The sequence below is a fragment of the Diabrotica virgifera genome, chromosome 10 (assembly GCF_917563875.1).
Source record: "Diabrotica virgifera virgifera chromosome 10, PGI_DIABVI_V3a".
NCBI lineage: Eukaryota > Metazoa > Arthropoda > Insecta > Coleoptera > Chrysomelidae > Diabrotica > Diabrotica virgifera.
Window position 1 is genome coordinate 13,157,398 of NC_065452.1, and position 522,563 is coordinate 13,679,960.

At 32.7% G+C, this 522,563-nt stretch overlaps 2 protein-coding genes and 2 pseudogenes across 10 annotated transcripts; 2 read left to right on the forward strand and 2 right to left on the reverse strand.

Annotated features, from left to right (window-relative positions):
- The first annotated feature begins 11,226 nt into the window (after positions 1-11,226).
- Positions 11,227-269,311, forward strand: LOC114335612 (inositol 1,4,5-trisphosphate receptor). 9 transcript variants are annotated; one of them, XM_050641294.1, is made up of 30 exons: positions 11,227-11,416; positions 12,182-12,360; positions 34,904-35,090; positions 50,374-50,460; positions 90,607-91,078; positions 92,358-92,904; positions 102,077-102,242; positions 119,236-120,131; positions 135,984-136,134; positions 136,194-136,341; positions 144,032-144,058; positions 154,481-154,662; positions 157,417-158,310; positions 160,552-160,752; positions 166,056-166,565; positions 166,799-166,903; positions 181,228-181,348; positions 190,120-190,262; positions 193,182-193,369; positions 193,528-193,639; positions 193,703-193,729; positions 197,102-197,219; positions 202,996-203,228; positions 214,357-215,602; positions 217,700-217,822; positions 217,891-218,228; positions 225,706-225,880; positions 231,884-232,089; positions 245,710-245,875; positions 255,705-269,311. In XM_050641294.1, the coding sequence occupies exons 2-30, from the start codon at positions 12,269-12,271 to the stop codon at positions 256,109-256,111; spliced, it is 8,268 nt and encodes a 2,755-aa protein (XP_050497251.1). In that variant the 5' UTR covers positions 11,227-11,416; positions 12,182-12,268; the 3' UTR covers positions 256,112-269,311. The 9 variants fall into 9 exon arrangements, with proteins under 9 accessions (XP_050497251.1, XP_050497255.1, XP_050497257.1 ...); XM_050641295.1 differs by lacking the exon at positions 11,227-11,416 and adding an exon at positions 11,938-12,080; XM_050641298.1 differs by lacking the exon at positions 193,703-193,729 and having other exon boundaries at positions 11,228-11,416.
- A 22,840-nt stretch (positions 269,312-292,151) lies between these two features.
- Positions 292,152-332,987, forward strand: LOC114335613 (piwi-like protein Siwi; annotated as a pseudogene).
- Positions 332,988-333,043: 56 nt separating this feature from the next.
- LOC114335616 (piwi-like protein Siwi) lies at positions 333,044-337,420 on the reverse strand (annotated as a pseudogene).
- Positions 337,421-360,624: 23,204 nt separating this feature from the next.
- On the reverse strand, positions 360,625-453,584 carry LOC114335615 (adapter molecule Crk). Its single transcript, XM_028285879.2, has 6 exons — positions 453,142-453,584; positions 449,228-449,350; positions 405,295-405,499; positions 396,839-396,967; positions 382,366-382,470; positions 360,625-365,695 (listed from the first exon to the last, which is right to left on the reverse strand). The coding sequence occupies exons 1-6, from the start codon at positions 453,174-453,176 to the stop codon at positions 365,492-365,494; spliced, it is 801 nt and encodes a 266-aa protein (XP_028141680.1). The 5' UTR covers positions 453,177-453,584; the 3' UTR covers positions 360,625-365,491.
- Between the last annotated feature and the right edge of the window lie 68,979 nt (positions 453,585-522,563).

The following is a 522,563-nucleotide window of genomic DNA, read 5'->3' on the forward strand; positions in this document are numbered from 1 at the left end:
TTTTTAATTATCAATGAGCGCTAAGCCCGTATTAGGCGGCCATCAATGGTAAATGGTGAGTGCAAAAAAGATGCACCATTCCGGCCGTCCAATGATGCATCTCACTCGCACTCACATTGACGGCCGCCTCAATACGCTCTTAGCGCTCATTGTTAACAATTAAAATAAAAGCTTAGTAATAAAATAATGACAAAAACTTCTTCAGGATCTTGTAGGGAGACTTTACCTTAATTTGGTGATTTCTGACTCTCATAATAATAATTTTTAACCGAGTTATTAAGCCTTGAAAATCGTCATTTTTCGTATTTTTCAAATTTTGAATCGCGTATAACTCGACCACAATCAATTTAAGAGAAAAATCACAGAAGACCTTTTTTGCTTTGAATAACCCAAATGATCTAAAAAAATTCCGAAGAGAAAAAATTGTTTCTGTGAATTTGTTTAAAAAACAATTTTTTTAACAATTTTTAGACCACGGTACCGCCTGGAACCCTGTGGATTTATTATAAGGACCTCTTTTTGACTAAGTTTGTACAAAAAAATTGAATTGGAATAATTTACCTAACAGGGGCGACGATACAGCCTGGACTATAGGTAGATATACTTTGTTGTTAATAATGACAGAATTCTCATTTAAGCGTATTTTTTATTGCAATTCGTTTTAGTAGTGTTGTTCAAGTTTATAGTAAAAAATAAGTTTTCAAATATATATTCAAATTATTGTGTTATGTAAAATATAAATGATCAGTTTGTTTTTGCTCCACAAAAATTACTCAATATTCTTTAATTTTTGTATTTTGTTATTTTGGAGTAATTTAGGGTAAGTACTAAAAAATTGGTGAGTGAAACAAAAGTGACATAGTGCCAACTTGCGCTTTTACCCTGGGGGCGGATGCCACCCCTTCTCGGGGGTGTAGCCCAGTAAATGAACGGGAAATACGGCGATACCGTTTTCAGGGGCAACTCCAAATTGCATGAAAATTTGGATTTAGGTTTTACTTACCCTCCACTTCAAAGTTCAAATGGTGCCGTTGTTTGTTTTTACTTGGGGGGTGACAGTCACCCCTTCTCGGGGTTAAAAAACATAAGTTCAAGATAAGAGCGGAAATAGATAAATTGACTCATTTTAAGTAACTTTTGTTTTATAGAGTAAGTCAATACTTTTCGAGTTATTTGAAAATGTTAATTTTTCGACAAAAAAACTACGTTTTCAGACCGTTTTTCGCAAATAACTCAAAAAGTCAATATTTGATCGAAAAAAATATCCTTAGCAAAAGCGTAGCTTATAAAAACCGAAAAAAATGGTGTATCAGTAAAGTCTATCAATCAAGTAAAAACAAAGTTGTAGCTCATGAAAAATACGTTCTTATTCGTCTAATTCCAAATCGAATATTTCAAGGCCCCGTCTCACCATCAAATAATTGACAGTTATTTGATCAAACTTGACAGTTAGTGACACAAAGTGACAGTTAGTATGTATAGTTTGTGTCACTAGTCAAGTTTGACTGTCAAGTTTGATCAAATAACTGTCAATTATTTGATGGTGAGACGGGGCCTTCAAGGTGAAATCACCGAAAAATTAAGCACTTTTCGGGAAAAACCCATTCAAACTTATTTAAAGTGTTTATAAAAAGCTTTATTTTAATTGTTTATAAAAGTTTCTAGCATTAAAAATAAGCGAGTTACGCTCAAAATAAAGTTGCTTCCTTTTATTTTGGTAAAAAAATCATGAAAATTTCACCGTGTTTAGCTCCCCAAATGAAATTAATCGCTACCGCTTCACAAACAATTTACTTGCTTATCTATTTTTTATATGATCTGTCAGTCTCACCGGTTTAAAGTGCTTATTTTTGAAAGGGTTATAGTTGAAAAAGCTTAAACGGGTCACTAATCACGAGTATTTGTAAATTTTGAACAGCCATACCTTAACCAATTTTTGTCTTACGGAAAAACAAAATGAAATTAACATATTTATAATAACATTTTGTTACTCTTTAAGATTTTTTTTATCACTAATACTTTTTAAGTTATTTTAATAAAAGGAAATTTTTAAAAAATTTTTAGAAATTTTTTTTAATATAAAAGCAAATTTTTTCAAAAATAAGCACTTCAAACCAATCAAACTTACAGATCATATAAACAATACACATACAGTTAAAATAAATGATAAAGCGGTAACGATTAATTTTATTTAGGGTGCTAAATAGAGGCAGGTTTTCACGATTTTTTTTTACCAAAAAAAGGGGCCAACTTTTTTTTCGGTGTAACTTGTTTATTTTGATGCTAGAAACTTTTGTAAAAAACAAATATACTTAGCTTTTTTTAGATACTTTAAAAATGTTATTAAGTTTTTCCCGAAAAGTGCTTAATTTTTCGGTGATTTTGCGTTGAATTATTCGATTTGGAATTAGACGAATAAGAACGTATTTTTCATAAGCTACAACTTTGCTTTTACTCAATTTATAGACTATATTGATACACCATTTTTTTCGTTTTTTTATAAGCTACACTTTTGCTAAGAGTATTTTTTTTGATAAAATATTTACTTTTTGAGTTATTTGCGAAAAACGGTCTGAAAACGTAGTTTTTTGTCGAAAAATCAACCTTTCCAATCGCGAATAACTCGAAAAGTATTGACTTACGTAAAAAACTTTATAGAACGAAAGTTGCTTATAATCTGTCAATTTATCCATTTCCGGGCTTATTTTAAACACGCGTTTTTCACCCCCCGAGAAGGGGTGACTGTCACCCCCCAAGTAAAAGCAACCAACGGCACAAATTCAACTTTGAAGTGGCGGGTAAGTAGAACCTAAATCCAAATTTTCATGTAATTCGGAGTTGCCCCTGAAAATTACACTCCAAAACGGTCATTTATTGGGCTAGTGAAAATTATTTTGTTAAAAATAACCCCATAAATCGATAGAGGGACAAATTTTAAGCAAAATTTCTTATATACTGTTATTAAGATAAATCAATACTTAGTTATTAAAGATCAAAGACTTTAATTTTTCGTCAAAAAATGCATATTTTAAAGCGGTTTTTCATAAATAACTCAAAAACTATAAGTTTTTATAAAAAGCAAAATTAAAACTAATAAGAAATTGAATAAATTTCTTACTTGAAAAACATTTTATTATTTAAAAAAAAACATAAGTGAGTAGTGAGTCATAGATAATTGAAGGTATTTTTTTTTCGATGATCACTCAAATCTAAGTATTTCAGCTTAACGGGAAACGATGCATTTTATAAAATATACTTACTAAACACTTATTACTCAGAAATATCAATCAAATGAGCTCCAGAAGAAGTTGATAGCATCAAAATTTATGCTTCAAAAATTTTTCAAAAATTATGCTTCAACAATTTTTTCTAAAAAATGTTATTGATTTTTTATAAATCGTATATCTATCGGGCTATAAATCGTATTAAACTTAATATTTTATATCTCTTACTTTTTTAAAAGATAAGGACCCCCGGTTACATGGTTCTAGCAGTTTTAGGCATTACACGTTTCTATCTCGGTTTTTGTCATACAAAAAAAAAAGAGAAATACCTATCTTTGTTAAAAAAACTGAAATTTCGTTCTTTATTCTTTTTTACGTATATTGAGTATTTTTGAAAGTTGATAAATTCTGATATTTTTATTAAATCATATTTTTTTCTTCAAAAATATATATTCTCGGTCAAAATGTTTGAGGTCATTACTTATGCTAAAGTAAAGAAAGTCTTATAGGGATTACTCTAAATTTTAATTTTTGTGGAAATGGGGGATGTTTTATTTTTCATTTTTCCCTAAAAAATTCGAAAGGGTCCTTTTATTTTTATCATAACTTGCCTAATTTTGATGCTATCAACTTCTTCTGGAGCTCATTTGATTGGTATTTCTGAGTACATACTTTGATAAGTGTTTGGTAAGTGTATTTTATAAAATGCATCGTTTTCCCATTATTTAAGCTTGAATACTTAGATTTCAGTACTCGCCGAAAAAATGTCCTACATTCAATTACATATAACTCACTTTGAATTAATATTAAAAGGCTTTGCAAGTTAGGAATTCATTCGATTTTTTATTAGCTTCAATTTGGGTAATGCCTACTTATAATAACTTTTTTGTAAAAACTTATAGTTTTTGAGTTATTAGTTATTTATGAAAAACCGCTTTAAATGCTGCATTTTTTCACGAAAAATTAAAATCTTTAAGATTTAATATCTCAAAAAGTACCTATTAATTTATTTTAATAACTTCTTGTTCTTCCTGCTTCCTTATATAGGCTCACGCCTGTTCCATCTTTGGATGCCTCCTCATCAGATATCCAGGTTGTCAGTCCATCTCTTCCTTGGCTTTACCAGTTACCTTACCATCTTTACCAATCTTAATCTTCCTTCTACCATTCTGCTTATATGGTTATACCATTCTTTTTTTCTTTTCAGTGTCCAGTCATTTATGTTCTCTATATTACAGCTTTGCCTGAGGTCTGTGCTACGTTGTCTGTCCCATAATGATTTTCCTGTGATATCTCGGACTATTTTCATTTTTAATTTCACACGTTTGCGTCAGTCTTTTTGTACTTGTGGTGTCAGGTCTTGTTTCCGCAATGTCATAATTGGCTTAACCACTGCCCTATAAATTTTGGCCTTTGTTTCTGTCCGTAGATATGTGTTTTGCTCCAGATAGTGTGTTTAGGGCATCCTGCTATTCTGTTGGCTTTGTTTATTAGTTGGGCAACTTACGCATCTGTATCTCCATAACTGTGCATTAGTAGGGGAACATGGGTAACAATGAGACACCTGTATTTCTGGCTGCCTGTACGACTTTTTCGTCAATACTTTGGCATGCCTGCTTTAGCTTTTATGTAAGGACCACGAGGTTCCTGTTTGCACGCAAGCCACGTGTTTAGTTTAATTCCGATCGGCAGTGAGTGTTGATATTTGACCAATTCTTTTTTTTTGAAGGTACATATTTTTTCATTTTTAACGAAAACCACATTTTCATTCATTTTTTGACGAATGGATAATATGTAGGGCCTTATTATTTGATGAATAGAGATATTTTTCCATTGATTCGATTTAAGGTTAGGTGAAAATTAATTTTTGTTGTTGTAAATGTCGTTTGGGTAACAATGAGACATTGCGTGTTGGGTAACAATGAGACATGTCTCATTGTACCCCATATTCTAGATTATTTTTTATCTTCATTTGTAACTTATTTTTTATGTTTTTTTTTGTGAAAAAAATGCCGCGAAATCCTCCTAGGAAATCAGACAAAGGGAGCTTTTCAGAGGAACAGAGGTCTTGAATCTGGCTAAAGAAAATAAAGTTACGAATGTAACTTTTCCTCCGTATTCAACGAACAAGTTGCAACCTCTGGATGTAGGAGTCTTCAAGCCATTTAGTTTGGCTTACAACGCCGCCGTAGATAGCTGGTTAATGCAGCATCCTGGAAACCCGCAAAAGCGGCTATCCATATATTTGGTTGCAGCTTTTGTAGGAATAGCTTTTGAAAAAGCTTTAACTCCGCAGAATATTGTATCGGCGTTTAACAAATGTGGTATCTTTCCATACGATAAAGATATTTTTACAGAACTAGACTACAGACCGGCCATGTCCTGAATCTGAACCGTCAACCTCAAAAGAACATCAAGTACAGTAGACTCGCGATTATCCGAGTCTCGGTCATCCGAGCCCCTCGATTAACCGAGGCAAAAGTAATAACAGGTGAGTTACAATTTTCAACCTTGACGCAACATCGCCGATTCAAAATCAAAAAGAGGAATAAATCTTACGCAAAATCAGACTTTTTTGACAAACAGTAATATTGATATTGATAAGGTAAATGCTTTTATCTTTTATAAACAGTACTGTATTAATTTTGTCATTAAAATATCCACAGTTATGATTATTTACGTGTTTCTCTATCAATATAACCAATCTCAGTGTTAACCGAGTTTTTCCGTATCCGAGGTAGTCACGGTCCCAGTTACCTCGGATAATCGCGAGTCTACTGTAAATGATGATGATACTGAACATGTGGCTGATATCCAAGCGTTTAGAAGCCCTGAACAAATTAGAGGATATCCCAAAGCCCAGGATAGAAAATTAACAAGAAAAGAAAGAAAGAGAGGTAGGAGTATGATTTCCAGCACCGATACCCCAGAAAACGTGAGCTAGAGGAGAAATATAATAAGAGGCAAAATACGGTTCAAAAACAAAAAAAGGTCGCCGTCAAAAGGAAAATAATTTCAAGAGAGTGACAATGAGGAAAATGAGGCAGATGAATGGCATTCTGATGCTTCATCTGACAATTTTATGCCTGATTAGATCCAACAGCATTCGAAGAGTTAGAAAGAAATCCTTACTCTGGGGATTACGTTCTGGTAGAATTTTCTCCAGAGAACATTAAAGGCAAAAAGATTATAATATATATATATATATATATATATATATATATATATATATATATATATATATATATATATATAATATATATACAAAAAAAAATAAATATTACCTAGGAAAAATATTATCAGCAAATAGTAATGAAAGTGAATTCGAGCTAAGCTTTTTAAGGAAAAGCACAAAAGTCGATGGAAAATTTTATTTTCCAAATGTTCAGGATATTGCTACAGTTTCGAAAAAAGACATAAAAATGATTTTGCCATGTCCTGTTAACTACGGCAAAACAAAACGACAAAACGCTTTTTATTCATTTGAAATTAAGTTTAATTTGAATATTCAGTAAAAATAATGTTTATGTTTTTCTTATATTACAATACGGTTTAGTTTGCTTATTTCTGGAATGAAGAAAAATTAATGTATTTTTTTTTCTTATTTTATTATTATTTTGTTCAGTTCTAATATTCAGTTAAATGAATGTTTATCTAGGTTTTTCTTATATTATTATTAGTTTTAGCTCATGCTGGTGTTTTAGAATAAATAATTAAACAATTGATGTAGTGTTTCAGAATTTTCCTAATGTCTTGCATAAAAAATTCCACTTTTCAAATAGTGTCTCATTGTACCTCCCGTATGGGTAACAATGAGACAAATGACATTTTGATAGCATATTTGTTGTATTTTCATTATTTATCATTTTTTGCATTATATTCTATTCAAAATTATTTGGAGATACTTATACCGTCGTGTAACACTCAAAAAATAAATATTATTTGCCTTAGTTTTTAAAATACTAGTCTCAGAAAAAAAAGTGTCTCATTGTTACCCATGTTCCCCTACTCCCAGGTAGCTGATACTTCTTTCTTGTTGGATTATTTTGCTGTCCACTTCCAGCTTGCACCTTATTGGATCTTTAGAGATTACCATAATTTTTGTTTTATTTGATATTATCATGTTGAACTTTCTTGTTGTTATATTAAATTAATTTAAAAGTCTCTGAAGGTCATCTTCACTCTCTGCAATGACCCAGATAGCACAAGTACGTTTTATGGACATCCAATGGACGTACATCTGTGTACATTGGAACGTCCAATGGACGTCCCGCTAAGGTACAATGGACATCCGATGGACGTCCAACGAACGTCCAGAGTTCACAAAATTGGACGTCCATAGAACGTCCGCTACAAACGTACAGTGTACGTTGTTGAAGCTTTCAGTGTATATTTTATGTACACTCAATGTACATCTGATCTGATGTACATTCAATGTACGTCTTATGGACATTTTTGTAGGGCACTTTTCAGAAAGCAATCTAGTGTCCATAATTTTTTGAATACATACATAGCAAAAAGTATTTAGGTATAGGAAATAGTTCCTATAATACTAAACTTATACTTTAAAATATTACACAAAATACCTTTTTTATTTCTCTTTATTATAACTTTATTATGTATACTTTATTATAGAAACTTCATTAATGCACGACTTCACTTGCACGATAAACAGCAAACACAAAGATATCACAGGATGTATTATATTGTATGTAATAACTTAATAAAGACAAAATTCAGATAATGGCTCCCTATGATGCATGCACATTAAGAGGTTTATTTCTGTTCTGTTCCTTCCAAACATTATTTCTTAGAACTTAGAGTCAGTACGGTTGTATATTGCAAGCGGGTTTGCCATTCTGTGAATTATCATAAATAAATCCTCCTTCAGTATTCCACAACAATTACAGCGATAATCCCCTAAAAGTACCTGCCTAATACTACCTTTTATGACCGATATAGCGTGAAGAGCGACAACGTTGTCAAGAAGATTCTCATTTAGTTTGGCGGGAAATTTAACAGTTACAAAATGCACATCTAAGATTTAAATTGGTAGTGTCTAATAATTATTGTAAGTTCTATAATTACCGATGCGCGATGTAGCTCCGTTATTTTGAAAAAGTTTACCATCGTTTTATCATCATCTAATATTATATAGGTTTAATTAAAATAATTTGAGTGGTTCACTGTTTTAATTCGATGATGAAAAAATATGTGACTACATTTATTAGAAGCTTCTTGTATTCTACTAATAATATTGCTTTGATTAAAACAAGAAGCTATATATAATTACCCATAATAATAGTGGCATTTTGTGTAAAATCTCCATGGACCACAGATGGATGTCCAATGTACGTTGAAATCAAACGTCCAATGGACGTCGCGTAATGGACGTACATAGTACGTCCAGTTTTGGTCCATGGACGTTTGGACTTTAAATGTACGTTATATGGACGTCCATCTGACGTTGTGTGCTATATGGGAATATGGAATCATCTGCATAGCATAATATAGAGATAATTTCTTCACCCATTCTGTGCCATATACTCAGGGTTTTGACTTTATGAATAATTTCAACCATGATGAGGTTAAACAGCAGCTGGATCGATGAGCTTCCTTGACGTATGCCTCTTTCCACTGGTATCGGCTGTGCAAGTTTGTTATTAATTCTGGCCGGTACGTCATTTCTGCTTTATATGTTTTCGATAGTCTTGATAATATCTGATGGTATGTTTCGTTTATATAACAGGTGAATTTCATTCAGCTCTACACCGTCGAATGCCTTTTGTAGATGTATGAAACAACAGTAAGCCGGGAGGTTATATTCTAGTGATTTTTCCACGACTTTCGTGACGACAAAACCTGCATCGTTACAGTATCGTCCGGATCTAAAGCCTTGTTGTTCATCTGCTAGATCTATTTCGTTGGTGATTTTGGTGGCTATGACTTTTGTGGTCAATTTCAGAGCGGTAAGTACTACTTAGCAGGTTTATTCCTCTGTAGTTTTCGAGTACCATTTTATCACCCTTTTTGAACATTAAGATCGTTGTGCTAATGCGCCAGCTGTTAGGTAGGTACCTATATGTCCCGAAAGAATTTTTGTACATTGTACAAGTATCCTTAGGGGCCGTTCAAGTATTACGTAACGCAGGTTGGAGGGAGGGAGGTCAAAAATCCTCAAAAATTGCGTTACGTACTACTTGAACTCCCCCCTTAGTTCTTCAGTGAATGAGAATGTGTTTCCACCGTAGGTATTTCAGCATTTCATTTAGAATCTTGTCAGGTCCTGGTCCTGGAGATTTACGGTTTTTCAGTTTTTCTAATGCTTTACTTAGTAGGTAATTTCTTCCATTGTGATGATTACATTTTCGGTTGTTAATTTTAATTTGTTATTTATATTTGTTATATAATAACTTTATATAACAATTTATGGGGTTACTTTTAACAAAATAATTTTCACTCCCGGAAAGGGGTGGCATCCACCCCCAGGGTAAAACCGCAAGCTGGCACCATGCCACACTCTTATTTTTTTAGGTATCCTCTAACTACTCACCAATTTTCATGAAAATCAATGGAGGTTCAACGAAATCGGAGGTGAAAACCTTCAGTGTCTGTATCTAACTATGAGTTTTTTAGTGTTTTTCTTTCCGTCATGAACAAAATAATTCTATAGAACAATTAATATCTGTTTCTCTATATTTACCTATACTTTACTTTCTTCTTCTTTAAGTACCTACCATCTCCGCGACGAACGTTGGCAATTATCATGGCTATTTTGACCTTCGAGACAGCTGCTCTGAAGAGTTGCCTTGAGCTGCAACCAAACCATTCTCTCAGGTTCTTCAACCAGAAAACGCGTCTCCTATCTACTGTTCTGCTACCCTCTATTTTTCCTTGAATTATGAGTCTCAAGATGTTATATCTTTCGCCACTCATCACATGTCCGAGATATTGCAATTTCCTTTCATTTACTGTGTTTTCAACTTCACTCTCTCTGCCTATTCTCCCTAACACTTCTATATTCGTGACTCTGTCTACCCATGAAATCCTTAACACTCTTCTAAATGTACACAGTTCAAATGCGTTAAGTCGATTTATTGCATTTCCATTTAATGTCCATGATTCTGCTCCATAGTAAAGCACACTGTGTCCATAACATTTAATTAGTCTTAGTCTGAGGGCCAATGTCAAATATCTTTGCTACATAAAATCTTTTTCATTTTCACGAAGTTGGCACGTGCTTTTTCAATTCTCACTCTTATATTTCTGCAGTATAATCGTTATTTTCTGTGAGTACCGTTCCCAAGTAAAAGTACCTACATATATTTTTTACTCTCTCAATCTGCTGGCCGCCTACCGTTAATATTTCGTTTGTATTGTTGTTCTTGCTAATTTTCATAAATTTGGTTTTTTGTTGAGAGGCTTGAGAGGTTCTCCACTATATCTTAATATTTTGTTTATTACTCTTTCTAAGTCTTCCAAGTTGTCGGCTATTATGACTGTATCGTCGGCATAGGTAGGTACCTAATGTTATTAAACTTCCATTCACTTTTATGCCGACTGTCTCGTTTACCAAAGCTTCTTGTATGATTTCTTCAGAATAACTATTAAACAATAACGGCGACAGTATGCAACCTTGCCTGACCCCTCTCCTTATCTCCATTTCTTCTGAGACTTCTCTTCTAATTCTCACATTTGATCGTTGGCTGTAATATAAATGAAATCAATGTTACATCGCTCATATCCAGATTCTTGTTTTTGCTTTACTTTACTCTACCTAGCTCTATTTTCTTTCTAATATCGCAAAGGAATAGGTAGGCATTTCAATTTTTCAAATTTATATTTCAATTTTTTCTTGAAAATGGTATTCATAATATCAAAAGCGGAAAGTAGAACAAATACATAAAGGCATAAGACGTCTTCTCAACATATTCTAATAAAAAATTTATTTTGTCAACAATTTGTAATGGACATTACAGGCACAGGTAGTAGGTTACATGTGGCACCTGCGCAACAAGAATCTCAGACTTGGATTCAAATCAAAAGAAATTCTGTCAATAAATTCAAATGCTCATGTATTTAGTCTAGAACATGTCTAGAAAAACCGTTATTAGAGGAGTGGAGCACTACAAAAATAATAATCTGTAGTAGCACATTATTAACATTTAAAATAAATATTCGTGTCATTCAAGGTAAGTCGATTTGCTATTTTTTTACATAACCTCTTTTTGTTTTTTTTTTATTTATAAATAATCTCCATTCGGTCACACATTTCCCGAATGATTCCGAACTATAGAAATGACAGCTGCGATGTTGCCAATTTCATAGTTTTTCCCTTAGATGTGTTTAAAAATGTAATGTAATTTAAATCAAAGGTAGATAATATTATATTCATTAAATACCCATTGCATCACATTTATACTGAATAATAGTAGAAAAAAGAATACCATAATTGTCAAATAATGTTCAGAAAACCCAAATTTTTTAGCTATAAAACTAAAAAAAATATGTATGTATCTAAACTAAACAACTAATAAGCAGAACTTTTAGTATTGTTTTGTTTGGAATTAATTTATTAATTCAGTATATTATGTTATTACTTTAAATTAACATTCAGATTGTAAACTGACTGGGAAGTGTAAAATTCTCCCTACTCAAACTGATAAAAATATATCGTGGATAAAGTGTGAAATCGACAACAACGCAAAAGTAAATTTTAATCAGTAAATAAAGTCGGGGTTATTCGGAATGTAAATCCATACGCGTTTACCATACAATGTTATTGTCCAAATATTAAAATATCGTTTACAATTTCATTTATAATTGTGAAAAATCCAAACATCACCAGGTTGCCAGGTTTCTATTTTAATCTAATATAAACAATAATACCAGTCCACTTTGACACTTGACAGATGTTATTTTAATTGTAAAATATTTTGTTTTAATTTTATTTTTAGTGTTAGTCCGACATCTACCAGACCACTTTATGGGAGTTAAATAATATGAAGATTCTATGATATTCCAACTCCAATATAACTTAAACCATGGAACTGGGAAATTCAAGTATTCTTCATATGGGGGACATAGTCTCCCTATATGCAGAAGGCAATGTTTGTGGATTTTTAAGTACCTTGGGGTAAGTACTTTGAAAATACTTTATTTTGAAGATCACCTGTCACCTAGACTATGCTGTGTTTACATTTACCTTTAAGTCAAGTATTTTTTAATTGAAAAATTGTGAGGGTAGTCAAGACAAGAACTGCTAACCCAAATTTTGCATACTTGTTTGAATGGTACCATCAGTACTATACATTACACATGTCACAAGCATTGAAATGCTTGTATTATAAGTAAAAATGTATCTTGTAATGATAACTTTTTGAAATACTGTACCCTCTCATTCAGTCCTCCAAGTGAATTCGCTTAAAAGTGAATTAAAAGAGTGTAGTTACACTATATGCAGTCAATAAATCAATCAGAGGAATACTGACAACATCAATGAATGATTGACATAGAGTAAACACTACTAGTAATTATCTGTTAATATGTTTCTAACCATTATTAGTACTGGTCATCAGCCCTGGATTTTTCTGATTGGTCATATGATTATTTATTTTGATACATTTATCTCTACGCTTCAAAGCACATCAAAATTGTTGCAGCTACAATTTTTTTCTATGTTTATTACTGAATCTAAATATTTACTTCAAGTTTTAGAAGAATATTAAACTTATTAATACATACCTACTGCTGTATGTTAGTGTATGTTCTTGATTTGAATATTAGATTGTTGTGCATATTTGAATTTACAGATATATTCATATATAAATACTATTAAATATATTTTCAATGCGATTTTATTGTAAAGTTTGAAAAATACTATTATATAACAATCTTTTATTTATGATATTATATAAATGAAACAAATAGCAATTGTTTTGTATATATTATTGCATGGCATCTCTGGAAATAATGAGGAAAAATAATTACAATAGCAATTGATTGTAAAATACTAATAGAAACTCACAACATTTTTAATAAAAATAAAGTATGCAATAAAAAATTTACTCTACACTTACTTAAGTACATCTTTTGTATTTTAATTGCAAGGAAACAACAGAAACTTTAGATAAGAATTTGCTGAAGGAACAAACAGGAAATTTTAAATTAGATTAAGAAATGAGAGCATCAAGGATATAATTTTTATATTTGAATTTTAGATTACACCAGAAATTAATTGATTTTAAAAGCAATAAAAAACACTATAGTTTATTCGTATGAGACATGCAGTGGATAATTATTATGAAACTAACTTTTTCTTAAAAGATTTTGCCCCAGAACACCTATTTTCATCCCTTTAAAGGGGGTAATTTGTGGTTTTTGCGAAACGTAGCCCTTCCTGTACGTTTTTGCAAAAAATTGAAATATATAGAAATATATAGTCCTCTTCATAGAAATATGAAGAGGACCATATTTCCTACAATTTGTTCCGCGATAGCATATGTCTATCACCCACCATTTAGCGGGGGTGGCGCCCCAAAGTTGACAAGTTTTTAATAAAGATGTTTTAAAAAAAAATTATTTTTCCCTAACTGTAACCTGAATCAAGAAGAAACCAATTAATCACAAATAAGTGGCTAATTTTTTGGTATGGGTTTCATTTCAGGGAAATTGCCCATTTTTTAATTACAGGGTGTTACATTTTAAAAAAGCTCCTTTTTATACCATCTGAACTGTTTATGCTAGCGTAAAAAGACTTTTAGCGATTACTCATGTACAAGTGTTATTTACAAATTTATATAATGCACCCCCATTTTTCCCGAAACTACCCCAAAAAAGGAGAATTAATAAAAAAAGTGGTTTTCTTGGAATCCTTCACACACACCCCTTTATTGTTAAAATGCTGCATATTATTTTATGCACATTCTTATTACCCATGCATGGACACCAAAAGTGATTTCCTGGTACAAAGGCTGTAGCCAAAAAAAAATTAAACGGGGGTTGAAAAGAAAAAATTTTTTTTCACTTTTTGCCCATACTTATGGGCATATATTTCATCATCAATAGGGTTTTTCATAAATGTATATGGTTATTGCACATCCCTGGTGGCCCAATATCAATTTTTGCATAGTCTCTTTATTAATTCTCCTTTTTTTGGGGTGGTTCCGGGGAAAATAGGGGGGTGCATTATACAAATTTGTAAATAACACTTGTACATGGGTAACCGCTGAAAGTTTTTTACGCTAGCATAAGCGGATCAGATGGTATAAAAAGGAGTTTTTTTGAAATATAACACCCTGTAATTAAAAAATGGGCAATTGCCCTTGAATGAAACCTATACCAAAAAATCAGCCACTTATTTGTGATTAATTGCTGCAGGGTTTCTTCTAGATTCCTATTACAGTTAGGGAAAAATAAATTTTTTCCTAAATTTTAAAAATTTTTAAAAACTTGTCAACTTTGGGGCGCCAACCCTGCTAAACGGTGGGTGATAGACATATGCTGTCGTGGAATAAATTGTAGGAAATATAGTCCTCTTCATATTTCTATTAAGGAATTTTTTGCAAAAACATACAGGAAGGACTACGTTTCGCAAAAACCACAAAGTACCCCCTTTAAAGGGATGAAAATGGGTATTCCGGGGCGTAATCTTTTAAGAAAAAGTATGGCTCATAATAAGCACTCCTTGATATACCAGAAAAAAATAAAACCGGAGTTGTGTCGAGTTTGCTAAGTTCAACGTCTGTTTCTACACTAACAATAAAATCTAATAATCGAGAAAAGAGACAAAGTGATAACGTGATGTTAATAGTATACTGTTATTATGGAACGAGTAGGTACGTTTTGCTTACCTTTAACAACTGTAATCTTTATTTACATGCACTGCATGTCTTATTTGAATTTAGTGTAATTTCATTATTCTAGTGTAAGTTATGTTGATATAAAAACAAAGCTAATTTGACGGGTAAAAATGGCAGGTGTTGTGGAACCTCCGTTAGAGCTAGAATTAAGCTATATATTATTAAGACAGAAAAAATTATAATCAAATGTAAAGTCAAAAATTTGCAACTTACAAAATTTCCATTCTAAATATTCGAAATATTACACGATGAGACTGGACTTATAGAAACTCAACTCCATTATGTGAACACAGTAGACTCCACCCCTACAAAAATTAACCTACAAATCCAATCATCATATTCTTCGTAAAATACTGCGCATATTTGATTTCACAAGTTTAATGAGTGGGAACCTTCTTATGAAAAAATGGCTGTAAGTCCGGTTCTGCTAAATCGAATTTTGCATACTTGGTCTTGTTGAAAACAGCTCTTTTTCGTCAATGTAAGAGTCTTATTTTTGAAATAGCCTAATAAGTAATATGCCAGCTAGTAGGCGTTATTTAATTTAGTTAATTTAATAATAATAATTTAAATCTAGTTTTCTTTGGAAAATATTAATTACACGTTTGCATTTTTAATCATGTATTACAAAATTAGACCAAATTAGCAACATAATACCGAAACCTGCATGTCATTACCTTTTTTCTATCTCGAGATATCTTAAGAAACGTGTAAATTTTAAACAACTGTAAATGTCACCAGTAAATGAAGTTAAGGAAAAGTAGTGTGCTATGGAAAAAACAAAGGAGCATTTTTCAGATGTAAACGTATATAATTAATTAGAACAACAATAAGACATCATCATCATCATCATCTTGGTGCTACAGCCCTTAGAGGGCCTCGACCTTCTCAAGCTTTCTATGCCATTCTGTTCTGTCTCTTGCTTGCATTTTCTAGTTGCCGACTCCGATCTTCTCGGCATCCTGTGTTACCCCGTCCATCCACCTCAGCTTTGGTCTACCCCGTCTTCTCATTCCCACGGGTTGCGCTGTCAGAATCTTTTTTATCATGTTCAATTCAGGGGCCCGGGCTACATGTCCTGCCCACTGCAGACGGTTTCGCTTAATTATAGTGATAATATCTTTTCCACCAAACGTATTCTTGTAGATATTCTGCAGTTCAAAGTTATATCTACGCCTCCATATTCCTTTCTCGCAGACCGCTCCGAATATCTTATGTATACGTAACAATAAGACAAACAGCACTATAGAATAGAATAGAATAATTTTTATTTACATAAAATTTTTACATATTTGAGAAAATAACGTCAATTAAAGGTAAAAGTAAAAAGAAAAGAGATTGTATAAATCTAAAGTACATACATAGAACAATTATCATAATTAAAATTAAAAATTACACATTACATGTTACAAAAACAAAAACAACTAATACTCCTAGTATTCCACCACAGTATATGGTTCTACAATGACCAGATATTTAAATAACTCTCTTTTAAATCTTCCAAATTGAATCTCATGTTTTAATGCTGATGGTAACTCGTTGTGGAATTTGATACAGGCATATAGTGGACTCCGTTCTGTTAGAGTAAGCCTGTGTCTAGGGATAGTTAGGTTTAGAGCTCTTGTGTGATGGGTATGATTGGGGATGTAATGGTTAAATAATGAAGGGTTCTTAAAAAGAAACTTTAAACATTCATAAATGTAGATGGCTGGAAAAGTAAGTATATTTAGTAGTTTAAATTTCCCCCTGCATGAGTCCTTGATTTTCATCCCAAGAATAATCCGTATTACTTTTTTCTGAATGATAAGAAGCTCTGATGTTGCCACTGCATTTCCCCAGAACATGATTCCATAACGTAGTTGAGAATAAAAGTTAGCATAATAAACAGTAAGAAGAGTATCCTGCTGTAAGTACTCTTTAAGCACTCTTATTGAGTAGCATGCAGAGTTCAGTTTTTTACATAACTGCAATAAGTGTACATCCCACTGCAGATATTGGTCAATGTAGATACCCAGGAATTTGACAGAGTTGGATGTTTCTATGTGGTATGATTGAATATTTACCATATTCGTGATCGGACCTCGAGACTGAATAGTTCTAAAATAGATGAAAACAGTCTTATCACAGTTCAACAATAATTTATTCCCAGCAAACTATCTCTCAGCCCTCTCCAGATTTTCACCTGTTTTTAAGAGCAACTCTTCAACAGTTTTGGCCCAAATCAGATAATTTGAGTCATCTGCGAAATTAATAAGGCTACATGATTCATCTGTTACAGATTCAGCAAGATCATTGATGTATATAAGAAATAAAAAAGGTCCAAGAACACTTCCCTGGGGTACCCCCAACTCGAGATTCAGTGCTTCTGAGAGTGTTCTCTCACCATTAGTTTCCAGACAAACTCTCTGTGACCTTCCTGTGTTAATGACTATATCCAACATAAAGCTGGGCCTCTTATTCCATACTTGTCAATTTTGATCAGCAGTATTTGATGATCTAAACTGTCAAATGCTTTTGACAGATCTAGAAAAGCTCCTAGTGTTTTGTTTTTTAGTTCTAAGTTTTCAAGTATTTTAGTAACAAAGTCAAATATAGCTGTATCAGTTGATTTGCCCTTTAGGAAACCATGCTGTGTTTGTTTGAGAATATTTTTTGACCTGAAGAAATTTTCAAGTCTATTATACATAGCTTTTTCAAAAATCTTAGAGAAGGACGAGAGAAGACTGATGGGTCGATAATTTTCCACTTTAGTTGGATCACCTTTCTTGTGCAGTGGTTTCACCAGAGCTATCTTTAAATTTTGCGGAAAGTAGCCATATGTGAAGGAATTATTTATAATGTAAGTTAGAGGATAACTTAATTCATGTGCAACATACTTAATGATATTTGTGGAAATTCCATCATGACCAGAGCTATGTTTATTTTTTAGATTTTGAATTATTTTTAGAATTTCAGTTTCAGAAACAGAAAATAAAAACATACTTTTTGAGACAGTGCTGATATTAATGCTGAAGTTTTCTACTGGCTTGATTTTATTGACTGCATTTATAGCTGCATTTGCCATAAAAGTGTTGATTTCATTGGAGAGAGCATTTGACTCACCTTGTAAGCCCAGAACATTGGAGCTTTTTGAGTTCCCTTTAATTTCTTTGATTATTTGCCATGAAACTTTAGACTTGTTATTACTAGTTTCCAACCTTTTATGATAAAAGTGTTTTCGAGACTCAACCAAAAGTTTATTATATCTACGCTTTTCAGCCCTATAGTCCTCTCGATACAGCTCATTATTGGCACTTAAAGTGAACAAAATATCCAGCCGTGATTTACAGGAAGTAACCTCTGGTGTACTTGTCCAACTCTCTTTAGGATTTTTGCTATTAAATCTTTTTATAGGAAAACATTGCTGAAATAATGTCTCTATAATATTTTTAAATTCTTCCATTGGCTGTCTATTTGTGAAGAATGACATGCAAAGAGATTTGACCAATCCACCTGACTTAACAAGAATTTGAAATGTTGTTTGTTTTCTGCATTAAACTGACGTTTTTAATACTTACCGAAGGCACTCCACCGATCTCAAATCTAACTATCTGAGCCAAATGATCTGATGTATGAGGGTTGAAAACTTTTAATGTAAATGCTTCAATATTTGTATAAATATTGTCAATGCACGACTTTTTGGCACCATCTATGCGTGTGAATTCTGTTATTGAAGGAATTATATTAAAAGAGCTTAAATTTTTTTTTTAAATACCTGGCCATTTTGCGTCCTGGAGTATATTTAAGTTAAAATCTCCTGTTAAAAAAAGTATACAATCTTTACAAATCAGATCGGACAATATTTCATCTAATTTCTCAATAAGAATCTGTGGTTAATCGGTTCTGTAAATTGATAGTTTGATAGCACAACGATCTTAATTTTATTAAACTGGACTTCTGCTGCTGCACATTCAAATACTGATTTTTCAGACAAACTAATAATGTCCTCCCTGGCTGTACTGGCATATTTATCTCGAACATATACAGCTGCTCCACCATGTTCATTGGTACCTCTACAGAATGAAGATACAAGTTTAAATTTTTTTAAAATGCTCCGTAAGGCAAAGAGCAAGGCAATGTTCATATTCTTTTGAGATGCAAGGTGTATATATACACCGTTCTTAGGCGTCAACGCCCTTCGGTAGGGATCTATGGGGGAGTATCACCGAGCCGCAAGCCCTTATCCCTTGCCGTACTGCTCCCTCATAGGTCGATCAGATGCCCGCATATTCAGGTCTAAGCGCCAGATTCATATTTAGAATTTTATACTGACTCGTTAGCCTTTTTGTTTTCCGATGGCCTGGGCTGGGCTTGAACTCTCGTACCTCACGGCGAAGTGAAGTGCGGGTCAGCCGCTAGTCGCACTGAGCTATCCGATCGACATTTAATACATTGATACTGGTGCCAATTGATTGAGTGTTTAAGTGTATAACACTCAATTTTGAGGGTTCACCACGCCGCTGTGATTTATTCTGAGAGAGCGTCTCTGTAGGTTTAGAAAATGGTTAATGATAGTACCATTTGGCCATAGATCTTCTCTCATTATATTTGCTTTTTTATTATCAGGTAAAGTGAGTTTAAAAGAGCTTTTGTATTTGTCTGTTTTAGTCTTCATTTTGTCACATATTACCTCATTGTCCAGATCTTTGTGTTTTAGAAAATCGAGTATCTGTTGCGCCTCTGTTTTTGGAAAAAAACCAGATACAAATATTGCCGATTGTTTTGTTGCCATTGTAAGATCTGCACATACATTCATGCTCGTTCCTTTAATTGGATTGGGTCGATTGTTGTTTTTTGGCCGGTTTTTGCGTTGTACTAGCGTCCAACCTCGATTTCTTCCGACTTGGAATGAATATTTTTGTTACATTCTGTTTTGGTTAGGTTTTTGAGTGACAGTTGTCAGCTGGCCTGATTGTGATACCTTCACGGAATGTCTATTTGTGAGCCACGAATATCCCTGTCAATGTCAATATTACTGCTGTCTTCATTGTGCTGTGATGTCGCTATCTTCGGTGTTCGTGACGTATGTGCGTTGATAAGGATATCTGTTGATGTTTTTTGCTCCTGTATGAGTTCACTAACCTGACATTCCAGAACCTCTCGATTTTTTTCCAACTTTTTAACTTTTTCACTCATAAGGCGAAGATTTTCGTGAAGAATTTCATTTTTTTCCTCAAGTAACTTAATGATTACCTCGTAGAGCTGTTTCTCGTGGCTCCAAAAATCATCCGCTGCATAGGTAGGAACGTGGCGACATTTGGCACTTTTTTGGGTAGCCGCTTGGATTAGGCAAGCAGAATGAAATTCTTACATTTTCCACATTCTATGAAGTTCTTTGTGTCTTTCTTGCAATGGCTGTATTTACTTATCACTCTTTCACTAGTATTTTCGATATTATTAGGACCGACAATTTCTACGTCAATATCGTCGGCCATCTTGCGTACGTCTCCCCTCGTCACTATAAAATATAACAAAGAAATAAAAGCAACTACTTACTTAGTGACTACCTAAATGTTCAAATTGTTGCCCATCATTTTCGATGCAAGCATTCACTCTTTCAAGAGTAGATTGAACAGCAGTCTCCATTTCTGCTTTTGCAATGCTTTGAATGGTGTTTCGTATTCTCTATAGATTCTAGATCATGTTTTCTCACGTAGTGGGCCTAGCGGCAAAAACAAGGTCTTTAATCCGTCCCCATAAATAAAAGTCTAAAACAGTTACATATGTTGCTATTTAATCTACTCATGACAAAGGCAACAGAGGTTGCCTGTCATCGAAAATGATGGGCAACAATTTGAACATTTAGGCAGTCGCTAAGAATAAGTAAGTAGTGGCTTTTATTTCTTTGTTATATTGTTGTTTGTCTTATTATTGTTTTAATTAATTATATACGTTTACATCTGGAAAATGTTTATTTGTTTTTTCCATAGCACACTACTTTTCCTTAACCTCGTTTACCAGTGACAGTAACAGTTATGTTTAAAACTTACACATTTTTTAAGATATCTCGAGATAGAAAAAAGGTATCAACATGCGGTTTTCGGTATTATGTTGCTAATTTACTCTAATTTTGTAATACAGGATTAAAAATGCATACTTGTATTTAATATTTTCCAAAGAAAACTAAATTTCTGAAAATAATTAAATAACGCCTCCTAGCTTGCATATTACTTATTGGGCTATTTCGAAAATAAGACACATACATTGACGAAAAAGGCTGTTTTCAACAAGACACAAGACCAATAATTATGCAACATTAGCAGAACCGGACTTACAGAAATTTTTTCATAAGAAGGTTTCCACTCACCTCCACCTCTTATTTGCAAAGGTGGACTCAAACTTGTGAAATCAAATATGCGCAGAATTTTATGAAGAATACGATGATTGGATTTCCAGTGCCCTTTCATTAGGTAAATTTTGTAAAATTTTGTTTTTTTAATTTTTGATATTCAATTACGCCCTCTAGCGGTGGAAATACAATTATGAAAATAATTTCCAGGCTTTTCTCGAGGCAACTTTTGTTATAAATATTTTTTTCTCAAAGCTGTACTATAAACGGTTCCTGAGATATGGCCGACAGCCATTCTTATTGGGACACCCGGTACAAAATAAATGTAGGCACGTATTTAAAAAATGTCTTAGTGTAAAAAATATAAAGATTAGCCACAAATGAAAGAACAAAAACTCGAGCACTTCTTTTTCTCTAAAAATAACCTTCTTGGAAAAAACTCTATAGAACAAAAGTTGCCTAGAATTAGTCAGTTTATCCATTTCCAGACTTATTTTAAAGGTATGGTTTTTTACCATCGATAAGGGGTGGCTTTCACCCCCCAAGTAAAAGCAACCCTGGGCTCAAGTCCATGAGTGAAGTATAGGATAAGAGGATAAGTCACTATACATTAATAATGCTATTTTTAGTAGATATACGTAATTTAAATCTCACATAATTTACTTGTATAACTAGGTGCTTGAAAAAAAGAATGGTACAATATCGGATGTCAAAAAATTATGGAAAAAAGGTGGAAGCGAGATTAAAATGGATAAGAACGAACACGGCAGTAGACAGAGAAAACTACGAATTACTGAGAAATGAGGGCAAAAAAATTAACAGAAAACAAAAACGACAATTGATAGATTTAAAGATTCAGGAAATAGAGAAAACAATTGAACATTCAAAGGTAAACTAAAAGGAATAAAAAACAAACAAGGTAAAATTGTAGAGGAAGAGTAAGAATATAAAGAAATATGGACAAGTCACTTTAAAGAATTACTAATTGAACCAGTTATAAATGATGAAATAGAAGACGAGGACGAAGAAGAAACGATCACATAGGAACCAACATTAAAAGAAGTAAAAAACATTATAATAAAGGGGAATAATGGAAAGGCACCTGGTAAGGACGGAATAAATCTAGAACTAAAAAAATACGGAGGGGACATACTGCATGAAAAAATACATGAATTGATTAAAAAAATATGGAAAGAGGAGACAATGCCGAACGAGTGGGAAATTGGACAGATTATAACGATCCATAAAAAAGGCGACCAGCATGAGTGTAAGAACTACAGAGGTATTACACTACACTATTAAACGTTGCCTATAAAATATTATCGTCAATAATACGAAAGAGGTTAACGGATGAAACAAAAAATATAGGACAATACCAATGTGGCTTCGTAAAAGGCAGATCAACAACAGATGCAATACATACCATTAAACAAATAATGGAAAAAGCACACGAACATCAACCTGAAATCTTCTTCTTCTTCTTCAAATGCCGTCTCCTAATCGGAGGTTGGATATCATCATCACTATCTTTACTCTGTCCACCGCTGCTCTAAAGAGTTCTATAGAACTGCATCTAAACCAGTCCCTTAAATTCTTTAACCATGACACTATCCTTCTTCCTATACTCCTTCCGCCTCTTATCTTCCCCTGTATTATCAGTCTTAGCATTTCATATCGCGGTCCCCTCATTACGTGTCCCAGATATTGTAACTTTCTTATTTTTATTGTGTTTATTATTTCGCATTCTTTACCCATTTCTCGCAATACTTCCGTGTTCGTTTTCCTCTGTGTCCATGTTATTCTAAGCATCCTTCTGTAACACCACATTTCAAATGACTGTAGCTTATTTATGTGTTCTTGCTTTAATGTCCAGCTTTCAAGTCCATATTGTAGTATCGAGAACACGTAGCATCTCAAAGCTCTTACTCTCAGTTCTAAGCTAAGATCTTTGTTGCAGAGAACTGTTTTCATTTTTACAAACGCATTTCTTGCTATTTCTATCCTGGTCCTTATTTCTGTTGTTTGCTCATTTTTCTCTGAAATCCAGGTTCCTAGGTATTTGTATTTATCAACCCTTTCTATCGGTACATTTCCCAAATGTATGCTTGTTTGTATGTTTGTTTTCTTAGTTATTATCATGTATTTGGTCTTTTTTGTATTCATTTTTAGCCCATATTCTTCACAGAAATTGTTTGTTTTGTTTAGTAGTAGTTGGAGTTGTTCAGCAGAGCTTGCCATAATCATGGTGTTATCTGCATATCTTATGTTGTTAATAGATCTTCCGTTAATTATTATTCCTTCACTTTGAGATAGCAATGCTTCTTCAAAAATGGCTTCACTATATGCATTAAAGAGTAATGGAGACATAATACATCCCTGCCGAACTCCTCTCCTGATTTCAATTTCTGGACTGGGTTCGTTATCTATTACAATTTGTGCTCTTTGATTCCAGTAAAGGTTTGTTATTATTCGTAAGTCCCTTTTGTCTATGTTTTTTGTCTTTAGAATTTGGACTAATTTTTCATGTCTTACTTTGTCAAAAGCTTTCTCAAAATCAACGTAACAAACATGCACATCCACATTCATGTCCATGCATCTTTGAGCTAACACATTAAAGGCAAATAACGCCTCTCTGGTTCCTAGTCCGTTTCTGAACCCAAACTGACTATCATATATTCCTTCTTCTAGTTTTTTATTTATACGACCATGTATTATTTTCAAGAATAATTTGAGAATGTGACTTATTAATGATATTGTTCTGTATTCACTGCAATCTTTAGCGTTTGTATTTTTAGGGATAGCACAAAAGGTTGAGAGTAACCATTGTTTTGGTATGTTTCCTGTTTTGTACACTGTGTTAAACAAGTCTACGATACAACCTGAAATAGAAATATTATTTATAGACTTTGAACAAGCCTTTGACTCAATAAAAAGAAAGGAAATAATCAAAGCCCTAAAATATCAAGGAGTAAGTAAAAAACTAAGAAATCCAATAAAAATGTCAATGAACAAATCAAAAATTAGTATTCTAACACAAAAAGGGGAAACAGAAAAATTCGAAATAAATAAAGGAGTGAGACAAGATGACTCACTGCCAGCAACACTATTTAACCTGACAGTAGATTTTGTGTTAAGAAAGATCCACAAGGGAAACCTAAGAGCATCAGGTTACCTCCTAATCGCCTATGCAGATGATATAGCGATAGTAAAAAAACACGAAAAATCATGAAAAAATTATTAATGGAGACTGAAGAAGAGGGAAAGAAGATGGGACTAAAAATTAATGAAAAGAAAAGAAAATTAATGAGACTCGGAAAAGTAGAACAAAACGGAGAGATAAGGATAGGAAATAAAAAATTCGAGGAAGTACAGAAATTTAAATACCTGGGCGTTATGATAAACAACAAAGGGGTAAGAAAAACGGAGATCGAAGAAAGAATAACTGCTACAAACCGGGTATACCAAGCAAATAGAAAACTACTAAAGAGTAAAATATTGACCAAACAAACAAAAATGATTATATATAAAACAATAATAAGACCAATAACGATGTATGCAGCCGAAACGATGACTATGACAAAAAAAGAAGAAGAGAAATTAAGGATAAATGAACGGAAGATAATAAGGACAATACTGGGTCCAGTGAGAATCGAAGAACAAGAGTATAGAAGGAGAACGAATAAAGAAATTTTAGAAGAATTAAATGGTGAAGATATAGTAAAGAAAATAAAAGTACAAAGAACCAAATGGCTGGGTCATATATGGAGACAAGGACCAGAATCAGTATCAAAAGCTATGGTATTGTGGCAACGAGGAGGAAAAAGGAGACGTGGTCGACCCAGATCGAAATGGTTAACTGAAGTAGAGGAGGACCTAAGAGGGGCAGGAATTACTAAATGGAAAGAGAAGGCAATAGACCGGACGAAATGGAGACATATTAGTGAACAAATACAATGACCATGGGGACTGATCTGCCCCGTAAAATGGATCTACACTGTGGGCCGAAATAAAGGAGTACATTTTTTAGTTGAAAATAACTTTTTTGTTTTTTGGGCGATTTAATTTCTTTTCGCAGGGCTAATAGCTTAACATGTCCTCAACATGACTGCAAATTTGGAAGCAAGAATAACGTACAGGGTCGGACTTATAAAAAAAATATGTAACGGTGCATTTGAGCTCGTTGCAAATGAAAACTGTCTTAGCTAAAATTGAACTAATATGCTCCTTTGGTAGGTTTACTATCCAGAACACTTCAGTAAAAAGGATTTTTTTTAATTGCCGGATTCACAAAATATCATTTTTTTATTTAAATAATGTTCAGAGAACGCCTTCCCCATAAAATTTTAAAAAATCCCGAATTTGTAAAATACCATTTTTTACTTAAATTAGGAAATCGTATTCGAGTACTTTTCTAATATGTTCACCAGAACTAAACCCTCTTAACACTAAATTACATCTTTTTCATCGTTTTTACCTCATATTAATAGTAATTTTTGTTAAATATCTTAAGAATTTCTCAAACGCTCAAATGTGTCAATTTTACTTAGTAAGCCGTGACTGCTTAGGTTGCCATTTAATTTGTTTGACATTTATATATACCCCAAATTATAGGATGTATTCTGACGTACAATTTAAGAGAGAAATTCCTCTAGAGCATCTTTTAATTGAAAAAGGTCATTTCTCAAAAGGTGTAATGGTGTCTGTTGCAGTATCCATCTTGGGAAAATATCGTCTGATTTTTATTGATGCCGGGGTAAAACTTAATTCAAAAACATATCAAGAACAAATCTTGCAGCACCTATTACCTGAAATTGAAGAAGTATGTTATGATTACATTTTCCAGCAGGATGGTGCTCCTTCGCACATTTCACACAATACAAGGATATTCTTGAGTGCAAATTGCCCGGACTATATTGAGCCAGAGATGTGGCCACCTAACAGCCCATAATTAAATCCGGTTGACTATTAAATTTGGGGAATTTTCGAACAAAAATTGTATGACGGACAATAATTTGAAACCATCGAACAGCTCAAAGAACGAATGCAGTTTGTTAGGAACAATTTTGAAGAGGGTGTAATAAATAGGGCTATCAATTTATGACGCAGACGACTTCAAGAAGTGGTAAACAATAATGGCGGCCACATTCATAATATTTTAGTCTAAGTTTTAAAATTATTAAACTGTTTTCATAAATGTGTTATTTGGTAAAATGTTATATTTTCCTAATTTAATAAAAAAATTATACTTTGCGAATTCGGTAATTTTGAAAAATTTCTCTTTTACTGAAGTGTTCTGCATAGTTAACCTACCAAAAGAGCATATCAGTTCAATTTTAGCTAAGACAGTTTTCATTTGCAACGAGCTCAAATGCACCGTTACATAATTTTTTTTATAAGTCCGACCCTGTATGTTATTTTTACTTCCAAATGTGCAGTCCTGTTAAGGACATGTTAGGCTATTAGCCCTGCAAAAAGAAATTAAATCGCCCGTAAAACAAAAAAGTTATTTTCAACTAAAAATGTACTCCTTTATTTCGGCCCACAGTGTAGAAAGCGAAAGCGGCGAAACCCCACATGGGGTGTTAAGCCATATACTATACTGACTAGGTGCTTGATGTATTAGACTGTATTACATACACCACTGGTAAACTTCTTCTGAATTTTTCCAGCTGTCAGTCTTTCTCTGTAGAAAACTGTTGAAGTTTATAGCTGACACATCAGAGATAGATTAGGTACAGGGGGCACATGCGTAACCAGTGCTTATCAGACGTGGCAGACAATTTAGTACAATGGACACATAAAAAAGTTACAGCCCTTTGAAATCACAAAATGAAGATAGATTTTTTCCAATATATCTAAAAATAAGAGAGATTTGTTATTGAAAATGAACGTGTGGCATTCATATGGCAGGAACATCTTAAAAAAATTACAGTGGAATTTGTGAACCCCATAAAATTTTTATGGGGGTTTTGTGTGCATTCCAATTAAATTATTATTGTTGTACCATTAGTTAAAAACAGTGTTTTTGTTTAAAACTTTTTTGCCTCTTAGTACTTTTTCGATAAGCCAGTTTTTATTGAGATATTTTGAACATTTGTAAAATCTACCACAGATTTGTAAATGGTTAAGTAATATTACAGAAACCTGGTAATAATATGAAAATTTATTTTTATAATTTAAATTTTTCATGTACATATATTTTGAAACATATTAAAAAAGAAGCCACACCTCGATAAAAACTGGCTTATTGAAAAAATACTAGGAGCCAAAAAAGATTTGCTTTTTTTTCACTGTTTTTTTTTTAAGATGTTCCTGTCATAATGCCATATGTCCATTTTCAATAAAAAGCCTCTAATAGTTTTCGATATATCGGAAAAAATCGATGTTCATTTTGTAGCTTCAAAGGATTGTAATTTTTTTATGTGTACATTTGTAATTAGGTATATTATGACCTCCTTTTTGTTACACCCTAGATACTTGTTAGAGCACGTAGACCCAGAGTTCATGAATTGATGATTCTTCTTCATTCATTTCTGAACATGGTAGCTTTGATTAAAAATATTATGCTTACTTCGTACTTCCTGACACTAGATATCTATAAATAGTTGCAAGTTTATGTATATTCCTTTCACTTTTATTAAGCTTTCCATTGTTTACATTATAAACAGACCTATAAAATATTAGATTATGGACCAAAAGCTAGCAACGTCCGAAAAAAAAGTATTTTAAGACAATTGGTTCTTTAATATATTATTCCCTATGCTTCCTCGAACACCGTACCGGTCATCTGGCTACTGATACAGGTTGCGTTCATTGCTGCGCAGCACACTTGTACGGGTAAATATGTCGAATTTAAAATTATTTTAAGATGAAAAATTTTTTTGTCATTACTTTTTAAACATTATTATAAATATGAACTATAATTGCCAGACATTTCTTTGGTACCCCGTCAAAATAGCCCCGTCGAAAAAGCTCCGACAAAATAGCCCCGACATAATATTCCGCACACAAAATAGCTCCGACAAAATAGCCTGCAGACAAAATAGCCGCGGAATAATAGCCCGCCGACAAATTAGCCCCGACAAAATAGCCCCGACAAAATAGCCCCGACAAAAAAGCTTCCTTCAGAATTCATCATGAAATAATCCCTTAAAAATACATTTTTTCGGAAATGGTAATTATCCTCTAATCACATCTTAACTAAATCTTAACCACATTAAATTAAAGTGGTCTTTTCAGAGAACTCGAGTCCTGTCTTCTCTGCCTCTTAGAAGTTTGAACATTTAATTTAAGCGAAAATGAATCTTTCTTTGTGATATAAACATTTTTTTTCTGTTTTCGGGCAACAGTAAAATGCATTTTAAATTAAATAAATTACATACATTCTTCTTTTTTTGTCAAATAATTTAAATTAAAAAAAGGTTTTGGATACCTTGTATAAATAATTATGTAATTGTTTATATTACTAAATAGAGAATTAAATAACCTTACAAATGAGTTAGCACACTACCCCTGTTCTCATTTAAAAAATCATCGATTTCGTCATTACGCCCAGATGGATGACGTCACTAATATGACATCTATAAAAGAATATCGTAATTTAAAAATAAAAATCGATCTATTTCAAGATTTTTCCTTAGGGTCGCGGGTTTACGAAATAACGAATTTATTCCCTCCATTTGCACCATACTGTACGTCTAAATGGCCGATATGAATGAGTCAGATTAAATTAAATTATTAGAAGAATTTTTTTACTGAGCAACAACATTTTTGTTTAATTTATTAATATTTTGTATTTTGACAACGACGTCCGAAGTGGAAGTCGAAACGTTAATAAAATAATTTTTTAAAGTAAATTGTGGCTATTTCCCAATTAGAATAGTAATTTAAAATAAATGGTACTGTGTTAAAAGGTAAAACTTTTTATTGGAGGTGTTTTCTAAGAGGCTGTTTTAGCCGGGGCTATTTTAGGCGGGGCTGTTTTGACCGGGGCTTTTTTTGTGTGCGATGTATTTTGTCGGGGCTATTTTGTTTGCGGGCTATTTTGTCGAGGATATTTTGTGTCCGGGCTATTTTGACGGGGCTTTTTTGACGGGGCTGTTTTGACCGGGCTATTTTGACGGGTCACGCATTTCTTTGGTTTAAAAAGTAATGACAAAAAAATTTTTTGTCCTAAAATAATTTAAATTCAATATACAGGGTGATTGATGAGTGTGATAAAGCTCAGTAGATCCGCCATAGTAATAGATAACAATAAAAGTTAATAACAAAAATTGTAGCCAACTTTCAGATTAACATTACGAAATTAGTTAGAATATTACAGGGTGTTCGATAACATAGTGGCAGACCAAACTTATGTTTTTTTTGAATGGAACACCCTATATTTTATTTTATATTCGAAATCCTCGTAACTTCCCCATCACAAAAATATAAAGGTTTGTTATGTTATATAGGGCTTTTACAAAGTTTTAACCAATTTTTTATGAAAATCGTAACAAGTTCAGCTCCCTGTTTAAATAAAAATAAGCACAACAGTAATGGTTTATTGGTGCCATATTTTTTTGTTGATTGTGAAAATTTTTAAGAATTGTCGATATTGCTAATTTTCCTTATATCGAATACAGGGTAAGTCAAAATGCAAGAGCATCGTTTTCTCAGAAATTTTAAATGGAACACGCTGTATTTTATATCACTATTGAAACGTATCATTACCGTACTTTAATTTTTGTATAATATTCCCGATGCCTAAATTTGTTAGTTTTCGAGATATTTTCATTTTTTCAGAGCAAGATATTAATTAGGGTGTTCTATTTAAAATTACTGAGAAAATAATGTACTTTCGTTTTTACTCACCCTGTATTCGATATAAACAAAATTACCAATACCAACCATTTTTATAAATTTTGACAATCAACAAAAAAATATGGCACCAATAAACCATTGCTGTTGTGCTTATTTTTATTTATACAGGGAGCTGAACTTATTACGATTTTCATAGAACATTGGTTATAACTTTGTAAATAGCCTGTAGAACATAACAAACCTTTATATTTTTGTGATGGGGAAGTTAAGAAGATTTCAACTATAAAATAAATTATGGGGTGTTCCATTTAAAAAAACAAAAGTTTGGTCTGGCCACTGGGTTATCGAACACCCTGTAACATTCTAACTAATTTTGTAATGTGAAGCTCAAAGTTGGCTACAATTTTTGTTATTAACTTTTATTGCTGTCTATTACTATAGCGGATCTACTAAGCTTTATCACACTAATCAATCACCCTGATTTTGTATTTACCTGTACAGGTGCGCTGCGCAGTAATGAACGCAACCTGTATCAGCAGCCAGATTGCCGGTACGGTGTTTGAGGAAGCATAGGGAACAATATATGAAAGAATCAGCTGTCTTAAAATACTTTTTCAAAATCGTTGCTAGCTCTTAGACCATTAGCTACTGTATACTGCTAAACGTTTAGAGTTTTAGAGACTTTTATTTAGTTTCTCTAGGTTTTGAGGTTTATTTTAGCCAGATTTACTTTGCAATCATTTACATAACACAGACAGTGGTAAACAAATAAATTGAGCATTACTTTTAATAACATTTTAGTTTATATGCATCTTACATTTAATATCATATTGCCAGTATCCGTATACGCTTTTAAATAATATTTAAAAGTTGCTATTTGTTGCCGGGTTATAATGAAAAAGTATTTTCAACGAAAACTTTTCGTTCATAAATTCGCAAAATATGTGTTATTGCGTTGCCGCTCCTGCAATACTTGAGCAGATTTATCGATGGATTCTCATGTAGTTTTGTCTTCTGAATCCAAATCTGAAAACGGCATTTCGATATCTCTAACCGTCTTCGAGATAATCGACCTCAAAGTCTAAAATATGACGTCATAGTCCTTTTATTTTCTGCCGACACACTAAACGTCAGCTGAAATCGTTGCTAGTAAGTAGGCTAGTTTTTTAATCTGAATTTGTTAAGCAAAGCATAGGTTATTTACACTTGAGTTTGACACTTCGTGAATGTCTAAATAAAACTAAATTTTAAATTAAGTATTAATAAAATATCAATGACATTTGATAGTGAATTTAGTTATTATATAAAATAAATACGTTGTTCAAAAATACAATTTGAGTATATTTTGAAAGCAATAATTTATTAACAATTTTAAAAAGGTTTATACGAGTATACGGCTTCCCCTTTAATGGGACTACCTAATGATAAATGGACTGTTCCATTTGTTATGAAATGAAAATTGTTATGATAGTTGGTTCGCTAAACTCAGACACAACTAGCTAGTGATTTTAGCAGGTAATTTTTTTGTTTTTTGCCAATTTTCGCAAAAATTTTCAAAATTACTAATTATTGAGTAATTATTAACTATTATTTAGTAACTATTTTTTTTTTGTCAAATTGGTAAAATTACTGACTAAAATCACTAGCCAGTTGTGTCTGAGTTTAGCGAACCGACTATATGAAATGTTGTTTGGAATAAAAAATTATGATCTGATATGTGCAATTACATCCTTCTAATGGAAAAAAATATTTGAAGATTTTTCTCAAATTATGGATACCAACAACATTTTCATTTATAACTCTTATTTTTAATTTGACGAAGAAAAGTTATTCTTCATAAAAAGCTCTTCATGGTCTAGGATTTATGATGCAACCATCATATATCAAATTTTGTTAATTTTATAGGAGGTATATAAAAAAATATGAATTTCGATCAAGAGTAAAGTACCTTTATAGTTCACAACATTTAAATTAGAATGATATAATTGCATATTAAAACAGGTAATTTTTAATTCTAAACAACTTTTCATAATAGCAGTTTTCCATATTATGAATTAAAATACGTAAATAAACAAAGTTTTCGTTATGATAATGCTCGCATTTTCAGCTTGTTTAACATGAAAATGAAAGATAAATCAGGACAAAGTTTTCAATTCAAATATTTTGTAAAGCTGACCAAAAAAATCTTCATTGTTTATCTCTTTTGCTTCATCATCATAAGTAGCTCGACAATCCGTTGTGGATCTTGGCCTTCGCAAAGAAGTCGCCACTACTGTCGATTCCTGGCAACTTCCGTCCATCTTCTGACCCCTAGAATCTTTAGGTCTTCTTCCACATCATCAATCCATCTCCTTCGTGGTCGTCCTGTACTTCTTGTCTTGTGCCCTCTGGTCTTGAAAATGTTAATTTCTTCGTATATTTGTGATCTGACATCCTAGCAATTTCTCCAGCCCATCTAAGTCTCTGCACTTTAACGAATTTCACAATATCTGGATCGGTATATAACTGATATAGTTCAAAGTTATATCTTCAACGCCATAGCCCATTTTCATTTACAGCCCCAAAAATCTTTTTAAGAATTTTTCTCTCAAAAATATCAAGAAGTATTTCATCATTTTGAGATAAGGTCCACGTTTCAGCCCCATATATCAAAACTGGTCTTATTAAGGTCTTGTATAAATATATTGAGCTTTACTGCACGTTTTATATTTTTATTTTTTTAAATGTGTCTGGAGCCCGTGAACAGTTCTGTTTGCTATTGCTATGCGTCTTTTTATTTCGTCGCTTGCCGTGTTTGTTGCATTTACTAGCGATCCAAGATATGTGAATTCTTTGACTTGCTCAAAGGTATGGTTGTTAAAATGTGGAATGTATGGTTGTTAATTTGAATTCTCTGTTGTATATTTCGGTAGTTTTTAGAAACCAACATATATTTGGTTTTTTCCTCGTTTACCACAAGTCCTAATTCACTTGCCGCACCCGCAAGCCTTGGAAAACACTGCACCATGTATCTCATACTTTTGCCCACTATAACTGTATCGTCAGCGACTGCGAGAATTTGCGTCGATCTATTAAACATACGTTTTAATATTTAATTTTCTGATTGCCTTTTCCAAGGCAATGTTAAAGAGCAGACACGCCAACGCGTCTTGGACCATTATTAATATCAAAGAACGTAAAGTTTTCTCCTTCAATCCTAACGCACGAGCTTACGTTTTGCATTGTTAGTTAGGTCAATTTAACTAACTTAGGTGGGATCTCAAAGTATATCATTGCATTATACAGGGTGTCCCGAAAAGATTGGTTATAAATTATAACACATTCTGGGGTCAAAAATAGTTCGATTTAACCTTACTTACCTTAGTACAAATGTGATCATAAAAAAAGTTACAGCCCTTTGAAGTTACGAAATGGAAATCGATTTTTTTCAATATATCGAAAACCATTAGAGATTTTTTATTGAAAATGGACATGTATGATTCTTATGGCGGAGCATCTTAAAACAAAATTATAGTGAAATTTGTCCACCCCATAAAAATTTTATGGGGGTTTTGCTCCTTTAAATCCCCCCAAACTTTTGTGTACGTTCCAATTATTTCATTATTGTGGTACCATTAGTTAAACACAACGTTTTCAACACTTTTTTTGCCTCTTAGTATTTTTTCGATAAGCCAGTTTTTATTGAGATGCAGCTTCTTTTTTAATATAGAGTCAAAAAAGTTTTAAAAATATTGTGTTTAACTAATGGTGCCACAATAATAATTTAATTGGAACGTACACAAAAGTTTGGGGGGGGGGGGTTTAAGGGAACAAAACCCCCATAAAATTTTTATGGGTGCACAAATTTCATTTTAATTAAAAATAAAAATGTATACCATTTTTATTAATGCAATATTATTAATTTTGCTATTAGGATTGAAAACTACTTCATCTTTCATTTTAATTGTTTTTTAAGATGTTGCTGCCATAAGAATGCCACATGTCCATTTTCTATAAAACATCTCTAAGAGTTTTCGATATATGAAAAAAAATCGATTTTCATTTTGTTACTTCAAAGGGCTGTAACTTTTTTTGTGTGCACTATTGTATATAGGTAAGTGAGGTTCAATCAACCTATTTTTGACCCCAGAATCTGCGGTATAATTTATGACCAATCTTTTCGGGACACCCTGTATAGTGCAGTTCTTTTAACACTGTCATAGGCTGCTTTGAAGTCGACGAAGAGATGGTGTGTATCTGTGTTGTATTCTAGTGATTTTTCTAGAATCTGCCTATGTGCTTAAATTTAATGTATAGTTGACTTTCCAGCAGTAAATCCGCATTGATATTGACCAACAATATCCTTTGTAAAATGTTTGTCTTTTAAACAATGCATTGCCGAAGATTTTAAATTCGGCGTTTATTTTCTTTGGTATCATGACAAATGTTGACAGTAGCCAGTTGGTATATGCTGTTTCGTATATTTTATAAAGTTTATCACTAATAAAATATTGTTTTATTAGTTTTTTCGGCCCGCCTATAGAATGTTTTTTTTGTGTGGCCCTCCGCTTAAATAGTTTGCCCATGTCTGCTCTCATGTCTACTGATGCCTATTTCAAAAGAGTTCTACTGCAAAAAATGTTTAAACACAGCACAGTACCTATATATATTGTTCATTTTTATAAACGTTAACAACAATTTTATTCCAGGTTGGTAGATGATAGATGCGTAGTATGTCCAGAATCGGGCAACTTAACGAATCCACCAAAGAAGTTCAGGGACTGTTTATTCAAAATATGTCCCATGAACAGGTATTCAGCCCAGAAGCAATTCTGGAAAGCGGCCAAACAGAGCATGAGCTCTAACACCGACACTAGTCTCTTAAAAAGATTGCATGTGAGTATGTCACTTATACTATGTTTTCTTAAAATTATACAATTATAGTTTATTTGTTTGTAACTGGCAGTTCATTACAAATGAAAATCTTCACTAATCTGCAACAGCAGGTAAAATGGTCCAACTGAAATCACTCAAATTAATATCCTCTTCTCTTGAAATGTAGTTTTAGATATTATTTTGAGTAGACTCAAAGAGTCCACTCTATCATCATCATCATCAATGGTGCTACAGCCCTATGAAAGAGCCTCGACCTTCCCAAGTCTATTACGCCAGTCAGCCCTATCCACTGACAACCGTTGCCAGTTTTCTGCGCCTATTTTTCTCCCATCCTCATCTACACCATCCTTCCATCTAAATTTTGGCCTACCCCTATTTCTACTTCCCACAGGTTGTGACATAAGGATTCTTCTGTGAGGGTTGTTATGCTGTGATCTTGCTAGATGTCCTGCCCATCTTAGTCTTCCTATTCTTATAAGAGATACTACGTCTTTACCACCAAATATATGTTTATATCTGTGGTATACCTCGTAGTTGTACCTCCTCCCCCAAATACCATTTTCACAGATGCCACCGAATATTCCTCTCAGGATCCTTTGTTCAAATATAAGCAGAAGGTTTTCATCTGCCTTGGAGATGATCCATGTCTCCGATCCATATGTCAACACTGGTTGTATAAGGGTTTTGTATATCGTTATTTTTGTTTTTTTGGCTGAAGTTTCTGCTTCTCATATGTCTACTCAGTCCAAAATAGCATTTGCTCGCTAGGATTATCCTTCGCTTAATTTCCCTTAAAAGACAGGCTTGTTGATTTTTGATTCAGAGTTGTGACTGCATAGCTCCACCGATGACGCATGAGATGTAGAAATAGCTATATGGAGATGGTGGTCCAACTCTGAATCAAATAAAAACAAAAACTGCCGTTCCCCCTCTTGTTCTTCTTTACTCAGATTTTTGAGTACTCGAAACTGTCTTTCGGCTCTTTTCCTAGACGAAAAGAGAGTGGATACGTGACCGTTGTCCTTTCTGCTTTCTTCTATATTCGAGAAAGGAAGACCCCTCTGAAATAATATTGGGAAATTTTGGAAGCGAAGGCAGAAATGATGGAGGCAAACAACTATTAACTTTTCTTTTGGAAAACAATCTCTATCAAATGAACAGCTTCTTTAAAAAGACAAAACACAGAAGATAGACCTGGGAAAGTCCTGATGGAAAAACAAGGAACGAAATCGACTATTTCTTAACAAACAAAAAAGAATTATTTAAAGACGTAAATGTGTTAAACCAGTTCAGTACAAGCAGTGATCACAGGTTAGTAAGAGCTAAAATAACGATATCGATCGACAAGGAAAGACTGAAAATCATAAATAAGAAACACCCAAAGAAATGGGCAAAACCAACTAATATTCAGGAGTTCGAAAAATATATTAATGATACATTGAAAGATACAACAACAACAGACATTAATATATTGAATAAACAAATAATCACCACAATACAACAGGCTCAAACTAAATATTGTCCAACAAACCAAAAAGATGAAAAACTAAGTCAACCTACTAAAACCCTTATAGAACTAAGACGACAGATGAAAGGAGATACCAGTTCAAGCAAAGAAGCGCTAAATCAAATAAATAAGACGATCACAAAGGCAATAAGAAAAGACATAAAAAACTACAATGTAGAAAAACCAAAACAAGCAATAGAGCAAAATAAGAACATGAAAGTTTTGAAGAAAAGCGTACAAAAAGGAAAAATAGAAATCAACAAACTAAGAAACAGAACTGGAAAAGAAACTACAAACAGAGATGAAATATTAACAATAGTCGAAGAGTTCTACACAGAGTTATACAAATCAAGAAAAAAAGATGACAATACGCAACCTCCAATTACAGTAAAAACTGGGGTATTAAATCAAGGATCAAATTTAATGCCCGATATAACAAAATCAGAAATTAAAGGGGCTCTGAAGAAAATGAAAAATAATCGAACCCCAGGCGAAGGGGGAATAGTATCAGAAGCAGTGGCGGTTATCCCTTTAGGTCAATTGGTCAATGACCTCCCTGTAATAATTGTACAATCAAACGATTATAATGTAATTATTTCCTTAAAAAAAGAAAATTTTCTGTATTAAAAATGTTCGGAATACAATAGTATTCAAAGTTAAATTTTGCTTTTATTGTATTGACTTTTCAGTCATTTTGTTGTAAAATATAGCGACAAAGATGCCGCCAGATTGCCGATAACTAAACATGAAATACGAGCTGTTTGACGGTACCGAAGCCGAAAAGCCAAATTTATCTTTGACTGATACTACCGCAATACGCACACAGCTAAATACGAACATTCACGATGGTCAAGAAATTTATTTGACCTCACTGTGAGAATACATACTTGGAAACCGAACGTTCACGAAAATACGCATGTATATGCAAGTTGGTACCAATTCGTGGTCAATGACCGTAGAGCGTGTCAGACTGGCTTTGTGGATGTCAGGTATCGAATGCATTTTATTGTTTTCCGTGTTTACTATTTTCTAACGATCCAGTGTGGTGCAAAACGGGGGTTACTGATCCGCATAAAAATGTAAGTTTTTATTTATTTTAGGTTTTGAGTTTAAGTAGTTTGTTGATATTCTGGCTGTTATAATTACATATTATATCATACTATTTATCTGATTTATTTGACAATTAGTAATGAAGACTTGTTCCTTTTACTTATTTCATATTTACTTGTCAAATAAAGATCCGCTTAAATTTAAACAACATATTGCAAAATAAGTTATAAGGAACCAATACAGATGATGGAATAAGAAATTATTTAAAATGTTATTTGTAGGTCTTGTTTTTCCAAAAAAATCTTGAACTACCGGATATGACCTCCCCCTTCACTTACAGACCAGCCGCCACTGATCAGAAGCACTAAAAATTGGAGGAAATATACTACTTGAAAAAATTAAACTACTTTTCAATACCTGCCTTCACAACGCCAATATTCCAACAGACTGGAACAACGCTACTATGATTCTATTACACAAAGCAGGAGACAAAGCCAATTTAGAGAATTACAGACCGATTAGCCTCCTCAGCCATTTATATAAGTTATTTACGTGAATAATAGTTAAGAGAATGGATAGAAAGTTAGAGACTTATCAACCAAGAGAACAGGCAGGATTCCGAAAAAGTTACGGAACAAATGACCATCTACAAAGTATAAAAACCCTAATAGAGAAAATAGTGGAATACAATAAACCTCTAGTTATAGTTATCTATTTTCATAAAGCCTTTGACACAGTTGAGCTTAGCAAAATACTACAGGCGCTTAAAGAATGCAGGCTAGATTATAGGTATACAAAATTATTACACAAAATATACTTACAGGTAACAACCACTCTCAAATTACATACTAACAGTAATCGCATAAAAATAGAACGGGGGGTTAGACAAGGAGACCCAATCGGCTGTGGTGTGGCAAAAGCGGTGAAGTGAAGATTGAATGGGATATAATGTGTTTCATAGCAATGTTAAATTGCGGTTGTACTCATTTTTTATTTTTTTCCCTTGGTAAATGATAGATAACAACACCCTAAATCCAAAAATGCAATAAAAGTGATTTTGAAAAAAATGGATATACAGTGTTTCTACTTGGGGCAGCCGCAATGTCACCTAAACTTTTTAATACGGTCTTAGAACATGCTTTCAAGAGTTTGGATTGGATGACAAAGGGAATAAAAATAGATGGAGAATACCTAAACAACTTACGCTTCGCCGATGATATAGTCATAGTAGCTGAGGATCTCGGTATGGCAAGAGAAATGGTACAAGAACTCGTGGCTACAGAAAATGTAGGTTTAAATATAAACATCTCGAAAACAAAAATAATGACAAATTTGGTACCCAACCAGAACATCAGTATTGTTGGGAAGGAAATAGAACTCGTATATAGATATAAATACCTGGGATATGAAATTACGATTGGCAGGGATAACCAGACTCATGAACTGAAGAGAAGAATAGGTCTTGGGTGGGCAGCATTTGGAAAACTGAGAGAAACTTTTTAAAAGTGAGTTGCCCACATGCCTAAAGAGAAAGGTATTTGATCAGTGCGTCCTCCCAGTCTTGACCTACGGATCAGAAACACTTACCTTAACTAAAGCCTCGGCTACCAAACTAAGAGTCACGCAGAGAAGAATGGAGCGGTCAATGTTAGGAATAACTCTGCGAGACAAAATCAGAAACGAAGAAATCAGGAGAAGAACAAAGGTGACTGACGTCACCGAGAGGATAGCCAGGTTGAAGTGGAGATAGGCAGGACACATAGCCAGAATGACATATGGGCGATGGACGAAGAGGTTATTGGAATGGAGGCCAAGATAAGACAAGAGAAGCGTCGGTCGACCGCCTACAAGAAGGACTGACGACTTAAGAAAGCTAAATAAAAAACTGGATGAGAGTGGCGCATGATAGATGGGGTTGGAAACGAGGGGAGGAGGCCTATGTTCAGCAGTGGACTTTTGAGACTGGATGATGATGATCTTATAAAAAAATATTGGTATTTAAATATCTAATAAAATTTTCATTTGCACCAAAATTCTAAAATAGCGCCAAAGATTAATTTTATGAATATTTGAGTGAAACATTTGAACTAAACAAAGAATTTAACTTTTATATACAATTTCATGTAATCAAGTGATTAATGAGGGATAAATTGGCTGGATAATGTAGGTGCATTGAACACGTCATTTTTTTTTTCTAAAATTAGACTATATCGGGAGTTGTTTCCCGGCCCACTACCTTGGGACTGGGACTATTATAATGTTTTGTTATCTTTATACAGGGTGTTTCATTGGAAAACGGAAATACTTTAACGGTGAATAGAGGTCACCAATCTGGTTCTAGATATACAACATTTTTTGCCCTGCCGACTTTTATAACCCAGTTACAGGGTGTTTTATCGATTTTGCCCATTTCTTTTCTAAGCCATAACTTTAGAACCACCCTGTATATTTTTTTGATATTTGGTACACATATGTCTCATTCAAAACCCAAACGACCGACATACTAACCATAAGAAAAATCCAGGTCCGGATTAACAAAAAATTATAAAGTAATTGTGACCTTAAAACAACACCCTGTATATTCAAATTTTGAAAATTTGTTTGCATATTTGAAAAGAGCACAAAAAAGTCAGTTTAATGGTTCGCTTCAATTTTTCGGCCAGACAATTTTATGACTTTAATTTTGAAATTATATTGAATTTTTTAAGAACTCTTACATTAAAAAGCAGGTATTATTAACTGTTAGTTATAAATTATTAAAGTTAATGAATAAATACTCATTTTAACAATAATCAATACTTTTTTACCACATTGGAACGACCCAATTACTAATGACAAGAAAAATCCAGGTCCGGATTAACAAAAAAACATAAAGTAATTGTGACCTTGAACCAACACCCTGTATATTGATATATAGGATCTGCGCACTGATATACAGATATGTCTGCGCATTTTAAAAGAGCATAAAAACTGCGATTAAAGGTTTCAATTTTGAAATTATATTGAAATTTTAAAGATCTCTGATATTAAAAACCAGGTATGTATTATTAACTTTTAATAATTTAATGTTAATGAATCAATACTTATTTCAAAAATACTTAATACTTATTTACTACGCTGGCTTCATGGATTCTCTGGATTTGTAGCTGTATGCACCTCATTAAAAATTAGAATTGCGAGAATTGGGATATTTTAATGATTTAGTAAAGAATTAAAAAAACAGCTATATCTACTAAAAAAAACTCGTTTAAACAATTCAACAATTTAATATAAATTAAAAATATTTGAACTATAACAGTTGCTCAAAATGTCCGAGATTTTGTTCGATTCATTTCCTTGCTCGTTTTAAAAGATTTCGAATCGATTTTCTAATTATATTGGGATAGTTCTTCATTTTTCTGGCAGCTTCTTGTGACCTTGACAGAATTAATCAATATGATTTCAAAATTGTCGTAATTAAATTATCTGCGCAAAAATTTCACAGGCACCTTTTAACGCAGTTTTTAATGCTCTTTTAAAATAGGCAAACAAATTTTCAAAATTTCAATATTATATTGGGTGTTGTTTCAAGGTCACAATTACTTTATATATCTTATATATCAATATACTTTATATATCAATTACTTTATATATATATATATATATATATATATATATATATATATATTTATTACTAGGTATCAAAATCGTATGGAAAGCTCTAAAAGTGTTGCAAAAGAAACTTGGTCCATAATAAACGATCTTCTAAATAGAACTCACGCAGTTCAAACATTTGCCCCTCCAGACCCGGAAAATCTAAACGAATATTTCGTTAATGTGAGTAAAAATATAACTTCTACTATTTTGCCACAAAAAGATCCCATTTCCTATCTCCCCAATTCAGGAGTGTTCTCGAATTCATTCTTTTTAAGACCAATCGATACATCTGAACTGATCCAAACTATCAATCGTATCAAAAGCAAATCATCCTGTAGTACTGATGGACTATCCATAAAAATCTTCTCAAATCTCACAGAAAATGTGTTGGAAATCCTCGTCTCACTAATTAATGATTCCTTTGAAAGAGGCAAATTCCCAGAGTGCCTAAAGATATCCATTATTATTCCCATTCATAAGGGTGGTGAAAAATCTAATGCTTGCAACTATAGACCTATTGCCTTACTACCGGTACTTTCAAAAATTATTGAGAGACTCATAAAAACCCGTCTTATGTCCTTTCTCATTGATAACAACATCTTATCCCAAAATCAGTTCGGCTTTTTAACTAATAAATGTACCACTGATGCCTTGTTTTCTGTGCTTCATGAGGTTTACCAAGCACTAAACAATAATCTTATACTGTCACTGTTTTCTGTGACTATGCCAAAGCTTTTGATTGTGTAAATCACGACATTTTGATTAAAAAACTAAATTTCTATGGGATTCGAGGTATTTCTTTGAATTGGTTCCAATCTTACTTGAATAATAGGAAACAACTAGTTAGAGCAAATGATACTGACTCTAGTCTCAAAAACATTGTATGTGGAGTACCACAAGGTTCAGTATGGGTCCTCTACTGTTCCTTATCTTTATAAATGACATCACTAACTTAAAAATTGATGGAAAAATTTTTCTTTTTGCTGATGATACCAGTATCACTTGGAGCAACTCAAGTATTGCATCTCTTCATGCAACTATAACTTCTGATTTGCTTACGATAAAAACCTGGTCTGACTCTAATTTACTCTCTTTTAACGTGGATAAGACAGTAGCATTATCCTATAAAAGTGCTCTTCAACCCCTGCTTGTTAATAACAGCCAGATCTCTACCGTTGATTCTGTAAAATTTCTTGGTATTTTTTTAGACAGCAACCTCAAATGGTCCCTTCATATCGATTTGTTAAGTAAGAAACTCGCCTCAGCCTGCTATGCTATAAGATCTGTTTCGAAAGAACTCAATTTAGCATCTTCTAAACTAACATATTATTCCTTGTTCGAGTCTTATCTTCGATATGGTCTTCCTTTTTGGGGTTCTAGTACAGCTGCCCAATTAGATGTTATTTTTAAATTACAAAAAAGAGCAATAAGGTATCCGTTTGGCCTCAGAAGAACAACACATTGCAGAAGTTACTTCAAAGATCACGGCATTTTAACCCTTACATCTTTATATATTTTAGAAACTGTTTGCTTAATTCGTAAACACATGCATGTCTTTCCAGCAAGGCCTCGTCATGACTACTCCACCAGAAATTCAAATTTTGATGTCTATTTACCGATACCGTCCTCTGAGTTAGTAAAGAAATCTATATTATATTCCGCAAAAAAACTACAACCATCTTCCTTTACAACTCAAATCTGCAACATCTTTCCCCAAGTTCCGTAAAATGACAAAAGCTCATCTATCTAAAAGACCATATTATTCAGTAGAAGAGTTTCTTAATGACTAACTAAGAAATTACAGTAATGTATAAGTAACCAAACTTATCTATACAGTAGCACCCCGTAAATCCGAACCCCGCGAATCCGAACTTTCGGCAAATCCGAACCAACGGAAAGTGAAAAAAATTTAAAAATTTAAGACAAAAACTTAAAAACATGTTTATTATACAGAGTAAAGCCAGAAAATTGGACAATGTAGGATTACTAGGACTTTGACATTTAAAATTTCTTAAAAATAAATATTATACTTTAATATACATATAGGTTTATAAAGTGTTTATAAAGGTTAAACACAAACTTACTTTGGTTCTCTCGCAGTCAACTTGAGTCCAAAAATATTGTCCACACTCTTGCGAGAACGTTTGGCTACTCAAAATCACAATGAAAGCTTTGAACTACTAGTTAAGGCTAACTTTCGGATAATCCGAACTTTTCGGAATCCGAACAGACTGTCCCCCCAATTAGTTCGGATTTGCGGGGTTCTACTGTATTTGGGTGTCACATGCAGCAGCTTAAACTTATTAGTTCCTATGTCTATAAATTGTTGCAATATATCAATTTTGTTTTTTTTTCTTTACTTTATTAACTTATATTTTGTATTTATGTATATTTTTTTATATTGACGATTTATCAAATTTCAGAAAATTGTATTTGTTATTGTTATTGTTAGATATTATTTATTTATTTTTTCTGACTTTAATTAAGCTTTGTCCATAAAATTTGTATAATTTTCAGTGACAATAAAGCATATTTCTATTCTATTTTATTCTATTCTATATTTTTTTGTTAATCCGGACCTGGATTTTTCTTGTGATTAGTGATTGGATCGTTATAATGTGGTAAATAAGTATTGATCATTTTTAAAATGAGTATTTATTCATTAACTTTAATAATTTATAACTAAAAGTTAATAATCTGCTTTTTAATGTTAGAGTTCTTAAAAAAATCAATATAATTTCAAAATTAAAGTCATAAAATTGTCTGGCCGAAAAATTGAAACGAACCATTAAACTTACTTTTTTGTGTTATTTTCAAATATACAAACAGATTTTCAAAATTTGAATATACAGGGTGTTGTTTTAAGGTCACAATTACTTTATAATCGTTTGTTAATCCGGACCTGAATTTTTCTTATGGTTAGTATGTCGGTCGTTTAGGTTTTGAATGAGACATATGTGTACCAAATATCAAAAAAATATACAGCGTGTTGCCGAAAGCATCGTCGTTTGTCTGAGCCATGTGGCCGAAATTTTACTGGTATTTGAACACTATTGCAGTGTCTGATGCGTTGCCGATAAACTCGAACTGCTGTGGAAAATTTTGCATGTTGCTCTGTATTTCCTCTTTATTTCCTGTACTCTGTTGAAATTTAATTTGGTTTTGTCAAAACATACAAAGAAAAGATGAATACGTGGTCAAATGAAATCACAATAAGGTTTATTAATGCAGTACATTTACGTCCATAGTTGTGGAACTTGGCATACTTCTGGAACTATGAGACAAATGGAAGAGTAGTAGAGTATACAGTGATGAGCTCGCTAATAACCGGCAAAATAGCACAAAAGATGGAAAACGTATTAAGTTGTGAGATAAAATGAAATGAAACTAGTCGAGCTGGGAAATATAGCGATAGTAACCTTTTTATTTACATTACATTGATTGTTTCCCACTTTTACACATATCAGAGGAGTATGTCAACTAAAACTGTCTTCTTCTTCTTTAGTTTATTGGCCTCCACCTACTTGGGTATTTGGCCAGCTCATCGTCGCGTGTACAATTTGCTTCTTCTTCTTCTTCTTCTTCTTCTTTAGTTAACTGACAATTTCGGTTGGTATGAGACAAACATGACAAGATTAAAAAAATTTCACGCTAGGTGCAACTGTTTATAAATACACAATCTTCTTTTTCTTCTTTGATTTAGTAGAAATTTTGAGTTGGCATTTGACAAATACAACTAAACTTTTTTCAACGACATTAAACTTTTTTTCTCAGGGCAAATGCCGACTACTACACAATCTTATTCTTCTACTCCTTTTTTAGTTTACTGGCAATTTTGAGTTGGCATGGGAAAATACAACAAATACACAAACTTTCTGCTTTCAGGGGCAACTGCCGACCATTACACAATCTTATTCTTCTACTTCTTTTTTTAGTTTACTGGCAATTTTGAGTTGGCATGGGAAAATACAACAACGACACAAACTTTCTGCTTTCAGGGACAACTGCCGACCATTACACAATCGTATTCTTCTACTTTTTTGAGTTTACTGGCAATTTTGAGTTGGTATGGGAAAATACAACAAAGACACAAACTTTCTGCTTTCAGGGGCAACTGTAGACCATTACACAATCGTATTCTTCTACTTTTTTGAGTTTACTGGCAATTTTGAGTTGGCATGGGACAAATACAACAAGGACACAAACTATCAGGGGTAACTGCCGACCATTACACAATCTTATTCTTCTATGTCTTTTTTAGTTTACAGGCAATTTTGAGTTGGCATGGGATAAATACAACAAAGGCACAAACTTCTCTTATACAGGGGCAACACCTGACCATTACACAATCCCATGTTGTTGCCACAGATAGGTATAGTGAAAGACCCAGGTGATTACAGAATGTTTATAAAGAAACAAAATATTATATTCTTAGTTTACTTAAATATGAATTATATTTTCGGCTGTACTTTTGACATATTTTTCAAATTATTTATTATTATAAATATTCATTTATTTTATCTATTTATTTCTATATTTTACCTTCCTCATAACTTAATTTTGTGTAAAATGTACTAAACAACTGCGGTTTATAAAGAAGGGTTGTAAGGGATATGGGTGTTGGGCACCCATTTTTAGCTAACTCAGTATATAAATCAAAATTTTGCACAGTGTTAATAAACTAAAACTGTCACTGTGACAGTGGTAGTTTCCAAATTCGTGCGATACGTCTAAAGGTGGGAAACAATCAATATAATGTAAATTTATAGGTTAATGTCGCTAAATTTCCCAACTCGATTAGTTTCATTTATTTTTGTCTCACAACTTAATACGTTTTCCATCTTTTGTGCTATTTGGCCGGTTATTAGCTCGCTCATCACTGTATATTAATAACAATTGCTAATCTTGTTGAGATTGGTATTGCATTTCTCATGTTTGATATTTCTTCTCTATTCTTGGTCCTATCATTATTTGTTAATAGTTCGAAATCACTTTTTGACATTCTTGTAAAATTCTTAAACAAATAATTCTCTAGCATTATTTCCATAGTTAAATCACTCATTGTTTCGCGTTTACTTAGAAAAGCCGTATCCACATTTTCCGTTTTTCATTCTTCTTTTTTATGTATCGTCTTAGCACGATTAAGGACGCAGCAACTCTCAAGAGAATATTCTCTTCTTACATCACTAAGTCTGACAAATAAAAAGGGAACACTGTCAGAGCTTCTCAAAACAGATGGAACACGACTTTACTGGCAAATTTATGTTTCGTGGACCTTAAAAAGGCATTTGAGAAGGTCAAATTAAAGGTCGTTATCCGTTTGTTGTATTCAAGAGTACAGATAGACTATAGACTACAATCTCTCGCAGGAAAGATCATCGGAGAATACCAGGCAAGATTTAGACAAGGAAGATCAACCATAGAACAACTGTTCACGGTTAAGCAATTTTTAATCAAAGGCTGAAACTAGTTAGGTTCATCCGAATGACGGACTCAGGTACAGATACAACGTGAGATGACATATCAATTTCAAATACTACAAGGATTGAAACAGGGTAATGGGCTGGCACCAACACTGCCTAATTTAGCACTGGAATACGTAGTTACAAAAACGTCAGGTAAACAAAACACTTATCATTAATCACTCCCAACTGGCAGCATATGCAGATGACATAAATATCATGAACAGAACCAAAGCAAAAGGAGAGGATACATGTATGGATATTAAATCACATGTTAACCAAATAGAATAGGATTGTCAGTAAACACAAAAAAGACTAAAATCTTAGTACAAAGCCGATCGGAGAGAGCAACACGGCCCTACCTGAGAGTTAACAACTAAATTTACGTGCATAGAAATCGGCCCACTTAAAAATTTGGTTATTTTTGATGTCTCGTATTTCCTAAACCTGTTGGCCGATTTAAGTGATTTTTTGATATGTTATAGCCTGATTCTTTAACAATACCGAGGTAATAATATTGTTGCTAAACAGGTAAATTTTCATTATATACCGGGTGTACGAATCAAACTGTGATTTTTTGTCAAAGTTCGCTTCACCATGTGGAATATTCTAGCATTTATTTCTGCATAAAAAAAATAATTACAGATTGTTTTGTAAACGTTTGTTTACGGGAGATCCGGGATGCTGAATTTTTTCTTACAAACTGACGATTTATTTATTGCTCTTAAACCAGTTGAGATATGCAAATAAAATTTGGTAGGTTTTAAGACATAGTTATTGCAGATTTTTGACATAATACTAAGAATTTTATATTCACCATTGGCGTGCATACGGATATAAACATTTTATATACATCCCGTATGCACGCCAATGGTGAATATAAAATTCTTAATCTTGTGTCAAAAAAACCGAAATAGCTATCTCTTAAAACCTACCAAATTTCATTTGCCCATCTCAACTGGTTTTAGAGCAATAAATAAATCATCAGTTTGTAAGAAAACATTCAACATCCCGTATCTCGAAAACGAAACATTTGTGGACATACGTTTATAAAGCAAACTGTCATTATTTTTTCATGCAGAATTATTCCTTAAAGTTTGTCGCACTTATTTAGAAACACCGTGTATTGATGAAGAACATGTCTAGTTGTTAAAGTACCTAACTTTTTTATTATCCAATTTAAACGAATGAATATAAAAACAGGATGTTATGAAAACCTGAGGCTATAGTTGGGTTTTAATTTCAGTATTTTATAAATGCTAGAATATTCCACAGGGTGATGCGAACTTTGAGAAAAAAACACGGTTTGATTCGTACACCCTGTATACAATGAAAATTTACCTGTTTAGCAACAATATTATTACATCGCTATTGTTAAAGAATCAGGCTATAGCATGTTAAAAAAAATCACTTAAATCGGCCAACAGGTTTAGGAAATACGAGACGTCAAAAATGACCAAACTTTTAAGTGGGCCGATTTCTATGCACGTAAGTTTATATACATACTATCGATTTACAACGTTCTCCGTCTTCCGATACCCGTTCGCCATTCCTCTCTGTCCGCACATTGATCTACTTGCAGATCTCTTTCATCCATGACTTTGTTTATTCCTTCCTGCCAACTTTTCCCCGGTCTACCTCTTTTTCTACCTTGTGCGTTTCCAGTGTTGTGCTTGTTTTTAGATTCTGTCCTCATGCATTCTTTGTACGTGACCAAACCATCTTAGTTGTATTTCGTTGATTTCGTCATTTATTGTAAATATGTGACCTTCATTATTTTTTTTATTTATTATTTTTCTTAAGTTGACAACTTCAAACAGGAAATTATCTCTCTATTTAGGAGTCAACATCACGAAGGCAACATCGACGATGCAGAGTTTAGCAGACGAATGATCCTATCTAATACGGCATACTTTGCTATCAACCAGATATTTAAATCATCAGACGAACATCTAAGATGTAGATCTAAGAAGATACAAGGTTAAGATACGAATCTACAAGACCATAATCCGGCGAATAGTGAGATATTGACTCAAAAATCTGGAAGCCGCATGAACATCTTTAAAAGAAAGGCGATACGGTGATATGCATAATAGGCACTATAAATGAGAAGAACAGGTGGCGAATCAGATACAATGAAATATATAATATATACAAGGTGATTCAGTCAAAGGGTACGATTTTACAACGCTGCTGACGATAAAATAGAGGAGCCGCGGGCTTTCGACGTAAACGTTGTGAATCTAGAGTCTAGAGAGTGGGTAGTTTAATTATCATGGAGACGTGGTCGGGTGAACAACGTGTATTTGCTGTGAAAGCTTATTACAAAAATGGTGAAATTTTGTGCATGTACATTCGTTTAAACTACCATTTGCCGCTCTGCGCTGCAGTTCCGTCTATTATGGCTATTAAGACTTGGGTTAAGAACTTTGAAAGTAGTGGTTCAATATCACAGAAAAGAGGTGGCAGTGTCAGAACTGCTCGCACACCACAGAATATTGAAGCGGTGCCAAATTCATTACATGCGAGTCGTCGCAGAGATCTTCGAGGACTCACGTGTAATGAGTTTGGCACCGCTTCAATGTTCTGTGGTGTGCGAGCAGTTCTGACACTGACACCTCTTTTTTGTGATGTTAAACCACTACTTTCAAAGTTCCTAACCCAAGTCTTGTAACTTGGTCTTGTGAACGGGGCGGCAAATGGTAGTGTAAATGAAATTCTCGTTGTACATGCACAAAACTTTCACCATTTTTGTAATAAGCTTTCACAGCAAATGCGCGTTGTTCACCGGACCACGGCTCTATGATAACTAAACTTCCCACTCTTTAGATTCACAACGTTTACGTCGCAAGCCCACGACTCCTCTATTTTATCGTTAGCAGCGTTGTCAAATCGTACCGTTTCACTGAATCCCCCCTTATAAAGAACCACCTTTATTTCAATATGTCCGCCTACAGCGTCTTCACTGGACAGGCCACGTATTTAGGATGGAAGAAAAGGGATATGCTTCAAAAAAACTGTGGAATGCAAGAATGCGAGGGAAGATACCTATTGTAAGAAAGCGATGGGAGGATGCTGTGTATGAGGACGCCAGAAAACTTCTTGGCAGCAGATCGTGGAGGAGGATAGCTACAGACCGTAACGAATGGAGATATTATTTGCTGAGGGAGACCATGGCTAGAATTGGGCTGTAGAGTCATAGGATAAATGGATGGATATTTTTAAAATCAATGGTGTTTCAATAATACTGAATTAAATTACCATTTTGAAACTTCTCTTCTCACTAATATGCAATTCTTGGAAAGTGAACAAAGTCTTTATCTGGAGCTATCTGTTGCTTTGGTGAATGTTGTGTGACTGTTGGTGTCTAGTCTCTCTGATTTGGACGAAGTGAAGTCTCTGTACCAATTTTTAAAATTTAGGACTTGTTTCTCGAGAGTTATCGCACAGACAGACAGACACACCATCTCCATAAGTCCGTGCAGGTCTTTAACAACAAAAATAATTAATGTAGGATTTATTTCCTAAGGTGTATTTTTTTTATAAATATTTTGGAAAAGTTTCTTTCGCTTTTCTTTTGTATAAAAACGAAAATATAAGTGAATTATATGATAACCATTTCTTCCAGCATGCCGCAGAAATCGAGAAAAAACAAAATGAATCAGAAAATAAGAAATTATTAGGCACAAAAGTTCAGTACGGAAATGTAGTCCAGGTAAGTTGTTCAATTTTTCTTTTTTTTTTTTTCTTAAAATCATATCTCCAGTGTTTATTTATAGTAAGAGCTGAAAATTGAACAGATCATAGGTAAAGATCTAGATTTTATGATCCAGTTTATGACTGGCATATACGGAGAAGGTGTAAAAAATTATAACCTGTTAAAGTGATCGTACTCGTAAAATACCGCCACGTTAAAGTGGAGGGGAGAACTGTTCGAGTTCCGTTTTTTTGGAATGGAACTTCGAATTGAAACGCGTTGGAAGAATTTGCAATGGACTTGCAGAACAATCATTTTTTTAACTGGGATATCTCGAGAAAATAATAAAAACTGGGCTACTGTCACTTCCTGAAAAAAATCGGAAATCCCGGAAAAAAATTAATTAATTTTTTCCATAAAACCTGGTAGATACACGTGAAGGGCTGATGCCTGTCAGGTCATGGTTTTTAGCCTTGGTGTGCTATGAATTATCACTAGAAAAATTTCTAGCCTTACAGGAAGACCGTTAGTCCGAGGGTTCACTAGCTCTTAGACTACTACTAGTGTTTATGGTTTTGTTTCCATTAATAATCTGTACATTTTATTCATCTCGTATATCTTTACTTTGCCAAGTCGCCTCCGTTATTTCAGCCTGTTTTAGTGGTGCTGATAGTTTTTTGGTTTTACATTTCTCTCTTTTACTAATGGTTGTTGACTATTATTCAATGTCCATAATTCTCCGTATATGATTAGTCTCTGGTATCATATTTTGATATTTTCTTTAATAATATACCGTAGAATAAATATAGAATATTTAATTTTCACAAAATATATTAAGTTTAAAATTATTCTGTTGATGAAACTGATTTTTCAGCATAACATGTCGATGGGAATTCAAAACAGTGGTTTAGATTTACCCATTTGCAATAATGTTCTACATTTACTATGAAGTTTCTTATAAAAACATTATCAATCTCAGCTGTAAGTGTAAGCTGGGAGCGGAAATTTCGGTTGTTATAATTATTAATCGCCTGATAAATAGCATTCTTATCATTTTCTTACGTTATTTGAAAGTTCTACAGAAACGATTTAACTCGGAAAAAATCGAAAGAAATAAACAAAGATATTTTTAGACCAGGACAGTTAGGAAAAAATAAATCGATTTTTAAACACAGCACCTAGAGACTTGCACCTTTTTGCATTGTGTTCATGATGACGATGACGTCAGGAAAAAGTCTACAATAGAAAAATAGGTGAAAATGCATTTTGAAGTTCATAATATGCATCTAAAAGTGCATAAACATGTCAAAATCAGTATATTAAGTACCTTCTTCTTCTTAAAGTTCCACCTCCTATCGGAAATTGGATATCATAATTGCTATGGTCACTTTGTTGGCTGCTGCTCTGAATAGTTGTAATAAACTACAGTTAAACCATTCCCTAAGGTTCCTTAACCAGGAGATGCGTCTTCTTCCTTAAATCCCTCCTTGCACAATAATTCTCAGCAACTCATATTTTTCTGCTCTGGATATGTGACCCAAATATTCCAGTTTTCTTGTTTTTTTACTGTTCATAATTTCTAACTCCTTATTTAAAAATCGTAGTACTTCAACATTGGTAATCCTTTGAACCCACTGAATTTTCAATATTCTTCTGTAACACCAGAGTTCGAACGCTTCTATTTTTCTTATGTGTTGTCTCTTCAATGTCCAGTCTACCATTCCGTCTAGTAATATAGAAAATATGTGGCATCTTTGAGCCCTCAATCTGAGAGGCAACTGAAGGTCTTTGTAAGCATTGTCTTCGTTTTTATAAAACCTTGCCTTGCAGTTTCAATTCGGACTTTAATTTCTTTGCTTTGATCATTTTTGTCATTAACTCAGGTCCCCATATATTTGTATAACCTTTCATTTCCATGTTGTGTTTTTGAGACATTCATAAATTTGGTATTTTTCTTGTTTATTTTTAGTCCATATCTAATGCAATAATCGTTAATTCTATTTACCAATTCTTGTAGCGATTCCAGGGCGACTGCCATTATAACGTTGTCATCTGCGAACCTTATGTTATGTACTATTCTTCCGTTTATAGAAATTCCATCTTTTAGTTCCGCTGTCACTTCCTGAAATATGGATTCACTGTACACGTTAAACAGTATTGGCGGTAGAACACAGCCCTGTCTTATGGCTCCAGTACACGTTGGGCCAACTAGTTGGCCAATGAGTTGGGCCAATAAGTTGGGCCAAGTAAGAACAGTGAATACATGGTGATTACACGTTGGTGGAGTTATCAAAAAACAAACTCTGATTATGGATATATGGATGTGGAGACTGTAGCAGCCGCCGCAATTAATTTGTACAACGTGTTCAATGCTTATAGAAAAGTGTACCAAACAAGAGTGATTAAAAACAATGGCGCAAACGACGGTGCTTTTACACCGAAAAAAGTATTAATATTAAAACACAACCTTAAAAGTAATACTAATAAACAGTGTCAGTATTGTGAGAAGAGAAAACAAATATTTTAAACTCAACGACAACAACGTGTTCAGAACCAAACAGCTGTTTGGCATATCGCGCAAGTCCCAAAAATCCTTTGATTTGTGCACCAAATACCGACAAAATTCGGTTTGTAGACCAACGCTGACCACCAATCGCAAACTCATGCCAAGTGGTCCTGTACACGTTGGCCCAACTGATTGGCCCAACGTGTACTAGCCCCATTACTCCTGTTTTTATATCAATATTCTCGGACTCTTGTTCGTCTATCTTTATATTGGCCTTTTGATTCCAGTGCAATTTGGTGATAATTCGTAAAGCTCGTCTGTCTATATCTCTGTTTTTCAATAATTCTATAGTTTTTCATGTAGGACCCTGTCGAATGCTTTTTCGAAGTCGATGAAATAGGAATAAATATCTATGTTCATATCTAAGCATCTTTGAGAGAGGACATTAAACGCAAACAATACCTGTCTTATGAAGTAGTTTTCAATCCTAATTGCAATATTAATAATATTTAAAAATATTAAAATATTAAATAGGGAATTCAAAAACTTACAATTCACGACCCCGTCTGTTCAGCTGGTAAATTCCAACAAAAAATGGACCTAGTTACTCAAAGAAGTAACGACCAATATAAAAATAAAATAAAAATTCCATTTTTATTCAGTTGCAATGCGAAGGCAACTCTCGGTGTTGGTCAATTGGATCAATTCAGTTGGTCAATTGCGAGTAGCAGGCCTACGTTCTCTCCGATGAGACTCCAACAAGAGTCGAAAATCGTGGATTCAGAGGGCTGGACTGCGCTCCGTATTCTAATTGAAAAATAAGATTGTTTTGCCTTCGCATTGCAACTGAATAAAAATGGAATTTTTATTTTATTTTAATACCTGTCTTGTTCCAAGTGTTTTGCGGAACCCAAATTGGGTATCATCCATATCATCTTCTAGCTTTCTGTATAATCTTCCATGAATCACCTTTAGAAATATTTTGAGGGTATGGCTTATTAGTGATATTGTCCTATAGTATGAACAATATTTGGCATATATTATTTTTGGTATTGCTACAAAGGTGGACACCAACCATTCCTGTGGGATTTTTCCGGTTTTATATACTTCATTAAACAGATCCAGAAGTAAAGGTAGAGTTTCAGAATATTAAGTACCAGATTTTGTTATTCTAAGGGGTTTTTGGGATCACTGAACATGAATACGCAATCAGAACCGACCCCCGAAGCACCTGGTGCTCAGGGTTACTGCTAAGGCACGTCATCTGGAGATTCTAGGGTTTTCGGCACTCAATTGATGCCAACTCATTACTCGGAGGTTTTTGGGATCGCTGAAGAACACGTCGTCAGAACTGACCCTCGGAGCACCTGGTGCCCAGGGTCCTTGCTGAGGCACGGCATCTTCTAGACTTTCGAAGGTTTTCGGCACTAAAGGACCCCGCATAAACCTGATGGGAAATGGCTGTCTGTCAAATGCTCTGAAACTTTGGGTTCTGGTAGTCCTTGATATGTAGAACAAAAGACTCAATGGGCACGTAGCTCCAAAAAATCATGGTTTTAAGATATAATCCTCTGAAGTTATAGGTACAGTGAGGACATTTGAGGTGGAATAAATTCATTTTCTCGAGAATGGGAGACTCCGGAGATAAATTACGAATTCAGGTCGATTGCTATTTTTAAATTATAATTTTTTGGCATGTACATCATACTAGTGAAGTCATCCATCTGGGTGTGATGACGCAATGGATGATTTTTTTAAATAAGAATAGGGGTCGTGTGATAGCTCATTTGAAAGGCTATTCAATTCTCTATTCACTAATATAAACATTAACATAATTATTTATACAGGGTGTAAAAAATTTTTTGAATTAAATTAATTGAGACAAAAAGAAGAATGTATATAATTTATTTAATTCGAAATACATTTTGCTATTGTCTGAAAACAGGAAAAAATATTTATTTGATAAATAAATATTGTTTTTCGCTTGAATTCAATATTAAAGCTGCCACCCACCTGTCTCTTAGCAGTTTGGACATTTAATTTAAGCGAAAAGCAATGTTTATTTTTCAAATTAACATTTTTTTTTGTTTTCTGACAGCAGTAAAATGTATTTCGAATTAAATAAATTATATCCATTCTTCTTTTTGTCTCAATTAATGTAATTCAAAAAAATTTTTGGGCACCCTGTATAAATAATTATTATAATGATTATATTAGTAAATAGAGAATTGTATAACCTTTTAAATGAGCTACCACACGACCCCTATTCTTATTTAAAAAAAAATCATTGATTGGGTCATCCCGCCCATGTGGATGACGGGTCATCCCGCCCAGGTGGATGACGTCACTAGTATGATATACAGGGTGTTAGTAAATAAGTGTGAAAAATTTTCATGACTAATTCTACATGAAAAATTAATGCCAGTTTGCTCTATAAACATATGTCCGCAAATGCTTAGTTTCGGAGATACGGGGTGTTGAAATTTTTATTTCAAACTGCCAATTTATTTATTGCTCTAAGACCAGTTGAGCTATGAAAATGAAATTTGGTGAGTTTTAGGAGGTAGTTATTATGAATTTTATGACATACAATTAAGAATTTTGTATTCATCGTTGGCGCGCCTACGGGCAATGGTCTGAATTATTTTAAAGAAAAAAATAGTACGCCACTGAGATATTTCGAATTAGAAATTATTTTTAAATTCCACGTCTAATTTATGATAAAAAACCTCTCTTGCCTTTTTTTCATATGATGCACCGTTTTTATGCAGAAAAATAAAACATCTTGGCGCATATTTTTCATTTCTTAATACATCATGAAGAACTATCCAATATAATAATACTAAACTAGAACAATAACAGAAAATATTACTAATACCATTTCAACTAGGTGCAAAGCTGCAAGAAATGTTTGAAATGATCTCCTTTACAGGTAACAGAATAATTTTATATTCATCATTGGCGCGCGTACGCGTAATGGTCTGAATTTTTTGAAGAAAAAAATAGTACGCCACTGAGATATGTCAAACTAAAAATCATTTTTGAATTCCTCGTTCAATTGATGACAAAAAATCTTTCTTGCCTTTTTTTTCATATGCGGCGCCGTTTTTATGCAAAAAAATTAAACATCTTAACGTTTACAAAGTATTTGAACTTAGTTTCTATGCATATGGAAACTACCTCAAATACTTGGTAAGCGTTAAGATGTTTTATTTTTTTGTATAAAAACGGCGCCTCGTATGAAAAAAAGGAAAGAAAGATTTTTTATCGTAAATTGAACGAGGAATTCAAAAATGATTTTCAAAAAATATTTTCTGTTATTGTTCTAGTTTAGTATTATTATATTGGATAGTTCTTGATGATGTATTAAGAAATGAAAAATACGCGCCAGATGTTTTATTTTTCTGCATAAAAACGGTGCATCATATGAAAAAAGGCAAGAGAGGTTTTTTATCATAAATTAGACGTGGAATTTAAAAATAATTTCTAATCCGAAATATCTCAGTGGCGTACTATTTTTTTTTTTAAATAATTCAGACCATTTCCCGTAGGCGCGCCAATGATAAATACAAAATTCTAAATTGTATGTCAAAAAATTCGTAATAACTACCTCCTAAAACTCACCAAATTTCATTTTCATAGCTCAACTGGTCTTAGAGCAATAAATAAATTGGCAGTTTGAAATAAAAATTTCAACACCCCGTATCTCCGAAACTAAGCATTTGTGGACATATGTTTATGGAGCAAACTGGTATTAATTTTTCATGTAGAATTAGCCCTTAAAATTTTTCATACTTATTTACTAACACCCTGTACATGCCAAAAAATTATAATTTAAAAATGAAAATCGACTTAATTCGTAATTTATCTCCAGAGTCGCCCATTCTCGAGAAAATGAATTTATTCCAACTCAAACGGCCTCACTGTAGGTACCTATAACTTCAGAGGCTTATATCTTAAAGCCATGATTTTTTGGAGCTACGCGACCTTTGAGTAGTTTGTTCTACACATCAAGGACTACCAGAACCCAAAGTTTCAGAGCATTTGACAGAGAGCCATTTCCCATAAGGTTTCTGCGGGGTCCTTAATACAAACATATTAATCGGGGGGTTTTTAATACAAACAGATTAATGGGGAGTTTTTGTGGTTTTTGAACACGAAAATGACATCAGAACCTACCCTCGGAGCTTCTAGTGCCCAGGGTGGCTAATATGCACGTCACCTTCTGTAATTTCGAGGCTTTCTGACACTAAATTGATGCAAATAGATTACTCTGGGGATTTTTGAGGTTGCTAAACACGAAGATGCCATCAGAACTGATCTCCGAAAACTCGAAATTGAAGAAGATGACATGCATATCAGTCTCCCTGGGCACTAGGTCCAGGTGCATGGGGGGTCGGTGCTGATTGCGTATTCGTGTTCAGTAACCCCAAAAAACCCCCCGAATATCGAATCTGGCTCTTAATATACTGATTTTGACATGTTTATGCACTTTTGGATGCATGTTATACACTTTAAAGAGAAAGTAAACATTTTCACCCATTTTTCTATTGTAGACTTTTTCCCTGGCGTCATTCTGAACACAATACAAAAAGTTGCAAGTTTCTAAGTGTGTATTTAAAAATGGATTTATTCCTATGTTTTAGTGCTAAATGTCTTGGTCTATTTTGGTCTTTTATCAAGAAAGGTGGTTGCAATGAATTCAAAAATATCTATTGATATCAAAAACGTCAATGGATAACTGTTTTTACAACTCTGTATTTTTTACAACTTCTGGTAAAATTTGACCACATTTTTCGATTACTATATTGTTAAAGGTGTTGACAATTTCGGCACGTGTTTATACAATACACAGGACTGGCTAGTAGATTTTTTCATACAGGGTGAGTCATGCGGAATTGTACATAGTACTATAAAATAGTACTACATCACTTATGGGCGCCCCTATGGGGAATGAGACAGTTCCTGCTCCCATTATTATTTAATACACAGAGCGAGTTGTAAATTTTTACTTTTGAACGGTAAGTTCGATGTGTGATATATTTTTGTCAAAGGATACTCTCTCTCTCTTCTTAAGTGGAGCAAAGGGCGATTTACGCTTTTCCTAGCCGGTATAACTGATAGCGGATGATTGGCTAGGTCAACGCACCCCTTACGTCGCTATTTGCTATGTAGGCAGTAGGCATTTCGTCAGATCTTTTATATATTCTTTCGTTTGGTAGTATATTTGATTACTTTCTATTTTTAGCTTTCTTTTATACTTCTCCCCAGCTTAGTCCTACCGATTCGTTTTCTTTCCTTACACTCCTCTTCCAAGTCCTTGTTTCTTTACATTGTTTGAATCTTTCCTAAGCGTGTGATCAATCCATTTCTATTTCCTTCTCGTTATAGATTCAAGAACGGGCTATTGCCTTGTTTTCTCCCATAATTCGGTATTTGTGATTTTCTGTGGCCCGTATATTCTAAGTATTCTTCTTAGAGATTTGTTTATAAACTTTTGTACCTTACCTATATCTTGTTTATCGTTTTTTCATGTTTCAGCACCGTATCGTAATACACTTTTTGCACAGATGTTAAAAATTCTAATTTTCGTGTTTCTTGTTATCTCACTAACTCCAAATTTTGGATACTGAGTTAAAGGTTGAGTTTTAATTATTCTCTTTTGGACGTCTGTTTTGTTCCACTATCTTTCTGTATAACTGCTCCTAGATATGTGCATTTTTCTACTTCTTTGATTTCTTACTCATGCAACTTAATTTCGTCCTTTTTTTCTTCAACCTTGAGTATTTCCGTTGTCTTCATGTTTAATTTTAATCCTACTTTGTTAGCTGTGTTTGATAGGTTTTTCAATTTGTTCTTCATCTGATGTTTATTTTCTGTCAGCAAGCATACATCATCCGCGAATTCTAAATCTTCCAGTTTTCTTGTCATATTCCATGTTAATCCCATTTTTCCACCTTCCACTTTCCTCATTATCCAGGCCATAATTAATTCAAATAGCATCGGCGTCAATATGCATCCCTGCTTGAAGCCTGTTTCTATTTTTACGTTTTCTGTTATCTTTCCATTATGTTGTATTTTTGCTTGGTAGTTTGCATAAAACATTCTGATCAGGTTGACGTATTTGGTGTTCCATATATTTTTAGTATTTTCCATACATTTTCTCGGTCTACTCTATCGAAAGCTTTTTTAAAGTCCACAAAGCTAACGCGTAGCGTTCCAGCCGCTGGCGTACCTGTGAAGAGTAAAATTTCAGACGCAGTGTTTGGATTTTTAATAAGAAAGAGTGCCAGTGAGACTGGCGCCAGCTACTATATGCGTGTAAAGCCGCGTTTACACGACGACAATTGGCGAGACAATTGCCATTGGACAATTGTCATCACGTGGTTGCGGATTGTCGGAGGCCAGTCCAGTTGAACGAGAAGATGTTTATACGAGGCCAACTATTGCCATGGCAGTAGACGTAACACAAATAATACAAACCACGTGTATGTTTTGACTGACACAAGACAACTAGAGGGAACTGGCAAAAAACAAGACAGCACTACTGGCCTACACCGTTCACACGGCACCAATTGTCGCGACAATTGAGATTTCGAGTGGTGGGGGGCTCACTGGGCGCAGCTTATTGTCCTCAATCTACTCCCGGAGACAACTGAAGGGCCAATTGTGAGGGCAGTTGACAAGGCAATTGGCCTGAAGTGTTTAAGTCGCGTTTACACGATGGCAATTGGCAAGACAATTGTCAGAAGACAACTGACTGGCATGAAATTATTGTCTTCGTGTAAACACTTCAGTCCAATTGCCTTGACAACTGCCCTCACAATTGGCCCAAAATTCAGTTGTCTCCGGGAGTAGACTGAGGACAATGAGCTGCGCCCAGTGAGCCCCCCACCACTCGAAATCTCAATTGTCACGACAATTGGCGCCGTGTGAACAGTGTAGGCCAGTAGTGCTGTCTTGTTTTTTTGCCAGTTCCCTCTAGATGACGAGCAGTCGGCCATGTTTCATCTCATGAAACATCTTCTCTTTCAACTGGACTGGCCTCCGACAATCCGCAACCACGTGATGACAATTGTCCAATGACAATTGTCTCGCCAATTGCCATCGTGTAAACGCGACTTTAGACGAAGACAATAATTTCATGCCAGTCAGTTGTCTTCTGACAATTGTTTCGCCAATTGTCATCGTGTAAACGCGGCTTAAACGTAGTTAAGCAGTGGCATGTCAAAGAGGCTGGCGCCAGTTACTGGATACGTGTAAACGTTCCTTTACGTTTGTGACCTTGACAGTGACAAAAATGAGTAAAACAAATTTCTTGTTGCTTGTTTACTAACTGACCAAAACTTTATGCCTGTATATTAACAACAAATAATTATTTCTTATCTGGGAATCCAAGCAACTTTGAATTCTAAATACACTTCTCCAAGAAATTAACGGGTATTTTAAAAATGGGTCATTTTTGATATCTTCAACTTTCCTAAACCTGTTGTCCGATTTAAGTGGTTTTATAAATATGTTATAGTCTTATTCTTTAACAATAGAGAGTTATCAAGTAACTCGAGGAGAATACGGTAACGTTATTTTAGCAATGGAGCATGCGCAGTATGAATATTGAATAACGGAAATGATTTTAACGTTAACGTACTCCGTTACGGTAGGTCGGATAGCGGGCTTGAAATACGGTAACGTTAGCAGCGAATCGCACCAATTCGGCAAGACTCGGAGTGACTCGGCCATTTCAGTTCTGTCATGTTCATGTAATAAATATGTTGTGTTATGAAATTTTATTTCTGTATGTTAAAAGGTGTTTTGTTTTTGTTTTCTTGGCTTGGTTTTGGTTGTCTGTTTTGGTTTGGTTGAGTTTACAGTTTTAGTTCCTCTCAGCATTACTTACCAGTACAGGTATGGCCAGTTTCTGTTACAATTATATCTGGTATCCCTAACAATTGTACAAGCCTTGGAATATCCTGTTTTTCAAACCGAAAATACTGTTTGGCTTGTTGAGGTTCTAAGGTATCGAAATTAAAGACAGGATGTACATTTTGATTTTGAACGTTATCATCATTTAAAACGAGATTTAGTATTAAGTACTCTATATCATTGTCATTGGCTTCAAGTAACATTGCCTGTTCTAAGATCTCTTCCATATGTTTTACAAAAATTTGAAATCCAAATTGTACAAAACAAGGCAAAATTACAAAATACTATGTATCTTGGGTGAAAGAAAACAAAAGCAGAAAAAAAATTAAACAAATTTAATTATTTTGCTGTCAAATACGAAATTTGACTGACAGCTGCCAACTATTAACGTGAAGCAGGAATTCGACCACTTGATAACTCTAAAATTACATATACGTTAAAACTTATACCGTAAAAAAATAGCGTTTACGTGTCAAAATAACGGATGGATAGAATTTTACTTGATAACTCTCTAATATCGCTGTAAGATTATTCTTGTTAGACAAATAAATTGTCATTGTATACCGGGTGTACCAATCAAACTGTGTTTTTTCCTCAAAGTTCGCAACATCCTATGAAATATTCTAGCATTCATAAAATACTGAAATTAAAACCCAACTATAGCCTCAGCTTTTCTAAACATTTTGTTTTTTGATTCATTCGCTATGTTGGATAATAAAAAAGTTAGATACTTTAACAACTAGCCATGTTTTTCTTAGTTTCTGCTTAGTTTAATAAGCAAGCCTAAAATAGACAATGAGAAATTAACTTGATAAATGTCAAATTGTTAACAGTCAAAAAGTGTCTGGTTTGTTGTGAAAATTAGTAGATTTATTAATTAAATTTTCAATTAAAACCATAATTTTTTTGTTGTTTGGAGGAAATTAAACACGCTACAAGGAATTTGACCCGCGATGATTGTGTTCAAACAGTGACCTTATATAGCGAAGGACTTAATAGCTAATACCATGCTATCGGTCGGAGGTTGTGAGTTTCACATTACATCAATTTCCCGTATTGTTCAACGCTTTAGAGACATGAACGACTACAGCAGACGTCCCGGACAAGGCAAACTTCGAGTTACTAAGGTCGTTCAAGACCGTAATATTAGATTATAGCCAGATCAAAGAACAATATGACCCCAAAAAATATAAAGGAAGGATGAAAATTTGGGAATAGGTAGTTGAAATTGTCTATTATTATATAAGAAAAAATTTACAATTCTGCATCCCCTCCATTTTTCAGAAATGGAGGGGAATACCCCCTCTCGAAGGTGAAAAATATACATTCAAAATAAGTCCGGAATTGGATAAAATAACTAATTCTAAGCAACTTTTGTTCTATAACGTTTTTTCTCTAGGTCAATACTTTTCGAGTTATTTGCAAGTGAATATGTTCATTTTTAACAGAAAAAAACATGTTTTTGCACGGTTTTTCAGAAATAACTCAAAAAGTAAGTATTTGAGTGAAAAAAATTTCTTAGCAAAAATATAGCTTATAAAAAACTGAAAAAAATGGTGTATGCTTGAGGTCTGTAGACCCAGTAGAAGCAGAGTGGTAGGTAATGAAAAGTAGATTCTTCTTTATCATATTTCAAATCAAATATTTCAATGTGAAATAACCCCAAAACGGAGCACTTTTCGGGGAAAATTCATTTCAACTTTTTTAAAGTGTTTAAAAGAAGGTTTATTTATGTTTTTAAAAAAAAAATTAACATTAAAAGTGAGTTACGCTCAAAATATTGTTGGTCCCTTTTATTTTTTGGTAAAAAAATCGCGAAAATCACCCCCTAATTAGCATCACAAATAAATTTTATCATTACCACTTCACAAGTTACTTTGCTTATGTATTTTTTATATGATCTGTAAGTTTCATCGGTTCAAAGTGCTTATTTTTGAAAAAGCTGTAGTTAAAATTGCTTGAAGGAGTAACTAATCACGAGTATAGGCAAATTTTGAACAGCCATAGCATAACGAATTTTGGTCTAACAAGAAAACAAAAAAGCACAAATATTCAGAAAAGCAAAACGTACATTTTATTACTCTTTAAGATTTTTGATATTACTTATAATTTTTAAGTTAATTTCATGAACAATTCCATTTTTTTTTCAAAATTAAAAAAAAATGTTTTATTTTAAACCCAATTCTTTTCAAAAATGAGCACTTTGAACCAATGAAACTTATAGATAATATAAAAAATACATAAGTAAAGTAACTTGTGAAGCGGTAATGATTAATTTTATTTTGGGAAGCTAATTAGGGGGTGATTTTCGCGATTTTTGTACCAAAAAATGAAAGGGACCAACAATATTTTGAGCGTAACTAACTTATTTTTAATAGAAGTTTTTTTAAAAAACAAAAATAAACCTTTTTTTAAACACTTTAAAAAAGTTGTAATGAATTTTCCCCGAAAAGTGCTCTGTTTTTTGGTTATTTCACATTGAAATATTCGATTTGGAATTTGACGAAGAAGAACCTACTTTTCATTAGCTACAACTCTACTTCTGCTGGGTCTGCAGACCTCAAGCGTACACCATTTTTTTAATTTTTTATAAGCTATATTTTTACTTAAAGCGGCATATGACAGTGTCTTAAGACCAAGTCTTTACAATGCTATGAATGAGTTGGGAATTCCAAAAAAACTCATATCTATGATAAAAGTGACAATGGCGAAGATGCTATCAACAGTAAAAATTCAAAAATACTCGTCAACCCCATTCGAAATACATAAGGGGTTAAGGCAGGGAGATGCGCTGGCGTGTCAGCTTTTTAATGTAGCCTTAGAAAAAGTTGTACGAGACGCTAATTTAGATAGCAGAGGAACAATATTTAATAGATCAGTCCAAATTCTTGCATATGCAGATGACGTGGACATTATAACAAGAACCAGGGCGAGAACTGCGGAAATCCTAACCGATCTAGTAGCAGCAGCAGAACTAATGGGGTTACATATAAATCAAAATAAAACAAAATTCATGGCGACCAACACAAACACAAGAGCTGGAAATGTTGATGCAGATCTAATCATCAATGACCAAAACTTCGAAGCGGTCAAAGAGTTCATATATCTAGGGACATCGGTTAACCCCAATAATGACACATCTGAGGAAATAAAAAGGCCAATAATAATTGCAAACAGGTATTATCATGGTCTATCAAAGTACTTATCCAACAAACGTCTGTCTCAAAAAACTGGTATAAGGCTGTTTAGAACATTGATAGTCCCCGTTCTCACATATGGTTCAGAGGCATGGACGCTAACTAAAACAGATGAATCCGCTCTATCAATTTTTGAAAGAAAGGTACTACGCAAGATATTCGGAGCGGTTTGTGAGAACGGAATATGGAGGCGTAGATATAACTTTGAACTGCAGCATATCTACAAGCAAACGTTTGGTGGAAAAGATATTATCACTATAATTAAGCGAAATCGCCTGCAGTGGGCAGGACATGTAGCCCGAGCCCCTGAATCGAACATGATAAAAAGGATTCTAACAGCTCAACCCGTGGGAATGAGAAGACGGGGTAGACCAAAGTTGAGATGGATGGACGGGGTAACACAAGATGCCGAGAAGATCGGAGTCGGCAACTGGAAAGTGCAGGCAAGGGACAGAACAGAATGGCGTAGAACGCTTGAGAAGGCCGAGGCCCTTTAAGGGCTGTAGCACCATGATGATGATGATGATGATTTTTACTAAGAATATTTTTTTCGCTAGAATACTTACTTTTTGAGTTATCTGCGAAAAACCGTCCAAAAACATGTGTTTTTTTCGTTAAAAATGAATATATTCACTTGTAAATAACTCGAAAAGTATTGACTTAGTGAAAAACTCTAGCTTAGAAAAACTTTGCTTAGAAGTAGTCATTTTATCCAATTCCAGACTTATTTTGAACGTATATTTTTTCACTCTCGAGAAAATATTTTTCACCCCGTATTTTCCAATTTTTGTAAAATGGAGGGGATGTAGAATTGTAAACTTTTTCTTATATAATAGACAATTTCAACTAGCTATTTCCAAATTTTCATCCTTCCTTTATTTTTTTGGAGGTTTTCGTAAAATTTTGTGTTCCCTGATCGGGCTATTATGCGCTTTAAAAGAACGATTTACCACGCCAAGGAATCTTTTAACTAAACTTATAATCCAAAGAAATAAGGATTTTCTCACGACACTCAAAGGTCCAGGTAGCTGACTACTTTTTTAGTTATTGTAAACCTATAGGAATAAAACCTACCTGTTTCCTGCGTAGAGTTCGCGTCCGTTTTTTAATTATTAACAATTTGGTTGTGATTTAGTGTAAAAATCGCGATTGTTTCGATTTTTTGCACCCCATTCAAAAGCTGAACAGTTGACATAAAATTACAAAATTTGATTTTTTAATCAAACATTGAAAAAGCTTCAAAAAACATTCAAAAGCATTTTTGAATGTTAAAAGTCAATATTTTGCTCCGCAAATTTCAAAATAAATGAAAATCGATATTTGTTAATAACTTTTACTAAATTTAACTTAGAATTTTAGGGTTTCACCCAGGTGAGTATTTTGGTACTTAACAAACCTTCAAAATTTGAGACCGATCCATTAATTAGTTTAAAAATTAGTCTATTTGTTTATCCCAGAGAAATTTATTTTGCAATAACATAAGACAGAAAATAATGAACATAGGGCAATTCTGAGTATGCCAAATGAAAGTAGAAGACTGATGGTATCAAAATGTATTAAAAAATGTATTACAACAAAATTTTAAAAATCCTAATACCAAATTTTTGAAATTTTGTAGTTTATAAACATTTAAAATATCTTTAAAAATATTATCCGTAGGAACAAGCTTTTTATATATTCGAAAAGCTGGTATTTCAACACCAATCTTCAAATAAAAAAATTTAGCCTAGGTTCATTTGGGACAAAGTTGGCCATGTGTTTTTTTTATTCACAGTTAATTTGTTTATAATAATAAAGGAATTTCATTGATGCCATTTTAAAGAATGGGATTTGTATTTTTTGTTAAAAAATTTGCTCAAACATTGTATCTTCACAGCACCCTCTACGATTTTTCAAAAATGTAGTTCAAACGGTTACTAGGGGGAACCTACGAATCCACCGAGTTAAAACACCGAAAAAGCAATTTCAAACTAATACAATTTTCTGCATCTCTGGATCAACTCAATGGATTTTGATCTTTCTTTTTTTAATTTGTATGTAATTTCTACGTGCATTACAAATATGCAATTTGTTTATAAATTTATTAATTAATAATCAGTCTAATTTGTTTAAACAATTCTTTAAAAAATATTTTTTAATCATAGTATCATTAATGATCATAGAAAAAGGTAAAGTACACTTTAGTAAATAACTTATTTTTATTAGATAATTATTTATTGAAGATAGTTTATTTATTAAAGTATACCTTAAGTTATACCTTAACTTTTTCTGTGATTAATAAGGATAATATCATTAAAAACATGGATTTTTGGGAAAAAATTATTTTTTCAAAAATTTTTTAAACAAATTAGACTGTTAATTAATAAATGTCAAATTGCAAATAGACAAATTGCATATTTATTGTAATCTAGGTATAGAAAAATTACATACAAATTAAAAAAAGAAAAATAATATATTCAGTAGATCCCGAGATATAGAAAATGATAGTAGTTTTAAGTTGCCTTTTTTACTTTTTGAACTCGTGCGTTTGTCGGCTCCCAGCTCCCCCTTCACTTACCACGACTAGTCACCAATTGCACTATATTTTTAAAAATTCGTGTAAAATACCAACTTTTCGAATATATAAAATGAATTTTTCTACGGGCAATATTTTTAAAGTTATTCTAAATGTTTATAAGCTACAAAATTTCAAAAATTTGGCATTAGGATTTTTGACTATATTAGATAATTTTTTATCTTTTTTAGTACATTTTGATAGTATCACTTTTCTACTTTCATTTGACATGCACAGAATTGCCCTATTTTCATTATTTTCTGTCTTATGTTATTGCAAAATAAAGGTCTCTGGGATAAACAAATAGAATAACTTTTAAACTAATTAATGGATCGGTCTAAAATTTTGAGGGTTTGTTAAGAACCCCAATGCCCAACTTTGGGTGAATCACTAAAGTTCTAAAGTAGTTTTAATAAAAGTTATTAACACATAACGATTTTCACTTATTTTGCGGGCTCTAAGAGCCCCCGCAAACTGCAGACTTTTTATCGGCCGATAGTTTGGTCGGCTTCTTAATCAGTACAGAGAGGTATGCAGATGCGCACATTACACCGATTCACTCTCGGCCGACAAAAAAAGTTTGATGGGCGTCCCGACTGCATTCAAACCAAAAAGTCGGCAAACTATCGGCCGACTGTTTAATCAGTATTGGCTAACTACAAAGTGCGCACACACGACGATTGTTTTATCGGCCAATAGTTCAGTTTTGGAGAATTCTCGGACAATTTTCGGATTCGGTAATCCGAAATGTAAATGACGGTTTGAATTTTTGAATACAGTAATGTTTAAGACAATGAAGGAAGGTAGCCTTTTGTTATCCTTTCAGAGAAGTAGAGAACTACAGTAATGTAAACAAAAATGCAAATATGTATCCTAATATCCATTCCATTGTTGTATGTAAGTCGCGGATATTAATAATATAAATAGAAATTACGTTAATAATAAATAATAAAGAGAATAGCAGGCAATGGATAAGAAAATAGCCTTTCTTTAGAAAATGTATTAGCGTCTTTTGCTTTGACAATATAATTTGGTATTTCCACGATTCCACGCCAAAATTCCCATTAAATTTTCGCAGAGAAAAGAATGGAAAGATGGTTAGGGCAGTGTTGCCAGGGCTACCGAAATTTCGGTAGGTCTGCCGAAGTTGGCTACTTCTTTAAGTGCCGTCTACTAATCGGAGGTTGGATAGCATCATCACTATCTTTACTCTATCTACGGCTGCTCTAAGGAGTGCTATAGAACTGCATTTAAACCAGTCCCTTAAATTCTTCAACCATGACACTCTTCTTCTTTATACAGGGTGATTGATTAGTAGGGTAAAGCTCAATAGCTCCGCTATAGTAATAGATAGCAATAAAAGTTAATAACAAAAATTTTAGCCACCTTTGAGCTTCACATTACAAAATTAGTTAGAATGTTACAGGGTGTTCGATAACACAGTGGCAGACCTAACTTATGTTTTTTTTTAATGGAACACCCTATTATATTTTATTTTATATTCGAAATCCTGTTAACTTCTCCATCACAAAAATATAAAGGTTTGTAATGTTATACAGGGTATTTACAAAGTTATAACCAATTTTGTATGAAAATCGTAACAAGTTCAACTCCCTGTATAAATAAAAATAAGCACAACAGCAATGGTTTATTAATGCCATATTTTTTTATTTAATGTCAAAATTTTTAAGAATTATTGATATTGCTAATTTTCTTTATATCAAATACAGGGTGAGTCAAAACGCAAGTACATTATTTTCTCAGTAATGTTAAATGGAACACCCTGTATTTTATATCATTATTGAAAAGTAACATTAGCGTACTTTAATTTTTATATAACATTCCCTATGTCCAAATTTATTAGTTTTCGAGATATTTTCATTTTTCAGAGCAAATTATTTTAGGTGTTTAAATTTATCTAAATTTTAAGTAAGCCATGACTGAATTGACAATTGAAGATTACCGATTATCAATCCGGTAATAAATGTAACACTATAGCAAATAAAGAAATAAAAATAATATATTAGCATTACATTTTACAAACAAAAACACAACCACTACATGCAACATTTTTGAAACAATTAAAAACTCTTTTTATGTAAATGCAACAAATAAACAAAGAAAATTAGTAATAAATTTTACAAAAAAAACACACAAACACAAAATACAATATTTTGTGAAGACAATTAAACACTACTTTTGTATGTAAATGTAACGATGTAACAAATAAAGAACGAAACATAATTTATCAGTAATACATTCTGCAAAAAAACATGTTTGAAAAAATTAGAAGCTACTTTTAATAAAATATTTTTAATATTTAATTACATAAGGTGTTCAAAATTATCTCCGAACACATTTATGTACGCCTAAAAACGATCATTGAATGAGCTACTTACTCTACGGAGCATTTGTAAATTAACACATCGAAATACACTTTGTATTCTATTTTTCATCTCATCCGTTGTTGTTGGAAGTATTTTATAAACTTCATTATTAACGTAACCCCAAAAAAATCAGTCCAGTTTATTAAATTCTGGTGATTTGGGTGGCCACGCTACTGGTCCATTGAAAAATGAAAATATCTCGAAAACTAATAAATTTAGACATAGGGAATGTTATCTAAAAATTAAAGTACGGTAATGGTACTTTTCAATAGTGATATAAAATACAGGGTGTTCCATTTAAAATTACTGAGAAAATAATGTATTTGCGTTTTGACTCACCCTGTATTTGATATAAAGAAAATTAGCAATATCGACCATTCTTGAAAATTTTGACAATACGTTAAAAAATATGGCATTAATAAACCATTGTTGTTTTGCTTATTTTTATTTATACAGGGAGTTGAACTTGTTACGATTTTCCTATAAAATTGGTTATAACTTTGTAAATACCCTGTATAACATAACAAACCTTTATATTTTTGTGATGGAGAAGTTAACAGGATTTCGAATTTAAAATAAAATATAGGGTGTTCCATTTAAAAAAACATAAGTTTGGTCTGCCACTGTGTTACCGAACACCCTGTAACATTCTAACTAATTTTGTAATGTGAAGCTCAAAGGTGGCTAAAATTTTTGTTATTAACTTTTATTGCTATTTATTACTATAGCGGAGCTATTGAGCTTTACCCTACTAATCAATCACCCTGTATACTGTTTCGGTGTTTTATTTCTAGTTGTATTATCAGTCTTAGCATTTCATATCCCTGTCCCCTCATTATTTGTCCCAGATATTGTAACTTTCTTTTTTAGTGTGATTCGATTTTTATTGTGTTTATTAATTCGCATTCTTTGCCCATTTCTCGCAATACTTCCGTGTTCCTTTTCTTCTGTGTCCATTCTATTCTAAGCATCCTTCTGTAATACCACATTTCAAATGACTGCAGTTTATTTACGTGTTCTTGCTTCAATGTCCAGCATTCAAGTCCATATTTCAGTATCGAGAACATGAAAGCGGGAAATTGAAGTTGGCTATGCTCATCCGATAAAAGGCGAAAAACTTTTTTGGGTAATTAAGTAATTAAGTGTGCAACGTGTAAAATTTTCCACTCAATAATGTATTACTGAGAATTGGATGCACCCAATACTCTCGGAATCTTTTCTTGGTTTTCCTCCTCCGTTGTATGAGAGCAATAATCACATTTCTGAAGAATTTTTTCATTATGCAACCACTCACTTCAACAGTCGAATACGAACTTTAGTACTAATCGTTCGAGAATAGTTGGCCGACAGTTGTTGCTAGTCTGCACCCCCTTCACCAACCCGACCGTTTAGTTGGCTCGGTATGCGCACTAACAGCCCAACCCGACTAAACTCTCGGCCGATAAAAAGTCTGCAGTCTGCGGGGGCTCTAAGAAGACTGGAGGACACAACTGGAAACAAATGGCGCAAAATAGAAAACACTGGATTGAATTGGGGGAGGCCTATGTCTAAAGTTGGATGTCTTAAGGCTAAAGAAGAAGAAGAAAGCAACAACATTATTACTACGATATTCTTAAAGAATAAGGCTATAACAGGGGTGGGCAAAGTGCGGCCCTCGGGCCGCATGCGGCCCTTTATACATTTTTTTGCGGCCCACGAAAAAAAGTGAATTATTTTCATTTAAAGTTTTTTTAATTATTGTTAATATTAATAAATAAATATAGATAATGCAGCTATTAACACAGCTAATATAATTAACACTTTCGCAGCGGGTGATTTTTCCGCAAATTTTCAACATAACGCGGGCAATTATTTGAGTTTCCGGTAGAGTTTTGTCGGCTGCCTGAATGAAATCCACGAAATTTCAACAAATGGAAACGATATTTTTGAAGTACTCTGGAATTGTTTGGAAAGTTTTAAATTAGCGCTATAACCACCTAGTAAGTGTAACAACTGACGAAGCACCATATTTAAGAGGAGCAAATATTGTAATTTTGAGAAAACTTAAAGATTACGTCCATGAACAATAATTTTCAGAACATCAGTTTTGTTGTTTATTTGGGTTTATATGACTGCGGACACTAAATCCATTCGCCAATTTTACTATTTTTTATTTTATTAGTCATTTTTTCGTATCTTATCCTAAAACTAATACTAATGTAATAAACAATTATTCTACTAATAAATAATTATTTTGTATTTTTTTTTAATAATTTTTCATATATTTTTTTTTATTTATTTTTTTCTAAATGATGTTCTCAGAGTTCCACAGCAAAAACTGCAACATTCTTCTTTAGCCCTCTACTTAATTCGAAAGCTTTTTACTATGGACTGTCCAAGTTCGTCATTCATTTTTTTTATTATATTTTTTTTATTATATATTTTTTTTCTCTTATTTTTTTTATATATTTTTTTATATTTTTTTTTTCCTTTTTTTTATTTTTTTTTCTTTTTTTTTATTTTTTTTTTTTTCTTTTTTTATTTTTTTTTCTTTTCTTTTTTCTTTTAATATATAACAATTTACAAGAAATACTTAAACTATATTTTACAATTACAACGTAAGTTTAATATCTAAAATATGTTTATACAATAGTCGAAATACCAACTCATTATTTTCTAATGTTAATAAATAATTTAAATTAATGGGATGGTGGACATCAGTCAAAGGATACAGTGGATTTAAAAACATATTAACTTTATTAGAAATAAGAGAACAGGTCAAAATTTTGTGTTGTAGGTTACCAAACTGACCACAAATACATTGAGGGCTATCAGCTATATTAAGTTTAAATATATATGATGGTGTAAGACAGTGGTTAAATCTCATTCTTCATATGGTTCTTGTCATATCCTTTGTCGACTCCATTTTAGAAAACCAAGGTTTATCTGTGATATAGTTTCTGATTGATCTGTAGTGATTTCCTGTATTTATGTTCTCATCAATATACCTTTCTTTCCATTCTTTCTTAAGCTCCTTGAATAAATCTGATTCAATATCTCCAGACGTACAAAGATAATGTGTTAATACTCCTTTTGTCACCGCGTTTTTAGCCAATTCATCTACCATTTCATTTCCAGTTATTCCACAGTGGCTTTTAACCCATGCTAACTTAACAAACTTTCCTTGTTGCTGAAGTTCTTTAATTTTATTAATTATATATAATTCAATGTAATTCACTTTTGATTTAGGATTATTATTCAGAACATCAGTTATTATTTTTCACTGCTTAATCCATGAGCAGGTATTGTGCAAAAATGTTTTGCAAGTAGTCAACGCCAACATCATTTCAATTATAACTAATATTGTTAATTATTCGTTCAATAGGATTAAATCATCGTGCATATTTTTTATATTATTTAATTCTTTCAAAGAAAATAAAAACAATGAAGGGAATCTAAGATTTGTCAAATTTATATCTTTGTTTATTTTGATTTAAATGACGCGTGTTGCATATTACGTATGATGCGTGTTTGCATCTATTTAAGCACGGAATTTCCCTTCAAATATTTAAGTAACTAATAGCAATGTGAAAATAGAATTTACTATTTTATTTTGGAATAAATCACAATTTAAGTTTGAAATTAAATTTATTTGACGTTTCCATTTCCACTTCGGAAATCGTTATCAAAATGCAAAACATTAATGAATTAAACTAATTAAATAAATGCTTAATGTATTAATGTTTTGAATTTTGATAACGATTACCGAAGTGGAAATCCAAACGTCAAATAAATTTAATTTCAAACTTAAATTGTGGCTTATTCCCAAACAAAATAGTAAATTGCATAAGATGTCACAAGGAAATAGCTTCAGAACAATATTAGGGAAAAAAGAAATAGGTTCATAGATAAAATAAAAATAAATAAATATATAGATACACATATATTTGAGGGAAATACCATGCTTAATTAAGTGAGAATGCTGTTTAGGAGGAGGGGTACGGTTTGAAAAATTTTTGATTTTTTTATTATTTTAAATGAAAGTACATAAATTAATAAATAAATAAACTTCAAGAATACTCTCTAAAATTTTCAGCTTGACCGGAGTAAAATTACCGGAAGTAAAGCATGTTTAATATCCCTTCGACTCGATTTGCAGTAGCTTGAGCGTAGTGAGAAACGTTCAACAGCTGTTCCCGTCTCTTTTGTAAATTACTCTGCGATTCAAAAACATATTCCGGCGTGCATCACTTTACGATTTGACAGACAAAAAACAAATTGAAATAAACGCGTCTAAAGTGAAATAAAATTATTAAAAACGCGTTTTTCTCAAAACTGTTTTTTTTTTCAAAGGCGGTGGACATTGTAATTCAAAAACTACCTACTTAACAGATCCACCTGAAATTTTTCATAGATTTTCTTTAAACATTTCGTGAGGTAGAACTGTCGAGATATGTTTTGGTTAACAATAATAAATATGTTGATTTTCACCCTTTTTCACAAAAATTTCCGACAAACTCATAAGCTAATAAAATATTTTTAAATTATGATCCACTGACGAGTTCTACTGCAAAATCCATCTTTTGGAGCTGCCTGTAAAAATTTGCCACCGTTGGCTTATATTTCAATATTTGGTTTTGAATTTTTTTTTGAATAATCTTTGAATTGTACTGAATATGTTTATTTAATTTAAAAATAAAATAATTCTACCATAATTTCAAACAAATTCAAGAAAAGGTGCTTGAAATGTTGATTTCAAACCCTGACACCCCCCCCCCCCCTTAACAAAATTAGTAAAAAGTTAAAAATTCGAACAAGTTAAGGTAACAAATATTGCGGCCCTCTGTAATAGACCAAAAATATTTTGTGGCCCTTACTAAAAAAAGTTTGCACACCCCTGGGCTATAACATATTAAAAAAATCCCTCAAATCGGACAACAGTCAATTTTAAGATGGTGCGTTAATTTCTTGGAGAAGTGTATATTAAATATTTACAATATTTCCGTTACAGTTAGGAATATAACAAAACAATACGCAATACGGACAAGCGACCAGTGTAGGCTGTGATAAAACTTTATGATAACCAGCTACTCCAAGTTATTTATAAAATAAATTAATCAATTGATTAACTGCATATATTCTGAACTTAACTTTTAGACCAGGGCGCACCTGTAAAAATATTAGTACATTTGGACGTTGAAAGGTGACTCATATTTTTTGCAGAAATTGCTTGAAAATAACTCATATAATAACAATTGACTTATCCTACCACTCAAAAAGGTCCGGAACATTGTTTAAATAATCAAAATGTCAAAAAATAAATGACAAATTCGATCTTTTCCTTCGTTTTTCGATTATAACTTTAAAAGTGTTCATTTCCGAGAAAAGTTGCACTGACATAAAAGTTGCGTAATTAAATTTCCTACAATATATGATTGGCTAAATGTTTAAAAAGTTGTCACCCTTGTTGCAAAATAGCAATAATTGCGAAAAAACATAAAAACAAGTATCCGCATTTTACTTTTTTCAACCATTTATGCTACACTTAGGACCTTCATATTTCACCCAGAAAAACTTTGGGATATAATAAAACAACACTGTAAATTTCATTAAGATCGGTTCAATAGATTTTGCAAAATACATTTTGCAATCCAGCTCTCGCAAAAAATGCATTTTTTCAAAATATTGCAGAATAAGCAAGCTGAGTTTTTCTTTTACATAATATAGAAGAATACTGTACCTTTCATTCGCAATTTGCAAATTTAAAATGGGTTAACTACCACGGCGTCAGGTATTTTTTTAAATAAACATTTATTTTTGGTGTTACGCGCAAGACAGCGGATACGTTTGCTCTGGTTGGGCATTCCAATGACCTTTGATAATGATTGATAAATTTTAATTTTTAGTACATTTCGATATAAATCAATAAATTTGTTTATTGCAAAATAAAAACACATACTCCGTCCTTTGAAATAATACTTTTTTTAGCAAAAGCTTTCTTTGTTCATATATTTAAACTTAGAGAATAAAAGTTTATTATTTCCAAACATATGCAATTGTTTAAATAACATTTCACAAACAATAATCAAATTAGTTTGATTTTTGTGGAATTAAAATATTAAAATACAACAAAATATAGGGTAAGAAAATAATATATTAGATAAAGATGGTAGAAATTTTGGTGGAAATTAATCAAGTGGTGTGTGAATTATTCATTACAATGCTAAAATATTTACACTATGCAAGTACCTGTTGCTTTTAAAAACTATTTAAAAACTCACTACAAGTATCAACTTACTTTTGTCTCTGTTCTCAAAACAATAAAAACTAAAACACCAACTTAACAATTATTAGCAATAACACATTTGTTTGTCCACAGCCACAATATTCGATAATTTTTGACAGGTCATTGGAATGCCCAATCAGAGCAAACGTATCCGCTGTCCTGCGCGTAGCACCAAAAATTAATTTTTATTTAAAAAAGTTGTAGTTAACCGATTTTAATTTTGGAAATTGCAAATGAAAGGTACAGTATCCTTCTATACGTAAAAAAATTTCAACTTGCTATCTCTTTATTTTCAATCCTGCAACATTTTGAAAAAATGCATTTTTTGCGAATGCTGGATTGCAAAATTTAGTTTGCAAAATTATTGAACCGATCTTAATAAAATTTACAGTGTTATTTTATTGTATCATAAAGTTTTTCTGGGTAAAATATGAAGGTCCTAAGTGTAGCATAAATGGTTGAAAACGTAAAATGCGAATACTTGTCTTTTTATGGTTTTTTCGCAATTATCGCTATTTTGCAACAAATGTAACAATTTTTAAAAATTTTTAACCGATTCTATATTGAAGGAAATTTAATTACGCAACTTTTATGTTAGTGCAACTTTTCTCGGAAATGAACACTTTTAAAGTTATAATCAAAAAACGAAGAAAAAATCCAATTTTTCCTTCATTTTTTGACATTTTGGTTATTTAAACAATGTTCCGGACCTTTTTGAGAGGGAGGATAACTCAAATATTATTATTTGATTTATTTTCAAGCAATTTCTGCAAAAAAATTTGAGTCACCTCTCAACGTTCATCTCAAAACAGACGCGCCCTGGACTATTTTAAGAATACATAACAGGTCACCTCTTTCAATTAAAAACGGATTAATTGAATGATTTGATAAAAAAATAAAGGAAACACTGAAAACTGTAGTTACTTTAGATAGTGATATTTCTGAAATAAAAAAATAAAATAATTTAATAGTTTCATTTGAATAAAATTTAACTCTACATCTTGATAACACATACAATAGATTATTTATTTTAATCCTGAATTCGATGGGAAAAGCCCACAATTATGGATGCCTACGATTCATTTGCTTTTCCCATGCTTCTAAAATGGGTCTCATGAAATCCAAAGAAGCTGCCGTTCTTTCATATATGGAAGAGTTTTCAGCCCTTGGGATACAAAATATAGGCTCTTTGATCGACGTATACAGGGTGTTTCATTAATAATTGTCCATATAGTAACTGGAGAAACCTTAGCACAAAATACGAAGATTTAACCTAAAACACTTAAATAAAATGTGATTATTTACTGAGTTACAGGGTGTTTTATCTAAAAATTTAAAAACTATTTTTGCTCACCATTTTAAAACTATACGACATATCCCTTTCATTCTTGGCAGAAAGTGCGACTACTATACACCCTACTAAATTATGATAGACAAAAGTTTCTAGCTACTACCAGAGGCGTATGACGGGGGATAGTGACTGGTTGACCCTTCTCAAATTCTACGCCACTGGAGGAATTATTATTTTAGTTATTATACATTTTTAGATTCTCCAATACTTTCTACGTAAATAATATACTCTTCATCTATAACGATAAAGTCATTAGTTTTCGAGATATTTGAAGTTAAATATGAAACGACACAGTTATTTTGATTAATTTATGAGATGATTCGTATGATTAAAATTTAAAAATTATTTGTACCCAGTACTTTAAAACTATTTGGCGTATTCTTATCATACTTGGCAGAAAGTGTAGGTACTGTACACGTGTACACCCTACTAAATGAAGATAAATAAACGTTTCTAGCTACTACCAGAGGCGTACGACAGGGGATAGTGGCTGGTTGACCCTTCCCAAATTCTACGCCACTGACGAAATTGCTATTTTAGTGTAATTTTTTGATTTTTCAATACTTTTTATGTAAATAATATACTCCTTATTCGTAACGATAAAATGATTAGTTTTAGAGATATTTGAAATTAAAAATGAAGCGACACAATACATTAATCAAAATAACCATGTCGTTTCATTTTTAACTTCAAAGATCTCGAAAACTAATGACTTTATCGTTACGAATGAAGAGTATATTATTTTCATAGAAAGTATTGGAGAATGCAAAAATTGAACTAAAATAGCAATTCCGCCAGTGGCGTAGAATTTGGAAACGATCAACCATTCACTTTTCCCCGTCGTACACCTCTGGTAATAGTCAGAAACGTTTTTTTGAACATAATTTAGTAGTTTGTACAGTACCTATACTACCTGCGAAGTATGAAAAGGATACGTCGAATAGTTTTAAAATGCTGAGCAAAAATAGTTTTCCAATTTTTAGATAAAACTCAGTAAGGAACCACATTTTATTTAAGTGTTTTAGGTTAAATCTTCGTATTTTCTGCTAAGATTTCCCCAGTTACTATATGGACAATTATTAATGAAACACCCTGTATACAGTGCGTCCATAAAGTAACGCATAAATTCATTATTTCGTAAACCGAACTTTAAGGGAAAATTCCGAAACAGTTCCATTTTTATTTTTAAATTTCGATTTTATGGCATATACAGAGCGTGTCTACTTAAGTTGGAAACATATGGGAAACTTTTTTGTTATTCATTTTACGAAAAAAAGTTATTCTTTATAAAAAGTTCTGCATGCTCTAAAACCTAAGATTCAATCATCAGATATCAAATTTTGTCAATATTATACGAGATATGTCAAAGAATATGAACTTCGTTCAAGAGTAAAGTACCTTTATTTCTCTCAATATCGAAAATTCTTATTATGAAAAGTTGTTTGGAAATAAAAACTAAGATCAAATATGCAATTATATGCTTCTAATTGGAAAAAAATATTTTAGAAATTTTTCTCAAATTTATTGATACTAACTTCGTTTTTATTTATTACACATACGATAACTCTTTTATTATTACTTTTACGAAAAAAGGGTATTCTTTATAAAAAGTTCTGTATGTCCTAAGACCGAAGATGCAACCATCAGATATCACATTTTATTAATTTTATACGAGGTATGTCAAAAACTATGAATTTCACTCAAGAGTAAAGTACCTTTATTTTTCACAATATTGAAAACGGTTATTAAAAAAGTTGTTTAGAATTAAAAACTATGTTTCAATATGCAATTACATCCTTCTAATTGAAATATTTTGAAATATAAAGGTACTATAATCTTGAGCGAATTTCATATTTTTTGACACACCTCGTATAAAATTAATAAAAGTTGATATATCATGGTTGTGTCTTAGATTTTAGACCATGCAAAGCTTTTTATGAAGAATAACTTTTTTTCGTAAAATGAATAATAAACGAGTTATCATATTTGTAATAATTAAAAACGATGTTGGGATGAAAAAAAATTTTTTTTTCAATTAGAAGCATGTAATTGCATATTTATTTGATCTTAGTTTTTAGTTCTTAAATCTTAAATAACTTTTTATCATAAGAATTTTCGATATTGAGAGATATAAAGGTACTTTACCCTTGACGAAATTCATATTTTTTGACATACCTCGTATAATATTGAAAAAAATTGATATCTGATGATTGAATCTTAGGTTTTGGGGCATGCGGAACTTTTTATAAAGAATAACTTTTTTTCGTAAAATTATAATAAAAAAGTTTCCCATATGTTTCCAACTTAAGTAGACACGCTGTATATCATATTAGTGACGTCATCCACCTGGGCGTGATGACGTAATCGATGATTATTTTTAATGTTAATAGGGGTCATGTGATGGCTCATTTGAAAGGGTATTCAATTCTTTATTCAATAATATAAACATTAACATAATTTTTTATACAGGGTGTTCAAAATTTTTTTTAATTTAAATTAATTGGGACAAAAAGAAGAATATATGTAATTTATTTAATTCAAAATACGTTTTACTGTTGTCAGAAAACAGGAAAAAATGTTTATTCGATAAATAAATATTGTTTTCCGCTTAAATTCAATGTTAAAGCTGCCATCCACCTGCATCTCGGCAGTTTTAAAATTTCGTTTAAGCGAAAATCAATGTTTATTTTTCAAATACAATTTTTTTCTGTTTTCTGACAGCAGTAAAATGTATTTAGAATTAAATAAATTGCATACATTCATCTTTTTGTGTCAATTAATTTAATTAAAAACATTTCTTTGGACACCCTGTATAAATAATTATGTTAATGTTTATATTAGTGAATAGAGAATTGAATAACCTTTTGAATGAGCTGTTTCGGAATTTTCCCTTTAAGTCGCCGGTTTACGAAATAATGAATTTATGCGTTACTTTATGGACGCACTGTACAGCGTTATTGACGGAAACTTTAGCAAGGGCTGTATTCTTTCGCCACTGCTTTTCAACCTGTACACGGAACAAATATTTCTAGAGGCACTGGAAGAGTACAATGAGGGCATCAAGATTAATGGCGTACCAATAAGTAATTTTCGATATGCAGATGATACTGTTATACTGGCCGATAACATCGAAGATTTACAGATGATGCTAAATAGAGTAAAACATATATAGATAAAATATAGAAACATATATAAATATAGTACAACTGGCAACCGATTTGGACTGAAGATCAATAGAAAGAAAACTAAATTTATGGTGATCAGTAAAAAGAACATTCAACATGTCGACCTGAATATTGAAGCCGAACGTATTGAAAGAGTACACCGATTTAAATATCTGGGATATACAGTAAATGATAAGTGGGACCCAGACGTAGAGATTAGGATCCGAATTGAAATAGCAAGATCCAAATTCATAAAAATGAGAAAGCTCTAGAAAGTATAGGGAAAATCACTACCAATAAACATGGAATAACTTAGATATACATAGGTTATTCTGACTTAATAAGAATTCAGTCCAAGCTTATACCGACCCACACCCTTGTTTAAGTCTGGTATAACCTATTTTATGACTGTCAAAGTCATCAGAGACAAGAATATATTATTTTTTTATTTGTTTTGTGAGTAGGTACAGTCGGAAAAATTAAAGATTACCCATGAACGATCACATCAATCACTTATTTTGTATTTGCTGTCTTTTTCTATAACAAACGTTTGTTATTTATAGAAAAAGAAAGCAAATACAAAATAAGTGATTGATATGATCGTTCATGGGTAATCTTTCATTTTTCCATCTGTATATAATAAAAAAGTGTTTGAGAGGTATTACGGCTGTCGGGGAAGTTGATAATTTAATTAACATGATGGAAAATACACGAAAAAGGAAAAGTTTCAAAAAAGAATAAATCCCTTTTCAAAATACACTAATAAAGAATTCAGAATAAAAATCCGGTTTTCTAAAGATGATAATATAAGGGTTTTAGAAAACTTATTAGGTGATTCACTTATTGTGAATAAGCGAGGAGGAGGCTTATCCTCTACTCTACAAGAAAAATAAGCAAGGTCTTAATTTTCTATGATGTGTAGAAAATCTCCCACAATATTCTTCAAAATGTGCTGAAATTAACATATTTATGTTGCATTTATAAGTAAAATAAATCGATTTGTTTACTTTCTTCACTTTCCCATTTAATGCAACGTTTTCTTTTATTTGAAGCCATTTTATGAAATACTCAAACTCAACATACAAGAAATAACGATATATTAAAATAAATTTGGTTTGTCAGTTGTACAGAAAAGTCAAAATTGACATATTTCACCCAATATATCGTTGTTTTATGTATTTGTGCAGAAGATTACAACGTTGCCAAACTATTATTTCGGAATAAAGTGGGAATACTTATATTATACCGAATTTATTGGTAATTGTTTATTTGTAATGATAATTATTTTCGCATTATATCTACCTTATACGGATAACTATTCTAGATATAAATGCGGAATAACCTTAGAATACGAGTGTTTTATTAGTAAGGCAGTGGCAGTGAGGCTACAACATATTCAAAAAATCACTTAAGGACAACAGGTTTAGGAAATTCGAGACATCAAAAATGATCCATTTTGGTGCGTTAATTTCTTGGAGAAGTGTATTTAGTCGATCTAGCTGAGATTTAGCACACTTCAGTAACTCATTAATATTGTCATAATTTCAAGTACCTAGTTACACTAAGCATCAAAATTAACGCACCACCTTAAAAATGGGACATTTTTGATGTCTCGTATTTCTTAAACCTGTTGTCCGATTTTAGTGATTTTTTAATATGTTATAGCTTTATTCTTCAAGAATATCGATGTAATAATATTGTTGCTAAACAGATAAGTATCATTGCATACCGGGTGTAACAATGATAGTGTGTTTTTTCCTCAAAGTTTGGAACACCCTGTGGAATATTGTGGGGTATATAAAATATTGAAATTAAAACTCAACTGTAGCCTTAGGATTTCTTAACATTTTACTTTTCGATTCATTCGCTTATGTTGAATAATAAAAAAGTTAGGTACTTTAACAACTAGCAACGTTCTTCATCAATACAGGGTGTTTCTAAATAAGTGCTACAAACTTTAAGGGGTAATTCTGCATGAAAAAATCATGACCGTTTGCTTTATAAACAGATGTCCGCAAATGCTTCGTTACCGAGATACAGGATGTTGAATTTTTACTTACAAACTGACGATTTATTTATTGCTCTAAAACCGGTTGAGATATGCTAATGAAAGGACCAGGCAACACTCCTTATGGAAAAGTGGTCCCGGTCAAATTTGATGAAAGTTTGGTCAATGATACTTCTTGATGTGTAGATTAAAAAAGTCCATGGCACCTAGGTCTGAATAACTACTATTCTCGAGTTACAGCCTTCTGAAGTTATTGGATTCGGGTGCTAGGTTTACGTTAAGTGCACTAATTTACGGTCAAGTGAACGAAAATATTTATTATTAGAAGAAGAGAAACTCATGTTCTTCATACATACTTGCGTGTTGTATATGAATTTGTGGTCAAAAATAGTTGGATCGTATTTTAGTCTTCAGAAAACCTCCGAAAAGTCTTCAGAAAACTAAAGAAGTGCGGTATAAAATGTGCTGCTAGATCGATATAAGCATTATCATGTTTTCATGAATGCTTCTCAGTTATGCAATACCAGCAAAACTGCAGTTCGGCTTTATCTTTAGAAAACTACTGAACGGTGGCGGATCTAGGGGGGGATAGGGGTAATTCCACCGGTAACATGTTCCAGAATTAATGAAATAACTTTATTTAACGAAAATGAACGAGATGGAGCCATCAAAACACATTTATAACCAAAGAGCGGATAGTGTGACGAAAAGACGTAAGCCCAGAGCACGGGCGCACATATAAAAATTTTTAGGGGGGTGGCAAACGTGAAGATGTTGCACATTATATATTTTGTATACTTTGAATAACCATATATAATTCAACTTACTTACTTAGTCCTAAGCCTTTCTACCTTTAGGTGTAAGGCTTATATATAATTCAAAGCACCCGAAAAGCCAGTGGGTCACGGCCCCCCCTGCCCATGGGTATGGGCGCCCATGGCCCAGAATACGATTTAAGGACGAGAGAAGATGAGTTACGGGTGTTAAGAGTACGAAATTTGTAAAACCAAGGCGGAGGATAGAATGGAATGGAAGCTGATTCTCGAACAGACCGAGGTCCACCAGGGGTTCTACAGCCAATGATGATGAGCTTTTTAATACAAAATGTTATGGAGAATAATTTTGTAGGGTTATTTTTATAATAACTATAATATTTATACTGAGGTATATTCATACTGAGGTATAATCATATAGAAGAAATGGTCAATGGAGAAGGCTTCATAATCATGATTTTGCCAACTTTCCTGTTTTCGACTTAGAGTACCTAAAAGACCTTACGATTGGGATATATCAAATTAAACTGGCACCATCTTACATACAAGATAAAATAATAAGAGAAAATGACGAAGAGTTTCAAATTGATGAGAATATGGATGAACCGGGATTCATAAGATTTCGAATATTTTCTAGGTTTCGGCAAGCTACAAAACACCAAGTATTCATTTCCTATACGGTTGATGAAGATAATGATGAAGATGAGCCTGTAGAAGAACCGATTAACGGGTACTACTGTACCTGTCAATCTGGTGCGAGAACTGTAGGTACTTGTGCTCATATCACCAGTGTGTTATGGTTTTTAGGCTTTGCACGACATCAACCCAATGTTAAGTATCCTGATAGGTCGTTAGTTAAAGTTAACACGACATATGATGCATCTAACCGAAATCGGCAAAATGTTAACATACGAATAGTCGAAGATGATTTAAACCCGATTTTTCCATAGACAATTCTAATTAATATTTAGCATTTACAAACTACCACTTACTTTGTTTTTTTTGAAGTTATACTTGTTTACGGGCGTAATGACGGTGAAATTTTATATGGGAAAACCTAGCGACCGGGCGCATGCGCATTGTAACTTTGTTCTGATTGGATGTTCAAATGACATGACAAAAATTATCCAATATGGCAGCTGTGGGACTGTGGTTTGGTTATAATGTATGCTTGTTGCGTTTTAAAATTTGTAGGAAGAGAAACAACAAACAAAAAGTTAGTTAATGGTTATACTGCCTTTTTAAATAGTTTTCATATTATATTTTTGGACTTATTTACAAAGAAGAGATGATTGTTGCATGCTAATGTGAAAGCTCATCAAACTGTGACTAGTAGGTATGAGTGCCGCAGATCTCGCTTATTCAAAGCTAAAGAATATTTCACTGGTAAGTGTTTTATAAATAGTTGATCAAATTTTGTTATGATATTTGAACATAGCCACTTTGCACGACGCAAGTGATTGCGAAATTTATTAGTCGTTATACGGGCTCCGATACCTACCTTGAACCTACCAAAATACATAAGTAGTATGTAATACTTTTATTTACATAATTTGATTACCATCAAAATTTCTATCAATATTCACCTAATATATTGTTTTCTTACTCTATGTTTTGTTGTATTTTTTCAATTCTAAATCATTTCAATTCAAAATCAAAATAATTTGATTTACATAAGTTAAAAATGTCAAAAGGTTAATCTGTTTAGTTAGACTATCTTCGCACATAATGACAAGCTGTCTCTGTGGCGAAGTTTTAATGCGAGTGAATCCCAATACAACGCAAATACCAGCCGCGTGGTAAGTTGGTTCGAATCCCAATAGAAACTTTTATTTTTTTATTTTTTTTTATACATTTTATGATTGTAAGTATATTTATTATATAATTTTATTTTCAGAAAATACGTATTTAGTTAAAAATTTTTCCGACAATTAATGTTCAGAAATCATTTGTGGCATTTTTAATGTGTTTGTGTGGGTTTTATTTTTTTATTATTTTAATTTTTGGCACTGTTTTAATAAAAATGTTTGAGAAGTAGTAAGTATAAATTAATTTAATATTTAAATAAAATATAAATAAAAAGTATATTAATTTCGTTTATAATCATATAATCATATAATAGAAGTATAACTTCTTACGTGCGTACAAAGTACACACACATTCTTTTTTTTGTATTGAAATCAAGTCCATGTTCTCTACCTGTCTTATATCTTATATGCGGCACAAGTTTCATGTCAACTCATGTATTTTTTTATGTTTCAACAATTTTTTCTTTAATTATTCTGGAACATGTTAAGAGTGGAATTACCCCATCCCCCCTAGATCCGCCACTGTTCAGTAGTTTTCTAAAGATAAGGCGGAACTGTAGTTTTGCTGGTATTCCATAACTGAGAAGCATTCCTGAAAACATGATAATGCTTATATCGATCTAGTAGCACATTTTATACCGCACTTCTTTAGTTTTCTGAAGACTTTACGGAGGTTTTCTGAAGACTAAAATACGATCCAACTATTTTTGACCACGAATTGATATACAACACGCCAGTATGTATGAAGAAGATGAGTTTCTCTTCTTCTAATAATAAATATTTTCGTTCACTTGACCGTAAATTAGTGCACTTAACGTAAACCGAGCACTCGAATCCAATAACTTCACAGGGCTGTAACTCGAGAATAGTAGTTATTTAGACCCAGGTGCCATGGACTTTTTTAATCTACACCAAGAAGTATCTTTGACCGGGACCACTTTTCCATAAGGAGTGTTGCCTGGTCCTTTGGACCAGGCAACAAGAGGTAACAAGAGGCAACAAGAGGTAGTTATTGCGCATTTGAAAAATGCGCAATAACTACCTCTTAAAACCTAGTAAATTTCATTTGCATACCTCAACCCGTTTTAGATCAATAAATAAATCGTCAGTTTGTAAGAAAAAATTCAACATCCCGTATCTCGGAAACGAAGCATTTGCGGACATATGTGTATAAAGCAAACGGTAATTATTTTGTTCATGCAAAATTACCCCTTAAAGTTTATCGCACTTATTTAGAAACACCCTGTATTGATGAAGAACGTTGCTAGCTGTTAAAGTACCTAACGTTTTTATTATCCAACACAAGCAAATGAATCAAAAAGCAAAATGTTAAGAAAGCCTAAAACTACAGTTGAGTTTTAGTATCATTATTTTATATACGCTAGAATATTCCACAGGGTGTTCCAAAATTTGAGGAAAAAATAACACTATCGTTGTTACACCCGGTAGACAATGACACTTATCTGTTTAGCAACAATATTATTACATCAATATTCTTGAAGAATATAGCTATAACATATTTAAAAAATCATTAAAATCGGACAACAGGTTTAAGAAATACGAGACATCAAAAATGTCCCATTTTTAAGGTGGTGCGTTAATTTTGATGTTTAGTGTAGGTATATATTACATGTCATTATGCAAAAATAAAGTTATGTATTAAGATTTATAAATTACTGAAAAAATAAGGGTTTTTTGCAATTATCTTGGTTAATCGTTTATGTATTTTAATTTAGAAACTCGCAAATTAAAAATCCTTTTAAGACCTACAATTGTTGAACCATTTTTCTTTTAAATGTATAAGAAACTTTTTATAGGCAAAAAATGTTTTTCACTTTTTACATTCTTTAAAAAAATCAAAGCAAAATCAACTGTACTGTGTCTTCGAGGATATATCATCATCTATCCCTCGTAAACCTTTTAGAACCTTCAAAAACCTATATAAAAATTTTTCAGCTATTTTTTGCTGGTCTATTAAGCCAAAATAGCGTTAAAATGTGTCATATTCGTATAGTGCAGTCATTGAAACTTTTTAGCCAGAAATTTTTTACTATGAACCGATTTACATGAAATTTTGGAATTAGGCTTATGCTACCCTTAACTTCAAAAGTGATATTGACCCGAACTCCGTTTTCACCCTGGGGGTGGTTGCCACCCTTTTTCGGTGGTGGAAATTTTTTTTTTTCCAAAATAACCTCAGATATAGATAGAAGACCTAATTTTAAGCAACAAATGTATAAAGTTTTTTCAAAAACCCAATACTTTTCAAGTTATTGGCAATTGAAAATTCGGAATTTTCTCACGATTTTCAACAGTTTTTTGCAAATATCTCCAAAAATATGCATTTTAACGGTAATATTATACTGAACAAAATTGTAGCAGGTAAAAAAATGAACAAATTGGTTTTTTAAAGAGTGTTCTAAGTTCAATATTAAGCGAGATATTAAAAACAAAGCCGTTTTTTATTTTGTGTGAAATTTAATCGATGTAATCAATGCCATCTAGCGGAGAGCGAATAAATTTTATGCATGCTAATGAGAAAGGATTTTATATTGCTTAAAATAAACTTTAAATTGAGCACTCTTAAAAGTCTTTTGTACTTAAAATGAGTGAGCTGTAATGAAAAAAAGAGGAAAATCTAATGGTTTTTTTAATCAATTGATTTCATAAGTGCCATTTCCACCAAAATTAAAATTAATGGTATTCCGTCTAGAATCAACTCTAATATAAGCAGTTTGATGGATTCTAGCAGTTTCGCTGCTTTGGGACACATATTTTTTGAAAAAACCACGACTTTAAGAAAAAAAAAATTGAAGGCACTCGTGGGAGTGCCGACAGAAGTAAAAACTTCTTATAGTATATACATTACGAGCTCAATGCTTTTACTCCATCCTAAAAGAAGTGCTGTACCTATATCATATACGATATGCGCGATGCGTATGCCCTATGCTATTTATGTATACATACACATAATTTATATATGTACAAAATTGATTTCAGCGAAGTGATGACCATAAAGAAATTTTAAATTCAAAAATTTATTTCGTCGAAGCGATAACGGTCGCTAATTTAATAATTTTCCCCATCCAAAAAGTGCACAACGTCCCTCAAGAAATTTTTGACTTCAAACATTTATTTTGTCGAAGCGATAAAGGTCGCTAATTTAATATTTTTCCCCATCCAAAAAGTGCACAACGTCCCTCAAGAAGTTTCCACTTCAAAAATTGATTTCATCGAAACGACGACGATCGCTAATTTAATACTTTTTTCCATCGAAAAAGTGCACAACGTCCCTAAAGAAGTTTCACTTCAAATATTTATTTCGTCGAAGCGATGACGGTCTCTAATTCAATACTTTTCCCCCATCCAAAAAGTGCACAACGTCCCTCAAGAAGTTTTCACTTTACAAATTTATTTCATCGAAGCGATGACGGTCGTGATGACGGTCGATAATTTAATACTTTTTTCCATCCAAAAAGAGCACAACGTCTCTAAAGAAGTTTTCACTTCAAATGTTTATTTCGTTGAAGCGATCACGGTCGCTTATTTATTACTTTCTCCCCATTCAAATTTAATAATATTTCCCCATCCAAAAAGTGCACAACGTCCCTAAAGAAGTTTTCACTTCAAAAATTTATTTCGCCGAAGCGATGACGGTCGCTAATTCACTTCTTCCCCATCTAAAAAGTGCACAACGTCCCCAAAAGAAGTTTTTACTTTAAAAATTTATTTTGCCGAAGCGATGACGGTTGCGATGACGTTCGCTAATTCAATACTTTTTTCCATCCAAAAAGAGCACAACGTCTCTAAAGAAGTTTTCACTTCAAATGTTTATTTCGTTGAAGCGATGACGGTCGCTTATTTATTACTTTCTCCCCATTCAAATTTAATAATATTTCCCCATCCAAAAAGTGCACAACGTCCCTAAAGAAGTTTTCACTTCAAAAATGTATTTCGCCGAAGCGATGACGGTCGCTAATTCACTTCTTCCCCATCTAAAAAGTGCACAACGTCCCCAAAAGAAGTTTTTACTTTAAAAATTTATTTTGCCGAAGCGATGACGGTTGCGATGACGTTCGCTAATTCAATACTTTTTTCCTATCTAAAAAGTGCACAACGTCCCTAAAGAAATTTTCACTTCAAAAAATTATTTCGTCGAAACGATGACGGTCGCTAATTTAATACTTTTTCCCCATCCAAAAAGTGCACAACGACCCTTAAGAAGTTTTCACTTCAAAAATTTATTTCTTCGAGGCGATGACGGTCGCAACGGCGGTCGCCAATTTAATACTTTTTCCCATCCAAAAAGTGCACAACGTCCCTAAAGAAGTTTTAACTTCAATACATATACGTACAAAATATTTATTTCGCCGAAGAGATGACGGTCGCGATGACGGTCGCGAAATAAATCCTATTTTTCTATCGAAAAATAGGTTTTACATTTATTTTAAATTTAAATACTTCTACAATTTATGTATAGATACACATAATATAGAAAAGTACAAAATTTATTTCGTCGAAGAGATGACGGTCGCGAAATAAATCCTTTTTCACCATCCAAAAATAGGTTTCACATTTATTTTAAATATTAGTACTTCTACACAATTTATATATACATACACATAAAATATATATATATATATATATATATATATATATATATATATATATATATATATATATATATATATATGTACCTACAAAATTTATTTCGCCGGAGAGATGACGGTCGCTATGATGGTCGCGAAATTAATCTTTTTTCCCCATCGTAAAATAGGTTTTATATTTATTTTAAATTTAATACTTCTATACAATTTATATATACATACACATAATAAATTAATATATATACAAAATTTATTTCGCCGAAGAGATGACGGTCGCTATGATGGTCGCGAAATTAACCTTTTTTCCCCATCGTAAAATAGGTTTTACATTTATTATAAATTTAAATACGTCTACACAATGTATATATACATACACATAATATATAGCATGAGCGATGACGGTCGCAATGATGGTCGCGATGAGGGTCGCGATGACGGTCGCGAATTCAATGCTTTTTCCCCTATCCAAAGAAAGTGCACAACGTGCCTAAAGAAGTTTTCACTTCAAATATTTCCGAATTATAAAAAAACACCTTTTTTCATAATATCTCAAAAATAATGAAAGATACGTAAAAAAGTGTAATAATAAAAAAATAAGTTTTTTTGACAAAAATTTTGGTTTGTTTGTTTTTCCTCTCACACAAAAATTGACGAAGATATGATTGATAAAAGAGCGCGCGGTAGCGCAACCACAGTCTCTCTCGAGCCCTTTAACCCTTCACCGTTTCAAAATAAAAGGTTTTTCACTACATATTATACAGAAAAAAAGTTGTAGCTCTTTTAATTACCTTCAAAATGGTTTTTTATAAGTTGTGATAGCTTCAAAATTGAACTAGTTATGGCCCAAAAACTAAATCATACATATTCAATGTTTTAATTTAGGAGTAGTTTTAAGGGTTAAAGAACTTGAGCGTATGATTTTCCAGCATAGCTTTTTCGAGAACGTGGAACGATATTTAAATCCTTTTTAGTTTATCAAAAGAAATTTTTTATACAATTTTTAATCGAGGGGTTGATTTTAAGGATTGAAAGGGGTTAACAATTAAATAATTACGATAGAGAACGTAAAATATTATTTACTATATATTTAAGTCTTCTTGTCAAACCAAATTAATTTTTTGTAATTTTTTTTTATTTAGGGGTTGTTTTTAAGGGTTGAAAGGGGGTTAAAAATATGATAATTAAGATAGAGAACGTAAAATATCATTTTTACTCTATATTCAAATCTTTTTATGTCATACTAAATTAATTTTTTGTAATTTTTTTCAATTTAGGGGTTGTTTGCAAGGGTTGTGCGGTTTTCAAGGGGATGAAAATGAGTTTAACATGAGGTTATTAGAAAACACTTCACAATGTCACTCTTTATTATTAAACACGTTTTCTGGCGATAAAATGGCTCAATGTCAATTTTTCCATTAAGGGGTTGTTTTCACCCCTTAAAAATAAAAAAGGAGTTCGGGTCAATATCACTTTTGAAGTTAAGGGTAAGATAAGCCTAATTCCAAAATCTCATGTAAATCGGTTCATGGTAAAAAATTTCGGAGGTAAAAACCTATTTTACGTGTCAATGACTGCACTAGTATGATCTTAAATAAAAGTGTAATATGTGTTTTTGTTTCAGTTATTGCATTTAAAGTCAAACAAGTACTTAACAGTAAATAAGCGCCTTCCGGCCTTATTAGAGAAGAACGCAATGCGGGTGTACTTAGATAGTAACGGTAACGAAGGTTCATGGTTTTACATCTTGCCTTTCTACAAACTTAGAGCTACGGGTGATAATATAGTCCTTGGTGACAAAGTGATTTTAAATCCGCTAAGTCCCGGCCAACAACTCCATGTTTCTAATCACAAATTGCCGGACAATCCTAGTTGTAAGGAAGTTAACATTGTTAACGGAAACACGTCGTGGAAAGTTACGCTGTTCTTGGAACATAAGGAAAATCTAGAGGACATTCTAAAAGGAGGAGACGTTGTTCGGTTGTTTCATGCTGAACAGGAGAAATTTTTAACTATGGATGAATATAAGAAGCAGCACCATGTGTTTCTGAGAACTACGGGTCGCACTAGTGCTACGGCAGCAACAAGTAGTAAAGGTATTGATTGTTTAACATCTTCTTTTAGCATGATAACTAATGCACCCTCCTAGTAAACGTATGTTTGTTTGTAAGGCTAAAATTGTTTAAAGTGATGAGTCATAGCTAAGGACTGCAATCCAGCAGCATTTTCAGTCAAGCTGGGTTTTTGCAAGATTGGCCTGAATCCAGCAAAATGTGGAATCAAAATAAAAACACGATTTTAATGTTTTTTTTGTTCATTTATTATTTAAGCTTTTTAGTACAAACTAGTAAAATAAAAAATTCAAAATAAAAATATTGTTCAGAAACTGTTTCATTGTGGCATCTTATGCAAATTAATATTTTATTGAAATAAGCCACAATTTAAGTTAAAAATAAAAGGCCACCCCACACATCTTATGCAAAATATAATGTCACTCAAATGAAATAACATTTACATGAAAAGATGCGACCTGAAATTTCAATAATTTGATACCATTGCGCCAACTCTGAATTTTGCTTAATTAGTGCGTTAATTGTAATTCGAAATCGCGTTTTGAAGTCCATAAAACTAGCAATCATAAATAATATTAGTCTAGCGGCTATTGAATACAGTCTATTCACCACAAGTTTAAGCCGATTAGAGGCGGTACAACTAACCAAATTATACCTACTTTATTATCAATAATAATAGAAAAAGATAAGAGTAAGCCTCTGCCTTAATCCCTCGAGAAAGATTTATGGAGTAAACGAATCACAAGATCTTTTTTCTCTATTTGACACACGTACATTCCTATTTGATTTTAGATTTATTTTTATCACTTTACGCTCTTGTTAATCAAAATACAGAGTTGGCGCAATGGTATCAAATTATTAAAATTTCAGGACGCATCTATTCATGTAAATTTTATTTCATTTGAATGACATTATATTTTCCATAAGATGTGTGCGGTGTCCTTTATTGAATAAATACATTTCATTTTTAACTTGAATTGTGGCTTATTTCCCCAAAAACTAGTAAATTACAAAATCAAAATGTTTATAATTTGCAATCAATCTTACTTCTCTTTAACTTCAAATGCCTAGAGCAAATCCTACAATTATCATGAAATTTCAAAAAAGCTCGTCCTTAGTAAGCCATGAAAGTGAAACATATAGTCCAGGCTGTATCGCCATTATATATCTATCTATAACTTCAAATATCTCGAAAACTAATGATTTTATCATTAGTTTATAGCCTTACAGACATACCGTTATTCAGAAAGTGCACTATCTATTGGTCTATTTCATATCTTTCTTACTATAAACTATATTTTAGCTCTATGGGAGGTAGAGGTTGTTAAACATGATCCTTGTAGAGGTGGAGCAGGTAACTGGGACTCCTTATTCCGCTTTAAACATCTAGCGACAGGGCAATATTTAGCAGTAGATGTAGACAATGAGCATGTAGAGCTGGAAGAAGACAAAAACAAACTTAACGAAGCTGATCGAAATACCGAAAATCGCCGATACCACCTAGTACCACTAGGCTGCCTTTACGACATAGCAACCTTGTTTGAATTAGATCCTACAAGTTTAACAAGGGCCGATTCCTTAGTACCGCAATCGAGCTACGTGCGGTTACACCACATGATTACCAACAGCTGGGTTCATTCTACGTCGGAGTCCATAGACAAAGACGAAGAAAAGCCAGTTATGTCCAAAGTTGGCTGCGCAGTTACTAAAGAAGACAAGGAAGCATTTGCGGTAATTGCTGTATCGCCGGTTGAAGTCCGAGATTTAGATTTTGCTAACGATGCTTGCAAATTGCTGTCTTCTTTGTCAGTCAAACTGGAGCAAGGTACAATCTCACACAACGAAAGACGGTAAGTACTGTTAAGATTGATCAGCAAATTCTTATTCTGATTAATTACTTAATTATTTTAATTATACTTATGTAAAACAAAACCAAAATTAAATTAAATTTTCTAATAAATTTTATTCTCAGAGCTATTTTAATGCATTACCTTCGGTTTGTGGCTTCTAGTATCTCTCGTTGCTTACTTCATCCAGGGACAAAACAGGGAAATTAAACACACTTGATGTCATATAAATGTTATACAGTGTGTCAATTTTAAAACTTACAATGGCTATATCTCACGAACAAAAGCTGATATCGAAAAATGCTTGAAAGCGTTTCTAGGATAGTAAGGGGGAACTAAAATTACATGAAAGAGAACTCACCCCCATCAACCCCCTAAGCCCCACCCATCACAACCAAAAAAGTTTAAATTGCAAACCCCTACTTGTGATACATCATTGAAAAGGCTATAAAAAATGCTATTCAATTGTATAAACAATAATTATACAGGGTGAAGCAATAATTGTGAAATTTTGGCTTAAATGAAAAATTTAATAAGGTTCTGTTGAATTACAAATTTATTAAAAATTTCAATTAAGTAAATATTTAATGTGAATTCCGTTGTTTGGTAAACAATAATACAGCCTATTTTTAAATTCTGCACGAAATTTAGCAAATGTTTAGTAATAGGGCGACATGCTTGAGTAATTCTTTCTCGCAATTCCCCAAGGGAAGCAAGTTGAGTTTTATAAACAACTGATTTAGGGTAACCCCATAGAAAAAAGTAATATACTATCCTACTATAAAAAGTATTATCCAATGGTATAAATAATAATTATACAGGGTGTTAATATCAGCTGGCTTACTATGACTTTTATATTTGTAATGCTATCTCCCGGACTATCATTTTAAATGGTAAGTGTCCGCTCGTGCTTTTTTTGTTAATTAAAACTTAATTTGCCATTTTTGCCTTAAATCAGTTGTTTATAAAACTTAACTTGCGTCACTTGGGAAATTGCGAGAAATAATTACTCAAGCATGTCGCCCTATTACTAGAAAAACATTTGTCAAATTTCGTGCAGAATTTGAAAATAGACTGTAGACCCAGAATGTGAAAATAGATTGTTTACAAAACAACGGAACCCACTTTGAACATTTACTTAATTGACATTTTTATCAAATTTGTAGTTCAACAAAACCTCATTAAATTTTTAATTTAAGCCAAAGTTTCACAATTATTGCTTCACCCTGTATAATTATTATTTATACCATTGGATAGCATTTTTTATAGCCTTTTCAATAATGTATCACAAGTAGGGGTTTGAAATTTAAACTTTGTTGGTTGTGGTGGGTGGAGCCTAGGGGGTTGATGGGGGTGAGTTCTCTTTCATGTCATTTTAGTTCCCCCTTACTATCCTAGAAACGGTTTGAAGCATTTTTCGTTTTCAACTTTTGTTCGTGAGATATAGCCATTGTAAGTTTTAAAATTGACACACTGTAAATATTTTTTATTTATCCAATATACCATGAATATAAGATTTAAAAATTATACTAAAATTCAATTCTGTTGCAACTAATTCTCATCTAATAAATTAAGCTTTAATTCTGATATCTCCTTTGTTTTAACAAAAATTTTATTTAAATAATTTGTTAGACTATTCTTACAAAAAATACTAAAATTTACTTTTCTCCTTTTGAATTGATTACTTATTTCTTCTTTAAATTTTGGAATGACTTAATTATGCTATAGAACTGTTCAATACAAAAAATAAACAAATATGGTGTGGATATAAAACAAACTCACCGTTTCACAAAATTCTGACTAACATTTTTGTTTCTTCTTTACTTCTTCTCCTGGATTGCGTAGTCCTCGATTCTCCCACACGTGCTCCTAGGATGTAGCGAAAGGTCCTTCTCGTCCAAACTGCTTCACAAACAAACAAACAACGGGACTCACTCGAAATCTCTATTCAGTTTTCTTTCTGCTCGATATCTTGTGCAAATTGATACCCACCGGCTACTCGTTCTAGACAGAAAACAGGAATCTCCTCGGACACAAGGAAAATTAACTTCTCAACTCGGTCAACGATTTCGTTTCACCACGATTCTGCTCGCAAAGGCCAATTTCACTACTTTACACCGACTTCTCACTTTTTAAAAACTGGACTGTACTCTCCACATATTCATTACATTTTTTCACGGCATTACGGTATCTTTTTGTCACCATTATGTAATCTATTTGGTTCTTGATTACTTTTTCTTGTGTGTGTTGAGGTGACGTCCACGTATACAGTCGCCTTGGAGGTAATTTAAAGAATGTATTGACGTCATGGCTGAAAAATCTAAGGCAATGGTATGGAAAATCGACTACATCGTTATTAAGAGCTGCTGTCAATAAAGTCACGATAGGGAGTATGGTAACCAACAGTATATCCAACAATCAATAACGGTCGTGGAACTAGAAGGAGAAGCCATTTTTTCTCTCCTCAAACTCAGACTCAACACTCTCATCCTTTCCATCCATCTTTCTCCGCCAATCACAAACATCCTCCCTACCCACTACATCTATATTTTCATTTCTTAAGAACCAATTTATTTTGAATACAACTTTTCCGTTTTGTTAAATTCTAGGAGATACCAAATTACTTTCGTTGCTTCGAAATGCTAAACAAAAAGCCTTGTATTCTAAACTCAATAAATTTGTTTACTGTCTCCTTCTACGAATCATTTACAAATGTCCTATTGTCGATTCCAAAGCGAAATAAAATGTACTTTCTAATCTTTCCGCACCATTGTTTAAGTCCGTTCAGAGACCCATTAACAAACCACCTTAACGATTTCACTTTCCGCGAAAACACTGTTTACTAACTAAATTATAATATTTACAATTTTTGGTCATATACAGGGCGATGAAAATCTATGATCTCGTGGTCTATGATATAAATTTATTTTCTAAATTTTTTCCATAAAAATTATACAACAGTACATTCAGATGTTTTTCTTCTCCTTTTAGTTCCACGACCGTTATTGATTGTTGGATATACTGTTGGTTACCATACTCCCTATCGTGACTTTATTGACAGCAGCTCTTAATAACGATGTAGTCTATTTTCCATACCATTGCCTTAGATTTTTCAGCCATGACGTCAATACATTCTTTAAATTACCTCCAAGGCGACTGTATACGTGGACGTCACCTCAACACACACAAGAAAAAGTAATCAAGAACCAAATAGATTACATAATGGTGACAAAAAGATACCGTAATGCCGTGAAATCTACTAAAACTTACCCTGGAACTGATATCGGTTCGGATCATAATCCAGTAGTATTTGTGTTAGAAGCTAGACCAAAGAAAATGAGAAAAACCATCGTCTCAGCGTTAGACTTAAGCCAGCTTAAAAGTGAACACCTACGACAAACAGTGCGAGAAGAAATAAACACCAGCCTCAGTGTAGCAGAAAGCCAAATCCGCAGAACAGACAACATAGATGAAAAACTTAAGTATATAAACACTATAATAAGAACTACGGGAAAGAAACACCTAACCAAATCTGCAAAGAAACATAAGATGTTGATGACACCAGACATACTAGAATTAATGGATGAAAGACGTAAAATGAAGAATAATGCAGAAAAATACAGAGAGGTTGATAAGAGCATAAAGCAAAGAATAAAGAAGGCCAAAGAATCATGGATTAAAGAACAATGTGTAGAAATGGAAGACTATGAAAGAAAGTATGACACATTCAATATACACAAAAAATTAAAAGAAATTACAAGAACCCAAAGAAGACATCAAATAAGTTTGCTTAAGAACAAAGACGGAAATATTATTATATATTTAATAGAGAAAATTAATAGATGGAGTGAATACATAAGAGAATTGTTTGAGGACAACAGAAATAACATTGTCCAGGTAAATGGTGAAACGGGACCTGAAATCCTAAAATGTGAAGTAGAAATGGCACTTAGAAATTCCAAAACTGGAAAGGCAAATGGACCTGATGAGGTTCCTACTGAATTGCTAAAGCTCTTGAATGATGAATCAATAGGTATAATATTGCACTTATTTAATACAGTATACAATTCTGGTATTGTACCTCAAGAGTGGCTGTTGTCTACATTCGTTACACTACCAAAGAAATCCAATGGAAAAGAATGTTCAGAACATTGAACAATATCTTTAAGGAGCCATCTACTAAAGATATTTCTAAAAATCATCCACAACCGAGTTTATCAAAAGTTGGAGTCAGATATTAGTAATACACAGATGGGGTTCAGAAAAGGACTAGGCACTCGAGAGGCTCTCTTTGGTTTGAATGTTCTTACACAAAGATGCCTAGACGTTAATCAAGAAGTACATGTATTTTTATCGATTTTGAAAAAGCGTTTGAAAGAGTACGCCACGATAAGCTAAGAGACATTCTTGAAAGAAAAGACATAGATAATAAAGATCTGCGAATAATTCTCAATTTATATTGGAATCAGAAAGATAACATCAAAATAGAAAATGAGACATCACAAGCAATAGAAATACGTAGAGAGTACGACAGGGATGCATTTTGTCACCGCTGCTATTTAATGTGTATAGTGAAAGCATCTGCCAGGAAGCCCTTTTGCAAGCAAACGAAGGAATCGTAATCAATGGAGAGGTTGTAAATACTATTCGATACGCGGACGACACTGTACTAGTTGCAAGAACAGTAGAAGAATTACAACGATTACTTACAAACATAAATATTTCTTGCAACAATTATGGCATAAACATAAATATAAACAACCAGCACATATTAGTATACACGGCATTCAAATTGAAAAAGTATCAAGTTACAAATACTTGGGAACTTTAATAACGAAACTGGAGACCAAAACAATGAAATAAAAAGACGTATCAAAATTGCCAGGGCCACCTTCATAAAGATGAAAAAATTCTTCTGCAACAGAGATATAAGCATCCCTCTACGATGAAGAATGCTAAGAGGTTACGTATTTAACACGCTATTATACGGTGTAGAGGCCTGGACTCTCAAACAGAACAACATAAAAAATATTGAAAGTTTCGAGATCTGGTGCTACGTCGAATGCTGAAGATAAGTTGGGTTGAAAGAGTCACAAACCTTGAAGTATTACGAAGGATAGGAAAAGACCCAGAAATTTTGTTAACGATAAAACGAAGAAAACTCGAATATCTGGGTCACCTGATGCGAGGACATAAATACGCATTACTTCAAAATATAATGCAAGGGAAAATAGAAGGAAAACGGAATCCAGACCGTAGATGGATGTCATGATTGCGGAATTTGAGAGAGTGGTTTGGCTGCACCACTAATGAACTTTTTAGGTCAGCTGTAAACAAGGTCAGGATAGCCTTGGTGATTTCCAATCTCTGATAGGAGTGGCACAAGAAGAAGAAGACAAGGCTTTTCCATTTCACTGTCGTTCTCCCTCTCTGTTTAACCTCTTTCCACCTCAGGCCAATTCTTTCATGATCTCTTGTTACAGTTCTTCTCCAGCTATTATCGGGTCTTTCTCTTCTTCTGCTTCTGTCTGGTTGGTATTTGAGTGCCTGTCTGGTTATATTACTTTGGTCTATCCTTAGAGTATGTCCAATCACATTCATTTCCTTCTTTTAATCGTGACTGTTATTTTCTCTTGTTTTGTTCTTCTTCATAGTTCTACGTTCGTTATTTTATCCGGCCAGTATATTTTTAGAATATTTTTAAACGATTTATTTATAAATGGTTGTAGTTTTTTGATAGTTGTTTCTTCCTTTTTCCAATATTTTGCTCCATACAATAATATAGTCTTAATACAGCTTATAATATTTTGATTTTGATTAATTCTGATATATCGCGTGTGTTCCAGATTTTCTTTGAGGAGGTATACCCATGTTGTGCCTTTACTATTATTTTTTCTACAGCTGATCTACTACCGCCTTTTTTTACATGATTGATACCAGACATGTAAATTTATCTACTTCCTCTATTTGCCTTCCAATTATTTCAATTGTAGTTTCTTGACTGTTGTTTTTAAGAGTTTCGTTTTTTCTGTATTTATCTTCAGGCTCATTACGTTGTAGTATTTTGCAAGCTTATCGATTTCTTTTGCATATGGTTGCCATGTTCGGTGAGGAGACAAAATGTCGTCTGCGAACTCCCAAGTCCTCCAACCGGTTATTTAAGTTCCACCTAATACCTGTTTTATCCTTGTTTAACTCCGCTTTGTATAGCTATATCTTCTACCACTTCTCCCACATGTTCCAGTCTGGCTCCATATCCCTTGTAGAATAATCTTATCAGGTGAATGTATTTCATCGGTAGTCTATATACTTCCAATCTTCCACATTTATTCTGTGTTTATGCTATCGAAGGCCTTTTCAATAAACTTCATATTTATATTTTTTGCCGTTCACTAGCTTGTTGTGAGATAGTTCTTAGAGTACAAATTAGGTCGATAGTGGAACGTTTAGCGCGAAAGCCTTCTTATTTTCTTGTGTAGCTCTGGCTTCGGTCTATTTAATATGATTTTGGGCATTATTTTGGATGTGGCACTTGTTATTGCTCGCCAATTCTTGCATTTACTTAGATCGCTCGTTTTTGGGATCTTAATGATTACACCCTCGTTCCATTCCTTTGGTAGTTTCTCGTCGGCTCATATCTGAAGAGTTTGTGTAACACTTCTGCTGATTCGTTAGTGTCGCCTTTTATTAAATCTATTGGTAGGTTGCCACTTCCAGCGGCTTTGCCATTTTTTAGTTGTTTCAGTGTGTTTCATTATAAAAAATATGGCAACACTGTGACGCTCAACCATATATATTCAGGTATACCACCATAGATAATAGGTTATGTTTATTTCCCTAAACTAATCATTAAAAAAGGTTGCATCTATTGAATGTTCCTATTAAATATGTATTTTCTTTATTTTCTCACTCATGAAATTACTGAACATCTTTAATCCATTTTTTTCTTTGCTCCAACCTATTCTAAACCATCAGGGAACACAAAATTTTACGAAAACCTCCAAAAAAATAAAGGAAGGATGAAAATTTGGGAATAGGTAGTTGAAATTGTCTATTATTATATAAGAAAAAGTTTACAATTCTACATCCCCTCCATTTTACAAAAATTGTGAAATACGGGGTGAAGAATATTTTCTCGGGGGTGAAAAAATATACGTTCAAAATAAGTCCGAAATTGTATAAAGTAACTAATTCTAAGTAACTTTTGTTCTATACAGTCTTTTCACTAAGTTAATACTTTTCGAGTTATTTGCGAGTGAATATGTTCATTTTTAACAAATAAAAAACACGTTTTTGAACGGTTTTTCACAGATAACTCAAAAAGTAAGTATTTTCACGAAAAAAATATGCTTAGCAAAAATATAGCCTATAAAAAACTGAAAAAAATGGTGTATGCATGAGGTCTGTAGACCCAGTAGAAGCAGAGTTGTAGCTAATGAAAAGTAATTTCTTCTTCGTCAAATTCCAAATCGAATATTTCAATTTGAAATAACCTAAAAACGGAGCTGTTTTTGGGGAAAATTCATTATAACTTTTTTAAAGTGTTTAAAAAAAAGTTTATTTTTGTGTTTTAAAAAATCTTCGAACATTAAAAGTAAGTGAGTTACGCTCAAAATATTGCTGGTCTTTTTATTTTTTGTTAAAAAAATCGCGAAAATCATCCCCTAATTAGCTTCCCAAATAATAATCGTTACTGCTTCACAAGTTACTTTACTTATGTATTGTTTATTATTATCTATGTTTCATTGGTTCAAAGTGCTTATTTTTGAAAAAAAATTGGTTTAAAATAAAATATTTTTGTTAATTTTGAAAAAAATGGAATTTTTAATGGAATTATTTATATTTATTATGGAGAAATCTCAAAGATTAATAAAATGTTCGTTTTGCTTTTCTGAATATTTTTGATTTTTTGTTTTTTTGTTAGACAAAAATTGGTTATGCCATGGCTGTTCAAAATTTGCCCTATCTCGTGATTAGTAACTCGTTCAAGCCATTTTAACTACAGCTTTTTCAAAAATAAGCACTTTGAACCGATGAAACTTACAGATCATATAAATAATACATAACCAAAGTAACTTGTCAAGTGGTAATGATAAAATTTATTTGTGATGCTAATTAGGGGGTGATTTTCGCGATTTTTTTTTTACCAAAAAATAAAAGGGACCAACAATATTTTGAGCGTAACTCCACGTACTTGAGCGTACTGCCACCAAAACTGTTAATGTCAACTTTTATTGGGTTGCTGAAAACATAATTGATTAAAATTATGAGATTAGTTAATCAATTAATATAACAATTATTAACATAATTGATTAAGTAATTTCATAATTGTAATCAATTATGTTTTCAGCAACCCAAACAAAGTTGACATTGACAGTTGGTGACAGTAATTAAATATTTGATAATGATCATTGTTGATTAGCGTTCGAACAACCGGCCCTTAATGTTAGAAGTTTTTTTAAAAAACAAAAATAAACCTTTTTTTAAACACTTTAAAAAAGTTGAAATGAATTTTCCCAGAAAAGTGCTCCGTTTTTGGGTTATTTCACATTGAAATATTCGATTTGGAATTTGACGAAGAAGAACCTACTTTTCATTAGCTACAACTCTGCTTCTAGTGGGTCTACAGACCTCATGCATACACCATTTATTTCAATTTTTTATTAGCTATATATTTGCTAAGAATATTTCTTTCAATAAAATACTTACTTTTTGAGTTATCTCCGAAAAACCGTCCAAAAACATGTTTTTTTTTTGTTAAAAATTAACATATTCACTCGCAAATAACTCGAAAAGTATTGACTTAGCGAAAAAATTATATAGAACTATAGAGAGGATTTCTTCTATAGAGAAAAGTTGTTTAGAATTAGTCATTTTATCCAATTGCGGTCTTATTTTGAATGTATATTTTTCACCTTCGAGAGGGGGTATTCCCCTCCATTTTTGTAAAATGGAGGGGACGTAGAATTGTAAACTTTTTCTTATATAATAATAGACAATTTCAACTACCTATTCCCAAATTTTCATCCTTCCTTTATTTTTTTTGGGTCACATTATTCTTTGATCGGGCTATTCGTGGATTTACGAAAACGAAAGAATTTCACTCTACTAATTTTTTACCCCTGTTGCCTCTTGTCCACCAGCGTTGCCTATATTATAATGTTGTTTATTGCAGATCTTTGACAACTCTTCTCCATGACATTGTTTATTTCATCGCAGAACTGGAAAACGAGCAAAATAAAACAGAAGCATTAGAGTTAGTGGTTACAAATCCTAATCGTGACCGACAGAAATTGTTAAGAGAACAATCCATACTTAAACAACTCTTCAGAATATTACAGGTTGGTTTTTTATTTTTATACTTTTAGGGCCGATTTCTCATATGGAGTTTAACTCAAGTTTAACCTGAACTTTAAGGGTCGATTTCTCATACCTGGGGTAATCTATGGTTCAGTTGAACCAGGTTCACTGGTGAACTTCGCTTTTGTTTGGAATGCATTTCTCATTGCACGTTCATGTCAGTGCACGTTATACAGCTTTCGAGAAATGCCAATAGATGGCAAAAGGTAAAAAACTGTCGCCATTTTGAAATACCTTTTTATGCTGTTTTTGAATAAAGTTAAATTTAAGTATTTATAGTCAAATAGTCATTTTAATAATTATAAATAAATATTATAAAAACAAAAATGATGTTATCGTTTATCGTTAGGCTTAATGTAATAAAATAGGATATATTTATAGTATGACAGCGTTTCGTGTTAATACAACGCATGCGTAATCATGAAATCATCTGAACTGAGTTCTGAAATCTTTGAACGGCCGAATTCCACCGTTCAAGCATCGTTCAAGTTTAAACTGCCATCGGTTGAACGTGAATTAAGAATGACGATTTTGACTTTACACTGACGTTTACTAGAAGTTCAGGTTAAACTGGAGTTGAACTCGATATGAGAAATTGACCCTAAGGGTCGATTTCTCATACCTGCGGTAATCTATGGTTCAGTTGAACCAGGTTCACTGGTGAACTTCGGTTTTGTTTGGAATGCATTTCTCATTGCACGTTTATGTCAGTGCACGTTCTGCAGCTTTCGAGAAATGCCAATAGATGGCAAAAGGTAAAAAACTGTCGCCATTTTGAACTACTGTTTTTATGCTGTTTTTGAACAAAGTTAAATTTAAGTATTTATAGTCAAATAGTCGTTTAAATAATTATAAATAAATGTTATAAAAACAAAAATAATGTTATCTTTTATCGTTAGGCTTAATATAATAAAATAGGTTATATTTATATTATGATGTTAATACAACGCATGCGTAATCCATGAAATCATCTGAACTGGGTTCAGAAATCTTTGAACGGCCGAATTCCAGCGTTAAAGCATCGTTCAAGTTTAAACTGCCATCGGTTGAACTTGAATTGAGAAAGACGATTTTGACTTTAAATTGACGTTCACTAGAATTCAGGTTAAACTGGAGTTAACTCGATATGAGAAATTGGCCCTTAGTGAACTACACTTAAAAGTCAAAATCGTCTTTCTCAATTCCCGTTCAAACGATGTTGGTGGTTTAAACTGGGTTCAATGGGAACGCTGAAATTCAAGCGTTCATGAATCCAGTACAGATGATTTCAGAGATTACGCATGCGTAGTATTATTGCAATTCGACATGAAACGCTGTCATAAAATATGTCAAAATCAGTTTGTTATCAATCGTTAAATATATACAGGGTGTTTCATTGGGAAACGGAAATACTTACATGGTGAATAGAGGTCACTGAGTTGGTTCTAGATATACATACCATATTTGTTGCCTTACCGATTTTTATAACCGAGTTACAGGGCATTTTATCAATTTTGCCCATTTCTTTCTGGACCCATAACTTTAGAACCACCCTGTATATTTTTTTCATATTTGGTACACATATGTATCATTTTCAACACAACCCATCCAACTACTAATCACAAGTAAAATCCAGATCCGGACTAAAAAAATTAAAATATCATTGTAACCTTGAAACAACACCCTGTATACTGAAATTTTTAAAATCCGTTTGCATATTTGAAAAGAACACAAAAACTAAGTTTAATGGTTTGCTTAAATTTTTCGGCCAGATAATTTAATGACTTTAAATTTGAAATTATATTGAAGTTTTTAAAAACTCTTAGATTAAAAATCAGGTCTTATTAACTTTTAATAATAAATTAGTATAATTAATGAACAAATACTCATTTTAACAATAGTCAATACTTATTTATTGAAGTTATACTTCTTTACGCGCGATGAGGGTGAATTTTTATATGTTAAAACCAGGCGCATACGCATCACCCAGGCGCATACGCGAATTCTAACTTTGTTCTGATTGGATGTTCAAATGACATGTCAAAAATTATCCAATATGGCAGCTGTAGGACAGCTGTGGTTTGGAGGAAAAGGTAAAGGTAAACAAATGTATAATATATTAGTTTTATTGTTGTGAGGACAGAAACAAAACAGTTTATAATATTGTAGTGACTTTTAAATCGTTTTTAAAAGCAACAGGTACGTAATAATTGTTAATGTATCATGGGTATAAACCTACCTGTTTGATCTGCCAAAATACATAGTATGTAATAATGTAATACTTTTATTTATATAATTTGATTACCATCAATATTCACCTAATATATTGTTTTCTTACTATATGTTTTGTTGTATTTTTTTTCAATTCTAAAGTCCACTTTACATCAACAATAATTGAATAAGAAATTGACAACAAGTTATTCAAGGTCAAATTTGGCTTATACAAAACACAATTCTACATCCAATTTTGCCGTGAATAAAAAGAAAATAAAGAAATTTGACAAAATAAAACATATCCAATTGTTCTATTTCATCAAATTCCTTCATTTTCTTTTACAAACCATACATTTTGTACTCGGCAAATTTGGCCTTGAATAACTTTGTCAATTTCTTGTTCAATTTATTGTTGATGTAAAGTGCACTTAAATCATTTCAATTCAAAATTAAAATAATTTGATCAATTTTCAAAATATCACAAGTTTAATGACGTTCTACACCTTTGGCAAAGAATTAAGGATTTGCATGAAATTTTAGTATGTTATAGTTTACTTCAAAAAACTAAGACTTGATTTTTTAAAAAATGTTTTACCGTGCCGTTTAATTAATATTAAGGGTCAAAGTTAAGTTTTAACATGGGCTCTTATGGGAATTCTTAAAAAGTTAATAACTTTTGACCCAAATTTACGATTTTTAATTATTTGTGCTTAAATTAAAGGTATTTTTATAAGGAATAACATATTAAAAAATGAGGATTGTTTACCGCACCATTATTAAATAAAAGTGAAATTACTGTTTCGAAATTTAACAAAGTTGGTAGTAGTGAGATCAGCTGCACTCATAATTATATCCGAAACGTACGTGTCAATGACATGACCTCGGTGGTCAAGTTGTTAAGCGTTCGGTCAGAGTTCGAAACGTCCCGGGTTCCAATCCTCTACGATTTAATAAAAATTTTTTGAAAGTGGTAGATAAGAAAGTTAGTTTAATATTTAAATAGAATACAATTACTTCGTTAAAATTATATAATTGAAGTATAACTTCTTACGTGCGTACAAAGTACACACACATTCTTTTTTATATTAGAACGACCCATTTACTAATCACATGAAAAATCCAGGTCCGGATTAACAAATAAGCATAAAGTAATTGTGACCTTGAAACAACACCCTGTATTTTGAAATTTTCAAAACCCGTTTGCATGTTTGAAAAGAGCACAAAAACTTAGTTTATATGTTCGCTTTAATTTTTTGCGCAGAAAATGTAATAACTTTAATTTTGAAATTAAATCTATTGAAATTTTTTATAACTATGTGATTAAAAAGCAGGTATTAGTAACTTATAATAATAAGTTTATAACTTAATACTCATTTTAAACGTAATCAGTAATCATTTACTACATTGGAACGACACATTTACTGATCACAAGAAAAATCCAGGTCCGGATTAACAAAAACAAGAATGTGTGTGTACTTTGTACGCACGTAAGAAGTTATACTTCTATTATATGATTTAAACGAAATTAATATACTTTTTATTTATATTTTGTTTAAATATTAAAATAATTTATACTTACTACTTCTCAAACATTTTTATTAGAACAGTGCCAAAAATTAAAATAATAAAAGAATAAAACACACACAAACACATTAAACAAGCCACAAATGATGTCTGAACATTAATTGTCGAAAATTTTTTTAACTAAATACGTATTTTCTGAAAATACAATTATATAATAAATATACTTACAGTCATAAAATGTATTAAAAAAAACAAAAAAGAAAGTTTCTATTGGGACTCGAACCAGCGCTGATAAGAGCGGTTGGTATTGGAATTCATTCGCCTTCTCCGCTTAGCCATGGACACTATGTGTCATTATTTACGAAGATCGACTAACTAAACGGATTAAACTTGTGATATTTTGATATTTTGAAAATTGATCAAATTATTTTAATTTTGAATTGAAATGATTTAGAAGTGAAAAAATACAACAAAACATAGAGTAAAAAATCAATATATTAGGTGAATATTGATAGAAATTTTGATGGTAATCAAATTATATAAATAAAAGTATTACATACTATGTATTTTGGCAGATCAAATAGGTAGGTTTATACCCATGATACATTAACAATTATTACGTACCTGTTGCTTTTAAAAACTATTTAAAAGTCACTACAATATTATAAACTTTTTTGTTTCTGTCCTCACAACAATAAAACTAATATATTATACATTTGTTTACCTTTACCTTTACCTCCAAACCACAGCTGCCATATCGAATAATTTTTGACATGTCATTTGAACATCCAATCAGAACAAAGTTATAATGCGCATGCGCCGGGCTGATAGGTTTTAACATATAAAAAAATCACCCTCTATCGCCGGTAAAGAAGTATAACTTCAAAAATAATGTAATAATCAACTTGAAAAAACAACCTGTATATTGAAATTTTCAAAATCCGTTGATACATTTGAAAACGGCACAAAAAACTAAGTTTAATGGCTCGCTTTAATTTATTGCGCAGACAATTTAATGAAATTACTTTTGAAATTAAATATACCGAAATTTTTGTTCTCAGAGTTCTTAAAAATTTCGGCATAATTTCAAAATTAAGGTCAAAATTGTCTGCGCAAAATATTGAAGCGAATCATTAAACTTAGTTATTTGTGCTCTTTTCAAATGTTCAAACGGACTTTGAAAATTTTAATATACAGGGTGTTGTTTCAATGTTACTCTTACTTTATATTTTTTTGTTAATCCGGACCTGGATTTTTGTTGTGATTAGTATGTGGGTCGTTCCAATGTAGTAAATAAGTATTGATTATTTTTAAAATAAATATTTAGTCATTAACTTTATTACTTTCTTATTAAAAGTTACTAATACCTGCTTTTTAAGCTCAGAGTTCTAAAAAATTTCAAGAGATTTAATTTCAAAATTACAGTCATTAAATTTTCTGCGCAAAAAGTTAAAGCGAAGTTATAAACTCAGTTTTTTGTGCTCTTTTCAAATGTGCAACCAATTTGGAATATTTCAATATACAGGGTGTTGTTTAAAGGCCACAATTACTTTGTTTTTTGTTAATCCGGACCTGTGATTTTTCTTGTGATTAGTAAATTGTACGTTCTAATGTAGCACATAAGTATTGATTATTTTTAAAATGAGGATTTGTTCATTAACTTTAATAATGTTTTATTAAAAGTTACTAATACCTACTTTTTAATCTTTAATCTTCTTAAAACGTCAATATGATTTCAAAATTAAAGTCAATAAATTTTCTGGCCGAAAAATTTAAGCGAACCATTAAATTTAGTTTTTTGTGCTCTTTTCAAATATGTAAACGGATTTTAAAAATTTCAATATACAGGGTGTTGCTTCAAGATTACAATGAATTTATATTTTTTTTAGTCCGGACCTGGATTTTTCTTATGATTAGTAGCTGGATGGGTTGTATTGTAAACGAGACATACGTGTACCAGATATCAAAAAAATATACAAGGTGATTCTAAAGTTAAGGGTCCAGAAAGAAATGGACAAAATCGATAAAATACCCTGTAACTCAGTTATAAAAATCGATGAGGCAATAGATCTGGTATATATATAACTGCCGCAGTGACCTCTATTCACCATTCAAGTATTTTCGTTTTCCAATGAAACACCCTGTATCTAAGCATTACGATAACATTATTTGTATTTTTTTTTAGATTTATTAATAATGATTAAAATTACTATTTAACAATAAATACTTAAATATAATGTTATTCAGAGATAGCATAAAAAAGTTCATACAAAATTGGGATTGGCGAGGAACCGCAAAGTGGGCGACGCCTGGTGGCGAAATTGAAAAGCATCAACTCAAGGAAAACATTGACTTTGCCATTAACTTGTGTACATATTTGCGGTCAGTTTATGTTGTAATTAACAATAATTTCGCCTTAAAAAAACTATTGCAGTGTTCCTCAGTATTCATTCCTATTATACTCTACGTAATGACCTAAATTAACCAATGCCAAATCACACATTTTGTTAATTTAACGTTTGTATTAAACGCAGTATTTTTTAATGTTTAAGCGACTGCAAAATTAAATAAATGAATAAAATGTAGTATATATTCTGTACATAGAATGTACATTGTTATGAAAAATATCCCGACCACTTCGTAATTTCCAGAACACAATTATTATAAAATAAATTCACCTACTTAGTTTCCAAGTTTCCAGTTTTAATTTAATTAAAAATTGTTATCTGTCGGTGTAAAATAAACTGTAGTGCACCTATTAATTAAACTAAAAACAAAATTAGAAATCCTAAGATAGATTAATAATTTTTAGAACGCTGTGTGATTATCGGGGGCCAGATTTTTTTATGAAAAAAGGTAAAAACAAATCGGTAGTTAGCATCAAATTTTAATGAATGCATACAGATTAAACATAATTTTGAGTCGTCTTTAACTTATAAGATGTCTTAGTTGCAAAACTTAGTGGTTACTTTGGCAAAACACTCCTATAAATGATTTTAATTTAACGTTTTAGAACTGTGAATTCAAATGACAAAATGAATTGTTTTCCTAGCGTTGTCGTCCATCTTTGAGATTTTGAGCGCCCTCTGTTGAAATTTAATTTTGCGAATAGTTCTACCTTTTGCCACTTATTGGCATTTCTCGAAAGCTGCTAGAATCTAGGGATTTTTGCATTGCCAACAAACATTAGGCGTAGAACGTGAACTGCCAATGAGAATTGCATTTCCCAACATAACCGAAGTTCAATGATGAACCTCAGTCAATTGAACTATAGATTAACTTAGTTATGAGAAATCGGCCCTTAGACTAAGAACTGCATAGGTAAAATTTGCTAATCATTTTATACTCCAGGGAAATAAGGCAAAAATATACCATGTTCGGGACACTTGAGCAGCCAGGTTGCAAATGGGTTTTTTGGGTACTATATACCTAATACATTATACATACAAAAATGCCCGTCACAGTTCGGACGAGAAATTTAGTTACCTATTAACAAATAAGTGTCAAAAATGGCAGTTTTTTCGTTTAATTCGCTACGGGTAAAAATAGGGTAATTAAATATCTTATTTATACTGTTATTCTCTTAGTAGATGAGCCAAGGTTTAAAATGGCAGTTTTTGAATTTCGGTTCGATCATTTGTTGCTTCAGAAATTGCAAAATAAGACTAAAATTTCGAAAATAAAAAAATTGCTATAACTTTTGTGAAAATGACCTTAAGACTTTCATATTGCACGAAAAGTTGAGACAAACAGTCCATATAATGCACAAAAAATTTTAAGACGATTCGTCAATTAGTTTAAATTTTATTCAATTTGTTTATCCCAATGAGCTTTTTTTTCGCAATAATATTGTTCAGAAAATAGTAATGTAATAGCAATTCTGTAAAAACCACATGAAAGAAGAAAAGTCATGATTTCAAAGTATTTAAAAAAAATCATTAAAAAGTCATTTTTATCATTCCGAAAACATTTTGCTAAAGTAGGGTCCTTTTTAAGTTCATAAACAATTTGAATAACTTTGTTAATATTGACTGTAGATTAAAACTACTTTGGGATTTGAAAAGCTGGTATTTTTATACGAATTTTCAAAAAAACACTTTTTGTCTAGGTTAATTACAGTCAAAGTTAGCCACTTTTTTTATTTAATTGACAGCTACTTTGTTTATAACAATTAAGCAACCCAACTAGCGCCATTTCGAAGTTGAAGGTATATAGTTTATGTGTAAAAGTTTGAGTAAACTTTAAACTTCAACAGAGTTGTTAATAAAGCTTTAAAAATAACGTTCTAACGAAATCGATTTGTGGTCGGTGGAAATGAATTATTAAAATCCGTGCACTCAAAAAATGAAACTGATTCTTCAAACATATGCTGCGATTAATATCTCCAGAGCTTGTTGATGGATTTTGATCATAATTTTTTTAAATTGTATGTACTCGTAGTCTTGTAGAGTACACTGACACTGACAGGAGAATTTTATAGATGTAAATATATAGATGGGTATTAACAAATAGGGGTTGGTGATGGAAAAGTGTAAATTAAGGGTTGTATGTGTTTTTTAATCCTACATCATATAAAATTAAGATAGACAATTTTGTCCGAAAAAATAAAAAATAATGTCAGGGGCGCAACCCCCCTTACAACTTATGGATATGAAAAATAGATTAAAACCTATTCTCAGTCCCATAGGATACACTTGTAAAATTTCATAAAAATCGGCCAAGCCGTTTCGGAGTAGTATGGTAACTAACACTGTTACAGGAGAATTTTATGTATATTGAAGTAACTGTGAATTAAATAATAAAAGTGGCTAACTTTGACCGTAATTAACATAGTCGAAAAGTTTTTTTTTTTGAAAATTTGTGTAAAAATACCAGCTTTTGAAATTCCAAGGTAAATTTACTCTACAGTCAATATTAACAAAGCTATTCAAATTGTTTTCAAGCCAAAAATGACTACTTTAGTAAAATGTTTTCGTAGTGACAAAAATTACTTTTTAATGATTTTCTTCAATAATTTGAAAACAAGACTATTGTTCTTTCATGTGGTTTTCACAGAATTTCTATATAATTATTATTTTCTGAACAATAACATTACAAAAAAAAGCTCTTTGGGATAAACAAATTGAATAAAATTTAAACCAAATGACGAATCGTCTTATAATTTTTTGTGCAGTATATGGACTCTGACTCAACTTTTTGTGAAATATAAAAGTCGTAAGGTCACTTTCGCGAAAGTTATAGCAAATTTTTTATTTTCGAAATTTTAGTTTTATTTTGCAATTTTCGAAGCAACAAATGATCGGACCAAAATTAAAAAACTGCCGCTTTAAACATTGGCTCATCTACTAAAAGAAGAATACTATAAATAAGATATTTAATTATCCTATTTTTACCTGTAGCGATTTAAACGAAAAAACTGCCATTTTTGACCCTTATTTGTTAATAACTAAAATTCTCGGCCGAACTGTGACGGGCATTTTTGTATGTATAATGTATTAGGTATATAGTACCCAAAAAACCCATTTGCAACCTGGCTGCTCAAGTGTCCCGACAAAAACCTTATTTCCCTGGAGTATTAGGCACTGTAAGTGTCTATAACTTAAATAGTAGAACCTAAGATAAAACGTATGACCACTATTTGCAGGACTCACTTACTTCAATTTATATAACCTATAAACGCCTTGATGTGATAAATTTTGAGGTCTATAAAATAGGGAAAATCCTCAAAAACCCCCTAAAAACAGTTTTTCGGAGTTTTGAAGGTGGCGAAACTTACGAAGAAATCTGAAAAAAAATAAAAATATAGTGTCAATTTATTTACACTATTTATGTACTTCATGAACAATTGTCATTACATTATACATAAAATACCGTTTAGACTAATAATCCATAACATTAATCACCAGCCTTTATATATCCACTGATCCAAAATTATTGTCATCATAGTGGTCTCTGAAGGACAGAGACTAGCTATACAGCGCATGTCTATCATTAATTCAGATATACTTGTCAGTTTACGTCAACTTTCACTATGTTCAGATATACTTGTCAGTTTACGTCAACTCTGCCTTTTCAAGTTTTAAAACAAAAATTATTCTTAAAAATGGTTTTTTCCGAATGAACAATAGCGATCTATGCTCGAAATGTATTTTAGAAATTAGAATTAACCGAGAATGGGTTTACTCCAACCGAGATGCTAAATAAATCACTTAGACAGAGAATACAGAATCATATTGAAAAATTAAATAATACTCTGTGGGTACTAAACAATGATATGGACGCAATGAGAAGAGTTACCTTATGTAGAAATGTTGGTGGTGGGCATATACAGGGTAGCGAGAAAGTATGGAAACACGGTAATTTCTCGGAAACCGCTAAAACGATATTTATAGATTTTGGGGGATAAGGACCTTCTAATGCGACCGATATTATGTGGTATTTACATTGTCAAATCTTCCGTTTTTCTGGAAATCTAATGAACTTTCTTATTTTAAATGGAACACCCTGTATATTTTTTACGTTTTGACGTCCTTAAAAAATACTGATTATTTTTCATGTTATATTCCCTATACCTAAATGCCGTAATTTCGGAGTTATTTATTAAAAAAAAAGTTTAAACAAATTATAAAAATTAATTTTTTCGGCCCAGGGAGACATTATTTTAGGTTCTTTGGATCATTGAGAACAAAAAATGTCTTTTGTAATTTTCTTGTAAAGTTAATTGTTCCCGAGTTATAAACAATTTAAAACTGAAAAAAATCGAAAAATGACGATTTTCAAGCTTCAAAAACACAAGAAAAAAAAAGAATGTGTGTGTACTTTGTACGCACGTAAGAAGTTATACTTCTATTATATAATTTTAACGAAGTAATTGTATTCTATTTAAATATTAAACTAACTTTCTTATCTACCACTTTCAAAAAAATTTTATTAAAAAAATGAATCGTAGAGGATTGGAACCCGGGACTTTTCGAACTCTGACCGAACGCTCAACAACTAGACCACCGAGGTCATGTGATTGACACGTACGTTTCGGATATAATTATGAGTGCAGCTGCTCTCACTACTACCAACTTTGTTAAATTTCGAAACAGTAATTTCACTTTTATTTAATAATGGTACGGTAAACAATCCTCATTTTTTAATATGTTATTCCTTACAAAAATACCTTTAATTTAAGCACAAATAATTAAAAATCGTAAATTTGGGTCAAAAGTTATTAACTTTTTAAGAATTCCCATAAGAGCCCATGTTAAAACTTAATTTTGACCCTTAATAGTAATTAAACGGCACGGTAAAACATTTTTTAAAAAATCAGCTCTTAGTTTTTTGAAGTAAACTATAACATACTAAAATTTCATGCAAATCCTTAATTCTTTGCCGAAGGTGTAGAACGTCATTAAACTTGTGATATTTTGAAAATTGATCAAATTATTTTAATTTTGAATTGAAATGATTTAAGTGCACTTTACATCAACAATAAATTGAACAAGAAATTGACAAAGTTATTCAAGGCCAAATTTGACGAGTACAAAATGTATGGTTTGTAAAAGAAAATGAAGGAATTTGATGAAATAGAACAATTGGATATGTTTTATTTTGTCAAATTTCTTTATTTTCTTTTTATTCACGGCAAAATTGGATGTAGAATTGTGTTTTGTATAAGCCAAATTTGACCTTGAATAACTTGTTGTCAATTTCTTGTTCAATTATTGTTGATGTAAAGTGGACTTTAGAATTGAAAAAAAATACAACAAAACATATAGTAAGAAAACAATATATTAGGTGAATATTGATGGTAATAAAATTATATAAATAAAAGTATTACATTATTACATACTATGTATTTTGGCAGATCAAACAGGTAGGTTTATACCCATGATACATTAACAATTATTACGTACCTGTTGCTTTTAAAAACTATTTAAAAGTCACTACAATATTATAAACTGTTTTGTTTCTGTCCTCACAACAATAAAACTAATATATTATACATTTGTTTACCTTTACCTTTTCCTCCAAACCACAGCTGTCCAACGGCTGCCATATTGGATAATTTTTGACATGTCATTTGAACATCCAATCAGAACAAAGTTATAATGCGCGTATGCGCCTGGGTGATGCGTATGCGCCTGGTTTTAACATATAAAAATTCACCCTCATCGCGCGTAAAGAAGTATAACTTCAAAAAAATAATTTTTGAAATTACGAAGTACATAAATTCAAGCTCAAACTTTCTTCTATCAGCCCTCTATAAGAATTTTTGGCACGTTTTATTCTAAAACATTTTTTTTTAATTGCTAATAATGCCAGGGGCGTCATTTGGGCGTCCAGGGGGGGCATTTGCCCCCCCCCCCCCGGCCCTGAAAATGACTGAAATTTACAGAAAATACATCAATATTCATCATAACATCATAATAATGTATTGTATATACAGGGTGTCCCGAAAAGATTGGTCATAAATTATACCACACATTCTGGGGTCAAAAAGAGTTCGATTGAACCTAACTTACCTTAGTACAAATATGGTCATAAAAAAAGTTACAGCCCTTTGAAGTTACAAAATGAAAATCGATTTTTTTCAATATATCGAAAACTATTAGAAATTTTTTATTGAAAATGGACATGTGGCATTCTTATTGCAGGAACATGTTAAAACAAAATTATAGTGAAATTTGTCCACCCCATAAAAATGTTATGGGGGTTTTGTTCCCTTAAACCCCCCCAAACTTTTGTGTACGTTCCAATTAATTCATTATTGTGGTACCATTAGTTAAACACAACATTTCTAAAACTTTTTTGCCTCCTAGTATTTTTTCGAGAAGCCAGTTTTTATCGAGATGTGGCTTCTTTTTCAAAATATACCTAAAAATGTAAATTATAAATATATTTTCAAATTATTAACAGGTCTCTATAATCGTAATTAACCATATACAAATATGTGGTGGATTAGATAAATATTCAAAATATCTCGATAAAAACTGGCTTATCGAAAAAGTACTAAAAGGGAAAAAAGTTTTAAAAACAATGTGTTTAACTAATGGTGCCACAATAATAATTTAATTGGAACGTACACAGAAGTTTGGGGGGGTTCAAAGGAACAAAACCCCCATAAAATTTTTATGGGGTGCACAAATTTTACTTCAATTTTTTTTTAAGATGTTGATGCTATAAGAATGCCATATATCCATTTTCAATAAAAAATCTCTAAGAGTTTTCGATATATGAACAAAAATCGATTTTCATTTGGTAACTTCAAAGAGCTGTAACTTTTTTTGTGTGCACTATTGTATATAGGTAAGTGAGGTTCAATCAACCTATTTTTGACCCCAGAATCTGTGGTATAATTTATGACCAATCTTTTCGGGACACCCTGTATAGTGCTTGCCCCCCCCCCCCCAAACAAAATTTCAAATGACGCTCCTGAATGATGCCCAAATGAGAGGACGGGCGATCGGGCTGCATTAACAACTAAAAAACAAATGTTAGTTTTAAAATGAAATAAGACCAAATCACTTATCGGTATCTAATACAATAAGGTTTGTACTTGAATTTAGATAGTTCGCAGTTTCAAAAATAATATTTTTTACTTGTATTTTTGAACCTAGAAAATCGTCATTTTTCGATTTTTTTCAGATATAAATTGTTTACAACTCGGAAACGATTAATTTTACAAGGAAGTTACAAAAAACTTTTTTTGTTCCCAATTTTGGGCCAAAAAAATTAATTTTTATAATTTGTTAAACATTTTTTTTTTAATAAATGTAGCAATAACTTCGAAACTACGGCATTTAGGTATAGGGAATAATATAACATGAAAATTAATCAGTATTTCTTAAGAAATTCAAAATGTAAAAAATATACAGGGTGTTCCATTTAAAATAAGAAAGTTAATTAGATTTCCAGAAAACGGAAGATTTGACAACAATGTAAGTACCACTGTAATATCGGTCACATTAAAAGACCCTTACCCACCAAAATCTATAAAAATCGTTCTAGCGGTTTCCGAGAAATCTTCTTTGATTTTATTTAGAATTGTTACTTATAATTTTGTTAATTTTTTTTATTTTTGATTAAAGTTCTGTGTTAAAGATTTTGGCTGATTTTTTGTTTTACAATGTTAATCAAAGTTAATTTATAAACCAATGATACAAATTCAGATTAACCCTCCGGTAGCCACGCCTCGTAAAGTTACATGAGTGAACACACTGCGCTGCGGTACCTAATGCCGCACATATAAGAAACGGTATTAGATGCTAAAAATATCAAAAATTTGTTGGAATAACAAAAGAAAAGCGTTATTTTTAACATTTTATTGTATGACTTTAACATAATGTAACTACTCAGGCGCAAAATAAAAAAAACGAGTAGTCAGTCTTACAATTTAATCTGAATAAAGAAAACGTTTACTACAATAAAAAATTTCACAAACATCCCAAAAGCAAAATACAAAATAATTAAATTAGTCTTATAAACACACATTGCACTGAATATTTTTTCTCACTTTGATTTTTGCAAAAAAAATTATTGAACAACTCTCACTTCAACGCTCAATATCAAACTAATAAAACACTATTGCAGAAAGTGCAATAGCCGCAGGTAGTATTTTAAAGATAGTCCCTCGCACATATCTAAATCGATAGTGGTGTGTACGAAAGAATATTGGTAAAGTTTGTTTAGCAGAAAATGGTTGACTTCAATTAGTGCGGTCGTAAATATTATTAAATATATCTGACTTGGCCCATTGTTAAAACCGGTCTGGAGCGATAAGCGAACGAGGTAGAGGTAGAGAGAGTTGGTCTTTTGACAGTTAACACTGACTAGACGGTACTCCTATAATAAAGCAAAGGATCCATACAATTTTTACCTTCTTCTTCTTCTTCTTTTTCTTCTTTTATATAGGCAGTACTGCCTGTTTTTCTTCAACGGTGCCTTTCATTCTGCCCCTAAGTTGTCATTCCATCTTTTCCTTGGGCGTCCTATACTTCTCCTGCCTAACGGTGACTTTTCCCGGCTATTCTTACTATCCTTGATTCAGACATCCTGCTTATGTGCTCATTCCACTCTTCTTTTCTGTTCTTTACCCAGGTATTTATATTGTCTACCCCACATATGCGTCTGATTTCCTCACTTCTTACCCTATCCTGTAGTCCTTTTCCAGCAATCCTTCTTAAGATCTTCATTTCGTTGGTCTCCAGACGTCTTCGTGTTTTACTTGTATCTGGTCTTGTTTCGGCCGTGTAAGTCATAACTGGCCTAATAACTGACTTATACAGTGTGACCCATTTAGATTGGAAACACCTCTATAAAATTTGAAGTTGTTAACCGATTTTAACCAAATTTTTTTTAATGTCATGTAATAAAAGGTCTATTGCGGGACAAAATATGAAATATTTAGTTAAATTTTCAGGGCACTCTACGATACTTTTTCTTCGTCGAAAAGGGAGAATTTGTATTAGCGATTTTTTTATTAAAAAAAATTCTACGCCACTGGATTTAGAGTGGCTTCATATAGCTATGACAAAAATTTCATTAAAATATATTTTATTAATAACGAAGTTATGACAACTTAAAATTTTAAAACTCACTAAGCTACGAGTCAAAAAAGAACACCCTGTATCAACAGATAACCATAAAATTAATTATTTTTCAAATAATTTTAATAATAAACCACTACTAGACAAAAAAATGTTTAAAATAAATTTAAAATGAAATTTTTGTCAGCTATTTGAAGCCACTCTAAATCCAGTGGCGTAGAAATTTTTTTAATAAAAAAATCGCTAATACAAATTCTCCATTTTCGACGAAGAAAAAGTATCTTGTTAATTATTAATATTAAAATTATTTGAAAAATAATTAGTTTTATGATTATCTGTTGATACAGGGTGTTCTTTTTTGACTCGTAGCTTAGTGAGTTTTAAAATTTTAAGTTGTCATAACTTCGTTATTAATAAATATATTTTAATGAAATTTTTGTCATAGCTATTTGAAGCCACTCTAAATCCAGTGGCGTAGAAATTTTTTTAATAAAAAAATCGCTAATACAAATTCTCCATTTTCGACGAAGAAAAAGTATCGTAGAATGCCCTGAAAATTTAACTAAATATTTCATATTTTGTCCCGCAATCGACCTTTTATTACATGACATTAAAAAAAATTTGGTTAAAATCGGTTAACAACTTCAAATTTTATAGAGGTGTTTCCAATCTAAATGGGTCACACTGTATATTCGGGCCTTTGTTTCCAGTGTTTGTTTTTGCAAATTGTGTCGTTTAGGCATCCGGCCGTTCTACTGGCTTTAATTATTTGGTCTTTTACCTCTTCTTCGATATTGTTGTCGGCTGATAGATTAATTCCCAGATATTTGAAAGTCATTACTTGTTGTATAATTTGATTGTCTAACTCCAATTTGCATCTTATTGGTTCTTTGGCAATTACTAAGCTTTTTGTTGTTTTCTGATATTTTCATATTCATTTCTTTTGCGTTAATGTTGAACTCGTGCAATAATCTTTGTAGGTCGTCTTCGCACTCTGCTACTAACACGGTGTCATCAGCGTAACAGAGTATTTTTATCTCTCTATTGCCCATTTTGTACCCTCTTTTTTTCTTCACTTGCTTTATTATTGCATCCAATTTTATGTTGAACAGTAGAGGGCTTAGTGAATCTCCTTGCCTGATTCCTGTGTTTGTTTCTATGGGCTCTGTTATTATTCCATTGACTTTTATTTCTATTTTATTTCTTACATAATATATGTTTTCTATCAGTTTTATGATATCCAGTGGTAAATTTTTCTCATATAGTAGGTGTATCACATCTTTTAATTGGATTCTATCAAACGCTTTCTCTAGGTCTATGAAACAGAAAAAGGCTGGTTTTTACCTGAAGTATGTAAATAAAACATATTTAAATTTTACCTGAAACCGGGCCTTTTCTACTATTATCGGTTAACCCAGGATGTTTTAATTGAAGTCAACCATTTACTGCTAAACAAACTTTAAAATGCGGAGTACCGCAGTGTGGACATCGGAGGGTTAAAACAAGACATACGTAATTTTTTGCTCGGATAGCTTTGATGAAAATAATTGTGGATCGCTCGTTAGCTATTGAATAATATTCGAGATAATTCTTGTAAACGAAAAACTGTTCTCGCTCTATCGTCATTACTGGTCATACTGGCATTAGATGTCGTTCTAGAACATTTACTGTGTAGGTCCGTTTTACACACAGTATATTGCATTAATTATTTCTGTTGCAGGGTCCTTTTTTGGATAGTGGTGGAGAAGGACCGTTTTTAAAAATAGAAGAGCTAAACGATCCAAGACATGCACCATATAAACATATATTTAGGCTGTGTTATAGAATTTTAAGGCTAAGTCAGCAAGATTATAGAAAAAATCAAGAATACATAGCCAAACATTTTGGCTTCATGCAGAAACAGATCGGGTATGACATCTTGGCGGAGGATACAATCACAGCATTGCTGCATAATAACAGGAAGCTCTTGGAGAAGCATATAACTCCAGCAGAAATCGAAACTTTTGTAGGATTGGTTAGAAAAAATATGAACAACTGGGAATCTCGTTTTTTGGACTACTTATCTGATCTTTGTATATCTAACAAAAAGGCGATACCGGTAACCCAGGAATTGATATGTAAAAGTGTCTTAAGTCAGAAAAACGCCGATATTCTCATTGATACTGAAATGGTTAGCACCCAAGTAGAAGTACAAGAAGTTAATGAAGATGGCTCGATAGAACGAGAAGATGAATCTTTGATAACTGACGTAGAAGAGATTCAGCTACTGTACGGCACTCCTCAAAAATCTGTATTTTTAAGTGATCTTTGTCGGAATGCAAAGTTAGGAATGAAAGAAGATCAAGCCATTTTGGACTATTACCGACACCAGCTCGATTTATTCTCGAATATGTGCCTCAACAGACAATACTTAGCATTGAATAATTTATCTCCTCGGTTGTCCATTGAGCTTATACTCAAATGCATGTCAGATGAATCTGTTAGTTTCGACCTAAGGGCGTCTTTTTGTCGACTGATGCAGAACTTACACGTTGATAGAGACCCTCAAGAGTTAGTAACTCCGGTAAAATATGCTAGACTTTGGTCGGAAATACCAAATCAGATGTCTATTTCAGAGTAAGTATATTTTGTCTTATGTATCAATCATTTATTTATGTTTGTTCTAAACTTACGTGCCCAGAAATCGGCCCACTTAAAAATTTGGTCATTTTTAATGTCTCATATTTCCTAAACCTGTTGTTCGATTTAAGTGATTTTTTTAACATGTTATAGCCTGATTCTTTAACAATACCACTGTAATAATATTGTTGCTAAACAGGTAAGTTTTCATTGTATACCGGGTGTACCAATCAAACTGTGTTTTTTTCTCAAATTTTGAATCACCCTGTGGAAGATTCTGGCATTTATAAAATACTGAAATTAAAACCCAACTATAGCATCAGGTTTTCTTAACATTCTGCTTTTTGATTCATTCGTTTATGTTGGATAATAAAAAAGTTAGATACTTTAACAACTAGACATGTTCTGCATCAATACACGGTGTTTTTAAATGAGTGCGACAAACTTTAAGGGGTAATTCTGCATGAAAAAATAATGACAGTTGGCTTTATAATCGTATGTCCGCAAATGTTTCGTTTCCGAGATACGGGATGTTGAATTTTTTCTTACAAACTGACGATTTATTTATTGCTTTAAAACCAGTTGAGATTTACTTACTTACTTACTTAAGCAGTCCTCTTGTACCTTACGGTGTCGAGGTCTTAAAAATAACTACGTCTTAAAACCTACCAAATTTCATTGGCATATCTCAACCGGTTTTAAAGCAATAAAATAAATCGTCAGTTTGTAAGAAAAAATTCAACATCCCGTATCTCCGAAACGAAACATTTGCGGACATACGTTTATAAAGCCAACTGTCATTATTTTTTCATGCAGAATTATCCCTTAAAGTTTGTCGCACTTATTTAGAAACACCGTGTATTGATGAAGAACATAATCTAGTTGTTAAGGTACCTAACTTTTTTATTATCCAACATAAACGAATGATTAAAAAAAAGAATGTGCGTGTACTTTGTACGCACGTAAGAAGTTATACTTCTATTATATGATTTAAACGAAATTAATATACTTTTTATTTATATTTTGTTTAAATATTAAACTAATTTATACTTACTACTTCTCAAACACTTTTATTAGAACAGTGCCAAAAATTAAAATAAAAGAATAAAACACACACAAACACATTAAACAAGCCACAAATGATGTCTGAACATTAATTGTCGAAAGTTTTTTTAACTAAATACGTATTTTCTGAAAATACAATTATATAATAAATATACTTACAATCATAAAATGTATTAAAAAAAAAAAAAGAAAGTTTCTATTGGAACTCGAACCAGCGCTGATAAGAGCGGTTGGTATTGGAATTCATTCGCCTTCTCCGCTTAGCCACGAACACTATGTGTCATTATTTACGAAGATCGACTAACTAAACGGATTAAACTTGTGATATTTTAATATTTTGAAAATTGATCAAATTCTTTTAATTTTGAATTGAAATGATTTAGAATTGAAAAAATACAACAAAACATGGAGTAAAAAAACAATATATTAGGTGAATATTGATAGAAATTTTGATGGTAATCAAATTATATAAATAAAAGTATTACATACTATGTATTTTGGCAGATCAAGTAGGTAGGTTTATACTCATGATACATTAACAATTATTACGTACCTGTTGCTTTTAAAAACTATTTAAAAGTCACTACAATATTATAAACTTTTTTGTTTCTGTCCTCACAACAATAAAACTAATATATTATACATTTGTTTACCTTTACCTTTACCTCCAAACCACAGCTGCCATATCGGATAATTTTTGACATGTCATTTGAACATCCAATCAGAACAAAGTTATAATGCGCATGCGCAGGGCTGATAGGTTTTAACGTATAAAAAAATCACCCTCTATCGCCGGTAAAGAAGTATAACTTCAAAAACAGAATGTTGAAAAAACCTGAGGGTATAGTTGGGTTCTAGTTTCAGTATTTTATAAATGCTAGAATATTCCACAGGGTGATGCGAACTTGAGAAAAAAACACAGTTTGATTGGTACACCCGGTATGCAATGAAAATTTAACTGTTTAGTAACAATATTATTACAGTGGTATTGTTAAAGAATCAGGCTATAACCTGTTCAAAAAATCACGAAAATCGGCCAACAGGTTTAGGAAATATGAGACATCAAAAATGACCAAATTTTTAAGTGGGCCGATTTCTATGCGCGTAAGTTTAGTTTCTGAGTAATTTCCAGTAATTCATTAATACATAATAGACTAAGAGCCGCTATAGGTGAAAATTCTTAATCATTTTAGGCACGACGGGACCCTATAACTTAAATAGTAGAACCTAAAAGAAAACGTTTGAACACTGTGCCGTCACTTTTCAGTGGCACATGCGTCTACAGTGGCGCATCAAACTTTCCACTTATGGACGGGATACATAAATTAAAAAATACCCTCCCTAATTACCAGAATTTAATTTTTTTCATTTTTTTAAGTTTTATGTGATTAAGACATAAGATTCATCGTAATTTTAACCCACCACCCCCTTCTCCCTGCCCCCACCATCAAAAAGTTTATTTTTCGATTTTATTTTTTTTTGGTGGGATGCAATCAATTTTAAAATTTCAAAAAATGTACACGCATAGTTAATAAAACACGTCTATTTCTTATAAACCTGTAGGTTGAGTGTACATAACCTCAAAAAAATTTTAAAATTTTTTTTTTGAAAAAAAGTATATAACTTTTTTTTGGGGATAGCTGCAGATCTAATTTTTTCTTAGTCTTGTGTATTTTATCAAACACTATATTTCTAATTTTTTTCAGATTTTTCTGTAACGTTGGTCACCTTCAAAAATCCAAAAAACTGTTTTTTAAGGGGTTTTGGGGGCTATGAACGTGTTTTTCTGATTTTTAAATATTCTAAAGAACTCAGTTACTTCAAGTTACATATAACCTATAAAAACAAAATTGATTTGATATATTATGAAGTCTATAAAATAGGGAAAATCCCCCAAAACCCCCAAAAAACAGTTTTTCGGATTTTTGAAGGTGGGGAGACTTACGGAAAAATCTGAAAAAAATTTAAAATATAGTGTTTGATAAAACACACAAGATTAAGAAAAAATTAGACCGGCAGCTATTCCTCAAAAAAAGTTATACACTTTTTTGAAAAAAAAATTTCTTTTAATTTTTTGAGGTTATGTACACTCTACCTATGGGTCTATAAAAAATAGGCATGTTTTATAAAAGCCTCAACTATGCGTGTGAATTTTTTGAAATTTTAAAATTGATTGCATCCCACCAAAAAAAAATAAAAACGAAAAATGAAGTTTTTGATGGAGGGGGCAGGGGGAAGGGGGTGGTGGGTTAAAATCACGATTAATCCTATGTGTTAATCACATAGAATTTAAAAAAATAAAAAAAATTTAATTCTGTTAGTAAGTTCTGTTAACTTTTAATTTATTTATCCCGTCCATAAGTGGAAAGTTTGATGCGCCACTGTCGACGCATGTGCCACTGAAAAGTAACGGCACAGTGTTCAAACGTTTTCTTTTAGATTCTACTATTTAAGTTATAGGGTCCCATCGTGCCTAAAATGATTAAGAAATTTCACCTATAGCGGCTCTTATAGCCACTTTACACGATGCAAGTAATTGCGCAATTAATTGCACAATTTCTTGCGCAAGAACTTGTGCAATAAGTTGCAACTAACTTTCTGCAATAAAGTGATTACACGGTGCAAACAATTGCATAAACTGACATGAAATAGACAGTAACTTTGACAAAATAGCATAAATTTTAGGTTATGTTTGTTTTTACAAATTAAATGTAATTTTTTGAGTAGAATTATCAGATATTAGATTAAAGATGTTAGATTATAATTTGAGAAAATTATAATATTATGTATTAAGTATAACAAAATCAATTAATACCTAATCCAAGTACGTAATACATATTATTCATTTACAAAAGGAAACAAGTTGTAAGAAATAAAATAGTTTTTTTTAATCCCTATGTTGCATAATTAAAGTTATTCACCTGAATAATATTATCTGTGAAGCGTGAAATTGGTAAAAAGTTCCTCTAGTTTTGTTAATAGTTTGGTTTGAAATTTAAGATGACAGAAGTTCAATGTCATCAAAATCTTTTATTTGTTGACAGCAGAAAAGTAAAAACAAACACTGTAGCCTTAAAAGTTATTAAAAATATAACCAAATTGCAGAAAAAATTGCATGAAAAATAGGACATGTTCTATTTAGCTGCAACTTATTCTTGCAGCAAGGAGTTGCAGCTTTTCTGTGCAATTCGCGTATGACACGATGCAATTTCTATTGCTGCAAGAAATTGTGCAATTAATTGCGCAATTAGTTGCATGGTGTAAAGTGGCTATTAGTCTATAATATATCAATATCGTTTTGGTAATAGTGGGATTTTTGCCACCGTACTATTGCGTTCCTAATAGTATGGTAGCAAGTTTTGTTAAAAATACTGCCCAATTTTTATATTGTATTGTCTTTGTTTACGGATGCTAAAAATTGCTACTGTTACTTTTCTACACCATTGTCTTTACAGTTAGGTTAACTCATAAAACAAAAGCTTTTTCGGTTAATAATATTTTTTCGTCTTCTTCTTCAGCCTGTTTGCATCCACTCCTCCCTATGAGTTCTTCACTCTTCTGTGTTGTGATATTTGGTGCCAATTTCTCCCCACTTTTGCTTTGATGTCGTCTAGCCACCGTTTTTGAGGTCTTCCTCTACTACGACTGAGTTCGCTTGGTCTCCAATGCACAATGAACAACTCCTAGCATAGCTCGTTCGATGGCTCTCTGCGTCTATTGGCTCTAATCTATTGGCTGATAACTCTGTAAGTGTCACGGTTTCCATTCCATAGATAGGCCATTAGTCTTCCTAATGCTGCCAAGTCATACAGATTCTTCTAGTTTTCTCTTACACCAGGGAAATAAGGCAAAAATATACCATGTTCGGGACACTTGAGCAGCCAGGTTGCAAATGGGCCCAACAATATACCTAATACATTATAAATACAAAAATGCCCGTCACAGTTTGGACGAGAAATTTAATTATCAACAAATAAGGGTCAAAAATGGAAGTTTTTTCGTTTAAATCGCTACAGGTAAAAATAGGGTAATTACCTAAATGTCTTATTTATAATATTTTTCTTTTAGTAGATGCGCCAAGGTTTAGAATAGAGCTTTTTGAATTTTGGTTCGATCATTTGTTGCTTTGGATATTGCAAAATAAAACTAAAATTTCGAAAATAAAAAATTTGCTATAACTTTTGCTAAAATCAATTTAAGACTTTCATATTGCACAAAAAGTTTAGTCAAATAATCCACACAATGCACAAAAATTTTTAGGACGATTGGTTAATTATTTTAAATTTTATTCAATTTGTTTATCGCAAAGAGCTTTTTTTTCGCAATATTATTGTTCAGAAAATAATAATGATATAGCAATTCTGTGAAAACAGCGTGAAAGTAAAATAGTCATATCTTCAACGTATTTAAAAAAAAATCATTAAAAAATCATTTTTATCACTCGGAAAACATTTTACTAAAATAGAGTCATTTTTGGCTTATAAACAATTTGAATAACTTTGTTAATATTGACTATAGGCGAAAACTACAATGGGATTTGAAAAACTGGTATTTTGCACGAATTTTCAAATAAATTTTTTTCTCCTAGGTTAATTACGGTCAAAGTTAGCTACTTTTTTTTATTTAATTGACGGCTACTTTGTTTATAACAATTAAGCAACCTAACTAGAGCTATTTCGAAGTTGAAGATATATAGTTTATATGTAAAAGTTTCAGTAAACTTTGAACGACAACAGAGTGGTTAATAAAGTTTTAAAATTGTCCGAACGGAATTAATTCGTGGTCGGTGGAGAGGAATTATTAAAATCCGTGCACTGAAAAAATGAAACTGATTCTCAAACATATGCTGCGATTTATATCGCCGGAGCTTGTTGATGGATTTTGATCATAATTTTTTTAATTTGTATGTACTCGTAGTCTTATAGAGTACGTTATGTATACACATCCCCACCTAACATTACAAAATGTTAGGGGGAACTCCCCTTATCACTCAGGGATATGAAAAGTAGATTACGACCGATTCTAAGACCTACCGAATATACATATATAATTATATAAAAATCGGTCAAGCGGTCTCAGAGGAGTATGGAAAGTAACACTATGACAGGAGAATTTTATAGATGTAAATATATAGATGGCTGTTAACAAATAGGGGTTGGTGATAAAAGAGTGAAAATTAAGGCTTGTATGTATTTTTTATTTCTACATCATATAAAATTAAGGTAGATAATTTTGTCCAAAAAAATTAAAAAAAATTTCAGGGGTGCAACCCCCCTTATAACTCATGGGTATAAAAAATAGATTAAAACCTCCTCTCCTCCTATAGGATATACGTGTAAAATTTCATAAAAATCGGCCAAGCCGTTTCGGAGTAGTATGGTAACTAACACTGTTACAGGAGAATTTGATGTATATAAAAGTAACTGCGAATTAAATAATAAAAGTGGCTAACTTTGAGCCGAATTAACCTAGGCAAAAAGTTTTTTTCTGAAAATTCGTGTAAAAATACCAGCTTTTTAAATCCAAAAGTATATTTACTCTCTAATCAATATTAACAAAGCTATTCAAATTATTTATAAGCCAAAAATGACTCTATTTTACTAAACTTTTTGCGGAGTGATAAAAACGACTTTTTAATTATTTTTTTCAACACTTTGAAAACATACCTATTCTTCTTGCATGTGATTTCCACAGAATTGCTATGTCATTATTATTTTCTGAACAATAACATTGCGAAAAAAAAGCTCTTTGCGATAAACAAATTGAATAAAATTTAAACTAATTGACGAATCGTTTCAAACATTTTTGTGCGTTATAGGGAATGCTTGACTGAACTTTTATTGCAATATGAAAGTCTTAAGGCCATTTTCGCAAAAGTTATAGCGCATTTTTTATTTTTAAAATTTTATCTATATATTGCCATTTTCCGACGCAAAAAATGATCGGACTAAAATTCAAAAAGGGCCATTTTAAACCTTGGCTGATCTACTAAAACAAGATTACTCTAAATAATATATATAATTACCCTATTTTTACCTGTTGCGATTTAAACGAAAAAAGTGCCATTTTTGACACTTATTTGTTAATAACTAAGTTTCTCGTCCGAACTGTGACGGGCATTTTTGTATTTATAATGTATTAGGTATATAGTAGCCACAAAATCCATTTGCAACCTGGCTGCTCAAGTGTCTCGACAAAAACCTTATTTCCCTGGAGTATCTGCCGTTTGATTCCGTTTGTCTAGTTTGATCCTGTGACCTGTACATGTACTCTTCATACTAATTTTGTTTCATTTAAAGGGTCTAGCCGGGTAAGATGCCCGGTCCCTAATTTTTAGCCCCATAGGTGGTCACGTGACCCACGTAGAGCCTAATTAGTCTTTTTATGTTTTTATTTTTTATCTCAGCCGCATCAAGAGCTATCGAAAATCTTTAAATAAAAAAGTTGCAAGTTTCAAAAAGTTCTGTCCGAATTTTTTTTTTAATTTTTGGCGGCAAATTTAAATTTTAAGCCGATTTTAAAATTTTAAATAGGTATAAAAAAATAACTAATACATTCGTTTTCACGAAAAAAATTTATAACGTGTTATTTTCGCATATTGTTTCACCCTGAATGTTTTCAGATTTTTAAAATTGGTGAAACGTACTTTTAAAAATTAAAAACCGCATTTTTTTTGTTTTTTTTTTTCGCTTTTTGATACAGTTTTATACATGGTGCTTAAAAAAAGGTAACACCGTCACTAGGATAGATAAAAAACTGAAAAACAATTGGGGTTTGCTTAATAAAAAATTTTTGTAATGCCATCCATTTTCAAGATACAGGGCGTTGAAGAAAACAAAATTTTACACATATTTTACGATTTTGCCGAAACTACTGGCAACATTGTAAATGTAATAACATTTGGCAGGTTTTAAGAGGTAGTTGCAAAAATATAGCTTATAAAAAATTGAAAAAAAAAATGGTGTACGCGTGAGGTCTGCAGACCCAGTAGAAACAGAGTTGTAGCTAATGACAAGTAGGTTCTTCTTCGTCAAATTCCAAATCGAATATTTCAATGTGAAATAACCAAAAAACAGAGCAATTTTCGGGGAAAATTCATTACAACTTTTTTAAAGTGTTTAAAAAAAGGTTAATTTTTGTTTTTTAAAAAAACTTCTAACAATAAAAATAAGTGAGTTACGCTCAAAATATTGTTGGTCTCTTTTATTTGTTGGTACAAAAATCGCGAAAATCACCCCCTAGTTAGCTTCCCAAATAAAATTAATCGTTACCGCTTCACAAGTTACTTTACTTATCTATTGTTTATATTATCTATAAGTTCCATTGGTTCAAAATGCTCACTGTAAAAAAAATTGGGTTTAAAATAAAACATTTTTTTTAATTTGAAAAAAAAATGGAATTGTTCATGGAATTAACTTAAAAATTATTAGTAATACCAAAAATCTTAAAGAGTAATAAAATGTACGTTTTACTTTTCTGAATATTTTTGCTGTTTTGTTTTCTTGTTAGACAAAAATTGGTTATGCTATGGCTGTTCAAAATTTGCCTAAACTCGTTCAAGCCATTTTAACTACAGCTTTTTCAAAGGTAAGCACTTTGAACCGATTAAAGTTACAGATCATATAAATAATACGTATGTAAAGTAACTTGTGAAGTGGTAATGATAAAATTTATTTGTGATGCTAATTAGGGAGTGATTTTCGCGATTTTTTTACCAAAAAATAAAAGAAACCAACAATATTTTGAGCGCAACTCACTTACTTTTAATGTTACAAGTTTTTTTAAAAAACAAAAATAAATAAATTATTTAAACACTTAAAAAAAGTTGAAATTAATTTCCTCACAGTGAAATATTCGATTTGGAATTTGATGAAGAAGAACCTACTTTTCATTAGCTACAGCTCTGTTTCTACTGGGTCTACATACCTCAAGCATACACCAATTTTTTTTTCAGTCTTTTATAAGCTATATTTTTGCTAAGAATATTTTTTTCGCTGAAATACTTACTTTTTGAGTTATCTCCGAAAAACCGCCCAAAAACGTGTTTTTTTTTCTGTTAAAAATGAACATATTCACTTGCAAATAACTCTAAAAGTATTGATTTAAGGAAAAAACTCTATAGAACAAAAGTTGCTTAGAATTAGTCATTTTATCCAATTCCGGACTTATTTTGAATGTATATTTTTCACCTTCGAGAGGGGGGTTTTCCCCTCCATTTTTGTAAAATGGAGGGGATGTAGAATTGTAAACTTTTTCTTATATTAATAATAGACGATTTCAACTACCTATTCCCAAATTTCATCCTTTCTTTATTTTTTTTTTGGGGTCAGATTGTTCTTTGATCGGGCTATAGTACATCCATAAAAACTTAATTCCAAAACTTTGGAAGTTTAGGAAGGTATTTTATTTTTTTTTTTTCATGAAATCGGCGCGTCGTATGAAAAAAAGGGAAGATAGATTTTTTGTCACAAATGCAACGAAGAATTCAAAAATGATTGTTAATTTGAAATATGTCAGTGCCGTACTATCTTTTTTTCTTTAAAAAGTTTAGACCATTACCCGTAAGCGCGCCAGATGATGAATATAGAATTCTTAATTGCATGTCAAAAGATGCACAATAATTACCTCTTAAAACCTGCCAAATTTTATTACAATGCTGATAGTAGTTTCGGCAAAATCGTAAAAATGTGTAAAATTTTGTTTTCTTCAAGCCCTGTATCTTGAAAATGAATGGCATTACAAAAATTTTTTACTAAGCAAACCCCAATTTTTTTTCAGTTTTTTATCTATCCTAGTGACGGTGTTACCTTTTTTAAACACCATGTATAAAATTGTATCAAAAAGCGAAAAAAAAAACAAAAAAATGTGCTTTTTTTTAAAGTACGTTTCACCAATTTTAAAAATCTGAAAAAATTCAGGGTGATACATTATGCAAAAATACACGTTATAAATTTTTTTCGTGAAAACGTGTGTCTTAGTTATCTTTTTATACTCATTTAAAATTTTAAAATCGTCCTAAAATTTAAATTTACCGCCAAAAATAAAAAAAAATTTTCGGACAGAACTTTTTGAAACCTACAACTTATTTATTTAAAGTTTTTCGCTAGCCTCGATGCGGCTGAGATAAAAAATAAAAACATAAAAAGCCTAATTAGGGTCACGTGACCACCTAGGGGGATAAAAATTTCAGAAAGTGAGTTTCTCTATATGTGCTAAACGGTGACCTATATAGAATTTGAATCGAGTTGGGGGCATTTTTCATTATCTTACCCGGCTAGGCCCTTTATTTTTAAACCGATTTTCGCAGGTTCTTTGTTAAACTCCTTTAGCATGTAGAGTCTTCTTCTTCAGGTGCCGTGTCCGTATTCAGACGTTGGCGATCATCATGTTTACAATTTTCTGAAACCATTCTCTATTGGTTGCGGCGCCAAATAATTCTTCTTCTGTGGAACTACACCATTGTCTAATATGGAACCACACGCAGTCATAAAAATTTCTTCCGACTAATCCATATCTTTCACTTTTCCTTCTGTTTTTCTCCTTTTTATGATGTTTATGAGCAGACGTTCTGAATTCATCATTTGAAGACGATCTTCATTGAAAGTGTGCGAAACCCACGATATCTTTACAGGCTTCACACTTGTCGTGTGTCGGATCCGTATTTTAATCGGAGGTTCCAGTGGCAACGCATTTTATATGGCGATATTCACATTTATCCGACACCGAGTTTTTGTTGGCGACGACAACAAATGTGGGGCTGTTTTGCGAGCTCTCGTCGCGCGGAAAAAAAATTGTGTCGGGTCTCGCTCGCTTATGAATGAGGATGGCGCCGTTCACATTTGTCGGGGGTCGGGCCTAGTGATGCCACATAAAGTCAACGGAGAATAGGAAACTTACATAAAAATTATAATCCAGCAATATTACTGATAAACGTTATTTAATGCTGTTAAAAGAACCCCAGTTTACAAAAAAACTCATATTTTATTATTATGAAATAAATATAAGCAATTAAAAACTGCAGAATTTAAATTATTCTTTCAACGGACGGAATCGGTTGTGACGTCAAACAGTTTGTTGGTCGTCCCTATAAACGGGCGAAAGCGATATAAGTATTGCAACGCTGCAACGGTATATTATGAATTATATGTGATAAAATCATAAGGAATCATAAAATCATAATTAATTAGTATTAAAAACATAAGGTTCTTTGTAATACTGTAGTAAATACCTGTTATATTGTATATTGCATTAATATAACATATTATATTATTATATAATTGCATTCTATTATTAGGTATGGCAAGAGAGATGGTACAAGAACTCGTTGTAGCTACAGAAAATGTTGGTTTAAATATAAACATCTCAAAAACAAAAATAATGACAAATTTGGTACCCAACCAGAACATCAGTATTGGTGGGAAGGAAATAGAACTCGTAGATAGATATAAATACCTGGGACATGAAATTACGATTGGCAGGGATAACCAGACTCATGAGCTGAAGAGAAGAATCGGTCTTGGGTGGGCAGCATTTGGAAAACTGAGAGAAACTTTTAAAAGTGAGTTACCCACATGTCTAAAGAGAAAGGTATTCGATCAGTGCGTCCTCCCAGTCTTGACGTACGGATCAGAAACACTTACCTTAACTAAAGCCTCGGCTACCAAACTAAGAGTCACGCAGAGAAGAATGGAGCGGTCAATGTTAGGAATAACTCTGCGAGACAAAATCAGAAACGAAGAAATCAGGAGAAGAACAAAGGTGACTGACGTCATCGAGAGGATAGCCAGGTTGAAGTGGAGATGGGCAGGACACGTAGCCAGAATGACAGATGGGCGATGGACGAAGAGGTTATTGGAATGGAGGCCAAGAGAAGACAAGAAAAGCGTCGGTCGACCGCCTACAAGATGGACTGACGACTTAAGAAAGGTAAATAAAAAACTGGATGAGGGCGGCGCAGGATAGATGGGGTTGGAAACGAGGGGAGGAGGCCTATGTTCAGCAGTGGACTTTTGAGGCTGGATGATGATGATTCTATTATTATTGCATTGTGTAGCAAAGCAGTGAACATAAAATAAGTACTTATAATGATATTATGTAGATGAAAATAGTCTGATTTTTATACTCACATTAAAATGATCCTCACATACGTGAGGATAAAAAGAAATTATACACCAACAAAATCTAACCTTCAAAACACACTGTTTTTAAATCAACGAACTGTCAATTTTAAATACAAACAATCTTCCAGTGTTGCCAGTTCTTTGTTCTCTTATCCTGGAACGAGCAGCGTGACGTCACATAGCGTGCTGCGCTTTTCGTGTTGGATAGCTGGCAACTTTAAATGTTCATTGTAAATTAAATATTGCGATTTGAGTGTTAATATTTGGTATGTGTTGTTTCTATATGTAGACAAATATAATAAATAAATAAACAAATGTCAAGTTCCCTATTCGTGAGATTGGGAAAAATAAATGATGAGATTTCGCTAGAGTTAAATGGAAAATAATTATACATTACATCATAATACAGTGTGTCTGCGTAACTTGGAACCATATGGGAAACTTTTTAATATCAATTTTACGAAAAAAAGTCATTCTTTATAAAGTGCTCTGCATAGTCTAAAACCTCAGACGTAATCATCAGATATCAAATTTTATCAACAGTATACGAGGTATGTCAAAAAATATGAATTTCGCTTAAGAGTAAAGTGCCTTTATATTTCACAATATCGAAAGTTGTTATTAAGAAAAGTTGTTTGTAATTAAAAATTATGTTATAATCTGCATTTAAACTCGTCTAATTGAACAATTTTTTTTGAAAATGTTCCTTAAATCACGGACACCCAACATAATGTTTAATTATGATAGCTCCTTTATTATTAATTTTACGAAATAAAGTTATTCTTTATAAAAAGTTCCACATATTCTAATAACCAAGATACAATTATAATATATTAAATTTTGTCAATTTTATACGAGGTATTTCAAAAAATATGAATTTAGCTGAAGAGTAAAGTACCTTTATTTTTCACAATATTGAAATTTGTTATTATAAAAAGTTATTCAGAATTAAAAACTATGTTTCAATATGCAATTACATCCTTCTAGTTAAAATATTGTGAACTATAAAGGTATTTTACTCTTGAGCATAATTCATGGTTTTTGACATACCTTGTATAAAATTGAAAAATATTGATATTTTATGATTGCATCTTAGTTTTTTGACTATTCGGACATTTTTATAAAGAATCCCTTTTTTTCGCAAAATTTATAATAAGAGAGCTGGGTATCCGTAATTTGAGGAAATTTAAAAAAATTCAATTAGAAGTGTGTAAATGCATATTATAGGGGCTTTCCATTAATCACGTGAGGCTCGAAAGGGGGGTGGGGTCCATAAGAAATAACGAGACATCACAAGGGGGAGGGAGGGTGTAGTAATACATCACGTGTATTGATTTTTTCGTCACACGTGCTCAAAAATCGAAAGCGGCATTGGTGTGACTGATAAAAAAAATTAATTTTTCATTCACAATATTCTACAATACAACAACGCATTCATTTTCTTTCCTTTCACTCATAGTTTTATTAATATTGGATGTTAATGTTAAAAGCGACATGGGATACCTACTCATGGTAAATTATCTTAAATTCTTAAGATAAGAAGGGACACTTGCGAAGTGTTTTGTTTCTTACCATGTGTTTTCACTAGGAATACTAACCCTGTCGCCGTCTCCTATTTTATTTATGAGGTTTTAGTCTGTCCATGATGTACTGATGAATTGGTAGTCTTGTCAGTTATTCTGTTGTTTGGGCACTGAATGGGTAAACAGGGTTGCTAAGTCAGTTTTAATTCTTCAGTAGTTTTAATTTTGTTTACTAAAATTAGATGATACTTAGAGATACGTGTATTTTATAAATACCTAAAAATAGATTTTTTGTAGATACTAAAAAATACACGTGATATAGGGGGGGTGGATAGCCTTAAACCTCACCATGTATCATCAAGGGGGTGGGGGGGTTAAAAAATGCCAAAAAAACATCACGTGATTAATGGACGGCCTCTAACATAATTTTTAATTACAGACAACTTTTCTGAAAACAATTTTCGATATTGTGAAATATAAAGGCACTGTACTCTTAAGCGAAATTTATATTTTTGGACATACCTCGTATATTATTGATAAAATTTGATATCTGATGATTGCATCTTAGGTTTTAGACTATGCAGAGCACTTTATGAAGTATAACTTTTTTTTCGTAAAATTGATATTCAAAAAGTTTCCCATATGGTTCCAAGTTTACGCAGACACACTGTATAATTACAATATATAATTTTAAATACGATATATTGTCAACTATTATTGTCTTCTGTTTTCTGATGTGGAAGGAACGTTAATATCATAGTGGACATTTTATTGTCAATATATTTAAATTGAATTAAAACACGTATCAAAAATCAGTGAGGAACTGCCTAGGTAAAAAGAGAAAAGATGTTATTGAATTGAATCTTCGTACTTGGGTTTTCACCTTATTTGTTCCCATAAATCAGATTGTCAGATTTTTATTATAGAAGAGAATTATTTTAGTGTCAACACTAGCATCAGATAGGTATACAATTTTAGGATATTGTAACAAATCAGCCCCTTGCGCGCCGTCTATGTAAGGTATGCGTCGGTCGGTAAGGAACCAGCGGGACATATGCCTTTCCGGGAACCGATACTTGTGTGAGCCTAATGCCTTAAATATGTGTCCTTGGAGTGTTGTGTTTTATCTTTAATGTTTTTGCAGATGTTAAGAAAGACCCAAAGACCGTATTTTCAGTTTCTGTTTTATTTAGTTAGCTTTCAGAGTTTGTACCGTAAAGACGAAAATACACCATTCGATCGTTTGTCGTGATTTTCATTGTAATCAACCCTAAAACCTGAGTTAATCACCTAATTATCCTTTATAATATTAATTATTTACCATTACCATTTAGGATATTATTTGTGCATGTTATTATGTTTAATCTAGTTTTTAAATATCGTTTATAGTATAAATTTCAATTAAGTTATCAACATTCGTTCGACAACATAATGTGGAATGAAGTACCATCTCTGAGAATCATAAAAATAATAGGTAAACATAGTTTTGTGAGGATTCATGATCTATCGGCACTTGCTGATTTTCTTATACATTTTGTTTTATTATCACAGTTCCGTCGCGTAGAGTGTTGCATCAGCTTCGACCTTGGCGACAAGCGACAACCGATTATTCGAAGTGTGAATAGGAACGCCGACATCCGATTTAATATACGAATCCGACACACGACAAGTGGGAACGGGCTGTTAGGATTCGTCAATAGCACCACAATTAGAATGCTTCTAATCTGTTTAGCATTGTGGTTTTTAATATACACGACCATACAATAGGATAGACTAGAGACTAGACCATACATAAGATTTCAGGATCTTCTTGCGAATATTCATTGACAGGTTTCTGTTATATAAAATTGATTTGAAGATACACTTATTCATTAAGATTTTAACTGCCTGTAGTTTGACCTCCACCTGTAATCATCGCTTTTGTTCCGTTGTCTCCAGGAGCTTTTCATTTTTCATCTGTTTTAAAGCATTTTTAACTTCCTCGTTAGTAATTTTTGGTAGTGTTTTAGATCCTACATTTAGTATTGTTCGTTCCATATAGTGTATATATAGCGAGTATAATTATGTCTGTGGTTAATAATATAGTTTATTTTATATATGACTCAAATAGACTCAAACACAAATTATGTTTTTTTTTTCAGTTATGATTCAAATAAAACTCCAAATGCAAATAAGGAAGCTGTGAGAGAAAACTTTTCATCAACTATAGCATTTGTTGGAGAATATCTCTGTAATGTAGTGGCTAAAATGTGGTCGTTTGCGGATCAAGAACAGAACAAACTGACTTCTGAGGCAAGTGGTTTGCTGTTTGACGTTGTGAGTGAGATTTTTTTAAATGTTTGAATTTTCAGGTGGTGAAATTAGCTAGAGAACTAATATATTTTGGTTTTTATAGTTTCTCTGATTTGCTTAAATTAACAAAAACTTTACTCAACATTTTAGATTGTGTTTCTGAGAGTGATTTCTTGGATGGACGTGTACCATCAGTAGACATAGATTGTAAGTATTTCTTATATGTTTTCCACTACTTACTAACCATATTATTTGTTTACATTTGAATACAAGTATCTTACGAATAGTTATGTCCATGACAATCTTGGAATAATTGTACGAGGCGATGTTTTTTGGCACAACAGTCGATTTTTGACGATCTTCGCGAATAATTACTAGTTTTTCCACACCTTACGTAAACCAAATTCAAAGACATAAAGTTTTTGTAGTCCAATAAAACACAATGTGTTGTAGAATAACATCAATTTAATGAATAGTTACCAATTAAAACCAGGGGCCTGATTCTAATTCATTTCGAGGTCGCAATTTAATTTCGACTCTGCCATGACAGTCGCAATTTCTAGCGATTCTTATTCATTTCGATATTAGTTACAACTGGGGATATTAACGTTATCATTTTGACACTGCTCAGAATTTGGGTTGGTCCTCCTGTTTATTGGATTTATTGGCTATGCAACCACCGCAACGTTTGTTGATAGTCTGGGCAAAGTATAGAAAAAATGTCATTTTTGGGAAAAGTTATTTACCAACTATTTTATTGCTAAAATCGAATCTTAAGATTGCTAATATCAGTAATATGGGGCATCAAAAGTCCTCAGAAAGTGTGTTATTTTATTATAAAAAAATTCACTCCTAAATCTTCTTTATTTTTAATTAGTGCTCTGTAACTTCTAAGATTTTTCCTTTAAACCAAAAACACTCAAATAAAAATTCACCGTAATTTAGTTCTGCACAAAGTTATTTTTTTCCGATTTCCTTCAACAAAAATTTTCCTCGGAAAATCCGAGTTTTCCCAAAAAAATCTGCAATTTTCAATTAAAATTTTAGGGAAGTAATTATTTATCAATAATTAAATAAAAAAGATTTTTTATAGTAGATATATAAGGTTTGTTCCAACACAACGAAAAACCGTCATGAAACGATCACTAAACTGCGCAGTAAACAAAATAACCCATGGAACGTATTATTTTGCTATCTGCGCGCAGTTTCGTGATCGTTTTATGACGGTTTTCGTTGTGTTGGAACAAACCTTATATATCAGGAGGCCGGTGACAATCGAACCAATAGTTAAGCAATCATTAAAAGGTTAATTAAAAAATTTCGGTCGAAATATTAACCAGAAAGATTATGATACACCAGGAATAACTATGATTTTCGTATAAAAAGAAGCACTATACCTATTCAACGTACTATACAGAATTGAAATTGGACTATTTGAGCGGTCTCAGGAATGTTATAAAGAAACAATTTTTTTGCTTATAAACAAATAGAACCCCTCAAAAAATATTAGATTAAATTAAATTAAGTTAACGCTGTTGAAAACGGCACGGCTTCTTCTTCGAAGAAAAAAAAATCGAATTGAGTGGTTCCAGGTATAACCGGTCATATTTGACCGACATTTGCGACAGAGTTATAAACAACAGGATTTCAATCTTTGAATTACCTTTTTATTCCGGTCCTCTTTGTACCGGGTGTCCCAATAAGAATGGCTCTCGGCCATATCTCAGGAACCGTTTATAGTAGAGCTTTGAAATAAAAAATTTTATAACAAAAGTTGCCTCAGGAAAAGCCTGGAAATTATTTTCATAATTGTGGGACCACCGCTAGAGGGCGTAATTGAATATCAAAAATTAAAAAATCTAAATTTTACAAAATTTTCCTAATGAAGGGGCACTGGAAATCCGATCGTCGTATTCTTCATAAAATTCTACGCATATTTGATTTGACAAGTTTAGGTCTACCTTTGGAAATAAGAGGTGGGGGTGAGTGGGAACCTTGTTATGAAAAACTGGCTGTGAGTCCGGTTCTGCTGAATCAAATTTTGCAAACTTGGTCTTGTTGAAGACAGATCTTTTTTGTCAATGTAAAAGTTATGATTTCGAACCAACTTACTGAGTAATATGCCAGCTAGAAGGCGTTATTTAATTTTTTTCAGAAATCTAGTGTTCCTTGAAAAATATTAAATACAAACATGCATTTTTAATACCATATTACAAAATTGGACAAAATTAGCAACAGAATAGCGAAAACCGCATGTTAATACCTTTTTTCTATCTCGAGATATCTTACAAAACGTGTAAATTTAAAAACATAACTGTTACTGTCACCGGTAAACGAAATTCATTAAAAGTAGTGTGCTATAGAAACAACAAAGAAACATTTTCCAGCTGTCAACGTATATTAGGTCTTTTCAACGCTTCTCATTTGTTTCGAGCCTCGTTCATATCTCGTATATTAATATTATACACGGATTATACGGCATATGACAGAGGCTCGAAACAAATGAGAAGCGTTGAAAAGCCCTATTACAAAGAAATAAAAACAACTATTTAGTGATGACATAAACGTTCAAATTTTTGCCCATCATTTTCGTTGCAAACATTTACTCTTTCAAGAGTAGATTGAACAGCAGTCTCAATTTCTGCTCTCGATATGCTTTGAATGGCGTTTAGTATTCTCTGGATAATGTATTCTAGAGTAGTGTATGATGGGCAACAATTTGAATATTTAGGTCGTCACTAAGTAGTTCTTTTTGTTCTGTGTTATATTTAATTTTAATAGTATTGTTTCTCTTTATATTGTTGTTTTAATTAATTATATTTTTATACGTTGACATCTGGAAAATGTTATTTTGTTTTTTTCCACAGCACACTACTTTTCATTAACTTAGTTTACCGGTGATAGTAACAGTTATGTATAAAATTTACACGTTTCTCGAGATATCTTGAGATAGAAAAAAGATATCGACATGCGGTTTTCGCTATTCTATTGCTAATTTAATCTAATTTTATAAAGTATGATTAAAAATGCATACTTGTATTTAATATTTTCCAAAGAAAACTAGATTTCTGAAAAAAATTAAATAACGCCTCCCAGCTGGCTTATTACTTATTAGGATGGTTCAAAATTATCACGCTTACATTGAAGAAAAAGATCTGTCTTCAACAAGACCCAGTTTTCAAAATTTGATTTAGCAGAACCGGACTTACAGCCATTTTTTCATAACAAGGTTCCCACTCACCCCCACCTCTTATTTGCAAAGGTAGAGTTAAACTTGTTAAATCAAATATGCGCAGAATTTGATGAAGAATACAATAATCGGATTTCCAGTGCCCCTTCATTAGGAAAATTTTGTAAAATTTAGATTTTTTTATTTTTGATATTCAATTACGCCCTCTAGCGGTGGACCCACAATTATGAAAATAATTTCCAGGCTTTTCCTGAGGCAACTTTTGTTATAAAATTTTTTATTTCAAAGCTCTACTATAAACGGTTCCTGAGATATGGCCGAGAGCCATTCTTATTGGGACACCCGGTACATACAAATTTTCATATCTTCAAGACACTCATAACAAAAAAGATTTATGTCACCAAGTTATTTAATTATTGATAAATAATTACTTCCATAAAATTTTTGTTGAAAATTAAAGATTTTGTTTGAAAAACCCGAATTTTCCGAGGAAAATTTCCGCCAAAGGAAATCGGAAAAAAATATCTATGTGGAAAATTAAATTACAGTGAATATTTATGTGAGTGTTTTTGGTTTAACTTTAAAATCTTCTGAGTTACGGAGCAATAATTGAAAAAAGATTTCGAAGCGCTAATTTGTTTATAAACCAAATAGCACACTTTCTGCGGACTTTGCATAGCTATATTACAAATATTTGAAATCTTAAGATTTGATTCCAGCATGTCCAGCAATAAAATAGCTGGTACATAATTTTCCTTGTTTTATACTAATTTTCCCAGATTATTACCTTACATCTTTCATTGAGTTGATAATTCACGTTGCGGACATTCTCAATTATTATATTTCTAATTTAATACTATTCTATCAAATTCCTCCAAAACCAGCAAATTTCCATAAAACCCAGCCATATTATTACCTTTTGCTTTAGTTTTCCTTGCAAGAAACAAACAAAGCACATATCCTAAACGAAACTTAACCTCGCTTTCGGCCATTCATCATGTCCGTGTCACAATAATTTCGACTCGAAATTATAATTTCAACCACTTTTTTGGGAATTAATTTCGATAAGTCGCAATTTAATGACATCATTAGGTTAGTTCAACTAAAATCCACAAGGCTCGCACAGTCGCATTTCAACGTCGCCATATTGATTGCGACTTGTTTTGAGTCGAAATTTAAATTGTAATCAGGGCCCAGGCAATAATTAAAGTACTATTTTAATTTTTATTATAATATAAGAGTTAGCACTTACAACAGGTGGGATGAAAAGTTTGTAGGCTGACACGTAGATGGCACTACTGCTATTAAATTCATATGATTTTTAGTCAGCCCTAACTTTCAAAAGATGCGTGTATAAATTTCACAGCTGTCGAACTATTAGTATATGAGATATAGCATTTTGAGTGAAGCAACAAAAAAATTGGAAAAAAGGAATTTCGTGTCTTAACAAAGCATTGCTTTTTGGCGAAAAAAAATACTGTTGAAGCCAAGGCTTGGTTTGATAAACATTATTCGAACTCTGCCATAGGAAAATCAACCGTTGAGAAGTTATTTGCTAAGTTTATACGAGGCGAAATGAAGGCCGGGTACGATGCACGCAGTGGACGCCCCAAAAAGGCTGTTACCGACGAAAACATAAAAAAAGGTCTATCCACCACCATAGAAAGAACCCAGTACCTTCTGCTGTATCACATATATATTGTTATGATCTGCTTCTTATTAATTTTATATTAATTATTATTTATTTGATTAATTTTTTAATTGTCGCAAATCATACATAAAAAATGAATAAAAAAAATCTCAGGGTGCCTTTTTATAATATTAAAAAAATGTCTAAATTATCTTACGTTATACTTATCTTCTCTCGTGGTTTCAGTATCTCTTAGTTGATCCTAATCGGGATAAAATAGGAAAAAGAAATAAAGCAAAAATATAAAATAAACATACAGAATTGTCTTTTATTTATTAAAATCAATACTCTAAAAAACTATAAAATCCAAAACCTGTGGACACAGATGTCCGAATGAAATTTTTACCACTTAAATTTATTCTAGTTAAAAAAAACAATTTATCGGTTTGTTCCCGATGACTTTGGTAAAACAAGATAAACAAAACCAATTTATGTATTCGCAAGATTAGCTATAATTCCTATTTACTTTTTGAAATATTGGAATTTCAATTCATATGCTTTTTACTCAAAATTTTAGTTTCCGAACATAAAAATATCTTTCACATAAGTTGACTGACCTTTTGCTTCCTTCACTCTGATGTCTTCTCGTGACCCAAAACAGCTCTCCCTCGTTGACTATGTTAAAGGCTACTCATCAAAACGCTCTCCGTTCTCCAGCTTCAAAACTATCAGCATACCAGCACCAATTCTCCAACGAGCCAAAGCCTCTTTTGACCAGTACTCGATTCACACAAACTCCAAAAATTCTCTACTCTCCTTCTCACAATAATACAGAATCAAAGAGGTATTTCGTCTCAATTTGATCTGTCTCTCGTTCCACTTTTCAACACTATTCTCCACTATCAAACAGCCACTGGTACTTGCTAACTATCTATCCACGAAAACGTCGAACTGCTCCTCAGCGATGCCAAAAACATAATGCCTTCTTTTTCAAATTCACTTTTCAACATTCAAACCACTTTTCCCCTTCCAAATTGCCAATAATCAGAAACATTTCTCTTTTCCATTCGATAAACAAACAGTCATTTTCAAAATTATTCCGACCATCCTTAATTACTTTCGGGGAAACTCTACAACATTTACTCGGGTTGAAAGAAAGATATTAAAATTCCAAACTTTCTTTTAAACCACTCTTCTAGAAAATGATAATTACCTCTACCTGTAGATTCTATAGTTCCCGTAATAAACAATCTTTTTCCATTTTAAAACTAAATACATCGTCCTTTTCACTTTAATTATTCACAAAAGTCTTTAATGGTTCATCGGAAAGCTCATTAAAAAAGAAATCCACTTACATCCAAACTAAATTCTAATAAATATTTACAGATCAGTATACAGGGTGTATTAAATTTATGTGCCCTCGTTATTTAAAAAAATTTTAATTTAATTTTCATTTTGCCTTTGATTGATAAATTGAAAACACAGTAATATATACTGGCAAGATAACAACAAAAATAGCCAGATACATAAAAAAGAAGGGAATAACACTAGCTTTCAGAACTAACAACAACTTTAGCAAATATATTAAGAACAATAAGAGCCGAAAGAGAAAACAACTACAGAGTGGTGTCTACAAACTAACTTGTGGTGACTGTCCGAAAACTTACATCGGTCAAACTGGCAGAACCTTTGACAAACGGATAGCAGAACACAAAAGGGCTTTCAACAATAGAAAAACAGACACTTCTACATACGCACTTCACCTTCTAGATCATAATCATCCTTTTAATGAAGAGTTTAAAATTCTGCCTATTCAAAATAGAGGCCTTAAGCTATCTTTATCAGAAATATATGGAAATTAATAAATTAAAAAATACAGATATGATTCTGAATGAATGACCAACTCGAGACAAACAGCTCCGCACTACTATACCTCTTCAGTTAAAGACTTTAAAAAGGCAAACACATAGTAAACTAAATCACTTGAGAAAGGCACTCTGCCGAAACAGCTGTAGTCACATAGTTATAATAAATTTTGTGGAAGTATAGAAAACAAACGTTTTCAGTGTTTTATTGCTAGATAAAATGAACCCATCAAGTAACGGTCGAATCCATCAATTATAAAAAAGTTCATAAAATAATTTTGGATGACCGTAAAGTGAAGTTGTTCGAGATAGCTGAGACTCTAAGATGTCACAGGAACGTGTTGGATATATTGAGCATGAATATTTGGGTATGCGAAAGCTGTGTGCAAAGTGGGTGCCGCGAGAGCTCACGATCTATCAAAAACAAGAACGAATTGGTGATTCTGAGAAGTGCTTGAAGGTGTTCAATCATAATAAAACCTCATTTTTGCGTCGATATGTTACAATGGATGAAATATGGTTCCATAATTTCACACCGGATCTGCAACGATTGGACTGCACGTGATAAACCTACTCCAAAGCATGTAAAGACACAACAGTCGGCTGGCAAGGTTATGTCATCAGTATTTTGGGATATATATTCACCGACTATCTTGAAAAGGCAAAAACCATTAACAGCGACTATTACATTGCGTTATCGGAGCGTTTGAAGTACGAAATCGCGAACAAACGGTCCCATTTGAAGAAGAAGAAAGTGCTATTTCATCAAGACAACGCACCGTGTCATAAATCAATGAAAACACTGGCGAAATTTCATAAATTGGGCTTCGAATTGCTTCCACAGCCACCGTATTCACCAGATATGTCTCCTAGCGACTGCTTGTTCGCTGACCTCAAGAGAATGCTCGCTGGAAAGAAATTTAGCACAAATGAAGAGGAAATCGCCGAAACTGAGGCTTATTAACTACATATATTGAATAATAAAATCAAATTTTATTTCTATGTTAGCCTACGAACTTTTCAGCTAAACGATTCAAAGCTTACAGATCGCGATTAATCAATAAAAATGGAAGGTTACAAGAACTTCACTTTTTGTCAACAAAATGATGTGCTGTACAATGTTTAGTCTTTTTTAACTAGGTTAAAAACTTGTATTCAAATTTAAGTAAATGTTATTTGTTATTTATTGAAGCAATATTTGTTTTAATACAGCAGGAGAACCAGTTCCAGAAAAAAGAGGTATTTTGTGTGGATTGTTTAGTGTGTTAACTTTTTTTCTTGGTTTGCTGTGTATATATTTTCTTAGTGTGACTATATGTGTTGTAGATACCATTTATTTTTAAGAAGTAGATTTACTTAATAAATTAACATATTTTATTTATCTTAAATACGGGCTCTTTAATTCTTCTACAAATAACATTCTTCTCCCTATTACTGTTGTTAATTATGAGTTTGTAGTCTAAGGCAGGCCGCACATCAAAGAAACATGAAACGTAAATCACGTTTCATGGAAATAAAACACTGCTAAACAAATAGATGTTCGGTCATTAATGAAACTTTCCGAAAATAAAAATGTGTTATGAACATGAATCACACTCGTTTCATTGGTAGGCGGACTTCAAGATTTGTTTAGCCGTGTTTAATTTTCATGAAACGTGTTTTACGTTTCATGTTTCATGTTTTTCGTTTCATGTTTCTTTGGTGTGCGGCTTGCCTAAGAGTTAGTGAACCCTCCGACTAACGGTCTTCCTGTAAGGTTAGAAATTTGTATAGTGATAATTCATAGCACACCAAGGCTAAAAACCATGAACTGGTAGGCATCAGCCCTGCATGTGTATCTACCAGGTGAATCGAAAAGTGCATAGTTTAGGGGAAAATAAACTTTCTCCTGTAAAGTTTAAATTTAAGTATGTGTTTGAGTAAGTCAATTAGAAGAAATGTGTACAATGATAGGCGATTCTGAACAGCATAAAACCTTGCCAGGCGAGGGGAAAGATTAGGGGTTTTTCCTAAAATTATTTTTTTTGTATCCAAAAAGTTTTAGGTTTTTTGAATCATTCCAAACAGAAAAGGTCTTTAGTGATTTTTCTCTTAAATTAATAGTTGTTGTTATACAGTGAGGACGTAAAGGTTGGAATAAATTCATTTTTTCGAGAATGGACGATTTTGAAAAAAAATCCCAAAACAGGTCAATTTTTATTTTAAAATTACGACTTACTGGCATATATATCATACTAGTGACGTCACCCATCTGGGCGTGATGGCGTCATCGATGATTTTTTTAAATAAGAATAGGGGTCGTGTGATAGCTCATTTGAAAGGTAATTCAATTCTCTATTCAGTAATATAAACATTAACATAATTATTTATACAGGGTGTCCAAAAAAAATTTTTTGAATTAAATTTATTTACATAAAAAGAAGAATGTGTGTAATTTATTTAATTCAAAATACATTTTACTGCTATCAGAACACAGGAAAAAATGTTTATTTGGCAAATAAATATTGTTTTTTGCTTAAATTCAATATTAAAGCCACCACCCACCAGCCTCGTAACAGTTTGAACATTTAATTTAAGCGAAAAGCAATGATTATTTTTCAAATAAACATTTTTTTCAGTTTTCTGAGAGCAGTAAAATGTATTTTGAACTAAATAAATTACATACATTCTTTTATGTCAATAAATTTAATCCAAAATTTTTTTTGGACACCCTGTATAAATAATTATGCTAATGTTTATATTACTAAATAGAGAATTGAATTACCTTTCAAATGAGCTATCACACGACCCCTATTCTCATTTAAAAAAATCATCGATGACGTCTACACGCCCAGATGGGTGACGTCACTAGTATGATATATATGCCAAGAAGTCGTAATTTAAAAATAAAAATTGACCTGTTTCCGGATTTTTTTCTAAAATCATCCATTCTCGAGAAAATGAATTTATTCCAACCTTTACGTGCTCACTGTATAAGCGATTAAAAATTTTGAAAATTGCGAAATCGGCCATTTTTAACCCTAAATCGGACATTTAACTAAAAATTTCAATGTTGCCAAGGTAGGTAGATATTCTTTAAACATTGATTGATGAAATCCCGAAGAGTTTTTTGCAATACAATATCGAAAACCCCTTTGTTTTTTAATTGCTAATCAAGCGGGCGCGTCACTGTAGTATAAGTGAGGACGTTTGAGTTTGCATAAATTCATTATCTCGAGAATGGGCAAATTTGAAGAGAAATCCTCAGACAGGTCGATTTTTATTCTTAAATTAGGACTTTTTGGCATATATATAATACTAGTGACGTCATCCATCTGGGCGTGATGACGTAATCGACGATTTTTTTAAATGAGAGTAGGGGTTGTGCGATAGCTCATTTGAAAGGTTATTTACTTTTCTATTCAGTAATATAAACATTAACATAATTATTTATACAGGGTGTACAAACTATTTTTTTTATTAAATTAATTTAGACGAAAAGAATAGAAAGAAATAGAGAATTAAATAACCTTTTAAATGAGCTATCACACCACGCCTACTCTCATTTAAAACAATCATCGATTACGTCATCACGCCCAGATGGATGACGTCACTAGTATTATATATATGCCAAAAAGTCCTAATTTAAAAATAAAAATCGACCTGTCCGATCATTTCTCTTCAAATTTGCCCATTCTCGAGGTAATGAATTTATGCAAATTCAAACGTCCTCACTTATACTACAGTGTCGCGCCCGATTGATTAGCAACTAAAAAACAAAGGGGTTTTCGATATTTTATTGCAAAAACCTCTTTGGGATTTCATCAATCAATGTTTAAAGAATATCTACCTACCTTGGCAACATTGAAATTTTTAGTTAAATGTCCGATTTAGGGTTAAAAATGGTTGATTTCGCAATTTTCAAAATTTTTAATCGCTTATATAACAAAAACTATTAACCTAAGAGAAAAGTCACTAAAGACCTTTTCTGTTTGGAATGATTCAAAAAACTTAAAAAAAACTTGGTTCGATGCAAAAAAAATAATTTTAGGAAAAACTCCTAATCTTTTCCCCTCGCCTGGCAAGGTCTTATGCTGTTCAGAATCGCCTGTCATTGTACACATTTCTTCTAATTGACTTACTCAAACACATACTTAAATTTAAACTTTACAGGAGAAAGTTTATTTTCCCCTAAACTATGCACTTTTCGATTCACCTGGTAGATACACGTGCAGGGCTGATGCCTGCCAGGTCATGGTTTTTAGCCTTGGTGTGCTATGAATTATCACTATACAAATTTCTAGCCTTACAGGACGACCGTTAGTCGGAGGGTTCACTAGCTCTTAGACTATTGGTGAACTCTAGAGAAAGGTTTCAGGAAATTGTAAATATGATGATGGCCAACGTCTGAATACGGACACAGCCTCTAAAGAAGAAGAAGAACTCCCAGAAGAATAGCCAGAATTACAATAATTGTAAAATTGATGAACAAATCAGATGTCAAATAGAAATTACACTGTCTAGCTATGGACACATGGATAAAGAAGTGAGAGATCAACTACAAAGAGCAAATAAACTGGTCTTAATATCATTATATGGCGAAACCGACATATTAACACAGATGAAATCAATAATTTATAAAGCCAGTGTAAGACCAATAATGAAATATGCATCAGAAACAAGACCCGACACAACAACAACACAAAGACTACTGGAAACTATAGAGATTGAGAGTATTGAGAAGAATTACAGCAAATACGCTGAGAGATCGAAAAAGGGGTGAAGACATTAGAATAAAATGTAATGTACAGTGTATAAACGAATGGACATTAATTAGAAAAAAGAATGGAATAACCACATAAGCAGAATAGCAAGGGCCCGTGTGGTCAAAACAACCAGAGATAAATCACCAATCGTCAGAAGAAGTATAAGATGAACGCGCAAAAGGTGGAGTGACAATCTTCCTAGAGGTATCAACGCACCAATGAACGAGCAAAATTACTTAAAAAGAGGAAGAAGAAAAATGAACAGTTAATCACAAAAAAAAAAGAATGTGTGTGTGCTTTGTACGCACGTAAGAAGTTATACTTTTATTATATGAAGGGTACACGGGATAAACCGGCAAGTCAATTTTTGTAGAAATTGCATTTTTTACGTCATATTGTAGTAAATTCTAGTTTGCATCTTCTGAAACCTTTAAACAAGGCAATAACAAGACAAGTCACGAGAAAAAGCCCATAAATATATGTCCATACACGAGAAAACTAAGCTAAGTCCACGCGGTACAGGATAATAACAAGCTAAGTCCAAAATATCGAGATGCGACGTCTTCCTTATTTCGGTATCAATCAGACGGTCAGTCATAACAACGCCACATAAACAGAATGTTATTATGGGCCATAATATTCGCAAACTTCTGTTGTTTAGTGACTGCAGTAGTGGTAATATTAATTGGTTGGGGTGGCCTTCCAATTTCTCGTGGCGTCTGTTGGCTCTTTATTGAATTACTGTGCTGACTAACGGGATGTTTAGGTCTCTGTGAAGGGTTTGGTTGGAAACGTACCACGGGGAATTTGCGATGGTGCGTAGAATTTTTGATTGAGTTCTTTGGATAATTATTGTATTTGATTTGTTGACACAACTCCATAGTTCTATACCGTACGTCCATATAGGTTTGATGACTGTTTTATAAATGAGCAGTTTGTTCTCAATTGAGAGTCGAGATTTGACCTATAAGCCAATTAACTTCTTTCACTCTCAACTCAATTTGTTTCTTCTTCTTTAAAATGTGTTGTTTCCAGTTTAATTTAGATTCAAGATGAAGCCCCAGGTATTTGACGGTATTCTCTTGGGGTATGTTGACTTGATTAAGGCTAATATTTGGTCTTAGTGTGAAAGTTATATGTGTTGACTTAGTTTCATTAGCTTTTATCTTCCATTTCTTTAACCACTGTCCAATTTGGTCTAGATGTTCTTGAAGTTTTAATACTGCAGCTGTTGGATCCTCTTCAGTTGCAAATATTGCTGTGTCATCAGCGAAAGTTCCAATGGTGGCTTGTGGAGAGGTTGGTAAATCGGATGTGTACAGTACATAAAGAAGTGGACCCAGTATACTACCTTGTGGCACTCCTGATTGAATTTTGTTACGGTTTGATAGTTCATCCTCCACTTTCGTTTCAAATTCTCTGTGATTTAGATATCTAAGACTCAAGCTAGCGACAAACATACAACGGACTAAAAGTTAAAAAATCCAATAACTCAAAATTGTTAATCTGTGACTTAGCCGGTTTTTTCCGTGTACCCTTCATATGATTTCAACGAAATAATATACTTAAAACAGTTTATTTGTATTTTATTTAATTATTAAACTAATTTTGATATTGCTACTTTCAAAAAATCTTTATTAAAACAATACCAAAAATTAAAAAAAAAAAAAAATAAGAATCGTCCGGGTCCGGATTTGAACCCGGGACCTCTCGATCTATCGATCGAATGCTCTACCAATAACCCGTCAGTAGTGGGAGCACGCAAAATAGAATTCTATTTTAGTGAGGTCACGTTGCCTAGCAACCGTCGATTCTCGCATTGTGAAATTCTATTTTGTGACGGCAGCAAAATAGAATTCTATTTTGCGTGCTCTGAGCTCAGAGCTTTGCTTACACGACTTCTCGGACATAGTTACACATCACGGTGACAAATAGATCAAGTGAAGTATAAAAATATAAAAATGTTTAATACTTATTATCTTACTCCCGAGGAAGACAAATCCAAAGACACAAAAATTATAATAAATATATTTACTAAAAACACTAATATATTCTTTTCAAACCTTATTTGCGCTGATACATACATAACTTAAAATATTTAGCAACTAACAACATACTGTCTATGTGCGCATGCGCCCAGGATAATAAAAATTCACTCTCAATCGCGCCTAAAGAAGTATAACTTCAATAATAGGGAATAAAAGAACTCGAGGCAGGACAGAAGTGAGCTAGAAACTGAGCAAGTTAGGCAGTTAAGCTCTTGAGAGGCAATAAGTAGGTACTTACAGAAATTAGTACTTTGAGACAAAAAAAACGACAGATTTTATATGAGTTTTACACTGTCCTCTATCATCAACTATTTTTAATGGGAAATAAGCCACAATTTTACCAAAAAAATGATTTTATTAACGTTTCGAAGCCCAAATCGGGTTTCGTTGTCAAAATACAAAATACTACTAAAATAAACAAAAATGTTTTTGCTAAGTAAAAAAAATTCTTCTAATAATTTATTTAATCTGACTCATTTATATTGGCAATTCAGACGTATATTATACATTTTAAAGTAGAAGACTTTAAAATGATATCGCCAATATTTATGAGTTGCATTCCTGGGACGACCAGTGGCTGCTAGTCAGGGTCGGCAGTGCCGACCCACACATTTATGGACACATTATAGATTTTTTAAATATTTAATTTAATCGGAGTTGATCATATTCCTTTCTGTGAAATAAAAAATATATCTGTGAGATAATACAGACTAAATTTTATTCATTGTTTTTAAAAGACTTCGATCCCGATACGTTAGTTAAGTGATCCCTGTGCGCTGTGCGTAAGAGACTTTTCAAATTAATGATCCTATAGCCATGCACCCGCACCCGATTGCGATTGTGTGAATTCTTATTATAAAGCCCGGCACGGCATGCCGTCCCCAGATCGAGGATTTGCTATATAATAAGAAGCTATGGAATATTAGCCGATAGGCAACCAATTATACATTCTCCGTACTTATTTGAATGGCAAGTACGGCAGCGGGTACCTCTGCCGAGGCCGAGCGGTGATCTGCAAACGGCAGAAAGGCACGTACGTAGCCACGTATTGCCTTGCTGGCGCTCCCGGGATAATTATGAAATAGGTAAGTAGTTTTACGTCGTTTAATTATTAATATTATTATTGATATTGTAATTCTTTTAAGTTGTTAGGAATTACCATTTAGGGGACAGGATGTATCGAAGCATTCGTTAAATCAAGTTAATTATAGAGAACAAATAAAATTGTTTAACAAATACGATCTGGAATTTTCTAATTTATTTTCCGACTCGAAGAATATACCGGCGTACCTAAAACAGCACAGAATGAAAGAATCAATTAGTAGTTACATTTTGATCCTTTTCGGTAGAAGTAGACGAAACTACTGATAGAGGTAACATGTCATTCACAAGTATCAATAATTGTTCTTCGATACGCGTTACGTCTAAATTTATGAGAGGTTGTTAGGTTTTCAGACGTGAGTAGAAGCCATAAGACAGAATATATTTTTGGTGTTTTAATTTAAAGGATAGATTAAATTTTTTGATATCAAAAATAAATTGGTAAGGCAAATTTATGACGGGGCTGTCTTGATGTCCAGTGAATTGTATGGTCTCCGGACAAAAGTTAAAACAATTGCACCAGGCAAAACTATTATTTACTCACTGTTATAAGTCATTGACCTCTTTGACTATTCAAAATTTAAAAGTTACGCCAAAGAATTTTCAAAATATCTATTAGACAAGGTCATTAAAAATTATCCATCATTTTTTAATCAAATAAAATAAGAAAATGAATTAACAGTTTTATATTCTGATCCAAATATTTTCGGAAGGTGGGATAAGTTACAGACTATGTATAATTTTATATACTGCAATTCATTAGGTACAACAAACTGTTCCCGAAATTAATAAATTATTGTGATCAAATGTGGGCAAATTCTGTCTCAAATGAACGGGATTTCTCTTTTCTCAAAAGAGTCAAAACGTATTGTCGAAACACCATGAAACAGGAGAGAATGTCAAACTTGTCTCAAATGTCGATAGAAAAAAACTTTTAAAATCCCTCCAAAACAATAATAAATTTTACAATTACATACATTATAACCCATTTTGCTACTTCGAAACAACATAGACTAGAGTTAATTTATAAACAGGTATAGTTTCTAAATTTATAGGAAAAAACAAAAAGAAACAAAAAAAAAATAAAAAAAAAACAAAAACCAAAGATCTCCTATGAAATTGAAGCCTTTGGAGACAAAACCTTGCCGACCCTGTCCCTAAAGCCAAGAGCCGCCACTGGGGACGACTTTACTAAAAGATAGTTCATTCGATTACATGAAATCAATCCCAACTCAAGAATATCCGTCACAAAAAAATATCATAGCATGTGATCTGTCTTGAAAAAGACAACCAAATGCAACGATGACAGTAAAATTCTCGCGTTAGAGATTCCATAGTAAATCACGAGGGAAAACCAGGAAAAAACCTCGTGATACTATCCCGACATCGTAAGTATTTGCCTTGTATTTAATTTACTTCCAAAAAACTAACACCAAATTCTGACTTGTATACTAACACCAAAATATGTTTAAATTATAAATAATATTAATAATACATAGATATACAATAAGTAATACTAAAATATAAAATTTGTACTAACTCGATATGTTATTGACTTACTAATCGTGGTATTTTCTTTCTATTGATTTCCTCTTTCAGTATGGGTAACCACATCCTACTGCATTCTACCGAGGAATTTGCGACACAATTGGTTTCATTTAGCATAATTAGAGCCGCTTCTTTGATTTTTCTCTTTTTACTATCTTATATTATAAAAAAAATCAAAGAAGCGGCTCTAATTATGCTAAATGAAACCAATTGTGTCGCAAATTCCTCGGTAGAATGCAGTAGGATGTGGTTACCCATACTGAAAGAGGAAGTCAATAGAAAAAAAATACCACGATTAGTAAGTCAATAATATATCGAGTTAGTACAAATTTTATATTTTAGTATTACTTATTGTATATACAGTATGTCCCTGTAAGTTGTATCCATATGGAAAACTTTTTTATTATTAATTTTACGAAAAAAAGTTATTCTTCGTAAAAAGCTCTGCATGGTCCAAAACCTAAGATTCAACCAATAGATATCAAATTTTATGAATATTATACGAGGAATGTCAAAAAATATGAATTTCGCTCAAGAGTAAAGTAGCTTTATTTTTCACAATATTGAAAATTGCTATTATGAAAAGTTGTTTGGAATTAAGAACTATATTCTAATATGCAGTTACACCCTTCTAATTAAAAAAAAAATTTGAAAAATTATGGAAATTATTTTCAGTTATTTCAATTCTGATAACTCTTTTATTAGTAATTTAACGAAAAAAAGTGATTCTTAATAAAAAGTTCTGCTTGGTCTAAAACGTAAAATACAACCATCTTATATCAAATTTTATCAATTTTATACGAGGATGTCAAAAAAAGATAAATTTAGATAAAAAGTAAAGTAACTTTATAGTTCAGAATATTTCAATTAGAAGGATGTAATTACATATTAAAACATAATTTTTAATTCTAAACAGCTTTTTATAATAACAATTTTCGATATTGTGAAAAATAAAGGTATTTTACTCTTGAGCGAAATTCATATTTTTTGACATACCTCCTATAAAATTAATAAAATTTGATATTTTAGGTTTTAGGGAATGAAGAACACTTTATAAAGAATAACTTTTTTCTTAAAATTAGTAATAAAAGACTTATTTTAATTGAAATAACTGAATATAATGTTGGTTATCCATAATAATTTAAAAACAACGTTTAAAACTTTTTTTTATTAGAAGAATGTAGTTGCATACTAGAATATAGTTTTTGCAAACAACTTTTTTTAATAATAATTTTCAATATTTTGAAAAATAAAGATATGTACTTTACTCTTGAGAGAAATTCATATTTTTTGACACACCTCGTATAATATTCATAACATTTGATATCTGATGGTTCAATCGTAGGTTTTGGACCATGCAGAGCTTTTTATGAAGAATAACTTTTTTTCGTAAAATTAATAATAAAAAAGTTCTCCATATGGATACAACTTACAGGGACATACTGTATATGTGTTATTAATATTATTTATAATTTAAACATATTAAAGTCAGAATTTGGTATTAGTTTTTTGGAAGTAAATTAAATATAAGACCAAATACTTACGATGTCGGGATAGTATCACGACGTTTTTTCCTGGTTTTCCCTCGTGATTTACTATGGAATCTCTAACGCGAGAATTTTACTGTCATCGTTGCATTTGGTTGTCTTTTTAAAGACAGATCACATGCTATGATATTTTTTTGTGACGGATATTCTTGAGTTGGGATTGATTTCATGTAATCGAATGAACTATATTTTAGTAAAGTCGTCCCAGGAACGCAACTCATAAATATTGGTGATATCATTTTAAAATCTTCTACTTTAAAATGTATAATATACGTCTGAATTGCCAATATAAATGACTCAGATTAAATAAATTATTAGAAGAATTTTTTTTTACTTAGCAACAACATTTTTGTTTATTTTAGTAGTATTTTGTATTTTGACAACGAAACCCGATTTGGGCTTCGAAACGTTAATAAAATCATTTTTTTTTTGGTAAAATTGTGGCTTATTTCCCATTAAAAATAGTTGATTATAAAAATGCCACAAGGAAATAGCTTCAGAACAATGTCCTCTATCAATCTAGTTTGGTTTTACTTGTCACACGTTTCTTTCTTTCACACGAATCTTTCTTTTCTGTGTAATATATGCAACAATTTAACCGTCTTTATGTAAATCTACTTCACTGTATAATTTTATTCCCACTTAATGTTTAACACTTTCTTTTTCCAATAGCAGAAGGAGGTGTATTAAGAACAATAGGTGACATGGGAGCTGTTATGACATCACTTACTTTAGGCTCAGGAGGTAGGGGTGGATTATCCCCTAACTCTGTGCCCCATGGAAAAGCAATACAGTATATGAAAGAATATCCATTGGTGATGGATACTAAGCTAAAAATTATTGAAATATTACAGGTTTGTGGCTATTTTTTAAATAAATTCATTTATCTAGTTAATAATATATTAGCACTCCGAGCCAAGAAGATTCATGGCTTGGTTTATAATCTTCCTCCATTCCTGTTTGTTCTTCGCCTTTTCTTTCCAATTGGTCACATTGAGATACCTCAGGCCATCATTAACTTCATGGCTCCATCTGGTCCCTAGGTCTTTCTTTTCTCTTTTTAGCACCTATGGTAGCGCTTAACAGGATTTTTGGCATTCTAACTTGGGCCATTCTTTGGACATGTCCTAACCATCGACGTCTTTGTGCTCTTACAACTGCAATTATATTAGTATTAGTAAATATCCTTCGCAGTATGTATTTGTCTTTCCCACACTTATAACATTGATCGCTCAGTTTTTGTTAGACTCCAGGTTTCTGAGACATACGTAATTATTGGTCTTATTACGGTTTTATACCTTCTTAATTTAGTTGCTTTGGATATATTTTTGCTTATGAGTATTCTATTGAGTGCATGCATGCAACGATTTCCTTACGTCTTTAGTGCATTTCTTCTCGGGTACTTGGTTTACTCGAAAATATAGTCTGTAAATATTAAAATCTCTATCTGTTCAAATTTAAACATTTTTCTTTCATCTGTTGTTATCATTAGTACATCATAAGTTAGTACATAATTTATTTATAAACGGGCAAAGCCCAATTACAATTTATGTTAACTTTTAAACTTTTATATTACAGAATAATAAGTCTTACTTAGTTAATGTTTACTAAAACCTGACTCAGGAACTTGCTATAAGTTTGGAAAAGGTCAATGTTAAGGTGCTGGTTTGCTAGTCTGGCAGTTCTAGCGAGGAAGTTGTTAAGACCATAGTCCGGTGGATTGGGTAATGGAAACTAACTGTAGCCCTGGTTGTTCTTAGTGGCACATGAATATTAATTGTTTGAAGCTCTGGAGTTCCAGTTTTTCCATGTAGGATGTTGTAGAATGTGATGAGATCCCTTCTTTTATGACGAGCAGTGATTGGTGCCATACTTAGGATATTAAGAATATCTGCATCATTGTAGTTGTCCAAGATATTAAGTCTATATACAATTTGCTTTAAAAATTTATGTTCAACTAACTAAGGAGCATTAGTATGTACTCCATAAAATGGAGACCATACACAGGAGGCATACTCAAGATGGGGACGGACCAAGGCACAGTAGAGGGTTTTTAAAGCTGTAATATTTGTGAAGTCCTGGGTGCATCTTCTAATAAAACCAAGCATCTGGAAAGCCTTATTAACAACATTCTCCAGATGATGAGAAAGCTGTAAGTTTGTATCAAGGGTGACCCCAAGTCTTTAAAAAGGGAAGTTCTTTCGAGAGTATAGTGACCAATATTGAAGTCAAAAACAATAGCATTTCTGGAACGGGAAAAAGTCATAGTTTTACATTTAGTTGGATTAAGTTCCATGCCATTTCTTTTACACCACTCTAGCAAGTTATTTAAATGGCACTGTAGTTTTTCACAATCCTCTGGGGATTTAATCACACAGCTTAATATTTTAGATCATCAGCAAAGAGCAAAAATAAACTGATCGCGGAGCATTCATTTATGTCGTTTATGAAAATATTAAACAAGAGTGGCCCAAGGTGAGAGCCTTGAGGCACTCCTGATGGAACTTATATAATTTTAGAAAGAAAAGTGCCAATTTTAACAATCAGTCTACATTCGAAGTAGCTTTGGAACCATGACAATAAAGGCTCATCAATCCCAATCAGTTTTAACTTATGCAACAAAATATTATGTGGCACCCTGTCGAATGCCTTGGAGAAGTCAGTGTATATTGTATCCACTTGATACCCCTTCTCCAAGGCATCCAGCAAGAAGTCCAGAAGATTTAATTCTGTAGATTTTCGTGGTCTAAACCCAAACTGTTGTTGGACTAGTAGAGGTTCAAATAGAGGGGTTAGAATGTCACATACCAGACTTTCAAATACCTTGGGGATTGCACTGATTATATTGAGGGGACGATAGTTTGTTACACAGGTTTTGTCACCGGATTTATAGATGGGCTTTAGAAAGCTCTCTTTCCAGTAGTCAGGGAAGATTCTAGTTTGGAGGGAGAGCTTGAAAATGTGGTACAAAGGTCTTGAAAACATAAAGGAGCATTTTTCCTAACCTAACCTAACATAATCAGTAAATCATAAGTATTGTCCCTTTTCAAATTCCATGTACTTAGTTTTTGTTTCGTTTATATAGAATCCTCTTTGTCGAGCTACTTTATCTAGTCGTTGCACTACCTTTTTTAATCCTTTCTTGCTTCTGCACATAATTACTACACCATCCGCGAAAGCCAAACATATTGATGGTTTTTATGACATATGTGACCTGATCTTTTAAAAATAGCCTATTTTATTACCATTTCAAATACTACATTAAATAGTAATGATGACGACGGAACGGATATCCTTGTCGTAGTCCTTCTATCACTTAAAATTTTTATGTTAGTTTATTATTTAGTCTCACTTTATTTTCTGTTTTCTTTCTGTTTATTTAGTTTCTGTCATTTATTACTTCGGATAATTCAACAAATTAAAAATGCCATCTCTACATCTATTCATAGTTTTCAGTCGAACAAATAGGGGTTTAATTTGCAAAATAAACCCATTCTAAATCATTTTATAAATGGCGCCCGATCGCCATTTTAGAGAATAAGTCACTAAAACATAAAAATAATAGATGGGGAACGGAAACTAGTAATATTTATGTTCTTCTCTTTCAGTTTATTTTGGACGTTAGACTGGACTACCGTATAAGTTGTTTATTGAGTATATTTAAACAAGAGTTCGATGAAAACGAGAAAAATTCAAGTGTTGGTGGAGATGTTAACCTGGGACAAAAAAATATCGACTTAGAACGAATAGCCAGTCAAGCAGAAGGTATATTTGGCAGTAGTGAGGAGTGCGCTGTGTTAGATCTGGACGGGCATGGTGGGCGGACGTTTTTAAGGGTTTTGTTGCATTTGACAATGCACGATTATCCGCCGTTAGTTTCTGGAGCTCTGCAGTTGATGTTTCGACATTTTAGCCAACGCCAGGAAGTACTACAAGCCTTCAGGCAAGTTCAGCTGCTAGTTTCAGACAGTGACGTTGAGTCTTACAAACAGATTAAAGCAGATTTAGACGTTTTAAGACAATCGGTAGAAAAGTCGGAGCTTTGGGTCTACAAATCAAAGTCATTAGATGATCACACTCCTACCAAGAAAGGCAAAGACGATGAAGAAGAACATACAACAACTACTAAAGCACCACCTATGGGTGTGCTAGAAAAGAAAGGATCTGCTATTAATCTCGATGTCGGCCCGCCTTTACACCAAGACCAAGCTGATGAGTACAAGAAAATCCAACAGATCCTCATACGAATGAACAAACTATGCACACAAGGGGTGGTTGGTGGGATTATTAAGCCCCAGAAGCACGAACAAAGGCTTTTACGAAATGTCGGAGTTCACACAGTCGTTTTAGATCTTTTACAGGTTCCATATGACGAAAAAGAAGACATTAGAATGAATGAACTGATGAGACTTGCTCATGAGTTCTTGCAAAACTTTTGTCTAGGAAATAAACAGAACCAAGTTTTGCTTTATAAGCAGTTGGATCTGTTTCTTAATCCTGGGGTAAGTAATATTGATATATTTAATTACCTATTATATCGATGGCATAGAAGACAGTTTGGTATGTGCGTAAAAACCGATTTTTCAGTGCAGCAATTTTAAAGTTTGGGGGTCTAGTTTTTGTATGCCTTTATTGTTATAACTTTGATATTGTTATAAAGGTAGGTATACAGGGTGTTTCATTAATAATTGTCCATATAGTAACTGGAGAAACCTTAGCACAAAATACGAAGATTTAACCTAAAACACTTAAATAAAATGTGGTTCCTTACTGAGTTACATGGTGTTTTATCTAAAAATTTAAAAAATATTTTTGCTCAGCATTTTAAAACTATTCGACGTATGCTTTTCATACTTGACAGGAAGTATAGGTACTGTACAAACTACTAAATTATGTTAAACAGACGTTTCTGTCAATTACCAGAGGCGTACGACGGGGGAAAGTGAATGGTTGACCCTTTCCAAATTCTACGCCACTGGCGAAATTGCTATTTTAGTTCAATTTTTGGATTCTCCAATACTTTCTATGAAAATAATATACTCTTCATTCGTAACGATAGTCATTAGTTTTCGAGATCTTTGAAGTTAAAAATGAAACGACACGGTTATTTTGATTAATGTATTGTGTCGCTTCATTTTTAATTTCAAATATCTCGAAAACTAATCATTTTATCGTTACGAATGAAGAGTATATTATTTACATAAAAAGTATTGAAAAATAAAAAATTACACTAAAATAGCAATTTCGTCAGTGGCGTAGGATTTGGGAAGGGTCAACCTACCACTATCCCCTGTCGTACGCCTCTGGTAGTAGCTAGAAACGTTTATTTATCTTAATTTAGTAGGGTGTACAGTACCTACACTTTCTGCCAATTATGATAAGGATACACCAACTAGTTTTAAAGTACTGGGTACAAATAATTTTTAAACATTAATCATATGAATCATACCATGAATTAATCAAAATAAGTGTGCCGTTTCATATTTAACTTCAAATAATTCGAAAACTAATGACTTTATAGTTACCAATGAGGAGTATATTATTTACGTAGAAAGTATTGGAAAATCTAAAAATGGCACTAAAATAGTAATTCCTCCAGTGGCGTAGAATTTGAGAAGGGTCAACCATTTACTATCCCCTGCCGTACGCCTCTGGTAGTAGCTAGAAACGTTTGTTTATCATAATTTAGTAGGGTGTATAGAAGTCGCACTTTCTGCCAAGTATGAAAAGGATACGTCGAATAGTTTTAAAATTCTGGGCAAAAATATTATTTAAATTTTTAGATAAAACACCCTGTAACTCAGTAAGGAACCACATTTTATTTAAGAGTTTTAGGTTAAATCTTCGTATTTTGTGCTAAGGTTTCTCCAGTTACTATATGGACAATTATTAATGAAACACCCTGTATACTAGTTCTTTGACTACTATTATATTAACAATTTAAAACAAATATAAAGATTTTTTAAATGAGAAAAGGGGTCGTGTGTTAGCTCGTTGGAAAGGTTATTCAATTCTCGATTCAGTAATGTAAACATTAACATAATTATTTCTTCAGGGTGTCCAAAAACGTTGTTTCTAATTAAATTAATTGACACAAAAAGAAGAATGTATGTAATTTATTTAATTCAAAATCAAAATACTTTTTACTGCTGTCAGAAAACAGAAAAAAATGTTATTTGAAAAATAAACATTGTTTTTCGCTTAAATTCACTGTTCAAGCTGCCACTCACCTGCCTCTTGGCAAATTTAATGTAAGCGAAAACAGTGTTTATTGGTTAAATAATTTTTTTTTTCTGTTTTTTGACAGCAATAAAATGTATTATGAATTAAATAAATTACATTCATTCTTCTTTTTGTGAATTAATTAAGTTCAAAAAAATGTTTTTTGGACGCCGTGTATAAATAATTATGTTAATATTTATATTACTGAATAGAGAATTGAACAACCTTTCAAATGAGCTAGCACACTACGCCTATTCTCATTTAAAAAATCATCGATTCATCACGACCAGATGGATGACGTCACTACTATAATATATATGCCAAAAAATCATAATTTAAAAATTAAAATCGACCTGTTTCGGGATTTTTCCTTAAAGTCGCTGGTTTACGAAATATCGAATTTATTCCATTCATTTGCACCTACTGTATATCATCGATATAGTGTAGTGATAAAGTAATTAGCAAAATTCCATACATTTTCTAATTACATTATAGAAATATTTTTGTTTAAATCTTTTTAGATTCGAGAAGCCCAGACTGTTTGTTCAATATTCCAGGACAATTCAAAATTGTGCAATGAGGAAAATGAAAAAGTTATACAGCATTTTGTCCATTGTATAGCTACCCATGGAAGACATGTACAGTACTTGAAGTTCCTACAGACTATAGTTAAAGCAGAAAATAAGTTTATTAGAAAATGTCAAGATATGGTCATGCAAGCAGTAAGTGCAGTACATGATTTCAACTTTACGAAATCAAGCAATTCTTATACTGGGTGTCTCGCATAAAATTTGAGCCAAAATAATGTTAGTACTATAAACATTTTTAAAAGATACTGGTTTCTTTAAATATTCCTAATTTGGTATATTTTTCTTTTCACTTTCGCTTCAAGTATATTCGTACACCAGGGAAATATGGTTCTTTTCATGAGCATTTTTCAGTGCGTCACAGTTTTTCGATTTCTCTCTAACGCATTAAATTATATGTGACAGAAAAAAACGTACGTCGCTGATTACATTTCGTCGGTGACATTTATAACATTTAATCTAGTTGTCAATAGATGGCGCTAATAATATAATATTAAATTATATTATATTATTCTATATAAAAAAAATTAATCTACAATTTATAAGACTATACAAATCCAAGAAAATACCATTTTATAAATGCAATAAACACAATTGATCTGTTTTTATACCAAATTGCAAATAAAATGTGACAACTGTCAGATTTAACTAAAATGTCATGTTAGAATAAATGTCATAAATGTGTATACCTAATACATGATAAATACAAAAATGCCCGTCACAGTTTGGACGAGAAATTTAGTTATTAACAACTAAGGGTCAAAAATGAGAGTTTTTTCGTTTAAATCGCTACAGGTAAAAATAGGGTAATTAAATGTCTTATTTATAATATTTTTCTTTTAGTAGATGAGCCAGGGTTTAAAAAAGCGTTTTTTGAATTTTGGTCCGATTATTTGTTGCTTCGGATATTGCAAAATAAAACTAAAATTTCGAAAATAAAAAATTTGCTATAACTTTTGCGAAAATGAATTTAGGACTTTCATATTGCATGAAAAGTTGAGTCAAACAGTCCATACAATGCACAAAAAAATATAAGACGATGCGTCAATTAGTTTAAATTTTATTCAATTTGTTTATCCCAAAGAGCTTTTTTTTTTTCGCAATGTTATTGTTCAGAATATAATAACGATACAGCAATTCTGTGAAAACAACATGAAAGAAGAATAGTCATGTTTTCAACGCATTTAAAAAAATCATTAAAAAGTCATTTTTTTCACTCAGAAAACATTTTATTAAAATAGAGTCATTTTTGGCTTATAAACAATTTGAATAAATTTGTTAATATTGACTGTAGGCTAAAACTATAATGGAATTTGAAGAACTGGTATTTTTATACGAATTTTCAAAGAAAAACTCTTCGCCTAGGTTAATTACGGTCAAAGTTAGCCACTTTTTTTATTTAATTGACGGCTACTTTGTTTATAACAATTAAGCAACCTAACTAGAGCCATTTTGAAGTTGAAGATATATAGGTTATCTGTAAAAGTTTGAGTAAACTTTGAACCTCAACAGAGTGGTTAATAAAGCTTTAAAAATGGCGTCCGACCGGAATTAATTCGTGGTCGGTGGAGGGGAATTACTAAAATACGTGCACTCAAAAAATGAAACTGATTCTGCAAACATATGCTGCGATTAATATCGCTGGAACTTGTTGATGGATTTTGATCATAATTTTTTAAATTTGTATGTACTCGTAGTCTTATAGAGTACGTTATGTACACACAACCCCACCTAACATTACAAAATGTTAGGGGGAACTCCCCTTATTACTCAGGGATATGAAAAATAGATTACGACCGATTCTAAGACCTACCGAATATACATATATAATTTCATAAAAATCGGTCAAGCGGTCTCGGAGGAGTATGGAAACTAACACTGTGACAGGAGAATTTTATAGATGTAAATATATAGATGGCTATTAACAAATAGGGGTTGGTGATAGAAGAGTGAAAATTAATGGTTGTATGTATTTTTTAATTCTACATCATATAAAATTCTTCTCTTCTTCTTCTTTTTATATATACATTACTCTGTCTGTTTTTCAATGTGCCTCCAGTAAGTTGTCATTCCATTTTTTTCGTGGTCTTCCCACTGATCGTCTTCCTATTGGGGAACCGTCTCTCGCCGTCCTTACTACTCTGTTTGTTGTCATTCGGCTTATGTGGTCGTTCCATTCTACTCTTCTGCTTTTCACCCAGTTATTAATGTTGTCCACCTTGCATCTCCTTCGTATATCTGCACTTCTAGCTCTATCCCACATCGTCTTACCATCGATTTTTCGCAATGTTTTAATCTCTGCTGTTTCTAGCATTCTTTTTGTCCTTTCTGTATCAGGTCGTGTTTCTGCCGCGTATGTCATTATTGGTCTGATGACTGTTTTGTAAATTCTGCCTTTCACTTCTTTTCCGATGTTTTTATTTCTCCATATTGTTTCATTCAGGCAACCTGCGGCTCTGTTTGCTTTATTCACCTGATCTTCCACTTCTGTTTCGAGCTTTCCGTAACTGCATAGTGTGATGCCTAGATATTTAAACTCCATGACTTGTTCTATTATTTGACCCTCCAGCTCTAATTTACACCTTATTAGATCTGCTGTTATAACCATGCATTTAGTCTTTTTTGGGGAAATTAACATGTTAAATTTTCTAGCAGTTATATTAAATTCGTGCAGCATACGTTGTAAATCATCTTCACTTTGAGAGATTAGTATTGCGTCGTCTGCGTAGCAGATTATTTTAAGTTGTTTTTCTCTCATCTGGTATCCTTTTTTTGTTCTTACTTTTTTTATTATTTCGTCCATGATCAGGTTGAACAACAGAGGACTCAGGGAGTCTCCCTGTCTTATCCCATTGCCAGCTTCAATTGGGTCAGTTAGTTCTTCATCTACTTTTACTTTTATTGTGTTGTTCTGGTAGATATTTTCGATCGTTTTAATTATTCCTAGAGGTACCTCTCTTGCGTACAATAAATGGATAACGTACTTTAATTTTACCCTGTCAAATGCCTTCTTAAGGTCCACGAAACAAACAATTCAATAGCGGGTATGTCCACCTCTCGCAGCAACTACTGCTCGCAATCTGTTTGACATCGAATAAATAAGATGTGTTATCTTCGCCTGGGGAATAGCCCGAGATTCCTCTATCAGGGTCATAACAATACCAAATTTTCTGGAGGTCTAGGATGATGGCGAATAGGTATTTTCAAATCATCCTATAAATGCTCGATAGGATTGAGATGTAGGCTGCATGTGGGCCATTCTAATTTTATCAATCCAACCTCTATTAATTAAGATATTTATATTTATGAGTCAATCATTGTTTTTATTTACAAAAAATTGTGCAGCTCTTACAAGAAAAGAGATATTCGGATAATTCCAAAAACAAAATCTTTGTGATGCCTACGGGATAATACGAAATGAGTATGAAACAAAATCAGCTTTTCAATTTTTCCCCAGAATTTTTTCAAGTTAGGAGAAAATACAACGTGTCCATTCAGCCCCGTATAATACCATCTAAGCATAATTTTTTTGTTACCGGAATGATAGCAAACGATATCAATACATATACCTACAAACTGATGCAAGAATCTTGAAAATCGAGTACAGTGGAACCCCGATAAGTCGGCCCCGATAACCCGGAAGTCCGGCTGACCCGGACCGATTTTCATCAGACAAACATTTCAACAATGAAAATGTATGTAATATAATATTTGAGTGACAATGTGTATTTGTGTAATTTGAACTATACGATAGTAAAAATGACTCATGGCACACGGCAGTAGAGCGACGTTCATTGTTTCGGATTATCGGAATTGTTTAAAAAAGACTAAAAGACTATTTAAAAAATTATTTTTTAAACAATGGTCTTAGTATAACAATAAAACACTGAAAACGTTTGTTTTCTATACTTCCACAAAATTTATTACAACTATGTGACTACAGAGTGTATAAAGGCAGAGTGCCTTTCTCAAGTGATTTAGATTACTATGGGTTTGTCTTTTTAAAGTCTTTTAACTGAAGAGGTTGAGGAGTGGGGAGCTGTTTGTCTCGAGTTGGTCATTCAGAATTATATCTGTATTTTTCAATTTTTTAATTTCCATAGATTCTAATAAAGATAGCTTAAGGCCTTTCTAGATAACTGTTCATTAAAAGAATGATTATGATCTACAAGGTGAAGTGCGTATGTAGAAGTATCTGTTTTTCTATTGTTGAAAGCCCGTTTGTGTTCTGCTATCCGTTTGTCAAAGGTTCTGCCAGTTTGACCGATGTAAGTTTTCGGGAAGTCACCACAAGTTAGTTTGTAAACACCACTCTGTAGTTGTTTTCTGTTTCTGCTCTTATTGTTCTTAATATATTTGCTTAAGTTGTTGTTAGTTCTGAAAGCTGGTGTTATTCCTTTCTTTTTTATGTATCTGGCTATTTTTGTTGTTATCTTGCCAGTATATGTGATAGAGTAGTTCTTTCTGTGGTGGTGAATAGACTAATTTCCTCTGCCGAAACAGCTGTAGTCACATAGTTGTAATAAATTTTGTGGAAGTATAGAAAACGAACGTTTTCAGTGTTTTATTGTTATATAAAATGAACTTCCATCAAGTAACGGTCGAATCCATCAATTATTTAATGGTCTTAGTCTCCACTGTTTTTAAATAACATAACATCGTTCCGATTGTGACCGTATTGTGTGTAGTAAGTACAGTCGTATTGTTCGCTTCCGTTCTGTAATCGTGCTTCAGATGTTGTTTTTTTGTCTAAGTAATGGCAACAAAACGTAAAAATGTTGTAGTGACAATGGAAAAGAGACTAGAAGCATTAGGTAGGATTGATAAAGGCGAATCTGAAAAAACAATTACAGCATCATATGGTGTCGGTACATCCACAGTATCGGATTGGAAGAAAAATAGAACTAAAATCGAAGAATTTTTTTTTTTTAAGATGATAACAAAAGACAGTTTGGATAATCGGTGCAAAGCTAAGAAAGCTAAAAATGAGACTCTCGACGACGCTTTGTATGTGTGGTTTTGTGCGGATCGGGAACGTGGTTTACCAGTGTCTGGACCAATTATTCAAGAAACAGCACTCAAGCTGAATAAAATGTTGCCCGATTGTGAACCAAATTTCACTGCCAGTCAAGGTTGGCTGGATAGATGGAAAAACCGTCATGGAATACGCCAACTATCTATCGCTGCTAAGTATACTGTATACCTATTTTAATAATTTTTACCATATACTCCGGCTAACCCGGATCGGCCGCGGTCGCGATTAATCCGACTTATCGAGGTTCCTCTGTACAAATAATAAAGCTATAAGTTGCCAAACTTAATCAAAAATTTTTAGTTGCGGAATTTTGTCCCGTGAATGTATATTAGTGCCGATACACCCTGTATATCAATGTTGATATAATAATGGACAGTACATTTTCTAATAAACATTTTTTTAGTTAATTAATGCTGGAGAAGATGTTTTGGTGTTTTATAACGACAGAGCATCGTTTAACCACTTCATAGAGATGATGCGTTCTGAACGTCATTGTATGGATGAAGGTAGTCCACTAAAATATCATGTAGAGTTGGTAAAACTGCTGGCTTGTTGCACCATGGGAAAAAATGTGTACACTGAAATAAAGTGTCACAGTTTACTACCTCTAGATGATATAGTGACAATGGTAATCCATTCTGATTGTATACCTGAAGTTAAAGAGGCCTATGTAGGCTTTTTGAATCATTGTTACATAGATACTGAGGTTGAAATGAAGGAGATATATAATTCGAGCCATATGTGGACACTGTTTGAAAAATCTTTCCTGGTGGATATGGCAGATATAGCGACAGCACCAAACGACAGAAAACATTCTGATAAAGCTCTTGAAAATTATGTGACGAACTGTGTCATGAATATAATTTCTACTTTCTTTAATAGCCCTTTTTCTGATCAAAGTACAACAGTACAGGTATGTATGACAGCCCTGTCCCACAAAACAAGACATTTCCTCTCCTTCAACATCCTTTTTTATAACACTGCATGTGCTTAAGTTAGTTTTTGCTTTGTTTAACTTTAAATTTAGTTGGGTAGATATTGATAGTTATGTTCTAATTTTTGTTTTTAACCCGAAAAACCATTATTAAACTATCAATATAAATTACCTGCTTTTATGGTGTCATTTTTGGGTATCTTTCTTGTTAGAAACATCTGCATGAAGCGAGGGTATTTTGGAGCGACTCTACAATGGATGATTACGATCCTTTCGCGGGTAACGTTCAACTCAAACAATCTCCATTTTCTACTAACGTAAGTAAATCATCTGGTCTAAGAACATGAAACTTAACACGAGTGTTTTGAGCTTATACTAATTTGATGGATTTAAGGGCAAAATCAGAAGGACCACGCTGTCACAAGATGGAAGTAAAATCTTTCAAGGCGCATGGCGACCGCGCAAGGTTCCCAGTAGCTAGAGCACCACTCTCGCATTGCTGGTGGCGTAGAAACGTACGGGTTAACAGGGAAAACCCGCATCCACCACTGGTGAATTACCAATTGCGTAGTCTGCCAGTAGTACTTCTTGAGATCAAAGTGCCGACATAGAAGAAATTTGACTGTCCCTCTTTATACTGTGACACTGCAGCGCTACGCTGTGGATCAACAAAAGTAGTTTCCGATTATTTACCGTGGGTTATTATGTAGAGTGGACGTTACACCCCAGACGAGCGACTGTGGCCGGCCACCGGCCACAGCCTGGGGTGTAACGTCCACTCTACATAAGAGCCCACGGTAAATCATCGGAAACTACATTTGTGGATCCACAGCGTAGCGCTGCAGTGTGGTCCGTCTGGTTTTGCCCTAACGCTATCGTTGTGGCTATATGTTGACTGACACACGAAGAGGATTTTCAAACGATTTCTTCCCCTATGGGGCCTACCAACTTTTAGATTTTTTGACAAAATATGAAAATAATAAATATTAATATATACAGAGGTGTATGGTGTTACAGTGGTCCTGAAACTGTTTTCTTGTTGCATTATACAGGGTGTTTCATTGAGAAAGTAACATACGTTAACTGTACAGGGTGTCCCAAATTGGTATGTTTTGCAGTGTATACCGAAAACTAGAGGAGATAGAAAAAAAGTAGTTGAGATGTCATGACTTCTTTTTTCGTTAAAGTAACGATTGCCTAATCAAATCATCAATAGCTCCTCACATTATCGAGATACTGGGCGATTATTGAAAAATGTCGAAAACGACAGGGTTATATATCTTCTTTATTAAGAAAAATTTCAAAAAACTTTATAGGAACTTTTGATAGATATATTATGGAGGGATTCAATGGCGTACAAAAAACTTTTTTAGGGGGTCTCGCTAAGGAAATATATACCATACTTATGTTTTTTTTTAATGGGACACCGTGTATATTTTGACATTTTTCGTTTACCCTTTTAATTCTCTTTCATCTGATATGACATATTATATATCTGTTTTCAGTTGTTGGAGCTACCGTGCAATAAATTGTTTATAGTTGAAGTCAGGTTAAAGGCACTTAAAAATAAAACACTCGGTAACGTATTTTAACATTTTAATAATAGGGACAAATAATAATATGTCATTTTAGACAGAAAGTATAAAAGACAATAATAATATATTGGGTAAAGAAATTATAAATTGAAACGAAAAAGGTAATAAAATACAGTGCATTCTATTTCGTGATAATTTTATTTATATAAAATTAACATGAAGTAAAACTCCCTAGTGTAGTTGGTATATTTAATAAAAATTCTAAAAACTTTTAAAAATCCAAACGGATTACGTTCAAAACGTTTTCGGACTTATCAGTCCATCATCAGTGAACTCTCTGTCCTTGCTAAATAGCCACAATACCAAACACTGGCCAAGATGTATGTTCTAACTACATGGTGAAATTTGTTAAATAATTTGGCTTACATTGGATTCCAACGGATTATTACTAGGTACATGATGCTCTACTCCATTAATTAAGAGATTTTTTATGAATAGGTCTACATTAAACTACGTTTAGTCTGTTAATGACTGTCATTTCACCATGCCAAATTTCACCATGTAGTTAGAAAATACATCTTGACCAGTGTTTGGCATTGTGGCTATTTAGCAAGGACAGAGAGTTCACTGATGATGGACTGATAAGTCCGAAAACGTTTTGAACGTAATCCGTTTGGATTTTAAAAACATTTTAGAATTTTTATTAAATATACCATCTACACTAGGGAGTTTTACTTCATGTTAATTTTATTTAACTAGATGGTATACAGCCAATCGTCGGGTATTATCCCGTTTTATTTATTTTTTTAATTTTATTTGTAAAATATGGACTCAACAATTTAAAAATAAAAATTCACTTTGAACCAATAATACGCAGTTATAGTATTTTTACTACAAAAACGTTATTACGTAGGTCAAAATTTTTGACGTAAGAGAACTGTCAAAACATTAGAATGTGACTTTTCATTATTGCCGTGTTTATAATAAACATAGCAATAATGAAAAGTCACATTCTAATGTTTTGACAGTTCTCTTACGTCAAAAATTTTGACCTACGTAATAACGTTTTTGTAGTAAAAATACTATAATAAGTATTTACTTTATTTTCAAGTTAGGTAGGTACTGATTTTATTTTAATAAATAAATTTAATAAAACTGTCAAGGATTGGTACCCTAATATTAAAATGTTAAAATGCGTTACCGAGTGTTTTATTTTTAAGTGCCTCTAACCTGACGTCAACTATAAACAATTTATTTGCACGGTAGCTCCAACAACTGAAAATAGATATATGATATGTCATATCAGATGAAAGATAATCAAAAAGGTAAACGAAAAATGTCAAAATATACAGGGTGTCCCATTTAAAAAAACATAAGTATAGTTTATATTTCCTTAGCGAGACCCCCTAAAAAAGTTTTTTGTACGCCACTGAATCCGTCCATAATATATCTATCAAAAGTTCCTATAAAGTTTTTTAAAATTTTTCTTAATGAAGAAGATCTGTAATCCTGTCGTTTTCGACATTTTTCAATAATCGCCCAGTATCTCGATAATGTGAGGAGCTATTGAGGATTTGATTGGGCAATCGTTACTTTAACGAAAAATAAAGTCATGACATCTTAACTACTTTTTTTCTATCTCCTCTAGTTTTCGGTATACACTGCAAAACATACCAATTTGGGTCACCCTGTAGAAAAGGGAACTAAAGCGGTCTCAAAAATACCATATTTCGCTGGTACCTATGATTAATGTGATTCCTAATACATTTCCAGTGAAAATAATAACTCTTTGATAAATGTTGGCGATACAATTTTTTTTAATGCGTGTCCGCGAAGATTATAACTCCCAAAATATTTATAACGAAAAGATTTAGTTCATAGTAGATGCCGACGAAAACAATTATTTCTGTGAACTTTTAGTAATTATAATTTTCGTGGATCCACAAACAGAAATGATGTTTTGTGCTGATACTCCTCAAAAAATAATTTTTTTCGCTAACACTTTATTAGGGATTATAATGTTCACAATCATATAATCGAAAATAATATTTTTCGCGGGTTCATTGAAAGTTCTATTCTTAACGGCATTTTTGGGAGTTATACTTTTCGTAGGCGGTGGCGATTTAACGGGTCTTACTTCATCAATATCAAAGTTACTGTGTGTTTTATCTATTTTGCCATTTTTTTTTTATTTGGTTCATAACTTTTTAACCACACTATACCGGGTGTCCATTTATATTTTCCCCCATTTTAACTGCCTATAACTTCTAAACGGCTCAAGATAGAAATATGCGGTTTTCGCTGAAATGTTTTATTTTAGTAAAAGTTTTGTCTGAATGGATTAAATTTTTGAAGTTATACTTCTTTGGGCGCGATTGAGAGTAAATCATAAATCTGCGCGCATGCGCACACATACAGTATGACGTTTAGTTGCTAATCTTTCAAATTATGTATCAGCGCAAATAAGCCATTAAAATAATATATTAGTGTTTTTTAGTAAATGTATTATTTATTATAATTTTGTGTCTTTGGATTTGTCTTCCTTGGGCGTAAAATAATAAAACATCTATTTTTATATTTCACTTGTCACCGTGATGTGTAATTATGTCTGAAACGTCAGTAACATGCGCCTTGATGGCCTGGTTGGTAGAGCATTGAACCAGAGATCGAGAAATTGCGCGATTGAAATATTTGGCATTGTTAAGTTTTGGTTAATTTTTGGTAATTATTGTTAATTTTTTGTATTGTAACTGTTAAGTATATTTATTTCGTTGCAATTATATAATAGAAGTATAACTTCTTACGTGCGTACAAAGTACACACACATTATTTTTTAAATCGCTTTCAAATACGAAAAAAAAAATGGCGGATTTTTGAAAAAAACTTTGTTGACTTTTTTTTTAATGGAATACCCAGTATATTTTTTTGTAAATTGAAAGAAAGGTCATTCACCTATCCAGCGATATAAAGTTTTTCAAAATCGGTTGTCAAATGACTGAGTAATTAATTTTTAAAATGAGAGGTGCAACTCTCTAACTAAGCAAATTGATATTATGTTATGTGATTTCCACATTGCATCTCTCATTTTAAAAATTAATTGCTCAGTCATTTGACAACCGATTTTGAAAATTTTTATATCGCTAGATAGGTAAATGATCGTTTTTTTAATTTTTTTAGGTAAATGGACATTTTTCATATCGCTTTTAAATAAAAATGGCCGATTTTTGAAAAAAAAACGTTGTTGACTTTTTTTATTAAAACACCCAGTATATTTTTTTGTAACTCGAAGAAATGGTCATTTACCTATCCATCGATATAATTTTTTTTAAAATCGGTTCTCAAATGACTGAGAAATTAATTTTTAAAATGATAGATGCAATGTGAAAATCACAACATAATATCATTTTGCTTAGTTACATGTTATTTAGGTATGTGATATCCACGCTGCACCTCTCATTTTAAAAAGTAATTACTCAGTGATTTGACAACCGATTTTAAAAAACTTTATATCGCTGGATAGGTGAATGATTGTTCTTTCAATTTACAAAAAAATATACTGGGTGTTCCATTAAAAAAAAGTCAACAAAGTTTTTTTCAAAAATCCGCCATTTTTATTTTCGTAATTGAAAGCGATATAAAAAAACTCAATCGATTCATACAAAACTTTTAGTAAAATAAAACATTTCAGCGAAAACCGCATGTTTCTATCTTGAACCGTTTAGAAGTTATAGGTAGTTAAAATGGGGGAAAATATAAATGGACACCCGGTATTTATTTTATATTTGGCACCCGAATATTCTTTAAGGTGTCCAATCGATTAATTTATTTATAATTATAAAAAAATCCAGGTCCGGATTAAAAAATATCGAAAAAATGCTCCGACCCAAAAACAACACCCTGTACATTATATTTTTTAACCTGAGAGCAGTCGTGCTGTGAGAAAAATCTCACATTTTATCCTTTTATGTGAAAACTTGATGAAACATTTTTCAACATTGCTTTCGAGGAAGATCTTCAAAGAGCTCTAGCTTCCTTAGGAAGCATGTTCGGACTAGGCGAATTGAGCTAAATTGTCTTAAAATTATCTTAAGAATTTCCTGTCTTCGTTTGTCGCTAGAGTTTCTGGACACCCTTTATAGGCGTATTCTATTGTTTGTTTTTTAACCAAAAGGAGTGATGCAAATTTACCGCGCTGTATTGCTTGTTTGTAATTGGTCCAAACGCAGGCAAGTTTACTCCACTGTTATAAAATTTTGACACTAATGACATTTATCAAATTTTGACACTAGTGACATTTCATAGGTTAATTAAGTTATATCGGCGATTTTGGTGTTTTCTGTGTTATTCCTTTAATTTGTATATTGTTAGTCTGCTTTTATATAAAAAGCAGTTGTTTTTGGAACTATTTAGCGACATATTAATTTAATATAATATTTATGGATTACCGTTGAGGGCCGACTAGGTCAATCAAAAAAGAAGATGTATTTGGTTATTATTCTAGTGACTTTCTTGGGTGTGAATCTGTCTTTTTAGTTTACTCCTCCTGGTTAAAAAGTAAACCATAGACGATAATAGTATATTATTCAACGAGTATGTAATTATGGCTGTTACTTACGATGATGAAGTTTGCGACACGAGCCGTATGCGAGTGTCGTAATTCATCAGAGTGAGTAATAGCCATTACATACAGGGTGTTTCATTGGGAAAGTAACATACGTTAATTGTAGAAAGAGGACACTTAGGCAATCTCAAAAATACCATACTTAATGGATCTTACTCCATTAATAACAAAGATACTGGGTGTTTTATTTATTTTGCCATTTTCTTAATTGGTTCATAACTTTTTAACCACACTGTATATTTATTTCATATTTGGCACGCAAATATCATTTAAAGTGTACAATAAATTAATTTATTTATACATGTAAAAAATCCAGATCCAGATTAAAAAATATTGGAAAAATGTTCCGACCCCAAAACAACACCCTGTACATTAAATTTTTTTAAAATGGATTTTTTAGTTGAAAAGAGGATGAAAAACTAAATTCAGTGGTATAATTTGAATTTTCGGCAAAATGATTTTTCTGGTGAAATTTTGAATTTTAATTCGGAAATTAAGTGAATTGCGAGAGCTCTAAGTAGAAAAAAATTGAAATACAGCTTACAACTTGTCAACCTCACTGAATATTGATTTTATATTTAACACGCGAATATTCTTTTAGGTGTCCAATCAATTAATTTATTTACAATTATAAAAAATCCAGGTCCGGTTTAAAAAATATTGTGTAAATATTCCGACCCAAAAAAACAGCTTGTATATTAATTTTCTTTAAAATGGATTTCGCATTTGAAAAGAAGATGAAAAACAAAATTAGTGGTATACTTTGAATTTTCGACAAAATGATTTTTCTGGTAAAATTTTGAATTTAAATTATGAAGTTATGTCAATTTGGAGAGCTCTTGTAGAAAAAATGAAAATGCCACTTAATTTTAATTAATACCATTATTTAATCTAAATTGGTAAAATGTTAATATTTTAATGTTTTTTTATTGTGTGAAAAATAGTTTTTGGCGAATATTCATCTTTAAATAATGAATAAATAATAAAGGGTCAATAAAGAATACATCACTTTAATCAACAAAATAGCTAAAAATTATAACAAAACAGCGAAAATTCAGAATTTAAATTCAAATTTTTACCAGAAAAATCATTTGCCGAAAATTCAAAGTATACCACTAATTTTGTTTTTTATCATCTCTTCAAATGCAAAATCCATTTTAAAAAAATTTAATATACAAGGTGTTTTTTTGGGTTGGAACATTTATACAATATTTTTTAATCCGGACCTGGATTTTTTATAATTGTAATTAAATTAATTGACTGGACACCCAAAAGAATATTCGCGTGTTAAATATAAAATCAATATACAGTGTGGTTGACAAGTTGTAAGCTGTATTTCAATTTTTTTCTACTTAGAGCTCTCGCAATTCACTTAATTTCCGAATTCAAATTCCAAATTTCACCAGAAAAATCATTTTGCCGAAAATTCAAAGTATACCACTGAATTTAGTTTTTTATCCTCTTTTCAACTGAAAAATTCATTTTAAAAAATTTAATGTACAGGGTCGGAACATACAGGGTCGGAATGTACAGTTTTGGGGTCGGAACATTTTTCCAATATTTTTTAAGCCGGACCTGGATTTTTTACAATTGTAAATAAATTAATTTATTGTACGCCTTAAATGATATTTGCGCGCCAAATATAAAATAAATATACAGTGTGGTCAAAAAGTTATGAACCAATTAAGAAAGTGGCAAAATAGATAAAACACCCAGTATCTTTGTTATTAATGGAGTAAGACCCATTAAGTATGGTATTTTTGAGACCACCTAAGTATCCTCTTTCTACAGCAGTCTTGACATGCACCTTTTAACGTAGTTTTTTATGCTCTTTTATAATACGCAAACAAAATTTCGAAATTTTAATATACAGGGTGTTGTTTCAAGGTCACAATTACTTTAAATTTTTTTGTTAATCCGGACCTGGATTTTTCTTGTGATTAGTAATTGGATCGTTCCAATGTGATAAATAAGTATTGATTATTTTTAAAATGAGTATTTATTCATTAACTTTAATAATTTATAACTAAAAGTTAATAATATCTGCTTTTTAATGTCAGACTTCTTAAAAAATTCAATATAATTTCAAAATTAAAGTCATAAAATTGTCTGGCCGAAAAATTGAAGCGAAGCATTAAACTTACCTTTTTGTGCTCTTTTCAAATATGCAAACAGATTTTCAAAATTTGAATATACAGGGTGTTGTTTTAAGGTCACAATTATTTTTTGTTAATCCGGACCTGGATTTTTCTTATGGTTGGTATGTCGGTCGTTTGGGTTTTGAATGAGATATATGTGTACCAAATATCAAAAAAATATACAGGGTGGTTCTAAAGTTGTGGCTTAGGAAAGATATGGGCAAAATCGATAAAAAACACCCTGTAACTGGGTTATAAAAGTCGGTAGGGCAAAAAATGTAGTATACCTATTGTTTGTTTTTTAACCAAGAGGAGTGATTCAAATTTACCGCGCCGTAATGCTTGTTTCTAATTGGTCCAACCGCAGGCAAGTTTACTCCAATGTTATTAAATTTTGACACTAATGGCATTTATGAAATTTTGGCACCTCTGTCATTTTATAGGTTAATTAAGTATATCGGCGATTTTTTGTGTTTTTTGCATTATTCCTTTAATTTTTAGATTTTTAGTCTACTTTTATATAAAAACAGTTATTTTTAGAACTCTTTAGCGATGTGTTAGTATAATATAATATGTATGGATTATCATCGAAAGCTGATATGATCATCGAAAAAAGAAGATGAATTTGGTGCCTTTTCTATTAACTTTATTGGGTGTGAATCTGTCTTTTTAGTTTACTCCTCTTGGTTAAAAAATCAACTATAGAACCGGCTCGGTGACCTCTATTCACCATTAAAGTATTTCCGTTTCCCAATAAAACACCCTGTATAAGACTAATATTAAAAGTGACATTCGCCACTTTAATCTAACTTCAGCCCTCTAGTAATGAAGTATTATTACTCACGGGTAAAGTAATAAGTGTTATTATCTATTCAAAAATAATGAATAATGAGCATGTTATTAAACGGTCGTATAAAAAAGTATATTATCGTCACAAAGAAGGATGTTGGACGATCAATAGCGGACTAGGCCCATAGACTTCTCACTACTTACTGCAATCGCTCCTGATGCAGGCGCTTCTCTCTTACAACCCCATGTTTTTAGTTTTGGTTGGTAAATAGGGAGAACACGGGATTTGTGTCCATGTGTGATGAGATTAGAATATCTGGGCCATATTACGAGAAAGGAGCAGATATGTGACATGTTACAACTCGTTCTTTACGGTTGGTGACTAGGCAATCCTCAGGTCTGACTGACGCTCTTAGCCAAAGCCCGAAATAAATTATAGTTTCGGCCTTTGACTAGTCAAACCTAGGAGAGACTAAGTTGGTCAGGCAAAGGTCGAAATTTAATTTTATGAAATCGGGGTTTGACTAGTCAAACCCCGATCAGCTACTAAAATGTCGAAATTTGTTAGATTAGATTTAATAAAACGTCATTTTTTAATTTTAATGTTTATTATTTTAAGATTGTCGTAATTAAAATAAAACATATGGTGTTTATTTTTAAAATTATTGCAAATTTAGAACATTTTGGACTAATTTCTCTCAGAACCAGCTTAACGTCTACCCTGAAGAGGCCTAGGCCTAAACGGGGATTAAACAACTCGTCTTCATTCAGCTTAATGTCTGGAACATCTTCAAAATTAAGAAAATTCACTTTTCATTCACTTATTTGATTTCTTGAAAAAAGTGTTTTTATTGTTCCGTATTTCGTACAAACTCTATATAAACCGTCAATAATTGTTTTATCTTGTATGATACCCAAAATATTTCGAGCATCTCCTTTAGTCTATCAAAGCTAGTGATAGGTATTGTTACAGTTTTTCCAATAGAAATTGGAGGAAATTTTTTCTCACTTAATTGTTTCATAGCATTAGCCTGGGCATGAAGACCTCCAATCGCCTTTCCTTTATTTATTTTAATCTTTTCTGTCTGTGCACAACGCATGCATATAACTTTTCTTTTAAACCCTTCATAGTATGCACCACGTGTGCTGACAGCGCACATAACATGTATCACCCGATTACAAATTATGCACGTATGTGCACGTCATAGCTCTCTTTTTGGTAAATACAACAAACCACATAGAAAGAAGTAATCTGAATTGTTTGACAGTTTTCTTCCTCGCCTAGTGACGACGGTCCAGGTGCTTCGTTAGTGTTATGGTGATCCATAGTTTTTCCTCCGATTGCAATATCTTCTTTCATAGTTGACGATGACATTCTCATTCCATCTGTTTGTGATAAAATAAAATTCATATACTAAGTCAAACTAAATTACGGAGATGCTCGAAATATTTTGGGCGTCATACAAGATAAAACAACTGGCGATTTATATAGAGTTGGTACGAAATACGGAACAGTAAACACACTTTTTTCAAGAAATCAAATAAGAGAATGCAAAGAGAATTTTCTTAATTTCGAAGATGTTCCAGACGTTAAGCTGTCTCTAAGAGAAATTAGTACAAAAGATTCTAAATTTCCAGGACAAGACTTTATAATGCTACTACAATCAGAAATGCTCTTCAAAATTATAAAAGTGTAAAAGGTCTAGCTAGCGTATTGTGCAACGCTGAATGCCATAATGGCTCAACATGTGAGAATAAACACACAATTTTTTTATTTTAATTACGACAATATAAAAATAATAAATATTCAAAATAAAAAATGACGTTTTATTAAACCTAATCTAACAAATTACGGCATTTTATTAGCTGATCGGGGTTTGACTAGTCAAACCCCGATTTCATAAAATTAAATTTCGACCTTTGCCTGACCAACATAGTCTCTCCTAGGTTTAACTAGTCAAAGGTCGAAACTGTAATTTATTTCGGGCTTTGACTAAGACCGTCAGTCAGACCTGAGGATTGCCTAGTGAAACCTAGGAGTGCCTGAAATTCGGGCTTTGACTATAACATATGGAAAAAATACGTTTTTGGCTTCAAAACTTAATAACACCGTTGTAACACATCTACAGACTATTCAGAATGGCTGCCAGCATAGGATGGAGAGCCATGTGAACAATGCAGATATAAATTTTTTACCCACTGTAACTTTTCCATTTTTACGAGTTAAATAAAGGTATCCTTGACAAGAAAAAGGAAACTTGACCGCTGGCAGACAAATCGTTTAAAAATCCACTTCGTGTGTGTTTTACTTAATACATTGAATACATACTACACATCACTGAGTATAAATACATATTTTATACTATTTCGGATTTTTTCAGTCTCAATATCTGATTTAGGCTGTCAAATTTGAAATAGGGCAACGTGTTAAGTATGGCGTATAACGAAATTTGTATTGCATTTAGTATAAGATCGTTAAAACAAACCAAATCACTTTTTAAATTATGTTCACACACAACTAAAATCACACCACTAATCGCCAATGTTTACAAGGTGATAGAATACAAAAAACACATAGATTAAGGTTTTAACTAATTAACAGCATATAGAGAAAGGTATATTTTCAGAAAACAGAATTTTATTAATTTGATCTTTTTAAGACGATTATCGACGATTTAACCTCTTATTAGAGTCTCTTCAGAGAATGCATAGGTTGCTTTCTCTAATCCAGTAAATTTTTCGACAAATATTAGTCCCACACTGCAACTGACGTGAATGGATTAGGTGACTAGCGTCATCTGGCAATTGAAAGATAAAGTTTTTCAATCCTAATAGCAACATTAATAATATTGAAAAATATTAAAAATATTACTAAAAGATTTTTAAATTGAAAACTTATTGGTACATTTCCCTGGTGACACCTCCAAGGCTTCTACAATTTGCAAGCCAAATGGATACTGCAGAACTCTCGCCTGCACAGGTTTATCCGTACAGGTATACCGGAACGTAGATGGCCGCACTTAGATATTATCAAAAGTTTTAGGCCCGGTACTTTATGCAACTTTAACAGCGGGTTAACTAACCGGCTGTTTATCGGGACCTCTTTAGGGTCTCTTGCGTTGTAATAAATGCAATTATAATTATTATTATACTTATAATTATAATAATACTTGTAATAGCATTTATTACAACGCAAGAGACCCTAAAGAGGTCCCGATAAACAGCCGGTTAGTTAACCGGCTGTTTAAAGCTGCATAAAGTACCGGGCCTAATTCTTTTAAAAGGCCTCTTAATGCCGATACAGGTCCGGCTTATTACATTATTATTACATTTTTATTTTTGTCAGCTGTGTTTGCGTTTTTCTACTTTTCTACCTTTTCAATAATAGTTTTTAATTGAATATCAATATATACATATATATATATATATATATATATATATATATATATATATATATATATATATATATATATATATATATATATATATATATATACAAAAAATATACCTTTCTCTAAACTTTAATGCTTTTGGTGGAGTCTGTAACAGGTGGTAAGCTTTTTGTATTATGCTTATAAATATATAAGGGATAATATTTTGTACTTGGCGGTATGGTTTTGTTAATATTAGCTAGAAAGATTTAGATAGTTCAAATTATTAGCTTCAGTGCGTATGAATTATCTTAGAACTAGAAATTTTATATAAAACGAAACGATACGCTGTTTTCTTCAAAACTAGAAAAACATTTCAATGTGGTTGAGTAGGTGGATCTACATACAGTGAATCTATGTGGTAATAGGGATGTTTCAAAACTCCATGAACTTAGAAATACGCATGCTTGAAAAAAAATGAATCCTAAAAACATTAGCTGTTTTAATTTCATACTGAATTCAATGTAAACTATGCATGCTACACTATGCTACTATCAGTTAAAACTGTGTGATAATTCATTAATATTCTCGTATACAGGGTGTAACAAAAAGGCAGGTCATAAATTAAATCACATATTCTGGGACCAAAAATATTTCGATTGAACCTAACTTACCTTAGTACAAATGTGCACATAAAAAAAGCTCCATCCTTTTGAAGTTACAAAATGAAAATCAATTTTTTCCAATATATCGAAAACTATTAGAGATTTTTTTTTGCCTCTTAGTACTTTTGCGATAATCCAGTTTTTATCGAGATATTTTGAACATTTGTCAAATCCTCCACATATTTTTTGTAAATGGTTAAGTAATATTATAGAGATCTGGTAATAATATGTAAATTTATTTATAATTTACATTTTGTTAGGTATATTTTGAAACATATTTAAAAAAGAAGCCGCATCTTGATAAAAACTGGTTTATCGAAAAAATACTAAGAGGCAAAAAAGTTTTTAAAACATTATGTTTAAATTAATGGTGCTACAATAATAATTTAATTGGAACATACACAAACAAAACCCCCATTATATTTTTGTGTTAACATATTAAAAAAGAAGCCGCATCTCGTTAAAAACTGGCTTTTTGAAAAAATTCTAAGAGGCAAAAAAGTTTGAAAAACATTGTGTTAGTGTTTAACTAATGGTACTACAATACTATTTTAATTGGAACGTACACAAAAGTTTGGGGGGTTTGAGGGAACAAAACCCCCATAAAATTTATATTTATGGGGTGCACAAGTTTCACTGTTATTTTTTTTTAAGATGTTCCTGCCATAAGAATGCCACAAGAATGTTTTCGATATATTGAAAAAAATCGATTGTCATTTTGTAACTTCAAAGGGCTGTAACTTTTTTTATGTGCACATTTTTACTAAGCTAAGTTCGATTCAATCGAACTATTTTTGGTCCCAGAATAGGTATATGATTTAATGTATCGCCTGCCTTTTTGTTACACTCTGTATATATTTGTACAACTGTGGAATTCCGGTGTTACTTTAAATATTTTATGGGATCTCCACCGTTTATCATGAAAGTGACCGACAAATGCAGAATCAGCTACCCAGATATAAATGGTAGACAGGTAGGTTAACATGTTTGAAATTTTTCTCTATAAAAAGGGTTTTCATTGAAAAATGCCCTTTCTCTTTAATATTTGCAGACAAATAATATTCTGAATCATGCTTTGCAGTCTTGTGCAATTTTTGGCATTAAAGACATATTTTTTGTGAAATCGACAGTCACTTCATTATTCATGAGCGGCGAAAACATTTTAGGTTTGTTCCAACACAACGAAGAACTGTCATGTAACGATCACGTTACTATAAAATAATACGTTCCATGCGTTCTGTGTCTGTATATCGTGCGTTCCATGGTATTGCGCAGGACGGTGACGTTACATGGACGGTTTCTCGTTGTGTTGGAACAAACCTTATAACGTGATTTTTTTCGTCGCGCTATCTAGAGGCGAAAATATTTTTAGTTTTGAAGAAACATTGATATTTTAGCGCTGCATGTGCTTTTTGATACCACACCAGCGATTTTTCGAGCTAATATTTTTCGCAGCGTACACGTTTTTTAATATCAATGTGTTTTAATGTCACCATTGTTTTTACATAAATATATTTTGCAGACAAGGCAACCCATTTTTGTACAGCTATTGCAATCAGCATTCAGAGTATCTCAGTGTCCTTGGCTAGCCGCATCACAACGCTTTAATGTTGAAAATTGTATACGTACTCTCTCTGAAGTTGGTTAGTTATTTTACATATATATTATTATTATTTATTATGCAGCAGTATCTACTGCATTGGAATAATACGCCACTGGTATTATTATTGAATTGATTAAGGTCGGCACAAGCTTTCGATTCACTCTGAGAGTCATCTTCTAAATATTGGAGAATCATTCGACGTTTTTCAGTGATTTTTCTAGTAATTTGATTTAAATATGTATTCTAGGACAGCCATAAAAAAATTCCGTGGCGCAGTGGTCATTGTCCTTTTATTGACAACATTTGAATGACAAACTAACCTAAATTAGTACAAAATTTGATAGGAGGAATGAGAGCCTATGGGTAATGGGAGCCACCTTATTATTACGGATTGGAACGCCTTAATATAATAGACCAGGGCGCATCTGTAAAAATATTAGTACATTTGGACGTTGAGAGGTGACTCAAAATTTTTTTGCAGAAATTGCTTAAAAATAACTCAAATAATAATATTTGAGTTATCCTCCCTCTCAAAAAGGTCCGGATCATTGTTTAAATAATCAAAAGTTTTTTGATTATAACTTTAAAAGTATTCATTTCCGAGAAAAGTTGTACTGACATAAAAGTTGCGCAATTAAATTTCCTACAATATAGAATTGGTTAAAAATTTAGAAAACAGTCACCCTTGTTGCAAAATAACAATAATTGCGAAGAAAACATACAAAAACAAGTATTCGCATTTTACGTTTTTCAACCATTCATGGTACACTTAGGAGCTTCATATTTCACCCAGAAAAACTTTATGATACAGTAAAACAATACTGTAAATTTCGTTAAGATCGGTTCAATAGATTTTGCAAAATAAATTTTGCAATCCAGCTTTCGCAAAAAAAATTCATTTTTTCAAAATGTTACAGGACTGAATATAAAGCAGATAGCAAGTTGAAATTTTTTTTGCTTACAGAAGTGTAATGTACCTTTCATTTGCAATTTGCAAAATTAAAATCTATTAACTACCACGGCGCCAGGAATTTTTTTAAATAAACATTAATTATTGGTGCTACGCGCAGGACAGCGCAGCGGATAGTTTGCTCTGATTGGACATTCCAATGAACTTTGATAATGATTGATACATTCTAATTTTTATTACATTTCGATATAAATAAATAAATTTGTTTATTGCAAAATAAAAACACATACTCTATTCTTTGAAATAACACTTTTTTTAGCAAAAACTTTCTTTGTTCATATATTTTAACTTAGAGAATAAAAGTTTATTATTTTTAAACATATGCAATTGTTTAAACAATATTTCACAAACAATAATTAAATTAATTTGATTTTTGTGGAATTAAAATATTAAAATACAACAAAACTTAGAGTAAGAAAATAATATATTAGATAAAGATTGGAAAAAATTTTGGTGGAAATCAACTTGTGTGAATCGAACACCGCAGTCCTGCGCGTAGCACCAAAAATTAATATTTTTCCTGACGCCGTGGTAAATTATCGATTTTAATTTTGCAAATTGCAAATGAACGGTACAGTACACTTCTATAAGCAAAAAAAAATTCAACTTGCTATCTGCTTTAATTTCAGTCCTGCAATATTTAAAAAATAATAATTTTTTTGCGAAAGCTGAATTGCAAAATCTATTAAACCAATATTAATGAAATTTACAGTGTTGTTTTACTATATCAAAGTTTTTCTGGGTAAAATATGAAGGTCCTAAGTGTAGCATAAATGGTTGAAAAACGTAAAATGCGAATACTTGTTTTTGTATGGTTTTTTTCGCAATTATTACTATTTTGCAACAAGGGTGACTATTTTTTAAATTTTTAACCAATTCTATATTGTATGAAATTTAATTACGCAACTTGTATGTCAGTACAACTTTTCTCAGAAATGAATAGTTTTAAAGTTATAATCAAAAAACCAATAAAAAAATCTAATTTTTCCTTCATATTTTGACATTTTGATTATTGAAACAATGTTCCGGACCATTTTGAGTGGGAGGATAACTCAAATATTATTATATGGGTTAATTCCAAGCAATTTCTGCAAAAAAATTTGAGTCGCCTCTCAACGTCCATCTTAAAACAGATGCGCCCTGGACTATAACTGCTGAACGTACTCTACGCTTGACCTTAAGCTGTGATGGCTGATAGGTATCAAGATTATTTAAATCCGTTGATTCAGTCGATTTAAATCTGACATGGGCTATATGGTGGCCAATATAATTTTTAAATTGAATCTCATCAAGGTAATTATTCACTATCCTAGCGACGTGAAGACGTGCATTAACTTGCATTAGCACGAATCTGTCATAACCATTATGGCTGACAAAACATGATCTTCTAAAATGTTTTTAATGCACATGTCAGCTGGCATTCACTAAATCACCTCCACAAGTTCTGTATGTCCTTTCCAAGAAATACCATTCCATAGAACTATGCCGCTACCAGCAAAATTAACGCTCTGTATGAGGTTCTTCTTCAGTGCCTTATCCAGTCCGAATGTTGGCGATCATCAAAGCTATCATTGTTTTGTTGACTGCTCTGCGAAACAGCTCTGCGGAGGTTATCCCAAACCATTGTCGGAGGTTTTTCAACCACGAGATACGACAGCGTCCCGGTCCTATCCTGTCAAATACTTTGCCCTGCATGACGAGTTGAAGAACTCGATATTTTTCTCCGTTCCGCATCACGTGGCCAAGGTACTCAAGCTTACGTTGTTTTACTAAATTAAGCACTTTTTCTTTTGTCATGCGCTGTAGGACCTCAATGTTGGTGATATGGTCCACATAAGATATTTTTAGTATCCTCGTGTAGATCCACATCTCGAAGGCTTCAATCCGCTTTTCAGTGGCTTGCGTCAGTGTCCACGCTTCAACTCCATACAGTAGCACTGGAAGAACGTAGCACCTCACTATCCGCATCTTGGTTCTCAAACTGAGATCACTGCAGTACAGCAAGGATCTCAGCTTCATAAATGTAGACCGTGCCATTTCAATTCTGGATCTAATCTCTTGAGCGTGGTCTCATTGTGAGTTGAGAGTAGTTCCGAGGTAAGTGAATCTGTCGACTCTCTGGATCTCTTCGCTATCTGCCATTAGTGCCCCGGGCTCTAAATTTACACGGCTGACAATCATGAATTAGTTTTCTTAATATTAAGGTTCAGTCCGTATGTTACGCTCACAGTTCTCACACGGTCTAGTAAGGCCTGTAGATCATTTAGGCTGGTTGCTAGTAATACAGTGTCATCGGCGTAGCGGATATTATTGATGTATTCACCGTTCACTCGGATTCCCATCTCTAGGTTTGTGAGGGCTTCAGTAAAAATTTCCTCAGAGTATATATTGAAAAGAGTCGGCGAGAGCACACAGCCCGGCCTTACTCCTCGCATGATCTTCACTTGGTCGGTCAACTGGTCTTCGACCTTGACTTGAGCACGCTGGTTCCAGTATAAATTCATGATGATCCGAATGTCCTACTCATCTGTCATCTAATCCTACTCTTTGTAGGGCGGTGACCATCTTCTGGTGCTGGCAACGGTCAAATGCCTTGGCGTAGTCAATAAAACAAGCATAGACATCACAACTAACATCGCGGCATCTCTGAAGTAGAACTTGTAAGGTGAAAAGTGCTTCACGTGTACCCATAGAATCGCGGAATCCAAATTGCATTTCACCGACATTTTCCTCGCATTTCTTGTAAATTCTGGCATGTATGATTTTAAGAAAAATCTTAAGTGCATGACTCATAAGGCTGATAGTCCGGAAATCTTCGCACGTTTTCGCAGATCGTTTTTTTGGTATTGTTACAAACGTTGACAATAGCCATTCCTCTGGGATATTACCTGAATCGTAAATGGCGTTGAACAGTTCAGTTAACTCCTTCATGATTACTTCACTCATCACCTTAATAAGTTCGACGGGTATTTCGTCCGGACCTGTGGCTTTACCATTCTTAGACTGTTTTAAAGCCGCTTTCACCTCGCTTTCTAGTATTGACGGCCCTGTCATGCAATTTATTTCTGTATGAGGTTACAACTGGCATACCGTTCGCCAACTCTTCTGTTGACGAAGTTTTGTCAATTTTGGTGGTGGCGGCATAGTGCTATAGAGTGGTACTTCTTGGAAAGGACATACAGAACTTGTGGAGGTGATTGGGTGAATGACAGGTGACATGTACATTAAAATTATTTTAGAAGACCGTCTTGCCATTTGCCAGCCATGTTTGATATTCCAGATTCGTGCTGATGCACGATAACGCCTATTAGGAAAGTGAATACTTACCTTACCTTGATGAGATCCAATTTAATATCAGATTTAGATCTAATCGAGCATTTATATGACACTTTAAAACATCGATTTCGGAAAAGAAATCCTATTCCTGTAACAGTGGGGGGCCAAGGCTTTGTACCGGGTGTCCCAATAAGAATGGCTCTCGGCCATATCTCAGGAACCGTTTATAGTACAGCTTTGAGAAAAAAATATTTATAACAAAAGTTGCATCGAGAAAAGTCTGGAAATTATTTTCATAATTGTAGGTCCACCGCTAGAGAGCGTAATTGAATATCAAAAATTAAAAAATCAAAATTTTACAAAATTTACCTAATGAAAGGGCACTGGAAATCCAATCATCGTATTCTTCGTAAAATTCTGCGCATATGTGATTTCACAAGTTAAGTAAGAGGTGGGAGTGAGTGGGGACCTTCTTATGAAAAGATGGCTGTAAGTCCGGTTCTGCTTAATCGAATTTTGCATACTTGATCTTGTTGAAAACTCTTTTTCGTCAATGTAAGTGTCTTATTTTCGAAATAGCCTAATAAGTAATATGGAAGCTGGGAGGCGTTATTTAATTATTTTCAGAAATCTAGTTGTCTTTGGAAAATATTAAATACAAGTATGCATTTTTAATTCTGTATTACAAAATAAGACCAATTTAGCAACATAATTCTGAAAACTGCATGTCGATACCTTTTTTCTATCTCGAGATATCTTAAGAAATGTGTAAATTTTAAACATATCTGTTACTGTCACCGGTAAACGAGGTTAAGGAAAAGTAGTGTGCTATGGAAAAACAAATAAACATTTTCCAGATGTAAACGTATATAATTAATTAAAACAACAATAAGACAAACAACACTATAAAATATAACAAAGAAATAAAAGCAACTACTTACGTAGTCTTAGTGACTGTTTAAATGTTCAAATTGTTACCCATCATTTTCGATGCAAGCATTTACTCTTTCAAGAGTAGATTGAATAGCAACAGATTTAACTGTTTTAGACTTTTATTTATGGGGACGGATTAAAGACCTTGTTTTTGCCGCTACCACTAGGCCCACTACTCGAGAAAACATGATCTAGAATCTAGAGAATACGAAACGCCATTCAAAGCATTGCGAAAGCAGAAATTGAGACTGCTGTTCAATCTACTCTTGAAAGAGTAAATGCTTGCATCGAAAATGATGGGCAACAATTTTAACATTTAGGTCGTCACTAAGTAGTTGCTTTTATTTCTTTGTTATATTTTATAGTGTTGTTTGTCTTATTGTTGTTTTAATTAATTATATACGTTTACATCTGGAAAATGTTTCTTTGTTTTTCCATAGCACATTACTTTTCCTTAACTTCGTTTACCGGTGGCATTAACGGTTGTTTCAAATTTACACGCTTCTTAAGATATCTCGAGATAGAAAAAAGGTATCGACATGCGGTTTTTGGTATTATGTTGCTAATTTGGTCTAATTTTGTAATACAGGATTTAAAATGCATACTTTTATTTAATATTCTCCAAAGAAAACTAGATTTCCGAAAATAATTAAATTTTGTAAAATTTTGATTTTTTAATTTTTGCTATTCAATTACGCCCTCTAGCGGTGGAACTACAATTATGAAAATAATTTCCAGGATAATGTCCGGGATTATTTGTCCTAGCTTCCATACGCAGCCGAGGCAAAGATGAAGAAAAATTAAGAATATTCGAAAGAAAAATCCTCAGACGGATTATGGACCCGATAAGAATGGAAAACGGAGAAATGAGAAGAAGAATGAACCTTGAACTAAGAGACATAATGAACGGAGAAGATATAGTTAGATTTATTAAAGCGCAAAGACTGAGATGGCTAGGACACATAGAGAGATGGAGATGGAAGCCAGAAGCTGAAAGACCAAGGGGAAGACCCAGAGAGAAATGGGAGGACCAGGTCATGAGAGATATCAATATTCTGAAAGTGAGAAACTGGAGGGAACTATACACATATCGAAATGAGTAGAAGAAAATTGTAACGAAAGCCAAGTCATACAACATACTTTGACAACACACAAGAGGAATGCGGAGTGATTCAGCGCAATAAGCAAATCAAAGAGCTCTAAGTAAGAGCGGCAAACATTTCATCCGGAATGAAAGACATTGATGATGATTTTTAAATCCACGAGGAAAATAAAATTCCTGTAGCTTGCTGTATGTGTATACCATAAATCACAAAAAATACAGGATCCTTTGTAAAAGGTATATTTAAAAGACCCCATAAGGTTTACATCACAAAACAAAACGTTTTCGGATTAACAAAATCCATCATTAGTGTTAAGCCAGTGGATGCATGCGTGAGCCACCAAAAAGTTATGGGTAAAAACCCTTTAAAAGTTGCAAGAATCACATCCACGTGGGTTAGAGTCCTGTGTTGCCCTGGTTAATATCCAGGAATATTTGCAACATCCATCGATTTTATTCATAATATGCAGTATCATTTAAGATCTTGCAACTTTTAAAGGGTTTTTACCCATAACTTTTTGGTGGCTCACGCATGCATGCTATTGGTTTAACGTTTATGATGGATTACTTGTTATTCCGAAAACGTTTTGTTTTGTGATTTAACCCTTATTTGGGTCTTTTAAATATACCTTTTAAAAAGGATGCTGTATTTTTTGGAAAAAATGAGTTATGGTATCGATGCACTAGTTGCGAAATTTGGGCACATTCTGTATGTTGGGATGCAGAAATCCCTAAAGGATATGTGTGGGACTTTGTTTGGACAAGCAGAATTAAAGCTTTTTAACATTTTTGTTTTACCATTTTCCTTAGATGAAGTTTATTACACAAATAGCCTTTGTTAAAAACTATCCTTATACTTTCACTATAAAAATATAGAATGATAAGCCTTATGAGTCACACCTTGAATATCTTTCTACGTATCATCCACAGTAGAATCAGAGATAAATGTGAAGAAGACCAGGATGAAACACAATTTGGCTTCAGAAATGGACTGGGAACCCGGGACGCACTCTTTGCACTAAATGTGTTATTGCAGAAATGTCGAGATCAAAGGAAAGACGTCTTTGCTGTATTTATTGACTATGAGAAGACCTTTGACCGAGTACAACATCACAATTAATTAAAATATTAAAGGATAAAGGAGTTGATAGTCAAGATGTACGAATCATAGAAAAATTATACTGGCGTCAAACAGCGACAGCTTGCATAAATGGAAAATCAACAGAAATATGCAAAATACAAAGAGGTGTCAGACAGGGTTGTATACTGTCCCCACTGTTATTCAATTTATATTCAGATAGAATATTTAAGGAAGCGCTGCATAATTTGGAATGGGGTGTGAAAGTTAATGGAATTCTGATAAATACAATCAGATATGCAGACGATACAGATATTTTAAGTGATGATATGAATGGATTACAACACCTTTTAAATGCCATTGACACAGTGGGAAGAGAGTTTGGCCTAAATATAAACTGTTCAAAAACAAAATACATGGTATTTAGCCGTTTGGCCCATCAAGATTCACGGTTATATGTTGATGGTCATATAATTCAAAGAGTACCCAGTTTTAAATATCTCGGTTGCCATATTACTGAACAAATTTATCCAGATAAAGAGATAAAATGTAGAATCGAGATAGCTCGTACGACATTTTTAAAAATGAGGTCATTCTTCTGTAATGATACATTGCAACTTCAACTTCGAAAGCGCATGATTAAATGCTACATTTTGTCAGTCCTCTTGTATGGTGTCGAAGCATGGACATTAAAAATATCCACCATTAACCGTTTGGAGGCCTTTGAAATGTGGCTGCACAGACGTATTCTGAAAATACCATGGACGGCTATGCTGACAAATGTGGCAGTCCTTAAGAGAGCAAATGCTACCCGCGAGCTGCTTGATAACATCAAATATAGAAAGATGGCCTATTTTGGACACGTAGTAAGGGGAGACCGGTATAATATTCTTCAACTTATTATGACGGGTAAAATCGAAGGACGCAGAGGAATTGGTAGAAAGCAGGCCTCTTGGTTGAAGAATATCCGGGAGTGGACAGTAATAAAGAAAGCAGAACACCTATTTAGAATAGCTCGAGACAGAGACAGTTTCGCCATGTTAATCGCCAACGTCAAGGGGACTTATAGGGCACGTTAAGAAGAAGAAGAATTAAAATATCTGGTGACTCCCATTACCCGCTTGATGGGGCTATGGGAGTCGAACCTTTTTTTTATTTTTTTAATAAGTTCTGTTATATAATTAGTTACGTTTGAAAAAAGTCACATATAACAAAAATATCCATGCAAACCTTCATATATTTAAATTTATTTAAAGGTTAATAGTGTGGTTTAAAAAAATATTTATTTAGGTGGCTCCCATTCCCCCCATCTCTTCCATAAACAAATCGAAAGTCATGAAAATCCATAAAGAAATAATTGAATTGGTACAATTTAGTATCTGTAGAATAAAGTACTAGTGATCGTATTATTTCAGCAGTCTCATATAGTTTCTAAATTTATATTTCTTGCAGCTAAAAATAGAGGTATTGCTATACCCCTCGATCTAGAAAGCCAAGTATCTGCTATGTTTAATAGAGCTACAATTTTAACAAGGCAAACCAGTAAATGGTTGCAGGCTGCTAAAACTCCAAAGATGGAAAGATCTCAGTCACAGGCAAGTTTTTTTATTAATATTATAGTTGTATACAGTCCGTCCAATATACTTACTGTTGCACGTCATTATCTACGTCAGAGATCTAAGTTGACATTGTTGCCCAATTACAAAAAATTCTTGAATTCATTTTAAATCAAATATATCACATAATTTTTGCGGAAGTGGATTACACAACAAAACAAATTAATATTCAATGTAAATAAATAAAAACTTTAGAAATAGAAAACAAGAATTAAGTAGTTATAATCTTACGTTAAAGTAAATAATAAAAACAGTAAATTTAATCAAACAACTACAGAATAAAAACAAATATGAAGTGTCACCACCGCAACTGTCAAATAAATGTTAACAATTTATGCCAAAATGTCATCTTTGTTCGATCGCAGTTAGAGTGTAATCCGAACAAGTGTGCTTTACAAAAACGCTTTTTATTCCACTTATACAAATTAAATGAAACAAGTTAGGGTATGTTTCTTTAAATGTAAATTAATAGAAATCTTCCAATATTATTTCTACGAAAGTACCTATGTAATAAAATATGTCTAGTGGCTGTAATTCCCGTGTACTCGGCTAAATAATTCTAAAAAGGAACAGACCTACCGCCTACATATTTCGTGTTGGTATCATGTGACGTCACGGGCTATGACGCGGATGACGTGCAACGGTATATTGGACGGACTGTACTTACAGGACGAATCCATGTTCAATATGAACCGAAATTCGGTGTAATTTTAAATTACTAACCTATAATTCTCTTTACCACTCACTCCGTATTCGGAAGATATTCTAGGTGACTACCAATGCGACTTTCGTGCGGGAAGGTCAACAATAGATCAAATATTTACGATCCGACAAATATTAGAAATAACTGGGAATTCAACCGAGATGTACACTAAATTTTCGTAGATTTTCAGCTAGCATATGATTCGATAAAAATAAGCAGACTATGGCTAGCAATGCTAGGAATGGGAATACCAAGAAAATTAGTGGAGCTAACGCAAATGTGAGTGACAGACTCATATGCACAGGTAAGAATAGGAAACAGAACATCGATACCATTTCGTATAACTTCAGGACTTAGACAAGGAGACCCCTTATTGCCGTTGCTATTCAATTTGGTCTTAGAATATGCAATAAGTAAAATATTATCTGAGCTGACAGGGGATTTGCGAATCAACGATCAAAACTCTTGTTGGCCTTTGCTGATGATCTAGATGCAGTCCCTCATTCTACAAGAGACGTGAGAGATGTGTTTTTGGAACTCGAGGAAGAAACAGGTAGTCTGAGGCTTCGAGTAAATGAAGAGAAGACAGAATACATGCTCGTAACAAAAAATCCAAAACCAAGACTTTGGCAGAACATAACTATTAACGACCACAACTTCGAAGTGGTTAGAGTTTAAATATGTGGGGGCGGTAATAACAGACGACAACCACATAGAAAAAGAAGTCTCGTCAAGGATAGCTGAGGGGAATAGAGCTTTATACTCCCTATCATCATTATTCAGCTCTAGGCTGCTAAAGTCATTAAAAATTAGCGAGCGAGTCATTGAAAATAACAGAGGCTTAAAATGTTTAAGACCCGCACTGGGTGTTCATCAAAAGAGGCCAATAGTAAGGAAGAGAAGGACAAATATAAAATAACAAAAATAGTCGAAGACTTCTACAAAACCTTGTAGAGCTCGCAAAGCCAGTCCAATGAATCAACAAAGGAGAACGTCAAAAGAAAAATAAAAAACATGGGATCAGAAATACTACCAAACATAAAGGGATTCGAAATAGAAAGAGCTTTAAAAGAACTAAAAAATAATAAAGCTCCAGGACACGACGGTATAATTGCCGAGCTCTTGAAAACAAGCAAAACAGTAACAATCCCTATACTAACAGAGCTATTTAATAAATGTCTCCATAATAGCAAGATCTCTAAAGACTGGAACGAAAGTCTAGTAGTACTTTTACACAAAAAGGGGACAAATGTGACCTATAGAATTATAGACCTATATCGTTGTTCAGTCAAGTTACAGTATAAGGAGGGACAGTGAAACCACCTCAGATTCGCTGACGACATTGTGATTATAGCGAGCTCATTCGAGGAACTGCAAATTATGATGAATACGGCTCAATACGTTGGCCTGAAAATGAACATGAGAAAAACAAAAATAATGACACCAGACGTATAACTATAAATGACAGTGGGATAGAAAAAGTCCAGGAATATATCTACCTAGGCCAAATCCTGACACTTTACAAAGATAACCAAATTGCGGAAATTACTAGGAGAGCAAGACTAGCATTGGCAGTATTAATTTGAAAGGAAGGTTCTCAGAATGATATTTGGCCCTCAAAGATATAAAGTGACAGTTGAATGGAGAAGGCGCCGTAATGCTCAAGTGATGACTTTGTATGGTGCTGAAAATATAAAAGCTAACCGAATAAGATGGTCAAGTCATGAGGTAAGATCAGAGGAAGACAGAGTGTTAAAGACAGTGTTTTTGAGAGACCAAGCGGTAGAAGATCTGTAGACCTTCCCAGGAAAAGATGGAAGGATGATGTTGAAGCCGATTTACCTAGGATTGGAGTACAACAATGGGAAATGGTAGCGCAAGATCGTAGAAGATGAAGATCTATAGTGCATGCGGTGAAGACCTACCCCGAGTTGTAAAAAAGAAGAATAATCATCTTTAAAACATAAAAACTCGCCTCTACAATATTTAAAATTAAATGCCATTCATTTAGAGGCAAAGGAGGTTGACGTAGAATATCTGTCGAGTAGTATTTCCGTTTTTTCTCTTCTTCAACCTTATTGGGTTGAGTTTTTCTCACTTTAAGTTTCTCTCTTAACTTTCTCACCTTAAGTTTTAATTGAAATAACCCTACTTCTTATAAAGTTAAATCATCACATTGTATCTATGTTTTATAGATTATTCGGCTTGATAGGAGTATCATAGAAGGTTTACAGGATATAGTATCAGTATTAGAAGACCAATTAAAGCCACTGGTCCAGTCAGAGCTTTCCTTGTTGGTTGACGTCTTGTACAGACCGGAATTATTGTTCCCACCAGGCACTGAACCGCGAAAAAAATGTGAAAGTGGAGGATTCATAAGAAGGTAATACAAATTGGAGATAAAATTTGCAATGCAGTAATATTTTTTGTCTTTCCTTTAATATTTTTTTTATTCTAACCAGTTACCTCTCAGCTGCATCATTTTATTAAATTGTCATCGATTCGTTTAAAAGATGGTTTCCATTCGACTTGTATTTTTAGGTTAATCAAACATACAGAAAAGCTAATGGAAGAAAAGGAGGAAAAGCTTTGTGTGAAAGTACTGCGGACGTTAAGAGAGATGATGGCTATTGACTGCGAATATGGTGAAAAGGTTATATAATACACTTTTTGTATGATTTTAAACTGATTTCTTTCTTTTTCAAATGCTGCTTAGAACGAAAAACAGGTTGAAAACGACATGGTATAGTATTGAAATTTTAAGTGTAGTAGATTTGTTTTTGCTAGAAGTTGAAGTGTTTGATATCTGTAGTTTATTAGTAGGTTGTTTAGCTCAGTGTGTATAGCACAGTATCATTCAACTCGAGATTCCAATGTAATTTTATACTAATATTTTATTTGTGTCTCATGCATAGTATATTAGACAGTCTCAGTAACTAAACGATACATACACGAAGAGGATTTTCATCATTCTGTTGTAATTTGGTTCTGTAACGAGGTTATCTGAGTTAGATGGACAGATGACACTAAAGACAAACGAATGCTGCCATATATTTTGTTGAGACAATCGGAGAGTTTCTTGATCTCAGTATTCATGGTTTTAGGCAACAAGTGGGAGCTGTCGTTGTAGAATTTGCAAAACTTAGTGTATGACTATAGTAATTTCTTCTCCTTCTTCCTCTTCGAATCAATGGACAAGCAATTCTGCATGTTCATTGGCGGATTGATGCTTCTATGGAAGGTTGTCACTCCATCTTTTGCTCGGTCAGCCGATCTTCTAGCGATTAGTGATTTATCTCTTGCTATTTTCACCACACGGGTCGCCACCATTCTTCTTCTGTGGTTATTCCTGTATTTGTTTTTATTTAGTATCCATTCGTTTATACACTGTACGTTACATTTTCGTCTAATTCTTCTCACTAGGTATCCTCATCTCTGCCGTTTCCAGTCGTCTTTGTGTTGTGGCTGTACCGGATCTTGTTTCTGATGCATATGTCATTGTTGGTCTTACACTGGCTTTATGAATTCTTGACTTCATCTCAGTGTCAATATGTCGTTTTCGCCATATAGTGTTATTAAGCTTCCTGCCTTTAGTAAATTTGCTTTTAGTACTTGATTTCTCACTTCTTTGTCCAGGTCTCCATAGCGGGACAGTATAATTCCAAGATATTTGATTTCCATTACTTGTTCATCCCTGATGCCATCAATTTCTATTTTACATCTGATTGGTTCTTTGCCGATTACTATTGTTTTAGTTTTCTGTAATGAGATTGTCATATTTAAATTCTTTTGCTCTTATGTATTTTTATTTCTTTGTTTCCCATTCTGTATCTTCTTCTTTTGTTGAGGCTTTTGATGATTCCATCCATGATTAAATTGGAATAGAATAGGGCTCAATGAGTCCCCTACCTTATTACGCTGCCTATATCTATAGGTTCTATAAGTTACCCATCTATTCTGATTTCTATTTTGTTGTTTTGGTAGATGTTTTCAATAGTTTCTTTTAGGGGAACTTGTATTATACAGAAGATGAGTTATATCTTTGAGTCTTATTCTGTCAAATGATTTCTTTAAGTCAATCAGACATAGAAATGTTGTTCAATTATACTCTAGTGATCTCTTAGTAATTTGCTTTATGACGAATATTGCATCTGTACACGATCTTCAAGTAGTGATGTTGATTATAGTTACTTTCTAGTATTCGTTACAAATCGTTACTTTTGTATAAAGTAATCATTTAAAGTATTCGTTACTTTGATTACTTTTGTTACTTTTGTATTTGAGTACCGGTAATCATATCGAGAATCGCATTTCTCAGTACATATTTTGTATTAGTATTAGTAGGATACTTTGATTACTAGGATTACTCTTGTATTTGAGTACCGATAATCATATCGAGAATCGCATTTCTCAGTATTTGGTATAAGTATAAGATTCGATATAACGACCTTCACCGTTCTATTTAATGGATAGAAATTAAATGATATGTAATTGTTCTGTCATTGCTGCTCCACCATATCAGTAATCTCGAGTAGTCTGTTTGCATCAATTAAGTGCCAAAAACAAACCCTCGAAACTCTAGATGACGTACCTTAGCAGTAATCCTGGGCACCCAGGTGCTTCAGAGGTCGGTTCTGATTGCAAATTCGTGTTCAGTGGCCCCAAATACCCCGAAATAAGAACATCTGTCCCTTAATATACTGATTTTAACATGTTTATGCATTTTTCGATGCGCTTTATACACTTTAAAATGTAATAATGCATTTTCACCTATTTTTTTATTGTAGACTTTTTTCCAGACTTCATCCTAATCCTAAATACAATACAAAATGTTGCAAGTCTCTATGTACCTACTATATTTAAAAATAGATTTATTCCTGTGTTTTTAATGATCATAGTCTAGAAATATTATCATTTCTACATATTTTCCGGTCAATCTAAGCTTTTTTTTTCTAGGCCTGATAAGAATAGTGTGTATTTATTATTAAAATCTAATGTGTTTCATTTTTATTTTCAAAAGAACTAACATCTGTGAAATTCTGTGAATTATCTACCTCGACAAATCGTATACACATCTGTTTCTGGGTGCATGCTTTGTTAAATGATATACCTCCCTCTGTTTCAGCTACTTCTCAGCGCCCTGTAATCCTGTAAAAGTCTTCATAGCCTTCGCCCTTCATAGATAAAATTTTAGTTAACTGTACTGATACCGAACACTCGTGGAATACCGGTCCGACTCCGATATCAGCCGATATCAACCGAGTAGATACAATACTCAAAATCAAAATAGGTACTCGCTCTGATACGATTGGTACAAAGTAACGAAGTAATCAGAGTAATCAAAGTAATCAAAGTAACGATTTACCTCTCTGTATTGTAATCGTTACTTTCGGTATTCCTAAGTTCGGGTATTTTGTAACGAATAGTTACTTTTTCAACATCACTATCTTCAACTACGAAAACCCTGTTGTTCATCTATTAAACTTATCCTCTGATTTACTAGTTCTTATAAAATTTTAGTTGTAAGTTTTAGGGTAGTATAAGTTTATACCTCTGTAGTTTTCTGGTTTTTTTTTGTCTCTTTTTTTTTTAATAGTACGATTAGTTCTCTCGTTATCCATTCTCCCGGTATTTTATTGTGTTTTATAGTTTTGTTAATTAATGTTTTTAATTGTTCTGTCATTGCTGCTCCACAATACTCTAGTAATTCGTTTGGTATTCCGTCTTGACCTGCAGCTTTTCTATTCAGCTTTTTGAATGTTTTCGAACTTCTTGTGTACTTATATTAACTTCTTCATTTGTGGTAGTTTCTGGTGTTTCGGTTCTAGCGTCATTTTTTTCTTCTTTATAGAGCTTTTTTATATAGTCAATCGATGTATCCTTTTCTATGTGTTTTGGTTGCATTAGTTCCTTTACCTCCATAATTCCAGACTGAAAAATCCAGGTTTCTCTTCTTTATATTATGATCGTACAATTAATCAGTAGATTTGTTTTTCAACATATTATTCTACAAGGCTATACACCCTGTTGTTTTGTGTATTTAGTTTAATTTACTGTAGTTTGCTATTTTTTACAGACTTAGAATATGTTTTTTAACTCAATGATAAACTTACAGGGTGATGTTTTGAGGAACATACTGTTAGCCAGATACTTTGAAAAGGCATACATTCTTAATAACAATTCGGTTGAACTAGGAACCACTCTTCCATTACCAGCCACTCATGGTCCAGGAGGTAAGTTAAAATATTCGGCGTTATCTAACTGCCCCACGAACTACCAATTAATTCCAAGTACCTGCTGCCCCATCGCCGAGAAAGTTGGAGATTAAGTCTTAATGACCGGAAATTCCAAATTTAATTATAGTTGAAAGTAAGAATATAAATATTTTCAGTTATTCACTTCAGTTGCAAGTATTACGGTATAGTGTCCGGTTTTGTGTTAGTGTTTATCTTTTAAATGGCGAATCCAACGACTATGTTTAGTCAAAGGGGAGAACTTTTATTACTAATAATTAATGAATATTCAAAGGCCCATGTCTCCAAAGATGGAAAAGTTAGATGGCGATGCATCAAAAAAGGGTGTCAACAAAAAGTGTACACAAAGGAAGGTGATGAAAATTACGTTATTCTTGAAAAAGCATCGGTGGAGCATAATCATGCTCCAGATATCCACGTTGACCGGCAAATTTTTAGTAATTCTACAAAGAGGAAAGCTGTAGAAGATATATGTGAAAGACCTTTAAATATTGTCCACAAGGAATTGAGGAAGGAAAATTTCAGCCCAAGGCACAAGAAGAAGTTCTACAAGTGTTAGTGAACTTAAATTTAAAAACAAATACCGGTGAAAACTTTTTATTATCTACGAAAAATAATTCCGCAATTTTTAGTTGTTTCACAAATCTTTACATTTTGTGTAATGTAGATTCTTTGTATGTAGATGGAACTTTTCAATACTGTTCTAAATATTTTTGTCAGATGTTTACTATACATGGCTACAAAAATGGTTTTTATGTTCCTCTAGTATTTTGTTTGTTACCAAATAAATCACAGCAATCGTACAAAAGTACTTTTGATACATTGATAACAATATGTACAGATTTGAATTTAAATTTCAAACCGAAGCGAATAATTATTTCTGATTTTGAAATAGCAATTCAAAATGCAGCCAAGTTAGTGTGGCCCGACATTATTATTTTTTGTTGCAAATTTCATTGAACACAAAATTGGTACCGAAAAATTCAAAATTTAGGTTTGTCCTCGGAATATAAAAATCAAACTGTTATTGGAAAATATTTAAAATTGTTTTTCGGCATTCCTTATTTAGATCCAAATGATGTTGGTGACTTTTTTTCTGATGAACTTTTTAATATTATGCCAGAAGATGACAGAGTTTTGCAATTTTGTGATTACCTAGTTGATAATTATTTAACGGAAGATTCAACATCACCACCTTATATGTGGGCTTCAAATTCATCATCTCTTATATTTACTACAAACGCATGTGAATCATTTCACTCGAAATTTAACGAATGTTTTTATAAATCACATCCTGACATATTTAAATTTACAGACATTTTGTTAAATTTTCAAGCAGAAGTATATGTGAAAATTAGAACTGCACATAGATTCGAAAAAAAAAACTTGATAAAACGGCAAAAAGAAAAGTTGATTTTATTGAAAATAGGCTAAATGAATATTACGTTAATCAAAACATTACTAAATTAGACTTCATTTTCAATTTTGTTTGTCAGTTTGCAATTATTATGCAGCTAACTTTTAAAATCTAAAATATAGTGTTCACTCTTACTTATTTTAATCACTAATCAGACATTAGAATTAAGCATTGTTATTGTTTAACTGTAGTTTTTGTTATTGTATATTAAGTTAATGTAGATTTATAAATAAACTTTATTCGATTATATTGTTATAGTTTCATTATTTAATCTTTTAAAATTTTCGCTTATACTTGGGGAATTGGGTTCCTTTCTGAATACAATAAAGTATAATAAAAACTATATTATATGTTCACAAAAATATTATCTAAGTACCTAGGTAGCGTGGGGCAGTTCGTAGTCGCTTTTAATCCTACTATAAAACTGAACCCATTAAAATCTAGGTAGCGTGGGGGAGTTGGTAGTCGCCCCAAATTTTGATCTATTATTTGAAACAATTGATAAAAAATCATTATTATACATTTAAAAAAATAGTAAAATTCTTTATAAAAGGTATATTTTATATAAAAAGGGCTACATCACAAAACGTTCTCTAACTAAAAAGTTTATCATCAGTGCTGTTATTTAAAACAGGTTTTTAACAAGCTTGAGCCACCAAAATATATGGATGAAAACCCTTTAAATGTTGTAATGTACAATTATGGCGTTTAAAATAATGCTAGATTTAACATCAGGCAACATATGGCTCTTCACACAATACGTGGGTTGCTTGTCCAGAGGGTAGATCTTTACATTACGGACTCTAAGTTGCTACTTAGAGTCAGTAATGTAAGAATCTACTCTTTGGACAAGCAACCCACCTGTTGTGTGGGGAGTCCTGTGTAGCCTGATGTTAAATCTACATAGGATTATATGGAAATATAAAATATAAAAAACCTTATGGAAATTAGGTCCCAGTGGATTTAGTTCATACTCTGGGAAAATACTCTTTGAAGCATTGTGATGAAAAGTTCTCATGGGCACAACTCGATCGTATGGAGGATTTTCAAGATATAGAGTCACAAACTCGGAAAATTATAAGATTTACTGGGTATTCCAATTCGCTGAGTTACTGGTGGTTATCTGGCAACATGTAGAAGTTTGGATCAAAGAAAAGTACTAGTAGTCTAGGATTTTTTCCTGACTATCCAATGGCGACCATTACTTTGACCTTGACCTTCAACGGGCGCCATCTTCTAGAGTTTCGAGAATTTTCGGCATTAAATTGATTTAAACAGATTACTCATGGGTTCTTGGGATCGCTAAACACGAATATGTTCGCATATTGTGCCTATGGCACATAACACATTGTGCCTGTGGCACGTCATCTTCTGGAGTTTCGAGGGTTTTCGGCATTAAATTGATAAAAAGTGATTACTTGTGGATTTTGGAGTAGCTGAACGGTAATACGCCATCAGATCCGACCCACGGAGCACCTGGTGCCTAAGGTTATTCATCTTAGTGAGTTTCGAGAGTTTTCGGTATTAAATTTATACGAATGAATTACGCAACGGCTTTTTGGAGTTGCTGAACACGAATACGCCATCAGAACAGACACCGGAGCACCTATCGCCGAAGGCACGCCATCTTCTGGAGTTTCGAGAGTTTTCGGTACTAAATTGATGCAAACTGATTGGTACACAACCTCGGAGAACTGGCAGGTTTTCTGAGTTGCTGTTCAAAAAAAGGGTACAAATTGTGCTATTCATTTGTTTTAATTATTTATAAATATAAACTCAATTTATATCTGACAATATTTTTTAATCATTTATTTTAAGATCGATTTACTATATTCTATTTTGATAGTGTTATTCAACGTGGTCACTAGATACTCCAGAGTCTTTTATCTAAGTCATATTCGTGTTCAGCAACCCCAAAAACACAAGAGTAATCCGCTTGCATCAATTTAGTACCGAAAACTCTAAACCACAGAAAATGACGTGCCTTAGGCACCAAGTACCCTGGTGCCTGTTCTGATGGCGTATTTGTGTTCAGCAGCCCCAAAAACCCATGAGTAATACCCATCTGCATCAATTTAATGCCTAAACTTGTCGAAACTCTAGAAGAAGACCTGCCTTATGCACCAGGTGCTCCTTGGGTCGGATATGATGGCGTATTCACGTTCAGCAGTCCCAAAAACCTATGAGTAAACAGTTTACATTAATTTAATACCGAAAGCTCTCGAATCTCCAAAGCATGGGGTATTCGTGTTCAGCAACTCCAAAAAACCTATGAGTAATCCATTTGCATCAATGTAGTACCGAAGACCCTCGAAACTCCAGGAGCCCCTTTCATTGACCTTGGAAACCAGGGGCTCCGGCAGTCGGTTCTTGGTTTAGCGACCTCAAAAAACCCTCCAGTAATTCATTTGCATCAATTAAATGCCGAAAACCATCGAAACTCTAGAAGATGACGTCCCTTGCAGTGACCCTGGCCACCACGTCCTCCGGAAGTCAATTCTGATGGCATATTCGTGTTTAGCGTTCCCAAAACCCACGAGTAATCTCTTTATATCAATTTAATGCTGAAAACCCTCGAAACTCTAGAACAGTGGTGCTCAGACTTACATTGCATGGGATCTACCACATAAACTGCAAGCGTCCAGCGATCGACTGCTAGTACAAAAAATTTGAAAAAAAAAATAACTTTATTTCACATTTCTGTTTGATAAATCGTTGTAACTATAGAGAGTTGTAATTAAAGATGTTTTTCATCTTAATTTTATTGGATGAAGTGCATGGCGCTTCATATCATCCACAAGTTAGAGCAGTCTCCACCTATTCCATGTGTATTTTTCCGTGAATCGCGATCGACTTCAAAAACTTTGGCGATCGACCGGTCGATCGCGATCGACCGTTTGAGCACCGCTGCTCTAGAAGATGACGTCCGTTGAAGGTCAAGGTAAAAGTAAAGGTCGCCATTGGATAGCCAGGAAAAAATCCTAGACTACTAGTACTTTTATTTAATCCAAACTCCTACATGTTGCCAGATAACCAGTAACTCAGGGAATTGAAATACTCGGTAAATATAATTTTCCGAGTTTGTGCCTCTATATCTTGAAAATCCTTCATACGATCGAGATGTGCCCATGAGAACTTTTTATCAGGATGCTTCAAAGAGTATTTTCTCAAAGTATGAACTAAATCCACTGGGACCTAATTTCCATAAGGTTTGTGCGGGGTACTTTAACATAAACATGTAGACTTTTTACAATATGGTGCAAATGTTTGAAATAAATTCGGTATTTCGTAAGCCGGCGATTTTAAGGAAAAATCCCGAAACAGGTCGATTTTTTACTTCTAAATTATGAGTTGTTGGCATATTATATTATGTCATACTAGTAACGTCATCCATCTGAGCGGTGTAATGACGTAATCGTCGATTTTTTTTAAATGAGAATAGGAGTCGTGTGCTAGCTCGTTTGAAATGTTATTCAATTCTCTACATAGTAATATAAACATTAGCATAATTATTTATACAGGGTGTCCAAAAAAAATTTTGAAGTTATTTTTTAATTAAATTAATTGACAGAAAAAGATTAATTTATTCAAAATACATTTTACTGTTATAAGAAAACAGAAATAAATGTTTATTTAACAAATAAATATTGTTTTTCTCTTAAATTCAATGTTCAAGCTGCCACCTTGCCTCTTGGCAGTTTGAACATTAAATGTAAGCGAAAAACAATTTTTATTTGTGAAATTAACATTTTGCTATGTTTTTGACAGCAGTAAAATGTAGTTTGGTTAAATAAATTACATAAATTTCTTTTTTTGTGTCCAAATAATTTAATTCTAAAAAATTTGATTTTGGACACCCTGTACAAATAATTGTGCTAATGTTTATATTACTATATAAGAATTTAAAATCCTTTCAAATGAGCTAGAACACGACCCCTATTCTCATTTAAAAAAATTATCGATTACGTCATCACGACCAGATGGATGACGTCACTAGTATGATATATATGCCAAGAATCATAATTTAAAAATAAAAATCGACCTGTTTCGGTATTTTTCTTAAAGTCGCCGGCTTACGAAATAACGAATTTATTCTAAACATTTGCACCATACTGTATAATTGTACAACATTTAAAGGGTTTTCACCCACATATTTTGGTGGCTCAAGCATGGTACCAGCACACTGATGATAAACTTTTTAATTCGAAAACATTCTGTAATTTAGCCCTTTGAGATATTTTTTAATAAAATATAACTTTTATAAAGAATTTCACTAATTTTTTGTGATTAATGGTATACAGCCAACTACAGGAAATTATTTCTTACATTTATTTTTAGCAAAAATCTTGAGTAGGGCGGGAAGAACACTGCATGAAGTCCAGACGCACCTGGATAGGGAGGGAGCTTCTGATTTAGTGGTTGAGCTGGTCATCAAAAGTGGAAATTCGCCCTCGATATTCAGCGAAGCTGTTGAATTGGGTATAGCTCTTCTTGAAGGAGGAAACCCCATCATTCAGAAGAGTATGTTCAATAAACTAGTTGGTGGTGACATGAGTCAATCATTCTTTCGGGTAAGTCAAGTAGAAATGTTAAATATGTAAATTAAACGTTCTGTATTTCTTATCTTTATTTCAACTCCCATTTTTTATATTCCTCGATTAATTTCCTTGCAATATATTCAATATCTTCTTACTCTTTTGCTATTACCAAATGGTCTCTTCAAATAATAGTTATTTATGTACCAAGTCAGTAAAGTTACTCTTTATCGAACGAGTCTGATATTATGAGCAGAGCGAGCGTAACCGAGTGAGGCGAATAACAGACGAGTTCGATAAAGAATTTTTACTGACGTGGTGCATACAAAATTTAACGCCAACAATTTGATATTGGTTTTAACACTTACTTACAATTTACAATTTAACCTTCCGCTACCGGAGGGGGGTACAGATTGTACCCCAAATTCGATTTTTCATGAATAATTTTTAAAAATGTTGGAATTTTGTTTAACTGTTCTAGTTACTTCTTCATTGGGATGTGTAAAAGCATATCCAATCATTTGTTTTCAATTTGACATATTTTTACCTATGAAAAGTGCAGCACTGCGCTTCGGGTACAAGTTGTACCCCCTCCGTCAACCGCGGTACAGTTCATTGCGGTCGACGCCACTGACTAAACCAGACGTTTTGCGCACGGCACCAAACCTGTTGTTTGCAATAACACACAAATCAGTTCTGTGGATGACTTAGTGCTAACATACCGTTTTAGTTTATCCATTTGTGATTACACGATTTACCGATATGTCGAAAAAAATAAAGTTAGACCTTCGGAAAGAACAGGATCGTGAAACTGCAGTGCAGTGGTTAGAGGAAAGTGATGATGATTACCTTTCTGAAAGAGATAGTTTATCGGATGATTCAGAATTAGATGATAATTTAGAAGTAGCGGAATATGAGCCTGAAATTCTGCAGGTATTTTTTTTTGTTTTATGTACGATATTTCTATCTTGAGTTTATTATATTTTAGCTATCTGAGAGCGACAGTAATGATTCTGATAAACCAGTTTTGGGGGCAGTAGATTCCACATTTATTTCCAAGAATGGTACAGTTTGGAAAAATCGTCCTTTACGAAAAACTAGATGTCGCACAAAAAACTTGCTCGAAAAACCAGGGCTTACAGAAAAATCTAAAAATGTCGCTAAAATTAGTGATTGCTTCAAATTATTTGTAGATGAGAAAATTGTAGAGGTCATCGTCAAATGTACAAACCAGAAAGCGGAGAAATACATTCAGGATTGGAATGGGAAAAATCCTAATAAAACAAGAACCTGGTTGCCCACTGATTCAGTGGAAATTTATGCGGTCTTGGGACTCTTGATTACGGCGGGTGCGCTAAAAGCCAATAGGGAACCAGTGCACTTTTTGTGGTGTCGAAACCCTTTGTACAGTCGATCTATTTTTCCGGCTGCCATGTCACGCGACCGATTTCTAGATATAATTTCACTTATGCGATTCGATGATTTGAACACTAGAGAAGAACGTAGAAGTTCTGACAAACTAGCAGCTTTTAGGGAAGTGTTTACAAAGTTTGTAGAACACTGTAAAGAAAGTTTTAAGTGCCACTCTCATCTAACTGTTGATGAACAACTTGTAAGTTTTAGAGGTAAGTGTCCATTTAGAGTCTACATGAAATCAAAACCAGCCAAGTATGGCATCAAAATATGGGCTCTAGTTGATGCAACAATCACCTATGCTGCTAACCTTCAGATTTATACTGGAAAAGATGGTAACAAACCAGAAAAAGACCAGGGCAAAAGAGTAGTACTTGATTTGGTCTCATTTCTAAAAACTGGTTATGGCATCACTACTGATAATTTCTTTACCAGTGTTCCCTTGGCAAAACAACTCCTAGATCGACAAATAACATTATGTGGAACACTTCGAAAAAACAAGCAGGATATCCCTCCAGCCCTACTACCCAATATTTCTAGACAAGAAAAGTCCTCAGTTTTTGCCTTCACTGAGGAAATAACACTGGCGTCTTACGTTCCTAAAAAGAATAAGGCAGTAATTTTATTGAGTACAGAACATAACGACGATAAAATTAGCGGAGAAGAGACGGACTATAAGCCAGACATAATCTTGCATTACAATTCTACAAAAGGTGCCGTAGATACTATGGATAAGATGGTAAATGAATATTCTTGTAAAAGAGCCTCTAAGAGATGGCCATTTGTTTTGTTTCAAAATCTTCTAGACATTGCAGGTCTGAATGCATACGTACTGTGGACGACAAAGAATTCCATTCGTGCGTATGAAGCTTCTCACAGATGCAGAGAATTTTTACTAAACCTGGGTCAAGAACTTATAAAGCCCCATGTCGATAGGCGACTACAAAGTCCACAAAAATTCCATAAGCGAATTATAAACGCGATGTACGAATTATGCCCACCGCCACCAAGGGAGAATCGCGAAAACGACGCCACCACCATCTTGAAATTCTCAGGGCGATGTTTACTTTGTCCACGCAAGAAGGACCGCAAAAGCAGAAAAACGTGCAATTCTTGTAAATTCTTTGTTTGTGCTGAACATCAAACAACCACAACAATTCAAACAATAATATGTACAAAATGTAAAGCTAATCAAAAAAACGATAATTAATTTTTTCAAGACACCATATATTTTTTTATTGTTACTTATATTCAATAAAAAATACTTGCATTTGTTTTAATTATGTTTTAACTAAAATTATTGCATTATGTTAATATTTAATCTATAAAAATGCATGGGGTACATAATGTACCCCCTCCGTCAACTACAAAACAACTTGACCCTTCGGTAGCGAAAGGTTAAGAACTTTTTAAATTTTAGACGTCATAATAATTTCGTGACAGTGATGACAGATAACTTTTGCAAGATGGCCGCTTTCGATTTTTAATCGATAGTTATCAATATTGAATAATTACTAAATCGGTAAAGTTTTAATTTAGTTTATATGAATATAATTACAAAATACTACAGAATTTTACTTTTGGACATAAATTTAATTGATAATATCGCAAATTGTGTACAATATTTTTAATAATAATTAAAGTAAATAAATTTTAAGTTCACTCAAATACTCGACATTCGATTACTGCCATCGACCACTTACATTCAATCTCGGATGATTTGATTAATCGCGGCAGGTAAAGTAAAATTCTTCTTTCAGTAGAATAAAGTGTTACTTTACTGCCGCAAATGAGGGCGAATGAGTCCAATAATGAATGACTTAAGTGACGGTTGGCGATAAAATTTTTTATATAGTATTGTTGTTTAACGAAAATCCTATATTTTTGCATTTGCGTTTACAAAGTTTTAGAGTTTGTTCGAGGTATATCTTAAATAATGTCTTAGTATATCTTAACACGTTGACGGACACTGCGTCAAATGTATAAGCAAGTGTTGTGACACTATATGTATTTTGCAAAGTAGAATAGGGAAAAATGCAACGTCTATAGACGTTGTGTCCCCACATTACCTCAATGTCACATTACTTCAATGGAAATTAGACGTCTATAGACGTTCTGTCCGTCAACGTGTTAAATAATGTCGGTGAGAGACAACAAACTTGTTTAAAACTATTTCTTCTTCTTCTTCTTCGCGCGACTAGGATTACTCCTGTTTGTCTGCCTCTTATTCTGTTTCAGTTGTTGTTGACTGTACATTGTCTTTTCACCTTTTCGGCGGCCTTCCAACGGGTGTTCTGCTATACGGCTTGTTGTTTTTACAGATGTTTGCTAATCTATCTGGTTCCATTCGGTGTACATATTCGTTCCAGTTTTTCTTTCTTGTTTTTATCCACCTGTTAATATTTTGAATTTTGCATCGTTCCCGTATACTTCTGTTGCTTTCCCTGTCTCTTAATGATATACCCGCTATTGATCTTAATACTTTCATTTCGATATTGTTGATTTGTTGTTTCGTCTTTCTTGTATCGGTCCTTGTCTCCGCTGCATATGTTAGGATAGGTCTTACTGTTGTCTTGTATACTTTTATTTTGCTTTCCGTGGTCAGATATTTGTTTCTCCATATGGTTTCTCGGAGGCAACCACTTACTCTTGCCGCTTTTGTTGCGTGTGTTGTGGTCTCTGTTCTTATATTCCTGTCACTAGTGATCTCTACTCCTAGGTAATTGAATTTCATTACTTGTTCTACAATTTTGCCGTCTATTTCTAACTTGCATCTACGCGGCTCTTTACTTATCACTATACATTTAGTTTTTTCTATTGATATTCTCATATTAAGTTTATTTGCTGTGATATTGAAAGTGTGGAGCTGCCTTTGTAGGTCATCCTCGTTATCAGCAATTAGTACTGCATCATCGGCATAGCATAGTATCGTGATTTTATGCGCTCCCATGTGGTATCCATGTCATTTTCTTACTTCGTGAATTATTTGATTCATCACCATATTGAATATCAATAGGTTGAGCGAGTTTCCTTGGCGGATTCCTCCTTTCAGTTCTATGCGTTCCGTATCATTTCGTTTCACCCTGTCAAAAGCACTTTTTAAATCTACAAAGCACATGTATGCTGGTTTTCCATATTCAATAGACTTTTCTACTATTTGCCTGATAATAAAAATTGCATCTATTGTGCTGCGGTTCTTTCGGAAGCCTTGTTGTTTATCTGCCATGTTCGCTTTTTCCTCGATTTTATCTCTTATGACTGCCGTCAACGATTTTAATGTTCTGTTCATCAGACTAATGCCTCTATAATTTTCAAGATTTTTCGAGTCTCCCTTTTTGAGTATCGGTGGCAGGAGACTTTCCTTTCATTCCGCTGGTACTACTCCGATATTTATTATATCGACAAATAATTTTAGGAGCAATTTGAGTAGTGTTCGTCCTCCATATTTTAGCAGTTCATTATTTATCTTATCATGACCAGGTGCTTTTCTATTTTTTAATTTTTTTATTCGTTCTTGTAGCTCTTCTTCTGATATTAGTACTCTATCGTGGGTTTCATTAATGTTTATATCTCTGTTCTCTTCTTCTCCTTCTCCATATAATTTCGTGAAATGCTCAGTCCATTGTGTCTCCGTAATGTTATCTATCCGTACAAATTCATTCATTTCTGTTTTTTGTCTCCTTATCATCTTCCACACCTTTTTATGGGATCCATAGAGGTCGTATTCCATATCTTTGGTAAATTTCTTCCAGTGTTCTTTTTTGATGTTATCTATTTCTTGGTTTACTCTATTCCTGATTGTCACGTAGTCGTCTCGTGCCTCCGGTGTCTTCACTCTTTTGAATGTTAGGAAAGCTTGTTTCTTTTGATTTGCTAGTGCTTTCACCCTTTCGTCGTACCATGGAGTTTTGTATTGCCGTTTATTTCTGTTGACTTTTCTTAAGACTCTTTCTAGTTTGTAATCCGTTAGGTAAACTGTTTCCAGTTTTATTGAACTCGTATTAAACTCATGTTTATTTATGATATATGTACCAGAAGACTGGAACGTAGGTATAATTGTACCTTTTCACAAGAAAGGAGACAAAACAGGTTGTGATAACTACAGAGGCATTACCCTGCTAAACGTGACATACAAAATATTGACTACATTCTTTACGATCGACTGTGGGGATATTGTGAAACCATAATAGGCTAATACCAATGTGGGTTTCGCAAAGAAAAGTCTACTATCCATCAAATATTCCTTATAATCTTTGGAAAAAACATATGAATATGGAATTGATACTCATAATTTGTTTGTGGATTTTAGATGTGCCTATGACAGTGTGGACAGAAACGCATTATATAAAGCCATGGTAAAATTTCGCTTCGTTGACTACCAAAAGGCATTTGATTGTGTAAGCTGGATAAATCTGTGGTCAATTTTAATAGAAATGGGCGCACCAATGCACCTGGTGACACTTATTAAAAATCTGTACCAGTCTAATATAGCGACAGTACGACTAGATCAGAAGTTCTCAAACCAATTCAAGACCGAGAGAGGTGTTAGACAAGGATGCGTGTTGTCACCTGACTTATTTAACATTTATGGTGAACATGTCATGAGGATGGTTTTAGAAGGATGGGCCGGTGGAGTAACAGTAGCTGGTAAGAAAATCTCCAATTTAAGATTTGCTGATGACACTACACTTATAGCAGCAAATGAGCAAGAAATGTTTGATCTTCTGCGAAGAGTTGAGTACGAAAGCAATAGAGTTGGTCTGAAAATCAATAAAGCTAAGACAAAAATAATGGTGGTCGACAGATTTGACACTATTCAACTGACTAACATATTACAGGAATACCAGATAGTAAACACCTTTGTCTATCTCGGGTCTAGTATAACTAACGATGGTAACTGTGAAGCAGAAGTTCGGAGACGTATTGGTATGGCAAAAAATGCGATGAGTCGCCTAACTATAGTTTGGAAAGAAAGATCTATCTCTCAAAATATCAAGATGAGACTGGTGAATGCCCTTGTATTCTCAATATTTCTATACGGAGCAGAGACTTGGACTCTTCGCGCATGCGAGTGCCAAAAAATTGATGCCTTTGAGATATGGTGCTGGAGAAGAATGCTGCGCATACCTTGGGCAGCTCATAGGACAAACGTTTCCATTCTAAACCAACTCAATATTAAAAAAAGGCTGTCCACAATATGTCTGCAACGAATTCTGCAATTCTTTGGTCACGTAGTTCGCAGAGGTGACGACAGTTTGGAGAGATTAATTGTTTCTGGAAACGTTCCGGGGAGAAGATCAAGAGGACGATCACCAACTAGATGGTCTGACCAAATAAAGCATTCAGCTGGAAACTCATTCTGCGAAGCTTTTAGAGCAGCTGAAGATAGAGACCAATGTAGAAACATTGTTAGGAATATTGGAAGAAATCACGATCCTCAGTAATGGGGAAACGACAGGAGAGAGATGGTAAAATTTAATATCCTAATACACTTAGTGAGGTTGGTGAAAGCAACACTCTCAACAGTCGAGGTAAGAGTTGAGTAAGAGTGTAAGGTTAGAGTGCAGAATGGAATATCAAGAACTTTCCAGACACAAACCGGACTTCGACAGGGGGATAGTCTACGATATCGTGCCTTTTATTCAACATTGCCCTAGAGAAAGCTATTAGAGAATCTGAAATAACAACAAGAGGGACCATTATTAATAGGAGTGTACAAATACTAGCGTATGCAAATGACATTGATATCATAGCAAGAAGAAAGGCGGAACTGGTTAAATCGTTCACGGCATTGGAAGCAACAGCAAAAAGAATGGGGTACAAGTTAACACTAATAAAACTAAGGTCACAAATAATAATCAAGTAGTAGAACCTGAAGATCTAACGGTTGGAACATATACTTTCGAAGGAGCAAGAGAGTTCGTATATCTAGGCTCACAAATTAACCAAAGTAATACAGTAACTGCAGAAATTAACAAATATATATCTAGCAAGTGGTGGACACTTGCTTTGAAGTGGTGGACAAATTCACATACTTAGGCTCAATGATCACCAAGGAGAACGTCATGACGGAAGAAATCAAGCGAAGGATAATCCTAGCAAACAAATGCTATTTTGGACTGAGTAGACATATGAGAAGAAGCAGAAACTTAAGCCAAAAAACAAAAATAACCATATACAAAACCCTTTTACAACCAGTGTTGACATATGGATCAGAGACATGGACATCTCCAAGGCAGATGAAAACCTTCTGCTTATATTTGAACGAAGGATCCTGAGAGGAATATTCGGTGGCATCTGTGAAAATGGTATTTGGAGGAGGAGGTACAACTACGAGGTATACCACAGATATAAACAAAAATTTGGTGATCAAGACGTAGTATCTCTTATAAGAATAGGAAGACTAAGATGGGCAGGACATCTAGCAAGGTCACAGCAGAACAACCCTCCTAGAAGAATCCTTATTAGAAATAGGGGTAGGCCAAACCTCAGATGGAAGGATGGTGTAGATGAGGATGGCAGAAAAATAGGCGCAGCAAACTGGCAACCTTAGCAATGGATAGGACTGGCGTAATAGACTGAGGAAGGTCGAGGCTCTTTCATAGGGCTGTAGCACCATTGATGATAATGATATATCTAGCAAAGTATTGGATTAAAGAAACTTTTAACGTCAAACATAGTCACAAAAATAACAAAAATATTGATATACAGATTTCTAATCAAGCCCGTGCTCACTTACGCGTCAGAAACGTGGACGATAACAAAAAGTGATGAAGAACGGTTAGGCTGTTTTGAACTTAAAATCCTCAGACAGGATGCCTCTTATATGCTAGTCATTGTTGTACCTTTTGCATTTCTTTTGTATGGTAGATATATATGATGACTTCCATTCTTCTGGGATTTCCGCTCCATTAACGCAACTTTGGAAAAGTTGGGCTAGGCTTTAATATAATTTTACTGTGCCGTATTTTATTAGATCAACAGGGATTTTTCCTGCACTAGGTAACTTGTTATTTTTTAACGATGGACTTCTATCTCTATCTCTTCTACTTCTTTTGCTGTTATTGGTTTAGATGAGGCTAGGTTTATATTACGGGTTTCGCTATTATCTTTGAAATCTGGTTTGTATTCATTTAAAAGTCTTTCGAAGGACTCGTCTCAGTTATAAGATGTAATGGGTGATATTATATTTCTTTTCTTTTCCTCTCGTAGTAGTTTTAATCTCCAACTTTCTGTGTTTCTACGTCCTACTAGATGGGAATTTATCATGATACACTTTTGTTGCCAAGGTTTTTTTTACGACGTATCATTTCGATACGACTTCGCATTTTGGCTTGTATCTCCCATATATCAGTTTTTCAGCGTCGTGCTTTGCATTAAATAATTCTTCTCTCATTTATTTTCTATTTCTCGATCTATTTCTTCATTTCACTAATACGAGATTCTTCTTTGGTTCTGAATTTGGTGTCCAATGGCTTCTGTTGCTGGCTCCTCCATGTACATTTTGATATGGTTGTAATGTTCTTTGGTATTAGTGAATTGTTTAATTTAATCGTTTAATTGTTTATCTTTTGGTGCAGTATATTTCTATATACAGGGTGTAACAAAAATACAGATCATAAATTAAATCACCTATTATGGGACCAAAAATAGTTCGAATGAACCTAACTTACCTTAGTACAAATATGCACATAAAAAAAGTTACAGCCCTTTGAAGTTACAAAATGAAAATCGATTTTTTCGAATATATCGAAAACTATTAGAGATTTTTTATTGAAAATAGACATGTGGCATTTTTATGGCAGGAATATGTTGAAGAAAAATTATAGTGAAATTTGTGCACCCCATAAAAATTTTATGGGGGTTTTGTTCCCTTAAACCCCCCAAACTTTTGTGGAAGTTCCAATTAAATTATTATTGTGATACCATTAGTTAAATTAAATATTTTTGAAACTTTTTTGGCTCTTAGTATTTTTTCGACAAGGCAGTTTTTATCGAGTTGCGGCTTCTTTTCTAATATGTTTACATAAAGATTTTATGGGGGTTTTGTTCCTTTAAACCCCCCAAATGGTTGTGTACGTTCCAATTAAACTATTACTGCGATACCATTAGTTAAACACAGTGTTTTTAAAACTTTTTTGTTTCTTTGTATTTTTTCGATAAGGCATCTTTTATCGAGATGCGGCTTCTTTTTTAATATGGTTCAAAATATACCTAAAAATGTAAATCATAAATAAATTTTCCTATTATTATCAAGTCTCCATATTCGTACTTGGCCATATACAAATATGTGGTGGATTTGACAAATATGCAAAATATCTCGATAAAAACTGACTTTTCGAAAAAGTACTAAGAGGCAAAAATTTTTTTAAACATTGTGTTTAACTAATGGTACTACAATAATAATTAAATTGGAACGTACACAAAAGTTTAAGGGGGTTTAAAGGAACAAAACCCCCATAAAATTTTTATGGGGTGTCTAAATTTCACTATAATTTTTTCTTAAGATACTACTACCATAAGAATGCCACATGTTCATCTTCAATAAAAAATCTTTAATAGTTTTTGATATATTGGAAAAAATCGATTTTCATTTTGTAACTTCAATGGGCTGTAACTTTTTTTATGTGCACATTTGTACTAAGGTAAGTTAGGTTCAATCGAACTATTTTTGGTCCCAGAATATGTGATTAAATTTATGACCTGTATTTTTGTTACACCTTGTAATTGTCTCATGCTTTCTTGCTCTAGGCTCTTTAGGTTGTATCTCTTTTCTGATAACTTCATTTTATATTCTTTAAATTGTTGTGGTTTCGTTCGCAATTTTCATTTCATTTGTTCACATTAGTCTGGTACCATTATCATTTCCAATATCCTCATCAAATGTATCTGACTGTATTGTGTTATTTTCTACCTGTCCTACTGTTTAAGTCTTCCGTGATTATGATTTCCCGCACTGTGCTCACTTCAGTAATTTCTCAAAGAAATCGTCTTTAACGCTGACCAATGCATCATCATTCACTGCATATACTCCTTTAATTGTTAATTTGTATCCACTAATTATTAGGTTCATTTTTATCAGTATCTTATTTACGAAGTTTCTTGCGTATCATATAGCTACTCCCTGTTGATCGTTTTTGTCCTTGGTACTTCACTGTAGAAGTAATCGAATTCTCCAATGTTTTCTGATCCTTGACACTTTCGTTTTGTTTACGTGATCACTGTAATATCGCATGATCAATATGTTCAATTCGTATATTACTTCGTTTATTTTTGTGTTAAAACCTTGTATGTTCCAAGTTCCAAAATTCATTACCCTTTTTCGCAGTGTGCGTTGTCGTTCATTCATCAATCCGTTCCGAGGCATTTTTATTGATTTTGTTACATTGTAATTTTTGTACTTCAATTGTTATAAAAAATCTGCTCTTTCCTTTATCTGCATAGCTGGACAAATTAATGGATTTATGTGCATAACTTTTGGATCCCTTTTAAAAGATTCGTAATGCAGTATATCACATAATTTATTATCTTTTTAACTTCAAAGACTTCTTATTATCTTGTCAGTTGTGGACTATAGAGTCAAAGACTACTTCTATGTTGTTGTGGACTATACAGCCAAACAAGATCAATTCTAAGCTTTCATTCGTGGATCAAGAATTATATTGATCTTTCATCGAAATGTCAAATATAACATATTTTAATAGAAATTGTGATTCATTCCCATTCAATACTGTAGCTAATATTATTTTAGGTATTTCACGACAAAATGAAAGATTCACAACAAGAAATAAAATCAACGGTGACGGTGAACACATCTGAACTGGCAGCGAAAGCTCAAGAAAGCAAACAGGATGGTAAAGAGGGAGATAAAGTTGCTAGGAAATCTGATAGTAAATCAAACGGAATCATGATTTCGCCTGAACTAAGAGATGAACTAGGTGAAAATGTAGAAACAAATGCTCAAGTTCTAGCCAATATACGTTTGGTTTCCGGAGAAGATGGAACACTAAACTCAACTGCGTCTTCCCTAGAAGATTTGTTAGCTGAAAAATCCGAAAAGCAAAGAGACCGGGAAGACCAAAACGGTCTGTCTAATAAAGTGTTGATTATGCAGCCGATATTAAGGTTTTTGCAGTTGTTGTGTGAAAACCACAATGCGTCATTACAGAATTTATTACGAAACCAAAACAATAAAAGTAATTTTAACTTAGTGTCTGAAACCTTAATGTTCTTGGATTGTATTTGCGGATCTACGACGGGAGGTTTGGGCCTGCTTGGTCTGTATATAAATGAAAACAACGTTGCACTGATTAACCAAACTTTAGAAACTTTAACTGAATATTGCCAAGGACCTTGCCACGAGAACCAAAACTGCATAGCTACTCATGAATCGAACGGATTGGATATTATAATAGCATTAATTTTGAATGATATTAATCCTCTTGGAAAAACTAGAATGGATTTGGTTTTGGAACTCAAAAATAATGCGTCCAAGTTATTGTTAGCTATAATGGAAAGTAGAGGTGACAGTGAAAACGCCGAGAGGATTTTATCAAACATGATCCCTAAGCAATTGGTCGATGTTGCGTGTAACGCTTTCCACCAAGGAGATGTGAAGGAAACCGTTGACGATTCTGATGATATGGTATCTCCAAGAGACGTAGGTCACAATATTTGGATATTATGCCACCAATTAGCTCAACACAACAAAGACTTGGCGTCTTTATTAAAACCAGCGGAAAACGGAGAATCCAAAACGCAAAAGGCTGTATCGTACTATGCTCCTCATACTGCACAAATTGAAATCGTCCGACAAGATCGTACTCTGGAACAAATAGTCTTCCCCATACCAGAAATCTGCGAATATTTGACTGAAGACACTAAAATTAAAGTCCTTAACACTGCCGAGAGAGACGACCAAGGATCCAAAGTCGCTGACTTCTTTGACAGAACTGAACCCATGTTCAATGAGATGAAGTGGCAAAAGAAACTCAGAGGTAAGTGGTGACTGTTTTTTATACTCCGGTCAAGTTGCACATCCGAGGTTACAAAATTCACAGCTAGCTGAAAATTGGCAGGATTGTTCAAAATACCATCATAAAGAAAATCTAACAAGTCCTCATCGATCCGACAAGAGGGAAAAAAATTACTCGGAGTCAAAGGTCACAAAAACGGGTTATTCGCAATTTGCAAACGAGTTATTCTAAAAAAATAACATTTTCTTGGAAACATTTTTGAAGCATTTTTGATGTATGTTATCAACTTCTTCTGGAGCGAATTTGATAGGTATTTCTAAGTACTTGGACAAGTAGGTACTTAGTAGTATAATAGTGTCTTCTAGTAGCCTTCTAGTTCTAGTATTCTATTTTATATTAGCTTCAATTTTGACAATGAAAACTTATTTTTAAAAACTTATAATTTTTGAGTTATTTATGAATAATAAAATATAAAAAAAATTTAAGAAACGCATTTCTTTAGTTACGAGTGACTAAAATTAAAAATATTGTAAAAAAATCAACCAAAAAGCAAAAAATAAAAAAAATTAAAAAATCTAACACATTCGTCAAAGAAAGACGTGGCGCATCTTCCTCTAATAAAAGGTTTTCGCCCCACGTTTTTCTTTAACAAATGTGTTAAATTTTTTCTATTTTTTTATTTTTTGCTTTTTAGTTGATTTTTTTATAATATTTTTAATTTTAGTCAGTCGTAACTAAAGAAATGCGTTTCTTGAAAATTTTTTTTCATATTTTTTTATGTCTTACACTTTTCAAACATTCTAATATATCGTCATGTTTATTAAAATATGTATAAAACATATGATGTACAAACATGAAAAGTAGTAGAAATAGGCAAAAAATTTGAAACTTTATTGTTTATTTATGAGCATAACGTATACAATTAACGTAAAAAGTGAAATTATGTATAGTTCATATAGTTAGCTACAATCTGTAAAAGTTTCAAGTTTCTTCATTGTAAACAACAAGCGAATTTAAGCATTTTCCGTTAAAATCGTTTTTTATAACAATTAATAAACAAAAAAATTTTTTATTGACTATTCGTGTATTGTTCCCGCGAATGCGTATGTCAGTCAAATTAACGTTCAATGATTTGACCCAAACGATTGAACTAAAGAAAAGCGTTTAAAAACCGCTTTAAAACATCCATTTTTTTCACGAAATATTAAAATATTTGATCTTTAATAACTCAAAACGTATTAACTTATTTCAATATCTTTATATAACAAATTTTGCTTAGAATTTGTCCCTCTATCGATTTGTGGAGTTATTTTTAATAAAATAATTTTCACCCCCGAGAAGGTGTGGTATCCACCCTCAGGGTAAAAGCGCAAGGTTATGTCACTTTTATTTCTTGAGGTATCCTCTAACCACTCACCAATTTTCGTGAAAATCGATGGAGGTTCACTGAAATCGAAGGTAATAGTTGCTTTTTACCTTCAGTGACTTCAGTATACAAAAGAAATTGCAATTCTAGGATTTAAATGCGCGTATTTTGCGAGATCATCAAATATTAAACGATATTTAGTCGCCAAATAATTAACTTAATTCATTTGAAGTACAATTCTCTCTTAAGCAGGGAAGATGGGGTGGTTTTCTTGCGACGGGGTTGTAGCTCAATAATCGAAATGCACGTAATTTAAGAGTTTATTCTTAGAACTTATACGTTATACAAATTATATCCGCGATACGATATATTTTAATTTTTCTCAGCACTAAGGGTTGTTTGGGTGGGGGGTGAAGGAGATGAGCTCAAAAATCGAAACTATATCACTCAAAAGCTCATAAATAGCTCGTAATTCTGCCGCAAAGATAGATTCAATATCCCTACTCAGCCCCCCCCCCCCCACTAAAATATTAAATTCCTGCCCAGTGTGACGAGCTCAAAATTTTTAATTTGCGGAATATGAGCACATAAATCAGCGCTATTCGTTTTTTAATTTTTGCAAGTGGACGGAGGGGGGCAGCTCAACAGGGGTTACCAATTTTTCACCTAGCTGCGAATTATTGTAACCTCACACCTATTTGTGGGTCTAACTAGACCGGCTTATAAAATTTGGAGTAATTTTTTGCTTTTAGCACAACCTGTATTGTTTTGGGTCAGTAACTATATGTCTCTATGGAGTAACATCCTGTTCAACTGTGCCGTACTTATTAACCTCATCGTGGCTTGTTTTTATCCATTTGATAACATTGTTCCAAGTAAGTATTTGTAAACACAAAGAGTAGGAGGAATTACAGTTTTTTTTTTCTTAATTTTGACTTTCCAGCCATTAGCTCCACAATATCCGTACTTATTTGGTTTGCCATGCTATCCTCATCTGCAATAGTAGTGACACTCCCTAGAGAGACGGGAATCAGGACGTTAGTAGCATCAACAATTTTACGACTGATATACTCACTTGGTCCAGAACCCACACTTTGGTTATTGGGCACTGTGACAATTTTATTGAAATGCATACATCTAGTCAGCATCATGGGAAACCACGGTACTCTTACTAAAACTTACCAGCAGATTTTGACCGATGCGGAGTTGTTGTACCACCTAGGATATCTGATTTTTTGTATCCTAGGACTTATCATGCATCCGTTTTTCTATAGTGTTCTAGTAAGTATAAATGTCAGAAATTTTACACAGCTTGAGGCCGGTCATCCATTGGAAGCGTAGTCGCGCGACTCGTAGGTAGCGCGTATACGTCCGTGCATGTGCGATCATGCGAGTGAGCGACTGATATCATCCACTGCAGGCGACTGTATACTACTTAGTTCGCGACTGTCAAACTTACTGCCATCAACAAAAGAAAGTGTATTTTTGTGAATAGCGTGTAAAATATACATAGAAAGCATAATTTGCAAAGGAATAATTTATTACACAAATATGTATGTTATTTATTAACAACTTTAAAAAGGTTGGTACCTTTATACAATGGCCTCCCCTTTAACGGGAATTGACTCTTCCATATATTGGCGATGATGCTACACTGCTTTGCAATAAATATCTGTGCAGGTATTTTTGATATTGTATTAATTTTCGATAATTGTGTTATTTTCGATATGGAAATTGATAACGAAAAACTGATTAGTGCCGTTTATGAAAAGTCTCCGTTGTGGAACATGAAAGACAAGAGATATCATTCACGTGATGTTCAAAGGAAATTGTGGCCGAAAGTTGCAGAAGAAGTAGGTGCTAGTGATAAGAGTTTTTTAATATTATTATTTTATAATATAAATATAATTACAATGTAAACGAAAAATAAAAAAATAGAGCGTGGCACTTGCAGAATGCCAACAGAAGTGAATACTTCTTATAGTTTTGGATTAAAAAAATTTTCGAAAGAATTTTTATTTGAAATGTTTACAATAATAAACGTCTTACATCTAAACCAAGTAAATATAAAGTTACATTAATATTTTGAATTATTTTTATTAACAAATTACTTAATGGTTTTTTTTTTCAATTTGGCGAAAAATTTTATTAAATACTGATAAAGTATAGTAAATATTTCGTGTAAAGTACCCCGCACAAACCTTATGGAAATTAGGTCCCAGTGGGTTTCGCTTATACTTTGGGAAAATACTCTTTGAAGCATCCTGATAGAAAGTTCTCATGGGCACAACTCAATCGTATAAAGGATTTTCAAGATATAGAGGCACAAACTCGGAAAATTATAAGATTTACTGGGTATTCCAATTCCCTGAGTTACTGGTTATCTGGTAATATGTACAAGTTTGGATCAAGGAAAAGTACTAGTAGTCTAGTATTTTTTCCTGGCTATCCAATGATGACCTCTACTTTGACCTTGACCTTCAACGGACGTCATCTTCTAGAGTTTCGAAGGTTTTCGGCATTAAATTGGTATAAACAGATTACTCATGGGCTTTGGGATCGCTAAACACGAATATGCCATCAGAATTGACCTCCGGAGGACGTGGTGGCAACGGCCACTGCAAGGGACGTCATCTTTCAACGAGTTTCAATGGTTTTCGGCATTTAATTGATGCAAATGAATTACTGCAGGGTTTTTTGAGGTCGCTAAACACGAATATGCCACCAGAACCGACTCCCGGAGCACCTGGTTTCCAAGGTCAATGAAAGGCGCTCCTGGAGTTTCGAGGGTCTTTGGTACTACATTAATGCAAACGGATTAGTTATAGGTTTTTGGGGTTGTTGAACAAGAATACGTGATCAGCATAGGCACAGCAGCACCTGGTGCCTAAGACAGGTTATCTTCTGGAGTTAAAAACCTAAGAGTAATCTATTTGATTCCTCCGAAACTCCAGAAGATAACCTGTCTTAGCCTCCAGGTGCTCCTGTGCCTGTGCTGATCACGTATTCGTGTTCAGCAACCCCAAAAACCTATAACTAATCCGTTTGCATTAATGTAGTACCAAAGACTCTCGAAACTCCAGGAGCCCCTTTCATTTACCTTGGAAACCAGGTGCTCCGGGAGTTGGTTCGGGTGGCATATTCGTGTTTAGCGACCTCAAAAAACCCTGCAGTAATTCATTTGCATCAATTAAATGCCGAAAACCATTGAAACTCTAGAAGATGACGTCCCTTGCAGTGGACATTGCCACCACGTCCTCCGGAGGTCAATTCTGATGGCATATTCTTGTTTAGCGATCCCAATAGGCCATGAGTAATCTGTTTATATCAATTTAATGCCGAAAACCCTCGAAACTCTATACTCTATAAGATGACGTCCGTTGAAGGTCAAGGTCAAAGTAGAGGGCACCATTGGATAGCCAGGAAAAAATCCTAGACTACTAGTACTTTTCCTTGATCCAAACTTCTACATATTGCCAGATAACCAGTAACTCAGGGAATTGGAATACCCAGTACATAAATCTTATAATTTTTCGAGTTTGTGCCTCTATATTTTGAAAATCCTTCATACGTAGATTACAACAAATACAAAGAGTATTTTCCCAAAGTATGAACTGGACTGTCCCACTGGGACTTAATTTCCATATTAATTAAGTCCCACTGGGACTTATTTCCATAAGGTTTGTGCGGGGTACTTTACACGAAATATTTACTATACTTTATCAGTATTTAATAAATTTTTTCGCCAAATTGAAAAAAAAAACATTAAGTAATTTGTTAATAAAAATAATTCAAAATATTTATGTAACTTTATATTTACTTGGTTTAGATGTAAGACGTTTATTGTAAAAATTTCAAATAAAAATTCTTTCGAAAATTTTTTTAATCCAAAACTATAAGAAGTATTCACTTCTGTTGGCATTCTGCAAGTGCCACGCTCTATTTTTTTATTTTTCGTTTACATTGTAATTATATTTACACTCACCGGCAGAGAAAACGGGCACCCCAAAAAATGGGTCATTTTTAATGTCTTGTATTTCCTAAACCTGATGTCCGATTTAAGTAATTTTTTTAATATGTTATAGCCTTATTCTTTATCCATATCGCTGTAATAATATTGTTGCTAGACAGGTACATTGTCATTGTATACAGGGTGTACGAATCAAACTGTGTTTTTTTCTCAAACTTTGGAACACCCTGTGGAATATTCTAGCTTTTATAAAATACTGAAATTATAACCAAACTATAGCCTCAGGTTTTCTTAATATTCTGTTTTTTGATTCATTCGCTTATGTTGGATAATAAAAAAGTTAAGCACTTTAACAACTACCCCTGTTTTTCGTTAATACAGGGTGTTTTTAAATAAGTACCGCAAACTTTAAGGGGTAATTCTGCATGAAAAAATAATGACAGTTTGCTTTATAAACGTATGCCCGCAAATGCTTCGTTTCCGAGATAGGGGGTGTTGAAATTGTTCTTACAAACTGACGATTTATTTATTTCTCTAAAACGGTTTGTGATATGCAAATAAAATTTGGTAGATTTTAAGAGGTAGTTATTGCGCATTTTTTGGCATACAATTAAGAATTTTATGTTCACCATTGGCGTGCATACGGGTATAAATATTTTAGATATATCCCGTATGCACACCAATGGTGAATATAAAATTCTCAATTGTACGCCAAAAAATGCGCAATAACTAGCTCTTAAAATCTACCAAATTTCATTTGCATATCACAAACCGTTTTAGAGCAATAAATAAATCGTCAGTTTGTAAGAACAATTTCAACACCCCCTATCTCAGAAACGAAGTATTTGCGGGCATAAGTTTATAAAGCAAACTGTCATTATTTTATCTTGCAGAATTACCCCTTAAAGCTTGCCGTACTTATTGAAAAACACCCTGTATTGACGAAAAACAGGGGTGGTTGTTAAAGTGCCTAACTTTTTTATTATCCAACATAAGCGAATGAATAAAAAAACAGAATGTTAAGAAAATCTGTGGCTATAGTTGGGTTTTAATTTTAGTATTTTATAAAAGCTAGAACATTCCACAGGGTGTTCCAAAGTTTGAGAAAAAAACACGTTTGATTCGTACACCCTGTATACAATGACAATGTACCTGTCTAGCAACAATATTATTACAGCGATATTGATAAAGAATAAGGCTATAACATATTAAAAAAATTACTTAAATCGGACATCAGGTTTAGGAAATACAAGACATTAAAAATGACCCATTTTTTGGGGTGCCCGTTTTCTCTGCCGGTGAGTGTATATTATAAAATAATAATATTAAAAAACTCTTATCACTAGCACCTACTTCTTCTGCAACTTTCGACCACAATTTCCTTTGAACATCACGTGAATGATATCTCTTTTCTTTCATGTTCCACAACGGAGACTTTTCATAAACGGCACTAATCAGTTTTTCGTTATCAATTTCCATATCGAAAATAACACAATTATCGAAAATTAATACAATATCAAAAATACCTGCACAGATATTTATTGCAAAGCATCAACATGAGATTACCAGCGACTAATCCCATTCTAGGGCCCGGCCCGGTCGCTCAAAGTCATTTGCAATGGACGTTGTTTAGTTACATTTTATTTGTTAGGATTAGTCGCTTCTATACGGGCGTATACGCGCTACCTTCTAGTCGCGCGACTACGTTTCCAAAGGACGACCGGCCTTAAAGTCGACCGCAAGTTGAGACGTTGCTTGGTGAGGCAATGTGAAGAAAAAACTGTAGCAGTCAGTAGAATCAGCAGTATTATTGGTGTAAAACTTACTTCAGTTGTGTTTGGCATATAAAAAATTATTGCATGCAGTTTTAGACATATCTGACAGTAGCCAGGATTTTATTAGCCAAATGTGTAAATGTTCTGAGAAAGTCTGATTCCTTCCGTAAAAAAATCCGGTTTATAGAGGCGCACAAAAGATTTCTCGAGCTTTTTGGGGAATTCTACATTAAAAATTTCGCTATCTTTTCAAGCCTTTCGCTGTATCAGTCCATCTCACACAGTAACTGCAGCTCTTCACCAATGGTAGGCTGCTGATCTTTCAACCCGTACAAGCGACCGCACGTTTTGTTAAACACTGACGAAATTCTTTGACTTTGTAGGAGCCACAAAGAAGTCCAGGTATTTCTCTAAACTTCAAAGACAATGGAAAGGTTGAAGTTTTCATATGAAGGTAAAATAAGTAAACGATGTGTTATATCGGATTAAGAAACTACTATATAGGATCCAAAAATTGTCCACACAAATCACCAAATGCCTGCTAAAACGCTACTAAAAAAGCAACATCAAAACATAGCTAATTGAAAACTGATTTTCAGTGAGTTTATGTCAAATTATACAGATACATATTACAAAAATAATATTCGGCGTAACCACCCAAATACAAAAACATCTTTTTACCATTCAAGAAGATGTCATTGAAGGTCAGTCTGTCGCCCAAGACCACACACCTGACACCAATTGTAATGAAAATTAGTAACATATGTGGACATTAGTGAAGAAGCTGTGACCCAAATTTTGCAAGAACTGAATATGAGAAAAAGTTAAATATTATGATTATGGGACTAAGCTACAATGCGAAAGAATGTGCCAAGCTTGTGTTTACATTGCTAACTATGGAACATCATTATCGATACTTTGCAGATTTAAGATCCGGGAACCGAAAAATGGAGCTGATTTAGAAAAATACGAGTTTTGCACGTATATACTTGGATTGCATCAAAAGTGACTCAGACATGAATTTTCAATTTGACGCTGAAACCAACCGGCAATCCAACCAGTGGATTTCCAAATTCTCCAAGAATCAAAATAGAAAAGTAGAAGTTAAAATGCAAAGCAATGAAAAGTGCTTTCTTCGATAGCTCACATGGAATGGGTGCATCGAAGTGATGTAGTTAATCAATATTATTATTCAGAAGTACATATATGACTAAAAATTTGCAAAAAGATACTGGAAATATGGAAAGACTGAATCTTCCATCACGACAATGGATACTCTGTCAAGGACTATTTAACCAAAACTAGTACACAATCTTGGAGCCGCCGCTTTATTCACCACATTTAATACCCTGCGATTTATATTTCTATCAGAGAAGAGTGCTCTGCACAAGAGATTTGAAGTTAGATCTAAGAGTTAGGTTGGCTAGGTGCTAAGTTTTCTCGACTTTGTTTTATGGAATGGAAGCTTGGACCTTGAATGCGGCATCAATGAAAAAACTGGAATCATTCGAGTTGTAGATGTATAGAAAAATCAATTTTATACGAGGTATGTAAAAAAGTGAATTTCGCTCAAGATAATAGAATAAAATACGTTTATTTTTCACAATATCGAAAATTGTGATTATGAAAAGTTGTTTAGAATTAAAAAGTATGTTCCAATATGTAATTACCTCTTTCTAATTGAAATATTTTGAACTATAAAGGTACTTTACTCTTGATCAAAATTCATCTTTTTGACATACTTAGGTACCTCGTATACAATTGATAAAATTTGATATAAGATGGTTGTATTTTAGGTTTTAGACCATGCAGAACTTTTTATAAAGAAACAATTTTTTTTCGTAAAATTAATAAAAAAGAGTTATAATAATTGAAATAACTGAAAATAATGTTTATCAATTTAAGAAAAATTTTCAAAAAAAAAATTTTAATTAGAAATATGAAATTGCATATTAGAATATAGTTCTCAATTCCAAACAAATTTTCACTAGTAATACCACTAGAGGTCAAATTATTTCCGGAAATTTTTTTGAGATCATGAATATTTTGAAAATTTCCCGAGTCGCAGACGAGGGAAATTTTCTAAAAATATTCATGATCAAAAAAAAATTTCCGGATATTAATTTGACTTCGCGTGGTATTCGGTAAGAAAATTCCACACCAAATTTACATTTGAAAATCCAAAGCTGCATGAACAGATTAATAGCGCGCCATAGCTTTGTCAGCAATTATTTAGGCTTTCAAATTCGTAATTTCTACTCATTGTAGTTGCATGGGAATGCCATTTCAAGATAGAAAATAGTGTATTCTTCAATTTTACATAAGTTTTGAGTAACTACAAGTGATAGAAAATGAATCAAAACTAAATTATGTAAACAAATAAAAACCAGTCTGTCAAAAATGTTCTGTTATTGTAAACGTCAAAAAATTTCCACTATAATTCGCTGTTGGGTACCCCACGAGCAAAAAATTTCCGATAAAATACCTCCGTTGCCATGGTGATCTGTCAAAATAACGTATTTTGATTGGTTCAAAATTACAGGTGTGGAATTTTCATAATAACAATTTTCAATATTGTGAAAAATAAAGAGCTGCTTTACTCTTTAGCGAAATTCATATTTTTTGACATACCTACCTCGTATAATATTCATAAAATTTAATATCTGATGGTTGACTTTTAGGTTTTAGACCATGCAGAACTTTTTATGAAGAATAACTTTTTTTTCGTAAAATTAATAATAAAAAAGTTTTCCATATGGTTCCAACTTACAGGGACAATACTGTATAATAAATTAATTTTTTTTTTCATACTGATTTGATGAGAAGCACCTCCAGGTGGTATTGTTTGTTCAGCTTCTTTTTCCATGGCAAAATACTTCACCAAAATAGCCTCGGAAAGAACTATGTATATATTGAGTATTCGCATACTCAACTTGCGGCCGATAGAACAAAGATCCTGGAAGCTTACACTTTCACAAACTTAAACACTTAACATCCCCATTGTATTTTTTAGCTATTTGATGTTGTGTATCGTGAAGAAACCCTATTGAATGTGATCCGTTCCGTCACTAGAAATGGTCGATCGATAGTTTTAACCGCAGTCTTAGCCTTAATTCTAGTATACATGTTCTCTATTATTGGATATATGTTCTTCAAGAATGATTTCATAGTTAGTGTAAACAAAAAAGGTAAGTACAATCAGCCAAAATCTGCAAAACTTTATTGTTACTCAAGGAAATCAATTATATGAATTAATCTGTATTTTATAATCTCTAATTACAAAACAAAAACTTGCAGAAAAACTTGCTTATTCTTAACCATCCACTCCTATCAATACCACAAATAACATCAGGTTTTTCTCCTTATACATATAAGTGAAATTTCTAAAAAATATATATCAAACCTTTTCTCTTCCACAGTTGATAACTTCAAAATATCCTTTAAGTCACACTTTAGGATACTTCCTAATTAACACCGAAGACAGGAAGAACACTTTAAATAAGAGTTATTATTATTGGAAATCTTTTTCGGAACATAGGAACTTGTAATGCAATAAGTTAGATTCTTGATTTGCAATTAACTAGTGTACATTTCAAGACATGTAACGGTCCCAATGTTTTTATCGTCGTATAAATATATCAGGTCCGACCCTGTGTGACGAATAAATTAAACGTATGGTGTTGCGTAATTCTTTTCCCCATATTACGATGTATTTTTCGTTGCCCGTTCAAGTATCAAGTAGAGAATTTGTTTATCTTCGGCGAATTATCAAAAAGATTTAATGATTTTTCGAGACTAAAGTCAGAGTTTTTGTTTATAAGAGGTACTCATTAAGATCAGATCACTGCATTTGGTGATGTGCGATGATTGCACTTCTGTGGGAATCAGGAGAGCCTTAGCTGATGTGGCTCTATGATCTGGATTCGTTAAAAGAATATTTACGAGTTTAGTGGGCTGTGACTTAGTTACATATCCTGGCTATTTTATTGGTAGAAGAAATATTTGGTTTCTCACCAGGTACTCAGCTCACCAGGTACTCGTAATATACTGTTTATTCTTTCTTTTGAACAATCATACTCGCGAAGGACTTAATTTTTTTCCTTTCATTTCAATTCATTTTTACCTTCTTAATTTTTTTGTTATAAATAAACGACTATTATGTTATAACTTTTATCAGTATTTTTTTGCACACTACCTCTCTTATCCTTATTGTTGGATAGGAGTACAGACAATTTACGACCCCAATGGTAAGTACCAACCTACATCAGATGGAACGACATTGCAAGTAACTTTCTTTAATTTTGGATAAGCACATTGCAGTATTTTTATTTTTTTTATTTATTAATGGCGCCCAATAATATCTTTTAATAATAAATGTAATTTTAAAAACCCACCCCTTTCAATCTCTGAAGACTGTAGCTTACCGGGGCATTCCAAAAGTAGCATTAAGAACATCATGCCTATGACCTACATAAATTTTGCACCTGTTTTGGAAACTGCACTGTTTGAATATATTTTTTTTGTTTTGTTTATTTAATTTAACGTTTCTAGGCCGGCTACACAAATGCGATTTGCTTGCTAAGATGCGATAGTCATCGGTAAAAGGGATTCTTCTTTCTTCTTTAGCCCATTTCTTTCCAACTTTGGACATAGGCCATCCCCAAATCTTTCCATATCTGCCTGTTCTCGGCTGCGCTTTTCCAGTGAGTTCCTGCAGCTTTTACAATATCGTCTTTCTATCGCATCTGATGTCTTCCTCTGCCTCTTCTTCCTGTCCACGGTCTTCAGTTTTGTATTTCAGAATTCCATCTTTTGTCTTACTGTCTCGTATTGTGGCCCGCAAATCTCCACTTTAACCCTGTTATATGTTCAGTTACATTTTTTACTTTTGTTTTCTCTCATCCATTTGTTTGATTAAAGGGATTATAGTCGAACAAATGAATTAATTTTAAAACTAACTATTTATATGGGCAATAAGCCACAATTAAATTGAAAAAAATAATGCGCGTTTCGACGCGCAAATCGGGTGTCGTTGTCAAAATACAAAATACTACTAAATTAAACAAAAATGTTGTTGCTAAGTAAAAAATTCTTCTAATAATTTATTTAATCTGACTCATTTATATTGGCAATTCAGACATATATTATACATTGTAAAGTCGAAGACTTTAAAATGATATTGCTAATATTTATAAGTTGCGTTCCTGGGACGACTTTACTGAAAGATAGTTCATTCGATTACATGAAATCAACCTCAACTCAAGAATATCCGTCATAAAAAATCATAGCATGTGATCTGTCTTTAAAAAGACAACCAAATGCAACGATGACAGTAAAATTCTCGCGTTAGAGATTCCATAGTAAATCACGAGGGAAAACCAGGAAAAAACCTCGTGATACTATCCCGACATCGTAAGCATTTGGTCTTACATTTAATTTACTCTCAAAAACTAATACCAAATTCTGACTTTAGTATGTTTAAATTATAAATAATATTAATAATACATAAATATATAAGTAATACTAAAATATAAAATATGTACTAGCTCGTATGTTATTGACTTACTAATCGTGGTATTTTCTTTCTATTGACTTCCTCTTTCAGTATGGGTAACCTCATCCCACTGCATTCTACCGAGGAATTTGCGACACAATTGGTTTCATTTAGCATAATTAGAACCGCTTCTTTGATTTTTCTCTTTTTACTGTCTGATTCTTTCAGGACTATACTTGAATCTCTCCACTGAACTCTATGTTCATTATCCCATGCGTGTTGACATATTTGAGATCTATCAAATTCTCTATTTTTAATATAAGACTGATGTTCACTTATTCTAATGTTTAATGGTCTTGATGTTTCACCTAAATAAAATTGTTCGCATTCACAAGGTATTTTATAAATACAATTCTTTGTTCTTTCTTGTTCACTGTTAGGTTTAGTTTTAGATAGAATAGATCTCAAACGTGTTTGTTGTTTTGAATGTTGTTGAAATGTTGAATTTATTTCCTATTGTTTTAAGTTTCTCGGATAGTCCTTTTATAATATATGGTATTGATATTTTCCTCGTATTATTTCTTGTGAATGCTATAGGATCCCGTTCTAAGTTGTTCTGTTCCATTCGATCCAATCTTGACAATTCCTTATTTATAAACGATAAAGAATAATCATTTTTTAATAAAACAGATGTTAACAATTGTTTTTCTTCTAAAAATGAATTTTCGTTAGAATAAGTAATTTTGGCTCTATCACATAAGGATTTAATGATTCCCTTTTTAACGTTGATGTTGTGATTTGATTTGTAATTGAGATATTTGTTGGTGTGTGTTGGTTTTCTATACACTTGAGTCTCATATTCAGTAACCTTCTTTGAGACTAAAACATCGAGGAAAGGCAGGGTGTTATTGTATTCCTTTTCCATTGTAAATTTTATTGTCTCTTCTTGATCGTTTATAATATTCATGAATGTATCCAACAATTCTGATCTATGAGGCCATATTGAAAACACATCATCTACATATATATCCACCATACTGTGGGTTTTAAATTTAGTTTAGAAATGATATTAGTTTCGAAATCCTCCATAAATATATTAGCCAATAATGGAGATAAAGAAGAGCCCATTGCTAGACCAAATTTTGTTTATACAATTTATTATTTAGTTGAAAATAGGTAGTATTAGTACATAATGTCAATAACTCTATTATAGCTGATACATTTAGTCTTGTCCTAGTTGTCAATGTATTATCATTCTCTAATTTCGTTTTGATTATGTTTAAAGTTTTATCTAATGGCACATTTGTAAATAAACTGTTTATGTCAAAACTTACTAAAATATTATTTGGATTAAATTCAATAGTTGATAATTTGTTTAAAAAATGTTTTGTATTTTTTATAAATGTGTCATCATTATTATTAGCAAATGGTTTTATAATGTTTAATAAGAATTTTGATAGTTCACTACAAGGAGAATTGATGGTACTTCAAATGGGTGTAAGTGGTATGTTCGCTTTATGAATTTTATATTTCCCATATAAATAGTTAATCATAAAAATGCCACAAGGAAATAGCTTCAGAACAACATTAATTTTAAAACATCGCGACGTTGTATTGAAATTTACACTGGTTAATTGCAAATCAGAGATCTCAGTTCGGTGCAGTCGAACAAATGAATTAAATATGAAACATCTCGACGTTGTTTTCAAATTTACACTGGTTAATTGCAAATCAAGAATCTAACTTATTGCATTGAAAGTTCCTATGTTCCGAAAAAAGATTTCCAATACTGTATATAAATTGAGATGTGTCGATTGCGATGCCTCTTATGTAGGTAGAACCATTCGGAAGTTGTCCACTAGAATTACAGAACATTGAAGAGACCAAACCCATTAAGTTTTGGTAAACACTTACAGTCCAATAAGGATAATTTTAATATCAATACAGGTTCTACCATTTTACATGATAATTGGAAGAAAAACTACTTGATCGTTGAATAATGTAGCCTCGCTTAAATATTTTAATATATTTGTCCTTCTTCTTCTTGCAGTACCGTCTCCTATCGGAGGTTGGCTACCATCGCAACAATCTTAATTTTATTGGCTGCAGCTCTAAAGCTGTATTGAACTGCACCCATAATACTCCCTTAAATTTCGCAACCAGGAAATCCTCATACGTCCCACATTTCTCTTTCCCGAGATTTTTCCTTGGATTATGAGCCTTAGCAGGAAGTACTTTTCCCCTCTCATTATGTGGCCTAGATATTCCAGTTTTCTTGTTTGTATGATTTTTATAACTTCGCATTCCTTCCCCATCTTCAGAAAAACATCTTGATTTGTTACCCTCTGTCCATGGTATTTTCCACATTCTCCTGTAGCACCACATTTCGAATGCCTCAATGTTTTTGATGTTTCTTTTTTAGTGTCCAAGCTTCCATACCGTACATACGAACGAGAAAACATAGCACCTTAACCTTCTCTTTCTCAATTTCACATTTATGTCTCGGCAGCATAGGAACTTTTTCATTTTTATAAATGATTGTCTCGCTATTTTTATTCGCCTCTTCATTTCTCTTGTCTGGTCATTAGTATCAGTGAACCAAACCCCTAAATATTTGTAGGATGTAACTCGTTCAACTTGCTTATTATTTATGGTTAAATTCACATTGGTGTATAGCTTCTTTGTTACAATCAATAATTTAGTCTTTTCGATGTTCAGTTTTAGACCATACTTGCTTCCTGACATATTGTTTCGCTATATACATATATAGAATATTAGTGGAGAAAGCACACAACCCTGACGCACACCTCGACGAATCTCAATTTCTTCGGTTAACTCATTATCAACCTTGATTTTTGCTGTTTGTCCCCAGTACAACCTTGATATGATGTTAATGTCGCGACAGTCGATGTTTTTGCTTTTTAGGATTTCGTACAGCTTTTTGTCTGACTTTATCGAAGGCCTTCTCAAAATCTATGAAACCTACACAGAGGTCTTGGGTTACATCCACACATCTCTGTATTAATCAGTGTTGCCAATCGGCGCATAATTATGCGATTATATGTCTAAGATCTTATTACATGTACCAAAAAAAATTGATAGGTTATTAATTTGTAAATATTTATTTACAAAAATATTTAATGTCATTTGTCAAAATAAAAGATTAATTGCTATGTCTATGGTGGTTAATTTGACAAAGACAAAAATGCTATGACACGTTAAGACTTTTGCGCATGCGCAGTAATTTCTGCGCATGCGCAGTAAATTTTAAAATATTTTTTACGTTTTACGACAGAGCGCATAATTTTGGATAAAATCGCATAATTTTTGACATGGAGGTGCATCTTTCCATGCTCAGCCATTGGTAACACTGGTATTAATACACTCAGATCAAACCTTTGCACAAGTCGGGACAAGTCCTTTGTCCAGTGTGTGTTAATTATTTTATTAATTTTAATTAAATGTCTACGACATTCTAGGATATCCTACTCCTTTTTTGACGAAGTAAGTCTACAACGCTAAATTTTTTATTATATATCAGCTTCCAGTTTTTCTACAATCTCTACGATGGCGTTTTTTTGGCTTATTTCAGACGCCCCTGATGATGCTCTGAGCGAAAGTACTTGGGTAACATTAGAAAAGTAACACTGCTCGAAATCTGCCTTTTATTTCAAATAATAATCTTTACTTGTTGTAGATGAAACATGTGAAACTATATCTGAGATGACCGGTAAACATTATCAAGAAGATGCAACCGGTAAATATTGCGAGCTTGTAGATGCTGGAGAAGAAAGACAAGAGCGAGCCTGTGATTCTTTAAGAATGTGTATTATTACTACTTTGAACCAAGGTTTAAGAAATGGAGGGGGTATAGGTGATATTTTAAGAGCTCCCAGTAGTGAAGTAAGTGTTTCCTAGTCTTTATTCTATACAGGGTGTCCTGACAAACGAAGACCGAAGATTCCTCAGTTATTTTTAAGACAATTTAACCCAATTCACCCAGTCCGAAAATGCTTCCTAAAGCCTTGGTTTTCTCGAAAGCGGCACCGACAAACTGTGACCGTAACACTGCGATGAATGACGTCATAAAAAACTGTACCACGCAAAATAATAGCAGTGGTTTCCAAGGATGCGTTGGAAGCCACCGCTTGTTGAGTTTACACATTTCATTGCCGCAGTCATTGATTATAAACTTACCCATAGATAGCTCACCTCTTGGTAACCGAAAGACGTATAGGCAACTAGATGGCGCTACTCGAAAACCGTATCGAGATTTCTCAGTCGCTGTCTGACTTGCGAGTAGTTAACAGTGGCGTCAGAGCCGAACTTACCCTATAGGTGTATTACCTTCTATTAGCTGCGTATTGTGCTGTGATAAGTTAAAGCGGAATTTAAGACAACAACCACAAATTTAGAAACGTGTGCTGTTACATGTGCATGTTACTGGTTATATTTACTATAAGATTATAGAGAATTTGAATTGGATTAAATGCCATGAAGATTTGCAAGACACTAAAACTCTATTACAGAAATACGAATTAATGTTACTTCTTAGAGAATATGGTGCACATGAATAAAGATTCTTCAGAGATAATCAGATTTGTTTGTTACTATTACTACAATAATGTTAGAAAAAGTTTCACGGGGCCTTTAATTAATTTAAAGTAGGTAATGCAGTATTTGACAATATTTTTTTTTTTATTAGAAAAAGAAGTCGCATCCACCAAAAGGTTATTAGCGACGGAACAAAATATAAATAACAAAAGTAAACAACTACAGGTTGTACAGAATGTTTATGGATTTTAGATAATTAACTATATTGTCGCAGGAATAGTTTTGACTTAGAGCCTGTGGTAGAGCGTTTGGGATCTTGTAGCGCTGTCTTTCTTGGTCATATTTACTACAAACTATTAAAAAGTGTTCGACTGTTAATCGGACGTTACACTGATCGCATATAGGTGGATTACTCTTTGTGAAAAGGTAAGAGTGCGTTAACCTGGTATGTCCTAGACGTAAACGCGCAACCGCAATTTGTTCTCGTCTATTGCGCGACGATGGAAACCACTGAGACACATTATTTTTTATTTTATTTAACTTAGAATTAGATTGAGACCACTCATTTCGCCACAAACACAACACTTTATTTTTAAAATAAGCTTTTAAGTCACTGGAAACACACTTGTCTATCGGCTCCGAAAAATCACTTAAAATTGCCTCTCGTGCAGTCCTGTCAGCTTCTTCATTTCCTGTTATTCCGACGTGTGAGGGAACCCATACAAATTGAACGCTTCTTCCATGTTCATGAGCTTGGGAAAGCTGGTATTTTAGCAACTTTTCAAAAGGATGTTTCGGATTGCGGAAACAAGTGAAATGTTTTGAATTGTACAACTGATTGGTCTTTAAGTTTGTCTCCTGTAGACAAATAATATCTGGAGAATATTCAGATAAAAGAAGCTGTAGCATAGGGAGACGATGGAAAAATCCATCAATGTTCCATTGAAGTATCGAGTTGAATGTTGTTAACAGATTCGGAGTTAGATGATACTGAGCAATTATCTACAGAAGAGTCACTGTCTAAGTCAGAAATCTCTTTCCCTAAATGGTTAAGAAGTTTCTTTTGAAGTTTTGTAAACTTAGTTTTTGTAGATCTATCATTTGCATATTGATAGCTGCTTTGTAAAAGATAGAGTAAACCAGGCATATCAGTTGTAAATTTTTTAACGACGGTAATAGTGTCGGGGGAGCCTTGGACATTATCAATCAGTAAGGACAATTGGTGGTAATTTAAAATGAATGGTGGGGTATGATTATCAATAAAATTTTCAAGAGTTTCCCGTGTAGATGGGACTTTAGATGAGCGCGGTTTTTTTGGTTTAGAAAATTTGGGTTTTGCAAACAGATTTTGTGATGAAATTGCTGAGTCTGTAGGAGGAGTATCGATCTCACCAATACTGCGTTTTATGGAAGAACTTGCGTTTTCGCAAGTGCTATTAGAGTTTTCACTTAGCTGTTGTGGCTTTATTACCTTTGGAAGTACTGGAGCAGACTCATTGGTAATGACAGAAGTCGAGCTTGAAGTTTTGATTGTAAGATTGGTTGAAATGGTTGTTTCGGAAAATTGTGGTGATGTATCAGTTTTATTTGAGTTTTCTGCAGTTGTATCTAATGGAAGAGGTGCTGATAGATTGGAGGATATTGCTTTAGGAGTTTGTGAAAACGGTATTGCCGCTGAATGTGGATGACTGAAAGTGTTGCTATGAGTAGGAGTATTAGTAATTTCTTGGTCATGGAGATTTGTAGGTGTAGGTGATATGCTCGGATTTGATAATGCATAACTTGATGACTGCTGAGTGTTTGGTAATTTGTGTAATATACTTGTTGGATCTGTTTGATTTGGTACTTCATTGTTTGAATCAATATGAGTTGATTCCGTTACTGAACTGTTATTGCATTGGGATGATATGTGTCCTGTATTTTTGCAAATAAAGCAGGTGAGTGTACCTTGTGACAAAAATATGCGGTAAGGTGTTTGGTCGAAATTTATTAGAATAGAATCTGGAATTGGTGATGTTATAGGGCTTACATAAACTTGCCTCCGAAAGCTCAATATGTGACTATATTCGGGAAGAGTTGAGCTAATTTTCAGAAATGTTATTGGGGAAATAAGCTTTAAACCAATATTCTGTAATTCTTCAACTAGTACTTGATGAGGAATTGACGGGCAGACACCAGACAAGACTAGTCTTTCTGCTGGAGAGACAAGTCTCCGTGCTGTTACAACTTCGCCGAGTACTTCTATAGAGCCATGTTGTTGCATGAAATTATCTACTACGGTTTTGTTTGCCAAATACATGCAGATTCTATTATGAGATAATCTAGATGAAAAAATAATATTTTTTGGGTTGATTATTGTGCCCAACGGAATTAAATAATCCTGCAGTTTAGCATTATCGATACAACTAAATACAATTGCTTGGGTCTTACTCGGAAAAGAGTTTGAAGCGGCTGATGCATAACTGTTTGTGATATTCGAACGTTGATTTACTGGACTGGTTTGATCGGAAGGTGTGTTTACATTGTGTGAAGTCATTTTAGCTGCGGTGGCGAAAGCTTCAGTCCGGCTCTGGTAAGTGACAAACCAACCGCATGCTAGCTAACCTCACAAAATGATTGAACGGTGGTGTATATTTATTATTTGACGTTTTCTTTTCACAATAATAAAGTAATAATTACGTATAGATGACTTACGTAGCAGTATCTAGTAGATAAACACTTTAATTTTAAAAAACTATTTAATAATACCACTTGTTTTTAGTAAAAACTAGGAGTACAATATCAGTACAACTTCACCATACCTTGCCAGGGCCGGTCTCCTATTTGACAATATTGAAACCTATTTGGCTAAGCATATTTTATTAACTAAAAATTGGCTTGAAAACTGTAAAGATCATAAAAGAAAAAATATAAAATTTTACCACCCAATAATAGTGGGTTTTATCAATTGAAAAAACCCGAAAAACCCCACTGGGTTTTATAAGATGGGGAAATTCTATGCCAACCCTGTTCTTTTTTAAGTTACTAGCATCAAAAGTAAGTAAGTTACGCTCAGAATAAAATGGTTCCTTTTTTTTGTAAAAAAGATCGCAAAAATCACCCCCTAATTAGCGCCTAAAATTAAATTAATCGTCAGCGCTTGATAAATTACTTTACGTATGTAGTGTTTATATGATCTGTAAGTTTTGGAAAAATTTTAACAGCCATGTTTTAACCTATTTTTGTCTTAAAAAAAAACAAAAAATATAAAATATTCAGAAAAGCAAAACCCCCTCTATAGTCTAAAAAATGCTTTTTTCAGAATTTCAAAAATTTTTTTTTTTACTTTAAAACCAATTTTTTCAAAAATAGGCGCTTTGAATAGATGGAACTTACAGACAATATAAAAAATAAACAAGTTAAGTAAATTGTAAGGCCGTTTCGATTCATTTAATTTCGGATGCTAATTAGGGGGTGATTTTCACGACTTTTGTACCAAAAATGAAAATAGGGGCCAAATTTATTTTGACCATATCTTGCTTACTTCGATGCTAGAAACTTAAACAAAAATAAAGATAAACTTTTTTTTTTAAACACTAAAAAGTTGTAGTTTTTCCCGAAAAGTACTTCATTTTTTGGTTATTTCACGTTGAAATATTCGATTTGGAATTTGACGAATAAGGACCCACTTTTCATTACCTACTACTCTGTTTCTGCTGGATCTACAGACTTCATTCGTATACCACTTTTTTACTTTTTTAAAAACTATAGGTATTTCTGCTACATATACCTTTTTTTTTCGATTAAATACTTACTTATTGAGTAATTTGCGAAAATCATATTTATCCGAAAATAACTCGAAAAGTATTGACTTATTGAAAAAACTCTATGGACCAAAAGTTGTTAGTATTAATCAGTTTATCCAATTCTGGACTTCCAATCTGGACTATCCAATCTTGAACGTATATTTTTTCACTCCCGAGAAGGAGTGATACTTAACCCCAGTGCAAAAGCACACAGTGGCACAATATCACTTTTTCTTTGATATTTTAGCTATGTGTATACCAAATTTCATGCCAATAAAATGGATTCTTTAAAATTCGGAGGTTTTGCAATATTTTACCTTGAGTGAATGGATTAGATCTGGAAAGAAATTCTGTATTTCAACTTCAAATATTTTATTTCGCATTAGTTCTGAAAATTAATTTCTTTTACAAATTGCAAAAAATAATTTACATGTGAATTATCACTGCTAATTTTATTATGTATTTTATATTTTGTTGTTTTTTTGTAGTGTATTAATAATTAAATAATTTTTAGGAAACCTCTTCACTATTTTTATTAATCAATTTTTAGCATTTTATCTGAAGTAAAATCGGAATTCCAAAATAGAGATTACAAGCGCGTTAAAATTATTTGTGAAAATGCTGAATACTACCCTTATATCTTTGTCTATTACGCCAGCCAAGCCGCTCAAATTTATTTTTCAATCTTGGCAAAAATTTCAATAAATGTCGCCACCGTCCAGTCAGGTAGTACTTAGACTTAAGGGGCAAAGAGGTGTAAGTGGGCGGAGTTTAACACTGAATTCGGTTTTACCTTAAGGTGAGGTATCTATGTGTTTATTAATCAATGCCGCAGTGAAGAACCTTGAATTTTTCACCGTAATCTGATGTCATTCATCGCAATGTTACGGTCGCAGTTTGTCGGTGCCGCTTTCGAGGAAACCCAAGCTTAAGGGAGCTAGAGCTCTTTAACGAGGGCATCTTGTAATTAGTTTTTTTTAATACATACCTCCAAAACGCTTCTATTTAGAAAAATGAAACCTGGTACGCCTATTTATCTTCCAGGCATAAATCGATTCCATCAATTGCGAATTTCTAGTACCGGTCATAGGCGCTCGTTTTGGATAAGGTGACGGTTATTTTATCGCATAACTTTTTTGTCTTTACCTTTTAAGCATGTTTGACACTGGAGTATTAAATTGTGATGTGTTCTGGTACAAAAACGTACTCTTGCTTTAATTCGGTAGGATATACCGTTTTCTAGAAAAATCGATGTGAAAATTTTTGTTTTTTGAATTTAAAAAAAATTTCAAAAAAACCATTTGAAAAAACGAAATCTGGTTCATTTATTATTTATCTTCCAGAGATGAATCGATTTCATCAATAGCGAATTTCTAGTACCGGTCATATGAGTCCGTTTTGGGTAGGTCAATGGTTGTTTTATCGCATAATTTTTGTTTTTAATTTTATATTGAATATAACATAGATACCCATCATTTCTTTGGGATCCCACAAGAGGGGGGCCGATTGGTTAAATTTCTCTGAAAAATAGATGAATAACTGAATGTTTTTATAATCTTTATATACGGGGTGTTTCATTGGAAAACGGAAATACTTTAATGGTGAATAGAGGTCACCAAGCCGGTTCTAGATATGCTACATTTTTTGCCCTACCGACCTTTATAACCGAGTTACAGGGTGTTTTATCGATTTTGCCCATTTCTTTCCTAAGCCATAACTTTAGAACCATCCTGTATATTTTTTTGATATTTGGTACACACATGTCTCCTGCAAAACCCAAACGACCGACATACTAACCATAAGAGAAATCCAGGTCCGGATTAACAAAATATTATAAAGTAATTGTAACCTTAAAACAACACCCTGTATATTCAAATTTTAAAAATCTGTTTGCATATTTGAAAAGAGCACAAAAAATTATGTTTAATTGTTCGCTTCAATTTTTCGGCCAGACAATTTTATGACTTTAATTTTGAAATTATATTGAATTTTTTAAGAACTCTGACATTTAAAAGCAGATATTATTAACTTTTAGTTATAAATTATTAAAGATAATGAATAAATACTCATTTTAAAAATAATCAATACGTATTTACCACATTGGAACGACCCAATTAGTAATCACAAGAAAAATCCAGGTCCGGATTAACCAAAAAAATATAAAGTAATTGTGCCCTTAAAACAACACCCTGTATATTGAAATTTTGAAAATTTGTTTGCGTATTTTAATTGAGCATAAAAAACTGCGTTAAAAGGTGCATGTTAAATTGTTGCACAGATAATTTAATTACGGCAATTTTGAAATCATATTGATTAATTCTGTCAAGGTGACAAGAAGCTGCCAGAAAAATTAAGAACAATCCCAATGTAATTAGAAAATCGATTCGAAATCTTTTAAAACGAGCAAGGAAATGCATCGAACAAAATGGCGGACATTTTGAGCAACTGTTATAGTTCAAATATTTTTAATTTATGTTAAATTGTTGAATTGCTTAAACGAATTTTTTTTATTAGATACAGCTGTTTTTTAATAATTTATTAAATCATTAAAATATCCCAATTCTCGCAATTCTAATTTTTAATGATGTGCATATACAGCTACAAATCCAGAGAATCCATGAAGCCAGCGTAGTAAATAAGTATTAAGTGTTTTTAAAATAAGTATTGATCCATTAACATTCTTCTTCTTAAAGTGCCGTCTCCTCAATGGAGGTTGGCTACTACAATTGCAAACTCTTTTCTGTCTTCAGCTGTTCTTATTAGCTGTTCAAAATTTAGCCCTGTCCATTGTCGGATGTTTCTGAGCCACGATAATATTTTTCTTCCCAGTCCTCTCGTTCCTCAAATCTTTACTTTCACTATAAGTTGAACATATTGGTACTTATTATTTCTCAGTACTCTTATTTCTCATTAACATTAAATTATTAAAAGTTAATAACACCTGGTTTTTAATCTCAGATTTCTTTAAAATTTCAATATATGTAATTTCAAAATTGATGTAATTAAATCAATGGCGCAAAAAATTAAAATAAATCTTTAATCACAGTTTTTTATGCTCTTTAAACTGCGCAGACAAATTTTCAAAATTTCAATATACAGGGTTTTGGTTCAAGGTCGCAATTACTTTATATTTTTTTTGTTAATCCGGACCTGGATTTTTCGTGTCATTAGTAATTGGGTCGTTCCAATGTGGTAAATAAGTTTTGATTATTTTTAAAATGAGTATTTATTCATTAACTTTCATAATTTATAACTAAAAGTTAATAATATCTGCTTTTTAATGTCAGAGTTCTTAAAAAATTCGATATAATTTCAAAATTAAAGTCATAAAATTGTCTGGCCGAAAAATTGAAGCGAACCATTAAACTTACTTTTTTGTGCTCTTTGCAAATATGCAGATATTTTCAAAATTTGAATATACAGGGTGTTGTTTTAAGGTCACAATTACACACACAATTTTTTGTTAATCCGGACCTGGATTTTTCTTATGGTTAGTATGTCGGTCGTTTGGGTTTTGAATGAGACATATGTGTAACAAATATCAAAAAAATATACAGGGTGGTTCTAAAGTTATGGCTTAGGAAAGAAATGGGCATAATCGATAAAACACCATGTAACTCGGTTATAAAAGTCGGTAGGGCAAAAAATGTAGTATATCTAAAACCGGCTCGGTGACCTCTATTCACCGTTAAAGTATTTCCGTTTCCCAATGAAACACCCTGTATAACTTGGTTTGAGATGGGGGGCCGATCGCCCCCATCGCCCTCCCCTGGATCCGCCACTGCACCTAAGTTGGTCAAGTTGACCCAAGTCAAAATGTAAGCTTGTGCGTTAGAATTCAAGGAGAAAACTCGACGTTCTTTGACATTAATAATGGTCTAAGACGAGGGGCGCGCTGGCGTGTCTCCTCTTTAACATTGCCTTGGAATAGGCAGTCAGAAAAATGAAATATTAGAATGAATGGAACTAATTTTAATAGATCTTCGCAAATTCTCGCATTCGCTGACGATATAGTTATAGTGGGCAGAAGTATGAGAGACATGGTGCAGTGTTTTACAAGGCTTGCAGACGCGGCAAGTGAATTATGACTTGTGGTAAATGAGGAAAAGAATGTGTGTGTACTTTGTACGCACGTAAGAAGATATTCTTCTATTATATAATAGGTAATTTAAACGAAGTAAATATACTTAAAAGGTTATTTGTACTTATTTTATTTAAAAATCAAACTAACTTTCTTATCTACCACTTTCAAAAAAGAAGAATATCTTCAAAAATTATATAATAATATACTTACAATCATAAAATCTATAAAAAAAATAAAAAATAATAACTTGCTTGGGGCTTGAACCTACTTCACGTCTACCGCGCCGTACGAAAGTTGACGCCATTTCAAACTGCAGCACACTCTCGTATACGTCATGTGGGAATATACACAAACTAAACGTTTACACCATAAATTTATATGAATTTAATAAAATTATTAGTTTGATTTTTGTCGAAATAAAATACAACAAAATATAGAGTAAGAAAACGATATATGAGATGAAGATTTGTAGAAAGTTTGTTCGTAATCAGATTATGTAAATTAAAGCATTGCCTACTAATAGGTAACTACATTATTTTGTTTACATTTTCCAAATAGATGTATTGAAACTTTTAGGTATTTCCAACTGAAACATTTAGAATTACGTACCTGCGGCTTTTCAAAACTATTTAAAAAGTCACTATAATTATAAATTTGATTTTATTTCTGTCCACACATCAATAAAAACTAATATTATACAATATTTTTGTTTACCGATAACCTCCATATTGAACAATTATTGACAGATCATTTCAAAATTTCAACACCCAATCAGAGCCCGTATAACAACTAATACCATACTGTCGGTGTGCGCATGCGCGCGGATCAATCAAATTTTACCCTCAATCGATTCGCCGCTAAAGAAGAATATCTTCAAAAAACCAAATATATGTTGGTTTCTAAAAACTCCCGAAATATCCAACAGAGAATTCAAATTAACAACCATACCTTTGAGCAAGTCAAGGAATTCACATATCTTGGATCGCTAGTAAACTCAATAAACACGACAAGCGACGAAATAAAGATACGCATAGCAATAGCAAACAGAACTATTCACGGTCTCCAGAAACATTTAAAAAATAAAAATATAAAACGTGCAGTAAAGCTCAATACAGTTCATCTAATTTACTTACCGTTGCACGTCATTATCATTGACAGAGTTCGAAGTTGACGTAGTTGCCAAAGTATAAAAAAATCCTGAATCCATTTTAAATCAAATAGATCACATAATTATTGTAAACGTGGATTATACAACAAAACAAATTAATATTAAATGTAAATAAGTAAAAACTTAAGAAATAGAGAAGAAGAATTAAGTAATAATCTTTTAAGATTTGCAGTGCAAAAACGCTTGCACTGCAAGCGTTTTTGCACTGCATTGTTAATAATTAAAAAACGGCTCCGAAATCTTGGCAGAAGCCGGTAGGTTTATTTGTATATGTCTACAATAACAACTAAAAAAGTTGTCAGATACCTGGATTATTCCAAGTCGTGATAAAATTAATTGAAATTTATATTTTTATAGTAGAAGATCTTTTTATAGTAAAGTAAATAATAAAACCAGTAAATATAATAAAACAGATACTTATAATAAAGAATATAAACAAACATGAAGTGTCATCACCGCAACTGTCAAATAAATGTTACCAATTTATTCAAAAATGTCACCTTTGTTCGATTACAGTTACAGTGTGTTTCGAACAAATGCGCTTCATAAAAACGCTTTATAATCCAGTTATACAAATTAAATGAAACATATAATTGTGTATTTCTTTAGGTTAACATTAATAGAAATCTTCAAATATTATTTCTACGAGTATATAATACAATATGTCTAGTGGCTGTTATTACAGTGCACCCGGCAAAGTGATTCTAAAAAAGAACAAACCTACCTCCTAAATATTTCGTGTTGGTATCATGCGATGTCACAGGCTATGACGCGAATGACGTGCAACGGTTAGTAAATTAGATGAAGTATACATATATACAAGATTTTAAAAGACCGATTTTGATATATGGGGCTGAAACGTGGGCCTTATCTCAAAATGATGAAAGACTTCTTGGTATTTTTGAGAGAAAAATTGTTAGAAATATTTTGGGGCCGTAAATGAAAATGGGCTATGGCGTCGAAGATACAACTTTGAAATGTATCAGTTATACACCGATCCAGATATTGTGAAATTCGTTAAAGTGCAGAGACTTAGATGGACTGGACACATTGCTAGAATGCCAGATCACGATTACATTAAAAAATTAACTTTTTCAAAATCAGAGGGCACAAGAAGTAGAAGACGACCATGAAAGAAGATGGATTGATGATGTGAAAGAGGACCTACAGATTCTAGGGGTCAGAAGATGGAAGTTGCCAGGAATCGACAGGAGTGGCGACTTCTTTGCGAGCAGGCCAAGATCAACAACGGATTGTTGAGCCACTTATGATGATGATTCTAGTATTAAAAGTACTCTTACTTTAAGTCGGTAGGATGCACCGTTTTCTAGAAAAATCGATGTGAATTTTTTTTCAGAAAATCATTTTTTGAATTTGAAAAAAACTTAAATAAAAAAATACAAAAAAAAAAATTTTTAAGAAACGCTTTTCTTTAGTTACGAGTGACTAAAATTAAAAATATTATAAAACAATCAACTAAAAAGCAAAAAATTAAAAAAAATTGAAAAAATCTAACATATCCGTCAAAGAAAAGCGTGGCGTGTGTTCATCGAATAAGCGGTTTTCGCTCCACGCTTTTCTTTAACGAATGTGTTAAATTTTTTCAATTTTTTTAAATTTTTCTGCTTTTTAGTTGATTTTTTATAATATTTTTAATTTTAGTCACTCGTAACTAAAGAAAAGCGTTTCTTAAACAATTTTTTTTTCATATTTTTTTATTTTTTACTTTTTAGTCTTACACTTTTCAAACATTAAAATATATCGTCATGTTTATTAAAATATGTATAAAACATATGATGTACTAACATGAAAAATAGTCGGAATCGGCAAAAAATTTGAAACTTTATTGTTTATTAATGAAGCATAACGTAAACAATTAACGTAAAAAGTGAAATTATGTATTGTTCATAATATTTGCTATACTATCCGTAAAAGTTTCAAGTTTTTACATTGTAAAAAACAAGAGAATTTAAGCGTTTTCCATTAAAATCGTTTTTTTTTATTGAAACAATTAATAAACATGAAAATGTTTTTTTATTGACTATTCGTGTATTGTTTCCGCGATTGCATATGTCTGCAAATTTTCATTCATTTGCATTGAAGAAAAGGCAGTCAAATTAACGTCAAATTAAAGATTTGACGCAAACTATTGAACTAAATAAAAGCGTTTAAAAAAACGGTGTATTTTACCGACTTAAAGCAAGAGTAACATTTAATACCTGCTATAATACCTCATAATTTAATAATCTAGTGTCAAAAGCGCATAAAAATTAAAGACAAAAATTATGCGATAAAATAACCATTGATCTACCAAAAACGGACTCATATGACCGGTACTAGAAATTCGTTATTGATAAAATCGATTCATCTTTGAGAAGATAAATAATAAATGTACCAGATTTCGTTTTTCTAAATAGTTTTTTTTGAATATTTTTTCAAATTCAAAAAACGAAAAATTTTCAAATCGATTTTTCTAGAAAACGGTATATCCTGCCAACTTAAATAAAGCAAGAATACCTTTTAGTACTAGAATACCTCACAATTTATTAATCCAGTGTCAAACATACTTAAAAGTTAAAGACAAAAAAGCTATGCGATAAAATAACCGTTGTCCTACCCAAAACGGACGCCTATGGCCGGTACTAGAAATTCGCAATTGGTGGAATAAATTTATCGTTGGAAGGTAAACAGTCGTACCAGTTTTAGTTTTTCTAAATATAAGCGTTCTGGAGGTATTTGAAAAAAACTAATTACAAGACGCCATATTTAAAGAGCTTTAGCTCCCTTAGGAAGCATTTTCGGACTAGGTGATTTGCTAATTTTTTTTTATTTGAAACTTGCAAATTTATAATCTACTCTACAAAGGAGTATTAAGTAAAACTGATACATTATGTAATGTTTTGTAGGTGTTGCCGACCAGTGCCAGTTCACCTTATTCACCACTGTATTCACTAACACAAGTGTCACTCACACAAGTCTTCTGGCCACTGTCTCTTGAGTCTCCGAACTGGTAATGGACGATTGGTAAACGTGGAAATCAGCTCGTTGTTGTGATTGATACTTCTTTTTCTATTTTTGGTCGCATGCAGTCCTATTACGTCCTTTATGAACGGTATTTTTAAGTCCTCATGTAATGTTTGGTTTGAAATATACCAGGGTGCATTTGCAATGATTCTTAAAGTTTTTGATTAGTATGTCTGCAGAATTTTGGTGTTTGATGGTTTCGTACATCCCCATAGTTCAATCCCGTAGGTCCATATAGGTTTTAGTATTATTTTGTATATTGCCAGTTTGTTGTCTATGGATAATTGTGATCTTCTACCAAGAAGCCAATTCATTTGTCTGGTTTTTATTTGGAGTTGTTGGTTTTTAGTTTTAATGTGCGCTTTCCATGTTAGTTTCTGATCAAGATGAATACCTAAATATTTGACTTGGGTCTTCATTGGGATAACTTGGTGGTTTATTGTAACATGTGGACAATTTACATGTCTGTTCGTAAATGTAGAATGAGCCGATTTTTCGTGGTTTACTTTGATTTTCCATTTTTGGAGCCAGTTTTGTAATCGATCTAAATGTGTTTGTAGCTTGTTGGAGACCACTACTGGATCATGGTCAAGCGCAATTATTGCTGTATCATCGGCAAACGTGGCGATAGTTGTTTCGTTAGTAGTTGGTATATCAGCAGTGTATAATAAGTACAAAAATGGTCCCAAAACACTGCTTTGGGGTACTCCTGCCTTTATGAGTTGGTAGCTTCTGTTATCTTTTTCATTTTGACATTGAAATGTCTGTTGGAAAGGTATGATTTTAGAAGTAAGTAAATCTGATTTGCTAAATTGTCATAAAATTATCTGAGGAATCTCTGGTCTTCGTTTGTCAGGAGAGTTTCTGGACAACCTGTATAATGTTTCTATTTACAACTTTTGTTTCAGGAATCTCTATTTGTTGCAAGAGTGGTATATGACTTACTGTTCTTCTTCGTCGTTATAATTATTGTACTTAATTTAATTTTTGGTGTCATTATCGATACGTTTGCGGATTTAAGATCTGAGAAGCAACAAAAGGAGCTGATTTTGAAAAATACATGCTTCATCTGTGGTAAGTAAATTTTTTGACCTCTTCTACAATTTTTAGATATTAGAACAAGTAATATTGCGGGTAGGTAAAAAGTATCGTTCTTTAACACTAGATACATTAGGCTGTGGCATTTGATCTGTGGCAATATTAATTGTCCAAGCCTCGGCCCCATAAAGAAAAATAGAGTGGATATAACATTTTAATATCCGATATCGAATTTGCATATTGAGTCTGGTTACTCAGAAAGGACTCCGCAACACTCCTTATGGAAAAGTGGTCCCGGTTAAACTTAACGAAAGTTTGGTCAATGATAGTTCTCAGTGCGTAGATTAAATAATTCTAAGGGTGTGCTCACTACGGAGACCAAAGGATTGTATCCTCGCTCCGACCTTCGCTCCCTATTATTTATATTCGTGAATTCTCACATTTAAAATAATGTATTTATTTTAACTAACTATATAACTACATATAGTACTAACTATATAAAAGAGCTCTTCCTGGATACGAGACCACCACTTAACACCACAAAGTATACGAATACTGGTCCTAGTATTTTAAAAGCGGAAGTAGAGAAAGCCATCAAACAGAACAAAAATGGGAAATCTCTAGGCCCTGACCAAATACCATCAGACTGGCTCAAACTTCTTGATGACGATAATGTCTCACAATTAACAAACATTTATAACCATATATACGAGACTGGAATGATGCCACAGATATGGTTGGAGTCTACATTTATTCCACTCCCAAAAAAACCTAATACATCATCATGTAAAGACTTTAGCCTAATTAGTCTCATGAGCCACTCTCTCAAGCTACTTCTTAAGATAATTCTTAATAGAATCAAGCAGAAATGTGAAGAGACAATGGGAAACAAACAATTCGGTTTCAGAGAAGGATTAGGAACAAGGGAAGCTTTGTTCTCAATGTTAACATTACTTCAACGATCATGGGAAGTACAGAAACCAATTTACGTCTGCTTTATAGATTTTGAGAAGGCGTTTGATAGAGTTCAACATGATAGGTTGTTTGAATATCTAGAAATGATTGAAATAGATGATAAAGATCTGAGACTTTTACAACATCTATATTGGAATCAAGAAGATTCTATTCTGGTAGACGGAAAAGAAACAGACAAAATTTGCATTCAAAGAGGTGTCAAGACAGGGTTGTGTGTTATCCCCAACTTTGTTTAGCGTATACTCAGAAATAATTTTTAATGAAGCCTTGGAAGGACAATGTGGAGTTCGAATCGGGGAGAAACTATTAACAACATCAGATATGCAGACGACACCGCGATCATGGCTGAAAATATCGAAGATCTTCAATTCCTTATTGATCGAGTCACTAGAGAATGCTCCAATAACGGACTTAACATAAATGCAACAAAGACAAAGTTACTTGTGGTTAGTAAACAAGACGTCGGCCCTATGCAACTAATTGTCAGTGATGAGTCAATAACAAAAGTTAACCATTTTAAATACCTAGGATGTTGGATAAACGAGACACTAAATCCGGATGAAGAAATTAAAACTCGTATAGAAATTGCAAGAGGAGCATTTATGAAACTTATCTATTCTGAGCAACTCTCAGCTGAACTTACAACTAAGAATCAAGTTCCTAAAATGTTATGTGTATCCTGTTTTACTATATGGATGTGAAACCTGGATCATGAAGGTTAACATGATGAACAAATTAGAAGCCTTTGAGATGTGGTCGTATCGTAGAATGCTCAGAATATCTTGGGTTCAACGCATTTCTAACAGAGAAGTCTTAAACAGAGTAGGTCAAGGCGAAGGTGACTTAATGAAGATGATAAAAAAGAGAAAACTTGAATATCTGGAGCATATAATGAGAGGTAGCAGATACAGGATGCTGCAGTTAATACTCAATGGAAAGATCGACGGAAAAAGAGGAATTGGTCGAAAGAAATATTCATGGCTCCGAAACCTTCGTCAATGGACTGGCTTATCAGCAGATCAATTGTTACATGCCGCACAAGATCGAGAACGATATCGGCAAATTGTTATGGAAGCTACCCACGCCTAAAAATTTGGGCACGGTACTTAAAGAAGAAGATTTATTTTACATAGCGATCGAAACTATATTATCGATCGCTATGTAAAATAAATACATTTTAAATGCGAGAATTCACGAATATAAATACCAGGGAGCGAGGGTCGGAGCGAGGATACAATCCTTTGGTCTCCGTAGTGAGCACACCGTTAGGGGCCTAGATCTCAAAAACTATTATTCTCAAGCTATAGCCTTTTGAAGTTATTGGATTCAGGTGCTCGGTTTACGTTAGGTGCACTAACTCACGGTCAAGTGAACGAAAACATTTATTATTTAAGGGGGGGGAGTATGGTTTGAAATCAACATATCAAGCACATTTTTGTGAATTTTTTCGAAGCTATGGTACAATTATATTATTTTTAAATTACATAAACATATTAAGTACAATTCAAAGAATATTTAGAAGAAAATGCAATCCAAAATATTGAAAAGTAAGCCATTGGTGACAAATTTTGACAGGCAGCTCACAAAAAAATGGATTTTGCGGTGAACACCAGAACTCGTCACTAGATTATACGAAACAAAAAATTCAAAAATATTTAATTATGAGTTTCACGAGGGCACAACGTCGAGTTTTTTTATTTTTATTGATTTTTGAATTTTTGGTATCACTCAGAAATCCAAAAAATGAAATTTTTTGTAAAAATTTTGTGAAAATCAACAGATTTATTATTGTTGAACAAAAAAATAAGCAAAAAAAGAAAAATATCTCGACGTTGTTACCTCATGAAATGCCTAAAGGAAATATGTGCAAAATATCAGGTAGATCGGTCGAGTAGTTTTTCAGTTACAATGTACCGCATTTGAAAAAGCAGTTTTGAGAAAAATGCGTTTAAAGTTTTGACAACTGCATCTTCATCTTCTTATTTGTCTGCCAAATCGTAAAGTGTTGCACATTGGAATATGTTTTTTGAATCGAGGAGTAATCTACAAAAGAGAAGGCGAACAGTTGTTTAACGTTTCTCACTACGCTCAAGCGTGCTGGCGCGAAGTCGCGGCAAAGCGAGTCGAAGGTAGGGATATTCAACACGCGGTATCTCTGGTAATTTTACTCCGATTATTTTGAAATATTCAGAGAGTATTCTTGAAAGTATGCACTTTTATGTGAAATAATAAAAAAAAATTAAATATTTCAAACCATACCCCCCCCCCTCAAAGAAAAGAGACTCATTTTCTGCATGCATATTTGCGTGTTGCATATGAATTCGTGGTAAAGAAATAGCTGCATCCTATTTTAGTCTTCAGAAAACCTCCGAAAAATCTTCAGAAAACTGAAAATGTGCTGCTAGTGACATAAGAAATATCATGTTTTCATCAATGCTTCACACTTATCCAATACCGGCATAGCTACAGTTCCGCCTTATCTTTAGGAAACTAATGAACAAGCATAGCAACTGCTGCTAGAGCCGCATCTGACTTCTCACCTTTTCACGCATGCAGAATAGAGTGCGTCTAAAAAACATTAGATATTCCGACGAAGCAATAGTTTTTGTAAATAAACTTACGTGTATAGAAATCCGCCCACTTAAAAATTTGGTCATTTTTGATGACTCGTATTTCCTAAACCTGTTGGCCGATTTAAGTGATTTTTTTAATATGTTATAGATTTTTATTGTATACCGGGTGTACAAATCAAACTGTGTTTTTTCTCAAAGTTCGCATCACACTGTGGAATATTCTAGAATTTATAAAATACTGAAATTAAAACTCAACTATAGCCTCAGGTTTTCTTAACATTTTGTTTTTTAATTCATTCGTTTATGTTGGATAATAAAAAAGTACCTAACTTTAACAACTAGACATGTTCTTCATCAATACAGGGTGTTTCTAAATAAGTTGGACAAACTTTAAGGAGTAATTCTGCATAAAAAATAATTTACTTTATAACAGTTTCCTTTATAAATGTATGTCCGCAAATGCTTCGTTTCCGAGATACGGGATGTTTAATTTTTTCTTACAAACTAACGATTTATTTATTGTTCTAAAACAAGTTGAGATATGAAAATGAAATTTGGTAGATTTTAAGAGATAGTTATTGCCGATTTTTTGATGCAAAATTAAGAATTTAATATTCACTACTGGCGCGCATACGGGTAATATGACCGATCATATTACCCGTATGCACGCCAATGGTCAATATAAAAATCTTAATTGTATGTCAAAAAATGTGCAATAACTACGTCTTCAAACCCATCAGATTTCATTTGCATAACTCAACTGGTTTTAGAACAATAAATAAATCGTTAGTTTGTAAGAAAAAATTAAACATCCCATTTCTCGTAAACGAAGCATTTGCGGACATAGTTTATAAAACCAAAGCTCATTATTTTTCATGCAGAATGACCCCTTAAAGTTTGCCATATTTATTTAAAAACACCCTGTATTGCCGAAAATCAAGGCTAGTTGTTAAAATACCTAACTTTTTTATTATCCAACATAAACGAATGAATTAAAAAACAAAATGTTAAGAAAACCCGAGGCTATAGTTGAGTTTTATTTCAGTATTTTATAAATTCTAGAATATTCCACAGTGTGATGCGAACTTTGAGAAAAAAACACAGTTTGATTTGTACACCTGGTATACAATAAAAATTTACCTGTTTAGTAACAATATTATTACAGCGATATTGTTAAAGAATCAGGCTATAACATATTAAAAAATCACAAATCGACCAACAGGTTTAGGAAATACGAGTCATCAAAAATGACCAAATTTTTAAGTGTGCCGATTTCTATGCACGTAAGTTTAGCTTAGATGGTTTGAAAAGAATAATAATGCCAAAGTTGAGACAAGGTTTAAGTGACAGTTTTCTCATGGTTTTGTTTGATATAATAATAGCAACAATTTGTTAGTACAATAGTTGATCGTGTTAGAACATTACCCATTCAAATAAGCTTTATTGTGCAAAACATTGGATCGAATCTAGTTGGGTCATAGCTCCCTGTATTCGATGATTTTTTTTCCAAAAAAAATCTGAAGAAATTCTGCAAAAAAGCAGAATTTTTATGTATGTAATAACGTGATATTGTAGTTATTTTCAGTGCAATAAGTGTCAATGCCGCGGCTCTTCATTTTTTTTTATTATGATTTAGCTTCTTCTTTAAGTGCCATCTCTGGCAGCTCTTTAAGAGGCAGGTGTCTGAACAGTTGCCTTGAGCTGCAACCAAACCATTCTCTTAGGTTCTTCAACCAGGAAACGCGTCTCCTTCCTACGCTTCTCCTACACTCTATTTTTCCTTGAATTGCAATTTCCTTTCTTTTATTGTGTTTTCAATTTCCCTCTCTCTGCCTATTCTCCTTAACACTTCTATCTTTGTGACTCTAACACTCTTCTAAATGTCCACATTTCAGACGCGTTATTGCATTTCGATTTAATGTCCATTATTCAGCTCCATAGTAAAGCATACTGTGTACATAACATTTAACTAGTCTTATTCTAAGGACCAATGTCAAATCTTATGCATAAAATCTTTTTCATTGGCACGTGCTTTTTCAATTCTCACTCGTATTTCTGTAGTATAATCGTTATATGATTCAGCATTTTTGTAAAAATCAAATGGTGATGTTGGTGAGATCAGGTTTATATTCTGCATGCGTCAAAACGTGAGATGTCTTGTGCCGCTCTAGTAGCATTTGTTGTGGTTACTCCTGAGTTTTCTGAAGACGCTTCAGTAGCAGGGGCGGAACCTTTTCCTAAGGGAGGGGACGACTTCCAATGAAACATCAACCAAATAAAAAAAGAAAACCCAAACTACATAAAAGACATAGATGATAATTTATGTGCAATAAGTTCCCTTTGCCTTTAATTTTCCTAACTATCGAGTTTATTGGGTTGAATTGACTTTATTCTTTGTGTAGTTTAAGTTTCATGTCAGCTAATGCATTTTTTATATTTCAACATTTTTTTTCTTTAATTCTTGACCATGTTAGAGGAAAATTCCCCTATTCCCCCCGTATATCTGCCACTGTTCAATAGTTTTCTAAAGGCGAAACTGCAGCTATGCTGGTATTGATAAGTGTGAATCATTCATGAAAGCATGTTAATTCTTATGTCGCTCTAGCAGCAAATTTTCTATCGCACTTTTTCAGTTTTCTGAGAACTTTTCGGAGGTTTCCTGAAGACTAAAATATGAGGCATCTATTTTTTACCACGAATTCATATGCAACATGCCAATATGCGTGAAGAAAATGAGTCTCTCTCCTTTCAATAATAAATATTTTCGTTAACTTGACAGTGAATTAGTGCACTTAACGTAAACCGAGCACCTGAATACGATAGCTTCAGAAGGCTGTAGCTTCAGAATAATAGTTATTCAGACCTAGGTCGCATGGACTTTTTTAATCTACGCACTGTGAACTATCATTGACCGAACTTTCGTTAAATTTGACCGGGGCCACTTTTCCATAAGGAGTGTTGCGGGGTTCTTTTCTCATCTTCAAAAAGACTGCTGACTTCAAGACTTGATTGCTCTATTCGTGATTTTCTGATTTCGGATTTAGATCTTCATTAATCCAGACTGCTAAGTATTGATTTTGTCCACTTGTTTAATATCTTCATTTTTATCTGGATCTTTGTTATGACTTTGCGCCTGTTGATGATAACTTTGGTTTTTGTTTTATTTATTGTTATTGTTAAACTAAATTGTTCTCCAGTACTACAAATTTTTTTTAATATTTTAAATAAGAATGGTTTCAAGTATTGTTCCTTTTAATACAAATTTCACCGTAGAAATCCGGGACCGGATTCTAATTCATTTCGATGTCGCAATTTAATTTCGAGTCCGCCATGACAGTCGCAATTTAAAGCGATTCTTATTCATTTCGATATTAGTTCCAACTGGGGATATAAACGTTATCATTTTCACACTGCTCAGAATTTGGGTTGGTCCTCCTGTTTATTGGATTTATTGGCTATGCGACCACCGCAACGTTTGTTGATAGTCTGGGCAAATTATCGAAAAAATGTCATTTTGGGAAAAGTTTTTTACCAGGTATTTGATTCCTAAAATCGAATCTTAAGATTGCATATATTAGTAATATGGGGTATGACAAGTTCGCAGAAAGTGTGTTATTTTATTTATAAACAAATTAGCACTCCTAAATCTTCTTTTTTTTTTAATTAGTGCTCTGTAACTTCTAAGATTTTCCCTTTAAACCAAAAACACTCAAATAAAAATTCACCGCAATTTAGTTCTGCACAAAGTTATTTTTTTTTCCGATTTCCTTCAACAAAAATTTTACTCGAAAAATCCGAGTTCTCCCAAAAAATTATCAATAATTAAATAAATTGGTGACATGAAAATTTTTTTATAATAGATTATATATCAGGAGGCCGGCGACAATCTAACCAACAGTTTAGCAATAATTAAAATGTTAATTAAAAAATTTCGGTCGAAATAATAACCAGAAAGATTATGATACACCAAAATAACTATGATTTTCGTATAAAAAAGCACTACATATACCTATTCAACGTACTTTACAGAATTGAAGTTGGACTATTTGAGCGGTCTCAGGTATGTTACACAGAGACAATTTTTTGGGTTATAAACAAATGGAACCCCCCAGAAAATATCAGATTAAATTAAATTAAGTTAACGCTGTTGAAAAGGGCACGGCTTCTTCTTCGAAGAAAAAAAAATCGAATTGAATGGTTCCAGGTATAACCGGTCAAATTTGACCGGCATTTGCGACAGAATTATAAACAACAGGATTTCAATCTTTGAACCGTTACCTTTTTATTCCGGTCCTCTTTGTACATACAAATTTTCATATCTTCAAGATACTCATAACAAAAAAGATTTATGTCACCAAGTTATTTAATTATTGATAAATATTTCCTCCCTAAAATTTTAGTTGAAAATAAAAGATTTTTTTTTGAAAAAGCCGAATTTTCCGAGCAAAATTTCCGCCGAAGGAAATCGAAAAAATATATCTATGTGCCGAATTAAATTACAGTGAATTTTTATGTGAGTGTTTTTGGTTTAACGTTAAAATCTTCTGAGTTACAGAGCAATAATTGAAAAAAAGATTTCGGAGCGCTAATTTGTTTATAAACCAAATAGCACACTTTCTGCGGACTTTGCATAGCTATATTACTAATATATGAAATCTTAAGATTTGATTCCAGCATGTCCAGCAATAAAATAGCTGGTACATAATTTTCCTTGTTTTATACTAATTTTCCCAAATTATTACCTTACATCTTTCATTGAGTTGATAATTCACGTTGTGAACATTCTCAATAATTATTATATTTCTAATTTAATACTATTCTATCTATTTCCTCCAAAACCAGCAAATTTTCATAAAACCCAGCCATATTAATACATTTTGCTTTAGTTTTCCTTGCAAGAAACAAACAAAACACATCTCCTAAACTAAACCTAACCTCGCTTTCGTCCATGCCATTCATTCATGTCCGTGTCACAATAATTTCGACTCGAAATTATAATATCAACCACTTTTTTGAGAGTCGCTATTAATTTCGATAAGTCGCTATTTTATGACATCATTTCGTTAGTTCAACTAAAATACACAAGGCTCGCACAGTCGCATTTCAACGTCGCCATATTGATTGCGACTTGTTTTGAGTCGAAATTTGAATTAGAATCAGGGCCCAGGTAGTTCTTGCATCAGTTTCGTTATTTAATAACCACTCTTCGTATAGCAAAATGTGACATACAACGACGTTTGTTTTGCGGTTATTCGCAAAATTACATTCCGACAGAGGGCGCTCAAAATTTTAAAGATGGACGATAACTCTAGGAAAATAACTCATTTTGTCATTTGACCTCACAGTTCTAAAACGTTAAATTATAATCATTTACACGAGTGTTTTGCCAAAGTAACCACTAAGTTTTGCCACTAAGACATCTTACATGTTAGAGACGACTCAAAATTATGTTTCATCTGTATGCATTCATTAGAATTTGATGCTAACTACTGATTTGTTTTTACCTTTTTTTCATAAAAAAATCTGGCCACCGATAATCACACAGCGTTTTAAAAATTATTAATCTGCCTTAGAATTTCTAATTTTGTTTTTAATTTAGTTAATAGGTACACTACAATTTATTTTACACCAACATATAATAATTTTTAATTAAATAAAAACTGAAAACTGAGTAGGTGAATTTCTTTTATAATAATTGTGTTCTGGAAATTATGAGATGGTTGGAATATTTTGCATAACAATGTAAATTCTATGTACATAATAATATATACTACATTTTATTTATTTATTTAATTTTGCAGTCGCTTAAACATTAAAAAATACTACGTTTAATACAAACGTTAAATTAACAAAATGTGTGATTTGGCATTGGTTAGTTTACATCATTACGTATAGTATTTTTACTACCAAAGCGATGTTACGTAGGTCAAAATTTTTGACGTAAAAGAACTGTCAAAACATTAGAATGTGACTTGTCATTATTGCCATGTTTATATAAACATGGCAATAATTAAAAGTCACATTCTAATGTTTTGACAGTTCTCTTACGTCAAAAATTTTGACCTACGTAATATCACTTTTGTAGTAAAAATACTATAGAGTATAATAGGAATGAATACTGAGGAACACTGCAATAGTTTTTTTAAGTCGAAATCATTGTTAATTACAACATAAACTGACCGCAAATATGTACACAAATTAATGACAAAGTCAATGTTTTCCTAGAGTTGATGCTTTTCAAATTCGCCACCAGGCGTCGCCCACTTTGCGGTTCCTCGCCAATTATTCAACGTATCCTGAAAACATTTCTTTATTAGGTTTGAACAGATCGGCTTTCGACAACAAAATCGTTAGTTTCGAAGATCACATCAAATGTGAACACAACATGTGGCACTACCTGTACTTCATCGTTCTAATCAAAGTCAAGGACCCTACAGAATTCACCGGTCCTGAAAGCTACGTATACGCTATGGTGAAAGCCGCAAACCTAGAATGGTTTCCGAGATTGCGGGCCATATCCTTGGCAGCAGTAGAAGGAGAAGGGGAACAAATCGAGTTCAAGAGTCTTCAAGGTCAACTACAAAAGACCGAGATGTTGGTAACCACTCTAAGCCAGCAGCTCATGGAGTTGAAGGACCAAATGGCGGAACAGAGGAAACAGAAACAGCGGCTGGGGCTTCTAAGCTCCAACTCGGCTTATTTACAGACTTCTAATCTCAATTAGATTCTAGTCTTTAACCTTAAAAACTAGGGCTCTCTGTGGATATTTGGTAAATAAATATTAGGGACATTTTTTTTTCAAGAAATCGTATGGATTTTCATACACCTAGACCTTTAATTATTCTTGCCAGATTATATTTCATGCCTATTTTTAAATCAACAGAGACAATTTTTGTTAACGTGTAATGAGATAATCGTATGGACTGTATTTATGGGAACATAAGGCAAGTAAATAAACATGGTTTCAAAAGTTATGCATCACCCAAAATTTTCGCTATTATTAACTATTTCAGCCCGGATAGCCCAACCGGTAGGATGTCTGACTTCCACGCAGGTAGGCCGGGGATCGAATCCCAGCGCCAGCGAGAACATCTAGACTTCTTCTTCTTCTTCCTTCTTGTATGTAGGCTTTAAAGCCTGTTTCTTCTTCAATATTAGCCTACTAAATTGTTTAAGTTATCGCACCATCTTTTTTTTGGTCTGCCAATACTGCTTCGTTCATTTGGTGACTTATCTCGTACTATTCGTACATCCTCTGCCATTCTACTAATGCGTTCGTTCCACTCCTGTTTCCGTTTTGTCACCCATCCGTTTATGTCTTCTACATCGCATGATCTTCTTATATTTTCGCTTCTCTCCCTATCCGACAGACTTTTCCCTGATATTCGTCTGTTGTGTTTCCGAGTATTTTCATCTCTGTTGTTTCTAGTAGTCGTCTCGTTTTAGATGTGTCAGGTCTTGTCTCCGCAGTGTATGTCAATATAGGTATAATTGCTGCTTTATAGATTCTTGCTTTTGTGTCTTGTCTTAGGTGTTTGTTCTTCCAGATTGTGTCATTAAGATATCCCGCCACTTTACTTGCTTTTAAGCGTTGTTGTCGTACCTACTTCCTCTTCAACATCCCATATTCCCAGATATCTAAACCTTGCTTCCTGTTTTATTATTTTCCCATCAATTTCGATTTTACATCGTAGTGGGTATTTAGATGTTGTCATACATACATTTGGTTTTTTCTGCTGATATTATCATATTGAATTTCTTGGCTGTTGTATTGAAGATGTGTGTTAATCTTTGGAGATCGTCTTCTGTCTCGGCGATTAATGCGGCGTCATCTGCATAACATAATATTTGGATTTCTTCGTTCCCCATTCTGTAACCATGACATTTACGTACTACTTTTATTATTTCGTCCATTATTATATTAAAGAGCAGTGGGCTTAACGAGTCACCTTGTCTGACTCTGCTTTGTACTGGTATAAACTGCGTTAGTTTTCCATTTATCTTTGCCTGTATTCGATTATGAAAGCAGGTGTTTTCGATGGTTTGTATTATGTTGATTGGTATGTTTCTTCTATACAGTAAATGTAAATGTAAGACTAGACATTTTTAAAAATGTCTATAGGCTCAGGTCGACGCAGCTTGAATAAAATGAGTACCTTGGGTAAAACCAGGGGTAATAATGGGCGGTTGAAGCGTAGCACTCACCCTGTTACCTTCCTTGTCTACCGTAGCCCTAAAAATGGCGGACTACACTGCTATAATCCCAAAACCGAGTTAGCGGTATAAGACGGGAGACTATTATTATTAACTATCTTCAGAAAGTACTGTTACAGATCATTTTATAAAAAAATATCATAACGTTGACAGATATTTTTTGTTTTAAAAGAGATTCTGTTTTTTAATAAATAAACAATTTAAAACTAAACAATTTATTTCTAATTAAATGTATTTAATAATTTTAATATCGTATTTTTCCACCACGGGCATCGGTGCAAGCCTGGATTCGAATCTAATACTGCTAACAAGTCGATGAATCATATTTCCTGTGGCAGATTCTCCCATTTTTCTGTACAGGCCATTGTAAGTCCATGATGGGTTCTAGGAGGATTCCTTTGGGCATGAACATCTCTGGAGAGCACATCCCTTGAATGTGCAATGGGGTTCATGTCTGGAGACATTGTAGGCTACTCCAAACGGCGAATAACTTCTGTCTCAAGATAGTCATTAACCGCTTGAGTCCTATGTGGGAAGGCGTTATCATTCATAAATACAAAATTTTCACCCACAGCTCCTCGCTATATGTAATCTCACATGAGGCTATAAAATCCGCCTGCACCACTGGAGGCGGTGCAAAACATGTCTAGGTTGTAGCTGACGAACTCTTATTGATCAACGACTACTCAAACCTAACTCTAAAATTATTCTTATGATTGTAGCCAACGATACTCTGACTCCTGTAGAATGACTGAAGTCTTTTTGGAGGGCTGGTATAGACATAGAAGCATAATCTGATATATCTATTATTGCTCTTTGGTAACTTGGGGTGTACCAGAGCGAGCTCTATTCTGTATCTAATTTGTCTCCAGAAACCTATTTTATATCCATGAGACATCACTATGACAATCACCCCCTTTCTTCCACGAACCGCTGTGAATGGCCTACTTCAACTAAAGCGACAATTATTCACTTCTTCACACGAATTAAATTACGATTCATTATAGGTAAATCACGTTTTCACAAATTTTACCAGAATAAATTTTTCAAATGTTTGCTCCTTTACAAAACCAGATCAGTTAAATGGGTATTTAAATAAAATCAAAAACCAAAAAAGGTGTATTTTATATGAAAAAGACCTATTATATAATGTGATAAGGATACGGATTTATAAAAGTGTAAAAATCGTGAATACGACAGAGGATGTATAACTTTTGAAACTATGTGTATATTGGGCCAGGGTAATAAGGCAAAACTATACCCTGTTCGTGACACTTCAATAGCCAGAGCACTGAAGCGTTTTTTCGAAAGGTAATACCTATAAGAGCAAATTGTAACTATTTCCTGCGTAGGATCTGGAGGCCATTTTTATGTGTAAACAATTTAGTATCAAGAAACGACCTTTTTTTTCCTTTTTTTTTCAAATCAATGGAAAACACTGAAACTTATGGTTGTTTTAGTACAAATATCTTCGAGAGCATGGAAAAAGCTTTAAAATGGTGTATTATAAAGGTTGATATACTCATTTATTGTTAATATATTGAGAAAAAAGGTCGAAATTGCAAAAAAAATAATTTCGCAATAACTATTGTAAAAATTAGTATATAGCTTTGAATTTTTTGTCAAATGAGGATTATTTGGTGCTTAATAAGTGACAAAAATTTTAAAGCGGTTCAGTCAGTTGTTTAAATTTTATTCAAATTTATTGTTTATCCCAGAGAGCAGAATTATTTTTTGCAATAACATAAGTCAGAAAAAAATAATGTTCAAACCATTATACAGGTGTCAAATGAAAGAGCATGAGCGAAACTTTCAAACTGGTTTAAAAAAAAGTGAACTAAAATGCATGTATTAGTAATAAGTAATTGTGCAAAAGTATCGTCAATTTTTCCTTATAAACTTTTTGAATAACGTTTTTCAAAAAAATCTATTTTTTTACCGTGTTTTAGGTGCACAACTACCAAGTAATGTTATGTATATAATAAATGATAAAAAATTGTAATAAATATGTATAATTTATTATATAAAAAAAATAAAAAGTGTATAAGGAAAAATTGACGATACTTTTGCATAATTATTTATTACTAATAAATGCATTTTTAATTCGCTTTTTTTAAACCAATAAATATGAAAGTTTAGCTCATGCTCTTTCATTTGCCACCTGTATAATGGTTGTAACATTATTTATTTCTGACTTATTGCAAAATAAATATGCTCTCTGGGATAAATAATTTGAATAAAATTTAAACAATTTAATGAATCGCTTTGAAATAATTTTGTTACATATTAACACATTCACGGTCATGACTGCATATGAAGTCATTTACTTCATAAGAATACGTGTATACAATGACAGCGTGTCCGTGAATGCGTTAAGCACCAAAGAACACTCATTTGACAAAAATTTCAAAGCTGTACACTAGTTTTTACAATGGTTCTTGCGAAATTAGTTTTTGTGCAATTTCGTCCTTTTTTCACAATTATATTAACAATAAATGAGTATATCAACCTTTATGATATGCCATTTAAAGCTTTTTACATGCTCTCGAAGATCTTTGTATTAAAAAACCATAAGTTTCACTGTTTTCCATTGATTTGAAAAAAGGAAAGGCTGTTTTGACACTAAATTGTTTATAAATAAAAATAGCCGCCAGATCCTGCGCAGGAAATAACCACAATTTTTTCCTATAGGTATTACCTGTCGAAAAAACGCTTCAGTACCCTGGCTGTGGAAGTGTCATGAAAAAAAACCTTATTGCCCTGAACTATATTCGTCACCTACTTCCTTGAACCATTTATGTACACTTTACTACCAGATAAGTGATCGTAAAAAAGTATAAACCCCTTTTTATGTTTCTGTTAGTTTCTGTTAGTTTTAGAATCCGATTGACTAGTTTCTGTTAGTCAAGATCATTTTAATATCCAATTTGTTTTTTGTATTTTCAAGCAATCAATATAAATCAATAAATTAAATTCATCAATAAATTCAAATCAATAAAATCGATAAATTTTCAACATTCCTAGCTTACCATTACTCCGTGGGAAAGAATAAAGAATGATGAAATGTGAACTACAAATTCTCATGTTTGATTAAATTTGTTAAACTAATATTTTTTATAAATATCTACAACTTAGCCTAGTAGGAAAATAGATTTTTCAATGCTCAAACTTCGAACTTAGGAGATGTAGAATAGTTTCCTAGCCAAAATATTCGATTATTTCCAAGACTTTTGGGCCATTTGTTTTTATTTTTGATTTCGATCTCTGGGTTCTGCTGCAGTTCTTAATCTCGTCCCCGATATTGCACAATTTAGTGTGGAGCAGTTCCTATCGATCGAAAAAATTAGTTTTTAATAGTTTTAAAGTTCCCAGTGATAATTATTTTAATAAAAATTATTATTTTATTCTAGTACATAACTGATTGTCATATATATTCACTGTTTTTTGTTGAGAAGTGTTATTTATGTGCGGCGAAAACGGCGGCTTCGTTGGAAAAATATTCCCATGAGATTTTTTGCATAATCACATTCGTGAGACACCCCAGAATAAGGTTCAAGAAGTCGCCCACGTCAAAAGTGGTCCCAATTTGTTTAAACAATTTTTTAAAACAAATTGCAAAAATCAGTTTTTTTGACCCGGGCGATTTTTTAAGGTTTTTTGGACCATTTTGAACAAATAAAAAACTGTTGTAATTTTTCTCTAATGTTGATCGTTTTCGGGTTACATACAGTAAAACCTGCGTTAACCGAAATAATTGGAGGGTAGGCCAGTGCCGTTTTATCCATTGGGCGCTTGGGGCCCAGAAGCCCGGGCCCCGGAGGGGCCCGTAGGGACCCTTCCTTTTATTAATAATAAATTAAAGTCCGCTAAATAATCGAGGACCATATTTTTTTAAATAGAGAGAAACACTACGAAATACGTGCGATTTCGATATGGTCTGATTTTAAGACTGATAAATAAGAACTGTGACAACTTTTAAACCAAAGAGCGATTCCTTAGAAAATTGTAAAAAAAATGTATGAAGCTGGAGACAAAGCTTATTATAGAAGATTAAATGAAAGCAACTCTTATAGAGTAAAACCCAATGGAGGCAAAGAGAAGTGTTAAAGCTGTTTATTGTTACCCGTGCAAATTATTTTCAATTGAAAAAAATAGTTTAACTGATTTTGGATATATTTTACTCACTGGAAATAGTTGAATAGTTTACTCAAATCTCACGAAGAAAGTAAATTTCATCTGAACTCTATGGTTACATTAATAACAAGATCATCAGTTGGAGTTAGATGGATCATCAGTTAAATTGGAGTTATAGACGCTGGCTTGAAAGAGCAAGTAGAACACGAAGCTGACTATTGATTAAAGGTCCTAAGAAGAATTGTTGTCGCTATTTAATTACTTGCTCCTCAAGGTGTAGCTTTTCGTTGATCCCATGAGAATTTAACGAGTCGTCATGAGGAAAATTACTTAAGTTGTCTTGTATACTTTGCTTTTGACAACTTCTTAGCTCAGCATTTACAGCGGAATGCGAATAAAAAAAGGTTCAGTTAGCTATCTGTCTGACCAAACTTGCAATGAATTTCTGGAAGCGATGAAAACAAAACATGTAGAAACTTTTTACGCTGTAAATGCTTTACTTAAAAACTACGGATCCATCAAACATATTTTTCCAGTTCAGCAATTATAGAGACAAAAAATCAGCAGTTAGAAGTGATGCCAAGACACTGCATAATAAATGGATACCTTTGAGACAGGTTAACTTGGATACTCTATTGACACTGATTTGGGCAAGGATTTTAAAACGAGTGAATTCAACAAGCAAAAAGAAGTGGAGCAACTGAATTTTGATAGTATTAATAAGGCAGTTTGCTAATGCCTATTAGTCAAGAAAAAAAGTGAGCAAATTTTTGTGTTATATATTTTTTAGAATATGTTTTTTTGTTTGTCATGTGTTGTTCTGTATAACTTTCTGTTTTTTTTTTATATTTTTAAATGTATTTTTTGGAATATTTTTTACGTTTGCTATTTTTCTCGTTTGTTTTAAAAATCTTTTTTAAAAGTTTTAAAAATGTATGGGTTTTACAATAAACGTTTCTGGTTAATGCAGGTTAATGCATGTATTTTTTTGTTAAAAAAATTGACAACGAATAGCAATGAAGGGGGCCCCTAAATCTCTAGTACCCAGGGCCCGAAGTTAGGTTAAACCGGCACTGAGGTAGGCCGTTTCGGATAACAAAAGTTTCGGTTAAAAATATCATTGTTTTTTGTATTCTTCTTGTATCAAATTACATGGTATTCTTGGTCAAAGTTGGTATTAAAAAATAGTATGAGGTGATTTCATAATGTGTTCTATATTTAATTGCGTTCTTTATTTGTATAAAAGCAATGTTGACCATGTTGACAAATTAACATCGAATTGTTTCCATTTTACGATAAAAATGTTCTTTTATTGACGAAATTATAGAAACTATCAGCCGTTTCGGTTAAACGATGTTTCGTTTAAAAAGGTTTCGGTTAACGGAGGTTTTACTGTATAAGCAATTTAAAATTGAAAAAAAAAAAATGAAAAATGGCGATTTTCAAGGCCCAAAAGCACCAGTAAAAGATATTATTTTTGAGCTTGCCTAAATTAAAGTTCAAACTTTCTTGTATCCTTTCTCGATGAGTATTTTGGGCTTATTTTAGTTTAAACTATTGTTTTTTAATTGTTAATGTAGCGCTTATGACAGGGCGGGCGCTCATGCTGTCGCGCGTCTGAACTATATTATATTGTGTAGCTCGGGCGTTCTCGGCGCTTTTTTATATATACATACGTTTTTGGCAACCGTGTTTTTTAGTTTTTATAAATCAATATTATTTTTAATGTTTGTTATAATTTTTGAAGGTGTAAATAACAATTAAAAAATTAATAAAGCGTACGAAAATATGTACTATTTTAGGAGTTGTTAAATATTTTGCATATTATGGGTTATGGGCAACACTGCTAACATTATAATTACGTATTTTTTATGGGAAATAAGCCACAATTTTACTAAAAAATGAATTTATTTTTTAGTAAAATTGTGGCTTATTTCCCATAAAAAATACGTAATTATAAAAATGCCACAAGGAAATAGCTTCAGAACAACTGCTAACATTATTAAGTCGAGTTGATTCATATACAGTATACACCGCAAAAAAAGCAGGGACCTGTTGCATCGTACAGGTTTAATGCAGGTCAGGCTCGTAAACTATAACTAAATAATTAAGTATTCTATTTTTGATATCGGCATTTTTGCATTCAAATTATAATTTAAAATTTTAATCTTAAAAATTACTAAATTTAATTTTAATCTTAAAAATTTTTAGATCTCAATGATAAAAACTAAAAAAATTAATTTTGCTGCACATTTGTAAAATTTCGAACGCTTTATTAATTTTTTAATTGTTATTTATACCTTCAAAAATTATAATAAACATAAAAAAATCATATTGATTTATAAAAACTAAAAAACATACATATATGTAACAAGTATAAAAAAACGCCGAGAACGCCCGAGCTACATAATATAATATAGTCCAGACGCGCGACAGCCCGAGCGCCCGCCCTGTCATAAGCGCTGCATTAACAATTAAAAAACAGTAGTTGAAAATAAAATAAGCCCAAAATACTCATCGGGAACGGATACAAGGAGGTTTGAACTTTAATTTAGGCACTTGGTAACCTCAAAAATAATATTTTTTGCTGGTGCTTTTGGGCCTTGAAAATCGCCATTTTTCGTTTTTTTCAATTTTAAATTGCTTATAACTCGAAAACGATAAACTTTAGAGAAAAATTACAAGATACCTTTTTTGTTCAGAATGGTCCAATAAATCTAAAAAAAAAATGTCCGGGCCGAAAATGTTGATTTTTGCAATTTGTTAAAAAAATTGTTTAAACAAATTGGGACCACTTTTCGCGTGGGCGACTTCTTGAACCTTATTCTTGGGTGTCTCACGAATGTGATTATGCAAAGAAATCTCATGGGAATATTTTTTCCAACGAAGCCGTCGTTTTCGCCTTGTCTATATATCTTATATCGAATGTTACACAGCGTAATTAAGTATAGTTTAAGTAGGGATTTTTAGTGGGATGAATAAAAAAATATATGGTATGACTTGCTTGTTTTCTTGGAATTAAAAAGGAGGTATTGCTAAGCAATTAAGTTCTTTTTAAAAATCTTCGTAAATGGTGTGTCACAAGAGGTATATTTATATCAAAAAATACCCTTTCGAGTAACATCGCAGAATGTTTTGGGAATAATAATTCCATCATCAATGTTCTTTACAGGTATACATGCTTTGATCCACCAAAATATCTGAGTGAAATGTTATAACTTGTTATAAAGTAAAATTTTTATATAAAATAATGTGATGTTTAAACTCTTCCTTGATTACCTATACATTAGGACAACGTAGGACTTCCCCCGCACTGTGGGCTGCGGGTCCTGAGATTAGAACCTCTCAATACGGACTGTACATAGCAAGTGTTGCTATCAACTATTTGAAACTAGATGATAGAATAACAGGAAACCAACTGGGATCTAGAAAAGGCTTTGGCACTATTAGAGGCATTATTTACTATAAAAACACTCATAGAACGGTGTCGAGATGTCAACTGTGACGTATACATAATATGTCTAGTTGACTTTGAGAGAGCTTTCGACAAAATACAACACAGAAGGCTTGCAAACATATTAAGGAAAACAGAAATAGATTATCAGGATGTGAGAATCATTACCAATTTATAACGATATCAGAAAGTCATAATACGAGAGAGTAGAACCAACAAAAATCTAAAGACATACCTATAAGAAGGGGAGTACGACAAGGCTGTGTACTATCCTCTCTTCTTTTTAATATTGTACAGGATTGATATTAGCATCCAAAAAATAAGTAGTCCATATCGATTTAATTTTTAAAAGTCTCAAAAAAATATTATTTACATGTACTGTTTACATTACGTAAATGGGTGACATTGCTTCAGCAATGTATGCCACTCGTTTTGAAAACAACGGAGTCAGCAATTATGTACTATTAGTAATTCACGGTCACATTCAAGTATGAAATCATAACAAACAATTGGGATTTATTTATAGATACGTAGAAAGTAAAGAAAGATATTCATTATTGAGAAACCGACGTGGTTAGAGTAGGGACATTATCCATCCCGACACCAACTAGTTACTGTTGTGTTTAGTGTTCTAAATAAATATCTTTCGGTAATTAGTGTTTCAACTAAATCAACCCCATCATCGGGAGTAACAACCCCCAATACCAAGATAATATGTGCTCAGAAGAGATGTTTAAAGAGGTAGAAAACATCAATGAAGGCATTTCAATTAATGGAACACTAGTGAATAATCACAGATATGCAGAAGATACAATACTCCTTGTGGACATCAAGGAAATAGAGGACCGTGAAAACAACACACGTCTTGGTTGAAAAATTGAAAGCAGTGGAGTAAAAACAACAATATAACTCTTCAGAACTGTCGCAGATAGAGTAAAATGAGCCATTATGATCGCTAATGTCCGTAAAGGATGAGGCATACGAAGAAGAAGAATTACTTAATATGTACTCAATTGCTCTCGGCAAATTTTTATGTTTATTATTTACCGAAATACGTACGTAAGTCACTAATAGATACTTGGTATATTAATAAAATATCGTTCTGGAAAAATTTTCTTGTGGCATTTCTATGTCTTCGTCTTCTTCTTCTTTTTTTCTTCTCTGTTTGGTTTTTCAATGTGCTTCCAAGTAGTTGTCATTCCATTGTTTTCGTGGTCTTCTGGTCTTCCCACTGATCGTCTTCCTTTTGGGGAACCGTCTCTCGCCGTTCTTGCTTCTCCTTTTCTTCTTCTTTTCTCTTCTCTTTCTGGCTTTTCAATGTGCTTCCAGTAAGTTGTCATTCCATCGTTTTCGTGGTCTTCTGGTCTTCCCACTTATCGTCTTCCTATTGGGGAACCGTCTCTCGCCGTCCTTACTACTCTATTTGTTATAATTCGGCCTATGTGGTCATTCTATTCTACTCTTGTTTTTACACAGTTATTAATACTTATTTAATGCTTACAAATTAATACATACTTACAACTCCGTCGTATATCTGCACTTCTAGCTCTGTCCCGTAGTGTCTTACCATCGATTTTTCGAAAGGTTTTCATCTCTTGTGGCATTTTTATATTACATATATATATATATATATATATATATATATATATATATATATATATATATATATATATATATATAATCGGTTTATAACGTTCTACGACGTCTTCCGATTCCCAATCGCCATTGCTCTCGATCGTAGCACATGTCTTCGTTCAAGCCTCTTTCTCCGATTTCCCTATGGATTCCTTCTATCCAGCTTTTCCTAGGTCTTCCTCTCTTCCGCCGTCCTTTTGGTGCCCATCGTAGCACTTGCTTGGGTAATCTGTAAATTTTTATATTACATACCTACTATAAATGAAACATTTAAATTGAAAATGCGGGAGATTTGTTTAAAACACGCGAGACCAGAATATTAAAAAATATAAAGTATTTTCAATTAAAATTATAGTTTATTCCTATTTAATATAGAACGTGATCTGCCTCACATATACCTATAAATATAGCCTTATCACCTGAATTTTCCAAGAAACCAACAAAATTTATTCAATAATGAAAATTTTTTTATTCGACCAAAATTTGCTGGAATAATGGATAAACTTTTGGACACGTATGAGTAATAATTTCGTGAAATATTCGATATAAATGTATAAATTATATCTGTAATTAAATATACTTTAATAGTCTCTTTGTTAAATCTCATAAACTAGATCTGTTGTATAACTTTTCTACATTTAGTAGTTATAAAATATTTAATGTTAAAACAATTTTAAAGAATGAAAAGAAAAAAACGAAAACTTATATTTAATGTTAAATGTTTCAGTAAGTTTAAATTGCTCGAATTGAATGGTCCTTAATATTGCACATACAAGGTGATTCATTAGTGTGATAAAGCTCAGTAGATCCGTTACAGTAATAGATAGCGTAATAACAGTTAATGACAAAAATTGTAGCCAACTCTGAGATTCATATTACAAAATTAGTAAGAATGTTACAGGGTGTTCGATAACATATTGGCAGACCAAACATATGTTTGTTTAAATGGAACACCCTATATTTTATTTTATATTTATATTCGAAATCTTCTTAACTTTCCCATCACAAAAATTTAAAGGTTTGTTATGTTATACAGGCACGGGCGCCCATATACAAATTTTCAGAGGGGGGACAGACGTGAAGATGTTGCACATTATATTTTGTATACTTTGGATAACCATATATAGTTTACAGCACCCGAAAAGTAAGGGAGGGCCACGGTCTCCCCTGCCCATGGATACGGGCCCTATGTATACAGCGTATTTACAAAGTTATAAGCAATTTTCTATGAAAATAGTAACAAGTTCAACTTCCTGTATAAATAAAACCAATAAACACAACAGCAATGGTTTCTTGGTGCCATATTTTTTTAAGTTTCAAAAGGTTTCAAAATTTTTAAGAACGGTTGCTAATTTTCATTGTATCAAATACAGGGCGAGTCAAACGCAAGTACATCATTTTCTCAGTAATTTTAAATGGACCACCCTATATTTTATGTCAATATCGAAAAGTACCATTACCGTACTTTATATAATATTCCCTATGTCTAAATTTATTAGTGTTCGAGATATTTTCATTTTTCAGAGCAAATTATTAATTAGGAGTCTAAATTTTTCCAAATCGTAAGTAAGCCATGGCTGAATTGTCTAAAACTAACAATTTACGATTACTAATTATCAATTCGGTAATCAATCTAATAATGTAGCAAATAAAAAAAATAATTTATTAGTAATAAATTTTAAAAAAACAAACACAAAATACAAAATTTTTGAAACAATTAAAAGCTACTTTTAAATGAGGCCCTTAGAACACAAGATAAGTGACCCCTTAAATTTTAGAAAATTGGGTTTTAAATACAAAAATGGACTCCCAAACACATTGAAAACATGGTGGCTTTAAACTTTCTACATAAACTAACAATAAAATGACCAAAAATGACATGTCATTGAAAACATGCTAAGTACTTAAAAAAACATAATTTTGGTCTGCCACTATGTTATCGAACACCCTGTAATATTTTAACTAATTTTGTAATGTGAAGCTCAAAGTTAGCTACAATTTTTGTTATTTCCTTTTTGGCTCTCTATTACTATAGCGGATCTATTGAGTTTTAGCACACTAATTAATCATCCTGTATATATCGTTTTACAAAATTACCTGAAACCGTTGATTGAATATCTCAATCAACGCTGAAACATATACATAGTTAATAACGAACTGTGATTTTAAAGCAACCTAAACCAGATGACTATTTTAGGAACATTGTTTTTTTTTCGGTTTTCGAATTTTCTCGCATGTCCAAATAGTTCTAAACGTTTTTTTTTTATTTGCATAATAATATTAAGGACCATTTTGTCAAAAGTAAATGTCAATAGTTGTTGTTGGAAATTTGAATTCGTTACTTCATGGAATACAACTTTTGTTAAATTTGTGTTCTGCGTTGTGGTTTAAGGGTATTTAAGCAATAGTTTTTTTTTAGAAATGTTTGTTGTACTTTGAATCTTCTGTAAAACGTTTATCTTCAATATATTTCTATATTACGTTGAATTGACTTATTTTTCTTACCAGGACAATTAGATTTTCTTTATTAACTGCAAAGGGTATTCTCCGTTAAGATATCGACGGTTGAAAGGTAAAAGGTTGTAACCCACAAATAAACTTTTTTCGGGAAGTAGAAAAAACGCCCCATTTAAGTAATTTTATGAGGAATTAACGTAATAATTTTTTCCATTAATTTACAGATGGATTATTGATCTCATTAATTAATTAATCTTATTAATTGCAAATTATTTAAATGGAACGTTTTTTATACTTCCCGAAAAAAGTTGATTTGTGGGTTATAACCTTTTACCTTTCAACCGTCGATATGCAAAATGTACTCCCAGAATTTGATTTTTTTTATACCTTCTTTTTTGCGGACAATTAAAAAATGCAATAAAATACAGGGTGTTCCATAAGAAAAAATATAACTTTGATACGCCGCCATTTATTGGGACACCCTGTATATTTCAATAATTTTAAAATGTAGATTTTATCAACTTACAAACTACTAATTTAAAATTTTTTTCAAATCTTTTACCATTTCGCTGTAGTCTTCCGTCCCGTTAGTAGTGACTCACCCTGTATTTGTGGCGAATTCATTAAAGTGGGAGCCAAAAAATTTTGTTGGGTAGCTCTGCAAGAAGCTTAAAACAGCTCTTCGCAATGGAAATATATTTCCATCTCTTCCTCTGGCTCATTCTGTAATGCTCAAAGACAATTACGAGAGCGTTAATAAAAATGTGTTTCAAGTTTTAAAATATGAAGAGTACCTACGTCTGGCCAGTGATAAGGGATTTCAACATGGTCGGTTTTCTGGTGCGGATGCAAGGCGGATACACTAAATATCCATATTACTTTTGCTTATGTGATAGTAGAGCTGATGTACTTCACTACCAGCAGCACTCATGGTCTCATCGGAGCGAGTTTCGAATGTGGATCCCCATCATGCTTTAATAGTCCAGAGAAATAAGGTTTTTGTCGGGACACTTGAGCAGCCAGGTTGCAAATGGATTTTTTGAGTACTATATACCTAATACATTATAAATACAAAAATGCACGTCACAGTTCGGGCGAGAAACTTAGTTATTAACAAATAAGGGTCAAAAATGTCAGTTTTTTCGTCTTATTTATAATATTCTTCTTTTTGTAGATGAGCCAAGGTTTAAATTGCCACTTTTTGAATTTTGATCCGATCCTTTTTTGTTTCGGAAAGTGCAAAATAAGACTAAAATTTCAAAAATAAAGAATGTGCTATAACTTTTGCGAAAATGGCCTTAAGACTTTCATATTGCACGAAAAATTGAGTCAAACATTCCATATAATGCACAGAAAATTTTAAGACGATTCGTCAATTAGTTTAAATTTTATTCAATTTGTTTATCGCAAAGAGCTTTTTTCGCAATGTTATTGTTCAGAAAATAATAATGACATAGCAATTCTGTGGAAACCACATGCAAGAATAATAGTTATATTTTTAAAGTATTGAAAAAAATCATTAAAATGTCGTTTTTATCACTCCGAAAAAAGTTTAGTAAAATAGTCATTTTTGGCTTCTAAACAATTTGAATAACTTTGTTAATATTGACTATAGAGTAAATCTACTTTAGGATTTCAAAAGTTGGTATTTTTATACGAATTTTCAGAAAAAAAACTTTTTGTCTAGGTCAATTAGGTTCAAAGTTAGCCACTTTTATTATTTAATTCGCAGTTACTTCTATATACATCAAATTCTCCTGTAACAGTGTTAGTTACCATACTACTCCGAAACGGCTTGACCGATTTTTATAAAATTTTACACGTTTATCCTGTAGGACGTTGAAGAGGTTTTAATATATTTTTTATACCCATAAGTTATAAGGGGGGTTGCCACCTGACATTTTTTTTTATTTTTTTTGGACAAAATTATCTAGCTTAATTTTATATGATGTAGAATTAAAAAATACATACAACCCTTAATTTTCACTCTTCTATCACCAACCCCTATTTGTTAATAGCCATCTATATATTTACATCTATAAAATTATCCTGTCACAGTGTTAGTTTCCATACTCCCCCGAGACCGCTTGACCGATTTTTATGAAATTATATATGTATATTCGGTAGGTCTTAGAATCGGTTGTAATCTATTTTTCATATCCCTGAGTGATAAGGGGAGTTTCCCCTAACATTTTGTAATGTTAGGTGGGGTTGTGTTTACATAACGTACTCTATAAGACTACGAGTACATACGAATTAAAAAAATTATGATCAAAATCTATCAACAAGTTCCAGCGATATTAATCGCAGCATATGTTTGCAGAATCAGTTTCATTTTTTGAGTGCACGTATTTTAGTAATTCCCCTCCACCGACCACGAATTAATTCCGTTCGGACGCCATTTTTATTAAGCTTTATTAACCACTCTGTTGACGTTCAAAGTTTACTCAAACTTTTACACATAACCTATATATATTCAACTTCAAAATGGCTCTAGTTAGGTTGCTTAATTGTTATAAACAAAGTATCCGTCAATTAAATAAAAAAAGTGGCTAACTTTGACCGTAATTAACCTAGGCGAAACGTTTTTCTTTGAAAATTCGTATAAAAATACCAGTTTTTTAAATTCCATTGTAGTTTTAGCCTACAGTCAATATTAACGAAGTTATTCAAATTGTTTATAAGCCAAAAATGACTCTATTTTAGTAAAATGTTTTCTGAGTGATAAAAATGACTTTTTAATGATTTTTTTAAATGCGTTGAAAATATGACTATTCTTCTTTCATGTTGTTTTCACGGAATTGCTGTATCATTATTATTTTCTGAACAATAACATTGCGAAAAAAAGCTCTTTGGGATAAACAAATTGAATAAAATTTAAACTAATTGACGCATCGTCTTAAAAATTTTTGTGCATTATACTCAACTGACTCAACTTTTCATGCAATATGAAAGTCCTAAATTCATTTTCGCAAAAGGTATAGCAAATTTTTTATTTTCGAAATTTTAGTTTTATTTTGCAATATCCGAAGCAACAAATTAACGGACCAAAATTCAAAAAACGCTATTTTAAACCTTGGCTCATCTACTAAAAGAAAAATATTATAAATAAGACATTTAACTACGATATTTTTACCTGTAGCGATTTAAACTAAGAAAACTCTCATTTTTGACCCTTATTTGTTAATAACTAAATTTCTCGTCCAAACTGTACGGGCATTTTTGTATTTATAATGTATTAGGTATATAGTACCCAACAAAACCCATTTGCAACCTGGCTGCTCAAGTGTCCCGAACATGGTATATTTTTGCCTTATTTCCCTGGTGTATAATGCCTTCGTTGCATATAAAATTAAGTCTCATGAAGCAGTTCCTAAAGGCTCTTCGTCAAGATTGTGAGGCCTTTCAATTTGCAAAGCAAGTTTTCCAAAACTATCATAGGCTGACAATTACAAAGAGCTTATTTCCAATATGCTTGACAGCTACCATGACAATCAATCATGGGTTGCAGGATGTCTCTTAAAGTACACATGCGACATGCTCACTTGGATCAGTTAAAGACAACTTGGGTGCATATTCAGAAGAACAGATGGAATGCCTTTCCAAGATGTAATGAACTTCGATCAACGGTATCGAGGAGAATATAAAAGCTTTTTCATAAAATTTGAAATTCCGTTCTGGTAAGTACAAAAGCAAACTTTATTAGATAAATAGCTATTTGTATAACAAGGGAGGAAAGTGCTACTTTTCCTCCCGAGGCAGTAATCATTCAAGGGAGTAAAAGGCACTTTACTCCCATGTTATACATATGGTTTTTCCACCTTCCTCAAATAACAAGTCATTTTTTCATTTTTACTTAATTTATTTATGTAACTAACCAACAAAATTTATTAGAACTAAAACTAACAAGTAGGTAAAATATAACTGTCAACTGTCAAATATATGTCAAATTATTAATGTAAGCATTGTTAAATCAGAATAACAATTTACTGTTTTTTACCATTCTGCAAAATACAGAGTGTTTTTAAATAAACGTTAAAATGTATAGATACTTACGTAATAGAAAATAGATATTGTACAGGGCGTCAAAAAGTTATATTTCATGAATGAAATACCATGACGTCACTTTTACTTTTCCTCCCTAGGGAGGAAAAGTACAACTTTGCTCCCTACAATCAGGTCCGGAAAAGTATACTTTTGGTAGAGGTAGGTGGAAAAATATTTTTTCTTTCTTTAGTTAGGCATAATTAATTAAAATCAGAGGTACAGAACTCAGACTCAAAATTCATGTTGACCAGTTTAATCTAAGGACATTATCTGTCAATAAAAGAAATGCAGGTTCAGATGGTTTACAAGAGGATATTGACATTGTCAAAGCTGTTAGACTTAGTAAACAAAATAAAAATGGTGATATTTCCTTAAACTTGTATTAAATTCTTTTGATATAATGAATATTTAAAAAAATAAGTTTGAGGTTGCCAAAGCAAAAAAGATATTTATAACCTCACTCCCCAGCAAATCGCGATGTATTGGAACAAGAAATCCAGCATTTGTATTCATTATAAAAAGCATGGCAAAACCATCTGCTTTTTCAGTCTGATAATTAGTATATGAATTTTACGGAAATAAAAGGCAGATATCAAGCACTGAATTTATTAAATCTTGCCCAAGTATAGTTTGGCTCATAGAGCATCATCAGGGGCGTTTCGTCAAATCAGGAAGGTATCCTTGAATGTCCCAAAAGTAGCGGAACGGTCAAATATTTCGCGAAATAAACATCGAATAGAAAAACTGAAAAATACGTGTCCAATAATTTTCAAAAATCTATCGAATGACACCAAACACGACCCCTCACTTCACCCCCTGGAGGTGGGGATGGGGGTAACAATAAAATCTTAAATAGAAACCCAGTTTCTATTGCAGATTTGGTTTCCTTAAGCAACTTTTATTCCAGACATTTTTTGGAATTGTGGATAGATGGCGCTATAATCGGAAAAAACGATTTATCGTGATACCCTAGGTAAATTATAGAAACGGTTAATTTCGAGAAATACACTTCCCAAGGAAAAACCAAGAAACAGAGGGTTTGTTATTTTTCAAAAACCTATCCAATGACACCAAACACGTACCTCCACTCCTCACACTGGAGGTGGGGTGGGGGGTAACTCTAAAATCGTAAATAGGAACCCCGTTTTATATTGCAGTTTTGGATTCCTCGTGAAAGAATAAGTAACATTTATTTGAAACAGTTTTTAAATTGTTGATAGATGACGCTATGATGATGAAAATATTTATAGATGATGAAAATATTTCTCTGTAGTCGTGACATAAATCTTGATCTGAGAGTGCGTATGCTGCGGTGTTATATCTTCTCCACTTTATTATACGGAGTTGAGTCATGGACCATCAAGATGGGCAGCATTAAAAACATTGAAGCTTTTGAGATGTGGTGTTACCGTAGAATGCTACGTGTATCTTGGGTGGACCACGTGACGAATGCCGAAATTTTACGTCGGATCGGAAAAGGATGTGAAGTTGTACTTACTGTTAAAAGAAGAAAGCTTGAATACTTTGGCCATGTTATGAGAGGTGACAAATACTCGCTGCTGAGACTGATCATTCAGGGTAAAATCAGGGGTAAGAGAAGTATCGGTAGGCGCAGAATATCTTGGTTAAGAAATCTGAGGGAATGGTTCGGCTGCAGTTCCATCGACCTATTTAGGGCAGCCGCCAGTAAAATAAGAATAGCTGTGATGATTTCCAACCTCCGATAGGAGACGGACTTGAAGAAGAAGAAGACGCTAATAAATCGTATTTTTCCGGTTATAGCGCCATCTATCAACGATTTTAACAAATGTTCCAAATAATTGTTACTTATTTTTTCACGAGGAATCCAAACCTGCAATAAAAAATGGGGGTTCCTGTTTAAGATTTTAAAGTTACCCCCACCCCACCTCGAGTAGGAAGGGTAGAGGGTCATGTTTGGTGTTATTCGATAGGTTTTTGGAAAATATTAAACAAATATATATTAAGTATTTTTGGTTTTTCATTTGCAAACAAATGACCCAGATGATAGACGAACATATTTTATGTAAGATCAAACACAGGTAAAAAATCTAGTAACGAAAGCAAAAAATATTTCCTGGGAAAATAAATGCGAAGAGCTCAACAAATATATAGGGTCAACAAGATCAAGAGCAGCATGGAAAACGGTAAAAAATTTGAGAACAAACAGAAAAGAAACTAGTAGAAGAGATTTAATAGAAGAAAGATCTTGGATCGAACATTACTCACAACTTTTTACTGAAACAAGACCACAATTCACGAACATCAGTACAACAACATATGAAGTAGAATACGATGAAGACGATGAAAAAACAGTACAGGAAGTCGAGAATGCAATACGAACTCTAAAAAATCGAAAGTCATGCAGACCACAAGGAGTACCGAACGAATTACTAAAACACAGCCCACAAGTATTACGAGAATTACTGGCGTATGTTTTCACATTATTCTATAAAGGCCATGACTTACCACCGGAGTGGACAAAAGCACATATTAACAACATATACAGAAAAGGAGATAGAAAAAATTGTTCAAACTATAGGGGGCTTAGTGTCATAAACTCACTCTCAAGAGTCTATGGAAAAATAATAAAAAATAAAATTGAAAAAGAGATGACAGATGTAGAAGAACAAAATGACTTTCGTGCAGGCAGATCCTGTATGGACAGCATATTTTCTCTAAAGCAGGTTATTGAGAAAAGATTAGCCCACGACCTTTTCCCCCATATAGTCTTTATAGATCTGACAAAGGAGGCATACGATAGTGCACTTTCAATGCTCTGGGTAGCAATGGAAAAACAAGGAATAAGCAAAAAAATATACAAAAGCAGAACAACAACTTTACAAAAATATGACGGTAAACATTAAAACTGGAAACAAATTAACGAGAGAAATTCCTATTAGTAAGGGTCTAAAGCAAGGCTGCTGCATAGCACCTACACACAAAATATATTTAAATGATTGATGGATTCGACCGTTACTTCATGGAAGTAAATTTTATCTAACAATAAAACACTGAAAACTTTTGTTTTCTATACTTCCACAAAATTTATTATAACTATGTGACTACAGCTGTTTCGGCAGAGTGCCTTTCTCAAGTGATTTAGTTTACTATGTGTTTGCCTTTTTAAAGTCTTTATCTGAAGAGGTTGAGGAGTGGGGAGCTGTTTGTCTCGAGTTGGTCATTCAGAATTATATCTGTATTTTTAAATATATTTAAATGAGGCGCTCTCCCTGTGGAGAAGAAATGCTACAATATGGGTATCCCAATAATTGATGACGATATATTGTACACAATACTCTTCGCTGACGACCAAGCCATTCTAGCTGAAGACGAGAGTGATATAGACTATATTCTCAGAAAACTGGAAGATGAGTACACTAAGTGGGGCCTTACAATTAATATACAAAAAACCGAGTACTTAGTTGTAGGAGAAACACCAGAAAGCCTGCAAATTGAAATGGGAACTATAAACCCAACAGAAACCTTCAAATACCTAGCAGTCCAAATAACTTCAAAATCAGGGAGTAACGACGAAATACATTCCAGGATTGGCCAAGCAAGATCAGCCACCAGGCAGCTACATTGACTATTGTGAAATAATAAAATAACAAAAGAAAGTAAAAGAAGAATGTATAAAACAATAATAGAAAGTATTGGATTGTACGGCGCCGAACTCTGGGAAATAAACCAAAGAAACAAATAAAAAATTAAGGCCATGGAAATGAACTATTAAAGACGATGTTGCCGGCTCACTAGACTTGATAGGGTGAGAAACGAAGTTATTAGGAGAGAAATGGAAATTGATCTAGATATAATAGATACAATTGAAGCCAAAAGACTTTAACTGGTATGGATACCTTCAAAGAATGCCTGAAAATAGATGGCCGAAACAAATAGAAAAATGGACTCCACCCACTAGAAGAAAACGAGGTAGACCAAGACGATCCTGAAGAGAAGATGTCGAAGATGCAATGACCGCCAGAGACCTAAAAACTGAAGATTGCTTCGACAGAAAACGCTGGAAATTAGGATGCGAGAAGCGGTGACAGCAAGCTGAAGAAGACTCGCTCATTATACAGGGTGAGTCATGAGGAACTGTACATACTCCTACCTCGTATAGAGGCCCCTATGGGGAATAACAAATGACCATTAAAAAGTGTCTGCTCCCATTGTTTAATAATATACAGGGCGAGTTTCGCATTTTGACAGATATTTATATTCGTCATAATTTTTGAACGGTCAGATCGATGTGTCTCTTATTTTGGTCAATCGTTACACTATTACCACCTAATCAACTGATTTATTCAAACTAGAAAAAAATCAGGTCCGGCTTTAAAAAATTAGTTCGTTTGGGTCTTAGAAAAAATTTCACCCTGTATACGCTTTTTGAAAACTAATATTAATTTTACAAATTAGACAAATAGGCAATTAAAATGACATATTTATTTTTTCCCCACACGATTACTTCATTTTTTATAAAAAAATCAAATTTGACTATGAATTAAAAATTTGGTAAAGTGAACCATAGATTTAAAAAAAATTAACTTTTATTACAAAAATTAATTTTTTTAAACAAAACGTCTAGATCTAAAACTCCCCAAAACATTTCTCTTTGGACTTTATAGTTTAACATAGACGTGATCAAATAGATAAATTTTAAATTTTTTCACTTAATTTTTGCGATTTAACTTTGCAATTCACGAAGCTGCACCTTTTATTTTTAAAAGGTCATAACTTTTACGAGAAGAAGACTGAAAGTCTACAACAATAATTGTCATAGTCTTCACAATGGTAAGAGATATGTGCTTCTTCTTCTCTTCATTTGAATGGCCTTAGCTGCCAGGGCTATCCGGCCAGGATCCGTGAATATAGACTTGAATATTCAAGAGCCGTACCTGAGGTACATCTGGGCTTAAACTCATAGCTCCTGAATCTGAAATATTAAGAGATAAAAAAAACTTTGTAATTGTTTATAAGTTCCATAACTAAAGTTCTACTATTAATGGTCTAGTTCTAGTACTACCACGCAAAACCGCACTAAGCACAAAGCACATGCATTGCAAGCAAGCATAAAGTCATAAAGTTTTTAAGCAAGCTACACACGAGTCATTGTTGATGTTAAAAACTTTTGCACTGCGATTAATGTCTTTGAGTTTAAATTTTTAAACAACACATCAGTTAATGTCGGATCACCTTCTAGTTCCCTTCTAAGCAACTGGGACTCTCTTTGGAACCTAGTACATTCCAATAAAACATGTTGTAAAGTTCCTACACTGCCACATAAACACTGATTTGAATTCACTACCTTCAATCTAAATAAATGTACAGGAACACTACAATGTCCACTTCTCATACGACACATTTGTGTGATTATACCTCTCCCCAGGTTGGGAAATTTTGTAAACCATGCCTTTTTATATGGAACTGTAACTTGTGAGCAATAAGTAATTCCTTTTGCCTGTCCTATTTGTTGGAATCGATTTTCCCAACCGATCCATGGGTTTTCTTTATATTTAATTTGAAAATCTTTAAAGGAGGCCTTTGGTTCTTCACTAATGGGCAGCTTTCTTCCAAGATTCGCAAGATGGTCATATATATGGTCATATATAATAGAGATATGTGCTGTAAAAATTTCAGAAAAAAAAATTTAAATGGAACGTTGTAGCGAGTTAAACCGTGATTTCATCTTTTTTTTTTTTTTCATTTTTAGGTTAAAATTCCGATTTTGATGATTTGATTTTTTAATAAAAAAATTAAGTAATCGTGTGGGGGAAATAATAAATATGCGATTTTAATTGCCTATTTGTTTAATTTGTAAAATTCGTATTAAAGTTTTTAAAAAGCGTATACAGGGTGAAATTATTTTCTAGGACCAAAACGAAAAAATTTTTTAAATCCGGGCCTGATTTTTTTCTAGTTTGAATAAATCAGTTGATTGGGTGGTAACATAAATTAAATATTTGTTCAAAAAAAATTAATTTTTGTAATAAAAGTAAATTTTTTTAAATCTATGGTTCACTTTACCAAACTTTTAATTATTATTCATAGTCAAATTAGATTCATTTATAAAAAATTAAGTAATCATGTGGGGAAAAATAAATATGCCATTTTAATTGCCTATTTGTCTAATTTGTAAAATTCATATTAGAGTTTTCAAAAAGCGTATACAGTGTGAAATTTTTTCTAAGACCCAACGAACTAATTTTTTAAAGCCGGACCTGATTTTTTCTAGTTTCAATAAATCAGTTGATTGGGTGGTAACATGAATCAAATATTTGTTAAAAAAAATTAATTTTTGTAATAAAAGTTAATTTTTTTAAATCTATGGTTTACTTTACCAAACTTTTAATTCATAGTCAAATTTGATTTTTTTATAAAAAATTAAGTAATCGTGTGGGGAAAAAAATAAATATGCCATTTTAATTGCCTATTTGTCTAATTTGTAAAATTCATATTAGAGTTTTCAAAAAGCTTATACAGGGTGAAATTTTTTCTAAGACCCAAACGAACTAATTTTTTAAAGCCGGACCTGATTTTTTTCTAGTTTGAATAAATCGGTTGATTAGGTGGTAATAGTGTAACGATTGACCAAAATAAGAGACACATCGATCTGACCGTTCAAAAATGATGACGAATATAAATTTCTGTCAAAATGCGAAACTCGCTCTCTATATTATTAAACAAGGGGGGCAGATACTTTTTAATGGTCATTTGTTATTCCCCATAGGAGCCTCTATACGGGGTAGGAGTATGTACAGTTCCTCATGACTCACCCTGTATATATATGTTAAATCACTAACTTCTTAATTGACTTTTTAAAAAAAGATTTATTTCAAAATTAAAAGTTACACTTCGTTCTACGATAAAATGAAGCAAATAAAATTATATAATTCAAATATGTTACTAGCGAGAAACTAAAATGACGAGTGATACAATAATGTTAAAGTCCTAAATTTATAACCTTCCTACAAAATGTGGTGTCGGCGTTTCCCACGAAAGGCCAGATTTGGTCGGAGGTTGATGTCCATGCATGGTCAGCTATCTCTATGGGAACGCTTGCTGAAAGGATGATGAAATAGGAACTGATATTGCGAAACCAAATAGTCGGTAACCCTTGAGTGGTTCAAGGTGACTATTTTCACATATAACATATATATATATATATATATATATATATATATACATTCATTTATAGTACAATCCTGAGCCTTCGATAGTAAAACTTAAACACAAACCTGAACCACGTTAACCATCCTGAACCTGTATATTGGTTCAGGATTGTTTTCCTTTTATAACTGACATATATTTTTAAACTTACAATATAAATAATTTTTTTAAACTAGTGGTGTCATCAGCGGACAAAACTGATTAACTTTCAATTCAATATGTCATTTGGAATCCGAGAGAAACCTGTTTGTAGTATGGTTCAGCATTGTATCTTTTAGTTCAGACATTTGCCACTTTGGCGCTGGAAACAATTTCTCGAATATACATGATCTTTATGTATATATCACAATTAATACCATCCTGATCCATACCATGTGGCAACATTGCTTTGTCGTTATTTTGTGTAAAGAATCGGCGAATTCTATTTTTAGCCAGACAGATTTGTTAATAGCTATATATTATATACTTTAGTTTTGCAACTTTGCAAGATTCGTTTGTTTTGGTTCAGGAACGTCGCTGTGTGCGCTCGATGCAAAAGTGAATATGAATAATAAAGGACGTTGTAAATTGATGGTTGATACGTATTTGTAAGTTAGGTAAAGTTAAGTTATGCAGAAGGGATTAAAATAAATTCTCACTTTGAGAAAAAGGGTTTAAGGATTAAATGTATATTAAATTTCTCAGTGTCGGCGCTACGGTATAAGGTGCCCGCCTGCAAAACTAACACTGGCGCTCCACACACACATACACACAGATACTCGTACAACCACAGCCTCAGGGACATTATGTGTGTTCTAATGGAACAGTGAAGTGAGACCCATATGTCTGAAGATCAAACCGGTCAGAATGCGTAACCTGGAGTGGTACCTATCTGACCGTCCATAACCTGGAGTGGCATCTATCTGACCCCCAAGCTATACCACCACCCCTCCCCATCGCAGTACATAACGAACGAGGAGGCTTTGTACTGAACGTTACCTTGGATGTCCTGGGTAATGGGACATCCTGTGTATTACTTTATGTGGTTATACCACCTGATTTTAGGGGTAGCTAGAAGAGCTTTTCTCCCCATTAATGGCTTGATTTTGGACTTATCTTCTAAAAATGTGTGTTCCGGGCAACGAGGCACCGACTAAAGTTGGTGTCCCGCTATCCGCAAATATCCACGGAAAATAAAGTTCGGTTACAGTTTTATTGGGCCCATCATCTGACAAAACAACTTCACTTTAACTTTTTTAAGAAATTGGCTAAGAGAACTAAGATTTTTTTGTCATTTCTTCTTTTTCGGCTTTTCTTTTTCGATTTGTACCCCAGATATTTTTTGAATTCACTGTTATTTTTAACTAAATAAAAATAATAACTTTAAAACCTCAAGATTATGCTTCTGCAGTAATGTGAACCCGTAGTTTAATAATAGCACTGAGTACTTAACAAATTAATATAATTTTATATTAATTGAATACCTACAACACTAGATTCTTTAACTGCAGAGTACAACTGACAAACTATTCTGTATTATAATCACATGAAATAATACCAAATCTAAAGAGCTCTAAACTAGATTTTTTGTAAAATGTTTATTTTAAACATTGTTTTTATATGGGATTATTACTAAACTTGGTATCTATTAATAGGTACATAATACTTATTAAATTAGACAGGCAGCAAAAAACAGTATTGCAACCTTGTTTATTTTACTAGAAATCATTCATTTCCTCTCATAACTGCTGATACAAAACTAACAACCTGCAAGGAATTTGAAGAAAATAAACAAAGCATTCTCATTAGAGCAAAGTTGTTTGGTTGAAATATGATATCTTTGACCAATACTACCTAATAGTAAGAATTATATGCGGCATTGCATATTTTTGTATGTTTTACATGTGTGATATGCAAAAATAAACAAACACAGATTAGGGTAATATGACGAATTTAAACCACAACAAGCAGAAAAAAGCTCATTCTGGCGCCCCCCCCCCCCCCCCCCCAAACAGGGGCGCCCGCCTGCAGTGCATCCGTTGCAGGCCCGTTATCGCCGGCCCTGAAATTTCTAGACAAAACATAACAGAAAATTTAAATCTTATTTAACAAAACAAAAAGAACTTTGACATTTATTAATGTCAAAGGAACAAAATTGGGAACAAAAAAATTAAAGAAAATTGCTCCATGGGAAGCCGAGAAAATACAATTTTTTTAACGTATACCGATTTTGAACGTTGACATTCCATTTTCTCCAACCTGATGTTTTATTGAAATTTTGGTATTTTTGGTATTTTTCACTCGTAATACCGATAGTTTTTATTATTATAATATATGTTATGAGTCTTTTGACGATATGAAAATTTGTGCGGAGAAAGAGAACCGAAATAGAAAGGTTCGAAAATTACCATCCTATTATGTATATCTTCGCCGTACTCAACTTTGACCGGTTGTATCTCAGGAACCAATCATCGCAATTAAACAGTTTTTCTTTTAAAAGAAGCGCCCTGCCGCTTTATTTCCAAGACCGTTTTCATAATTTAATTTAATTTAATATTTTCCGAGATATTATATTTGTTTATAAGGCAAAAAATGGTTTATAATTTTAAAATATTCCTAAGGCCGCTCAAATAGTCCAATTTCAATTCTGTAAAGTACATTAGATAGGTATAGTGCCATTTTATACAAAAATCATAGTTATTCTTATGCATCATAATTATTGTGGTTATTATGGTGACCCTAAATTTTTAATTGACAATTTAATTGTTGCTAAACTGTAAAAGCTCTTTTGGTAGATAGATCTATTTATTGATAAATTATTACTAACCTAAAATTTTAGTTGAAATTAAAAATTTTGTTGAAAAAAACCCGCATTTTCCGAAAAAAAATTTCGTCGAAGTAAATCGAGAAAAATCTGTCTCTATGCAGAATTTCATTACGGTGAATTTTTATTTGGGTGTTTTTGGTGTAAAGTTAAAATCTTTGGAGTTGTAGTGCAAAGATTGAAAAACACGATTTTCGGGCGCCATTTTGTTTATAGAAAAGTAGCACACTGTCTGTGGACTTTGCGTACCTATATTATTAATATATAGGATCATAAGATTCGATTCCAGCAATAAAATTGCTAATAAATAACTTTTCCCAAAAATTGCTTATTCTTCGATAATCTGCCCAGACTATTCTTGCAGTTCTCAAATTTAAATATTCTACTAAGAAAGAGCCATCCACATATATGTGAAGAATTGGTTGACAGCAAGCAGCGTGAGAACGATTCGTTAATACTTGAAGAAGTGGTTGATAGAACGGATCACGGGAATAACGTTTCTTCAATATCATTTGAAAAACCGGTTGAAAGAGAGAAGCGCGAGAAGGACGAATCTCTAATAATACAGAAACTCTTAAATTTTGATAGTAAACAAAAAAGTGAACATCAAGTGGAGAAGGAAAGTGAAAAGGGGCAACAGACAAGCAGCAGTTCTGTAGCTAAAAGGATATCATCTCTTGTTTTAGAAGAGAACGTAATACCTCAATTAAATTACGATCATCATCATCATTCAACCCGGATCTATCCACTGCTGGATATAGGTCTCCCTCAGTATTTTCCATGCATTTCTGTTTTGTGCTGTTTGCATCCAATTTTTGTCGATCCGTTTTATTTCTTCAGACCATCTGGTTGGCGGACGACCTCTACTTCGATATGCTTCTTGTATTGGTCTCCAGTGTATTATTTGCTGTCTCCATCTGTTATCCGACATTCTAGCTATGTGTCCAGCCCAGTTCCACTTTAGTATGGCATCCGTCACTCCTCTTCTCCGTTTTATCTCCCTGTTCGTAATTCGATTCCTACGAGAAATGCCTAACATTGAGGCTCCATTCCATGGCTTTAAATTACGATATAAGCAGTATAATATGGCGTCCAAAACAATTTGGTACTTTACGTTTTCCTAAACTCCAATAATTGTCAACTAACAATCTGTGAGAAAGCCTATAACGTAAGGAAAGAAGCAGAATTGATTTTAATCCATTAGACATGACATACCCTGGTAAGTTTGTTTTGTCGTTTACGGCTCGTAAGACGGTTTTTTGTGTCCAACAAAACAAACCAAACTCAGCTGCATGTATAAAAAGCCTATCTGACAAGTCGTAAATGACGAAATAACTTGGTCACAAGATTTTGTGTCTAATAAGTTAAAATCAATTATGATTATTTTTTTAATGTTACTTTACTTAAATCTTTCCTATTTCTTTTAACGTGTTCGATTCATTGTACATTTTTTTAGCCACTTGTTGAAAAAACGTTGAGGAAAAATTACAAAGATCCAAGGGATTTTTGCTTCTATTGCGAAAAGGATGTACAATCTCATTTTGCTAGACATATTTCTAAATGGCACTCAGAAGAAATTGAGGTAGTTAAAATATTATGTCATAAAGTTAATTTGAAAGAGAGACGATTGGCTTTATCAAACTAAGGAAGGGAAATTTTATCAGAAATCGGGCAGACGCCGCGTTAAGACCTGTTAAAGGAAAAACCTTACGGATAAGTCGTCAAGTGCAGATAAATATCTACCGTGCAAGTATTGTTTGGGATACTATAATAAAAAATGTTTACTTAGGCATACCAAAATTTGTCCGTCTAATAATTATGATAAGGATAATAATAGAAGACAAACGTCCCAAAGCGACGGACAAACTACTTTGTTTCTACACCATTTTCTTAAACATGACGATTTATTAAAATCAAAAAAAATTTCAGGATGCACGCAGATGACATAAATATTATTGCCAAAAAAAATCCCTTAATTTGTCAGTATACATATTTGTACATAAAAGGCCGTCAAAGTAAAGGCAATATGGATTTGGTAAGAAAGAATATGCGAAGACTTGAAAAACTCTTACACTTTGCATTGCAAAGTTTGCAAGACTACAAAATCCAGAGATTAAGAAACTTATAGGTATTCTTCGCCTAAAGCATTTTCAACTAATAATTTCTGGAGTTAATAAACTGGCAAAATATAATCCAGAAACAGAAAATTATGAGTCACCAACGTTGGCCATAAATTTTGAGACACTTATAAAAAAATCTTGCGACCTAGCAGATATTAATCTTGTTCAGATTGAGGACACAAGCGATGAGAGAAAAGACCTTAAAATATTAAAAAATCTTATAGAATCCCAATGGTGCAATGAAATTTCTGCACAAGCATGTACCAGTTTCAATCAGAATAAATGGAACAAGGAAGAACTTCTGCCGCTTACTAACGACCTCAAGAAACTTAACATTTTTTTGCAAACAACTGCAGAAGAATTATTTGACAAATTGAAATCAGATGAGTATGATTTTAAGACTTATAATTCATTAAAAGACACACTGTATGCGCAAGTCATTCTTCTTAACAGACGAAGACCAGCAGAGATGGCTCATCTAAAGATCCAAACGTTTAAATGTATTAATTTGGGGGGTGAAAATGCTCCGAATTCGAAAAATGTTTAACTCAAGCTGAAAAATGTTTATTAAAAACTTACAGTCGTTTAGTTATAAGAGGTAAGCGTGGAAGAGAAGTAACCATGTTGTTATCACTATCAATGAAAATGCATTTCGATTATATTTTACACTGTAGAAATAACTTTGTAATTGAAAGTGACTTTGTATTTCACACCACTGGAAGAGGATTTGTTGATGGAACTAAAATTATTCATAAATATGCCAAGAAATGTCAGTTGGAGAGACCTGCGAGTATAACGGCAACAAAACTTCGAAAGCATTTGGCCACCATTACTCAACTTCTCCAATTTTACAATAATCATAAGGAGCAATTAAGCAAATTCAAGGGACACACATTACAAACGCATTGCAATTATTATCGTTTGTCTGAAAAAGTATATATCAAACTGCTAAAATTTCTAAACTTTTACTTTTAATGATGGAAGGAGCTGAAAAATACAAAGGTAAAACTTTAGACGAAATTGACATTAACTTACCTCCTCTCTCTGACGCGCAAGGTGAAGAAATGGAAAATATATATTGGATGATAATCTAAACGCCGATTACCAGATTCCATCTACTTCAGCTAACTTAAATAATAATAAAGAACCACCAAAAAAAAGGGCCACTTAAAAAAGAAAATCTTTATTGATAGGAGACAACCATGGACAAAGCAACAAAAAAGCATTATCGCAGAATATTGTTCCGACCATATTAAAAACAGAAAGCTTCCCGTTGAGGTAGAAGTACATCAACTTATTAGAGTGTCGAGGTATTTAAAGAAAGAAAATGCACAAGTATCAAAGCTATCGTTTATAATATATGTATAAAGGAAAACATTAAATATTAAACACTATTTTTCAAATATTTTTTAGTTGATGTTTATTTTTTTTTTTCACTATTTTGAAAGACATTATTGTTTTATTTTTGATCTGTATCACATTATTCTTACGCTTGCAGGCAATTGAAATTGCCATTACTTAAGCTATAATCAATAATAAAATCAAGTAATGTACAAATGTACCTACTTTTGATAATAAATTATTGTACCGAATACTTTCCTGATTTATTCTTTTTTTGTTAATCTGCATAAATTGCTGTCAACATAGGTACGTCATATTTTTGACATTCATTTCATTATAAGAACTGGAACCTGGAACGTATAGTTTATAGTAATATGATGCTGCCATCGCTGTTAATTCGGTGGGACATAATATCGTTTTGCATAATTATGATGGGTTCGCCTTCTTTATGATATTCATTATGTGGGACGGATCTTTTGCAGTAATGTGATACCTTCGCCGACAAGTTTGTTACTGTTTAAAACCCTTTTTTAACTAATGAGTTTTATATTAGGTATTATTTTTAAATACTATGTAACGTTACTGTGCAATCCAATATGTATTTAATTTTTTTGCATTTTTAAACATTTGTTGTTGTTGAGATACAATCAAAACTTACGCCAACGAGTTTATCATTGTGTTTGATAAAAGAGGTTGCTTTAATTTCTTATATATAATATTTTATTACAATCAGTTTAATAGTTTGTTTTTTTGAGATATTTATAATTTGCAATTTTTTAAAGCCTGTATGTTTATTATTTTGAAAAATAAACTAACTAAATAAATTACTGCTGTCATTACTCCACAGGCGAGTGTTCTTTTAATCTGAGATCCCAATCCCAGGGACCACCATTATAAGAGACTAAGTTTTATTCAATTCATTCTTCTCCGGAAAATAAATAAACAGAGGGGTTTGTCTATTTGTTCACTTAATGAACAATACAAATAATTTACTAGATAAATTGTAACTATCCAAAAAGGTGTAAACTTATGCATATGTAAAAGATAATTCTTGCATTTCTTTTGTTAATTTTTATTTTGACTACTTACTGAAGCCATACGAAAAATTCCCTAAGAATCCCATTTCACTAAAAACTGGCAACATCTATTAGGCTCAGGTTTGTATATATACACATATGTTTGGGTTCAGAATTGACTGAAATAACAAGGGGATCAGGATTATGTCAATACTATGTAAAATCCCTATTTATATATCTTTAAAAATATTAAACATTTCTTTTGTATATATACATTTTTGAACTCCCCGCTAGAATTAATGAATATAAGCGTACCGTGGGCAACTCTAAATACTCTAGATATAGGAGGTTCAGGATTGTACGGTTTTCCAGATGGTTCAGGTATGATATAAAGATGTATATATATATATATATATATATATATATATATATATATATATATATTGTTTAAGGAGGAGAAAATAATTGGGTAACCAGCTGAATATGGACAAAGTGTACTCTTTTTACTTATTCCAATATATTTCGCCCATTTTTCATGGGCATCATCAGGGAAAGCTACAATGTTGGTTATTAGGTAGGTACATAAGATGAATTAGCAGTATACTTACTAAGTGAGAATTGTTGTCACGATGTTTTAAAAGAAGCAAATATAAATAAAATGATAAAAAACTAAAATACAGAAATAACATATCACAAAAGTCCATAATTTAAAATATACATGATGATAGATAAAATTTATATATTGACACAATGAATTGAAAACAAGGTCTGACATTATTTATTTACTTTTATGTTAATTGTCAGTCAAATTTTTTTTTTTTTGGTCATTATCCTATTAAGTTAAACAGTTAAAATAGGTTATCAGCAATCAATATTATTAATTATTTAAGTGAGAGATATTAGCTAAACCTGTTAAATTTTGATTATTTTTATTTTTGTCTAAGAATAGTAAATAAGAGTATATTTCACTCAGGTGATTAATGTCTGATTTTTTGTTGATGCAATTATCACATTGTGCTATAAAAGCCATCTCCAAAAAGATTCTTTTAGTATAATTTTTTTTTATATCTAAAATTTTGAATGAATTATAGTCCATGGTATGGTTATTCTCATTTACATGTGTAGCAAGAGTGCATCTTTCTGGATATAGTCTACTGTCACTTTTGTGGGAAGTAATTCGATCTTTTATCGATCTTGAACTTTGTCCGATATATTCTCTGTCACAATCTGCACATGGGATACTGTAGATTACGTTTGTTGTCAATTCTTTTGGATGTTTATCCTTCAATTTTGAGAACACTTTTCTGATGGTTAGAACTATTTATGAATATTCCATATTCAGCTGGTTACCCAATTATTTTCTCCTCCTTAAACAATTTAAATTGAATCAGCTATTATTAAACCAAGTTTTCTTTATATATATATATATATATATATATATATATATATATATATATATATATATATATATCATTTGGAAGTGTATTTCTAGAGATATTAGACCGTTTCTATATTTTACCTATGATATCACGACAAATCGTTTTTTCCGATTATAGCGCCATCATTCCACAATTCGAAAGAATGTCTCCAATAAAACGGCTTACTTTTACGTAGGGAATCCAAATCTGCAATAGAAACTGGGGGGTTTCTACACCTCCAGGGAGTAGAGTGGGGGTCGTGTTTGAGGTCATTCGATAGATTTTTGAATATATATACTTCTTTACCGGCGATATGAGGGTGAATTTTTATATGTTAAAACCTATGATCCCGGCGCATGCGCATTATAACTTTGTTCTGATTGGATGTTCAAATGACATGTCAAAAATTATTCAATATGGCGGCTGTGGCACAGCTGTATGTAGTTTGATTATTTATGGTTGTTGCGTTTTGAAATTTGTGGGAAAAGAAACAAAGTTAGTTAATAGTTATACTGCCTTTTTAAATAGTTTTCATATACCTATATTTTTGGACTTTTGGACTATTTTGGACAAGGAAAATCATTCTAATTTGGTAAGTAGTTTTTATTATAATCATATTGTAATTATACATTTGGATTAGGTTGGAATACATACATTTATTTTCTCAAGAATGGGGATTTTAGAGAGAAATCCCAAATTAGGTCCGATTTTTATTGTTAAATTATGATTTTTTGGCGTAGATTTATTTATCTAGTAGGTATGTAATGCTTTGATTTACATACTTAATTTCATTACCAACAAAAGTTCTACCAATCTTCATCTAATATATTGTTTTCTTACTGTTTTGTTATATTTTAATATTTTCTTCCACAAAATTTAAACTACATAATTTAATTATATTCAAAACAACTGTCAAACAGTAAAACGTTCAGTTACCCTATTTTTCCACATGACAAATAATGTGGAATTGGACGAGTGAGTCTAGGCTTCGATTACGAATCAAAGCGCCCCGAAATTCACGGGTTCGATTCCCGATGCAAGTTTTTATTTTTTATGCATTTTATGATTGTAAGTATATTTGTTATATAATTTTTTTTTTCAGAAAATGCGTATTTAAAATTGTTGCCAACAATTATTATCGTTCAGAAATAATTTTTTCTTTGTGGCATTTTTCAATGTGTTTGTGTGCGTTTTATTCTTTTATTTTTTAAAATTTTTGGTATTGTCTTAAAAATCGCATAATATGTAGTAGAAGTATAACTTCTTACGTGCGTACAAAGTACACACACATTCTTTTTTTGTACATATTTTTCAATTTTTCGATCCGATGTTCATTTCGCGAAATTTTCGACCGTTCCGCTACTTTTGGGACACCCTGTATATACAGTATGTCCCTGTAAGTTGTATCCATAATATGGAAAACTTTTGTATTATTAATTTTACGAAAAAAACTTATTCTTTATAAAAAGCTCTGCATGGTCCAAAACTTAAGATTTAACCATCAAATATCAAATTTTTTGAATATTATACGAGGTATGTCAAAAAGTTTGAATTTCACTCAAGAGTAAAGTAGCTTTATTTTTCACAATATTGAACATTGCTATTATGAAAAGTTGTTTGTAATTAAAAACTGTATTCTAGTATGCAATTACATCCTTCTAATTGAAAATCTTTTTTTTTTAATTATGGATAACTAACATTATTTTCAGTTGTTTTAATTCAGATAACTCTTTTATTATTAATTTTACGAAAAAAAGTGATTTTTAATAAAAAGTTCTGCATGGTCTAAAATCTAAAATACAACCATCTTTTGTCAAATTTTATCAATTTTATACGAGGTATGTCAAAAAATATGAATTTCGCTCAAGAGTAAAATACGTTTATTTTTCACAATATCGAAAATTGTTGTTATGAAAAGTTATTTAGAATTAAAAACTATGTTTCAGTATGTAATTACATCCTTCTAATTGAAATATTCTGAACTATAAAGGTACTTTACTTTTTGATCTAAATTTATCTTTTTTGACATACCTCGTATAAAATTGATAAAATTTGATATAAGATGGTTGTATTTCAACCATCCAGAACTTTTTATTAAGAATCACTTTTTTTCGTAAAATTAATAATAAAAGAGTTATCAGAATTGAAATAACTGAAAAAATAATGATAGTTATCCATAATTTCTCAAAAAAAATTTTCAATTAGAAGGATGTAATTGCATATTGGAATATAGTTTTAATTCCAAACAACTTTTCATAATAGCAATTTCCAATATTACGAAAAATAAAGCTACTTTACTCTTGAGTGAAATTCAAACTTTTTGACATACCTCGTATAATATTCAAAAAATTTGATATTTGATGGTTAAATCTTAGGTGTTGGACCATGCAGAGCTTTTTATAGAGAATAACTTTTTTCGTAAAATTAATAATAAAAAAGTTTTCCATATGGATACAACTTACAGGGACATACTGTATATAAATTGTTTTAAATTTTAAATTTATATATAATTAAAATATATTTAAATCAAAATTTTGGTTTATTACTATTAAATAAATGTTTGAAGAAAATAGCCCAAAAAGTTACATAAAGGCACTCATTTTCACGAATCTGGATTATCAAATTAGTAAAAATGCTAAAATATCCTCAGTGTATTTGACCAGCACTGTATATAAAATCAAGGTCTTTCTCAGTTTCTTAGAAGACTGTAACAATCAATGTTGATAAGTGAATCGATTTTCTTACCTCTATATGACTGCAATTGATTGCATATAATTAAAGTCTTATCGCTAAAAGTATGCCCAGTCAGTGTTTATGAGCAAAGGTGCATATCTCTTGAATGACTCAAAGAACAATAAAACTATCAGTAGGCAGTTGTCACTGTAACGAACCAGTTCAAGTGGTATTTCTGTGCATAAAAGTGACCTAAAAGTGAGTATGAGTGCCAGAAGGGCTCTAGATTTTTTGAAAGATCTTACTCAGCAAGATCAAAGTGACCAAGAGCCTCTTATTGAAGCTGAACATACAAAAATGAGCTTAACCAATCCGAACATGGATGATTTGCAAGCTGTGACTACTAAAATAAAAGTTGAAAATGAAAAGAATACGAACTGTTTAAATTCACAAGTTGATGACTACCAAGGTGGTGCCGCTGCATCTGCAAATCAGTCTCAAGGTAAAATATTTATTTACTTATTTATTTATTTGTTATAATGGTAAATATTTTCTTATAATAGAAGCGGGCCAAACTATGAAACTTATAGAGCCCCCGTTTCAAGGTAATGATGCATCTTCACTTCATGAAAGTGATCTAAAAGTGAAAATAAGTGCCAGAAAGGCTCTAAATTTTCTGAAAAATCTTACTCAGCAAGATCAAGGTGACGAAGAACCACTTATTGAAGCAAAACATACGGAATTGGGCATAAATAATCCGAACATGGAGCATTTGCAAGATGATGATTACCAAGGTGCAGCCGCTGAATCTGAAAATCAGCCCCAAGGTAAATTTTTATTTATTTGTCTATCTATGTATGTATACAGGGTGTTTCATTAATAATTGTCCATATAGTAACTGGAGAAACCTTAGCACAAAATACGAAGATTTAACCTAAAACACTTAAATAAAATGTGGTTCCTTACTGAGTTACAGGGTGTTTTATCTAAAAATTTAAAAAACTATTTTTGCTCAGAATTTTAAAACTATTCGACGTATCCTTTTCATACTTAGCAGGAAGTATAGGTATTATACAAACTACTAAATTATGTTAAATAAACGTTTCTGGCTATTACCAGAGGCGTACGACGGGGGAAAGTGAATGGTTGACCCTTTCCAAATTCTACGCCACTGGCGGAATTGCTATTTTAGTTCAATTTTTGGATTCTCCAATACTTTCTATGAAAATAATATACTCTTCATTCGTAACGATAAAGTCATTAGTTTTCGAGATCTTTGAAGTTAAAAATGAAACGCCACGGTTATTTTGATTAATGTGGTGTGTCGCTTCATTTTTAATTTCAAATATCTCGAAAACTAATCATTTTATCGTTACGAATGAAGAGTATATTATTTACATAAAAAGTTTTAGAAAATCAAAAATTTACACTAAAATAGCAATTTCTTCAGTGGCGTAGAATTTGGGAAGGGTCAACCAGCCACTATCCCCTGTTGCACGCCTCTGGTAGTAGCTAGAAACGTTTATTTATCTTAATTTAATAGGGTGTACAGTACCTACACTTTTTGCCAAGTATTAAAAGGATACGCCAAATAGTTTTAAAGTACTGGGTACAAATAATTTTTAAATTTTAATCATATGAATCATATCATAAATTAATCAAAATAACTGTGCCGTTTCATATTTAACTTCAAATATCTCGAAAACTAATGACTTTATCGTTACCAATGAGGAGTATATTATTTACGTAGAAGGTATTGAAGAATCTAAAAATGGTACTAAAATAGTAATTTCTCCAGTGGCGTAGAATTTGAGAAGGGTCAACCATTCACTGACCCCGGTCGTACGCCTCTGGTAGTAGCTAGAAACGTTTGTTTATCATAATTTAGTAGGGTGTATAGTAGTCGCATTTTGTGCCAAGTATGAAAAGGATACGTCGAATAGTTTTAAAATGCTGAGCAAAAATAGTTTTTAAATTTTTAGATAAAACACCCTGTAACTCAGTAAGGAACCACATTTTGTATAAGTATTTTAGGTTAAATCTTCGTATTTTGTGCTAAGGTTTCTCCAGTTACGATATGGACGATTGTTAATGAAACACCCTGTATAAGGATTTTTACAGCTGTTGCTGCTTTCCATCTTTCAGAAAACGTCTCCAGTCCTTTCTGTTCAGCCATTCTCCGTCTCTTAAGGTCTCGTCTATCCATGGCCTCGTCCACTTTATCCTTCCATGATCATCGGGTCTACCTCTTCTTCTCTTTCCTATTGGGCTCCAATCCGAAATCTTTGATATCCACCTTGTACGATCTGCTCTTTTCACATCTTCTTCTTTCTTCTTCAACCTGTGTTCGTCCACTGCTGGACACAGTCCTCTTCCATTTGCTTCCATCGATTCTCTTCTTCGACATCTACTCTTGCTAATTCTCATCCACTGCTTGCCCGCGACTTGTTTGATATCATCTGCCCACCTCTTCTGCGGCCTGCCTACTCCTCGCCTGTTCTCTCTTGATCTCCAGTTTGCTAATCTCTGTGTTTAACGTCGTCTCACATGTCCATACCAAATTAAACGTTTTTCTTCGATGTAGCTGAGTATGTCTTGTTCTACTGCCATTTTTCGGTTAATCTCCTCATTTCTAATGCGATATCTTCTTGTCACTCTGCAGCTTCTTCTCATGAACTCCAATTTCAGTTGCTGTAATTTTGAACCTGTTTTGTTTGTTTATTTATTACCCAATTCTCTGCTCCCTAGGTCATTACACTACGTACCAAGAGCTTATATTTTCTCTTCTTTGTATTTTTGGTAATCTGTTTATCCCACAGTACCCCGGTCATTTATTTAATACATGTTCTTGTCTCTGCTAATGTACTGGTGATATTTATTTGTGATAATGGTAAATATTTTCTTCAAATAGAAATGGGCCAAAATATGGAACCTACAGTGCCTCCGTTACAAGGTAATGATGCATCTTCACCAGTCTCAGAAATGGGCGTAGTCGTATATCAAAAACGTATGATTTCTGATCCACAAGATGGTGAGTATCAAAATGAAGCCGCTGTTGACAAAAATCAGCGTAAAGATAATGAATCTTCTGTTGTAGTAGAAATGGAGGTGCCTGTAAAGAAACGCAGACTGAGTCTTCAAGGACAAGTCAATCTCCACCAAGGAGTAGCTGGTACTGCCCAAGCTAAGAACCAAAATAAAGGTGTCACTTCCGGCCAAATAAAGTTGCAGGAGGTTGCTGAAGAAGAAAGTCAGCATAAAGGTAATTCATTTATTTATTTAAATATTTTTGGTAATACTTTAATAGGGTAAACCCTGTAGTTGGCTGTATACCTTTGTTAAGACAACGTAGAATGAAGTAAACACTTCTGTTGTATGTAGGTATATAATTTATTAAAAAATTCTTAAAATTTATCCACAAGGGAGTGGAAGTACAACAAAACGTTTTCGGTCAAACTGACCATCCTCAGTGTAAACGTCCAGTGTACAAGTAATTGAAACTAGCCACTTGAATAGGTGTAAAACCTCAAAATAACATTATTGCTACATTATGAGCTGTGTAGTAATCGACAATAAGTCGATGTCTTAAGATTAAAAATATATCACATGTGGATGTATGTCATCCTTGCTCGGAATTTACACAAGGTTGTGATCAGGTGAGAGGTTAAGTTGGTTGTTAACCTCTCACCTGATCACAACCTTGTGTAAATTCCGAGCAAGGATGACATACATCCACATGTGATATATTTTTAATCTTAAGACATCGACTTATTGTCGATTACTACACAGCTCATAATGTAGCAATAATGTTATTTTGAGGTTTTACACCTATTCAAGTGGCTAGTTTCAATTACTTGTACACTGGACGTTTACACTGAGGATGGTCAGTTTGACCGAAAACGTTTTGTTGTACTTCCACTCCCTTGTGGATAAATTTTAAGAATTTTTTAATAAATTATATACCTACATACAACAGAAGTGTTTACTTCATTCTACGTTGATTTTTGGTAATGTTATCTACACTGCGCGTCATAGAAAACGGGCACCCCAAAAAATGGGCCATGTTTGATGCCTCGTATCTCCTAAACCTGTCGTCCGATTTAAGTAATTTTTTATAGCCTTATTCTTTAACAATATCGCTGTAATGATATTTTTGCTAAACAGGTAAATTTTCATTGTATACCGGGTGTACGAATCAAACTGTGTTTTTTCTCAAAGTTCGCAACACTCTGAAATATTCTTGCATTTATGAAATACTGAAATTAAAACCCAACTATAGCCTCAGGTTTTCTTAACATTCTGTTTTTTGATTCATTCGGTTATGTTGGATAATACAGAAGTTAGGTACTTTAACAACTAGCCATGTTCTTCATCAGTACAGGGTGTTTCTAAATAAGTGCGACCAACTTTAAAGGGTAATTCTGCGTTGCGTCACTTCGTTGCCGTTAATGCAAAATGTCATATGTTAAATACTGCACTTTTCAGGAGACAAAAAACTAAATAATATTTACTGTGTAAGTAGTGTTTTTCTCTAAATTAGAAGATATACTTAAAAACAAAAGACGATACATATGGATAAGCCCTAATTTGAAGAAAAACACTATAGCCCGATCAAAGAACAATCTGACAAAAAAAAAATAAAGGAAGGATGAAAATTTGGGAATAGGTAGTTGAAATTGCCTATTATTAACCCTAAGCAACTTTTGTTCTATAGAGTTTTTTCACTAAGTCAATACTTTTTGAGTTATTTGCGAGTGAATATGTTCATTTTTAACAAAAAAAAACATGATTTTGGACGGTTTTTGGCAAATAACTCAAAAAGTAAGTATCTTACCGAAAAAAATATTCTGAGCAAAAATATAGTTTATAAAAAAGTGAAAAAAAGAATAGTGTATGCATGAAGTCTATAGACCAAGTAGAAGCAAAGTTGTTGCTAATGAATAGTAGGTTTTTCTTCATCAAATTCCAAATCGAATATTTCAACGTGAAATAGGTAACCAAAAAACGGAGCACTTTTCGGGGAAAAGTTGTTAAAACTTTTTTAAAGTGTTTAAAAAAGGTTTATTTTTGTTTTTAAAAAAACTTATAACATTAAAAGTAAGTGAGTTACGCTCAAAATATTGATAGCCCCTTTTATTTTTTTAGCCCGAATTCTCCCCCTAATTAGCAGTCCAAATAAATTTAATCGATACCGCTTCACAAGTTACATTTCTTATGTAATCTTTTTATATGTATGTAAGTTTCATCGGTTCAAAGCGCTTATTTTTGAAAAGGCTGTAGTTAAAATGGCTTGAACGAGTAACTAATCACGAGTTTATGCCAATTTTGAACAGTCATAGCATAACCAATTTTTGTCTAACAAGCAAACAAAAAATCCAAAATATCCAGAAAAGCTTAACGTACATTTTATTACTCTTTGAGATTTTTGGTATTACTAATAATTTTTAAGTTGTTTAAAAATAATAATTTTTTTCAAAAATGTGCACATTGAACCAATGAAACTTATACATCATATAAAAAATACATAAGTAAAGTAACTTGTTTAGCGGTAACGATTAATTTTATTTGGGATGCTAATTAGGGGGTGATTTTCGCGATTTTTTTACCAGAAGATTTTTTTACAACATTATTTTGAGCGTAACTCACTTACTTTTAATGTTAGAAGTTTTTTTGAAAAACAGAATGAAACCTTTTTTAAACACTTTAAAAAAGTGATAATGAGTTTTCCCCTAAAAGTGCTGCGTTTTTTGGTTATTTCACGTTGAAATATTCGATTTGGAATTTGGCTAATAAGAACCTATTTTTCATTAGCTACAACTCTGCTTCTACTGGGTCTACAGACTTCATGCGTACACTTTTTTCACTTTCTTATAAGCTATATTTTTGCTAGGAATATTTTTTTCGATAAAATACTTACTTTTTAAATTATTTGCAAAAACCGTCCAAAAACATGTTTTTTTTTTGTTGAAAATGAACATACTCACTCGCAAATAACTCGAAAAGTATTGACTTAGTGAAAAAACTATAGAACAAAAGTTGCTTAGAATAAGTCATTTTATCCAATTCCGTACTTATTTTGAATGTATATTTTCACCCCCGAGAAAATATTTTTCACCCCATATTTCCCAATTTTTGTAAAATGGAGGGGATGTAGAATTGTAAACTTTTTCTTATATAATAATAGACAATTTCAACTACCTATTCCCAAATTTTCATCCTTCCTTTATTTTTTTGTAGGTTTTCGGAAAATTGTGTGTTCTTTGTTGATTGTGTGTACTACTCACACAGTAAATATTATTTAGTTTTTTTTTGTCTTCTGAAAAGTGCAGTATTTAACATATGACATTTTGCATTAACGGCAACGACTTGTAGTTTTCGTGCAGATGGCCTTGTTAGAGTAAGTGTCTCTTCGCCATATTACTCGTGTTCCTGGTAATTTTTGACATATTTACAAAAGAAAATTTTTTTCTAGAACCGTTTTTTGCCGAGATAGCTTTTCCAAGTTTAAAAATTCATAACTTGTTTATTTATCAATATTAACATTTAAAAGTGCGTAAGTACATCTATCAACTCTACTCAACAGTGACATTTATACATAGAGTAAAAATTGTTGAATGTTATAAATAATGATTTTCATAAATGAAATCGTTTTGCCTGAAAATTGGCAGAGGAGTAGTTTGCAATATCTCCGTTAATAATGGGCCAATTTGAATGTTTTTTTTGCAGTAAATATGCAAAAATTTGTTATAAACAATTTTTTTCAAAATTGTTTTTTCAAAATATAAAGTAATAAATAAAAGTTGGCACCAAAGATAACCACAAAACAGTATTCAAACAGATTTTTATTTTAAAAATTAAACAAAATTAAAATTTTGTTAAAGAAACATAAAAACTTTATTCTTTGTACAAATAATTGGCAAAAACTCACAATGTTAATGTGAATACAAAAGAAAGTATATAAAAAAATGGAGGACAACCTCTATATAAAAATATGTATGTATATAAGTGAATAAAAAGTAACAAATATAAATATACACAAATCTGAGTGTACTACCTGTGATAAAGCTTATAAAATTAAATGTAAAATACATTTATATTTTATTATTATGGGTCATTCCATTTCAAATCACTCAATTTTGGAGCAAAAAAAATTTTGGACCTTAGATTTGTCTGAAAATTGGTATATAGCTTCTGCGTGACGTAAAAATAAGATATTTAAGGTCAAAAAATCTTCTTCTTTTTTTCTCAAAATGTTATTTTATGCGATTTTACAGTGATTTGGGGTTTATTTATAAAAATTTGCTTTTTCTATCGTAAAGTATCAATGAAAACCATAATATTTTAATAGAAGGGACTCAAAAATGTCATTATATGGCATTATAACAAAGTACTTTGATTCAAAGCAAGCTTTTGATCAAATTTTATAGAGTAGAAAACGTTAAAATACCGTTTTTTACATTTTTCTCCATTCCCAAAATACATCATAATCGATTTGGCTGAAAATTTGCCCACAGATAGACAAAACATAGGACTTTAAGTGGTGAGAAGGATTTGAATTATATTACAATACCAAAAAAGTTACATGCAATATTATAGTCAAAAATATAGGCGTCTACTGTAAGTACAATTAACTCGAAAATATCGACCTCACGACAAAAATTGTTAAAAAGAAATTGTAATAATTGTAAACACGATTTATTTGGAACAATTTCAGTTCCTACCATTTTTGTCGAAAAGTTAAAAATGGCGGAGATATTGAGCAAAACAGGTTCTCCTTTAAAATCAAGATGGCGGCTAACGCAACGGAGGAATTCATTCGTGATTTTAAATTTAGGCTACTATTGACTCCCCTAAAGATCAGAAAAATAAAATTTTGGGCAGCTCGGCATTCAAGGTCAAATGCTATCCCGACTGGACTAATATTGTGTCTGATATTACTGCATGTAACTTTTTTGGTATTGTAATATAATTCAAATCCTTCTAACCACTTAAAGTCCTATCTTTTGGCAATCTGTGGGCAAATTTTCGGCCAATTCGATGATGATGTATTTTGGGAATGGAGGAAAATGTAAAAAACGGTATTTTAACGTTTTTTACACTATAAAATTTGATCAAAAACTTGTTTTGATTCAAAATAACTTGTTATAATGCCATATAATGACATTTTTGAGTCCTTTTTATTAAAATATTATGTTTTCCATTGATACTTTACGATAGAAAATGCAAATTTGTTTAAATAAACACCAAATCACTGTAAAATCGCATAAAATAACATTTTGAGAAAAAAGAAGAAGAAGATTTTTTGACCTTAAATATCTTATTTTTACGTCCCGCAGAAGCTATATACCAATTTTTAGACAAATCGGAGATCCAAAATTTTTTGCCTGAGTGATTTGACATGGAATGTACCTTATACAAAGAAAAAAGTTATTTTGTTTAAAAATCCACGAGAAAAATAAAATTCCTGTAGCTGGCTGTATACCATAAATAACAAAAAATACAGGATCCTTTGGGGTCTGTTAAATATACCTTTTACAAAGGATCCTGTGTTTTTTTATTTTGTTTCTTTAACAAATTTTTTATGCTAATTCAGTATTATATTGTTAATTCTTATATAAAAAAGTGTATTTTAATAGATAATATTTTGGGGATAGCTTTTGTGCCAATTTTTATCACATCACATCTAGAGATTTTTTTTCATTGTTTATAACAAATTGATGAATATTTATTGTAAAAAGGGTCACTTAGGTGTTATTCTTTTTATATGCTACCCTAAACTAAAAAAAAAACATTGAAATTGACCCATTATTAACGAAGATATTTCAAACAACTACTGCACCACTCTACATGCAAAAAGTTTTCTTTTAAAAAATATTATTTTTTTAAACATTCTACAATTTTTACTCTACGTATAAATGGCATTGTTGAGTAGTAGGGTTGGTAGATGTAGGTACTTACGCCCTTTTAAATGATAATATTGTTAAATAAACAAATTATGAATTTTTAAACTTGAAAAAGCTATCACGGCAAAAAACGGTTCTAGAAAAAGTTTTTTCGTTTGTAAGTGTGTTAAAAAATACCAGAAACACGAATATTGAAAAATTATTTCAAAATTTTTAATCCCGGCTATGTTATTGAAAATACAAGTTTTAAACAGATTGCATCAATTTTCAAACGCCATTTTGGAGAAAAATTTGGATTTGTCAATGCATTTATCGAAAATATACATAAGAGCAAAAAAAAGTGAGACCTTAAAAACTTGTATACTCTATCGGCAACAACCTCGTTTTTGCAATTGAAAAAATATTAATTTTTAATAAACAAATTAAATATCTCATAACTACTCAATATTTATCAACCATTTTTTTATACTTTATATTGACACTACAGCTCAACTTTTTCTGCAAAACAAAATGTTTTATATTGCTTATTTATAATGCAAATATTTTGTGTTTTGGAAATCTGTTTTTTAATTTTGATTTACAATTATTTAAATAAATTAAGGGTCAAATTTAATTTGATGAGGCTTATAAAAAAGGCTTGTTTATTCAGCTTTGCAGGAAAAATTGTGAAAAGCAGGTAAAAAAGTAAATTTTGTGCAAAAATTACCCGTTTTTAATTATTTAAACAATGATCCCCTCATGTGAATTATATACTTTCTTCAAATTATCTTTTGACTTGACCTAAAGTTTGATAAAAATGTATTCCAAGCTGTACGGAATTACAATTTGATTTTATTTTATTTTACTGAGCTACTCATGAATGTATAGAAGATGGTGTTAATTTTTAATACTTATAAAACTTTATTATTATTATTACATACATTCTTTAGTTATCTTAGTTTGTAAGCTATCTAATAATTAAATTAATACGACATACTTTTAATCAACGTTTTTAGTGATATCAACACTGAATCATCCTTTCGTAATATTGGTTGCTATTTAAAGTTAATTACTTATAAAACAATAACAGATTTTATCGCTTTGTATAATGGCAAATATGACCTACCTTTTACTAATGTTGACATAATTAAGTGTTGTTATACTCCAGGGAAATAAGGTTTTTGTCGGGGCACTTGAGCAGCCAGGTTGCAAATGGATTTTTTGGCTACTATATACCTAATACATTATAAATACAAAAATGCCCGTCACAGTTTGGACGAGAAATTTAGTTATTAACAAATAAGGGTCAAAAATGAGAGTTTTTTCGTTTAAATCGCTACAGGTAAAAATAGGGTAATTAAATGTCTTATTTATAATATTTTTCTTCTAGTAGATGAGCCAAGGTTTAAAATGGCGTTTTTTGAATTTTGGTCCGATTATTTGTTGCTTCGGATATTGCAAAATAAAACTAAAATTTCGAAAATAAAAAATTTGCTGTAACTTTTGCGAAAATGAATTTAGCACTTTCATATTGCATGAAAAGTTGAGTCAAACAGTCCATACAATGCACACAAAATTTTAAGACGATGCGTCAATTAGTTTAAATTTTATTCAATTTGTTTATCCTAAAGAGCTTTTTTTTTCGCAATGTTATTGTTCAGAAAATAATAATGATACAGCAATTCTGTGAAAACAACATGAAAGAAGAATAGTGATATTTTCAACGCACTTAAAAAAATCATTAAAAAGTTATTTTTATCACTCAGAAAACATTTTATTAAAATAGAGTCATTTTTGGCTTATAAACAATTTGAATAACTTTGTTAATATCGACTGAAGGTTAAAACTAAAATGTAATTTGAAAAACTGGTATTTTTATACGAATTTTCAAAGAAAAACTTTTCGCCTAGGTTAATTACGGTCAAAGTTAGCCACTTTTTTTTATTTAATTGACGGCTACTTTGTTTATAACAATTAAGCAACCTAACTAGAGCCATTTTGAAGTTGGAGATATATAGGTTATGTGTAAAAACTTGATCTCAATACGAAAAAAACAAAGTATATGGTAGTCAGTAAGCGCGAAATATTAAATACACAGCTTTTGGTTAACCAACAACTAATTGACAGGGTCGACAGCTACGCATACCTTGGTACCAACATAAACAGCCAGTGGGACCACTCAAGTGAAATAAAACAACGCATAGGAAAAGCGAGATCAGCGTTCATAATGATGAAGTCTCTTTTCAGAAGCCACGATTTACCTCTTGCTACCAAAATCTCTATCATCAGATGCTATGTATTTTCTACGTTATTATACGGAGTAGAGGCCTGGACACTTTCCGAGGCTTCTTTGAGAAAACTCGAGGCATTTGAGATGTGGTGTTACAGGCGCATTTTGAGAATTTCGTGGGTGGATCGTGTGACTAATATTGAGGTTCTACGTAGAATAGGCAAGGAATGCGAGATTATTAACATAATCAAAGAGCGCAAACTAGAATATCTTGGCCATGTTATGAGGAATGAACAGAGATATGGCTTGTTGCAACTCATTCTTCAAGGCAAGGTATTTGGAAAGAGAGGACCAGGGAGAAGAAGAATATCTTGGCTTCAAAACCTGAGAAAGTGGTTTAATACATCGACAACCGGACTATTCAGAATAGCAGCAAGCAAAGTTAGGATAGCCATGCTGGTCGCCAACATCCGGAACGGATAGGCACCTTAAGAAGAAGAAGAAGTAAAAGTTTGAGTAAACTTTGAACCTCAATAGAGTGGTTAATAAAGCTTTAAAAATGGCGTCCGAACGGAATTAATTCGTGGTCGGTGGAGGGGAATTACTAAAATACGTGCACTCAAAAAATGAAACTGATTCTGCAAACATATGCTGCGATTAATATAGCTGGAACTTGTTGATCGATTTTGATCATAATTTTTTTAATTTGTATGTACTCGTAGTCTTATAGAGTTACGTTATGTACACACAACCCCACCTAACATTACAAAATGTTAGGGGGAACTCCCCTTATCACTCAGGGATATGAAAAATAGATTACGACCGATTCTAAGACCTACCGAATATACATATATAATTTCATAAAAATCGGTCAAGCCGTCTCGGAAGAGTATGGAAATTAACACTGTGACAGGAGAATTTTATAGATGTAAATATATAGATGGCTATTAACAAATAGGGGTTGGTGATAGAAGAGTGAAAATTAAGGGTTGTATGTATTTTTTAATTCTCCATCATATAAAATTAAGGTAGATAATTATGTCCAAAAAAAAATTTAGGGGGACAACCCCCCTTATAACTTATGGGTATAAAAAATAGATTAAAACCTCTTCAACGTCCTATTTCAAGTCTTCAAGTCAATATTAACAAAGTTATTCAAATTGTTTAGAAGCCCAAAATGACTCTATTTTACTAAACTTTTTTCAGAGTGATAAAAACGACTTTTTAATTCAATACTTTAAAAATATAACTATTATTCTTGCATATGGTTTCCACAGAATTGCTATGTCATTATTAGTTTCTGAACAATAACATTACGAAAAAAAAGCTCTTTGCGATAAACAAATTGAATAAAATTTAAACTAATTGACGAATCGTCTTAAAAATTTTTGTGCATTATATGGAATGTTTGACTCAACTTTTTGTGCAATATGAAAGTCTTAAGGCCATTTTCGCAAAAGTTATAGCACATTTTTTATTTTTTATATTTTAGTCTTATTTTGCACTTTCCGAAACAAAAAAGGATCGGACCAAAATTCAAAAAGTGCCATTTTAAACCTTGGCTCATCTACAAAAAGAAGAATATTATAAATAAGATATTTAATTACCCTATTTTTACCTGTAGCGATTTAAATGAAAAAACTGTCATTTTTGACCCTTATTTGTTAATAACTAAGTTTCTCGTCCGAACTGTGACGGGCATTTTTGTATTTATAATGTATTAGGTATATAGTACCCAAAAAATCCATTTGCAACCTGGCTTCTCAAGTGTCCCGACAAAAACCTTATTTCTCTGGACTAAACAAAGAAGACGGAAGACTACAATATGCCACGATACACTTAACCAGAGATAGGATGTTGCGCAGTCTTCACTTATAAATTCGTTAAATTTGTGTTTATTTGAGCTTTTGTGGCTTCTTTTTGAATCCCATTGTGAAATGAGAAGTGTTTTAAAGTAATTATATCTGTCTGTAGTATTCCACTTAAAATATTTCTTTTTCAATTATATGTTAAACCTTCCAATTTTGGCGTTAAATCAGAATGTACCATATGAACCGATGTGATTCATTTTGAAGCGTCCAGAATTATAAGGTAAATATTTATTTTGAATTAAATTTATGTTTATGAAGAATTATAAACGGTCATTAAAAAAGAGGTCGCGTTGTACGACAACTCAAATCAATATGCATGACAATATGCACTCACATTCCGTCTATTCGTTTAGGAAAAATTCTAACGAAAGTTGATTCCTTGTACTCAAAATACGAGTAAAATGAAAAATTAAAAACAGCTTATTATGCTTCATTTCGGTTCAGAGGTGATCCACCACACTCATACCTAAGTTTCTGTCTTAGACAAGGCGAAAACGGCGGGTTCGTTGGAAAAAATATTCCCATGAGATTTTTTTGCATAATCACATTCGTGAGACATCCCAGAATAAGGTTCAAGAAGTCGCCCACCCGAAAAGTGGTCCAAATTTTTTTAAACAATTTTTTTAATCAAATTGCAAAAATCAATATTTTCGGCCCGGACGCGAATTTACAAAACCTATACTATTTCAGTCATGGGGGCGACTGAGTTCGAGTAGGTTTTGTATGCAGAATATTAGTTACATATCCTATGCTATTTCGGTCCCGAAATTAACTGTATCGGTGTAGGATTTGTAAGCGAAATGTTTGATTATTATTGAGCAAATGTCTATAGTCTATACTGTTTCAGTCATGTAAGTAAAACTAATCAAATATTTACTAAATGGATTTATTATTATATCATAAAATTTAGATATGTTTTGAAAATTAAAATGAATAACATATTTGGATAATATTAAAAATTAAAAACAAATGGATAATTACTAATATACGAATATATACAGTATGTCCCTGTAAGTTGGAACCATATGGAAAACTTTTTTATTATGAATTTTACGAAAAAAAGATACATATTCTTCATAAAAAGTTCTGCATGGTCTAAAACCGAAGATGCACTCATCTGATATTAAGTTTTATTAATAGTACAGGGTGTCCCGAAAAGATTGGTCATAAATAATTATGTTACAACGGTTTGACGCAGCCATGTTGTAATTTTAAAATAAAAAAAAAAAGAATTTAGATGTGATAACTTTTAATTTTAAGGGTTTTATACCCAATATCTGTGGCTATTGCCCAGTATACATGATTTATCATGTGAGTTTTAACAATTACTCTTCTATGAAGGATTTATAAGAGGACGAAGCTCTGATGATGGCACGTTATGTGCTGAAAGTACTTAGCTGATTATTAAAAGTTTTTTACACACTTTCAATTTCTTTGAGAACATACACCTGTTTGCCGGTTGTGGTACCACAACTGTTTCAATTCAATAAATAATTATACCACAGATTCTGGGGTCAAAAATAGATTGATTAAACCTCACTTACCTATAGTATTTTTACTACAAAAACGTTATTACGTAGGTCAAAATTTTTGACGTAAGAGAACTGTCAAAACATTAGAATGTGACTTTTCATTATTGCTATGTTTATTATAAACACGGCAATAATGAAATGTCACATTCTAATGTTTTGACAGTTCTCTTACGTCAAAAATTTTGACCTACGTAATAACGTTTTTGTAGTAAAAATACTATATATACAATAATGCACACAAAAAAAGTTACAGCCCTTTAAAGTTACAAAATGAAAATCGATTTTTTTTCATATATCGAAAACTCTTAGAGGTTTTTTATTGAAAATGGACATGTGGCATTATTATGGCAGCAATATCTTAAAAAAAATTAAAGTTAAATTTGTGCTCTCCATAAAAATTTTATGGGGGTTTTGTTCGATTCAACCCCCCCAAACTTCTGTGTACGTTCCAATTAAATTATTATTGTGGCATCATTAGTTAAACACAGTGTTTTTAAAACTTTTTTGTCTCTTAGTACTTTTTTGATAAACCAGTGTTTATCGAGATATTTTGAATATTTGTCGAATCCACCACATATTTTGTATAAGATTAAGTACGATTATAGACCTGTTAATAATCTGAAAATTTATTTATAATTTACATTTTTAGGTATATTTTGAAAAAGAAGCCGCATCTTGATAAAAGGTGACTTAATAAAAAAAGGCTAGGAGGCAAGAAAGTTTTAAAAACACTGTGTTTAACTAATGGTACCACAATAATAGTTTAATTGGAACGTACACAAACATTTGGGGGGTTTAAAGGAACAAAATCCCCATAAAATTTTTATGTAAATATATTAAAAAAGAAGCCGCATCTCGATAAAAAGTGGCTTATCGAAAAAATACTAAGAGGCAAGAAAGGTTTAAAAACGTTGTGTTTAACTAATGGTACCACAATAATGAATTAATTGGAACGTACACAAAAGTTTGGGGGGTTTAAGGGAACAAAATCCCCATAAAATTTTTATGTGGTGGACAATTTTCAGTATAATTATGTTTTAAGATGTTCCTGCCATAAGAATGATACATGTCCATTTTAAATAAAAAATATTTAATATTTTTCGATATATTGAAAAAAATCGATTTTCATTTTGTAACTTCAAAGGGCTGTAACTTTTTTTATGAGCACATTTGTACTAAGGTAAGTTAGGTTCAATCGAACTATTTTTGACTCTAGAATGTGTGGTATAATTTATGATCAATCTTTTCGGGACACCCTGTATATGAGAGATTTCAAAAAATATGAATTTTTGTCAAGAGTAAAGTATCTTTATATATTTCACAAGATTGAAAATTGCTATTATGAAAATTTATTTGGACTTAAAAATAATGTTCTACTATGCAACTACATTCTTCTAATTGAAAAAAAAATTGAAAATTTCTCAAATTATCTCAAATTAATTTTCTCGATATTATTAGTTTTACGAAAAAAAAGTTATTCTTTATAAAAAGTTTTGCATGGTCTAGAAACTAAGATACAACCATAATTTATCAAATTTTATCAATTGTATACAAGGTTTGTCAAAAAATATAAATTTCGTTCAAGAGTAAAATACCTTTATAGTTCACAATATTTCAATTAAAAAGATGTAATTGTATACTCATATATGTTTTTGAATTCTGAACAACTTTTTATAATAAAATTTTTCAATAGTGTGCAAAATAAAGGTACTTTACTCTTTAGCGAAATACATATTATTTTTTGATATACCCCGTATAAAATTGATAAAATGTGAAATATTATTATTGAATCTTATTTTGTAGAACGTGCAAAACTTTTTATAAAGAATAACTTTTTTTGGTAAAATTAATAATTTCGGAGTTAAAAATAAAAATGATGTTAGGTATCTTCAATTTTTTTTTTTTCAATTAGAAGAACATAATTGTGCATTAGAACATAATTTTTAATTCCAAACAACTTTCGATAATAACAATTTTCAATATTGTGGAATATAAAGGTGCTTTACTCTTGAGAGAAAATCATATTTTTTGACATACCTCGTATACTTTTAATAAAATTTTATATCTGATGATTGTATCTTAGGTTTTCGACCATGCAAAACTTTTTATAAAGAACAACTTTTTTTCGTAAAAGTAATAATAAAAAAGTTTTCCATAAGGTTTAAACTTAGTCGGACATATTGTATAAAAATTAAAAAATATCTAACATGGGTATTTACTAATATTATATACTTACTAAATTATTGAACAGAGTTAAGTCAGTGTTTTTTTGCACTAGACTCGTTTTTTTCTATGCTTAAACTAATGTTGTGAGGTTTCTTCTTTTTCTTCTTTTCCAGAGTGGTTGGTCTTCCAGACTGTATGCGATTCTGACCTTTTAGTCCCCTATCCTTTCTTCGAGCTATAGCGGTAGGTTGTACACGAATTTTTAGGTTCCTGTCAAATCGAGTTGTGTGAGAAAACATAGATACTATTTGTGACGGAGTTTTTATTTTTTCCAATGTTGTCACAAATTTTTTGAGCACTTTGGTATTCGAGGGACATTGATCTTTTTTAATATATCTGAAAGTCTTATAAATTCGGCGTGCATTCTATCATTTTTTTTTTAATTACAGGAATGTAGTTGCATATTAGAAAATTATTTTTAAGTCCGAACAAATTCATATTTTTTGACATCCCTCGTATACTATTGATAAAACTCGATATCAAACGATTTCATCTTCGGTTTTAGACCATGCAGAACTTTTTATGAGAAATATCTTTTTTTTCGTAAAATAAATAATAAAAAAGTTTTCCATATGGTTCCAACTTACAGGGACATACTGTATATATTCGTATATTAGTAATTATTCATTTGTTTTTAATTTTTAATATTATCCAAATATAATTTTTAAAACATATCTAAATTTTATGATATAATAATAAATCCACTTAGTAAATATTTGATTAGTTTTATTTACATGACTGAAACAGTATAGACATTTGCTCAATAATAATCAAAAATTTCGCTTACAAATCCTACACCGATACAGTTAATTTCTGGACCGAAATAGCATAGGATATGTAACTAATATTCTGCATACAAAACCTACTCGAACTCAGTCGCCCCCATGACTGAAATAGTATAGGTTTTGTAAATTCGCGGCCCGTACAATTTTTTTAAAGTTTTTGAGCCATTCTGGACAAAAAAGTTCTCCTATAATTTTTCTCTAAAATTGATCGTTTTCGAGTTATAAGCAATTTAAAATTAAAAAAAAAACGAAAAATGTCCATTTTCAAGGCGGTTAAAAGTTATTATAATAATAATAATAATAATAATAATAATAAATTGCCTTTATTTAGTCTGTAAAAATTTACAAACACAAGATACATGAGGCGAAGTCTAGCTAGAGCTACCTACTCTACTTAACCTCAAGTTTACAAAGTCAGTTTGAAATAATTAGAAATAAAGTGATTTATAATTTGACTATAAATAATAATATAATATTGAAATAATAGAAATAGTCATGTGGCTACTAAAGAAATAATATAAAGAAAATAATTTGTGATGTTATGTGATAAATGATATGAATGATAAATAAAAACAAAAATAATGGTAACAATAACGACAACAATATACTATAATAATAATAACGTTACTGCGATCGTAGTAAAAATTTCTTATAATGCTGCTTCATGAAATCGAGAGATTTACCTCTTAAATTTATTGTTAAACTATTAAACACTAAAACAGCATTGTAAGTAAACGATCACTGGAAAATAGCTAGTCTATATCTTGGCAGCATAAGACTATGAGGATATCTCAGATCCAGATTATGAGCATCTCCACGAAATACTTATTTGTTCCTTAAATAAATAGGATTTGACGACGAAATAATTCGATATATCAAAGAGGCGAGGTGATATTTGTATAAATTATCTATGGTTAACCATTGAAGTTCTTTTATTTTGCATGATACACGATCATATTTTCTTATGCCAAAGACAAATCGGCAACAATTATTTTGAATTTTTTGCAACCTTACTTTCGTAACTTGATCTAAGCAAGGATAAAATACCAAGAGCCCATAATTAAGAATTGACATTACCATAGTTTCACAAAGTAACTTACGCAATTTAAAGTTAAAAATTACTTTACTTCTATACAGTTGACGCATAACTAAATAGCACTTTTTTACTAAAAGGGTGACATGCTCTTGAAATCGTAGCGTACAGTCAGTCATATATGACTCCTAAATTCCTGCAACCATTAACATTTTTTAGAGGTTCATTTTTTATAATTAGTTTTAAGTTATCCTGAACAGTGGCTTTATAATTTTTTAAACAATATAACAAAGAATTACATTTTTTTGCATTTAGTTTAAGATTATGTCTAGTGGAATAAGTACAAATAGATTCCAAATCCTGATTTATTTTTTGTGACGCTTGATTTACAGAGTTAGGTTCAAAAGAGAAATACATGTGTGTCGTCTGCAAAAGAGTGCAACTTCAAATTATTTAAAGATTTATACAGGTCGGAAATATATATTGAAAAAAAGAAGAGGGCCAAGAACCGAACTTTGAGGCACCCCTGAAGTGACAGATGCAAATTCTGATGAAGTATTATCGATTATAACCTTTTGATAACGATTTACCAAATAAAATTTGAAAAACTGTAAGGAGGTATCATCAAATCCAAAATATTTCAATTTAGCACACAGAAGAGCGTGATCAATAGTGTCGAAGGCTTTAGAAAAATCAAACAAGATGACTGAGGTTGCTTTTCCTTCATCAAATGATCGAAGTATATTATCTGTTGAAGCAGGGTCGTTGTACTAAACTCTTTTCTAAAGCCTGATTGTATATACGTAACTACATTATTTCTAAAAATATAATCGTATATCTGTTTATAAATAACCTTTTCTAAAATTTTTGACAGTCCCAGTAGAATGCTTATTGGGCGAAGATCATTAAGTGATTCAGGTGAATTATGAAAGTCAGAAAGTGACTAAATCAAAGTTTAAAGCCCCTCTCCCCCTACAAGATCCTGAAGAATTGTTTGTCATTCTTTTATTACTAAGCTGTTATTTTTAAGTACACTAAAACCTCGATAGAACGGACCTCTATTTAACGGACTTGGGATATGATATAACGGACAAAAAATCCGATCAAATGTTAAAAAGTTTTGCATGCAAAAAAATATGAAAAATCGGATTCTGGAAGAAAAATCAGCAAGTACAGGATCTCGGCATAGGGCACAGTATAGTTGTAGTCAAATCTGGTAAACCTAGAGTTGTTAAAAATATGTATAATGAATCATCTTCTCGTTTCATATTATAGCTCTAATAAGGCATGGTTCACCATAGATATTTTCAAAAATTGATTTTTTAAAGAATTTATACCTGCAGTGAGAAAATTTCAACAAAAGAAACAGGAAATACTGCCCAAATAGGTGAAATTTTTATTGATTTTAGACAACGCTCCTGCTTATCCCCCTGAAAATATTCGACATTCAGAAGATGGCAACTTTGATTGTATGTTTTTACCAAAACATACATCGCTTATTCAACCCATGGATCAGTGAATAATTTTGGCAACCAAACGAGAATATTGTATAAAGTTTTTAGATGAAGTAGAAAAGTAAAAAAGAAGCAAACAAAACTTAATACATACCTACCTTTTTAATGTACAGATGTTTACACTGTATCTAATTACAGCAGGTACATATTTTCAAAATAAATTTTTTGATTGATTTTGATTGAACTATTTTTATATAACGGACTTTCGGCTTTAACGGACATCCCGTCCCCCTATTAGTCCGTTATATCGAGGTTTTACTGTAATAATAGTGAGCGCCATGCACGTATTAGGTGGCCGTCAATGGTGAGTGCGAAAGAGATGCTATTCCGGCAGTCCAATCGTGCATCTTACTCGCACTCACATTTACAGCCGCGTCAATACGATCTCACCGCTCATTATTAATAATTAAAAATAACAGCTTAGTAATATTAATGACACAAATTTCTTCAGGATCATGTAGGGGGGCTTTAAACTTTCATTTTTTAGTCACTTTTTGACTTTCATTATAATAATTTTTAAACGAGTTATTTAGTCTTAAAAATGGCTATTTTCTCGTTTTCAAATTTTAAATTGCTTATAACTCGAAAACGATCAACTTTAGAGAAAAATTACAAGAGATCTTTTTTGTCGAGAATGGTTCAAAAAATTTAAAAAGAACCAAAACATTTGTGCGCACCAAAAATATTGATTTTTGCAATTTGTTTAAAAAAATTTGGACCATTTTTCGCGTGGGCGACTTCTTGAATCTTATTTTGGAATGTCTCACAAATGTGATTATGCAAAAAAATCTCATGAGAATATTTTTTCCAACGAACCCGCCGTTTTCATCTTGTCTATCTCTCCAGACGTATTCAGTGTCATTTAGCAGTGGAAATGGTGTAGTATTACATAATGATTTTATCGCCTGCCGTCGCGCGTCGTTTAAATGTTTTTATTTCCAAGGCTCTGCGACAAATTTTATAGTCAAGACATAATGTTTAACGTAAACATGAAACATGATACATGAAAGTTAATAAAAAAGTACCTAATTGTTTAATGGAGGCTCTGTAATGTTTTGGGATGGAATTTCCCTGAAAGTAATACGGATTTGGTGTCTATGTGGAGGCTCTTTAAATAGCTAGAGGTACATTACACATATTTATTCGTTTTCTTTGAACTCTTTTCCTTTCGTACTATACAGGGTGGGGCATTAGTTTGACAAAGTCCAATTACTCTTTTATCGTAAGAGATACGAAAAAAAGTTATTTAGGTAAAAGTGGGGTACAGATAGGACCATAAACTTAAAAATATTTTTAAATATACGGGGCAGTCCGTATTGACAGGGTGACACAAACTTATGTTTTTTAAATGTAACACCCTGTATATTTTTAGATTTTTGATTCTCCTCGATGCTTTCTTTCATAAAATATAGGGTTTTGCAATATTATACGAGGTAATTTAAGAGATAATTACGTTTTTTGTTAATTTCGTAGCAACATTACCACCCTGTAGAATTGTAGTGATTTGACATCAACATTTCTATTAATGTTTAAACGATCTTCAATATAGTCTACTATTCTCCAACATTATTAATATAGCGAAATATTTAATTTTAGTATAGGTACAGGGTTATTCACTATATTTTGACCCCCCTGTAAACTGCTTTATTTACAGAATTAGAAAAAATATTAAATGCAAAAGTTATTCGATTTTTAAATTATGATTTTTTCACTGATATATCATACTAGTGACGTCATCCATCTGGGCGTGATGACGTAATCGACTATTTTTTTTAATGAGAATAGGGGTCGTGTGATAGCTCATTTGAAAGAGTATTCAATTCTCTATTCAGTAATATAAACATTAAGATAATTATTTATACAGGGTGTAAAATTTTTTTTTTAAATTAAATTAATTGACACAAAAAGAAGAATGTATTTAATTTATTTATTTCAAAATATCTTCTACTGCTGTTAGAAAACAGAAATAAAAGTTTATTGCACAAATAAACATTGCTTTTTTCTTAAATTCAATGTTTAAACTGCCAAGACGCAGATGGGTGGCAGCTTGAACATTGAATTTAAGTGAAATGTAATGTTCAATTAACATTTATTCAAAACTTTCGTACTATGGTAAGTTAGCTTAAATCGACTTATTTTAAGCTCAGGAATCTAAGGTTATGCTACGCCCCATTCTTTACCAAACACCCTGTATAATTATTTAAAAAAATAATTGTCCTTCTAAGTGTTGCATTTTTTTGGCCATCATTATATTGGGTGAGGCAGATAAACGGCCAATTTGAAATATCTCGACAACTAAAGGCAACAGAATCATGAAAATTGCAATGAAGGGGTTTTGAATAGTGATCTGTTTAATGAATATTTTCATCTATTTGCTACTTCCGGTTATAACTTCGTTTTTTTTTAGATGGGACACCTTGTATATTTTCCTGTATATTTTTACATTGTTTGATCCCCGATGTCTTCTTTCTTAAAATATTAGGTATTGTAATTTATACGGGATAGTCTAAAATTCTACATCTACACCCTGCATAATTGTAATAGTTTGACATCAAATACTCTATTATGTTCAAATGATTTACAATATAGTCTACTATTGTTAAAAATTATTAGTATAGCTAAATGTTTAGTTTTAGTGTACAGGGTTGGTCGAAACCCGGAATGAGTATTTTCTGAGTTTTCTTAAAAGGAATACCCTGTATTTTAGTATTGTAATGAAATGATATTTTATGGTACTTTTTATTTCTTAAGCATTCCTTATACCTAACTGCTTTAATTTGTGCTTAATTTTTAATCGCACAAACAATCTTAACCACGTAGGTATTTTGATATCTCGACTATTATTGCTAATTTTAAGGATCAGGCTAGATTAATATGTATTTATTTTCGACAAATTATTTGTGATTGAATATTTTCACGGCCAATCTAATAAAATTTCACGTATTTTTTGTTGCAATGAATGTTTGGCTTGAATCACCAATAAATCATCACCAATAACTCACAAAGCAGTTAAGTATCTTCTTCTTAACGTGCCCTATCAAGGCCCCTTGACGTTGGCGATTAATATGGCGAACTGTGTCTGTCTCGAGCTATTCTAAATAGTTGCTCTTGTTTCTTTATTCCTGTCCACTCCCTGATATTCTTTAACCAAGTGGCCTGTTTTCTACCAATTCCTCTGCGTCCTTCGCTTTTACCCATCATAATAAGTTGAAGAATATTATATCGGTATCCCCTTACTACGTATCCAAAATAGGCCATCTTTCTACATTTGATATTTTTAAGCAGCTCGCGAGCAGCATTTGCTCTCTTAGGCAGGCCGCACATCAAAGAAACATGAAACGTAAAACATGAAACATAAAACTTGAAACACGTTTCATGAAAATAAAACAATGCTAAACAAATAGAAGTCCGCATACCAATGAAACGAGTGTGATTCATGCGTGTGAAACATTTTTATCTTCCGAAGGCGCACACCAAAGAAACATGAAACGTGAAACACGTTTCATGGAAATAAAACACTGCTAAACAAATAGACGTCCGCATATCTATGAAACGAGTGTGATCCATGCCCATTAAACATTTTTATCTTCTTGAAACCTGTTTCATGAAATAGGACGTGTTCTATTTTTCGATGTCAGTTTCATTGTTTTAACTAATTAATTACATGCGTAAAATGAATGCCGACCAAGAATTTAATATTGTATTGGATTCTGTGGTGGAGCAGAACGAAGAGTTGTACAATAATTATAACTTGAAGTGGTACTAGAATAGACAATAACAAGAAAATATCGTTTTTTTAAACCAGGACCCACAATAAAACAATGTAAATGTTTGAATACTCATTCTATAAAATGATTGAAATTTAGCAAGATGATAATTTAATTCGTTTGCAACCAAATATTAGGTTTGTTCTAGCATCAGTTTCAAACGGTTTGAAACCATCAGCGAATAGCGGACCAGCGCGAGTAGAGGGGATAGCACTGGTGACTATATTATGTTCTCTCACTGACCAACTGTTTGCTGACGGTTTCTGACTAGTTTGACTGTTTGCTAGAACAAACCTATTCCTATTATGTACTATGGTTATGATTTTTGGACAGTAATAAGAGAGTTGCCACAACAGCAACGACCTCATCATCATCACTTTCCATTATTTACTATACAAATTTTATTTTTGTTTCTTTGATTAGTATATTAGTGTAGGAAACAGAGACTAAACTCGCAAACTCGACACAAGTCCGGTATTATTTTTTTTTCTGGTATATCAAGGGGTGCTTATTATGAGACTAACTTTTTTTAAAAGATTTGCCCCGGAGCACCCATTTTCATTCGTTTAAAGGGGGTAGGGAAAAATCCTACTCCATCAGTAGGGTTTTTTATAAATACATTTATATATTATGGTTATTGCAACATCCCTGCGGAAACTACCCCTATCCCTGAAAATAAGTTTGGCGAGCATGTTTTTACGATTATCTCATTACCTATATATTTTTTTGAAACAAGGCTTATACAGAATTAAAGACCACTATTTGCTCTACAAATAAGGTCCTATGCATTTTTTTCGTATAAGCAACCGTTACGGCACAGTGGCGCCGCAAACCTCAGAAATGCTTTGGTGGGCTCTAGTTTTGTTTTTTTTTTCGTCACCTATTCATTTTATTATTAATATACTTATGACAAATAGAGAACACACTGTCTGCCAGTGGCGTGCGGTGACATTTTCGGAAGAGGAAGCGATTCAATAAGGGTTTAACAAATATTTTCTTATGAGGGTCGAGATCAAAACATATACCTACTTAATAGGTGTATACCTAATGTATTATCTGTTAACTTATATCGACTAAAAACAAGAACTACAAAAAATTAGGTATAGTGTTTAACCCAGTCTGAGAGACATGAACACGCCTTGAGAATGAGATTCGGGTGATACAAATTCATTGAGGCAAGGAGGATTTACTCTTACAAGCGGGCGTCACTCCATCCTGCCCCAATGCTTCATAGTATCCACTTCCCCTCCGATAGCACTCTGATGCGCTATATGGGCTCTCTATCAGTAAAGTGCTTATTCTGTGGGAGTCCTGGATACAAGGACTCACAAACGAAATCCTACCCCGATCAATGCAGGTTAGTGACTCTAGTGACTTAGTATATCGTATATCTAGTGACTTATCATCGATCTGTACTGCTTGCTCAGGGTCGAGTCCCTGCTCCAGGCTTGGTTTCTTTAAACTTAAAAAGAAGAGTTCTATTCAAAATTGTTTTTATATTCCGATTTCGAATCACCCACCTTCCATAACACACAACTTTCAACAATATGACACTTATTTACTTATACTTGAGTCGTATTCTCTTATCAACCAATGCAAATTTTTGTCGATAACATCGTCGTAAAATTTTGGATTTTCTGATAATTGTTTAATAAATGCACTCTTTTTCAATGGATAATAGGGCTAACTTGGAAAGTCTGTCTTCACTTGTAAAATTTATTGTAAAACTTTTGATGCGTTTTAATACTGAAAAACTTCGTTCAACTGATGCACTTGTAGCTGGGATAGTTAGTACCTACTACTTAATTCACACAACTTGCCCACTTCACACAGAGACTGATTTAAACCAGTAGTATTCAAAAAATTCAACCGATTCCTAAGTATTTCTTTATCACTAATTTCAGGTGTTTTATAAATGACATTTAACTGAGAATGCAAAGCTAGATTATCAAAAAAAAATCATAATTGAATCGTACTTAATTAAATAGGTACATACCTCTGTGGGAGATTTTAATGAATATAATTAGACATATTAAAATTACATAATTCTACATATTTTATTTCTTTAAAATTTTCAAAGTGATAATTCATTTGTTGTAGAATATTATCAAAAATTTCGATGTATAATCGTCGATAGGTCTCTCTTTCGCCGACAATATCAATCATCATTATTTTTCTTTTAGGTTCGAAGCCCATATTGTCAGTTTTATACCAAATATTTTTAAACAGCTCATTTTTTTAATCATCATAAGTCATCAAATTGTCTTATACAAAATGCAATGTCACTTGACTTCGTCTGTAAAATGTCGTAGGTACTATAAAATATCAGTAAAAGGAAAAATCTCAAAATGTCAAATAAAATATTAGTAAAAATATTAAGCAAAAAATTGAAATCGAGCCATTTGTACCTAAATACCTACCCCTTATAGCAGCAGTAACAGACTCCGCATCTCGTTTTCGAATCGGAAGCGGTCGGACGAGCGCTTCCAGGTGTATCAAAATTCGCGTGAAAGGAACATGACTAGCGAGTGAGGTTATTAAACCCTGACCAATTTTTGAACGGGACAAATGCATGACAAGCAGCGATTTTGAGATGCTCTTCCGTCAGGACCGGACTGAATCGTTGAATTATGTGCTTATTTGAGACCGTTCGTATGCGATCAAATTTTAATAATGTTTCAATGCCTATTAGTTACATAATAGATTACTTAAATTAGGGAAACATTGTTGATAATTGAATACTAATTAATAATATATGTATTTTCTTATATGGAAGTATAGAGAAGCGGTGCTTCCCCCGCTTCCATGGACCGCACGCCTCTGCTGTCTGCTACATACTATGACCTATATTTTAACTTTCTTTGCGCCTTAAAGCCACAGTGGTGTCCCAGAGTCAATTTTTGCATATTTTCTTTATTCATTTTCCTTTTTTTTTTGGGGTGGTTTCGGGAAAAATATGGGGGTGAATTATACAAATTTGTAAATAATACTTGTAGGTACATGGGTAATCGCTGAAAGTTTTTTAACGCTAGCATAAGCGGTTCAGATGGTATATATAAAAAGGGGCTTTTCAAAATATAACACCCTGTAATTAAAAAAATTGACAATTGCCCTTAAATGAAACCTATACCAAAAAATCAGACATTTATTGTGATTAATTGCCGCTGGGTTGCTTCTTGATTCCCATTACGGTTAGGGAAAAATATTTTTTTTTAAAAACATCTTTTTTAAAAACTTGTCAACTTTGGGGCGCCACCTCCGCTAAACGATGTATGATAGATATATGCTGTCGCGGAATAAATTGTAGGAAATATAGTCCTCTTCAAATTTCTATTGAGGAATTTTTTGCAATAACGTACAGGAAGGTCTACGTTTAACCAGACTTATTTCCGAAGTTCAACCTTTGTTTCCTACACTATATAACATGAAACGGTTTCGTTCTTCACAATTTATTTGTTTCATGTTTCACGTTTCTTGGATATTAAAAAGCAATTAAAGAGCGGCGCCGACAGCAACGACCACGTCACTATACATTGCCGACTGCGACTATACAGATTTTATTTTTGTTTTATCGATTAGCTTATCACATGAAACGGTTACTTTTTTTACAATTTATTTGTTTCATGTTTCACGTTTAATGTTTCACGTTTCATGTTTCTTTGATGGATTAAGATTTAGATCCTTAAGGACTGCCACATTTGTCATCATAGCCGTCCATGGTATTTTTAGTGCACGTCTGTGCAGCCACATTTCAAAAGCCTCCAAACGATTAATGGTGAATATTTTTAATGTCCATGCTTCGACACCTTATAAGAGGACTGACCAAATGTAACATTTAATCACGCGGTTTCGAAGTTGAAGTTGCGAGTTATCATTACAGAAGAATGACCTCATTTTTAAAAATGTTGTTAGGTATAGTGGGTAAAGGGGATGCTTAAGAAATAAAAGTGCCATAAAATAGCATTTCATTAAAATACAAAAATATAGGGTGTTCCATTTCAGAAAACTTAGAAAATACTCATTACAAGTTTAGATCAACCATGTATACTAAAATGAAAATTTTTGCTACACTAATAATTTTTAACAATAGTAGACTATATTGAAAATCATTTGAACATAAATAGAGTTTTTGATGTCAAACTACTACAATTCCACAGGGTGAGAATGTTGCTACGAAATTAATAAAAAGAATGTGTGTGTACTTTGTACGCACGTAAGAAGTTATACTTCTACTACATATTATGTGATTTTTAAGACAATACCAAAAATTTAAAAAAATAAACGAATAAAACGCACACAAACACATTGAAAAATGCCACAAAGAAAAAATGATTTCTGAACGATAATAATTGTTGGCAAAAATTTTAAATACGCATTTTCTGAAAAAAAATTATATAACAAATATACTTACAATCATAAAATGCATAAAAAAATAAAAAAATAAAAACTTGCATCGGGAATCGAACCCGTGAATTTCGGGGCGCTTTGATTCGTAATCGAGGCCTAGACTCACTCGTCCAATTCCACATTATTTGTCATGTGGAAAAATAGGGTAACTGAACGTTTTACTGTTTGACAGTTGTTTTGAATATAATTAAATTATGTAGTTTAAATTTTGTGGAAGAAAATATTAAAATATAACAAAACAGTAAGAAAACGATATATTAGATGAAGATTGGTAGAACTTTTGTTGGTAATCAAATTAAGTATGTAAATCAAAGCATTACATACCTACTAGATAAATAAATCTACGCCAAAAAATCATAATTTAAAAATAAAAATCGGACCTAATTTGGGATTTCTCTCTATAATCCCCATTCTTGAGAAAATAAATGTACAGTAGAGCGTCGATTATCCGAACGTCGATCAACCGAACGACCGCTTATTCGAACTATCGACTCCCGCGTCCCGCACTCGAATACCGAGCAAGCGTTAGTAATTGACGCTTAAAATATCTTCAATTTTCTTCAATATTGTATCCAAAAATAATTATGTTGTTGCAAAGACTGCACTTTTTTGTTTAGTTGCTAGTTGTCATTATCAAGATATAAATAAATATGTAGGTATATAAATATGGCTTTTATTCACTTGTGGATAAATATGTATGATTATAAATATGTATCAATATATTGTAGTTCGATTATCCGAACAAATCGGTTTTCCGAACACCTATGTCCCCCAATTAGTTCGGATAATCGACGCTCTACTGTATTTCAACCTAATCCAAATGTATAATTACAATATGATTATAATAAAAACTACTTACCAAATTAGAATGAGTTTTCCTTGTCCAAAATAGTCCAAAAGTCCAAAAATATAGGTATATGAAAACTATTTAAAAAGGCATTATAACTATTAACTAACTTTTGTTTGTTGTTTCTTTTCACACAAATTTTAAAACGCAACAACCATAAATAATCTAACTACAGCTGTGCCACAGCCGCCATATTGAATAATTTTTGACATGTCATTTGAACATATAAAATTATATTTTAACATATAAAACATATATTTTAACATATAAAAATTCACCCTCATATCGCTGGTAAAGAAGTATAACTTCAAAAACGTAATGATCTTTTAAACTACCCCGTATAACATTACAAAACCTCATATTTTAAGAAATAAGACATCGAGGAAAATCCAAAAATAACAAGATACAGGGTATCCCATTAAAAACAACGAAGTTATAAGCAACTTCCGGTATAACCAACAAAGTAGCAAATATATGAAAATATTCATTAAACAGATCACTCTTCAAAACCCCTTCATTTCAATTTTCATGATTCTGTTGCCTTTAGTTCTCGAGATATTTCTAATTGGTCGTTTATCTGCCTCACACTGTATATACACACAACCAAACCTAATATGGAATCACCATGTATTTCAAAGCGATATTTATTTCTTTTGAAAAAACTTGTTATTGTTGCGAAGAATGAAGGTTTTTATTGAAAATAAACAAATCGATAAGACAATCAGATAGTACAGCTCGGTACGATATAGGTTATTTGATTGAGTTGCAAATTGAACGAAAATAAATAAACTAATTTTTGCGTCCAAAACGAAAATATGCCTGATGTGGGGTTAGAACAAACAAACGGAAAATTATTGGTCTTGAGGAGCAAATAATGTTCTCGGAGGGACATAGCTGCAGAGCTAGGCGAAGCACAGGGCGATCTGTCCAAAACCTGTGCTAGGTAACAGGACTAAGAAAACTCAAAAATAAAGCCAAGGAAAGTCGCCAAAAAGTAATTACGGCTCGCCACGATCGTTTAATTGTGCAATCAGCTGGAAGACACCAAACCATTTCTCACCTGCAGCTCCAAAGGCAGCTTTTGGAAGCTACAGGTGTAACTGTTTCAGTTGAAACAATAAGAAGAAGAGTTCGTGCCAAGAAGTATACAGCAGGAGATAGTTACGGGTTCCCGAGTTATCCAGGCAGCACAAGATTGATCGCCTAAATTGGTGTCTTCACCACCAAAACTGGAACATTGGGAATTGACAAAATTTGCTATATTCAGAAAAAGTCAGGATTTCTATAAAATCAGATGACCCACGAAATCGTGTACTTAGAGGTCGAGGAAGATAAGGAAGAACGAAAACTGTCAGATCTGTTCACAAATTAATATAAAATGGGTAGTGTAATGTTTTGGAGAGGAATTGTGATCTGTAAAAAGTCCTTTAATTTTCATCCAAGCAACTTCAACTGTTCACCGATATGTTGATAACCTGTATTAGGCTCTGGAGAGGTGAAACAGGAGAAAATTTAATTTTCATGCATGAGAGTGGAACTCCACATACCATTAGAGTGACTAGAGACATCATTGAAGCAGAAGGTATCCCTTGTTTGGAGTGGCCTGCTTGCTCACCCGAGCTTAACCCTATAGAGTGTTTGTGGGATATGCTTAAAAGAAAAATTAAAGCTCGTCGGGATAATCCACAAAACACCGCACGGCTAATACAAGCTGCTCTTGAAGAATGAAGCAACCTACCACAACAAAATGTTGATAATTGATTAGGAGCGTGCCCACGCAAACTAAAACTTGCACAAGGACTAGAGGTGATAACCCTGACTACAAAAAAAAACAAAAAAAAATAAAAACAATTTAAACATTATTCGTTTTGCATTCATCATCATCATCATCATAATTTGGCTCTACAACTCTATGTGAGTCTTGGCCGCGTTTACTATTTCCCTCCATTGTTGTCGGTCCTGAGCATCTATTTTCCATTGAAATTTTTTTATTCTATTGACTTTAAAACAACTAGTTTTAATTTACTCCAGGGAAATAAGCTACACTCACCGGCAGAGAAAACGGGCACCCCAAAAAATGGGTCATTTTTAATGTCTTGTATTTCCTAAACCTGATGTCCGATTTAAGTAATTTTTTTAATATGTTATAGCCTTATTCTTTATCAATATCGCTGTAAAAATATTGTTGCTAGACAGGTACATTGTCATTGTATACAGGGTGTACGAATTAAACTGTGTTTTTTTCTCAAACTTTGGAACAGCCTGTGGAATGTTCTAGCTTTTATAAAATACTAAAATTAAAACCCAACTATAGCCACAGATTTTCTTAACATTCTGTTTTTTTATTCATTCGCTTATGTTGGATAATAAAAAAGTTAGGCACTTTAACAACTACCCCTGTTTTTCGTCAATACAGGGTGTTTTTCAATAAGTACGGCAAGCTTTAAGGGGTAATTCTGCATGATAAAATAATGACAGTTTGCTTTATTAACTTATGCCCGCAAATACTTCGTTTCTGAGATAGGGGGTGTTGAAATTGTTCTTACAAACTGACGATTTATTTATTGCTATAAAACGGTTTGTGATATGCAAATGAAATTTGGTAGATTTTAAGATCTAGTTTTAGTTAGTTTAAGAGCGCATTTTTTGGCATACAATTGAGAATTTTATATTCACCATTGGCGTGCATACGGGATATATCTAAAATATTTATACCCGTATGCACGCCAATGGTGAATATAAAATTCTTAATGTACGCCAAAAAATGCGCAATAACTACCTCTTAAAATCTACCAAATTTCATTTGCATATCACAAACCGTTTTAGAGAAATAAATAAATCGTCAGTTTGTAAGAACAATTTCAACACCCCCTATCTCGGAAACGAAGCATTTGCGGGCATACGTTTATAAAGCAAACTGTCATTATTTTATCATGCAGAATTACCCCTTAAAGTTTGCCGTACTTATTTAAAAACACCCTGTATTAACGAAAAACAGGGGTAGTTGTTAAAGTGCTTAACTTTTTTATTATCCAACATAAGCGAATGAATCAAAAAACAAAATGTTAAGAAAACCTGAGGCTATAGTTTGGTTATAATTTCAGTATTTTATAAAAGCTAGAACATTCCACAGGGTGTTCCAAAGTTTGAGAAAAAAACACAGTTTGATTCGTACACCCTGTATACAATGACAATGTACCTGTCTAGCAACAATATTATTACAGCGATATTGATAAAGAATAAGGCTATAACATATTAAAAAAATTACTTAAATCGGACATCAGGTTTAGGAAATACAAGACATTAAAAATGACCCATTTTTTGGGGTGCCCGTTTTCTCTGCCGGTGAGTGTAGAAATAGACCATGCTCGGGACACTTAAAGATCCAGGTAGCTGACTACTTTTTTAGTTATTGTAGACATATAGGAAGAAAACCTACCTACCTGTTTCCTGTATAGAGTTCGCGTCTGTTTTTTAATTATTAACAATTTAGTGCAAAATTCGCGATTTCTTCGATTATTTGCACCCTATTCAAAAGCTAAATAATTGACATAAAATTACAGAATTTAATTTTGTAGAACATTGAAAAATGCCGATTTTTGAAAGTTAAAAAGTTAATTTGTTACTACGCAAACTGCAAAATAAGTGAAAATCGTTATTTGTTAATAACTTTTACTAAAACTACCTTAGAACTGTAGTGTTTCACCCAAAGTTACTGAATATATTTGGTTCTTTCTTTTTTTAATTTGTATGTAATTTTTCTGTAATTTACAAATATTCAATTTGTCTAGATATTTATTAATTAATAAACAGTCTAATTTGTTTAAACAATTTTTAAAAAAATATTTTTTTTCCAAAAATCCATGTGTTTAATCATACTATCATTATTAATCATAGAAAAAGTTAAGGTATACTTTTATAAATAAATTATCTTCAATAAATAATTATCTAATAAAATAATTTATTTATTAAAGCGTACTTTAACTTTTTTATGATCATTAATGATACTATGAGTAAAAAATAGATTTTTGTAAAAAAAATATAATTTCAAGAATTGTTTAAACAAATTAGACTCTTTATTGCTTAATAAATTTATTAACAAATTGCATATTTGTAATGTACTTAGAAATTACATACACATTAAAAAAAAGAAAGGTCAAAATCCATTGAGTTGATCCGCAGATACAGAAAATTGTATTAGCTTGAAATTGCTTTTTCCGTATTTTAACTCAGTGGATTTGTAGGTTCCCCCTAGTAACCGTTTGAACTACAGTTTTGAAAAATCGTAGAGGGTGCTGTGAAGGTACAATGTTTGTGCAAATTTTTTAACAAAAAATACAAATCCCATTCTTTAAAATTGCATCAATGAGATTCCTTATTAATATAAACAAATTTGCTGTGAATTAAAAAGAACACATGCTAACTTTGTCCCAAATAAACCCAGGCTAAATGTTTTTATTTGAAAATTCGTGTTAAAATACTAGCTTTCGAATATGTAAGAAGATTGTTTCTACAGATAATATTTTTCAAGTTATTCTAAATGTTTATAAACTACAAAATTTCAAAAATTTGGCATTGGGATTTTTGGCTAAATTAATTTTTTATCTTTTTTTAATACATTTTGATACTACCACTTTTCTACTTTCATTTGGCATACGCAGAATTGCCCTATTCTCATTATTTTCTGTCTTATGTTATTGCAAAATAAAGGTCTCGGGGATAAACAAATAGAATAACTTTTAAACTAATTAATGGATCGGTCTCAAATTTTGAGGGTTTTGTTAAGTACCCCAATACCCAACGTTGGGTGAAACACTACAGTTCTAAGGTAGTTTTAGTAAAAGTTATTAACAAATAACGATTTTCACTTATTTTTCAGTTTGCGAAGCAACAAATTGACTTTTTAACATTCAAAAATCGGTATTTTGAAGCTTTTTTAATGTTGTAAAAAATAAAATTTTGTAATTTTATGTCAACTATTTAGCTTTTTAATGGGGTGTAAAAAATCGAAAAAAATCGCGTTTTTTGCACTAAACCAGGAAACAGGTAGGTTTTCTTCGTATAGGTCTACAATAACTAAAAAAAGTAGTCAGCTACCTGGATCTTTGAGTGTCCTGAGAGAATCCTTATTTCTCTGGACTAATTTGTTTTTTAAATACTATATTGTTTTATTTAATTGTTATGTATTTGTTATTAAATTGCTTTATAATAAATATTGTTTGAGTTCGTGTGTTCGTTTTTTAAATTCGCACGAAGTAATAAGAAATATTAGATGATTCCATATAAGATTGGTTGTGTGTAAATGTCACTCAAAATGATATTTGTAGTAATGATAAATCTTTTCTTGAATTAAATAGGTCAAGATGGTGATCATGACGTGGGTATTGAAGATGAAGAATTAAGACTTAAATTAGATCTGAATAAGAAGAATCGTAAAGTGAGTTTCAACCAAAGAGTCCAGATGTATCATTATACTGCCAAAGAAAATCCACAACAAAATTCATCTGATGAAGACTATACAGATATCAAAAACGTTTTGGGATGTCAACTAACTTTCCATCCAATAGCTGATGGATATTTTGAGGAACTCAAAAAGGAAACTTGGTGGAGTGCTTTTCGTAAACGCATGGAAGGACCTTGTGTTACACTGACCATGGTAACATTTATCATGATTTTCTTTGCTTTGCCGCTGATTGTAGCAATAGTATGTCTCTATTTTGGATTGTTCCACAACACTAAAATAACATACACTATTATCTAAAGTTTTATTTTTAAAAAACTTACAAATAATATTTTTATAATTATTTTTCTGTTATTCACCTTTTATTTCATACATATTGTAACCGTATAGATTATTTTTTATATTGTTTATTTCCATTGTCAGTATTTTAATTAAAAAAAATTGGTCGATTTTCATTTATTAGTAGAACTACGCCTACTCGTGTTCTCAAGTAATCCACTATAAATTATGAGTTAATCGTATATTTTTCTTAAAATTAATTCGATGTCTAGTCCAGAATATAGCGGTAACAATAGTAAAAAATCTCAATTTTTTATATGCATCGATTTGCATGAAAAGGATACCCCCATTAAGATAACTAAACGACTCATTCTTCTTCAATTTCGGCCTTATGTTTTCATTCTTCTTTCTCCCTCTCTTGTTACATTGTGGTCCAGTGTCGCTCTCATTATTTTTCTATCAAATTTTAGTAGGCTATCTTCCTCTTTCTTGTTAATCGTCGTTGTTTCCATCCTATATGTAACAGCATGTCTTATTAAGGTCTTATATAGGTTCATCTTTGTTCTCTTACTTAGAGTCATGCTTCTCAGCAGATTTCTATTCGTTCCATATGTTTTTATGCCTTTCTTTCTTCTTCTTTCTTTCTGGTTCTCTCATTTCCGGTTTTCTTCTATGATGACTAGATCACCTGCATATGCTATTATTTGAAGTTGATTTAGTTGAAGTTTTTGTTTACGAAGTTTGTCCTCCATACTATTGCTTCCAATATCAGGTTAAACAGTGTCGGGGAAATAAAGTCACCTTGGTTCACGCCTTTGTTTACTTTGATCTCCTTGGAAGTTGTTCCGTTGAAAGTGATGTTTGCTGTGGTGTTCTTTAAGCTCACTGTTAGCATATGTCTTGAAATTTTCTAGCTCCTCCATCATTTTCGTCCGATTAATTATGTCAAAATCGCTTTTGAAACCTATGAATATTAGGTGCATTTCTCTGCTATATTCTCTCGGCTTTTGACTTATTTGCTCCAATGTATGTACGGAATTAATTGTCAATATCCCCGGTCTGAACCTGTTCTGGTAATCTTCTTATATTTGTTCAGCGCACGATGAAGTCCTATGTTTAGTATGTTTGCTAGAATGTTATATGTGGTATTTAATAAGGTTATTGCTCTATAATTCTCGCACTCCTCCCGATCTCTTTTTTATAGATAGGCACTATAACACCTCTGTTCCAATCATCTGGTAGTGTGCTTTGTTTCATATTTGTTGTATTAGCATGTTTATTTCTTTTTGCAATTCTCTTCCTCCGTATTTTATTAATTCCACTTCTATTTAATCTTCTCTTGCTGCTTTTCCATTTCGGAGGTTTTTAATTTGGTTTTGTACTATTGGTCTTACTTCTTCCTCAATAGTGAATAGCATTTTTTCGTAATATTTTTCCCATATTCTTCTTGTTTATCTTCAAATACAGTTTCTCCTTTTTGATTTTTTAGTCCTCTTGTTTTAATACTGGGCGTACTTTTTGTTGCTCTGACTTTTTTGTAAAATTGTTTTATTTTATGAATTTCTCTGTCTCTTTCAATATCCTCGAGCATTTCATTTAAATTGGATAAATCTGTGGTCAATTTTAATAGAAATGGGCGCACCAATGCACCTGGTGACACTTATTAAAAATCTATACCAGTCTAATATAGCGACAGTACGACTAGATCAGAAGTTCTCAAACCAATTCAAGACCGAGAGAGGTGTTAGACAAGGATGCGTGTTGTCACCTGACTTATTTAACATTTATGGTGAACATGTCATGAGGATGGTTTTAGAAGGATGGGCCGGTGGAGTAACAGTAGCTGGTAAGAAAATCTCCAATTTAAGATTTGCTGATGACACTACACTTATAGCAGCAAATGAGCAAGAAATGTTTGATCTTCTGCGAAGAGTTGAGTACGAAAGCAATAGAGTTGGTCTGAAAATCAATAAAGCTAAGACAAAAATAATGGTGGTCGACAGATTTGACACTATTCAACTGACTAACATATTACAGGAATACCAGATAGTAAACACCTTTGTCTATCTCGGGTCTAGTATAACTAACGATGGTAACTGTGAAGCAGAAGTTCGGAGACGTATTGGTATGGCAAAAAATGCGATGAGTCGCCTAACTAAAGTTTGGAAAGACAGATCTATCTCTCAAAATATCAAGATGAGACTGGTGAATGCCCTTGTATTCTCAATATTTCTATACGGAGCAGAGACTTGGACTCTTCGCGCATGCGAGCGCCAAAAAATTGATGCCTTTGAGATGTGGTGCTGGAGAAGAATGCTGCGCATACCTTGGACAGCTCATAGGACAAACGTTTCCATTCTAAACCAACTCAATATTAAAAAAAGGCTGTCCACAATATGTCTGCAACGAATTCTGCAATTCTTTGGTCACGTAGTTCGCAGAGGTGACGACAGTTTGGAGAGATTAATTGTTTCTGGAAACGTTCCGGGGAGAAGATCAAGAGGACGATCACCAACTAGATGGTCTGACCAAATAAAGCATTCAGCTGGAAACTCATTCTGCGCAGCTCTTAGAGCAGCTGAAGATAGAGACCAATGGAGAAACATTGTTAGGAATATTGGAAGAAATCACGATCCTCAGTAATGGGGAAACGACAGGAGAGAGAGATTTCATTTAAACAGTCATTTTTCTTCTTTTTATTTATTGCGTTGTCTTAGTTTCTCGCTATTTTGTATTCTTCCCTGTATTGTCTGACGGGTTGTTGATTATTAATGTCATTCTGGCAAAGCTCTTTAGTGTTCTCTCTGTTTCGCAGTTTTGGTCGTTCCAGTCGTTATTCCTTTTCGTTGTTTTCTCTTTCCTATTACTTCGTTTATTGGTTTACTTGTTTTGCTTTTTAATTCTTGCCATCTTTCATTTATATTTGTAGGTTGTTAGTTAGTAGGTTGTTGTAGTTACATTCTCAAAAGGTTAGATATATTTTTATTCATCTATTGTTTACATTTTTCTCCCATTTCAGTCTGTTCTAATGTTTTTATGTTCCATTTATTACAGTTTGTTTTAGCTTGATGTCTTTTTTCCATCCGACCGCGCAACTTTTGTTTATTACCAGAAAGTGGTCCGTGTCCAAAAAAATATAAATCAAAATATTCAATGAATAAAACTCTTTTTTTAATCCCGGTTTTTTCCTATATCTTTTTTAGTTGTTGAGTTATTTTGAAAAAAAAATAGGGGATCTTTTGAGAAATTCCGAAAATAGTGTCTTCACTTTAAACTCGGATCTTTTCAAAACTAAACCTTCTAATCCAATTAAATTTCTAGAATGTAATGCTTGTATATAAATGAAGTAAATACGCAACGAATAGTTTCAACCAGGGTGATTTTGGTCACAGATCAACCTTGTCGGGGTGAGTTTGTTACTCTTTGCGTCACAAAAAATATAAGCGGACTTTATTTTAGATATAACTTACCTTAATTTCCATGCCAATCATTTTACCAATGGTTATTTTAAGATCTTTAAATAAGTTCCAATAAGTTTTTGATGAAAAACTTACCGTTTTCCGGTTATTCAATATCATATGTTTGGATTTTTGTAATCGATGAATAAAGGTCTTTTTTAGAACAGCCATAACTTTGTTAACATTAGGTTTACAGTAATAATAAAAAAAAACTAATCTCTTTGTTTCATAAGCTGCATTTTATATCAGTTTTCCCGATAAAAAGTAAATTTTCGGAATTATTAGCAAAACACCGTTAAAAAAAATGTTTTTGTGATGTGTAATTTGCCAACTATAATATATATTTATAATATAATATGTTTTTGGACTGTATAGCGTTATCACGCGTTTTAGACGCATCTCTGGATGGATAATTTCCATAGTTTTCTGTTCTTAGCTATCTGTTTCCAATCTCTCTGACATCTTTCGTCACTACATCTCTCCATTTCTTTCTTGATCTTCCTCTCCGTTTTTGCCCTCATGTACTCTCCAACCAATATTCTTGATGTGTATATTACTTTGCATTCTTCCTTGATGTCCGAGACATTCTAGTCTACGTTTTTTCACAACTTTGGTCAATGGAGTTTTAGCATACAATTGATCTTCTTCTTCTTGCAGTACCGTCTCCTATCGAAGGTTGACTACCATCACAGCAATTTTAACTTTGTTGGCTGCAGCTCTGAACAATTGTATTGAACTGCACCCGTACCACCCCCTTAAATTTCGCATCCAGGAAATCTTCCTACGTCCCACATTTCTCTTTGCCGAGATTTTTCCTTGAATTATGAGCCTTAGCAGGGAGTACTTTTCCCCTCTTATTATGTGGCCTAGATATTCCAGTTTTGTCGTTTGTATTGTTTTTGTGACTTCGCATTCCTTCCCCATCTTCAGCAAAAACGAGGTATGCAATATATTATATTATACGAGCAAATATTTGATATACAATTGGTGTACTTCTAGATTACTTAGTATTCTCTATTCTTTTTCTACTACTTTTCCACAAGACATTCAGCGAAATATCTCTCTTTACCATGCTTCCAATCTGTTCTGTATGTTTTTGTTCTTATATATTCCATATCTTGGCAGTGAATAGCATTGTGGGTGTAATTATAGTCTTGTTCTGCTGGACATGCCTGGTCAATAAGGGTACCTAAGTAAAGATATTCGTCCACCTTCTCGAATTCTACAACTGATCCATCGTCCACCTCTAATTTAAAGGAGCTCCTGGTGTTTATTCCTTTTTTCCTTACAGTGCGTATAGAACATCAGTGCGTTTTTGAAAGTTGTTCAGTGACATGGTTATAATAACGAGTCATGGCTCTATCTAGTGTAGCTACTATTGCAGCAAAACTGCTCTGTTTCTTCAGGGTGTCGCAACAAACATCATAACCGACTACCATCACGTTTGACAATTGCATTACGATACTCCATGGAGCATCTCCAATCGTACAGTTCAACTGAATGGCTACCTTTCAAACTTATGCAAGCGCTAGCTGACAAGTTAATATACACGAGCATAAGTTGTCTCTCTGTCCTGGATATTTTACATCCATCAGACAGCACGAGAACCAAGTCATGATGAATATAGAATTGGCATTCAAAGTAGTACTCTGAGAGGATACCTGCTATAACTTGTTTTTGGACTGTAGAACTCCGGAACCCAAAAAAGAATTCCAAAGTTAAATTATAGGATCTAGTGTATTAACGTTTTACAATAACAGAACACACAGATTCGACGATGTAGACTTCTCAAAAAATGCCGACAGTACATTCCCGTTAAGAGATGGCTAGCAAATGAGCTATGTCCAATATTACTCTGAGAAGTATAAAACCCATATTGGGGAGAGGCGGCAACCGCTTCTTTTGTCTCTTAGTAAACCTTGGAAAATACGTGCTGGAATGCCTGAGGTGATTTATTTGATCACAGAATTATGTAAGCCAATAGACTTAACCGACCGTATGAGAGAAAATTTCAAACTTATGCAAGCGCTAGCTGACCACACTCGCTTTGGACCCGTAGACAGAATGAGAAAATTGTAAGAATTCTTTAAGCGGTTCCTGGGATGCCCTGAAGCAGTCACGGAACTCAGAAAATGTGATTTCCAATTAGCAGATTGCCTTGTACAATTCCAAGGAAGAAGTCTTCCCATGGAAACCATTGTAGCAGCGAATAATTCAAGGTACCCCGCTGGAACTAAGGCGGATTGAACCCGTAACTTAAGGGCCAAAGAATGTTTAATTCCGCCAATATGATTCGATTATTTACAATTTGTCCAGTGAGACAAAAGAGCGGGTATTATGATTTTCTATAAACGTTGCAAAAATCTGCTCGATGTGTGCAATGGTATATCGGTCAGCCCCAAATATTTGATATACCAGACGACCGAACTGATATGTTCAGTAATGCCATAGAAAATGTGTCTGCGAGAATGGACCCTACACTGATAATGTGTGTTTTGTCTACTAATCACGCCGATAGATATCAATCCATTAAGAAAAAGTGTTCCGTTGATCGGAGAATACCAAGTCAAATTGTACTAAGAAAGAATTTGACATCGAAAGGTGTGATGGTCAATCGCAACAAAGGTAGCAATTCAACTGAACTGTAAGATTGGAGGTGCTCCATGGAGTATCGTAATGCCATTGTCAAACGTGATGGTAGTCGGTTATGATGCTTGCCGTGACACTCTGAAGAAACAGGGCAGTTTTGCTGCAATGCTAGCTAGACTCGATAGGGCTATGACTCGTTATTATAACCATTTCACTGAGCATCTTTCAAAAACACACTTATATTCTCTGACAGTTCTTGTAATTCTTATGAATTACAAGAAACTCTCAGAGAATATCAATGCATTTTTGAAAGTTGCTCCGTGACATGGTTATAATAACGAGTCATAGCCCTACCGAGTCTAGATAGCATTGCAGCAAAACTGCTCTGTTTCTTCAGGGTGTCACGGCAAACATCATAACCGACTACCATCACGTTTGACAATGGCATCACGATACTCCATGGAGCACCTCCAATCTTACAGTTCAGTTGAATTGCTACCTTTGTTGCAATTGACATCACACCTTTCGATGTCAGATTCTTTCTTAATACAATTTGACTGGGCATTTCCCGATAAACGTAGCACTTTTTCTTAATTGATCCATATCTATCAGCCTGATTAGTAGGCAAAACGCACATTATCAGAGTGGGGTCCATTCCCGCAGCCAAATTTTCTATGGCGCTACAGAACGTATTAGTTCGGTCGTCTGGTATATCAAATATTTGGAGCTGACCGATATCCCATTGCATGCCTCGAGTAGCTTTTTGCAATGTTTGTAGAATATATCATAATACTCATTCTTTTGTCTCACTGGACAAATTGTAACTAATCTAGTCATATTGGCGGAATTAAACATTCCTTGGGCCCTTAAGTCACGGGTCCAATCCGCTTTAGGTCCAGCTGGGTACCTAGAATTATTTGCTGCAACAATGGTTTCCATGGAAAGAACTCTTCCTTGGAATTGTACTAGCCGATCTGCTAATTTGAAGTCCCATTTTCTAAGTTCCTTGACTACTTCAGGGCATCCCAGGAACCACTTACAGAATTCTTCAATTTCCTCATCCTATCTACGGGTCCTACGCGAGTATGGTCAGTTAGCGGTCGCATAAGTTTGAAGTTTTCTCGTATACGGTCAGTTAAGCCTGTTGGTTTACATAATTCTGGAATCAAATAAACTACCTCAGGCATTCCAGCACGTATTTCCCTAGGTTTACTATGAGACACAAGAAGCGGTTGGCGCCTCTCCCTAATATGGATTTTATACTTCTCAGAGTAATATTGGGCTAAGTCATTTGCGAGCCATCTCTCAATGGGAATGTACTGTCGGCATTTTGTGAGAAGTCTACATCGTCGATTCTATATGTTCTATTATTGTAAAATGTCAAAACACTGGATCCTATAATTTTGCTTTGGAACTATTTCTTGGGTTCCGGACCTCTACAGTCCAAAAACATGTTATAACAGGTATCCTCTCGGCGTACTACTTTGAATGCCAATACTACGTTTATCATGACTTGGTTTTCGTGCTGTCTAATGGATGTAAAATATCCAGGCCAGAGAGACAACTTATGCTCGTGTATTAACTTGGCTCTGGGGGTCATAATAGTCTTTTTGCAGCAAAGTGAGCTTCATCGCAAATAATCATTTTCTGATCAATATATTCAAGAGTTGGATATAATGAAAATCGCCCCAGGCGAGTTCACTGGCCATACGAATGCTAATTCTTATTTTTTCTCCGGCTTCATTTTCCACGAACTTCTCTACGAGATCGGGCTGCATACGTTGGGCTATGTAGGTACAGCACGGTTCCGTCAAAAAGATATTCATTTAAGGTATCTTTAAGGGCTTGATGCATAAACATTTTGCATGTACCAGTGTGATCAACATCTAGGTTAAAATCTACACGATATTGTGTGTTGGATATCCAAATTAATAGGTTGCCCACTGGTACCCTTTTTAGACTGCATATCAGCTGGCTTTGTACGGATTATTTCGTATTTTAGGTTCCTACCCCTCACACCGCTACTTGTAGCACGGAATTTCTCCCCATCCCACCGCTGTCACCAATGTTACTCAGCTTTAAATCGATTTATTGAACTCCCAACACAATATTACAGTACTTATAACACAATGACAAACATAAACTTCAAAATCTGAATTACAACTGTTACTAAAATGTCAAACACATATATTTATATATTTTTTCTGACGTTCTAGACGCCACCAGATATTTCTGGGTTATTCCATAACATCTAGAACATTCTCGTACGTGACTACTGCTTCTTTCACGTCAAGGGACTTTTTCTATGTAGGATCAATCTACGGAACTGTCAGTAACAGTATTGTACCTCTTTGTAAAAAAATTTTATTTCGATTTTCTTATAATTTTCTTTAATACGCTTTACTTTATAATCCATATTCTTCCTTTTCCACATTCTTAGGATTAGGTAGTCTTGTTTTGCGATCCAGTCGCGAATAAAACCAAAACTTCCAAAAACTTTTTGAAAAAACTCTAAAGAATATTTTTGTCTTAAAATAGCCTATTATAGCGATGACCATGTTTTTTATAAAGATTCTCCACTCCCGACTTGGGGTTGTAACCACCCCAGAGAAAAAGCACATATCGCATATAGTAGATTTTGATCTATGACCTATTTTCTATCTATTGTCAAAATTTCAAGCAAATCCATGCATCTCTGTATACGTCCGAACCAGATAAGTTGTGTTGTTGTTAGGTCATCCGTAATTTGTTCGTTTGATTCCCATTATTTCTCTAATGCGTTCTTTGGTAATCCTTTCTCATCTAGATCTTCCTGCGGCTCTTCTCGAAAAATCCATTTCCGTTGCTCTCAGCGTTGCCAGTGTTCTTTTTTTCATTGGCTATACCTCACAGCTGTAAAAAGTGATGATTTTCACTATAGTATATATCCGCTTTTTATTTTCTTTGCTGATGGATTGGTCCCATAAAATGCTGTTTAACATTGTGATGGCTTTACTCCCTGACGTATTTCTCTCTATTATGGCTTTGTCTAATGTTCCATCGTGCGAAATAGTGATACCTAGATACTTGTAGTCACAGCAGTGCTTTATCGTGGTGTTATCATCTCATATGAGATCTTTTTATTCTCCTCCAATGCACAAGTATTCGGTTTTCTTTTTATTTACTTCTAGAGTCCATATATCATACTTTTCAATTAATTTTCGTGCCATATAGTTTAAATCGTCATAATCTTGTGCCATTATTACTTGATCGTCTGCAAAATTCAGGGTATATACCATAGTATTGGTGAGTGGTATCCCCATTGTTCTACATTTTTGTTTCCACCTTTTTAAAGCACTTTCGAGGTATATTTTAAATAAAGTGGGGGACAGGCAACTCCCTCGCTTTAAGTCTTTTGATATTATAAATCCTGTTGTTATTTGTGTCCCTCTTTTTATTTTTGATATTGGTTGATTGTATAGCACTTAGACGGCTTTTGTTAATTCTATATTAATATTCGTGCTTTCCATTGATTGACACAGCTTCTTCAGTGGAAAGTTGTCGTAGGCTTTCCGTAGGTCGACAAACAACATATGAATTTCTTGATTCCATGCCCATTACCTGGGTTAAGGAGAAAATGTGGTCAATAGTGGATCGACCCGTACGAAAGCCTGCTTCTCGACTCGGTCTTTAAAACCTTTCCATATATTCGACTCATAGATCTGGTTACAGCTATTCTTCGGTAATTTTACAACTTTTTCTTGATTAGATAAACGCTTGTATTTAACCTCTTGCTTAAGTCGTCTTTTAATCGGAGTAGGAAAACTGTCCACAATAACAGTAGTGGTAGCAGCTGCTGAAGCCCCTGTAATATTATCCAGTGGATTTTCTTCTGTTGTAGCAACTACTTATTCAAAATCAGAATTGCTTTAACTGTTCGAGCTAGTGATACTTTGTTTATTATGTATGATGAACATCACTTATTGTAAAATCAGGATCAATAATACTATCGTCACTAAAATTGGTTACGCTAACGGAATCTTCAGTCATTTCATCATCATTGCCCACTACATCTTCAGCGCTAGAAAAAAAGTTGTGTAAAAACTACAACCCTATTACTACTAAAAACACTTTTTTATTGCTTTACTACAGACTCCCACTGTGGCTTACTGTAAAAAATGTTTAGTTTTGAATTAGCAAGCGTAAGGAACTACCTACATGACGGAGTGATAGCCACAGCCAACAAATTGTCACAGAAATAAACGACGTTATTACTAAGAACACTTCTTCTTAATTTAGTCAGTGCAAGAAAATATACTTACGTTTTGTCTATACACATAGCCACTAATGATTTTCCACGGGATGTCATACTAAATAGCGCAATATAAACAATAAACTTTCAAAAACACACCAAACGTCTCTAGTTGCAAGCTACGAGATACTGAAATGAAACTCGTACCCCCACATTGTTGACACTATCATCGTGTGACCTCACTGCGCAGCTGCTGCTGTTGTAGATACTGTGTATTTGCATAAACCTAATGATTAACATTGCAGATGCCAAAACACAGCAACTGGTATTTACTGTGTTTGAAACGAAATAAACCACTTACTGTGTTTTCACATGGGAAAATGGAACTAGCAGTGTAGATACTGTGTTTTGAGTAAGCCATATCTTCAAAACCAGTCAAGATAATACTGCATATGTCGGCTCTAAAAATGCGCAATAACACAGTATGTACATACATGCAAAAAACGCAGTTTCGAATTTTATGTCAGTTACTGTGTTTTGGCATGGAGCAGCCGCACATACATTTTTAATTTCCTCTGTTGTTAATCTTATTGACAAGCCGACTATTGAAATTCTATCTTGGTTTTGATTTCTACGTTCTTGAAATTCGACTCTATTCTCTATCAAAAGTTCTTTGAAATACGCTTCCCAGTCTTCAGGTTTTATACTCTATATTACGTCTTTATTCTTTTCTTTTCTCAATTTTTTTATCAATTTCCAGCTTTCTGGGCTTCTGGTTCCTCCTAGATAAGTATTTATTCGTTGGCAGTTTCTTTCCCAAGACTCGATCTTCTTAGAGATTTTTCTTTGTACTTCTGCTTGTTTTTCTTTATAATTTATTTTGTCCTGTAATGATTTGGAGCTTAAATATTGTTGGTAGAGTTGTCTTTTACATTTTATTTCTTCTTCTATTTCGCTATCTCACCAGTATGGTTTGTTTGCCTTGGTTTTTATGTAGTATCCCATTGCTTCAAATGCTGCTTCGTGTAAACAGTTTTTTATATGTCTTATAACTGGTCGATACCTTTAGGGGCGGGAATTTGTAGCTTCTCATCCAATCTATTTTTGAATAAGTCTTGGGTACTTTCTTCATCTAGGCTTCTGATGTTGTATCTTTGTTCATTTAGCTTTTCTTTCTTGTTTATGTCTATATGTGTTTCCCTCTGTTGTCTTCGGATTGCAGGGAACTCTTACATCTGGGACTCTCAGTCCGGTTTTTTATGTTATAATATAATCGATTATTGATTTTATGTTTCGTGTTTCCTGAATTCACGTATAGCTGTGTATCAACTTATGTGGAAAGTATCCATTTAAAATTCTACACATATTTACTTTAATTAATCTTTCACTTATGGCTTCCCAGGTTGTTATGAACTTTCTTAGTATTCTGTGAATCATTAAAGAGATTGAGCTCTGCATTCTTTTGGTACTCCACTATAGAAATGGTCATATTTTCCTAGATTTTAAGAGTCGGTTCTCTTCTTTTTTGTTTCGGTAATGACTGCTATGTCTATTTCATCATCATCATCAATGGTGCTACAGCCCTATGAAAGAGCCTCGACCTTCCCAAGTCTATTACGCCAGTCAGTCCTATCCATTGCCAACCGTTGCCAGTTTGCTGCGCCTATTTTTCTCCCATCCTCATCTACACCATCCTTCCATCTAAGTTTTGGCCTACCCCTATTTCTACTTCCCACAGGTTGTGACATAAGGATTCTTCTAGGAGGGTTGTTATGCTGTGATCTTGCTAGATGTCCTGCCCATCTTAGTCTTCCTATTCTTATAAGAGATACTACGTCTTTACCACCAAATATATGTTTATATCTGTGGTATACCTCGTAGTTGTACCTCCTCCTCCAAATACCATTTTCACAGATGCCACCGAATATGCCTCTCAGGATCCTTCGTTCAAATATAAGCAGAAGGTTTTCATCTTCCTTGGAGGTGGTCCATGTCTCCGATCCATATGTTAACACTGGTTGTATACTGTATAAGGGTTTTGTATATGGTTATTTTTGTTTTTTGGCTTAAGTTTCTGCTTCTCATATATCTACTCAATCCAAAATAGCATTTGTTCGCTAGGATTATCCTTCGCTTGATTTCTTCCGTCATGACGTTCTCCTTGGTGATCAGGGAGCCTAAGTATGCGAATTTGTCCACCACTTCAAAGGTAGAGTTATCAACAGAGAATTGGTGACCGATGTTTCTGTCTATTTTTGTCCGATGTCTCTTTTTAGTTCTGTTAATTCATGTAAGACTTCATTAAGTTTTTTTTTATATACTTAGAAACGTTCCATGTACCAAAAGATCGTGTCGTTTTTCGAAGCTTATGTCGTCTTTGTTGTGCCGTCCTATTCCGAGGCGCGTGATTGGGTCTTTTAACATTTTTACTTTTTTACAAGTACTGGGGAGTTAGCCCAATTCCCAAAGGGGAAATGTTGACCAATTTTTTTTAATTCATGGTAGGGTAGCTAACCTTATTACGAAGGCACTCCTCCTTTATGATGGCTTGGGTCAGGCAATGATGTAAGTGACTCGCTGAGACGCGATCCACCCATTCGTCACCCTGCCTACTATTGGAGGAGTTATATATTTATAGTTATATATTTTTATATATTCATACTTACGTATTTTTATACTTTTATACGCCTTTTATATAAATTTATAAAGTTGAAATATATTTTTAAAAAAAATTATATGCGTTTATATATTTTCCAGTTTTAGGCCAACAATAAAAAATATGTACCGGGTGTCCCAATAAGAATGGCTCTCGGCCATATCTCAGGAACCGTTTATAGTACAGTTTTGAGAAAAAAAATTTTATAACAAAAGTTGTCTCGGGTAAAGATTGGAAATTATTTTCATAATTGTAGGTTCACCGCTAGAGGGCGTAATTGAATATCAAAAATTAAAAAATCAAAATTTTACAAAATTTGCCTAATGAAAGTGCACTGGAAATCCGATCATCGTATTCTTCATAAAATTCTACGCATATTTGATTTCACAAGTTTAACTCTATCTTTGCAATTAAAGGTAGGGGTGAATGGGAACCTTGTTATGAAAAAATGGCTGTAAGTCCGGTTCTGCTAAATCGAATTTTGCAAACTTGGTCTTGTTGAAGATAAATCTTTTTCGTCAATGTAAGAGTTATAATTTAGAACCAGCCTAATAAGTAACATGCCAGCTAGGAGGCGTTATTTAATTTTTTTCAGAAATCTAGTTTTCCTTGGAAAATATTAAATACAAGTATGCATTTTTAATCCTGTATTATAAAATTAGATTAAATTAGCAATGGAATAGCGAAAACCGCATGTTTTTCTATCTCGAGACATCTTAAAACGTGTAAATTTTAAACATAACTGTTAATGTCACTGGTAAACAAGTTAAGAGTGTGCTATGGAAAAGACAAAGAAACATTTTCCAGCTGTTAACGCATATAAATATAATTAATTAAAACAACAATATGACAAACAAAACAAAATATAACAAAGAAATAAACACAGCTACTTAGTGACGACCTAAATGTTCAAATTGTTGCCTAACATTTTCGAAGCAAGCATTTACTACATTACTCGAGAAAACATTTCGAGAGCAGAAATTGAGACTGCTGTTCAATCTACTCTATAAAGAGTAAATCGAAAATGATGGGTAACAATTTGAACATTTAGGTCATCACTAAATAGTTGTTTTTATTTCTTTGTTATATTTTATAGTGTTGTTTGTCTTATTGTTGCTTTAATTAATAAGGCTTTTCAACGCTTCTCATTTGTTTCGAGCCTCTGTCATAATATCGTATAATTCGTGTATAATATTAATGTACCACATATGACAGAGATTCGAAAGAAATGAGAATCGTTGGAAAGCCCTATTATATACATTGATATCTGGAAAATGTTCCTTTGTTTTTTCCATAGCACACTACTTTTCCTTAACTTCATTTACCGGTGACAGTAACAGTTACGTTTTTAAATTTACACGTTTTGTAAGATATCTCGAGATAGAAAAAAGGTATATGCGGTTTTCGCTATTCTTTTGCTAATTTGGTCTAATTTTGTAATATAGGATTAAAAAGGCATACTTGTATTTAATATTTTCCTAAGAAAACTAGATTTCTGAAAAAAATTAAATAACGCCACCTAGCTGGCATATTACTTAATAAGCTGGTTCGATATTATAACTTTTTTCTACGACCGTTTAATAACATGCTCATTATTCGCTATTTTTTCATAGATAATAGCACCCATTACTGTACCCGTGAGTAATAATTCATTACTCACGGGTCATTACTCACGGGCTGAAGTTAGATTCAAGTGGCGCATGCCACTTTTAATATTAATCGTATATAAACTGCAAATAAAATTACTTAAACTTGTCTATTTAATACAATAATTATTGTAATTTATATCAATAATTAACTTCGAAAAATTTTAACTGTAACAATGTCAGTATATTTTGTACGTTTATATCTTGTTTACTAAAAATTTTGACGTTTATCATTTAATTTAGTGACAGTGACATTAGCGCATTTTGTTTATGTTAATTGGAATTAATAACTAATATTGTGTTTGTTTTTCAAGTTATATTGTGTTAAATATGTTATAACATATTATGTATAGTTATATTATTATATTATATATAGTTAAATGAATATATACATTATAACTATATACATAATATATGAAATACGTCCACCGACAAAAGCCATTTCCTATTTATTAGATTCACTGACAGTAAGTAAAAATTTAAGCTTATAATTTTTCGGAAAGAAAAGAACTGATGTTGACTATTTCTAGTTGTATTTTTACAATAAATAAGAATTTGGTAATAGTAGGCAACCAATTATTCAGCCACGTACTAGGGGTAAATAGCATTTAGGCATTTTTGTAAATTATTATAATTTAAATCTCGAGTAGTTGATAATTAAATTGTTTACTAATTAAAATAAAAAAGGTCGTAGAAAAAGTATAGTACTCTACTCGCATGTAATGGCTATTACTCACTCTGATGAATTACGACACTCGCCTACGGCTCGTGTCGCAAACTTCATCATCGTGAGTAATAGCCATCATTACATGCTCGTTGAATAATATACTATTACATTGAGGAAAAAGAGCTGTTTTCAACAAGACCAAATTTGCAAAATTCAATTTTGCAGAATTCAATTTTGCAGAACCGGACTTACAGCCATTTTTTCATAACAAGGTTCCCACTCACCCTATTTGCAAAGGTAGACTTAAACTTGTGAAATCAAATATGCGCAGAATTTTATGAAGAATACGATGATCGGATTTCCAGTGCGCTTTCATTAGACAAATTTTGTAAAATTTTGATTTTTTAATTTTTAATATGCAATTACGCCCTCTAGCGGTAAACCTACAATTATGAAAATAATTTCCAGGCTTTTCCCGAGATAACTTTTGTTATAATTTTTTTTCTCAAAGCTGTACTTAAACGGTTCCTGAGATATGGCCGAGAGCTATTGTTATTGGGACACCCGGTACAAGAAAAGAAATAGTAAAAGTAATGTAGTAATAGTTAAAAGATGGTAACGACACTTTGAAGAACTATTAACAGATATAAACCAAGACGACACTAATGAAGATCAAAATAATATATTCGAAGATAACACAGAAACCTCAATAAAAAAGAAAGAGCAATAAGAAGCAATAAAGACGTTGAAGTATGTAAAGCTCCTGGAGTGGATAGAATAACAACAGAAATTATAAAAAACGTGGGAAAAAATACCTATTACTAAAAATAATGGATAAAATATGGAAAAATCAGAATACAAGCGACGGAAATGAAGTACCTAAGAAGAGCGAGAGGAGTCACAAGACTTGACAGGGTAAGAAATGAGCAGATAAGAGAGGATCTGGAGGTGGAATCAATCTTAGAATTCATAGAAAAAAGACAAATCAGCTGGTGGGGACATTTACAAAGACTAAACGATAGAAGACCGGTAAAAATGATTTGGGAAGCGAGAGTAAAGAGGAGGACCAAGAGAAACATGGTACCAAGCTATTGGAAAAGTTCTACAAAAGAGTATAAGTAATATATAAGTTATTATTGTAATCCCGACACCAATATGGTAGAAGGGAATTTGATTATATAATGAATAAATGAAAAATATGGAAAAATCAAAAAATCCCGGAAGATTGGAAAGTATCACTAATAGTACCCATATACAAAATAGGAGATAGGAGAGAATGTGATAACTACCGAGGATTGACGTTGCTATGTACCGGGTGTCCTAATAAGAATGGCTCTCGGCCATATCTCAGGAACCGTTTATAGTAGAGCTTTGAAATAAAAAATTTTATAACAAAATTTGCCTCAGGAAAAGCCTGGAAATTATTTTCATAATTGTGGGTCCACCGCTAGAGGGCGTAATTGAATATCAAAAGTAAAAAAATCTAAATTTTACAAAATTTTCCTAATGAAGGGGCACTGGAAATCCGATTATTGTATTCTTCATCAAATTCTGCGCATATTTGATTTAACAAGTTTACCTCTACCTTTGCAAATAAGAGGTGGGGGTGAGTGGGAACCTTGTTATGAAAAAATGGCTGTAAGTCCGGTTCTGCTAAATCAAATTTTGAAAACTGGGTCTTGTTGAAGACAGATCTTTTTCTTCAATGTAAGCGTGATAATTTTGAACCATCCTAATAAGTAATAAGCCAGCTGGGAGGCGTTATTTAATTTTTTTCAGAAATCTAGTTTTCTTTGGAAAATATTAAATACAAGTATGCATTTTTAATCATACTTTATAAAATTAGAATAAATTAGCAATATAATAGCGAAAACCGCATGTCGATACCTTTTTTCTATCTCAAGATATCTCGAGAAACGTGTAAATTTTATACATAACTGTTACTATCACCGGTAAACTAAGTTAATGAAAAGTAGTGTGCTGTGGAAAAAAAACAAAATAACATTTTCCAGATGTCAACGTATAAAAATATAATTAATTAAAACAACAATATAAAGAGAAACAATACTATTAAAATTAAATATAACACAGAACAAAAAGAACTACTTAGTGACGACCTAAATATTCAAATTGTTGCCCATCATACACTACTCTAGAATACATTATCCAGAGAATACTAAACGCCATTCAAAGCATATCGAGAGCAGAAATTGAGACTGCTGTTCAATATACTCTTGAAAGAGTAAATGTTTGCAACGAAAATGATGGGCAAAAATTTGAACGTTTATGTCATCACTAAATAGTTGTTTTTATTTCTTTGTAATAGGGCTTTTCAACGCTTCTCATTTGTTTCGAGCCTCTGTCATATGCCGTATAATCCGTGTATAATATTAATATACGAGATATGAACGAGGCTCGAAACAAATGAGAAGCGTTGAAAAGACCTAATATACGTTGATAGCTGGAAAATGTTTCTTTGTTGTTTCCATAGCACACTACTTTTAATGAATTATTTCGTTTACCGGTGACAGTATCAGTTATGTTTTTAAATTTACACGTTTTGTAAGATATCTCGAGATAGAAAAAAGGTATTAACATGCGGTTTTCGATATTCTGTTGCTAATTTTGTCTAATTTTGTAATATGGTATTAAAAATGCATGTTTGTATTTAATATTTTCCAAGGAACACTAGATTTCTGAAAAAAATTAAATAACGCCTTCTAGCTGGCATATTACTCAGTAAGTTGGTTCGAAAGCATAACTTTTACATTGATGAAAAAGATCTATCTTCAACAAGACCAAGTTTGCAAAATTTGATTAGGCAGAACCGGACTCACAGCCAGTTTTTCATAACAAGGTTCCCACTCACCCCCACCTCTTATTTCCAAAGGTAGACCTAAACTTGTCAAATCAAATATGCGTAGAATTTTATGAAGAATACGACGATCGGATTTCCAGTGCCCCTTCATTAGGAAAATTTTGTAAAATTTAGATTTTTTTAATTTTTGATATTCAATTACGCCCTCTAGCGGTGGTCCCACAATTATGAAAATAATTTCCAGGCTTTTCCTGAGGCAACTTTTGTTATAAAATTTTTTATTTCAAAGCTCTACTATAAACGGTTCCTGAGATATAGCCGAGAGCCATTCTTATTGGGACACCCGGTACATGTATGAAACTCTCGAAAAAATAATAAACGAATGATTAAGGATAATGACGGACCATACACTAGACGAAGCACAAAGTGGAATTAGAAGTAGTAGAAGTATACAGGACCATATATTTACTTTAAAACAGAAAACACAAAAACCGTTGCAAGAAAATATACGTAGCGTTTCTTGACCTAGAAAAAGCCTTCGATAAAGTAACAAGACAGAAACTATGGAAAATACTAAGGAAAAAAGGAATGGACAGCAAGCTACTAAGAATGATATAAAAAATATACAATGAGAACAATAATGCCGTAATTAGTAATAATTCAATATCAGATACGTTTACAATAAATGGCTTAAGACAGGGATGAGCACTTAGCCCAACACTATTTCTAATATATACGGACAAAATTATTACGAAATGCCAACAAGGAGCATTTGCTGACGATCTGGTGCTAATTGCAAAAAATGAAAAAAAAAACTTTTAAGAATAATTTGGAAATATGGAAAGAAGTACTTAACAATAACGGCATGAAGATAAATATCAAAAAACAAAAATTATGCAGATAGGAGAAGCAAGAGAAGAACTTAATATAGAAATTGAAGGAACAAGTTAAAGCTTTTACATACCTACTATTTGGAGTAATAATAGAAAAAACAGGATCTCTAGAAGCAGAGTAGGGAAAATGCTACAACTGTATCACACAATGAACAAAAAATGTGTATGCAAAAAAGAAATACAAAAATTAAAGTTTTCAAAGCTGTTCATAAACCTGTTCTGGCGCTGTTGGCAAAACTGTTTATAAACAGCAACAGAGAAAGATACAGGCTACAGATATGAAGTTTTTAAGAAGAGGTAAAGGTGTTACCAACATGAATAAAATAAGGTAACATACTAAAAATACAATCCACATTGGAGTTTATAGAACAGAGACAATGAGTTGGTGGGGTCATACCATACCAGTGAGAAGAGTGTGGGAAGCCAAAATATAGAAGAACAAAAAAGAGAAAGACCACGAAAGACATGGGATGAAGTAATCGGAAAGATATTGGAGGGAAGAAAAGTGGCATGGAGAGACGCAAGGATGTTAAATTAGAGTAATGTAGGCATTGAAGGGTTTTGTAAAGGTACTATGTTCTCGAGGTTTATAGGTGTTGCGGAGATGCTTGCCTTTGAACGTTTCTTTAGCAACTGTACCAAATATCAAATTTCTTTTAATAATGCCTTTAAACCACGATAACAGTGTACCTTTATAGTAATACTTATTTTTGAATTATACATTTACCATATCTAATAATAAAGAAGATAAACACAAATCAAAGTTTTAAAATGCATATTAAGGAACACATTATCTTAGGCTTCTTGACTGATCGGTGAAAGTCTGATAGTATGGAGACCAAATAACTGATGTATCGAAGAGTGCAAAGTTTTTGATGTGTTTATTGAGACAGAACGACAATTTCTTTCAGTAAATTGTCGCTATAGGCATTGTAGGCCCCTGGATTACAAGTCTTGCTTTACTGCTTCCAACCATTTCTTGTTTGGATGTCCTTTCTCTCCAGTATTCAAATTCGGACACTTTTTCAAAACTGTAGTCGGTCTCTGCTTCTTTCATTTTGATATATTTGCTATGATTTATTGTCTCCTCTCATTTCAATAGATTTCGCTTTTGTTCGGTTTATTTTTAGCCCGTATCTTTTCACTCCTTCAAAGGACCCCGCAGAAACCTTATGGGAAATGGTTCTCTGTCAAATGCTCTGCTGGTAGTCCTTGATGTGTAAAACAAAAGACACAATGGGCGCGTAGCTCCAAAAAAATCATGGTTTCAAGATATAAGCCTCTGAAGTTATAGGTACAGTGAGGACGTTTGAGTTGGAATAAATTCATTTTCTCGAGAATGGGTGACTCTGGAGATAAATTACGAATCGATCTTTATTTTTAAATTATAATTTTTTGGCATATATATCATACTAGTGACGTCATCCATCTGGGCGTGATGACGCAATCGATGATTTTTTTAAATAAGGATAGGGGTCGTGTGACAGCTCATTTGAAAGGTTATTTAATTCTCTATTCACTGATATAAATATTAACATAATTATTTATACAGGGTGCCCAAAAAATTTTTTGAATGAAATTAGTTGAGACAGTAAGAAGAATGTATATAATAAAAAGGAAAGAGTTCCTCTCATTGGCTGTATATCATAATCAAAAATTACTAAGGAAGTAAAGATCTTCTCTTGTAGGTAGATGGTATATAATTTATTAAAATTTTCTAAAAGAGATCCAAGTTGGACTTAAAGTGGGTACATCACTAGTACAAAACAAACGTTTTCGGACTAATTAGTCCATCATCAGGTTAAAAACCTAGAATAAGTAAACCACTGTACAAAAAGGCAAAGTTGAAATTTTGACTGTTAAAGTTACGAAAAATTAAAACATGTGGTCACTTACTTCAGATCCAAAGTAGTTGGAAGTAGCTACATAGGTAGGTCGAATGACCTTACCAGTATAAAAATTACGCCATTTCGGCTACATCGATGGCGACAATAAGTCAATGTTCTAAGAATACAGTGTAATTAGACTATAAAGGAGTCTTCATCTTGGCTTCAAACTAACAGACTGTAATTTGGCATTGAGAGAATATCGACAAGACCTTCTAGATAGGGAATTTTATGTGTGTACAGTTATTTTGTATTGTAAAAGAGCAAAAAATTTTTAATTAAATCATTTAGAACTTTTTGCATTTTTACAATACAAAATAAACTGTATACACATAAAATTCCCTATTTAGAAGGTCTTGTCAATATTCTTTCAATGCCAAATTACAGTCTGTCAGTTTGAAGCCAAGATGAAGACTCCATTATAGTCTAATTATATTGTATTCTTATAACATCGACTTATTGTCGCCATCGATGTAGCCGAAATGGCTTAATTTTTATACTGGTAAGGTCATTCGACCTACCTATGTAGCTACTTCCAACTACTTTGGATCTGAAGTAAGTGACCACATGTTTTAATTTTTCGTAACTTTTTAAGTCAAAATTTCAACTTGCCTTTTTATACAGTGGTTTACTTATTTTAACCTGATGATGGACTGATTAGTCCGAAAACGTTTGTTTTGCACTAGTGATGTACCCACTTTAAGTCCGACTTGGATCTTTTTTAGAAAATTTTAATAAATTATATACCATCTACCTACAAGAGTAGATTTTTAATTCCTTAGTAAGAATGTATATAATTTAATTCGAAATACATTTTACTGCTATCAGAAAACAGAAAAAATGTTAATTTGAAAAATAAACATTGCTTTTCGCTTAAATTAAATGTTAAAACTGCTAAGCGGCAGGTGGGTGGCAGCTTTAATATTGAATTTAAGCGAAAAGCAATATTTATTTATCAAATAAACATTTTTTCCTGTTATCGGACAACAGTAAAATGTATTTCGAATTAAATAAATTATATACATTCTTCTTTTTGTCTCAATTAATTTAATTAAAAAAAATTTGGGCACCCTGTATAAATAATTATGTTAGAGTTTATATTAATGAATAGAGAGTTGAATAACCTTTCAAATGAGCTATCACACGACCCCTATTCTTATTTAAAAAAAATCATCGATTGCGTCATCACGCCCAGATGGATGACGTCACTAGTATGATTTATATTCCAACTCAAACGTCCTCACTGTACCTATAATTTCAGAGGCTTATATCTTAAAACCATGATTTTTTGGAGGTACGCGCCCATTGAGTCTTTTGTTCTACACATCAAGGACTACCAGAACCCAAAGTTTCAGAGCATTTAACAGAGAGTCATTTACCATAAGTGTTTTGGAAAACTTTTTCTAGACGCTTTTTCGTTCTCACTAGTATCACCACATCATCAACGTACGCTATGCACAGTTCCTTGCTATTGAATATAGTTCTGTTTGTGCTCATTTAAAATTTAATTATTTGTCCTGTGGCCAGTCCACGGAATTCGTAACATTCTTCTCTAACAGAACATTGCAGTCATGAAATTTGAGAGTCCTTCCATATTTTGGTCACCTTTCCTACGGCAACTTTTGCTAGATCACATCTACGTTTTATTTCCTCCTGTAGTGACCCTGTGTTTTTGATCAATGATCCCAGATACGAGTATAAATATGAGCTCACAATCTCAAGCCGGTAAATGTAGGTTATGTGTTAATTACTGTGTATCCACTATCATGACCTTTGTCTTTGATTCGTTTAACTGCAGACTAAATATTTGACTTTCGTTTTCAATCAGTCTTCTTCTTCTTCAGGTGACATCTCCGCTACGGAGGTTGGCAATCATCATAGCTATTTTAATTTTTGAGGCAGTGGCTCTAAATAGTTGTTTTGAGCTGCATCCAAACCATTCTCTCAGGTTCTTCAGCCATGAAATTCGTCTTCTTTCGCCATCTATATTTCCTTGCATTATCAGTCGTAGGATGCCATACTTCTCGCCCCGCATCACATATCCGAAATACTGTAGCATTCTTTCTTAAATTGTAAGTTCAACTTCCTTCTCTTTACCTGTTCTTCTCAGTACTTCATTTTTCGTAACTATCTACCCAGGAAACCCTCATAATTCTTCTATAGGTCCACATTTCAAAGGCGTTAAGTCGTCTCATTGTCTCCACATTTAACGTCCATGATTCCACTTCATAGTATAGTACACTGTATACGTAACATTTTGTTAGGCATACTTTAAGAGCTAACGTTAAATCTTTGCTACATAGGACCTTTTCATTTTTACAAAATTAGAACGTGCTTTTTCGATTCTGACTTTGATTTCTGCGGTGTAGTCATTATTTTCTGTTAGAAGTGCTTCTATAGGTGAGTGTACTTTTTTACTTTTTCGATCTGCTGGCCCTCTACTATCAAGACCTCATTAGTATTATGGTTGTCTTTACTAATTTTCATAAACTTCGTCTTTTTGATATTGAGAGAGAGTCCGTACTTCCTACTGCACCTTATTATTTTACTCATGAGTCTTTGCAGGTCTTGTAAACTATCGGAAATTATTAGTGTATCATCTGCATATCTGATGTTGTTAACTAAGACTCCATTACTCTTATGCCGACTGTTTTATCTTCCAGAGTTTCTCGCATTAGCCTTGTCTGACTCCTCTCTTTGTTTCCATTTCTTCAGATGTTTCTTTTTCAATTCTTACTATTGCTCGCTGATTGTAATAGAGGTGTGTTATTAGTCTTAAATCTCTTTCATATAGGTTTTTATTTTTTAGAATTTCCGTGAGTCGATCATGTTATACATTATCAAACGCTTTATTGTAGTCTATAAAACAGACGTAAAGAGGTTGATTAACATCCAAACATCTCTGTGTCAGCACGTTGAAGGAGAATAATGCCTCTCTGGTACCCATACCATTGCGGAACCCATATTCAGTGTCACTAATATCCAGCTCCAGTTTAGAGTGTATTCTGGCGTGGATGATTTTCAATAGAATTTTCAAGGTATGTGACATTAAGCTTATGGTTCGGTAGTCACTTCATTCTTTGGCAAACACACAAATGCCGATGTCAACATTTCTCTAGGTATGATTCCCGTAATATAGATAGCGTTGAACAGTTCTACTATTATGTCCAGGTTTTTCTCGTTGACCAACGTTATCAGCTTGCTAGGTAATTCATCTGGACAATCAGTCGTATGAGATCAATTAACTCTTCTTGACTATTTGCAAGAAGGGCTATGCCATCTGCAAGACGTAGGTTATTTCTGGCATTATTGACCTAGCCCCTTTACCATCTTTCAAGCGCTCTTCTCATAATATGCTCCCCATATATGTTACATAATTGTGGAGAGAGTATACAGCCTTGTCTAACATCTTGTTCTGGAGGGAATTCGTTTAAGAGTGTGTCAAGCCAGCTCTTTAACTGTACCAGTAGTGTGTTCGTATTGCTTAGTTATAAGCGGAATTAAATGTTGTGGTACGTCTACTTCTTTTAGTATCTGGGGTTGCCTTTGACGTTGTTACACGATGTTTAATAGTCTCCCATATTTCTTGTAATGAACAGTAGGCATGCTTTTGTGCACATCTTGGAGAAGGTTGTCATGGACTAGCTAATTATGATAGCAAACTTGATTAAGCAGTCTCCTCTGTTGTTTCTCTGACCTATGCCGAATTTTTTCAGTACATTCTTTAGGTCCTCATTCTCTATAGTGTATACTTTTATGTCATCTGTTGTGCTGGTTGGCGCATAAACTTGTATGACACCGAGTTTATGTGGTTTGCCCTCGAGTTTAAGAGAACTATATTATCGCTCACAGCTATAATTCGATGATAGATATTCTGCTATGAACTTGTTGTTGGTGTTAAACTTCCACTGTCATAGATAGGCAAGTTCTGGGTTACGAAAGAGGAAAAGAAAAGCTTTTAAACATTGAAAGTAACGACAAAGTTAATGCTAATAATTACCCTAAAGAAATTAGAAAACTTATCGAGGAAAAAAGAAAACTCAAAAAGATCTGGCAGTGCTCTAGAGCTCCATCTGATAAAACTAAACTAAATAATGCTACTCAATAACTTAAGAGAAATTAGAAAAAATAAAAACGAATCAATTAGTAACTATCTAAGAGAACTAACAAATGATAGTACAACTGATCATTCCCTCTGGAGAGCTACTAAGAAATTGAAACGATCAAGAAATTAGAAAAAATAAAAACGAATCAATTAGTAACTATCTAAGAGAACTAATAAATGATAGTACAACTGATCATTCCCTCTGGAGAGCTACTAAGAAATTGAAACGACCAATCTTACAAAATTCTCCATTAAGAAATACGGATGGAAGCTGGTCAAAATAATTTAGGCAATTTAGAGAAGGATAATAAATTTGCTTAATATCTCGAGGAAACATTTCAAAAGATAATAAACACAATTGAACAGGAAAATGTCACACAGGAAGAAGGTGAAATTAAACTAGTCACTCCAAAAGAAGTATTTAACGAAATTGCAAACATCAATCCCAGAAAAGCACCTGGTTTTGATTTAATTACTGAAGAAATCTTAAAACAACTCCCTAGAAAAGCCATAGTAAAGCTGGTATATCTCATAAATGCCTCGTTCAGATTAAGAATATTCCCAAGATATGCAAAGTGCCGGAGGTCATAATGATCCTAAACCTGGAAAACAACAAAATGCAATATAATCGTACAGGCAGATTTCCTTACTACATGTAACTTCGAAGCTATACGAGAAGCTATTGCTGAAAAGCCTGAAACCTCTCATAGACGCTAAGGCTCTAATTCCATTACACCAGTTTGTGTTTCGAGAAAGTCATTCAACTATCGACCAAGCCCATAGAATAACAAATATAATAGAGAGGGTCACTAAAAGAAAATTAAGTGTTCTCCGCTGTCTTCCTCGACATGATGCAAGCTTTTGATAAAGTATGGCACAGAGGATTCAGCAGGATTCTGTCAAGAAAACACACAGAATAATAATTCGAATTATATATTTCAAATAGAGTTTTTAGGGTTACGTAAGAAGAAGCCTACTCGGAACTACAAGAAACCAATACAGGTGTACCACAAGGTAGTGTCATAGGACCAGTCCTGTAGATATTATACACTAGTGATATCCCTGAATTAGCTCATAACACAATAGCTACCTTTCCTGATGATAATGTCGCCTTGGTCGTAGATGAAGACCACGAAAAAGCAGCAAAAAAATTACAAGCCTCTGTTAACAGACTTAACAATTAAACCAAATGCTGGCGAATCAATTTAAACGAAATTAAGTCAGTGCATATTAATTTTACGAACAAGAAAAAACAACACAGTCCTCTTAATGTAAATAAGACTCAGATACCATTATGCCAATACCGTCCAATGTTAGGGGTATTACATTAAACGCTAGGCTACGATGGAGGGTCCATGTTAAAAAGAAAAGACAACAGCTTAACATCAAGTATAAAAAATGTATTGGCTGTTGGGAAGACAATCCACCCTATCAATGTACAACAAAATATTTTTATTTAAACAGATTCTAAAACCTATATGGACATAAATATGGCATCCAGCCATGCTAATAAGAATTGTGCTAATAAGAATAATTTAGACATCCTCTAGCGATTCGAAAACAAAGTGTTAAGGAGCATTGTCAACGTTCCGTGGTACTATGGGAACAGTGACCTCTACAGGGACCTAGGAATGGAAACTGTTAACAAGACCATTGAAAAATTTGCCAAGAGTCACGAACAGCAACTTCAATACGTCAATGTTAGAATACGGCCATCCAGCTCCTCAACAACACTGGAAAGAAAAGAACTATACGAGAGAAGAGACCTAGAGCTTACTATGGCCGAGAGAAGACAGGAAAAGAAAGGTCAATTGAGAGATAAAATAAGAAAATCTACGGTTTCGTTTTGATTTAAATCTGTCTCCCTCCATCCTCCGATAATACTATTTCTAGGTCTACCTGTTGTCAAGGAGGCTCGGAGGAAGACAAATTTACACCAACACGACTGTAGTTTCTCGACATAAATTGTATATATATATATCGGTTTTAGAACGTCTTTCGACGTTGTCCGATGCCTAACTTCCACGTCCTTCTATCATCCCATTGGCCATCTCTAAGATCCCTTGCACTCATTGCTTTGGTTACCCCTTCTTTCCATGTCTTTTTGGGTCTTCCTCGTTTTTTGCGGTTTGGTGGTACCCACTGCATGATCTTTTTGGGCAATCTTGTGTCTTCCATTCTTTGAACATGACCATACCAAATCAACTGTTTCCTCTCAATGTCTGTTGTTAAGTAGCCATCTATTCCAATTCGTCGTCTTACTTCCTCATTTCGAACTCTTTCCCTACGGGACATACCTAACGATCTTCTAAACACATCCATTTCTACAGCTTCTAATTTTTTTCTGTTGTTCTCGGTTATTCTCCAAGTTTCTGCTCCGTAAAGTAGGCTGCTTTTAATAAGTGTTTCATAGATATTGTATTTTCGATGTATTCCTATTTCGGAGCTCCAAAGTATTCCATTTAGGCAGCCAATTGTTCTTCTAGCTTGTGTTACCCTTTTCTTTATTTCCTCATCGTCTTTCGAATATTACTCCCAGGTAGGTGTATTCACTACAGGATGTGATTTGTTCATTATCCTCTAGTTCGATATTGGATAACTCAGCTCCTAAGGGTAGGTATTTAGTTTTTTCCACATTAATTTCCAAGCCCCACTGTTCATATTCCTCCTTTAGTTTTCTTGCCATATACTGTAGGTCGTCTTTATCATTAGCTATGATCACTTGGTCATCAGCAAATTGTAAGGTATATAAACAAACCTCTCCGAGGTCTATACCCATACTGTGGCATTTACGTTTCCACTGGTTTAGTGCTTTTGCAACATATATCTTGAACAAAGTTGGTGAAATACAGCAGCCCTGGCGCAGACCCTTGTTAACTATGAACTTTTTAGATAGTGTGTTGCCAATTTTTACTTGTGATGTAGAATTTTCATATAGATTTTTTAAGGCGTTGACTAGAGTGTAGCTGATGTTAGTTTCTTGTAGTGATTTCCACAATTTAGTCACAGGAACGCTGTCGTATGCTTTACGGAGGTCAACAAACATGAGATGGGTCTCTTGATTGGTTGCCGATTTTTTTTCAATTAATTGTTTTAGGCAGAAGATATTATCTGTGCAAGTCCTTCCAGCGCGGAAACCAGCCTGTTCTTCTTCTTCTTGTTCCCTATACTCCATCTCAATGAGATTTCTAAGAATGCGCCCGTACACCCGGCTTAGTGTACTAGTTACCGATATTCCTCTGTAATTTGAGCAATCCAACTTATTTCCTATTTTATGAATGGAAGAAATATAAGCTACTTGCCATAAACTGGGTGGTGTGACACCGCTTATATATTTGTTCATACACCAAGTAAGTGCTTGAAAGAGTTTATCTGTGCCACATTTTATTAATTCGGCAGGAATATTTTCTGGCCCTGGAGCTCTACCATTTTTTAGTTCATTTACAGCTTTCTTCACCATATCAACTCCCACTACTATCTCTTCGCCTTCAACGAATACTTCTGTTGGTGATTGGGTGGTATATTCGGCTCTACTTTCTGTTAGCAAACTCTCGTAGTATTCTTTCCATTTTTCTGTTGATATTAACTGAATAGAAGTAGTATTTCTTTCTGTGTTCTTTATTTTGTTTAAAAATTTCCATGTCTCTGAACACTTCCTTCCGCCTATATAAGTGTTGATCTCTTGGCATTTCCTATCCCACATTTCTTTTTTTGCTGCTGTTACTGCTCTTCTTGTTGTTCTTCGTAGGTCCAAATATTTGTCTTTGTCTACTTGATGTTTAGTACTTAGCCACCGTGCGTACGCTTTCTTTTTCTCTATTATTAGCTTTTGTATGTCTTCGGTCCACCATAGCTTTTTACTGTGGCGTTCGGATTTTAAACCAAGCGCTTCTTTTGCGGCTGTTTGCATACTGTCTATTATATTTTTGTACACTTCTTCCACGGATACATTTTGGATTATATCTTCTAATTTTTCATTTAGTCTTCGTTGATATAGTGTTCTCGTACTTTCATGTTGTAAGCTGTCCAGGTTGTAATTTGTTGTGTTAAAAATTTCTGTGACTTCAGGTGGTTCTTTTGTTTTCTTGGATCTAAACGGAAAAACTATTTCGGACTTTACCATAAAGTGATCCGAATCACATGATACTCCTCTATATACTCTTGTATCCATTACTTGTAATGTTGGATTTTGTTTTGTCTCGACATAAATTAAAACTATTTATATCGCAGTATGGTTAGAACGCCCTCTACCGGGGAATAAGTGAAATGAATTTCGACTCGATTCAAGTTCTCTGTTTAACCCAGGTATGACAATACCAAAAGGCACCGTCAGGAAAATATTCCAATTTACGGTTCAGCGAACCTGTATGAAACGAGTCTGTGTACTCTAATACAGAGTATGCCATTAGTAAAACAAGAAAATCTACGGTTTCCTTTTGATTTAAATCTGTCTCCCTCCATCCTCCGATAGTACTATTTCTTGGTCTACCAGTTGTCAAGGAGGCTCCGAGGAAGAAGGTTGAGGAATTTCTATAGAAATAGTACTATCGGAGGATGGAGAGAGACAGATTTAAATCAAAACGAAACCGTAGATTTTCTTATTTTACTAATGCCATACTCTGTATTAGAGTACACAGACTCGTTTCATACAGGTTCTCTGAACCGTAAATTGGAATATTTTCCTGACGGTGCCTTTTGGTATTGTCATACCTGGGTTAAACAGAGAACTTGAATCGAGTCGAAATTCATTTCAATTGAGAGATAGCAAGAAGAACGGAACAACACGGAAAGTGTGGTACAGTGGACAAAAATGTTGCTCCCGAACCTAAAAGATTGGGTGGACTGTGGTCACAGGCAACTGGATTATTTTCTAACACAGGTGCTCACTGGACACGGGTGTTTTAGAGCTTACCTCTCTAGGTTCGGAAAGGCTAACACTGAGAATACCTATACTGCAGACAGCTGGACACTGTTACACATACGATGACCCGTGTTGAGCTGCCCCCCCCCCCCCACTTGCAAAAATTAAAAAACAAATAGCCCTGATTTATGAGCTTTCATATTCCGCAAACTAAAAATTTTGAGCTCGTTCCACTGAGCAGGAATTTAGTGGGGGGCTGAGTCAGCCCCCCCACTACTTAAAAATAGGAATATTGAATCGGTTTTTGCGGCAGAATTACGAGCTATTTATGAGCTTTTGAAATTATATAGTTTCGATTTTTGAGCTCATCCCCTTCACCCCCAAACAACCCTTTAATTGATTTAACTTAAGAGAAAAATGCTGAGAAAACTTATATCGTACTGCGGATATAATTCCTATAGGTTATATACTCTAAGAATAAACTATTAAATCACGTGCATTTCGACTATTGAGCTACAACCCCTTCGCAAGAAAACCACCCTATCTTCCCGGCTTAAGAGAAAGTTGTACTTAAATGCATTAAATTAATTATTTGGCGACTACATATCATTTAATAATTTATATGCTTCCAAATTACGCGCATTTAGATCAGTAAATTGCAATTTATTTTGTATAGTGCAGTCACTGAAGGTAAAAATCAACGATTACCTTCAATTTCGGTGAACCTTCATCGATTTTCACGAAAATTGGTCAGTGGTTAGAGGATACCTCAAGAAACAAAGGTGACATGGTAACACCTTGCGCCTTCACCCTGAGGGTGGATACCGCCCCTTCTCGGGAGTGAAAATTATTTTATAAAAATTAACTGCACAAATCTATAAAAGAACAAATTATAAGCAAAATTTATTATATAAAGTTATTAAAATAAGTCAATACTTTTTAAGTTATTGAAGATCAAAGATTTTAATTATTCGTGAAAAAAATGCATGTTTTGAAGCGGTTTTTCGTAAATCACTGAAAAACTGTAAGTTTTTACAAAAAAGTTAATAGTAGTTTAATTCGTATAGCTTATATTCTAAGGATAAACTCTTAAATCACGCGCCTTTCGATTATTGAGCTACAACCCCTTCGCAAGAAAACCATCCCATATTCCCGGCTTAAGAGAGAGTTGTAATTAATTAAATTAATTATTTGGCGACTAGATATCGTTTAATAATTTATGAGCTCGCAAAATATACGCATCTCAATTATTGAATTGCCAGTTTCTTTCTATAGTGCAGTCACTGAAGGTAAAAATCAATTATGACCTTCAATTTCGGTAAATCTCCATTCATTTTCACGAAAATTGGTGAGCAGATTTTGATGCTATCAACTTTTTCTGGAGCTCATTTTTGATAGGTATTTCTAAGTACTTTGACAAGTATTTAGTACCTAAGTGTTAAAAATAAAATGCATCTCTTTCCCGTTATTTAAGCTTGAACCCTTAGATTTGAACAGTCGCAGAAAAAAATATACATTTAATTACCAATAACTTACTTTAAATTAACATTAAAGGGTTTTTCAAGTAAGCAATTTATTATATTTTTTATTAGCTTCAATTTTAGTGATGAAAACTTTTTTGTAAAAACTTACAGTTTTTGAGTTATTTATGAAAAATCGCTTTAAAGCATGCATTTTTTTTACAAAAATTAAAATATTTGATCTTTAATAACTCAAAAATATTGATTTATTAATAACATTATATAACAAATTTTGCTTACAATTTGTCCCTCTCTCGATTTGTGGGGTTATTTTTAATAAAGTAATTTTCACCCCCGAGAAGGGGTGACATATACCCCAGGCTAAAACCGCAAGTTGTTATTGTCAATTCGTGAAAATGAATGGAGATTTACCGAAATCGAAGGTCACAGTTGAGTTTTACCTTCAGTGATTGCACTATAGAAAGAAAATGGCAATTCAATAATTGAAATGCGTATATTTTGCGAGCTCATAAATTATTAAACGATATGTGGTCGCCAAATAATTAATTTAAATTATTTTAAGTACAACTCTCTCTTAAGCCGGGAATATGGGATGGTTTTCTTGCGAAGGGGTTGTAGCTCTATAATCGAAAGGCGCGTGATTTAGGAGTTTATTCTTAGAATATAAGCTATACGAATTAAACTACTATTAACTTTTTTGTAAAAACTTAGTTTCTCAGTGATTTACGAAAAACCACTTCAAAACATGCATTTTTTTCACGAATAATTAAAATCTTTGATTTTTAATAACTTAAAAAGTATTGACTTATTTTAATAACTTTATATAATAAATTTTGCTTTTAATTTGTTCTTTTAGTGATTTGTGCAGTTATTTTTTATAAAATAATTTTCACCCCCGAGAAGGGGCGGTATCCACCCTCAGGGTAAAGGCGCAAGGTGGTACCATGTCACCTTTGTTTCTTGACGTATCCTCTAACGACTGACCAATTTTCGTGAAAATCGATGAAGGTTCACCGAAATTGAAGGTAATCGTTGATTTTTACCTTCAGTGACTGCACTATACAAAATAAATTGCAATTTACTGATCTAAATGCGCGTAATTTGGAAGCTTATAAATTATTAAATGATATGTAGTCGCCAAATAATTAATTTAATGCATTTTAAGTACAACTTTCTCTTAAGCCGGGAAGATAGGGTGGTTTTCTTGTGAAGTGGTTGTATAAGCTCAATAATCGAAATGCACGTGATTTAATAGTTTATTCTTAGAGTATATAAGTTATAGGAATTCTATCCGCAATACGATATATTTTAAGTTTTCTCTCAAGTTAAATCAATTAAAGGGTTGTTTGGGGGTGAAGGGGATGAGCTCAAAAATAGCTCGTAATTCTGCCGCAAAAACCGATTCAATATTCCCATTTTTAAGTAGTGGGGGGGCTGACTCAGCCCCCCCCCACTAAAGTATTAAATTCCTGTTCAGTGGAACGAGCTCAAAATTTTTAGTTTGCGGAATATGAAAGCTCATAAATCAGGGCTATTTGTTTTTTGATTTTTGCAAGTGGGGGGGGGGGGGGGCAGCTGAACACGGGTCATACGATGCTAGAGTGCAACAGATATATAGTAGAAAGAAACCGAATGGAAAGAGAGACCGGTGTAAATTTTGTGACAGTGAGAGAAATGATTGAAAATAAATCTGGTTGGACTAGTATACACAACTATATCAGTGCAGTGATCAAGTGATTGTAAGTAGAAGGTAGAGGGAATAAGTTTTGATAAGAGGTGAATTAGTGAATTAGATTGTATGAGACAGACTGTGGGAAAGAAGCTCTAATAAAAAAAACCCAAAAAATATACAAATATAAAAACCCAATTTTGGGAACCAAAAACGGGGAAAAGAGAAGGGCCTCCTTGCTGACAGTCTGTGGATGAATGAAGATAAAGTGCTTCGGAAGCTATGTCGAGCGGAAGCGGCCATTCAGCTTTCGGAGCGCTGGATGACAGAGGGTCTGGTTTAGCAGGTAGGCATTCAGCGTAGCCTCGGCGAAGAGAGGGCGTTTTAAAGTACCTCGGGAACTATCGCTGGCACTACGAAGAATGCACTAAGGTCAGTAAGGCGGCGTTCTGGACTGAGATGTCTTTTGAAGATTCCAGACCCCCCTCTTTAAAGATCAGCTCCTCGACAACACGGACCTGGCTACATAGAAGACTCAAGAGGAAGAAACCCTTTTGAGTCAGTTAAGCGAAAAACAGTATAATACAGGTGATGGTACAGGTTAATATTTGTGCAATAAATTAACAGAACCTAAAGGATACTAGTGAGTTTGTCCTTAGTCTTAAGTTTTTAATAGTAATTAAGGTTATAAAAAGTTGGTCATTGATCAAATTGTAATGTTCTTAAGCATCTTAATGGTGTTAGCCTAGCTCATCTAGTCCCAGAGTCTTGGAGGACAGGAATGGCCGAACAGGATGGACTCTTATAGCGGTTAGAGCCTCCAGGCTTATTTTTTCTCCATACATGTCACGATGTAGTGAAGAAAAACGACCGAATGAATCGTAAAATATTTTATTGGTGAACAGCTGAAATGCTTAATCTACAATAAAATAAAAGACCAAAATACTGATATGTAATTAATAAAAATATAAATTGAATATAACAGCGCAGTTGTATAATTGTTCATAAATAAATGAATATAGTATATACTTCTTTATATGTAGTATTATTGTTAAAGCCAATTACATTAAAATCAATAAATATACACAATCAAATTCGAGCTCTATACAATAGCAAATAGTCTATGAGCTAGTGAACCCTCCGAGTAACGGTCTTTGTGTAAGGCTAGAAATTTGTATAGTGATAATTCATAGCACACCAAGGATAAAAATCATAACCTGGCAGGCATCAGCCCTGCACGTGTCTCTACCAGGTGAATCGAAAAGTGCATAGTTTAGGGGGTAAAATAAACTTTCTCCTCTAAAGTTTAGAGTTTTTTCCTAAAATTATTTTTTTTCATCGAACAAAGTTTTTTTTAGGTTTTTTGAATAATTCCAAACAGAAAAGGTCTTTAGTGACTTTTCTCTTAGATTAATAGTTTTTGACACATAAGCGATTAAAAATTTAAAAATTGCGAAATCGGCCATTTTTAACCCTGAATCGGATATTTAACTGAAAATTTCAATGTTGCCAAGGTAGGTAGATATTCTTTAAACATCGATTGATGAAATCCCGAAGAGTTTTTTTGCAATGCAATAGCGAAAACCCCTTTGGTTTTTAATTGCTAATCAAGCGGGCGTGACACTGTAGTATAAGTGAGGACGTTTGTGTTTGCATAAATTCATTATCTTGAGAATGGGCAAATTTGAAGAGAATTCCTCAGACTGGTCCATTGTTATTTTTAAATTAGGACTTTTTGGCATATATACAGGGTGTTTCATTAATAATTGTCTATATAGTAGCTGGAGAAACCTTATCACAAAATAAGAAGATTTAACCTAAAACACTTAAATAAAATGTGGTTCCTTACTGAGTTACAGGGTGTTTTATCTAAAAATTTAAAAACTATTTTTGCTCAGCATTTTAAAACTATTCGACGAATCCTTTTCGTACTTGGCAGAAAGTGCGACTACTAGACACTCTAAATTATGATAAACAAACGTTTCTAGCTACTACCAGAGGCGTACGACAGGGGATGGTGAATAGTTGACCCTTCTCAAATTCTACGCCACTGGAGGAATTACTATTTTAGTGCCATTTTTAGATTCTACAATACTTTCTACGTAAATAATATACTCTTCATTGGCAACGATAAAGTCATTAGTTTTCGAGATATTTGAAGTTAAATATGAAACGGCACAGTCATTTTGATTAATTTATTATACAGTCGAACCCGCTTATTGGAACAGCCTTCGTGCCAATCGAAAATATTCCTATAACCGGGATATTCTAATAACCGATCACTGGTCGCTAGTAGAAACGTTTCGGGGCCGCAAATTTCTATTCCTTAAACCGGGATATTCCTTTAAGAGGTATTCTAATAAGCGGGTTTGACTGTAATATGATTCATATGATTAAAATTTAAAAATTATTTGTACCCAGTACTTTAAAACTATTTGGCGTATCCTTATCATACTTGGCAGAAAGTGTAGGTACACACCCTACTAAATTAAGATAAATAAACGTTTCTAGCTACTACCACAGGTGTACGACAGGGGATAATGGCTGGTTGACCCTTCCCAAATCCTACGCCACTGAAGAAATTGTTATTTTAGTGTAATTTTTTGATTTTGCAATAGTTTTTATGTAAATAATATACTCTTCATTCGTAACGATAAAATGATTAGTTTTCGAGATATTTGAAATTAAAAATGAAGCGACACAAATACAATGATCAAAATAACCGTGTCGTTTCATTTTTAACTTCAAATATCTCGAAAACTGATGACTTTATCGTTACGAATGAAGAGTATATTATTTTCATAGAAAGTAGTGAAAAATCCAAAAATTGAACTAAAATAGCTATTTCGCCAGTGGCGTAGAATTTGGAAAGGGTCAACCATTCACTTTTCCTAGTCGTACGTCTCTGGTAATAGCCATAAACGTTTGTTTAACATAATTTAGTAGCTTGTACAGTACCTATACTTCCTGCCAAGTATGAAAAGGATACGTCAAATAGTTTTAAAATGCTGAGCAAAAATAGTTTTTAAATTTTTAGATAAAACACCCTGTAACTCAGTAAGGAACCACATTTTATTTAAGTGTTTTAGGTTAAATCTTCGTATTTTGTGCTAAGGTTTCTCCAGTTACTATATGGACAATTATTAATGAAACACCCTGTATATATATAATACTAGTGACGTCATCCTCGATTTTTTTGAATGGGAGTAGGGGTCTTGTGATAGCTCATTTGAAAGTTATTTAATTCTCTATTCAGCAATATAAACGTTAACATAATTATTTATACAGGGTGTGAAAAAATGTTTCTTCTTTTTGTGTAAATTTAATCAAAATTTTTTTGTACACCCTGTATAGATAATTATGTTAACGTTTATATTACTGAATAGAGAATTAAATAACTTTCAAATGAGCTATCACACAACCCCTACTACCATTAAAAAATCATTGATTACGTCATCACGTCCAGATGGATGACGTCATTAGTATTATATTTATGCCAAAAGTCCTAATTTAAAAATAAAAATCGACCTGTCTGAGAATTTATCTTCAAATGTGCCCATTCTCGAGATAATGAATTTATGCAAACTCAAACATACTCACTTATACTACAGTGTCGCGCCCGTTTGATTAGCAATTAAAAAACAAAAGGGTTATATCGATAATGTATTGCAAAAAACTCTTCGGGATTTCATCAATAGATGTTTAAAGAATATCTACCTACCTTGGCAACATTGAAATTTTCAATTAGATGTCCGATTCAGGGTTAAAAATGGCCGGTTTCGCAATTTTTAATCGCTTACTTATATGTCAAAAACTATTAACCTAAGACAAAAGTCACTACAGACCTTTTCTGTTTGGAATGATTCAAAAGACCTAACAAAACTTTTCGATGAAAAAAAAAATAATTTTAGGAAAAAACCCAATCTTTCCCCTCGCCTGGCAAGGTCTTATGCTGTTCAGAATCGCCTCTCATTGTACCAGTGGCGTGCGGTGACTTTTTCGAAAGGGGAAGCGATTCAATAAGGATATAAAAATATTTTCTTAAGGCTCGAGCAACTTTCCACCTGATAACACTCTGATGCGCAGGGGCTCTCTATCAGCAAAGTACTTAATTATGTGAGACGTCCTGCGTACAAGGACTCACACACTAAATCCGTGACGCGTGAATGCGCGAGGCACTCTATTCCCGCTATTTCTAGTGACTAGTGACCTATCATTGATCTGTATTGCTAGCTCGGGCCTTGAGTCCTCGCGCCGGGCTTGGTTTTCTAAAGAAGAATTCTATTTAAAAAAAATTTATACTCCGAGGCATTTTCCACAACACACAACTTTCACTAAAATGACACTTATTTATACTCGAGGTCTATTCTCCTATCAACTTCTGATAATTGTTGAATGCAGTATTTTTCAATGGATAATAGGGCTAACGTTCAAAGTCTGTCTTCGCTTGTTGAATTTCTTTTAAACTCTTAATTTGAAACTTTTAATGCATCTTAATACTGCAAAACTTCGTTCAACTGATGCACTTGTGGCTGGGATAGTTAGTAGTACTAATTCACACAACTTGACCACTTCACACAGCGACTTGTTTAAACCAGTAGTTATAAAGAAATCCCAGATTTCTGGGTATTTCTTTATCATTCATGTCAGTTGTTTCATAAATGATACTTAACTGAGAATGCAAAGCTGGGATATCAAAAAATTTTCATTATTTAATCGTAATGACATAAATTCCTCTGAGAATTTTGGTGAATTATAATTAGAAATATTAAGATTATATATAATTCTACAAATTTTAAATCGTTAAAATTTTGAAAGCTAGAATTCATTTGTTGTAGAATATTATCAAAAGGTCTCTTTATTTCCTCTGTTTTCTCTGTCTCTCTGTCTCCGAAATTATCAATCTTCATTATTTTTCTTTCATGTTCAAACCCCATATGTTCAGTTTTATCCCAAATATTTTTAAACTGCTCTCGTTTTTTTAATTATCGTATTAATAAAGTCATCAATTTGTCTTATACAAAATGCAATACCATTTGATTTCTGTAAAATGTCAAATAAAAGATCAGTAAAAGGAAATATCTCTGTGAAAAATTTAAATCGAAATATTCTTTAAGCGAATGTAGTAATACCTAAGCACCCCTTAGCAGCAGCAGTAACAGTCGGAGCATCTCACTTTCGGGAAGGCGATACGACGAGCGCTTCCATGGCATACCAAAATTCGCGCGACTAGTGGGTGCGGTCATTGAACCCTGACCAATTTTAAAAGGGACAACTGCATGACAAGCGGCGATTTTGAGATGCGCTTCTGCCAGGAGTGGACCAAATAGTTGAATTGTGTGCATATTGAGTTCGTTCGTACGCGATTAATTTTTAATATTTTTCAATGCCTATTGGCTAGGTAATATGTAGATTATTTGGATTATGGAAAAAAATTTATTATTAAATATTAATTAATAATATATTTTCTTATATCGACAAATAAATAGGGAAACGGCGCTTCCCCCGCTTCCATGGACCGCACGCCTCTGCATTGTACACATTTCTTCTAAATGACTTCCTTAAACACATACTTAAATTTAAACTTTACAGGAGAAAGTTTATTTTACCCCCTAAACTATGTACTTTTTGATTCACCTGGTAGATACACGTGCAGGGCTGATGCCTGCCAGGTCATGGTTTTTATCCTTGGTGTGCTATGAATTATCACTATACAAATTTCTAGCCTTACAGGAAGACCGTTAGTCGGAGGGTTCACTAGCTCTTAGACTAAAAATATTTAAAAAATTTTACAACCAGAGTATGACTGACTAACTTCCATTTTCTTCATCCAGAAATTCAACATGCGTGAATGGGAAATATCCAGATTTCCCATTGAGTTCCCCCTCCCACTGCCCGTTTATATTAGTCTTCGTAACAGTTATAACGTCGCCTATTTCTAACTTTAAAGCGGTTTCATCGTAAGCGTTAGGAATTCGCACTTGCTTAACTCGAGCTTTAGCCGGTAATTTTCGCTAAAAAAGAAAAAAAATCCAATTAGTAACGTTTGGTTCCTATTCATATCTCCAGGAAAATAATGCAAAAATATACCATGTTCGGAACACTGATCCAGCCAGGTTGCAAATGCGTTTTTTGGGTACTATACTAAAATCACGTTCAAGATGTAGACCAGTGCAAATAGCAAAAAACAATAAAAAATTAATAGCAGGATGAGACCAATTCCAAATGAAAGTACACATATTAAATAACATGTGGAACATTTTTCACCAAATCTGGATGAGGGGAACATGGGTTGGGAGAGCGCTTTTAGGGGTGAAAACGGTTAATTACGATTTGCGGCAAAACGGCACGTCCTATCGAAAAAAGTTAAATCGCAAAGTTGTAGGCTATAAGAAGATCTACAACTTTTGTAAATAGGCATTTTTCACATAACCTCAAAATATCCGAGAAAATTGGAAAATTCGATGTTTTTGATTTTATTTTTTTTTCTCACTGAAAATTTTTTTTTTTTTACAAAATATGGTGGAAACTTACCTCTTTATGTCCCAACCACGCTGTAATTTTTTTGTATAAAAATATTTTTTAAAACTCTTGTTTTTTATGTTTAATTGAAAATGTAAGAATTTTTTCAATTGAAAAATCTCCCGAAATTTTTTTAGCTTTTTTAAAGAAGTTGGCATTTTTTTTGTTTATTGAAACCTCTATTTTCTGATGGTGTAAAAAATATATACGTTACTGTGGAAAATTTTGTCACAAAAGGCAAAAATCGGAAATTTATTTTCAACCCCTCACTATTTTCAGATTCTCAGACGTAATGTAAGTTGCATAGCGAGTAGGTGCAGTCCAGCCAGACGCTGCGCCGCGGCCATTATGTGTACCATGATGACACATACAGTGAATCAAACGTACGTGTTAAACATAATTTTGTGAAAAGGATTTAATGACCAATTTATTTATTTTAAAGGAAATTGTGGAATCTACATAAAAAGGTAAATACTACCTGTGTCTTGTTGTCAATTAATCAATGAAATATTATCATTTTCTTTCATAAATAGTATGACTAAAATAACCTGAAATTTTTTTATTTTTTTAATTAACAAATTTTTAATAGTAATTTAATACAATATATTTCAAAATAAATTAGAAATAGGTACTTCAGTACAATATTAATTAACAAACAATAATTTCTTTCTTTTGCACAAGCAAATTTAGTTTTACTCAAAGAGAAAATTGTAAAATCATGATTTTGTATTTGTAGATTATCACTATGGATATGGAAGAATCTGTATGTATAATCTGCAATGAGGCAGATAATAAGCAGTTGTATAAAATAAAAGAAAATGCTTTGAAACGTTTAGTGGAGTCTGGTAAAAAAAGATTTGACAGTAGACACAAAAAATTTGCAAATATGACATCAGCTTTTATTCATAAAAGTTGTCAGAAAAAATATAATGCTCTAATAACTAAATACCAAGGCAGGTTTTGGTAATATAAAAGATCAATTTTTTACCTCGTACAGTTTTAAATATGAATGCTTCAAAAAGATCGTTGCATTTCTGCATTGTTTTTCGGGTTGCGATACAATATCGGGTTTTGCAGGAAAAGGAAAGAAAAACATAATGAAAGCATTGTTAGACAATAAAAACTTGTCACATTTAGCCAATATTTTCTACAAAAAAGATGCAAGTAAAGAAAATATCGCCAAAAATGGTTTACAATTAATTCTATCAATTTATAAATGTAGAAATGAAAATATAAGTTTGAATCAATTGAGATTTAACAAATACCAATTAGCAAGAGTAAAAACTTCTTTTAAACTAGCTAATCTCCCACCAACTGAAGGCGCAGCAGAACAACACTGTTACAGAGCATACCATCAGATTCAATCTTGGATGGGTAACAAACTGACGGCAACAAATTGGGGCTGGAAGCAACATGAACGTGGCATTGTGCCCATATTCACAAATGCAGAATTAATTCCAGAAATATTACTAAAAAGTATTTGCTGCAGCTGTGAGACTGGATGCAATAGTCAAAAATGTGGGTGCCGAAAGCATGGTTTGAAATGTACCAATTTATGTTCAAATTATACTTCTGATAAATGCTCCAATGTCGAAAAAGCATTTTTTTTATATTAATGAATATGATGACATTATGGATGAGAAACCAACGCCAAATAAAGAAAATGTAGACGAAGACCATGATGGTCTAGAAGATTTAGAGGAAACTGCAGAATCTGTAAGCATTACCGAATGTGATGAAGAAATGCCATCAAAGAAGCAAAAACTTAATTAATTGATGAAAAATTGGCCATTAAAATTATAATAATTACTTTCTTTTGTATTAAATAAACTTTTTCGTTAAAAAAGTTGTTGCGACTTTTAATTTGGTTCATGAGAAAAAAGTTTTAAAAAAATGTAGTTTATAGGTAAGTAGGCCGACTTTAAAAAAAAAATATAGTTTAAAAAAAATAAAAAAAAACGTTTTTAAAGCACTAAAAATTTAAAAATAACTTTTAAAATTAAAGCTAGTAATATTTTATTTTTAAATTTTTAGTGCTTTAAAAGCGTGTTTTTTATTTTTTTTGACTATAATTTATTCACAAAATTAAAAATCACAGACAACGGCATTAGTGTAGTAAATTTTTAACAGAGGTTCGTTGGTTCCTGCTCGCTATGCAACTTATATTACGTCTGAGAATCTGAAAATGGTGACAGGTTGAAAATAAATTTCCGATTTTTGCCTTTTGTGACAAAATTTTCCACAGTAACGTATATATTTTTTTACACCATCAGAAAATAGAGGTTTCAATAAACAAAAAAATGCCAACTTCTTTAAAAAAGCTAAAAAAATTTCGGGAGATTTTTCAATTGAAAAAATGCTTACATTTTCCCTTAAACATAAAAAACAAGAGTTTAAAAAAATATTTTTATTCACAAAAATTACAGCGTGTTTGGTACAGAAAGATAAGTTTCCACCATATTTGGTAAAAAAAAATTTTTTTTCAGTGAAAAAAAAATAAAATCAAAAACATCGAATTTTCCAATTTTCTCGGATATTTTGAGGTTATGTGAAAAATGTTTATTTACAAAAGTTGTAGATCTTTTTATTGCCTACAACTTTGCGATTTAACTTTTTTCGATAGGATGTGCCGTTTTGCGGCAAATCGTAATTAACCGTTTTCACCCCTAAAAACGCTCCCCCAACCCATGTTCCCCTCATCCAGATTTGGTGAAAAATGTTCCACATGTTATCTACTATGTGTACTTTCATTTGGAATTGGTCTCATCCTGCTATTAATTTTTTATTTTTTTGGTCCATTTTAGAGCTATCTGCACTGGTCTAATGCACTATAAACAAATCACGACACTTCAATTTTACAAGGAGCACTCCCAAATCATGATTTACAACATATATGTAAACTTTGTAAATCATGATTTGGAATTTATACAATGTGATTTGGGAGTGCTCCTTGTAACATTCAACGTGTGTTGATTTGTTTATTTCTAGTGCATCTTGAAATAAACTGAACTATACAGGGTGTCCAACTCTACCGTAAAACGAAGACGGGAGATTTTTCAGATAATTTTAAGACAATATAACCCAATTCATCTAGTCCAAAAATGCTTCGTAAGGGAGCTAGAGCTCTTTGAAGATGGCATCTTGTAATTAGTTTTTCTTAAATACCTCCAGAACGCTTCTATTTAGAGCAGCGGTTCCCAAACTTCTAGCAACTGCGTACCACTTGAAATATTTTGAAGATTGTGGCGTACCATCAAACATCGGGGGGCATGGAATGGAAGGAATCTCACCCCCGATCCTAATTTCTTTAGAAACCTGTTTACTACCAAAAACATGTCCATTGACTTGTTTTACTTTAATTAAATACAGTCGGAAAAATGAAAGAATACCCATAAACGAACATATAAAACACGCTGTAATTTCCTGTCACCGTGTCACAAAGAAAATTGTCCAGGGCAAGTACATGTAACAATAATTATTACATGTACTTGCGCTGGCCAATTTTTTGTATGACACGGTGACAGGAAAATACAGCGTGTTTTATATGTTCGTTCATGGGTATTCTTTCATTTTTCCTACTGTAACTAAAATATCTTTAAATTTAATTATTCATTGACTTTTTCAAGCTTCTTATCAAGACAACAGTAGGTAATAGTATACCGGGTGTCCACTTATATTTTCCCCCATTTTAACTGCCTATAACTTCTAAACGGCTCAAGATAGAAATATGCGGTTTTCGCTGAAATGTTTTATTTTAGCAAAAGTTCTGAATTGATTAAATTTTTTATATCGCTTTCAAATACGAAAAAAAAATGGCGGATTTTTGAAAAAAACGTTGTTGACTTTTTTTTAATGGAACACCCAGTATATTTTTCTGTAAATTGAAAGAAAGGTCATTCACCTATCCAGCGATATAAAGTTTTTCAAAATCGGTTGTCAACTCACTGAGTAATTAATTTTTAAAATGAGAGGTGCAACGTGGATATCACATACCTAAATAACATAACTAAACAAATTGATATTATGTTATGTGATTTCGACATTGCATCTCTCATTTTAAAAATTAATTGCTCAGTCATTTGACAACCGATTTTAAAATTTTTTATATCGCTGCATAGGTAAATGACCATTTTTTCAAGTTACAAAAAAGTATACTGGGTGTTTTAAAAAAATAAGTCAACGTTTTTTTTTTAAAAATCCGCCATTTTTTATTTAAAAGCGTTATAAAAAATGGTAATTTACCTAAAAACTTGAAAAAACGTTTATTTACCTATCCAGCAATATAAAATTTTTTAAAATCGGTTGCCAAATGACTGAGCAATTAATTTTTAAAATGAGAGATGCAATGTGGAAATCACATAAATTGATATTATGTTATGTGATATCCATGTTGCACCTCTCATTTTAAAAATTAATTACTCAGTGATTTGACAACCGATTTTGAAAAACTTTATATCGCTGGATAGGTGAAGGACCTTTCTTTCAATTTACAAAAAAATATACTAGTGCCCGATTTCACCAACTATACCTAAATATTTAAGAATTACCTAAGTGGGTTTATGTACTTCCTAACTCTAAAACGGATTTCACCATACGATAAGAATTGCCTAAACCGCTTAAGCATTACCTTACGGTAGGATACGTTTTTCGATCTCTCTAAACTTTAAGTATTACTTATCGTTGACAGTCAGGTTATTTTTTTACAATTTTGACTAATGTACTTGTGACGTTTGTCAATAATTTGCTTTTTACCTTAATTTTTCTGTTACTCTGTAATATTAGGTATATTAGTTGTAATTGTGTATTTTCTTTTATATTAATAATATATTATGTGTTGGAAAATATAGAAAATCATATATAGAAAAAAAAGTTTTTTACAGGTCTATTGACAAAATTATGTAGTCTACCTACTACCTAACAAACTAGTGTTGTGTTTCAAAAACACATTCATGATATCACTAAAAGTGTGCCATTAAAAATTAATAATAAAAGAAGCAATGTTCAACATATTATTTATTTTAAAATGATTTCATTAATGACAATTCAAATAACTTTAATTTTTCGTCATACCTATGTAAAATTTACAACTCTTTTTTTTTCCTCCATTTCCCTGTACAAATAACATACAAAACTTAACATACTTAATTCACAAATAACTAACTACTAAATAAAATAACTAAACAGTACAAAACTGAATAAAACCAACTTGGCAAACAAACAATAATGACAAATAATCAAAAAAGTAATGTAATGTCATCTGATTCTTCTTTTTATTTATCAAAAATAGTTCAAACGTACCCGAATTAATACCTAGCAAAGAATTTCCTAGATACGCAGTTCTTTAGTTGTGAAACGCTATTGTTCTTAAGTATAGACTTAGGAAGTGCCTATCGATAAGAATTACTTAATAAGGCAACTGTTTAGGTATCGTTTGTGAAATCGGGCATATGTGTTCCATTAAAAAAAAATCAACAAAGTTTTTTTAAAAAAGCCGCCATTTTTGTTTTCGTATATGAAAGCGATATAAAAAGTTCAATCCATTCACACAAAACTTTTACTAAAATAAAACATTTCAGCGAAAACCGGATATTTCTATCTTGAGCCGTTTAGAAGTTATAGGCAGTTAAAATGGGGGAAAATATAAGTGGACACCCAGTATTGTACAACAAGTGAGAAAAAAGACATATTTCTCACGAGCGTAGAAGTTTGTTGGCACGAGCCGAGGCACAAATTAAGCGTGGGAGAAATATGTCATTTTCTCATGTGTTGTACACTGTACTTTTTCTATGGATGCAGTTTTGTCAAGAGTTCAAACTTCAAAATTAAATAATTTAGGTGCTTTTAGGTATATTATATGCTTAAATTGAAATAAAATACATATTATATGTAGGTATTTAATATTTTAAAAATTATATACGTTATTTATTTAAAATTCTAATTAAGAGTTATTTTTGAACAGTTTTGAAAGGTAATTCCTGGTAAGTTTTACTTCAACACATTTTTTTTTTGACAATATTAATTGTGTTTGTATTGTGCATGTTACCATGGAAACGGAGATCATATATGGATAACCGTAGGACAACTCGTGAGAAAAAATATTTCTCACTGCAATGGCCGACTTTTATCACTGCATGAGAAATTTTTGGTTTTGAATGTATGTAAGTAGTGAGAGAAGTTGCACATTGTATAGCATCCATAGAATAATATAATTATTTGTCAATTATGTTTTCTAATTTTTAATTAAAAATATATACTTCTTTTTCTTCTTTCTCATAATCCTTAGTGCCCTTCAGGGCGTCGGATGAAAAATATATACAGATATACGTTTCTATACAAAAACATAATGCAATGTTATACAATTGGTACGACAAACTATCAACCAAAAAAAAATAGATACAAATCAACAGAAATCAAAATTAGTCATTGTGTATCGAGATTAATGCAAATCTTGTTGCAGTTTGCCTGTGATTAAAGTGTCAATTTCATGAGTAATTGAACTCAATTTTATTCTTAAGTCCTCTTCAACACTTGTTAGTCTGTTTCTATATTTGTTTTTTATATACAATAGTTCACCCGTCTCAAACAAGTAACTAGTGACAAATGGCATCAAAAACAGCCTAGCTTGCCGGAGGAGCATTGGATACTAGGATTTACACCCGATCCAGAAGTCAATTAAGGATTTGTAAAATAATAAAATAAGAAAATCTACGGTTTCGTTTTGATTAAAATCTGTCTTCCTCCATCCCCCGATAGTAATATTTATAGGTCTACCTGTTTTCAAGGAGGCTCTGAGGAAGACAGATTTTTACCATCACAGCCGTAGATTCTCGATATAAATTAAAACAATTTATATCGCAGTATGGATAGAACGCCCTCTAACGGGGAATAAGCGAAATGAATTTCGACTCGATTCGAGTTCTCTGCTTAACCCAGGTATAACCATACCAACAGGCACCGCTAGGAAACGTAACCGTTTAAAAAGGTTTAGGTTTAATCAAAACGAAACAGTAGATTTTCTTATTTTATTATTTTACTAATGCCATACTCTGTATAGAGTACACAGACTCGTTTCATATGGGTTCTCTGAACCGCAAAGTGGAATGTTTTCCTAGCGGTGCCTGTTGGTATGGTTATACGCCATCTTCAAATAGCTCTAGCTCCCTTAGGAAGCATTTTCGGACTAAGTGAATTTCGTTAAATTTTCTTAAAATTATTTGAGGAATATCCTGTCTTCGTTTGTCGGTAGAGTTTCTGGACACCCTGTATGTACATAGTGATAATAAATTAGATATAGAACTTGCAGAAAATAAGTGAAGCTGATTTTTAAAAGTTTAGTTCGCATGTTATCCGCTAGGTGGAACAAATAAGGGGGTAAAAAATGTAAACAATGCATTTTTGAATTTTCACTTGTTTCGTGTGATATTTACATGGAATTCTGTGAAAGTGGTTTTTAATGTTTTAAAGTAATCTCCTCACCGAAAAATAACCATTTTTCCTTATGCGAGTATATTTTATTTTAAAAAATTTTCAACATTGCTTTCCACCGTTAATGTCTCGAGGAAGATCGTAGTAATGAATAGAAATTTTTTTAATTTTTTTTTGTGGAATTTATGGCTTTGGTGATAACTAATTAGCTTTAAAATTTTTAGAAATAGATATTTTTAACATAACAAGTAAATAAAAATATTAAAAAATAGAAATTTGATTTAAATTCGTATTTAAATCTATATTGTGAGATTTTTTTCTCTACGCGCGACTACTTACGTTACAGAAGTGAGCGCGACCGCTTCCGGGTTAAGAATGTCCAATCTCTTAGTTGTAGATTCTAGATCTCAAATTCAACTCGAGATACTTGTTATCTTCTACAGGGTATTTACAAAGTTATAAACAATTTTCTATGAAAATCGCAACAAGTTCAACTCCCTGTATAAATAAAAATAAGCACAAGAGCAATGGTTTATTGGTGCCACTTTTTTTGTTGATTGTTAAGAATTTTTAAGAATGGTTGATATTCCGAATTTTCTTTATATCGAATACAGGGTGAGTCAAAACGCAAGTACATTATTTTCTCAGTCATTTTAAATGGAACACCCTGTAGTTTTATGTCACTATCGAAAAGTACCATTACCGTACTTTCATCAACTAGCCTATATTTGTCCACTGCTGAACGTAGGCCTCCCGTAAAAATTTCCACCTATTTCTATCTTGAGCTTCTTGCATCCAATTTGTGGTGATTGATGAATTACCGTACTTTAATTTTGTATAATATTCCCTATGTCTAAATTTGTTAGTTTTCTAGATATTTTAATTTTTCAGAGCAAATTATTAATAAGGTGTCTACATTTTTCCAAATTGTACGTAGTAAGCCACGTAGTAAGCTGATTTTATATGTTAGTTATATAGGTAAGTATATTAGTTATACAGGGTGTTTACTTGGGAAACGAAAATACTTTAATGGTGACTAGAGGTCACCGAGCCGGTTCTAGATATATTACATTTTTTGCCCTACCGACTTTTATAACCAAGTTACAGGGTGTTTTATCGATTTTGCCCATTTTTTCCTAAGCCATAACTTTAGAACCACCCTGTATATTTTTTGATATTTGGTACACATATGTCTCATCCAAAACCAAAACGACCGACATACTAACCATAAGAAAAATCCAGATCCGGATTAACAAAAAATTATAAAGTAATTGTGACCTTAAAACAACACCCTGTATATTCAAATTTTAAAAATTTGTTTGCATATTTGAAAAGAGCACAAAAAAGTAAGTTTAACGGTTCGCTTCAATTTTTCGGCCAGACAATTTTATGACTTTAATTTTGAAATTATATTGAATTTTTTAAGAACTCTTTAAAAAGCAGGTATTATTAACTTTTAGTTATAAATTATTAAAGTTAATGAATAAATACTCATTAAAAAAAATCAATACTTATTTACCACATTGGAACGACACAATTACTAATGACAAGAAAAATCCAGGTCCGGATTATCAAAAAAATATAAAGTAATTGTGACCTTGAAACAACACCCTGTATATTGAAATTTTGTTTGCGTATTTTAAAAGAGCATCAAAACTGCGTTAAACGGCGCATGTCAAATTTTTGCGCAGATAATTTAATTACGGCAATTTTGAAATCATATTAATTAATTCTGTCAAGGTCACAAGAAGCTGCCAGAAAAATGAAGAACAATCCCAATGTAATTAGAAAATCGATTCGAAATCGTTTAAAACGAGCAAGGAAATGCATCGAACAAAATGGCGGACATTTTGAGCAACATTTTGAGCAACTGAAATAGTTCAAGTATTTTTTATTTATGTTAAATTGATGAATTGTTCAAACGATTTTTTTTTTATTAGATATAGCTGTTTTTTTAATTCTTTACTAAATCATTAAAATATCCCAATGCTCGCAATTCTAATTTGTAATGATGTGCATACAGCTACAAATCCAGAGAATCCATGAAGCCAGCGTAGTAAATAAGTATTAAGTATTTTTAAAATAAGTATTGATTCATTAACATTAAATTATTAAAAGTTAATAATAAATACCTGGTTTTTAATCTCAGAGTTCTTAATAAAATTTCAATATAATTTCAAAATTGATGTAATTAAATCAACGGCGAAAAAATTAAAATGAACCTTTAATCACAGTTTTTTATGCTCTTTTAAAATGCGCAGACAAATTTTCAAAATTTCAATATACAGGGTGTTGGTTCAAGGTCACAATTACTGTATATTTTTTTGTTAATCCGGACCTGGATTTTTCTTGTCATTAGTAATTGGGTCGTTCCAATGTGGTAAATAAGTATTGATTATTTTTAAAGTGAGTATTTATTCATTAACTTTAATAATTTATAACTAAAGTTAATAATACCTGCTTTTTAAAGAGTTCTTAAAAAATTCAATATAATTTCAAAATTAAAGTCATAAAATTGTCTGGCCGAAAAATTGAAGCGAACCATTAAACTTGCTTTTTTTTGCTCTTTTCAAATATGCAAACAGATTTTCAAAATTTGAATATACAGGGTGTTGTTTTAAGGTCACAATTACTTTATAATTTTTTGTTAATCCGGACCTGGATTTTTCTTATGGTTAGTATGTCGGTCGTTTGGGTTTTGAATGAGACATATGTGTACGAAATATCAAAAAAATATACAGGGTGGTTCTAAAGTTATGGCTTAGGAGAGAAATGGGCAAAATCGACAAAACACCCTGTAACTCGGTTATAAAAGTCGGCAGGGCAAAAAATGTTGTGTATCTAGAACCGGCTTGGTGACCTCTATTCACCATTAAAGTATTTCCGTTTCCCAATGAAACACACTGTATAGTTTTAAGCTATAGGTACCTATGTTAGGTATGTATGTTATTTTAAACTATATATTATAAATTATGTATCCTCAATATAGGTTTAGTTTTAACAAGAGTTTTACCTAACAATGACCAAGAAAGAACAAATAATTATATTTATAAAATACCTTGTGAATGCGAATATTTTTATTTAGGTGAAACATTAAGACCATTAAACGTTAGAATAAGTGAACATCAGTCTTAATAGAGAATTAGACCTCAGATACGTAAACACGCATGAGACAATGAACATAGAGTTCAGTGGAAAGATTCAAGAAAGATTCCTGAAAGAAACAGAGAGTAAAAAGAGAAACATCAAAGAAGAAACCAATTGTGTCGCAACTTCCTCGGCAGAATGCAGTAGGATGTGGTTACCCATATTAAAAGATGAAATCAATAAAAAGAAAAGACCACGATTTAAGTCAATAACATATGGAGAATACATCTGATACAGATAACTGTCATCGTTACATGTGGTTGTTTTTTTAAAAGACACATCTTAACCTTTAACTACCCGCTCATCAAGTTATAACATAACTACACGCGTGGCGTACTTTGTACGCCACAAGAAAATACACTTAAAAACAGCGGATTTGTTTAATTTTTTTTTGAAAAAATACACCTAGTTGTTTGTTATAAACCTTATTCGGCATCAATGAATACTTGGAGTTCCTTTTCAGTAAGCCAATTGGGATTTATAACTGGAATCATGGAATAACTGGATTCCATGATAAATAAAATTACTAATAAAATTTTTTTTTAAATGTCATTTTTTACAGGAGAAAAAGTATTGTTTACAAAGAAAAATATATTTTTTGCCATAATGACTAAAAAACAATTAAAATATGTACTTATATTACGACTTATAGTAATATAATCCTAGGGTATATGGTCCACCACCGGAAACAACAAATAATAAAATGTAAATTACGATCTTTCCAGAACGCCGATTATAACGAAACTAAAACCAAATTGTAAAGCACATTCCAGTGATAGGTTAGAAAAATAAGCAAGGTCAAAAATTAAATTTTCAAATATATTTCCAGTAGAATTCTTATATCTGGCGTACAAAGTACGCCAGCGCGTGTAGTTAAAGGTTAAAGACACATTTTACAGACACAAACCACATGCTATGATTTTATTCTGACTCATTCTTTAAATTTGTTAATACCTCATTCCATACTATCAAGCTTTCTCTTAGGTCTTTCTCGTTTCCTGCTGTAATCATCCGCAAATGCACATTCTGCCATCCCTTTTTGTTATAATTTCCTATATCCTATGTATATTGGTTTAGTTCTTTGTTTCTTAAGTTAAAGTTGATTTCATGTAATATAATCAACTATCTTTCAATAAAGACATCCCAGAAAGGCAACTCATAAATATTGGCAATATCATTTTAAAGTCGTCTACTTGACAATATGAATGAGTCAGATGAAATTGTTAGAAGAATTTTTTTACCAAACAAAAAAATAAATCTAAAAAAATAAAAATAAAGAATTTTTTAAACTTAAATCGTGGCTTTATTCCCAAATAAAATAGTAAATTATATAACAGGGGTGGCCAAGCTTCTTAATAGTCCGAGCCACTTTTCACAAGTTGAAGTTTTTCGCGAGCCGCAATAAAATACTTACTCAAAAAGTATCTATGTATAGAAATATTTACAATTTTTTTAACAGAACTTTTACTTACTGAAAACCGAAATACAATTACGAAATATTTAAACTTAATTACATTTTTGTTTTCCTTCTTTTGATATTTCTTTAGAATTTGGTGATTAATATGTGACTTCTCAGTAATTCTTTTAGATGCTGGTTAGGTAATATTGATCGGTGTTAGGATTTCACGAATTATAAAATGGAATAAAATGGTCCACACAAGTACGTTGTTCCTAATATGGAAATAATTCGACAAGCATTCTTTTTTAGGGTACCTTCTTGGATTCTGGTACAAATTTCCAAAATTCGGTATTCGGCGTCGACTTACAGTTTTATTTTCGAGCTTGATTTTTCTTGCGTCTCTATTAATTTTAATTCTCCAGATGTTGTTTGGGTCATATATTGGTAATAATAAAAAATTCACCTTATGAACTATGTTCATTTCAAATGAATTCGGAAAAAAATGAAGAGACGATTTAACATATTTTAAGTCTTCAAATCTATTTTGGAGTTCGGTCAATATTCCTTCCGGCTTTTTTATATACCTACTCGTTAAGTTTTTCTAGTATAATATAGTAAAATTTTTTTTCTAAGTCGAGTAAAATGACTTAAATGCAAAATGTGTACCTAATACAAATTACATCTGTAGCAAGATTTATACAAAAATCGGTCTGGATTCGGTTGATTACTGACTTTTACATTGCGCCACTCTTATGTAATGTTCGTTAGCGCAGTTTTCGATGTGTCATATCATTCTTATCTTGGATGGAAATGGAATTTGTTACAAAGTCTTTCATGTTTGTTGTCAGTAAATTAAAAGACATTTTGAAACACATATTATGGAACGATAATAATTTTTTTAAATCATATCTAATACAAAATTGAAAAATAACTCGGGTACAATCGAGAGCCACAAGTAATCCTTCAACCCAGCTGTCCTTCTTCTATATAAGTTTCTAATGGTTCTATTTCTAATTCTTCTCTTATTTTTATATTCTTAACTCTATCTCTTCTTGTCACTCCCATTACTCTTCTTAGATATTTCATTTCTATTGCCTGCAGTTTACTTTTATCCCTTTTTGACAATATCCACAATTCACATCTATATGTGAGTATAGGTCTATACACAGTTTTGTATACACTCATTTTCGTTTTTCTTGATATTTCTCGTCTATTTACAAATCCACTGTTTATTGCATAATATAGTCTATTTGTTTTTTGTATCCTATAGTTTATATCTATTTCTTATTTTCCGTTTTCTTCAAATATTACACCTAGGTATTGATATTTACTGACTTGCTCTATTTCTAGTTCATCTATTTTCATATTTATCCTTTTCCTATTTCTATCTATTACCATTGTCTTTGTCTTACTCTTATTCAATTTACCGTATTTTGTTAATACCTCATTCTCGTTTCCTGCTGTAATAACCACATCATCCGCAAATGCACATTCTGTCATCCCTATTTGTTCTAATTTCCTATATCCTATGTATACTTAATTCTTTGTTTAGTTTCTCTTATTATTGCATCGATAAATATTATGAATAGAAGCGGACTCAATCCCCTCCCTGTCTAACTCCTGCATTTGTAGCAAATTTTTCTATCATATTATATCTTATTACACAGTTATTTGTTTCTTTATATAAACTTTGTATTATCCTTATTAGTTTCTGATTTACATTTTTCCTTTTTAAACATTTCCAAATTGTTGCTCTATTTACTTTATCAAATGCCTTTTCCATGCCCATAAAGGCTAAATATATGGGTTTCTCCGCCATCCACTTCCTGCTAATAACTTCTTTCAAAGCGAATATATGATCCTGTGTACTTCTACCTTCTCTAACTCCACTTTGGGATTCTGTAATTTGGGATATGGGATAACAGAATATTTTTATTTAGTATTAAATAATATCTTTTTAAACAAATATTTGTGTACTCAAAAAACCGCGAAAAAATCTTGAATCAAGATTAAAATGAATAATTTATTTCTGCAGAAAGTTCAAGCGTGGTGTTTCTTTTAAAACCACACATTATCATATCTACGTCTTCGTTAAAAGATCACGACCTTATGATAACGTTTAATGAGAGTACCCTGTACATTTTTATAGACGTATTGTTATCAATTCGCGGTTTTTGCTATCTTTATTATGTGTTTCCTTGATTCGATTAATTTTTAAATGCTCAAGAATGAAATATTCCACTTTTATAGTATAAATGGTCACAAACGAGAATAAATTCGGCTGCAAAGATTTTAGAAAATATTATAAGAATTTGTTGAACAGAGATATCGAGATTATCACTATCTAAATAGATCGAGCGACCTATTGAACTCTTTTTCAATTAAAAAATGGCGAAACTGTCTCTGTCTCGAGCTATTCTAAATAGGTGTTCTGCTTTCTTTATTCCTGTTCACTCCCGGATATTCTTCAACCAAGAGGCCTGCTTTCTACCAATTCCTCTGCGTCCTTCGATTTTACCCATCATAATAAGTTGAAGAATATTATACCGGTCTCCCCTTACTACGTGTCCAAAATAGGCCATCTTTCTATATTTGATGTTATCAAGCAGCTCGCGGGTAGCATTTGCTCTCTTAAGGACTGCCACATTTGTCAGCATAGCCGTCCATGGTATTTTTAGAATACGTCTGTGTAGTCACATTTCAAAGGCCTCCAAACGGTTAATGGTGGATATTTTTAATGTCCATGCTTCGACACCATACAAGAGGACTGACCAAATGTAGCATTTAATCATGCGCTTTCGAAGTTTAAGTTGCAAGGTATCATTACAGAAGAATGACCTCATTTTTAAAAATGTCGTGCGGGCTATCTCGATGCTACATTTTATCTCTTTATCTGGATCTAGTTGTTCAGTAATATGGCAATCAAGATATTTAAAACTGGGTACTCTTTGAATTATATGACCATCAACATATTACCGTGAATCTTGATGGGCCAAACGGCTAAATACCATGTATTTTGTTTTTGAACAGTTCATATTTAGACCAAACTCTCTTCCCACTCTGTCAATGGCATTTAAAAGGTGTTGTAATCCATTCATATCATCACTTAAAATAACTGTATCGTCTGCATATCTGATTGTATTTATCAGAATTCCATTAACCTTCACACCCCATTCCAAATTATGCAGCGCTTCCTTAAATATTCTATCTGAATACAAATTGAACAACAGTGAGGACAGTATACAACCCTGTCTGACGCCTCTTTGTATTTTGCATATTTCTGTTGATTTTCCATTTATGCAAGCTGTCGCTGTTTGACGCCAGTATAATTTTTCTATGATTCGTACATCTTGACTATCAACTCCTTTATCCTTTAGTATTTTAATTAATTTGTGATGTTGTACTCGATCAAAGGCCTTCTCATAGTCAATAAATACAGCAAAGACGTCTTTCCTTTGATCTCGGCATTTCTGCAATAACACATTTAGTGCAAAGAGTGCGTCCCGAGTTCCCAGTCCATTTCTGAAGCCAAATTGTGTTTCATCCTGGTCTTCTTCACATTTATCTCTGATTCTACTGTGGATGATACGTAGAAAGATTTTCAAGGTGTGGCTCATAAGGCTTATCATTCTATAGTCGCTACAGTTTTTCGGACGATGTTTTTTTGGTAGGGTTATGAATTCGGACTTTAACCAATCTTCAGGGATATCACCAGTTGAATAAACATCATTGAAAAGTTTGACTAGTATTCCAATGTTTTCCTCATTTATGAGCTTTAACATTTCTGTCGGTATGTTGTCGGGACCAACGGCTTTCTTGTTTTTTGTCAATTTTATAGCATGTTGTATTTCTGATTTTAGTATTTCTGGTCCTTCACCTTCATCTAAAGTGTCCAGTTCTTCGGGTCTATCATCATTATACAGTTCATTTATATAATTATACCAGGTAGTTCGAATTTCGTGTTCGTCTATTATCATTTTTCCCGACGAATCGGTTATAGTATGTGGAGTTTTCTTGACACCCTTATTTCAGTTAATATCAAATTTGGTACTAAGGTAAGTTAGCTTAAATCGACCTATTTTAAGCTGAGGAATCTAAGCTTAAGCTATGGCCCATTCTTTACCAAACACCCTGTATATTTATAGTTATGGTACTCTTAGATATTTTTAAATAAAAACAAATCGAACTTACCTGCATTTGGTTTCTTTTTGCTGCTTCTGCTTGTAGGGAAGTATTACTAACTGGACCTCCAGATCCAGGCCTAGGGATTTCTACTGGAGAATGATTTTCCTCTATCTGTAAAATAAATAAACAATTTCACGAGTGTCTACAAATTTACTTGTAAACTCAGAAAAGTGTAAACAAAAGTAAAATACAGGGATAGCATCGAAAGCAACAAGCATAATAATATACACTCTAAGAAATGACCGCACCATTTTAAAAATGGACAATTTTTGATGTCTCGAATTTCCTAAACCTGCTGTCCGATATAAGTGATTTTTTAATATGTTATAGCATTATTCTTTAACAATATCGCTGTAATAATATTGTTGCTAGACAGGTAAATTGTCATTGTATACCGGGTGTACCAATCAAACTGTGTTTTTTTCTCAAAGTTCGCAACACCCTGTGGAGTATTCTAGCATTTATAAAAAACTAAAATTCAAACCCATCTATAGCCTCACGTTTTCTCAACATTTTGTTTTTTGATTCATTCGCTTACGTTGGATAATAAAAAAGTTAGGTACTTTAAAAACTAGCCATATTTTTCATCAATATATCCTCATTTTCTGCTTAGTTTAATAAACAAGCTCAAAGTAGGCTATGAGAAATTAACAATTTTATAAATGTCAAATTGTTTAACAGTCAAAAAGTGTCTGGTTTGTTGTGAAAATTAGTAGATTTATTACTTAAAGTTTCAATTAAACTCCGTATTAAAATCCGTATTTTTTTTGTTTGGTGGAAATAGAACGCGCTACAAGGAGCTTGACCCACGGTGAGTTTGTTTAAGCAGTGACCTACATATACAGGGTGAGGCAGATAAAGGGCCTATTAGAAATATCTCGAGAACTAAAGGTAAGAGAATTATGAAAATTGGAATACAGGGGTTTTGAGGTATGAACTATTTAATGAAAATATTTTGGTCTCTTTGTCTCTTTACTACTTCCGGTTATACCGGAAGTTGATTGTAACTTCGTTTTTTCAAATGGGACACCCTGTATATTTTTACATTTTTGGATTCTGCTTGATGTCTTCTTTCTTAAAATATAGGTTTTGTAATATTATACAGGGTAGTTTAAAAGATAATTACGGTTTTTTATAAATTTTGTAGCAAACTTCACACCCTGTAGAATTGTACTGATTTGATATCAAAAACTTATAGTTAGTTATTATTAAAAATTATTAATATGGCGAAATGTTTAATTTTAGTGTACAGGGTTGGTCAAAACTCGGAATGAGTATTATCTGAGTTTTCCTAAATGGAACACCCTGTATTTTATTATTGTAATGAAATGATATTTTATAGTACCTACTTTTTTATTTCTTAAGCATTCCCTATACCTAACTGCTTTAATTTGTAAGTTATTCGTAGTTCTTTAAGCCAAACATTAATTTCAACAAAAATTACGTGAAATTTTATTAGGTTTGCCGTGAAAATATTCAATCACAAATAATTTTTCGAAAATAAACATATATTAATCTCGACTGACCCTTAATTTATTAATACTGGTTGATATATCAAAATACCTACGTAGTTAAGATTGTTGGTGTGTTTAATATTAATAAAACCATACAATATTCTATCTAGTTGGCTATGACTGACACTAAATATGCTTAAACATTTGCTTTGCTTAAGGCTTAAACATTCTACCATTTTTGAAGTTCCAGTTGCTTTGCTACCATTGTTAATATGAATTTTTCTAATGAGGAACTGATTCAGATGTTTTTTTGTTCTAGGAGAGTATAACAAATAAAAATATGCTACTAGCAATAAGAGTTTATCATCAGCAATTCCATGATAGATGACCACCAAAAAGAGAAACTTTTCAAAATTTACTAGAGCGGTTTCAACGAACTGGAAATTTAGATTACGAGAAATCTGATCGAAGAAAAATTATTTTAAATGATTAAAATGAATTAAATGTTAATGTCACTGAGAATCTGCATATTAGTATAAACGTTCTCGTAATCTAAGTGTCTAGTACGTCGAAACTACTCTAGTAAACTTTGAAAAGTATTCTTCTTGGCTGTCGTCTATCAGGGAGTTGCAGATGATAAATTCTTACTGCTAGTAGTACATTTTTGTTATACTTACTCTCCTAGAACAAAAACTTTACTAATCAGTTCCCCATTACAAAAATTTATATTAGTAATGGTAACAAAGCAACTGGAACTATAAAAATAATATAATGTCTAATGTTTAATCAAATTTAGTGTCCAAGCCATAGCCAACTGGGTAGAATATGGTTTGTTTTTATTAATATTTTATGCACCAACAATCGTAACAACGTAGGCATTTTGGTATCTCATCCAATAATAATAAATTAAGGATCATTCTAGATTAACATGTACTTATTTTCAAAAAAATATTTATGATTGAATATTTTCACGGCAAACCTAATAAAATTTCACGTAATTTTTGTTGAAATTAATGTTTGGCTTAAAGAACTACGAATACCTTACAAATTAAAGCAGTTAGGTATAGGGAATGCTTAAGAAATAAAAAAGTAGGTACTTAAGAAACCTTAGAAAGAAAACTCAGATAATACTCATTCCGAGTTTCGACCAACCCTGTATACTAAAATTAAACATTTCGCTATATTCATAATTTTTAATAATAATAGACTATATTAAAAATCACTTTAACATAAATGGAGTTTTTGATATCAAATCAGTACAATTCTACAGGGTGTGAAGTTTGCTACAAAATTTATAAAAAACCGTGATTATCTTTTAAACTACCCTGTATAATATTACAAAACCTCATATTTTAAGAAAGAAGACATCAAGCAGAATCCAAAAATGTAAAAATATACAGGGTGTCCCATTTGAAAAAACGAAGTTACTATCAACTTCCGGTATAACCGGAAGTAGCAAAGAGCCCAAAATATTTTCATTAAATAGTTCATGCCTCAAAACCCCTGTATTCCAATTTTTATGATTCTCTTACCTTTAGTTCTCGAGATATTTCTAATAGGCCCTTTATCTGCCTCACCCTATATAGTTCGTCCGCTATAACTTTTCCCGTGCGGTACATACTCCTACCTCGTATAGAGGTCCCTATGGGGAATAACAAATGACCATTAAAATTTGTTTGCTCCCATTATTTAATAATATACAGGACGAGTTTCGCATTTTGACAGAAATTTGTATTCGTCATAATTTTTGAACGGTCAGATCGATGTGTCTCTTATTTTAGTCAATCGTTACACTATTACCACCTAATCAATTGATTTATTCAAACTGAAAAAAATCAGGTCCGGCTTTAAAAAATTAGTTCGTTTGGGTCTTAGAAAAAATTTCACCCTGTATACGCTTTTTGAAAATTCTAATATGAATTTTACAAATTAGACAAATAGGCAATTAAAATGGCATATTTATTTTTTCCCCACACAATTACTTAATTTTTTATAAAAAAATCAAATTTGACTATGAATTAAAAGTTTGGTAAAGTGAACCATAGATTTAAAAAAATTAACTTTTATTGCAAAAATTATTTTTTTATAAACAAATATTTAATTTATGTTACCACCCAATCAACTGATTTATTCAAACTAGAAAACAATCAGGTCCGGCTTTAAAAAATTAGTTCGTTTGGGTCCTAGAAAAAATTTCACCCTGTATACGTTTTTTGAAAACTCTAATATTAATTTTACAAATTAGACAAATAGGCACTTAAAATGGCATATTTATTTTTTTCCCCACACGATTACTTATTTTTTTTATTAAAAAATCAAATTTGTCAAAATCGCAATTTTACCATAAAAATAAAAAAAATAAACAACGTTTTTCTTAAAATTAAAAGTTTCACCATTTTTTTTATAACCCATCGAGATTTAAAACTCTTCATAACACTTCTCTTTGGACTCTATAGCTTAACATAGACGTGATCAAATAGATAAATTTTAAATTTTTTCACTTAATTTTTGCGATTTAACTTTGCAATCCATGAATCTGCACCTTTTATTTTTAAAAATTCATAACTTTTATGAGAAGAAGACTGAAAGTCTACAACAATTTTCATAGTTTTCACAATGGTAAGAGATATGTGCTGTACAAATTTCAAAAAAAAAATATTAAAATGGAACAGAGTTGTAGCGAGTTAACCGTGATTCCTTTTTTTTTTTCATTTTTAGGTTAAAATTCCGATTTTGACAAATTTGATTTTTTAATGAAAAATTAAGTAATCGTGTGGGGAAAAAAATAAATATGCCATTTTAATTGCCTATTTGTCTAATTTGTAAAATTCATATTAGAGTTTTCAAAAAGCGTATACAGGGTGCAATTTTTTTCTAAGACCAAAACGAACTAATTTTTTAAATCCGGGCCTGATTTTTTTCTAGTTTGAATAAATCGGTTGATTGGGTGGTAACATAAATTAAATATTTGTTGAAAAAAAAGGTAATTTTTGTAATAAAAGTTAATTTTTTTAAATCTTTGGTTCACTTTACCAAACTTTTAATTATTCATAGTCAAATTTGATTTTTTTATAAAAAAAATTAAGTAATCGTGTGGGAAAAAAATAAATTAGCTATTTTAATTGTCTATTAGTCTAATTTGTAAAATTCATATTAGAGTTTTTAAAAAGCATATACAGGGTGAAATTTTTTCTAAGACCCAAACGAACTAATTTTTTAAAGCCGGACCTGATTTTTTTCTAGTTTGAATAAATCAGTTGATTGGGTGGTAACATAAATTAAATATTTGTTTAAAAAAAATAAATTTTCGTAATAAAAGTTAATTTTTTTAAATATATGGCTCACTTTACCAAACTTTTAATTCATAGTCAAATTTAATTTTTTTATAAAAAATTAAGTAATCGTGTGGGGAAAAAAATAAATATGCCATTTTAATTGCCTATTTGTCTAATTTGTAAAATTCATATTAGAGTTTTCAAAAAGCGTATACAGGGTGAAATTTTTTAATTTAAATTTAAGACCCAAACGAACTAATTTTTTAAAGCCGGACCTGATTTTTTCTAGTTTGAATAAATCAGTTGATTAGGTGGTAATTGTATAACGATTGACCAAAATAAGAGACACATCGATCTGACAGTTCAAAAATTATGCCGAATACAAATTTCTACCAAAATGCGAAACTCGCCCTGTATATTATTAAACAATGGGAGCAGACACTTTTTAATGGTCATTTGTTATTCCCCATAGGAGCCTCTATACGAGGTAGGAGTATGTACAGTTCCTCATGACTCACCCTGTATAGTATACAGTATACAAAATGTATATACACATCGACGTTCGTTTCAATTTATGTTCTGACTTAATTTGATTGAAAATGAATCGTACCGCATGGGAAAAGTTATAGCGGACGGACTATAGCTAAGGACTTAGCTACCACGCTATCGGTCGGAGGTTCACATATATCAATTCCCCGTATTGTTCAACGCTTTAGAGAAATGAACGACTACAGCAGACATATCGGACAAGGTAGATCTCGAATTCCTAAGGTCGTTGAAGACCGTTTTATTAGATTAAGCCAGGGGTGGCCAAACCACGGCACGCGTGCCACGGTGTGGCACGGCGGTGTCTTAGAAGTGGCAAGCGAGGACTTTTTGGGAAAATAAAAAAAAAATAAAAAAAATTAACTTAGTAAAAAATTAAAAATTCGTCTTTTATTCTACGCCACTCTTTTATTGTATGCCACTGCCTCGCGCTAGACACGTTCACGTTATTCTCTACTCAGTTGATTCTCAACTTTTGTGCGAGACGCTTCAAGTCTGTTTGCCTTGTGAGATAGTGTTTTAACAGTTTATTTCCTTTTAAAACAATTGTTTTCGAAATGACCACGAGTAAGCCATCAACTTCAAAACGTAAATATGAGGACGATATCGCGATTCGTGAATTTAAAACTGAGTGGGAAGAACAATTCTTATTTACTCATCACAACACTTCCAAGCCTTGCTGTTTGATATGTGGAATTTGTGTGGCAGTGCCAAAAAAATTTAATCTGGTGCGCCATTATAAGCAAGTTCATGGCGATTTCACCAACAATTATCCTGTCGGATCACGCCTACGAACCTCGATCCATCCTCGATCTATCCTCGGTGATTGAGCCTGTATCGCGGTGTATCAATAAAATACATGCTCGAGCTAGTAATCGACGACGATTCCGAGAACTTTTTCAGGAAGAAATGGAGGAGGCAGGTGAGTTACTCATTTATTGCAGTGTTCGATGGTTGTCCAAAGGGAATGCACTGGCAAAATTTTGGAATTTGAAAGAGTGTGTTTTGCAATTTTTGGAGGAGAATGAGGAATTGTCAAACGAGTGCTCTCTGTTGAAAAATGAAGACTGGCTATGGGATTTAGCTTTCCTTGCGGACATAATGGGACATTTGAACATATTAAATTTAAGATTACAAGGGAAAGATTGTATTTTTCCAACCTTAGTTGGCCACGTAAGCTCGTTCAAAAAGAAAATATCACTTTTTTATTCAGATTTTAATGAAAAAAACTCACTCATTTTAAATTCATGAAGGAATTAGCCATCAAATTAAATAATGTTCCAAATTACGATAAGTTTAAAAATTTAATGTCATGTCTTCAAAGCTCATTTATTACGAGATTTTAGGATTTCCAGGAGGAAAATAAAAATATTCAACTTTTCACAAATCCTTTTTCCATTTCACTTCCATTTCACAAGACGTTGAAAATTATCCGCCGGAATTCCAAAAGGAAATAATAGATTTGCAAAGTAATATTTTGTTGAAAAATAAACATAACGAGCTTGTTTCAAGTACAAGTAATTCAAATTATATTGAATTTTGGAAATACGTTTCCACAGCTGATTTTCCATATCTTCACAATTTTGCTTTGCGGTATTGTTATCGTTTTGGTTCGACGTATGTTTGTGAAGAAATGTTTTCAATTATGAATGTTATTAAATCACAATATCGTTCAAAATTAACCAATAATCATTTAAAAAATCCAATTTTATTAGCTGTAACAAAAATTGACCCCAACATTCAAGATTTAATTGAGAAAATTCAGATTCACAAGCCACATTAACCACATCAACCATAAACATGTACTGTACTACTAGTAATAAATTAATAAACAATCTCGAGTAGTTGATAATTATATTTTTTTACTATTTAAAATAAAAAAAGGTCGTAGAAAAAGTATAGTATTCTACTCGCATTTAATGGCTATTACTCACTCTGATGAATTACGACACTCGCTTTAGCTCGTGTCGCAAACTTCATCATCGTGAGTAATAGCCATCATTACATGCTCGTGGAATAATATACTATTGTAGTTACATATATTTTTTGTTATTTCATAGTCACTAATAGTTGTTATTCCACCTACCTATTAAATTTTTTGTTAGAAAATTTTTGGTGGCACGACTAACTTTTCATAAACAGATAGTGGCACACTGTTAAGAAAGTTTGGCCACTCCTGGATTAAGCGCTTTAAGAGAACGATTTACCACGCCAAGGAATTTTTTAACAAAACTTAGTGCGATTCATAATATCCAACCCAATATTGATACCATGAGACGTCGTGTAGAACACTACTTACGTATTTGAAGATAAGCTACAGGCCCAAGTGCAACCCACCGCAGAGCTAGATTGCAATTTGCCAGAGCACACGTAAACTGGAATAATGACGACTGGAAAAACGTTATATTTACAGATGAATCCAGATTTTGCCTCTATAGTTCCGATCAACGTTTAAAAGTAATCCGTAGCCAAATGAGTGTTATGCCCAGTGCAACATACAGAACAACTTTATTGAATGGAGGGTCTATAATGGTTTGGGGAAGAATTTCTTTAACACCACGGACAGATCTTGTACCTTTACGTGGAACTTCTTTAAACAGCGAAAGGTACATAACCGATATTTGACTATTTAACAAATGAACAATTTGACATTTATCAAATTGTTAATTTCTCATAGCCTAATTTAGGTTTATTTATCAAACTAAGCAGCAAATAAAAATAATATACTCAGTAGTGATGTAACGAATATTCGTATTCGCATTCGCATTCGCGAATATCCGCATCTTTTTGCATATTCGCATTCGCAAAATTTGTGCGAATGTTTTCTCTGAATATCAGAGAAAAAATAATTTGAAAATAACGTTAGATTAATAAAATCAAAATCTATTCTTTCTCATCTTTTTTTATTAAAAAAAAGGTAACTTAACCTCCTATAATCAGATTATCAGGCTTCACGTTGTTTTATTATTTGGTATAATGTAATAAAGCTTAAGATTCAGATTAGTCCAGGGCCCATCTGTTTTGAGATGGACGTTGAGAGGTGACTCAATTTTTTTTGCAGAAATTGCTTGAAAATAACTCAAATAATAATATTTGAGTTATCCTCCGTCTCAAAAAGGTCCGGAACATTGTTTAAATAATTAAAATGTCAAAAAATGAAGGAAAAATTCGATTTTTTTCTCCGGTTTTTGATTATAACTTTAAAAGTATTCATTTCCCAGAAAAGATGTATTGACATAAAAGTTGCGTAATTAAATTTACTACAATATAGAATTAGTTAAAAGTTAAAGAAATAGTCACCATTGTTGCAAAATAGCAATAATTGCGAAAAAAACCATACAAAAACAAGTATTCGCATTTTACGTTTTTCAACCATTTATGCTAAACTTATGACCTTCATATTTCACCCAGAAAAACTTTATGATACAGTAAAACAATACTGTAAATGTCATTAAGATTGGTTCAATAGATTTTGCAAAATAAATTTTGCAATCCAGCTTTCGCAAAAACAATTCATTTTTTCAAAATATTACAGGCCTGAAAATAAAGCAGATAGCAAGTTGAAAATTTTTTTTGCGTATAGAAGTGTACTGTACCTTTCATTTGCAATTTGCAAAATTAAAATCGATTAACTACCACGGCGTCAGGAATTTTTTTAAATAAACATTAATTATTGGTGCTACTCGCAGGACAGCGGTGTTCGATTCACATGAAGTTGATTTCCACCAAAATTTCTTCTAATCTTTATCTAATACATTATTTTCTTACTCTATATTTTGTTGTATTTTAATATTTTAATTCCACAAAAATCAAACTAACTTTATTATTGTTTGTGAAATATTGTTTAAACAATTGTATGTGTTTAAAAATAATAAACTTTTATTCTCAAGTTAAAATATATGAACAAACAAAGTTTTTGCTAAAAAAAGTGTTATTTCAAAGGATAGAGTATGTGTTTTTACTTTGCAATAAACAAATTTATTTATTTATATCAAAATGTAATAAAAATTAAAATGTATCAATAATTATCAAAGGTCAGTGGAATGCCCAATCAGAGCAAACTATCCGGTGTCCTGCGCGCAACACCAATAATTAATGTTTATTTAAAAAAATTCCTGACGCCGTGGTGGTTCATCGATTTTAGTTTTGCAAATTGCAAATGAAAGGTACAGTACATTTCTATAAGCAAAAAAAATTTTAACTTGCTATCTGCTTTATTTTCAGTCCTGTAACAGTTTGAAAAAATGAATTTTTTTTGCGAAAGCTGGATTGCAAAATTTATTTTGCAAAATCTATTGAACCGATCTTAATGAAATTTACAGTATTGTTTAACTGTATCATATAGTTTTTCTGGCTGAAATTTGAAGGTCCTAAGTTTAGCATAAATGGTTGAAAAACGTAAAATGCGAATACTTGTTTTTGTATAGTTTTTTTCCAATTATTGCTATTTTGCAACAAGGCTGACTATTTTTTAAACTTTCAACTAACTCTATATTGTAGTAAATTTAATTAAACAACTTTTATGTCAATACAACTTTTCTCGAAAATGAATACTCTTAAAGTTATAATCAAAAAACGAAGAAAAAAATCGAATTTTTCCTTCATTTTTTGACATTTTGATTATTTAAACAATATTCCGGACCTTTTTGAGAGGGAGGATAACTCAAATATTATTATTTGAATTATTTTCAAGCAATTTCTGCAAAAAAATTTGAGTCACCTCTCAACGTCCAAATGTACTAATATTTTTACAGATGCGCCCTGGTCTAGATTGATTTACACTAAATATCAATTAACTTCTCATTAAAAATTTAGAAAACATTTCGAAAATAGAAACAAATTAAAAAAAAACTGAACATTCGCATTCGCATTCGCGAATGTCGTTATTAGATATTCGCATTCGCATTCGTATTCGCGAATGTTCAAAAACCGACATTCGTTACATCACTAATACTCAGTGACATTAGAAGTGTTACACTCAGAAGGAATCATTTCTTTAACTTAATTTTTTGGCAGCACAATGATTATATTTTAAAGCATGCTCTGATAACAATATCAATGTTTTATCTTTTATAGTTTTTGTAAAAATAAAATTTTATCTTAAATTTTTTTTGTGAAAAGACCAATTTATGAAGACCGGTTGGTACAGAAATTTTTAGTTATTATAGTCCAAGGTTTTTTCCATGACACTCGAGCAGCCAGGATACTGAAGCGTTTTTTCGACAGGTAATACCTATAAGAGCAAATTGTAACTATTTCCTGCGTAGGATCTGGCGGCCATTTTTATTTATAAATAATTAACTGTCAAAAAATGGCATTTTTCCCTTTTTTCAAATCAACGGAAAACAGTGAAACATGGTTTTTTTAGTACAAATATCTTTGAGATTATGGAAAAAGCTTTAAAATGACGTATTACAAAGTTTGATATTCTCATTTATTGTTAATATAATTGCGAGAAAAGGTCGGAATTGCAAAAAAAAATTTATTTCGCAATATCTATTGTAAAAATGAGTGTACAGCTTTGAAATTTTTGTCATATAAGGGTTCTTTGGTGCTTAATATGCGATAAAAATTTCAAAGCGATTCATTCAATTGTTTAAATTTTATTCAGATTGTTTATCCCAGAGAGAATTTTTTTTACAATAACATAAGTCAGAAAAAAATGACGTTAGAACCATTCCACAGGTGTCAAATGAAAGAGCATGAGCTATATTTTCAACTTGGTTTAAAAAAAGCGAATAAAAAATGCATTTATTAGTAATAAATAATTATGCAAAAGTATCGTTAATTTTTCCTTATAAACTTTTTATTTTGTTATATAAGAAATTTTATATATTTATTACAATTTTTTATAAATTATGATATAAATAACATTACTTGGTAGCTGTGCACTTAAAACAGGGTAAAAAAATAATGTGTGTGTACTTTGTACGCACGTAAGAAGATATTCTTCTATTATATAGGTATTTTCAACGAAGTAAATATACTTAACAGGTTATTTGTATTTTATTTAAAAATTAAACTAACTTTTTCATCTACCACTTTTAAAAATTTTTTATTAAAACAACCAAAAATAAAAAAAAATATGAATCGCCCAGGAGTCGAACCCGCGCCATTCCAATCTTAGAGCTAACGCCCTAGCAACTACACCAGCGAGGTCCTTCTAATTGACATGTAAGTTTCGGATATAATTTCACAACACGGCGACAAATACTGTAAATATTTTATTATGTTACTACAGAGAAACACAAATCCAAAAACACAAGAATTATAATAAATAATACATTTACTAAAAACACCAATATATTCTTTTAATGACTTATTTGCACGGATACAGATACATAAACACCTATCTTGAAAGATTAGCAAGGAACTACATACTGTCTGTGTGCGCAGGCGCGCAGATTTATGTACAATTTTACCCTCAATCGAATCGCGCCTAAAGAAGAATATCTTCAAAAAGTTAATTTTTTTGGAAAAAGTTATTCAAAAAGTTTATAAAGAAAGATTTACGATACTTTTGCACAATTATTTATTACTAATAAATGCATTTTTTATTCGGTTTTTTTAAACCAAGTTGAAAATATAGTTCATGCTCTTCCATTTGACACCTATGGAATGGTTCTAACGTCATTTTTTTCTGACTTATGTTAGTGCAAAAAAATGCTCACTGAGATAAACAATTCGAATAAAATTTAAACAATTGAATGAATCGCTTTGAAATTTTTATCACATATTAAGCAACAAAGAACCCTCATTTGACAAAAATTTCAAACCTGTACACTAATTTTTACAGCAGTTATTGCGAAAATAATTTTTTTGCAAATCCGACCTTTTTTCGCAATTATATTAACAATAAATGAGTATATCAAACTTTGTAATATGTCATTTTAAAGATTTTTCCATAATCTCAAAGATATTTGTACTAAAAAATCATAAGTTTCACTGTTTTCCATTGATTTGAAAAAAAGGGAAAATGCCATTTTTTGACAGTTAATTATTTATAAATAAAAATGGTCGCCAGATCCTACCCAGGAAATAGTTACAATTTGTTCCTATAGGTATTACTTGTCGAAAAAACGCTTTAGTACCCTGGCTGCTCGAGTGTCACGAACAGGGTATATTTTTGTCTTATTACCCTGGCCTATTATTCCTCAGGCTAATTCTATTCAGTGCAAGAATATGACTCGAGTTCGAAGACACCAAAATTATTACCATTTTAGCGATTTTGACAAGGGTAGAATTATTGCCTATATAGGTTTGCCGTCTGGCGAAATTGGCCGTCGTGTTAATTGTACAACAATGACAGTTATGCGAATGTGTCGTGTGTGAACAAACGAAGGTAGAGGAACACGAAGAAGACCAACTGGTCAACCGAGGCGTACCACGTAGGGCGTCAAGATAGGCTCTTTAGACTCCTGGCTCTGCGAGACCGTTTTGCTACTACGCGTCAAATCGCTGACCAATGGTTAGGAGTAGAAGGTAGACTTGATACTATACGTACCCTACACCATAGCATTCGAGCCTTTGGACTGATTTCATTCCGCCCACGAAGAGTGCTTCCTTTGACTGCCGACCACTGTCATCAACGTTTGCCACTGCTCTCGACACACATGTGCTACCAGAGGGGAGTTTCTTCACTTCCTCCGCCATTTCCCTTCCTCCTCCCAGTTCCAGTGATATTCCTTGATTTCTGGGCTGTCTGATCCTTTTAATGTCGATGGATTTTCTTCCTGTGAGGTTACTTTTCACTTCTGTCATAAGGTCCGCAAATGATTTTTCCTTGTTTTTGCTGATAAGTACTACTCCACATTGTTCTCTGGGCTTGGTGTTAATGTTTGCCCACCCTCTTCTGGCTTTTTTGCCTAGGAGCGTGATCGTCACACCCCTTCCTCTTGCTGCCCACTCCAGGATTCTCCTCGATGTCTCAACTCCTAGTGATGTTGGCGTGTGGATTCCCACTCTTTCTCTTTCTAGCTCCTCCATCTTCTGTACCAGTTCCCTGCATGTCTTGAGGAACTTCACCGACTCGAGTTCTTCCTTCTTGTTTGGGAGAAGTTTGAATCCATATTTCTCCTTGTCAATCCACGTTCCATCTACATGAGCAGACATCGTGACTCTCACAGTTCCCAGGCCTCCATCCTCATCCACCTCCGCTGGACCACCTGGTAGGTCAGGAAACATACCTTTCACCGTTTCCATGGCTTTGTTGTCCTCGTCGTCGTTGGTAACAAATACTGCCACGTCTGCTGCTATATCAGAGATGTCCCCCTCTTTCACTTCAGTTCTTTGGAAGACTTCCTCCGGCCAGTCCTCATTTAAGAACTCTGTTATTTCCTCGTACTCGTATATTGCCATTTTTTCCGTGATGGCGTCCACCCTCCTTTTAATGGCTTCTGGGTTCTCTAGGTCCACTTGAACACCCATTGTCGCCATTTTCTTGACTTTCAAGGGTCCCATGTTCGTCTGCACACCTCTGGATGTCGTGCAAACAGACTTCCTTGGAACCTCTTCTTTCTTCTTGCTTTCCTCCAGTTCCTCGGTATAATCGAACAACCGGTTTCTCAGGTTGTCGACCTCCTGCTTTATGGCAACCGTTGTATTTGGCACCTCAACCATGAATTTTTCAAGGGCCGCTACACTATCCTGGAGGCGTTCCAACTTTGTTCTTGCATTACAGTTGGGTGTTAAAAAATATTAAAATATGCATATTAAAAAATCACACAAATGAGACAACAGGTTTAGGAAATTCGAGACATCAAAAATGTCCCAATTTTAAGATGGTGCGTTAATTTCTTGGAGGAGAGTATATTGACATCTTAGTTTTTAGAACATGTCCTACTGAAGTTGTGTTGTTAAATAACCAAAATTCATATTTATGCAATTTATGTTATCACAACAAATATGAGTAAATTCGAACTGTTTAAACCATAATATTTAATTTATATTCACTACTGTGTTGAAATTCTGTTATCAATGGTAATTAACTTATCACAAACAATACACTTGACAAATACTAATTTTTTAAAAATGAAATTTTAAATAATATTTCTATCAGATGCAAACCTATTGATTTCTAAACATTTTTGTAACATTTCTTTTAGACTCAATTTTCCTGGAATGTATAAAATCTGTTTACAACTTTATTTAATTCAAAAAAATGTTAATCGAAGAAGGTGATTAATATCTGAATAGGGTACTTACTTTTTGAACATATGGTACTGGAATTGAACCAGTTCTACCATTTTTGTCTCTCGCTGTCCACCATTGTTCCTCATCTTTAAATACTATGGTTAGTATATCCCCCTTTTTAAAACTAAGATCATCTCGTTCCTAAAATATAGAAATACTCTTAGTCCAGGGCGCATCTGTTTTGAGATGGACGTTGAGAGGGGACTCATATTTTTTGCAGAAATTGTTTGGAATTAACTCATATAATAATAATTGAGTTATCATCCCACTCAAAAAGGTCCGGAACATTGTTTAAATAATCAAAATGTCAAAAAATCAAGGAAAAACTCGATTTTTTCTTCATTTTTTGATTATAACTTTAAAAGTATTGATTTCCGAGAAAAGTTGCACTGACATAAAAGTTGCGTAATTAAATTTCCTACAATATAGGATTGATTAAAAATTTTAAAATGTGTCACCCTTGTTGCAAAATAGCAATAATTGCGAAAAATCCATAAAAAACAAGTACCTACATATTCGCATTTTCCGTTTTTCTGTAAATACTGTAAATTTCATTATTATCGGTTCAATAGATTTTGCAAAATAAATTTTGCAATCCTACTTTCGCAAAAAAAATTCATTTTTTGAAAATGTTGCAGGACTGAAAATAAAGCAGATAGCAAGTTGACATTTTTTTTGCAAAATTAAAATCGGTTAACTACCACGGCGTCAGGAATTTTTTAAAATAAACATTAATTTTTGGTGCTACGCGCAGGACAGCAAGTTGATTTCCACCAAAATTTCTTCCAATTTTTATCTAATATATTATTAAGTATTTCGACTCACATAAATTATTAAGTAAAATTAACAGTCTCACTGAATATAACTTAACAAATTCTTACTGGAGAATTAAAACTTCTCCCCCTCTTACATATGCTTATCTAGAAACTAACAACTTTAGCATTAACACTAAACAAATATTACCCATTTATAACCTTTCTATTGAGGAAATCGCAATTTTTCCAAGATCATAAAACCTACATACAGAAACTTACCATGCCAAAACAATAAAATTATAAAATTAATTTTATCTGAATTTTCTAATTATAAATACATCTATACAGATGGTTCATAAACATGTAATAGTGTAGGTAGCGCTTATTATGTTTCTAATATAAAAAGTGGTAATTCTTTTAGACTACCTAAATTTACATCTATCTTCACTGCCGAACTTTATGCTATTGAAAGAGCTCTAACTTACGCGGTTGAACAGAACTTTGGAGACACGGTTATGTTATACTATCAGATTCTTTATCTGCTCTTGAGGCAATATCACAACCAATAACCAAAAAACACAACAATGAGTTGTTATGCCATATTAAAAAGACAATCGCTCGATTTAAAAATAATAGCAGTGACTTGGTCTTTGTCTGGGTAAAAGGGCATGTCGGAATCAAAGAAAATGAGATAGTGGATGAAATGGCAAATAATTCAGTAACTTTAAATGAAATAGTAGATTTAACAAACAATCTCCAGCGATTACATTCCAGAATTGCATAAAAAATTAAGAAAGAAATGGGAAACTATTTGGCTCAAGTTTGTACATACTTCGAGGAATCCATACACTTACATATACCCACAACTTCCGCAAAATATCCCACATATATTTGATTATCACGTTACTAGATTTTATTCCACATCCCCAAGTCGCTTAAGATTAAACCATGGCAATTTTCCTGCACATTTAGCTAAAATAGGAATGCGTATCAACTCTCTCTGTTCATGTGATAACTACTCTACTGCAGATTTAAATCATATAATTTTTAATTGTGAACTTAATAAACACCATACGAAAGTACTAATTGCTAGACTTCAGGAGCAGAATGTAAGTTTACCTCTGAATATTTCACACCTACTAAGCTTCAACACCAAAACTATTAATGATATTATCATACAATCTCTTAAAGATTCTAAAATAAAAATTTAATATGACATCTTCAATCTTCAATTTTCAAATATCTGTGGCAAAAAGTATATCTAATGCCATCCCCTCTTTGTGAACACACACACACACACACACACACACACACACACACACACACACACACACACACACACACACACACACACACACACACACACACACACACACACACACACACACACACACACACACACACACACACACACACACACACACACACACACACACACACACACACACACACACACACACACACACACACACACACACACACACACACACACACACACACACACACACACACACACACACACACACACACACACACACACACACACACACACACACACACACACACACACACACACACACACACACACACACACACACACACACACACACACACACACACACACACACACACACACACACACACACACACACACACACACACACACACACACACACACACACACACACACACACACACACACACACACACACACACACACACACACACACACACACACACACACACACACACACACACACACACACACACACACACACACACACACACACACACACACACACACACACACACACACACACACACACACACACACACACACACACACACACACACACACACACACACACACACACACACACACACACACACACACACACACACACACACACACACACACACACACACACACACACACACACACACACACACACACACACACACACACACACACACACACACACACACACACACACACACACACACACACACACACACACACACACACACACACACACACACACACACACACACACACACACACACACACACACACACACACACACACACACACACACACACACACACACACACACACACACACACACACACACACACACACACACACACACACACACACACACACACACACACACACACACACACACACACACACACACACACACACACACACACACACACACACACACACACACACACACACACACACACACACACACACACACACACACACACACACACACACACACACACACACACACACACACACACACACACACACACACACACACACACACACACACACACACACACACACACACACACACACACACACACACACACACACACACACACACACACACACACACACACACACACACACACACACACACACACACACACACACACACACACACACACACACACACACACACACACACACACACACACACACACACACACACACACACACACACACACACACACACACACACACACACACACACACACACACACACACACACACACACACACACACACACACACACACACACACACACACACACACACACACACACACACACACACACACACACACACACACACACACACACACACACACACACACACACACACACACACACACACACACACACACACACACACACACACACACACACACACACACACACACACACACACACACACACACACACACACACACACACACACACACACACACACACACACACACACACACACACACACACACACACACACACACACACACACACACACACACACACACACACACACAATATTTTCTTACTCTGTATTTTCAACGAAAACTTTTCATTTATAAATTCGCAAAGTCTGTGTGTTATTGCGTTGCCGCTCCTGCAATACATAGAGCAGATTTATCGATGGTTTCTTATGTAGTTTTATCTTCTGAATCCAAATCTGAAAACGGCATTTCGATATCTCTAACCGTCTTCGAGATAATCGACCTCAAAGTCTAAAATGTGACGTCACAATCATTTTATTTTCTGCCGACACACTATCCGTCAGCTGAAATCGTTGCTAGTAAGTAGGCTAGTTTTTTAATCTGAATTTGTCAAGCAAAGCATAGGTTATTTACATTTGAGTTTGACACTTCGTGAATGTCAAACTAAATTTTAAATGAAGTATTAATAAAATATCAACGACATTTGATAGTGAATTTAATTATTATATAAAATAAATAAGATGTTCAAAAATACAATTTGAGTATATTTTGAAAACAATTTATTTATTAAAAACTTTAAAAAGGTTTATACGAGTATACGGCCTCCCCGTGGGAGTACCTAATGATAAATGGACTGTTCCATTTGTTATGAAATGAAAATTGTTATTATAGTCGGTTCGCTAAACTCACACACAACTGGCTAGTGATTTAAGTAGGTAATTTTTTAGTTTTTTATTACTAATTACTAATTATTTAGTAATTATTAACTATTTAGTAATTTTTTTTTCAAATTAGCAAAATTACTGACTAAAATCACTAGCCAGTTGTGTCTGAGTTTAGCGAACCGACTATATGAAATGTTGTTTGGAATAAAAAATTATGATCTGATATGTGCATCCTTCTAATGGAAAAAAATATTTGAAAATTTTTCTCAAATTATGGATACCAACAACATTTTCATTTATAACTCTTTTATTTTTAATTTGACGAAGACAAGTTATTCTTTATAATAAGCTCTTTATGGTCTAATATTTATGATGCAACCATCATAGTATCAAATTTTATTAATTTTATACGAGGTATATAAAAAATATGAATTTCGATCAAGAGTATAGTACCTTTATAGTTCAAAATATTTAAATTAGAATAATATAATTGCACATTAAAATATAATGTTTAATGCTAAACAACTTTTTAAAATAACAATTTTCTTTATTATGAATTAAAATACGCAAATAAACAAAGTTTTAGTTATGATAATACTCGCATTTTCAGCTTGTAATATTTTACTTTCACAAAAATCAAACTAATTAGATTATTGTTTGTGAAATATTGTTTAAACAATTGCATATGTTTAAAAATAATAAACTTTTATTCTCTAAGTTAAAATATATGAACAAAGAAAGTTTTTGCTAAAAAAGTGTTATTTCAAAGGACAGAGTATGTGTCTTTATTTTGCAATAAACAAATGTATTTATTTATATCGAAATGCACTAAAAATTAAAATTTATCATCATTATCAAAGGTCATTGGAATGCCCAATTAGAGCAAACGTATCCGCTGTCCTGCGCGTAGCACCAAAAATTAATGTTTATTTAAAAAATCCTGACGTGATAGTTAACCGATTTTAATTTTGCAAATTGCAAATAAAAGGTACAGTATTCTTCTATATGTAAAAAAAAATTCAACTTGCTGTCTTGATAAAATTTACAGTATTGTTTTAATATATCATAAAGTTTTTCTGGGTAAAACATGAAGGTCCTAAGTGTGGCATAAATGGTTGAAAAACGTAAAATGCCAAGTAGAACCCCGATTATCCGTGCTCCTCGGGACCGGATGTTGACACGGATAATTGAAAAGCACGGATAATCCGAACATTTATTTCCTATTATAATACATATGTACGTATATCCATACATATATACCAACAATAAAAAGACAACAGAACAAATAAATCTTTCATTATGAGTCTCCCGCTCCGCGTATAGAGTTTCCGTCGAGTGATTAACAGTGACGCTATTTTGATAAAACCTCAAAAATGCAATTTATGACGCAGCCCGGATAATCCGCACACGGATAATCTGGGTTCTACTGTACTTGTTTTTTACGGTTTTTTTCGCAATTATTGCTATTTTTCAACAAGGGTGACAATTTTTAAAATTTGTAACTAATCCTATATGGTAGGAAATTTAATTACGCAACTTTTATGTCAGTGCAATTTTCTCGGAAATTAATACTTTTAATCAAAAAACGAAGAAAAAAATCGAATTTTTCCTTGATTTTTTGACATTTTGATTATTTAAACAATGTTCCGGACATTTTTGAGTGGGATGATAACTCAAATATTATATATGAGCTATTTTCAAGCAATATCTGCAAAAAATATGAGTCACCTCTCAACATCCAAATGTACTAATATTTTTACAGATGCGCTCTGGTCTACCTACCAATGCTGCAGAATACAACAGAATATACTGCGAGGCATAAATTATAGGATAGGGATATAGAACATTATGCTCATTTTCATAGTTGATTTTTTCGTGAACAGATTAACGGATTCCGCTAATTTTTTTTACTATTTTAAATTTTTCGTTAATATTTACAAAGTTGGGCAAAGGTTTACTCAAACATATTTTTTGGACTCATTCATACCCGGTGGAAGAAAAGACATGTTTTTTTTATGTTAAGTTTGAGACACCCTGTAGGGAGGACGAGGTATAAATGAGTAAACATCGGAATCGTATTGTAGTCTTTTGTTTTTTGAACACTTTGTTTTTTGAATGTACTTAATATCTTTAGAAACAAATAGACGGTTTGTAGTTTAACACGTGTGTTTTAACCGAAACTAAAGGTTTGAGACACACTGTATGGAGGAAAAGGTACAAAGGTGTTTATATATCGATATTATGTTGTAGTCTCATATATTGTGAACATTTTATTTTTTTTAATTTCTCTGATATCTTTGATAACAAAGAAACTAGACTAGAGACTAGATACGTGAGGAGGCCATGTCTTATCATACCACTAATATGAAATTATTTCCTATACATAGTGCGAAAGGAAAAGAGTGTTAAAGAAAAAAGTATGTGTAATGCAACTCTCGCTATTTAAAAAGTCTCCACGTAGACACCAAATATGTACTTACTCTCAAGGAAATTTCACTCTAAAACATTACAGAGCCTCCATTAAACAATCTCGTCTCTTATGTTGTGCTGTGCATACTGCTTACCTGGTCCACAAATAACTCTTATAGAAGTCGATAAGAACTGTTTACGTTATGTACCTGTCTGTTTTTAAAGTTTTGTTAACTGTTATTTTTTATTGTTAATTTAGTTTTGTTTCAGTTAAAACACATGTTAAAGAGTAAAACCACTTATTTTCTTTGTTTCTAAAGATATCATGGACATTCAAAAAACAAAATGTTCACAAAAAATAAGACTAAAATACAATTCCGATGTATACTCAGATTTGTACGTCGTCCTCCCTACAGGGTGTCTCAAACTTAACATAAGAAACACATTTCTTTTCTTCCACCCGGTATAAGTACAAAAAATAAGTTTGAGTAACCCTTTGTACAACTGTCTAAAGAAATATCTAAAATAATAAAAAAATAGCGGAATCCGTTAATGCAGTGGTTTCCAAGCTGTGGAGCGCGCCCTCCTAGGGGGCGCGAGAATGTTGCAAGGGGGGCATGCAGCTGTTTCGATAATATCATTTTCGAATACAAACCAAAGAAGTCGAATAGGTGTCAAAGAAAAATGAATCTACCTGCTATCTAATGCTATCTGCTATTGGCATAATAGCTATGATGCTCAGTGAATCATATGCTAATCAACTTAAAATCATTCCACTTGCAGGTAATACGATGGGAAGACGAATATTTGAAGATCTCTGCGATCAATTAATAGAAAAAGTAAAACTATCTTCTTTCTCGTTGCAAGTAGATGAGGCTACCGATGTTCAAGGATACTTGATAACATAAGATATCTTGTGTAAACTGATCTTAGAGAGGACATGTTTTTCTGTAAACTTATTGAAGGCAATACTGCAGCAAGTGAAGTTTATAATATCATTGATAATTTTTTTAATGAAAACGACATTATGTGGGAGAACTGTGTGGGGCTATGCAGAGATGGAGCTCCATCTATGGCAGGAAAAAATGCCAGTCTACAGGCACGATTTCGAAAGGTGACTCCTCGTGCAGTTTGGACGCATAGCATGATTCATAGACAATCGCTTGTTTTAAGAGATATTTTAAGAGATCGCCATATTTCTTACTGATAATAATAGAGAATAAGCAAACTTGTTTTATGACACGAAATTCCTTGCAAAACTTGAGTATTTATTTAATATTCTTCATATACGCAGTATTCTAAATAAATCAATGCAAGGGTCTCAAATGCATGCATTTACGCAGAAAGACAAGATTACTGCATTTATGAAAAAATTAGAACAACTGTCGATAATAAATTTGAAAAATTTGGACATGATTCCCACTTTTAAAATTACCTGCCTTGCTGATGAAATGAAAGAAAGTAAAGTTCTTAATAAAAGAGTTCTTAATAATAATATGAAGGGATTAGAAACCCGTTTGTGGTTGATGATGATTTTGGCCTTACGACACCATAGCAGGAAATGATAGTAGACTTATCGAGTGATAGCAAATTTTCAAAATTGAGTTGAGAATTTGTAAAATTAGAATGTTAAAAAATTAAGGGGGCGCAACAATTTTATTTTTTTAAAGGGGGGCGCAGCTACAAAAATGTTGGAAACCACTGCGTTAATGTGTTGACGAAAAAATCAACTGTGAAAATGAGCATGATTTTCTATATCCCTAACTTATGCCTCGTAGTATACTGTATACTATTCCATAGGAACATCCAAAGAATGTTTTGCCTAATTATATTACATATTTGCATCATTTTTAGTTTTATGATAAGTATACATACCGAACTATCAAAGTCAAACTTAGCAATAACTTTTTCCACCCTCTTGCTAGCTGGTCTGATTAATGGTGTTGTATCTAAGTAATGTACTTTATAGAATGAAAGCAGTTCTGGTATATTTTTAAAAAAGTTATCCCCAATTTTGTATCTGGACTGATCCTGTGCCTGCGTTTTATTAATTATATAATGACTAACTTTACTGTCTTCTCTGAAACAAAAAATATACCAATAATAACACAATGTACAGAATATCTTAACATTCAACAGAACAAAATCACAGCTAAAATACTAATATAAAAAGCATATTTATTTTTATTTATTTACCAACGGGCAAGCCCAGTTATAGTTTAGTCGCAACATACAGGGTCCCGTGAGAAATTCTAGCTCGCCGTGATTTGATGGTGGTATTATAGGTTTTTGGGTCGCTGAATCCAATGGAAGTGGTCCAAATTAGAAGCCCTGTAAATAAATTGATAGTGTTAAGGTCTTCTTTGGTGTATTTTTGGTCGCTGAATCGAATGCGACTAGTCGCGATTATTCAAAATATGTTCTTATTTTGTTAATAACAAAATAATTGTTTATTCGCGGAAAAGCTCGAAATGATGCGCTATCTACAGTTAGTTTGTAATCTTTTTCATAGTATTTTTATACGCTAAATCGATTGCCACTAGTAGTGATAGCTTAAACCACGTTCCGACTTAGTTATTAATAAATTATTGCAAAAATAACGGTTTATAGTACGTTTAATCACGGTTTTTGCTCTAAATTTAAAAAAACCACTTGGATTGACATATATTTGGCATACAGGTAGCTAACATGTCAAACAAAACAGGTGATATTGTGCCGATGTGTGATTTTACTCTGGGGGTGACTTTCACCCCTATTCTGGGGTTGAAAAAAGATACCTTTAAAATAAGTCCGAAAGTGGATAAACTGATTAATTCTAAGCAACTTTTGTTTTATAAAATTTTTTATAAATTTTTTTAAAAAGTCAATACTTTTCGAGTTATTTGCGAGCAGTGCCGGTTTAACCTAACTTCGGGCCCTGGGCACTAGAGATTTAGGGGCCCCCTTCATTGCTATTCGTTGTCAATTTTTTTAACAAAGAAACACATGCATTAACCTGCATTAACTATAAACGTTTATTGTAAAACCCATAATTTTTAAAAATTTTAAAAAAGATTTTTAAAACAAACGAGAAAAATAGCAAACGTAAAAAATATTCCAAAAAATACATTTAAAAATATAAAAAAAAACAAAGTTCTACACAACAACACATGACAAACAAAAAAATATATAAGACAAAAATTAGCTTACTTTTTTCTTGACTAGGCATTAGCAAACTGCCATATGAATACTAACAAAATTCAGTTGCTCCACTTCTTCGTATTTTATAATACAATTAATAGTGATAATGCATCTAGGTTTTCTTGACCCTTTGACCTTCAATATATTATGTCATTTTATTCTTTTTAAAGCCAAAAAAGACCACTCGCCTGACGCATTAGAAATTGGTATCGTCAAATAAAAAAGTTGCCTTTGCATGCTGGATGACAGCAAATTTTCAAATGTTATTCAAATTTTGGCTGAATTTTGTTGAATTTAAAAAAATTCAAATTTTGGCATATCGTTATAAAATGAATAATTTCATTATGCAAGTTCTCTTTGGTTTCATCAACATCTTTTTTATATTCCTCGCATAAAATATTAATTCACTTTTTGACTTCTTCTTTATTTAGCGTAAAAAACATCTAACAGCTGATGTAACATCATTGTAGCATTATATTCTCTTTAAAAGATCTTGAGAAATATTGTAGCATATAACATTAAATAGGTACTTCAATTCTGATTATCTCTTGCCCCTTTAAATTTGTTTCACTTTCAACTACTTCATCGAAAAATGTTTTTTTTCTTAGTGTCAATATAGTATCCAAGTTAACCTGAGACTCTATTATTTTGAGAGATTTGAGATTTTTTGTCTCTATTATTGCTTAACTGGAAAAATATGTTTGATGGATCCGTAGTTTTTAAGTAAACCATTTACAGCGTCAAAAGTTTCTACATGTTTTGTTTTCATCGCTTCCCAAAAATCATTGCAAGTTTGGTCAGACAGATAGCTAACTGAACCTTTTTCTTTATTCGCACTCCACTGTAATGCTGAGCTAAGAAGTTGTCAAAAGCAAAGTATACAAGACAACTTAAGTAATTTCCCTTATGACGACTCGTTAAATTCTCATGGGAACAACGAAAAGCTAGTCCTTGAGAAGCAAGTAATTTAATGGTGACAACAACTCTTCTTAGGACCTTTACTCAATAGTCAGCTTCGCGTTCTACTTGCTCTTTCAAGCCAGCGTCTATAACTCCAATTTAACTGATGATCCATCTAATTCGAACTGGTGATCTTGTTATTAATGTAACCATAGAGTTCAGATGAAATTTACTTTCTTCGTGAGATTTGAGTAAACTATTCAAATATTTCCAGTGTGTAAAATATATCCAAAATCAGTTAAACTATTTTTTTTTCAATTGAAAATAATTTGCACGGGTAACAATAAACAGCTTTAACACTTCTCTTTGCCTCAATTGGGTTTTACTCTATAAGAGTTGCTTTCATTTAATCTTCTATAGGCTTTGCCTCCAGCTTCATACATTTTTTTACAATTTTCTCAGGAATCCCTTTTTAGTTTAAAAGTTGTCACAGTTCTTATTTATCAGTCTTAAAATCAGACCTTATCGAAATCGCAGGTATTTCGTAGTCTTTTTCTCTATTTAAAAAAATACGGTCCTCGATTATTTAGCGGACTTTAATTTGTTATTAATAAAAGGAAGGGTCCCTACGGGCCCCTCCGGGGGCCGGGCCCCTGGGCGCCCGCCCATACACCCAATGGATAAAACGGCACTGTTTGCGAGTGAATAATATCATGTTCATTTTTCAACAAAAAAACCACGTTTTTAGTGGTTTTATAAGCAGTTTCGTTGTTTTGTTAAATAAAGCATCGGCCCAAGCATTGGTGGAGTGGGAGAATGTCTCTGAGAGAATTATATGGGGAAGATTTCAAAGCAAATTTAGAAACTTAATAATAATTAATGTGTATGCTCCAACAAATCAACAAGAAGATGAAACAAAGGAAGAGTTCTACGACCAGATGTATATGTTGCTAGCAAAAATACAAAAAACATATAAACGGGATATAAAAATCGTTTTGGGGGATTGGAATGCCAAAGTAGGATCTAATAATAATGGAAAGGAACATGTAATGGGGATTCATGGCATGGGAGAAAGGAATGACAATGGCACGAGATTAATAGAACTTTGCTCGATAAACGATATGATGATTGGGGGAACATTATTCCAACATAAAGATATCCATAAAACAACGTGGACGTCACCAGGAGGAAAATTTAAAAACCAAATTGACCACATTCTCATTGAAAAGAAGTGGAAAAATTCCTTACAAGATGTGAGAGCAATGAGAGGAGCCGACTGTGCATCAGACCACGAATTAGTGAGAGCAAAAATAAAAATTAGCCTCAAGGCAAATTATAAATCAAACAAAAAACATAGAAAATTCAATACAAATAAATTAAGAGACTCTAGCATAACAAACAAATACCAACAAACGTTGGAGAGGCATGTGGGGAACTTGGAACAAGTAGGAAAATCTAACATTGAAGGTATATGGGAAATATATAAAAACGCGTACATGGAAGCAGGGAAAGAGATATTAGGGTGCAAGGAGAAAGCTGATCGACCATGGATAACGCTGGACACTAAAACAAAAATCAAGGAAAGAAGAGCAATCAAAACTGAATTGATCAAAACAACAAACCCGATAAAACAAAAAGAAATGCAGGAAAAATACACAGAAAAAAATAAAGAAGTTAAAAAACAAGCCAGAACAGATAAAAGGCTGTATATGGAACAAATGGCAGAAAAAGCAGAGGAAGCAGCGATAATGCATGACACAAGGACACTTTACGCAATAACCAAAGAAATTAAAGGGGGCAAGAGCCAGCAAAGAACGAAACTAATGGGGAAAGAAGGAGAAACACTCACAAGTCAAAAAGAAATTGCCCAAAGATGGACACAATTCTTCGCAGAACTCTATGAAGAAGGAATTGAATCACAAATAGAGATGGAAGAAACTGAGAGAAACGAAACATTAATCTTAAGAAACGACGAATTTACGAAGGACGAAATAAGGTATGCTATAAACCTTTTAAAAAACGACAAAGCGGCTGGTGTTGATGGAATTCCCGCAGAACTGATAAAATCACACTTAAACTTCTCAGTGGATATGTACTACTTACTATTTAAAAAAATTTGGATCGAGGAAAAGATACCAAAAGATTGGGGTGAAGGAGTTATAATAAAGCTACCAAAGAAAGGAAATCTCACACTATGCGAAAACTGGAGACCAATCACTCTTCTCACTGTAGCTACCAAAATAATGGCCAGAATAATATTGGAGAGAATTAAAGATTCCATAAATGAAAAATTAAGAATTAACCAAATAGGATTCAGACCGAACAGTTCCTGTATTGACCATATAAATACCCTAAGAATCATCCTGGAACAATCATCAGAAATGAATCAGGAAGTTTATATCAACTTTGTAGACTTCGAAAAAGCGTTTGATTCAATAGATCGTAATATGATGTGGAGGATATTAAAACTCTATGGAATACCAGACAAATATATAAGAGTAATAAGGCTTTTCTATGACGAATGTTTTGCCAGAGTCGAACATGAAGGGGAACTATCCCAACAAATAAGCATAAAAAAAGGAGTAAGACAGGGCTGTGTCTTGTCACCGACATTGTTTATAATAGTCATAGATTGGATAATGAAACAAATTGAAGATAAAAAAACAGGTATACAATGGTCACCATTTACAAAACTAGAGGATCTAGAGTTCGCTGACGACATATGTCTCATAACATCAAACAGACAACACATGCAAAACAAAATCACCAGATTGAACAACATAGCAAAAACAACCGGCTTAAAAATAAATCCGAAAAAATCGAAAATACTATCAAATGGGGAAACGAACGGAAACAATATATATTTGGAAGGGAAACAAATAGAAGAAGTAAAAGATTTCTGTTATTTGGGCAGTCTGCTAAACACAACAGGAGGCACAGAAAAGGACATAACACAAAGAATAAGCTTCGCACAAAACGCTTTCAACTCTTTGCGCAAGATATGGGCCTCGACAAACATCAGCAGAAGAACAAAGTTACGATTATTTGAAACTAATGTAAAGTCTGTCCTGTTATATGGAGCAGAAACATGGAAACACCATAAAAAATTCTTTCAGAAAATACAATCCCTCATTAACAGGTGCCTACGTATTATACTGAGGATATTTTGGCCAAACAAAATTACTAATGACGAATTGTGGAGAATAACAAATGAAGAAAGGATAGAACATACAATAAAAAAACGGAAATGGAAGTGGATAGGACACACCTTAAGAAAACCAGCAACAAATATTGCTAGACAAGCTCTACATTACAATGCTCAAGGCAAAAGAAGAATGGGTAGACCATCTTATACGTGGAAAAGAACAATAGAGAAAGAACTCAAAGAAAATAATTTAACATGGAACGATGCAAAAAAGATAGCAAAAAACAGAAGAGAATGGAGAAAACTAGTAAACAAAATTGGACGGAACTCAACAGATGATGCGTGGGACTAGCAACCTCACCATCATTCCTCATGCTACTTGAAACACCGCAAGGTGCCCTTTGCTCCACTTGGAGATGTATGATATATGATGATGATAAGCAGTTTCGAACCAATGAAACTTACAGATCAAATAAATACAACATAAGTAAAGCAACTTGTGAAGCGGTAACGATTAATTTCATTTGAGATGCTAATTAGGGGGTGATTTTATCTTTATTTTTGATACTAGATGCTTTTTCAAAAAACAAGAATAAAGTTTTTTTTAAAGCATTAAAAAAGTTGTAATGAGTTTTCCTCAAAAAGTTCTTCATTTTTTGGTTATTTTATGTTGAAATATTCGATTTGGAATTTGACGAATATGAACCTGTTGTTCATTAGCTAGAACTTCGCATTTGCTGGGTCTACGGACCTCACACATACACCATTTTTTTCACTTTTTTATAGTCTATATTTTTGCTAAGAAATTTTTTTTGAAAAAATACATCCTTTTTGAGTTATTTGCGAAAAACCGTCTAAAAACGTGGGTTTTTTTGTTGAAAATTGAACTTATTCACTCGCAAATAACTCGAAAAGTATTGACTTAGTTAAAAAATTCTATAAAACAAAAGTTGCTTAGAATTAATCAGTTTATCCACTTTCGGACTTATTTTAAAGGTATCTTTTTTCACCCCCGAAAAGGGGTAAAAGTCACCCCCAGGGTAAAATCACACATCGGCACACTTGTTTTGTTTGACATGTTAGCTACGTGTATGCCAAATTTCCTGTCAATCCAAGTGGTTTTTTTTAAATTTAGAGCAAAAACCTTGAATAAAAGTACTATAAACCGTTAGTTTTGCAATAATTTATTAATAACAAAGTCGGACTTTTAAATTATCACGACTAGTGGCAATCGATTTAGCGTATAAAAATACTATGCACAAGACTACAAACTTGCTGTAGATAACGCATTATTTCGGGCTTTTCGGCGAATAAACAATTATTTTGTTATCAACAGAATAAGAACATATTTTGAGTAATCACGACTAGTTGTATTCGATTCGGCGACCAAAAATACACCAGAGAAGACCTTAACACTATCAATTTATTTACAGGGCTTCTTCCTGAAAAATACATAATTTTACCATAATTTGTTAATAACAATTAAACGAATCATATTTGGGCTTCCAGACCACTTCCATTGGATTCAGCGACCCAGAAAACATATACTACCACCATCAAATCACGGCGAGCTAGAATTTCCCAAGGGACCCCCTATGTTGCGACTTGACTATTACAATTAATGTTAACATACAAAAAGTGGACATCTTGGATATTAGTGCACCCTATGTAACGTACAGCTGCTGAATCTTATGTTTGTGCGTCACAGTGTTGCCATGCCATTTCTTTCATAATTTCAATCAATGTTAAATGTACCTACAAGAATAATATAATAAGAACGTTTACTTCTCCGTCATTATACTAGGTAGAATGACAAATAAGGTGTCAAATGAAAGCTTATAATCCAAGGATAATACTAAAGGTGAGAAATTAGACCTGGATTGTCTGTCCCTCAAAAATAAGCGTTATACTGGGAATTTCTAATGTCGACATAAAAGTTGCACTATTTTTTTTTCTATAAAACATTTTGATCTAATCCTTACCAGAAAACTTCTTTGTACTCTCTACTGTCAAATAAACGTGATTAAGAAGCTAAATTTTAAACTTCGTCACACAACTTTTGCGATTAAACTTTGCAATGCACAAATCCGAACCTTTTTATTTGAAAAATTCATAACCTTTATCATGATAAGAATAAAAACTTGAAGTAGGTACCTTTGTCTTCAGAAATGTTAGAGCTATATACTGTAAAAATTTCAGAAAAAAATATTAAAATAGAACAGAGTTGTAGCGAGGTAAACGCAAAAAACGTGATTTTATTTTTTTTTATTTTTAGGTTAAAATTGCGATTTTGACAATGTTCCCCCACATAAAATTCAAAATAAACGTCATTTTCGTTTTCAGCACCCTCGAAAATATAAAATATGAATACAATTAGCCATTCACCCCTCCGTGGTCCATTGTAACGGTGTTACAAGTGATGGTCGGATCCAATGCCAAAATCTACACAGACATGTGAGGGTGCACTAATATCCAATATGTCCCAAAAAGTTATCTGACTGTAAAATCACTGACATGTTGAATTGTTTAATAGAAAAACCTATTAATTACTCAAGCCAAGGGTACACAAAACCTGACGAAGGAATGAGTCAAAGGTTGCAAAGAAATCTCTGTTATCATATTGATTGGCTAGTCTGGCAGTTCTTGATATTAAGTTGTTAAATCCATAGTTAGTGCGACGCATAGGATAATGAAAACTAGCTGTAGATCTGGTAGGTCTAGATGGAACATGTATAGTAATTTTATTGAGCAAAGAAGAAGCAGCAGCTCTACCATGCAGAATATTGTAAAAAGTAATAAGTAGGAAGCGGATTTATATGCGAGAATTTTTGATGAAATATGCGAATACATACGCAGTAAAAAATTACGAAATATGCGAGAGATATGCACAATAATCAAAAAATGCGCATTTTCAGAAACCACATATTTATCTACAATAAAATAAATGTATCGATTTTCGACTATATTCTTGATTTTTTTTATGGTATCGTTGTAAATTTAAAGTGTGTAATTGTTTCTCAATGTACTTTCATCGGGAACACTTTTCTTGGAATATATTTCCAAAAAACTTTTAAACAGTATTTTCCAGCTTTTTCAAAGGTATGTTTGCACAAATCATCGCCTCGCATAAATACGAATTAAATTTATATTGTTCAGTGGATGAAGTCATCAACGATTGTCTACTGTCACTGTACAACTGATCAACTTTCGATTCATCTTCTCGCATTTTGACTTATGTAGTTCCGGCTCGACGTGTTGAGTAAAACGTGTTGAGTATAACCGAACATTTTCGCTGAGATGGTATTTACGACAATACCACATACTTTTTCTAACTGTTTAAAGTTAAAAGGTTGAGGAAGCAGCCACATATTATTCATTAATGAAAAAAGAGAAAGAAAGCGATCTTAAACTCATCATTTTACTACATACTTTGCAGACTAATTTTCCATTAGTGTAAAGAAGCTGGGGATAGTTTCTGATCCGGGAATAAACCAGGCTAGAATTTTTAAGCATACTGCACTATTCACAAACAGAAGTACTTTTACACAATAACTAAACATTTGCATTGACAGATCAAAGATGACTAATTTTACTGATTTACGGGATCTGATCTAATTCATATTTAAATTTCCGTTAGAGAATCGTAAAACGATGTTTAGAGGTGTAAATATTCTCTTAAGAATATGGTATTTAACATCCTACAATCATTTTATGACGGCGTAGTATACGCACTTTGTGGGTATAAATCGGATGTTTTCTAAGAAAAACAGAAAAGGTAATAAATGAGCCGACTTCAGGTAATTCTCGAAAAGATATGACAAAAGTGCGGGCGAATATTTTGTGTCGAATTAAAAAATTTTAGAATTTTTTGGTTTGGACAAAAATGTTTTTAAATAAACACATAGATAATATTCACGTTTCTTTAAAAATATGCAAAATTTGGTAAAGTTCTTAAATATGCGAAATATGCAAGCAATATGCATTTAGCATAAAATCCGCTCCCTAGTAATAAGATATCTCTTTAGAGAGCCATAAAGAGTTTTTAAGGTAGGTAGTAATTCCAGTAAAATCCCGTGTGCTTCTTCTGATAAAGCCAAGCTTCTGAAATGCCTTGTTGACTACATTATTTAAGTGATCGGAAAGTTGTAGAGTTGCAGCCAAAGTGACACCTAGATCCTTGATGAAAGGTACATTATCAATGCAATGCTGGCTAATCTTGTATTCAAATTTGATTTTGGGGATCTGGATCTGGACCGAGAAAACGTAATAGCTTTACATTTACATATATGGATTCAGACTCATCCCATTTGTTATACACCAATCCAACAAGTTGATCAGCTCATATTGAAGTTTATCACAGTCATTGGGAGATTTAATCAGACAGCTCAACTTTAAGTCATCAGCAAACTGCAAAAAAGGGAAGAGGAAAAACATCCATGAATATCGTTTATAAAAATGTTAAATAGAAGCGGACCAAGATGTAAGCCTTGTAAGAAATGATCCTCAATCTTGGTTAGAAGACGGCAGAAGAAGAAGAACATTACTCGTCGATGAAATATTTTTCCATATTTATAAAGCTGGCAGTTTTACAGGAAATTAAACAAAAAAAAGTTATTGTAGAATGATTAGGTAAAAACTAGGGATAGGATTAAACTTAGACAGCATTGTCTCTGAGTGTTGAAATGAAGATTAGTTGGACCATGTGAAGGGGGAAATAAAAATTCCAAGTGTTTAATTAAAAATATTTTAAGTTTCTTTATCTCCGGTTCTAGATAATGGATTTTAATGTTTTTTATTTTTCTACTTTTCTTATATTATACTTTTTGCCTACATTACAAATATACAATGTTTTAATAATACATATTATTAATAAACAAATAATGTAATTTGTTTAAACATTTAAAGATACGATGGGAAACAAAGAAATCCAATGTTATGCAGACGACGCCGCATTAATCGCCGAAAGAGAAGAGGATGTCCAAAGAATAAGCCACATCTTCAATACAACAGCCAAGAAATACAATGTATATCGGCAGAAAAAACCAAATGTAATGCAACATCTACATGCGATGTAAAATCGAAATTTATGGGAAAATAATAAAGCAGGAAGCAGGCTTAAATATCTGGGAATAGACATAACTAAACTTACGTGCATAGAAATCGGCCCACTTAAAAATTTGGTCATTTTTGATGTCTAATATTTCCTAAACCTGTTGGCCGGTTTAAGTGATTTTTTGAACATGTTATAGCCTGATTCTTTAACAATACCACTGTAATAACATTGTTGCTAAAGAGGTAAATTTTCATCGTATACCGGGTGTACCAATCAAACTGTTTTTTACTCAAAGTTCGCATTACCCTGTGGAATATTCTAGTATTTATAAAATACTGAAATTAAAACCCAACTATAGCCACAGGTTTTCTTAACATTCTGTTTTTTGATTCATTCGTTTATGTTGGATAATAAAAAAGTTAGGTACTTTAACAACTAGACATGTTCCTCATCAATACACGGTGTTTCTAAATAAGTGCGACAAACTTTAAGGGGTAATTCTGCATGAAAAAATAATGACCATTTGCATCATAAACGTATGTCCGCAAATGTTTCGTTTACGAGATACGGGATGTTGAATTTTTTCTTACAAACTGACGATTTATTTATTGCTTTAAAACCAGTTGAGGTATGCAAATGAAATTTGGTGGGTTTTAAGACGTAGTTATTGCACATTTTTTGACATACAATTAAGAATTTAATATTCACCATTAGCACGCATACGTGTAATATACCCGATCATATTACCCGTATGCACGCTAATGGTGAATATAAAATTCTTAATTTTATGTTAAAAAATCCGCAATAACTATCTCTTAAAACTCACCAAATTTCATTCGCATATCTCAACTGGTTTTAAGTAATAAATAAATAGTCAGTTTGTAAGAAAAATTTCAACATCCCGTATCTCGGAAACGAAACATTTGCGGACATACGTTTATAAAGCCAACTGTCATTATCTTTTCATGCAGAATTACCCTTAAAGTTTGTCGTACTTATTTAGAAACACCGTGTATTGATGAAGAACATGTCTAGTTGTTAAAGTACCTAACTTTTTTACTATCCAACATAAACGAATGAATCAAAAAACAGAATGTTAAGAAAACCTGAGGCTATAGTTGAGTTTTAATTTCAGTATTTTATAAACGCTAGAATATTGCACAGGGTGATGCGAACTTTGAGAAAAAAACACAGTTTGATTGGTACACTCCGTATACAATGAAAATTTACCTCTTTAGCAATAATATTATTACAGTGGTATTGTTAAAGAATCAGGCTATAACATATTAAAAAAATCACTTAAATCGGCCAACAGGTTCAGGAAATATTAGACATCAAAAATGACCAAATTTTCAAGTGGGCCGATTTCTATGCACGTAAGTTTAGTTACGGAGATATTGAAGAAGTACGACAACAAAGCTTAAAAGCAAGTAAAACGGCGGGATCTCTTAATGGCACAATCTGGAAGAATAAACACCTAAGACAAGACACAAAAGCAAGAATCTATAAAGCAGCAATTAGACCTATATTGAATATTGACATACACGGCGGAGACAAGACCTGACACATCTAAAACGAGACGACTACTAGAAACAACAGAGATGAAAATACTTCTACGAATATCAGGGAAAAATCTGTTGGAAGAGCATGCAATGTAGAAGATATAAATGGATGGGTGACAAAACGGAAACTAGAGTGGAACGAACACAGTAGAATGATGGCAGAGGATAGGATAGTACGAATAGCACAAGATAAGTCACCAAATGGACGAAGAAGTACTGACAGACCAAGAAAAAGATGGTGCGATAATTTACACAATTTAGGAGTCTAATAATATTGAAGAAGAAACAGGCTTTAAAGCAGGGGTGGGGAAAAGGCCGGATCCGGCCCTTTTGCTTATTTAATCCGGCCCGTTGAAAAATCGAACAGTCAATTTTTTTATTCTCTTAGTATTAGTGTGCGTATAACATCATTTCAAATTAATTTGTAGAAATCGTTAAGCTATAAAGAAATAGCAAAATAAAATCTTTTATTAACTGACTTATTTAATGACCATTATTTTAATATTCTTCTTCTTTTAGTGCCGTCTCCACTAATGAAGGTTGGCTGCAACCATTGCAAATTCATCTCTATCTTCTGCCTTTCTTAAAAGCGTCGCAGTGTTCAAAATTGAAGGAAACGTGATCGTAATTACAAAAAAAAAATAAATCTGAGAATGCCCAAATTAAGGGGTTTGTTTGTACTACTCATGATGCAACTTCTCAGCAAAAATTGATTTTTTAAGTTTGTTAGGGCCAGATGTATTAATGGTCAAAAGTACAAAATTCAGTATAATTTTATACATCAAATTTAAATCCTCAGAAGCTGCCTTTTACTTGGAATATTGCTTCATTTATGTGGATAGCTAATATAAAACTAATTATTTGAGATAAAAGTACATACTTTAAAGATTAAAATAGCATAGTTAGTTTCACGGAAAGGTGATTTTGATATAATCGGCTGTCTAAAAACCTATACAATTTTTGATAAAATTAATGTTTGACAGCGTATTACGTTTATTGTGCCATCTTGTGTCACGTTAAATCCTTCACTAAATGAAAGATTGCAATGTAAGGAATAAAAAAATATATAAGACAAACTGCGAAAAACTGCGCAACTAAGTAAATTGCGCATTAAGTTTGCATCGAGCGCTGCGCGCATTTAATCTGAATTAATTGCACTCGTATGTATTGTTTACATGTATGTCAAACACATGTTGTTTGTTGGGGTTGCGAAAAGAGATTTTATTTTTGATGAAGTAGTGTTAATCCTTAATAGATAATGTTGTACATTAGTTTTATAAATAGCTATTATATTGCATACCGGGTGTACCAATAATACTGTGTTTTTTCTAAAAGTTCGAAACACCCTGTGGAATATTATGGCATCTATAAAATGTTGAAATTAAACCTCACTTGTAGCCTTAGGCTTTCTTAACATTTTGTTTTTCGATTCATTTGCTTATATTGCAAAATAAAAAAGTTAGGTACTTTAACAACTAGTCATGTTTTTCGTCGATAAATCCTCATTTTCTGCTAGGTTTAATAACAAGTAACGAACATGTTACAATGAGTATTTCGTATCACTCATAACATTGTTAAAAATATATATACAGGGTGTTTCATTAAGAATGTCCAATATCTGAGTTGTACAGTGCCGGCAAAAAAAATCTTTACATTGCCAAATAAATCACCAAATTTTCAGATAATTTGCATGCGTTCTATCTGCGCTTGGAGGGGAGGGTAGGGGACGGGGATAGCGTATTTGCGACGGCAATTATCTGTAGTTTACGGACTGCTTGGCTTATTTAGGGTATTCTGCGCGTTTGCACTGTAAATAGTTAGATTTGTGCGGGTAGTCAGTGTTAAACTTCGTCTCATTTACCTCATAAAGTTTGAGATCGTCAAATTCTAAATTGAACTGACAAATATGGTTCGAAAGAAACTCACAAAAGAAGAGAAGGTTCATGCTTTAACATTGCTGGAGAAAGGAGACTCTGTAATTACCGCAGCACGTGATATTGGTGCTTCAAGGGGGGCTATTTATCAACTGAAATGTTCGGCTGCAACGTTTCAGTTGATAAATAGCCTCTCTTGAAACACCAATATCACGTGCTACGGTAATTAGGGAGTCCCCTTTCTCCAGTAATGTTAAAGCATGAACCTTCTCCTCTTTTGTGAGTTTCTTTCGACCCATATTGGTCAGTTCAATTTAGAATTTGATGATCTCAAACTTTATGAGGTAAATGAGACGAAGTTTAACACTGACTACCCGCACAAATCCAACTGTTTACAGTGCAAACGCGCAGAATACCCTAAATAAGCCAAGCAGTCCGTAAACTACAGATAATTGCCGTCACAAATACGCTATCCCCCGTCCCCTACCCTCCCCTTCAAGCACAGACAGAACGCATGCAAATTGTCTTCAAATTTGGTGATTTAGTTGGCAGTGTAAAGATTTTTTTGCCGGCACTGTAGATTCTAGACCTCAAAATATTTAATATGATTTAACCAAAATCACTTAAATAAAATATGGCTCCTTACTGAGTTACAGGGTGTTTTATTTAAAAATTTAAAAACTATGCTTAGTATTTTAAAACTATTCTACGTATCCTCTTCATACTTGACAGAAAGTGTAGGTACTATACACCCTATGAAAGTATGTTAAATAACCGCTTCTAGTTAGTACCAGAGGCGTACGAGATAGAGGACAGTAAGTGGTTGACCTTTTCCAAATGCTACTCCACTGGCGGAATTGCCATTTTAGCGCAATTTTTCGATTCTCCAATACTCGCTATATAAATAACATACTCCTCACACCTAACGATAAAATTATTAGTTTTCGAGATATTTGAACTTAAACAAGTAACGGCACAGATATTTTGAATAATGTATTGTGTCGCTTAATTTTCAAATATCTCGAAAACTTATGGTTTTATTACTAATAATGAATAATATGCTCTTCAGTCTTAACGATAAAATCATTGGTCATAGAGATATTTGAAGTTTAAAATTAAGCGGCAAAATATATTAATCAAAAATCTGTACCGTTACATGTTTAACTTCAAATATCTCGAAACCTGATGACTTTATCGTTGCGAATGAATGTATGTTATTTACATAGATAATATTGGAGAATCGAAAAATTCTGCTAAAATGGCATTTCCGCCAGTGGCGTAGAATTTGGGAAGGGTCAACCATTCACTGTCCCCTGTCTTACGCCTCTGGGAATAGCTAGAGACGTTTGTTTAACATAATTTTATAGGGTGTACAATACCCACACCTTTTGCCAAGTCTGAAAAGGATACGTCGAATAGTTTTAAACCACTGAGCAAAAATAGTTTTTAAATTGTTAAATAAAACACCCTGTAACTCTGTAACGAGCCACATTTTATTTAAGTGATTTGGGTTAAATCCTAATATTTTGAGGTCTAGAATCTAAAAATCAAAGATTTGACATTCTTAATGAAACAACCTGTATAACCATATTTTTTACGTAATTCACCCCCTAATGAGGGGATGAAAACTAAAAAAAAATGACTCCTATTATAATATACTCGTTATGCGGTATAATACCTCAAATATTCCAAGTTTTCAGCCGGATCACTTTTACAGTTTAAACAAATTTAGTTTCGATCACGTTTTGACCAATTTTGAACACTGTGCGTCTGTGTGTTTAACCCGGTCCAGTCGCGAATGTTTTTCAACCAGGATATTATTTGTCGCCTACCAGGACCGGTTTTTCCTTCGATTCTACCCTTAATAATCGGCTGTAACAACTCGTACTAATCATTTTTAAGTATATGCCCCCAATATGCTGCCTTTCTCCTTTTAATGGTGGTAAAAGGTTCTCTATCTCTTCCCATTCTATGCAACACCATATAGTTCATAATATGATCGGTCCGTGGTATTTTTAAAATTCTCCTAAAAAGCCACGTCGCAAAAGCTTCCAGCTTTCTCATTAAGTCAACATTAACAATCCAAGCTTCGGCACTATAAAGAAGAATAGAGAGGATATAAGCTTTTACCATCCGATAACAGATTTGCAGATTGAGTCTATGGTACTCAAGGTTACTCTTTGGTTACTCAAGGCTAATCTTGATTGCTCTATACTTGATCGAATTTCTGATTTCGGATTTAAATCTTTCGTAATCCAGACTCGAAAAGTTTTTCATTTTGCCCACGTGTTAAATATCTGTTTTTTATCTGGATTTGTTATAACTTAATATAATATAATACCGGGTGTCCACTTATATTTTCCCCCATTTTAACTGCCTATAACTTCTAAACGGCTCAAGATAAAAATATGCGGTTTTCGCTGAAATATTTTATTTTAGTAAAAGTTTTGTCTGAATGGATTGCATTTTTTATATCGCTTTCAAATACGAAAAAAAAATAGCGGATTTTTGAAAAAAACGTTGTTGATTTTTTTTAATGGAACACCCAGTATATTTTTTTATAAATTGAAAGAATGGTCATTTACCTATCCAGCGATATAAAGTTTTTCAAAATCGGTTGTCAAATCACCGAGTAATTAATTTTTAAAATGAGAGGTGCAGCGTGGATATCACATACCTAAATAACATAACTAAGCAAAATGATATTATGTTTAGTGCGCACCTACATTGGATCCGTTTTTCTCCGATCCGATCAGATCAGATCAGATCAGATCCGATCAGACCGGTTTTCCGGCGAGGGTGCCTACATTACTACATTGGTTCAGTAATCTTCCGACCACCGACAATGATGAAGATGTGTTATTAATTTGTTGGCTGTTGTTGGAAAACAACGTTCTTAAAAGACGCAGAAAAAAACGTGGATGGATGCATACATTTAATAAACACAGATCTTTAGAATTTAATATAAACAAAAATCTACGTAACTATCCTGATAAATTTAAAATCATATTTCCCATTTTTTCGTCACAAGAATGTAAAATAATTCATGAGAAAAGAAAAAATATATTGATTTATTACAAACTATTATCCATCCCAATAAAACTATTTACCTAGAGGCACTGAATAGGGTGTTTCCTATTCTGTGCGAGAGGTATGAATGTAAATAAAGAGTCAAGACAACATTATAAAATATTTATCTTGTAGAGATACATTATTACAAAATTAAATATTAAGATTTGGAAACTATTTATTGTTGATTTATTTCATGAAATAGTTAAAACAAAAAATTCAATTAATTATATGCAAAAACCGGAATGAAACCAAACGCATCTCGATCTGAATAGGAGAAGCTACTCCCGACGTCGGCCGATATCGGATCTGATCTGATCTGATCGGATCGGAGAAAAACGGATCCAATGTAGGCACTCCCATTTAATACTATGGGTTTATTTTTTATTACGACGTCGGCCGACGTCGGATCTGATCTGATCGGAGAATAACGGATCCAATGTAGGCACCCTCATTTAATACTATGGGTTTATTTTTTATTCCGACGTCGGATCTGATCTGATCGGAGAAAAACGGATCCAATGTAGGATTTCCACATTGCATCTCTCATTTTAAAAATTAATTGCTCAGTCATTTCACAACAGATTTTAAAAAATTTTATATCGCTGGATAGGTAAATGACCGTTTTTTCAAGTTACAAAAAAATATACTAGGTGTTTTAATAAAAAAGTCAACGTTTTTTTTTCAAAAATCCGCCATTTTTTATTTAAAAGCGATATAGAAAATAGACATTTACCTAAAAACTTGAAAAAAACGGTCATTTACCTAACCAGCGATATAAAAATTTTTAAAATCGGTTGTCAAATGACTGAGAAATTAATTTTTAAAATGAGAGATGCAATGTGAAAATCACACAACATAATATCAATTTGCTTAGTTATGTTATTTAGGTATGTGATATCCACGTTGCACCTCTCATTTTAAAAATTAATTACTCAGTGATTTGACAACCGATTTTGAAAAACTTTATATCGCTGGATAGGTGAATGACCTTTCTTTCAACTTACAAAAAAATATACTGGGTGTTCCATTAAAAAAAGTCAAAACGTTTTTTCAAAAATCCGCCATTTTTTTTTCGTATTTGAAAGCGATATAATAAATTCAATCCATTCAGACAAAACTTTTACTAAAATAAAACATTTCAGCGAAAACCGCATATTTCTATCTTTAGCCGTTTAGAAGTTATAGGCAGTTAAAATGGGGGAAAATATAAGTGGACACCCGGTATTATGGACCATACTTCTTTAAAAAGTATGTAATATATTTTAGCGGGCACAAATTGTTCGCATGTAGGTACACCCAAGTAAGACAATTTATTATTACTATTATCTATTACTAACAGTCAAATTTCTATGTCCAAATGCTTTAAAATGATAGTAGTAATGATAGTATTTTTTTCAAAAAAATTTCTTTATTTAAAATGATAGTAGTAATGATAGTATTCTTGCCAAAAAAAATTCTTGAACAGGGAAAAACTCCACAAAAAACATTCGCAGGTGCAGTGAACTTACGCCTTATAGTCCTCCGGCCTGGGAGACATTTTGAAAATTTCATTTTGGCCCGCGCTTAAAAGTATTTGCCCACCCCTGCTTTAAAGCCTACATACAAGAAAGAAGAAGATTTAAAGATACTTTTTTCCAAAAAAAAAATATTTTTTTTATTCTATTCTAATTATATTAAGAAAGTTCATTATTGGCCATTCAGGATCAGGTTATACCAGCTAAAAATTACCTGAAATATATCGTCAAAGACTCTCAGATCCAGAACGACAAATGCCGATATGGATGCCGAACCCAAGAAACCATCCAACATCTTACAGGGGGCTGCCAGCCATTTGCTGCAACTGAATACAAGGAACGGTATGACGCAGTGGGAAAAATCCTTCATCAAGAGGATGCTGGGACTACTGGATGCTATCATGCTGGGACTTCTCCAAACGAACCATCTCCCATATTATCAATACGTCCCTGAGAGTATGCTTGAGGATGGCAACTACAAGCTATACTGGGACCGCACTGTGCTCACAGACCAAACAGTGGCACATAATAGACCAGATCTCGTACTAGTTAATAAATTAACAAGACAAACAACACTAATTGATGTGGCGATACCTAACAACAATAAATCTACGTAGTAAATTTACTGAAAAGATCGCCAAGTACAGAGATCTGGAAATTAAAATACGAAGGCAATGGAGAATGCAAAGTACCCAGACGATACCTATTATTACTTTATCGTACTACATACGCAGTATGAGTATAATAGAAAGTTATAGGATCGCGCAAAATTTTTTTTTCAGATTTCACTTTTTTTCGACGTTTTGAGTCCCCCTGAGCCTAAAAAGCAAATAAAAAACGCTGGACGGAAGGGCCGCCCGAGAACTTTATCGTACCGATCTATTATCGTTATCGTACTAGATACTGGCATTCTATAAAAATAACAAAGTTACTCGTTATTTTGATATTTTAGAAACACCTTGTATACTTGAAAATATTTTATGGTTCTACGCATCATTAATTCCCGCATTTGAGAAAATGTTCGGGGACACACTATAGATTATTGCATAAATCAATAGAATATTAGTCATACTTTCATTTCAAATTAGTCCATTTTTCTGACAAATTAATAGTTTACAATATTTGCATTTTACTGCATGGATTGTAATGAAATTTTGGGAGTAGCCCAAAGCCCAATCTCCTAATTCAAAGTCTATCCTATATACTATGGCGCTTTTATCATGGGGGCGGTTCTCACCACTTCTCGGGGATAGAACATTTTTATTTTCGAATTGCATGGAGCAAAAGGAAGAATTTTAAGAAAATTTAAAAATGCGCTCTATAATTTGATCTTATTTTTTTCACCCGTCCAACTTTTTGAAAGTAGAAATAACACTATATTAAGAGGTATTGCAAAAGAAAAACAATGCATTTAAATTCTGGTGAATGAGGGGTTAAATGTATGTACTTCTCATTTTTCCTTAAAGTACATTAGTCATATATTTTTTGCACCATATCTCGCTTAGTTTGAATGTAAACGAAATTTAACGGTGCTCGTTTTAAAGGCCTTTTCAAACACTACAAAAGCATGAGCACTTTGAGCATGCACCAAAAAACAAACTCTTTTTACCTACCATATCTCTTTTTGTATTATAAATAAAAAATTTACGAAGGAACGAATCTCTTTGTTATTTATAATTAAAAAAAATTTTTATATAGTGTTTTTAGTTTGATGCATAGTTTTTAAGGTATTCACAAAAAACCGTCCGAAAACGTGTCATTTTTAAATGAAAATGGCCAATTTTCAACTACGCATAACTCAAAAAGTATTGAGTTCTCAAAAAAAAGTATAGATCAGTTTTTGCTTAAAAATAGGTTCTCTAGCCACTTCCATGCTTATTTTGACCAATAAATTTTCCACCCCCTTGAAGGGGTGGGAATTGCCCCAAGATAAAAGCGCCATAGTATATAGGGTAGATTTTGTTTCTTGAGCTATTCCCTACTTACTGTGAAAATATCAAGTACATCGATGTAGTAGGATGGAATTCGGAGCCAAATACCCTCACTGACTGCCCTATAATAATGCTCTGCTATGATCGCGTGAGAGGGGACACACACAAGATTCTAGCAAAATTTCAATTTTTTGTAACTTTTCGAGTTTTTGAGATACAGCAACGAGTTTTATGTCATTGGAAAGATAATTTTACATTCTTTCAAAATATGTAAAAATATACAGGGCGTATGTAAAAAATTAAGATTTTTATTTCATTTCCGGTTAAACCGGAAGCCATATTGTGGGTAAAATTTTATTGTGCTAATAGATAACAAAGTACTATATATGTCTGCCAAATTTCAAATTTTAGTTTCTATTACAGAGGTAGTTACGGGCACTCGAATATTTTTTTATAAAAAATTCAAACTCCCCTCCTATGAGGAGTTAAGAAATCTGACCAATGTTATTCAATTTACCGATAGGATATCAAAAATATGTCAAAAAATAAACAAATTCCTTGGAGCCATTTTCGAGAAAATCTAGTTCAAATTTATGTCAAATTTTGACCCATTAAATATAGGCAACCCATAACTTTTTCTGAAAAACGATAATATTCTTGTTATAGCCCCATCTTTAGGCTATATAAATGTTTTTTCAAATTAAATTTATCTTAAACAAGTTTTTAGATTGGTAGGGAAATGTATCGGGTGGGCGGTCGGCCATGCTGGCCGCCATTTTGGATTTGGAAATATCAAATTCCGTATTTCTATTTACCTATCGATGAGCTAACTTTAAGTTTAATTTCATTCGTTTCGGTCAAAATTTGCAAAAATGGGCCCCAAATAACCCCCCTATTTCGGCCCCCCTTTGAGAGGTTTTTTTCAAAAACTTAGTTTCTCGACAAAATTCTCTTAACTTACTCATACCGAATTTCATCGAAATCGGTCCAGTAGATTTTGCTGGGCGGTGGCGACATACGTACCTACATACGTACGTACGTACATACGTACATACTTCCGACATGTTTTTTTTATTTGCTTTTTAGACTCAGGGGGACTCAAAACGTCGAAAAAAAGTGAAATATGAAAAATTTTTTTTTGCACGATCCTATAACTTTATCTATTATACTCATACTGCGTATGTAGTACGATAGAGTAAAAAACATGTCGGAAGTATGTACGTATGTACGTACGTATGTCGCCACCGCCCAGCAAAAACTACTGGACCGATTTCGATGAAATTCGGTATGAGTAAGTTTAAGAGAATTTTGTCGAGAAACTAAGCTTTTGAAAAAAATCTCTCAAAGGGGGGCCGAAATAGGGGGGTTATTTGGGGCCCATTTTTGCAAATTTTGACCGAAACGAATGAAATTTAACTTAAAGTTAGCTCATCGATAGGTAAATAGAAATACGGAATTTGACATTTCCAAATCCAAAATGGCGGCCAGCATGGCCGACCGCCCACCCGATACATTTCCCTACCAATCTAAAAACTTGTTTAAGATAAATTTAATTTGAAAAAACATTTATATAGCCTAAAGAAGGGGCTATAACAAGAATATTATCGTTTTTCAGAAAAAGTTATGGGTTGCCTATATTTAAGGGGTCAAAATTTGACATAAATTTGAACTAAATTTTCTCAAAAATGACTCCAAGGAATTTGTTTATTTTTTAATATATTTTTGATATCCTATCGGTAAATTGAATAACATTGGTCAGATTTCTTAACTCCTCATAGGAGGGGAGTTATGAATTTTTTATAAAAAAATATTCGAGTGCCCGTAACTACCTCTGTAATAGCAACTAAAATTTGAAATTTGGCAGACATATATAGTACTTTGTTATCTATTAGCACAATAAATTTTACCCACAATATGGCTTCCGGTTTAACCGGAAATGAAAAAAAACTTAATTTTTTACATACGCCCTGTATATTTTTACATATTTTGAAAGAATGTAAAATTATCTTTCCAATGACATAAAACTCGTTGCTGTAACTCAAAAACTCGAAAAGTTACAGAAAATTGAAATTTTGCTAGAATTTTGTGTGTGTCCCCTCTCACGCGATCATAGCAGAGCATTATTATAGGGCAGTCAATGAGGGTATTTGGCTCCGAATTCCATCCTACTACATCGATGTACTTGATATTTTCACAGTAAGTAGGGAATAGCTCAAGAAACAAAATCTACCCTATATACTATGGCGCTTTTATCTTGGGGCAATTCCCACCCCTTCAAGGGGGTGGAAAATTTATTGGTCAAAATAAGCATGGAAGTGGCTAGAGAACCTATTTTTAAGCAAAAACTGATCTATACTTTTTTTTGAGAACTCAATACTTTTTGAGTTATGCGTAGTTGAAAATTGGCCATTTTCATTTAAAAATGACACGTTTTCGGACGGTTTTTTGTGAATACCTTAAAAACTATGCATCAAACTAAAAACACTATATAAACTTTTTTTTTAATTATAAATAACAAAGAGATTCGTTCCTTCGTAAATTTTCTATTTATAATACAAAAAGAGATATGGTAGGTAAAAAGAGTTTGTTTTTTGGTGCATGCTCAAAGTGCTCATGCTTTTGTAGTGTTTGAAAAGGCCTTTAAAACGAGCACCGTTAAATGTCGGTTACATTCAAACTAAGCGAGATATGGTGCAAAAAAATATATGACTAATGTACTTTAAGGAAAAATGAGAAGTACATACATTTAACCCCTCATTCACCAGAATTTAAATGCATTGTTTTTCTTTTGCAATACCTCTTAATATAGTGTTATTTCTACTTTCAAAAAGTTGGACGGGTGAAAAAAATAAGATCAAATTATAGAGCGCATTTTTAAATTTTCTTAAAATTATTCCTTTTGCTCCATGCAATTCGAAAATAAAAATGTTATATCCCCGAGAAGTGGTGAGAACCGACCCCATGATAAAAGCGCCATAGTATATAGGATAGACTTTGAATTAGGAGATTGGGCTTTGGGCTACTCCCAAAATTTCATTACAATCCATGCAGTAAAATGCAAATATTGTAAACTATTAATTTCTCAGAAAAATGGACTAATTTGAAATGAAAGTATGACTAATATTCTATTGATTTATGCAATAATCTATAGTGTGTCCCCGAACATTTTCTCAAATGCGGGAATTAATGATGTGTAGAACCATAAAATATTTTCAAGTATACAAGGTGTTTCTAAAATATCAAAATAACGAGTAACTTTGTTATTTTTATAGAATACCAGTAGCTAGTACGATAACGATAATAGATCGGTACGATAAAGTTCTCGGGCGGCCCTTCCGTCCAGCGTTTTATGTCTACTACTGGAGTCATTCCGAAGAACCTCCTCGAAAACATAAAAAAGCTGCGTCTAAATGAACACCTTTATAAGACCATGCAGAAAGCTGTACTATTCGCGACGGCCAGATGTGTACGAAAATTTCTGGGAGATACTTCAGCATACCAAGTCACCTAGGGCTCGATAATACGGAAAGAGTAACACCAGAGCTCAATCCTTTTGATACCGCAGGTATCTGGAATGAGTCAATTTTCCCCTTAGAGGGAGTGTGAGCCGTATGGCTAAATCTGGAACTGTATAATAAAATTTTTTACTCTTTATATTTAAAATGAAAGTAATTACTTTTTTAATTATTATATATGTTACAGTTCAAGTTGATTATCCAGTTGGAGTTGACTTTTTCTAGTTCGAGTCGACTCAAACGGCTGGTTTTAGTAAAAGTTGATTATAAATATAAAATGAAGATTTTTATTCAACATTTACTAGTAAAAGTAGACTCCAACTAGTTAAAGTATACTCTTCCCAATGCCATTTAGTAAAAGTTGATTCACACAAGTATATTATGTTCAAATCGTGATATGTATTTATAGTCCAGGCTGTATCGTCGCCCCCGTTAGATAAATTCGACACCCCCATCGAACAAGGTTGTATCTCATTTTTAACGATTTTACAGGAGAGGCAAAAAACGAAAAATTAATTTTTAAAAATTTGTAGCGAAATGGTTAGACTCTTTTACACTGATGCGATGTGATATTTATAACATAAAAAGGGATTACTGTGAGATGTATGTTTTGTAATTTTATTAACTATTGAAAATCTTGAGTTTGACTGAGATACAACCTTAAGAATAAAGATGATTCTTCATAGAAAAAGGTTGTAACTTGCCTAACAACCATTTTACACTCTCCGTGTTAATTATTTTTCCACTTTTACTATTAAAAAGTTGTATGTTTTGAGTCATCAGCAATATATGTAGATAGGAGAAAATTAGTTTTTAATATCTAAACAAAATATCAACTCGTAGTTTTCACAACTTTAATTGGAAATTATAAATTTTACAATAACAATAATATTCTATCACTATGAAGAAAACATGTTATAAAATATCTCAAATTTTTCGCATTTCTATTGCGTATCTGTAAATATTTAATTTTAGACCATTTTGCTTTATTACTTTACTCTTTTACTATTAACAGCTACTTCAAAATTAACATGGGTGTCCTTCAATAGGTTAAAATTTAGAATTTACCTCTGATTTATTTCACTTACGGATTAAGGCTTACCCGATGCTTTGGCACATCGTATCATGGTTATCCATTTGTCTGGTGCATATACCTACGACTTGTTTTTTACGTTTTTATATAAGGGCATGCATTGAATCACCCTCGTTTTGGAATGTGCTAATTCAAAAAATACATTAAATATTATACTTTTTTTACTACGTACTTACTATTTATTTTGTTCACCGCAACTATCGAAAAGGAAAAAGGTCCGTAAATCCTTTTTAATTTACATTTCGATAAATTGACTTATGAGATGCAGCATATGTTTGATTACTATATAAATTAAACATACGTGCAACAAAGTTGTAACTCATTTAAAAACCTTGTTGATCGTCAAGTATAAAGAAAGTAAATATTTAACATAGGGAGTATCCAGTATTACTGCCTTTTTCATGCTAAAATGCCTTAAAATGGCACACGTAACTTAAAATACAACTTCTTATTAGCCAAACTATTGAGAATTTGACTATGTCGTTTATATTGATGTGTGCGCAATTTTTTGCTGAATTCGCCTATGTTGAAATCTGAAAAAAGCTGTTACTTGAGTTAAAACCTTGTTCGATGGGGGTTTCGAATTATTCCAGTTCGATTCTTTTGCACAAACTTACTCAAAAAGAGGTCCTTATAACGAATCCACAGGGTGTCAGGTGGTACCGTAATCGAAAAATTGTTTAAACAATTTTTTTTAAACAAATTCACAAAAAAAATTCACTTCGGACATTTTTTTACATCATTTGGGTCATTCGGAGCAAAGAGGTCTTTTGTGATTTTTCTGTAAAATTTATTGCTCTCGAGTTATACGCGATTTAAAATTTGAAAAATACGAAACTGACCATTTTCAAGGCTTAATAACTCAGTTAAAAATTATTAGTATGAAAGTCAGAAAGTCACCAAATCAAATTTTAACGACCCCCCTACAAGGTACTGAAGAAATATTTGTCATTATTGTATTACTAAGCAGTTATTTTTAATTATTAACAATGAGCGCTAGGAGCGTATTGAGGAGGCTGTCAATGTGAGTGCGACTGAGATTCACCATTGGACGGTCGGAATGGAGGATCTTACTCGCACTCACATTGACGGCCGCCTCAATACGCTTTTAGCGCTCATTGTTGATAATTAAAAATAACAGCGTAGTAATAAAATAATGACAACAATTTCATCAGGATCTTGTAGGGGGGTTTCTTAATGTTGTTCTGAAGCTATTTTCTTGTGGCATTTTTATTATAAATTACTTTTAATGGGAAATAAGCCACAATTTTACCAAAATGATTTTATTAACGTTTCGAAGCCCAAATCGGGTTTCGTTGTCAAAATACAAAATACAGTAGTATTATTTCCCATTCTCGATTTGGGCTTCGAAACGTTAATAAAATCATTTTTTTGGTAAAATTGTGGCTTATTTCCCATTAAAAGTAATTTATTGTAGGGGGCTTTAAACTTTGATTGGGTGACTTTCTGACTTTCATAATAATAGTTTTTAATCGAGTTATTAAGCCTTAAAAATGGTCATTTCGCATTTTTCAAATTTTAAATCGCGTATAACTCGAAAACTATCAATTTTAGAGAAAAATCAAAAGAGACCTTTTTTGCTCCGAATGACCAAAATAATCTAAAAAAATTTGTCCGGAGTGAAATACTTAGTTATTTATAAAACAGTTCGTGAAGTATGCTTTTTGCGCACGCACGCGATGTTTAGAGCACGAGCGGGCCGAGTGCTATACATCGCCTAAGTGCGCAAAAAGTACTTCACGCACAGTTTCATACAATATTTTATCTACCAAAAAACAAATAAAAAAACTGCAACTCTTAGTCACTGGAATACATTCCTATTTTACAATTTTTAAGAACTTTGACATTTAAAAATTCAAACTTCTGTCAAACCACAAAACTGTCAAAACTTTTTTTGTAATTTATTGCTCACATGTCATCACCATGACAAGGCGAAAGTTAAGGATATTTGATTATATGACAGTGTGCTAAACAACAGTGCGAAAAAGTAAATCCCATTTAAAATACATTATTACTTCAGGCACACTTTAAACCCTTCATGTACTGCTATCTATATTTACAATTTTCACACAATAAAAACTTATACATAATATGAGGTAGAGTAGATAAGAATTATTTTTGTGAATTTGGTTAACACAAATTGGTTAAACAATTTTTCGACCGTGGTACCGCCTGACACTGTGTATTTGTTATAAAGATATATTTGTTTGTGTAAGTTTGTGCAAAAAAATCGAATCAGAATAATTTACCTAACGGAGGCGACGTTACAGCCTGGACTAATAAGTAGTTGAAGCGGTCAAAACAATGAGACGCACACTCATCAAAAATGCACGTGAGATTATACTCGTATAATCAACTTTTACTAACAAGGGTTAGGAAGAGTCAACTTCAACTAGTAAAAGTTGATTTAAAGTTTTCAAATCAACTTTTACTGCTCGTTTCAGTTGGAGTTGACTCGAACTAGGAAAAGTCAACTCTAACTGAGAATCAACTTGAACTGTAACATATGCAAATTACATAGCTGGGCATTAAAACAATGATTCCATAATTTTTAACAGGTTTCTCAACAAGGTACTCAAAATATGTAGGTAAAAGTCTTTCATTTGAAACTATTAGAAATTTTTAATACCCCATTTTGTAAAAATAGTGGAATACAGTTGGTTTTCTTTATTTTCTTTTGATTTCATGTCATCAGTAAATAGTATTTATAATTTGATTCTAATTATTTTACTTTACTACTTAAAGTGTCATTATTTAGTACAAATGGGAATATAATGGTGCAAAATTAGTGAAATTCCATTTTTCAATGATTTAAAAATTCCTTACACTGTTTGTATCAAAATTATTGATAAAATTGTTAACAATTTCACTGTCCAATGAATCATGTATGATTCAAAGAACCTAAATGTGCCTAATACATACTTGAATGAATTGATCATGAATCAAATGTGATTCAAGGGTAGATGTTCTTAAAATATTAAAAAATCGTTATACTTGGTAATGTTGGGATAATTAATTAGTTAAAATGACATGGTTTTGACATTCTAATTTTTTCATCTACCATTTTTCTTTCACATAGTTTTTCACAATTAGGGTCAGTCAGGGTAATTGGAAACAGTACTCCCTACGCCTAGAAATGAAATATGCCCACAATCGGCGTTATCGAAATGCCTCCCACTTTTTTAGGTAAATATTTTCATACATGAAATGCCTCCCAGGTACAATCGAAATGCCTCCGTTTCGTTAATCATTTAGGCTGATATATTGTCTATTTATTCTCTGTATAATGACACAATGTTGCCAAATCATAATTTAAATAGGTAGTACAGATCTATTTATTTTGATTTTTCTAATTCTTAATGCAGTGTACATAAAATTTGTTTCACATAAATATTTCACAGTACGACGTACATATTTCTTTTTAGAAAAGAAAGTTGTTATCCGACAATCTAATATCCAGCTTTTCTGGGTAATTCCAATTCCGATTCTAATCTCTTCTTAGCGATTCCATGAATCGGTACTTTTACCTTAATTTTTTTGTTTGTTTATATTCTCTTTTGTAAATTGTGCTAATGGGTTAAATGTTGTATAAATACTTGAAAGTTTATTAGTTCCTGCATCAGTCAGTTTGTCTATTTCAAGCTTGGCAGTTCGTCGACTTCAAGATCAAATTGTGTTTAAGCAAGTTTAAGTCGTAACATCCAAAATAATGGAATCAACAATAAGTGTCAGTCAAAAGGGTAAACCTTTACGCCTTTACTATCAATTGATAGTTTTACATTTGGTTTTCAAAAAATGTTGGCCAAAGATACAGTAAAACGGTGGACATGTACTAAAAAACCTGCAAAGCATTTGTGAAAACGGATGGGAAAATACGATAATTGAATCAATATTAGATTATAACCACGAGAAAGTGTCTGCCGAAGTTTACAATAGAAAAGCCGTAAGCAATTCAATAAAAAGAGCAGCCGTGGAAGATCTCAGCGAAAAACCAATGAAGCTCATCTGTAAAGAACTTAAGAAGACAAATATAGAGACATTTACTATCAATGATATTAATAGGGTGAGACAAAATTTATATTATGCTAGAACCACAAATTCTTTAATTAAACTTCCCAAAAATATATCTGAATTTCATAAAGCTCTCGATTCATCTTCTAATATTACAAATAGAAATGAAAATTGTATAATTAAAAATGACAAAGATAATCATATTGTTATACACATTAACATGTTTTTCAAATCTTCGTTTTCTTTCGACTGTTTCCAATTGGTATGTTGATGGAAGTTTTGAATACTCTCGTCGATTTTTCACTCAATTGCTTAGTATACATAGCTTGAAAAATGGACATTATATGCCTCTTGTCTTTTGTTTACTTTAAGATAAAAAGTCATCTTCATATTATCTCGCTTTAAAATATATCATAGAAGAATGTTTTAAAATTAATTGTCCTGTATCCCCCAAAGTAATAACTTCAGACTTTGAAATTTCCATTCATAATGGTATTCGTATGGCATTTCCTGAAGCAGATCTTCATGGATGTCGTTTTCATTTGGGTCAGGCATGATATAGAAAGGTTCAAGCACTGGGATTAGCTACAGAATACCAGAAAAAAGGTGTTGACTCAACCGAAATTACGCATTTTCTTATTTATATTTTTGGTCTTTCATTCTTACATCCTAAAGATGTTAGCGATTTTTTTGCTATAAATTTGGCAGAAATTAAAGCAGTCGATGAAAGAGTCACCCAGTTTTGTGATTACCTTGTTGATAATTACATATCTGAAAATTCGACATTTTTTCCAAATCTTTGAACTGAGCACCCTTCATCCTTACAAAGAACCACAAACCCATGCGAAAGTTTTCATTCCAAGTATAATTCTTCTTTCTACTGCCCTCATCCTAACATTAATAATTTTATTGATGTAATTTTACAATTTCAAATAAATACCTACATTAAAATGAATTCTGTTTCGACACCAAAAAAAATTGTTGCGGAAAGTACAGCAAAAATAAATTTTCTAAATGAAAAAATTTTAGAATTAAGAGAATGTAAAATAAATAGATTAGAATTTGTCAAAGTAGTATCATATAAATTTAGGAAAAATATTTTGTTATTTTTTATTTCTATACACATTTATTTTTATTTAATCTATAAAATACTTAATATGTTTTTGTATTTTTTGTTAAATTATTAATAATAAAAAATAATGTTTATTATAAAATATATATTATAATGGTTATAAAACTAATTATATATGTATAAGTTAGTTAAAATTTATAAATACCGCCTAGTGTCAATAACGTTTAATACATAAAGGTTGAAAATAAAATAAATTAAATAACAAAATACCAATTTTGCCAAAAATTTACAAAGGGACGAAGATGCGGCAACGTCTCACCTTCCCATAAAGATAAGAAGCATGTAATTTATTTAAAGCTTGGGAGGCAATTCGTATGTGCCGATTTTAGCGACAGGTAAGAAATCCTATTTCGGGAGGCATTTCATATGCGGCCGTAACAATATCATATACAGCAGGGGTGGGCAAACTTTTTTTAGAAAGGGCCACAAAATGTTCTTGGTCTATTACCGAGGGCCGCAATATTTGTTACCTTAACATGTTCGAATTTTTAACTTTTTACTAATTTTGTTAGGGGGTTTTTAATTAACATTTCAAGCACCTTTTTTTGAATTTTATTTGAAACTATGGTAGAATTATTTTATTTTTAAATTAACTAAACATATTTAGTATAATTCAAAGAATATTCAAAAAAAATTCAAGACTAAATATTGAAAAATAAGCCAACGGTGGCAAATTTTTACAGACACGTTAAAAAAATATTTTTGCAATAAACATCACAACTCGTAATTGGATCATATGAAACAAAAAATTCAAAAATATTTTTTTATCATGAGTTTCTTCTTGATGTAACGCTCTCAAGTTTTTAAGTTTTAACGATTTTTGAGATTTTTAAATCACCCAGAATTCAAAATAACGAAATTTTTTATAAAAAATGGTAAAAATCAACATATTTTTTATCGTTAAAGAAAAAATAAGCCTAAAAAATATCTCGACAGACTTACCTCACGAAATACCTAGAGAAAAAATATGAAAAATTTCAGGTGGATCTGTCAAGTAGGTAGCTTTTGAGTTACAATGTCCACCGCCTTTGAAAAAAGTATTTTTGAGAAAATCGCGTTTAAAGTTTTGACAACTTTTATTTCCAATTTTTTTTTGTCTGTCAAAGCGTAAAGTGATGCACATCGGAATATGTTTTTGAATCGCAGTCGATTTTAGGTGTATAATGCTACCAATACCTTTTGTAGTTCTTGAAAAGACCTTTAAAATGAGCAATATTAAATGTCGATTACATTCAAACTAATCAAGATATGCTGCAAAAAAATTGAAGACTAATGTATTTTAAGAAAAAAAGTATATTTAACCCCTCATCAACCAGAAGGTAAATGTATCGTTTTTCTTGTACATACAATACATTTTATTATAGTGTTACTTCTATGTTCAAAAAGTTGGACGGGTTTAAAATGAATGGTTTTTGAAAAAATAGGATCAAATTATAGAGCGCATTTTAAAACTGTCTTAACCTTTTTCTCCATATAATTCGAATATGATAATAAGAGATACAAGATAGTAAGAAAACAAGATACTTTACAAAAATGTAGGGTTTTTTAGATAAAAATTTTGTTTTCATTTTTCATTACTGTATCTCTTATCATTTACAAGTTACATGGAGAAAAATAAAGATTTTTAAGAAAATTTAAAAATGCACTCTATAATTTGATCTTATGTTTTTCAAAAACCATTTATTTTAAACCCGTCCAACTTTTTGAACATAGAAATAACACTGTAATAAAAGGTATTGTATAAGGAAAACAATGCATTTAAAGTATGGTGGATGAGGAGTTAAATATACTTCTCATTTTTTCTTAAAATACATTAGTCATCAATTTTTTGCAGCCTATCTCACTTAGTTTGAATGTAATCGACATTTAATATTGCTCATTTTAAAGATCTTTTCGAGCACTAAAAAAGGTACTGGTAGCATTATACACACAAAATCGACCGTTTCTCTGTTATTTCATATTGAATACACTGATTTGAGCATGCACCAAAAAAACAAATTCTTTTCACCTACCATTTATCCCTTTTTGTATTATAACTAGAAGATTTATGAACGAGTCTCTTCGTTTTCTTATAAGCTACAAAAATATTTTATATAGTTATTGTAGTTAGATGCATAGTTTTTAAGGTATTCGCAAAATACCGTCCGAAACGGTGTCATTTTTCAATGAAAATGGCCAATTTTCAACCATCAATAACTCAAAAAGTACCTATTGAGTTTTCAAAAAAAATTATAGAATAGAATTAAGTTCTCTAGCGACTTCCGTGGTTATTTTGACCAAAAAATTTTCCACACCCTTGAAGGGGTGGGAACTGCCCCCAAGATAAAAGCGCATGTCGGCATAAGGTAGACTTTGAAATAAGAGATAAGTAGAAGCTATTCCCAAAAATTTCATTAAAATCCATGCAGTGGGATATAATTCGGGCATAACATCCTGTTCTTGCTCTCATTGACTGGCGTGTAAAGCAATTTCATCCCCTAATTCACAGCATCTTTTAAGAACCTTTTCTAAACTTAACCATCGAAGATGATAGTGGTATGAGACATCAGTATGTTCTGTTTCTAACTCTTCCAAAAATGCTATAAATGCACGATGATTTAATCATTTTGAACAAATACACTTAACAATATTAGTTATAATTGAAATGACGTTGTCTACTTGCAAAACATTTTTGCATAACACCTGTTCTGGAAATTGTTTATGAGCGTAACCTTTAAGTTTTCTCAACATTACAATATTTGCTCCTCTTAAATTTGGGGCTCCAGTGCTCCGTCGGTTGTTACACTTACTAGGTGGTTACGAGTTAACTTAAAATTTTTCAAACAGTTCCTGATTAGTTCAAAATATCGTTTCCATTTGTTGAAATTTCATGGATTTCATTGAGGGAGCCGACAAAATTCTGTGCCGGAAACTCAAATAATTCCCCGCGTTATGTTGAAAATTTGCGGAAAAATCACCAGTTGCGAAAGTGTTAATTAATAGTTGCATTATTTATATTTATTTATTAATATTAGCAATAATTTCAAAGATCTTTAAATAAAAATAATTTAATTTTTTCCGCGGGCCGCAAAAAATGTATAAAGGGCCGCATGCGGCCCGCGAGCCGCACTTTGCCCAGCCCTGATATACAGGGTGCGCCAAACCTCTGGTCTTCTTTGATTACGGCTAAACTATGAGATATACAAAAAAATGTTTATAACAAAACTAATGTGTATCAAAGAGGTCTATAATTTAAAATTATTTTCAATTATACAGGGTGAGTCAGAATGACGGTATGAACCAAAGTTGTATTTTTTTAAATGGAACACCCTGTATATTAAATCATTTTTGAATATATTATTTAAAAATATGAAAAATTTGTATAAGGTCTTATAGGCCTAAAGTTAATAATTTTCGAAATATTTACATTTTTATTGAGAAAAATGGTAATATTTATAGGGTTGTGGATTATGTTTCCAAGGAAATAAAAATTTAGGTGATAGGTCAAAGTTTTTAAAATATAGTGTTATTTTAAAATAATTTAATATTTTTTACTTTTAGCCATAAAATATACAGTGTGATCACTATTTGCAAATACAAAATTTTCTCATTTTTTTTAAATGGGACACCCTGTATATTAGTTTTGCGTTTGGTAGTAAATATTACAACCTTTCTTTTGGTATAGGGTTTTATGTACCTAGCATGTTTCGTTTTGTAGATATTTTAAAAAAACTATAGATTTTACGTTTTTGCGGATTTTTTATTTAAAAATTTTTTTGCAAAAAAAATTATAATCTGGTTTTAGAAACATACACTAAAATATAAAATATGAAAATAAAAACGTAATTAAAGATTAAAATAAATCGTATGCTAGTACAGTTCAATTGAATTTAATAACTTTAAATTATTTTACAAAAAATATTTTACCATATTAATGAATACATAAATTAGTTACTAAATTAAATAAACAACCAAATTTTAAATCAATCGTAGTAATTCTTCTACCGCAGCAACTTTCCTATACCAAATTAATTGTTAGTTATATTGTATTTACGAGTAAGATCAGTTAATAACTTTTTAATTTACCTACATCTTGAGAACGTATAAAGTATGCTTTGAAACAAATGAACGTTATGGAAGTATATTAAGAAGTAAATAGTATCTACGTACCTACTCGTGTCACAAAATCTGGTAATAATTTCTAATGGTTTCGCCCAAAACAAATGTCATATCCAAAAATGTTTCGGTTAAAAAATTAAAATTTAAAATAAAAAAAATTGTTACAAAAATTTCAACTATAGTATTTTTACTACAAAAACGTTATTACGTAGGCCAAAATTTTTGACGTAAGAGAACTGTCAAAACATTAGAATGTGACTTTTCATTATTGCTATGTTTATTATAAACACGGCAATAATGAAAAGTCACATTCTAATGTTTTGACAGTTCTCTTACGTCAAAAATTTTGACCTACGTAATAACGTTTTTGTAGTAAAAATACTATACCAAAGTATTCCCAGTTTTTGTGACACCAGTAAATACTATTTATATTAATAAATAATTTGGATGATACATTTAACATTTATTTGTTTCAAAGCATACTTTATAATAATTTTTATATTCTCAAGATGTATGTAAGTAAATTTAAAAGGTAAATTAAAAGTTTAACTAAATACAATTTAACTAACAATTAATTTGGTACAGGAAAGTTGCTGTAGTAGAAAAATTACTACGGTTGATTTAAAATTTGGTTGTTTATTTAATTTAGTAACTAATTTATGCATTCATTAATATGGTAAAATATTTTTTGTAAAATAATTTAAAGTTATTGAATTCAATTGAATTGTACTAGCATACGATTTATTTTAATCTTTAATTACGTTTTTATCTTCATATTTTATATTTTAGTGTATGTTTCTAAAACCAGATTATAATTATTTTTTTTGCACAAAAATTTTTAAATAAAAAATCCGCAAACACGTAAAATCTGTAGTTTTTTTTAAATATCTACAAAACGAAACATGCTAGGTACATTCAACCTTATACCAAAAGAAAGGTTGTAATATTTACTACAAAACGCAAAAGTAAAAAAAGTAGAAAATTTTGTATTTGCAAATAGTGATCACACTGTATATTTTATGGCTAAAAGTAAAAAATATTAAATTATTTAAAAATAACACTATATTTTAAAAACTTTGACCTATCACCCAAATTTTTATTTCCTTGGAAACATAATCCACAACCCTATAAATATTACCATTTTTCTCAATAAAAATGTAAATATTTCGAAAATTATTAACTTTAGACCTATAAGACCTTATACAAATTTTTCATATTTTTAAATAATATATTCAAAAATGATTTAATATACAGGGTGTTCCATTTAAAAAAATACAACTTTGGTTCATACCGTCTTTCTGACTCACCCTGTATAATTGAAAATAATTTTAAATTATAGACCTCTTTGATACACATTAGTTTTGTTATAAACATTTTTTTGTATATCTCATAGTTTAGCCGTAATCAAAGAAGACCAGAGGTTTGGCGCACCCTGTATATAGAATTAAAATTTCATCTCTGCTTATTCTGTGGAATGTTATTCAGTTGTTTACAAGACAAGTGAATGTCCATTCTGTGCAACTTAAATTTGATTGTTTTTAAACACATTAATCGATTTAGAAACAGTGCCAATATTTTACAAATTTCATCTCTCTGTATTAGTTAAGTATAGTGATTATATAATTTATAGCTAATGCAAGAATATTTAAATGGCCTAAAATGTTAATTTGAATGTTCTTTACTACAAGAAGTAAGTACAGTAAGTGTTCACAATTACCCCCTTAAATATTGAGCATGGGGTAAATGAAAACAACTGTTAGAGGTAAATGGAAACAATGTGAGTTGAATGAAAATCAAATTTTTATGTTAAGGCAATTATTTTATTAAAAGTTTTGCCATTTTCAAAATGCCGAGCAAGTACATACAGAAGAGAGAACCAACGAAATACTCTTTGAAGGATTTAGAAAATACGGTGGCAGACGTTAAAACCCGTGGCGGCTCGTGGCTTTAGGGACAGGGTCGGCAAGGTTTTTTCTCCTCAGATAGGTATGCCATCTAATTAAAAGGCTTCAATTTCATAGAAGATTTTTGGTTTTTGTTTTTTTTTTTATTTTTTTTTTGTTTTTTTTTTTGTAAACCTGTTTATAAATTAACTCTAGTCTATGTTGCTTCGAAGTAGCAAAATGGGTTATAACGTCATTGTAAAATTTATTATTGTTTTGGAGAGGTTTTAAAAGTTTTTTTCTATTGACATTTGAGACAAGTTTGACATTCTCTCTTGTTTCATGGTGTTTCGACAATACGTTTTGACTTTTTTGAGACAAGAGAAATCCCGTTCATTTGAGGCAGAATTTGCCCACATTTGAGCACAATAATTTATTAAATTCGGGAACAGTTTGTTGTACCTAATGAATTGCAGTATATAAAATTAAACATATTTTGTAACTTATCCCACCTTCCGAAAATATTTAGATCAGCATATAAAACTGTTAATCCATTTTCTTATTTTATTTTAATAAAGAATGATGATAATTTTTAATGAACTTGTCTAATAGATATTTTGAAAATTCCTTGTAAATAATAATTGAGTTATCCTTCCGCTCAAAAAGGTCCGGAACATTGTTTAAATAATCAAAATGTCAAAAAATTGAGAAAAACTTCGATTTTTTTCTTCGTTTTTTGATTTTAACTTTCAAAGTCTTCACTTCTGAGAAAAGTTACACTGACATAAAAGTTGGGTAACTAAATTTCCTACAATATAGGATTTGTTAAAAATTTTAAGAAGTGTTATCCTTGTTGCTATACAGCAATAATTGCGAAAAAACATAAAAATAAGAATTCGCATTTTACGTTTTTCAACCATTTATGCTAACACTTACGACCTTCATATTTTAACCAGAAAACCTTTATGATATAATAAAACAATACTGTTAATTTCATTAAGATCGATTTAAAATATTTTGCAAAATAAATTTTGCAATCTGGCTTTTGCAAAAAAAATTAATTTTTTTTAAAATGTTGCAGTACTGACAATAAAGCAGATAGCAAGTTGAATTTTTTTTTACATATAGAAGAAAGGTACAGTATTCTTCTATACGTAAAAATAAATTCAACTTGCTGTCTGCTTTATTTTCAGTTCTGCAACATTTTGAAAAAATTTATTTTTTTGCGAAAGCTGGATTGCAAAATTTATCTTGCAAAATCTATTGAACCGATCTTAATGAAATTCACAGTATTTTTTTATTATATGATATAGTTTTTCTTGGTAAAATTATGAAGGTCTTAAGTGTAGCATAAACGGTTGAACAACGTAAAATGCGAATACTTGTTTTTTATGATTTTTTCGCATTTATTGCTATTTTGCAACAAGGGTGACAATTTTTTAAATTTTTAGCTAATCCTTTATTGTAGAAAATTTAATTACGCAACTTTTATGTCAGCGCAACTTTTCTCGAAAATGAATACTTTTAAAGTTATAATCAAAAAATTAAGAAAAAACTCGAATTGTTCCTTTATTTTTTGACATTTTGATTATTTAAACAATGTTCCGGACCTTTTTGAGTGGGAGGATAACTCAAATATTATTATATGAGTTATTTTCAAGCAATTTCTGCAAACAAATATGAGTCACCTCTCAACGTCCAAATTAAATCTCAACGTCCAAGTACGTGTTTTGTTGCCATTTGCAGATCACCGCTGTGCTCGGTAGATTGTTTTTCTGCCGTACTTGTCATTCAAATAAATACGGGGAATGTATAATTGGTTGCCTATCGGCTAATATTCCATAGCGTTTTATTACAAGCAAATGCTCAACTGGGTACGGCTAGCCGAAGCGGGCCATGAATTCACACAATCGCAGTCGGGTGTATGGCTGGCTAGGATCCTTAATTTGAAAAGTCTCTTACGCACAGCGCACAGGGATCACTTAACGTATCAGATCGTTCGAATTCTTTTAAAAACAATGAATAAAATTTAGGCTGTATTATCTCACAGATATTTTTTTTATTTCACAGAAACGAATATCATCAACTCTGATTAACTTATATACTTAAAAAAATCTATAATGTGTCCATAAATGTGAGGGTCGGCACTGCCGACCCTGACCAGCCGCCACTGGGTGAGTGACTGGAAAGGAACAGCAGAAAATATAAGTGAATGGAGAAATATTGTTTATCAGGTTCTTCAGAGTATGTAGTTAAGAATTTTGTATATATTTTAGTTCAAGTATAATTGTGATCAGTTAATCTTATGATTGTGTTTTATAAAAATGCTCTCTGGGCCGCGTTTAGGTCAACTGACGCCCTAGGCAATTCTCTAGTAGCCGCCTTTCAAACATGTACAATTTTTGCCAAAAAAAATTGCAGAAATTTTTATTTAAATAAGAATACACTAAAAATGGATTTAAACTACGATGTTTATATATCTATAATAGAAAAAATTGTCATTCTTCATTGAAAAAACTTCTTTTCAAAAAAAGACATTTCAAAAAAAAATTGTTCTTGATAAAATCCACAAATAGTGGAGTCACTGAAGGTGGATATGAGCTATTACCTCCGATTTCGTTGAACCTCCATCGATTTGCATGAAAATTGGTGAGTGGTTAGAGGATATCTCAAGGAACAAAGGTGACATGGTGCCAATTTGCGCTTTTACCATGAGGGTGGATGCCACCCCTTCTCGGGGGTGAAAATTATTTAATTAAAAATAACCACATAATTCGATAGAAAGACAAATTTCAAGCAAAATTTGTTATATAAAGTTATTAAAATAAATCAAAACTTTTTGAGTTATTAAAGATCAAAGATTTTAATTTTGAAAAATGAGAAAAATGCATGTTTTTAACCAATTTTTCACCAATAACTCAAAATGTGTAAGTTTTTACAAAAAAGTTATTATTATCAAAATTGAAGCTAATAAAAAATGAAATAAATCCCTTACTAGAAAAACCTTTTAATGTTAACTAAAAGTGAGTTATAGGTAATTGAATGTATATTTTTTTCGACGAGTAAAAAACTTTAAGTATTCAAGCTAAAATAACGGGAAATTGAGGCCTTTTATAACATAAACTTATTAAACATTTGTCACAGCACTTAAAAATATCTATCAAATGAGCCCCGAACATGTTGATAGCATTAAAATTTATGTTCCAACATTTTTTCAAAATTTATCTTTTAAAAATTTTTCCAAAAAATGTTATTGTTTTTTTTTTAATAACTCCGTTCGTGTTTAAGATATCAGGTTCACCTAAAAACTGTTTGAAAGTTAATTCCAAGTGATATTTAAGCACGTTAAACCTAATCTTCTAAACCCCTTACTTTTTTAAAAAATAAAAGGTTAAAGGACCCCGGTTGCATGGTTCCCAAAGCAAAATTTAAGATTTAAACGTTTCTATCTCGGTCATTTTTTACCCTACAGAAATAGTAAAACAGGAAAAATGTTTGACACAGAAAAAACTAAAATTTGGTTTTATATAATTTTTTACGTATATTGAGTATTTTTGGAGTTATTATCAAAAGAATATGAGAATTACAATAATTTTAAAAATTATGATTTTTTTTTAAATTATTTCTTTTTCAAAATATGCATTCTAAACCAGTCAAAATTATCGAAAACATTACTTATGCTATTATAAAGAAGTTCTTTTAAGGATTACTATAAATTTTAATTTTTGTGGAAATGGCGTATGTTTTATTTTTCACTTTTTACTAAAAAATTCGAAACGGTTCTTTTATTTTCATTATAACTTGCTTAATTTTGATGATATTACCTTGTTCTGAAGCTCATTTGATAGGTATTTCGAAGTACTTTGACAAATGTTTAGCAGGAATATTTTATACATTGCATCGTTTTCCCGTTATTTAAGCTTGAATACTTAGATTTGAGTACTCGTCGAAAAAAATACACATTCAATTGCCAATAACTCATTTTGAACTAACATTAGTTTAGTTCTTTATGTGAGGAATGTATTCAATTTTTTATTATCTTCAATATCAGTAATAATAACTTTTTTGTAAAAGCTTATAGTTTTTTATTTATACGTGAAAACCCGATTTAAAACATTCATTTTTTTACGAAAAAATAAAATCTTTGGTCTTTAATAACTCAAAAAGTGTCGATTTATTTTAATAACTTTATATAACAAAATTTGCTTATAATTTGTCCTTCTATGGACTTATGGTATTATTTTTAATAAAATAATTTTCACCCGCGACAAGGAGTGGCATCCACCCCCAGGATAAAAGCGCAAGTTGGCATCATGTCACCTTTGTTCCTTGAGGTATCCTCTATTTACTCACCAATTTTCATGAAAATCTATGGAGGTTCAACGAAATCGGAGGTGAAAACCTTCAGTGACTGCACTAAAATTGTTAACACGTTCTTGCGTCATACTTAATGGGAAAATATTTTTAATTCTTGACATTTTCGAAAATGACCTTTCAGCGGACACGTTGGCAACTGGGAAGCACAAATAAATGTGCAAAGCAATGTCAAAATTAGGAAAAATATCTTTCAATCCACTTAGTGTAATCACTGAAGGTTTTCATCTCCTATTTCGTTGAACCTCCATCGATTTTCATGAAAATTGGTGAGTAGTTAGAGGATACCTCAAGGAACGAAGGTGACAGGATGCCAACTTGCGCTTTTTCCGTGGTGGTGAAAACTACCACTTTAAGTGGGGGTGAAAGAAATAATACCATAAATCGATAGAGAGACAAATTCTAAGCCAAATTTGTTATATAAAGTTATTAATATAAATCAATACTTTTTGGGTTATTAAAGATCAAAGATTTTATTTTTTCGTAAAAAATGCATGTTTTAAAGCTGTTTTTCACGTATAACTCGAAAACTGTAAGCTTTTACAAAAAAGTTATTACCAAAATTGAAGATAACAAAAAGCTGAATACACTCCTCACTTAAAGAACAAAACTAATGTTAATTCAAAGTGAGTTATGGGCTTATGGGTAATTGAATGTATATTTTTTCGACGAGTACTCAATAAGTACTTATTCAAGGTTAAATAACGGGAAAAGATGTATTTTATAAAATATACCTGCTAAGCACTTGTCAAAGTACTTCGGAGTACCTATCAGCTCCAGTAGAAGTTAACCCGGCACCTGCCACGTGGGGTGCTACCAGCACCCCATAACACATTTTTATCAAATATTTGGTATTTCAAGTTTGGTAACCGAGATGTGCGTCATAGTAGCTTTCTATAATATTATATAGCATATATGTGATAGTGTTTGAAGTGGTTATTTAGTGTCATTCTGAACTTATAGCTCTAAAGTCGAATTGGGTTGTCATCATCTGGCACTTTAAGTTTTAAATTTTTTTTGTATTTTTGATAAACAGGTCAAGTTTACATTTTTTATTGAAATAAATGATTTAAATTATTAATATAGACTCTATACTCACTAAATTTTAATTTTATTAGATATTTTACTTGACTTCATTTATTATGGCTTGGTACTTGCTAATTTGCTTATAACACCTTTTTCATTTTATTTTTCAACTTTTATAACATATTAGTGGCTAATAAGTTAATAAAACATGTTGTTCTGAAGCTATTTCCTTGTGGCATTTTTATAATTACGTATTTTTTATGGGAAATAAGCCACAATTTTACTAAAAAATGAATTTATTAACGTTTCGAAGCCCAAATCGGGTTTCGTTGTCAACGAAACCCGATTTGGGCTTCGAAACGTTAATAAATTCATTTTTTAGTAAAATTGTGGCTTATTTCCCATAAAAAATACGTAATTAATAAAACATGTTTATTTATATTCTTGTGTTACTGTACACATTATTTTGTTTTTTAAACAAGTATATCACAGAAAATTGTTAAGGGGTGCTGTGAGCACCCCACGTGGCAGTTGGCGCCTTGCAAAGCCACGTGGCAGATGCCGGGTTAATAGCATCACAATTAAGCAAGTTATGATGAAAATAAGAGAACCCTTTAGAACTTTTTAGGAAAAAGTGAAAAATAACACATACGCCATTTCCAAAAAAATCAAAATTTATAGTAATCCTTAGAAGAATTTCTTTGTATTAAGTAGCATAAGTAATGATTTCAACAATTTTGACCGATGTAAAATGCATCTTTTTGAACAAAGGTATATGTAATTTAAAAATATCAGAATTTTTAAAATTATCGTAATTTTCATTTTCTTTTGATACCTAATACTTAACTCCAAAAATACTCAATAAACGTAAAAAAGTGATATATGTATAACCAAATTTTAGTTTTGGGTAACCAAAATATTTTACCTTTTTACTATTTCTGTAGGGTAAAAAATATCCAAGATAGAAACGTTTAAAGCTGAAATTTTGCTGCGAGAACCATGTAACTGGGGCCATTTAATCTTTTATTTTTAAAAAAAGTAAGGCGTTTAAAAGATTAAGTTCAAAGTGGTTTAACAGCCATTAAAATTAACTTCCAAATGGTTTTTAGGCAAACCATTGATATCATAAAAATTAACGGAGTTATTAAAAAAAAACAATAACTTTTTTGGAAGAATTTTTAAAAGATAAATTTTGAAAATTGGTGCATAAATTTTAATCCTATCAACTTGTTCGGGGGCTCATTTGATAGATATTTCTAAGTACTTTGACAAATGTTTAATAAGGTTATGTTATAAAATGCATAATTTTACCGTTATTTAAGCTTGAATACTCAGATTTGGGTACTCGCCGGAAAAATCTACATTCAGTTACCTATAACACACTTTTAGTTGCCATTAAAAGGTTTTTCCAGTAGGGAGTTTATTTCGTTTTCTATTAGCTTTAATTTTGGTAATAGCTTTTTTGTAAAATCTTCTAGTTTTTGAGTTATTTATGAAAAATCGGTAAAAAACATGCATTTTTCTCACGAAAAATTAAAATCTTTGATCTTTAATACCTCAAAAAGTATTGATTTATTTTAATAACTTTATGTAACAAATTTTGCTTAGAATTTGTCCCTCTATCGAATTTCTAATTTTCAGGGGATATTTCTAATAAAATAGTTTTCAGTCCCGAGAAGGGGTGGCATCCACCCCCAGGGTAAAAGCGCAAGGTAATACCATGTCACCTTTGTTCCTTGAGATATCCTCTAACCACTCATCAATTTTCATGTAAATCGATGGAGGTTCAACAAAATCGGAGGTAATAGCTCATATCCACCTTCAGTGACTGCACTAATTCTTCTTTAAATATTAAGATATGTCAATTGGTGATTTTATTGTGGTATCCAAATGACCCATTAAGTGAATGTATTCATGTATGAATGATGTATCTTGGTCGTCTTTATTTTGTATCAGATCATCAGCTTCTTTAATAATTTCGTCATTGCTTAATTTTGGCAAATCTGTTAATAACACGAAAACGTTGATAAATAAGTCGATAAGATTCCAGACGTCTATTCAGGTCTCTTATCAGAGTGTCGATTATAACATAGAATGTGTGGATTTTCATCTTATCGCTTGCTGAAAAGTTAATTCATCATCGGCCCCCTCGTCAAATTTAATTTCTCTTTCTTATTTCTTTATATGTTTTATTTGGGCACAGTTTTTTGGCTTCCTTGCGGTAAAGTAATTTGAAAGAGATACTCTTTAATGGCAGAACCTAGATTCATAATTTTTATATACAAATATTTTTTGTACAGTATTTTTGCCGCCCTAGGCAACTGCCTATATTGCCTAATGGATAAAGCAGCCCTGTGCTCTATGTCATAACAGCGGGTTGTGACTATAAATAAATAACCAATGATAAACATACTATGTACTTACTTAACACATAAAACATAATCTCCTACACAAGTTGCACTGTCTCTTACAAGGAAAACACCCCCTTCTCGCTCATCCATAAGTAAATTGGTAGCTTCATGTCGGCCTATGGCTCCAAAATACCAGCTGAAATTGATTTATGTAAATACTAGAACTAAACAACATCAACCTTGGGCCTACTCTTAAAAATAATTATTAGCTTCCTCATGAGACTTTTTTATTCAGTTATTCATATCGATTGAAAGTATTTTTACCAAACAATCCTACAAAAAAATCATCATTTAAGATTGCGTAGTGCGCCCCCATATGCGGAGGGGGGCCCACGTATCATAAAATCATAAAGAGTCATACAACTTATACCCCCACAGGTGATTTTTGCAGGATTTTTGATAAAAATATTTATAATTAGCTAGTAATATTGTCCAACAACCTTTTAAGTGTACTCCCCTTGTAGGACACACCAAAATTGTCTGAAATAGAAAAGTTGTTTGACTCAACATGAACAACTGAATAAAAACGTCTCACGAGGTAGGTAATAAATTTTTTCTGGTGGGCCCAAGACCTTAGACCTAATATGAATATTGAATGTTAACTATTATATCGCACCCTCAGTGCAAGACTGCAGTAAGTCAAAATAACTAAGTTTCGAGATAAAGATGATTTTGTTTATTTTCGTGCTAATATCGGTGAAATAAGACACACGTTTTAACCAAAATTAACATTTAATTATGATTTTGCATGCTTTTCAGCCTATATTACATTAACCAAAAATAGAAATTTAAGTAAAATAATAATACTGCAAAAAAATTAGGAATTTCAAAGTTACAACACTTTTGCACAAAAAAAATTGTTAATCACTACACATTTAGTATTAGAATTTCAAAGTTACAACAGTTTTGCACTGAGAAAATTGTAAAAAGTGTAGACACAATTACTTTTACAGTAAAACTTGTGTTAACGGGCACCTGCCAACATCGGACAACTGTACTAATGGCCAGTTTAAAAATTCCCCAAACCAATTATGTATATCTAGACTACAAAAACTGGCAATACCGGCCAATACTTCTTTCATTTTTAGTGGCCGTTACTGATAGGTTTTCCTGTAGTTGTTGTCCTCTTCTCGTACATCATCTTGTGCCAAAATATTTTTATAAAAACTATGGTGGGCTTCTGGTATCATACCCAAATGGCATAAGTATACCAAATCTTTCTTTTTGGCCATTTGAATTTTTGGCTGTTATTTGGCAAGTTTTCTGAGAATAGATATTTTTGACCTGTCAGTATTGTCAATACACAAGTTTTAAGATAACTGTTTTTCCTTTCATGAGAAAACATACTTTTTGGTTAAATAATTAGTTTTAATTTATGTGTTTTTAATCCAATCTAACAAATAGTCAAACGACATCGCACACATCTTATGGAAAATATAATGTCACACAAAGGACATAAAATTTACATGAATAGTTTGGTCTCGTAAATCTTTTTTTATTGTCTCGGCCGTTAATGGATTATGTAGACACGCTGTATATTAAAATTAAACACCACATATATAGATATTATAATAACAAATATCTTACTTTTTTCGTGCCTTTCAGTGCTTGTTATCGAAGCCATTGGAATGTTCCGTGTAAAACTGTTGTAACTCTGTTACATTAGAGTTACAACAGTTTTGCACGGAACTTATATTCAAAAACGCAAAAAAGTTAAACTGTTGTTGTTGTAATATTTAGCCGGTTAAGCATTTGAAAGTTACTAAAGTTTTACAGGGGATAGATATGCATGTTTACAATCGAATTCCATGATTACTTCATTTTCGTACAATTTTTGAGTTACTGCAGTCTTGCACTGAGGGTGCGATATTTGTAAAACAATCCGAAGTTTTATTTCCTGAGAAATAAATACTTCTCTTGGGACCAGTTTCTGGCCTGTATTGGTGGTTTATATTACAGTGGAACCTCGATTATCCATCAGTGCACCGGACCAAGGGTATGGAGGATAATTGAAAAGAACATTAAAAACAGAACATTAAAAAAAATTAAAAATTCATAGTACAACCACAGTATAAAGAGGGACAGTAGAACCACTCTACGAAAAATTGGAAGTAAAATCTGTAGTCGCGCATGGCGATTCGCATAGAAACATACAGCTTTTAACAGGGAAAACCCGCATCCACCACTGGTGAATTACCAATTGCGGACTGCCGGTATTACTTCCTGAGATCAAAGCGCCGACAGAAGAGTGATTTTACTGTGGAACCTCTATATACTGTGGTACAACTCTCAAATTTTATTGGTATGTGTTGTTTAACAATATAAGAGGGATTTGTGTTTCCAATCAGTTTCGTTTAAAATATTCTGAAATCTTTGTTTATTTTACTGTGACTTCATATTTTATAATGGCTTAATTTCTTAATAGGCATACGATTGTGCAATCTACTTAATTGGCTTCTTCTTGTAGAGAATACCATTAGATGAATGTTGCATGTGCGATGCAGTCTCTCTAACTTCTTTACGCAAATCTTTGCCAATTGCAATAGCATAATCAACATCGCCACCATTAAACTATAAGTCTGTGTTAGCTTCTGAATCTATTTCGTTTGTCTCTGTTGCTATTTCAACAATTCATCATATTCCAGCAATTGATAGCTGTTTGCGTCCTCATCACAAATTAACCATTTGTTTATGTTATCTTTAGGCAACGAAAACACAACAGTTGATTGAGCCATAACTTCATTTGTTACTGCGTAACGCTCAGGGGGTGTCATGGGAGCCTTTCAGGCCATAATTTATTCCACAGTCTTTTGAGCTTTACTTCTGACACATCAGCCCATGCATCCACAGCATTGTTGACTGTATGTTTTAAATTGTATGCTTTCCAGTATTCTTGTAAAGAATATTCCTTTTCCATAACGAAGTTTTGAATAATTTTTTTTCTGTACCGTCTTTTGAAAGTTTAAATGACTGATTGATCCATTGGTTGTATTAATGATATTTCCATTGTCACTTCTCAGCATACTGGCACACAGTATAATGGGAATCCCCTTTGGTGGCAAATTTTTTGATTGCAAATATTTTGAGAATATGTGGTCTTAAAAAAATAGATAAACAAATTTAACTCTGACGGTAAATGGGGAGATGGATAATCAAGGTTCTACTGTACTTATGCAAACTAAACGAATGATGAATGAAAGAAGACAGCGGGAAGCCGAAAAAGTGCACTACTACCTGTCTATTCATTAAGGCAAAAATCCAACGAAATATTGGTCCCTATACTCAGATGGGAGTAAAACTAATATAAAAGAATTCACTGCAAATACCCTTCTGACGATCCCTAATAAGGGAGAAAAGTAAGTAAGGGGATTTATGAGGAACGAATTGAAATGTAAGATGTCTCTCATTTTCAGTTTGCAGCGAATTCTTCTATTATATTTGTATTTAACGATATCCCACTGTTGAGTATTTCCCTCAAGTTATTTTAAAATATCATTGTGTGATTTTTTTGCTAAATAGGATTATTTGAACAAAATCTGATCTTATAAAAAATTAAACAAAATGTTTTTTAATTCACCTTCTATAGATTTTACAACAAATATAGTAAACTTGTGCACTTTCATTTTTTTAATGTTACAATCATCAATAGGGTGAATATTAACTTAAAATAATTGAAAATTATAACAAATTTAAATGGATAGCTAAAAATTGATATTTTAAGCAAACGTATTACAATTTTTTAGCGAATTGTAACAAAATTTACATTTTTAATGATAGTATTTGAATAACTTTTAAGCCAAAATAGGATATGGTTAGTATTCTTATGAGCAGCATGAAGGTTATTGGAAAAATCATTTAAGCTGCAGATGAACAATATTGTAACTGAAATTGCAATTTAATTAATACAAAATGTTTATTTATACTTACGAATCTTTATCCTCGTGATCAAATGAGCTTGCCATACTATATAAATATTATTTAATTAATTTAATTTATAACAAGTGTTGCATGTTGAAATTTGGACCCCACTTTGTAAATTAAGTTATAGAAAACATTATACTACAAAGCCCGCTCGAAAATACTCACTAATTAATGTACACATCAAACTATTCCTATTAAAAGTAATTGTTTTTAATTAATATTTTTGGTTAAGTGCGCCGAGTATTTTTTCATTGTGTTGTAGTTAACACTATTTGAGAGCTTGGTTAAAAGACGATTGACTGTCAGTTCAATATTGTTATTGAAAATTTCCTTGTGTGGTTAATTCGAATAAAAATATTAAACTTATTGGAGAAAAACCTTCCTTAATCACGAATATGGCGACTGTTAATACATTGTCACTTGTCAGATTGTCACTGCAACATCAACCACCAACGTCACACAAGTGTTTGAATTTTGAATAAAAAGTTATCTGCTGTATAAAGCATAATTTACATGTACCGGTTGTTTCGTCGATCGAACTTTGTGAGCGCTTGTTCACAATGGACGTAACCATAAGATGAACGTAAACCGTTATTATTTCGTAAACCGTAATTTGTACATAATTTTATGCAGCGTTCACAATAGACTTAAATTTTACGTAAAGACAGGCTGTCTTTACGTAAAATTTAAGTAAAATTTACGTGAACGCTGCATAAAATTATGTACAAATTATGGTTTACGAAATGATAACGGTTTACGTTCATCTTATGGTTACGTCGATTGTGAACAATCGAGAGATAAAAATAAGCAAATAATTACAACTGAAAATAATATAATTGAAAGAATAGTTGAATACTTTGAAAATCATCTAAATGTCCAGGGCGACGCTGGTGGAAATAACGCAAATTGTGAGTACCAAACGGCCGTGATAGAAGTATGTATAGGCCGCCAAGCCTATAATAAATTAGTACCGCGATAGAAACTCTAAAAAATGACAAATCTCCGGGACTAGACAATATTGATGCAGAACTGATTAAAAAAGGAAAGCATGAACTTAGAACTAAAATACATCACATAATAAAGGAAGCCTGGGAACAAGAAATAAGGCCAAAAGAATGAAGTGGCTGTATTATCGTACCAATACATAAAAAAGGCAGAAATGATACATATATAACAACTACAAGGGAATTTCATTAACCTTCTTCTTCTTAAAGTTCCATCTTCTATCGGAGGTGGATATCATAATGGCTATGATCACTTTGTTGGCTGCTGCTCTGAATAGTTGTAATGATACGGTTAAACCATTCTCTAAAGTTCCTCAGCCAGGAGATGCGTCTTCTTCCTATGCTTCTTCTTCCTTGGATCCTTCCTTGCATAATAACTCTCAGCAACTCATATTTTTCTCCTGTGGTAATGTGACCCAAATATTCCAGTTTTCTTGTTTTTATACTGTTCATAATTTCTAACTCCTCATTTAAACGTCGTAGCACTTCAACATTGGTAATCCTTTGAACCCACTGAATTTTCATTATTCTTCTGTAACACCACATTTCGAACGCTTCTATTTTTCTTATGTGTTGTCTCTTCAATGTCCAAGCTTCCATTCCGTATAGTAATATAGATAATATGTAGCATCTTAGAGCCCTCAATCTGAGAGGCAACTGAAGGTCTTTGTTTGTAAGTAGTGTCTTCATTTTTATAAATGCTTGCCTTGCAGTTTCAATTCGGGCTTTAATTTCTTTGATTTGGTCATTTTTGTTATCAACCCAGGTTCCCAGATATTTGTCAACCTAATATTTACTAACAGCCAAATGCTAGAAAAGTACTGGGAGTATAATAAAGACGTACACCAGATCTTCATATACTTCAAACAAGCACATTATTCCATAGATCGCTTAAAACTGTGGAGTGCAATGGTGGAGCTAGGGGTACCTACCAAAGAAGTTGATCATGGTTGTTCGAATGTGTGTAAACAATTCCTTTGCACAAATTAGAATAAGATGCAAAACTTCAAAGGTGTTTGGCTTAAACACAGGATTCAGACAGGGAGACCCACTGTCTCCATTACCATTTTAATCTAGCATTGGAATATGCAATGCGAAAAATCTATACCAGAGTTAAACCAGACATAACTGCCAGAGGAGCAAGCATGGGCGCCCATACCCATGGGCAGGGGGGCCCTGCCCCCCCTAGCTTTTCGGGTGCTGTACAGTACACTATATATGGTTATCCAAGTATACAAAATATAATGTGTAACACCTTCACGTCTGCGCTCCCCCTGAAAATTTTTATATGGGCGCCTGTGGGAGCCAGGATTGTCTGGCATTTTCAGATGACGTAGATGCAGTAGCACAGACAAAACAGGAAGTTAAGGATATAGTTTCAAACTTTGAAGAAGCAACACGCCAGCCTGAAAATAAACCAAAGGAACCTAATTATCACAACATTCTAACTTAAATTCTATGCAGGAACAGACATCATGTTCACACACATTGTTTTCCTTAGACGAACAAAAATATTTCTGCAGCAGCTCCATTGCCGTACATCCATCATAGGTGTCAGAAGAGATAATTTCATCATTTATAAGCCATCCACATTCATTTAAATCTTTACCAACTATATTTGAAGGTGTAGCTTGATTACATTCATTAATTTGCCAAAGAGCTCTTAAAATGTGTTTTTTATAGCACGTTTTGAAGGAAGCAGTTTATCTATACATACATTTTTAGAAATAGCTATTTGATATCGTAAAGAATTGATATCTGTTTGTGTAACTTTGAAATTTTTTTGTTGACCATAAAGGAAACACATAAAAAGGGTTACTATTTCTATGGCTCGTTCAATTGGCACGTTGCATAAATCAGCTATAGTCCGTCCGCTATAACTTCAATCATATTAAGTCAAAACAGAAAGTGAAACGTACGCCGATGTGTGTAGTATATAGTATACAGATACAGTATACAAAATGTATATACACATCGACGTTCGTTTCAATTTATGTTTTGACTTAATTTGATTGAAAATGAATCGTACCGCATGGGAAAAGTTATAGCGGACGGACTATAAGTTTTTCAAATCATCAGTTGACATTCTTTTAATGCCACAAAAACAGTTTTTCTCCTATATAAAATAACGATGAAACTGTATCACAGCCATTGAGAGCGTGAGCTGCTAAAACTGACGAAGTTAAAATTTTTCCTAAAGTTTCTGATAATACGTGAATAGATATATATCTGCGCAAATCGGCACGAAGTGAAATTTTTACAGTTAAAAACCAAATTTGTGGATTATTTTCAAATCGTTGATATTGACTCATGAGTAAAGCAAAAGCATCAGTATCTGGTGACTCGATTATTATTATTTGTTTTGGAGTGATTGTACGTTGAATACATCTGTATGAAAAACTCAACGAGAAAAGCGCAACGAGCGCGCGGCCGATGCCGATCTCTAAAGTCACATAACTTTCATTATATTGCATATTTTGACTTGAAATTTTCCAGAAATCTTCTTCATCATCTATATTTTAATGCTGTTTTGGTTAGAACTATTTACTAAAAAGTTTTTCACATAATTTTTTTAAGTAAACATGAAACTAACGAAATCTGACCACAAAATGTTTAAAAATTAACAACTCCTCTTTTAGTTTGTCTAACATTTCGGACAAATATCATTGTTATACAAATACTTAAAAGATGATACAGTCTAGTTTTTAAAAGAAAATATGTACAGTGACCAAAGATACAGTGAGTTAAAGTTGAAAAATCATCAAAATTGATTTTTTGCATTTTTGCATAAAATTTGATTTTTGAACATGTTCCACCAATTCTAGATAAAAATAAACATCATATTCGGATTCAGTGACCTCTAAAACATATAGAATGATCAAAATTTGCGATTCACCTATCATGGTCGCATTTTCGATTTAAATTAGGACTGTCGCTCGCCTATAAGTTATTGCACTTGGTTCTACCTGAGCGCGTACACCGCCCTTAATATCAGCGACATCTCTGAAATAAACTGGCAGTTATATGTACTAGGAATCTTTTTTATTAATAAGTAATTTTATAGTGCAATAAAAGTTATTTTAACGAAAATCGATTTCATTTTAAATATAATTAAAGCGCTTAAAGTCAATAAATAATATATAAAAATAGTTGATGGATTCGAAATCCGCCGAAACAGCTGTAGTCACTTAGTTATAATAAATTTTGTGGAAGTATAGAAAACAGACGTTTTCAGTCTTTTATTGTTAGATATAAAAATAGCGAAACAATTACTAAACATAATATATTCCTATATTATATATTATAGGTATTTGACGGAAATTATCTTTATGAATCAAATAAAAAATTAGATACTAAGGGGATGGTGGTGGTGTGTTAAATACTACACAATTTACAAAATAAGATCGCACTAGTCCAATAAAACTAACAGAATATTGCTATGGGTGGACTGTTGCTCTACATAAGAGATTTCGCGTTAGTTAAAAAATAATTTTTTTAAGTTTTCTAACAACAATAATTGAAGACCTTGGGACCAGAAGGGGGCATGCCACCAAACAATATTTTGGAGAAAACATCATTTTAAACTTATTTTCAAATCCTGAAATCCAATTTTTAAATTTTTCTTGGTAGTAAGGCTCATAATCGTTTGGAAATATGATATTAAATGAACTATTTTAAATGGGAAATAAGCCACAATTTTACCAAAAAAATGAATTTATTAACGTTTCGACGCCCAAGTCGGGTGTCGTTGTCAAAATACAAAATAATACTAAATAAACAAAAATGTTGTTGCTTAGTAAAAAATTCTTCTAATAATTTATTTAATCTGACTCATTTATATCGGCAATTCAGGCATGTATTATACATTTTAAAGTAGAAGACTTTAAAATGATATTGCCAATATTGATAAGTTGCGTTTCCTGGGACGACTTTACTAAAAGATAGTTCATTCGATTACATGAAATCAACCCCAACTCAAGAATATCCGCCACAAAAAATCATAGCATGTGATCTGTCTTTAAAAAGACAACAAATGCAACGATGGCAGTAAAATTCTCGAGCTAGAGATTCCATAGTAAATCACGAGGGAAAACCAGGAAAAAACCTCGTGATACTATCCCGACATCGTGAGTATTTGGGCTTACATTTAGTTACTCTCAAACTAATACCAAATTCTGACTTTAATGTATGTATGCTATTTTAAATTATAAATAATATTAATAATACATAGATATTATACAAATAAAACTAAAATATAAAATATGTACTAACCCGATATGTTAATGACTTACTAATCGTGGTATTTTCTTTCTATTGACTTCCTCTTTTAGTATGGGTAACCACATCCTACTGCATTCTACCGAGGAATTTGCGACACAATTGTCTTCATTTAGCATAATTAGAGCCGCTTCTTTGTCTTTATCTTTATCTTTATTTTATTTTATTCTTTATCTCCATTATTGGCTACCTATATTTATAGAGGATTTCGAAACTAATATCATTTCTAAACAAAATTTAAAACCCACTGTATGGTGGAGATATGTAGATGATGTGTTTTCAATATGGCCTCATAGATCAGAATTGTTGGATACATTCCTAAATATTATAAACGATCAAGAAGAGACAATAAAATTTACAATGGAAAAGGAATGTAATAACAGTCTACCTTTCCTCGATGTTTTAGTCTCAAAGAACGATACTGGATATGAGACTCAAGTGTATAGGAAACCAACACACACTAACAGATATCTCAATTACAAATCAAATCACAACATCAACGTTAAAAAGGGAATCATTAAATCCTTATATGATAGAGCCAAAATTACTTGTTCTAACGAAAATTCATTTTTAAAAGAAAAACATTTGTTAACATCTGTTTTATTAAAAAATGATTATCCTTTATCGTTTATAAATAAGGAATTGTCAAGATTGGATCGAATGGAACAGAACAACGTAGAACGGGATCCTATAACATCCACAAGAAATAATACGAGGAAAATATCAATACCATATATAAACGGACTATCCGAGAAACTTAAAACAATAGGAAATAAATTCAACATTTCAACAACATTCAAAACAACAAACACATTGAGATCTATTCTATCTAAAACTAAACCTAACAATGAACAAGAAAAAAGAAAGAGTTGTGTTTATAAAATACCTTGTGAATGCGAATAATTTTATTTAGGTGAAACATCAAGACCATTAGACGTTAGAATAAGTGAACATCAGTCTTATATTAAAAATAGAGAATTTGATAGATCTCAAATATGTCAACACGCATGGGATAATAAACATAGAGTTCAGTGGAGAGATTCAAGTATAGTCCTGAAAGAAACATATAGTAAAAAGAGAAAAATCAAAGAAGCGGCTCTAATTATGCTAAATGAAGACAATTGTGTCGCAAATTCCTCGGTAGAATGCAGTAGGATGTTTTTACCCATACTAAAAGAGGAAGTCAATAGAAAGAAAATACCACGATTAGTAAGTCATTAACATATCGGGTTAGTACATATTTTATATTTTAGCTTTATTTATATAATATCTATGTATTATTAATATTATTTATAATTTAACTTAGCATACATACATTAAAGTCAGAAGTATCAGTTTGAGAGTAAACTAAATGTAAGCCCAAATACTTACGATGTCGGGATAGTATCACGAAGTTTTTTCCTGGTTTTCCCTCGTGATTTACTATGGAATCTCTAGCTCGAGAATTTTACTGCCATCGTTGCATTTGTTGTCTTTTTAAAGACAGATCACATGCTATGATTTTTTGTGGCGGATATTCTTGAGTTGGGGTTGATTTCATGTAATGTAATTTCAGAAAAAAAATGCATGAAACCACTTCTCTGAGACCTTAGATTAGAAGTGAGAGTAAGGTCTCAGATGCTAAGTGTTTTCGATGTTTTCGATACATATTGTAATATGCTGGAGATTGAAGCAAGATTGCTGGAGATTGTTGGGAATAAGCCACAATTTTAGTTTGAAATTCGTTTCAATTAAATTTAATTTAAAACTTAAATTGTGGCTTATTCCCAATTAAAACGTAAATTGCGTAAGATGCCACAAGAACATAGCTTCAGAACAATATTACGATATTAAGCTATTAAGTTATAAAATCATTTGAAATGTGTAACAGAAGGATGCTTAAAATAGCATGGATACAGCAGAAAACGAACACGGAAGTATTGCGTGAAATGGACAAAGAATACGAAATAATAAACACAATAAATATAAGAAAGTAGAAAGGAATGAAGTAGAAGATCAAGAAGTCAACGAACATGAAACAATCAAGAACTATGAGGAATACACACTAAGCATCAAAATTAACGCACCACCTTAAAAATGGAACATTTTTGATGTCTCGTATTTCCTAAACCTGTTGTCCGATTTGAGTGATTTTTTTCAGTATATTATAGCTTTGTTCTTCAAGAATATCGACGTAATTATATTATTGCTAAAGAGGTAAGTGTCATTGTATACCGAGTGTAACAATGATAGTGTGTTTTCCCTCAAAGTTTGAAACACCCTGTGGAATATTCCAGCGTATATAAAATATTGAAATTAAAACTCAACTGTAGCCTTAGGCTTTCTTAATATTTTGCTTTTTGATTCATTTGCTTATGTTGGATAATAAAAAAGTTAGGTACTTTAACAACTAGCAATGTTATTCATCAATACAGGGTGTTTTTAAATAAGTGCGACAAACTTTAAGGGGTAATTCTCCATGAAAAATAATGACCGTTTGCTTTATAAACATATGTCCCCAAATGCTTTGTTTCCGAGATACGGGATGTTGAATTTTTTCTTACAAACTGACGATTTATTTATTACTCTAAAACTGGTTGAGATATGCAAATGAAATTTGGAAGTTTTTAAGAAGTAGTTATTGCGCATTTTTTGACATACAACTAAGAATTTTACACTCACCATTGGCGTGCATAAGGGTATAAATATTTTAGATACATCCCGTATGCACGCCAATGGTGAATATAAAATTCTTAGTTGTATGTCAAAAAATGCGCAATAACTACCAGTTAAAATCTACCAAATTTCATTTGCGTATCTCAACCGGTTTTAGAGCAATAAATAAATCGTCAGTTTGTAAGAAAAAATTTAACATCCCGTATCTCGGAAACGAAGCATTTGTGGACATATGTTTATAACGCAAACGGTCATTATCTTTTCATGCAGAATTACCCCTTAAAGTTTGTCGTACTTATTTAGAAACACCCTTTATTGATGAATAACATGTCTAGTTGTTAAAGCACCTAACTTTTTTATGATCCCACATAACCCTTACGCTCCCGAACGTAAATGATTTTAAATATTGAGTTATAATTTTAGGATAATGTTAGTTTATACCTTAATAAGAAGTAAAATTTTTTGCATAATAATTTTCAAAGTGACATTTGACAGGATTCAAGGACTAGCACAATTGTGTCATACAGTAGCACACATATAACTAGCACAATTGTGATAATGAAACCAATTTGAGAAAAATGAAACCAAATTTATTGAATAAAGTTATTTGCAATGAAATTGAACAAAACAGTTTTGTTTGTTACTTAAACAAAGATAAACATCACACTTACTTACTACACCTTATTCTTGATCTACTTTGACAGGTTTCTAGACGACATGTGTTAGAATTTTTTTGATTTTCATGAACACGCCAATGATCAAACCCATCATACCTTTTGTCACGACAGGGCATTGAAGCGTACTTAACCCTTTTGATACTGGATTCTTCTGTGTTATCTTCATTGTCTCTTTCTGGTCTTCTGGTTTTTGTTCCACAGATCAAAAATTCACCCAAATTTAACCGAAATTGTAGCAGGTCCAAGATATCTTTTGTTTTGTATTTATTGTTTTTACAATATTTTCGATATTCCATCCAGCTGTTGTCCATCAACGATGGATAAATCAAATAAGTGAAGGATAGTTTTAAAAGTCCATTTACGAGTTTTAAAAAAGGTTCTCTAACATTCAATCATTTGATCGCATACATCGACACCTCCCATCTTTTCATTATATATGTTAACAACTTTTGGACAAGTTACTTCGACATGTTTTTTTTCTTGTTTGTCCCATCTCTTGACGTTTTGTAAAGGTTTTACTCCAAAAGCCGTGGAAGCCATAATTACGGATTTATTATCTTTCCACTTTGTCAAGCATACCTTTTTGTCACTTCTTACGTATTCTTCTGACTGACCTCTTTTCATTTCTTTGTCTTTTTTAAATACACATCCCTTTGTTCTGTTTGGCATAATTGTTCCCATTCCTTCTATTTTCAGTTCAAGCAATTTATCAAATAATGACAAAGTCGAAAAATATCTATCAAAGAAGACGCAACTTTCCGGAGGCAAGGTTTCTACTAGGCGAAGAACGACCGACGCGACGGTCCTAAACCGAGTTCTTCATTTTTCAGCGGAGTCAGAGAGCCTTGGTAAATTTCAAAATCAAGTACTGTGCCACAAGATGTCGTCAAAACAAAATTTTTTAGGCCAACAGGTCTCGGCTTATTTTTTACAAATTGTCGTATTGGACATCGGCCCAAAAAGGGTATCATTTGTTCATCAATTGAAAATTACGTCACACGTAGTCTCTGAATTTCTATACATCTTTTTCTTACTCTATCATCAGCTGAATTTTCCAAAGGCGATTTTGTTATTTTATCTCTTCAGTTACCGATAAATTATCTACAAGGTGAAAGTTTGTGCGTAATTTGTAAAATCTGTCTCGATTCATTACATCAGCTATGATTGATAGTCGGTACTTTACACTCCAGTAAAGGTGTATTCTGGGAAACTTAAAACATCCCATGACCGCATGCATACCAAAAGATTGTTTGATTTCTTCGGGAGAAATATCTGGTTTTATTTCCTTGCCAGTCTCTTGTAAATAGTATTGCGAAGTTAGTTTTGCTCCCATTTCAAAAAAATCATCATCTAAATATCGACTGAAATAACCAAATGGACCCAAAACGTCGTTGATATCATCAGTCCCATTGGATTCTTCCGAAATATTCTTGCTTGCGAATGAATCTTTGGTCCATTTTACGCCTACGGAAGGTATATTTTTGCTCGTAGAAGATTTGCTCTTCGATGTTATTTTCCTCGTCAGACTCTTCATCAGCGATGTTTGACTCAAAATAATCATCATCATAGTCGCTTTCAATCTCTAAATCGGACCCACATTCATCTATCAGTTCATAAATTTTATCCGGATTAGCCGTAAGTTCGTCCAAGTTTACCTTTCTTGTATCTCCTGCAACAAAAAACATTTTTTTTTTCGATTTTTACTGTGTTAACTCCCGAACCCCACAATTGTGATCTAGTGCCAAAAGTAACTTATAAGAACACAACCTTTAATACATTTAATCATTTTTGTACGAAACTTAGTGAAACTAAACCTATTTAAAGCAATAATACCCATCAAACATGTTTTAAACTGATTCTTAGTAATACTTACTATTTTTTGCCATTGCAGTACACACAAGTCTAAATTATTACGAAATAGGTACGTCCGTTCATACTCGAATCACGTCAAACAATGAGAAGGGACACGAACGATACCGATTCAGCGTGACTACCATAGATAAATAATATATAGTCATAGATAAATAATATAGTATTACCGGATAGATAGGCAACTCACTGTAAAAATTTGGTTCCTTACGCCATTTGCGTTCGATGTGTTAACTAATCACCATATGGCGGGAAATTTAAATGGACAAGCACTAATTTTATCCGTTTAGCGCCTCTTGCGGGCAATTTCTTTACTAATTAAAATATCTTCTTATTTTACAAGAAATGATCTCACCTATATATATTATTAAAATAAAATACCAGAACTTACTAAGCTTGTTAAAGTATTTTATTTAAATAATATCTAAGTAATACTCATAAATTATTCGGAATTTTCAAGTTACAAAATATATTATTTTTCTGTCAAAAAGGAAAAGGGATATAAAAAAGTTAGACAATGTTTTTCTAAATATAGGTACGTGCATTTATTTGTTGTTTCAGATAAAACAGTTATAAACTAATTACTATTTACCTATGCATTTTTATAAATTTTCTATGATTTGTACACAACAATAAACCATGTTTAGTTTTTTTATTAACACAACACCAAAGTTCTTTCGTAACTAAAACAAAACTACACTTTATAAACGAAGGATAAGGAACCAACTTAAATTGAAATTACTAAGAATAAATCGTTACTAAGAATAAATCGAATAAAGAGAATACAATAAAAACTGTGAACTAATAGAAAATTATTTGCACTAACTCTACTGTCATTACTTTTGACAGAATTGACATTTTGCCGAGTTAAGCCTCGTTTGATTATTTTATTTGTGACATTCAGGTATGGTGTTAACATAAATGATTGGTTAAAGTCTTCGTGAGCGAGATAGGCTGTCATTTCTCTTTATTTAGCTGATCGGTGTGGAAGTGGTGGGGGAAATTCCCCAATTTTCCCATATAAGATTCCGGGCCATGATATATAGTATTACCATGTATTACCGGACTACTCGCACCTAGCACAGTCATGTCGTGCGGGAGCGATTCGTGAAAATTTGATTTTAAGCTTAAAACAGCATTTAGATTACACTCACACAATTATTGTAACATCATGGAGCGTAAGGGATAAGCGAATGAGTCAAAAAGCAAAGTGTTAAGAAAGCCTCTACAGTTGAGTTTTAATTTCAATATTTTATATACGCTAGAATATTCCACAGGCTGTTCCAAACTTTGTGGAAAAAACACACTATCATTGTTACACCCGGTATACAATGACACTCACCTGTTTAGCAATAATATTATTACATCGATATCCTTGAAGAATAAAGCTATAATATACAAAAAAAAATATTAAAATCGGACAAAAGGTTTAGGAAATACGAGACATCAAAAACGTCCCATTTTTAAGGCGGTGCGTTAATTTTGATGCTTAGTGTATACATATACCGAAAAAGAGATAGAGCAAAGGAACGTGAAAGGAAAAAGGGTGATCGGATGCCTAAACTTAATGCTATGGTCAAAAGAAATATCAAATCAAAGAAAAGATCTCATCTTTAACTCCATCTTTAAAAGCTCTCTGGATGCGAAACGTGGCAACTGACTAAATCCCTTAAATGACGGCTACTTGCATTGGAAATGGACTTCTCGAGAAGATTAGCTAGACAATCAAGGCTTGAAAAACTACAAAGTGACCAAATCAAAAATATAATGGAAGTCAAGTCAACCATCGTAGATGACATTCAAAGGAGATAACTGATCTGGTATGGTCATGTAGAAAGAATGGACGACGCCAGGCTGCCAAAACAAATTTTAAAATTGATGCCAAGGGAAAGAAGGAGGAGAGGAAGGCCGAAATAATCCTGGCTAGGCGGCATTCAGAAGTCAATGTCGGAAAGGAACCTTCACCCTGGTGAATGGAGCGACCGACGAAGCCGGAAACTGGAAACCGGAAGGCGAAGAACGCTTAAATAAACCGGGGAAACAAGAACGAAATAAGAAAATTATAATATCTGGGAAACGTAATAAGGGGACAGCGATACGAAATCCTAAGACTGATAAAACTATGAAGGAAAGAGAAGGAAGGAGTATAGGCAGAAGAAGAGTGTCATGGTTGAAAAATTTAAGGGACTGATTGGTTTAAATATTTCCATAGAACTCTTCAGATCATCGGGAGAAAGAGTATAAAGATAGTGACGATGATATCCAATTTCTGATTGGGAAACGGTACAGTAAAACCTCGATATAACGGATCTCTATATAACGGACTTCGGATATAACGGACGAAAAATCCGGTCAAATGTAAAAAAATTAAAAACGTCTTGTTGATATGATACATGCTTAACCTGTCACATACCAACATACATTGAATACCAACGGGTTCCCTGTGGACCCCTGTGGAATGCTACACCTACCTAGAAACTTTAGTTGTTTGTTTTTGCCAAAAATACAACATCGCATATTCAACCCATGGATCAGGTAATAATTTTGGAAACCAAACGAATATCTACTAAAAAAAATTGTCTGTTGGCCAAGATGCAGACATAAGATTAGAAGGGTTGGAAATTCCTGATTTCTTTAAGACGTAAGACTGTAAGACAATACATATCTAATAATGCCGGAGAAGAAGTAGGTAACAGATGTTTTATTTTACAATGGCTAGAAGTAGATAAAGGTGTCCCTGGGTATAATATCACGACTGAAAGTGAAATAGCAGATGAAGTTATGAACCTAAAACATGAGGATGGAAGTGAAGATAGCAAAGAAGGCAAAACAACACTGCAAAAAATGAAGTTATCAGAGGTAAGATCGCATCTTAACGATCTAATAACATTTATTGATTTTTCAGACAACGAAGTTCAACTGTATTATACGCAATTTCGTAATTTTAGAGAGTTGATTATAAAAAAACAGCAAACTTCAAAAGTGCAAACAAATCTTGATTCCTTTTTCAAAGCAGGATTACCGAAAGCAAGAGTTTCGATATCAAACAACGTCACTTCACGACGAATTTCTGAAGATAATTAAATAGAATTTTGTTTGAGTTTTTTATTTATATTTAAATACAGTGTACATATTTTCAAAAAAGAAGTTTTTTATTTATTTTAAACCTATTTTTATATAACGGACTTTCGGCTTTAACGGACACACCGTCCCCCCAATTAGTCCGTTATATCGAGGTTTTACTGTACTTATAAGAAGGAAAAGGGGCGTGGACACCGCTTTGGGAATCACGGCTCTAGAGAACCCGGACTCGAAAAATCAATCAAAGTGCAAATTGAAAATTATGTTTATATTCTTATTTGCATTGGTTACAAAACCTGTAACTCCAGTCATAAAACCAACCAGTAATTCTCGGCATGGATGCCTGTCAGAACACACGACATGCCGGTTCGGTGATAACTTCGAATTATCTCTTCCCCTATCACCCAAGGAATTGGACCTCTGTCCTAGTACGTGCCCTATAACTTTTAAAGCCAGGACTAGTACGTTGAATTAAAGCTCTCTGTAGTTTCAGACAGTATCTCAACACAATAATGTACGGCTTGTATTGATGTCCTCTTCAGAATGACTGGTTGGTATGACTACTAAGGACGTAGCAGATAATGTAACCAATGGGCCCGATACTAACGGACAGCTAAAAATTATTGCCTATTGGACTTAATGTAAATGATTGTTACTGTACTGGGAACTTATTAAAACACCATCTATAAAACTCTAATTTACTAACGAATCTAACAGATTACTGTATTTATTAGGCCAGAATTTGATTATAAATTCAGAAAAATAGTGTTCAGATACACTGGTTTTAATTATCTACTGTATTAGACCATGCATTGATCACTAAAAACACCGGAATAAATCGATTTTTAAATACAGCACCTACAGACTATAAAAGTCTATAAAAAAGTCTATAAGAGAAGAAATGGGCGAAAATGCATAATTGCATTTTAAAGTGCATAAAATGCTTCCAAAAATACATAAACATGTCAAAATAAGCATATTAAGTCAAAAAATGACGTTACTGATACGAAATTTTAATACGTATATTATACGTATGAATTTATTCTTTTCTGAAACGTGGCTCTTTGGTAGGTATAATACGTATGAATTTATTCGTCCCTAAAACGTGGCTTTTTGGCAGGTAAGGCAATCTCGTGTAAGACTGCAGCGCCATCATTCGAACCTTTCAAATAGACATTAATACATAACCTTACATTTCCGTGCTTAAAATGTGTTTGTTTTAATTGAGTTATGGCAAGAAAATCAAATTATTATTGTAGTGTGCGTCAATGTGATTCTTGGATAAAGCGTAATAGTAATTTATCGTTTCATTCTTTCCCTAAAAAGAATAAACAAGAAGAATTATATTCAATGGCAGTTTAGTTGAAAAACGAAATGTATGGAAATATCTTCTAAAAATGGGAAAAGAGCAATGAACTGTCAATACGGATGGAATAGGCACGAAGAAAATTAATGCGGCCACGATACAAGAGAGAGGTCCTAGAGAGAGAGACAGAGAATAGGCTCGAAAATTTGACAGGCCGTGTAATTTCAGTTGCCTATATCAACTTAAATCGGGGAAATAGACCTCATATTTTTTTAATTGTATTAACTTAACTTAATTTTTAAATACTGCCTATCAGCCCTGATACCAAGTTAAAAAAATATGAGGTCCATTTCCCCGATTTAAGTTGATATATTACACGGCCTGTCAAATTTTCCAGCACATTCTCTGTCTCTCTCTAGGACCTCTCTCTTGTATGTTGGTGGCAATCTCGCTTCACTATTTGAATGGGACAGGGCTAGAGATTTAAAATTTCCGGAAAAATTGGGTGCAGGAAAAAAACCTGTTTAACAGGAAAAAATGGAAAAATACGGAAAAATTGACATTTGGTACAATATACTAAACAAATTCTGCATCCCGTATCAAAATCGATAAATTTAGTAGAATTCCATAGATCTATAATCTACATTATTAGAAATGCCTTTTGTCTTTAAGTAGGTATCTAAATAAAAGAAACAATATTAATAGCTATTTGTATAACAAGGGAGGAAAGTGCTTCTTTTCCTCCCGAGAATGAAGTTTACTGCCCGACGCGTAGCGGAGGGCAGTACTCATTCAAGAGAGGAAAAGGCACTTTACTCCCATGTTATACATATGGTTTTTCCACCTTCCTCAAATAACAAGTCATTTTATCATTTTTACTTAATTTATTTATGTAACTAACCAACAAAATTTATTAGAACTAAAACTAGCAAGTAGGTACAATATAACTGTCAACTGTCAAATATAAGTCAAATTATTAATGTAAACATTGTTAAATCAGAATAACAATTTAGTGTTTTTTACCATTCTGCAAAATACAGAGTGTTTTTAAATAAACGTTAAAATGTATAGATACCTACGTAATAGAAAATAGATATTGTACAGGGCGTCAATAAGTTATATTACATGAATGAAATACCATGACGTCACTTTTACTTTTCCTCCCTAGGGAGGAAAAGTACAACTTTGCTCCCTACAATCAGGTCCGGAAAAGTATACTTTCGGTAGAGGTAGGTGGAAAAAATATTCCCCAACAAGTTAACCAGAATAGTTCTCTTATCGAAAGCTTGCTAAAATATGTATGTTGAAAACGTTACGAATTTTGTTCTAAGCTGATTCACTTTGCAGTATTTTGATGCTCGCTTTAAAGAAGAATAATTGAATGAAGACCAACTGATGGAAGCCATACACTTCATTTCTGAAATGGCTTGTTCACTAAGAAGGCCCGGTCTTTTCACCTCCTTTTCTAGTTATCGGGTAGTTTATTTGACAGATTTACATGTAATCTGCCGGATAAACTTCCCGATAACTATTTGTTTGGAGGTGAAAAGACTGGGCCTAAACCTAGATGTAGGGAAGGTGGTGGCAAATCTAGCCCAATTTAGAACAAAAACTGGATTTTTTAGTCGAAATTCTTTATGGGATAGTGCAAATATTTAGTACTAATCCCGTTATATGGTAGCAATGTTTATGTACATCGCAGCCACTTATGCCAATTGCATCCCGAATTTTAGATGGACCTCCATATTCCGCCTCTTCAGAAAGAAACTGACAGGTCTTTACACGGCCTCATATATACAAGCAAAAAAATATGTTATCACAGGAAGAATTTATAAGTTGTTACTATTCATTTAAATTTGGTTATAAACGAAAAACAGATATTTATTTACGATACTAGACCAGATTCACTTTTAAAAGAGACTGACAAAAATCATGTTGTTTGTGTTATCCGTTCAGGATGGTGAAGCGGAGAACGAGTCTGAATCAGATGCTTATGGTCTGAAGATTCAGATTCAGACTCAGATAAAAATATAGGTACCACAGAGAAATTTGGTTAAATAATGTGCTTTTTACCTTTAAAGTTTCGGTTTTGACACTTACAATTAAAGTCTCTTAGTTTAACTACACTTAAGTCTCAATTAAAAAATATTTTAAAATTTTCCCATTTTTTCCAATTTTTCCAATGGTCTGGAAAAAAACGGAAAAAAACCTGTTTTTTCCCAATTTTTCCTGTTTATTCCGATATGTTAATTCTCTAGACAGGGCCATTCCATCCGTATTGACAGTTCATTGAAAAAGAGCCTAGTCCTTATATGAAAGTATGCAGTTTACACTTTAAGAATGAAGATTACTTTAAGGATATGTTTATGTATTATTATACTTTATATAAAGTAGCTGTTAATAATTTTGTCTCTTCCTCTCACATAAAAATCAAATATATAATAAATGTTTATTTCAAATATTTAATAAATGTGTCAGCATCATGTATGAGGTTTTATTTACACAATAATTTTAAGTCCTTTTTATATATTATTTATACCATATACCGAAAATTCAACTAGAAATAAGTGACGTTAAAAAGGTTACGTAGAAATAACGTAAAACTGTTACGTAACATCGTTGTGACTTTTATACGTATATTTTAGGTAAAATTTGATGTAACTTTTGACGTAACTTCTCCCAAAATGTTGACGTTTGTTTGACGTCATATATACGAACATTGTTAGCTGGGGAACCTACCCCAGGAGCACCTGGTGCCCAGTGTCATTGGTAAGGCACGTGATATTCTGGAGTTTCGAGGGTTTTCTGCATTAAATTGATGCAAACAAATTTTTGGAGGGTTTTTTTTTGGGGTAGCTGAAAACGAATATGCCATCAGAATGACACTCGGAGTATCTGGTTTCTACATATTGTATGAAGAGCTAAAAATCAGAAACATGAAAATAAACAAAGAAAAATCAGAAACAGTGATAATTGGAAGACAAAAAGGAAAACATGAAATACAAGTAGATGGCAAGCAACTTGAACAGGTAGACAGATATAAGATATAAGTATTTAGGGCTAATCATAAGCCGGGATGGAAAATTAGAAGATGAGATAAATGAAATAATTGCAAAGACTGGTAAACTGTACAATATTATTAAGAGTAACTTTTTAAAAGAGAAAGAAATACCTAAGAATATAAAAACGGAAATAGTAAAAATATTGTGAAACCCCCTCTAACCTATGCCTGTGAATCTTGGGCATTAACAAAATGGCAAAAAAATAGACTAATAAGCACAGAAATGAGATTTTTGAGAACAATAGAGGGAAAAATAAGGAAAGATAAAATTAGAAATCAAACCTTTAGAGAATATCTGAAAATACACCCAGTTACAACAACAATCGAACAAGGACAACTTAGATGGCTCGGACATGTACTAAGAAGAGGAGAAGAAAAAAATAGTAAGAAAGATATATGAAGCGAGAGATATGGGAAGAAAGAAGAGAGGAAGACCAAGAAAGACGTGGACAGAATAAGTGAGGGAAGCGGTCTACAAAAGAGGAATAAAATGGGAAGAAACGAAAGCATTGGCCATGGATAAAAGAAAATGGAAGGAAATGTGGAAGAAAACGACGGAGAACCTAACTCCGTAATAACTCACACCGAAAGGTAGACGAGTTATGGATTAAGTAAAAGAAGTTGATTTATAGCACAAGTTTCACATTCATATATGTAATACCGTTGGTCTCACTATTGTTTTATAAGTTTGAATCTTCTAAAAACAATAAAATCCTTTATAAAAGGCATATATTTAAAATCCATAAAAAGGGCTACATCACAGAACTAAGTAGTTTTCGATTGGTTGACCAATCTCATCAGTGCTTACGTGATCTAACATGCTAACAACCAAGATATAATATTACAAAAAAATGTGGGCAAAATCCTTTAAAAGTAATCCGTCAAGAAAACATCGATTAAAAATGCTAACTTAAGCATAAATGTTTTTTTACATTCCCTGGCGCATGCGCACACCGACAGTATGTTATTAGTCGATACATTTTTTAAGTTATGTAGCGCAAATGTATGTTATTTAGAATAGCTCGAGACAGAGACAGTTTCGCCATGTTAATCGCCAACGTCAAGGGGACTTGATAGGGCACGTTAAGAAGAAGAAGCGCAAATAAGGTGTGCGTGAATAGAATATATTATTAGTGTTTTTAGTAAATATATTTATTATAATTTTTATATCTGTGGATTTGTCTTCCTCCTAATAAGTATTATTGAAAATGTTTATTTCCAATTAATGTATCTGTCACCGTTATTCTAATTATGTCCGAGAAATGATCGACTGAATACAAAAACGGTGGTAGCTGATCGGTAAAACATTCGCCTAGGGATCGAGAGGCCCCCGTTCAAATCCGGACAGTCATATCCTTTTTTTTTATTTTTTGGTATTTTTTTGTTCTTTCTAAAATTAGTTTAATATTTAAATCCAATACAAAAAAACTGTTTAAAAGTAGATAGGTATACCTATTGATTTCGTTGAAATCATAATATGAAGTTAGATTATATTATAATAGAAGTATAACTTCTTACGTGCGTACAAAGTACACACACACTCTTTTTTTTTAATTATACTATGATCTTCAAAATTATGTTTGAATTTTCTTCGAAGATTTTTAATCATTGGATTTTTGCTTAGAATCTCTTGATAAACGACTTTTTTTCAATAATTGTATTGTTTTCTCTTCCTCAAAGGGAATTTTCAGTGTATCTTTCATAGAATCTGGTCCAAGATTGACAATTTTTGCAAATTAAAAGAAATACAAGGTGGGAGGTTAATTTTGCCGATGAGTGTCGTGTGTCTTCTTTTTATATTTAATACCTATACAGTCTTAAAAGATCGATCTTATACATCTGCTGTTACTACAACGAATAGGTTTGATGCATTAGGTACGATAAATAATGAAAGTTTTTCACCTCTTCCAAGGCAAAACAATGTCAGACATAATATTTCCAAACCATCCACATCCAGTATCCAAGAACAAACACAAAAAGTAATACCAAGTCAACCTGAAACTTCTTCTCAATATAAAAAGAGGAAAGCCCAATCTACTTTAGCTGAAGAAATGTTCCCTTTTCAGTTTTGTCCAAAAATCCCCCTGCCACCAAATGTTTTACACAGTTCCGATCCTGATCCTAACACAGATGAATTTATTAATATGTTTTTCAATTTTTTAAAAAGTGTACTCAAAGAGTTTGATTCTTTTAACGATTTAGAAAGATTAGATAGAGCAGCGGTTCTCAATCTTTTTGAGTCATGTACCACCAAATACTTTTTATTATTTTTAGTACCACCTTACTGAAATACCTATCTAGATAGGTGATGTAATTAACTATAATAGTAGTGCTTATTTTGACTGTTTTGCGTTTTGTGTACCACCTCAAATAATGAAATGTACCACCAGTGGTACATGTACCACAGATTGAGAACCGCTGAGATAGAGCATACATATAATATATGATAAAATTATTAAATATAATAAATTTAAATAATGGCTAATAAAATAAAAAATAAGATAAAGATTTTACAATGGAATGCGCAATCGGCTGTAGCTAATAAATTGAGTTTAGTTAAATGGTTAAATGAAAATATCATTGATATTGCCTTAATTTCAGAGACATGGTTTAAGCCAAATAAACAATATAATTTCAAAGGCTATAAAATTATACGTAAAGATCGCCATGATGGTTATGCTGGTGTGGCAATTCTTGTCAGAAATGTATTTCGTTTTGAAGAAATTTCAATAACACAAAAAATTTTAATAACAATATTTTGATGTGTGGAATACAGATATTGGACAACAGTGAAATAACACCAACATGTTTCTCGATATATTGCCCACCAGATATACGAACAACAGTTGCAGACTGGGAGGTAATTCTTAACTGTACCAAGTCTAATAGCATTTTTGGAGGAGATTTCAATGCGCATCATCAAACATATGGATCTTACAAAAATAACAGCAAAGGCACGCAAATAATATCCGCTTCAGACAACACAGAATTAGTACTTTTAAATACCGGAGCCCCCAAAAGGTTCACAAATAATGGGAATAATTCAGTCGTGGATTTAACTTTTGCATCTTCAGATATAGCAATTAATTGTGCATGGGAAACTTTCCCTGATGTACTGGGCTCAGACCGTTTTCCAATTATTATAGAAATTAATAAAGGAATGGAAAGTAAAGACATCATAATACAACCTAAAACAAAATGGAACCTAAATAAAGCAGATTGGAGCATATATCAAGAAATTGCGGATACATACTTCTCACAACACATTAAAAATAACAACAACGTAGAACATAAGTACAACTTATTAGTTGAAGGGATAAATAAGGCAGCCAATGCCTCCATACCCATCTACCAACCTTTTAAAATGAGCAAAAAACCTCTCTTCCACCATGGTGGGATCAAAGCTGCGAAGATGCTATTAAAAAAAGAAAACAAATGCTCAAAACATATAAGCAACAAAACCATGGAAAACTATATGAAATGTAAAAACGAAAATTCAAAAACCATGAAGTTTTTAAAATATAAAGCCAAATTATATTGGCAGCACTGGTGTGAAAACTTAAATAAAAATACACCATTGACAAATATATGGACACAGGCCAGAAAAATTAATAAGTTAATACATCGGGGAATTATGAATGGCAAGAACAATTTCTAGATAAAATTTTACCAGCTAATGCCTTGAATGATACATCATACATTTTCACAAAACAAGAACAAAATAATACCAATCATAAAACCTTCTGCGAACCTATCAGTCTGCCAGAATTAAATACAACATAAAAAATAGAAAGAATACATCACCTGGTTATGATGATATTAGATATCCTATGATATTCCAACTACCAAACAATGCCAAGATGTTCCTAATCAAAATCCTAAATGACATCTGGATTAATGGGGAATGTATAGAAGAATGGAAAAAGACTATTGTAATACCCATACACAAACCAAACAAAAACCCCCACTTATGCGATTCATATATACCTATTGCACTTATGCCATGTATACTCAAGATTTTTGAAAGAATAATTAAAAACCGACTGGAATGGTGGTTAAATACAACTGGCTCTCTGCCAACCACACAATACGGTTTTAAAAAAGGGTTTGGCACCATTGATGCGGTGAGACACTTAGTTACAGACATACAAATATGTTTAACTGAAAATGATTACAATGGCACGATGTTTCTAGATGTTAAAGGTGCGTATGACAATGTCAACTGGTTCATTCTACGGGAAAAATGATACAGTTACAAATACTTCAAGAAGTTGCTAGCACCATATGCAAATTGTATATAAACAGGCAAGTAGGACTCAGAGGACGTGATGGCTGTCCAGTGAAATACCAAACTGCAAATTTAGGGTTGCCACAAGGATCTGTTCTTGCACCACTACTCTTCAATATATATATATATACCACTAATTTACACTCCTCCATATCTACAGCAACTATGATACAATATGCCGATGATTTTGTTGTTTATACACGTAGCAAACACCTCGATGAATGCATCAATCGTTTAAACTCCCAGCACAGAACTCTTTTTAAGATCCATAAATGATTTAGGGCTACAAATCTCCGCTGAAAAATCCAAAGTCGTTATCTTCACCAGGCATAATGTGAAATCAATGCAGAAAATTAAAATAAATAAAATAGAATTTCCAGTGGATACCAGTGCCAAATACTTAGGAGTTATATTAGACAGAAAACTGACCTGGAAACCACACATTGAACAAATAGAGATAAAATGTAACAAAGGACTAAACTCCCTAAAATCCATCATGCGAACTTGGTGGGGAGCAGAACCTCAAACAGCACTAATTTTCTATAGAGCTTACATCAGATCAATCATTGATTATGGTTGTACACTTTATGGAACGGCCAATAAAACCAATCTACATAAGCTGGATATTATACAAAACAAAGCACTTAGAATATGTCTGGGAGCAATGAAATCTACACCAGTTGAACCATTAAGAGCTGAAGCAATCGAACCTCCATTAGAACTGAGAAGATCATTTTTAGCTGAAAAAATGATTATTAAATCACTAAAGAAAAATTCACCATTCATTAGTAGCATATACAAGTTAAACGAATACGACTTAACTAAGCCTTTTTGGATACATAAGAACTCTCCTCCTATTTGTGAAGCATTAAGAAACGTTACCCTACAACCATCGATTACTTTGTTCACTTTGTTGTATGTGATGTGAATATACCCCATTACTCTGAATTGGCATCATCTAATAACATAGTTATTAATCAAATTTTAGACCAACATCCAAACTATGTTACAATATACACTGATGGATCAAAAAACACTGACAGCACAGGCTGTGCCTTCGTAATACCTAAACGTATACAAAAATACTATAAGATACCTAAAAACACATCTATCTACACAACCGAGGCAATAGCAATTCTAAAAGCACTAGAATATGTACAACAGGAAGAGGAACAGAATGCCATTATCTTCTCCGATTCACTTTTAGTTCTTAAAATTTTAAAATCCAACTCAAACACAACAAATGATATTATCTTTAACATTCAAACAATTATTAAAAAATTACAAGATCAAAATAAATTTACAAAATTCTTCTGGGTTAAAGCACACGTAGGAATAACGAACAATGAAATTGCAGATAAAATTGTCAAAGAAAGCATAGAAATGGGGGAACAGATAAATTGCCAATTAACTACGGATGAACAAATTAACATATCAAAACATAAAATGATGAGAAAATGGTCCTACTTGTGGCAAGAATACACCTTTACAAATCCAACACGTTACACCAGACTAGAAACCAAATTGAGGAAAAAACCTTGGTAAAATAAGTCCGACTACAATCGCAAAAGCATAACCACTATTAGTATAATGAAGTTTGGTCATTCATGTTATCCAGCACACTTACATAAAATCAAAATACTTGAGAGTGATCTTTGTGAAGTTTGTAATAAAATCGGTGACCTGGACCACATCTTTTTTGATTGCCAAAAATATAGGGCTCAATCCAATGAGCTGTTCAGAAAACTTCTACAATTGAACATTGTAAGCCCAAATAACATAATGTATCTTCTTGCTTTAAACAGAAAAGAAATTTACGATTGTTTGTTATATTTCGTCAGAATAACAAAAATACAAATTTAATAATACCTTTTGCTGCTACCTTATGTCTTTCCTTAATGTATATTATTGTGTTTCAATTTATCAATCAAAGATAGAATAAAAATTTTTATTTTTTTTAATATAACGCGGGCACATAAATTTGATACACCCTGTATATTGATTTGTAAATATTTATTAGAAGTTAGCTATCACGCAAGGTGGTTTCTCCTTAATGAAATTTTCCATGAAGTATTAAAAACATTTTTGTAAATAAGAGTGGAGTGAAAGTTATTTAGGATTATAATTTTAAACCCACTGTTTATTACGGAAAAGGGAAATCCACAGGAAGATGTAATTATTAGTTTTTAGAAAAATAGAGGTAAAGAGAATTGGAATTTTAAATATGTTTGTTTAATGACAGGAATATTTAGATAATTTCCGAAAAGTCATTAGTTTTGAGTAGAAGTATTGTTTGAAGGAATGACTGGGTTTTTCGATTGAAACAGAGGGAGGTGGAGAGAGAAATGTTTCTGATTGGTTTGGCACTTTGGAATGGGGAAAGTTTTGTTTGAATGTTCAGATAGTTTTGGAAAGAGGGATTATTGTGTTACCGGCATCCGAAAGGGGCAGTCAAAAGTTTTCGTGAGTAGTTCAGCAGCAAGTACTAGTGTTTTATTTTGATAGTGGGAGTACCCGAAAAGTGGTACGAGAGACAAATCAAATCGAGAAGAAATACCTCTTTGATTATGTACAGTCCAAGAGAGTAAGTTACAAGAATTATCATTATAAAAATTATTTGTGACACCAAGTAAAAAAGATACTTGGGTCTCAGGAGATTTTTGTTGAGAGAAAGAAAGGAGAGAGTTTTGGAGTTTATTGAACGAGTACTGGCAAAAAAGAGGCCTGGCTTGTGTTTTGGAGAAATAGTTGCTGGCATCCTGCTGGATTGTTTGCTGAGAACGGAGAGGGCTTTGATTGGTAGCCTAACATAATCAACAAGGAGGAGCTGTTTGGGTCAAGAGGAGACATCGTTGTGTGTGAATCAAAAAGGTCAGTCAATAACCTATGTGATATTTTTTTTTTATAATTAGAAGTTGAATTTTTTACGTAAAAGCTTATGCATTTTAAGATTCCAACATTTCAAAAATTTAATAGGAAGTATAAGTAATTTGCGAATGCCAAATTTGTTTGTTTAGCTTGTTTTATTAATGGTATCAAGAACAAAGCGATAAATATTTGTTTGAATTAGATTAATTTATATGGTAAAAGTTTCTTTTGGACAGTTATGCCCACAGAGTTTAATTGATAAATTTACAGAACATTGCTTTTGATAATAAAGGTATTTGCATGTGTTTATTTATGATTTTTCTATTTATTTCCTTTACCTATTTTATTCCGATAAGGATCAACTAAGAGATACTGAAACCACGAGAGAAGATAAGTATAATATAAGATAATTTAGACATTTTTTTATACTATAAAAAGGCACCCTGAGATTCTTTCTTAATTTTTATGTATGATTTGCGTTAATTAAATAATTGATCAAGTAAATAATAATTAATATAAAAGTAATAGAAAGCAGATCATAACAACATGGCGAACCAACGTAAGGCATTAAAGTATCTCTGGTTGTGAATTTGAAAGGATAGGAAACGGAAAAACAGGTGAAGGAAAATTTATTTGCCCGTCGGAAAAGTTGATATATTTACAATTTATGAAATATTTTGTTTGAGTTATTTTTTTTATCTAGGTACAATTTTACATATTTATTTTGTTTTTGATTGATTTGAATTTTGAGATATTTAAAAATTTGTGTGATAAATTGATTATATTTGGGGAGAGAAAATTTTCGTCTCGACAGCATACAAGGTATTTTCGAATTTCGTATCAGGCGGGGATAAATTTTAACTACATGTCGATCACCAGAAGCAAACGCAAAGAAAACAAAAAACAAGAAGAACATTTCGAACAAGAAGAACATATAGAACAAGAAGACATTTTAGAAACAGCAATCATGGCATCAGAACAACAGGAACTATCAGGAATAGATAAATTATTACAACTGATGCAACTCCAGTTACAAAAAATGGATAAAAATCAGGAAGAAACATCAAAGAAAATGGAAGAAAATCAAAAGGAAACACTACAAAAAATGGATGAAATATTAAATAAAATGGATAAAAATCAGGAAGAAACATCAAAGAAGATGGATAAAATGGATGAATCACAACAAAAAATGGACCAAAAATGGATGAATATCAACGTGAAACGAAACAAGCCATGGAAGAAACATCAAAGAAAATGGATAAAATGCAAGAAAATCAGGAAGAAACAAAACGAGCCATGAAGGAAACACAACAAAAAATGGATGACAATCAACAGGAAACAAAACAAGCAAAAGAAAAAGAACAGAACATTCTGGAAATGGACAAGGAACATGAGAAAGGGAAAAAGGATAATTTAGACAAAAAACAAACGGTGGAAATGAATTTGGCAATGAAGCAAGGACAGAAAAGAAAGAGGAGAAAGCTGCAGAAGATAAGTAAAGAAAATGAAGCCTGGGATTCCTCGAAAAAAGAGATGAGCCCAGAAGAAGAAAAAGAAGAAAAAAGATTGATACAAGAAAATGAAGCTTGGGATTCCTCAAAAGAAGAGATAAGCCCAGAAGAAGAAGAGATCAGAATAGAAAAAGAATGCGAAAGAGATACCATTGAAACTCTGTTACTTGAAGAAGAAGTCTGCAAAATGGAGGAGGCAGAATACACAATAAACATGTATAAAGAATCGGAAGAAAACGAAAGAAAATTGACATGTGGAGAAGAAAAGGAGAAGGAACGGCGTGTAATATTGAGGGAATATGAAAATCTAATAAATGAAGAAAACAGAGTAGCCAAAAATTATGAACATTCATTTGAGGTTAAAGATGTAGGAAATTTTCGATCGAAAACGTACCCAATCCCATATAAGTACAGACACTGGGACAAAGGAAGCAATTGTTTTTTAGGCGGGAATAAATATTTTGACACAATAGAAAAGTGTTGTTGTCGAGAGAAAATCTTTTTTTTGTTGCACTTATTAATAACGATTTTATCTCAAAACAAGGCGGGGATGTTATTGTGTTTCAATTTATCAATCAAATATAGAATAAAATTTTTTATTTTTTTTTAATATAACGCGGGCACATAAATTTGATACACCCTGTATATTGATTTGTAAATATTTATTAGAAGTTAGCTGTCACGCAAGGTGGTTTCTCCTTAATGAAATTTTCCATGAAGTATTAAAAACATTTTTGTAAATAAAAATAATTTTAAACCGATTGTTTATTACGGAAAAGGGAAATCCACAGGTAGATGTAATTATTAGTTTTTAGAAAAATTGAGGTAGAGAGAATTGGAATTTTAAATATGTTTGTTTAATGACAGGAATATTTAGATAATTTCCGAAAAGTCATTAGTTTTGAGTAGAAGTATTGTTTGAAGGAATGACTGGGTTTTTCGATTGAAACAGAGGGAGGTGGAGAGAGAAATGTTTCTGATTGGTTTGGCAATTTGGAATGGGGAAAGTTTTGTTTGAATGTTCAGATAATTTTGGAAAGAGGGATTATTGTGTTACCGGCATCCGAAAGGGGCAGTCAAAAGTTTTCGTGAGTAGTTCAGCAGTAAGTACTAGTGTTTAATTTTGATAGTGGGAGTAGCCGAAAAGTGGTACGAGAGACAAATCAAATCGAGAAGAAATACCTCTTTGATTATGTACAGTCCAAGAGAGTAAGTTACAAGAATTATCATTATAAAAATTATTTGTGGCACCAAGTAAAAAAGATGCTTGGGTCTCAGGAGATTATTGTTGAGAGAAAGAAAGGAGAGAGTTTTGGAGTTTATTGAACGAGTACTGGCAAAAAAGAGGCCTGGCTTGTGTTTTGGAGAAATAGCTGCTGGCATCCTGCTGGATTGTTTGCTGAGAACGGAGAGGGCTTTGATTGGTAGCCTAACATAATCAACAAGGAGGAGCTGTTTGGGTCAAGATGAGACATCATTGTGTGTGAATCAAAAAGGTCAGTCAATAACCTATGTGATATTTTTTTTATAATCAGAAGTTGAATTTTTTACGTAAAAGCATATGCATTTTAAGATTCCAACATTTCAAAAATTTAATAGGAAGTATAAGTAATTTGCGAATACCAAATTTGTTTGTTTAGCTTGTTGTATTAATGGTATCAAGTACAAAGCGATAAATATTTGTTTGAATTAGATTAATTTATATGGTAAAAGTTTCTTTTGGACAGTTATGCCCACAGAATTTATTTGATAAATTAACAGAACATTGCTTTTGATAATAAAGGTAATTGTATGTTTTTACTTATGATTTTTCTATTTATTTCCTTTTCCTATTTTATCCCGATAAGGATCAACTCAGAGATACTGAAACCACGAGAGAAGATAAGTATAACATAAGATAATTTAGACATTTTTTTATATTATAAAAAGGCACCCTGAGATTCTTTCTTAATTTTTATGTATGATTTGCGTTAATTAAATAATTGATCAAGTAAATAATAATTAATATAAAAGTAATAGAATGCAGATCATAACAATATGTATATACCTTATCTATCCAAGGCATACCTTTGATCGTTTATAAAATGCCCTGATCGGCCCCTGGGCGAGAACTTGTGTCAAATCCTTGCACTCTCTTTTACAAAATTTTATCTGGCTGTGTGGGTTTTACCTTAAAGCCAAAACAAAAAAAAAATACCTATACCTACCTATTAAAATTATGTTAGCATTTGTTGTTTCTAGTTTTATGACTTATGCTTGACGTTAAAGCTACATAAGATTTCGCGACTATTTTGATAATGTTGCCAAAACGAATTCATTTCTTTACCATATAATATATCGACTACTTTATTTCGAAATATTTTTGAACTTACCATGGTCAATGTCATACCTCCGACGTATTGTGGCCTACATCCTACATGTTCACATAAATATTTTATGAATATACTCAAATGATTTACCTTGACTTATGTAATGTATCTAATTTTTTCTAATTTTTGGAAAACTAAAGGTTAAAAAATTTGCGATTTGGGGAAGACACATCTTTAATAATTGGCAAATTGCAAAAGAATTTCAGGAGAATATCCGGAGAGGAAATCACACAACTAATAAAATTAAAGAGAAAAAAGAAAGCTGCGAGAAACAAACAAAAAAGCTTTAAAACAAATAGATCAACTAGAAAAGGAAATCATTACAGCAAACGAAAAAATTGAGAAATTTAAGAAATAAAGGAGGAAAAATCTAATACTTAATACAAGAAGTATTAAAAATGATCAACATGCATTGCTAAAGGCTATGGAGAATTTTATGGAAAAAGAACTAAAAGTATCACTAGATGTAAATAGAGCAAGGAAAATAGGAGAAAATACTGCCACAGTGGAAGTTAAAAGCGCGAAAAACAAAACCGAAGTAATGAAAAATAAAAGTCAATTAAAAACAAAAGGACGAACGAATCTACACACACCGGCAAAATTAGCCGAACACCTTAAAAATGGGACATGTTTGATGTCTTGAATTTCCTAAACCAGTGGTTCGATTTAAGTGATTCTTTCAGTATGTTATAGCCTTATTATTTAAGCATATCGTTGTAATAATATTGTTGCTAGACAGGTAAATATCATTTTATACCGGGTGTACCAAGCATACTGTGTTTTTTTCTTAAAGTTTGGAACACCCTGTGGAATATTCTAGCATATGTAAAATATTAAAATCAATACTTGATTGTAGAATTAGGCTTTCCTAACATTTTCCTTTTTGATTCATTTACTTATGTAAGATAATAAAAAAGTTATGTGCGTTAACAACTATCCATATTTTTCATCAATAAATCCTCATAGTAGGGGAGGAAAGTATACTAAATTTGCAGTTACTCGAGCGTTATGGGGACCTATTGGATTGTGAAGAGTATGTGCTAAAATCAGAAAAAGGTTAAGTTAAGTTTTCCATAAAGTGTGGGACTTTTCATTTTTTAATTTAATTTTCCATTTGAAACAATCATTTTTCTCCGATTATAGCGCTATCTATCCATAATTCGAAAAAAATTTGTCGAATAAAAGTTGCTTATTTTTACGTAAGGAATCCAAATCTGAAATAAAAATTGGGGGCTTCTATTTAAGATTTTAAATTAAATCCCCCACCCCACCTCCGTGGGGGCCCGTGACACCCCACGGAGAGGGGTGGGGGGTAAATTAAAAATTTTAAATACGAACCCTGCGATATTTCGCGAAATGAACATCAGATCGTAAAACTGCAAAATACACCTATTCAATATTTTTCAAAAATCTACCGAATGGCACCAAACACGACCTCCCACGGAGGTGGGGTGAGGGGTTACTTTAAAATCTTAAATAGGAGCCCCCGATTTTTATTGCAGATTTGGATCCTTGACGTAAAAATAAGCAACTTTTATTCGCAACATTTTTTCCAATTATGGATAGATATAGCCTATATTTCCCATAATCGGAAAAAACTATTGGTGGAAATGGAAAATTAAATTAAAAAATGGAGAGTCCCACACTTTATGGAAAACTTAACTTAACTTTTTTTGGTTTTAACACCCACTCTTCACAATCCAATAGGTCCCCATAACGCTCGAGTAACTGCAAATTTAGCATATTTTCCTCCCCTACTATGAGGATTTATTGATAAAAAGCAAGGCTAGTTGTTAAAGCAGATAACTTTTTTATTTTCCAACATAAGCAAATGAACCAAAAAAGAAAATGTTAAGAAAGCCTAAGTCTACAATCGAGTTTTAATTTTAATATTTTATATATGCTAGAATATTCCACAGGGTGTTCCGAACTTTAAGAAAAAAACACAGTATGATTGTAACACCCGGTATAAAATGATATTTACCTGTCTAGCAACAATATTATTACACCGATATTCTTAACTAATAAGGCTATAACATGCTAAAAGAATCACTCAAATCGGAAAACAGCTTTAGGAAGACCAAGAGGAAGACCACAGATGAGATGGGCCCTCCTCCTCCTCTATCTGTTCTCCTTCGTAAGGATGTAGTGGCGTCATGTAAGTCGTTTGACTATTTCTGTAGAAATTCTCTCTCTCCTGCGCGTGTTGTTTTGCTTCGGAGAATGAGTAACCTGTCATGCCCTTTATTTGGTCCAACCATCGTAATGGAGATCTTCCTCTGGATCTTCTGCCCTCTACCTTGCCTTCAACTATCATTCGTTCCATGCCTTCTCTTCTTCTAGTTATATGTCCAAAATATCTGAGTGTATTTTGGTTACTAGTTCTGGTGAGTCTAGTTTTTATGTTAAGTTCGGCTAATATTGAATTATTTGTACGATGTGCGGTCCATGGTACGCGGTAGACCCACATTTCAAATGCTATTATACGTTTTGAATCTGCTTTTTTTATGGTCCAAGTCTATGAAGCGTAGGTAGCCATAGGAAATATTTACGCTCGAACAAGGCATAATTTTGTGTTTTTTGTAATGTCAGTATTCTTCCATATATTTTTGTGAGTTTGGCTGTTGCCGATCTGGCCATTATGATGCATCTACGGATCTCGGTCTACATCTCTTAAAGATGTAGTTAATACAAATAAATTGATATGTTTGGTTGGTGAAATGATTGGAAAAAGCAATGGTTTTAAGTAGGTACCTAGGATCGGTATTACCTACAGAGTAATGCAGTAAGATGCAAGCAGTAGAATTAGGGCTGGATGGATAAAGTGGAAGGAAGTCGGTGGTGTGTTGGGTGACAGAAAAATTCCAACGAAGCTGAACGGAACATTCTATAAAATAGAAATAAGATCGAATTATATAAAAAAGCGAGTGGTGTGTAGTGTGACAGAAAAATTCCAATGAAGCTGAAGGGAAAATTCTATAAAACAGCAATAAGACCGACCACGATGTACGGAACTGGATGTTACTCAGTGAAAAAGAAAGAGAAACAACAAATGCGTGTGGCGGAAATGAGAAAGCTTGGATGAGTGGAGTGATAAAAAAAACTAAAAATGGGTATATTAGGGGATATCCTGACATCAATAGGGTAGAAGGGAATTTGATTATATATATTAGGGGATGTCTAGGTGTGGCACCAGCTGATGCCAAAATGAGAGAGCATAGGTAAAGATGGTTTGGTCATGTTCAAGGGCGAGACGTTAATCACCCAATACGAAGACTTGCAGATTTCTGGAAGATGCAGGAGAGGAAGACCAAAGAAGACCTGGGGGAGACGATAAGGCAGAACATGTTGGTAAAGGGGATTAATATTGACATGACCCAAGATAGAATTGTATGGAGAAATGCAATTAGGGAACGTTTTTATAATGAAAAAAAAAAAAAAAGAATGTGTGTGTACTTTGTAAGCACGTAAGAAGTTATACTTATAACAGAATAAAACACACATAAACATATAGAAAAATGCCACAAATGATTTCTGAACTATAATTTTTGGAAAAATTTTAATTAAATACGTATTTTCTTAAAAAAATTATATAATAATATACTTACAATCATAAAATGTATAAAAAAAAAATAAAAAAATAAAAGTTTGTATTGGGGATTGAACCCACGTGCATTGTGTTCAAGTTCCAGCACTTTTGGATATCGGCTGAGGGGACATATGCATTGTACTGGAAGATAGAGCAACTGAACAACTTGACACTTCCGAATTTAACCACATTAGTTTGATGTCTACGGAATTCAAATATTACACAGAGCAAGAAAACAATATTAGATGAATATTTTTAGAAATTTTGTTGGTTAGGTAGGTAGGTTTATTTTACATACATACTAGGTAGGTTTATTTTACATTTTCCAAATAGGTTATGTAATTTTTTATTGCGATACTGAAACATTTACAATTATTATTACGTACCTGTTGCTTTTAAAAACTATTTAAAAAGTCACTACAGTTATAAACTTTTTTGTTTTTGTCTTCACAACAATTGTGTGTGTGTGTAGAGGAAAGGGATGGCCTTAGACGCAGTCTATTAGCCACAGAATTTATTTTTATTCATACGCATATTTATATTAGATGTATATAAGATTAAATATCGATATTAGCTTCTTTAATGAAATTTATTATAGCATCGAAGACGAGTTTATTATTGCTAGATAACAGGGAACCGATGTTGAGAGGGAGAGGTGTGTTGTGTTCTATTAAGGAATTATATAGTTTAAAAATAGCTGTGCTATTCTTTTGACACTCCAGGAACATGTGGTTAATGTCACCTATGGACATGTTGTCACAGTCACATAACGGGGAGTTAAGTATCCCTAATTTATGAAGGTGCGCCGGAAAACGGCCGTGATTCAATTTTAAGCGAGTTATAACTGAAGTATGTCTTTTGATATAATCAAAAGTCGTATGCGGTATTTTATTTGGAAGTTGTGGATAAAGCTGAAAATAAAGATTTTTCGATGTCTTGCTAAAATTATTGTAAGATTCTGTCCATCTGTCTTTAATAGATTTTTTTAATTTAGTACTTAAGTCGGTATGTGAAGATATTTTTACGAATTTATCTGATTTACAAGCTTCTTTCGCTTCATAATCAACCCTTTCGTTACCGATAATACCGCTGTGACCTTTTACCCATATGAGGATTATTTTTTTATTTTGCTGATTTAATTGGTACAATAAGTTTTTTATTTCACAAATTAATTCTTGATTATATATATTTATTGGAGGTCCTTCAATAGCTTGCAAAACGGACTTAGAATCTGACATAATACAAACAGTTTGAACTGGATTTAGCGTGCACCATAATAGGCTTTTTTTAATCGCCAAGGACTCGGCGCTGTAAATAGAGAATATATCCGCTAGTTTAAATTTTTCGACATGATTGATGTGTGAAACAAAAAATGCTGCACCTATTCCAACCTCACTTTTGGACCCATCTGTAAATATTTTAGTTACATCCTTTCCAAAAGCATTCAATGTGGTGGTGAGTATTAGGTTATTTAAATTAGGGATTTCTGAATATTCAGGGTATATAATTGTTGGCCGAAATATGATACTTTGATAACTATATTGAAATATTGGATATTTGGGACTATTTAATAAAAAAATTTCATAATGGTTGGTATTAACAAAGCCATCTGCCAAGGGAGGGGAATTTTTTATCCTCCAATAAGGTGTTGTAAGATTACAAGTGTTAATAAAAGCTATTTTTCGGATCATACTCGTATTAAATGTTCTGTATTTAATTATTTGTTTTTCAGCTAAGTACTGTCTACGTATATTTAATGGGGGTTCTTGTATTTCTGCAAGGACTGCTTGGTTAGGCGATGACATCATTAGACCCATACAAATTTTTAAAGCCTTATATTGTATACGATCAATAGTGATTAGATTCGTTTTGGATGACGCCCCGTATAATGTACAACCATAGTCCAATATGGAACGAATATATGCTTTGTAGAATGTATACGATACAGTAACATCTGCTCCCCATTTTTTTTTGGAAACCACTTTTAGTAGATTTATGCCGTGTTCGGATCTTTTTTTAATATATTTTATGTGGTTAGTCCAAAGCAGTTTTTTATCTAGTACTATACCTAGGTACTTATATTCGTCGACGAATGGAATCGTGAACTCGTCTAGACAAGCAGCTCTAGCAGTTCTAACTCGGTGACGAGTAAAACATACCAAGGCAGTCTTATCCTGAGAAACACTGAATCCCATGTCATTAAACCAACCTGTTATCAAATGCATACATTCATTTAAGTCATCTAAACATTTCTCATATGAACCATGGCTGAAGTAAAAACATAAATCATCCGCGTATTGTATCATGTTGAATTTATCACCTACTAACGTATGCAGATCTGCAGTGTATATATTAAATAAAATAGGGCTCAATACAGACCCCTGAGGTAAACCGTTACATACTGTGTGTGGACCATGTAATACGTTATTATGATCACGTAAAAATATTTTTCTATTATGAAAGATACTTAAGATATTGGTACATACAGTTTTATTAATTCCAATTTTTTCCATCTTTTTTGATAAAATATTTAGGTCAACTACATCATAGGCCCCTGTTAGATCTATGAATAAACATAATGTATATAGGTTTCTGGAAAAACTTATTTGTATATCTGAAACTAAGTGACTCACCGCATCTATTGTTCCCCGTCCTCTGCGAAAACCATATTGAATGCTTGGTAAAAGGGATCTATATTCCACAAAATGTTCTAATCTAAACTTAATTAATCTTTCGAATGTTTTGGTCACGCATGATATTAACGAGATTGGGCGGTATGATGATGGAATTTCTGGATCTTTATAAGGTTTAAGTAACAGACAAATTATAATATTTTTAAAGCAGTCATAATATTTTTGTTTCCTCCACCAGTCATTAAATAATTGCAAAAGAAAATTTTTAGCAGAATATGGTAAGTTATAAATTATTTTATAAGTAAAGCCATCTAACCCGGGAGCTGTGTTCCGACTATTTTTGATCGCTAAATCCAATTCGTCCATTGTGAAAGAAGTAGACAATTCATCTTCATGATTAAATGGGAATTTGTTAACTGATTTAACCACAAAATTAGAAGCAGAAGGAGGACCTATTTTGTTTAGTATTTCCTCTATTAATTTTTTTGAAAGAGGTTTTTTGGGACAATGAAAATTTTTATTATTTACAGCTTTAACGAACTTCCAAATTTCAGTTAGTGGTGTATTTTTATTAAGTTTATTTAGGAAGTTAATCCAGCTACAACGTTGTTTGTTTTTAAATAAACGTTTAGCTTGGGCAGCTACGTTTTTATAAACTAAATAATTATTATGATTGGACAGAATTCTATAATTTTTTAAGGCCGTTTTCCGTTTTTCTACCATCTTACTACATTCCTGATCCCACCAAATTGGTCTTGGGGAAATGGGAGTAAAAGATTTTTTAACAGGCATAGACCGAGTCGCTGCATTGGAAATCATTTCGAAAAATGTTGATGCATTACTTGTGTTATTTTCAGTAAGTAACTGAGTAACATCTTTTTCCAAGAGTGTTTGGAATAATTCCCAGTCTGCGCATGTGTCATTCCACTTAGTGGATGGGTTTATTGAAAAATTTGAAGGCTTAATTTGGATGTCGATAGCTATTGGGTAGTGGTCCGATCCCATAGTGTCATCTAAAACCGTCCAAGTTAATTTATCAACTAAAAAATGAGAGGTTAATGTTATGTCAACAGCTGAATGATTTCCACTAGAGTTAATTCTAGTGGGAGTACCATCGTTTAATACAACAAGGTCTAGATGATCTATTGCATCTACTAAAATTTTACCATGTCGATCATCAGGTATAGGTCCCCACCTATCATGGTGCGCATTAAAGTCTCCGCAAAAAAGAGTATGGGACTTGAACTGCTGAAATAATTGTAGCCAGTCGGTAAAATTGACAATCACGTCAGGTGGTCGGTAAATAGACACTATTGATAAGTTTATAGAAGGTAAAGTAATTGCGCACACTTCTAAATCTATGTTTAACGGCTGGATGATATTAACCTCTTTAAAACCGAGCCCTTGCGCTACAAAAATACCAACGCCACCATAACCATCAACTCTACATTTTTTAACTAAATTGAACCCTTTCAAAAAAAAGTTTTCGTCAGGCTTAAGCCATAGTTCTGATATAACAATGATGTCAATAGTTGTACTGTTAACAAAATTAATTAAACTTGCTTTATTTGATTTTAAAGATCTGCAGTTCCACTGCAAAATATATAGTTTGTCTTTTTTAATATTATGGTCAGGAATCGGGAAGGTTAATAATATTCGGATTCAGATCCACTAATATTAATGTCCATTCCATCTGTGTGATTGTCGGTATCAAACATATTATTAACAAATTCTCTTATATCTGATTCTGCAAAAGAAACTGGGCTAGACGGAAAACTTTTTTGAAGTTGTTTAATGAATGTAGATAGTATAAGTACTGACTTTTCTTTATAGTTCATATATTCGTCCCTATAAGGATTAGGAAGAACAGTATTAGCATTTGATTTTAATTGGGGGGTTTTTTTTATTGGTGACATTTCTGTAGTGGGAGATAGTGGGGAAGGTTTTCGTTTTTTGGAAGTAGGAATATTTGTTTTGATAAAGGGTTTCCTTAATACGGCTGAAGAACTCTGAGAAGATGTTTGCCTTACTTCAGGCAATGGTGGAAAGTTGTTAATATTATTTAACACCGAGAACCTGTTATTCGTAATAATTTTGGCATAGGAAGGATTTACATACATATTTTCAGCTTCTTTAAAGGAAATGTTTTCCTGAGCCATAATATGTTTAATTTGTTTTTGTTTTGTGAAAATAGGGCATTTACGGGAGATTGAAGTGTGTTCATTGTTTTTACAGTAAATACAAACATTTTCTGATTGACACTCATCTTCCAGATGATCCAAACCTGTGCATTTTTTGCATCTGCTTTCTTTAGATTTGCACTGTCTGGCCGAATGGCCATACCGCAAACATTTAAAGCATTGGACAACCGGTTGTACATAAGGTTCTACTTGAAAGTTACAAAGATCAATTTGTATGTTTTGTGGGATTTCATTGCCCAGAAATTGTACTATAATCATTTGTCTGTTAACTAAACTGGAATTTCCGTCTGAGTCTATAATTTTTCTTTTCATTCTTTGAACGCTTACAATTTGTTTATTGGAAATGATGGCTTTTAGTAGATACTCCTCGGAGAAAGTCGTATCAACCATTCTGACGATGCCTTTTTTATGGGTGTAAAATTTAGGGATATATGCTACTAAGTTATTTTGATTTATAACATAATGATTTACTAGCGAATTAGCGGATTCCATAGTTTTAAATATGACTTTTACGCGGTTTATTCCTACCGATTTTATATCCTCCACTTGTTTACTTAATTTCTCCTCCGGGAGTATATAGTGACCAATTTTAATTGGGAAAAGCCTTCCAATATGTTTTTCTTTACTTTCCACGAAAACAAAATAAGGACCTTTATCGCCTGGTCTATAACGATTTTCTAAATCAATAATATTATTATAACTAGAATCAATATTTTCTTTTTCAGTATTGTTCGGACAATTATTTAAATTTAAATCGGGCGGTTTCCCGCCCGTATTTTCCCCCATGGTTTATAAAATATTAGAAATGTTTTTAAATAATATTTGTAAATAAAATATATAAATCGTAAAATCAAAACCAAACTCTTAAATATAAATAGGAAACAATAGTTGAAATAATAGGTATTTCAATTAAAATATAATTAGCAGGTAATATACTTATCTCAGCAAAAAGTAAAAATACCAGCACACGAATTTATGTCCGCACTATTAGACTGATGAATTCGAACTGCGTTCACAACAATTAAACTAATATATTATATATTTGTTTACCTCCATATTGAACAATTATTATTGACAGATCATTTCAACACCCAATAAGAGCCCGTATAACGACTATTACCATACTGTCGGTGTGCGCATGCGCGCAGAATAATAATAAATAATCACCCTCAATCGCGCCTAAAGAAGTATAACTTCAAAAAATCAAGTATTGGGCAGTGATTGAATTTTTATATCTAGAAGGTTTAAAGGTAGAGAAAGTTTATGAACCAATCTCTGAAAGTGTACAAGGACTCCTCATCTTCAATTAGTACAGTAGAAAGATGGGTGGCTGAATTTAAATATGGTCCGTACAAGATTTGAAGCAGATCCACGTCAAGAACTTCCAAAAATAGCAACAGCAATAAGAAATAGGAAAAAATAAAGACATACAGGAAATGAGCAGAGTAGTAATAGACCAGGGGGTAGGCGGTGTCTATACCCTCATTAATGCCCTTATTTGGGTAAATCGTACATGATCCTTTTTTGATTTAATAGCTTCGAAATATTATTATAAATGATAATTTCACTATGCGGACACTTCAAAGGGAGGGCTAAATTCTGTATTAAACAATTTGTGAAAAAAAAAATTAAAAATATAAATTTTTTCTTTTTTTCTAAGCATATAAGAGGCTATCAGAGCAACAGTGGCCTAAGCCCAAAAACGAAGGTTTGAGATAATACTCCAGGGAAATAAGCCAGAAATAGACCATGTTCGGGACACTCAAAGATCCAGGTAGCTGACTATTTTTTCAGTTATTGCAGACCTATGCAGGCACGTAGCCAGGAAATGTGCTTGAGGGGGGTCCAAACACAACTCAAATTTTTTTTTGTTAGATTAGACGGTAAGGTATTGAAAAAAAAAATTATTCAGAATAAATTTTAGATCCATATGCAAAATTTGAAAAAAAAAAAAAAACTGTTTTAACCCTAGAACACTAATACTCATAAAATATACGACGCCGAATTATTTTTTGCGAAATTTCTCAGCAACGCAAAATCCCAAGAACTTGGGTTCCACAGTTCTTTAGTAGTATAGGTAAACGTTGGTGTATAAAGGTCAGTTAAATTTTGTGCGGGAGTGTGTGAATTAGGTAACCTGTGGTAAACATAAGCCGTCTATGTACGGGCATAAAGATTGCTATGCTTTGCGATTCATTCTTCAAATACATGATTGATGCCAGTCCCTATCTTGGCAAAACTTCGATACCGGAGGATTACCTCTTACAAATTTTTATACAAAGGAATTGACAAAATCGGTCCATGGTAGCAACCGCAACATTACCATGGATACTGTGTGTTTTTTAAGGAATGATAAACATAAGTACTATCAATCGTATGTGATATACTGCCATAATTCGCACAAAACAAATAGGAAGCCGGTTTTCCACTCTCAGTTTATGTTTGATTTGGGCAAAAGCCTTAGCCTTGCTGAGTCATAGATGCACACAGTGGCGTAGCTGAAGATTGGGGGGCCTCCCCGCGACAATTTTTGTGTGCCCCCGTATTATAAACATAACTTGTAAAGAAGATTTATTATGCTACTATCAAAATGTGCGTGGATTGAACAGTAAATTGAAGACTTTTTTGGCTGCTGTTAGTGTTTCTGAATTTGATATAATTGCTATAAGTGAAACTTGGTTAAATGAGGAGGTATCCAGTAATGAATTATTTACTGATGATTACGATGTACATCGAAAAGATCGTAAATTTGATTTAGTGGATAAAACAAAAGGCGGTGGCATTTTGCTTGCAATAAAAATTTTTATAAAGTCCGAGGTAATGGATACTTCACCATTTGATCTTCAGTTTCCATTAATTGATAAGTTAGTTATTAAATGCAGCATAAGGTATATCGTTTTTTATGTAATGGTATTATATATTCCTGATAAGTTAAGTTTATTAGATTTTGAATTTTTCTTTGAATCTTTAGAGCAACTTGATTATTTGAATGATAATTTTGTGATTATTTTGGGAGATTTTAATGCGCCTAAATTTATTGAGAATGACATATCGGATAGAAAAACTGCAGCAATTTTAAATTTATTTAATACTAATAACTTGGATCAATATAATAATATAAAAAATATAAAAACACTTGAACGAATACTTGATTTGATAGCATCCAATATAAAATGTACTGTGTCTCACGATGATTTGCCTCTTGTAGCTGAGGATGATCATCATCCGGCTCTACTAATAAATTTTAACAACATATTTTCTAAAGAAGTAACGTTTATTTCAAATTCACTTGATAAAGCTTATAATTTTAGGAATGCAGATTTTGTTAACTTATATTCAAGTATCCTACAGAGTGATTGGAGTTTTATCGAATGCTGCGACGAAGTAGATATTGCTGTACAAACTTTTTATAATAAAATTTATGACATTCTTGATAAGCATATTCCGGTTTACAAAAATCATGCTCATAAATATCCACCTTGGTTTGATTCCGAGATTATAAAAAACATAAAACTAAAAGTTAAATTCCAACGCAAATATAAAAAATCTAAGATTCATTCCGATTTTATTGAGTTTAAAAGATTACGACGACTAATAAAATATCAGGTCAAGGTGGCATATGACAATTACTTGGAGGATATTCAAACAAATATTTCTCAAGACAAAACTAAGTTCTGGTCTTACATTCACTCTAGAAATAAATCATCACGAATTCCTGGCAACATGAGTTTTGAGGGAAGTGATTACAAAGATCCGCAAGCCATAGTGAATGCTTTTGCGGAATTTTTCAGTAGTGTTTATTTAGTTTCTGATGATGAAGGTGGTTGCAATTATCCAATAAACCCATATATGACATCAATTAATTTTCAATCGGTTACAGAGGATGAAATAAATTCTGCTATCAGAAAGTTAAAAGATAAGATGACATCAGGCCCTGACAAGATTCCCTCGTTTATTATTAAAGATTGCGCTGGTGCATTTGTCATACCTTTAACCAAGATTATAAACTTATCTATACAACAAATGAAGTATCCAGAACTATGGAAGGAAGCAAGGGTGTGTCCGATATTTAAGGCTGGGGTGAAGTCAGAAATAGAAAACTATAGAGCTGTCTCTATTTTATCTAATTTTTCAAAGGCTTTCGAAATCGTATTATATAATAGGATCTTATCTTCTGTTCAACTTTATATTTCATCTCATCAGCATGGTTTTGTTAATAAAAGATCAACTGTAACCAACTTGGTTTATTTTACCCAATATCTTTCTGAAGTTATTGACGATAATGGCCAAGTTGATGTTATATATACCGATTTTTCGAAGGCTTTTGACAGAATTGATCATGAAGTATTACTTAACAAGCTTTCAACATTTGGTTTTACTGACAGTGCTCTTTTATTGTTAAAATCGTATCTTCAGGGAAGGATGCAGTTTGTAGCATATAATGGTTATGTCTCAGAAAAATATCTTGCTGCGTCTGGTGTGCCACAAGGTTCCAATCTCGGTCCATTGCTCTTTCTACTATTTATTAATGACCTTCTTGAAAATATTTCATGCGAAAGATTGGGCTTTGCTGACGATTTGAAAATATTTTCTACTATTAGGGAGCTGGATGATTGTAACCAACTTCAGCAGAATATAGAAATATTGGAAAATTGGTGCAACAGCAACAAATTACAACTTAACACAAAAAAATGTAAAGTAGTCACTTTTTCTAGGAAATCAAGTTTATTTGTATTTAACTATAGTTGTCACGATAGAATATTAGAAAGGCAGAACACGGTTAAGGATTTGGGTGTAATTTTTGACACAAAACTCACTTTTGTGGAACATATGTGTGTTAAAGTTTCTGAAGCGTTGAAGGCTTATGAGTTTTTAATTCGCAATTGTAAGTCATTTAATAATATAAAGTCATTAACATTGCTATATTATACTTATGTCCGCTCTAAACTTGAATATGCCAGTATTGTATGGAGTCCTTTCTATGATTGTCATAACATTGCAATTGAAAGCGTTCAGAGAAAATTTCTAAAATTTTTAATGTTTAAAGTAAATGGTCTTTATCCGGCTAGAGGTATAGATAATAATTACTTGTGTGATCGTTTTAGTATGTGTAGTTTAGAATTAAGAAGAAAAGTTGCATCTTTAATTTTTTTGTACAAACTTGTTAATAATGCAATTGATTGTATTTCAATATTATAAAACATTAATTTTAATATTCCAAGGTCAAATTTAAGAACAAATATATTATTTAGGTGTACAAGAGCTCGTACAAATATTCTATGTAAGGCTCCTATTAATGTAATGTGTAGAAATTTTAATGTTATTGGTAAGCATTGTGACATTTTTTCATGTTCTCAAAGGAACTTTATAAAAGTAGCTATTGAGTGTCTGAAATAAGCACTAATTTTTTATTTTATTTTTTTATTAATTTATTTTCTTTTTCGGTTTGAATTTATATTAATTTTAGTCTAACTTGTATTATTAATGTTATTTTTTTGGTACTACTGCTTAAATCTTACCTATAGGTGTTATAAATTATGTAATATTTTTATCATTGTCCTGTAAATGGGAAACTGTTGGGCAATAAAGCTATTATAGGCTGGGTCTATTATTATTATCCAGATTTAGCCATACGGCTCACACTCCCTCTAAGGGGAAAATTGACTCATCCCAGATACCTACGGTATCAAAAGGATTGAGCTCTGGTGGGACTCTTTCCGTGTTATCGAGCCCTAGGTGACTTGGTATGCTGGAGTATCTCCCAGAAATTTTCGTACACATCTGGCCGTCGCGAGTAGTACAGCTTTCTGCATGGTCTTATAAAGGTGTTCATTTAGACCCAGCTTTTTTATGTTTTCGAGGAGGTTCTTCGGAATGACTCCAGTAGTAGACATAATAATAGGTATCGTCTGGGTACTTTGCATTCTCCATTGTCTTCTTATTTGAATTTCCAGATCTCTGTACTTGGCGATCTTTTCAGTAAATTTACTGCGTAGATTATTGTTGTTAGGTATCGCCACATCAATCAGTGTTGTTTGTCTTGTTAATTTATTAACTAGTACGAGATCTGGTCTATTATGTGCCACTGTTTGGTCTGTGAGCACAGTACGGTCCCAGTATAGCTTGTAGTTGCCATCCTCAAGCATACTCTCAGGGACGTATTGATAATATGGGAGATGGTCCGTTTGGAGAAGTCCCAGCTTGATAGCTATCTCTTGATGAAGGATTTTTCCCACTGCGTCATGCCGTTCCTTGTATTCAGTTGCAGCAAATGCCTGGCAGCCCCCTGTAAGATGTTGGATGGTTTCTTGGGTTCGGCATCCATATCGGCATTTGTCGTTCTGGATCTGAGGGTCTTTGACGATATGTTTCAGGTAATTTTTAGTTGGTATAACCTGATCCTGAATGGCTAGTAATGAACCTTCTGTTTCAGGGAACATCTTTCCCGATGTCAACCAATAGTTCGACGCTGTATTGTCGACATAGTCTTGGCTGACCTCATTGGGATGTCGCCCGTGCAGAGGTTTGCCCATCCAGGTGCGCAGTTTTTCGTCCTTAGTAAGGTGGTTTATGCGCATTTCTGGTTCCCTCAGTTTGATCGGTGTTGTGTCATCTACTGCGCAAATAGCGCGGTGTAGAGTAGATGTCTCAGCCTGCATCTGAAAATAAGTTCTTAAATTAGCAATCTGTTTATCTAATTGCTCACCTATATCCATAAGTCCTCTTCCTCCTAAATACCGGGGTAATGTCGTTCGTTCTACTGCACTTTTAGGATGGTGTTTTTGTGCCTTTGTGAGGTGTGTTCGTACTTTTCGCTGAAGATTTTCTATATCCGTTTTTGTCCACTTAACAATACCAAATTAATAGCTAAGCGCGGAACAAGCGTAGGTGTTTAGTGCCTTAAACAAATTTTTACTGTTAAGCTGTGAACGAAGCAGCTGTTTTACCCTTCGTATAAACTCAGTAGTTATCTCAGTTTTCAGTTGCTTATGGTCAATTTTACGCGCCTGCTTTACCCCAAGATATTTGTACATATCATTTTCGCCCATGGCCTCGATGTTCTGGCCATTTTGCATATCGAATCCACCGGGCTGTACCTTTCCTCTGACTATATTTAAAACACGGCACTTGTCTAGTCCGAAGTGCATACTAATATCATTAGAGAATGTTTCTACAGTTTTTAGCATCTGTTCTAGGTGTTCTCGAGTGGAAGCCATTAATTTTAAATCATCCATATACAACAGATGATTGAGCTTCGCTACCACAGTATTATTGTTTCTAATGCTAAAACCTGAGTCAGTGGAGTTTAATAGCTGGGAAAGAGGGTTCAAAGCTAAGCAGAACCACAATGGACTCAACGAGTCTCCTTGAAACAGGCCCCGGTTGATTGCGATATTTTCGGTTTCGATATTGTTTTCACCAGGTATTTGGAGGTGAATTTTAGTCTTCCATTCTCTCATTATATGACTTAAAAAGGTCACTATGTTATCATCGACTTTGTATATTTTCAATATATCTATAAGCCATTCATGCGGTACTCAATCAAAGGCCTTTTTATAGTCAATAAAGGCAGTAAAAAGGTTCCTTTTTTTAGTGAATGCCTGGTTAGAAATGACTGAGTCGATGATAAGTTGTTCTTTGCAACCCATGGAACCCTTAGCGCATCCTTTCTGTTGAGGCTCTATGATATTGTTTAGAGCACAGTGTTGGTAGATACGCCGGGTTACACAGGATGTTACCAATTTATACAAAGTTGGAAGACAAGTAATTGGGCGGTACTTGGATGGATCTTGGGTGTTATTTTGATCCTTCGGTATTAAATAAGTAGTTCCCTGAGTTAGAAATGATGGTATTTCCTGCGGATTAGAAATAACATGATTAATTAATGTTGATAAACAATCATGAATACACCAAAACTTTTTAAGCCAGAAGTTCTGAACTCCGTCTGGTCCAGGGGATTTCCAGTTATGAAGCTCTTTGATGACATTTGAGACCTCTTCAGTCGTGAATGGTTCGTATTTAGCAGTAACGTAGTGGTGACAGTTGTGCGTCGTATCTTCTATCCAACCAGCATTGTTGTTAAAAGCAGCTGGTGTGGAAAGTTGATTTCCCCAAAACTCATGAATTTCTTCTTGGCTTGGGTAAGACTTGTCGGCACTTTCTACCGTGGAATTGAGTTTTCGGTAGAACGCCTTCTCGGAATTTTCAAAAAGTACATTGTCACTTTTTCGGTTGTTACTAACTTTGTACCTCTTTAGTCGTCCTGAATAGACGGAGAGTTTTTGCTTTAATGTATCCAGACACTGTTGGGCTGTGTTATTGTCTGGATCGTATCTCGAGTGTCTTGCAGTGTTCCGCATTATTTCTTCAGCTTTCCTAACGACTTTTCTACTTGGTACTCCTCGTAAATATTCTGTGACTTGGCCAATATCCCTACGCAGTAATTCAATCTTCCCTTGCAGTCTTTTTTCCCAGGGTGCAATTCTGTTACCAGTTCTTCCGTTATTAGTATCCCGCCGTGTTCTGATCTTAATGCCCATGACATTAGCAATTGCTGTTGCTGCACAGTAGATGAGCATATGCAAATATTCTAATGTGTAATGAGCTTCTACGACGTAATTGGGTAGGACTTCAGTGTTCACAATTTGTAACAGCGCACCTAGTTTCTTACAAGAGTTAATTCTTGGTAGCGGTGGTCTGCTAAGTGGGTTTGTTCCATTAAACTCTTGTACGGCGCGAGCCATTTCGTTTACTAGGCTATCACGTAACTCGTTGTTTTCCTGCGGTGTATTATCAGGTTGAGTTGTTTCTGGTACGGGAAGCTCAGGAATCTGCTCATCAGGGATTTCATTAGGGACTTGATCTAAAATTAGCCCTTGATTGTTAATCTCCCGTTCGACTTCGCTTTTGATGGTATCGCGTCTAGTCTCTGGGATAAGATTATTTCTGATGATTACCCGGTATTGATCTGATACTCGTTGCTCCGATACTTGAATATCTGGGTACTCTCTGCAAAATTCGGCATACAGTTGTTGTCGGTAGCCGATCGTTTCTTGACCGAGGTTTGTCACCTTGTAGTAGAAGCGCAAAATGTTTTCATTAATGGACGCAGTCCATTTCATGCGCTGCTTCGGTCGTCCCGCTTGAGTGAGCGCCGGCTGATGTTCCAGCGCAGCACCTTCAGCGGGTGGAGCTCTTGCTGTTGTTTGGCTCACTTGTGGTTGTTGTTGTTGTTTATTATTATTATTATTATTATTATTATTATTATAACGACAACTAATAACAGTACCTATATAATTACTAAAATATGTGTAAATGACAATATTTGGCATTTCTTTAAAGTCTTCATCAGTTAGTGTTTAGTAGATTCATCAGTAGATTTTTTGGGAATAGACATGAAAACCTATTATACCTACATGTATCTTAATACGACAAACCTATTAGTAAGTTGTTTGAAAACATTAACTTCAAAACTTTTTTTGCTACCTACAAGTTATTTTTTCGTCGCAGCTGAGCTCATCGTAAATTTTTTTATACGTTTTATCCATTTATTTTTAAATTTCGGTATAATACCCCACTATTCTGCGCTTCCTGCTGCTTTTTCTAAAGTTTCGGAAAACGAATTTCTCATTTCTCGAAGATTATCACGATTTTTTTCAAAAAGTTGAAGGGCGACCGTTAACTCTGCCGTTTCAGATTGCAAAAGTTTTGATATTAGATTAAAAAATTTAAGTATTTTAGATTGAATAGTAATGTTACCAAGTAATGTCGTGGACATCGCATACCTCAAACGAAGAAGTGCTGCATAGAATAGGCAAGGCAAGAGAACTTTTCAACGCAGTGAAAGTTAGAAAAACATTATACCTGGGCCACATACTGAGAAATAATAAGTAGCAATATGCTCAACTTATAGTAAAAGGAAATATCGAGGGAAGGAGAGGACTAGGAAGGAAAAGACTATCGTGGCTCAGAAATATCCGACAATGGACAGGGCTAAATTTTGAACAGCTAATAAGAACAGCTGAAGACAGAGAAGAGTTTGCAATTGTAGTAGCCAACCTCCATTGAGGAGACGGCACTTTAAGAAGAAGTAATGTTACCGACAAATTTAAAATTATTCATATGCTCTAATACATTAGCTTCTAATTTTTCATCGTTTTTTAGATAGTAATGAAATTTTCGTTAAAGATTTCATTACTTTGTCGGAAAGCTCGACGCAAAGCCATAACAGCATCATGTCTGGAAGACCACCGGGTTTCACATAACCAGGGGCGTCATTTCAAATTTTAATTGAGGGGGGCAAGCACAAAAAACAAAATTCGCTGTTGCCGAATTTTTCTTTTTTTTTCGAAGCTGCTATATTATCAGTGATAGGTATGATTTCATTCAGAGATAGGTATTTATACAAAAAAAATAGTATTTGCCGCTCACTGAAACATCAAAATGTTTTAATCGATGCGTATTCTTCAAGACTGTTGAAAAATATTATCAGAAATGCTAATCAAGTCAAATACTTCACTATAATGGCTGATGAAACCAAAGATACGTCAAAATCAGAACAGCTTGCAATTTCAAACGTTATGTTGCTGCTGAGGGCACAAAAATTAATAAACCTGCTATCAGGCTGCACCATCTTAAGGACTGTAGTGTTCACTGTAGTTTTCTACAGTTCAAACTCTATCGATTCATACCAACACTGCTACTCGCCATGAGCTTTTCGTAAAAATACAACACAAGATGAATAAACCAGTACTGAATTTGGAAAGAACTGTAACCAGATGGTTCTACTGGTTGAATGCAGTATCGAAAATTCGAAAGACGTGCCAGACCATTTTGGCTGTTCTAGATGAAGGAAGAAAGGACAGGGCAAAGAGTATCGGAATAAAAGCGCAGATAATGCAGAAAAGCTTCATATTTCTGCTTTGTGTTATGGAGAAAATATTTGGCGTTACTCCGAGGACACATACCGAGAGGTTTTGGGAAGGCTAAATCTTTGACAGACAGTAGTGGTGTTGTAACAATTTGATGAACAAAAAAGAACGAAGACTGTTCCTCATAGACTCGCTGCAAGCGTTTTAATATCTACAACTAGCCATAAATATACTGAAACAAAGGCATATACTTCGAAGTTATCGACAGCATTCTCATGGAATACAATCGTCACTTCTCAGAAAATGAAGGTTTGTTTTCAGTAACGGATGCCTTTAAGAAAGAAAATCAAGCGTTCACGGCGGAAGAGAAATTAAAGTCATTAATATAAAACTACAAACATTTTCTAGATGTATAACTTCTCCTATAGCCAGGAATCATTTACAGGCATGCGATGGAGACTCCGTTTTGTTATTACTCGAATCTCTCAGAGTGCTTCTAGTGGCATACTCAGAAGTGATAAAACTGCTGCATATTTTTGCTACACTGCCTATCACCACAGCTGAAAATGAAACATCTTTCTCTGTGCTAAAAAGAGTAAAAGGGCAGGTACCTGCGGAAGTTCTACTGGTGATGAAAGATTGTCCTCACTTATATGTTAATGGCGGATGAAAGAGAAGAAATGAAAAAAATACTACTAGACAAAGTGGTGGATGATTTTTGCTGCGAGGAATCTACGACGGTACCCATTACTACACTAACGTGATATTGAAATGCACTAGTTATTTTGTTCCGTTAGTAATGAATCATTAGCATATTATTACAAATTAATCATTATGTAGTAATAAAATTTATGTATTTTTTTGTAAATTCCAATATTATAGGGGGGGCAAATGCCCCCTCCTGTCCCTACCAAATGACGCCCCTGCACATAACCTTTCTAGTTTTGACAAATGCGATGAATCCAAAGTCATAATAGTACATAGTGCATCCCATCTCTTAATACTCGCACTAAAAAAACATAAACTTCTAAATATATCCTACAATAACCAATTCCTGTACACCAGCAACGGTATCATTCAACACTAGGTTTAGATTATGAGATGCACAATGAATATAGGAAGATGTTTTTTCAATGTCAGTTATGAGCCTTTGTACGCCTGAATTTGTACCACTCATCATAACGCTTCTCCATCATACCCCTTTCCATTGCAGTTGTGTACGGAAAGGTGCTTTGGTTGTATAAATTTTAAAATTTCATTTACAAGACCTTCTGCACTTTGGTCTAATATGCGAATAAATCCCAAAAAACTTTCAACAACTTCTTCTTTGGAAGGTAAATTATTTTCATCGCAAGTTATTTTTAGATACCGGAAAATAAAACTAAACTGATCGTGCTTTGAAATATCTTTAGTGCTGATTGGTATTAAGAATTATTGAATAAAAATACATTTTTTAAATTAAATTAATCAATTTGTTTTCAGTTTCTTGAGCCAACAAATTTATAACTTCGTTTTGTATTTGGGGGCTCAAGTAATTTGTTTTTAAGTTATTGTTTTTATCGATTAATTTAGCTAAAACAGGATCATATTTAGCTAGTAAAAGAACCACAGACAAAAAATTACATTTTTGTGATCCACCTTAATCTAAACTACCAACATGCCTACGAAACGCTAAATTGCACACGGAAAGAGTAAGAGTTACGCCAATTACCTGCTTCATTACTCCCTTCCAAATTCCCTACTTTGATGCTTATTAAGAAAATATGTTTTGGTCCCAAATTTAAAAGAAAGTAGAAGTATTAAGCTTAAAGGCTTTAAGGGGCCCCTCCTAACGTCGGCCCCCCCCCGCCTTGCGGGCCCTGCGGGCCTGTCAGCTACGCCACTGGATGCACAAAAGATTAAACATATCAAATTTACGGTGCAATATTCGACAGGACATATTAAACTAAATTCTAACTATACAATAAGTTTCCATGATATAAGGAAGCATAAGATATGACATCAACGCGCACTAAACTCGTACATCTCGCGCATGACGTCACCTTGTGCTAAATTTTCAAAATGTCTCGTGCTTGCGGATGAAATGAACTACAGAAATTCAAATATAATTTAGTAGATATTTTATTTACTAGGTTAATTTAAGCTTAAGTATATGAAATAATATACCGGGTGTCCACTTATATTTTCCTCCATTTTAACTGCCTATAACTTCTAAACGGCTCAAGATAGAAATATGAGGTTTTCGCTGAAATGTTTTATTTTAGTAAAAGTTTTGTCTGAATGGATTGAATTTTTTATATCGCTTTCAAATACGAAAAAAAATGGCGGATTTTTGAAAAAAACGTCGTTGACTTTTTTTTTTTAATGGAACACCCAGTGTATTTTTTTTGTTATGTGATTTCCTCCTTGCATCTCTCATTTTAAAAATTAATTGCACAGTCATTTGGCAACCGATTTAAAAAAAAATATATCGCTGAATAGGTAAATGACCGTTTTTTCAAGATACAAAAAAATATACTGGGTGTTTTAATAAAAAAAGTCAACAACGATTTTTTTTTCAAAAATCCGCCATTTTTTATTTAAAAGCGATAAAAAATGATCACTTACTTAAAAACTCGAAAAAACGGTCATTTATCTATCTAGCGATATAAAAAATTTTAAAATCGGTTGTCAAATGACTGAGCAATTAATTTTTAAAATAAGAGATGCAATGTGGAAATCACATAACTTGGGTAGTTATGTTATTTAGGTATGTGATATCCACGTTGCACCTTTTATTTTAAAAATTAATTACTCAGTGATTTGACAACCGAATTTGAAAAACTTTATATCACTAGATAGGTGCATGACCTTTCTTTCAATTTACAGAAAAAATATACTGGGTGTTCCATTAAAAAAAGTCAACAACGTTTTTTTCAAAAATCCGCCATATTTTATTTCGTATTTGAAAGCGATATAAAAAATTCAATCCATTCAGACAAAACTTTTACTAAAATAAAACATTTCAGTGAAAACCGCATATCTTTATCTTGAGCCGTTTAGAAGTTATAGGCAGTTAAAATGGGGGAAAATATAAGTGGACACCCGGTATTGTGCAGCCATTGTAATATAACACCTATATTAAATATTCAGAAAATTCTACAAAAGCATAAAAGAAAGCACAGAGAACTAGTAACTGAAAATCAAAAAATTATAATGAGATGAAAAGAATATTTTGTAGAAAAACTAAAGACAGACAATGAGTGATCAAAACAAGACAATATGTTATACATTCAAATCTGACTTATGAGGAAATGGTACAAATAATAAGGAAAGGAGTAGGTCAAATAATAAAGAAACTAAAAAACAATAAAGCGCCAGTATGGAGGATCCGAACTGTGGGGAAAAATTCGTAATAACATTAATATGGAACAAGGAGCAAATGCCGGAGGATGGACAGTTGGCCTTATACAGCCAATATATAAAAAAGGAGATAAGAAGAAATGCCAGAATTATAGGCCAATTACATTGTTAAATGTAATATACAACAATCTTTCTGGTATACGAAATAGATTATTAGAATACTCCGAAAATATAATTGGTGATTATCAAAATGGATTCAGAACAAATAGCCACTACAGATATTAATACAATGTATTCATACAATGTATTCATACTAAGAAGGATACGAGAAAAAGCTTATGAATACGACATAGAACTATTAATATATAGACTTTAAACAAGCTTTTAATAGTGCGAAAAGAATCAAAATGCTGAAAGACCTTTCTTGTGTATACCTAAGAAATATCAGACTCATAAAAATGACGTTGCAGGGTTCAAAAGTTATTATTGTTAATTTGTGAAAAGTCAGTCAGAAGAAGAAGAATTTTCTGGCTGAGAAACTTAAGAGAATGGTATAGTTGCAGCTCAGTAGATCTTTTCAAAGCAGCCGCCAATAAGGTACAAATAGCTGTGCTGATAGCCAACCTCCGATAGGAGAAGGAACTACAAGAAGAAGAAGAAAGAGAGTCATGGCTGGGACGTGTTCAGAGAAAAGACAATGCAAACACAACGAAGAAAATTTACTTCTTACACATCTTTAATGTACAATTGTTGTCATTTTTCTTTTTCTAGACACAGTAGAATTATACAAATCTTTATTTAAATATCTGATGCCATATTGTCAACAGCACAACCATATACTGCACCACCTCATATTTCGAAAAATTTAAAGCCTTTAACACTCTTAAAAACTATTATTTTACTAAAAATATTGGCTACAAACCGTAAATATACATAAACACAGAAATACAATATGGCGAGAATACAGTCCACTATCACAAGCTGACGTAGACATAACCACGCCCACACATGCGTGGAATCTTATCTCTGTATTATTGTATCATGATAAGTTTCTCAACCGAATAATCCCATCGAAAGAAAACGGACAGTATGCTAGTTATGCACTAGCCGTTTATGAAGAATGACGACAAACTTTTATGTACAGTGTAAACGAGCAATCTGCGGACAAATATTTTTAAATTAAAAATATTTTAAACATGTAAAACTTACATTTAAAAAAATTTTCAAATTACTTTTACTAAGTGCAAGATAAAATGTACAAAATCGGAATGTAGAACGGAATCCTATATTTTGTTAGTAGTCACTGACATCATCAGGGACGCTAAAATGATATTAAAGCTACAGCTACAATTGTGAAATTAGGTATTAAAGACTAGGGTAGGATAAAACATCTACATATATGTGACGACAATCTCACCCTAGTAAGTTGTTTTTAATACCTAATTTCACCATTGTATCTTTAATATCATTTTAGCGTCCCTGACGATGTTAGTGACTACTACCGAAATATAGGATTCCATTGAAAAGAGTAGATACACCTGGTCTTCTATAAAACGTAAAAGGTAAAGTAATTTGAAATGCTGATAGAATACTTTCGTTTTTGGTAGGTAAATCTGATGTTTAAATTAGATATAAGTTGATCCGTACACTGAACAAAACCAGAAATAATCCTAGTAAAAAATAATAATAATTTCGTTCACTTTTTTAAAAGAATAATATCTATTACCTTGGGGATAAACTTGCAGCCTTGGTACCAAAGTTGAGACAGTTTTGGGAGGGGTCCGGACCCCATGGACCCCTCCCTTGGCTACGTGCCTGCCTATAGGAAGAAAACCTGCCTGTGCAAAAATCGCGATTTTTTCGATTTTTTGCACCCCATTCAAAACCTAAATAATTGACATAAAATTACAAAATTAAATTTTGTAGAAAATTTAAAAACCTTCAAAATGCCGGTTTTTGTAAGTAAAAAAGTTAATTTTTTGTTAAGCAAAATGCAAAATAAGTGAAAATCGTCATTTGTTAATAACTTTTACTTAAACTACTTTAGAACTTTAGTGTTTCACATACAGTTGTATATTAGGGTACTTAACAAACCCTCAAAATTTGAGACCGATCCATTAATAATTAGTTTAAAAGTTATTCTATATGTTTATTACAGAGACTTTTATTTTGCAATAACATAAGATAGAAAATAATGAAGATAGGACAATTCTGCGTATGCCAAATGAAAGTACAAAAGTGATACTATCAAAATGTACTAAAAAAGATAAAAATTATCTAATATAGTCAAAAATCCTAATGCCAAATTTTTGAATATTTTGAATAATTTTAAAAATATTATCCGTAGAAAAAATCATTTTAAATATTCAAAATGCTGGTATTTTACACAAATTTTTAAAAATGTTGCTGGGAGCCGACAAATGCACGGGTTCAAAACTAAAAAAGGCAACTTAAAACTACTATCATTTTCTATATCTCGGGATCTACTGAATCTATTTGTATCTTTCTTTTTTTAATTTGTATGTAATTTTTATGTAAATTACAAATATTCAATTTGTCTAGACATTTATTAATTAATAAAGAGTCTAATTTGTTTAAACAATTTTTTTAAAAATAATTTTTTCCTAAAAATCCATGTTTGTAATCATACTATGATTATTAATCATAGAAAAAGTTAAGGTAGACTTTTATAAATAAATTATCTTTAATAAATAATTATCTAATAAAAATAATTTATTTATTAAAGCGTACTTTAACTTTTTCTACGATCATTAATGATACTATGATTAAAAACAGATTTTTGTAAAAAAAATATTTTTTCAAGAATTGTTTAAACAAATTAGCTTTATTAATTAATAAATTTATAAACAAATTGCATATTTGTAATGTACGTAGAAATTACATACAAATTAAAAAAAAGAAAGATCAAAATCCATAGAGTTGATCCGGAGATACAGAAAATTGTATTAGATTGAAATTGCTTTTTCGGTATTTTAACTCATAGGCCAGGGTAATAAGACAAAAATATACCCTGTTCGTGACACTTCAGCAGCCAGGGTACTGAAGCGTTTTTTCGACAGGTAATACCTATAGGAACAAATTATAACTATTTCCTGCGTAGGATCTGGCGGCCATATTTATTTATAAACTGTCAAAAAATGGCATTTTCCCCTTTTTTTTTTCAAATCAATGGAAAACAGTGAAACTTATGATTTTTTTAGTACAAATATCTTTGAGATTATGGAAAAAGCTTTAAAATGACATATTACAAAGTTTGATATACTCATTTATTGTTAATATAATTGCGAAAAAAGGTCGGAATTGCAAAAAAAAAATTTCGCAATAACTGTTGTAAAAATTAGTATACAAGTTTGAAATTTTTGTCAAATGAGGGTTCTTTGCTGCTTAATATGTGATAAAAATTTCAAAGCGATTCATACAATTGTTTAAATTTTATTCAAATTGTTTATCCCAGAGAGCATTTTTTTGCAATAACGTAAGTCAGAAAAACATGACGTTAGAACCATTCCACAGGTGTCAAATGAAAGAGCATGATCTATATTTTCAATTTGGTTTAAAAAAAGCGAATAAAAAATGCCTTTATTAGTAATAAATAATTATGCAAAAGTATCGTAAATCTTTCCTTATAAACTTTTTGGATAACTTTTTCCAAAAAAATTAACTTTTTTACCCTATTTTAAGTGCACAACTACCAAGTAATGTTATTTATATCATAATTGATAAAAAATTGTAATAAATATATATAATTTCTTATATAACAAAATAAAAAGTTTATAAGAAAAGGTTTACGATACTTTTGCATAATTATTTATTACTAATAAATGCATTTTTATTCGCTTTTTTTAAACCAAGTTGAAAATATAGCTCATGCTCTTTCATTTGACACCTGTGAAATGGTTCTAACGTCATGTTTTTCTAACTTATGTAATTGCAAAAAAACTGCTCTCTGGGATAAACAATTTGAATAAAATTTAAACAATTGAATGAATCGCTTTGAAATTTTTATCACATATTAACCACCAAAGAACCCTTATATGACAAAAATTTCAAAGCTGTATACTAATTTTTACAATAGATATTGGGAAATTAATTTTTTTTTTGCAATTCCGACCTTTTTTCGCAATTATATTAGCAATAAATGAGTATATCAAACTTTATTCATTTCAAAGCTTTTTTCATAATCTCAAAGATATTTGTACTAAAAAAACCATAAGTTTCACTGTTTTCCATTGATTTGAAAAAAAAGGGAAAAATGCCATTTTTTGACACTTAATTGTTTATAAATAAAAATGGCCGCCAGATCTTACGCAGGAAATAGTTACAATTTGCTCTTATAGGTATTACCTGTCGAAAAAACGCTTCAGTACCTACCCTGGCTGCTCGAGTGTCATGGGAAAAACCTTATTACCCTGGACTATCAGTGGATTTGTAGGTTCCCCCTAGTAACCGTTTGAACTACAGTTTTGAAAAATCGTAGAGGATGCTGTGAAGGTACAATGTTTGTGCAAATTTCTTAACAAAAAAATACATATCCCATTCATTAAAATGGCATCAATGAGATTCCTTAATTATTATATACAAATTAGCTGTGAATTAAAAAAAAACACATGCTAACTTTGTCCCAACTGAACCCAGGCTAAATTTCTTTATTTGAAAATTCGTGTTAAAGTACTAGCTTGTCGAACAGAGGCGGCTCTAGCCCATGTAGCGCCCGTGTGCAGTCGATGCTCTGGCGCCCTTTGGTAGACGCGCAGTCAAAATGGAATAGTCAAATAGGTACCTACCTATTCCTAGTACTAGTACATAGGACATAGGGTATTAGAGGATATTAGGTACACTTATATTGTAAACAAAAATCCAGATGTAAATAGTCCAATATTAAATGATGTCGGGAGCCAATAGATATTCACGGCGTCAGAACAACCTACCCAAAGGCGCCCCTGCAGACTGCAGACTTTTTATCTGCAGATATAGTTTGCCTCCAAACTAATTTTTCGGCCAAATATCGGCCGACAGTTTAATCAGTGTGAGATAACTAGGACTTGCGCACACACGACGATTGTTTATCGGTCGATAGTTCAATTCTCTCTTAGTTTTGGTATCCAATACTTGTGCCGTGCGAATATTTTTTTAACATTTTGCGAGAAAATGGCATCGTCTAATTCACAATCGTTAATTGTAGAAACCTGCATGGCCCAATTAGCATGACTAGTTCATTGAAGGTGACTAAGATCATCCGATAAAAGGCGAAAAACTTTTTTGAGTATATAATCAAGTAATTTAGAATAAACACATTGTGTAGAATTTTCCACTTAATAATCTGTCACTGAGAATTAATTATCAGCATCATCAACAGCTATTCCATCCATCGCCAGAAGAAAGCCTTCCTTAGGTGTATCCATTCATTTTAGTTTGTTGTTTGTTGCATCTATTCGTGACCAGCCATTCACTTGATGTCATCAGTCCATCTTGTTTGAGGTCTGCCTCTAGTTATTTTGCCAGTCGTTGGTCGCCATTTAAGAATTTGCTTCGTCCAACGGTTGTTTTCCATTCTTTCTATGTGTCCTGCCAGTTTCATTTTAACATGACAATCTTCTGGATCACGTCTGTTACTTTTAACCGTCGCGTCGCCTTATTTCTTTCACTGTAAATTGGATGCACTCAATACTCTCGGAATCTCTTCTTGGATTTCCTCCTTCATTATATGAGAGCGATAATAACATCTCTAGATAATTTTTTCATTGTGCAACTACTAACTTCAACAGTCAAATAAGAACTTTAGTACTAAATCGTTCGAGAATAGTCGGTCGGCTGTTGATAGCGTGCGCCCTCTTCGCCAACCCGACTGTTTAGTTGGCTCGGTATGCGCACCAACAGCCCATCCCGACTAAACTATCGGCCGATAAAAAGTCTGCAGTATGCGGGACCCCGCTTACTGCAGTGTTTTATGCGTCCAGTGTTTTAATTTTTGAAGGAACGAAAAAGTGTCATTATTTTGCTTTAAAAGTTCGAAGCGTTCGTCAAATTTAGTAGTTCCGGTATCTAATAGGTAATAGTAAAAGTTTACTTTAAAATGTATTTTCGCGTCAGTTACTGATTCATCTTCCGCCTCCTATTAAAAAAAAATCATATTTTATGTTGAAACAAAGTAAAGGACCCGCTCTTTGGTGCTCGGCGCCCCTAACATCCCGGCGCCCCTAACATCCCGGCGCCCGTGTGCACCGCACACCCTGCACAATAGGTAAAGCCGCCTCTGTTGTCGAATATGTATATAAAAAGATTGTTTCTTCAGATAATATTTTTAAAGTTATTCTAAATGTTTATAAACTACAATATTTCAAAAATTTGGCATTAGGATTTTTGGCTATATCTATTAATTAATGTTTTTATCTTTTTTAAATACATTTTGATACTACCACTTTTCTACTTTCATTTGGCATACGCAGAATTATTGCCCTATCTTCATTATTTTCTGTCTTATGTTATTGTAAAATAAAGGACTTTGGGATAAACAAATAGAATAACTTTTAAACTAATTAATGGATCGGTCTCAAATTTTGAGGGTTTGTTAAGTAGGGGAGGGAAGGGTAAAGTCAAATAGTGGGGTAAAGCGAAATAGCTCGATTTCAAATTCTTCCGCAAACGGAGCCATCATTGTTTACAATCCAATCAATGTTTAGAAGTAGTACGTGCTTATCGACCATTTTGTAACGGTCGTCTATCGATGTTATTGAAAATATCACTGTTTATATATTTTTGGGCCACTATTTGTAAAATCTGCAGGTGAGTGTAATTGCTAATTCTTCTATCTTATTTAACTAAACATATTGTAGCAAAACAATGAGTCACCAGCCGCAAGGCGTAAGCCGAGAAAAGTCTAGATCAAAGCACGCTATACGTGGAACCGATGCGCGGTTGTTGGAAGGTCACACGATAGTCGGAGAGCTGGCTTAGCCCGGAATGATCGAGAATAACGACTAGGATATATAAGGCATAATTTTTGTGAATAGAGTTTAGTCTTAAGCTAAAGTTTGTAAAGTAAACTTGTATAAATAAAAAATAAAGTCGTATATAAATTACGAACCGCTAGTTTTATTGTAATTAGAAGTAATTACACTAATCACGCTACAGTTGGTGTCAGGTGTGGGGTCAAGATAGTCCTACAAGCACGACTCGAGGATGTCCTCACGAAGAACGGAGAAGACCCAAAGACGTTCCACTTCCAGTCAGCAGAACAAGTAATCTTATTGAAATTAAAAACTGTTTCTGAAACGATCGATGAAACTTCTAAGATAAGCAACGAGAAATTTGAAAGTGTTTCTCAAAAGATCGATGAAACTTCTAGACAGAACAACGAGAAACTTGAAGAAGTTAGTAGAAGAAGCGACGAGAAACTTGAAGAAGTTAGTAGAAAAAGCGACGAGAAATTCTAAAATGTTGCTAAAAGATTCGATGAGACTTCTCAAATAATTAAAGAGGTCTGTAGGCAAAACAACGAAAAACTAGAAGAAGTTTGTAAACAGAACAATGAGAAATTTGAAGAAGTTTCTAGAACATTCGATAAGATGCAGAAAAGTGTAGAGACCGTAGAAGAAAAGATCAAACAGCTAGAGAGCAGGATAACCGATACAAAAGTACAACCATCAGTTAATGCAGCAACGTTAGATCCTTTAGTGAAAGATGAACTACCGAGAGACGAAACGTCGCATAATATGAGATTCAAATTACCACCATTTGATGGAAAGTCCTCTTGGTCCATATATCTTAGACAGTTTGAAGCTATTGCGACCGCCAATCATTGGACCGAACAAGAAAAGGCTGTTTCCTTGACTGCTGCTTTACGAGGTGATGCTACAGATATATTAAGGTCAATTCCCAAGGGTCAAGAAAATTGTTACCAGACCTTGTTCACTCGTCTAGAAAAACGCTATGGAGATGCCCATCTACAACAAGTATACAAAGCACAACTGCGAAGTAGAAGTCAACGAGCAAGTGAGAATCTGCAAGAATTTGAAGCAGATGTGGCTCGTGTGGTGCGGTTGGCTTATCCAGAGGTGCCAGACAGCGTTTTAGAAGAAATTGCAGTAGATACCTTCGTCAATGGGCTGAAAGATAATGAACTACAGAAAGCTTTACGACTAGCAAGACCGAAAGTTTTAGATGAAGCACTTGCTATTGCATTGGTACACGAAACGGCTAGTCAAACTTCACGAGGCCATAGAGTAAGAACCATTGAAGAAAGTGACGAACACAACGATGAACGTCTGGAGGAAATGATACGGAGAGTATTAAGTAATCAGATGCCAAAGAGACGCGAGCCTAGATGTTGGAATTGTGGAGACGTAGGCCACATTCGTCGTAATTGTAAGAAGATCGTACAGCCGTCGGAAAACTAGAGCGGGTCGACACCAAGGGGCAACTGCCGACCTCGAGAACTAGAGCCCCCATAGTAACTGTCAACCTTACGTCCTCCGGTGGAATCCACAACTTATACATCGAAGGTCGTATCAGTAATAGATGTAGATCATTTTTGGTGGATACAGGTGCAACGAGAACTATCGCACGTCCAGATGTAGTACGAGACCATAATAAATTATCACCTGCAACAGTAAAGCTTAGAACAGCGACTGGTGAGCTAATTAATACATATGGCGAGGCTAATATGTCAGTATCCATTGGCCAGACCACAGTTGAACATCAAGTATTAATTGCCGAGATCTCCGACGAATTCATATTGGGGATGGACGTACTAAGGAAAGTGGGGGCAATATTGGATGTTCAAAATGGAGTTCTCAAGATCAATGGTGAAGAGTTGCCCTTTCACGACGACAAAGAAGATGTCATCCGCTTACTTACTACATGCGACGTAACCATACCCGGTAATAGTGAGAAAATTCTGATGACCATGCTTGATGGACACTGCCGAGAGGGAAGTTTAAGGATGGTCGAAGATGTGGATAATGTCGAGTTCCTAACGGCGAAAACTTTGGTAAAAGTTCGAGATGTGATCCCTGTAAGAGTTATGAATTTAAGGGAAACTGCTATCAAGTTAAGTAGAGGAGCTTTGATCGGGCAGTGTGTTCCCGTGGCTTCAATTTGCTCTGTGAATACCAATGAGAAATCATCGAAGGCGAAGTATCCAAAGGAGCTTGTTGAGATGATCATTGAAAGATGCCAAGATCTTGATCATGAACGAACGGAAAAAGTGACATCTATGCTGATAGAGTATCAAGATGTTTTTGCTATTGACACGAAGGATAAGGGAAAAACAAGCATAGTAACGCATAAAATAAATACCGGAGACGCTCAGCCAATCAGACAACGGCCTAGACGACTTCCATTTGCGAAAAGAGATGAAGCCGAAGAGATTATCAAGGATATGGACAAACAAGGGGTAATTGAACCATCGAACAGTCCATGGACATCACCAGTAGTTCTGGTAAAGAAGAAAGATGGTTCAACGCGTTTTTGTATCGACTACCGCCAGCTCAATGCGGTAACAAAAAAAGATAGTTATCCTTTGCCCAGAATAGACGATACATTGGATACTCTCTCCGGTTCTCGTTGGTTTTCCACACTCGATTTAAAAAGTGGATATTGGCAAGTAGACATGGAGCCAGCCGATCGGGAGAAAACCGCATTTTCGATAGGATCAGGGCTTTGGCAGTTTACGGCTATGCCGTTTGGTTTATGTAATGCCCCTGCCACATTTGAAAGATTAATGGAGGCAGTTTTAAGAGGTCTAACATGGAAAACATGCCTGGTTTACTTGGATGATGTAATTGTGGTTGGAAGGTCCTTTGATGAACATGCCAAGAATCTAATAGACGTCTTTCAACGATTGAGGGCAGCGAACTTGAAGTTAAGTCCGAAGAAATGTCACATGTTTCGACGAGAAGTTAAGTACTTAGGACATATTGTATCGAGTAATGGTGTAACAGCTGATCCTGAAAAGATTGATGCAATTAAAGATTGGCCAGTACCAAAAGATAAACATGAAATTAGAAGTTTCCTTGGCCTATGTACATATTACCGACGATTTGTCAAAGGATTTGCCAATATCTCCAAGCCCCTAACAAAGTTGACGGAGGAGGGCAAAGAATATACATGGAGTGAGGAGTGTCAAAAAGCTTTCGAACAACTACAAAGGGCTCTGATCAGTGCACCGATATTAAGCTACCCGGGACAGGCAGGAAAATTTGTTTTGGATACCGATGCTAGCAACAGTGCCATAGGAGCTGTTCTCTCACAAATCCAGAATGGACAGGAAAAAGTCATCGCTTATTTCAGCAAAGTCCTGTCGAAACCAGAAAGAAACTATTGCGTTACCAGAAGAGAACTGCTGGGTGTAGTGAAGGCTTGCGAACATTTCCATAAATACTTGTACGGCAGAAAGTTCCTTCTTCGAACAGATCACGCTGCTCTAAAATGGCTCATACAATTCCGTAATCCAGAGGGCCAGATGGCAAGATGGTTAGAACGACTGCAAGAATATGATTATGAGATAGAACACAGGGCCGGAAGAGTTCATTCAAATGCTGATGCCCTTTCGAGACGACCATGCAGTGCAAATTGTAATCACTGTGCCAAATTAGAGGAACGATTTTGCCCCGTGAGACGAACCACCGTAGTTAATGAGCAATGGCAGCCCCAACAGTTACAAAACGCCCAAGAAGATGATCCATGTATAAAAAGAGTATTGGATTGGATGCGGCAAGGTGAAAGACCTAGTTGGCAGAACATTAGTGCATGTAGTCCAGAAGTCAAGGCCTACTGGAGCCAATGGAATTGCCTGGTACTAAAAGATGATCTTCTGTACAGAACCTTTGAGAACGATGATGGTACAGAATCTAAGCTGCAGTTGATTGTACCTAAAAGTAAAGTGTCAGAAGTATTGCGTCAGTTGCATGACGGTACATCAGGTGGACACTTTGGTATTACGAAGACTCTGCAAAAGGTTCGAGAACGGTTCTATTGGGTGAACTGTAAAGATGATGTAAGAAGATGGTGCCGGAAATGTGAACTGTGTGCATCCGGTAATGGTCCAGTTGGTAAAAAGAGAGCACCCATGAGACAGTACAATGTTGGAAGTCCTATGGAAAGAGTAGCAATCGACATTGCAGGTCCATTTCCAGAAACCGATGCTGGAAATAAATACATTCTGGTAGCCATGGACTATTTTACGAAATGGACCGAGGCCTATGCATTACCGAATCAAGAAGCTGCTACCGTTGCAGAGGTACTTGTTAAAGAATTCTTCAGCCGATTTGGTGTTCCCTTGGAGATCCACTCCGACCAAGGGCGAAACTTTGAGTCAGCTCTTTTCCAAAACGTTTGTAAATTGATTGGTGCCAATAAGACCAGAACAACACCCCTGCATCCTCAATCAGATGGAATGGTCGAGAGGATGAACCGAACGATGGGTAAACACTTGTCCAAAGTTGTATCTGAACATCAGCGAGATTGGGACCAACACATTCATTTATTCCTGATGGCCTACCGCTCGGCCGGGAATGAAACTACAGGTCAAACACCAACCTGCCTGATGTTGGGTCGTGAAGTTCGTTTGCCCTGCGACCTAGAGTTTGGCTGCAGACCTTCCGAGGAATATGTTGCAGGCGAAGAATACGTAGACCGCCTGAAGTTACGAATGAACAACATTCATGAACTTGCCCGACAACACATCCAGATAGCCAGTGACAGAATGAAAGATCAATATGATTCTCGCTGTAAGAATGAAAGCTTCGAAGTAGGTGATCTTGTCTGGCTTTATAATCCACAACGTCGTCGAGGCCTGTGTCCTAAACTGCAAAGACAATGGGAAGGTCCGTATGAAGTTAAGAAGAAAATAAATGACGTAATATACAGAATTAAGAAGTTGCCAAACGGTAAACCAAAAGTTATTCACATAAATCGTCTCGCACCATATGCTGGCTCAAATGAAACAGAGGAAGCCCGAGTCCTCCAACAGGAGATGAAAGATGCACCACAGCCAAGTTTTAAGGAATTTATGTCAAATTACGCAGAAAGAAAGAGTGCTAGATTCGGCGTGACCACAGAAGTTCAGCAAGATCTGTTTGGTGTTCCAGAAAACGTCTCTCTAGCCCACTGTGTTGCCCAAGACCTCGAGATGACTAAAGGAATCTCGTCCGTATTCAATAGAAAGTTCGGCCGCCTGGACGAGTTAAGAAATCAGCAGCCTAAAATTGGAAGAGTACTGCGATTGGAAGATGGTCCTCGATCTTTGCTGTATATGGTGACCAGGAAGTCTTATACGGACACGCCAAGCTATGAGAACATATGGCGTGCTCTAAGTAATTTGAAGAAAATCGTGTGTAATTATGACATCAAAGATTTGGCTTTACCAAAAATAGGCCATGCAGTAGAAAATCTGGATTGGAAGATTGTGAGAAGCATGCTTGAAGTGGTCTTCAGAGAAACTGGCGTACGAATTACTGTGTGTTGCATGAACCCGAAGATGTCGGATCCTTCAAAGACAGTAGACTGTTATTTCTTCTTGAAGGGTGTATGCAAAGCTGGAGAGTCGTGTAGATTCCGCCATCCTGGGCCTTCATCTAGAGTTGCTGATCGGGACGCTCAGATCTTAAGAGGGGAGCAATGTAGCAAAACAATGAGTCACCAGCCGCAAGGCGTAAGCCGAGAAAAGTCTAGATCAAAGCACGCTATACGTGGAACCGATGCGCGGTTGTTGGAAGGTCACACGATAGTCGGAGAGCTGGCTTAGCCCGGAATGATCGAGAATAACGACTAGGATATATAAGGCATAATTTTTGTGAATAGAGTTTAGTCTTAAGCTAAAGTTTGTAAAGTAAACTTGTATAAATAAAAAATAAAGTCGTATATAAATTACGAACCGCTAGTTTTATTGTAATTAGAAGTAATTACACTAATCACGCTACAATATGTTTGAAAGCAGCACACAAAAGCAATCATACTTAACTATCTTTTATATAAAATATAGCTTGTTTGGGCAGGGTTAAAAATTTTACTGGACAAGTTTGCTTTTAAATCTATTTGGGGCAATGTGAAATGTTAATAGATGGGGCAAACTGAAATATCGTTTCACTTTGCCCCACATGTAATTATACTTGATTGTCACCATTAAAAAGGAATATATGTATTTCCATATGTATTGTGTAAAATACGAAATTATAAATAAAAAACGACCCAACAACAATAGTCTGCGGAGTCAATGACATCTGGAATCAGATCTTTGCGAACGGGCATCTTTTGCCAAAATCAAGCTGCTATGCATCACGAAATTTCTGTTGCTACGTTAAATCGAAGGCAGAAAAAATGAGGAAGAAGCGCCAAGTAAGAAGCTAGACCGATTTCAAACCGTACTCTAGACTATTTCACTTTACACAACCATGCGCCGGGGCAAAGTGAAAAAAAAGATAATGCCTGACAAACCCACCCATAACAAAAAATCTACTGACTTAAGGCACCTGGGAAGGACGGAATAAATCTAGAACTAATAAAATACAGAGGTGACATATTGAATGAAAAAATACATGAATTGATTAAAAAAATATGGAAAGAGGAGACAATGCCGAACGAGTGGGAAATTGGACAGATTATAACGATCCATAAAAAAGGCGACCAGCATGAGGGTAAGAGCTACAGAGGTATTAACTATTAAACGTTGCCTATAAAATATTATCGTCAATAATACAAAAGAGGTTAACGGATGAAACAAAAAATATTATAGGACAATACCAATGCGGCTTCGTAAAAGGCAGATCAACAACAGATGCAATACATGCCAATAAACAAATCATGGAAAAAGCACACGAACATCAACATGAAATAGAAATATTATTTATAGACTTTGAACAAGCCTTTGACTCAATAAAGATAAAAGAAATAATGAAAGCCCTAAAATGTCAAGGAGTAAGTAAAAAATTAAGAAATCTAATAAAAATGTCAATAAACAAATCAAAAATCAGTATTCTAGCACAAAAAGGGGAAACAGAAGAGTTCGAAATAAATAAAGGAGTGAGACAAGGTGACTCACTGTCAGCAACACTATTTAACCTGACAGTAGATTTTGTGTTAAGAAAGATCCACAAGGGAAACTTGAGAGCATCAGGTTACCAACTAATCGCCTATGCAGATGATATAGCGATAGTAACAAAAAGACGAAAAATCATGAAAAAATTATTAATGGAGATTGAAGAAGAGGGAAAGAATATGGGACTAAGAATTAATGAAAAGAAAACAAAATTAATGAGACTCGAAAAAGCAGAACAAAACGGAGAGATAAGGATAGGAAATAAAAAATTCGACGAAGTACAGAAAATTAAATACCTGGGCGTTATGATAAACAACAAAGGGGAAAGAAAAACGGAGATCGAAGAAAGAATAACTGCGACAAACCGGGTATACCAAGCAAATAGAAAACTACTAAAGAGTAAACTATTGACCAAACAAACAAAAATGAATATATATAAAACAATATTAAGACCAATAACGATGTATGCAGTAGAAACGATGACTATGACAAAAAAAAGAAGATAAATTAAAGATAAATGAACGGAAGATAATAAGGACAATATGTGCTGGGTCCAGTGAGAATCGAAGAACAAGAGTATAGAAGGAGAACGAATGAAGAAATTTTAGAAGAATTAAATGGTGAAGATATAGTAAAGAACAAAGAACCAAATGGCTGAGTCATATATGGAGACAAGGACCAGAATCAGTATCAAAAGCTATGGTATTCTGGCAACCAGGAGGAAAAAGGAGGCGTGGTCGACCCAGATCGAAATGTTTAACTGAAGTAGAGGGGGACCTAAGAGGGGCAGGAATTCCTAAATGGAAAGAGAAGACAATAGACCGGACGAAATGGAGACATATTAGTAAACAAATACAATGATCATGGAGACTGATCCACCCCGTAAAATGGATCTAGAAAGCGAAAGCGGCGAAACCCCACATGGGGTGTTAAGCCATATACTATACCTGGCTTTCAGTTGGTCTTTCTGATTTTCTTTTATACTTATTGTCTCATTCTGGAAGAAAAAAACTGAATAATACATTCTTATATTGTAGTAGATCATAAATTTAGTATTTAAGATTCGGAGCAAGTTGTAACATCAGCAGCAGTTGTTACAACAAGCCCCATGACATGACACAAACATCATTTTCTGGAGTTTCGAGGGTTTTAGATACAAAATCGATGCAATCGCAATACTCGGGGGATTTTTGGGTTGGGTTTGCTGAACACGAATATGACATCAGAACTGACTCTTGGAGTACCTAGTGCCCAAGGTGACTACTATGCTCTTCATCTTCTGGAATTTTGAGGCATTCTGAAACTAAATTGATGCAAACAGTGTACTCCGGGGTTTTTGGGGTTGATGAGCATGAATATGAAGTAGGTGACTGCCTTTGGAATATCTGGTGTATGAAGTGCATATCAGGCACTCTGGGCACTAGGTGCTCCGAGGGTCGGCTCTGATGTCATATTCAGGTTCAGCAACCCCAAAACCCCTGAGTATTGTGTTGGCATCAATTTAGTGCCAAAATCCCTCGAAACTCCAGAAGATGACGTGCCTTAGCAGTGGTCCTGGGCTCCAGTGCTCCGGGATCCGTTCTGATAGCATATTCATATCCAGCGACCCCAAAAATTCCCAAGTACCAAAATCTGGCCCTTAATAATTGCCCTGCAATAATTATGCATTTCCACACATTTTTCTATTATATACATTTTTTCTAACGTCGTCATTCCGAATACAAAGCAAAAAGTTGCAAGTCGATAATTGCTGTATTTAAAAAGTTATTTATTTTTCCTAAATGCCCTGTAGTCCAGGGCGCATCTGTTTTGAGATGGACGTTGAGAGGTGACTTAATATTTTTTTGCAGAAATTGCTTGGAATTAACTCATATAATAATAATTGAGTTATCCTCCCCCGCAAAGAGGTCAGGAACATTGTTTAAATAATCAAAATGTCAAAAAATGAAGGAAAAATTCGATTTTTTTCTTCCTTTTTTGATTATAACTTTAAAAGTATTCACTTCCAAGAAAAGTTGCACTGAAATAAAAGATGTGTAATTATATTTTATACAATATAGGATTGGTTAAAATTTTATAAAAATTGTCACTTTTGTTGTAAAATAGCAATAGTTGCGAAAAAAAACATAAAAAACAAGTATTTGCATTTTACGTTTTTCGACCATTTATGCTACAGTTAGGATCTTCATATTTTACCCAGAAAAGCTTTATGACATAATAAAAAAATACTGTAAATTTAATTAAGATCGGTTCAATAGATTTTGCAAAATGAATTTTGCAATCCAGCTTTCGCAAAAAGATTCATTTTTTCAAAATGTTGCAGGACTGAAAATAAAGTAGATAGCAAGTTGAAATTTTTTTTACATATAGAAGAATACTGTACCTTTCATCTGCAATTTGCAAAATTAAAATGGGTTTACTACCACTGTGTCAGGTTTTTTTTAAGTAAACATTAATTTTTGGTGCTACGCGCGCGCAGGACAGCGGTGTTCGATTCACACAAGTTAATTTCCACCAAAATTTCCTGCAATCTTTATCTAATATTTATTTTCTTACTCTATATTTTTTTCTATTTTAATATTTTAATTCCACAAAAATCAAACTAATTTGATTATTGTTTGTGAAATATTGTTGAAACAATTGCATATGTTTAAAAACAATAAACTTATATTCTCTAAGTTAAAATATATGAACAAAGAAAGTTTTTGCCAAAAAAGTGTTATTTCAAAGAACAGAATATGTGTTTTTATTTTGCAATAAACAAATTTATTTATTTATATCAAAATGTACTAAAAATTAAAATTTATCAATCATTATCAAAGGTCATTGGAATGCCCAATCAGAGCCAACGTATCCGCTGCCCTGCGCGTAGCACCAAAAATTAATGTTTATTTAAAAAAATTCCTGACGCCGTGGTAGTTCACCGATTGTAATTTTGCAAAATACAAATGAGAGGTACGATATTCTTCTATATGTAAAAAAAATTCAACTTGCTGTCTACTTTATTTTCCGTCCTGCAACATTTTGAAAAAATTAATTTTTTTTTGCGAAAACTGGATTGCAAAATTTATTTTGCAAAATCTATTAAACCGATCTTAATGTTTACAGTATTGTTTTATTATATCATAAAGTTTTTCTGAGTGAAATATGAAGGTCCTAAGTGTAGCATAAATGGTTGAAAAACATAAAATGCGAATACTTGTTTTTTTCTTTGTTTTTTTTTCGCAATTATTGCCTTTTGCAACAAGGGTGACAACTTTTAAAAATTATAGCTAATCCTATGTTGTAGGATATTTCATTACGCAACTTTTATGTCAGTACAATTTTTCTCGGAAATGAGAATACTTTTAAAGTTATAATCAAAAAACGAAGAAAAGAATCGAATTTTTCCTTCATTTTTTGACATTTTGATTATTTAAACAATGTTCCGGACCTTTTTGAGTGGGAGGATAACTCAAATATTATTATATGAGTTATTTTCAAGTAATTTCTGCAAAAAAATATGAGTCACCTCTCAACATCCAAATGTACTAATATTTTTACAGATGCGCCCTGGTCTACTGGTCTAAACTGAAAACAGATATCGCGTGGTCTATAAGAACAGAAAAAATTAAAGTACTTAGATACCTATCCAAGTAAATAATAGACACAAACATAAATATGTAGAATCTGTAGAAATGTTATGCGCCAGACTGATAAATTTTAAAGATCTATCTGTACCTCGTATATTATAATCTTAACATATTAAATTTTCACTAATACGCGGCTA

Bases quoted from the DNA above. Each gene is read 5' to 3' on its own strand.
- LOC114335612 (XM_050641294.1), top strand. From the start codon at position 12,269: ATGGAACTGGGAAATTCAAGTATTCTTCATATGGGGGACATAGTCTCC. The intron at 102,243-119,235 runs GTTGGTTTTTTA...TTTCTGTTGCAG, and splicing joins AACTCTTCAGAATATTACAG to GGTCCTTTTTTGGATAGTGG. The intron at 217,823-217,890 runs GTAAGTATTTGT...TTGACTTTCCAG, and splicing joins ATTTGATAACATTGTTCCAA to CCATTAGCTCCACAATATCC.
- LOC114335615 (XM_028285879.2), bottom strand. From the start codon at position 453,176: ATGGCAAGCTCATTTGATCACGAGGATAAAGATTC. The intron at 396,968-405,294 runs GTATGTATACTT...TCTATATTTTAG, and splicing joins AGTTTGACTTTGATAGTTCG to GAACGAGATGATCTTAGTTT. The intron at 382,471-396,838 runs GTAAGTACCCTA...TTTATTTTACAG, and splicing joins CAGTACCATATGTTCAAAAA to ATAGAGGAAAATCATTCTCC.